Source organism: Epinephelus lanceolatus, chromosome 11 (assembly GCF_041903045.1).
Source record: "Epinephelus lanceolatus isolate andai-2023 chromosome 11, ASM4190304v1, whole genome shotgun sequence".
Taxonomy (NCBI): Eukaryota; Metazoa; Chordata; class Actinopteri; order Perciformes; family Serranidae; genus Epinephelus; species Epinephelus lanceolatus.
The window spans coordinates 5020049-5596764 of NC_135744.1; the positions used below are offsets into that span (position 1 = coordinate 5020049).

The window sequence follows — 576716 nt, forward strand, 5'->3', positions numbered from 1 at the left end:
GTCCTCATCGTGACTTGAAAACTCTTTCTTCCACCTCTGCAGCAGGCTGGTCATTTCATTCTGTTGGTGGGGGGTCAGCCCATCTCCCTGCAGGGACATTACAGGATGGAATCCAGGGTCATTTTCTCCTTCTGTAACTTCTACCCGCCTTACCGATATTTCCACAACGTCTGGCTCCACACTGTTGAGGACCAACTCCTGTTCTCCTTGTATGTCAGTCTTCGCCACCTCGAACACCTGCGCCAGTGGCTGCCACTGTGGGACTTATACCAGGTAAGGGTTGGGATTGCAGATCCTATAGGGCACTCGTCCTCCATTTAGTGTGGCTAGCGACCCACCCACATGCCATTCAGTGTCACTGTCAGGGAGAGATTCCACAATCACATCACAAGACTGGTTAGTCACACCTTAAGTTACCTGTGTCCAAACAATCATCTCAGAGTGTGGAGGGATGATGACTGGTTGTTGTCGTGGTAGTTTTGCCACACCCTGGCAAGGTGGGGGAGGTACACTGGTGGCGCCCTTCTAAAGCAGGCATGGTGGTCTTGAAAGCTGAGAGCCCTGGGAGATTCCCCTGAGTGAGAGCAGACCACACAGCTTGAATAATGTTCATGCCAAGTATGCCTTTGTTTGGACCCAAGCATTCATCATTGACAATTATTAGACCCTTTCCAGGGACATGAACTCTTCCTACCAGGCAGTTGACCAGAGTATAGCCAATGTAGGGAATCTTAAGGCCATTGGCGGCGCGGAGTGTCAGCCAAGGGACTGTATCAGCACTGGTCACCCCGGTTCCTCCCAGACATTTTGCAAAAAAGCTTTGGCTTGGCAGGGTGACTTGAGAGCCTGTATCAAGCACAAAAGGTACAAAACATCCTTTCATCTTTACAACAACATCAAGGCACTCACCAACCAAGGCAGATTTCGGCTGGGTTGCTAGTTTTGCGGGCTCTCCATCCTCTGTGACTGCCTTCACTGCGTGGCCTTCAGCTGTAGGGGAGATCAAAAATCCTGCTGCCTCAATGGCCTCTGGGGGCACCGTCGCTGAACATGCCCTGTAGACCCACACTTCCTACAGATTGGTCGGCCCTGTGCATCCCATTGGTAGGCTGGTGCTGTTGTGCCTGCTTGTTGTCCCCTCACCTGAGTTGTCTGTGCTGTGCCAGCCTGATGGTCCATGACTGGGGCACTGGAGGCTGGAAACACTTCCCTGCTTGAGAGCTGCGCTCGCACTTCCTCCATTAGATCAGCTGAGAGGGCTTTCATCTGTCCCACAAGCTCCTTCCTCATTTCTCCCATCAGCTCTGTTTGCAGCTCAGCCTATATCTGGTCCTTCAGTTTCTCCAGGTCTACAGTAGATGTACTCCGTGGGGCTGGGACTGCAACTCTCTGAGACGAAATGGCCGACTCACCATCTTGCAGCTCCTGGTCCAGGGCCTGTGCCTCCTCACAGGCATCAGCGAAGGTCATGTTCTCATTACATCACAGTTGCCTACTCAGTTCCTGCTTCACCGGTCCTGGTTGTAGCCCGACCATCAGCTGGTCCAACAGAAGATCTTCAACCTCTTATGTACTGTTTCCATCTCGCTCTTGCCATCTGAAAAACATTTCTCGCAGCCACAATAGCCTCCTGACAACAGGAAAAAAAATATTGTCCAATCACATTTTTTTTAAAATTCCCCAATCTTTGTAAGGTAATTAGAATACTGAAAAAAAAAAAAATTTGAAAAAAAAGTTTTTATTTTTAAGATATCATGTGTCCACTACAGTGGACATCGAAACGCCATACATATGAAACTGAACCTTGATGGCAACCAGTTAGTCCCAAAGAAAATGCCAAAAAAGTCAACATAAGAAGGAGTTTAACATCCACATAACTGTCCATCAGCACTTTTGTTTTGTTTTGCTTTGCTTTGTTGTGCTTATTTGGTGTGATAAAAGCAATTCCCCTTCTTGGAAACACAAAGGAATACCTTGCACTTCGTGCACATCACATCCATCCATCCATCCGTCTTCTAACCTCTTCATCCTCTAGAGGGTCGCGGGGGGGCTGGAGCCTATCCCAGCTGACACTGGGTGAGAGGCAGGGTACACCCTGGACAGGTCGCCAGACTATCGCAGGGCTGACACATAGAGACAGACAACCATTCACGCTCACATTCACACCTACGGACAATTTAGAGTTATCAATTAACCTAATCCCCAATCTGCATGTCTTTGGACTGTGGGAGGAAGCCGGAGTGCCCGGAGAGAACCCACGCTGACACGGGGAGAACATGCAAACTCCGCACCGAAGGGCTCCCACATCCAGGATCGAACCGGGAACCCTCTTGCTGTGAGGCAACAGTGCTAACCACCACATCACCGTGCCGCCCCGTGCACATCACATATGTTTTGCTATTGCAGCCGGATCTGCGACACCTTGATGCATGTGTTTTGTCCACCATCTCTGGAAGATGGATGGCGCCATAGTGTCTCAGAGCTGCATTTGGCTGCGGTTTCCACTTTTGACGTGGGTGAGTGTAGTCATCTTCGTTGTCGCTTGCATTTCCTGCTTGGGCCCGAGTAATTAACTCTTCACCAAGGAGCAGTTTGAAGTCAAGGAACTTCAGTGGTTTCTTCCCCAGAAACTGGCAGTCACTCTTATACTGAAGCCATGAGTTGGTGATTGCCAGGTCAAAAAAGTGGAAAATTGCACACACTGTCCATTTCCAAGTGCGAGAGGCCATCCTGTAGAAACTCAACATTCGGTCAACCAAGTCCATGCCACCCATGTTGGTGTTGTACTCAGCAATTGCCAGTGGCCTTGACACCTGGACAAACCTTTTGTCTTTCTTGGACCATCTTTTGCGTGTGTCCTGAGGTTCAATGCCATAGGCAGAGGATGCCATGGCAACTGGCTTGTTGTCCAACCACTTAATGACAGCAAGATCAGGAGGGCTTCGTCTGATTACCATCTCTGATGCCCCTCTTCCTTTCTTTTTGAAGGGCTTATCCCATATGATCTTGCACTGCTTCTTCATCATCATCATTTTCCTGTGCTTCTGCCTCAAACACTGCATCTTGATCTTCTTCATCAGACAACTCAATATCTGAGTTTACATCAACAATTCGCAGTAAAATTCTCTCTGCTTCTGAGAATGACTCCCTTTCTTGTCATTTAAAAAAACAGAAAAAAATGGAGAAAATAACTACAAATGTCCACTACAGAGGACATTTTTTAAACACTTAAATACTATGCTAAAATACAGTTAAAATAATTCAGAAAATGTTTTAATGTGTTATTAAGAGACTTATATAAAATATGACAACAACATTTCAAGCCAAAATTTGCTCAATAAAAAGTATTATGCACTTACTTTTCCTCTTCCCATAAAATGTGCTTGTACTGACGGACGCCATTTTCCTGAATAAGGAAGAGAAAGGTACCGAAGCCCCACCCCTTCACATTTGGTATCATTGAAAAGCCCTAAATGTCCTCTGTAGAGACCAAAAGGAGTTAATTCACTAGTATGCAGTGGGTGGGAGATATTCAGGTTTATAAATGTCCTCCACAGAGGACAAATTTGAACTACTGGTAGTCAGGAGGATATAAAAGTACTCACACCTTCTTCAGGCTTCTGTTTGCAGTTAAAAAAAATAGCTCGCAGCTGTGCTTTTGTGGCTGGTTTAGCATAAAATCTTTGTAAAATGTCCAGTACATTTTTACCTGTGTCTTTGTCCCGTGGAGCAATTAGCTGCAGCTCACGCTTAGCCTCTCCTTCTAGAGCACCCAGGACAAAATCAGCTTGCTGTTGCTGGCTCAGCCCTTGTGCCCTCAGCATGGTTTCCACCTGAGCCCTCCATTCTACAAATTTAGCTTTTTTACCATCAAATTTAGGAATCCATGCAGCCCCCATAAACCATGGCATAGCAAACTGCATTTATGGGTACATTAGCAGTACTCTGCTGGGCTGTGTCCATTTTTTAACAGTGGAACTGGTATCCTGCCAACAACGCCAAATTAAAATGTCACACAAAGGTGTGGGGTTCTTGAATATACCAGCAACTATTACCACTGTTAAAAGATGACATGAAAACAGCTACAGTCAGTCAGTTTAAATGATTTATTTAAAATACTAAAAACCAGGATAAAAATCAGGTTTAAAAATGGAGGAATTAAAACCAAGGGTAAAATCACACAATAGGTGTCCTTCGATGGGGGTGTCTATGTTGGAGGGAAATAAGTAGTAAAAGAAAGGGGAACAGAGTAATTAAAATCTGAGAGTCCGCAAGGGGGAAAGGGGCTCCTGTGGCGAGTCTTCTGCTCCGGCCCTGCCAATCCCGCTGAATCCTCCTGACCTGAGCGCTGTGGGAAGACAACAGTAATCTACTTTCAGTGTTTGACTTTTCAACAATGGGCAGCGCACACACACAGAGAGGAAGGCTAACTTGGTTCACTTTCCTTTACGTATCGTATGGTGGGTGTTGAATCAAGTGTCGCCGCGTTGGTTGGACCAGTCCTTCTGTGGTCAGTCCCCTGTTCCTCTCAGCTGCACTTCCGTCTCGCTGGCTTGGGTACCTGCTGCAGCCGTTTCTGTTACATGATCCAGTGTGTGCTGGTCGCTGTCCTGGCTCCCGTGCGTCTCTTTTCCTCTGCCTTTCCCCGTCTGCCTCCACCTGTCCATGCTCCTCTTAATAACAAGTACCCAGTTTCCCATCCACCAATCTTCAGCAGCGGTGGTGTGTCACAGGTGTCCCTCATTAGTCTCATCACTTGATCCACAACCCAGGAAGTAAAAACAAACCCTGTAAAATACACAAACCATGCAATAAATAATTCAAATATAAATAACTAAAACATTGCACAAATCAGTAAAACCAAGTTAAACACAAATATAATAAAACCACACTAAAAAAAATGGTAAAAACATGCAAAGTGGATCAAGTATATAAAAACAGTCTGTGACAAAAGCATGAATGAGGGTTTCAGCCGCAGGGAAGGAGAGAGAGGGGCGAAGGCGGGCAATGTTTTTGAGATGGTGGAATGCTGATTTGGTGACTTGCTTAATGTGTTGGTTGAAGGAGAGATTGCTGTCAAAGATGACTTCAAGGTTGCGGCAGTGGGGGGAGGGAGAAAGGGTGGAGTTGTCGATAGAGAGATGGAAGTCTTTGGCTGTCGGGGTGAGGGAATTTGGACCAATTATGACTAAGTCTGATTTGTCGTAGTTGAGTTTGAGGAGATTTGTTTGCATCCAGTGTCTGATATCAGAGAGACAGTGTGAGAGGGTGGAGTAGGTCTGAGAGGTGATGGATTTGATGGAGATGTAGAGCTGGATGTCATCAGCGTAACAGTGGAAACGGAGGCTGTGACAACGGAGGAGGTAGAGAATGAAGAGGAGAGGACCAAGCATCGAACCCTGGGGGACACCTTGGGACAGGGGAGCAGTCGAGGAGGAGTAATTGTTGATGAAGATGAATTGCTTCTTTTCAGTAAGGTATGAATGGAGCCAGATGAGGGCATCATCTGTGATGCTGAGAAGAGATTGTAGGGGGGAGAGTAAGATGGAGTGGTTAATGGTATCAATGGCAGCAGTGAGGTCCAGGAAGATGAGGATAGAGAGTTGGCCAGAGTCTGAGGAGAGGAGATGGTCATTTGTTACTTTGAGGAGGGCAGTTTCAGTGCTGTGGTGGGTACGGAATCCGGATTGAAATTGTTCGTAGAGGTCATTATTGGTGAGATGGGCTTTGATTTGTGAGGCGACAACACGTTCCAGGATTTTAGACAGGAATGGGAGGTTGGAAATGGGCTGGAAGTTATTGATGCTGTCGGGGTTTAGTCCAGATTTCTTGATGATGAGGGTTACAGCAGCCAGTTTCAGTGATGGGGGAACAGTGGAAAAGTTGAGGGAGGAGTTGATAATCCCTGAGATAATTGGGGAGACGGTGGGGAAGCAGTGTTTAACAAAGGAGGATGAGATGGGATCCCAGTTTGTTCGGGTGGAAACCGTCGGGTTTAAAAAAGGACCCAGAACAGATTGAAATTGTCTATGAAGCTCACAGTTTTGCAGGCAGATTGAAGCCACGTGTGGAAGGATGTGATACGGCTGAATATTCCATATCCACAGCCATGAGGAGAGAGTGGGCCACTTATGAAGACTGATTTTGCGATGGTGTGGAGGAATCAAAATAGTTTGTTGAACTCTGCTTTGGTGACCTCAGACTGTCGGCGGGAAGCATCCACACAGCCAACGTGAATGATTACTCTGTGGACAGATGACGGGAGTGTTTGGAGTATGCCAGGGAGTTTAACAAGAATGACGGGGACAGTTGCTCCATGGAAACAGTGCGTAACTGCATTGAAGAAGCGGGCATTTCTTGTCATGGAGTCTCCAATTATTAGAGAAGCCGGGGGGGGAAGGGGGCGAGGAGGTAGTGGTGATTAAGGCAGAGAGGGTTCTGATAGAGATCTGGGTGGTGGTGACAGAGTGGGTGAAGAGGCGCAGGTGGAGGATGAGGCAGGAGAATGCTGCGGAGCCGGTGTGAAGTGAGGGATGGAGAGACGGCGAGCTCCGGGGAGAGCAGGGCACCGAGGGGGGACTGAAGTGACGGTGCGTTCTTGGACTGTGGGGAATGCAGTGGTGAAGGTTGGGGTTCAGCTGGTAGGGGGAGGGAAATCTTGCAGGGCGAGGATATCAAATCTATTGTCAAGCTGGGTGGTGTGGTGGAGTGCATGAGGGGGCTGCTTGCCTCTCCTGCTGCAAGAAGTGACCTGGGACCATGATGCAGGCTCTCGAGGAGTGGAGGGGGCCAAGGACCTGGGCTTAGCCCCCTGCCTGATCCAGGTGGGGTTGGTGTTGGAGTTCAGAGGAGGAATAGCAGGGGTAACAGCTGCCTGATCGGGAGTGGTGACATCATGCACCAGGGGAGAGGTGCTATCGGCAGGGGCAGCAACAGAGGCAGGACTGGTGGCTGATTCAGACTCTGGTGGTGTGGAACTGAACTGTTATCCATTTGCAGTTTGGCTTCACAGATCTTGCAAAGTGTGGAGATACATTCCAGCTCGGTGACCTTCTCGGTGAGGACAGTACAGTTGACGCAGCCGGATGGAGAGGTGAGTGGAGCCATGGTGAATGTAGTGGCTGGCTGCTGTGGTATTTCCTGGTTGGAGACAGACAAAAAGCATTAAGGGCATGCATAGTAGTTGCTAACTCATTTGAGCTCAGCGAGATGGCTGTGTAGTTGCCTTCTTGTATGCTGATGGAATCACTGCGCCATAGATGTTGCTTGATCCAGAGCATCATTCGTCTACTGCCTACAGGGGAAATACAGCTGGTCAGTATACTCTCGAAGATGCCCATGTAATCTCTTTGTGACACTTGTCCAGTACAGTGGTAGGGCATTTATCATAAATCTAACTGGGCAATACACCTGGCGATACACCATATCTATCTCTGTATTTTCAGTTGCAAGTTGAGCCACATTTGAGATATCACAAGCAGTTTTTAAAAAACAGATTGTGACTCTCTTCTACTCACGTGAAGCCAGGGCCAACAGCAACATTTAACAAATACATTTCTACCAAATAAAACTAGTAGCATGGCCATCTGACCTTTTTCAAGCTGTTTGGCCATTGATGACCCTATCTCAATCATCATAAATCTCAACTGTCACAATAATTGCCAGGGCAGAATTTTTCTGCTATTAGCAGATTAGCAAAGTACCCACAGTGGGTTTTTGGGGGGAGCCAATTATGGATATTAGCACTGATATTAGCAATGTTTCTTAAATCAAGTTTCTGTGCCCTAATTTCTTGCTAAGTCATTCATATAGCTGGCAGTGGTCTTTCACTTCCCTTCCCTTCATATTTGATGGTCTCACAGTCACGTTTCAACCATTTGCCATTTCTGTTTGGTTGTCATATTGCTCTTTGTCATCGTCGACCTGATATTTACTTGCTGTGCATACTTCTTTTCCTTGCACATGTTTATGATTCCAGGGGCGTTGGTGGCTTAGTGGATAGAGCAGGTGTCCCATGTACAAGGCTGTTGCCGCAGCGGCCCAGGTTCATCTCCAGTCTGTGCCCCCCCCCCAGATGTGCATGTATTTTCTGTTCGGTCGTCGGACCATAATTTCGGTTCGTCAATGCTGACTTTAATTTTTGTTTGGTCACCGGACCTTATTTTACTTTCATCATTTTATTTCAGTTGGTCCTCTGACCTTAATATCTGTTTGGTCTTATGACCTTTTATTTCACTTGGTCCTCATTGACCTTTTATTACGTTCAACATAAAGACACCCCAGGTCACTAGGACCTCGCACCAGTCACGATATTTTTAGTTTGGTCATCAGACCCTTAATTTCTGTCACGCTGAAAATTGCTGACATTAATTTATGTTTGGTAACCGGATAATAATGTTGTTGTTTTTTTAACATTTTATTTAAGTTGGTCTTCTGACCTTAATTTCTGTTTGGTATCATGACCTTTTATTTCAGTTGGTCCTTGTTGACCTTTTATTATGTTCAACATATAGACACCCACGGCGTGCAGAACCATGCACTTTTCAGTCTTCCTTTCTGGCATATCACTATCATTTCTGTTGTCACAGCTTACTTCATCTCTGGCTTTTATATTATTTGGTGGTTAGACCTCAACATGTTTCCTTACTGCTTTCCCTTTCAACACTTATTTTGAATCTATTATCATCTACTAGTTAGTGGCACCCTAGCTGTCTTTCCAGGCATATTCCTACCACACATTTCTCATCAGAGTTGTACTATCTCATTCAGGGCTTTTTTCTGTCATATCCACCTTATTTTTCACAGAAACACGGAGGCAAAACAGAACGCAGCCAGCTTCCGTTTTTTTGTGCGACACTTCCGGTCCAGCACTCTTACCACTGTGTAAATGGGAATCGCCTTGTTGTTTACCTTGCTGAGTTTAGCTATATATATGTATATATCACATTTTTCACGTCACTGTATCACCGTTTAGACTAATCTGATGTTTGTAAAGTCTATAAACACAATGACTGAACAAACATTAGTATTTTCTCTGTGTGTAATTAATAACATGGTTATCGTAGATTAGCTGGGCTAACCGTTAGCCGTTAGCCGTTAGCCGTGTCTGTAATAACTCACAAAGTGGCCCGTGAAAAAAACATTTTCTCCAGTGGATGTCTTAGTTACAACATGATTGAGCTAATTGGGGTAGTTTCATGTCGTATCCAACAACGGGAGGCTTTTAACGGATGACGATCCTGATGTTAGCTTTGCTGCTAGTGTTAACGTTAGCTGTCCCTCTCAGCTGCAGCCACTGATGCTTTCTAGACATCGTGATTTCCCAAAACTGAATAAATACCACACATAGCAACACAAAACTGCTTTGCTAGCTCAATCATGTTGTAACGGCTGGATGGTTGATGCGTACATGCTGATTCAGGTGCTATCAGAGCTGATCCGCGTATCACTATGGCTTAATAATCAACTCAGTCAATAAAAACAACCCGTCCTGTGTTAGGAGTGTATGTCGCTGACAGAAAGAAAGAAAGTAAAGGGGAAAAAAAAGATAGAAAAGCAGCGTACACCTCACATATTTATTTCTCACAGTTGCGCACACGTTTGGCTGGCATGCAGAAGCACCGTCTGTGTGTCTGTGTGTCGAGGGTGCGAGCCGCAGCTTCAGCTGCTCAGGTAGAGAGGCTGTGTAGCCCGGTGTGTTTTTTCGCTGATTCGGTTCTGCAGGTTCTCTGCTGGTACACTGGAGACGGGGATCAAGCAGTTTGTCTCACTCGGGATAGATTGTGCTTTTTTGGTTCATAGTTTATGATTGACGTGCGATTTATTCACGTTTAGAGGGAATAAATTTCCGTTATAATGGAAACGTGGGCACAGTTATCTAACGTTATACAAAATATACAGACTAACTAACTAACTAACTAACTGATTGACTAACATAAACAATTGAAAATTGAAAAAAAACTTAGCTTGCACCGTTAGCTCCGGTAAGGGAAAGCATGACGGAAAGCGGCTGACCGGAAGTCAAGCACAAAAAAATGGAAGTTGATCACTATTTACTTCCGTGTTTGAAAATAAGGTGGATACTTAACCATGCACATATTAGTCTAGATGGAAATAGGGGTCCACGCGCACCCCCCAGATTTTTTTGTGGCACCTAATTTTTTTTAATCCTTAAAATGTCTTTTTTCAAATTTTGCCAGGTACCAAGCTGAAATAATGTCCCAAAGGCTTTATTTTTAACCCTATATTGCACCTATCCCCAACCAGAAAAAGAAAAACAAGATATAGAAAGTGGTGTAACTTTTGAAGTAAACAACATACAGAGACAAATAAACACACTTTTCCATACAACTCCAAGGAATTCAATGGAATGATTTTTTTTTTTTTTGACATTTGACAACATCCTGAGTCTATATCTCAACAAAAACTACAAAAAAATGGCAAAAAAAACATGTTAATTTCACAACTATATTTTCCTTTTTTCATGCACCTGGGGCAAAAAAAACCTTTCACCACCTGTTTTTTTTATCATTTAAGTGTCTATTTTCTAAGACAGAATCCAAAGAAATTGAAAATAGCTTAGCTTTTGGAGTAAACAACAAAAAGAGACAAATGAACACATTTTTCCATACAATTCTGACACAGGGAATTCAGTGGAATGGTTATTTTTTGACATTTGACAACTTTATTTCTGGACAAAAACAGCAAAAAAATGTACATTTGACAACTATATTTTCCTATTTTCATGCGCATAGAGTGATTTTTTTTCCCCCACTACCTGGTTTTCCTTAACTATTTAAATGTCTGTTTTAAAATTATACATAGCAGACTAAAATATATGCTAATGTCCCCTGGGGGTTATTTTTAACAGTTTATACTATCCTGAACCTGAAGAAATTGAAAATAGCTTTGCTTTTAAAGTAAACATGTTTCTATACAATTCAGACTCAAGGAATTCAATAAAATGGGTAGGCCTAGCCTACTAATAACATTTCAAACCACACTGACTATTTCTGGGAGGGAGGGGGACAAACAAAAAAGAAAAATACAGAAAAGGGCCAAATTCTGTAGGCGACTATACATCACCTGCCAACTTTGGCGTCGGTTGGGACAGTGGGCCTGCACCTTGCGACTGTAAGATGGTTGTCTCCCACTGCTCTCTCTTTTAGAACAATTTCAAGAATAAGAAGAAAACAAGTAAGCATTTGACCCTTTTATTATTTTTTATTTATCCATTTCACTGTGTACATACATCTGCAGATGCCTAATCTGGACACATCGTCCGCGATGTTCCTGGAATCATCGGGTGCTTCGGGTCTTTCAACATCATACACCCTCCTCCAGGTGACCTAGCCGGGGCTGATCAGAACCCAGCTTGTGTCCAGATGGCTAGCTACCATGACTCCATGGGTCTTCTCTCTTAAGTCATAGCCATCTTGAGGCTCTCTCTGCCGCATTGGTGGTATTTAGGATAGCTCCTCTGTCCCGCAATTCCCAAACTGCTGTAGGTTCTGGCTAACGATCGGGCTGCAAATCCCCTACATCCAACCGGGAGGCACCTCACGCTCCATCCAGCCTGCTGGCAGTCGCTGACCAGTCCCGCATACTTGGAGAGCTTCCTTTCAAAGGCCTCTTCCATGCGGTCTTCCCATGGGACTGTCAACTCCAGTAGCACAGCCTGCTTGGTGGACTCAGACACAAGGGCAATATATGGCTGGGGAACTTTAGCTGGCACTTGAGATCGACCAACAACTGCCAGTTCCTTGCCAAGGTCAGAATGCCTGCAGATGTTCTCTTGGTGGGAGCTGGCTGCTTCCCTACCCTTACAAAGGCAATGGATTTCTTGGAGGGTCGGTGCCGCTTTGCCCACTCCAGTCCTATGCTGATGCCTTCAGCAGTGGTCTTCAGGACTTGGTCATGTTTCCATCGGTACCGTCCATCTCAAGTTCAGCATGTCATATACTACCTGGATGAGAGATTTAATGCGGTGAGGCTCAGCTTTCCAAAGCTCGGCCCAGGTCACTTTTCTCTCCACTGCATTCTCCCATCTAATCCAAGCTCCCTGCTGCTTCATCCCCACAGCCTTGCAGGCTCTTGTCTCCACCATTGCAGTCCTCACCTCGTCCTGAACCAGACAGCGCCCTCCTTTCCCTCACCTCTGCTTCCTGAACAGCATCCTCTGCCCTCCATTTCCTGCCAGTCCTTACTTGGATCCCTGCCTTGGCCACCTTTGGATTGGTTGAGTCCCTATGCCGAACCACTTCCCTGGCTCTTGTCACTTTGAACTCTTCCTCCAAAGATTTGAAGGGCAGTTTCAGTTTGTTGTTGCGTCCATAGAGTGCAATGTTGCTGAGGCTCTTTGGCAGACCCAGCCTCTCATCTCCTGAGATGGCTGCTGACCCTCCTCTCTAAGGTCTCAACTGTTGAGATTGAGACTGCATAGACAAGGAGGGGCCACAGGATCCTAGGAAGGATACCATGCTGGCAGATCCAGGCTTTGAACTTTATGGGTAGGCCTGACTTGTCCAAGTATTTCAGCCAGCCATCCAACTCAGCACAGGTTGACTGAATGGATGTTTTGTCCCTAAGAGAGCTGTCAAAAACCTTGCCTAAGCTGGTTTAAAATGCATCCTGGCCCACCCTACCAGCTTTTCGAGCTCCTGCAGAATCCACCGGCAGCCTGGTACTGACTCTGTGGTGACTGTGAGGTCATCCATGAATGCCCTGATGGGTGGTTGCCATTCGTTCTGGGCCCTCTGCACTCTGGTTCAGCAGACTTGGTGAGCATGTTCATGGCGAGTGAGAACAGCGTCACAGAGATAGTGCACCTTGTGATGATGCCAATCTCCACCTTGTGCCAGCTTGATGTTGTTGCTCCTGATGAGACTCTCATTCTGAAGTTGCTGTAGTAATCAGCACTTTCTTTCACTTCTCTGATCCTGCTTGGGACGTGATGTTTCGTCAGAGTGAGCTGGACCAGCTTGTGTGGAATGGAACCGTATGTGTTTGCCAGGTCAAACCATAGCACTGACAGATTGCCCTTGTTCTCTCTGGCCTCTCTGATAAGCTGTGTCACCACACCTGTGTGTTCCTGACAGCCCGGCATCCCTGAAATGCCTCCCTTCTGGACTGATGTGTCTATATGTCAAGAAATTGGACTTAAAACAGTGTGGAATGCACACAGCCTGTCTGAACAGCCTGAACCAGCCTTAACTTTGGATTTCCCTATAGTTTGCAGTGCACTTGAATGCACCCTGTGAGGTGACACCTAAAGGGCATTGACTAATTAGTGTGGACTGAGTGTGTGTGTGTGTATAAGCTGTGTTTCAGAGCTCACAGAGGACAGAGCTGGGCAAAGGACAAGACACTGCTCTTTTTGCTGACAAAAAGAACCCTCTTCTCACCTGGAAAACCCTCTCCTCACCTGGAAAACCCTCTCCTCACCTGGAAAAATCCTCTAAAAAAGGAGCTCAGGCTAACCGGCCAACAGAAAGTAAGCTGCTGCATGCGTGCTCTCCCTCCCCCCTCTCACCTTGGATTTCCACATTATGATCAGCAGGCTATGGAAGGACCAAGCTGCCTGAACCTGAATTGACATGCTGACCAGGAGGAATCTAATGACCAGCCCCTGGATCGCCACAAAGGTCTGGACCACAAGTTCTCACCCAAAGCGCTGAGGTAACAGAGCCTCTTTTAACCTCTTTTGATTTTATGGTGACCCACTTGCCTGGACCTGTTTTTAACTTTTTGTATGTCTTCCTAGAGCCAACCAGCCCCCCTCTGGTGACTGAAGGCTTTGCTGTCACCATCTGCAGTCCAGTCTGAAAGTACTTTTCACTATTTTAAATAAATTGTGCTTCTTTTAATCTGTGGTTCTCTGTGTCTGGATTTTGGTCTGATGTGGCTTCCAACTGGTCCAGTTTTTAGAATTTGGTGTGTTGTGACATATATAGGTGTTCTTTGCCAGGTAGGTGCACAGCCAGCAGGAAACAGCACTGAAGAAGATTTTTGCCTCAACACTCAGCAGGGAAATGATGCGGAACTGGTCAATCTGAGTGGAGTTTTCCTCCTTCGGGATCCACGCCCCTTCGGCCACTCTCCACTGTTCTGAGATCTTCCCCCTTCTCCAGAAGACTTGCAGGATTCTCCACAGATGCAGCAGGAGTTTGGGACAGTTCTTGTACACTTTGTATGAAGTGCCGCTTGGTCTTGGAGCAGAGCTTGCCCTTTCTTTGCGGATGACCTCTCTGACTTCCTTAAGCTGCAGTTCTGACATGTTGAACTTCTCTTCTGCTTCAGGGGGGTCTATTAGGATTCTGCACTCTCCCAACTCCTGCTCTCTCTCTGGATCGCTGTATGTCTGCTTCAGATGTTGGTCTAGGTCTTCCTGCGAGCAGACAAGTTTTCCGCTTCGTTTCTGCCCCAGCAAGTCCTTGGTGAACTTGAAGGGGTTGGCGATAAAAGCAGCATATTTGCGAGCCCTCTCACGTCGCCGCCTCCGATGCCCCTCCTCCCGACGGAGGACCCTGAACTTCTTTCGTAGGATACACATCAGCTGGGCTAAACCAATGTGTTCCTCTTATCCTGCCTCCTTGTATCAAGACTTCCATAGTTTTTCACCTGTTGCTTTATGCGTGTTTCTCTAGCTACACATCTCCCCTTAATTTTCTCTTTACTTATTTATTAGAAGCCTGTTGCCTCCTGGTAAGGTAAAGATCACCTCATGTCAAATGGTCTGTTGTCCCTCTCCCTTCTTATTCTTCTTTTTGGGGGGTTCCTTATTTGACTATGGATTCATCACCCTCCTTAAATCATACCATCTCTATGGGGTCTATTCGCCAAAGACTTTCTCCATTTTCATTCATATGTTCACATTCAAATAAACACAAAAAGTTTGTGCTCTAGAGAAAGGATCAGCACTCAGTGAATAACCTCCTAAGCCCTGTGATAAGCTATTATGGCAAGGCTTAACTATGCAGACCAGTGAGCAGTGATAACTATCATGTCTTTGGGGTTATCAGGTGGGAACCTCCTTTCACCAGTGTTTCGTCTAGTTGGTCCCATGACACCTCCAGGAGGCTAGACAGTGATCTCTGGCATCCCAGAGACACTCCCTTAATGCCAAGTGTCACTGCTCCCCACACCAACCTAACAACCTAATTTTCCTTACTTACACATGGCTTTCTCAGCCCAAACAGCACTGCCACCTTCAACAAACCCAGGCTCTGTAAAAGCGGGCTACAGGTAGCGACAGTGCCGATACTACCTTTCCTAGCACATTCACCATACTCTATTTCACACGCTACATAGCATAACTCCAATATAAGCTAAAGTTAAAGGAGATAGAGAAGATAATCTCACAGGCTTTCTCAGCCCAAACAACACTGCCACCTTCAACAAACCCAGGCTCCATTTATGTGAGCTCCAGGTAGTGACAGTGCCAATACTACCTATCCTAGCACATTCACCATACTCTATTTCACACATTACATAGCATAACTCCAATATAAGCTAAAGTTAAAGGAGATAGAGAAGATAAACTCACAGGATCAGCAAACACACTCACCTTACAGCATGGTCTCAAACAAAAGGGATTCAAATAGGTCACTCCCACACTTAAATAACCTTCTTCTTCCTGGATTTTCTCCTGAGAGGACTGACTGGTGGATCTCTCCAGCTGATCTCAAGGAGTTATGTACCCTGCTTAGTAGTTCCCCCTGCTGGGCCCCAACTGACATTATTCCTCCTCATCCAAATCCACTGACTAGCTCTGGCTGCTTCATCTGACATTTCCTTCACTGTCTTCCTCAAACTCTGTCCCCGCACTCTGAGTTCCCCCAGGAGCGAGACAGCTGATTTTGCTATGAATCCCTGTATTATGTATTCCCTGTATTATAGAGCACTCTAGGCCAATGATTGTAACTAAAATAATGTGTGTGATATGGATGTGGGAGAGTGGTATGTGTGTGTATGTAAACATTCAGTATATCCTCATACAACTGTTCGTATGATATCCTACGAATAAGCGCTCCACGAATGACATTTCACACTTCAACATAAAGTCAGCCACTTAACGTAAGGTTATGGAGGTGAGATTAAAAAAGTAAAATTACTATGGTTAGGTTTAATGACAGACCTTAAAATGACTCAAATTTCACATGATTCTGAACACCAGTCTGCTGGGGAAAGTCCTGTGTTTTTGAATAATAATAATTATTATTATTGTTATTATTATTATTATCATTATTATTATTATTATTATTATTATTATTATTATTGCGGATGACCACACAACTTATTTTCAACATCTTGGTACATACCAGCTGTAAATATATATAAACAGGGAACTGAGCAGTGTAACAGCAACTCAAATTGTATAATTTTCTGGTTTTGCATCTGTTCAAAGTGGTTGTTGCCCTACAGTTTGAGGCATCAGACTAAACTTGTTGTAAGCCTAACACTGCACATTCTTGTAAACATACCATTAAGCATGGTGGTGACAGCATCATACTATGGGGATGTTTCTCTGTTGCATGCCCTGAAAGGCTTGTGAGGACTGAGAGTAAAATAAATTCAACAAAATACTGGAGACAAACCTGATGCTGTTTACAAAAACCCTGCCACAACATAAGATTGTTTTTTTCAGAAATACAGTGAGCACACATATAAAGCTAAGATCTCAGTTCAATCAAGAATTTGTGGCTATTCGTTTAGACCACTTTGTAAACATGAAACGTGGAAACTTTAAGGTAAATCCTCATTATAGACACTGTATATTCAGCAGTGTCAACCACCTGCAGAGTACAGTCATTAAACTAAATGTTGAGTATAATAATAAAAGTGGAGTTGTTTTACCACAAAATGCAATCTTTCATATGTGGATCCACACTGTTTAAACAGTGGCCTGTGAAAGCCATGGGTTCCAGAGAAGATGCATAAAATAATCATCTCTATCATTCGGACCATTCAGATATCACAATGGCATCTTTTCCACACAATTTCCCATACCATCCACACGTCTGCACATCAGTTTTCACTCGCTCCATCACAAAGCCAGAACACATTTTCAGGTCACAGATTACATTTAACACCTCTTCCCTCTCTCTGTTATAGCACCACAGTCTTTTTACAGGACATCTGTCATTTGCCTTGTTCTCTTATGGACTAGCTCTTCTGTCTTTTCTTCTCTTCACTCACCTCTACACCTCATTTGAACATGCTCCAGCGCCTTCTATTCTACAGGATGACTATGCAGTTTTTTGCTCTCTCGTTGATATGCAAAGTTGTGCTTTCAGATTGAGAGGTGGGATAACAGGATGCAGTGCAGCTCTTCACATGGAAGTGACAAAGGAGTGCTGCTACAAGGAGCGCAACAACAGACATCTGCTTTCTAAGTGTGTTTGGCAGTGTTTGTGTGAGAGCTTGATGCTGTTTGGGCTCCTTATTGCACTGAAATATCACTCCATGAAGTTACATGGTAAATATCTACTTGGCTAAATTTATCCCACCTACAGAAATGATGGAGCAGTTGCATCGTATCCAATACATAAGCATAACTTTGACTTTGAGCCATAGCAATGGAGGATTATGCACTTACTACACTGGTAAAGTAGACCTACATATATCAGTCTAAGGGGGCATTTTTTCTGCAGAGTCAGTTCTTTTACTTTGCTGCAATGCAAGTAAATTTAGATGATAATACTTATGCGCTTCTCTTAGGCAGGATTTTAAATTCAGGACGTTTACTCGCAATGCAGTATTTTTACAATGTGGTATTGGTCCTTTTAGGGTGCTTTTACACCTAACCTGTTTGGTTTGTTAAAAACAAACTCAGGTTCATTTGGGTGGGTGTGAAAGGTGGGTCTTGGTTTGGTTGTTCTCTGTGTTTGTCATTATTCATAACATGCTACTGATTTTCAGTCCAATAATAGCCCACTGAAAATGCTTACCATCAGTTATTTCTCTATGAGCTCTTTGTGAAACCAAAGAACAGAAATAAAAACACTTTGGAAGCATTACAATGCTGCTGCATAAACTTCTGTAAGTCACTGGAATTTGATTCCCCACATGGGTCCTGATGATGCAGGATGGCAAATACAAAACCTGGCCAATCAACAAGTTACCTGTCAGTCGCTAGAACTTCATGTTTATTCCTCTTGGTTCATTTGCAAAAAGTCAGACTGAACATGAACCAAACCAAAACTAAAATACAATGTATCGTTTTTTCCCTCTGGTGTGACCAAATGAACCCAACTTCAGGTGTGAAAGCACCCTTAGTTGAGTAAAGGATCTAAGTAATGTGCGTTAGTGGTGATTTGAAGGATCAACATTAGCCTGCCCAACCTTGCAGTACCATGCATAATTATGTTCAAAAATAAGAATTTTAAAAAAAGCTGGCATTGGACATAAAAACTTAGGGCCAGATCCTCAAAAGGATTGCACTGCTTTTGCGACCGCTAAACCTGTGCAAATGAGAGAAAAAAATAGCGTGCAATCCACAAAGCACACGCAAAGGGTGAAATGCACGCAAACTGAACACAAACTGCACTGCCACTCCTAGCTGCGCCGGTTCAATTTGCATGCATGTAAATTAGGGAATATTCATAAATTCTGCGCAAAATTGCCCCCTTCTTATGCAAATAAGCCTCATTGCAAATACCACCTAATCCACAAAGACCAGCGCTAATTGCCATAGGCAGTAAAGCGGTGCTATTTAATGCCAGTGAGACCTCTCTCTCACGCAAAATGATTGCAAATTTCACTCAGTTGGTGGTAACTGTGGAGCATAGCCTATATAAGGGCTGTCATGCCAGGAGTCCGGTAATCATGGCAGCAGTGATTGTAGCCAGGCGAAGGCACCGTAATGGCAGGCGCGCACCAGAAAGGATTTATCGGAAGAGAGTATCACTTTTTGATTTAAGTGACAATGAAATCATTTGCAGATACCGGTTGCCAGGCCGCATGATCCTTGCGCTACTAGATGACATCAAGGATGACATTGAGCCTGCCACCCAGAGATCCCATGCTTTACCTGGCATTGTCAAATTAGTGTCTACTGGTGATGCGTGGATGGGCTCTGACGACACCCGAATCCGCATCTATCCATCAATCATCCATCCACCACCCATCCGAGCAAATTAATTTTCTGTAATTACAGACCCGCATCCACCCGCACCCGCATGTTTATATTATCAGGAAAGATTAGATCCTGACCGATCCCGTCAGCTGACTGACATTAAAATAATCAATAAAATGGCGCCGTTACTCCGTGCATAAAGGCGCACATTGGCACTCTTAATGAGGAGACACTCATTTCTGCTGCTGCGGGGATCACTGTGTTAAATAAAACCTTCCACATGACACATTTAAAGAGTATGCTTGCCCAGCCAATCATACATTATTTATCAGCGGGATATAAGCATGATGATATAGAGGGCCTATTGTATTGCACACAACACAAGTAGGCTCATTTCACATTTTAGAGCATGCAATACATTTTCCCCTCATTAATGTTTGTCAAAGCAATTTGTAAACTTTGTTTTTAAAGGGTGCGATTTAAATAAAAGTTATTATTAGGCTATTATTTTCACCCGCCCATAACCCATCCGCCATTAATCAGATTGTTCATTTTTATCACCCGATCGACCTGGCGGTTATAACTGCCATCCACGCATCTCTAGTGTCTACACTACAGGTTCTTGCATCTGGCTCTTTCCAGAACCCCATTGCAGGCGTCTCAGGGCTCTCACAGTCATCCATCAGCAGGGCCATGTGCCACAAATTGCGCTCAGCTGCCAAACTTTGTGGGCATGTTAGCGCCGGCATATGATTAAAGCAAATTCTTTTGAGGATAAGGCGCTAAAACAGGGCAGATTGCGTGAGCTAATTCTGCGCAAATAATGGCGCTATTAACAGGAGCAATCCATTCTTTGTGGATCTGGCCCTTAGTTGTTCATTGCTTTTTGAGATTGTACAAGCTTCACTTCGCTAAGTTTATTTTTAGTGGAAAACCATTTTCTCCAGCCCATCTGCTCTTGTTGAGGTGTGCTGCTAGAGTGCTGCTGCTTCAGTGACAAATAGGGGCGACAAACTGTAATGGACAAAAAAGTTTGCATGTTAGCAGTAACGATGTCAAATCACATACAACGTACACATGACAGTGACTTGATTCTCATGTCACCAGAGCAGCAGCAGCACCAGGAGAGCTCTATGATTTACTGGCAGATGGGCATGCAGTGCATGTCAAGACCAAATAGTAGTCATGCAACTATATTCAGATAGCAGAAGTGGCATATACAGTGAAGACTCCTGTTCTTTATGCCTCTTTCACACAAAAGCAGTGGCACAGAAAAGAGCTGTGTGCCACTGCTAGGATACTGATCTGATACTGATCACCTTGTAATATTCAACTTGTTATTTTAAAGGATACTTCACTGATTTTCAACCAACTTTGTATCATAACAATGTGGGTAGTATGTGTAAATGAGCTATGGTCAACCTTCCTCCTCCTAACCAGTGCCTAGATTTCCCTGCTCCCTTCCCAGAGAAACTCCCTGCTGCTACCCGGCCCCAGACCCCCAGGAGCGCTGCTCAGCCTTAATTTTAATTCTAATTTTTCTCATGTGCCATTCAAGGTAATCCAGTGAAAAAAAATCCCATGTGGCCCAAAGCACTTTTTCCCCATAGATCACCATTAAAAAAGAGACATCTGTAAAACTGTTGACATGACACCTCAAACTGCAAACAAGGTCGATTATGACTCTTTCTATTATGAATTTTTGATCCATGGACATTTTATATTTGCAAAACTCTCCTTGTGAGAGGAGAGATTTAAAACCCTGTGATGTCATCACAATGTAAAGTGGATGAGCCAAGCAGGAGCTGCTGGGCATAGCCAGATGCAGAAACACCACTGTGCTCCTTCGGTGGGCCAGGTGTCAAGCAAACCCAGAGCTCCAGAGATAACCTTATTCCATAGGCCGAATTTCCAAGTTGGATTTTTGATAACTGGAGAAAATAAGCTCTGTGGCAAACAAAAGTTTATGATACATTAAGTTTCTTACACATTTTGTTGAGTGAGACAATCTTCACAAGTGAACACCACTTTTATGATTTTTGAAGCATAAATGCAATCACCAGAAGTAAACAGCTAGTTAGGCTATCAACACATCGGTTGCACAACCACAGTGAGGCTGTAAAACTGTGCTCAGGGTGATGACATTCTGTACTGTCATTTAGCCACTTATTAGTTCCCACCTTTTTAAAGACACTTAAAAGCTTCAAAACGCATGAGTGGGGTACTTCATGATGTATGTTGTGTTGTTAAAATGGGAAAGTCTCTTCAGCTTGTGTCAATCGCAGGCCTTATTTTAGGCATTTAACCAAAAACCCTTTCCAAAATAGAATACACAGTCAACAACAATACAACAATACATAGTCACTCCGTTAAAATGGCCCAGGATAAAAGGTGTTAAATAGGACAATTTTGTCAGTACATCACAAGGAAAACCAAGAATAGTGCACACCAACTATCAGCAGAGCCAGCTGTAGACAAGGCAAGCTGTCAGCCAAGCATGCAGTACATACACATGCTGTAGTTGAAACACAGTAGCAGTAAGCAAAGCTAAGTTAACAAAGCAGCGATTAGCAAAGCAATATTTAGCAAAGCAACATTTAGCAAAGCAACGTTTAGCAAAGCAACATTTAACAAAGCAACATTTAGCAAAGCAACATTAAGCAAAGCAGCAGCGTGAGTGAGAGAAGCCGTCACTGATCCCAGTCACAGCCGATAATCAACACCGGCACACAGTCCTGATCATGCAGTACTTGGGCGCACAGGAGGAAGAGGAGGGAGCCTATAGCACTCCTTCAGCTAGCAGCCATTACGGATAGAGGTCCCTGACAGAATCACTCCTGAAGGAGAGGTGGGAACCAGCCAGGACAATCTGCAACAATTGCAGAAGCTCGGCGAACCAAAAGTGCAGTGTGCATTCAGCGTCAGAGAGAGACAGCTCGGATGATGCCCACACATGCTGATTGGCTAAAATTGCAGAGTAATACAGACAGCAAACCATACAGGCCCACTTAGGCTGAACAGGAATACAATATATTGCTGTTTTGCTACATAAGTATTTGACCAAAAAATTCCCCTTCTGTTTCTGAGATATGACACTTAATAATGGCCAGAAAAGTGTTCTATGCAGAACATTACGATGTCACACTGAAGATGACCTTTAACCTTTTGGACATAAAATGTCACAATTTCATTATTTTATCCTGTTAGACATTTGTGTGAAGTTTGTCATAATTAGGGTATGAGTTCTTGAGAAATGGCCAAAAACATATTTTGTGAGGTCACACTGACCTTTGACCTTTGACCACAAAATTCTAATCAGTTCATTCTTCAGTCCAAGTGGACATTTGTGTCAGATAGATAAGGTCACAGTGACCTTGACCTTTGACCTATGACTACCCAAAACTAATCAGGAATTTCTTCAAATTTGGCTCAATGATGAGCCAAATTTGAAGAAATTCCCTTGAGGTATTCTTGAGATATCGTGTTAACAGGAATGAGACGAAAAGAACGTATGTATGGATAAACGGACAACCCAAAAACATAATGCCACTGGCCACAGCTATCACAGGCATATTTTAGTCCCCTGTTTATCTGTAATTGTGAGAGTTTGGGAACAGGAAGTAGGCGCCATATTGTTTCCTGCACAGTGAAAACTGAGGAAGAAAAAACTGAGATCAAGTGGTTAAACTAAAGCCTAGTTCACATTACATGATTTTCACCCTGATTTTGCGTCGCAGAGACTATCATAATCTTTTGAGTGTTCATACCTGGCGACATGTGTTTCTTTCAGTGGGAGTCTCGCCAACTGCGTTATGACCTGTGTGTGCACACCACAAGATTTCTCCACTGAGCCCTCTCTGACAGAGACCCAGATAACGCGGTGACGTCATCAAACTTGGAGACGACACATCGTAAAGACATGGATATTCTTTATTATCCTGGGTCCAAACACAACGCTCTCCCTGTGATCCTGTGGACGCTGCCATTGTTGTTGTTGCTTGCCCGGCTTGTCAGTGTTGCCAGATCTTGGGAGAGAAACAAGCAACCAGGGCTATGGAAACAAGCCCAAAAGAAGCGACTGCAGTCCGACATACTATCATGCGTTTAAATAACTTATTAGACAGATATATATAGAGAAAGGTGACGTCTAGAGAGCAAGCCCAAATAAGCAACTCCACTCTCGAAACAAGCCCAAAGTTGCGGCTAATAAGCGGACCTGGCGAGTGGCAACCCTGCGGCTTGTCCTCCTCACATTTCTTCCGTCCTCCTGCGTATCCCGCCTCTCATTGGCTGATGCTGTTTGTCAGTCATGTCAGACTCCAGTTTTCTAGCATGCCAGATATCCAGTCCCAGTCACAGACAAGGGGGCGACTTGCTCGTAGGCTGTTCACACATGAAGACTTGTCATGGCAGACTATTTGCCAACTCACCTCCGACCCAAGGTGGCTCTCAAGATCCTCTGCGACGTCAAAAGTGCGGTGAAATTGTGTAATGTGAACTAGGTTTAAACAGCACTGATATTTTACCTCTTAGGCAAAAGCAAATACCAAACTCCTTTTCTGTGTTTTCTCTTTCAGCTGCACAGACAGCACAGTTTTATGAAAAGACCATCTGTCCAGTGCTGAAATACATCTTTAAGTGTACAACCCTCCCTCCAAGAAATGATATTTCAATTCTACTAATTTGTAACAGCAAATACGTTTAATACATGGGAAATGTAATAAATACATTTTAATAAAAACAAATTAGAAAACATTTAATAAATGCATCTGCATTGTATGTATTAAATGTATTAAAATGTATTTGCTAAAATTCACTGCATGTCTCAGCTTTGTGTGGTACAAAAAGGTATCTTGATTCTCTCAAAAAGTATTTGGCAAAAAATATGAATAGTGTTAAATGTAAGTATGTAGTAGACATAGTTGCAATTGGAAGAAATCAATAAACAATTGTTTACAAAAATTTGATGGGTAAATGGTGTGTGGGCATCTCTTTTTACTGACTTTATATTGTATATTCCACAGTAAGTTTACTGGTCAACATTCTAAGCTCAGACTCTGTTGAACTTTTGTTCATTTTCATCCCATTCATCATGTTTTCCCTTTACCAGCTCATGTATTACACCTCATCATTCCTCAAGGTGGTCCCTGCCACCTCACCTTATTACCCTATGCACAGACACCTACCCCTCATCATCCTCTCATTAAGTATATCTGCTCACCTGCCCTTCCCCTTTGCCTGATCATCTACTATGTCCACACCTTAGCATTCCAGCCCATACCTAGTATGTGTCTTTTTCCTGCTCTCTTTTTGAACAGTTTGCCTCACTGACTTCATACCTGTTGTAAGTAAGAAAGTAAACCTCCTTTCATCTTACCCGCTTTGTTAGGGTCACGATTGTAATCCTAGGTATTCTTCTTCTTCTTTCTTCTTCTTCGGAGGAAATCATACTTCCCATGGGTGAAAACTCACCAAACTTTGCACAAAGGTCCAGTCCCATGCCAGATATCCTCAGCTGTAAACGCAAGCCAATAGTCCTGATGGTGGCGCTACAGCAAGCGTCTAAAGTTCAAAACTTTGAAAATTCATAACAAATCAACCATATGTGCTACAACTTCACAACTTTCATCAAACTGTAGCCCCAATACTGAAGAAATTTTTCTACACTTAAACCTATTAAAAATTATGAAGTTCATCACTGTTTTTTTTTTTCAAAAACTGTACAACTTCTTGAACCTATCTCTTCCCACAATTTTTGCTCAATTGACACCAAACTTGCTACAGAGCATCTTCAGACTGTCCTACAAAAACTATGTTTCTCAGATTTTTTATTTATCAAAAATTGAGCCTACAGTGCATCAAAATGTTTGACTGTAAACGGTACTGTAAACATATACATGCAAATTCTTGCTAAATAAATCTTCAATGTTCATGAAAAAAATGACAAAATTCTAGAGTCATGAGTAGATGATGTGTGGCAAATTTCAGAATTTTATCTCAAAAACTGAATTTTTGACAGCATTTTGAATTTTGCTCTAATGTGAATCATTGGAGTCAATGTAAAAATGGCAATTTTAAACATCAGTTTTTCACTTATGGAGCAAATCAATCATTGTTAAAAACAAATTACCATCATCTCCATGCTGTCTAGATGCAATATGTCTATTTTCAGATTTTTGTCTTAATAACTGATTTTTTTACAGTGGTTTCAAATCTGCCTTTCCATGCACGGATGGCTGCTTTCCTACACAACAGTGAATGGCTTACTCAATTTGTGAAGCCACTGTTGAGTTGCTACTTGCCAATTAGCTCAGAGCGGTAGATGACCATCTTAGGTTCCAGAGGTTGCTCAGAATTGCCTAAAAATGCCTGGACCCGACCCATCACTGCACAGCAGCTATAATTTTTTGCTTTTGAATCCTCTCTATTATATTACAGCTGTTTTATAGCTCTGCGTTCTCAGTCATCACCGTGGTCCTTTTTTTATGAAGTTTGCATGTTTCCTCTCAGTGCCAACCTAACCTCAGTAATTTAAAGTCAAATGCCTTGAAGTTTATGGATCTAGTAGAATTTCTATATATATGTATATATATATACAGTACAGGCCAAAAGTTTGGACACACCTTCTCATTCAATGCGTTTTCTTTATTTTCATGACTATTTACATTGTAGATTCTCACTGAAGGCATCAAAACTATGAATGAACACATGTGGAGTTATGTACTTAACAAAAAAAGGTGAAATAACTGAAAACATGTTTTATATTCTAGTTTCTTCAAAATAGCCACCCTTTGCTCTGATTACTGCTTTGCACACTCTTGGCATTCTCTCCATGAGCTTCAAGAGGTAGTCATCTGAAATGGTTTCCACTTCACAGGTGTGCCTTATCAGGGTTAATTAGTGGAATTTCTTGCTTTATCAATGGGGTTGGGACCATCAGTTGTGTTGTGCAGAAGTCAGGTTAATACACAGCCGACAGCCCTATTGGACAACTCTTAAAATTCATATTATGGCAAGAACCAATCAGCTAACTAAAGAAAAATGAGTGGCCATCATTACTTTAAGAAATGAAGGTCAGTCAGTCCGGAAAATTGCAAAAACTTTAAATGTGTCCCCAAGTGGAGTCGCAAAACCCATCAAGCGCTACAACCAAACTGGCACACATGAGGACCGACCCAGGAAAGGAAGACCAAGAGTCACCTCTGCTTCTGAGGATAAGTTCATCCGAGTCACCAGCCTCAGAAATGGCAAGTTAACAGCAGCTCAGATCAGAGACCAGATGAATGCCACACAGAGTTCTAGCAGCAGACCCATCTCTAGAACAACTGTTAAGAGGAGACTGCGCCAATCAGGCCTTCATGGTCAAATAGCTGCTAGGAAACCACTGCTAAGGAGAGGTAACAAGCAGAAGAGATTTGTTTGGGCCAAGAAACACAAGGAATGGACATTAGACCAGTGGAAATCTGTGCTTTGGTCTGATGAGTCCAAATTTGAGATCTTTGGTTCCAACCGCCGTGTCTTTGTGAGACGCAGAAAAGGATAACGGATGGATTCCACATGCTTGGTTCCCACTGTGAAGCATGGAGGAGGAGGTATGATGGTGTGGGGGTGTTTTGCTGGTGACACTGTTGGGGATTTATTCAAAATTGAAGGCACACTGAACCAGCATGGCTACCACAGCATCCTGCAGCGACATGCCATCCCATCCGGTTTGTGTTTAGTTGGACGATCATTTATTTTTCAACAGGACAATGACCCCAAACACACCTCCAGGCTGTGTAAGGGCTATTTGACCAAGAAGGAGAGTGATGGAGTGCTGCGGCAGATGACCTGGCCTCCACAGTCACCGGACCTGAACCCAATCGAGATGGTTTGGGGTGAGCTGGACCGCAGAGTGAAGGCAAAGGGGCCAACAAGTGCTAAACACCTCTGGGAACTCCTTCAAGACTGTTGGAAAACCATTTCAGGTGACTACCTCTTGAAGCTCATGGAGAGAATGCCAAGAGTGTGCAAAGCAATAATCAGAGCAAAGGGTGGCTATTTTGAAGAAACTAGAATATAAAACATGTTTTCAGTTATTTCACCTTTTTTTGTTAAGTACATAACTCCACATGTGTTCATTCATAGTTTTGATGCCTTCAGTGAGAATCTACAATGTAAATAGTCATGAAAATAAAGAAAACGCATTGAATGAGAAGGTGTGTCCAAACTTTTGGCCTGTACTGTATGTATATATATATATATATATATATATATATATGTATACATACATATATATACATATATATATATATATATATGTAGCCAGGTGAACTATAGGCAGACAGTGTTTTGAGCCATTCCAGTAGTATAACTGATAGTATAACTGATACACTCACATGATTTGCCTGGAGGATTAGTATCATAGTGACTATTTATTTTTGTTTTCATACTATTTATCTGTCACATCATTTCATATGTTGATGGCAGATCTCGCACCACGCGTAGCTGTCGCGGGACTTTAGAAACAAGAAAGTCGGGAGGTATCTCAGGGGATTTCTCTCTCTGGTAGGATAGCGCCATTTCTGCATCACACCTCCTTGGAGGTGTAGAAGCTTGTGGAGCTGGAACATGGACAGGTGCGGTGTCCTCTGGCGGGACAGGGCTTGGTGGGCCTACAAGTTCAGCCCCAGCTTCTGGAAAGGTAATAAGATGGCCACAGTTGAAATGGAGGGTCCCTCTGGGGGTCTCGATAAAGTAAGACCATGGTGACCCACGGCTGTCACCGTCCCTTTCTCCTTTATATCCGTCACCTAGACATGGTCTCCTGGGTTCAGTATGGCCAGGTCGCGAGCTCTGTGTCTGGTGTTGAACCTTCTCCACTGTTTCTCTCTCTCCCTCTGTTCTCTCTCTCTCAGTTTTGTGACATCTGTCCATCCCAGGTCAAGGCAAGAGGGGAGGACAGGCACAGTGGTACGAAGTTTTCTCCCCATCAGCAGCTCTGAGGGGCTATGTCCATTGGTCAGTGGCGTAGCACGATATGCCATGAGAGCCAGATATGGGTCTTTACTCTTTTGCATAAGCCTTTTCACTGTTCTCACCGCCCATTCTGCCTCTCCATTGCTCTGAGGATATCTGGGGCTGGAAGTGGTATGAACAAAACCCCACTGAGAGGCGAACTGGTGAAACATGGCTGCTGAAAACTGAGGCTCATTATCCATCCTGATCTCAGCAGCTATGCCGTGCCGTGCAAATATTGACTTGAACTGTTCAATTACTGTGGCTGCTGCGGTGATGCTCAATTCGGCGATTTCAATGTACCTTGAGAAGTAATCGATTACAACCAGATACTGGCCGTTATTCCAGTCAAATAAATCTGTGCCAACCATTTCCCAGGGTCTGGCTGGAAATTCTGTTGGCAGGAGTGTTTCTCTGTGATTCAGTCTTTCTTTCGCACACCTCTGACTCCTCCACCCTCTGAAGAAGTTGTGTGCTCAGCCCAGGCCACCATACAGACTGCTCTCTACATTTTGCTATGCCCTGGTGATCAGGGTGTAATCTTTCTAAGATGTGTTTTTGTAGGGATTTTGGGATCCATGTTGCTGGACGGGTGAGGCACTAACGCTAATTAGCTTGTTAGCCTAGCCTCTTACTGGCAAAACGGTCAGTTGGAAATTAACGCTCCATGAGATCTCTCCAGTCGAGTCGCTCATCTTGTTCATTAGTTTACATGCTGCGGAGCACTTCTGACACCATGTTATAGTAAGGCCCCGTTCAGATGTAGCGTCTAAAAGCGCGTGGAAAACGCCAGCTGTGCCATTTCCATCCTTTTATCCAAGGGCGCTTCGGAGGTTGCGCTACTGTTGCGCCTGCCGTTACTAAGCAACCAAAACCGCCTGTCATTCACAGGGGGAGTAAAAAAGTTACAAAGTTTACAAAAAAGTTACATGGATTTCCAGCACCGTAAATCCCTCACAGCAGCTTTACTGCTGGATTTCTTTGAGTTAGGGTTGAAGGAGTTATTGACTGACAGGACGTTACTGTTATTGACTGACAGGACGTTACTGTTGGATAGTTTTAATATTTATTGTTGTCTCTTATAATGAGGAAATGTGCTTAACATTTGAAGGACATTGGAAATGTTTATCCTAGCAAGAAAAAGTTATGAGCAAACATTAACCTCAGAACAAACTACTCAGCTGTTAGCTTAGCACAACCGTTAGCCATAAAAATAGCGTATCATCATGCTCACCAATTATCCCAAGCTCCAAGCTGATAATTCTCCAGGCATTGTTCCTTCTGTTGGAGTCAAAGTAGTACGACGAAGACAGGTCATATAACTCTGGGTATCCCTGGACAAGAATGATCAGTCGCTCCTCCATTACTTGCTGCCTTTCACACCACCGGATGTTGTGAAGTCTGTTGGACGGAAAGGAAGAAGCAGGTCCGTGGAGCTGATTGGTTAATTCTTATCACGACATGCAGTGCGCTTGCTGCATTCGAAAAAGTTGAGATTTTTCCATCTCTCTGCGCCGCGGACGCGCACGAAAAACAGACGCGTCGCACCGAATGTGTGCCGCTACGGCGTCGCTTTGGATTGTGAGCGTGCTTGACGCGCGTCTACATTGACACTAATGGATTTGTGCGCGCAAAAGACGCTACATCTGAACGGCCCTTAACTTATTACTTTGTATCAGACACATGCAGCGCTTTCTGGTCTCAACGCAAACGTTTGTTTATTGACAACCCGGTAGAAGGGAAGTAACCTCACTGTAAAGGAACATTACACCAACTATACTCTCACAGTACAGTTTTTAGGCGAAGTTAGGACCTCTGAAAGTGAGAAAGAAATAGTCAAGCACATGTGTGAAACCTCAACGTGGGTTAGGGCTGCTCGATTATGGAAAAAATCATAATCATGATTATTTTGGTCAAAATTTAAATCACGATTATGCAAAAGATTATGCGATGCACGTGATGACTTATATTGTTTACACAACGGCATGTAATTTCTGTCTCTACATGGTTGCGCGTTTACTATTCTCTGCTCTCTGTATCATGCATGGCGGAGTTCGGCCCCAATGCGCGCGCACACACACATACACACATACACACACACACACACACACACACACACACACACACACACCAACCTCTCTCGCTCTCCCCCTGTCATTTTCCACGCACTGTTTTTGAAATCTTCCGTGATCACCTGCCCCTTGCATTATTTGTAGTTCACCTACTTGACTAGCTCATGGAGTGAATAGAGCAGAGGAGGGGAGGGAACGGTATTCTGCATGTGTAGCTTCCGTAGAAGACAAAATAACATCTTCAGGCGTCCGTGACCAAAAATCATTTACCCTCGATTTCATTAATTTTGAAATCATTTGACCTCAAAATCATAATTGCCAGAAAAAAACAGACGATTAATTGCACTGGCTTAATGTGGGTCTCTGTTTGGATTACAGTTAGCAGAAGACATAATGTGTTTATTATTGAGCTTTATACGTGCTGGTAGATTGATTCTGTTAACTTCTGACAGAGCCAGGCTAGCTCTCTCTGCTTCCAGTTGTAGCTAAGGGGACTTTTACTGTAAAGAATTTGTAGGAAATGAAATGGGTTTATCACTAAATTAGTGAAGCTTTATTAGCAGCTTTTCTTCCATGAAGGCAAGTCTAATAATACCACAGGGAGGAAGTGAAAGAAGAAATAGCTGCAGTGAGATGTTGATGAGGAGCTGCAGACAACAGGCTCTTACTGCACTCCTGTAAACAGCTCACATCAACAGGTCAACTTGTTTTTTTACCTGCCCTGCTGTGGAAAAACTCATGCAGCAAAAATAACAGGGGACTTTAGCTGTGTATCAGCCCACTGCTTTTAAACATCATCACTCAAGACAAGCGATCATCAGCTAAAGACACACCTTCAAGAAGGTAGCCCTGTTGTAATGGAAATGGAAATCCCTGCCGCGCTGGGCTTACAGGCCAAACTAAACCAAACCAAACCAATCTAAGCCAACCCATGACTGTCGAAAAGGGGTAACAGAGAGTGGTAACAATCTTCTCATCTTACTCTCTTTAGTGTTCTCATCAAAGCATAAGAGTTGCAGACTAAACACCAAGCTAAACTCCACTCAAAATGAAGAAATGAGTTGTCGTTGTAATTGAAGACCGTTTTTTACTGGTAACTCCTTCACAATGACATGGAGTGAAAACTGCAATACAAATAAAATATAAAAGCAAATCTTGTGTCATTGTTTTACAAACTTATCATTGTACTGTATACAAAGCCATGAACTAGCCCTATCTTGCAAACAGCTGACTTGTAAATACGTTTTTTAACCTTAACTTATTAGCTACATTTTAATCAAATAATCCTTAATATATTAACTTAAACGTGTATATAATCAAATTAAACAACTTATGACATTGATTTATCAGTCCTTTTCCGAGGATGCGACTGGATTCATGTGCTGATCTGACATGTGGCTTCCCTGCATTTTGCGGTCTGACTAACAGGACGTCATGTGATTTCGAACTAACAAATAATACACTACAAAATAAAGGCATTGCAAAGCAGTAACTGTTAAGATATTATTGTAAAGGATACGTTCATAGTTTTTGAAGTCTGTTTTAATAGAAGGTCAATGCAATCATTCCTCCTTATGAATTGAGCCCCCCACAGTTCAACTATAATGTAAGAAAGACATCCCTGCTCAATGCAGGAATGCCCTCTTAATTTAAGCCAAAGCAAATATAAGACTTCAGTAGATTTACTTCCAAATCAAGGAAATGTCCTGGCAGTCATGGGTAAATGTATTTATTTCTAATGTTTTTGCAAATAATCAACCCATGTCCATACCAATAAAGTTAAAGTCATAGTTGCAGTGTCCTTGGGCTCTAGTTTCCCGGCGCAGCGCAGCGCGGCGCAGCGCGGCGCAGGGTGGCGTAGGGTGGCGCAGGGTGGCGAACCCCACACAGAGCTAGTTTCGAGCAGCGCAACCCGAGGCGCGCTCAGTTTGGTAGTTTGGCAGACCGAGGTGCGCTGAGATGGGTGTGTCGACAGATCCAGCTTGGCGTAGTGACAGTTTTGTGCCAAAAGGCTGAAACTAGGTCTACTGTCAGCGCAGGTGGAGTGCAGCCGATGTAAGCCGAAGTTTGGCTGACCGGCGGACAGTGCGCACACGTCACCAAAACCTCACAGGCAGGTTTCCAGAATATCAGGCACATTAACGATGCAATAAATACCCAAAAACCACTATTAAATGCAACTATCTGCAATCAGCACATAAATGTATCTCTATATCGAATGTCCCATCACATCTGATGTCAGATCAAAGGGGACTGGCACCGTTTGGCACGTTTGGCACGTGTAAACTGATTTGATTAACACAGCTGCAAACTAATGAGTTCACATCCCTCTCAGCCAACCACAAACAGCCACAGCATCAGATAGGGAGTATATATTCAGCATCTGTCATCTTAGAAAAGTCAAAAGAAAAGAAACAGAGTGAGACTGCGAGAGAGAAGGAGAGAGCGCGCGCACGAGAAAAACGCAACATTGATTTACAATTGTGGTGACCTCCCAGGCTACCTTTGCCCCTTTACCTTTACCCCTGTATACATAGTAAGAGAGCCAACTGTGCATGATCCGATCTGTTCTACACTCCAGTCATGTCCAAAACACTGCGTGAAGTTAGTTTTAAGTTGGACATTTGACAAACATTACCTGCAGACCCAGCAGTGCCTTCTTAGTTTCAGTTTCACGCAATGATGACAGTAGGGGGACAGTAAGCTCACCTCCGTTTCAGTTTCACGCAATGATGACAGTAGGGGGACAGTAAGCTCACCTCCGTCCAGTGGCAATTGCTCTAAGACTGCAAGGGAAGTTCAGCTTCCCCTAAAATGTCAAAAAATAAGTGGTCAAATATGTACTGTTGTGTTTACATTGACTAAATATGCGCTAGAACACGTTCAAATTTTGTTCAGAATCTGTTACTTATCACAGGTCACTGATGCAACTTTCTTCTCATTCATTCCCGTAGCGTCACAGTGCATTAAACAGTGGAGGCTCAGCGTCCAAAGACTTCAATGGGGAAGCATAGAGTGGGTTGTTCCACTGCAGCGAAACTAGACAGTCATTGGATAAATGCTCAGTTTTGTCCCTCCCATCAGACGCTCAGCATCTCTGGGGGTCTATGGGGCAGTGGGCTGACCTCGGCTGGCCTGGACGCTGGGCTTCTGCATGATGATTGGAAGATCTGTGTGAGGCTGAATCCCTTTTTGATTGACAGTGAAATGAGCGAATCAGCGATCTTGAAATATAAACCACCACCGGAGCATTTTTCAAGTTTCATTCTGTTGTTCTGAGTTGATCTGGAGACTTTTCCAATCCTCTTAGTGACTTTTTCTTTGTTAAAAACGACTAGTGACAAATCTAGCTTCTTTTTCTGGTGTTATTGGAGACTGTACTTGTGTTTGGAGACTCTGACTTCTGTCGCTCTGCAGTTACTGTCCCCAACGAGCAGCGGGTGCTGCTGTGAGCCCCTCCACCGTCCCAAAGCACTCACAGGCGGTCACACTAGCCTCGCGCAGCAGCCCCAGAGGGTAGAATTTACGTATAAATAAACGGACACATTTTATGATGTAGGCCGAAAATGAGCTTCCCCTCCTTGAAAGACCAGCAGCCGCCACTGCCTCCGTCCCATTTACTGCTGGAGCTGACATGGACCCTCAATTGTACCATAAATGAATCGTATATACATCTGATAAAGTGCTTCTGTTGCCTATTTCTAACCACACATAGCACGCAGGATGCAAACCCTGTTCTCTGGTGTCAAAGTCCTGAATTTCTGCAGGTCGATCCACTTAACATGGTTTCCCTTCCCTGAATGTGCTAAAAAAAATGAAGCATAAAACTTGCTGCCAGTGAATTTTCCCTTAAAATGAATTTTGCAAAAAATAAATAAATGACACATAATCATAATATCTAGGAGAAAGGGTTGGGCTCACAGGAGTTATCCCTCTGTTTCAGCTCAGCACAGTACAGGGAAAAACAAATGGGTACTTCTATACTAAAAAGTCTCACATTGGAAGATGCTCATTTAGTCTATAGTTTTTAGTCTAACTCAGACTGCTCATGCCTCATATTAGCTTCAACTGAAATTAAGAATGCACTTTTGCACAGCACAAGGACTGGATTTTATCATTCATTTCTTGCAGCACAGTCAAGCCAATTACGAAGAAGAGTAAAGTCAAATCAGTTTGAATTCATTTAGTGCCAAATCACAACAAAAGAACAAAAAAAATAAAATGTAAACGGGGTACTGTGTAGCTCAGTGGTTAGAGCTGGCATCCCACGTACAAAGCCAATGTCCTTGCTGCAGCGGCTGTGAGTCCCATTCTAGCCCACAGCCCTTTGCTGCATGTCATCCCCTCTCTCTCTGCCTTTCATGCTTAAGTCTGTCCTGTCAAATAAAGGAAAAAAGCCCAAGAATAATCTTTGAAAAACAAACATAAGAACAATGGATAGCGTAAACTATAAATAAAACACAAAGGAAAAATGTAAAAAGAATGGGTACATTTAAATGTGAGAAAGAAGTTAAAACAAAATTATAGAAAAGCCTGATAGATAAAGATCAGTCTTCAAAGGTGATATAAGAGAAAATATTGACATAGCAAACTGCCTTTAGTCTTAAGGCATGAGGTGGGAACAGTCAGTAGGTTCCTGCTTGAAGATCTCAGGTTGTGCGCTGGTTGGTAGGGTGACAGCAGATCAGATACACTGTATTCTCGGGCCTGACCTTGAAGGGCTTTAAAAGGAATTAGTAAAATCTTGAAATTAATCCTAAAACCAATGGACATAATGACTTCCATGAAGACCAGATGACTTCTACTGATCATAGTGTATAGGATTTAAAAGACAGTCCACAGTATTAAAAAGACCTCTGATACTATTAGGATGAATTAAAACAGATAAATATTTGGCCTTTGCATTCCTAACCTGTTAATGAAAAGAAATCATCAATTCTTTCTTTTGTTGATAATGTACCCGAAGTCTTGTCTTTCTTCACCTCTGTTCCAGCCTTCAACATTCTCTTTTTTAAGTGCAAATGTCATTATTCTTTCAGGGTCCCAATCTTATACTACATTTAATTCTCATCTTAAAAGGTGCAACAGCATCTAAAGTGAATGTGCAAAGAAGGTTGAGGTCATTCATTAGCTTGTCTGTTTCTGAAGAGTTGGGTATACTTGATGAAAATTTAGATTGTTTCCTCAATAGAAGTGTATGAGTGTATTGATTAACAGCAGATGCAGGAAGATACCTAGCGTATAATATGTGACTGGGTTATGTGACGACAATATGTGATGACTTAGCGTGTTGTGATAGTATTGTATTAAAAAACAGGAAACCATTTTTTATGGAAAGGTGTGGTCAGTTGATTTAGTTGCCTCTTCTTGATAATGAAACAACCACTAGAGGGCATAGGTCAGTGTTGTTCTCAGCTGAGTGGTTTGGGCCAGAACAGACACATTTGGAAGCAACTTGGCTTTATGCTTTCCTTTCAAGCCCCAACCCTCTCGAATTAATTCCTGTGGCAGGCCCAGAAATCCTACTTCTCCTACTGTGTGGTGTCTTTTCAGAACCTGCAGGGCTGCACGCTCTGTATTAAGAAAATTAGCTTCCGCTTCCTCTGTTCAGATAGATAGGTGCAGCACATGCCATGCTAACTATGTTTTTGGTTAAGTAAAGCTATCAGTTCTTTTGAAAGTTATAGATTAAACATACATGACAGCCCTCATGGAGATGCCAGCAGCTATGGAATAAGGCCATGCAGGAGAGGGCCAGCTAATTAATAGCTGCTGTAGGTTTATTACACAGTTCCTCCTTAGTGCTAAGAGACATAAGGTTCAACATGGGAAGCCAGTGGTCCCTCTGGAGGACTGGAGTGGCTCTTACACCAGGATAACACTTCATGCCTTGATTGCATTGCTCTCCAGTGGCAGTTCATTAATTTCAAATGAGACAATCTGCCATCACTGTTGTATTCCATTGCATAAGTATTGCTTTGTGATAAAAGTCGCGGTCGGTGGGGAAACACCCATCAATCTTGAAACAAGCAGTCTCTGTTGAATCATCTGCTTCAATTAGTTTTTCTGCACCACTTTTCAGTGTGAGGTGCAGGAAAAAATGCAAAACTTGAGCAGAATCCTTGTTGCTCATTGGCTGATCTTGATCTGCACACACACACACACACACATGATATATCATGTGGTCACTTGAGAGCTGCACTTGAAAGTTCTTCCTTAATTTCATTGTAGGTAAATGTGAGTTGCTTTTATTCTTCATAGTGTATAAAGATTTTTTCTAGTTCTCAGTTGGTTGTTGTTTCTTCTGTGTAATTAGGGAAACAAATTATGCAGCTGTATCATACTCTAACAAAATGCACACATAACAATATAAGAATTTCAATAATAAAAATAAGTATAGTCAAGGACCTGATATATAGTGTTGTCACATTTTTCTCCAGATTATTTATGTTTGTGGGTAAATTTAAATTGCCATTGAGTGTTGTTTCCCGGTGTGGTCTGGCCAGCCTTGTTCTTCACCAAGATTGAAATGGACTTTGGCAGCTAATAAATAATGCAGATGTTAAATACAATTGTAATTTGAAGAATATGAAAGATGGTTGTTCTCCTCTACTCAAGCTTTCAAAGGAGAACTTTAAAGAGGCTGAGTGTATAGCACCATCCTCCTAATAAATACATGAGCTTTATGAAAAATAAAGAGACTTTTGTAAAGGCACGATATCATGAATTACTCCTATGAAGAAATGTGAACATATGAAACTCCATGCCTCGTGTTACTTAAGGATTACTGAGGCCTGAAAGCTACTTGAAGGGTGAGATCTCCTGTGATCTTTTCTGAGTGTAAAACCAACTCAGAAATTAATTTTGAATTAATTTCTACATCTTCTACACTGACCATGTTGAAATATGACAGCATATCATAGATGACCTGTCAGGTAGTCACACAGAGGCAGTGAAAGCTCTGTTCAGAGTAGATTTTCAGAGAATGGCTCACATGAGAAGAAACATTGTTTAAATAAACACCATTTACTGGACTATTAAATGTTGACTAAAGAAAGGCAGGCTGTTTTCATAAACTGTACGTTTTCCTATGAAAAGTAATGCACCCAAATTTGTGCATACCCCATGTATTGTGAAAGGCTGAGATCACATGACCAATGCGCTGACAGGCTTAAATAAGGAAGCAGTCACAAGCAGTCTTGTAAGGAGGCATGTTGGGGTGGAGGATAGCCCAAAAAATACAGAATTCCTCCCAGGACTTTCCTGGAGACTGTTTGGAATTGTGAGAACTCTGAATGAACCTTAGCTGCAAACACACTGGCGTCACTGTGGCACGAAGTGTCATGTGACGTGTCCCAAGTGCTGCCCCTAACACACACTGGATGCATCGCACTGCAGCTCGTCAAATAAAGACCACGCAAAGTTATTACTTTTACTTAAAGAGCTTTACTTCTTCCACCTTTGAATTAGCTTAAAATAATATGTGGACACCCAGTAATTAAAGTTGATTTCTCACCCTAAGAGCCGATCTCCAGAACTATGATTAGTCAGACAATATCTTCTTTTTTGGGATATTTCTCAGCCTCAGAGACGAGTCTCTCCTCATTCAGTGAGACACAGCAAGTTCAAGTTCTCTTAGTACATCCATGGCAACCTGATCTCACAGAAATACATGAAATGACCACAACCTCTTAACACCGCATTCCGCGGTGGCAGCATGTAATGGGTTGAAATTACGTGCCGATACCACGGAAACAATGCCAGTGTAAAGTCAATTAGGATCCTTTTCGTGGTGGACACACGGATTCCCTGATTCAATAACACGTCAACCTCGTTTTCCTCAATGATATCTTTAACATTCCTGTATACACACAAAAACACGGAAGTGTCCTTGATAACTCAACAATATGACAGGTTAATGTCAAGGCCATAAAATAAAATAAATGTATTTTGCCAGCTTTTGATAGCGTAGAGCTTTAAGAGCATTGTGCTGTGGGCTGATGGGGCGCGTTCCACTACTGTTTTGTAGTCTGCCGTGTATGGGATTCATTCCATTTGAGATTGCCGTCCGTCTGCCATAACCGAATCCAAACGCCACTAATAAATAAATAAATAAATAAGAAGAAAAAAATAAGGCTGAGCACGGAAGAACCAGGGAGGAAACACCATTGCATCGGGAGGCAGAGAGCAGACCTAAATGACATAAAATGGTAAGATGAAGGCCTAACATAAAATAAATTCGTTATTAAATAAATTAAAACATGTAGCCTACAGTAGATAAAAGTAGAACATGCTAAAAGTAAATACAATAATGGGCTAAATAGTGTCTAAACAATAATAAAGTGTCTAAACAATAATAAATTGTATCTAAGTTATCTATTATGCTACCATTCCACTCTGTAAATAGATTTTAACATTTCAATATAATTTTAATATTATTTTTGCTTATTTCATGATTGTTATTATTGGTTTACTTTTTAGTAGTATTGTATTGTCTGAGGATGACTCATTTTAGTAACTATCTACAGTAAAAAAGAAAAAAACAAGCAAACAAACAAGCAAACAAAAATCATTTTATACACTGGGCCTTCAAAGTGCCCTCTGTTCTGAATAGGGTTGTAAAAAGATATATCTACCCAATATATCTAATATCTAGTAAAGCCAAACTAGTTATTACACTGCACCTAGATGAACTATGTCAAGAAAAAGTAAAGATGTCGGTTAATTTTTGATATTTTAGCTAATACGATAGAAACAGCATTTTTGGGACGGTAGGTTTGTTTGTGGCTTGTAAAATAGAGTTGTAAAATAGGGTCGTAAAAAGATAGATCTCTTGAATATATCTAATATCTAATAAAGCCGAACTAGTAATGACATTGCACCTAGATGAACTACGTTAAGAAAAAAAAGCAAGGATGTTGTCTAATTTCAGATATTTTAGATACTCGTACTCGTACTCGTACTGGCCGTCCTCCGCTTATCCGGGTCCGGGTCGCGGGGGCAGCAGCCTCAGCAAAGAAGCCCAGACAGTCCTCTCCCTAGCCACTTCCATCAGCTCTTCCGAGGGAACCCTGAGGCGTTCCCAGGCCAGCCAGGCGATGTAATCGCTCCAGCAGGTCCTGGGGCGGCCCCGAGGTTGGACATGCCCGAAACACCTCCCAAGGGAGGCGTCCGGAAAGCATCCTTACCAGATGCCCTAACCACCTCAACTGGCTCCTCTCGATGTGGAGGAGCAGTGGCTCTACTCCGAGTCCATCCCGGATGTCCGAGCTCCTCACCCTATCTCTAAGGCTGAGCCCAGCCACCCTGCAGAGGAAACTCATTTCGGCCGCTTGTACTTGCGATCTCATTCTTTTGGTCACTACTCAGAGCTTGTGACCATAGGTGAGGGTTGGAACATAGATCGACCAGTAAATCGAGAGCTTCGCTTTCTGGCTAAGCTCCCTCTTCACCACAACGGACCGGTTAAGCGCCTGCATCACTGCTGACGCCGCCCCAATCCGCCTGTCAATCTCCCGCTCCATCCTACCCTCACTCATGAGCAAGATCCCGAGATACTTAAACTCCTCCACCTGAGGCAGGACCTCCCCCCCCGACCTGGAGTAGGCAATCCACCCTTTTCCGGCTGAGGACCATGGCCTCAGACTTGGAGGTGCTGATTCTCATCCCAGCCGCTTCACACTCGGCTGCGAACTGTCCCAGCAAGAGCCGGAGGTCACTGTTTGATGGGGCTAGGAGGACCACATCATCTGCAAAAAGCAGGGACGAGATCCTCCCGCCACCGAACCTGACACCCTCCACCACTTGGCTGCGCCTAGAAATTCTGTCCATGAAAGTGATGAACAGAACCAGTGACAAAGGGCAGCCCTGATGGAGTCCAATTCTCACCGGGAACAGGTCCGACTTAATGCCGGCCACACGAACCAGACTCGCGCTCCTTCGGTACAGGGACTGGATGGCCCTTAGCAAGGGGCCACCAACCCTATACTCCCGAAGCACCCCCCCCAGGATGCCCCTGCGGACACGGTCGTAAGCCTTCTCCAAATCCACAAAACACATGTGGACTGGTTGGGCAAACTCCCATGCCCCCTCCAGCACCCTGGCGAGGGTAAAGAGCTGGTCCACGGTTCCGCGTCCGTCTGAAAACCACATTGCTCCTCCTCAATCTGAGGTTCAACTGTCGACCGGATCCTCTTCTGGATCCTCACCCTGGAGTAGACCTTACCAGGTAGGCTGAGGAGTGTGATCCCCCTGTAGTTGGAACACACCCTCTGGTCCCCTTTCTTGAAGATGGGGACCACCACCCCAGTCTGCCACTCCAGAGGCACTGCCCTCGATGTCCACGCAATGTTGCAGAGGCGTGTCAACCAGGACAGCCCTACAACATCCAGAGCCTTGAGATATTCAGGGCGAATCTCATCCACCCCCGGGGCTCTGCTGCCGTGGAGTTGCTTCACTACCTCGGCAACTTCTGCCCCAGCAATTGCACAACCCGCCCCCGAGACCCTCGGCTCTGTTTCCTCCCTGGAATACGTGTTGGTGGGATTGAGGAGCTCCTCAAAGTATTCCTTCCACCACCCGACAATGTCCCCAGTTGACGTCAGCAGCTCCCCGCCCCCACTGTAAACAGTGTGAGCAAGTTGCCCCAACCCCCGCCCCCCACCCCCCCCCCCCCCCACCCCCCCCGAGGCACTGGATGGTTTGCCAGAACCTCTTTGGCCCCCCCCCGGCCCTCTGCCTCTCACCCGGAGCAACTCCAGCAAAGGGAAGAGTCCAACCCCTCTCAAGGACTCGGGTTCGGCACTCGCCCACAGGCCCCGACCCCGGGCCTGGCTCCAGGGCGGGGCCCCAGTAACCCTCCGGGCCGGGTACACGATCTCCTGTTGTTTTCCATCATGAAGGGTCTTTTGAACCGCTCTTCATCTGACAAAAATCTGGCAAAATGCCCCCGACAGCATAGCTCCTAGGGTCATTAGGGCACTCAAACTCCTCCACCACGATAAGGTGACGGTTCTCTATCTATTTTAGATAGTACTCTAAAAACTGCGTTTTTGGGACGGTAGTTTTTTTGCGGCTTGTTGTAAAATAGAGTCGTAAAAAGATACATCTACTGAATATATCAAATGTCTAGTAAAGCTGAACTATCTATCTAGTACTATCATGTTATTATTATTATTATTATTATTATTATTATTATTATTATCATTGGTGGGAAATTATAACAGAGGAATATATTTGTCGTTTTAATATCAAGAACACTTTCGTGTTTTTGTGTGTATACAGGACGTGGTTGAATCAGGGAATCCGTGTGGACACCACGACAGTGGATCCTAATTGTCTTTACACTGGCATTGTTTCCGTGGTACCGACCTGTAATTTCAACCCATTACATGCTGCCACCACGGAATGCGGTGTTAAGAGGTCGTGGTCATTTCACGTATTTCTGTGAGATCAGGTTGTCCATGGTGAGGAGAGTTGAACTGTCATAGGAGCAGAGAAAAAGCGCTGTCACGGGAGCTGATATGTACAAGCAGAGAGTGAGTGGGGGGAAAATGCATTTAATTCTGTCTTGTTGTTTTGGGTTTTTTTGACGCTCTGCATTTGCTGCTGGTATGTTTTTGACTTTTGAGTAATTTTAAGGAACTTAGAGTAATTAAAGGGACTTCCTCATCATGCTGTAACTTTACATTAATTATGTTACTGTACATGGAGAGATAACATTATTCATAGGGCACTAATTTGTAGGATATCATACAAACTGTGTGCATTTTTGTAGGGTATCATATGAGCTGCTCTATGAGGATACGTTGAAAAAGGACATGTGCCAGACATATTATTGGTAATGACATTCCACAACATTCCGTTCCGTCCGAGCCAGTTCTCATCCCGAAGTCATCAAATACTGCTGCTTTGTCAGTGATTGAGCATCAGGCACCGACGCCAAAAGCCACATTGTGTGGCAGTATGATACACTGCCAGGTGGTGTCAGTCTGTAATGCAGCTCGACAGAATCTTTCGCTGTGTTTTCATACACCACCAGTCAGCCAGTTGGCACTTGTTGTGGCAGTATGATGCGCCGCTGAACAGTGTCGATTTGAAACGCCACCACTAACAACATAATATAAGGAGCTGTAAAGTTCCTATGGGGTCGGTGAGAGGGGTGGTGGATGGTTCCAATAAATCCTGGACTTTCACGCTGGATTTTTCTAAATCTAAGCATGTGCTTTTGTTGGCATCCCAGTATTAGTGTGGCCTCCTGGAATGTCTACAGCAGATGCAAGAGGATGCCTGGCACATAATATGAGTTATGAAAGTTCACCAACAAAGGAGAAATGTGACACCTTGAGATGAGAACATGTTGCATTGATCACATCAAACTAGAGTCCAGGCAACTATTTGTACCTAAACTTACAGATGATGTAGTCTGGGAACTAAAGAAGTACATGTTGAGCTGTGGCGTCATTCTGAGCAGGTTGACTCAGAGGTGTGTGTGAAAACAGAACGCCTTCTTTAAGTTGGAAACTGGAGTTAAATTGAGCTATTTGGAGGATGAGTTATGCTCAGACATTTGGAAGGATTTGCCTCTCCCACAAGCCTCCTATAAATGGGAAGAACATTAGCCTCGCATTTAACCAAAACAACACAGACCAAAAATATAAGAGCTTTGCTTGGCAGTAGAGAACCACAGTGACACGACTGCAGACATCATGACTTCTTTCAACACAAAATTATTTAAATAAGGTGCTAGTTTGGTAAACAGGTGTGTGGCTATGTCTGTGCATTGCTATATTTTTTGTAAGTGCATGTGTTTGCACACACAAAACAGCATAAACTGAACCTGTTATTGTAGTATCTTCAGCATTTGTAAGCATGTCCTCAGAGAAAGATAGAGATATGGATTTTCCATTCGCTCACACCTTTTGCCTCCAGTGGAGGGTTTACACCTTTACTTCTGTATAACCCAGAGCGAGTATTAATCTGATTTTGCTCCTACTGCAAAATCCTTTTTTTATATCTGCATTCCAAGCATTGATAATACTGTGACACTCTTTGAAGAGGGAGACTTGACTGGCAATGGGAACGTGAGGAGCATGTCTGTTTACCGCTAAGTGGGGCCTTCGTATGAATGAGCGGATGTGGCAACAGTTTTGTCTGAGACTGGATGGAAAAACACAAAGCAGGCATTGACCACTACGTACCCTGCAACCACCTTCAATAATTTATGATATGGGACATAATGCATTCTGAATCAACTTTGTAGTGAATGGCTGATATTTTACAGTCACAACATCTTTGATTTATCAACATGCCCCACTGTGTTACTTTTAAAAACATAATTTCATCCTAAAAAGACCAACATTTGTTTTTAGACAGTGATGAAATATCACTGTAACTTACATCCATCCGCTAATTACCCATGTGATATAAATATGATTACATGACATATTCTTCACAATATTTATTTGAATAGAAAAACTCAGATGATGCAGCTGACCCCAACCTGAGGACAGTTGCAATATGACACAGTGATGCTTGAAACATGTTAGAAATCCATCACATTTTAGTAATTGACTTTTGCTTTTTGTCTCAATAAAACCACAACTAACCTCACTTAACCATTCAACTCAAAATCCAAATATGTAAAATCCAGACACCCATAAAAGCAGATATAATCTAAATATGGAAAAAAAATTTTTTTAAAGCCAGATAAATACAATCCAAGTTTGGTCAGAAACTAATCAAAAAATCCTGATCTTAACCTCTAAGAAAGAGAAGTCAGAAGCTTAAAATCTCTTATTGGAAGAATTATACCATAAGACACCAAAACAATTTCAGCTAATACTCCTTATTGGGTATGGATGAATAATGGACGTGGGAATGGAAAGCTGCAGGTGAAATGTGTGGGTCTGTGTACTGCTTTTGGCAATGCAGTTCAACTGCCAAGTCAATGGACAAGGCGGGGGAGTCATCAAAATAACTTTTCCCAATCCTAACCTAACCTAATCTTATCTAACCTGACCTAACCTAACCTAACCTAATTTAAACTAAACTAACCTAACTATCCCAACCCAACCCAACCTAACCTAACCTAACCTCACCTAATCTAATATTACCTATACCTTACTTAATTTGACATGACATGGGCTGAATCCAAATTTCTAGACTTTACTGCACTTGCAGACTTGCTGACTTTTTTCAACTGCTGACTAAAAAAAAAAAAAAACACAATGTGGGCCATAGATATTATCCGACCACATCATGTTACAGAAATACGTTGATACGTGGGCTGTTGAGGTAATTAAAATGCATATCACTATTGCTGTTTAACTTACCCAACAGGTTGTGCAGTGTGTTGAAGCAGAATTCAAGGCCTCGAGCTGGGCCAGAAGGCTCCCGACCTCGTTCTCTACTTCTCGAACAAACTTACTTTGTTTTCTATTAAGTGTCTATAACTCAAATACTTAGAGGTCAAAGAATCACTGGAGACACGTAGAATCAGGTGCAACTGAGTTTAACTTGCACGCAGGCAACAGCACGTACAACTCATGAGTCAAGCTCCGGAGCAGGACTGAAGTTTCTTTTCTCTGTGCATCCCCTTTTAAAGCTGGTGAAGATTCTGTTGAGTCTCCACCTTTTTTCTTTTAATCCTACCCACTTGAGCCCGAACATAATAGTGTCATGGTTTTTCCCTTTTCCGCTGAAGCCAGTTTTAACCGTGTAAGGCTTTTCTCGGGCAATCTGGGCCTGCCTCCTATTTCCAGGCCATATCAGGCTAAGCCGGAATTCCCCTAACTTTCCACCAGTATGTCTGAGCTCATCCTCATGCTATCTTTTTTTTTTTTTTTTAAATGATGTACAGTGAATCCTAGGTACATTCCACCACAATGCTTAAGTTCTCAATGAGTGTATGTGTGTGTCATAGAAATACATGAAATAATAAACCAGTGTGTGACTGTAAGTGCACAGAGTACATTGCTTTAACAGGTATCTTTAAAGGTCAACTTCTACATTAAATGAGTACATTACACTACAAGTGTAATGCCAAATATATAAGCTAGAAAATTGGGCAAAAAAACAACAGGAGAAGGTCTTCTAATCTGAGTAATAGACCTGCCCAATCTAATTAGTCATTGCCCGGTCCTTATTTACAATCATATCCGTATTTGAATGTATATAGCCTATATGTCATACAGAAATGTACTTTGTTCACTCACAATAAAAGCCTATACATGGGATTTATATCTTGTTATCTGCTGATGACAGCAGCGATCACTGTGTACATCACTGTAGATGATGCTCAAACGCTTCCATGGAAATGAGTGAAACAATTTCGAGGGCTGTCTATCAGCGGCTTGCGGTCTCTGACCTTGCAGACTTTATGTGATGACAGTGACCACATCACAGTACGTACAACTGAAGTCCACAAAGGCTCAGCCTGAAGGTCCACAGGGTGGACATAATGGATTCAGCTATGTTCTATGAACCTAACCTAACCATGGGCTTGGGAATGTGGGTGCTGAGGGTGCTGCAGCCCCCCTACTTACAAGAGGTGGAACAAGTCTGGAAATAGTTGGCTATTTTACCATAACTCATGGAATATGTGGATATTTGTTTTAAATGTTTGATAGCATATCAAGAAGTGCCTGTCAGAAAATATAGAAAGAAAAGATAGAAGAAAAAAGATAACATTAAAAGATTAATATATGCAAATTTAATTAATTCTTCCAATCTGGCACGACAACTTCATCATGTCAGGTCAAACTGTAAGGATGGGGTCAGTACAGGCTTAGGCTTAGAAAGACCAGAAATTTGCCAGGAAAGTTTTGGAGCTGCATTTTGAGGCACCTCCACTGTGGGGACACATCCACTGGGATAGACTTTTATAGCAGCTAATGGATGATGATGGAGCTCACAGCGAGCAGACATAATGTTATGATCTGCCCACGGGGACATGAGTGGCCTCAGCAGATAAACAACTAGATTTCTAGCACCATTCAAAGGAAAATATTTGAAATTTTGGCACCTGCAGAGAGAAATTGTGTCTGAGGGAAGGAAGCGCACATTTTTTGGACTAACAGAACCACTGCTGTACGTAGCATATGTCTGAGACATTTTCCTGTTACTTTTCAACCCCATCATTAGAATAAATGTTTGAATTGTAAGTTTCTGCCAATGATGGATATGCAACAATTGTCATTATGTAGCGCATATGTTACCTTACATTCCAGTAATGCTGTGGTTGACATCTGGTCATGTTTAGGCACAAAACCACTTGGTTATGGTTAGGAAAAGATCTTGTTTTGACTTAAAATGCCCTCTTTTGGTGGAACAATCACAGCTGGAAATGCCGCCAATGTCTCACTAACTTTGTCGTTTGTTTGTCTCAGTCGTCTGCGATGGGCTGCAGCTGGCAGCTGCCTTGCCCAAGTATGTGCACATACATAGTCATGCACACACATTTATGGCAGCACCCCTTAGAGAAAATGTGTTCCCATGCACATGAATCTATCTAAATTTGAACTAATCTAACATTATCCCAGGTAGCCTTAACCTTACCTAACTTAACCGGTGATTATCCGTCTCTCTGTATATAGACATATTGGACAATGTGATAATATTTTGATACAATTTGCACAACAATATTTGCACAACAAATCTGACTGTACATAATACTTGCTCTCTTTTTATTATTTATATTTATTTATTTTAGTTTAGTCAGTGTAAATTTTAGTGGTGTCAGGGCAACTCGCAAAGTAAGAATTTCATTGCCTGTCACCGCCTTTACATTTCCTGTGTACATGATAATAAACCTCTTGAATCTTGAATTAACTTAACCTGACCTGACCTTATTTGTCCTAGAACAGTACTTATGTACTATCTTGCTCTGCTAGTCTTTTCATTGTGGTAAACTCCATATAAAATTATGTAATAAAACCAGTCAATGATGTTAACCTGTAAAGAAGCGGGACCAGGAGCTCTCTTACCTCCCTGTGTCTATACCATTAACAAATAGCACAATGTTGTAAATTTTTTTCCCCACTTGTCAACTGAAGTTATTCTAATGCCATCAACACAGGATTATATTCTTGGCTGCTGCTGCTCTGTAGACATAAAACACACCTGCTCTATGCGATTAAGACATTTCTACAAGCAAATCAGCCTGTACACATGATGAATAAACATGGTGTATATTTACATTCTGTTGCTTTTATTGGAGACGGATCAAGACTCAATGTCTTACAGTATTTCTTAATCACCTTGGCTTAAAACACTCTTAACATTATCAATTTTCAATTTTATTTTTATTTATAAAGCCCAATATCACAAATAACAATTTGCCTCACAGGGCTTTACAGCATACGACATCTCTCTTTCCTTTGGACCCTCACAGCGGATAAGGAAAAACTCCCCAAAAAAACTTTAACGAGGAAAAAAAGTGGTAGAAACCTCAAGAAGAGTAACTGAGGAGATATCCCTCTTCCAGGACGGACAGACGTGCAATAGATGTCGTACAGAACATTATGTAAACTGTAAGGGCAATTGTTATGATCGTTTCACTCAAAACATTTTATTCAGTTATTGTGTCAATAGACTGGCCAGTGTTTGTCATTGTGTGAGCCATACTGTTCAAAATGTTTAGATATTTTATCACCATGGAAGTCAACCCCCAAAATGGTTCTTATATGCACATATCTGTTTCGTTCAACAAGTTTAACACTGACTGTACAAAAAAAATGTTACTTTTGTCAAGCTGAATCCTACTGTGTATCAAAGTGAGCTTTTTAGATTCAGCTGCTGGTAAAAGAAAGAAACTAGAATCACTGCTTTGCAGTTATATGCCTCTGCACACCAGTCAAGTTGTAGTTACAATGAACATCCATTTCTGTGAAAACATGGGTGCTTCACACCCACCCTTTGACCGGCACCACAGAAAATCTATACAATTAGCACAGTTTCAAGGTGGACACCCGAGATTACTGTCACCAATCACCCTTACTGATTCAATATGGGACGCAATTTGTCCTGTATTTCTGTGAACACCCCGCTCTACTGTCTAAACTATGTCTTCACATGCTTGGAAAGAAATGAAAAATATTAAACTAAAAGACTTTCATGAGGCATAGCAGAGAAAAATTAAATCAGAATTTGCAGAGGAGAATGTCACATGCGCTTGATTTTGTTTTATATATCTCAGTCATAGTGGAGCTGGGCGCACATGCTCAAGCATTGTTTACTCTCCCACAGTGAGGCATAGATTGAAGCAGAAACACCCTCAAGAGTTTGCATATCTATGTTTGTGCCCGCTCCACCACTCATTAGACCTGTCAGTTACAAATATGGCATAGAAGAAATGCAGTTTTACAGACTCTCACTCCAACAGAACAGCTGTTACTGCGGCCATTATGCATGACTTTGGTTATTAATAGCATAGACATATATACATAGACGTCGCATTGACTATGAAGGGGCGTGCCTAAAGCTTGGTACAGGGTTAGCAGAGGCGCTAGTGCATGTACATCCACAGAGGTAAGAGGTACTCCACAATCTCAGTGTAGAATTATTCACTGAATTTTCGACCAATTTTCAAATGGTTTGATTTGTTAAAAACGTCACACATAGCTATGACACAGGATGCTTGGATATTTTAAAAATGCCAGTTTTACTACCCAAATACAAATTCTACTTAATGTTTTCAGCAGACAATCCCACATATTACACAGCTGCTTACTAGTGAAATAACTAATTTGAGTCAAGTCAAGTCAGCCAAGTCAGGATTTATTTCTAGAGCACGTTTAAAACGACGGCAGTCGACCAAAGTGCTGCACATAGGTGGGTACAGAGTTAAAACAACATCAATAATAAAAATAGAATAGATGTAGAAAACAACGATAAGAAAACAGAGCAAACAGTGCAAACATTAAAATAGCAATTTAAAAAAAAAAGATTGAATGTGAAGGGGGAGGCTTATCCAGAGCCTGGGGGCAGCTGCTGTAAAGGCTCTGTCACCTCCAGACTTTAGTCTGATTTTTGGCACCACCAACAGTAGTTGGTCCGAAGACCTTAAGGTTCTGGTTGGGGTGTGGCGCAAAAGGAGCTCAGAGAGGTACAGAGGGGCCAGACCATTGAGGGCTTTAAAAACACTTAAAAGAAGTTTAAAATCAATACGAAAATGGACCGGGAGCCAGTGGAGGGAGGCTAAAAGGCGCTTTTTCTTGCCTGTGAGGAGGCAAGCAGCAGCGTTCTGAACGAGCTGTTGGCGGTTGATGGCGGACTGATCCAGGCCAACATAAAGGGAGTTACGATAGTCTAATCTGGTGGTTATGAAGGCATGGATCACCCTTTCAAAGTCTGCAGCTGAGAAATAGGGCTTGGTTTTGGCTAGAAGACGTAGCTGGAAAAAGCTAGTTTTGACAAGAGCACTGATCTGTTTGTCAAATTTGAATTGGCTATCAAAAACCACCCCAAGATTCTTTACAGAGGAACGAATGTTGGGGTTCAGGGGGCCCAGGAAATCTGCGGAGCTGCGTGGGGACATGTGGCTTCCAAACAGGATAACCTCTGTCTTGGACTCATTAGGATTTAAGAAATTAGAGCTCAACCAAAATTTGACATCACTCAAACAATCCAGTAGAGGTTGCGTTGCATCCTTGCTTAAAGACCTTAGTGGCAGGTAAATCTGGACATCGTCAGCAAAACAATGGAGTTAAATCTTGTGCTTTCTAAAAACATCACCTAGGGGCAGCATATACAACAAGAAAAGAACAGGGCCCGAGATGGAGCCTTGGGGGACTCCGCGGGTCAGTGGGGCTGCAGCAGAGGAAAAGTGACCTAACTGCACAGAAAAAGTCTGATCTGTCAGATAAGACCTGAACCAGCTAAGGGCGGAGCCTGTAATGCCCACGGACTGCTCGAGGCAGTGTAGCAGGATCGCGTGGTCAACTGTATCGAAGGCGGCTGACAGGTCTAAAAGCATCAGGATGACAGAGTTACCTGAGTCAGCAGCTAAAATCAAATCATTAAAGACTCTCAGCAGGGCAGTTTCGGTGCTGTGTCTAGGTTTGAAGCCAGACTGAAACTTTTCATGAATGTTGTACTGGGCTAAAAAAGACTGCAATTGGTTATATACTGCTCTCTCTAGAACATTGGATAAATAGGGGAGCTGACATATGGGCCTAAAGTTTGAGAGGATGGAGGGATCCAGATTTGCAGCATGTTTAAAGGCTACAGGAACACAGCCTGAACTGAGACATAATTTTGGCTAAAATGCAATGTTATTTCATCTATAAACTGCCTCTGGTCTGAAAAAAACAGGCCTTAGACTGCAGTCATTGACCAGTTAGAAGATTAATGATAGATATTGGATGTATTTAATATGTATACTCAAACAAATAATAGCATGTGATGGATCCTGTAAGATCCTGCAGACTGACGGTCCACTGTTCACAAAGAGTATCCATTATTCCCACTCTGTCTATCTGAGTTATGTTGCATGGACACAGTGGTCCAAGAAGTTTAGGAACTACTGTTTAGTCTGTTTTGTTGTGCTTTCTTACAGTCAGTGTATGGTTAGCTGTAATAAATATAAGTTAAATTGTGTCGCTGATGTAACCAGTTAGAACTCAAAGTGATGATGAGGTCTTAATGAGTAGCCTATGAAAAGTTTCTTTAAAAAGTTCTTAAAAAGGTTTAAATTCAGGATTCCTCCCTCCTCTGTCTTGCTTCTTCCAAATTTACCAAATAGTTTGTTTTGAAAATTCAAACATTTGGCCTGTGTCTGTGATCTGATGTTTTCGTCCTTAGTATGGTAGTGACCCTAAAAGGGGCCCCCAGTAGATTGGTGCCCACCCAACTTCCTTCAAATCTCACTCAAAGGTTTTCTGAAAAGTTGACAGCTCTGTTACAGAAATTAAATCAAGGTGTTTTTGAGATATCCTGATTGCAAGAGTGGGATGTACATATGTACGAATGTACAGACTCCAGCAGTGGCTATCACCAGTGCAGAGGCATTAAAAAAAAAAGAATGGTTACTTGTTATTCCCAGTTCATTACCGTCACCTGGCAGGTAATTCCCCAACTTAGCAAAGATAGATAGATATTTCTAGAATATATGTGTATGTCTGACATTTTGCATGTGATGCCTCAAATGATGAAAGAATGTATACATAAACTCCATAAACTCAATGATATCTCACTTGAAACAAATCTAAAATATCAATAAATAAATCGTATCCCGGACATCACAATACTGAGTGAAGTTTATATAGAATGAAAAACATAGATATCAGTCAGTATTTATCATTCTATCTGTCCTCTGTCCTCCTCTGTCTGCTGATGTGAATCACTGCCTGGAGGTGCTGCTGGCAGTGGGAGGAGGGTCTGGTTTGTCTCAGCTAGCAGCTCAAACTTCACAAGAATTTACCAAATTTCAAGATACAGGGCACAGAAAGCCAAACAGTCAGACTACATTCAGACAGGTTTAGTTTCAGCTTGTTTGTAACAACAGGCTGTTAGCTGAACTTGCAAGCTGTGCTTGTGTAAATCATAGTAGGGGATGTGAGATTGCAGACAGAGCAGAATAAAGAATTATGTTCTATGTGTTCACATATTTATGCTATGGACTTATTGATAAAATAGCGACTAGTATTAAGCCTAAATGTGAAGTAATGTTAAGTACAGGCCCTGAGACTAAATTATTAAAGACCAGAGTGATGATATCATTGCTTAAATATTTAGTTTAAGCACCAATACTCAACCCTACAATAACATCCCAATATTGGTATTTGGTCATTTTCTCCATATCACCCAGCCCTAATCTCTTCTCTATTTTTCTAATATATTTGAATTAGAGGTACAAAAAAAACAACTGGCCCACCTATTCCTCACATCAAAATCATTTCTTTGAACAGTGGCTTTGTTTCCTCTTATTCTGGACACTCTGATCTCCTCTCATGGCACTTTTAATGTTTTTATTGTCTAAAACTTTTCTGGCTTAGGTTCAATTATGTTAGGTTAAAACTAATGAATCAGCTTATGGTAGACTATATGGAGATCACCTCAATCATTTTGCTGACCTCAATATTACCTGTTGTGTTTACTTGCGTGTTTGTTAGCATAAAAATGTCAGCAACATTTTAGCCAACATGATGTTAGAATAAACAGCAGGGTTTTGCTGACCATAATAAGACTTGGGAATTCTCCCTTTTTTCTCTCCATCTCCAGCAAGTCAGAAGAAAAATAAGACAACAGACAAGCTTACTGGTAGCCTAAAGCTGTAGAAGAGGTACAGTCCTGACTGTCATTAGCTTGCCAACCCCTGGCAATGAGCCTAAAAGTCTGTCATTTGTAGTTTTACCCTCCAAAATAAACTTCATTATAGTTGGATAGACAGATAGGTACTTTATTAATCCCGTAGGGAAATTGTTTCAAGTTTGTCTATTAGTAGGAAGAGGCATAGTTCGGTTGTTTGTGTTAGCCAAATTTTGTATCTAATCTCAAACTGAGTACTTTAGGGCTACTCTTAGAAAGGTCAGCCTATTCTCACGCCTACCTTGTCAAATAGCACCACTTTGTCAGTGATTTCAGCATCAGACGGTAAAAAGGCACCTTTCGCGGCAGTATAATAAGCCACTGGACAGTGTCAGTTTGTAACACCACTACCAACAACATACTAAAAAGAGCTGGAAATCACTATAGGGCAGGTGGGAGGGGAGGCTGTTAGCAAGCATAAATTGACATACCATCCGGGAATGTCAACAACAGACGCAGGAGGATACCTAGCATTGCATATTTAGACCTTAGACCATATTCGACGGAGAACACATTGGAAAGGTACAATAATTATACATATACTTTCTTGTATATATTAATAAGTGCAATTATTCATACATTTTTTTGCAATCGTTTGTCCTGGTACAGGGTTGTGTGGGTGCTAGAGCCTATTGGGCAAGAGGCGGAATGCAACTTGGACCGGTTGCCAGACTATCACAGGGGTGACACATAGAGGGAGACAACCATTCATGCTCACATTCACACCTATGGCCAATTTAGAGTCACCAATTAACCTGCATGTTTATGGACTGTCGGAAGAAGCTGGAGCATCTGGAGAAAACCCACACTGACATGGGAAGAACATGCATACTCCATATAAAAGTGGCCGACCGGCCAGTGGATTCAAACCCAGAACCCTCTTACTGTGAGGCAGCAGTACCAACCACTGCATCACCGTGTTGTCCAAACTGAATAGCTTCTAGAAAGGTCAGTCCATAGGTGTAATTAGCTACTATTTGAAAAATATATATAAAAAAAAGAATAATAATTCCAATGTCTTAATATTCCTCAAACTTAAAAGTTCATTGCACTTTGAAAGGATGTACTTGCAATATTATGCTATTATATCATCATATTATCAGTGGTCTCAAAATGACAAAAATATTGTTTATCTCAATATTTCTTGAACAATATATTGTTCAACAAAAGTAGTTATTTTGACAGACCTACTTGTGGATTTCTTCAAGGATCCATCCTTGGTCCTTGTCTCATTTCTATCTACGTGCATCTCCCTGAGTTATTGGTGATATACTGTTCCTGGTCTGATAATCTAACTTTCTTTGAGTTCTGTCACTGACTGCTGCAATCGTATTGTTGCCTGAGTTGTAAGACTTTATTTTGTCAATATCATGAGTACAGACAGATAACTAACCCCATGTGATTTTATTAGCCTATTGCCCTCGCCTGTTTTTGGCCAAACATTAGCAGAGGGTCAGTAAGGTCAAATAAAGTCCCAATTTGTGATTAGAATAACGCTTTCATTATATGCATCAGTGTGTTTCTTTCATATCTTGCCACATTGTGTGGTGACCTGGATATCATTGTGTTTGTGGTTTTTGGTTCACTCATGGTAGTGGTCTGAGGGGGAGGAGGCATGGCCTGGGCTGCATGCAAGCTGGACCTTCAGCTCTCCTGGTTTTCAGGGAAAGGTTGGGTGAGGAAGAGACACACTGTGTGTGTATGTGTGTGTGTGTGTGTGTGTGTGAGAGAGAGAGAGAGAGAGAGAGAGAGAGAGAGAGAGAGAGAGAGAGAGAGAGAGAGAGAGAAGGGGGGGGCAGCAGACAACCCTAACTGATCTCCTCCACCCCAGTGCCGGCTGTATCATGTAGTCATGTGCATGGCAGACCCAAAGGAAAGAGAGAATGTGATGTCTGTATTCATGAAAGTGACTGAATGACTGAAATGTAATGAATGTTCAGAATGGTGGTGACTTTTTGGGCACCTGACAAAGTGTTCCAGTACTGTAATAAACTGGTAAAACTTTTTTGGAAGCTAAATCCCCTGCTTGGATGTATTCTGAGCTATTGCTATCAGTCCCAGGTGGAGGTTGTGGCTTTCAATGGCAAAGTCAATTAGGTATCCAAGGTAGTGCATAGTATCATCAGGCTCATCAGCATTTACATGACTCAGCCTCTAAGAGAATCAAACACTTGTCATATGTTCATACAGTAAAACTTTGAATCAAGGCAGAGAAAGTGCTCTTACTCTGTAAAGGAAAGACTCATTTTAAATGCCACCAAGCCTTGCGTGGTTCTAGATTCTTGCACGCAGGATTACGCTCGTGCATAGTGGCATTTATTGGCACTACAAGAAAAGACAGAGGCTTAAAGGGACTTTACAAAATCTAAAGTTCAAAACAAGCTCATGGAAAAGAATAAATCCCAGGAAAATGCTTATATGTGCACTGTGCAAAATTGTAGTGCTTAAAATGATCGAAGCATGAGACAGCTTCACTATCCCTCATTCCTTCAGCTCATCATGCTCTGTTGCTTCTGCTCCTGAAGCTCTCCATAATTTCCCTATCACAGCTCTCCTGGGTTTGCACTCTCTGGCACCTCAAGGGAACACGAAAACATCCGCCAGAACCACAAACACAATCAAGGCTCCCCAGCACCCAGCTTCTCTTTCTGTCATTACTTCTCAGCCCCAGTGGGGTGGACTTGCCTCTACAGTAACTCCATAGGCCCATTGGTTTCAGTACCCAGTGGGGACTGGTGCATGTACTAATTTAAGTAAATGCTTGGGTCATCAGCTCTGTTTGGTTGTTCTTAGAAAGCAGAGCATTATCAACAGGGCTTGCTTGAAACATTTTTCAGAATCACTCCTAACTTGATGGAATGGCATCATACGTGTGAACAGCCTGGTCTCATGTTGGATTTGCCCAGGCATAACTGCTTAAAGCTATAGTTGGTAATCCTGTTCAGAAACACTTCTTGTTATACTGGGTGAAATGGTCCTTTGATCCTGAGAATAGCCAATAAATAATGTGTTCAGAAAAAGGAATGAAAAAAGAGCTGCAGGCCTGTAAAAACTCTGACCAATCCCTGCCATTCGGTGCGAATGGAAAGAACCAATCAGATGCCTTCATGTCTCGTCCTGCCCGAGCCCCCCTCTGTCCCATATTCAGCACACTCCTCAGCAGAAATACCGAGTTAGCAGGAGTTTGCTGAACAATGGCAGAGAAAATGCAGCCAAAAGTACCACTTCCAGCGTTACTTGTAACGGCTCGCTCCGCTAAAAAGGCTGAGAAAAGAAAGTCGGAGGCAGAAAAGGCTGCGACAAAAAAGGCTTTGGATAAAGCGAGAGGACCAACCAGATGCGGGGCGGAAATCCCGGGGGGGACAGGGGGGACATGACTCCCCCTTCAGTAAAGCTGTACCCCCATAGAATAATTTGAGACACAATTAATAATTTTTGAACAATGCAGTAGTATTTATTAAAAGCACAATGTAAGCGGTGCTCATTATAAAAGTGCAATAATGTGCTATTTAAATCTTAAAAGATTTAGTCCCCCCCTCCCATTCCTAGTAGTGGTATATCCCACACTCTTTCCAACGGGCAGGGCTAGCAGCCATTAGTACTTGGCAGCAGTTGCAGCGTGTGGCTGGACCCGGCTGCCCACATCGCGCGGGGTAAGATGTACACTCGCAGATACAGTTTAACTTACACAAGTTACAACACATCCCATTTACTGTTACAACAAGCCCCAGGCCCAGGCTGATAATATAAACTGTCTGCAACATTTCTCCTGCATTGTTCAAAACCCAGAGTTTAGTGATAGTCAGAGAGGACAGGAGAGAAAGAAGAGGGAGAGGACAGGACAAGAGTAGTCAGTGACGGAGCGGCCTGTAGTTAATATCTGTAGGCTCTCTACCTGAGACAAACATGACAAAACTGTGCGATTATTACGCACGGTTTTGAGGTGCGCAGCGGCAGATCTCACAGCACACTGTTTATAAACCAGTTCACCAGTTTAATTGCAGGAAATGTTTATCTCACTGCCAGTAAAAAAACGAAAAAAAACAAACCAAACGGTTTGCTGCTGCAGCCAGCCAGAGAGAAGGATCCATTCCACACATCTGAGCCAGATGAAAAAGAGGGAGAGAAGGAGAGAGATCATGTTTCTGTCTTTGATGAATGAAGCCTTATCGTTTTGCTGCTATTAAACAATGAGAGACATGTTTTCTCCGTTTACTTAATAGCATAAATATTCACACTACTGCGCACGGGGAGACAGAGACCTGCTCTGCTCCAGACACACTCAGCACCTTGGACAGCACGGCGCACCTGACTGTTGTCGTTGTGTGCATGTTAATTTGATTTCAGTCATTTTGTTTTAAATCTGGACATGTGCAGGTAGACTCAGCCAGTGCTAAGAAAAGTCCTATGCCTGCCTGTTGGAGAGATAGAGAAAAGATTAAAGCGTCAAATTGCGGTAAAAGATGTTGTATAAAAGACAGGCTACAACTTTTTTTCCTTGTCCCCCCTGGAATTATTCTCTAAAATTTTACTGTTTATTGTCCCGCCCAACTATGAAATGGGATTTTCGCCCCTGACCAGACGTCAACATCGGTGAAGCTTTTGAACGGTGGAGACAACTGAGGGAGCTGAAGGGCCTGAAAAGTGATGCAGAGGTTGATGTCTTTCTGTTGGACAGGTAATTATTTGTTTGCTTCGGGGGGATTTGTTATTTTATTCGGCTCTCCTCTGCCCTGCTGACTTCTACTGCGGGATGCGCGTTCAAGTTTGTGGAGCCGTGGCTTTGGACAGAGCACAGATGAGAGGGGGAGGAGGGGGGTGGAGCTTAGAGGAGGTGCCGCTTTCAAATCTTGCTAGCTCTCCAACATTACCAACTAGAGCTTTAACACACATCGTTAGTGACAGCCACATTCTGACAGGCCAATGCAAAAAAAGGAAACATAGCCATAACTCTAAGAGGTATGAGACTACATTAGCATTTAAGGTGACCATGGCCAAGGACATAGGAATGAGTTTAACATTGGGAAACATGATGGAAACATGACAGATCTATAAATGGTTTGAGCTGAAAAAAAGAGCAGATGTCTGCCATAATCAGGGATGGGAAATGTCACTGAATGGCATATAAAACAATTTGCTTTCAAAAACAAAATGCCCCAAGTGGTGAAAAGGCTGCCTTTTTAAATATTTAGCATCATATTTTTTTCTAAACAAAGAAAAGCTCAATTTAGCCCTGATGTGGTCAGAATCTGTCATTTTACCAACAAAGCTAACTTCAAATTTATATTATTCTATTGTAACAACAGCTTTATGTTCTCATCATAAACAGACAACATATCACATGATTTACATGTGCTTCCTATGTATTTTCTTAGTATACAGACATATATAAACTACCACAGATCTTATAATCTGATACAGGTACAAATCAGTGCTGAATACTAGAAAGACTGACACTAAAAACATTCACAGATCTATAAGTATGAATCCATGTATTCAAATACATGCCTTACTTACACACTTATCTATATGCACAACATACAAAAAGAGCTAAAAAAATATTTTTTACAAAGAACAGAGAAAAATATTTTATAAATGATACTGAAATTTGGTGATGGTTTGTTTCTACCAGTTACTCTTTTTATATCTCCATCTTAATTCATGAAAAAATGTAAAATAAAATACTTTGACTTTTTTTTGTTCACATATCTCAATCAATGACGATGATGTTACTTATCACTTTCAAATTGACTGATTAATTTATTTAACAAGTCACTGACAATAACTTCTGTGGCAGCTAAGCATGAGTTTTGAATATATCACCTAACCCTATAGCACATATATGACCTACCTGCAACTCTGAAGTGCTGGCTCTCCCTGCCTTGCCCTCTCTATCGTCAGTTGCCAGCTGAACTTCATCTGATCTCTATGAGATGAAAGCAGTTGACATGAATAAGGTATAGAAAAATACTGATGGGAAATCCAAGAACAAGTGAAAAACACACGCACAGACTAACTCCTCTCTAGATATTGGAGGTGTGTACTCATTTTAAAGTTACGTGGGTTAATAGAACAATCATGTTGTTTTACAAAAACCTTAAAGAGGCAACAGATAGCATCTTTTCCTAAATATATCATTATGAAAATTATGTGGGTTGCACAGGGTAGTGGCCACAGTAAAAACAGATGATCAGTGTTTACATAGCTTACTTAGAGGCTTTGCAATAAGTTTCTGCCACCAGTGCCGAAATTTCACGGAAAAAATCTGCTTTAAGGCAGGAAACGCGTCATGTATTGCGAAATTGGTCGGTCAGCCAATCAGGGACTGGAGCTGGTCCTTATGAGGAGCTGGGCATGAGATAGTTGAGTCACAAGCATAATGGCAGACGGATAAAGTTTGGAGACAAGTGAAAAACGGCCTAGCAAAAGAAAACAAGCTCCTCTGTCTAAGGAGGCAAAGAAGAGCAAAAAGGAGAGTGATGATTCTCACGGAGGCAGCTATCGACGGACATCGCCCAGCTAAGTTACGCCCAGCTAAGTGAACACTGAACTTTGTTTCCCATTCAATTTGAGCTCCAACCGGCCGCATCATTTCCATACGGTACTGTTTATTCTAGAATCGGGACTGTTTACATGTGCATATTGGTATAATTCCACTGTGTCTACTATTGTTTGTACTGATACTGTACATATTGGTATAATTTACTGTGAGTTGTTTGTACTGGTCCTGTGCATTCTGGTATAATTATTTGCATTACTATTTATTTTTTCTTCAGATAAATCTGGTAATTGTTGCTCGTATATATCGGTATACCGGTGGCTTTACAGCCTACATTTTATTTAATTTAGAGAGTCTAACAGAGTCATATTATTGATTATCTCTGATCCCCATGGTCAATTTGGTCATTGCAACAGTGCGATGCAACACCACTGACGCTAGGTGACGCCAAGATAAAAAACGAAACAAACAAACAAAAAAAAGGAATCCTATCTGTTGCCTCTTTAAATATTTAGTGTCAAATCGCTTTTCTCCGTTATTGGAAAGTCCGTCATATTTTCGCCAGCCAACTTTAGCTTCTAACGTTAATAGTAACAACGTTAAAGTTTACCTAGCAAGAGTGTACACGTTAGCCTAGATGTTGAATCACAACGTGACAGGGCAGGACAGTGATGTGACCCTGTGTTGCGCCTTCACAATAAAAGTAAGTGAGTTAGAGATTTCAAAATAACATATTTTTCTCCTCCGCGGTATAATTTCTGGGTGGGACACGTCCCCTCCATCCCCCACAGTTCCTACGCCCTTGACGATGGCAGAGAAAGGGTGATTATTTTCCCACTGTACAGACCTTAACTGTATCTAACTCTCTATCATTCCTATGTATGTTTTGTATGTATGTAGATATCTGTGTATATGTATTTGTACATGTTGTATTGCATTTATAAAGAAACTTATGTGGACCTGCTGAGGTTTTGTTGCTGTGAGAATCCATAAGCTCAATATGATGCTTATCAGCCTGCCTGAACAGAAATACATGAAATGGCCACGACCCCTTATCACTGCCTTGCATGGCGGTGGCATGTAAGGGGTTAAAATTAAGTGCCAGCTCCACAAAAACCAAGCTAAAGGAAAGTCAGTTAGTATCCTTGTTTGTGGTGGACAAACAAATTTCGTGAACAATGTGATACAATGGGGAGAATAAAGTGTGAGAAAGTAAGCATTGGGAAGGGTTGTGGATTGGTCAAACAAGCACAGGACTTTTACCCCGGAATGTGCTGTTTGCGTCCCATGTGAAATCAAGTCAAAGTGGTGTGATACACCGCCTGGTGGCATCAGTTTAAAACTAGGAAGTCCCTCTAGGGTTGGCAGGAGGGGAGGTGGATGGGCTCAACAAACCCTGGACTTTCACCCAGGAGCCAGCTATTCGCTTCCCATTTGAATATCGAGCCAATCCATGATGTTTTTTTTCCTTAAACCTTACCACATGGTTTTGTTGCACTAGGAAATAAATACTAATATGAGGTGTTTTACAGTAGTTGCTTGTGTTTTACCTAGGTTGTAAGTTTATTTTGAAAAAGACTGTATGGGTCAAGGGAGCAGAAAATGTACATTTCCTGTGAAAACAGAAGTGTATTTTGAAAAGACACAATGCATGTAACAAGCAAACATTGACACGGCATCCCAACACATCAATGACAGATGCAGGAGGATACCTAGCACGTCTTATGTAGACGTGATAGTCCACTGACAAAACAACAATATTTGACGAGTTGGAATGAGAACGTGTTGGTTGACCAAAACTCCATAATTATCACTCAAGGTTTGCATCTTGTGCCCACAGGCAGAAGATCAGGTTACCAGGGTGATATAAATTTCTGCTCCTGGTATGACTAGCTTGCTCAAGGAAGGTTGGGGAGAGGGCCTTTGCTGCTCTGGCTCCATGGTGAGTATGAGTTGCATCTTCCACTGATCAATCTTTGACTGTACCACCCTATAGGGAGATTATTCCAGGAGTTCTAGGAGCAAGAAGGGAAGTGGCTGTTGCTTGTTCATGTAAATTTCTGTGGTCTGCTGCCTGCTTGAGCTGCTCCCCCCTCACACAAAGAACTCTTGGACGTTCATCCATCCAATCCTGTGCTTACCTGAGCATGGATTTCTCCTTTCATACACTCAACAGAAAATCCACAGGCAGTTGGGCCCACTGACCAAACAATGAATTTGTATGGTGAATTACCTGTGGATTGGTTTCCCATTGTGTTATAGGCACAGAACACCTGAGCTAAGTATTTGGGCCATTTTTGTTTCTTCTCCTGGGGGAAGGTGTACAACAATTCATGCAGTGTTCAAATAAATCTTTCACTTTGGCCATTGCCCTCTGGATGGTAAAGTGTGGTTCAGCTTTTTTCAGTTCCATAGAGGCTGCATAATGGTTTTCATAGCCCCCCTTCAAAACTCTTTCCTTGATTGCTGTAATGTATTTTGGTACACCATAGATGTAGAGCTACTTTTCTGTCAGTACCCAGAGCACTGTACTGGCCCACTGATCTGAAGTTGAGTATGCCTGGTCAAATTGACCCTTCGCTAAGTGGTGCTCCCGGACGCAGACTGGCCAACCATAATGTAGCTTCAGGCTGGCTCAGACCAGGGTCTGACAATAACAAAGTTGTGCTTCATTGACTCTGATGCAATCCTTTCAGATTTCCTTCATCTTTAGGCTGGATTTGTGGATTTCAAGCTAAATGTTGTGCCTGGGGCATGTGTATTAATGACACTTGTTACCTGGAGAGGTTGGAAAAAGATACACATTTCTTCCCTGTTCCAAAACCAAAATCAAACCCTGAAAGGTGTAGAGTTGGCTAGCTACTGAAGATATAGCCTACTGAATGTATACACATGCTGCTTTTTGCTTTTAAATGATTATAACACTGAAAAAAGACGTACCCTGCTGTACAGGAACCAGGGACGGTAAGCAGGGAAACTTTTCTGATATTCAACCAGCTGTGTGGCATCGCATTGTGCACAGGGTCATCCCTATGTTTCTAGGGTTCTTTGTTTCCCGGGTTCTATGTTCCCCACTTAACCCTGCAAAAAAGCTTTTATGTTCCCCACTTACACAAAAAGGGTTCTATGTTTCCCGTTTGGTTGAGCGGGCAACTTAGTATGGGGTGCCGTTTGTAAAGTGGCTCACGCTGAAAATAACATCAGCATTTTGCCACATTTAGCTTCAAGCAATGTTTAAAAAAGTGTTGTGAATTTTTTAACGTCACCTTTTACCACATTTACAGCAATATTTGTTAACTTAGAAATATATTAAATAGTTAAATCTAAATATTAAATGTGGCACCTAAATGTTAAATGTTAAATCTAAATATTAAATCTAAATCTAAATGCTAAATCTAAATCTAAATCTAAATGTTAAATCTAAATGCTAAATCTAAATCTAAATATTATATATATATATATATATATATATTTCTAAGTTAACAAATATTGCTGTAAATGTGGTAAAAGGTGACGTTAAAAAATTCACAATACTTTTTTAAACATTGTTTGAAGCTAAATGTGGCAAAATGTTGATGTTATTTTCAGCGTGAGCCACTTTATAAACGGCACCCCATAACATAGAACCCGGGAAACATAGAACCTTTTTTGTGTAAGCGGGGAACATAGAACCTTTTTTGCAGGGTTAAGTGGGGAACATAGAACCCGGAAAACAGAACCCTGGAAACATAGATATTAGCATGAGTTAGTTTGACATCTTGGATTTATCCTTCAAGCGCATTTTGTAGACCCCTCTGTCTGCTTCTCTCTGAAACCGCTATTCAGTTTTTCCAAAAATATGATGATATTTCTTCAGGGAGTGCAGTTACTCACAATTTGGAGAACATACTGTAGTACCCTGGAAATCCAGAGTTCTCGCGAGAGCACAATTTGAATTTGCTCAGCGAGTCACTCTGGCAATCAGTAATGATGCTCATTATCTATGCCCATGAAACTGACCTGCACCAATCACATCGGTGTATCTGATATAGGCGGGCCAGAGGTGAGCTAAACAGATGACGACAGCACTGCGACTACGAAGTCCGGAATCAGTCAGTAAACACAACAAAATGGCTACGGATGAACACCAATTGTTTGAAATGGCTTTGGCTGCTATAATGAACGAGTTAGACTTGGCTTTTTCTCTAAAAGAGGAACAGAAGACGGTGCTCGAATCTTTCCTTTGCAAGAAGGACGTTTTTGCTGTTTTGCCGACCGGATACGGCAAGAGTCTAATCTACCAGTTAGCTCCGCTGGTAGCTAAGCGTATACGTCACCCCGTGTATTGTTCTGATTGGTCGTAGTGTTATCCAGTTGCGTGCAGTGATATTTACAAACGCATGCTTGGTGCTGCCCCTCAAGTTGGGCCATTTCATTACTCATGGCCAGACCCTAAATCTTTCTAGATTGGGGTCTGGATTTCCAGGCTAACATTGTAGAGGACTCCCAGGATGAGCCAATGCAACCAAAGAAAGGCATGTCTGGTCTCATAGGAATGAACACCATTGCCTGTTGTTACAATCTGCTCTTTAAACAGTTTGGACCTAGTCTTTTTGAGTCATCTGTCCTTCAAGCTCCCACTAAGGAGTTAAAGGGAATTTTGTCCATGTGTTAATGCATGGAAGCTTTGAACACACAAGGGTATTCGGGTAAAGCCAAAGTTTATGATTGAGCTGTTCATGTTCCTGCCAGGTCCTTGAAGTGGAATCACACTGCCTTTCTCTCCAATGCCAAAATCACCCTGCCCTGAGTGCTTCTTGACCACCTAGTGAGAGGAAATCATCTCCTGGCAGGCGTTCTTGTGTCTTCAACCATTTTCTTTGTCCACCAGGGCAGTGTTTAAATTCCTCTGGTCAATGTTGGTACTGAAGATGTTTGGTTACAGCCTCACACACAGCTAGGTGAGCTGCATGTGGTTGACCCACAGCAATCAGAAAGCTTGGTCCTCATTGAGCAGACAGGGCCAAATTGTTCAGAAGGGATCTGATCGGATTTCGGCTGTCGGACCGGATCAAATCCTGAAAAGGGGTTGTTCAAAAGACAAAAAGGATCTGCACCAAACCTTTAGGATGTGTTGTTCAAAACTTTTTGGTAGGATTGGGATACCCTTGATCCAAAAAAATCAGGATTTCCTTGATCACTGAGGGAGTTATACACCAGCAAAATGGAGTTTTCACAACCCTGAATCCCAGAAGCAATCCATCTGAACTACTGATTTTAAAATATTTTTTAAAATAATTTTCTGTATTATTTGCATTTTGTGAAATATTGGATAATTTTACATATTCGGGCCTCAAGCAAATAACCAGGGGGGTATTGTTTCTTTGGTGTAACTGTATGAAATTATCAACTGAAAGACAAATAGAACTGTAGCTGTCAAAGAAATGTAGCCAAGCAAAAAGTCCAAGAACACATTCCAGAAGGACACACACACATAAAATACTAAAGTTGTAAGTGGCCTCAAATTGTAATCATACTTGTAAATGTATAATTATTGTCCACCAATAACATTTTTTCAGAATTAATGCTTTATCACAAAGTGGTAGCCATTTTTGTCTCTCCACCACCTCAGCACCGTCAAAGTGGTGAGCTGACACCCTCTCCAGGACCTACCTGCAGCTGTTCTGCTTTATAAAGCTGCTGTGCCTCTGAGTTGACAGGAACAATCCTTCGAGGCCATTTGCTGGTCTTGAAACTATCGTGTCAAAAACAAAAACAGGTACAAAAACAAAAAGGGAAGATTTTTGCGGAGGCAGTTTGGGGCAATATCAAGTCTCCCTCCCAGAGCAGTTCATCACCAACGCCAGTAAACAGACCCACATCCATTCTCTGAATCAGGCTCTACACCTACCACCTGCTGTCAAGTTCTCATTGTAGACTGTCCTGGATTGAGCCCAACGTATTCATTCAGATCTTTTGCATTCCTTCTGTTGCATTATATTGCATTCATACAGCTGACATTTTTATCCAAAGCAACTTACAATAAGTGCATTCAACCATGTGGATACAACCAGCAAATTGCAGCAATTGTGCAAGTATATCAACTTCAGCAAATATACTAAAATGCTTCAAGTGCTGCTTTTGGAAACCATATGAGAAAGAGAGTGTTTTTATTTTACAGTTTTTTTTTCAGTTCCCCCCACCACCCCACCCTTTTTTTCTCACTCTCTTAGCCCCCTGCATCGCCTCCAGCGATCTACCAGATGCTCTCACACATTCCTAACTGGATGCAGTGCGAGTGTCAGCGACTAAATCGGTTTTATTGCAATGTTTTCAATTGGACCATCCTCACCGCCTATGAGTAATGCAGCACAAAGCGGCATGCCATTTTGAGCTGAACTTTTGTCGGACACTCCTTTTACTTTGTTTACTGTGTCGCTTGTGTTGGAGGTGCCACAATGGACAAGGAGTGACTGATTCACAAGGTTTAATGAGGAATTCCCTACTGGACACCTCCTTATTTCACTGCAAAGACCTAAATAAGTTGTCATCTGGTTGGAGGGAGATCACCAGGAAGATGAAAGTTTCTGGTAAGAATTGTGTGGGATGCTAGCAAGTTAGCTTGTTTTACAAAGTCGAGATGGTGGTATGATATAGTATGGTAGCTTCAACAATGATATCTATAAGTTACCCACAATAGTACTGTTGTGAGTATCAATAATAAAGAATTACCTACTCCTCCATCTTTTCAGTGGTTACTCTGAAACCACAGCTGCTGGGTAAGTGGTTTGTTTACATGACGTGATGGCATTCCATATTTAACAGATCCAGTGTGAACAGAGAGCATCTGATGTTGCGCGATATTCTAAGCATGCATCTAGTTAGGACACGGTGTCAGACTCTCCCACCTGTTCCCCTCACCTGTTCACTTGCTCACCTGTTACCACTTTCCTCATTAGCCCTATGGAATATATCTGCCCTTTTCCACTATTGCTTATGCCTTTGCTTTCAAGCCATCTGAACTTAAACCTGATCTATTCCTGTTTCTCCCTGTTGCCCATTCCTGACCTGCTCACCAACCATGCCCTTTGGATTTGTTTGACTATTCACACTGCCATCAAATTCCCTACTTGTAAGCCTCTTCCTCCACATAGCCTTCAGTAAATTCCCCTTTATCTTACCTGCTTGCCTCAACTGTGTCTGCATTTGAGTCCTCCTCCCTTTGTTGCTGGCATTCACCGACCATGACATGCTTTCACATTCAAAAATTAAAAACAAATCAATCATTTAATTTCGCAATTATGAGTTTTAGTTGTGTTGCCTCAAATTCTCTAGGCAGGTAAGATGATGCACTTACACAGATGCATTTGTTTTCTTTTTCTTTATTTGTATTGCAGAATACCATCCAACTGACATTTGCATATTATTACATTAGTAGACATGAATGAACCGGCAGCTTCACTATTGACTGAATTTTACTGATTGTTTCAAAATACAGGACAGCTGCATTATCAATCCACTTGACGAGGGTGGTTTCAACCACAGGTGCTTCTGTCTCAATCACTAGCAGCTGTTTGAGAAGACTACACAATTCAGCCTGAGAAATAACAAATTTTGCTGCTCCTTCTCTTTGGCTTGTTTTTGCCCATTTGTCATAAGTTTTGAGGACACTACGTTTTTCATTGGTTGAAAAATTAGTTTCTTTTTCTCGTCATGATGTAATTGTGCATGCAGCACCAGCCTCAGGTAGCCAGTAGGAAGCAAACAAGTTAACAGGAGGCAAAGTAGCCTATCATGGGAGTAAAATTTGCTGTAAATAGCAGCAATTAGGTTGTCTGTACACCTTGTGGGAATTTCTTCAAATTTGGCGCAACAACCTCTTGGACTCAACAATGAACTGATTGGACTTTGGTGGTGAAAGGTCAAGGTCATTGTTACCTTGTGAACATTTCATTCTTGTGAACATGATGGGACTACAGATGTGAATTAGCTTGAAGCTATAATCTGGTACAGTGCATCAAATGGTGACATTTATGTTTGAGCTGTACATTGTCCCTTTTAAATAAAAATAAAATAAAATGAAATGATGTGTCTAAAAGGCCTGGAGGAAATTTCCTCAATTCTGGCGCAAACATTCACTTGGACTCAAGGATGAACTGATTGGACTTTGGTGGTCTAAGGTCACTGTGACCTTGCATTCCTCCCATTCTCGTGAATGCAATATCTCACGGACACCTTGAGGGATTTCTTCAAATTTGGCACAAAAGTTCACCTTGACTCAACAATGAGCTGTTTAGACTTTGGTGGTCAAAGGTCATTGTGACCTTGCTTCTGTCTCATTATGGTGAGCGCAATATTTCACAAACACCTTAAGGGAATTTCTTCAGATTTGACACAGATGTCCACAGGATGAACCAATTAAAATTTGGTGGAAGGTCAAAAGCACAAATGCCAACTTGGACTTAACCATGAACTGATTAGAATTTGGTGGTCAAAGGTCAAGATCACTATGACCTTGCATCTGTCTTATTCTCATGAATGCAATATCTCAAAAAGGTCTTGACGGACTTTCAAATTTGGCACAAGCATCCACAGAATGAACTGATTAAAATTTGATAGTTGAAGGACAAAGGTCATGTTTTGGGCCTACCTCAAGAATTGTATGTAATTATGACGTTTCACACGAATGCCTAATAAGATAAAATGATGACATTTTTTATTCAAAAGGTCACAGGTCAACTTTACTGTGACATCATAATGCTCTCCAAAAACACTTTTCTGGCCATCACTCAATGAAAAGTGGATGTTTAGTCAGATAGGTGACAGTAATTTGGAGTGTCCACCTTTAAACTGCGCTGATTGCACAGATCGTCTTTGCTGCTGGGGGGAAGATCTGTGGGAAGCATCCATGTTTTCACACTGGTACTTCTAGTTTTTCAAACACTGCCATGTATGAAAAAAACCCAAATGAACGCTGTAAGTGGATTGTTTGATCATTCTAAGCTAATTATTTAAACCAGTGGTTCCCAATTGGTGCAGCCACAGGGTCCAAATTTCTCCTTAGCCAGTAGATCAAGGTCCATACAGTTTAATACATTCAGCGTCATACTTATGTTTGGCCATGTCTTCAAGCTGGTTTGCTGTCTCTGTCACAGATAGCTCTCTGTTAGTCAGTCACTCAACAGCAGAAAATGGCACTTCAAAATAAAGTGTGTTTTTTACAAACATGACACGTTTGCAAGTCACTTGCGGTCCATTCAGAATGCTCCTGACCGTGACCCACTAGTTGGGAACTACTGATTTAAACAGTACTTGTATAGGAATAATTCTGTCTCAAGCTACTGATCCATGTAAGCAATCAATCACTGTAATCATGATCACTACAAACTGTTTCCACTGTATTTCAGTCTGGACCAAAGTGGTGGACCAACAGACAGACTGACTGACATTGCCATCAATAGCCACACTGCAACCATGGTAAGTTCAAACTATTATGACTATAACATATCCTCAAGTAGTTGTTATTTTGAAGATAAGATAAGATATACTTTCTTGATCCCCTAGAGGGGATATTCAAGAGGGGAAATTTTCATGTTATATGGCTTCTTAAATGCAAATCCAATAAAAACATGGTAATCCTTGTCAGGCTAAAAAATCTGACCATGATCCAACATAATCAACTATTGGGGCACCACAAAGGTGGTAAAAAAAAAGGGGAGTCCCACTGTACTAGAGTGATACCAATTGGAACCATATTGATAAACTGCTACAAGGGGGGGCATTGATCCCCTCCCAGTCCAGATTTAGTGCTCTAAGGCATATGCTAAACCTGTTTCTACATTAGCCAGCTCCCTCAGCAGGACACACAGATTTGTGGAAAGCCCTTATATGAGGACCACTGACAATACGCCAGGCCACTGAAAATGGTGTATAAGTAATGGCCATGTGTCTAACCTTATTGTGTCAGTATGGGACACATTTCAGACAGCAAAAATGGAGAAAATGTACCGCACACCAAGTCTCAGCTCCCATTGAAGGCTTTTTTATTTGCGCTGTGACGTTTGAAGCACAAGGCTCTTTCTCAAACTGCTGTTACATGGATCGACGGAGAGTTGGTAGCTTAAGAAGATACCCGCTCATACAAGACATGTGATTTAACACACCTGGTGTCAACTGGTATCAATCAGTTTGGAAAAATATATAGAAAAATATTAAGCAAATACATTTGACAAATACATTTGAAAAGTACATATGAAAAATATAGCAAGGTACATTGAGAAGTACATAGAAGGTACCTAAATACCAAAGTAATATAAATCCACATGCAGACAATATGTGGACACGGTTTGAATTACATAACATATTTTACAAATTTAAAACATCTCGACCTCCTATATAGTAGAGTAAGGCGGAATCAAGCTACAGAGCCATCATAAACTACGAACTATAATAAGAGGCGCCTCTGTCTAAAAACGGGATCTAAAATAAGTATTTTTAAAGACAGATAAACTGCATAGCAACATCAACATTGGATGATTCAGTAAGTATACACACACAAGCAGCATAAAGTATACATATCAGCATAATAAACAACAAGGTCAAAGGTATGGTCTGATGTCAAAGTCTTAGTTAAGGCCCTTAGGAGCCATGGTACCCAGAGTGTAGATCCAGAAAAGTTATCGTTTAAGGAGCAAGGAGCTTCAATGCCGATATATCTGAGTGTTGAGATGTTATGTTGGGCTTCAAAGAAATGAGCAGCCACATGACTTGATATAACATGATGTCTGATATTACTTCTGTGTTCAGTTTTCAAAGATCTGCAGGTCTGCACATTTCAGACAGCAACATGCTCCTGACTCTCTGCACACTTTATTTATTTCAGCTACAGCAAATTGTCACACTTTTTTATTTTAACAAAATCATAAATGTCATGATGATATTTGATTTGTATCCAGCCTGGTTTGGTATGTGTCGTCTCTACATTGTACAGTGACAGACAGGTAATGGCACATGAGATTTCAGGAACAGGTATTAAATGCTTTCCATTAGTAAACCAACTAATCAAAGCTCGAAATTGGCTGTTTATGAACTTAGAAACTGGTGAATAGGAGCTTTTCACAGAAGACATTTTGACTTGTCACAGTAGGAAAATCACAGGTGCGACTAAAAAAATTTAATGATGGCTGAATTCCATTAGCTGCTTCAGTTTCAGGGTTCTGTCTTGTGCATGCTGGCTCACTGTCACACTCAGTACATTTATATGACATCAGAGAAAAATAATTTATAGTGTTAGTCCGACTAAAACCAGACTTTTAAAATACATGTAAACATGTTAGTCCAACTGAAATTGTACTGAATCTAATTTCTCAAAGTTGGACTAACACACCCAGATAATGCAATTGGGAGTCGAATTAGTCCTGCATGTAAACAGTCAATCAGACCCAAACTGGCCTCGGCACTCAGCACATGCTCCACACATTTAATGCATCTGCCCCGGTGGTTATGGTTTTAGCTGAAAGCTACACTCACAAGAATATAACTGAAGGCGTTAGCATTTCTAGTAAACAGTGATGGACTCAGGATGTTTGAAGGGCAGGGGCGAAAAGGAAAAAAGGGCACCTACTGCATAACATAGGGGACAAGAGGGCAGCCAAAAGGGCACATCCGCTCGTTTTCATCCAATAGGCCGTCACTATATTGACCACTAAGGCGGCAACTAAATATTTTTTTCATTATAGATTATATATTAATCTGATAAGTAATTTTTCTATTAATTACTTAATATTATTCATTCATAGTAGTCAAGAATAATGTTCACCTCGTGCAGCTTGATTGTACCTGTTTCAGCTGTATGTCTAATCTGTGTATGTACACTGAGAGCAACAAAAACCTGAGTCCAATTCCTTGAATGTGCACTCATACTTTCTGGTCAGTTATTTGGTCTACAAAATGTCAGAAAATAGTGAAAAGTCAAAATTACTTCCACCTACCTATCTTGATTCAGCACATTTTCTTCAGCTTATTTGGCTTCCTGTCAAAAGAGTCATACAAATTCAGCTGGGAGTTACACATAAAATTGTTTATAATGAGGCCCCCAAATATCTATCCAACTACTTTAATTGCTTCAGAGACAATCACAACTATTCAACAAAATGCAGCCCGACAGATTTTATTCTTTTTAGATTTAAAGGTTAAATAGGCAAAAATACCTTTTTATATAAGGCTGTAATTGCCAGTATCTCTAAAAGTGATGAAGAAGAGAGAAATTTAAGCAAACTTAAATAGTTAGCAAATAGTCTTTCAGAATAGTGACCTTGCAGAAACTAATACAGTGCTTTCCTTTTATGTCTCTTTTATTCCTGTCTGTAATTATATGGATGTTGTATTTGCATCTGTTGGTCTTGCCATATCTGACATCTTGCCCCCCAGAGGATCACAATGGAAATAAGTCTGTAGCTTTCTTGTGTAATTTAATCCTTGACAGCTGTAGATGTATGGGATAACTGTCTGCAGATGAAGCAGATTTATATGAATTTATGATTGTCAAATAAATCTATCTTCAACCAATGGTCCAAAATCCAGGGATATTCAGTGTACTACAATAGCACGAAGACACTGCATAGTATTTGCACCTCTGCAGCATCACAGTAGTTCTTATCAACACACTGCTCTGCAGAGAGGCATGCTGGATTCATAGTATTATCACAGTTCACCGTTTTGGTCTAAATTAAGAGCTGAATTTGTATGTTATGTTATAATAATATAATATAATACATATAATAATATGTTTCCTCTCATTCAGTATACTTAATGGATGCAGTACTTGTGCTTTTTGTCATTGGGAACTTTGCGAGATATCTGTGTTCTTTTATTCCTGATATGATTACAGTGCATGGGCACTTGGACATTATATCGCACCAACCTCCCTTTAATTGTAATTGTTCACTTGTAGATGTTTTCACCCTAAACAAACATGGTCTTGGGATGAAACCCTCCATGTGTTGTGCTGGCAGGGCATACGTGTTGATGGCTCCGACCTTGTTCTTTCCATTCAGCTGACTTTTCAGGACCTGTCTTAAGCGGCCTTCACATGATAAGAACAACGTGCTTCGCTCACCGCCAGGTGCGGTGCAGTGGCGCGGTCAAAGTTCAAATAATTTCAAGTCTGAGCGCAGCACTCGGGCGGAAAATCCGAGTGGTGCGCGACGCCAAGGGTAGCGGTGCCGCTTTGTCAGGCGTTGCCGCCCTCTCCAAAGACAAACAATGGAACAGCCAGCACAAAGCGGTTTTACAGCTGATTATGTGTAGAGGCTTTTACTGTTTGAAGGTATTTGGCTATGGCTGACTTTCTTGTGGCCCTCTTATGGTTCCCATTTGATGTGGGACCCCAAGGTATTTGTAGCTGTCCTGAACATCTACAATGCTGCCCCCTTGTAGTTTAACCTCCCCGGTTCTGATCATCTTCCCTCTCTTGGACATTGTCTGACCACACTTATCTAGTCCGAATTACATTCTTTTGTCATTGCTGTAAATCCTGGTGAGGTGGATCAGTGAATCAATGTCTTGCTCACTCCTGGCATAAAGCTTGATGTCATCCATGTAGAGGAGTTGACTGATGGTTGCTCCACTTCGGAACCGGTATTTGTAGCCACTCTTTGTGATGAGTTGGCTGGGGTCCTGCAGGCAAATGGGAACTATGAGGAGGCTGCAAGAAAGTCAGCCACAGCTAAATACCTACAAAGAGTGAGGCACGTCCTGAAAAGTCAGGCAAACCTCCAGTGGCTGGAAAAGTCTGGAATACAACATGGCACAAAAGCACTATCATGGCAGCACAAGATCAGGCACTTAGTACAAGATCAATAGAAGCAGGGGTCTACCACACCAGACAGGACCCCAGGTGCAGGCTGTGCAAAGATGCTCCTGAGACAGTCCAGCACACAACAGCTATAGGGTGTAAGATGCAGGCAGGAACAGCGTACATGGAACGCCACAACCAAGTGGCTGGCATAGTGTACAGGTACATTTGCACTGAGTATGGGCTTGAAGTCCCAAGGTCAGAATGGAAGACACCTCTGAAGGTGGTTGAGAATGACCAAGCTAAGATCCTGTGGGAAGGTGAAACGTTAGATTTACCAGTCCATCTGCGTCCCAACCCTCACCTATAGTCATGAGCTTTGGGCAGTGACCGAAAGATGAGGTCGCGGATACAAGCAGCCAAAATGAGTTTCCTCTGTGGGATGTCTGGGCTCAGCTTTGGTGATAGGGTGAGGCGCACAGACACCTGGAGAGAGCTTGGAGTAGAGCCACTGCTCCTTTGCGTCGAAAGGGGCCAGTTGGGCTGGTTTGGGCATCTGATTAGGATGCCTCCTGGATGCCTCTTGTTAGCAGTGTTCTGGGCACCGCTTATTGGTAGCAAGCCCTGAGGCAGAACCATAACATGCTAGAAGGATTACATAAATCCTCTGGCCTGGGGACGCCTTGGGGTTCCCCAGGAGGAGCTGGAAAGCAAAGCTATATATATTTTTTTTCACAGCCAGTAGCCACAACCAACATTTAATGAGTCACACCTGGCTCATTAAAGGAGGAGAAACAAAAACGTGACTGGGAGCAGAGTGTGTTGGAGTAGGTCACAGAACTGATGAAAGCTGAATTTGAATATACTATTTGCACTTCACACAGCTCTTTTAAAACAAACTGCTCGGTGTGACAGTTAGCTATGAGACATGGCTATAGTCCCATCATCACAGTGGCTGAATTGGCTGTTGAGCATCAGGAGAAGGGCCTTCAGCTGCATCTGTAGCCAATGATGTCTCTGTCAGAGATGCTGACATGTTGGGGCTTGACGTGCCAAAGTCTCCTGGCTGTTTCTTGTAGAAGAGCCAATGTGAGTAACTGAGGCCACACAGGCTTTATGAGACAGAGGAGAGAGGGACATCAAAGTAGCCCCAGAAAAGGGAGGCAGACTGTGACAGAGAATGACAGCAGATATTTAATACCTGAATGTTTGCCTCTAAATGCTGCTTTATATTACATCCATTCTGACCGACACACGCCATTTCTTGGGTGAAACATTATTTTTAAGGATTTATATAAATAAAATACATACATGTGGTTTTAAAAAACATTTTGTTTGGCTTTCATTTTTTAACTTCTAAACTTGTCCTGTGCCAAAAAACACAGCAGTCCCAAAATTCACAAATTCAGACAAGTAAAAAATTGGTTAAAAGCCAAAATCTTGACCATTTAGAGATGTGTCCCAGATTTTTGTCAGCTCCGTCAGATTTCTACAAAAACATCGTTTAATCAGGCATAAAAGGGGTTAGCTATAAGACAAGGACTCCTGTCTCACCTCTTGGTTGCCAAAAGGGTGTGAATGCTGCTAAAGTACTGGTAAGCTTTCTATTATATGATAAATGCATTAATAATATTGCTATTGGGTGTGTCTGAACATAACAGATCAGCTCCATAGCCCTTCTAAATCAAAACTAAATTCGAATTATGGTTTAAAAATTATTATTTTGATTAGCATAAAGAGAACTCTGAGCAACTTTAAAAAATAAAATGGCTGCTCACTATGGCTGCTGTGAAATTAATAAATATATAAGTTTTTGTTAATTCTGTAAGACGTCCACTCTGTCAGATTTTACCTCTGATATTCAAGAAAAAAAATAAATCACTAAATCACTGGGAGGTTGGCCCATTACAATGTTTATTAGTCAAGATGTTCAGATTTGAAAATAAATTCCCCAGCCTAATTGAAGAGGATAAAAAAAAGAAAAGGTTTTGTTCCAGTTCTCAGAAATGATTGATTAACATCTCCATGTCATTATGAATAAGAGAATAATAATAATAATAATAATAATAATAATAATAATAATAATAATAATCAATGATGCTGAGCATGATCAAATACATTAAAAACAATCAACAAGAACCACTGGGCATACCAAAACAGAAATGAAATCATACAAAACAACAAGCAATAAAAGCAATAGATGATCGCTAAAAGTAGAAATACAGGATAATAAACATGGTGTAGATGTATAGTTAAAAGCATTTACACTCAATTGGATGACAGTGTCCATGTTAAAGGTCTTTTGCAGAATGTTCCATGTATAAGAAGCACTGTAAGAGAATGACATTCTTCCAAGTTCAGCTCTGACTAAGGGAATGTGAAGCAATAACCTATTCTGTGAGCGAGTACCAAGGTTATGTGAGGTCAGAGTTAAAAGGGATGAATTAAGCATCTGCATCAAAGCTTTATAAATGAAAAAATACCAATGCTGTTCCCATCACACAGCCAAATGTGGCCAGCCGACCTTAAAGATAGCAGTGATGGGTGCTGTAAGAATCAGCTGTTATGAACCTTAGGGCTGAGTGGTAGACAGCATCCACTGATTTCAGTGTAGAGGTGGCAGTTTTGCCATATACGACATCCCCATAATCCAAAATACAGATTCTACAATTCTTTATTGATGTAGAAAAGGAAATTTCTGTACAGAAAGCCAATTATTAATAGCCAGAATGTCAGTATGTTGCTTAAAATTAAGATTGTCATCCAGCCAGATACCAAGGTATTTATACTGTGGGACGCCATTAGCAGAATGAATATTGAAAGATTCAGTTTGAGTAACCTTGGTGAACAGCATTCAGCAATGTTAGAAAAAGACTGATTTTTAAAAAGAATCCGCTTCATTCAGTGTTTTTACTAGTTTAAATCATGGGGACCATTTGTTTTGGAGAGGAGGGGACCTTTGCGGGTAATTTGGCTTCTGGTAAAAACCTCCTGAAAGTCTGCATTTTGCATCAGCAAGGGTTAGGTTTGCATCCCATGTGCCAAACAGCATCACAGAAACACTGATTTGTAACATGAAACTGCTTTATTCAGTGTTTGTACTGGTTTCAGTCATCTGCTGTGTTATATTTTGGTGAGAAAGGGATCTATCTGGATAATTTAGTTCCTGGTAAAACCTCCTAAACTTCTGGATCAGAAAAAAAACGTGAGCACACATTAGCAGGTGCTGGGCTAGCCACCAACACTGACATGTAACATGAGGCTGAAAACTGAAGAAGCCACTTGGATGAGAGGTGAAACGTCTTCAAGAAACTCCAGCAAGTCCAGTTGCCTACAATATAGCAAGAACACTAGGAAATCTAACTGTTAGAAGTTTCAGCTGGTTGCATTCAGCAATCCTCACCACTAGATGACACTAAATCACTCTAAGTCTTACGCACTACTTCTATAAGCAGGAACGTACTGTTACTGAATTTAAAAAAAGAGAGAGTGAGAGTGAGATAAGTGTCTATGGGAAAAAAATGTGTGGATGAAACAGCTATGCTGGAGGCTGTTCCTGGGACCTCTTCCTGCAGGACCAGTCTAAGGGGGAGTCTGTAGACTTGGAGGTGGAAGATAATTGGCTCTGAGGCAGAGGATGCTCTATGAGCAAGGCACACTGAGTCAGCTGAATTTTTTAACTGTCCTTGACTGAATCACTGTATCAATGAGAATGAATCATGCTGAACTCAGACAAGTTATTTGTTGCAAACTGTTTTAGTCAGTGTGCCAAGCTCACAGTGGTCTTCACTGGCAACGCGTTTTTGATGTAGGCCAAACACTATACAACAATCTGACCATCATCATTTCATTCAAACATAGTGAAGATTTTTCAAAATGAATGTGAATGTATGGATGGCAGAGGTCTCACAAGCTGAAAGATCCTTCTTGTCTAATTGCGCAGGATGATATCGCAGCTCCGCTACAGCTTCACACTCCAACCCACCTTAAAGTGGTTCCCTTTAGTGCTGCATTCAAGTTCACCTTGAAAAGCGGGAACAAATAATAATGCTTTTAGGACACAGATGTCAATTTTGTCCGTAGATCTTGATTCCTCAGGCCCGCACAAAATGTTGAGTCCTGCAGAAACACCTAGAGTCAAACAATGGCAGTATGACTACCATTCAGAAAAAAAGAGAAAAAACATGGAAGATTTTCATCACATCTACAATACAGGGTAACCACCTGTTGGATTTTGTCACGTGTGATTCAGATTAAGACATTGTGTAGGCATAGCCATAGTTTACTACATTGATGATGAACTCATTCATTAGAAAGCAGGCATTTGTCTATGTAGGCTAAAAGAAAGTTCTTACCTAATCCTTAAGATATTTATTTCGACTTTGAAAGTTATCTATCCAGGCAGGGGCACAGCAGCATATTCTAAGCCTTATGCATAAGTAGTGTCAGTGGGTCCCCCACCCTTTCTCTCTTGATTCATGTCTCTGTCACGCACCTTTTGATTTTTCCTTCTTTTATCAAGTCAGTTGGCTCTCTTTACCTTGCCTTTAGTTCCTTTTTTTGTTTGTAATGCCAGTTTCCTGTTCTTGGGGAAATTCATGACAGTGTTCGTTGATGCTCCAGCAGCATGAGCAGCCACTCACTCAGTTCTAGCTGCATTTATAAATTAATCCTAGTGTAGGAATGGCCTAAACCATTTAGGGACTTTAAGGGGTGAGAGAGGGGCCCCAGAGATCTTCTACTTTTTTTCAGTTCAGTCTTTAAATCGATTTATTCAGCCTTTTCATTACAGGCTTTTCGAGCCCCCTGCTATTATGGTATTATTACTATCATTGTATATTTAAATGCGTTAAGGGTGAAAAAGCCAAGAATCAAAAAGCAGCCTCTCTTTCTAGCCGCCATGAGTACACTGAGGTGATTTCTTTGAACGGAAATGTAAAATCTCCGAGTATTCTCATGTCCCATGAACATAACACTTCCAGCTGGGAAACCGACAGCGCAGATGACCAATCAGCGGCCGGACTTCTTCCCACTCCCATCAATGAAACGAGTGCGGGGGTGGGGCCCCGGTTATCTAGAAGCTCGTGCTTGGTTTCACTGCATCGTCTGCTCTCGTCCCATTGGCGCAGGTGATCCGTCTCAGGATGCGAGAGGAGAGCGGAGGAGAGGGGAAGAGAGAGGGGAAAGCGCCGATGGAAAAGTGTCCAGGGCTCGGTTAACAGGAAAACAGGATACCGGCCCGCTTCAATTCATCCTGGGACACTCGGCGATGAGGGATTCACCGAAAGGGGCACTTTGAGATATGATGAGGTTTATTTCTGGTCGGCAATAGTACTATGATTTGGTATGTGGCCACTTTGATAGCAAGTGTATTCAGCACCCGAGGAACGGCCGCTCAAGGTGAGTCGAAGTGCAGTATCTGTATCACCGGCGCTTATTGCTCAAGTTTTCACTTCGCTTCTTTTCTTTAAAATGGGCGTTTTCCCGCTTGTCTGTTTGCTAACTTTGAATATGTCGCTTGCATGTTAAAAATGTCACACTTTACGTCATGAAGTTCATACGTGTGTTCATCACCACACCTGAGTGGAGCCGGGCCGGCAAATGATGAGGGAACCGGACCGGTTAACCGTTAAATATAACATAAGGAAGCTTTAGTACGCAGGACAGGGAACTTCTCTAGTTAAACGTTTATAAAAGGGGACGACCTGCTTATTCCTGCTGTAATGCATCGTGGACATGCGTTTTATATGGCACTATCGGAGTTGTGACGTTTCTGGCTGGAGAGTGATAGATTCTGCGGTGTGTTTGGGTTGACATATTCCTCCTAGGATGTGTGAGTCTGCTCTGCTGGAGCTCCAGGACATTTTGCGGGGAGCCGCTGGACTGCAGCAGCCGCTTACACTGAGCTGCATACTAGCTGCCAGCGTTTCGTGAGATGTGAAGGCAAATGTGATTAGCATGGTGCGCTGGTGTAGATGTCATTAAAATGCTATGAGTGGATTAACCTCTTCCTAGGGAGCTGTTTCTGCTAAATCTGAGTATGACCAGCTTTGCCCGTTAGAGGGAGCGCTTTCTGAGCCAGCACCGCAGTAAGGTGGATTTCAACAGCACACAGAGGCTGCTTCTCAGTCATGTGATGCAACTTTCACCACATGTATGGCTTCATGTGAGCTTTAAACTTTTTCTTTTTGAATAGATGTTAATGTGCTTTCTTGTGGAAAAGAGCAGACGAGATGGCTTCATGGGTAAGAGATTGAACTGAGCAACCTGCAGCTGACCTCCCTGTGTAGAGTTTATTGTTGTGTCTGAGTGGTGTCACTTCAGTACAGCGTTGCTTTGGCCAGTGGCTCCCAACTGGTCTGGCCACGGGGGCCAGATTTCTCCTTAGTCATTAATTCAAGGTCCACACAGCTGAATATATTTAGCATCATACTGCCCATGTCATTGAACTAGTTCGCTGTCTCTGTTAAGTAGCTGTTTGTTAGTCAGTCACTTGACAGCAGGACACAGCACTTCAAAATGAAAACTCTGTGCCCGAAAGTCACCATACTTCAAAATAAAGTGTGTTTTTTACAAACTTCAGACATGCATAAGCCACTTTCAGTCAATTCAGAATGGACCTGCGACTCACCAATTGGGAACCACTTTTGGACTAAAATGTCAGAAAATAGTAAAATTGCCAATCACAGTCTACCAAAGCCCAAATTGAAATATTCGTATTGCTTCTTTTGTCCAACCAAAACCTAAAGGTTCAGATTCCTAAAATAATAACAAAACCAGGAGATTTTCACACTTGAGAAGCTGAAATCAGTGTATTTTGGGGATCTGTCAGTGTTCCCACATTCATGGAAAACCTGGATAGGTCATGGCATTTCACAATCACATTTTCCAGATCTGGAAAATTCATGGAATTAGTTAAAATCATAGTAAGTTTGCAAAAGTCATATAATTTTTTAGTGTGTAATGAAGTTGTTAAGGTAGGCTAATCTTCCATGGGTAACCTTCCACGTAATGTAATATAACAGCACATTAATCTTCCGTAGCTGATAACATACTGTAGCTCTAATATGCACTAATGTGTGACATTTTATTTACCATCATGTACAATTCCTAATTTTCTCCCAGCATTCCGTCTCTCCCTTCATGTATGCCAGCCAGCTGAAAGTATGTTTAAATACAGTTTGAATCTGATTGGTCCGGCAAGATGGGCAAATCATGGAAAAGTTTTGAAATTTTGTCCATGAAAATGTGTGGGAACTCTGATCTGTGCTTCAAAATGACTTAATAAACTTAAAAATAATAATCAACTCTTAAATTTCTGATGATTAATTATCTATTAATCAACTCATGTTCCAGCTCTAATTCTAAATGACATCATCCTCTAGTCAGTGGAGCCATGTGTAATTTGACAGCCTGACAGTGTGTACTGTGTACATGTGAGCTTGTCTCACATCGAAGACCACATGTGGCGAGTAAGTTAAGCTGCAGCAGAATGGCACCTTAAAAAAAAGGAATCCCCGCTACTCTTCCTCCCCTCCTTCCTTCCCTCCCTACCACTCATCTTCAAGAGAGAGGAGGAAATTGGGACAACGTCTGCGCTTCAGCATCACTGATTAGACGAAGGAGAAATGAGATATAAACAAGCTTTCCATCACTGTGTGTTAAACTTTTGACACTAAATCTTGCAGGTTTATGTATGTTTATTTTTGTTGACATCCTTCTGGCATGCAACTGGGCTGGGCATGGCAAACAGTTATGTAATGCCCTGCCTAAAGAGGATACACTTAAGCATGGTCTGCCAAAAGAGGGAGACTTGGGGAGATGTTTTTAAGCAGCTTCCCTTGTCTCTTCCATGGCTGCTGGGAGAGTAGGCAACTTGGCAAAAATGAACACAAACTTAAGAGGAGGAGCAACTGTGACTGGACTTGTATGTGTTTTGTAAAAACTGTGCCTTCAGTCAGTGTAACTGGTTATGCATATGGTCTTTGTACCGTGCTTTAACACATCGCTGGAGCTCTCAGCGCTCCGCAGCATCCATGCTGTGCACACAGACACACAAACACAGATGAACACACTAGCCGTTAGAAGCTGCGCAGGGCAGCATCCTTCTGGCTGAGTGCTGCTGTCTCCAGCTGGCAGCTGGCAAATGCCTTGACTTCTGCCAGTGATAACCCTGGACCTTTGCCAGACCGTCTCTTTCTCTCTCTGTTCTACCCTCCTCTCTGGTTTCCTCTCTTCCTCACCTTATCCTCCCTCTCTCCCTCCACTCATTTTTACCGTCTGACTCAGGTCCTTGTCGCCCTCCCATCCTCTTCCCGTCTCACTTCTCTCCTGCCCCATCCTGTCATCTTCCTCTTCCGTACACTCCGGTGAACTCTTTTCCCTCCAGGTTTCAAGTGGCCTCTCTCAGCATGGCTGGGTAGCCGAGGGAAGGAAACATGGTGGGTTGTGTTAATGGAGGTTCAGAGCGCGCTCCACAGCAACAGTCTGCTGCCATACGCAGACACACACACTTGTTACCCCTGCCCACACACACCCAACATACACACACATGTCAACATGCAGGCATCCCCTGGGGGAGCAGTGTGTCTTTAACCAGGATCTGAACATATGCCCACTACCAGGCTGTCTGCCCTGGACTAAGTTGGACTAATTATGATTAAGCTGTGAGATAAATGCCACTTGGTTGCTCAGTAAATACATATGCCACAACATGCCAAGAGGGCTGGGGACCGATGGGGACAGAAGAGGAGGGATGATACTGGAGAATTTTGGGTATAGTTGACGGAAACAGTAGGAAAAAAAATGAAGAGCTTTTTCTTTTTTAAAGTTTTGGTATCGATACCTTTGCATTTTGAGTGCTTTCTTGTTTGGTTGGTTCAGTTGAACTTGTGTTTGCCCATTATTTTGGTTTATTTGAGCTGATATCAAAACCATCAGTCTTGCTCTGGTGCAGACTGAACAAGTGGACTGAGACCGTCTGAGAGGGACGGTCTCAGTCCACCTACAAGCAAACTCTGGCGTGGTTTGTTTGTCATGTGACAGCAAAACAGATCAACTTGTGTGAGAGCACAAATGTGATTTTACGATGAAATCAAAAACAAATCTGCTGCTAAATCTATCTGCTGATTGTCAGCTGTTAAGAAATTGTTCTCCCAGTCGGTAGGCTACAAGCAATGTGTAGACCATATAAGATCATTTAGTAACTATGGTAATACATGCTTCATCAGGTGTGTGCAGGGATTTTTTATTGATACACTTTGTAACATTTACCCGTTATTGCTTTACCATTATATTGACCCCTGGGTCAAGTTTGAACTATACACTGTATAAAACAATGGATGTAGCCACCGTGACGTCGCCCATTGGTTTTTGGACTATGGTTAACTCTGACAGTGCTAATGCTATTTTTTACTAGCAAAGCCTTAAAACCATTCAAACTAAATGCACTCACTGGAAATACTGGACATCCATCAATGACTTACCTGTTAGCCTGTAGGAGAAAAGACCCTGAGAAGATTTCTCTCAATCTGTGTAAATAGCTGTATGTCTTTGGTGGCTTTGGAAGAGCTTTTCTCATGTCTGGTAGGACTGGATTGAGTCAAATGATGCCACTTAGTCATTTTCTTAAAGACCTACAGATTGCGACTATCTACACTTTTTTTTAAATCTCAGCAGCAATAATATAACAAGTTTAGGTAACCAATAAACATTGTTGGCCCAGGGAAGATAATCCAATTTTGACAGTGTTGCTCTAAGACAGTTTTAAAAAACATTAAAGTGGTGAATAGCAGGCAGATAGTAGTTAGGGACTGTTCTTAATTTAATAGGAGGGGGGTGGCTGGGCTGTGACTTTATTTTTCTTAACCCTTCTGGAAGCTACAGACTTTTTTCCTTGAGCCTCTGAGTGACTGACAAAAAATGCATGAGCCTCCCTCCATCATAAATTAGTAATTATATGTTTAAAACTTAATCTTTAATCCTTGAAAGTTCAGAATTCAAGACCATATCCTGGAGTTGAAAAAAGCCTTGCTTTTTTTCCCTCTTGTCATGCATGCTGGTGAGTTTGTGCAAACAATTTATTTTTGGTCAAATTTTAAATGAGACGTAGAATAAAGTTATTTTTATGAAATGTCACTATTTTAAACTCAGATTTGGTTATGTTTTTCTCAGACGGAAGGGTTTGTCACACATGATTTGTCCATAAGTGCTTAGAATTATTTGACATGCCTCCCCTTTTTGAATCACCCCCTCAACCTTCATAGATAACAAACAGTCCCTATATACATATATATATATATATATATATATATATATATATATATATATATATATATATATATATGTATATATATATATATATATATATATATATATGTATATATATATATATATATGTATATACAGTACAGGCCAAAAGTTTGGACACACCTTCTCATTCAATGCGTTTTCTTTATTTTCATGACTATTTACATTGTAGATTCTCACTGAAGGCATCAAAACTATGAATGAACACATGTGGAGTTATGTACTTAACAAAAAAAGGTGAAATAACTGAAAACATGTTTTATATTCTAGTTTCTTCAAAATAGCCACCCTTTGCTCTGATTACTGCTTTGCACACTCTTGGCATTCTCTCCATGAGCTTCAAGAGGTAGTCACCTGAAATGGTTTTCCAACAGTCGTGAAGGAGTTCCCAGAGGTGTTTAGCACTTGTTGGCCCCTTTGCCTTCACTCTGCGGTCCAGCTCACCCCAAACCATCTGGATTGGGTTCCGGTCCGGTGACTGTGGAGGCCAGGTCATCTGCCGCAGCACTCCATCACTCTCCTTCTTGGTCAAATAGCCCTTACACAGCCTGGAGGTGTGTTTGGGGTCATTGTCCTGTTGAAAAATAAATGATCGTCCAACTAAACGCAAACCGGATGGGATGGCATGTCGCTGCAGGATGCTGTGGTAGCCATGCTGGTTCAGTGTGCCTTCAATTTTGAATAAATCCCCAACAGTGTCACCAGCAAAACACCCCCACACCATCACACCTCCTCCTCCATGCTTCACAGTGGGAACCAGGCATGTGGAATCCATCCGTTCACCTTTTCTGCGTCTCACAAAGACACGGCGGTTGGAACCAAAGATCTCAAATTTGGACTCATCAGACCAAAGCACAGATTTCCACTGGTCTAATGTCCATTCCTTGTGTTTCTTGGCCCAAACAAATCTCTTCTGCTTGTTGCCTCTCCTTAGCAGTGGTTTCCTAGCAGCTATTTGACCATGAAGGCCTGATTGGCGCAGTCTCCTCTTAACAGTTGTTCTAGAGATGGGTCTGCTGCTAGAACTCTGTGTGGCATTCATCTGGTCTCTGATCTGAGCTGCTGTTAACTTGCCATTTCTGAGGCTGGTGACTCGGATGAACTTATCCTCAGAAGCAGAGGTGACTCTTGGTCTTCCTTTCCTGGGTCAGTCCTCATGTGTGCCAGTTTCGTTGTAGCGCTTGATGGTTTTTGCGACTCCACTTGGGGACACATTTAAAGTTTTTGCAATTTTCCGGACTGACTGACCTTCATTTCTTAAAGTAATGATGGCCACTCGTTTTTCTTTAGTTAGCTGATTGGTTCTTGCCATATTATGAATTTTAACAGTTGTCCAATAGGGCTGTCGGCTGTGTATTAACCTGACTTCTGCACAACACAACTGATGGTCCCAACCCCATTGATAAAGCAAGAAATTCCACTAATTAACCCTGATAAGGCACACCTGTGAAGTGGAAACCATTTCAGGTGACTACCTCTTGAAGCTCATGGAGAGAATGCCAAGAGTGTGCAAAGCAGTAATCAGAGCAAAGGGTGGCTATTTTGAAGAAACTAGAATATAAAACATGTTTTCAGTTATTTCACCTTTTTTTGTTAAGTACATAACTCCACATGTGTTCATTCATAGTTTTGATGCCTTCAGTGAGAATCTACAATGTAAATAGTCATGAAAATAAAGAAAACGCATTGAATGAGAAGGTGTGTCCAAACTTTTGGCCTGTACTGTATATATATATATGTGTATGCATGCATGACTACATACATTGCTATGTCCATGACTATCCATGACGAACTATAGTGTCTTTGACAAGAATGTTAGAGACACCAGTCAAACATGCACTTTCCATGTCGTCCTGTCTCTGTAAACAGATTCTGCATATATGTCTCCGTATGGAGAGATGGAACACAATCTTGGAAGACGATGACAATTTGTCTAATGATGATTTACAGTTGCAATCAAAATTATTCAACCCAAAGTCAACAAAGTAGACAAGAACAGTTGAAATAGTTTAATAAAACTAATAATACCATGGTTTTTATCCAAATTCAACACAAAATGCTACTTTTAACCACTACTGCAGTCTCAAAATTATTCAACCCCCTGTTTCAAGCACACCTGGTGCAACTAATCAAGGGCTTCATTAGTTCAGGTGTGCTTGAGATAGAACACATACCTGGACTGGCTAGGGGTTTGTTGAGAGTGACGTTTGATTGCATGTTAGAAATATGGCTAAGTCAAAAGAATTGTCCACAAAGTTCAGAGAAGAAATCATTGCCTTGCACAAACAAGGAAAAGGATACAAAAAGATAGCAAAAGCTCTGAATGTTCCTAGAGATACAATTGGAAGCATAGTTCGCAAGTTCAAAGTTAAAGGAACAGTAGCTACACTACCTGGACGTGGCAGAAAGAGGAAACTGTCAGCCGCTGCCAGCAGATTCCTGAGAAGGCAAGTGGTCAAAAACCCTCGAGTGACTGCAAAACACCTGCGGCAAGACTTGGTGGCAGCAGGCACTGAGGTTTCAGTTTGCACAATAAGGCGCATACTAAACACTGAAGGGCTCCATGCCGGGACTCCAAGACGTACACCACTACTGACCCAAAAGCACAAGAAAAGTCGGCTCCAATATGCTCAAAACCACATAAATAAGCCACAGAAGTTTTGAAATTCTGTTCTGTGGAGCGATGAAACAAAACTGGAACTTTTCGGGCCTATAGAACAGCGGTATGTCTGGAGGAAGAAGAATGAAGCATATGCTAAAAAGAACACCCTGCCTACAGTGAAGCATGGCGGTGGCGCAGTGATGCTCTGGGGCTGCTTTGCTGCCACTGGCACTGGAAACCTGCAGCGTGTGGAGGGCACGATGGATTCAGTCAGGTATCGGGAAATCTTAGATGAAAACGTCATGCTGTCTGTGAGGAAGCTGAAGCTTGGGCGTCATTGGACCTTCCAACAGGATAATGATCCAAAGCATACCTCAAAGTCCACCAAGGCTTGGTTTCAGAAGAAGAAATGGAAGATTCTAGAGTGGCCGTCACAGTCGCCTGACTTGAACCCCATAGAAAATCTCTGGTGGGATTTGAAGAAGGCGGTTGCAAAACGCACACCCAAGAATATTACTGAACTGGAGGCCATTGCCCATGAGGAATGGGCTGAGATTCCTCAGGAACGTTGTCTGAAGCTGGTGTCTGGCTATGCATCACGTTTGCAGCAGGTCATAACAGCAAAAGGGTGCTCTACTAAGTACTGAAGATGCTTGTCATGAAGGGGTTGAATAATTTTGAGACTGCAGTAGTCATTAAAAGTAGCATTTTGAGTTGAATTTGGATCAAAACCCTTGTAATATTGGTTTCATTTAACTACTTAAACAGTTCTTGTGTAATCTGTTTATTGCAAACAGCTGAGAAATTGTATATTTTGCCAGTAGGCCTAATATGCAATGGGGGTTGAATAATTTTGATTGCAACTGTAGCTTTATATTTGTCAAATTGTCAAATTTGTCAGATTTCTGTGAATTCATATACAGACATCTGTTACAGAGATCGGCTGAAATGACTAGACCACAGAGGAGGAAGCCTTGGCCTAGATAGCTGCTGGCTACACCTGATCTGCCTGAAATATTGGCCCTTGCCTGTTTCCAAGATGGTGCGATGAAACAGCAAGTTTCCTCTAAGCTGATAGGAAAAGTATTGCATTTGCACCTCTGACCAACTGTGCAGGTGAATGATTGGATGTTGAATGCCCCTTGGCTGTCTTTATACCTGCATCTGTTTATATATTTTTGCTCTGACTGATTACAAAGTGATGCTTCATGGTGCATATCATTAAGGCTGTGTTTGCCTGAGTTAAATGAGATTCATGTGGAGCTCTGAAGCTCCCAGAAAACTTTTGAACTTATGTTAGTGATTCAGTGATGCTGTCTCCCAAGTCAGAGGGTGTGTATTTTTGGGTAAACTGTGTGTGTAAATGGAGCTGGCAAAGGAGCACTGGTGCCTAATTAATTTTATTCCCAGAAACTTCCCTGGTATCCCTGTTTTTTGATGATCCCTACAGTATGATCACTTAATGAGTGTTCTCCCAGTTAGTGGGTGGCTGCTTGGCAAAAACAAAGCTGCTGACCAAGAAAAGGGAGACACATGTCTCATTCACAGCATGGTTTTAAATCCTGTGGGTGTTCAGCATTTTCTCACTGAAGGACTCATTTGTGTTGGGTGTTCTATGTGGCTCGAGACGCATTATTTTTATTGATCTGATACCGATCACTGCTATTAACAACTAAATGACTCAGGACTTGAGGCCCAGTTGGGAGAAGCTGCATCTCATCTGCATAACTTCAGTCCCGGTGTGAGGGTTTGTGTGTGTGGGTGAAGGTACGCATTGCTTGTCATTGCTGCTCGTTTCAGACCAGTGTTGAAGCTTGAATTAGAGCCTAAACTGAGCCCTGTGGCTTCAGATAAAGTGTTAACTCTAATTCCAACATACAACTTCCTGGATTGAGGTCACACATCTTGTTAAAATCATGAGGATGCATCTCAGCTTAAAGCCCCTCGTACACTGAGCCAATGCTCTGCAAAGAATTAAAAAAAAAAAAACAACACCTCAACATTTTTTTTAAGTTGGCAGTTGTTGGTTGTTATTTTTAGACTTGATGTTCTGACTGTCAACACTAATATACAGATCTACCCACTAGTTTTTTGTTAGTAAATCTTTCATTCATTTGGTCTGCTATAAGAATGTTTGGATATGATTACAATAAGCTCCCTTTTTTCCCAATGGGTGCTCCATTTTGCAGGGAAACATTGGGTGACCTGGGTGATCATGGATAACTTTTTTACTTTTTTCAGCCAGTACTGATATATTTCACAATATAAATGACCTTGCTATTTCTGTTGAGTTCAAAGCATTTCCCAAGCTCAAAATTCCCTTGAGGTAGATTCAAAACCAGTGGGTGTTTTCCATCTTTATTGGCACAGGTTTTCACACATAACCTCCATATTTTGTGTCAGACTTTAAGTTACTGAGCCCTATTTTTTCCACTGTGTGGCCAAACAGGGCCTCAAGTAGCCAAAATACTAGGGATGAGTGAGTGCACCATTATCTGCATAAATGTCTGTATCTGTTCAGTCTACTAAATTTTCTGTATCTGTACCTGGAAGTGGGTTGAGTTTAAATCAGAATCAGGTGGGACCCAACCAGTTATTAGGGGCCGGGCAGCCTAAGCTGCCAGGACCCTATTGTTTTGCTGCATGTTCTTCTTCCGAGGAAATCCTACTTCCCATGCGTGAAAAATCACCAAACTTTGCACAAAGGTCCAGTCCCATGCCAGATTGCCTCAGCTGCAAAAACAGGCCAATAGTCCTGATGGTGGCGCTACAGCAAGCCTCTAAATTTCAAAATTTTGAAAATTCACAACAAATTAACCATATGTGCTACAGATTTGCAACTTTCACCAAAATGTAGCCCCAATATTGAAGAAACTTTTAAACCTATTGCAAATTATGAAGTCCATCACTGTTTTTTTCAAAATCCGTAAAACTTAATAAACCTATCTCCTCCCACAATTTTTGCTCAATTGACACCAAACTTGCTACAGAGCATCTTCAGACTATCCTACACAAACGATCCACACAGATTTTTGATTTATCTAAAATTGAGCCTACAGTGCATCAAAATGTTTGACTGTAAATGGTATTGTAAACATATACTTGTAAATTCTTGCTAAATACATTTTCAATGTTCATTAAAAAAAATTACAAAATTTTGGAGTCATGGTAGATGATGTTTGGAAAATATCAGAATTTTATTACAGCATTTTGAATTTCACTGTCATGCAAACAATTGGAGTCAATACAAAAATGGCATTTTCAAACATCAGTTTTTCACTTATGGAGCAAATCAGTCATTGTTGTTTAGATGCAATTTGTGTATTTTTGTCTTAATAACTCAATTTTTGATTGTTTCAAATCTGCCTTTACACACTAACAGCTGCTGTCTTGCACACAGGTGACTGGCTTAGTCAGTTTGTGAAGCTACATGTGACATTTCTGTTTGCCAATTAGCTCAATGAGATAGAGGATGGTTCTTGGTGTTGAAGATTGTGAGTTCAAGCCTCAGCTCATGCAACATTTCCATATGAGAAATCTACCCAAACTTTTCATAAAGGACCAGTCCCATGCCAGATGTCCTCAACTGGAAACACAAGACAATAGTCCTGATGGTGGCGCTACAGCAAGCCTCTAAAGTTCAAAACTTCAAAAATTCATAACAAATCAACCATATGTGCTACAGCTTTCACTTTGAAATTTGCTTTTCCATGGCATGGATGGCTACTGTCTGGGACCCCTGATGCTTGGCTTAGTCAATTTGTGAAGCCACACATGAACTGTCACTTGTCAATTAGCTCAGTGAGATAGAAGACAGACCTCAGTCTCAGAAGTTATGAGTTCAAGCCTCAGTTAAGGCAGAATGGACATTCTAATGTGAAAGTCCTATGTTCAGGTATCATGACAGTGCGAGCGTTTCACTCGCATTTGCGACTAAAAATAGGTGTGTGCGAACTGTAAAAAATATTTAGGGGCACGTGTGTGCATAAAAAAATCAGTCGAAGCAGCCTATATTTTTGTCATTAAAAAAATATGATAATCTAACCGCAAATGTTGGAGGAACTCCAGCCGCCTTCCCTCTTCCCTCTTCCCCATGTGACACGGTTAAGAACCACACTGCCTGCAGAAGCGCCGCGAATAGCCTCGAAGCGCCAAGAAGTGAAGCCAGTTTCCTTTCGGCGCCCATGTTAACCGATTGTGTCATCCACACTGGCCGCACCACGCAGCTCCGCCGCCGGCCCTGCAGCGATCATTTCGGCGTCTGGTCTATTTTCTGCGCGAGCCGCGAGCTAATGTGTCAAGCTGGGTAGTTACCCATGATGGAAAAACAGCCCTAAATGTGACGAAGACAACAGCTGGGAGCAGAACCGCTTGTCAACCAGCGTGGAGAAATGCGCGTCTGATGTGAACGGAAGTGCTCTGGCTCGCGGGAGAATTTCGGTGCGCTGCTCTTCGCAGGCAGGGCAGGCCCTGGCGTTATGGCCGGTTTTCCAAGCCACTGTCGGCACAGTGAATAGGCCTATAGTCCCACTGTCGGCAGCATGGAAGTAAGTCAAAGTGTGGAGGAGATGGACCGGGAAAAGCGGCGGACCTCCGGGGAGGCCTGCTCCGTTCTCCCCGCAGTTAGGGAGCGTTCGCCACGGTACCGCTGCTGGGCAGGGTGGAAATAAGTCCTGCAGAGTTTCAGAGGACCTAGAGAATGTTTTAGGATAGTAATAACATCAGTGTTTCCGCTACATTCGTTATTATTGCCGTCGCTGCTGCTCCTTCAAAACATTTGCAAGTGCACCACCACTCTGAGACATCTGTGCACTTGCACAGCGCAGCAGCCAGTATAGTAAGGAGAACAGCGGTGAGGGGAGTGGGGAGTGGGGGAAGGCTCCTATTTAGGGATGCACCCAATATATTCGGTCGAATATTGCAAAAAAAAACCCCACACATTCGGTATTCGGTGGAATAAGTGAAAAGCAAGGCCGAATAATAGCGGCGTGTTTTGATAACGCAATCAAACAGTGTGCGGTGACGGATGGAGTAAAATGTCAGCAGTGTGGCGATAAACAATAACGGCGAATCCAGCCGGTTGTGGGTTTTTTAGGGCAAGGCCACTTTGGCCTTTGATAAATACAAATTTATTGGGGCATCATGGCCAAAATGTGCGGCACCAAGGCCAAAACAAATGGCGCAATAACAATATGTGCTAATTACATTGAATGAAGACAAAACAATATATGTGTTGAAAAACAGCACTGAGTTTATTAAAACTGGGTGTGCATGACTGGGGATATATCTCGTTTCTTGTTGTTTTGATTCATGTCCCTTATTTTTTAAGTCTTTGAAATCTCTTTATTCTTTTGTTATATCCTAGTTATTAAGAAATTATTATTAGAAGAAGATTCTTTATTGTCCTTTCTCAGCACATAACATACATTGAAACGAAATTTGACCTCTGTATTTGACCCATCCTACTGTATACACTGGGAGCAGTGGGCAGCTGCAGTGCAGCATCCGGGGACCAACTCCAGTTCTTTTGCCAATGCCAGTGGTCAGGGTCACTGACAGGTGTATTCACCTAACATAGCCTACATATCTTTAATTATATAATTATTCATATGTCTGTATGTATATTTTTACATAAATTCCCAATATTTTATTTGCCTTTAAAAAATCCTCTTCCTTCATTTAATTAGACAATGTTTATTGTATTGTATTATATGTATTAATTCTCTACAGAATCTTGTATGTTCTTTAATGTGTGTTCAATTTATTAAAAGAAAAAACAAAAAAACGTTTTGGTGAACCCTGCAGCAAAGTGAGCCCTCTTCCTTAGAGATGATCTTTGCCTCCCACTTTATTCCTGGCGGCAGAGCAGAGTGAACCATCTTCCTTCTCAGAAGACCTTTGTCCCATCTCCGTGTACGCAGTGTAAACATCTTTCGCTGGTGATTTGACAGTCACTAGAAGCACATTATGATCCTTTGTAAAAGTTTCTGTGTGGTAACTGTGCTAACATGAGCTAACGTTAGCGGCTAAGGACTGAGAGGCTGTCCGGTAACGTTATGTGTGTGTGTGCATGTGTCTCGGAGTGTCAGTAACGTTATGTTAACTTAGCCGTAGCCTTGCTATGCTGTTTGTCATAAAAAACAGGGCATGCTACACTGGCCATATGGGTAGGAGGTGCATTACGGCCACACACCGGGGACTCCACGGCACTGGCCGTTTGGCCGTGGTATAATTCCTGCCCTGCAATTAGAAATAATAAAAATAAAAAATCCGAGTCGGTGCTGCTTGCCCGATCGGGCATGTCTGCGCAGGGACTGCTGGCCCGCCGGATATTTTTACTTGCCTCGGGCATTCGGGCAACCGTTAATGTCGGACCCTAAACTGTTGTAGGCTACTGCACTCAATCTTTTGAAAACAAGAAATAAATAAAATACAATAAGAGACAGATACTTCAATAAATGAAGTGGTTCTACCTTTTTTATCAACCAAGCGACGCTGCTCAGCCTCACCCTCTGTCATCTTTACACGTGCTTAAATCGCCGGCCTGGATCTCCACTCTCCACACACGCGGGGGCGGGGGCGGGGGCGGGGGCGGGGGCGTAGCGGTTGAGTTGCGCATGAGCGTCTCAGAACAGAAACACCAAAGAATCGTTTTTCCTCGATTATATGAATTTTGAGATCGTCTGGAGCCAAAATCGTAATCACGATTAAAATTCGATTAATTGAGCAGCCCTAGGGATGAGGAAACACTGAACATTATAGGCTATAAGATAATCATATTGCAAAGATAATATATATAAGATAATAACATTAAAGACAAAATTAAATCGCAATATTTTTTCAAGACTTGATGATTTTACCTTTCTGTACATTTTGTATACAAATTCATTAAATAATTTTGCTTGCAAATGTCTATTTGCGTCACGTTTATTACGGAAAACACATTATTTGATCAAGTTACATTGTGCCCCTAAAGTTCTTTGTGCGCTCCTTACTTTTTCAACTTAGGAGCACATGTCCATGGGACAAGTTAGCTTTCACGGCTTTCTGACAGAAAGTCCTGTTATAATAATATTTTAACCCAAACCATGGTCTTTTTCATAAAATTTAGGGATATATAATAACTGTTAAATAGACAAAACTAACTGTTTTGCAAGTCACCCATTATTTGCTTAAGCATGTTTTCATTGCAAGAATTAGCCTAGTGGCTAGCAGACTCTACTAATAAATTACATGTATTGTTTGTAGTTTTTCTAACTCACCGGTGGTTTTTTGTCACTGCATCTACTGTCAGAAAAGCTCGGCTGAATATCAGCCTGCACGTTTTTCAGCCAGACATTGCTGAAACAGTGCTGTTAATGTTGCTGTAGTGAGAAGTTAGCTGGGTGAGATGCCTGTCCAGGCAGGTCACGTTGCGTTGTGTCTTATCTCGTAACTGCATTGTTTGCATACAGCATGTGCTTTGTCAGTTGACCCATATTTTCTCCAAAATTGCTAATATTTCCACACTGAAGATTTATTCCCGAGTAAATAACGTTACCCTCAAAGTCTGTCTGCTGCTTTTTGAATTTAATAGAATTACAAAGAGTGAACCTAACATGTCGATATGGATCGATGTTTTCACTTTTGCATCAATAATATTGGATCGTTCATCATTGAGTCATTGAGTTATCAATCCAGATCCATGGATTGTTACACCCCTACTAATGGCCTAATAGTGTGTCATTAAAAGTTGATTTTCCTGTACAGAAAGCTGAAGTGGGATCAGTTAAAATGATGTTACAGCGTGATTTCAGATAACTGTTTTACTTTCTAAGGTTCATGTATGGCTGAGCAGTATAATCTGCTGTACAGTTAGTGCTCCATGTACAGAAGCCTTCACTCCCACTGAGCTTAATGAAAAGTAGCACCCCTGTTGCCTGGGGCAAATGGCACACTTCATAAAAGTCACCAACCTTTAGATGGCAATCAACCTGGTATTTGGGCCAAGGAGCAGTGACTTGCGGCTGCTGTCAGGCCCCCAAGCTCCCAGCAGCCTCCATTTTGGTTCAGTGAACTAGTCTGTTGGGGTTGCTTGGCTTACTGATGGAAGAGATTGTTGGCAAGAGATGCTTCATGTGTTTTAGATTGTTGCAGATCCCTGTCAAATATGTATGAGCAGTCCTCAGAGTGTTGATGTTTGACTAAGGTCAGTGTGTTTCTATTTCAGTCCAGGTAACGCAGAAACACACGTGATTCATGTTTACAACAGGAGTAACAATGCTGTCATATTTAAGACAGCTTCACCTGTAGCTGCTATCTTCTGCTTGTTTCAGGTTTTCTCAGAGGGATGTTTCTATTTTATATGCTTGCCGAGGTGTTAGGATCATAGATAAGATTAGATGCTATGACTAAACTTAATGCACCTTTGTTAACTTCACACCCTAAGTAACTTTAATAAGCTTGGAATTGTTTTTATAGCCCAGAAACTGTAAACACAGCAGCTGATTTTGCCTCAAGCTTTCAGTTAGTAGATGCAAGTGTCGCACATTTCGTTTTATTCATTTGGGATTGTCACCTAATTCTATGTGGGGGAGGATGGGGTTGCTTATCTAGTATTGCTTACATGTGTAACCTCGATTATATATCTCTTCTGAAAAGAGCAGGGAGCTAACAGAGAGGGGTCTTTGGGTCCTCTGGTGTAGTTTCATATGGATAAAAACACTATCTTTGTAGGTGTCTCCTGGCTCACATAAAGACAACTGCTCTTCTTTTAAAATCCAAAACATACTCCCTCCTAAATCCCACACAGCGACTCCACACATCTGTGAGGGACTATAATAGATTGTGATAGTTAGAGATAAGTGTGTGTATGGTATACTGATCATGATAAAGTATTTGACTTGGAGCAGCCCTTGCAGCACAGCACCTCAGGAAGGTATTGCTCTGGGGTATTTGATCTGAATATAATGTACCAGTGCCCTTTAGCTGACTCATCTTAAAGCCATCCAGCTATTACTTGCTGTAGCCCTTCTGCAGCAGTCAGGATACACAGAATGGGCACATCATCAAAGCATTGCCTAGTTGCATTGACCACTTGAAGTGCCACTGTGGAGTTTACATTGCAGAGAAGGGAAGATTCTGTTTTAGTCTGATTCCTTTGTTAAATGCTGAACCACAAGTCAAAGCAAAGTGATATTTCATTTTTAGTGCACATATTTCTGTCGATGTGTGTAATTCAACCATTTAGATTACAGAAGGGTGCATGTAACACAGTAACACTGTCCAAGTGTCATTTAAAAAAATCCCAGTCAGCAGAGGAGAAACAGCAGTAAGAGTCTACAGCCATAATAGAGGCTCTGTCAGGCCCAGATCACAGAAAGCATTTTAGCAGCTGGAGGCAGCTTTTTGTAATTGTTTTTAATGAGCTTTGCTTGCTGTTTTTGCATTGCTAGGTGCCTCGCGTGTCTGTGCTCTAGACGACTGGTGTTTTTGCTGGAGCGCTCTGAACACCTCCAGTTGAAAAAACTTTAACTCAGAGCGGAAAAGTGCCCCACATCATCTGTGCTTTTTTCCCATTGTCCAATCAGATGATTTGAAAGGTGGTTCTTCTGTGGTGGTCACCACAACAAGTTTACAGTTGGTAAACAATGGAGGAGAAACTGACAGTAGCATTTGCAGGATACCCAGAGCTACACTGTCACTTCTGGACGGGCATCTAACTTCTGGCTCCAAAACACTGAGAGGGCAATGGCTGAAATGCCAAACTCGAGGCTTCAAAACGATGGTCTTAAAACTAATGGGTGATGCCATGGTAGCTACATCCATTATTTTTACAGTCTATGAATCCAGACATAAGGGAACATGCTTGTTTGGTACAGACCTTAGCAAAAATTACATTATCATCATTTTATATATATTTTGTTTTGGTGACCAAAAGTTACTATTCCTACTAAAATCACAAAGCATGTTGCAATTGCAATATCCATCAAATCAATCACAATATGACTATTTTGCATATCATGAAACCCTACTACAATCAGCATCACTGATAACATCATAAATTCACTGAGTCTGTGGTGGATTTGTTTTGTGAAAAACTACAGTTAAATCATTCCACAGCCAGAAATTGTGGATTACCGGAATCATCTGGAAACGTGGATAATTTTAAAACAGCAGCCAACAATAGAAGGAGGTAAAAAAGACAAAATTACAGTGCACAGATTGAAGGAGCTCATGGGATCACATTTCACTGGAATTGTACCTTATATGATTCCATGTGACAAATGATTGATTGATTGATAGTCGTATTTTCCAGAGATTCCCAGAGATTTTTTCTGTAGATATGGCTGCCCCTGGCCTGATGGCTTACTGTAAGAAATCAGCTACAGCCAATACTAGCCTTTCATTTGTGTTCCATAAAACAGACAGGCTGAGAACCCCTTGATTAGAGATGCTGTGTTGAGTGTTATTTGCAGTGGCATGTGATGATGGTGTCAGGCCTGATAGTTCAAACAGAACTTTGTAAAAAAAAAAAAAAAAAAAATCTAAGTACATAGTAACCGCTTGCATATCACTACTAAATGATAAAACACACTATGCCAGCGCAAATATGACTATATGATATATGACAGCTCTATTTTTACGTCCTTTTCCATATGCAGTTTTTTCAAATTGAGATATACACAGCTTCACATTGATTACACCTAACAGGTGATTCACATGAGATTAGCAAAACCTCTGACAATTTGTCTAAGGGCTTGATTCATCAATAATACTCCTTCCCAGGTATTGCAGTCTTCTGCATTTTCAAAAGACCAAAGGAGCACTCAAATATGTAGTTAAGGCAGTCGGCATACTTTTTTATGCAGTAAATTGATAATTCTGACTTCATCTTCAGTAGGGATGCACCGAATATTCGGTAACCGAATATATTCGGCTGAATATTGCAAAAAAAAAAACACATTCGGTATTCGGTGGAATAAGTGAAAAGCAAGGCCGAATAATAGCGGCGTGTTTTGATAATGCAATCAAACAGCTTGCAGTGACGGACGGAGTAAAATGTCGGCAGTGTGGCAATAGTTTACTCCGTCCGTCACCACACTCGCATTTGCGACTAAAAATAAATCATTCAGCACGCTGTGCGAATACAGATTTCAACCAGCAGCAGAAACGAAGGGCAAATCCCACCGGTTGAGGGTTGACTGGGGGTCACAGACACAGACAGGAATACGTATTCCTGTCAAATACAGTGGCCATAGTGCTCTGCGGCGCAAGATAACGGCTTACCGGCGACGGAGAAGCCCGGCTGCAATAATGTCCTCTTCTTGGCATCATGACTGCCCAGTAGTACCTGGACAGCCGAGCCGTGGCGGCACACAGGTATGTGGCGTGTCAGAGGAGAAATGAGCCATTCACATTTCTCTCTTTGTGGCAGTAACGGCCCACAAACCTCACCGCACTTTAGGGACTGTTCTTTACTTATGAAGGGACTGTTCTTTACTTGTCAGGGGAGGAGGGTGGCTGGTTGATTTTTATTTTATTTATTTATTTTATTTTGATCCCCCCTATGTTAATCACTTATAGATGCTGTTTTTGAAGTATGAATAAGTCAATAAGTAATTTATTCCATTGAAATATCATTGATGTATTATAGAAAAGTGATTTATTTTTTTTTATAAATGACAAAAGGCACATCTGCCTCATTTTCGCTGTGGTATCGTGATACTACTCAGAACCATGATATTTTCACTGGTATCGTACCGTGGGTCCCAATTTTGGTACCGTGACAGCACTAATCTGGAGGGGGTTCATCTGCAAAAACTAATGGAAAACTAAACAACGGTATTCGGTACTCGGTATTCGGCCAAGCGTTTAATTTTATTCGGCTTCGGCCACAAATTTTCATTTTGGTGCATCCCTAATCTTCAGTGTTCCATGATCTGTGATGTTGATAGTGCTTCTGCTTCACAAATGGGAAATACCTTTTCTCAAATGAAAAAAAAAAAAAAAAAAAAAAAAATCCAGCTTGGTCCATCTCACTCTGTTGACACAGGCTGATGTGGGCACACACATATCATTTTTGTCAAATGATGCTTGAATCAATCCACTGCCATCTTTATGCTGGATTTCAACACCTGATAGTAGAACCGATGAAGCCTCTCAGATGAAGTACAAAACACCCTCAACCATCCTGTGCTACTCATTAACCAACATGTTTTCATTCCAAAGTCATCAAATATTGCCACTTGGTCATTGATTGCCGTGTCAGACACTGACGGCATACAGGCATCATTTCAGGCGGCGAAGTTCCTAATGCCACTGGATGACATCAGTTTGAAATGCTACTGGACAACAACATTGTCAAAGGACCTGCAAAGTCCCTGTAGGGCAGACAGGATGGCTGGGGAATGGGTCCAACAATACTGGACTTTCACCTAAGAGGCCAGTGTTCGCTTCTTGTAGGAATATAGAGCCAAACCATGTTTTTTCTAAACCCTAACCACGTGCTTTTGTTGGAAATAAATGAAAAACAGTGTTTTACAGCAGTCTTTCATGTTTTACAAACATTGTAAGTTTATTTTGAAAGACTGTACATTCTCTGTGAAAATGGAAGTGTATTTCGAAAAGATACAACGCATGTAACAGGCGTGAATTGACATGGCGTCCTAGAACATCAACAACAGACACACCCAGGATACCAAGTGCGTAATATGTAGATGTGATAGTCCACTGACCAAGCAGCAATATGTGATGAGTTGGGAGTGAGAATGTGTTGCATTTACCAGTCCAGTGGATTGATTTGAACATTTTCTGATTGGAGCACAGTGATAAATGTGCAGATATTTTTGCATTATTATTAGGAAGTGGGGGAAAAATGCTACTTGTGCTGATTGATCTGATTTAACTTAATTCCGCTCATCCCTCCTGTGAATTTTGTATTCTTGTTAAAGGGTTGTAAGGTGAAACATGTTTGCTGTTCACTATAATCTGTGCAGAACTATTGGATTCTTTCTTGAAGTTGTGGGAGGGAGACATTTGTTGAAATAATTTTCTTTTTCCTCGTATGTCCTATAGATTATATGCTTGATTAGCACATCGTTTACAGCTACGTGGGGTTTGTAGTTGTGCATATGGATAGACAGATGTACACAGTAAGGGGGTCCCTGATGGGCAGATGAAGCTTTATTCCAATGAGTGAGTAGGGAGGGACTGTGAAGGTCACCATTCAAGTGCATGAGAAATTTTAATGGAGCTTCCTGCTGGTCTCATGGCCTAACTCCTTGGTTAACATATTGCCAGTTTAAAGGCACGGTAAGCACCGTTAGGCGTCACTTCTGTTTATGTACAACAGTGTTATCAAACACAACGGAGCTAGCTTGCAACATATTCAGAGGACATATAGCTAGCGGATCGTGAGGAGATGTTTGCTGTATGTGACAAAAACTTTTCAAGCTTAGGATGACTTAGAGGGCCTCTAAAGGCCCTGACGCACAAAGGTGATGGTTGGCTGTCAGTTGGGCCAAAGTTGGGCCATTGATGAGCACCTGCCGCTCTCGTCAGTGCAGTGCGTCCCCCGCCGTTGGCCCTTGTTGACACTAGTTGGCCTTTTTTTCGCCGATTCATCGTGTTGAATCAGTATTGGCACAGTGGAGCCCGTCGGCGAATGAAATCACTCTGATTGGCAGTTCAGTTCAGCACATGAGAGGATAAATGGAAGTGAGGAATGCAAACAAAGAGCTAAAGTGGAGAGGGAGTGAGGTAAGATTGTTTTACTTAGTCACTGATCTCTTCAGCAGAAATGTTTTGTGATGGTTTGTGTTATTGTTCACTGGTGCATGGTAAATATGTTCTGTTCTTTCAACAGTGGATCGTAGGGCTGTCCCAAACGATTATTTTTCTAGCGATTAATCTAGCAATTAGTTTTTCTATTAATCAACGAATCTAACGATTCATTTTTGGATTAGTTTAACGATTAATTTTCGATTACCGATTATTTTTCCATTATTTGATTAAGGAGGAAATTTAAACAATATGAAAACCAAAACATTTCTTATTAACATTAACATTTATTGAAACATCAGTGTTTCCCCTACCATTATATTAGAAGTTAATTTTATTTAAATTTATTTTCTATATAGCACCAGATCACAACAGAAGTCATTTAAGGTTACCTTTCCTATAGAACAGGTCTATACCTTGTCCTTTTATTAAACAAACTAAATAGCCTTATGTTATTTATCTTATGTCATTTCTGTCTCTACATTGTCGCACATTTACAATTCTTCTCCGCTCTCTGTAACGCGCACAGCGGAGGTTGGCCCGGATGCGCGCACAAACACACACAAACAGGTGCACACACACACACACACACACACACACACACACACACACACAGGTGAGCACACTAGAGGTGCATTTCGTCTGCATTTTCCTGACACACAATCAATGGATCGATCTTGTGTTGTGTTCAGGCGTTGTCCTGTGAATAACAAATTCCAGCACTTGAATAGGACATAGCACAATAGCACAACACTGCTGCTGCTGCTGCACGCCGCCATATTTTTGTTTGAATCGATGTGTTGATGCGAATAATTCATGTCGACGCATTTATGTAGTCAATGACGTCAACGACCGACGGCTACCATCTTCTGTCTTCTGGTGTGGAGGGTTATGTCATCTGACACAGGCACAGAGCATACTAGCTTTTTGGCCATCAGTTTGGTGTATTCATGTGCAACTTTTGGTGGAGAAATGACAACGAGAAGCAACGCAGAAGGGGGCTGTCGTTGCCGCTAGTTCTCCAATATCAGTTTGGTGTGTCTGAGCCTTAAAACAATGAAGTGGAGACACCTGGCCGCAGTGTTTGATAAGAATTGCTGTTGCTGATGTAAAGTTTTGGTGGAGATTTGACTCTGCTCTGATGCTGTCTGTCAGCTCTCTGGTTCTCCATGTTCAGCCTCCAACAACCCTGAGATCATGGAGCTATTGCGTGTCAAATCTGTGGTATCTCACAAGGCTTGCCTTATTCTTCGGCCTTGTAACTTTACTATTATGACATGGCAGTAAGCCTTTTAAGTAATACTGACATTTTTTATTGACAATGGTAATGCATCCTTCCTCCAGTTTGTGTCTACAGTCAAATTCAGCTGAAGTGCTTCTCTTGATTTGACCGCGTACTCCTAATCTGCTTAGAGATCCCAGTGTCCACAGTATAGTGCTTCTTTACTGCTCGGCCACTACCAGTTTTACAGACATGGGCACATCTGCACTGGCTCTGTCAGGCAGAACAAGCAAGTAGATAGATGTGTGGAAGGCATATTCAATTTAGCAGAAAGAGCACTGAGGCTCACTTGCAGTTGGCAGTGTAAAGATGCTGTGTGTAGTTTCTTTCTGAGATGATATCGGTGCAGGTTTTAAACTGAGCATTTTTGAATATGAGTCATACCCATACCATATTCATTTGGAGGGTTTTGTGTTTTTTTAAAAAAAATAATAATTTGGGTTTATTGCTTACATGAATCTTGGTTGAAGTCCTGTCCTGTCAGTATACTTTCTCTGAATACCGCACTCCATGCTTCCTCCCCTCCTCTCCCCTCTCCTCCCGCCATCCTGAGCTGGCTGGCTTCCTGCCCTGTCTCATTTTACAGCCTGGCCCACTGATGCAGCACAGTCAGCTTCCTCTACACCGACTTCTCGAGACCCATTAAACATTCATTGGATAGGGCCATAAGATACCCCACCATAGCCTCAGCTCTGCTACTCTAAATTAAGCCCAAGATCCTAGCTTCACATCCTAACCCTGGTACTGCAAACCAAGAGCCACATTCTGTAGGTATGTCTGCATATGGGCCTCTTTGAGAGAAGCTGTAGAAAATGCATGCAATAGACAAACTGATTGATTATGTTGGCGTGGCACAGAATATGACGCATGATCCCTTGCTTCTCTGTGGCAACACTGTTGAAGTTGATGGACTGATACAACTTGCAGCAGATACTAGGCTTAGATGATGTCTATTTTCTTCATATATGGTAGGGGTGTAACGATCCATTGACCTGGATCAATATATCGATTCAGTGCTCAACGATCCAATGTCATCGATGCAAAGTGAAGACATCTATCTATATCATCTTCTTTAACACAGGCTTTTATTTTGAAAGTCTGTGTCACTGTCAAACAGCGGCAGCCAGACGGCAAGCAGCCAAGAGAAAGACGATGAGGATAATGTTTATTTACTCAGGAATAAATCAGCAGTGTGGAAATAATTTGGATATTGGAGAAAATAGTGGTTAATGGACAGAACACATGCTGTACGTAAACAATGCTGTTACTATATAAAACACAACATAACATTACCCGCCTGGACGTCCATCTCATCCTGCTAACTTCTCTCACTACAGTAAGCTGCTCAGTTTCAACAATGTTCGACCGACGAAATGTGCATGTAGACTAGGGCTGCTTGATTATGGAAAAAATCAGAATCAGGATTATTTTGGACAAAATTTAAACCACGATTATGCAAATGATTATGTGGCGCATGTGATGACTTATATTGTTTACATGACGGCATGTAATTTCTGTCTCTACATGGTCGGACGTTTACAATTCACCTCTGCTCTCTGTATTGTGACTGGCTCGTGGAGTGAATAGGGGGGCGGTATTGCGCATGCACGGCTTCTGTAGAAGACAAAATAACATCTCTAGGTGTCCTTGACCAAACTCGTTAACCCTCGATTTTGCAAATTTTGACATCGTTTGACCTCAAAATCATAATCGCGATCACGATTAATTGCACAGCTTTAATGCAGACTGATATTTAACCATGCAGCTCTGTCGGGAAATACAGTGACTTAAACCAACAGTAAGTAAAAAATAATAATAATAACGTAACGTGTAATTTGTTAAGCTATAGGTGGAGAAAAATGTCCGCTAGCCACTAGGCTAATTTATGCAATGTAAACATGCTAAAACTAATATCAGGTCACTAGCAAAAAAGAATTGTTGTGTCTGTAAACCTTTACAGTTGGGAGAAGTTTGTCTTCAGGGTTTTAAGCCAGATAGTCCTGAAGTTTACACCTATTGTCTTGTTAAACAGAGAAATACAACTGTACACCGGACTTCAAGATTGTCTCATTCATCAATCAAAGACTAGCTCAGTTACCATGGTAGCTCATCATAAAACACATGTCATTTAAACTCGACAGAAAAAAAATAAAACTCACCAGAACTGTCTTGGTTAGTCACTGTTCCAACAACCACCAACTCTGGTTTGGTTGAAATAATCCCTGAATTAATCGAGTTAGATGTGAAAATATGTTGTTTTTCCTTGCTGCCTCTCTTTGCCTGCTTGCCAGCTTTTTACCAGTCCAGTAACGGTGTTCCCACCACTCACAGTCACCATCTTTCTCAGCTCAGTTGCCTGTTCCAACAGTAGAGACTTATCTCTGGTGGCAGATGGTGTGCACTACAGTACATCACCTCAATACAGCATCTCTGTATCAGTTTAATAAAAGAGGAGCATCTGTAAATTTTACTGTATTGAAAATGATACCATTGAAATTTCTAAAGACCCTGGTGTACTGTAAGAAGCTTATTGGATACCACAGACACATGACTGTTGTGAATAGTAGTAATATTAAGAGCAGCTAATTACTAACAGGTTGTTTCATTTTCATTTATCTGTACTCTCAATGAAGGTGTGCGAGAACACATAAAAACAAATCCAACATGTAACGACCTTTGAGATAACACACAAGACAAGTGTCCTCATTAAGAGCAAAGTAATTCTATTCATATTGTAGTTCATAACCACATTGCTGTATGTGGAAAATATTTTTAGTCATATTTTTATTATTAGCCAGTCTTTATCAATCAATCAATCAATTTTATTTATAAAGCCCAATATCACAAATCACATTGCCTCACAGGGCTTTACAGTATATGACATCTCTCTGTCCTTTGGGGCCTCACAGCGGATGAGGAAAAACTCTCCCCAAAAAACCTTTAACAAGGAAAAAAATGGTAGAAACCTCAGGAAGAGCAGGAATGAGCCTGCATGGCAGCAACACAATCACACACGTCACACCATCCAGGCACCGCTGTGATATGAGTTAACCTGCGAGACAGTGGAGCACAAAGGCTCTGGAGAAGAAGCCGAGTTAGTGACATGCAGTACAGCCGAGTTTGCAAGATGCAGTAACAGGACATGAGTGTTAGCAAAGGAGAGAGAGAGAGAGAGAGAGAAGGAGAGAAGGTGCTCAGTCTATTATAGGAGGTCCCCTAGCAGTCCTCTATATATAGACTCTACATTCAGTAAATGTAGACTCTGTAGTCAAACCCCAGAGATCGGAAGAGCCCTGGTTTCCGGTTGTAGGCTGTTTGTAGTCCGTGTGATAGTGACCAGTCACGTTTGAGCCGGCTGCAGTTGTTGAAACTCTGAATCCGTCGCAATGGTTCAGCATATTTACTTATATATAAACGGAAGTTGGAAACAGAAATTCGCCTCCTCCGCCCAAATCAAACCGGAATGCCAAAAAAAATCGGGGGTCTGCCCCCAGAGGCTGTATCGCCATCTGCCGGAAGTCAGACGCCGAATACAGCCGATGAGTTCTGAGAATGATGTCAGCCTAACTAAGGGCTGGTTCAAAACAAGCCTGAGCCGGCCCTTACTATAAGCTTTATCAAAGAGGAAAGTCTTAAGTCTAGTCCTAAATGTGGAGACAGTGTCTGCCTCCCGGACTGAAACAGGAAGATGATTCCACAGAAGAGGAGCTTGATAGCTGAAGGCTCTGGCTCCTGATCTGCTTTTGGTGACTTTAGGAACCATGAGTAACCCTGCATTCTCAGAGCGCAGTGTTCTGGTGGGATAATATGGCACTATGAGCTCTCTAAGATATGATGGAGCCTGACCATTTAAAGCTTTGTAAGTTAGGAGTAGGATTTTGAATTCAAATCTGGATTTTAGAGGGAGCCAATGCAGAGAAGCTAAAACAGGAGAAATGTGATCTTGTTTCTTAGTTCCTGTCAGCACACATGCCACTGCATTCTGGATTAGCTGGAGAGTTTTCAAAGACTTATTAGAGGTAGAGGTTATTAGAGTAGGAATTACATTAATCCAGTGTCAAAAGACAAATCTTGATCAAATAATACTCCAAGGTTTCATACGGTAGTACTAGAGGCCAGAGCAATGCCATTCAGAGAAACTATATCATCAGATAAAGAGTTTCTGAGTTGTTTGGGGCCAAGAACAATAACTTCAGTTTTGTCTGAATTTGCTTTGCTTATTGCTATAACAGACACAAGCTTTTTATGCTAGTAGAGAACCAGACTTCTAACTCAGTTTTATAAAACTCTGAATTTTACATCAAACCACAACTCAGTTCATCTCTAATGTGAAATGACTAAAATGTTGTCAATAAAATCTATTATGTCAATTCAGGATCATATTACTCATGGTATACTCCCCATAAACAGATATCTGCATATATATGCAGAATCTGTAGGCAACAGTACAAGGTTTTGGTATCAGAAGTGTTCTGGTTTTCCCTTGTAGTCCCAGTGGTACTGACCAGTCATGTCTCAGTGGCAGGTAAACAGTCTGTGTGCAAAAATGGTAGAACACATTGGCTGAAATGCAATCTTGCAACCCGCCGGAACCATCTCAGGATGATTTTGCTAGGAATGCATGATAATATCGGTATATCATTCAGCTTTTTATTAGCTTTTTTTCTAGATAATCTGCATGCATAAGCAGGTATGTGTTTAGAGATTAGCCAAAATGTTTGAAGCTGTCTCAAGTTGCCAATTGAACTGTAACTGAGTGGCACATAGAAGAGTATGTCTTGGCCTGGATATCTGTTGGCCACATTCTGTCTCCCAACATATTGGCTGTGGCCCCCAGAAGCTTATCGTTGTCAGACGATAGCTGCTGAGTTCTTAGATTGCTCCTGCTAAGAAGCTGATTGAGAGAATACATTTCCAGGGCCTTTAAAGTAGCTATAGTTTCTCAAACAAACAGCTGTATGTTAAATAGTTTCATCTCCATGCCCATGGTAGTATCCATGACTCTCCATCACCCCTAAAAGGTGAGGCAGATGGAACGGCCTGCTAGCCTCTATGACTGGATCCAAGGTGTCAAGTAACAACTTACTTAGGGTATTGCTGACATGAACTGTTTACAGTCTTTCCATTAAAAGGTCAGATCACTCTTGTCCAGCTAAGAAAACAATGCAGACACATAAGGCATCAATGAAGAGCTAAAATATGGTGAATATCACAAAGCAGCCTGAGGAGAATGTGTACAAAGTAACAATGTATGGTTTCAGATATGAATGATGAAGGAAAAGTGCAGAGCGGAATAGAAAACTAAGCTTTCTAGAAAGAAGCAGAGAAAAACTGTCTGTGTTCAGAGCAGGCAGAGTGCACTGTGGACATGAGGTGAGCGGGGAAGAGCTGTCATGTCTAAATGGAGACATATTAGAGGAGCTAGCGTTGTATCTCCTCTACCACCAGGTAAAATGTGCTTACTGTGAGAATTGGACAACAGCATTTTGCAAACAATACAGGATTTGTGTCCTACATATCTGCCACGAATCCTATTTTAGAATCTCATCAGGATATGCTGTTGAGTATCTGCTACAGTTGTAATGTATGCACTTCCTCCCTTCATTTTTCTGGCCTCTTTTCTTAAATGAGGCATCCATTCATGTTTTTGTGAGAAAAACTGCAGGACTTATGAAAAAGTCTATTTGTACCAAGACAGAATGGAGGAGAAGTAATCTCATCAGGGTATGTTGTTGCCAATTTCAGTATGTGGGTTCCTGTGCTGTGGTTTAATGGTGCTGCCTTAGATTGTGTGATCTGATGCCATGTCCCCTTACCTAGTGTGATGCCATGACCTTGTCAGAGCAATGACAGCCACACATTACTTCCTAATAAGCAGCCGTACACACAGGAGAATCCTTGGAACAGTCAGAGGCTTGAAGGTGGCAAGTGGCTTCTGTGCCTCTTCCATTGTCAAATCTGGATTGGACATTTGTTTATTGATTGTGGTTGGCAAACACAAGTCAGGTCTGTGGAGACAGATGGTGACTAATCGGAGTGATAGCTCATATAACTAGAGAGCTTTATTTCAAAGCAAGCGTTCTCTCTGGTTTCTGCCAGATGTCAGCTTCTCACCGCACAGGCTCTATGTCTGGATTATTTAAATATGTCTTTTGAGGGAAACTGCTGCTAAATTGTGGGTTCAAGAGCAGAGGGTTGGCATGTTAGCAGCTGTGCATGAGCTGTGCCTGTTGAGAGAAATATTGTATTTCATAATGTTTAGATTGGGTATCAAAAGACATTTAATCATGATGTGTATGAGATTTTTTAAACCAAATTAATAATGACTGTTCCCTTTTAATTCTGTATTCTACAAGTGTACAGTAACCATGCTAATACTGAAATCTGTCCTGCTTCTAGGCCACTGTTGAGTAAGAAAAACATTTACAAAATGTTCCTTTTGGGTCAGTACAGTAGGGAGGAATCACATGGCATCATTTAATTCAAGCATGATATGATTTTTATGCGTCTGTGCCAGCAATAGCTGCATTATGCTTTCAGGTTGTCTGTCCGACTATACGTCAGTTTGTTTGTCAGTCCATCTGTCCGTCCACACCTCTCATTCTCATGTCTCATGTCATGTCAATATCTTAAGAACACTTTAGGGACTTTCCTCAAATTTGGCACAAACGTCCAGTTGGACTCAAGGTTGAACTGCTTAGAATTTTGTGGTCAAAGGTCAAGGTCACAAGGTGACCTTGCATCTGTCTGATTGTCATGAATGCAATATCTCAAAAAACAGCTTGAGGGAATCTCTTCAAATTTGGCACAAACATTCACTTTAATTTGTAGCACTTTGAAATCTTTTGATGAAAAGGGCATTATAAATAAAATGTATTATTATTTATTATTACTTTCTGTGAAGGATGAACTGATTAGAATTGCATGATCAAAATAAGGGATGCGCGTGATTAGACGTCTAAAAGACTAAATGTCTGCTCCCTTGCTCGTCTGCACCAGAAATATTAGTCAGTTAAACCTATTAGTGTTTTATTCATGTACAAGGCCGCTTAACTGTCATGCAGTCGCCAGCCACTAGTAGGTGCTACAGAGCCATCAGACAGCAGTCCCCCTCCCTGCTGTAATGCTCGAGTAGACTGGAGTTTTAAAACAGCACGGTGGGAAACTGAAGAGATATCCTCTTACAAAACCAGCATGGTTTGGCAGTACTTTGATCTAGAAAATGAATTCAGCAATAATTAATCTTTTTTGAGATGTTATATTATTTGTAAACTTTAAGTGAGTTGTGGTCAGATAATGTGCAGGGTTTACATTCATACTGCATGGCACAAAATGCCCCTCATTTTAGCTGAGATGTAATTATAAATTAGATGTTGTTTTACGAAATTTAAAGTGAATTGCTATCATTCCTGTAGGATAACCTGCAAGGTTCATTGTGCCCTAGTCTGAGTGGGCGGAAGTTCGCGGCATAGATCAGCCTCTCATTGGGCGGAACGAGCCACCCGCTGAAGTCCCGCCCTACCACCTTCCGTTGTGTAGCAGTTTTCAACACGTCCTTTACTAACTTTTGTGGTGTTTGGTCTTGCGGGGATTTAGCCATTTTTCTGCCATGGTTCGCGTCCTGTAGGCGATATTTTTGTGGGCGTGTTACACCAAAACCTGTTTCCCCCTGGCAATATTTTTGCAAGTGCACCGTTGCTGTGGCACCGCCAAGAACGACTGTGATTGGCTCACCAGACCTTTCTTTTCTTGAGAAAGGTCTGGTGAGCGAGACTAATTGTGCCCCACATTTCAGAGGTAATTTATTCATTTTAGATGTTATTTTAGTGATTAACTTTTGACTGAGTTGCCATGATGTTCACATTCATACTGCATGGTGCAAAGTGTCTCGTACTACAGCGGCATTTAAAATCTGACATGGTTGTTGAAGATTGTGATTAAAGGCATCAAAGGGCTCTTAATGCACACAATATTTTTTGGAACAATGTTTCAAAGACTTAATATCGGCACAAGATCAATATCTGCCTAAATTTTGGCTGTTTTTTGGGTGTTTTCCCTTTTTTAGACTAGTTGACTCGTCTTAATTAAAATTTTCGTTTAGTCGACAGGGAAATTAGTCACCAGGAACATCCCTTATCAAAATTCAATGTGACCTCGGGTCCATCTTATTTCGTGAACGTGATTATCTCAAGAAGGCCTTGAGTGAATTTCCTTAAATTTGACACAAATGTCCACTTGGACTCAAGAATTAATTTATCAGAATTTGGTGGTCAAAGGTCAACAGTCAAGGTCACCTCGACCTTACAAAACATGTTTTTGGCCATAATTCAGGAATTCATGTGCTAATCATGACAAACTTTCACACAAATGTCTAATAGGATAAAATGACGAAGTGATGACATTTTATATCCAAAAGGGCAAAGGTAAACTAACTGTGACATTAAAATGTTCCACAAAAACACTTTTCTGGCCATTACTCAGCGTCATATCTCAGGAACAGAAGGGGAGACATTTGGTCAGACACTGAATTAGTGGCACAAATCTTGGGTGTCCACCTTGAAACTGTGCTGATTGTATAGGTCTTCTGTGCTGCAGGGGGGAGATGTGTAAAGCATCCATGTTTTTACAGACATAGAGGAACAGTTTACATCAACAGGAACCAGCCCTGCCTGTTGTGTTTAAACCTCCCCACAGAAGGTGATTTGAGGAGGGACGAGGGGGATGCCATCTAGCCTGGTGAAATCATCTTAATCTCGTGAGCTCATATTCTGTTTCGCTCCACAGATCAGTCTGGCCATGCAATCATGAAGGCGCATTCTGGCATCGGTTAAAGCTTACCGGGCCAATCACAACCATTTATTACTTTGGGGCGGGCATGTCATCAGAATAGAATAGGGACAAGGAGCGGAGTGAATGCATTTCATAAACAACCAACATGGCTACTGATTTTGAAACTACGACGGTAAATGTGTTGAACGAACTGGAATGTACATTTTCTTTAAAAGCAGAACAAACGGCTGCACTGAAAGCTTTTATTTAAAAAAAAAGGGTGTGTTTGCCGTCCTTCCTATGGGGTTTGGTAAAAGTTTAATTTACCAACTGGCTCCGTTGATCCAGAAAAAGATGGGACTGTTGTTGAGAAACAACAACAGTGGCTGTTGTTGTTTCTCTGCTAGTGGCTCTCATGGAGGAGCAGGTCAGGGGAATCACAGCCATGCAAGTCCACAGTGAGCATGAAATCCGCAAAGACAGCAACACTCTTTCCCAGACATCACCACAACTCATCTTCGCTGCAGCTTGCTGGTCTGTTTACAGTGGCGTTGTGCTAGCCTACGTCACACGTTTCGTTTACTCTGATTGGTTTTTCTGTCTTTCCAATTGCGTGAAGGGGCACTTTGAGCGACAGCCGTTGATACCACCCCTCGGGAATAGAGGAAATGTACACTCCGTGCCCAGGCCGATTGACGTTTTGCGAATTGGGTCTGGCAACGCCAGACTAGATGCCATCACCCTTGTTAGCAAAATGCATTCCCCTAGTTAACATGCCATCTCTCTCTATCCCGAGTCTGAACCTAGACACCATCCTACCTGGGCTCAGACCTGTAACCGCTAAATAATTGAGAATCATTAAATTTTGTTTTTATTTTAAACCTATGGGCCTGAACGATGCATAGTGCGTCCAAAATTACACCTGTTCATCTCTGTGGATTTTCTCCGCGACCGTTCGTCATAGCGAGAAGCCACGCATATCACGTGAAACAGCGGAACTGTAGCTTTCCGACGAAGCCAAGCACTTGTCGGTAATCCAATGTTTTCACAGCACAAAAAAAATGATAAAATTACAATAAAATGATGTATAACAGAGCTTTCATACAGCTTTGCACACACATTACTGTTGAATGGATTACTCGTGAACGCAGGCTCGCACAGAAATGCCACGCATAACACATGAAAGTGCAGGACCAGAGCTTTCCAGTGATACCACACACATCATTGTGCTGTCATCTCATCACACTATAAATCCAGATCAATTGTCTACAAAATAAAAACCTGATGAATTTCTTTACAACCCATTATACAGATCTTGTTATCAGTCACTTCATATAGTGAGGAATATCGTATCTTACCACATCTTAGGCTTGCGTGTGTTTCTCCCTGTCTATCCACATTTGTAGTCCGGCTTTCAAGATGCAAATATCTCCATATTGTCCAGTTGACACTCCATCAAACTTTGTATGTCAAGACAAGCACACTTCAACTTTGCGCACCCAGACAACTGCAGCCTAATTATGCATGCTGACAGGGCAGTAGTCACCATATACATTGAGGGGAACACGTGCCCCCCACGTGCCCCCCCACCAATGCCCAAAATGTCCCCCCCAATATATAACTGAAACTGAAAAACAAATATTATCTTGGAGGACATCATTGCACTTGGTTGACTATTTTTCTATTATCTTAGATGTAAATATTGCACGTTTCTTTCAGATAAAACACATTTTTGACTTGTGAATGAGTCAATGGAATTTCTTGCAATAATGAAAAAATACTGGCAATTATGTCCGCCTGGCACAAACCACATGTTTTGGACAACTGTGAAGGGACAGAATGTCCCAGCATCATGGTTCTTATATTGCCAGATTCCAGAGAGTCTCCCCTCTTCATATATGGCAGAATATGTCAACTTCTAACTTGCTATGGTGAGATACATGTAAAACTGTAAGAATTTAGGCACACAGATTTGTTTTTTTCATTGATATAAAAATTAATATAAAATACAGGCACATAGAAGGACATGGAATGATGGCAAATCTGGTTAGCCCAGATTGTCCTGAAAAAAAACCCCCAAGATATAGCATGTGTATGTAGCCTTTATAATGACTGTGATATGAGCTTAAAAGTAAAGGCAGTAAAAATACCCCAAAGAGGCCTAGGGCCCATAGGGTTAAGCAGTGCAGCATTTATGCACTGGTTTTATGTAATGCTACTTAGCCAATCAAATCTGTGCATTCTGATGAGCATGGTGACTTAAGTTAGTGAGCTACACACAGGGGAGGGAGTCAGAGAAATAAGTGAGTCATGACATGGAGTGTTTTTAAGAGAGGAAAGTAGACAGGACAACAGAGCTTTTAATCAAGAACGGACAGACTCTCACATGTTCATTCTTCCCTTGGGCAGTTCAAAACCAGTATGTCTCATCGTACTGTATGTTCTGACACTAAAGTGATTATTAAAAGCAGTAATGTGAAGCGCCCCTATGAGACAAAGCACAAAACATCTTTTAAGCAAACAAACCCACTCAAATCTGAACTGAGGGCACAGACAAGAAAAAATAATGCAATGTAATTGAGGTACTAAATACTTCAAGGATGAGGAATAACTGGTTGTTTTAGCAAATGTATGCCTGGTTAACTGCCCCACTTTCGTTAAAAATGCAGTGCAGTCCCTGTTTTTAGTGAAATGTGAGTAAAACTACCATTGTTAATAGGAGTAGAGTCGACTGTCTAATGCAACTTAACTCTGTGTATGTGTGTATGTGTGTGTGTATGTGCGTGTGTGTGTGTGTGTATGCTGCATGGCCTGCTGGTGCTGCAGAAAAACTACTCTAATGATTTCTCCCAAATGGAGGCTGGGGATCATGTCCACATAGACAGTTAGGCTTGCTTCAGGTCTGACCTGTAACTTGAGTCCTACACTAAATGATTTGCTTACATTAGAGAACTCTAACTGCCATGAGAAGACACAGTAGATGAGGTATGATGAAGAGGAAAATGCAGACACAGAATTATCACTGAAGTATGCAGAAGAGAATGCTCTTAATTTGTATTCACATTAACAGCCAGTCTACTGAAGGATTTTGATCAAAATTTACGTCAGGCGCCCCCCCCACCCCCCCAACTGGACGGATTTACTGGCAATGACCCGAGCTAACGGACAATGGAACACGAGTGCAGTCTGCATTTGCGGCAAGGTCTGCAAGAACACGAGAGGTCTGAAGATCCACCAGGCCAAATTGGGAACAAGTGAAGTGATGCTCAGGAACGGCAGCTGACACATCAGACTGTGTTGTGCTGGCTGCAGAACCTGGTCAGACAGAGGAGGAGCCAGGTCCAGAGGCCCCCCATAGTGCACGGAACCTCCAAGCAACACCAGTCTCCCCATCAAGCAGGAAATCAGAACACCGCCGGGTGAAGTGGACCTCCGCCAACAGCAAGGAGTGGGTTAAGCTGGACGAAGATGTGGACAAGAGCCTGGAAGCTATTTTGAAGGGCAATGCTGACCAGAAACTCCAAACCATGTGCACTCTCATAATAAGCTTCGGAGCAAAGCGGTTTGGTGTGGAAGAAAAGCGAGGAGCAAGCAACCCTGCAAAGCTTAACCGTTGAGAAGCCAACATCAGCCGAGACACGAGCTGAAATCCTTGAGGCACCAGTTCAAGGTGGCCAAGGAAGCTGAGAAGAGGCTCACTACGTTGAGGAGGGCTGAGTGGCACCGAAGGAAGGGCAAAGAAAGAGCTTGCAAGCGGAGCGCATTCATTGGCAACCCCTTTGGTTTCACGAAGAGGCTACTGGGCCAGAAACGAAGTGGTCACCTTGCTTGCTCTCTAGAGGAGAACAACCATCATCTCAGCACCACCTTCAGTGACACCCGGAGAGACCAAGAACTTGGCCTGTGCAAAGAGCTGGTGACACCTCCTGAACCAGGGGTCCCATTCAAGAGTGCTGAGCCCACCCTGACAGAGGTAAAAGAAGCTGTTAGAACCGCAAGATCTGGTTCGGCCCCTGGGCCCAGTGACGTACCCTACAAGGTCTATAAGCAGTGTCCGCAGCTCCTAACATGCCTGTGGAAGATCTTGAAGGTGATCTGGCGCAGAGGGAAAGTCGCTGCTCAGTGGAGGCACGCCGAAGGGGTCTGGATTCCAAAAGAAGAGGACTCTAGTAATATCGAGCAGTTTCGCATCATCTCACTGCTTAGTGTTGAGAGCAAGATTTTTTCTTCAAGATCTTGTCCCAATGACTAATGGAGTTCTTCTTGAAGAACTCATACATCAATACCTTGGTCCACCTTGGTCCAATAGGGCTCCTAGAGTTCCAGGAGTACCCGGATGCCTGGAGCACATGGGAGTGGTGACACACCTGATTCGGGAGGCAAGAGAGAATAAAGGAGACCTTGCAGTTCTCTGGCTGGATTTAACCAATGCCTATGGATCTATCCCACACAAGCTTGTCAAAACAGCACTTACAAGACACCATGTTCCTGGTAAGATCTGCAACATCGTCATGGACTATTATAACGAGTTCAGCAATAGAGTCTCCTCAGGCCAAGTTACATCTGCCTGGCATGGCCTAGAGAAGGGCCTAATCACTGGCTGCACAATCTCAGTGTCACTCTTCTCATTGGCCATGAACATGCTTGTCAAGTTGGCTGAAGTGGAGTGCAGAGGTCCCAAGACAAGATCTTGGACCCGGCAGCCCCCCATAAGAGCCTTCATGGATGACTTGACAGTAATGACTACATCGGTTCTTCAGGTGCAGATGGCTCCTTCAGGGCCTTGAATCGCTCATCTCATGGACTAGGATGAGCTTCAAGCCAGCCAAAACCAGGTCTTTGGTCCTGAAGAAAGGCAAGGTGGCTGACCAATTCCGCTTTGCCCTGGGAGGGACACAAGACTCCAACAATGACTGAAAGACCAGTCAAAAGCCTGGGCAACATCTTCGACAGCTCCCTGAAGGATACTGTGGCAATACAGCAAACCAAGAGCGACTTGACTACCTGGCTCACATCTATTGACAAATCTGGTCTCCCAGGAAAGTTCAAGGCCTGGATGTACCAACATTGAGTCCTGCTGAGAATACTCTGGCCCCTGTTAGTCTACGAGGTACCAGTGACAATGGTAGAGGCACTAGAGAGGACCATCAGCCAGGTCCTCAGGAGATGGCTGGGGCTCCCTTGGTCCTTGAATAGCCTTGCCCTGTATGGACATTCCACCAAGTTGCACCTCCCTTTCACTAGACTAACTGAGGAGTTCAAAGTCACCCGCTCCAGAGAGGTGATGATGTACAGGGACTCCATAGATGAGAAAGTCACTTCAGCAGGAATCCTTGTTAAGACCAGGAGGAAGTGGCAGGCACAGGAGGCTGTCAGCAGAGCTGAGGTGCGGCTGAGGCACAGAACTCTGGTGAGCACAGTGGCTGTAGGGCGAGCAGGGCTGGGCTGCTTTCCCAAGCCACGCTTTAACTGGGCCCGCGGAAGGGAAAGGCGCCAGCTGGTCCAGGATGAGATTCGGGCAGAAGTGGAGGAAGAACGCTGCAGCAAGATGGTGCGTATGGCCAAGCAAGGGGCGTGGATGAGGGGGGAGCACGCAGAACCTCGCAAAATCACCTGGGCGGAGTTCTGGAGTGCCGAACCATCGCGTACAAAGTTTCTCATCCAATCAGTTTACGACGTCCTCTCAAGCCCCGCCAACCTGAACACCTGGGGCCTGGCAGACTCTCCTAAGTGCAGGTTGTGCCGAGGAGGGGCACTATGGAACACATCCTCAGCTGCTGCCCAAAGGCGTTAGGGGATGGGCGATACCTCTGGCGCCACGATCAAATCCTTTCTTTGGTGGATTCTTTCTGCCAAGCGGTCCAGTTCAGCAAGACCCAGGCCAGTCCCAAACAGTCAATCACCTTCATTAGTGAGGGGCAGAAAGCTAGACATCAGCCTAGCTCTTCAGGAGGACCCCTGGCCACCGCCCATGACTGGCAGCTCCAAGTCAACCTAGGTAGGCAGCTTAAGTTCCCTACTAACATCGTAACCACTTCACTCCGCCCAGATTTGGTGTTAACATCAGAGTCTACTAAGCAAGTGGTTCTACTGGAACTGACTGTCCCCTGGGAGGACCGGATCAAAGAGGCCAATGAGTGCAAATATACAGACTGCAAACTGCAAAAGCTGCTATTAAAATAACACAAAACAAAAAAACCAAAACCTAACCATGTTGGAAACACCGGGCACCGTGGGCTTCACAAGCTCTACGTGACATATGCAAATGAGAGTAAAAACAACTTATAAAATGCCATGCACAAGCTCTAATGCTCACAATACTACAGTGTGAAAATGGCTAAGGTCAGGTTAAAGTGCAATCCACACATTTACAAATAACATAGTTTGCTATAGTGAGTGTGTGGTTGAACGTGAGTTAAGCTGGATGCGCTGACAGCAGACAGGTGTTGTCTCAGAGCAGAGAGTCCATGTGTTCCCTGACCATGGCTAAAGCAGTAACTGATGACAACACATTTACAATGAGGCTTTGAGTTATTTAAATATTTTTAGAGTACCGTACTCAGTTTGCACTTTAGTTGTGCGATTTGTTTCTGTAACTGACTGGAGATCGGTAAGGTTCACATATATTTTTTTATGTATTAATGTCCACGCTAGGCCTGTTGTTTGTTCTTTTTTCACATATAATTTAAGTCATGATAGCCATATTACATGTTAACAAGGCTTGACGTTATAAGATACAATATTTTGCTGTGATTGAAGGTTTTAACTCAGCAGGCCCGATGGCCTGTGGCAACAGAGTTACTCTGTGGCCACCAAATAATGCCTGTACACGGCCCCCATGATTCCACTAAGTTTTATCAGGTCTGTTTTAAGAAAAAGACTGAGGGCCGAATTCACAAAGGATGAACTGCGGCCGCTGATAGCACCTTGAATTGCACTTCACTTGCACCCGCAGTTTGCTCTGTCTTAACGTCCTATTCACAAAGGATATTGCGCTAATGATATACCAGCTCAAACACACCCACAAAGTTTGGCAGCTGAGTGCAGTTTGCCCCCGATTTGCCCCTGATTACAATAAGCCACACATGGCAAAGTATAAATGCTGGCTTTGCTCCAAGAACACCGTGGCAGAACAATGGCAGACTTTGTTTGGCAAAGTACTGAATACTGTATACCCTCATGTAGTGATGTCTGCTGGTGAGTCAGTCTTAACAGTGTCGGATGGGTTGAGGCTGTGGATTTGACCAAGTTTGACCACTTTATCACTATTCCCTCTCACTTGTAGCTGTTTTTTCATTATCTTTTGAATTTAATATGAATTATGGAACCATTTTTGTTCACGTTTGTTTCCCCCGTTTCGTAAAATAAATTATTGAAAGTTGCTTTTGAAGTGCGTGACAGAAGTGCGTTTTGAGAACGACCGCAGACTGTCACCTGTTCAATGCATCAATATCTTCGGATGCCATTTAAGTAATAATGATTATAATAATAATGTCAAAATATTATTTACAGACTGATTTAACAGACGATCACTGCTGCCATGATCACTGGAAAGTCTGGGCGAGAGGCTTCCACAGAGGAGTGCCCAGTTTGCACCAGCTTTCTAAAGACGTTATTTACTTCACTCAAACTGCGTGTGGCTATTAGCGCTGGTGTTAGTGAATTACATGTTGTTTATCAATGAGGCTCATTTGCATAGAAAGGGGCAATTTTTGCGCCAAATATATGCATATTACCTTATTTAAATACGTGGAAATAACACTGGAGCACCGAGACGCAATCTGCTTGGCAGCACAGTTAGTGGAGCATTTCACCCTCTGCGCGTGCTTTGTGAATTAGACGGTATCTGTTTGCTCCATTTTTACCAGTTTAGCGCCCGCAAAAGCCACGTAATCCTTTTGTGAATTCAGCCCTGAGTGTCTTAACCAGTCGAAATAAACGTAAAATATATACATTTTTTTAATTCCCCCTAGGGACTGTTCTTTATGTATCAGAGAAGCGGGGCAGCCGGTGTGTGTTGAGTGACTCCCTCCCTCCCTCCACCAAAAATTAGTCACTAGATTTAAAACTTACCCTTTGATGTTTAAAAGTTAAAGTTGAAGACGAAATCATGGCGTTGAAAAAACCCTCAGTTTTTCACTCTCATCATGCATGTTGCTTAGTTTCTGCAAACAGTTTATTTTAGGCCAAATTTTAAATTTGGCACAGAAAACAGTGATTTAGATGAAATATCACTATTTTAAGCTCAGATGTGGTTATGTTTTTTTTTTCCTGACAAGCATTTGTTGCATGTAATGTTTACAAATACTCTCTGAAATTTAAAAATCCAACAATAATTTCTTTTTTACAGTTTCTGGCTATGATAAATGTTGTAATTCTGCAGATTTTCTGCAGTAAAATAGATACAAAATACAACCATTTACATTTGTATGCCCCTCCCCTAAGCCAAAATAAAAAACGTATGTCCCTCCCTAGTGCTTACAAAATATTTGACGTGCCTCCCCCTTTTTGCATATATTATGTAATTCCTTAACATTTTATTGGTGTTATTATTATGCCACCAACAACTATAGATCATATTAACAAAATAAACAGACATTGAAGAGAATGTAAGAGAATATACCATATTTACAAAGATATTTTCATTCTGTTTATGTCCTTCCATTTTTTGAACTGTCACAGTTAAGGAGGACTTTTGTTTGACATCTAGCATCCGCAAAAAATGTTATTGCACATTTCCATTCCATCGTCAGCTTGTTTGCGATGTTACGTGAGTTTGGACGTCTTGCTGAGCCCGTTCAAACTCTCAAACTCTAAATGGAATAAAAGAGATGAATAGCTGAATATTGGTATTGAATGGTCAAATCTAATTTGACAAATTAAATCATGAGTCAGGTACAGCCCCAGTAGAAATAATAGGAATAATATCTAAATATTGCAAATAAGGTTATAATATTAATAGGGGTGGAAGGATCCATTGATCTGGATCAGTATATTGATTAAATGATCAAGGATGCGATATCATCCATGCAAAGTGAAAACACTGATAGATTGTATCTTTAAGATATATCTTAATTTGAAATTACCATGACCTGTGTCACTGCCTGAAAGTGCAAGTCAAGTAGTGGCAAGTAGCCCCTAAGGCCCCTGAATCGAATGGAACTCAAATTTGTTTATTGGATAAGAGTAAAAGTTAGCTACACTGCAAAGTTTCTTTTGTTCTGGACAGTATTCCTGACACAGTTAAAATGCAGCTGTGCCACCATTCCCCATTCATTACACTTAAGGTGCAAATACGGATTTACTTTGTTAGAGGTCTTGTTGTAACAGTTCAGTGTGTAAGATTTTGGGGGATTTAGTGGCATCTAGCAGTGGGAATTGCAGATTGCAACCAGTGTTCATTGTTTAGGAGAGTTTTATAGGCATCCGAATTATTCGCAGAGGTCTCTTCCTTTCAGAAACAAACGGACTTGCTGATTTAAGCCGGTAAAAAACAAAATAAAGTAGTTTTACATTAAAAATTAGTGTTTTTCTGATGTTGCTCATCTCTGATGGGCTTCTAACTGTAGTGGCTGACACGAAAACATAAATGGCCTCATCTAAAGCCAGTGTTTTTTTTTTTTCATTCTGGGCTACTGTAGAAACATGGCAGTGCAACATAGTGATCTCCGTAGATGAGCACATGGGAGAAGTTTTCCTTGGTGGCTTTCTCCCAGAATTCCTTTTCTGACAGAAATCTTTTCATGTTTACCCAGACCACAACGTTTTTCTGAACCTTAACAAAGAGATCCCTTTCTGGTAGAAAGCCCAGAAATTTCTCCCAGCTGTGATAGATGAGGACCTGCTCCCTGTGTAGATACAAAGGGCTCATTCTAAGGTATCGAAAAACATGATTCTCACTTTCAGGTGATTATACAGTTAAGAAATTATATTTGCCTTATATTTTATTCCATTTCTGCCAATATCTCCTGAAATCCCACACACTAAACCTCTAATCCCAGTGTGGGCATAAAAACCATGTGGCTAACACATATAGAAAAACATTTGTCATTTCTCTGATATGATTCTCATGGTAAACAACGTGATTCATTTTCCATAAAATGTCACTATGTCTTTCTTAACTGAGTTTAAAGGCAACCACAAAGACTTCCACAGCAAAGGCCAATGTAGAGATTAGCCTGCAATTTACAGGGAGAAAAAAAAGGCTTATTAAAAGCCAGACATCAAAGACTCATTCATAATAGAGAGAAAGCTGGGAGCATTGGTCCCTCTAATGTCTTTGAGCAATATGGAGCATAGTGCAAATAGAGGAGCTGGGGAGCTACAGCATCCAATATATTATTTAGAATAATCAGGGAGAAGTGTGACATGAAATTTGAACAAGTTAGTTATGGGTTATGATATTTCTTACATTTATAAACTGTAGAGAAGAAAAGTCAGAAATGTATTCAAAACACACAAGGAGCTGGGGAGACAGAAGCAGCATGATTACACAGTTGCATAATAATGTATCAAAATCGCATGCCTGCAGGAAAACTAGAAAAACATGCTAGTAGATCATTGCTAACTATTTCTGTGCTACATGTATTTCCCATAATCATTCTGTTTAGCTTAGTACTCATTCATGCTTTAATAATGTAGAACAACAGATGGGTGTAGAGATAAAGTGTTCACTATGCAAGAAAAGGAAACAAACAACTTTCTTGATTTGTTAGACAGATTTTTCTCTTCACGATCTGTTATTTCCGTCATCAACTTTTATTAAGGATAAAAAGTGCTTTAACATCAGTGATCGTTATTTCCATTCAGTCATATTGAGGCTGATCATTCCTGAGTGTTGGGTTGATGAGTAACAGCATTTTAATTTTCCCTGAAACATTTGACCTAATACATTACAGTCACAATATCAATAAATACAGAGGAAAATAATGAATAAATCATATGAATACATTCTGTGACTGAGCAGGACACAGGACAGATTATAAATACAGAATGCAGGTTGTTGGTCATGTGCAGGTGATTGTTAGAGAGAAAACACTGCTGCTCTGTTACTAATAATTGTATCTGTATCTTTATCATTATAACATTATGTGTGTGCAGACACAAACTCCATTAAAAGTTTCTATAGCTGTTAATAAAGCCTCCTGACAACTGATCCAGCAGTAATCAGCTGCCGCCGCCATCACAAACTGACGTTGCTTCACGTGATGCTTCAGAGGAAAGGACGTCTCATTTCTCTAAAAACATACTTGCTCGTATCTTCTCTCCTCGCGTCTCATCCTCGCATCTCTTCCCCATATCCCACGAGGGGGGAGCTAAGACGTGAGGAAGAGATGTCACGCAGGTGAGGGAAACATGGAAACGAGATTCGGTATTGGGATGAACCCAGACAACCAGTTACGCTGGCATTCACACCTATGGGCAATTTAGAGTCACCAGTTAACCTGACCTGCATGTTTTTGGACTGTGGGAGAAAGCTGGAGTACCCGGAGATAACCAACGCTGACACGGGGAGAACATGCAAACTGCGATGACAAAGTGAAAGCCCAATGAATCTAAAAGGCACAACAAGATTTAATGGCTCAGGAGGCAGAGCAGGGCATCCATTAATCGTAGGGTTGGTGTTTCGATCCCCTGTTCCTTCTGTTCACATGTTGGCATGTTTTTTAGCAAGATGCTGAAACTCAAAATGCTCCAGTTGTTTGGTCAGTGCATCTCTGATATAATGATCAAGATACAGATACAGTACATGGATTAATGACAGGCAAATCAGACTGTATAAATAACAGTCCCCTGCACAAAGATGTGATGCATTGGGGAATCTTATTCAAACGTAGTTTTTTAAATTACACATTTTATTATTTCTTTATATACTGTCAATTCTAGAGGTAGTTCCAGGGAAAGTTTCATCTTGAAAGACAAACTGTACCACTGGCAATGCTGAGGAATTGTGCAAACAACTTTTTAGTTAATGTAATTAATAGTGTTTTTGCTAATCCCTCATCATTAGCTTTAGCATGTTTACACTGCATAAATTAGCCTAGCAACTTGCAGACATTTTTCCTCTTCTCATAGCTTAACTATTTACATTTAACGTTATTATTTTTCTTACTCACTGTTGGTTGAAGTCACTGCATCTCCTGACAGAACAGGACCCTGTTTCCAAGTTTCGATGTACCTTAGCGCTGTATGAAGTAGGGCTGAACGATATATCGTTATCGTATCTATACCGAGATATGAACATGCAAGATATTAATATCCCAAAAGGCAACGATATTGACGATATAATTTCCCCATGATTTTCCCCAGCTTGACCTGCATGTACAGCTCAGCCAATCACAAACATCCTTTTTACACTTGCCCTAAATGTACAGCTACGGCCAGCCAATCACAAACCTCATTTCCTGCTTGCCTTGGATCGACAACAAAGCCAGCCAATCACAAACATCCCCTTGAGCGAGGGAGACGTGCTGCTGCTAGCAACTTGCTAGTACACACAACACATTTGCGACTAAAAATAGTTTTGTTCGAGCAAATTAAATCATTCAGCACGCTGTGTGAGTACAGATTTCAACCAGCAGCAGAAACGAAAGGCGAAACTTACCGGTTGTGGGTTGAACGGGGGTCACAGACGGGAATACGGCGGAGCGCTATGGCCGCCGCAAGATAACGTGGTTTACCGGCGTTTCGCCGTACGTGAAGAGCCTGGTGACGCGAGGCTACCGGCGACCGAGAAGCCCGGCTCCAGGTGAATAAGTTGGTGTCATGACTGCCCAGTAGTACCGGAACAGCTGAGCCGTAGCAGCACACAGGTATGTGACGTGTTAACATTTCCACAAACCTCACCGCACTTTAGGGACTGTTCTTTACTTATGAAGGGACTGTTCTTTACTTGTCAGGGGAGGAGTGTGGCTGGTTGATTTTTATTTTATTTTTTTATTTTATTTTGATCCCCCCTATGTTAATCACTGATTGATGCTGTTTTTGAAGTATGAATAAGTCAATAAGTAATTTATTCCATTGAAATATCATTGATGTATTATAGAAAAGTGATTTATCTTTTTATAAATGACAAAAGGCACATCTGCCTCATTTTTGCTGTGGTATCCTGATACTACTCAGAACCATGATATTTTCACTGGTATCCTACCGTGGGTCCCAATTTTGGTATTGTGACAACACTACCGAGGACTGTATGAACAGTGCCTTGCATTAAAAGACACGGCAGGGACATCTGGGTCCTCCTGTGTCAAGCCCAAGCAAGGTCGGATTGCCGATGCATTCAGTAGCATAATGCCATACCAATCGACGTCCAGCAGGCACAAAGACATTACAAATGCTATAACGTACCATATTGCTACACATGATTCTCTTGTATTCAGTCACTAAAGAGGGCTTCCAGAAAATGGTTCGGACTCGTTTTTTTTAAAAAATTTTTATAAAGAATGCTTAGTTTTCACTGAACCCATAGTCATATCGTATCGTATCGGTATCGAGATATCTGGCATAAATATCGAGATATGAAATTTTCTCCATATTGTTCAGCCCTAGTACGAAGGTCTCTAAGATATACCTTAGCTAAGGGACTTCTTTTCCTACGAGTGTTTCCCAAACTGTCCCTAAGCGGGCGCTCGTAAGGACAACTGCTAAGATACATCGTTAGTTAGAGCTGTCCTTCACCACGGTGCTGAAGGTGTTTTATCTCATTTAAAGGTAAATAAATGACATTGTAATTTAAAAAGTATTGCCATAATAATTTTACCACCATCAAATATCATATCATAAATGAGGCTATGCCTTTTTCAGAACATCTGCTCATCTATTTGAAGCCTAGTCCACACATACACGGGTATTTTTAAAAGCAGTGTTTAAAACTAAATTTCCATCCAGACGAGCGTTTTTGCACTGTTTCAGGAATAATCCCCATCCTAATACACCTGAAGCATATCACATTAAAAAATGACTTACATGCGCATCCCGTTATAAACAAGGAGACTAATGATGAAGCAGAGAAACGTGATTGCTGCTCACCGATAATGCATTTGTTATTGAAACATTTATAAAAGCATACGTGTTTGACTCTCTTTTTCCATCATTGCAGTCCAATGCCAGTTTGTATCTTACATATAAGGTTTCCAACATCAGTTCTGTCAATGTAAAGACTGCAAATCTGTTGCTGTCACATAAAAGGCACCTGTAGCATATCCATGTTTCATTGCTCTGTATGTATGTGTGTGTGTGTGTGTGTGTGTGTGTGTGTGTCGTAATTAATCGCAGGGGCATGCACTTTCCAATTTAATGTATTGCGCACTGGGATTGGTTCATGTAGACTATATAAGCTCACAAGTGACATGAACCAAATGGCTACGCGGACGGCGACGCCTTTGGTTCAGTTGACTGAGTGCAGTGATACGCTGTAATGCAGTCATAATCTCGACTACAATGAAGCAAGCAGAGGCAACGCGCTTGATCGCCTATATAGCTGGTGCTGCCTGCTTGATTAGTTTCCAGCCGGCCTCATTAGACTTCAGTTTGATCAATTTGTCAAGTGTCTTTCAGATATTCAGTATATAGTGGTAGGGTACAGCCTGTAGCCTCATCAGAAAAAACATATCCTCAGTTAATTAGCTCCATTAAATAAATGAATGAATGAATAAATAAATTAATAAATAAACCTATATATTCATAATATTCAATATTCATTATTATTTTTCATGAAGTTAATTTTAACCTAATGATGTAATTTCGTAAGGAGTCTAGATGTGAATTATATGCAACTGTCCATTTAAAAAGCATAATTTTGGCCTAATAAAGTTCAAACTGTGACAGGATAACCAGAGCGCATCACTAAGGGACAGCTTACAAGTGGTTCAGACCGCCCTTCTTAAGATATACCTTTCAGAAGATATATCTTCACTAAGGAAACTCTGGGAAACAGCCTGTAAGCTTAAGGGAGACCTTAACATACAACTTTGGATGCACGTAGCGCTACAAAGGCTCTGGGAAACGGGGCCCAGCACGGTTGAATTTCAGCCTGCATACACGTTTTTTCAGCTGGACATTGTTAAAACAGAGCAGCTGATGTTGCTAAATCTAAAGTTAGTGGAGGGAGATGCTTGTCCAGGCAAGTAACGTTGCGCCGTGTTTTATCTCGTAACATCATGTTTACATACGGCATGTGCTCTGTCTGTTGACCTGTATTTTCTCCAAAATCCAAAATATTTCCACTCTGCTGATTTATTCCCGAGTAAATAACTTTATCCTCATTCTCTTTCTCTTGGCTGCTGGCCATCTGCCTGCCACTGTTTGACAGTGACACAGACTTTCAAAATAAAAGCCTATGCTAAAGATGACGATATGGATCGATGTTTTCACCTTGCAACGATGTGATTGGATCGTTGATCATTAAATCAATTCAGATCGATGGATCGTTATACCCCTAATCAGTTGTTGCCAGATCTGTGATAGTGTGTTGCAAAAATAGAGACATGGTTTTTTTTTGTATACGGTATATAAGTATATTCTTTGCTCATTGCTATGTTCCTTACTTGATAGGCTGTTGTTGTAAATGGGAGATAATTGTCTGGCTGTTCGTCGGGTGGTGTTTGTTAGGTTGTCTTTGTTGTGTTTTGTGTGTGTTTGCATGTGTACACGTCCACTACCATAATATAGAGCAGCATCATTTGTGTTTATATGGAGATAATCTTCTGATTTTTGCAGATGTCTGGGTTGTTTTTGGTTTGTTTGTTTTTCGTTTTTGTGTTGTGGCTGCTGTTGTTTGATGTATGTACTTCTGTGTTGTTAAATAAAAAATTTAAAGAAAAAAAAAATAGAGACATGTCTTGAACAAAGTTAATTTTTTCCCGATTTGTCTGCTTTAAAAAAAATGCCATTTCAGTGTCAGAATGTTTTGAAGGGTGGTGAACTGTGAAAACTGGGTCCAGAATTTACTTCACTGACTATGGGGTAAAAGAATCAATCATAGTCTGTAGTGACGTCTGCTTTTCCCATTGGAATGAAAACTCAGGGCTGCTGCTAGTCTCCTAAAGGGACGGGGCAGTGGTGAAACCCATGTGACACAGATACAGGAAATGAATCTGAAGTGGGCTGTGTAGGTTCATCAGCTGTCTCTGGTTTAAGTCACTGCATTTCTCCACAAAACAGCATGGTTGAATTTCAGCCTGAATGCACATTTGTTCTAGCCTGGAAATCCAGACCCAAATCTAGAAAGATTTAGGGTCTGGCCATGAGTAATGAAAATGGCCCAACTCGAAGGGCAGCACCAAGCATGCATTTGTAAATATCACTACACGCAATTGGATAACACCACAACCAATCAGAACAATACACGGGGTGACGTATACGCTTAGCTACCAGAGGAGCTAACTGGTAGATTAGACTTGCCGTATCCGCTCGGCAAAACAGCAAAAACGTCCTTCTTGCAAAGGAAAGATTCGAGTGCCGTCTTCTGTTCCTCTTTTAGAGAAAAAGCCAAGTCTAACTCGGTCATTGTAGCGGCCAAAGCTGTTTCAAACAACTGGTGTTCATCCATAGCCATCTTGCAGTGTTTACTGACTGATTCCGGACTTCGTAGTCGCAGTGCTGTCGTCATCTGTTTAGCTCGCCTCTGGCCCGCCTGAGCATCATTACTGATTGCCAGAGTGACTCGCTGAGCAAATTCAAATTGTGCTCTCGTGAGAACTCTGGATTTCCACGGTACATTTGTTCAGCCTAACATAGTTGAAACACAGCAGTTAATATTGTCATTGCAAGAGAAACAAGTTAGCGGAGTGAGATGTGTCATCATATTTCCTGAGTATTTATCTCATAATAGCATTGTTTGCGTATGTGCTTTATCTGTTGACCAATCTTTTTCCTGAAATCCAAAATATTACCACACTGCTGATGTATTTTGGAGAGGGGAGTAAATATCCTCATTGTCTTTTTCTTGGCCGTTTGCCATTGTTTGCCTGGCACTGTTTGACAGGGACACAGTTGGTCATGGGAATTTTAAAATCTCTTTTGTGAGAACGAGTTGAATCTTACATCAACATGTGTGATGTTTGTTGTCAGGACACTATTTTACTGGCTAAGAGCATCTGCTAGATCGGTGGTTCTCCACCCTTCTGTGTCAAGGACCTCTAAATTGATACACATTAGGTCATGAACGCTCATTTGATAAGATTTCACTTCAGGCACCTCCATCTGAAAAGGCTTTGGTTGTTTAAATACATAGTAAAAATAATCTATTTCCCATCTTTTATGGGGACCCCCTGTAACTCCCTCAAGGACCCTTTGTTGAGAACTACTGTGCTCGATGCTGCAAGTTAGAATGCCAGTGTGTATCTTACTATTAAATGGAGAAACCTCTGTCCCTCCATCCATCCGTCCGTCCGTTCCGTCCGTCCATCTGTCCGTCTGTCTGTCTGTCTGTCATCATCTGTTTTCCTCCTCACTGCTTTGACCTACTTTTCTGAACTTGCACACAGGCTTTCATCTTGGTCATGTGCAGACAGCCACAATGCCGTTTTTGCATTTTTCCCCACATTTCTACTGTTTATATTCGTGTTTTTGTCCATTACCCTTTCATACTGTGAACATTAGCAGCGCCAGCTGCGCATGCACGGAGACCACTTCGAAAACCCCTGCGCTGGGACCACAGTTTGGTTGGGAAGCCTTTATCTCCAACACTTGCGCATCAAAACCTGTATGTGTATACCTGTGTGCCTGCGCACAGCCCCGCGCACGTGCGTGCCTCTGTGCCATCAGCCAAAACTATGCTCCATGTATTTTGCCATAAAGCTTGTTTCTAAATACAGTGTGCATTGTTTGTCTTACATTAATATTTATTACACAGTACATTTACAGTGCTCTGATTTTGCATCTCCTCAAATATACTGTTTTTGATTTCTTATTCCTCTATACATAACACATCCCCGGGTATGGACTAGTTTACATCTATGTTCTAAAAAATGGTGTGCTGCTTTCACATACCAGAATACACAAGGAACACTGGAAGTGATGGAATGTTACCATTACTTGTTCCTAGTTTCTTTACAGGGAAAACAAGTGAGGCAGGCTGGAGCTTGTAATGCATGCTGACAGCTGCACAGATGCAAAATGTCTGTGTACACCATTTCCGACAAGAATGCATCTCTACAAAGTCAGCCCATAATGTGTCCAATTAGTTTTCCTCCACATAATGTTCCAGGCTTCAGTTGGAAGGGGTCCAACACTAGGTTTCTGTGGTAGTCCAGAGTTTGATTAGGGCATTCTCACCTTCCCAAGCGAATTGTACTGAAGGTGTAGATGTGGCAGAGTTTGATTGAACTGCAGCATGGCAGGTGCTTTCACACCTGCCATGCTGCAAGAAGGGAACACAGAGCCTTCATCAAAACAGCAGCAAGAATGTCAGTTAAAGCTGAACACAGCAACAACAGTCTCCAGGTTTAAAAGGTGTTTGTAGCACACTCAGTGCAACAAACAACACCCAAGCAAGTTTAAAAAAAAGATAAAATAATTTATCGTTTTATTTTGTCAGATGCAGTAAAATAGAGGCTTCTTAATCAAATACCCAGTGTGCAGAGTCAAATATTGGTTTTGTCTCAGTCTCTGAGTTACCCTTGCTCATTTGTGAGCATTCCTAAACTGGAGTGTCCACTGATCCTCCCTCAGCCATCTGCCCTTAATTCCAGCAAGTCAACAGTAAGTAACCTAAGAGACTCAAAAACACTTCTTTGTCCCCCTCACACACACACATGGCAGAAACTAAGACTCTTAGGTACAAGCCTACAACAGGTTCAAAAGTTGAAGCACAACTTTTCCAAACAAATTTAATGATATCCTGACTAATACTTTTTATTTTGGACGTTTTTTGTTAGAGTGATACAAAAGTTTTTTTAAAGCAGAGATGGATACGGGTATTTTTCTTTCTAATATTGGATTTTACAAATTCTTGCACTTGCTCCTGGTAGAATTAAAGGCTTTTTCACTACTCCCTACTCACTATATAGGGAGTTCTATGTGGAGGACTATATAGTTAGCTCATCTGCAACATGAAAAAAACACTTTCAGACACTACTCAGGTCATTGTCTCGGTGCCGTTAATTACATCATTGCTGTCGTTAAAATGTGTCAGATTAACATTGGCTGGTCAACCATCCATAACAAACACTGACATGCATATTTGAGACAAAAACATGAAATTATCCTGAACGTATTTTCCCCAAATTAATAAATCACCTTACAAAGTACTTTGTGGCCGTTTGTGTTGTGTTGAGATGCGCTGCTCTGCTCACGTTAAACATTGGCCTATTAATAACATTACACTGGCAGACAGACAAGAGGAGAGAGAGCAGCATGATTGCAACCTGTCCTACTAATTTTCTGTTTAACCTTAGCTGTGTTGAAGTTTGTTTTGATAGTCAGTCATGTAATAACTTGTGAATTTAATGTGTAATGTTTTGCATTACGCTATTTCGGCACAAATCAGAGCAAGCAGCAGCTCCCTAACATTAGCTAGCATTACCAGCCCTCCTCTGCACTCAGGCTGGGCAATATAACGACTACGTAGGATATGTCAATATATTTTCAAGCAAGATATAGATTTAGATGATACCATTTATATCAATATAGGGTTTTCCACTTTTGGCCGCCCTGATTTCAGTTTCCAGTTTAGACACGCTGTGCTAAGCTGGGCCAGAGATAGATCTTGACCCCCAATGACCCAGCTTCTCCCCCTCAAACAAGCCTGTGGGTTGTGACACTGAACTCACCTCTGTCTGCAGTAGACCAGAGAGAAAGGCATTTTATAAGTCTCTGTGTGTTCAGCTCTGAGTACTTTTGTAGCTTCTAACTGAATCTCTGTGGTTTGGAGTTCAGTTTCTCCTGCATCCTGTTTTTATTTTACATATCTGCTTTATTTTGCTGTTTCATGTTCGCTACCTGCCATATCAGAAGTTGTGTGAAGTTTCTGCTCGAAAACTCAACATTTCCTCATTTTGATGCCCCAAAATAAAAGGTTTTACATTACAAATTAATGGGGGACTTTTATTGTGAAGAATCTAGGGAAAATAGGGCCGTAACGGTACATGTATTTGTGTCGAACCGTTTGGTACGCGACTTTCGGTTCGGCACGACCCTGTACCGAATTATTAGGCGCAGGATATTATTTTATTTTATTTTGTTTTATTTTAATTCCGTTTTTGCGAGCCGAACCATTTAAAATATCTAGTTCCCCGACGGACATAATTGAGTGACGGACTGAGTCCCATAAATCTCCGCTTTCACTTTGTGCAGCGCATTCTCGCATTTTGACAACATGGCAAGTGAGCCTGATGAACCTGAAGACCCACTCACAAACCTTAAGTCCTCCGTTTGGGAACACTTTGGTTTCAGGGTAAAATACGAAGATGGAAATAAACAAGTGGACGAGACAAAAGCAGTGTGCCGACACTGCAGAACAGCAGTCAGGTATGTACTTGGAAACACGTCTAACATGCTAACGCATCTAAAGCGACACCACCCGAGTTTGAACGTTAATCGGCACGACTAGAAAAAGCAATCTGGTACAAACTATGATATCGTCGTCGTTTAAAAAGAAAGAGCATTTCCCTGACCATCGCGCTAAAGAAATAATCACCGCCATTGGAGTTGAGTAAAATTGTTTAAGCTGCACTTTAGATATAAGCATGTTTTGTTTACTGCACTTTAACAAAGTGGGAAAGCTAAGTAAGTTCCTAGTAAAACTGAATCTGAGCAGGCTTTAAAACTGACCAGCTGCACTATACTTTTTATTTTAATTGAGTAAAACTGTTAAAGCAGAAATGTATATTTATATTTTTCATTCAAAAAATATGTTAAAAAAACAGCAGGATTTTATTTTTCACTTTTATATTTCTATTTTCATTCAAACAATGTGAAAATTTGTTTCATTCAAAAATTGTGTAAAAAGAGTTAACTGCTGTGGTGGTATGTTTTAATAAGATTACCAAGAAGTAAAAAATATTTAATAGTTGTCTATTTTTTTCATTACTGTACCGAAAAAAAACGAACCCTGACTTGTGTACCGAGGTACGTACCGAACCGAGATTTTTGTGTACTGTTACACCCCTACGAGGTACATATCATGTATCGGCATTCAGCCTGAAAATACAGAGATATAAATGTTTGTCCATATCGCCCTACCCTGGAAATCCAGAGTTCTCGCGAGAGCACAATTTGAATTTGCTCAGTGAGTCACTCTAGCAATCAGTAATGATGCTCAGGCAGCCAGAGGCGAGCTAAACAGATGATGTCAGCGCTGCGATGACGAAGTCCAGAATCAGTTAGTAAACATTGCAAGATGGCTATGGATGAACACCAGTTGTTTGAAACGGCTTTGGCCGCTACAACGAACGAGTTAGACTTGGCTTTTTCTCTAAAAGAGGAACAGAAGACGGTGCTTGAATCTTTCCTTTGCAAGAAGGACGTTTTTGCTGTTTTGCCCATAGACATATATGGTTATGCTGACCGGATACGGCAAGAGTCTAATCTACCAGTTAGCTCCACTGGTAGCTAAGTGCTAAGTATTGTTCTGATTGGTCGCAGTGTTATCCAGTTGCGTGCAGTGATATTTTCAAATGCATGCTTGGTGCTGCCCCTCGAGTTGGGCCATTTGCATTACTTATAGCCAGACCCTAAATCTTTATAGATTTGGGTCTGGATTTCCAGGCTGATATCGCCCAGCCCCACTCTGTACAGTAACTGTTAAACGCTAAAGACCAGCAGGCTTTCCTTGGCCATTGACAGGATCTTTGGAATGTTGTGCCCTGTGGTAGAGATCGCTGAAATCTGAATTTCACTCAGGAATTTGTCTGGACACAGGTGATGAGCATCAGCACCAGGAAAAGTGGGTCATGGAGAAGGACAGGATTAATGGACAAAATACTTAGTGGACATTTTGTAGACCGCAACACCATGATTTAACTGGCTGACCTGAAGTCTGTGTTTAAAACTTGTTGTCTGACAGACACCAGACGGTCACCTTGACCGGTGGCTTTGGCTGTTTGCATGGACTAACAACAATGATAATTGCACACAGGATTGAATACGTTTGAATGTCAAACTTGTTGTTGTGCTCTCCTGACTATTCACAAACCTATTCAGTGTTATGATATCAAAGCTGCCACCAACATCACTTAGGCCTTTCTTTGCTTTACCTCACATGTGATGCAGGAGGGATCAGATGCCTCTGCACCCTGGGAAGATCTCCTGTGAATTCCAAATGATGAGGGATGCTTGCTTGAGAGTAGGAGACCAGAATTAGGTCAAGTATCCCACCCTTTGGTGTAGCATTAGTGTATTAAGCCACCCTGATATATCTAAGGGCTGTAGCATAAGCTGACAAACACAAATGAGTAATGTGTTTCCCTAAGCTTATAGGCAAAATGTTTTGACTTTCTGGATACAGATTTCTGGTTTTCTTTCTCTTTAAAATGAGCAAGAGCTTCAAACACCAGTTTTCGTATATTCTTACTCACTCACTGCGCTTCTCAGATAGATTATTTCTTCCCGCAAGAAGTATTTGCACAATGAATACACTTTAGTTCACATAGTTTTGCACATTTCCTTTATTGATCTAAAACTGTACTCATCTTTGATCTCACGCAGGGGACTAGAAGCCCTTAATGGACTCTTCTAGTGCTTTTAGGTTTAGGAAACTATTTTGATTCTGTTTTCTAAAATTCTCTCTTTGGACTTGTGCAGAGATTTTGTTCATCTTATTAGTGGTCTGTTTTGAATACCAATTTATTTAGGGAAGGATATTATTTATTAATACTGTATGTAGTAACAGGGTGGATTTTACTTATACCTGCTGTACAGTAGGGCTGCCCCCTGAAAGTGAAAGACTCGAATCATCAATCGCAGACCCCTCAGCCAGCTGAGATTCTTCATGTCCAGCAGTCTTTCTTCTCTTTGTCAGTGAACAGCAGGTTTGTCCACACTTTTTGGATTGGGGGCCAGATAATGTGGGAATACCTGGGGCCCAGCTGCTTTTCACATTATATGTCTTATTGAAAAAAACACATATAAATGATGTCCCCAGGCTGGACGTTGAATGTGACTGGTGCACAGTGTACTTCTGGGGAAATTTTGGGCCCCAGAATACACTGTGCAGGGTGAGCACTCCTCACTTCCATGCTGCTTTCAACTGGGGGAAGAGAGGCTTTGCCTGGTCAAGCTTTGAGATAACCTTATCTTCTGCCTTCTCCTTAGAAGTGGTGAATTTACAGCAGTTGTTGTTGCACATTTCCAATCCATTGTGAGCGTAGTAGGCATGCGTTAGCTTGGAGGGCTTAATTGGTTTGTTATCTAGGCTGTATTACACAAACATTACTATGACCCTAAACGTTCTGCCAAAAACAAAGGGTCTGTACAAAAACTTAAAAGCTCACTGGTGCAGGTATTCACACTAATCAGTTCACTTCTGCAGGCAGGAAGTAAAAACATAAAAAACAAACAAATGCAATTTCACAATAAAAGCATGCAAATAAAACCAAACACTAGAATAGAATAATTTAAAACAATATGTAAAACCCTGCAATGTAACATAACTACAGCAAACAATAAAAAGGGCACAGCAAGCATGAAATATATACATACATTAAAAACAATAACATAAATCCATTACTTCCACTGTGTGACATATTTGTTAGTTGTTAGTTATTTGATAGTTATTTTACGGTGACCAGACGTCCCTGATTTCGGGGGACAGCCCCCAATTTGGGTGACCTGTCCCTGGTAAAAGCTGTCCCCGAAAATGTCCCCGATTTTGACACTGAATGGGGGGAAAATGCGCGCAGACTCAAACACCAGTTATTAAGGTAGTCAGTAAACGCATCGCCAGAGAAGACGTCGTATGACTTACAGACGTTATCAGGAAGCACGACCAGACCCAGCAGCATTAACAACAATCTAGAGGCAGCAAAAAGGAGAGAAAAGGAGACCAGTGGCCGTATTAAATGATATGTCGTGTATGAACTTATTTATTTTGTGTGAGCTGGCAGTAGACTTGACGGTGTGTGTGTGACGTGAGGTAAAGTAGGCTAAGTATGATTGTAACATGCAGTGCGTAACATGCAGGAGAAGAGATAGAAGGAGAAACTGGCTTAATGTAGTCTGTCCCCCTGATGAGTGACTTTTGTGAGTGCACTTTAATGCACGATTAATCTAATCGCAATTGCGATGTCAGGCTGTGCGATTACATAACCGCATAAAAGGCTGCGATTTGCGATTTAATGTAAATAAATGTTAACGTTTGTGCCTGTGAACGTGACTGCCTCTCCTGTAGTGTGTGGAGTTTGTTGACATCACACCCACAAGCTATCCTGGTGCGTGCAGCTGGCGTGCAGCAGTGACCAACACAGATGCTGAAGAAGAGCATGAGCACGACCAAGAACAGCCTGAGTTGGTGGCGAAAAACGCAATGTCTATTACATGGCGATACTTTGGATTCAGGTACGGCGTCGTTGAACAGAAAGATGTGCTGTGTAAAAGTTTAAAAGTTAAAGTCGCCACGTTCCGCGGCAACACGACCAATCCTATATCAGCACTTGAGACGGGACGTAGCGACTTTAACTTTTAAACTTTTACACAGCACGTCTTTCTGTCCAACGTCGCTGTACCTGAAAGACGTGCTGTGTAAAGTTAAAGTCGCCATGTCCCGCGACACGACCAATCTATATTAGCACTTGAGACAGCACAGGGAAAAGTAGGAAGAGTGCATGCGAGAGAAAGTCGAGCCGTGTAACATTAAAGACAAAGAGACAACTAAAAGCCGCCAGAGCCTCATAAAACAACATCCAAGACATCAGTCTGTTGATGGTCATTTACACACTGTCTGTCCATAACAATAACTATGTCAGGTCAGTGCCCCCCTAATATAATGTAGGGGAAACACTGAATCAAGCAAAAAGACTCATGATACCATTTATTTATTATATTGTACATTGTAATCACAATCACAAATCACAATATTGTCCACCATAATCGCAATCGCACATTTTTATCAAATCGTGCAGCACTACTTTATAAATGTAGGCTATTCTTTGATTTTAATAAAGTAGCATTTTGTTGATATTGTTTAGCCTTACTGATGCTGTTGCATGGGTGATACAGTTATTTTTATTGTATGAAGACAATATATCTGCAGTAGAAAGTTGCACTTTGGAAATTTGGTTTGGTACAAAGTGATACATGGTCTGAAAGGTTGAGGAACCTCTGATGTAGCACATTTCAAACAGAGGCAGTTACATAGAGCAGATAAAAAAGAGCACAATGACTAAAAAGTATAATACCAAAACTGATGTTATTTCTTTAAGAAACTATTCACTTACTATTGGCTCTGTTCTTGCAGTTTTTCTCATGTTCCCCTGTGCTCTTATTCTACCCAAGCTCCTGAGGCGGAGGCTACAGGGGTGGATGAATGAGGGGATCACGGTGATGTCACCCATTTTTTTGATTGCCACCTTTTGTGTCATAAATATCAGTTCAGTATTCAGGTATGAGTAGAAACCTTTGACCAAAAAAATCCATCCTCAAGCTAACAAGATTAAGATATTTTGGTCTTCCTCAGTGGATGGATGGTTGGTGATGTCACTCATTTGTTTGATTGCAACCTTTTGTGTAATAAAAGCTGGTCAATATACATGAAAAAAGTACTTGTCCCCATTTTTTATTTCATAATGATAATATTTAATGATTTTTCACCGCCGCATTGAAAATGTCCCAGATTTTCATCTCAGAAATCTGGGCACCTTAAGTTATTTGTAATTGCCAATTTTTTTTTCTTGTACTGTGCGAAGAGTAAGATCTGGTGAAACTAGAATGAGTGAATGGTTTGGTCCTCTGGTGACACGTGGGCTGTACCCAACTCAGAATTATGTCAGTGGAATCAGATTCAGCCGTTTACTATGAATATTCCAAGATCCGTTTTTCTTTTTTTCTTCTTTTTCATATAAAGTTTTAAAGTTTGAATGTGGCTCAACAAGATGTTCAGTGTGCCAGCAGCAATCACATAATATAGCTAACGAGGTGATGGCACTAACAATGGATAGGAATGTGCAAAAACACAAAAACCTGTATTGTATTAAGTATCTGTGAGCTGTAAATACACCACTTCCAAGCAGAAGAGAGAAGATAATGTTATCTTGGAGTCTTATGGTGGAAAGTTTCTCCTGCTCTGTGCCACTGCATCACGTCTGCAGCTGTCTCTCTCAAAGAGTAGAGTCAAAGTCAAGAGCGCTCACTTTGCAGTGAAATCTGGGGGCCAGAACGTCCTCAGAAGTACACTGCATAGCACACTGACCAGCAAAAAACTGACTCTCAGGGGGCAGCTCTAAGCTACACGTGCAAACGTCAGTATTCAAACAAAGCAAATACATCTAAGTTTTAGCTAAAACTGCACCAGTGTTTGCTATTTGACATTTGCAACTTATGCTATGAGTGACTGCCTTCATAGCCACTGCATAGCTTTTAGCCACGAGATTTAAGCCTCCAGATTTTGGTAGCAGATGGTGATGGAGTTTAAGGGCCAAGTGATAAGAAAGAGGAAATGTTCCACTACAGTACACATTCTCAGTGCATTACTCACAAACTTTAACTAGTTTTTGAAAACTGATTAAGGTGACCCTGCTCCAAACAGGCTGCTCAGGCTGACCTCTCCTGTGTTGTGTTGAGCAGTGACATATAAAGCACATGAGTTGCATGCCCCCAGTTCATTGTGTATCCCCTTGGCTTAGCGGGCTGGCTGGCAACATTATTAATGCATCCATTCATTTCACAGTTGTTTTATTTTTCTTGCCACCGCTGAGTTCAACTTAGGAATAAGATACAGGAAGACTAAGTGCAGGTGCAAGAATAATAGGCTGTATGATAATGCACTGACCTTGCAATAGTCATCAATAATTCATGTTGTATTGTGTAAAAATCTCATTTATTTTTCATTTTTGTTGGCACTTAGCAGAGTGGGCCAGTTGTCACTGCTAGACAGCGCCATGATGGAGCCAGGGGACCAGCTGAGACAGGGACGGGGGAAGCTTGAGTATATTCAGTGTTTTAAGTGCCAACACAGAGTCTCAACTGAAATAGTACTCTAGAGTGTGTTGTGTGTGCGGTAATGCGACATATTTGTATTGTTTATTCATTGCATCTCACTGAATTTTCATGCACGGTCTCGTTTGTCACCTTGAATAAATATAGAAAAGCAGTTTTCTGTGAGGCCTCAGGGTGAAAATAAGCCTGTCTGTACTGTCACACAATATTATACTGTCATCGGTCCTCTGTTATACTGTCATATAACACAGGAAGAACAGTTTATCATTGACACACCAGGACCTGGAATCAAATATCACTTGTAAATCACACAGGATTTTAGAATTGCAGTGTACCGGAGCATTATGAAGCAGAGGATAAATACGTGTCATATTTAGATGCTCTCTGTTGTCTTTGCAATATGAGAAAACAATGGGAAGAAAATTGATTAAAAATGCCCTCAAGATGGAAATGTGTCTGTTACATAATATTAAGAATGTAACTCAAATGGGGGAAAAGATGGATAGGGTACACATTTTTATTATTTAACAACTAATAAGTGTGATAAATAAAGAGATTTGCTAAAATTTCTGAATAAAGTTGGATGTTAGCAACATAGCTTGAAGAAAATATTTGAAGATGTTAGATGGGAACATAGCTGACATTACCAGTGATTTAGAGCAGTGGTTCACAACTGGTCCAGCCATGGGGTCCAGATTTCTCCGTTAGTTTAAGGTCCACACAGTTCATTCAGCGTCATACTAACTGAATATTCTGTTAGTAACTCACTCTATAGCGGGAAATGGCACTTCAAAATAAAAACTCTGTACTGAAAATTCACTGTACTTGCAAATAAATTAAGTTTTTTTACTAACTTGATGTTTGTGAGTCACTTGCAGTCCATTTAAGAATGGGCCTACAACCCACTTTTGGACCGTGACCCACTAGTCGGGAACCACTAGTTTAGAGCACCTCAAGTTTTAGAAATATTGTTTTTCAAGATGTAACATTGGAATTTTCATTTTCACCTCACAGGCTTTTACTGTGATAATCAAATTGAGAATTTTATTGCGAAATTCATGAATGTAATTATAGTAATTTTACAGGAGCATACTGCTGTGAAATTGCACAGCAATTTATTGTGAAAGTAATGCAACTAATAGCCAGTAATTTACTGTAAATGCACAGTTTGTTATTTTACAGTGTGTAGTCTGTTTTGTCTTTTATTAATAAAAATCTTATTTCAGGATTTCTTTGCCTGCAAAATAAATTTAAAAAAAAAATAGTAGTTTATAATAGTTTATAATTAGTAGTTTCAATTCCATGGGATTTCTTAATTTATATGGGACACAGATTGCATGTTTTATACTTCCTGTGAATATAATCCATTTAATCTCATTCCCATGTTAGGGGTGGAAATCTCCAGGCACCTCTGAATCATAATCGAATCGAATCAAATCATGAGGTGCCTGGGAATCTCCAGGCAGGTTGAGGTCAGTTACTGGGGTAAGGGTGGGATTAGATTTGAGCACTGGTTAGGGATAGACCAACAAAGGACTGAACAAGGTGGTTTTTAAAAGTTCAGGACAGTTGACCTGGTTTGTTTGGATTCTTGAAATAGCAGAAACTTGTGTTGCACAGAGCAGAGACAAACTGTGGCAGGGTTACATTTGTATCTTACAAACCTCTAGCATAGACGTGCCTCTGCACACCATCTCCACATTCGACAAATGTGTGGGTGATGTGAGCAGTGTTGAAATCAAACTTTGCTACATTCAGACGTAAACAGCTTAGGCCCACAAACTAATTATATCGTCTTGCTAATGTTAGCAAAAAGGAGAAACTAAGCGTTGTGCATAGGATGTACCACATTTAAACTGCATTTTATGTTTAATTAGCTAATGTCAGCATTACCACAGTAGCCAATAATAGACAGATAGGGAGCCTGGCTTTTTGGTCCTGCTGTGGCTGCTCTGCCTCTGTTTGAACACTTGAACGCTGCTTACTAGTGGCAAAGGAAAAAAGTGTGCTGTGTTTGTGGCCCTCTAAAAATGTTTTTTGATTTTATGTGACGTCATAGTCAGTATGTTTCACCATGGTATATAATAACATTGCACACACACTGGCACAACTCTACTGCCAACAGTGTTGGCCTCTTTATAAGTGCGTTTCCATCCACTAGGTTTGTGTAAATATTAACCTTCATTGTGAAATAAACATGCGGGATAAAGGTATCACAAAAGACTGCTTGAACTGCGATCAATGGTATTTTTACATGTGCCATGCATTCATACGCTGTATGTCAGTATCTTTGGCCAATAAGATGGAGTCCTAATAGCCTGGCGTTTCCAGACCCAATTCGCAAAATGCGAATGGGTCTGGAAACGGACTATATATTTCCTCTATTCCCGAGGGGTGTCACTCAGAATGCCCTTTCAAGCAATTGGAAAGACAGACAACCAATCAGAGTAAACGAAACGTGTGACGTAGGCTAGCACAACGCCACTGTAAACAGACCAGCAAGCAAGTGCAGTGGAGATGATGATGTGATGATGGCTTCTTCTCCGGAGCCTTTGTGCTCCACTGTCTCTCAGGTTAACTCATATTGCAGCGGTGCCTGGATAGTGTGACGTGTGTGTGTAATAACGGGATCCGGTGTTAACTCCATTAACTGTTAACTGCAGCTCAACAATCAGTCCTTCATCTCGGAAAAACAGTGGTTTCAAAACTGCGCTATTACCTGTAGCCACCGGGTCAGTTTGCTTTGCAGAGGAGGAGACCTCGACTGATAAATTGCCCATAAAATCACATTAACAACATACCGAAGGCATCCTTAAATTTCACTTAAATTTAAATTTCAATTATTTGACTGTGGTCCTCTCCATTCCTCTCACCCACACTTGAGCACCCGTTCTAGGATACACAGGGTCGGCCCTCCCAGCCTGACCTCCATGCTCCTCTCCACTCCTCTAAGCCGCACTTGAGCATCCGTTCAGGCCGCGGAGGTCAGGCCCAGGCAGGACCATAGGTGAGTGGATCCCAACTCTCGAGCTCTGCCCGGGACCAAGGGTGGCAGCTCCAGGCACTTCCGCTTTAACCCAAAACGAGCGCTCACGATAACCAGATAAGCAGATAATGTCAGCTAGGGAAAATAAAATGAAAACACCACAGTTTTAGCCTGTTAGCTAACATGAGCTAAACTAGCTAACAGCTAACGAAAGATAACATTAGCTGGTGGGGACATGTGCTATACCCAGTCGTGCCTCACCACTCACCAGGAACCTCTTTTAACAGTCACAGAATAAACAACAAAGCTATTTTCTGCCAATTTATTCCAGTTAGCTTCCCTGAAACCAACTGCGATGAGATGCTGTGTCCCGCGAGCTCAGTTCCAAACAAACACCGCGGAGATGAAATTCTGCCTTCTGTGGCGACTTCCGTATGTGGGCCGGTATATTCTACGGCACTGGGCCGACCCAAAGCCGACGTAACAGAGATGTTTGATGAGCTGGGACAAAAGAGCATTAAATTTAAAAATATCATATATATATATATATGGCGCACGTGTGTAAATTAACAGTCCCTTTATTCCAAAAGTGGTAAAGAAAGCAAGAGAAGAACATTTAATTTACAGGGCTTTCCCTGGAGGGTGGGAGTGGATGAACCCGGTTAAAGAGTACCCGCCCGGACGGGATGCTCTAAAACTAAGGCGAGCGCGCTCACAAGGAGGCAGGGATCATTTCACTGGTCAACAGTAAATCTGGCATTCTATTGGTTGGGGGATTTTGACAGGGTTGTTACACAAAAAAATCCAAGTGCAGGGCAGAAATCTGAGAGCAGAAATTCCACAAGCGCACAGAAACAGTTTGAAATCTGTGTGAGCAAATGGTATCTGAGTGCGTGCAACATGGTATCTGAGTGCGAGCACACAGTTTGAGCAGAAACAGAGTAGATCCAAGTGCAAGCAGAGGCTATTTGAGTGCGAGGGCAGGGCTTTTGAACATGAAATCAATAAATAATGTTCTCAAACTGATAGACCGCTCTCTTGAATAAAGATAGGGATAAAGTTCCATAAATTAAACATGTGACTTAAGCATCCACTTAAGAAAGACAGCAGCAGATGAAACATTAAACAAACTGTTATTAACTTTTATGAAAATAACTTTGTGTCATATTTGCTGGAACTGTGACTATATTCCGAGAGAAGTACAAGAGACAGATCATCTGTGAAAAAAAATCATGTCCCTCCTCCCCCCTACTGCCTCTAGTGGCATTAGCTACAATCAGACCAACCAATCAGCAAACACCAGTTAGAGTCGAGGAGTCTCTAACTTATCTGTCAATCATGTCAATTGCTCTGTTAACTTCAGTCAAAATGTGAAACTAGGCAATGTTTAAAGATTAAACATTTAAAGGTTTAAGTTGATATGATTCAATTTTGAGTTTGTTTGCTGGATGGAATTTCATTAATTTTAGTGATTGATAATAATTTACTGATTGATTTGAATCAGATTGATTTTTGTTAAAAAATGGAAGTAATAAAAGAGAATTTCCATATTTAGGAAATTGAGATTAAAGGTGAGATGAAAAGTAATTTTATGATTGTTTAAAATAGGTAAATAACTTAAACTTATTTAAAAGAGTATAAATATTTGGTTTGCAGTGGTATTATTAAAAATAGCACAAACATCATTGACAATTGTAATAAATATATTTAATAACATGAAATTGATTGTTAAAATTAATTAATGATGTTTAATTTTTAATCCTATTATTGGGTATATTTTGGTAACGGATAATGTCTGATTGATTGATTATGATTGATAGTTTAACTTTATTGATTTAATTAAAGTGATGAATGCAAGAGATTTCAGTTAACTGATTATACTGATAGAGTTGACTGACTGAATTAACATGATTTTATGGTCTTTTCTTTAAGGTTATCAACCTATTACCAATCTGGAAATCCATCGGTAAAAAAAAAAACAAAACAAAACTTTTTTTTTCTTCCTTTACCTCTGGAGGCACAGCCTGGAGTTTTTCGACTAACGGAAGTGCAGGGGCCTCGGCGATCGCTCATGCCCTTCACTTCCGGCGGTGCCCCCAGGGAATCGCCGTGTTGTTTACAAATACTTAGGGTAGAAAACCAGCAGAGTTTAGCTATATATCACAATTTTCACGTCACTATATCACCGTGTAGACTAATCTGATGTTTGTTAAGTCTAGAAACACAATGACTGAACAAATGTTACTATTTCTGTGTGCACGTTTTGTAAATAATAACAACATTGTAGATTAGCTGGGCTAACCGTTAGCTGTTAATGTTAGCCGTTAGCAGTGTCTGTAATAACCATAGACTGTATAAAAATAAGGTACTAACTCAATAAACGGTCCATGAATAAAATATTTTTTCCAGCGGATATCTTAGTTACATCATGATTGAGCTAGCAAAGCAGTATTGTGTTGCTATGTGTGGTATTTATTCAGTTATGGGAAATCACGATGTCTAGAAAGCATCAGTGGCTGCAGCTGACAGGGACAGCTAACAGCAGCAGCAAAGCTAACATCAGGACGTCATCTCCTAAAAGCCTCCCGTTGTTGGATACGACATGAAACTACTCCAGTTAGCTCAACCATGTTGTAACTAAGACATCTGCTGGAAAAAATATTTTTTTTCACGTTGACGAGACAGCGTTTTGGATGGAGCGGTCGCTATGAACGCGGAGCTTGCTGTTTCTGTAGGTACACATTTCCCGGGGACAACTGCACGTCTCGGCCACGCCCCCTCCATTGTGATTGGCTAAAGCGCAGGCCCCGCCGTCCCCCCCTCTCTAGTCATCTTTCACACAGGGCTGCCGACAGATTCTACAGTACAATGTAAATTGCAGAATCTGTCTTGAGAGATTAACCTATTACTGACTTTTTCTTTGTGTGGAAACTACCTGCTTCATTAAAGAAATGTATACCAAACAGTCAACCATTCAACCATTTCACCAGTTGCAGAGAGGAAACTGATGAAATGATTGCAACCAATATTAAACGTCTTAAGACCAATATTAGACGTCTTAACGTCTTAAGAAATGTACTTGTAAACAGGGTATTTTCTGTCATCTTGTTCTGCATTTGACATGTTAAGAGGTTAGATTTTCCCTCTTGAGAAGAACAAATTTGACTTCCCAATATGAACATCTAAATAGACATATAGAGTCATATGGCTTTTGATAACACACAGATGTATGCGCCTCAAAATGGTGCTGCAAAACTGACCGTCTCAAGCACTCTTAGTTTTGTGAGAAATCAGCTGATCTGCTTAACTATCACTTGCCGCCAGCCTGCTGCTAGCTAGTATTGCGTCCATAAATAATAACAGGGAGGCCTCTTAGTTTGAACCAAGACGGTGAACTCTTGATTGTAGGGATGCACTGAATATTCGGTAACCGAATATATTTGGCCGAATATTGCAAAAAAACACACATTCGGTATTCGGTGGAATAAGTTAATACCAAGGCCGAATAATAGCGGCGTTTTGATAACGCAATCAAACAGCATGCCATGACGGATGGAATAAAATGTTGGTAGTGTGGCGATCCATCCGTCACGGCACTCGCATTTGCGTCTAAAAATAGTTTTGAGCGAGCAAAATAGGCTTAAATCATTCAGCACGCTGTGCGAGCAGCCTACAGATTTCAACCAGCAGCAGAAACGAATTGTGGGTTGAACGGGGGTCACAGACACAGACAGTAACGTTAATGTATTCCTGTCAAATACGCGGCCATCGGCTTACCGGGTGACGGAGAAGTCGGTTCCAATAATATCCTCTTCTTGGTGTCATGACTCCAGAAGTACCTGAACAGCCGAGCCAGCCTAACACAGGTATGTGACGTGTCAGAGGAGAAACGAGCCTTTCACATTTCTCTCTTTCTGGCAGTAACGGTCCACAAACCTCACCGCACTTTAGGGACTGTTCATTACCTATCAAGGGACTTGTCAGGGGAGGAGGGTAGCTGGCTGATTTTTATTTTATTTATTTATTTTATTTTCATCCCCCCTATGTTAATCACTTATTGATGCTGTTTTTGAAGTATGAATAAGTCAATAAGTAATTTATTCCATTGAAATATCATTGATGTATTATAGAAAAGTGATTTATCTTTTCATAAATGACAAAAGGCACATCTGCCTCATTTTCGTTGTGGTATCGTGATACTACTCAGAACCATGATATTTTCATTGGTATCGCACAGTGGGTCCCAATTTTGGTACTGTGACAACACTAATCTGGAGGGGGTTCATCTGCAAAAACTAATGAAAAACTAAACAACGATATTTGGTATTCGGTACTCGGTATTCGGCCAAGCGTTTAATAATATTTGGCTTCGGCTTCGGCCACAAATTTTCATTTCGGTGTATCCCTACTTGATTGCCTCCCACTTGGTCAGCAGCAGCACATTACAGCTTTACTTATTCTGTTCTTACCTTTCACAATAAAAGTCCTAGGCATATACACTGCATCACTGCTAACCAGAGGGAACTTATTCACATGTTGAGGCCGTGATGATGAGTTGTTCAATATATTACAATAATTTTGATTGAAATTTTGCTCTGTCTCTTCTCTAAGTTTGTACTCAACATAATACATAATTATATCAAAGAAATGTTCTGAAACAAATGTATATATATGACACAAAAAGAGGCAGTGTCTTATTTTGGCCTGTAAAAAATATGTTTGGCCAGTGGATTTATTCATTTACTGGCCCCCTTCACTGATGAGTCAAAAAGTTAAATTCAGACTCCGATTGCAGCGCATTATATTTTTACTCAGATGATGGCTTCAGAGTAGCGTGAATACACAAGTGTTACAGTACTCCTGGCAACAATCACAAATACCCAGCAAACATACCCTCCCCTTCACTGTGTGTCTGTGTGTCTGTGTGTGCGTGCACCTCAGTGGTTATACCTTGCTATGGTGCCCTCCCCTGGGTCTTTGATTGTAAATGAGCTAAACCCTTATGGGTGGGGATGGGCAAATCAGCTCTGCCTCTCCTCTCTGCGTTCTGCTCTCCCGCTCCCTCTCCGTCTCATCAGTTACATCAGTTATAAACAGTGAAGTCATACCTTCCAAGGGGCCTGTTTTTGTGTTATCTGCCATGATGTCACCAGCAGCCAATCAAATCATAGCGCCGCTTGAGGTAGTGTATGTTCTCTTGTGTGTGTGTGTCTGTGTGTGTGAGTGAAGAGGTGGGGGTGGCGAGGCAAGGGGGTTTCACCACTGGGAAAAGCACACTTGCTCAGTTATTATCTGGTTCTGCCGCCAAGCATGAGAGCACATATGCACATCAAATCATCAATCCACAGGCTTCTTCTGATACACACAGCCTCTCAGTGATGTAATATACTCTATATATGTTACACCGTGTAGAAATGGTAGGTCTGTAATGGTAATGATGTAATGATTCAGAGATATCTCATGTTGTGCATTGTAATTCACAAGGTGATTGTAATGCCCTGTTGACATGGTTAATGCGCGCTGTACCTCACAGCCTTCTGTTTGGGGAAACACAGCTCTACTTGTATTTGCTGATTTACATTTACCTTTGAATCTGCAAATACTTTAATTCCATTAGTCTGACATTCACAAGTACACATCATTATAAGATAAGCATCCTCTGTTTAGTGCAAAACCAAGACAGTTAGGACACATTCACACTGGTGCAATTTGGTCCGCTTCAAACGAACTGTGGTATGCTTCCAGGGATAGTTCGTTTCCTTTGGAGTGGTGTGAACTCTCATTCGAACTCTTGTGCCCAAACCCTGGCCTGCTTGAAAACTAGGGGTCTCGGTTCACTTGCAAGTGAACTCTGGTGCGGTTCGCTTACAGTGGGAAATGCAAACGGACTATCCAGCAAACCAAAGAGAGGAAGTGAACCAAAGAAAGGAAATGATGTAACCGTCCCCCCCCAAAAAAAAAGCCAACTGCGTGAATCGGTAGAAGCAGAGGTTAAAAAAAGTAAAGCTGGAAAATATGTTGTGAGCAGCTGTGGAGTAGTGAGAAGGTGCAGGCGCTTATTGATATATGGTCAAAGGACTATATATCGCAATTGCTTGTGGCTACCCACAATGGATTGCCGTTTTCGGTCCTGGACAATTGATGAGCCGGGTTTTCTTCTTCCTCATGCTTTTCTTCTTCCTGGTCAGTGGTGGTTTCGGGCAATACCGCCCCCAAACGAGTAGCTGTTGTAACTGTTTTACGTTGTCCAGGCGGTTTGGTCCGCTTTAAAAAATGCAGTGTGAAAGTGAACCATTCCCCGCCCAATCGAACCGACTCCCCAGGATTATCCTGGTGTGAATGCGCCCTTAGTTGCTTTACTACTCAGTTTAAGGTGACTGTGGAGGCTTTTCATGCTTTCCTACTGCAATGTAATCAATCAAACAATTAACCAACCAGTCAATCAATGCATTAAAAAGCAATGCATTCTCACTCCGACCTCTTCACATATAGACATTTGGTCACGGACTTTCCATGTGTAGAGATGATGTACAAGATACCCTGGGTGCTGTGGCTATTGACATTCTGGGACACTGTGTCAACTTCAGCCTGTTACATGCATTGTCTGTTTTCATTATACACTTCGGTTTTCACAGGAAGTGTACAGTTTGCATACAGTCTCTTTCAAAAAAAAAATGCACAGCACAACGCCACAAATTAATTTTTTATAACTTCTTTTTACTGTTTTCTCCTTCAGCAACAAATGCACATTTTTACATTTTGCCAACTAAAGCAAGTAGTTGGGTTTAGGAAAAAAGAACAGGATTTGGCTTTATGGTCTTGCGGGAAGTGAACACCGGCCTCCCAGGTGAAAGTTGGTGGTGGTTGTTGGATACAATATGACAACCTCCACCATGGTTGCTTTGTTGCTTGTTGTGTAAAACTTTAAACTCTGCCTTCTAGTTCCATCTATTGGCTATATCCATGTGATCATAAAGGATGCATGGATGCATAAGGGCAGTGTCATTTACAATGTTTAATAAAGACATTTTTTTCATATGTAGAGGGAGTAAAAATTAGCTTTAGGCAGCATTTAGGATCCCAATGTCCTGAGGGCAGAATTTCTTCCTGAGACTCTCAGTGCTGGTCTGGTGTATCCGGTACCGCACCCTTAATAGGGTTTAAAGGTAGTAGTTATGCGGATGGTTGGGATACTTAATGATTCTCCTGGCCTTATCCTTGCAGTGCCTGTTGTAAATATCCTTTAAGAAAGCCCTGCCAATAGAATGTTCAACTGAACAAACCACTGTTTGAAGAGCATTGCGGTCCTGTTCGGTGTTGTGGAGTAGAAATTCCTGAGTATATGAGGAGATACCTGGTATGTCCTTATATGTCTGAGTTGAAACAGTCTTTGCCTTGCCTTACTTACTATTGAGTAAGTATGCAGCACCCAGGTCAGGCCCTCACTGAGGACCCATTGATATTAAGAGGGCCGTAGTTCCTCCATGCTTCTTCCCAAAGTCCACTATTATCTACTTAGTTTTGCGGAAATTCAGGAGTAGGTTGTTGCCTTGACACCAGGTCAGATCTTATGCTTTTTTCAGGTAGACCTTTTCATTGGTACTTGTGATCAGGCTTAACACACCTGTTTCATCAGCAAACTTGATGATGGTGTTAAGTGGCTTCACAGTCGTGTGTGTACAGGGAGTACAGCAGGGCACTTGAAACACAGCCCTGGGGTGTTCCTGTGTTAAAGGGATAGTACATCCAAAAATGAAAATTCAGCCATTATCTACTCACCCATATGCCGACGGAGGCCCTGGTGAAGTTTTAGAGTCCTCACATCCCTTGTGGAGATCGGCGGGTGGAGTGGCTAGCATACCTAATGGTAGACGGCGCCCCAGACTAACGTCCAAGAACACAAAATTGAATCCACAAAGTATCTTCATACTGGTCATCCGTAGTGATCCAAGTGTGCTGCAGCCGCGACATAAAAAGTTGTTTTGAAAAACGTCATATGAACTCTGTTTTTAGCCTCACTGTAGCTCTAACTGCTTCTCTGTGCTCCACGTTCACGTGTGCACGCGCTCAGAGTGATTGGTGATCCATGGTCTCTGAAGAGCAGCAGTCTCGTCAGTACTGATGTCCAGATTCTCAAGTGCAGGCATTGCCAATTCCCAGTCTGAGCAGCAAAGACTTTCCTCATCCGTTGGCATTGCTTTGCATATGAAACAACTACACCACCAGGTTTCCAATGCTCGACTCCGGTATTCTGCGGCTGGCTGAGGCTCATGAGCTGCGGCGGCTGCTTCGTCCGGTAGCCTGAGTTCCGTGCGTATACTCAGGCAACAAACAAATACAGCTCAACAAAGAAATGCTGTTCCTCCTCAATTTTAAAGTCTTCAGACATGTTGGGCTGTCCTTTGCTAAAAGACCGTAGTGCAAATTATCTTTTAGCTACTGTGGTTACGTTGTCTCTCCCTGCTGTGCACATGTCACGTGATGTAAACACGGGTGAGCGAAGCTCATGCTTTCGCTGGTCTCGCGCAGGCGCGCACACGTGAGCGCGGAGCAAAGAGAAGCAGTCAGGGCTACAGGCTACGGTGAAGCTAAAAACAGAGTTCATATGACGTTTTTCAAAACAACTTTTTATGTCGCGGCTGCAGCACACTTCGATCACTATGGATGACCAGTATGAAGATACTTTGTGGTTTCAATTTTGTGTTCTTGGAAGTTAGTCTGGGGCGCCGTCTTGTTTATTCCCCCTGTGGTGCAGTCAATATGTTGATGGAAGTCAGGCATAACCTTCTCAAGATTAGCCTTGTCAAAGTCTATGTCAATTAGAGCATCATCGAGATTATTGTTCTGTGAGCAGTTTTTGCAGAGGTCAAACAGCAGACCAGGTGAGCGGGAATCAGTGCTGCATGATATGCAGAAAAAATCATATTGCCATTATTTTATTGCTGTTGCAATATGAAGTGCAGTCTTTGTGGGAATAATAATTTTGGAATTTTCATTGAAAAAAATAGAAAAATAATGATAATGTGATTTTTGCTGGGGTTTGTACAAACATGTTGTCTAAAGTCTGGAATAGGATTTGTAGGCTGGGGTACTCCCTGTAACGCCATATTGCGTCATTTGTAATGTTTGTTTGACAAATTTTATCTTTATCAAATAATCAAAGCTCTTGTGATTTTGACACTACACTTGGCCATATTGCAATTTTGTAGTATTTCAATTTATTGTGGAGCACTAGCAGTGATGGGAGAGCAATTTAATATTTTCATGATCACACCAGCCCACATCTTGTCCTTTTTTTATTCCAGAATTTTCTTTTCTGTTGGATGGGTATATTTTAAGAGTCACCTGTTTGAGTGGTGCTGTCTGGTATTCTACAATTTAGCAACGTTTCTGTGAAACAAAGGACATTACAGTTTCTGATAGCCCATTGGAAACTGATGTGGCAACAGAAGTAGTCCAGTTTATTAGCCAACAACTGTACACTGGAAAGCACAATGCTTGGCAGAGAGTATCCATGTGGCCAGGAATGTAGCTGTTGTTTGCTCCCTCAGTGTTTACCTCGGCCTTTCCTTCCATGTTGAAATGAATTCTGAGTTGGATGCAGAGATGGTCTTGCTTGTTGATATAGTTGGGATCCTAGCTGGTGTTTATCCCCTTCACCTTTTCCTTGAGGTTAACATTAGAAAACCTCGACAAACCAAAGGACTGTTCCAGAAAGCAGGTTTAACAAACTCTGAGTCTGACCCTGAACTCTTAAGATGATGAACGCAGAGATGGAGTTAAGCTTGTAGGCGGTGAATGAAAAAATCCATCATCAATGGAGCTCCAATACTACAATTCACCATGGCAACAGGCAAATATCGGCAAAGCCTCCATTCTAATGCAGTGGATGTGGAAATATTAATAATTGGGATTGTGAGCTCGGCTGCCAGCGCTCAGCAGGATTATGATAAATTTGTTATATATTTGAAGGCCTATATGCAGACTTTGAGAGACAGAGACGAAACACAGGAGTCATGAAGATGAAAAATAGAGTTGAAGATTTCAAAACATAAATTGAGGACATAGGACTTGAGACATGACAGTAATCGGATCTAGTAATAATGTGGTTGGTGATTTGCACTTGAGTAGAGAAGACTAATAGGCTACAGGTGAGCATTCAGCTACTTTAACAAATCTAATAAATTTAAACATTGTTACTGAAAAACTGTTAAAATGTTTTGACCAAATGCAGTCTGTTAAGAAAACCCATGTTCACATTCTGCAGTGGTTCCACCATCTTGCTCACTCAAATATTATCATCCATCCGTCCGTCCGTCTGTCCGTCCATCCATCCATCCATCCATTATTTTCAACTGCTTATTCAAGGCTGGCTTGTGGGGGCAGCAGACTGAGCAAAGAACATCAAATGCCCCTCTCCACAGCCACGCTTCCCAGCTCCTCCTGGGGGATCCTCAGGCATTCAAAGGCCAGATGAGACGTATAATCCCTGCAGCATGTTCTGGGTCAGCACTACCAGTCTACGTACCTACTTCCTACCAGTTGGACATGCCATCGAACACTTCTAATGGGAGGCATTCAGGAGGCATCCTGATCAGATGCCCGAACCTCCTCAACTGGCTCCTGCGAAGGAGCAGTGATTTTACACCCAGCAATTTTCGGATGTCTGAGCTCTTCACCCTATTTCTAAGGCTGAGCCCAGCCACCCTTCAGAGGAAACTTATTTCGGCTGCTTGTATCTGCGATTTGGTTCTTTTGGTGATTACCCATAGCTTATGACCATAGGTAAGGGTTGGGTTGTACATGGGCCTGTTAACTGTTAAAACCGAAAGTCCCCCAACTGGGAAGAGCGACTTTGCAAACACAGTGTGAAACAATGCACTGATCACAAAGGATATAGTGATGTTGCACATCAAATTTAACAGCAGAACCTGGGCTACAAGGCTGTAAAAACCCTTTTTACATGCCCCAAACTAACAAACAACAACTAAATAAAGAACAACAAATCCAACTCCATACAGCACCGATATCCCGACCCACTCGGTATATTTTGGGCTCTAACTCGACCACACATTATCAAAACACACGCCGTTGATCTCAAATGAAAGCTGAGACTTCGCTGTTTCCACACATATGCCCCAAAGCACGCTACACCAAAGCAGAAGAGAGATAGAGGCCAAAGAACAACAACAACAACAGAAATCGTTTCATTTCGAGATCGTTTAGCTATAGTTGTAATATTTCTCTTACCTTGTTGTTTTTGCCGTGAAAAGCTCAATCACGCTTCATTCCCATTGCCCGACATGTTTTCCATCATTCAAATGAATCCGGGCGAAAAATGATGGCCTTCAGGTTCTGGGGATAAGCATAACAATGACCACTCACAGCAGCCGTCATCTCCCCCACAAAGTGTTCTGCTGACTCTGATTGGCTTACAGTGCTATCAATCCCATTTTGGTGGGTATAGCATCATTCTATTGGCTCTAACGAATCAAACGAGATGTCAGTCACTCAAAACGACCAAGCCGTCAGGGAGATACGGGCCTCCAAACACAGAACAGAAAATCAGTTTCAAATGTAGTAGGTGTGTATTGTTCAGTTTGGAGTGGGAAATAGATGAAAAAAACTAAACGGACAGTTGTATGTGTATATCCTAAACAACATTAGGGATTTACAGAAACAAAAAAAAGAAAGATATAGGATTGTACATGACAAAAATCACATCCAAACATGGTGCAATTTTGGAGAGCTCGCATGAAATTTCTGTACTAAAACCTCTCCAGTATTGTTCTGCTTCACTTTATCAGAATTAACCTTTGCAGAGTTAATGTTCACATATTGTGCTATGATTTGATAGCAGTTTAGAGCTGCAGCTGCATCATTCCAAAGGGATACTCATCCTGAAAATGCTTTTTATTTTTAGGTGAACCTCAAAATGTTTCATTTGTGCTGTGTGCCATCTTCATTTACTCTTCACATATAACACATATACTGATATTTACACATCTTAACAGATCTCACAAGTGTTCCCTTTACTATGACACCAAAAGTATTCAAATAGACCTTGTGGTTGCAGAGATATTTCATTTCACTATGGGTATGCAGTTTTCGAGCAGAGGCCCATAAAATAGGCTTAGGGTTTAATCAAAAACTTTGCCTTCTGGCTCACCTGCCTGACAGTCTGGTTGCCAATCCATGTCACACTCCATTCTTTTTTTTTTTGTAATTTTTTTATTGAGGAGGTGTCGACAGATCCAGCTTGGCGCAGTGACAGTTTCATGCCAAAAGGCTTCGCCGAAGGTGTGCTAAAACCTTGCCAGCTGAAACCGGGTTTACTGTCAGCGCAGGCGGAGCGCAGCCGGTGTAGCAGAAGTTTGGCTGACCGGTGGACAGTGCGCACACGTCACCAAAACCTCACAGGCAGGTTTCCAGAATATCAGGCACATTAATAATGCAATAAATACCCAAAAAAACACTATTCAATGCAACTATCTGCAATCAGCACATAAATGTATCTCTATATCGACTGTCCCGTCACATCTGATGTCAGATCAAAGGGGATTGGCACCGTTTGGCATGAGTAATGGAAACCCAACACACAGCTGCAGACTAATGAGTTCACATCCCTCTCAGCCAACCACAAACAGCCACAGCATCAGATAGGGAGTATATATTCAGCATCTGTCATCTTAGAAAAGTCAAAAGAAAACAGAGTGAGACTGCGAGAGAGAAAGAGAGAGTGCGTGCGCACAAGAGAAATGCAACATTGATTTACAATTGCCTCCCAGGCTACCTTTGCATCATCAGCCCGTGGAGGTCTGCTCATCAGTTCCTGGGAGAAGTTTGGCCGTCTGACGCTGCTGCTCTCTTCTGTCATAGCGAATTGAGTAAAATCTCATTACGCCTTCGCGCGGCGCATTTAAGGGCGAGGAGAGGGGCTCATTTGATTGGTGTGATGTGAATCGGATGTGTAAAACCCACTCCACGCCTTCTCTCCTCCCTCTTTCCGACTTGCGCAGGTAGGAGGGACGGAGGTGGGAAAGAGGAGTAGCTGCGCCAGCGCAGATGGTGTGCCAAACTTGCAAAATCCGCCTGGCCACACCCAGTTGGTGAAGCGCAGGTGCGCTGCGCCTCCGCCTCGCCCGGTCTGCGAAACTAGAGGCCAAAGTCGAGTAGACCTGAAATTATATGGAGTACTTTTGTCACTCCAATCCTTATTTTCATTCCCTTCTTGTCGAGTCCTTTTTTTCCCTGTTGGAGGGTAACAATGAGAATAAACACATGAACCATAAAAAAAAAAAACAACAACTTGAAGCATAAAGCAAGGGGATCTATACTTACTGGAGAAGGTCTGCTCTTAATGGTGATATAAAATCCACCCAGTTTTTCCAGAAATGGGTAAATTTATCTGATTCTAGTCTAACCGAGAAAGTCAGCTTCTCCATACTATAAATATTATGCATTACCTCTACCCAATCCTTCATTTTAGGTGCATCCTTTTTTAGCCACTTCTTGGTGATGGCTTTTTTACCTGCCACCAACATTATTCTGAATATATTTTAATCCCCTGAACTTGTAATTCCCTGGCTCTCTTTTCCTAAGTGCATAACCTCAAATGTAAATGGAAGTTTCACTTTCAAAATTTTCTCCATGCTTTTCTTTAAACCCTGCCAATACGGTATAATCTGGGGGCATTCCCAAAATACACGAAAATGATTGGCTTTATTTTCACCACATAGTCTCCAATAGTGGTGCACGATTAATCTAATCGCAATCGCGATGTCAGGCTGTGCGATTACATAACCGCATAAAAGGCTGCGATTTGCGATTTAATGTAGGCTAAATAAATTTTAAGTGTGTGCCTGTGAACGTGACTGCCTCTCCTGTAGTGTGTGGAGTTTGTTGACTTCACGCCCACAAGCTATCCTGGTGTGTGCAGCCGGCGTGCACCAGTGACCAACACAGACGCTGAAGAAGAGCATGAGCTCGACCATGAACAGGCTAAGCTGGTGGCGAAAAAAACGTCTGTTACATGGCGATACTTTGGATTCAGGTACGGCGACGTTGAACAGAAAGATGTGCTGTGTAAAAGTGTGTAAAATCTATATCAGCACTTGAGACGGGACGTGGCGACTTTAACTTTTAAACTTTTACACAGCACGTCTTTCTGTCCAACGTCGCCGTACCTAAAAGACGTGCTGTGTAAAAGTTTAAAAGTTAAAGTCACCACGTCCCACGGTAACATGACTAATCTATATCAACACTTGAGACAGCACAGGGAAAAGTAGGAAGAGTGCATGCGAGAGAAAGCCGAGCCGTGTAACATTAAAGACAAAGAGACAACTAAAAGCCGCCAGAGCCTCATAAAACAACATCCAAGCACAGTTAAGCAAACATTTGTAAGTGTCACAGGGAAATCATGGACTCCATAACAAATGAAAAATTGAGCAATTTTGCTCGCTTTCGGCGTACTTGACATGCTGCTGTGTTGTGCTATTGTGTGCTGGAATTTGTCATTTACGTGACAACACCTGAATGCAACACAGGCTCGCTCCACTGTGTGTACAGTTCCGTGCTGCGCTGCTGTGTGAGCAGCGTGTTTGACTGTGCTCAGTCTGTTGATGGTCATTGACACACTGTCTGTCCATACCAATAACTATGTCAGGTCAGTGCCCCCCTAATATAATGTAGGGGAAACACTGAATCAAGCAAAAAGACTCATGATACCATTTATTTATTACATTTTATTGTAATTATATTGTAATCGCAATCGCAAATCGCGATATTGTCCACCATAATTGCAATCGCACATTTTTACCAAATCGTGCAGCACTAGTCTCCAACATCTCGTATCCTGAGATTTCTGCTGAGCTGGTGAAATAAAATATCTCACTATGGTCTGCCACCCATATTCCCTCCATGAGAGGGAGCATGTTGTTTTCCATTGTTGCTCACTGATCTTTTCCCGTTCCTCCTCTGATAACGTCCTTCCAGCCTCTTTCTCCCACTTTTCTTTTATATATGTTGTATTGTTACATTTTAAATTTTCCACTTTTTTATACAATTTTGTGATTCATTTCTTGCCCGGGTCCGATTCATATGCTGAAATAAATACTTTAATAATTCCTGACTGTACCTCAACGAAACTGAACTTTTTTATAGCTTGTTCCATATAATGCCTCGTCTGTAGATATCTGTAGATATCCTGATTGTTTAAGCCATATTGATTTTTTAGATCTTGAAAACTTAATAACCGTCATTTTAAAAAGCTCCCAAAATATTGTTGGTCCCCTGCCCAATCTACTGAACCTCCTATCAGTTGTGTTGGGTGTAAAATCTGAATCATGTGCAATCCATCGCAATACCCTACTTTGCTCTGTCAGGCTATTCTGTGATATTATCTCAAACCATATATTAAGGGATACACCCAGCCATGGATTTAACTCATCATTAAGATGTTCCCTCAAATTTGCATCATTTATCATGGCCTGTATTGGAATAGTATTTGACGTATGACACTCAGTGTCCTTCCATCTTGCCCTGTAGGAAGGATTGCACAGGCTCCACAAAGTTTTTAGTTGTCTAGCCTGATAATAGCTCTTGAGACATGGCAGAGCTAGCCCCCCTTTAACTCTGGGCAACTTTAGAGTTCTAAATATTATGCGTGGGTTTTTCCCCTGCCAAATGTATCTTGAGATGGATTTATCCCACTCTTCAAAGTCTTTGTCTGTTACTTCTACTGGCAAAGTATGGAATATATACAGCAGCCTCGGAAGAACGTTCATTTTAACCCCCTCTACTCTTTAAACTAAATTCCACCGGACCATATCTGATTTTATTCTTGAAATTAATGAGTCATAATTTATAGATTTCAATCGAGATAAGTCTTGAGGTAGGTTTACTCCTAAATATTAAATGGATTTTGAATGCCAATTAAATCTGAACCTTTCTGTAACAGTTTGGTCCAATACATAGTTAAATGTGAGAACCTGGGTTTTTTTCACATTTAATTTATAGCCTGATAATATACCAAATTCTTGAAGTGTTGTCATGAGTGCTGTAAGGGACACAGTGGATTGTGTTAAATATATTAACACATCATCTGCAAATAATGCTATTTTCTGTTCATCTCCTTCAATGTCTATACCTTTTATATTTTCAATTTGTTTTATCCATTGGCTCAGAGGTTCCAAATAAATAGCAAATAGAAGTGGGCTAATTGAACCCACATTCTAGTGTGAAAGAGTTTGAGAGATTTCCATTCATTTTAATCCTGGCTTTGGGTTTATCATATATAGATTGTATGGTCTTGACGAATGTTTCATGAAAACCGAATCACTCCAGCACCATGTATAGAAAATTATATCTGGCAAAATTGTTTCTAAGCATCTGGCTAGGATAGCAGTGAATAATCTGTAGTCTTGATTAAGAACACTAACTGGTCTATAATTAGAGCACTCCATTTTGTCCTTTACTTCTTTCCGAATAAAGGAAATTAAGGCTTCCCTTACTAGTTTGGAATTTCTCCCTCTTTTAGCACCCAGTTAAATGCATTTTTTAAGAGGGGGGTCAATGGTTCCCTGGGCACTTTATAAAACTCTGAGGTGTATCCATCTGTGCCCGGAGCCTTGTTTGTCTTCAGCTTTGAAATCGCCGACTTTATTTCTTCTGATGTGATTTCCTTAATCAGAGCTGAGTTTTGGTCCTTTGTCACTCTTGGTAAATTTAATGAATCTAACAACTGGAATATCTGATTTTTATTACTTATCTTCTTATATTCTTGTAATGTGTTTCAAAACATTTATGTATCTCTTCTGTCTTATATTTTTTCAAATTAGTAAATGAATCCCTAATTTTGTAAATGTTATTAATTGCCATTTGCTTTTTTAATCTATAGGCCAGCAGCTTTGTAGACTTACTTCCTGCTTCGTAATACCTAGGGATGTATATCATTAGGATTTTATCAATACCGATACTGATATCGATACTGCTTATTAATACCAATACTTAAAGATACTCTTATCGATACTACTATACATAATTTGGTGTAAAAAATAATGATGTGAAAAGATGTTAAGGAGATTCAGCTTTTCTATTCAAAATCAGCGAGCAAATCTTGTCTCTAACAACTGTCATAAGCCCTGTTGAGGATGGGTGTAAGTTTAACTTAAGCAGGTATGAGGGTTTCAGATAGTATCTCTCTGGGAGGGGGCTGGTAACCTGGGTTAAGGGCTTTGGTCATCTCCCTACAGGAAAATAATAATCATAATAAAAAAAAATGACAGTACATCTCACACTGACTTCAAACTTGTGCAAAATTTTTATTTATTTATTTTTTAACTTGTGCTAACATTACTAGCAAGCCAAGCTATATGGTTTTGCTATGCCTACCGTACCTAAACCACTTGGACTGAACTGTACTAAAGGGCTGTAGATCTTTGACAATAAACTTAGTAACAGCCCTGTGGCATTCTTCAGTCTTTTTGGCAGTCATCTTCCGTTTGCTGGCGATGGTGAATGGGGTTGTTGGGGTTGTTGGGGATGTTGGCGGTGGCTGAGCTGTAGTGGCTGCTGCCAGATAGAAATGTTTGACGTTACATTTCACCATTTAGCTAGCTACATTTCATACCTTGACTTGACGTTGCTGAGGCAGTCTCGGGGTCAGAGAAGGGAAGCTACTTTGAGGACAACACCGCGTTCCTAGCTGCTGGGCTAACGTTACTTGACGCTCTGCTTAGGCAGTCAAACACGCTGCACTCCTTCACCTTAATATTATGAGTGACTTGCAAGTGTTTCATGGTGTTGCTTGTGTTTCCTCCCTTGCACAAAACTAGTTTCTGACAAATATTGCATCTAGCTGAGTTTTCATTTGGTTTGGTAAAGTGAGCCCACACTTTTGACAGCCGCGCTCTGATGGCCGACATATTGACTGGAGTGGAGATGAAGCAGGAGATGAAGCGTCATTACCTGATGAGGCGGTTGCGTCATTAACCCTTTGATGCATGCACTACAAAATTACCGATAGCAGCACCGTTTGTCAGAAAGTTTTGCGGTTCTAAAGGACCAACACAATTAGGAACTGGTACCAGAAAGTACTGGTTCTTGGTATACATCCCTAGTAATACCTCTGTTTCATGTACATCAGCTTTTTTTTTAATCTCCTGTGCTAAAATATCATTTATCTCAGTTTTAATCCTTTTGATATCTTGGTTTATTTTCTCATCCACCTTATTTTTGTCTAGTTTTCTAAGTTCTGATTCTAACTTATTGAGTTTTTCCTGTTTTTGCCTTTTCAAATACTCTGATTTAACTATTAGTTTCCCTCTAATCACTTCTTTACACGCATCCCACAGCACACACTCACCATTATGATTTTCACTTACATACGTCTGAATTTCGTTAATATATTCCTCCTTCATTTGTCCTTTTAGTACATTTATATTTAACCTCCAAAGTGTTGCTTTTGTTTCTCTTGACATAGCGAGAGTTATATATACTGGACTATGGTCTGATATGTCTCTTATTCCAATTTCACATTTTTCAATCCTGTAACTGTCCTTATTGTACATAAAAAAATAGTCTATTCTGGAGTATATTGAATGAGGTGCTGAGAGATATGTATAGTCTTTTCCTTTAGGATTTCATTCTCTCCATACGTCTATTAGCCCCGATTCTGCCATTAATCCTACAAACTTCTTACTAATTGTAGATTTTTGTATTCCACTGACAGAACAGTCAAATTGTGGGTTTAGTCTGAGATTTGGGTGTTCGCCCCATATCATAACACCTTCCCCCTCTGATACCACCAAATCAAATAACTGCCTGTAAAATATCCAGTCTGACCCTGGGGGGGGGGGGGGGGCATAAACATTAAGAATAGTGACCAACTCACCCTCTAGTCTCCCCTTGATCAATATATACCTTCCCTGTTGTCTGATGTTTCTGAAAGTTTTTCAAACGTAATCTTCCCTGATACCACTTTGGCCACTCCTCTTCTATGACCTGTTCCATAAGATGAAGAAAATATTTGATTAAACCCATTTTTTTAAAGTTTTTCATGCTCCCTCTCTGATAGGTGTGTCTCCTGCAACATAGCCACTCCCACCCCCTCCTTTCTCATCTTACCTGATATCTTGGACCTTTTAATTGGATTAAGTATCCCATTCACATTATATGAAGCTATTTTCAATAACTTTTTCTGGGTTGCCTTATTCACTATTTTCCCCCTTCCTCCGCTCCATACTTACCCCTTACGGTACAAAATTGGCAAACTGCCTTAAACAATACAGAACCAAAAACATCAACATTTACCAAAGAACTAGTGATCTTAAAGAAAACTTCCTTGTGTGGGGTCTGCGTTTTGACCCTGAATGAGTCCTGATGGTAAGTCTGCTCTGAGGGATGAGCTCTTCCTCCAGGGGAAGTGGGCCCTCAATGCAGGAGTCAGCTTTGTCCATATGTGTCCAATAGCTCCCAGAAAAATAGAAAGAAGAAAAAAAGCAAAACCAAAATAAATGGAACCCCGACTTTGTATATATTAGGGCATTTGATTTTTTTCAGGTTGACTTATCTGTCAATAAAGTCGAGTCGAGTCGACAAGTCATCTGATGACGTCATCACATTGACACGGCGGAGGAAAGTGAAGTATCTCCACACCTGTGATGTGTGTCTGTCAAGGCCTGAACATACTCGGGCGGAACGTACGCGGAACAGACTCTGCGGAGGTCCGCGCAGACTCAAACCGGAAGTCCGCAAGCCCTGTGTGTGCAAAGCTCAGATTTTACGACCCCGCGGACTCCGCTCCGCGCACCAGTGACTGCTCAGTATGTATTTTTCACATCGCGGGGATTTTTCACGGACATTTTTACAGGAAACTACAATGCGGAAGTGCGCTCGATTATGAAAGCCCGAATGACTGCGGACATTCCTCGCGGAGTCCGCTCTGCTTATAGTACGCCATCAAGGATAAAGTATCAGCATAATCAGAGGCAGCGATTGCATTCCGTACACAAGCACAGAGAGAGAGAGAGGGGAAAAAACACACGACTTGTCGACTCCTCCCGGGGAGTGTCGACTTGTGCCACTGACGTCGACAAATCGACCTTTCTGTTAATGCCCTAGTATTTTATATATATATATATATATATATATATATATATATGTATATGTATGTATATGTAGAGGAGATAACCTTGGCGAAATTACCCAAGTTATATAGACCGAAACAAACTTAAATATGAGGGGGCCTGATTCTCACTTTAATCTTTTGAAGTACACAGTCTAAGTATATAGAAGCTATTTAGTCCTCATCCATAAATCCCATGTCCAGCAAATCTTGTCTTAGTTCCTCCTAAAGGCTTGCAGTTTTTGTTTAAATCGTGGATCTGTCTCTGTGGGTGTCTGACCCTTCTTTGCATGACTGGCCTGCCAGGTTAGGCGCTTGGTCCTCTCCAGTCTGCTCTCCTTAGGTTTCACCACTGTCACCTGAAGCCCTCTCCTCGCCATGTCTGTAGTCACCTCCTCAGCCATGTTGTAAACACAGATCTCACCCTCGTAGAACACCCGTAATCTCGCTGGAAACGGTGTTTGGAAGCTTATTTTCTCCTCTCTCAAAACTTTTTTTGCCTCTGTATATTCCTTCCGTTTTCTCAATATCTCCGGAGAGCTCTTTTCCCCTCATACACCAAGCCTCTCTTCTATGGAGGTATTTTTGTGTCTTTTTGTTGCAATCATATAAAACTGTTTTGAGAGCATATTTCTTGAACTGCAATCAAAAATCAAGTTTGTAAGTAAAAATGTATGATCATTTTGCTTGTAAATCAGTCCTCTTTGCTTGCAAGTTAAAAAGTTTTGCTTGCAGATCAGTCCTCTTTGCTTATGAGTTAAAGTTTTGCTTGCAAGTTCAACTGCACTTAATGGGTGGGGTCTACGCTGATGGATGAGAGAAGAGTTTCTATTGGTGGGTTTGACGTGGCTCCATACACAGAGAGCGGGCTACACCCACAATTCCCTCTCTCCTACTGGAAATGCTTGACAGTCGGCATTACTGCTACACCCCGGGGCAACGATGGTAGTGACTGTTACACCGTCGTATAGTTGTGCCCTGGCTAAACAAAAGCAATCTACATGCACCAGTTTAAATAAAACATTCTTGCTATTATTTGGCACACGGACCCGTGTACTTCTGATACCATGTATTATTCTATGCGATTTGGCTGTTTGTTGTTGTAGATGGGATAACCACAGTATTTTATTATCTGTCTCCATTGTTTGACGTCAGAGCGACGGTAAATAGCTCTTTTCTAAAAGTTTACTAACTACTTAAATCCCACATCCTGTGTTAAATACAATGTATCTTAACTATTTTTACAATGAAGCTTGATTCTGCACTCTGCACTTAGCCTGTATGTGAATGTTTACCGTTGCTATGGCAACAAGTGACAGCTGACGTTAGCGTAAGTTAGCTTAGCTCAATTGTCCAACGAATAATAACCTATAAAATTCTAATTCAACATATTTAAACAAAATCAACAACAGCTACCAACAGTTACAGTCCTTACAACCGTAGCTAATGTGTTGTTATGGGTCAGAGTGTCAAAATTAAAGTAATAACAGTGTAAATCCCTGAGGAACTATGCTAGCATTAGTGACGGTTGCATCCACTCGTATGCAGTTACTTTACGTTACAGTTCCCTCAAACAATATCACAAAGCACAATACAAACCATATAAACAAGTTATCTATTAAGGGTACACTACTGATCAAATCTGAAGGTGCTTAGGTGACATTTACCCACCTGAAAGAATAAATGAAAACAAACTGTGGTTTTGCTGGTCTTCAGTAGCTTTACTCTAGGTGTAACTGCCAACTGAAGAACCAACCGTTTATATACCCAGATTTGCTAATGTGCCTTTACTCAAATCAGCTCTAATTTAAATTGAATGGGGGGTATCTGTATGGTATCTGTAGATACAAAATCGATATCATATGCATACAATAATGTCACAATTGAGTGGGCATTGCCACCTACTGCTTTGGCATGTGTATTACATCACTTGGTAGCGGGTTTTGCGGTTTCGTGTGGATATCATACTTTTTTTATCACACCACTCGTGTAGACGAATGTTTTTTGGAAACTGGAGGCCGAAAAACTTTGGTTTCAGAATTGATTTTCGCCACAGCTCCCCTGTGAACTACAGAACTCCCATGTTGCTTTGCAAGCGTACTAGGCTGATGAGTAGAATTTAAGAAACAGGCTAAATGACATGATGTTGCACACTCTTGTACAGTAGGTGGCGGTATGCACCTTTGAATTTTTTGCAATCCGCCAACCGAGAGAAGAAGAAAAAAAAATGCTTTGCAAGCTGTCATTCCGATTGAGACTGGCCAATAGAGATGTGTCTTACAGCTTTCAGTTTAGGCCCCGCCCACCAGGTTAAACTTTTTACTCGCAAAGCTTTTTGACTTGCAAACAAAAAAAATGACTCACAAACAAAACTTTAGGATTTGCAAACAAAACTTTTGGATTTGCAAACAAAACTTTTGGATTTGCATTTTTTAATCAATCATTTTTTTTACTTGCAATAAAACATTTTTTGATTGCAATATTGGTACTTTTGCTCTCAAATCTTATTTTTGATTGCAAAACCCAATCTGTTTGATTGAATAATAAAGAAACAAATGTAGCTCCATACTCTTCTATCTTAATTATCTCCTCTTTGTTTCTGAAACTCATGAATCTCACAACAATGGATCTCGGTGGGGAATCCGGGGGTGGGCGTGACGCTAGAGCCCGGTGGGCTCTCTCAATCCAGAGGTGAAGGGACGGGGGCAACTCCAGTTTTTCTCGTAGGAGCGCCTCAATAAAGTCAATCATCGATCTGGCGCTGTCATCCGCTCCCTCCTTCACCCTGTGAATCCTGATGTTTTCCTTCCTCGAGCGTCCCTCCTGATCCACCAACCTGTTTTCGAACTGTTTCTGTAGCTCCAGAAGTTCAAGTGTTGCACTCACACTCCATTCTACCCTCACTCGTGATAAAGACCCCAAGACACTTGAACTCCTTCAGTTGGGGCAGTAACTCACTCCTAACATGGAGGGGGCAATCCACCATTTGCTGGCACATATAATCTCAAATATTAAAGGAATTAATGTTTCCTCAGTGCAACCAATCAGATCATAAATTATGGGGTTAATTATTCGTTAATCCAAAGTATCTAAAGCTTCATGCCGATTTTTACAGTTTAAACTAAGATTACACATGATGTGCCATAAACATTGTAGTGGGACTGCTCTAACAAACTGACAGCTGTCCTCAGCATTTTAAAAGGACATGCAGAGGTTTGATTCTGAGCTGAGGGTGACCTGATGCTGCGTAATATTTGAATGAGTGCAAAAATTGCTGCTCTAAGAAACTACTGATGGCGCATAAAAGTGGTAACTTTAGATCATCCTTAGTAACAAACTAACATTTAATCGAGATTTAGATTCTGACATACAGAAAATCTCTACTAATTAATGTGCTTCATTACATGATTTGATACAGGCTGAATCAATGACAAAATGAAACGTTGTTTGGCTCTGTCAGAGGCAAGAGACAGAGAGAAACTCAGGGTTTGTTAGAGAAAACCAGCCAGCGAGCAGGTTAGGTTCACAGAGTCAGTTTTCACGGTAACTCACTCAGAGTTTAAGTAACCTTTATCCCTTATCTCAGGGTTAACTAACTCTGAGTTTTCGCTTAACCTGCTTTCTGAAACAGAGCTCAGGTCTCAGAGTTAGCAGAAGGAGACTTTAGGATGTGTTGGTGAATTGATGATTTCTCTGTACTGATAAGTGACACTTACTCATGTTATAATTGTTCATTATTCTTCACTAAATAAATGTAAGATGATAATAATAACAATAATAATAATAATAATGATAAATCCTTCATAAGCATTTGAATTGATTATTTGAGTTAACCCTTCATGGCTGGCCTCGAATGGATATTCATTTATTACAGCAATGTAATTAGTTTGGTCTGTTCCACAACAGGCACATTCTGGTAATTGCAAAACAGAGAAACAGGTGCTGGGATTGAATCTCAGCAGATTGTTATCCTTTAAGTGTTTGTCCTTTTAACAAGCTGTTCTCCCCAACCCTTTTTTCTGATGTCGCACACAGCACCTCTGCTGAAAGACATGTACTGTAGACTAAGATAGCCACAAGCATTACTGCCTCACAGTCCCATTCTGCCTTTAATGATTCTTGTGTTTATCTTCTTCCTCCTGTCTGTTGAAGCACTTCTAGACCATGTGTTATTGCATGTTTTACAAATTAAGAAAAAATAGACACTATTTATGTATTACATATTACAAAAATGGTGTGTATACACAACTCAAGTTCACTGCCTGAACTAGCTCACAGGCGCTGCTCCATTTGTATTGAAAGTGAAAATGAGCTGTTCATCCTGCTGGTTCTAAAAGTTTACATTCATTTGCAACAGCTGTTCTTCTCTGAACCTCAGAGAGGGGACACAGAATGATACAAACAGAAACACAGGCACACACAGGCATTTAAAATTTGCCCCCAACCCAAGGTGCCTGTGGTTTCAGGTCCCCACATTGTGCTGCAGTAAGGAGACATTGATAAATGATTGTCTTTTGGAGTAGTTTTGTTATTCCTCCATTATTTATGTTCATGTTTGACTTTGAAAATACTGTTAGTTTGTCTGCCGTTGTCTCCTAATGTTAGCCTTTTTAACCGTCAAAAACAAAACAAAACTGAAGCATCTTTCTGGTAATCCTAAACCCTCAGATTGAGCAAGTTTGATTTCTTACTTACTTACTTACTTACTTATCTTTTATTGTTGATGTTGCATTTTAAATGCTGATGTCCATTAGTTACTGTACATTTACAGGTCTTTGACTCTTTTGGCAATGCAGATTATTCAGACAGATTGAGAAAAGCTTCAAGACAGCCGATCAGGTTACACCATGCTTATATCCCCCATTAAATGTGTTTAGTACATGGAGTATTCCACGCTGCTGTCACATTTTTAGAAAGGGTTTCGTTTAAAACATATGGAAATGCATGGGGCTCTACCAGACTCAGAATTATGCCAGTCAAATCAGACTCATGTATGGATGCAGATCTTTGCACGTGAAGGAGGTGATGGACTGTGTTACATTCTTAGCGCTCTCAGAGTTAAAAGGTCAAGCCAAGTGTGTTCAGTGTTGGTTGATGTTTCGGCGGAGCAGGTTTAATGTTAGCTTGGCCGTCAGCGGCTAACACATTTCTGGATGGTGGAGTGTGAGGTGAGCCCTCATGTTCGTAGTATTCCCAGTATTTTATGCTTATATGACACTGCTTGCAAATCGCATGTCATATCCAAGTTCTCCTTTCCTTCCTTGTTAAAAAATCCAAAATAAGCCCAGATGTTTGATATAAACGCCGATGGCACATTTCTGATATCTTTGTGTGGTGCCTCCATCTTAATTTTGATGAACTTCCTGCCAAATGCCTCTGACTGAGACCTCTGCTGACCTCACTAAGAAAAAAAACATCAGCACCATTTAGTGGGCCGAAAAGCAATTTTATTATTCTGGTACCAAAAGTTAAAAAGTTTAAAATGTGTATATGCAAAAATTAATGATATATATATATATATATATATATATATATATATATATATATATATATATATATATATATAATAAAAGATACTTGGTGTCAGTGTATCTATACAATATCGCCACGCAAAATATCGCATTACTATGCTGTATCGATTTTTCCCCCATCCCTAGTAAATACACAGTGCTTCCATTAAAAAAAAGAAAAAAAAACATAGTCTGGTATTGCAGTGTTGTGGTTATCACTACAGCCATACTCTTAACAATCTCTGCTTGCACTGGACACACAAAACGCAAGCAGTCCAGATGGCCCCCACTTGGTATGTCCACAGACAGCAAAGTGATGATCTGGCATTGGACAGGCTTTGCTTCCCACATCACCCTTTAAGGTCCGGTGTGTAGGATTTAGGGTTATAATATATGGCAGAAATTGAATACAATATAAAAAATTAAAATTGTTGAGTTTTCATTATCATGGAATGAGCCACTTATATCTACACAGGGAGCGGGTCCTTTTCCATGGAGTCCGCCATGTTGCACCGCCATGTTTCTACGGTAGCTAAGAATGGACAAATCAAACACTGGCTCTAGATAGGGTCATTTGCTTTTTCACATTGGCCACTGTAATTAGCAGCCCATCCAAGGCAAGCCAAATAGTGTTGGAAAAACACTGATTTTTAACGTGAAACTACTTTATTCAATGTTTTTACCAGTTTAAATTCCACGGTCCATTTGTTTTTAAGAGGAAGCGACCTCTGTGGGTAATTAGGTAGCATCTGGATCTTAAGGGCCCGATCACACACAAAGTGTTTTATCAGCCAGAGGCGGCTTTGTGTAATTGTTTTTATTGAGAATGAAGCTTTTTGTAATTGTTTTTAATGAGAATGAAGCTTTTTGCTCGCTGTTTTTGCGTTGCTGTGTGCCTCTCGTTTCTGAACTCTAGCCACCTGGTTTTTGCCAATCAGATGATTTGAGAGGCTGGCCTTCTGTGGTGGTCATGACAAGTTTACAGTTGGTAAACAACAGAGGACAAACTGGTGGTAGTGGTTGCTGGATATCCAGAGCTATATAAGTTTACAAACAGCAGTTACCATGATCTCAACAGAAAACAGCAGGCGTGGAAGCATATAAGCGCAGTAGTTGAAACGGCCATCATAGAGGCGAAGCTCCTGGAACAACTCGTGGTGCTCCCCGTGATCCGCCCTCTTTTTAAGGGTCTCATGTACCCACACAGATCTCCACTTTACTGTGCTCAACAAAGTATTTGCTGACAGCCTCTCACCCTCAACCAGAGCAAGAGCAAGTACCTTCTGCCTGAACATTTTATGAACTAGCTACTAATAACTGTGAAATAAATGGATAAATAACTAAACAGTAGATTGATTACATGGGAAGCTTAGGGCAAGGCGATGATGGGGCACCTCACATTTTGAAATCTGCAAACCGCTTTCTGTGTGGTTAGTGTCTAAGTTATCAGAGAAAACAGCTGAGCATACATTAGCAGTAGCTTCAGTGACGTATCTGCGATGAGCCAAACACCATTAAAAAATACAGTGATTTGTAACATGAAACTGCTTTATTTAGTTAGAGGGAATCTCTTGCGCTTCAGCCCTTCCACAAGGGAGGTCGGTGCTTCTCAGACATTCTTCCACAGGGTTATTTTGATCTGCTTTATTTAGTGTTTTTACCAGTTTTAATTTTCTCATCCCTTTGTTTTGGAGAGGAGGGGACCAATGTGGAAAATTTGGCTCCAGGTTAAAACCTCCTGAGCAATGAACACTAGGAATCCTAACCGGGTGTTCACACTTTGCACATGGGACAAGTTTCAGCTGGTTGCAATGTGCAGTCCTTATTGCTTGATACCACTAAATCCTACGAACTGCTCCTTTAGTATAAATGACGCTGCACACTACTGCTTATTATTTTTCATAGCACAGGTTTATAAAAGATTTCTACAGCCATCTTCACTTGTGTGTGGGAAGAACTGATATTAATAAATGACTCCATTTTTTTTGGTTAGTCTCTGAAAATGTTTCTGCAGACTCACATTTATGCTGTAACATCAAGACTAGTGATTTGCCCTTGTCTTAGTTATTTGCAGGTGTAATAAAATCCTGTTGGTTCCTTGTGCACACAAAGCCTTCCCCTGTTTGACTCTTACTAATGAGAGGCAGTGCAGGCAGCAGACCATCTTCTGTGTGCAGGAGAAACTAGCTGCCTGCATAGCTTTCTTACAGGCCACAGAGGGACGAGCAGTGAGTACATCTGATTAGCTGTATCGACTGGTAAAATGCTATCACGCCGGGTTTCCGCTCATAAAGCCAAGCTACATAGTAATTAGCTGGGGATCGATGTGGCAGTCCTGCAGCTAGTCCACAGACACACAGTTGCATTGGGACTGCTTCATCACTGAGCTAACAGAGTGGATTCTTTTTGTTGAAGGTTAAAGGTTGAGGTCTTATTAAGCATCAGGTGCATAACTGTCAAATGACCTCTCTCATGTTTTCATCTGACCACATTCTGTCAGATGAATTAAATGAAAAAGACTTTGTCAAGATAAATCAGATTTATGTGTCTGCAAGGGCTGTTAATCTTTCTTTTCCCACCCATTGGCCTTGGCTCTGTATTGGATTTGTTACTGGCTGTCTTTGCTGTCCTGAGTGATGGAACTTGTAGCTTAGCACATGTTTGTGTTATCACACACAAACACTCACTTCCTGGGTGAAACTCAGTTGCTTTCTAAAGACCCTCTTGCTATATTTCTTTCTAATCTGAACCATCTCCAATGTGCATCGTGGCATTTCTGTTAAACGAGAGGAATCAGCTTACCACTTCTGCCTTGTTTACTTTAAATTGACTGATGTCACGATAGCCTAAAGATTAGAGAAGCATGCTTGTCAATGAAAGGTGAGGAATGGAGTGTCAGCAGTGGCTCAAACAAATATAAAGCTGGAGTTGAACAGGTGGCTTTACCCCCCCTGCCTCTAGACCTCTGTTAAGTGCCCCTAGAGGAAAAGTTAATCTTTTTGGGAAAACCACTTATTTACCTTCTGACAGAGAGTCAGATAAGAAGATAGATAACAGTCTCAGACATGAGAATGTTGTTGATCTTCGCATCTAACTCTGCTAGAAAGTGAATAAGCATATTTCCAACAATGCTAAATGATCCCTTTAAGCAAAGCACTTATTCATTGCTGTTGTTGACTGAGCAATAAAGGAAAGCTGTTGTAGGTCTTGTGGTTGTCATTAGTTATTTTCAAATCCCTAACAAATAACCGTAAATAGTAATTTTTTTTCTCTATTAACACTACTAATTTCATTCATTCATTCATTTTCCGTAACTGGCAATCCTGTTGGGGGTCTTGGTGGGTTAGACCCTATCCCAGCTGACATTGGGCGAGAGGCGGGGTACACCCTGGACAGGTCACCAGACTATCACAGGGCTGACACACAGAGACAGACAACCATCCACACTCACATGCACACCTACACTCAATTTAGAGTCACCAGTTGACCTGCACGTCTTTGGACTGTGGGAGGAAGCTGAAGTGACTGGAGCTCCACCCAAAAGGGCTCCCCCGCACCTGGTTTCCAACCCTGCTACAACTGTGGACAACAATGCTAACCACTACACCGCCACTGTACAAAAAAATAGAAAATCACACTTGGCTTCTTAGGTATGTCAGTTTTAGTTAATTTCATTTTTTCAGTTTTTTTTAATTCAAGGACTTTCAATGACCTGTGTACATTTATGCATAAAGAAATTCAGCAGACTCATCTAACAAAAAGTTTTGTTTTTTTTTATCATAAGTGTGTTTTAGTTATTCAGGCAGGGCACATGGTTTCATAACACAGTTAAATTTAAATTCGTCAGCAATTTGCTTACCTTGGTACAATTCCGACCAGCAATGTATTGACGTCAGGCGACTTCCCATGCTATTTACTTGAAGCCGGATGTCCACTGGAGCCGTTGCGTGCACAATCCGGCTGAGGCGCGGGTGCTGGAGCTAATCGCGTACATTCATGTCAATGGAAGCTGCTCCACCAGAAGCGGCTCGGCGCTACGCTCCGCAAAAAATATGCGCCGGGTCTATTTTCGACAGATGTGGCGCATCAATTTGCACAGACCTATGAGTCAAACAGGAAGTCAGGTGCAGAAAAGATGAGAGTATCCGGTCAATTTTCAAATTAAAACACCTATGAAAACTCCTGATCGTATTTCACATCGCTACATCACCATGACGTCAAAGTGGTTGGCCCCAGGCCTGAAGGGGGTTGTTGATGATGCGTGAGAGTTGGCAACCCTGGTTAGTGGCTTCAGTTTGAGCTGCAAAACCCTTTCAGCATAGTCAACAATGCTAAAGGGGTTTTATGACACAAAATTGAGCCGCTTACTCACTGGGGCAAGGGCACAGTTTTTTCACAGCAACCCTTTTGGGTTGGGCCTGCGTTAAGTTGTTAGCGGTAATGGCCGAATAAGTGTAGCTGCTAGCTAGCTAGCTCCTATTGAACCCGGATGGTGCACAGTGCAGTAAACTGAAGAGTAGCAAAATTAGCCCTATAGACTGACATGTGTAACGGGTCACAAATATTCTCAACAGTTAAGTGATTAATGGTTAACCACTGACATCCCTAGTCTGCCTATATGTCTTTTCTTCTCTTTCCTTAATGTTCTGTGGTTACCACGGTCGTGAAACACCTGGAAACGTCAGAGTTAGTCAACATCATTGAAACTCTTGGAAAAGTCATGGAATTTGGTAATGTGTGTTACAGTGATCTTCAGTAACCTTTCACGTAATGTTACATAATGGCAAATTTTTGCTGTCAACTTAACTTTGTTCTTATATGTGTCAAAGTGTGACTTTTATTTTGGTTTGTTTATTGTCATGCACGCTTTGTCATTTTCTCTCTCGGTTTATCTCTTTTTTCCTGTCTGACAGTTATGTTTGAATAGAGTTTGAATCTGATTTGTTTGAAAAATGCCAGGCAAGGGGGGAAAGAAAAAAAAAACTTTATTATGGGTCCTTGAACAGTCATGGAAAAGTTTGGAAATTTTTGTCCATGAAAATGTGTGGGAACCCTGGGGATCATCATAAAGGCACTAATGTAATCACTGAATGTGTGAAGACTGTAATTGTGTGAAAATGCTGAATAGCAGTTGCACTTTGGAGTATGGAAAATTGAAATTAAATCTTGAAGTGTTGTTTTTCTTTACACTGGAATCTAGCTGAAATGTGTGGATTTAAAATAAACCTACACATAAAGATGTAGATTAATAACTGACGTGGCTAACTTGTGATTGCTGTTACTGCAGGTGCCCACGGAGTGCGAGAGGAGCCCCAGTTTGTGACGGCACGTGCAGGAGAGAGCGTCATCCTGGGATGCGACGTGTCCCACCCCCTGAACGGCCAGCCCTATGTGGTGGAGTGGTTCAAGTATGGAATGCCCATTCCCTTCTTTATCAACTTTCGCTTCTACCCTCCTCATGTGGACCCGGAATATGCTGGTAAGATGGTGAAAGCAGTCACATTCACACTGTAAACAGTGACTTGATAGGCTGAGAACCAAACTTTTACTGCCTGCTCTGGTTGAAACTTTTACACCTGTTGAATCTCTGACCACAGTCAGCATCACTGATGGGTGCGGTTGGAACTGTGTCCTTTTGCACCTATTATTACATTCAGTAGTGAGGTCACAGTGTATGTGCACACCCTTGAGTACACCTCTACGTCACTGCAGGGAGGTGAGAGGTTAAACCACCAGCAGAAACAAATGTTTTAGCTGATATTAGGTTTAAGAGTTGAGTTGAGTTGAGATGTTAGGTTGTTTTTTAAGGGTTTTCACAGTCATCTGCTGAGGGAAGAAAGTTTCTCTGAGCTCACCTTAAATCTTAACCTGGACATATTAGCAGGATTTATGATATCAGAGTTTGGAAGCCAATTGTGGTCCAGTATGAAACTTACACATGTTCTGTGGAAATTTGAAGCTTCCAGTTGGGCTGAACGATATAAGAAAAACATGCGATTAGGGCTGCTTGATTATGGCAAAAAATAATACTCACAATCATTTTCATTGTTATAGAAATCACAATTATGTAATGATTATTTAACATGATTACTCATTGAGAGCATCTTGCACTTATTGAGCATTAATTCTGGTGTTTCTTTTCAACACTGAATGTCTTTTAACTTAAATCTAATTGAACTGAAAAACTATGAAATAAATGAGAATAAATAGATAAAAGTGATAGACTGTGATGCAGTGTAAGGAGTAGAGGGGACTTTACCTTGTTGTGCTTTTATTACTGGGTCATACACCACTTCAAGTGCTGGAACAAATTGGTTGTGTTGCTTTGAGGTACAGCCATGACCATGTTACACATCTTGCACGATTGTAGTTTGTTCCAAGTTCAACTCCACGAAATCAAAGTGTTTCCACACCGCACAGTTTGTTATTCCTTTCTTCTAGAACCAACATCTCTCTTTCTGCCGTCTTCTTACAAGCTCTGCAGACAAAGTTTCATAACAACGGTAGAGGCGATGCATCTTGACTGGCTGTTTTCAGCTCGCACTTAAACTTCTGTTTGAACTTTGGGGGGAGGGGCCGAGCACATCCACTGGGAAAGGGTGCACTTGATTTATAAAATAAGAGACATACCGGAAACAACATTGGTAGACTCGTCGTGGGGCACAAAATCGTTTTATCTTGATGATCTTGTTTTGAAGATCGAGGGAAGCAAAAATCGTAACGGACAATAAAATCTGATTAATTGCCCAGCTGTACATGCAATATGTAATAACGTTGTTGAATATTGCAATGATGATATGACTCACAATAAATGAGCAATAAAATAGCATTTTAATTTCAGTTTAATGTTTTAATGTCTTTCTGTTTGAGGTTTGCTCTGCTAATATACTGTAGACCCCAATCACTGAATAGCTTATACACTAGGGATGCACCAAATATTCGGTAACCGAATATATTCGGCCGAATATTCCACATTCGGTATTCGGTGGAATAAGTGAAAAGCAAGGCCGAATAATAGCAGCGTGTTTTGAAAACGCAATCAAACAGCTTGCGGTGACGGACGGAGTAAAATGTTGGCAGTGTGACGATATTTTACTCCGTCCGTCACCACACTCGCATTTGCGACTAAAAATAGTTTTGTGCGGACAAAAAAAATCATTCAGCATGTCATCAACCAGCAGCAGAAAAGAAACAGCGAATCCCACCTGTTGTGGGTTGAACGGGGGTCACAGACACGGACAGGAATACGTATTCCTGTCAAATACGGCGGCGCATGATAACGGCTTACCGGCGACGGAGAAGTCCAGCTCCAGGTGAATAACTTGTTGTCATGACTGCCCAAAAGTACCTGAACAGCCGAGCCGTGGCGGCACACAGTATGTGGTGTATCAGAGGAAACGAGCCGTTCACATTTCTTTCTATGTGGCAGGTAATGGGCCACAAACCTCACCGCACTTTAGGGACTGTTCTTTACTTATGAAGGGACTTGTCAGGGGAGGAGGGTAGCTGGTTGATTTTTATTTCATTTATTTATTTTATTTGGATCACTTATTGATGCTGTTTTTGAAGTATGAATAAGTCAATAAGTAATTTATTCCATTGAAATATCATTGATGTATTATAGAAAAGTGATTTATCTTTTTATAAATGACAAAAGGCACATCTGCCTCATTTTTGCTGTGGTATCCTGATACTACTCAGAACCATGATATTTTCATTGGTATCGTACCGTGGGTTCCAATTTTGGTACCGTGACAACACTAATCTGGAGGGGGTTCATCTGCAAAAACTAATGAAAAACTAAAAAAACAGTATTCGGTACAACGGTATTCGGCCAAGCGTTTAATATTATTCAGCTTCGGCTTCGGCCACAAATTTTCATTTCGGTGCATCCCTATTATACACACATAATAACAATGGAAATGTAGTTTATCTTTGTTTACAGTCAGTGTACAAAATATGATAGAAATGTCACATGTTGTTATTTTAGGGAGCACCAACATCATCTACCCAGTATAAGGTCAATCAGATGTGATATATGATTTGTGATAATCATGTTCATGTTATTCGCAAGGTCAAGAAAGTGTGATCTTGATGCCTATTCCTTCCATTCCTTGAATAGCACCCACATTAAACGTGTTACATATTACAAATACCTTGGCATCTGGCTAGATGTTTTACTGTTTGACATCTTTTACTGTTTTTATTGCTGTTTATAATACTTGATAGACATTGCTGCTACTTATTTATTTTTATGAACTTTTTGTCATCACTTTATTGCAGTTATATATTTGTATCCCTCTAGTCCATTGAATGTGAACTCAGGGAACTGCTGTAAAAGAGCTTAATGCTCAGTCAGTTTTCCCTGAATAGATGATGATGATGATGGCGATGATAATCCCACAGAAAAATAATTTCTCTGGATAATTCATAAAAATTTAGATTTGAATTTAGATAAATTACTAAATAAATTTTATATTAACGCATTTTGAAAAATATGCTTATTCTCTTGAGACAAGTTTTTTATGATTTCCTTTCAGTCATTGAGACTATGAAGAAAACATAAAACAATAAAAAATCAGGTTTTGCACAACATAGATATGAACGATAAGAAAATGGTGGCCGCTGGTAAAAATGTTTTTTCAACAGGCCACATTCTGTGAACAGTTAACATAATTGGGTCATCGTCGAAATAAGTCAATACAGTATCGATCAGCAGCACAATCACATTGTTACAATGTAGCCTTATCGGGGAACAAAAACACGGCGTGCCCCCTGGACGGCAAAGCACCATAGTGACTGACATGAGTGAATACAGCATCTACTGTCACAGCAGATGTTGTGATGTAAGATAACAGGAATGTCTGTAGTATTATCCTACACATTCTTGAATTCAGGTGTATTATATGTTATTGTCCACTGGCTGTTCCTGGTTCCCTCTGTGCCACTCTGCTGTCTTAACTAAGAAACGGTAGCGCACCAAACTTCAGTGAGCCGGGGATGAGAGCAGGTGGGCAGGCGGACAGGTGTCAGATCTGTGCTGAGCACCAAATCAGAAACACTGACACATGACAGACAGTATGATAATAACATCCAAAACACAAGTTTCACTCTCGGTGGTCTCTGTGACATCCTAAGAAATACTTTCAAAACTAGTCACCCGATGCCACTGATTCAACACGGAATGGTTGTTCACAGTCACTCCCTCACATCTACATCCAGGCACTAAGGGAAGTTAAGCTCCATCTGATTGGTCAGATATATTAACATGCAGTGCTTGAATGCATTGCACATGTAAATTACGATTTATTGCAGTTCAAGCAGTCTTTTTGCAATACCTTTATGCTGATATCGCGATGAAGGTAAATTTTTGATATATTGTGCAGCCCTAGTTTCCAGTGCACATACACTTTGAATGGACTTTCCAGTGGAGGAGACATCTTGTATGTGAAAATATTTGCATATTCATAGATTCAGTTTTTCTTAACGATTTAAGAAACCATATCAGACTTAATTACTGTTCAAAGTATTTTATATTATTATTATATTTCCTAAAACATGTTTGGAGGTGATCTTTAAATATTTCTTTATAATACATAATGAAATGAAAAACTAATTCAAATTCTAATTCTGTGCCTTTGTGGTTACTATTTAGTCATCGCTTGTTACATGCTAAATGTGTCAAAAAAATGTTGGTTGGTATGGTTATAAAATCCCTTTCTTTCCTTTTCCTGGAAAGGAGAAAAATATTTTTGATGACTTATTCTGAAATTGGGGGCAGTTACAGACATTTTTCCCATCATATGTGATTTGGGATGACTACAACCCTATCCATGCTATAAACCCACAGGACAGAGGGACAGAGCAATATCTTAGTAGGAGGTGTGTCTGTATTTCTGCTGGTAAAAACTTCATCATTTCCAGAGAATGCAGTTTAGGTGTGTTTACTTCTTTTCACCTTTATCCTCCTCCTCCTAATCTAACAACTGGGGTTAGAAGAGTAAGTATGAAGACAGTCCTTCACAGCTCCTGCTTCTGTTTGACTGTGACTGTGACAGCTGTGAAGTGATAAGACAAGTAACTAAAAACATAGTAAGTAAAAAAGAGGTGATTATAACCTACAGATATATCAGTAGTAAAAACTTGGAGAGAACACTTGCCTAAGATCTGTTGGCAGGATTTTTGCATGGTGTCATTAACCACAAACGATATGGATAATCACTGTCCCCAAGAAGGATGCCTTTATGCTTCCCCTCCTCAGACTCACTTGTGAGGATGCTCTCATTCAGTATCCGAGTGTCATGGGTAGTCTACTGCCAGGCCATTGTGCTACAACATTGGTTATTTTATTTTCATGATTGCAAACTAACTGGACATTGATTGAGTATTGATTTTTCTGTTGACAAATGGGAATGCTTGTATCCTGATTTGGGTCCTGTCTATCACTTTTGGAAAGCTGGCAACATCAAAAAAATGCGCAGCTAGCGCATCCTTCTCTTGTTGTGGCAGGAACTTACTACGGTGGTCACAGATGGGTGAGGGCATTTGAAACCCAGTGAATGACACGGCCCACTGTTAACTTATATGCATGAAATGCCTCCCCGAAAACTCATTGGAAAGAACAGGTTCTCCCAGCTGCAGAACACTCTTCTCAGGATGCCTTCATTTCCTTGTTTATCACCATAACTCAGCCATAAGATGCAATTAGAGGTACCTTGTAAAACTTTACCTTATTTCCTCACACCCTTTGTGCAGCCGTTTAACAAGCTTTAAACAATTCCTTAAGTATAACACCAAGATAAGGAGAAAAACCTAAGGATGATTTGTGCAAGCAATTGTTAATTGTTTAAAAGAAAATCTTAATTTAAAGTGCTTTATGCAACTGGCCTCAAACTCTTAGCCCATCACTCCCCACAGCCATACACAGCTTTGGCCATACTTAATTCTCCCCCCTAATCATACATCACAGTGGTATCTCCTGCTGTGTGTACTATGTACATGCCTGATCTCAGTAATATGTGTCTGCTGCGCTCTGTTTTGTGCTTCTCATTGTTTAGGGATTTTATTCTGCATCTCACATGATTTCTCACCTGCTGCTTGGATTCATTTAGGAACTGTCATTATAACCAGACCTACCAAATACAGCTATTTATCCATATAATGCTACAATGAGTACAATTGTTGCAACAACTCAAATGATTATAATTATTAGATTTTAGCTAACTAAACTAAACTTTTTTTTTCCCTCTGTTTTGGTAGAAGGGTTTATACAAAGGCATTAAACCATCACCTTCTTGACAGTGCTTTCTTTGATCAGTGGTGTGCTTGCTAGTGTAGACTGATAAAAATATGTTTACTAACTAATAGGGATGTAACCTTTTCTAACATGACAACAAAATAAGTGAATATGTATAATACGCACTTGGATCGGATTGGTATCGGTATCGGCCAAAACTCAAGGCTGTAATATCGTTATCGGATCGGAAGTGAAAAAGCTGGATCAGGACATCCCTAGAAATATGAGTTGCCACTGCGTGATGAGGAGTCAATGCAACAAAAATCCACAAGTGTTTTGGACCGTCTCAAGAGCTAAACTGCATTTCCCCCCTGAGCGTTATATCATAATCCCAGTGTCATGATCAGAAGAGATTATGCTTTTTTGTTTTTTCTGGTGTGGTAACTATCACATAAATACAGCTTCAGATAAACATACAGGAATCCACTTCAGATTTCAATGGCCAAACTCCACACCGATGCTGACAAATAAGCTACTACCTGTAAAACAAAGAAAAAAAAAGAGAACAACAGATTAAACTTAGTTGAAAAAAATGGACTTATAAATGACTCACTGGAGCTAATTGTAAAAAGGTGGTCTTTAAGGTGAAATGATCCTCAAGGATTTGCAAGGAGACAAACCGTTTCAGAACATTGTAGAGAAAAGTTGCAGCAGTGTTAACTGGCTGGTCTGAGTTCAACTCAAGCCGGCTGATGGTGTCACCTGCAACCCAGCTGGTCAAATCACCGCCGGCTGGTTTCATAATCTAAAGCATATCACCTGTTTCGACAGCCAATTGGCTTGTAGTAAAGTTTGCCGGTCAAGTCAAAATGACTGCAGACGGCGTGTTTGCTTAAGCCCTCTGTTTCTGTCCTCACGATTTGCCAGTGTCGGATGCTTGGTTGCTGCTGCTGCTGCTGCTTGCTACCTCACTATCCTCATTCATATTTTAAGGAGCTACAAATTTTATTCAGCCACAAAATAAGCCTGAAAAGCTGGAATTCAGAATAGGAGGACAGAGAGTTGTTGCATAGAGATGATACACTGTCTCATCTAGTTGCATTGGTGTGAACCGGCAGGTGCAAGTAGTTGCCTGTTTCAACTCGTCTCGTCGAGGATGTTTGGTCTAAAGAGGGCTTAAGTCTGGATCTCAGAACAATGAGAGAAGCAGGATCTTAGGGAATTAGGGGGAACATATGGCAACAAAAAGGTCAGAAAAGAACCTTCTGGCTGTCCCCTCAGTCCAAGTAATAATTTAAGATTTTGTACAGTAAGGAATTTGATAAGCAACAAGTTGCCAGTGCAGGGATACCAGGATAGGTCATCACCCACAAACCTTTTCGAGGCAGTCTGGATCTGAGTGGAGTCCTTCAGGGATCAACAGTTGTGAAGTCGGGCGGCTTGTGGCTGTTTGCAGTTCATTGGCTAACAAGCTGAGCTGCTAATAGCCACCACTGCAACTAACACACTCAACAAATCTATTCAACAGCACCACTATCCACAGTCAGACACACACACTGTTGATTATTTATTGCTGAATTACAGCTCACAGCTGGCACTAACAGCTAACACTGCTGGTATGACTGTTTTTGCTGGCTACTGAAACATCCTGGTGCAGACTATTAACTGGAGTTTACTAGTCTGTTGCTCATGTAACATTTGAAGATAACTGAAAGCACGGCTGTTCTCGGCTTTCAATGTCCGATAGTCCTCCACTAACATTTTCATCACGTCTTCATCTTAGTTTTTATTATCAAGGTTTGTTTTCAGCTTGTCATCTTCTCGTTTTCATCGTGGAAAAAAGACCGTTAACAGATTTTTTTTGTCATATTTTTTGTCAATGAAATTAACACCAAGTGACTGGAAATAAAATGGCAACATAACTTAAGCTGAAAGGGAGCTGTCAATCAAGTGTGATCTCATCACGCCCCTGCATGCTGGGAAATTATGTGAGCAGCCCAATGAGCTGTTTTTGAAGCAGGTTTTCTGATAGTTCTGAACATTTATTTTCACTCTGATTTTTGTTGATGCTTAATGCGACAGTCATCTTTAATATAACATGCATTTTTAGGATTTTAAGCCCAGTTTCTAGTGACTTTAAAGAAGAGTTTCATAAATATTCCTGTATACTATCAATTGTAGTTCTTCAAAAAAAAAAGAAAAACAGAATCTTCCAAAATTGTAATCGGCAGGCCAGACTTTTTCTCATTGGCAAATGTCTTGAACTGTGAAGGATTTTTTTATTTTTATTTTTTTAAGATTTGGGAAACTGGAAACTAAAATGGTTGTTGGCTCAAGGTTTAAAGCAGGTGTAAAGGTAGAGATTCTGTATGTTTCATAAAAGCATTGCTGTGATTGTTCTGGGAAAACAGTTGTTGGATGATCATGTGTCTTTGCTGTGATTAGAAGATATGTTCAGATTGATATCACCGAATGCCATCACAGCAAAAGATACTTTGCAATTTTGCAAGTTTGTTGTGTAGACATATTGTCATCAATTTCTGTTAGTTAGTCTGAAAAATGTTAATTTATAGCAAGGCTTAGCTCTTACAGTTCACTCTGTTGGGTCCCATTGTCTCAAATATAGTAAAATATTTGCTAGGCTCTAATTATCTGTTTAAAAAAAGTGGAAATTAGAGTCCATGTTGTGTAAAGTAAAATATTTTGTCGTAACAATGTATCACAGATTTACTCTAATTAGAAACATCACAGCTTTAATATTGCAGAAAATAATCAACAGATCTGCTTGAGAGGCAGATGATTGATTGGCCACTGTCTGCATTGGATACAGGAAGAGGTTTATTTTTAGTGTCCTCAACATCCCACCTGCCTGCTGCAGCAGGGAGAAAAATTGTCTGTCAGACTGGAAGATTGTGGCAAAAACTCTTAAGCTTTGTATAATCTTTCTGCATCCTCACACACTTTGTCTTCATTGATTAGATCAGTAAGCACAAATACCTGACAGAAAAAGCCTGCTGAGTTTCATAACCTATGGTTAGAGTTACAGAAACCTGACCACAGCAAAAAGAGCTGTAGGATATGAATGTAACCTAAAGTCCCTGAAGATGGCACCATTAGGTGTGACAATATTCAATCATGAAACTTAACATGATGTCTGTATAGTAGACCTGAAAATAAGACTGGGCCCCCAGACTGAGCACAACATGTTCATGTCATGACTGTTTGTTTGCCAGTCCACTTTGGTCATTTAGATTTTTAAATTTTCACTCAGCATTTTATTCCATTTAGTATAGAATTATCTTATCAAATCCAAGTCCTTTAGAATCCCTGATAAGAATGTAATTATAACGTAAGTTATACAGAACTAAAAGTCAAAGATTCAGTTTAAATCTGCAATCATGTTTTGTAAGCTGAAAGGCCAGAAACAGTTTCGGTGGTAGCCCTCATAATGTTCACAACCTGCAGCTACAGTACAACACCAAAGTGAAATGAACAGCATAAATGAAATGCTGACTAAATGTATCTGACACATTGAAATGATAGCTACTTGCTACTACTTACTTACTACTTGCTCCACAGTTTTGATCCCTAAGCATATATGTATATCAAGATGAGAATGTTGTTATACTATGGATGGAAGTGTAACTTGGAAATTCTCCTACTGTTGGTCTGTTCTCTAGAGAAGACTCATGGGCCAATAATTGGTCTACTTGTTAAATGGTTGAACAGCATCATAATTTCTCTCTCAGATGACACATACAACACATACAAATAGTTTTTTACCCCTATACCCCAGCTCTTTTAACTGTGTTGGTCTTGTAAAATTTCAAAAGCGTAGATAAGAAAACATTATAAAGATCTGCTAACATTGAAGCTGAACAAATCAGTGTGTTTTGCCATCCATAACCCGATCCCCAAATTTGACCAGCCATCGTTAGGCACTCTAGGGTTATCTAAAGACCACAACCTGCATTTAGCACAGGACTCTCCCTCAGAGGCATTCTTTGGTTATAGTAAATAATGTTTTTGTAAATCATATATTGCTGGATGGCATTGAAGATTTTAAATTATAATATTCAGTGAAGACTGCTGTCTTCGGGGCGTCGGTGGCTTGGTGGTAGAGCAGGCGCCCCATGTACAAGGCTGTTGCCGCAGCAGCCCGGGTTCAACTCCAGCCTGTGGCCCTTTGCTGCATGTCCTTCCCTCTCTCTCTCCCCCCTTCACACTTTAGCTGTCCTAAGAATTAAAGACTAAATGCCCAAAAAAATATCTGTAAAAAAAAAAGACTGCTGTCTTCAATATATCAATAACATACATTGGTTTTGAGAGACTGTGTGCACCACCTCTTCTGGGTCTGTGTGCTGATTTAAAATTCCTCTTGCTGTGTTTTTCTGTCCTGAGAGACACAACACTGGCTTTAGCCTTTAGCAAGGCAATGATTCATCTTGTTGTTTCAAAGTGCAGCAGTGAAATATCTGAAGTTCTGTAGCCGGATGCATGCGAACACCAACCTCCCACTGTGCTTCAGTGTGACCATCATATTGCATCATGGAACGAAGACACTGGTCACAGTCAAAGCTGCTGAGATACATAGAGGCTCACATTGTACCCTCTTTAGATTGGGATGATGTGGAGGGTTAATGAGCCGAGCCTACCATAGGGGCACTGTTTCCTCGACACCCGTCTGCCCTTGGTCTCAAACAAGCCATTGTCTTATTTTTTTATTGAGAGGAAGAGGAAGAAAACATCTGTGAGAGAAGGGGAGGCAGACCCAAATATAAAAAAAATCCATGAGAAAGTGTAGATAGAAGAGATGGACATTGATTGATAGCCGGGCAGGAAGAAAGCAATAGAAATTGATGATTAAACTGGAAATGGAGGGAAAGAGAAAAAAAAAATAAAGAAATAGCGGGAAGTGGTCCTAGATTACATTGTTGAATGTCCCCTATCATCATGGAAGATCTCAAAGCTGGTCCAGAAGAATGGTGACATTTTAAAATGACTTGCCCCAGTAGACTTTCCCTGAAGCTAATACATCTGCTAACCCTCTTCTAAAGTTATGCAGAATATTTTGGGCTCAGATTTTAACTAGTTCGCTCAGTTGAACAGAACAGTAGAATCAAATGGACATTGTTCTGTGGGGTTCATACTTATGCCGGATAATTAAGTATGATATGTATGAAAATATGTGCAAGCTACAGTATAGGCTATAAATAACAGCGTCTTTGATGAGAAACATTGAAATGGTAACAAGTCAACCCACAGCACCAGAGGCAACCTCTTGCAAAGTTGAAAGTGTGGACCTAAGGCGAGTCCTCTTATGTTATCACAGTTAACGCCAATCATGAAGAGTGGAGCTCTTTGACAGACTGCCATGTGTTGACTGCAGGAAGCTGATAGGAGAGACAAGAAGTGGGGCTAGAATGACTGAATAGAACAGGATTGGGGGAACAGCTGGACTTGTGTCATAATTAGTTCAGTGAACGAAAGTCCTATTGACTGCTGCTCTTGCTGCTTGCTTCTTTTCACTTACTACATTATTCTATCGACACAATTCAGGCTGCAAAGTTCCATAATGTATATACCAAATATAACTTAAACAGGGAGTTAAATGAGAATTTGCATCTCTTCATGAATTATTTATCCTCCAAGACAGCATTTTTAAAAAAAACTGAATTCTTAACACTAGCCAGTAGACCAAATCACAATGTTTATTTACAATACCTTGAATAAAATCAAAGGGTGCTGAGCAAACCCCGCGTTAATTAAATAGTTTTTAGCCACCAAAAAAAGCCTACCAAAAAATCAATACCAGTTTAAGTGTAGGTTATATTTAGAATATTTCACCGCTTTACGATAAGACAACCTTTCCGATGGGGAGTTGAGGCTGTTATCTGGAAGCCTCCAGACTCCACTGACAAAAACTTTTACTTACTTTTACTTAATTTTACTTAGCAGAATACCGGACTTGCTCATCTACCACTACTCGATTGATTAGTGTGTAAGGTAAAGTAGAGCAAATATTCAAATATAGCGTCCACTTACAAAGATATTATTTTTTTTAAGGTGGCTACAATACATTTTGCTGTGGCCCTGTACACAGCAGTACATTGCTGAGCTTCTGTGCTGATAGCTTTGGTTTATCAAAGATGATAACAAAGCAACACAGTACATAAAAGAAGCACAGATAGGTTGGACCACCATGTCTAACTACATACTACAGGATTTTACATATTGAAATCAACTGCCAGTTGTCTACCTGGAAGTGATTGTTGCTGTTTGTGCGAAGTCACAGTGATTTGGTCGATACGTTCCTTCATGAAACGCTCAATGTGGAATTTCTGCTGCTAGGGGTCTCTTGATCAAAAGGTTGACTTTAATGTTGTTGTGAAGTAGCACTGGATCATTGGAGTTGTTGTCTTCATTTTTAATCTGTCTAACTTGACCTGGGCAGAAATCATCTCATGTTTTATTCACGTTACCTTTGTTTATTTACCTTTATTCATATTATTTCATATCATTTTGATAAAGTAGTTGTACCCTAGATAATGTTCACTTGTTAACTTACCATTAGCATTGGATGAGTTGACAACCCATAGAGCTACTGTAGCTAACATTATGTGACAAATTCAGTTGTGGGGTGCTGTTATCTGTGATCGATACAGTAATACTACAGATAATTTTATGAGTGTGTTAAATTAGATTCTATTTGTGGTGATGGCTTCAGTTAGCGCCCTGTAGCAACTCGAATTTAGCTAGACAATACAGCATCCAGGCATCTCGCCCCAGACCATTCCAGCTCTGGATCAGCAAACTTTCCGTTGCTTCTGTTAGAAAGGTTAGACCCAGTGTTGCCGCTGGTGGCCAGCCTGCTGTGACCCTCTGGGCTGGGGTTTGTGCTGGCTCAATTAGAGTTACTAGGCTACAGCTGAACTGAAGGTCCATATCTGTGGTCCGCTCTCCTCTCTGCAAAGTAGTGTCCTCGGCGGGGAGTGAAGAGGATGAACTGTGGGTGTACTAGCCAGCTAACATTAGGCTCTCATTTGGCCTGTCTCACTGTGTTCTGACAAACAGAAAGAGAAATGGGGCAAGGGGGGGCGAGTTATTAAATGCACTGTGCACAGCGCTACAGTGAAATAAAAATTTAGTTATTTTAAATAGTAAAACAAAGAAAATTAATATGTGGTATGTGGTCTGTACACATTAGCTTGGTGGCTAGCATGAGCCACCTGTCATAGTGATACAGGCTGGATGATTTTGAATTATCATATCAATAAATTGGGTTTCTAATGGATCACTGTGTTGCAAAATATCAAGTCAAATTTGTGAAAAATGTGTTTCATGGCATAGAAAATACTGTATTACTGTTACTGGGTAAAGTTTTATGACACTGCATGATTTTCAATGACACATCATCTGGTGTTTCCCAGTAGTTAATGGAACTAGAAGGGGTAAAGGGAATATGACGCCATTGACAGGCAACCAAATGAAACGCACTGTTGATTGAATACATTGGATTTGGACATTGTTGGAAACATGTGGGATAATGTAAGTACACAACTCAACAAAATATATTACAAATGTTAAGTCATTTTTAGACATTTTGATGCAGAAATGTTACATATTATATCTTTAACATGCTTAGCCAATGTTGTTCTGCCATTACTATCCACCCTTCAGACGTGTTTCATGACAAAAATATGGAATCATTATGTGTCTGCAGTGTTTTTCCCACCAAAACTTCAGTTACCTTGTTAAAAATTCTGCTCTGTCTCCCACACTGAAAAATCCAGAATCAATGAAAAAGCAGAAATTGTTTGTTTAAAAAGGTAGAGCCATTAATGTGACTGTACACCGGTATTTATGTGTAAGTATGATCTTCACATAAATTTTGCACTGGTGCTGTTTTGACCTTTTATTCGATACATACAGAGGAGTGTTTACCAGCCAAATAATGGCCTACAGGGGGATTAAATTTATAGTCTTTTTTACTGTTGGTTTGTATTTGGTTCATGGATTGGACCTTTCAGGAAGAATGCTAATGGCACTGGCATTGTTAGATGCTGTATGCTAGCACTGAATGTAGCAAAACATGAAGACATCCCAGTGTGGCTCATAGCAGAATGTGTAGTCAAACATTTTAGCTGATACATAGGTCAGCTGTAACGTCACGACTCAATAGTTGTGAGCCTTGTGAGACCTCTTAAGATTTGAGTTGTCACCGTGGAGGCTGACTAGTGACTATCAAAAGTCCAATTTGTCATTGTCAGTGTATAGTCTTTAAGGGTGCTTTCACACCCTAACCTGTTTGGTTTGGTTATACAAACTCAGGTCTGGGGCGTCGGTAGCGTAGTGGATAGTGCCGGCGCCCCATGTACAGAGATGCCTTGCTGCAGCTGCAGCGGTGGCAGGTTTGACTCTGGCTTGCAACCCTTTGCTGCATGTCAACCCCCACACTCTCTCTCACTGCCTTTCAATCTGTCCTGTCCATTAAAGGCAAAAAGCCCCAAAAAATAATCTTTAAAAAACAAACAAACTCAGGTCCATTTGAGCAGTTAGTATGGTTTGTATGGGCTGGTGTAAAAGCTGTCAATCAAACCCTGGTGCGGACTAAACAACCAAACCAAAACCGCCCAAAAAGGTGGGTCTCGGTCTGCTTTCAAATGGACTCTGGTGTGGTTTGAAAATGAACCAACCACAGGATTTTATGATAAAAGATATGTCATTTTAGCAGGATTTCAACAGCTAAACCAATAATATTTTTTTTTTTCTGATTCTGAATTCTGATTTTGAAATCTGTCTGCCATCTCATAATTGATCTTGATAAAGGCCACATATATCCCATAACCTATTTATGCTAATGCATACATGTAATCATGGTAACACATACATACGTCAATGTGGGTATTTTCCCTATTAACATGTTGTTAAAACTGCCATAATTCTATTTGACCCCATGTACTTTGTCAGTTCATTAAGCCCATTAAAATGTGTCTGACAGTGACAGTAACATGCCTTTGATATGCAGTCTAATAATAGCCTCCTATTAATGCTTACAATCAGTTATTTCTCTATGAGCTCTTTGTGAAACCAAACAACATAATTATAAACACTGTAGAAGCATTAAAGTGCTGCGGCATAAACTTCTGTCAGTCACCTGAATTTCCCCACATGGGTTCTGATGATGCAGGATGACTAACGCCAGCACTGCCCAATCAAAGAGTTACCTGTCAGTCAGTGGAACTTCATGTTTACTCCGCTTGGTTCATTTGCAAAAAGACAGTGTGAACAGGGACCAAACCAAAACTACAATGCAGTGAATGTCTGTATCATTTTTTTCCCTCTGGTGCAACCAAATGAACCCACCTACAGGTGTGAAAGCACCCTAAGTAAGTAACTGTGGTTTCTGATGAGTTTCACATTTCTGTTACATGTAAGGAGCTCTCTCTTAGCTTGTCATGTTAGTTTGGAAAGGTACAATGTACTCACAAAAAGACAAAACTGGTTGCTGTTTGAAATGATTAATTAGCCTACTGTTGTAGGGTTTTGCTCTGCTTAATTCACCAGTGGACTTGTGACTTTCATGAAGTTTGCCCACACTGGGCTTTAAGTGTAATAATGATATAATTGCTGCGGAAAGTAGTTAATGAAGAATGAATACAAAACAAGACCAGAGAGAGCGTGGAGTGTTCTTTAAAATGCCACCCAAGGCCATAGTGCCTTCTCACCTCAGTCTATAGTAGCTCTTTCTTTACTGTCAAAATGCATAAGGTTTTCTGTGTCATTTTTTCTGAGATTTTTGCATCCTAAAACAAAGGAATAGGTGAGACTATACTTACTTACAGTATAGCACATGTACATGTAACTATTTGTATCATGCAGTGCACCATTAAATCTTCATGGATTTACATTACCAGCAATAACGAGATATGAGCAGTAAGCTTTTCAGCCATTTTTGTGTAAACCTAGCTGTACATTGCAGCTGCGATTACCCAACCAAAGCTTCCTGGCTGACCTTGACCAGATCTAACCTAGTTTGTGTTGTTGTAAACAGCTGTGTCTTACATTTATACTGTAGCAGTTGTATTCCAATGGCTTATGTCTTATTTTCACCATTGTAAGCCATGCTAGTGGAATGGCAATTTTAGCCTGGCAGTTGGTAGGTTGTCAAGACTGTAACATTTCAACAGCTACCTATGGATTGCCTTGAAATTCTTTTCAGACATTCATGGTCCCTCGATGATGTAGCCTATGCTACTAACTTTCCCTCAAGCACAACCATGAGGTTGACTTTTGTAGCTTGTAATTTTTTTTTGTTCTTTTTTTTCCGGTAAAATCTCTCAACAAGAGTGGGATGGATTATAGATTTTTTTTTTTTTTTTAAGACCAACAGGAAGGTTAGGGAGTGCAAAAACGTACATAACTAAATTCCGGCGTTCAGGACACATTCCTGAACCACAATGAAATTTGGTGCTGATATCAATGGTACCTTTTAACTAACATCAGGTCAGAATGCTTATATGTCCAATACTCAGGTTAATCACCAAATAACTACAAAACTAATAACAGCCTCAGCTGTACTTGCTGTGTGTTTAGTGCATATTAGCAAATGTTAGCATGCTAACATACTAAACGTAGATGGTAAACCTTGTATATTACTGTACTTACTAAGCAGCATTTCTCATGTTAGCAGCACTTTAGCATTTAGCATCTAAACACCACTGTCCATTTAAATGCAGCCTCACAGAGCTGCTAGTATTGCTGTAGACTCTTATGCCGGGTTCACTCTGGAAGCAGAGGTGCCCTGATTTGTTAATTCAGCAGTTGCCTTGCTGTTCTCACCAGAGGCGCATTTCTCCACGCCGGCCAACAAGCAATTCTGCTGTTCTGATCTGCTTAAATCATATGTAGAGTTTTGTCTCTGTCTGCTTGTGTGTGTCTGTGTGTATGATTGTGTGAGTGTGGGGGTGTGTGGCTCCACTCATCTCTCTTGCTCTCTGTTTATACGTAATTGGCAAATATGTGACAGGATGGGATGCATATTCACAGATCATTTATATCATATTCAGTATACACTTTATATAGTTTACAGCACATTTTCAGTTTGTTTTCTTGCCAGATTCAATCACGGCTTGCAGAAAAATAGACCAGACGCCCCAAACTATCACTGGGGATCGCAAGCCGGCCAGGGTGCTCTGCGCTGTATCCTGTGTGAACTGCCCATTCGGTTAACATGTGTGCCAAAAGCAAGCGGACAGTGCTCCATGGAAAATTGGTGCACTTTGCAACACTTCCACGTCCACTGTGAACTTGGCATTAGTCATATTGTCACATGACTACATTTAAGTGCCTGACCTGTTTCCATCATCATGGCAGAATGATAAGTATCTTTAGGGTTTTCCTTATCTGGGCATATGAAGAATTAACATCTAAAAGATGATTGCTCCAATTCACAGAATCATTTTGCTGGTTAATTGACGACAAAAGAAACCTTTTGACAGTAAAAGTGACCCTTAAATTGCAGCTGTGATGTATTTATAGGAAAACGATTGGAAAACGTCACCTTTTACCTGGTAGCCACTCTGGCATAGTTACTACTGAAAGCTTGTGAACACGTTTTTCTCAGTGGACAGGACTTTTGATGCACAGCCAGAGGTTACATTACATACAGGCACATTCGGCTCCCTGTAGGCTTCTTCTTGCTATAGTTTCAGAAGATAATCTTTAAGTGTTGGGTTGCATGGTGACAACATTGTCCATGCTTAAAATCTAAAGGGTTGGCACAATAAGGACAGTTTTGATGAGAATCTACTGTTCAGCCATTCTAAAGCCATCTGTGTGAAAGCTTTATTCCTTTCTATTTGGACTTAGTGTTTTACAGAGGGGATTCCTGCTGCCATAACGTAGTCATTCTGTTCGAATGGCCTGTGCATCTCTGGCATGTAAAACAGCAAATCCTGTATTGCCATATGCAGAATTATAACAAAGGAAGACAGTGAAGATGCATGTGAGACACTGTTTGAAATGACATTCCCGTGCATGTTTCTGTTAATCTCCATTCTCAGAAATGTTTATTTCTGTACTAATGTGTGCTTAAGAGAGGTCTTGAGTTTAGTAGTTGAAGTTGAGATGTCAATAAGTAGCAGATCAAATCAGATCAAAGTTAGTGATTTGGTCTCTATTCCAATTAGGCTTCACATAAAAGCAGATGAGGAGGAACAGCGTTAAAGAGAATGGAGTAAGGTGGAAAGTTGAGGAGATGCCACTTACTGTGTCTGAAGAGAGTATAATGTAGAACACAAAGGGATGCATGCAACAATCTTTTCGGGGATTTCCCTTGTTTTCTCTGTGACAGATGACATCCCGTGACCCTTAGACCAAGGCCAAGGGGAGGCCCATGAATACAGTAGGTCTATGGTTGGTCTTTAAATTGGATCAAGTAGAACAATTCAATTACTGACTTAAATCACTGACAGTACAATCTATATGTATTTACATGATAAATACATTTATTTTAATCATTACAACACATTTCAACGTGCCATATAATACCACCCGCCCCACCCCGTCGCAGGTATTGTGAAATGGTGCGGTCCATCTGACAGAGGGGGTCGGATGTGCAGAACTCATAAGCGCTGCTAATGTTAAGATGTCAGGTGAACTACAGCCTGACTGGCTAAGTCAAAGTGCTTCACCAAAAATCAAGGACTCCTTAAGAAAAAGTCAGAGTACAGACAGAACAAGAAAATGAGAGGAGCAGAAAGGTGATGGACAAATATCTGACACAAAAAAATGTGAAGAAGCAGCTGGTATGACAGGCAGAACTGAAGGTGAGAAGTTTTTAACTGGATTATAATTGCAGGAAGTTTAATAATTTGCATAGTGATATGTAAAGTGATGAAGACCAACCGTCACATTAGAGCTTGAGTCCATAAAACTTGGCCTGCCTCTACATGAACCTATACAGTTTCAGTCCAAGCCTGACCTACGGCAGCCTGATTAAAAATGGAAATCCTACTGTAAAAGAAAAGTGGGGCAGAGGAAACACACCTGCCCTTAGCTTGTAATAAATGTTATGATATTAAATATGTGTGTATGTGTGTATATATATATATATATGTGTGTGTGTGTGTGTGTGTGTATATATACAGTAATATATATATATATATATATACAGTATATACCAGTATGACTTGAATCTTAAAAAACACCACATTTAGCTAAAAGTAACAGGACAGGAGCGGGAGCTCTGCGAAGACACAGCCTTCAATTCAGTTACAATACCAATTCTTGCTCGATAATTTTACATGGGATTGTTTTTTTAAAAAAAGAATTAGGGGTGCACCATAATATTGGCATCAGCTGAAATTGGCTTTAAAAGAACTATCAGAATTGGCCAACATGCTTTTTCTTATTTTGTACATGAATGAATATTACATACATTGAAATATATTGTATTCCATGTCTCCATCTGCTGGTAGGCCATCACGATAAGAGTACGCATACATAATATGATGTTGCTTCCACGACAGATGGACTTGGTGATCACCGAAATTAAGTGGGAAAAAAAGTGAATATATTGATATTGGTTATAGGTCAGAAGAGTTGTCAATACAATAAATCATATTCCTGACACCACAATACTGAGTGAAATTTAGAGAGAATAAAGGAACACACACATCAGTCAGTATCAGTCCTCCTGTCCCCTCTGCTCCTCCCTTCACTGCTGAGGAGATCCACTGCCTGCAGGTAACATTACCGTTGGTAAGTGTTAAGATTCATGCCAAAATGAGCTAAACTGTTAGACATAAACAGTTGTTGTTGTTTCAGCTCATTACTAACAATTGGCTGTTAGCTGGAAAGTGCTCTGTGCTTGTTTAAAACATGATATTAGCTGTGATGGATGAGAGACTGTGGAAAGAGCAGACTGAAATATTGCATTTCTACATGTTTGCATGTTGCTAAATAGGTGTATGTTGAAGTACTGACTTTTTCTTTGTTGAAGTTTTTATTTTACTTACAATAACAACATGGCTGTTGTCAGCTCAAGTTATCTTCACTTTTCTGTCTCCACAGCGGCAACTCTGCTCAGGGATGGCAAGCTATTCACTGTAAAGCACAAGCCTCCTTTTGTTCTTTGGCGAGAGTCCCCTTTTCTGTCAGACCAGCATGTAGAAAAAGACTCACCTGGTGAAACTGCACTGTCCAGGATTTAGCAAATTTTAACAAGGAACAGTTCCTGATATCCCATTGAAAACTTATGCGGCATGGAGGTCGTCCAGTTTATTATCCAATGCCTGTGTAGTGGCAAGCAGGATGCTAGTTTGGTTAGTGTCCAACTTCTAAATCTTTCCTCGATGTCAATTGATGCTTATGTTTGAAAACCTTGACCTGGAGGAGAGTTTACAGACTAGTGAGTTTATTTCCTCTTCCCAAAAAGCCACGAGCCACCGTCGTCCAACACCAACCACAAAAAGCGCCACCAACACTTGGAAAATAGACATAAGAGCCTCAATTTGACACATATTTAGCAGAGCTGACAGAGATGTGACTAAGACATCCACACCTACACAGTCACAAAAGGCAACCCTCTCATTGCCTGGGGAAATCTCCAGCACAGCGATACTCAGCCAGGGGCTGAGTCTCCCCACACCTGCCCAGTGCCTCTCGTTCTTCGCAACTTCACAAAGGGCTAGAGTCCATCCCCTTTCCAGGAGTTTTGTTTCCAGAACTAGTGCTGTACATATCTGGTTGGAAGCGTTCCACATCTGGCACCAGCTCTGATACCTTTCCCCCCAGAGAGATGATGTTCCACCTCCCTAAGACCATACTGTAATACTTTGGGTCAGTACCCCTAGGTCCCCCTGTATTAGCCTGCCACCCAGCTCACAGTGCACCCAAACCCAGTGTGAGCGGTGGGCACATAGGACTGTGGCTCAGTGATTGTTAAATAGCATCAACTAATTGATTTTCTAAGCTCTCTAATTATACCTGGTGATCCCAAAAATCATGTGGCAGATTATTTAGACATCTGCTTTTCTTAGAATTACTCAGAATTTGTCAACCATTTAATTGGCAGGATGAATCGTTCTGTAACCGAACAAGATATCTTCGACTGGCAAGATGAAAGGCTTCTTCAATGTGACCCAATACTTACAAAGAAATAAAGTGTTTCATGTAACAAAAGTAAACACATACAAATACATTATTTAGATATGAATAGATAATGCACTCTGAACAGATGTGAATTGCATCCAGATTTTTGTAGCAATTATTTCCCTGCAGACCTGTCACCACAATTTGCCAAAAAAATGCCACACCACTTCTTCTCAAACACACAGACATTAAACACACACTACAAATAATGCAGTTTGGCTAGTGTGTACACGAACAAAACACACACAGCTCATAGTTTGGAGTTCACTAATCAGACATTCAGCAGGTTCATCCAGGATAAAGCCTGGGTAATGTTCCACAGCTGTTATTTTAATTTCATGGTCAGATATTGAAGTCCAGTGCCTTAGTGAGTTCACAGTAGACATGAGGGTAATGAGCTGAAGTTTGGGATTATCTTGGCTTCCTCCCATTACTTTTCACAGCCTCCAGTTCCTCACCCATGGTCCAAACACCTGCCCATACCCACATAGCTCAGTACCAGAACCGACCTGTTACCCATCACTATGTCTAAGTCAAAGCCGCACCTGCCCGCAACCATTGATAAAAGTCCTGCGACCAGACCCGCACCCATGATTTAACACATACAGTCTACAGTCACTCACATTAAGCTGGATTCTCCATTCTTGAATTGGAAATCCAGCAGAGGAAAAGTCTATTTCACTGGCTGCGCTCGATGCCGGGATGGCGAAAACATTCCGCACAATCACTGCCAGGTTAGGAAACATTTTAGCATGCTCCTTCCTCAAAACCTCAAAAGGATCCTCCTTGGGTGTCTTGAACTCCATGTAGGCTGCCAGCTGATCATTGGGCTGCTAAGTTTCATTGCTGGAGTCCTCCACGTTAGTGACAAATGTGACGACAGGGTCAAAGGTATGACTTGTGTCATTGACTTTCAAAAAAAAAAAAAAGTATCTTGACAATAGTGATGAAGATGTCAAAATAGAACACATATACTTTGTTTTATTCTGAAAACTAGAAAAGATATTTTTGTTCTCACCAGTTGGCTGCCCGTGTAGTTCATTTTTAGCCATGCCCATATCCATGAATTCAATATATGCATAGTTGGATAGTGTAGTGGTTAGTGCTACTCACTTTCACATGGGAGGTCGGAGTTTGAATTCCGGCCTGGGCGAACTACTACTATAGACAGAGCAATTGTGCAAGACTGCAAGAGCAGGAAGACCTACATGTGCAACGCCTGGATTGACTACAAGAAACAACTCAATGCCACACACATGAATACTGGAATGTCAGGAATTATATAAGATCAACAGGACACTAACGGCCTTCATGAAGTACTCCATGGGTATGTGGAAGACGACTCTAGAGGCCAACTCAAAGCCTATTGCCCAAGTCCAGGGGCGCAGATGGGATTTTTGAACTGGGCTGTCAGCAAATGATTCCAACTCAATTAGTTAGTAGTAGTTAGTATTTTGTGTAAATACATATATACACACACGCACACACACACACACACACACATATATATATATATATATATATATATATATATATATATATATATATATGTATGTATACACACACACATACATATATATATATACATATATATATATATATATATATATAATATTTGCCACATCTGGGAAAGGCAACAGGCATAGGATATATATCTTTTGGTTGTTGAAAAAAATGCTGTGATTATTTTTCTTTCTTCTCTGGCTTCATGTGGCAGAAAAATCACCAGCTCAGTCATTAGACAGTTGTATATGATAACTATGGTTACCGCTACAGGCCCAGGCACAGCTACCAACTCCGAACAACATAACCTCCAAACTGAGCTCTTCCCAGTTTAAAAACAGGGACATGGAACATGGAATTCGAAAAAAATGGACAGTTAATGAAATGAAACAAAAACCCCAACGTTTATGCTTGTAGATGCTAGATTTCAATGCTTTTCCGACTTCAAAACTCCGACCAAGGAGTACAACTGAACGCACCATTAGTCGTAGCACAAACACCGGGCTATCAATGGATCAGCTGTGCAGTGTTATTAACCGAGAATTACGTGGAAAATTGAGCACCTTACTTTCCCAACTCAGCAAGGATCTACTCCAGCCTTTCCCCTTCTTGAATTGGTGTAATGTGGATTGATCACTGACAAGGCTACTGCCGCTGCCATTTCAACTTTGTGCTGCAATGTAAGTTAGCCTAACTAACGGAACATTGATCCTCTTTTTTACCTCTGTGTGTGTGTGTGTGTGTGTGTGGGGCAGTGGGGGGGACGGATCGGGGTCACTATAAATCTGGGGGGGCATGTCCCCCCCGTCCCCAGTGCCATCTGCACGCATGTCCAGGTCAACATCAAATGCAGCATATACCAAGGGGATGCACTGTCACCACTGCTGCTCTGCATAGGCCTGAATCCCCTCAGTCAGATCATCAAGAAGACTGGCTATGGATACCGATTCCAAAGTGGGGCAACAATCAGCCACCTGCTCTATATGGATGACATCAAGCTGTATGCCAAGAATGAGCGAGAAATCGAGTCACTGAGTCACTGCTATTCGGATTAGACAAGTGTGGCTGGATGGTATCAAAGAGAGGCAAGATGATCAGAACTGAGGGAACTGACCTACCAGAGGGCAACATAGGAGATATCCAGGACAGCTACAAGTACTTTGCGATCCTGCAGGCTAATGGAAATCATGAGGAGGCCACAAGGAAGGTGACCACAACTAAATACCTCCAGAGAATAAGGCAAGTCCTGAGAAGTTGGCTGAATGGTCACAACAAGGCCCGAGCCATCAACATGTATGCACTGCCAGTCATCAGATAGCCAGCTGGGATCATAAGCTGGCCAAAAGAGGAGATAGAAGCCACTGATATCAAGACAAGAAAGCTCCTCACCATGCATGAAGGTTTCCACCCCAAGTCCAGCACCCTGAGGCTATACACAAAGTGGAAATAGGGAAGCCGAGGTCTAGTGAGCATCAGAGCCACTATCCAGGATGAAACATTCAAAATCCAGGAGTACATCAAGAAGAAGGATGAGCTGCTAAGTGAATGCTTCAGACAACAGAAACCTGATGAGGGCAAAGAGGTGGAGGAGCAAACTACACGGAGGGACAAGCCCCTACATGGTGCATACCACCGTCAGATAGAGGAAGTGGCTGATATCAAGAAGACCTACCAGTGGCTGGAGAATGCTGGACAGACAGACAGCTCGGAGGCACTAATCATCACAGCATAAGAACAGGCCTTAAGCACAAGTGCCATAGAGGCCACGGTCTACCACAGCAGATCAGACCCAAGGTGCAGGCTGTGCAAAGATGCCCCTGAGGCGGTCCAGCACATAGTGGCAGGGTATAAGATGCAAGCAGGATGAGTGTTCATGGAGAGGCACAACCAAGTGGCTGGGATAGTGTACAGGAACATCTGTATCCAGTATGGACTCAAAGTACCCAAATCCTGATGGGACACACCACCAAAGGTGGTTGAGAACACAGTAGGAGCACTCGGGCAGTGACCCCCAAACTGGGAGAGTGGCTCCGGCAGATTCCAGGAACAACATCTGAAGCCTCAATCCAGAAGTGTGCAGTCCTAGGAACAGCTAAGATAATGTGCAGAACCCTCAAACTCCCAGACCTCTGGTAGAGGACCTGAGCTTGAGGATGACTCAGACAACAGTGTTAGTTTTTTTGCTTATTTATATATATACATATATATAATTTGTAACTGTTACACAGCTACCCATGGGTACCTGACCTGGTGCAAGACTCTGGGCAAGGACACACTCTTTGACAATGTACCTGAAACTGTGTTGTTGGTGGGTTACAGCAGACTTCACTATGAATAAAGGGATGTTGTCTGCTTAGGTGCTCTTTGGGTGTACTCTTCTTTAGCCTCTTTGGGTGTGCTTGGCCTGACAGAACTTTCTGGGTATGCTGAGTGGATGATGGACGAGACACAACAGAGCGTTTTTATATAAAAGCATTTGTTTTTGGTCTATTATTAAGGGACTTTTCTAGTTATCCCAGAATTGTAATCCTCACCCATATCTTTGTAAATATATTTCAGACTGTGGATGTCTGAGTAAAACAAATCATTTGTCCCCATGTTCTATGATAGTGTGTCAACTATTGAGCCTTTTGGAAAGCGCAGACCAGATTTTACTGTGCATGTGTCGTATCCCAATGATATGATGCAGTATGACTATATGACTTTTCTACTTTCTAACCTCTTCTATAGAGCCTTTTCAGGGCAGACATTTTGACAAGTCATAGCAGGAAAAGCACAGGTGAAACTGATAACATTTCCAATGGCTCAGCTCTATAAAGTGTCCCAGTACACCGTAAACCCTAGTTCGCTCACTCAACTGTGTTTTTTTGGAAACATCTTGCACTTGAACTTTTAGTTTAGTACAATACAGTAACATAGAAGTTTTGAGTACACCAGACCCAAAATAATTGTCTCACATGACCCTTTCCTGACAGGAATTTTATGTCAGTTTAACATAACTTTTTGTTGTTGTTTGAGCATTTAATTCTGTATCATATGAGTACAAAAACATTGAGTACACAATTTACAAGATTGAAGGGATGAATTCTGGTCCAGGAAGAGTTCTTTATTTCACCTCATATCATCATCATATCAACACAACTTTGTATTGCATTCCAATATCCTCACAGGCAGTAGGCAACTGTACAACTTAACTCATGGTGCACTATGTCTTTTACCACAACATGAACTGTAATCCATTTGAATCATTGTGAAATACAGAAACATTAATTACTGCGTCCTGGGTAATGTGAGTGATTTAGAACATATTTAAACACATTACGTTAAATGCACAATGACAGTGTTGTTTATTGGCCTTAAACTAATTAGGCAGAATCGGCTTTAGAAGTTTTGTTCAGATTAATTCAAAACTCAAAAATTGTTGACTTAACATAAACAAAATGATGTCAAGCTCACAGGGGATGAGTTTTTGTGTCAAGTGAACATAAAGTTTTTATGTCATTTTGACAATCTAGGACATATGTTTTGACTTTACATTAAAATTTTGTGTCATGGATGGATTGGGGTTTACACTGAAAGCTTTTCTGGGGCACCAGTGGGGACAAAACCAGGACCTCCATTAAGTGGAATGTAGCTATTATTAATGTTTTTAAATAAGCCTGTGCTTTCCATATGATGATGTGAAAAAGATGTGTTCTACTTTTGTGCATCTGTAAGGGGGGGACACCTCTGCCATTCTTATTAGTCCATACAGCTTGGTGACATCAGGTAATTCCCAGCATAGCTTTGCCAATCTTCCACCTGAGCAGAGGTTTAACCAGACAGAGTACCACTCCTATGCTTGACCTATTAAGTTAAATAATGCAATATAGACTCATGAGCTATGTTGTATTTTTCCCTAGTGAAAACCTCCAGTTCTGTTCCTACTATTCATTAAGGACCATTAATAGTTACACAGTTTTTATTTGGACTTGGTCTTAACTTGAAAGAAAGTCAGGCATTCTAGACAACTAGAAAGTGCTTTGTGGGATATTTTTTGTGAAATAAACACCTACAGGTTCAGTTACTAGTTTTACATTACACCCCTACTTTAAAAACTCTTCAATATGAATCATAGACTGTATGTAAAGATGGACAATGCGTCTCCGCTTCCCTCATTGTAAGGAAGTGAAGCTAAAATATCCCTGATACGGCTGCTGCCATTGTGCTCTAGTGACGTCATTTGGAGCCAGAGTCTGCACAGTAGTGATCCCCACAGTATCAATTTTTCCACACATACACACCTCTGACCAGTTGCAAGCAGTGCCACTGAATACACAGTTGTCAATCATATTGTAAAATCCCAGTTTTAAAGCATTAGATACCTAATTAAAACCAAAATTATCAGAAAAACAAACACTTGAATATACAGGAGTGTGATAAGAACTACCTTAAATGCCAGAAACAATCTTTGGGAAAAATGTATTTGCTGTTGTATTTGAGTTTTTAGTTTAGTCCCATCTGCTGACATGGAGAGGGTTTTTTTTTTTTTATTTTTTTTTTTTTACCAAGACTGCAGCCAGCCACCAGGGAGCAATCCAGAAAGTGGAGCTGTCATGTCATTCATCTTTATATACAGTCTATGATGTGAACACAGTCTTGACAGATTTTGTGTGTCTTTAGTCAAGTTTGAAATGTACTTTTCTGCAGATTTTCTTTTTTGTTAAACACATGTTAAATTACATAAACATTCACAGGGTAATTCCAGTATTAGCTTGCACTAGTGAGTTGACCCACATCAGCACTGCTGCATTCAGACTTTTCCTTATTTGGCTTGGAACCAGGAAACTTTGTTGAGGTCTGACATATTTCAGTTTCTCCCTGCCATAATGTCCGGTAAAAATATTTCTCTCTGCAAATATGTTGGCCTTAGACCGTGTCCTAAGAGCCAGCAAGTGCCTCTCTGTTCAAACTAAATCTGTCAAATATGCATTTCTGTAACGTGGTGTAAACAAACCACTATCTGTCAGCTGTGCGCTCATGTTAACAAACTATGTAGGATATCAGTTGTGTGCTCAATGTAGCCTTAAGCTGTAACCACCTAAAAAAATGGGTGAGTGCTTGCTGTCTTCCCATGTTTGTAGGCCACCTTTTAAACAAGAAAACACATTTGATATTGTGATATTTACTGGAAATGATATACAGCAAGTAGGTTGTTATTACCAGAAACTTTCACTTCTGGTTTGCAGGTTTGTGGTTTGGGTCATTGATTAACACATATGTTTATGGATGCAGCGAGGCTGATTGGTTCTCATAATGGGCCAGGTAGGGGCAGGCTTAAAAAACCCTGACCCGCACATCACTAGCGTTCAAAAAGTGAGGGCCACCTCTGAAAATAAAGCACCACTATGCTTTCATACAGTAAGGACGGTCAGATAGCACTCTATGTTTATACAGACACACTCATGCATGATGTTTTGTTCATTACCTCTTATGCCTGAATACATCAGATCCAAAAAGGACATCCACTACTGTTTGGATAGATTGTTTATCCTCAGACAAAGAGAAATGGAAGAAGAGTCAAAGGGCAAGTGCACAGTAAGGGATAGTGAAGGATACATGGATACTGTATACAGTACATAAAATGCATATGTCACACTCAGTAAGTAACATGGAGACTTTTCCTCAGTTCTCGGTCAGCCAAGAGAGGAGACCGACTTGGTTAGAAACCGGACAAATATAATCTGATATATAAATAGTCTAACCAGGACACACACACACACTGAAACACACACATGCACGCATGCATTCACGCAATCTCTCTCACACAAACACACACACACACACACACACACACACACAGGCTAGGGAACAAACATCACTTTGACTGTCTACCTTAACTCAATGAGGCAGCTGCCAGTGCAGCTGATATATTTACCTGGTGTGTCATACTGCAGAGGGGATTTAGAAAGGCAAACAAAAATTAGTCAGGAATACCCACAAAGTGGAGAGGATAGGGTAGAGTGGGGGGATTAATGAGGGATATCCAGGCTTTGATATTGCTGATGTTTTGAGCCAGCATGTGCTCCCTGAAAGCCCTTTGTTTAGCCTTTATTGCCAGTCGCCATCTGTTATGATCCAGTTGCCAGATTGCCCGGAGCAACATCATCAATCCCCCTCTCTCAGCTTTTGATCTGTTAAAGTAAAATACAGCTATTCCTGTCTCTGTACTCACCAAGTCAAAATCTGATATCTGTCCTGACGGATTGTGATTCCTGTGTAACCCTGAGGGTCCTCTGTTGTCATGTTGGCCACTTCCCACTCCTCAAAGGAAGTAATGACCTGTCCTTGCCTCAGTGCATCTCCAAAATAGACCGCCACACACATGGAGATGAGGACATCTCAGCCGCACTGAGGCTTAAGTGACAGATTTCACTGCATATATACAACTGCAGTGAGTTTCTTTCTTTGTAGTGTTGCACATTAACAGTGCATCAGTGACTCTGTTTAGAAACAGGTCTGCACTGTGATGTTACCCAGAGACACCTGCACTAACACACTGCATTGTACTCTGTGATTCCTGCATATTTATATCTGAAACATTCAGAGGTTGATTTTCTCTTTAACATTCACCTGGTGTTTCTCTTCTCTCTTCTCTTTATTTGTTCACGTCATACCTGTTCCTTCCTTCCCTTCATTTCCCTCATTAAATTCAATCCACCTATCCTCCCCACCTCTCTCTGTCCCTGTCTGCTGACACCTGATCTCCGTCATTCTCCACCAGGCCGGGCAAGTCTGCACGGCAAGTCCTCCCTACGGATAGAAAATGTGCGTTCAGACGACCAGGGCTGGTATGAGTGTAAGGTGCTGATGCTGGAGCAGCAGTATGACACCTTCCACAATGGCAGCTGGGTGCATCTAACCGTCAACGGTAAGAACCACAAGCATACTTTATTCATACTGTTCGATACAAGCATGAGACTTAGATGATGGAAAGACAGTGGTGGAAAAACAGTTATTTATACTGTACATACTATATAGACTGATGTATTGTCACACAGATATATTGATTATTAGTGTTATTATTATAATTATTAGTGGCTAGTGGCATCAGCAAGAAATGACGGGTGATGGGCCTGGTGTGAGAAATTTGAACTCTTGAAACCATTTTTTAGCATTTTTGCTTATTTTGATGTTATTTCTTGAAGTATTTTCAAATGCTTCTTATCCCTAAAATCTATACAACCAAAGCTAAAAGGTTATAGATGTCAATAAACCATAATAAATGATAAAATGTATCAAAATTATGTCATGAATTTAAATAATACAAAAATCTGAATTCTTTTCATCAAATTTGTAAAAATAAACACACAAAATATATTGATCCAAAAGATTTTTAATGTAGAAACACGATAAACATATTTCCTAACACTCCATAAGTTATTTGAATTTTGCACTTTTTTTGTTTTGTTTTTGAGAAATGCTTATTTTTATGAGCAGAGTGCAAAGTCGTTTTGATAGTTTCATTTGCAGTAGAAATATTTCCCCAGTGCCTATATGGTATTTCATATCCCTAAAATCTGTACAACATAAAAGCTAAAATGTTATGTAAGTCAATAAACCATAACAATTGATAAAAGTATTGAAATTATATCATAACAAAAAGAGTAAAACAGACATTCCTATTGACCTGCTTCTCTGCTCCTCTGGCACCACCACGTTTTCACCATCTTATGGCCACTTGTAGCATAACGGAATGACATCATCGCAAGCTGACAGCATGATGGCGCATAAGACAGAAGTTAACTTTCTGCTGCAAAAAAATGAATGATGTAGGCTAGCTATTACAGTTGTTATTTTAGATTGATTTTAAATGGCTCATGTAAACAAAGTATCGGCAGCCATGACAGGACAATACAGTGGCGTCACTGCGCATTTTCACCATCTTTTGGCCCGCTTATAGGATAACTTAATGATGTCATTACAAGCGGACAACGTGTGGTGCAAAAGACAGAAGTCTTAGCTTTCTGCTGCAACAAAAATGATTGCTCTAGCTCTTATAGTTTTTATTTTAGATTTATTTTAAACAGCATTATGTGAACAACAATTCCCTGCAGCCGCCCGCGGGAGGTCTGCTTTCAGAGAGTTAAAGGCCCTATTCAGTTCAAGACATGAACACAGTCATTGCAAAGACATACACACTTTTGCACACACACAGTTTTGCACATAACTGGGTTTCCATAGGTCAGCCTTTTACAACACCTCATCTTATGCAAAGGACATAAAATAAACGAACATGAGATAACAATGTAGATATGTGGTAATTGTGGTGCATTACTTTCTGAAGGAAAACATATGAATGGTGAATTAGAACAGCCTGGAGATAAACTTAGATAAATTACAGTAATACTTTAAATGAACCAGTTTACAGATGTAAGATATGTAAGTTTTTTGGTTGTTTTGAAGATGGATTTTTTCAAATGGCAATGGCCATGGCATGTCTCAAAAGTACTTGAAAATGATCCAAGGTCATGACATCAAATAACTTGTCCTGTCCAACAGTCCTATCCTGAATGTACTAAGTTTGCAGTGATATAAAACATAGAAACACAGCAAATCCTCACATTTCAATGGCTTGACCCAACATGTTTGGATTTTTTACTACAATAAAATGACCAAAATTATTGAACATAATTCAGCTATAGTCATAACACAAAAATATAAGGCTACATTCTGTGTTTCTGGGCATGTTTGTCAAATTTTCACACACTGTGCATTCCAGTACCCATACTACCATACTATTATTAGTGTGTCAAATGCAGTATACCAAAAATACCAGGATGTTCTATTGCATCCAGTCATATTCTGCAGTATGCTAGCGAGCATGCTTTTCTGGCTATTCTGACCCACGATTTTCTGTACAGCAGAAGATACGTCACATCGATTGAACCACAAACCAATGGCAGCTGATTGACGGCTCATTATCAGCTGACTGACAGCTCACTGACAGCTATCAGAAGTCACAATGACAAATGACAGTGCATTTAAGGAACTGGTGATCAGTCAAATAGTAATAAAAGGGACATTTATTGCTTAAATGAACAAAATAATCATAAAGATTAGCAACAACAAAAGGACATAACGATGAGAATAACAATGACAGAAAAATGCAAAGTAACAGCTGCAGAGCTCTCCAGGTTGTCCTTCGTCTCTAGCAGCTCAGTTAACTGTGTTTTTGTTTTATCTTCATGGTAAGAGATATATAACCAAGAGGGTGAAAGTTCAGGGCGCAATGTTATGAGACTTTAGTATGTCCTGACTGTGTGCACACTCGCGCAACAGTACATAGTTTTTAAAGGGCTTGTGTACCCAAAAATGAAAATTCAGCCATTATCTACTCATGCATATGCTGAGGGAGGCTCAGGGGAAGTTTTATAATCCTCACATCATTTGTGGAGATCCAAGGGGAGAGTGGGTAGCAGCACAACTCACCTAATGGAGGCTTACGGCGCCCCAGATTCAAACGTTCAAAAACACGTAATTGAAACCACAAAATATCTCCATACTGCTCGTCCTTAGTGATCCAAGTGTCCTGAAGCCCCGACATAAAAAGTTGTTTGGAAAAACGCCATTTGAACTCTGTTTTTACCCTCATTGTAGGCTGTAGCTCTAACTGCCTCCCTGTACACTGTGCTTACGTGTGTTGCTTGCGCGAGACTGTGAGACATTGGCACCGCGTTCATGTGTGTTCACGTGCTTCAGGACACTTGGATCAGTACGGACGAGCAGTATGGAGATATTTTGTGGTTTCAGTTATGTGTTTTTGGACGTTTGAATCTGGGGCGCTGCCAGCCTCCATTAGGTGGAGTTGTGTTGCTACCCCCTCTCCCCTGGGATCTCCGCAAGTGATGTGAGGACTCTAAAACTTCACCAGAGCCTCCCTCGGCATATGGGTGAGTAGAAAATGGCTGGATTTTCATTTTTGGGTGCACTATCCCTTTAAGGGCAGCTGTTGTACCTATTAAAAGTAAAAAGAAAAAGTATGTGATTGGGAGAGCACCCATACTCTGGGTATAGACATTGTCCAGGAACCGTACAGTCAAAGGTTAAGTCCCCATAGAAAGAGGTCCAAAGTATCCTTGACATTGATTACTGCTCATTGTGTGTGGTGTCTCACTGGCTTGATGGTTGCTGTGTCATATCAGGATTGTCAGAGTTGTCTTTGAGCAAAAAACAGTGAGGCCTCCTACATGCCCTGTCACTGGTACTGTCTCTGGAGACAAGCACCAGACAGACACCTGAGTGTAAAATAAGTAACCCACACAAGTTAAAACACCCATGGGACTGTCTCACAGAAACTACTGTGTGAATATTCTCGCCTTCACTTGGTAGCTCAAGCATTCATCGAGACACTTAATCAGACAGCATATGATGATGCTAGTTGCTGTGGTAACAGACACACCAGATACGGTCCTGTACACCCCCCAACCCTCTCGTGGTCACGGCACATTAGCTCAATTTCATCAGTGTTGCTCTGGTTCTGTTTGACTTCCCTTTGCCTCTTTTCTCTCTCACAGAGATGTTTAAAGGCCTCAGGCTTCCTGCTCTGCCTCTTTTCTCTTCATATCTATCACTCAGCTGTTGTCCTTTAGTGTCATGCTGCTCTATGCACTTTCATCAGTTGTGGTAGTCAGACAGTCAGTGGTGTTGTACAAACCACAGCTGACTTGGTGCTAGGTCTACCAAAAATATTGAGGTTATCTTTGGTCAGAAATGTGCCAAAAATAGGCCCACGATATGACACTGCATCACAGTACACAGGTCATGATACAATATTATTGCGATAATAAATGTATCACGATATGCTGAGTATTGCGATAAAATATATTGCGATACATTGCATTTTTTTCTTACCAACACTGTCATAAAACCTGACAGAAATGCTGCATACATCTGACAAACTGAACTGTTGGCAGATTTAGCGCCAGATTAAGCAAGCTTCTGCGAGGCCAGATTAAGTGCGTGAGTGAAGCACTTTACATGCAGTTAACCTGCAAACTGAATGGCAACTCATCATGTTAGAAGTATTGTCTGTTACAACATCTATCCCCCATTCTTGTGCTGCAAGAGGTCTGCAATGTTTGCGCCGGTATGACTTTAATGTACTGCTCTAGTTTGGAGAACGTGAGACAGCAGTCGCCAGTTCTCTGTGAGATAATGTGCCGTTACAGTCGCTTATGAATCCACTGACCTTGAAGTCCAGGCATCTAAAGTTAATGCCACCTTCCTGCTGTACTCAGATTCTTCAACTTTATGCTCCACTTCTCTGTAGAAAGAACATCTTGGTGAAAGAACGTCAGGACGGAGTCACATACCTGGGTTCTAGTATGTTTAGCATGTAACAACAGCCTTTGTTTTCAGCAATACACACAGATCTTTGCGCATGAAGTAGATGATGGACTGTTTTATTTTCTGAGCTCTCTCAGGGTTGGATGTTAATTTTATCAAGCCAAGTGTGTCAAGTCTTGGTTATTTTTTTGGCAAAGCAGGTTTTGCATCAGTATGGCTGGTGGCTAACGCTATCTTTTGATGGTGGAGTGTGAGGTGAGCCCTTATGTTCGTAGTATTTCCAGAGTATTTTATTCTCATATGACACTACTTGCAAATAGCATGTGCCATATCCAAGGTCTTCTTTCTGTCTGTGTTGAAAAATCCAAAATAAGACATTTGATTTAAACGCCAACGGCGCATTTCTGATGTCTTTCTGCGGTGACTCCATCTTTGTTTTGATGAACTTCCTGCCAAATGCTGCCCACCAAGACCTCTGCTGACCTCACCAGGAAAGAAAAAACATAAGCACTATCTAGTGGACCAAAAAAGCAATTGATTTTATTATTCTAGTTCCAAAAGTTGTATTAAAATGTGTATTTGTGAAAGTTAATAATGTAAAAAATAAAAGATACTTGGCATCTATTGATACAATATCGCCATGCAAAATATCACAGTACTATGCTGTATCGATTTTTTCTCTCACCCCTAGCCAGAAAGGGGATGATTTTATGTGAACTCTGACTCTGACTGATAAACTCTTCTCATTTTATTCCCATCAATCATTTAAAATTATAGACAATGTATTTAATAATGAAGCAGTGGGTGTGCTTCTCAGTCTTGTCTACCATTTTATACAGTGTCATACTCTGTTGTAACGGCTCAGTTTTGTGTCTTTTGCACTTTTTCAGGTGGTTGCTTGTAAAGTTGGAGATCCTGAAATGTTACCTCCTTCACTGACTCACATTTATTGTGGAAAAGGCATCTGCTGAATGCTCAGTCTTAGCTAAAAAAAAACAGTCCATCACCATGGCCTAATGTTCAATGTCCCCAGTTACATTTCAATTGGCTGTTCAGTACTGTCAGTCAATAAGTGGTCCCTCTGACTGACAGAAAGCACCCAGCATGTGCACCTAAATTCATAGTCTCCTCACCTCCAAGACATCCTGATTGGCCACTTCAAATCTCTGATGGGGGATATTGGCAGAGCTCATCTTTTCAATGTAGCGAGGTTTAGGTAAGATCCATATAACCTCTATAAACAGATCTCTGCATACGAGTGCAGAATCTTGAGGCAGCTGGACAAAACTTTGATATCGGAAACATTCTGGTATTAACCTATCACATTTAAGCAGGCTTAAGTCGCATGCAGGTAAAAGAGACCGCATTGGCCAAAATGCATCTCCAACATGCTAGCTTTATTAGCTTTTTATTACATTTGTCTGCATTCATATGCAGACATCAGTTTGCAGAGATTAGCAAACAATGATCAGTTTATAGAAAGACAGGTCTTGGCCCGGATATCCGCCAGCTACACCGAAACCCCCAAAATATTGTTGCCCCCAGAGGCTAAATTGACGTCAGACTGATAGCTGATGGATTCAGAGATTACTCAATGCCTAAAATGTGATAATATCAGTTTGTATAGTGTGTATATTTGTATTTTCAAATTACAAATGACTTATATTTTGATTAAATGTATTTTCTCATAACAGTATTTTGTATTTTATTTTGATACATTTGATTAGCAAGTGTTTGTAATTTGGAACAAGATAGTTTTTCATGTATTTGTAACCATCTCTAACTGCAAGCTTATATTGTGAGTCCAGTTTTGAAACATGATCCTGCTACAAGGCTTTACAAATTTGATTGACTGTACATCTTACTGTAATCAGTATGTTCTCCCGAGGGCTTTTGTTGAATAAGAAATGTGTTTAAGTGAGGAGATAGTCATGAAATTAAAGACACTCTTTACTGTATTTGTGGCTAAGTGTTTCCAGTTTTTCACTAAGAAGAGAAAGACAAAGCTAGATGCCAGTGAAGGTGTAGAAAATAGCCAGTGTGGGTGGGAAGTCAATACGAGTCAAAATTGACAGTATACCAGTAAAACTGAATGTTAGCCTGGTTAAAAAATACTACCTATAACATGTTACTGTTCATCGATCAGCCAAAACATTAAAACCACTGACAGGTGAAGTGAATAACTGATCATCTTATTACAATTGAATGTTGAGCTGGGGATCCTTAGGTCCTGACGTTCATGTGAAGGCTACTTGACACGGATCCCCAAATCCCAATCTGATTGAGCATCTGTGGGCTGTGATGGTACATCACCTCGTAACCCACAGGACTCATAGGCCCTGGTGCCAGACACCACAGGAGACCCCCAGAGGTCCTGTGTCCATGCCTCGACAGGTCAGAGCCAAGTCCGATTCACGGTGGGGTCCCAGACCTTTCAAGGTATGGACACAGGACTTCTAGGGTACTGACATGTCCTATGGATACTTGATCAGATTGGGATCTGGGAAATTTAAAGGCCAGATCAATGTCTCGACCTCTTTGTCATGTTCCTTGGGCCATTCCTAAACAGTTTCTACAGTGTCGTATAGTGCATTGTCCTGCTGGGGGACAACTGCCGTCAGGGAGTGCTGTTGCCATAGAGGGTTGTACTTGGTCTGTAACGATGTTTGGGTGGGTAGAGTATGTCAGTTAGCATCCACATGAATTCCAGGACCAAAGGTTTCCCAGCAGAACAACTGCATTATAACGTGATAATCAGTATTAATCACTTAGCCTCTCTGTGGTTTTAATGTTTTAGCTGATTTGTGCACTGTGGAACTGGCCACTGGAAAAGATGGTTGCACCCTGTTACTTTCTAAACACAGGCAGACAAAGACTCATCGTTACTGATAGGTGCACTGAATATTTTCATGTATGCAGGTAGCCAATGGGAGTTGGTGATGAGTAAATGAATAAATGTGCACCATATGATACATGCCAAAAAGATTTCACAGAATTTATTTCTCCTTCATCATCAAATTTTAAGCATCTCCGTCATGATGGAAGTTTACATGGGGGGCAGGAGATGGCATGATAGTGCCCTGTATGACAGCAGCTGCTTTGAGTAATGTAGCAATGTCCTGATTCACTCAAAAGCAAGGCAGTGATGCTGAAGCTAGGGATGATTGCTCTGTGAAATGCTCAGTGAAATAAAGGTCCTTTGATGGGGAGACATACAGCAGTGACGCAGAGGCAGGGTCAGGGGGACCGGGGCTCTGGGGAGTCCCCGCCGCTTTGCTGTTTGCTAATGTCATCTACATGAAGCTCCACAGTAAGAAATGCTCACCTCTGCTTGGCTGGAGAGAAGAAGGGGCTCAGGCAGGATGTCCAGTCTTTGATGGCAGCAGTGTTCTGCACTGTGGCAGATGTATGTACTGTGTGTACGAATCCACCCATCTGTGGCTATATAACTCTTGGTGGAGTCATCAAAGCATAGTGCATAAAAGACACTGACTCTAGTGCAAATCTTGTATGTGCTAGAGCCAGCGTCTAAATATTTTTGTCTGGTCCATTACCAATATCAAACTAGCAATTAAGGTTTACAATTAAAGGTCCAGTGTTTAAGATTTAGGGGGATCTATTGGCAGAAATGGAAATAATTATTCATAGCTATTTTTTCATTAGTGTATCATCGCCTGGAATTAAGAATCGTGATTTTATCACCTTAAAATGAGCTGTTTATATCTACATATGGAGCAGGTCCTTGTCCATGGAGTTCACCATGTTGCCTTTACAGTAGCCCAAAACGGAGGTCGTGGATGGGTCCGACAACCACCGACTTTCAATCTGGATGCAGGTGTTCGAACCCCGTAAGATTGTAGAGCCAGATCCTGTTCTTTTTTCCTAAACCCAACCATGTGTTTGTTGGCAAAATGTAACCACATGCATTTGTTGATGAAGGAAAAAAAAAAAATCAATTCTCTGTGTAGTACCGCCCTAGTGCATTTATTTTGAAAGACACTGTATGTAAACTGTACATTTCCTGTGAAAATGGAAATGTATTTTGAAAATGAAACATGTAACAGGCTGAAGTTGACATGGCTTCCCAGAACGGAAGGAATCCCTTAAGGTGCGAAATCCAGGTAAACACATTTTATTAAGTGCCTTACTTACAGCAAAGTGCAAGAGCAATGTTTGAGAGCAATGGTACGAGTTGTTTGAAATGTCCTGTTTATGTCCTATTTAACTTTGCGATTTACATAAAGAAGGAACAGGAAAACGGTGAGGGCACAGCTGAAAATATAAACTGAGCTAGTATAGCTCGCGGGCTAGCAATAGCAGTTGTAAATTATACAGTGTCTTGTCACACATTATTGTAATTAACCTCTGTAGTCTAGCCTTGCTTCCTTTCTTCTCTGCTGCTTGTCACTGCTGTGTTTCATAAACAAGAATTGAAGTATCAGTATTTCCCTGAAGGAGCAGTTAAATGAATCCCCTCTCTCAAACTGGCTGGGCATTGGAACGCATCGTGATTTCACATGTAAGATGGGCGGTGGGAGAAATAATCAATTCATAGATGCATCACCAACTGGACATGGACATTTTAGCATTGATTCACAAATTTCAATAATCAATCATCTAAATGTTTATTAATAACATGATGTTGACAGAACAAAAGAGGCGGAACTCAACCACGAGAGCAGTGCACCCCGACGGTTGTTTGTAACTTTGAATTTGTAACTTATCTTGAGAAAAGGCAGTGGTTGCAAGCTTGTTTTAATTCAATGTCTCCACCAGCTTGAAGTTGCCCTATCGCACAGGCCCTATCTAGATCAGTCAAACGTGGCATGCCGATTCTTGGAGCAGACACCAGTTGACCACCGTAGCAGGACCCATGCTCACAGGTGCTGACGATTGGCACCTGATTGTCAGCACCTGGGGGTACCAGAAGCTCAAAACAAGAGTCAATAGCAACAGCAAAAAAAAAAAAAAAAAAAAAAGCTGTTTGGCATGGGCAGAGAAGATTTTGCAAATTTTTCATGGGTGCAACCCACATACACATCTCTGCTGCTCATCCCACAAATGCATGTTCCTTACAAATGTGGCACCATTTAAAAGAAAAATAAACGGGCTTTCCAGCGGTATACGATTTATTGCCAAGAAGCATTGTTTTTAATAGGAACTAGCTATTAATTACTGTCAAATAGCTAAAATAAATAATAATAATAAAAAGGTGCAGCAAGCATTTTTTTTTTTTTTTTCACTAGTGGCATTCAGTTTAAAAAAAAAAAAAAGGCAGTCGGTGCGCCTTTCTGTTTGATTTGGGCCTTACAGTAGATGTTGCAGGTGTATTAATGGAAACACACTGAACATAATAAGGCACAGTACAGCATCACCTGGATGTGCCGATCATCGGCTCCCTTCTATAATGTGGTCTATAATGACATGACATGACAACAACCTCCAGGGGATATGTTTTTTCTGGTGGCGCTCTGGTGGAAGTGGAGCTGTGTGGAACAGTGTGGATGAATGGAAAATGAAAACAATAAACAGTTTATTTTAGGTGGTAACACGTTATGTGACATTGCAAAAGTAATAATATTACCCGAATTCCAGTTGGTAATGCATTATATTACTTTGTTACTGCTAAAATGTAGTATATGACTGTAACACATTACTGTTGTAACACATTACCCCCAACACTGATCATGACCAAATATATATTTGTATCACTACAGCTCTTTTAATAATAAGTATTTGAGGTCCTAAGAAATGTGATAAGCTTTTACCCATAAGTTTGTGAGTAGGAGTAAAAATGAAAAGTAATTCTTATTTTTATCTTTTAAGTCCAAAATTTTACTTTTAACTGGTTGATATATGCGGGCCCAGGGTGTCAGTGCTGGACTGAGTACATGCAATTTTTTTGACCATAGAATGGAGAATGAATGGTCAAGCGAGCCTTAAGAGCTCCATCGTCTGTGAAGCCTGTATATGCTGAGCTGAAAGTAATGATAAATAAAATATTTTTGGGTTAATTTTATGGGGGTTGATGTGATCTATGAGATGTCATCCCATGTAGATGAATCCACCTAAGCTTTACATCCTCACATACAAATTTTTGTCAATACAGTCAATAATGCAGTGCTGGCGGGCTGTAGATATTACTGTACGCAGTCACAGAGAACCAGTTGGTTCTTAAAGCATTGGTGTTCATCCTTCAGTGGTAAAGCTGTACTACCTGTGACTCCCATCATATTTTTGAATACCTACCTTCCATCACCTGGGCATTAATTGTATGTGTGTGCTTAATTCTTTACTACATGTACCAGCATCATGTTTAAGTGTGGCTAATATTTTTAGGAGTCACAGTGACAGAATCTTTAAGGTTCAGGCCCTGCTACATATCCATGCTGCATGAAGCTTCAGCAGTGTTGCTATTTATAGACCCCCATTTGCAATCCACCTCTCCCTATCATTGTCAAACATCAGTGGTTTTCAGTGATTACTCTCAGCACTTTAGCTCTCAGCCTTGTTGGCATTGAAGAAGTAAGCGATGCATATAGATTCCGGGTGAGATGCATATAGATTGTGGGTGAGAGTGCTACATCGCGCTGATGCTTTCCCTCTACAAATTGACACAGATGCTTCATTCCTGTGAACTTATACCACCCTCAAACTCCTTCCAGACAGTGTGTGAGTGGAAAGCAGGATGAGCAGGAAGAGAGGATATTTGTAAGAATGATGTAATTATTTTGCACGCTGTTTGCTTGAATGAAAGAAATACCAGGCCATTTATTGTGTGGAATGAGGTTTTAACTCCTATTCTTCTGTTTTTTGTATGCAAGTTATTGCTGTTGTTAGACATACATGCAGTGTTACCCATTAAGCGGTTTATAAAACAGATATATGGATTTATGGATGGATGAAGAGGATCACTGTGACTTCACACAGTCCTGTGGGCAGCATCCCAGTTTCTGGCTTCTTGGGGCATTTCTCTCTCCTCTTTTTGCCTTCTAAAATGATTTAGACTCCCACTGTTTTCCTCGCTCTCCCTCACAGATCAGGCCCCAATCCAGCATGAGGTGATGCCAAAGAAGCAAGGTTCATATCTCCCAGGGTTAGTCTTCAACTGCTCCCCCTAAAATAGCTTCAGCACATCCTCCCGCTTGCCATCCCTGTATTCTGCAGCAGAACTCTGCAGTGCTTGCATGCTGCACAACAGCCTCTTTCTCTGTCGTTCCTCTCTGTTGGTGTCTTTCTTTCCCATTCTTTCCCCCTCTTTACCCACCTCCTCCCCCTTTTCTCTCTTGTGAGCTGTTAGGCACATGCAAACACACACATACAAAAACTTCGAGCACAGGTTGAGGTCATTGAGTAAATGGGGATAAAAATGTCATTGTGCCCCCTCCATGTCATGGTCTAAAAACGGATTTAGATTTGACCACTGGGCACTGCTTATCCCATACACTGTTGGATTAACAAGTAGAATGGAGTATCCAAACCCCCAAGACAAAATGCTGCGTGAAGAGAATGATCAAAATCTAAAAAGTTAATAGATCTGTTTTTCTAAACATAAGAGGATTTTACATTCAGCCTTCACTAGAACTTATTTCAGAGTACAATGAACCCAGTTACATATTACAGAATCATATTTTGCCCTGTAGTCATTATGATGCATTGTGTTGACCTCACTTGCACTTGTTTTTTAGTTGGGTGGCCTGTTTTGAGTGACTGTGGTGATATGGAAATAGAGGTACAATATGGTATCGTATCAGTCTGGTAAAACATACATGTTCCAGGAGCAGTGCCTCAGCCTCTGCTCTCTATGAGAACTAAATATGATGTTGAAATAGTGAGAATATCAATATGCCACTTATATCTACAGTGACATTAATAATAATGCACTGTTCATACATATATATCTTTGAAAAGTAGTGCACCAAAATTCATCTAAAACCTATGGAATCATGCTGCAATTACGTGACCAATGCGCTGATGGGAGTAAAGAAGTAAGTAGTTTAAAGGGCAAAAGTCTGTGGAGGCAGGTTTGGGTGGTGAATGGGTCAAACAAAGACAAGAATTTCTTCCAACCATGATTCTTTTCCTAAACCCAACCTACATAACTTCACTTGCCTAAACCTAATCTCAATACTTTAAGGGTGCTTTCATACCTGCCGTGTTTCGGTTCAATCAAACTTTGCCCCCTAAGTGTGTTTGGGCAGGTGTGAACACAGCAATCGCACTTGGGTGTGCACCAAAACAACCGGACCAGAGTTTGTCTGTAACCAGACCGAGACCACCACTTCAAGGAGGTCTTGGTCCGGTTACAGACAAACTCTAATGTGGTTCGTTTGTGGTGAGAACGTGTTCCGGATTATCAATGTGTGCCTCCTCCTGTACTGCCTTAATATGCGCATTCGGCACATCCAATGCATGCGCCTCATTTTCAAACTGTATGGTTTGCCTAAAATGAACAATGCAAGCAATGTAGTACACGATGAAGTGCTAAAATCAACCCTCGTAGTTGTCCCCCCAGTGTGAGAAGACAGAAAGTGTTGCATTTATCTTGCAAGTCTACACTTATTCGACATTTTGTTCACTTCCTGGGTTTTTCCTGCATGGAAATTCTGACCAGTCAAGAGCAGCTTTCTCGCACGAGGGATTTGATCTGGCCCGCTTGTAAATGCTGCTGTGAGAACAAGAACCCACTCTAGGCAATTATGCAACTTTGTAACAAAATCAGTGCCTGATTTGGATCAAAGCAAGCGAACTCTAGGTCTGAAAGCACCGTAAGTAAAGTATGTTACCTTAACTGTTTAACTTACTGTTAACTACTTATTACACTATGCTTTACATTAGATACGTAACATGACAATGCCGAACCCATGATTCTTTTGCTAAACCTATCCTACAAAACTTCACATTCCTACCCCTTATTTACATAACTTAAATTTAAATATGTAATGTGAGGATGCCCAAACATGATTCTTTTCCTGAACCTAACCTACATAGCTTTACGTTAAGTACGTAATGTGAGGGTACCATACAGTGATTTTTTTTCTTTACGCTAAGTATGTAAGGTGATGACACCCAACGATGATTCTTCTCCGAAATGTAACCAACATAACCTTATGTTTAGTGCATAACGTGAGGACGCCCAACCATGATTCATTTCCTAAACTTTACTTAGCCTATATAACTTAACGTTAAGTACGAAACGTGAGGACGCCCAAACATGATTCTTTTCCTAAATCTAACCTATGTTACTTTACCTTAAGTATGTAATGTGATGATGCTCAACCATAACTTTACATTAAGAATGAGGATGCCCTGGGGCGTCGGTGGCTTATTGGTAGAGCAGGCACCCCATGTACAAGGCTGTTGCCGCAGCGGCCCGGGCTCGACTCCAGCCTGTGGCCCCTTGCTGCATGTCTCTCCCTCTCTCTCTCCCCCTTTCACACTTCACTATCCTATCAATTAAAGGCAAAAAAATGCCCTAAAAAATATATATATTAAAAATGTGTGCCCAAATGTGATTATTTTCCTAAACCTAAACTTAATGAATTCACTTGCTCAAACCTAATCTTTGTTACTTCAAGTTAAGAAAGTTACATTAAGTTTGTAACATTACGTTAACTACATGCTATGCTACACTTTACATTAAGTACGTAACATCACAATGTAACTTCACATGCCTAACCTAACCTACAGTATGCAATTTTATGTTTAATACGTAATGTAACAACACCATTCACGGGGCACTAATTTGTTAGTTGTCATATGAACCATTGTATGAGGATATAGTGGCCAAAATAAGATGTCGGGAGGATCTGCTTATAATGAGACTTGGGCCATTTTTATGCCATGCCACGTCATGAACACAAGTTTTTACTGTGTCCTTACAGTAGGAAATAGCTTCACCAAACTGAACCTTGGTGGTCTTGCTTGGTAGAATTGCAGACAGCAACTAACCTGTGATGATGTTCTACCTTAAACCAAAGTCGTCTCTTGGACTAAACCAGGGTTTTTTAAAGTCTGACACGGTGTGTAGAGAAAACTGAGACAACAGTGGCCCCCCAACGCCTCCCAGTTACCCTGCCACCCACCTTGTCCCACTATTTGCAATCATGCTCTTAGTTTTGAAACTTCAGTTGGAGGCTTTGGGAGATGCAAAAAGCAGGTAGAATATTGTCATGGAGTCAGTGAGTGAACAACTTGAGCACTGTTTTTTTTTTTTTAGCTTTTATTTGTTTACATTTTGGCAAAGTGGCACCATTGAAAGTATGCCACATTAGCTATCACCAATTCCTGTTTGTAATGTACCCATGGATATACAGACTGGACCATTAACACTGGATTAGTTTAATACTAAAGGATGATGATTCTCAGGCAAGTTCTGCAGTTATGAGGAGCAAATTTATTTGTTTTTGATACTTTGATAGCAGCGCTATCCCAAAAACCTTGTCTATACACTAAGAATGGACATATTCTATGGATCAGTTTTGAATATTGCAGGGAGGATAGATGCACTACAAGCAGAAACAGACACAGTGAGCTGTGAGATGAAGTGCTACATGATAGGCTCTTACTATTGGTTGTTCAGTCCAACACAGCTCCAACAGCTCAACAATGCCTTTTACCTTGCCATGTTGTGCTGTGGAAAAACACTCCATGCCAGAAAGGCTTGAATGGTGGTTGGTCACAGCTCAGCTCAGTGTGAATATTCTCAGCCTGATTGAAAAATGACCAAAGGTAATGTTAACATCCATCGAACAATGGATGACTGAACAGTAACAACCCTAAGCTTGAAGAAATAGAGGGACCTCACAATGTCAAGGTCTTCTTTCTTTTTTGATAATCTTCTAAATCTATTATTTTTTTTGCAGTTTATGGGACATTTCTCTCAAGTTGCTCATTGCCTTTCTTCCCATATTTTTTATGAAGCAATCGCACCAATGTGATCAGGGTTCAAGGATTTAAAAACTTGCAAAAGGTGTCTGAAAACAGCACAAGAAAAGTGATGTCGTTCCATGTTTCAAATGGTTAAACAGCATCATCTTTGATTCACTGAGTCTGTAGATGCACATACGCCACTGCTCAGAACAGGTCCATGTATCCTGACCCCATGGTAGTAATCACTACCATAGCAGATTCATGAATCAAATCTCATTACCTGCAGATTTTGCATGACAGGATGTAGTTAACAATGACTTATGAGCACAGTCAACCTGCACACAGTACGGTATACATTCATACAACATGACCAGTGTTGAGCAAGTTACTCTCAAATTGTCATATATTACATATTACTTGTTACCTTCATTTGAAAGTAATAAGTTACTTCACAATTTTACTCTCTGTGTAGAGTAATAAGTTACTTATTACACTACTTTTGCATTACTTTGACCAAAATGAGCTCAGAGGAACTAATGTTGATTTTAAATGGATGAGGGTCATGTTGTTTCACAGCAGGTAATGAAAGCACAGAAGCTCCACTTTATTACCGTTCATTTCAAATCCACTCCTGCGCAGGTCTGACCCATTCATGCACTCACATACAGTGGTTACCACTTTGTATTACAGTTCCCTGCTTATATTAATAATACCGTGATGATATAGAACCTTTTAAAATAAATGTATATCCTTGGACACAGGGAGGGTCAGGCAGAGGATCAAAGTCTGATAATTATGAGATATTGACAAATATTTGTGGACCTATGATATGAAACACGATAAACAAATATTGAGGTTTGCACAACAAACAGAATGTATATGAGTCAGTTACTATGATGAGCTCAAATTGAAACGCCAGAGCTGGAAGACCCACCCGCCAATTCCGGGTGTGCCAGTGAGCAACAGCAGCACTGGAGAGATAGTTATGCATAACTCTGCAGTTGTAGGGCATGTGAATGAAAACACAAGGAAAAATAAGACAAGGAAAAATGAGCCTGAGGCCAGCTCATTATCCCCGCTCCTTTCTAGTAGCCTTAGGTCCTGATCACACAGAAAGGGTTTTAGCAGCTGGAGGCACCTTTTTGTGATTGTTTTTAGTGAGATTGAAGCTTTTTTGCTTGCAGTTTATTTCAGGTAGTAACACATTACTTGACATTGTAAATGTAATACCATTACCCAAAATATTGTTGGTAACATGTTATATTACATTGTTACTGCTAAAACATAAGATATTATTGTAGCGCGTTACCCCTAACGCTGTACATGAGACACTACAATTTGACTATATTTTGCATTATTTTCAATAGTTTTCCTGGGCGCCATTAGTTTACATTTATGATTTTCAAGTCTCAATCTTAAGTGTCAAATACCGACAAGTTGGGTTGGTGATTGGGCTGAACCACTACCCCAAAGCATCATTTTTTGATTACCTGCTAATGACACTCAACAAGCAACTGTCTTTCTCCAGAACTACGTATAACACTTATAAATGTACACTAGAATTAAACATGCAGAGACTTAGGATTTGGAAATGGAATGGAAACAGTATTCCATCACACAGTTTAAACAATTTGTTGCAAGTTGTGACTGTACATACCTCAAGTAAACCTCCAGTATCTGAAACTTGGGAGTCACTCACCAAAACAGCAGAGAAAAAGGAAATTTTCACAACTTCATTTTTGCCCACTATTTGTCATTTCAATGTGATTAAATAACAGTATAGCCTCTGAATGTAGCGCTTAAGCTGGCTATCCATTACTGGGACTCAAATTGCCCTTGAATGCACCACAGAGGGGAGTTATATTAATAGTTCCTGCTCACTACTGCAGTTCACATGACAAAAATGTAACTTTGGTAAATGGTAAAGGTGAATGCTCTGAAATATTGTTTAGTGTATGAAGTTTGTAGTTAATGCACTAAAAAGTCATCCGTAACCAAGTTAAGGAAATGATAAACAGTTTAAACTATCATCTAATCATCATATTACAATAAAAAGTTGTTCCAGAAGATATCTGCCATATTCCTACATGGTAATATAGATACGAATACATATCAATATATCTCAGCTCAGCTCTACTGTCCCATGGAGCCTTTCTTTTTCAAAAATAAGAGATATTGATGTTTTCAAACACATCAGTCTTTTGCTCCATCCTTCAGATAATCCAAAAATAAGATGGAAATTCCTGCATTTGCTGTTTTCTTATTTTTCTTTGAAATATTAAAAGAATGTACAAAGATACACGTCTCTAAGAAGTTGCATGATTGAATTGCTTTTATTATCACCATTGATTGGCAAAGCGTGTGGTGTGAAATTAGCACTATGGCCCGGTTTATGGTTGCAGATGGAGTGACATGTTAGCAATTGAGAGGCTACAGGATTACATGTGTAAGCAGATCAGCTTCAGTCCTAAGGTGATTAGATTGAGAATATCAAAACAGGAATTATGACTGAACAAAATCTGCATGGAATCACTGACACTGATATCGACATGTGTGTGCATCGATGGGGTTGGTTTAGGTTAGTGGAGGTGGGGTGGTTAGAAAACACAGCTTAAGTATATTTGGTAAGACGTGCCAACTGTCTTGTATGATCATCCCTCCTCATAATCTAGAAGGCTTTTGAGCTAAAGAGGATTTTGAAAAATGGTTTTACAAAATGAAGCAGGCCTGGCATGTTACTGCTAAAGAAGCATGCTGGATTGAAGTGTGAAAGCCCTGACAGGCAAGGTGAAAAACATTTTCTTTGTTGCTGTTTATCTTGTTCAGTTGAGTTTGTCATTAGATCAATCTCTCAACCTCTTACTATACTGTGTGTATTTAATTTATGCAATAAAGGTCTCATTGTAGTTGCAGACATTTGGAATACAAATTCAGACAAAAAAATCAACTCTAAATTCAGGGAACTCATGTCCTTGAAGAAGGACAAGAACAAATGTTCCTGTTTATTAAAGAAAACGCTGTTTCTGCTGCAGAAAATGTCAGACCTGCCGCTCCCTGTGTGACAGGTTTTTTCCAGACAGATGTAGATTCAAACATTAAAGCTTTCATGAACTGCTTGTGAGTGTGTGTTTTGCATATAAATGCACAAGCATGCTCTGTTGGTGTTTGTGCACTCACAGCACCAGGGGTAAAAGTCAGTCATGTTTATTCCTCAGTTTTGTGACAAGTATTCCATTGCTACCTGGCTTCTATAGTCTTATTTTTTTGTGCTGGTTCATATCTAAAATTGTCAATCCTGAGACATGTGCACCTACCCAGATAGCAGAGGCAAAGCCAGGTAAAGATTTACACACATTACTGAGTGGTCTCTTGCTAACATTTTGATTGGGCAGTCTCCTTCTATTATGTACTCTTGGCTTCCACAGGAGGCCTGAGAAGATTCCTTCACAGCGTTATGACATCTTAACCCAGTTTAAATCTAAAGAGTCTTCTTCAAGTGACAAACTTTTGGGTTTGCCATGGGGACATTGGAAACACATAGTTAGAAAGATGTTAGATAACATACTAAAAAAAAAGATGGAACTGTTGATAGGAGCACCGTTCTCTGCAATTTATGCAGTTAAGAATTTTCGCACCATTGGAGTACTTCAAGTCTGAAATATCACAGTAGCAGTGAACCCTGAGGTCTGAGCCAGCACAGCCTCTGATGCTAACACCAGCATCCAGCCTCATCAAGCCAAACTCGACCAGACATTCCGACGCAAACTGAGTAAAGGCCCATTTATGCTCAACGTTAAATACGGTTCTGGATACGGACGGAGCCTTCTGTCCGTGCTCCGCGTTCATTTCGTCCGTATTTCTGCACGTTTCCATAAAGCTTACGGATACGGGCCAAACGGAGCAGTACCACTGGGAACCGTGGGGGCAGTGTTGCTGACTCTACCCGATACGTAGCTCTAGTGAGACACAAAGAAGAAATAACAATTCAATTTCTCTCATCGGCAGTACTAGAGAAAAGAATTCTCTGTCCTCCAGTCACGACGTATTTAACGGCCTCACCGACCACCGCCTCCTACAACGCTGCCTCTGTTTTTGTCTTTTATGCAAGAGGTAAATTATCAATATCTCCTCCACAGTCGCCATGTTTGTTTTTGAGTTTGTTGTTGTCATAAACTTTTGACGCTGGGCTGCCTCCTGGTGGATATATTGGTTAACATCCATGCCAACGTAAAGGGCACATGGAAGTATGTGGGCAGTGACGGTAACATCGTTTGAAACGGACGTATACATTTTCGTACATAAAGGGAGCATAAATGAGCCTTAAGTCTACCTGTGATCGACTAACTAACTCCCTTGCAAAATGGATTGCACTGGACTGCAGACCAGTTTCAATGGTGGAGGACAGGGGAACAGTTGTGTCCAAAATCTGGCAGATTTACGACACATCTGCCAAAATTAATTTGAACTAAAAAAATTGAAATGCAAAATTTGATATATGTGATTAGTTTAGATTAATTGATCACAGAGCATGTAATTAATTAGATTGATTTTTTTTTAATCGCTGGACAGCCCTACACGTTAAAAATCAATGTATTTCTTACACAGTTTGGCATGTTGGTGCAGACGGTTCGTGCACCACCGTGAACTTAATGATCCACAGAGGTCTCTTCCTTTTCAAAACAAACAAACCAGGTGATTTAAACCACTAAAAACACTGAATTAAGTAGCTTCATGTAACAAACCAGTGAAACTCTGACGCTGCTCGTTGCAGGTGGACTTCTAACTACCATGGGCAACGCAAAAAAGCAAATGTCCCTTTCTAGAGCCAGTGTTTAGTTTGTCTGGTCTGGGCTCCTGTAGAAACATAGTCATGCAACCTGGCAATCTTTATAAAAAGTAGATGAAAACAGTTTCTTCTAAGGTAAGGAAAACACAACAATTCTTATTTGCAGGTGATTATACAATAAAGATAACATAGTTATTATATTCCATCTCTGTCAAAATATCCCCCTAAATCGTACACACTGGACCTGTCAGGAATTTATAGAAAATGACAGGCAAACAGTGAAATAAATCATATCCCTGAGTCCCATTATATAGTGTGAAATGCCAGAGTCTGTAAAATAACAATACACATATGTGCTAAAAAAAAAAAAAAGATTTTTCCATAAATACTAGCATATTGAAAGAGGATGTTGCGATGTTGCAATCACAACAATGAATGCAAATTTAGCCACCCCCTGTAAATTCTGTCAGACCTCGCATATCAGGCTGCAACAATCCCAAAAACAGTCCATAATAATCCTGTAGGGGCTGTTTTCTGACACAGTAAGGTCATTAGCTGCCACCATTATGATTTAAAACCTGTTCCTGGCCCCTCTCTGCAGAGACACATCAACACTTGATTAAGAGGAGATAAATACATTATGCATTCTGGAGACAAGGCATGAAAATGATGTAATAAAAACCTGATGATGGAACTCTCTTCAGCCTAAAGGAGGCTGTGTTTTTTTCCCCCACATTGCCATGTGAGTTCATCAAGAACCAAACTTATGACAGCTAACCAGTCTCCTTCACAGTCTCCTGGCAACCATCACATTATGTTACATATATTTATACAGCAAGATTTAGCTACCAGTGCACTTTTGTCTACATCTATGGAATTTTGCCCAGTGCTTATAAAGCACTGCTCACTCACTGTGCAGTATGGTTGCAGTGTGGGCAATCAATGCTTAACAATAAACAAGAGAGTTCAAGAAAGTACCTGACAGTTTTGAACTTTAAACAAAGCTGAGCCAGCAGAGCAGTTGTACAATTTACAATATTTGCCCACCACTGAAAACCAAAGAATTTACTTATTAAATACGGCCTTTCGTGATGTTCTCATATTTTCCCCACCCAAAAATGTGTCTTACACAGTCATGTAGTAGCCATGGTATTGCACAGCATCTGGACTGTTTGTGTTTGCTTGCCACAAAGTGTACTAAAGCAGTCTTCCTCATGTTTTGGTTGAAGCTCTTCCTTTTTGTTGTGGGTCACATCTGCACACTCTTTGGACAATATACTGAGTCAAATCTGATTCATACACAGAGCAACACACAAGAACTGATTGAGCCAATTGTGTATTGGTTTCATGTTTACAGCAAGTATACTATATTATCATATACTGAGTGAGATACATTGAGGGAATATTCTGTATGGGCTCAGTGACTGTTGGGTTAGCTGAGATCTGCAATGACTGTTCAAACCTTACTGCCAAAAATGTGTACTCCAAAGGAATCTGTGTAGTCAGAAGTACACTGTTTTAGTAAAAGTTGTTCTTGTCTGATGAATGTGATTGGTTGCTGCTAAGAGTATGCAACAGTTTATATTGGATCAAAAGAGCAAGTCTACAGAAAGTCTGTAACTTTGTTCTTTGTTCTACCTGTGTCTGAATTTTACATGTCCTTTTTTATTCTTTTTCTCCAAACCTATCATCTGACTCCTCAGCCCCCCCCACGTTCACGGATACGCCACCTCAGTATGTAGAGGCCAAGGAGGGGGGTAGCATCACTTTGACCTGCACGGCCTTCGGAAACCCCAAACCCTCGGTTAGCTGGCTTCGGGAAGGCAGCCTCATGGTCAGCAGTGCCAAGTATAAGGTACATAACTATATGATGTCTTTATGAATTATCTGAATATTGACTAGTTGTTCCCTCTGACAGTAGTGCTGTGTGTAAAGAGGCAGCCTCTTCATTTATTTCAATGAGACTACTGCATGGGCAAAGCAAGGCAAAAAGAGGCAGGGGTCATCTGCCTAAAAGTTGAACCTACCTATGTCATCTTTAGTTTCAACCCAATGCATCGTCATCTGGTAAAGGTGCTGCATTGCTCAATGAAATATATGAAAGCACAAATGAATGGTTTCATTTTACTGTGTATGTCATGATCATAGTGATAACTTTGCAGAGATGTAAAATCCTGCTTCATACCCTTATAAACCATTGTTTGGTGGTTTGGTATCTAATGACCTCAAATTGGACTTTTAGTAGGATTCCATCCTCTCACCATGTGTTCATCACTAATTAGGGCTGGGCGATGTAGCTTAAAATAATATTGTGATATTTTTAGGCTTTACTGCGATACACAATATATTTAACACAACATTTTCAAATCTCCTCTAAGGTACTGTAGACTAGTAAAACTAAACAAAAAGAAAGAAATTATTAAATGACCTACAAAGTTGTATGAAGTACTGTTACAATGAAGTTAAATGGAATACTGTTTTAATTAAGATAAATCAAGGACTGTTATATGAATGTTGAATAAGAACTGTTGAAATAAATCAAGTGGAACCAGTTGTTGTTAGTAGTTAGCACAAAGTTTAATTGTTGCTGCGGTGCTGTTAAATGTGAGAAATAATTCACTGTTCACTGCTGGAAACACACTAACAGCTCTCCACTTCATATATTAATAGCATTTGCAAGTTGCACAGGTGCTCCATGGTTGTAAAATGTGACTAAATACTCTTGGTCTGGAGCCCTTTAGGTACAAAGACACACGGCTCCTCTGCTCACACTATTGTTAATCTCATTAAGTTCATCTGTTAGTGCAGTGCTGTTATGCATGATGATTTATTCATAGTAGGCTGGAAACAAACTAACAGCTCTCCAGTTCATATAGTATATGATTATATTTGCAAGTTGCAGTGGTGCTCTGTGGTTGCAAAATGCGACCAAACAGTAACGTTAGCAGTCTGGAGCCCTGCAGATGAGAAACACACTTCACCCAGCCCACAAACTGTCGCTCGGGAGAAACTACTACTACACACAACACACAAGGAGCAAAACCCAAGCACACCATTCACACAGAGGGAGAGAGAGACAAGGACATCATGCACACAAGGGAGACAGAGAGGAGAGGAGAGGCTGAATCTCCTGGAGAGTTTGTGAATCTATTAGTGAGTATGATCCATGTGGGATTTACTGTAAGTGGATCATACTGTAAGTGTATCAGCTCAGTGAATATATTGTCATTGCAGTTGGAATTGTTCAGTCTCAGTCATCTTTAATCATTTTAAACTTACAGATTGGTTTTAGTTTTAGAATTTGTGTGTAATGAGAAGAAAGAAGCCTTTTTGATAATAGTGTATGCTGTACGGTATCTACCATTGAATACTGCATGTAAGAAAGAAAATGACACCCCCACAATAGATCAATTATTCAAACCTCGTTCATTGGAGAGTTATACATCGAAATTTGTGACAGTCAGCAGCTTTCCCAAAGTCAGACTATACTGTATAGTTCCCTAGACTTGTGAGCTAGTAAAACTTACTACAAAACTAACATACAGATGTGCTCTATAGGTACTGACTGAAGATTTAGGAAATGCTATGATCTAAATAATAATTTGGTATTATATGAAAGGCTCTTTCTCAAGTTTTTAGTTTTTATGTCTCCGCGCCAGTAATAGTCATAGCCAGAGGCATTATGTTGTCAGGTTGTTGTCCATCCATCCATCTGATTGTTGATCTTTGAGCAAGGGTGATGGGAATCCAACACTGTGCCAGATTTCCAGCGTGTGGCGATAGGCGAGGAAAAAAAAAAAAAAAGTTGATGCGGGATACACGCATGCATTGCAGACAGTAGCTTAAGTAGTAGTAGCTTTAAACGGAGACCTCTTGCTCTCAGCCTATGGCTTTTGCTCCCAACCAGACCAAAGTTAGGCTACTAGCCAATCAGAAGTAGAGTGGGGGCGGGTCTTGGGTGGGTGGAACAAACTTGGTTCAGAGTAGGGCTGCACGATGTTGGAAAAAACTGACATTGCAATTTTTTTCTTTTTGCGATGTATATTGCGATGTTAAAAAATACAAGAATTCTCACCAGATGACTTGAGTAGCTCTATTTGGAAGGAATTAGATTGATTCACACAAGTGGAATTAACACAAGTGAAAAAATAGACGTTATTAAACACTTTATTTTAAGTAGTAGTAGTAAACATCTTTTAGTTTTTTGTGCCGTAACGTTTGTTTGAGTTCTTGCTTTGCACTCATCATATAGGGCTCTGTGATGGTGACTCAGGTGATCAAAAAGATTTGCTGTGTTACCTCGTGTTGTGGCGACAACGGCGAGGCACTGTCGGCACAGTACACTCTTTTGGTCGACATCATCTTTTTTATATCCGAAATATTCCCATATTTCGGACGTTGTTTGGGGACTAAAGTGCAACACACACTGCCGCCGGCGCGGCGCTGTGGCCGTCAAGTGCCACCCCCCAACACACACACACAACACACAACGGTTGCCAACTGCTAGTAACAGAAGAAGAGGAAAAACTTTGAGGCAACAACAACTTGGATTTCATGGGTGAGTTTCTTATCAAAATCATTTTATTAAAAATTTGAAAAACTCAATAACATTAAGCATCCAGATACCCTTTTGAAAGCTGCAACCGGAGTTGATACTAAGGCGGCCAAGACATACTTAAAGGCTTTTCTCGCAGCGCTGGCCGCGCTGGAAATAGATCAGTGGACTGATGTAGAGCGGGTCGGTGCGGGTCGGCGCGTCGGCCGGTGCCGGTGTGGGTTTGTTCATAGAATATAGGCTAATGGAGGCGGGCGTTTTGACATGCGGCGTATGGCGTCGGTATGTGTTGCACTTAATTCGTCCTTCGCAGTCTCTTCCTCTTGTTTATCGCTCATCTTCTGCTTCTTCTGCACAGCTTGGTGTGTGCTGTGTGATGTACTGCATTTGCATATGGGGAGGAGCTGACTGTGAGCTGACTGCTCAGAGAGAGAGAGAGAGAGAGAGAGAGAGCGCAGAGCAAGGAGCCGCTTCAGAGATGCTTTTCTGAAACAAAAGAAAAGTTGACATGTTCTAAAAAAAGAGAGAGAAAGAAAACATCGCATGTCCTGCAATGCGACTATGGCACATGCGCACATCATGATGACGATGTTTAAACGATGCATCGTGCAGCCCTAATTTGTAGTCTATTGTTATTATTATTATTGTTATTATTATTATTATTTGAAGCTAGTGCAGTGCCTATTCATCAGAACTGTTTGATTGCCTGGCCTGTGGTATTGCTGCTGTCAGCTTTCTTGAGAACTGCTGCACTTCTTTGGGTTCTGAGCAAAACACCTGCTATGACATAGTTTTGTCACGCAGCCATGTCCTGGCTACTCGCAGTCAGAAACACAGAGGAATTACACTCTGGTAGAAAAAAAACACCAGGGGCAACCTTAATTGTTAGGCAAGATAGGCAACTACCCAGGGCCCCAAACTAAAAGGGCCCCAAACAGCTATATACTTATTTTGATGTTTAGATATGAAAAATACCAACTTATGTTACTATTGTTACTCATCATACCCCAAAATAACAAAAGGCCCCCAGAACACTTAAAACGATAGATAAGTTAAAATGAGTACTTCTTCCAGTGTTTCCTACAGGATTTGGCAGGGGGTTGGATGTGGACGTGGAAGAGTCTGGTTAATAATTCCACTAACACAAACGAAATGAGCAAATGACAATGCTGTGCACAAAACAACAATGTAGTGCGCATGCAAGCGTAAACCACTTGTATTCATTTGGATGATGTGCTGCTGGATCAAAGATCATAGAGCGCTACATGTAGGGCAGGGTTGTCAGGTCCGCTCATTAGCCGTGACTTTGGGCTTGTTTTTTTGTAAAGTCACTTACAAATATTGGTAGTCACGGGTTGCGGTTTTTTGGGCTTGTTTTTAAAGTGGAGTTGCTTATTTGGGCTTGCTCTCTAAACGTCGCCTTTCTCTCTATATATACCCGTCTAATAAGTTATTTAAATGCATAATAGTATATCGGACTGCAGCAGGGCCGGAGTTGGACTCATTTTCAGCCCTGGAGTTTCATGCCTCAGACCGGCCCACTTCACGATCAGGACCTATTATAACCTTACATGTTAAGTCTACAATAGCGCACTGTTCTCTAAAGCCTTGTAATAAATTGTAAGTGTATTTTTCTAAAATATTTCCAATTCAGTGCAAGTAAGGGTTGCTTCACAATGTAGATTTATTTCAACATGAGTGCACATCTCCAACATTATTCTTAACAACACAACATCCTTTTCAACAATATCAGAATCTATATTCTGTTCAAACAAGTGTTCACAGATATCCAAACCTTAAAAATGAAATAAAACAATGAATAAAAATATTAGAGGGTGGCACGGTCGTGTGGTGGTTAGCACTCTTGCCTCACAGCAAGAGGGTTGCGGGTTCGATCCCGGGCGTGGGAGCCCTTCTGTGCGGAGTTTGCATGTTCTCCCCGTGTCAGCGTGGGTTCTCCGGGCACTCCGGCTTCCTCCCACAGTCCAAAGACATGCAGATTGGGGACTAGGCGGTTGAGAAGCGGTTAGAAGATGAATGAATTGAATGAATGAATAAAAATAATAAAATATTAAATATATAGCTTTACACTGCTGACTTGTATAATCAGAACAGACATGTCATGTGATTTTCAGCCTTCTGTGATTATATTTACCCTTTACAGCAAGCACATCCTGACAGCTGAGAATATTACTGTCAGATATTGTCCCGCCTCTATTAAATATGAAAGGAGGCTGAAAATGACAGGACATGTCTGTTATTATGATACAAGTCAGTGGTCCTGAAATGTGTGTTTCTCTTGTATAATACACATTCTACATCTCGGGGGCGACGATTTCCACATATGGGCTTCCTTTGCCTTTCAAACGAGGCTGAGCTCCGTGGGAAACAGGAGAGACACTGCCCAAGGTGGAACCGGGATCTGACACAACACTGGAGGGAGAAGCAGGTCCGTGGAGCTGTGCGCCGGATGAATAAACAAGTGCGTCACACCGAATGCGCGGTGCGACGGGGTCGCTTTGGGTTGTGAACGCGTATGACACACGTCTACATTGAAAGTAATGGGTTTGTGCGCGCAAAAGACGCTACGTCTGAACGCCCCCCATGCACACACACATCAGGGTGCGTCTGCAAAAGAAAAAAAAAAAAAAAAAAAAAAAAGAAGAGCTGCCAGAGCCGGCCCAGGGACAGCGGTAGCAGCATACGTGATACCCATACGTGACTGAACACCGGCCCAATAAAAAAAAAAAAAAAAACTGAACACCGGCCCTCATGGACCAAACGTCAGACCAGCCCACCATAAATTCGCCCTGGTCCTCCCAATTAGCCACTCCGGGCCTGGACTGCAGGATGTTTCCACAGCTCCAATTCCGTGGGCCGCCATGGTCTCGTCAATGTATAGGAATCACTGTCTTCTACATCTGCCAGTACCTGTGTGCTTAATGAAGTTTATTGCAATTAATAGGACAGTGTGCTGGGATTCCCTTTTTCTTCTACCACTGGCAACACCAACATTCCCAGTTACACAAAGGGTGACAAAGTAAAGCAAAATGCCATTTGTCTGGGGCCCCTGTAACACTAAATTTGCCCTTGAAAAATACACAAAAGTCAAAGCTAGTGGCAGTCAGAAACACTGGTGAAATATACTTAGCAGAGGTGTTAATTCTGAAATAGGCATAGTAGTAGCTGTCTTTGAAGAAGGCATTTTGCTAGCAGTAACATTATTATTGTTTTGAGTTAGTATGACAGACTTACACACTTGCTGTCCCTGTTCCTGTGCTCGTTGACTCCAGGTAAGCGAGGCAGAGATTGGTTGTAGCATGAGTATATCCAGCATCGAACAGCAATACTGAACTGCAGACGACATGCCCAACTCTCTTGTTATACAGAGCCACAGGCTGCTGTTCGTAAGTTCATTCAAAGTTTATTAATACTGAACGTGTCACATGTCCAAATTGCACCAAATTCAACAGTGTATGCATGTTCTTGGGTCCCCAGCGATGCAGCCACAAAGTGTGAAGTAGATATGATGAAGGAATCTCCAGATATACAAAGGACCCATACGCATACATACAGATAGACAGATATTCCTTGCTTTGTGGTTAGATAGAAAATAAAATAAAATGTTGATCTGATTCCTTACTTCAGCTTGTATTGTATAAAGCAGTGGTTTTCAACTGGTCAAGCCACAAGGTCCAGATTTGTCACACAGTCTGCACAGTTTAGTATATTTAGCATCATACTTGCATTTGGCCATGCCGTCGAGTTAGTTTGCTGTCTCTGTAAAATATCTGTCTGTTAGTCACTAACTCTAGAGTAAGAAGCAGCACTTGAAAATAAAAGCACTGTTCCGGAAATTCACTGTACTTCAAATTAAAGCATAGTTTTTACAAACTTGACACATCACTTGCGGTCAATTCAGAATGGAGCTGCGACTGCGACCCACCAGTTGGGAACCACTGGTATAAAGCACTTTGAACTGCCTCTGTACCTGAAATGTGCAATACACATAAAGTTGCCTGCAGACCCATTTATTTGTTTAATTTTTTACAACTTTATTATTTCTTTATTTAATGTGTGTGTGTGTGTGTGTGTGTGTCTGTGTCTGTGTCTGTGTCTGTATTGTATGTAAATGCAGGTGGCCACACAGTGACTCACTGGATTAAAAGAACGTTCTTTGGAAGACCAAAGTTTAAGATCTGTTGTTACAGATGTCTACCTAAAAAGTAGACTTGAAATATGTAAATGTTTATGTGTATGTGTGTGTTTGTGTGTGTTAAGGTGTCTGATGGGAGTTTGACGGTGCTATCCATCACCCGGGAGGACCGTGGGGCCTACACGTGTCGAGCCTTCAGCCCCCAGGGAGAGGTCATTCACACTACACGGCTGCTAGTGCAAGGTGGGTACATGTGAACTGTGTGTGTAGCTTTGTCCGTAGAAGTGCAGTATATGTATACATGTTGTTATTGGCCACACACATGACGGTATTTGATAAAGCGGTTATGGATAAAGGGAAGCAACATTTAAAATTTTTTAGAGGGGTATGAATGTGATATGGAGTACCTTTCAAGAAATGTGAATATATTTTAGTGAAATAGTGTTGTTGGAACTGTTGATAGACATCTGTCAGCTCCAGCAAGAGAACATGACACATGGCATTCCAGGCAGAAACTTCTAGCAGCTACCAGCAGTAATAACGCAAAGCCATGCTACGCAAAGTTATCTCTTGTAACTAGTAACATCAGATGTCTGTGCAGTATAAAGGCAAGACTGTGTCAATGCAGGATTTAATAAGTGTTATTCATCAGCTACATGGGATCATGAAAAGAGACTGTACGCTTGTTTATGAATTCTTCCTCTGAAAGATTATGGTGTTTACTGTATTGCAGTTTTCTTCAGTCTGCAGCTCTGTCACCAAGTCTCACACTAAAACTAAGCACACATCAAACTGACCCCTAATTTATGACAGAGCCAGACAATAAAGAAATAAATCAATAGATAATAAATATGAAGATAAGCTTTTGAACCAGTGTTCAAAACTGTCCACCAGGGGTCCACCCAGATAACAGGATGTTGATCTATTTTGACTATTTTGAGGGAGGTTTCCCTCTTGGGATACAGAACATTTTCCATGCAGTACTTTACTAATTTGTGCAGTTTATGGCACAAATATTACTTAATGTTGATGTTCTCTTTCGCTTCTAGTAATTCTGGGTTGTTTGCTGCCCCATGCATAAAAAAATATGACTTTCCTCGAAAACTTGTCTAAAACAAGTACACCAAAATCCCACAATGCAATGTGTTGGGATAGATCAGCACCACTTACCCTCACTGTCCAGAAGGGAAGCTAAAATATCCCTGATACGGCTGCTGCCATCTTGCTCTGTTGACGTCATTTGGAGCCAGAGTCTGTGCAGTAGTGATCTTCGTGGTATCAAGTTTCGGTAACGCTTTACATTACAGCCCGCAATGTACACCGTAACTATCGGGTAGTTACGGTGTAATCTGTTGTACTAACGGTATACCAGTGTAGTACGTACCAATACATATATGTAGGTACAGGGGAACAAGATGTTAAGTTATGGAATAAGGGGATAACAATTCGTGAATTTACAGAGAATTTATATTATAGTTTTTTTAACTACTGGGTACCTATTCTATTATAACAGGGTATGTGCAACCTGCTGATCAATAATATGGACGTTTGGGGGGAATTTACAGAGAACTTATACAGTAGGTATTTTTAACTACTGGGTACTTATTCTATTATAACAGGGTATGTGCAACCTGCTGATCAATTATATGGACGTTTGGGGGGAATTTACAGAGAACTTATACAGTAGGTATTTTTAACTACTGGGTACCTATTCTATTATAACAAGGTATGTGCGACCTGCTGATCAATAATATGGACGTTTGGGGGAATTTAGAGAGAACTTATACAATAGGTATTTTTAACTACTGGGTACTTATTCTATTATAACAGGGTATGTGTGACCTGCTGATCAATAATATGGACGTTTGGGGGGAATTTACAGAGAACTTATACAGTAGGTATTTTTAACTACTGGGTACCTATTCTTTTATAACAGGGTATGTGCGACCTGCTGATCAATAATATGGACGTTTGGGGGAATTTACAGAGAACTTATACAATAGGTATTTTTAACTACTGGGTACCTATTCTATTATAACAGGGTATGTGTGACCTGCTGATCAATAATATGGACGTTTGGGGGGAATTTACAGAGAACTTATACAGTAGGTATTTTTAACTACTGGGTACCTATTCTATTATAACAGGGTATGTGTGACCTGCTGATCAATTATATGGACGTTTGGGGGGAATTTACAGAGAACTTATACAGTAGGTATTTTTAACTACTGGGTACCTATTCTATTATAACAGGGTATGTGTGACCTGCTGATCAATAATATGGACGTTTGGGGGGAATTTACAGAGAACTTATACAGTAGGTATTTTTAATTACAGGGTACTTATTCTATTATTACAGGGTACAGTATGACAATAAAACTGAAAAATCGGAGGGAAGATGGAGGGAAGACTTCTGCAGCAAGTAATAAATCAGATGTGATTTTATTTCAAAATGACCTAATTACAAACAAACAGTCAATCTACATTGTTCCTTTATATTTTCAGTGGGTAGCCTATACAACTACAGGGTACATCTGTGCGTTTACTTCGGAACAAATGTCCAGGTGACAGTATGTTGTCATGGATACTGTTGGATGGATACCATCTCAGCTGTTGCTCATCTCACCAGCATTACATTACTTGACTTCTGACTCCGCTTGCCATCAGCAGACAGAATTCACCCACCCTAGATGTGACTCACTTGTGTTTTGGTGTAAACACGCTGACAATTTTGAAGTAATTAAAATGTTGAAGGTCTCCTCCCTGGCAATTGTGTTCGTCCAGCATTACAGCTCCTCAACATGCAAGCTCACCTTTTTCCAGCTCTGTGCTTGCTCTCCTTTCATCCCAGGAAATAAATACAAATATAGCAAGATAAAACACAACGCATATGGTTGATATGCTTTACTGACAGCTTACTGTGCAGTTAATTTACAGTTTGTTCTTCCATGTTTTGAGGCAAGTAAAATCAAAACAAACATCTCACATTGTTCTCTGTATTTACAGAACAAGTGATATATGCAGTGGTAGTTTTCCTCTTGTTTACATTTAGTTACAGGGTAAATACAGCTATAAAAGTGCTAATTGTTCCCCCGATAGTTACATTTAGTTACAGGGTAAGTACAAGTAATGCGGGCTGTATTCTAAAGTGCTACTCGTTCCCCCATAGTTACATTTAGTTACAGGGTAAGTACAGGGTATGCGGGCTGTATTCTAAAGCACTAAAATAGTTCCCCGTAGTTACATTTAGTTACAGGGTAAGTACAGGGTATGCGGGCTGTATACTAAAGTGCTAATAGTTCCCCATAGTTACATGTAGTTACAGGGTAAGTACAGGGTATGCGGGCTGTATACTAAAGCGCTAATAGTTCCCCATAGTTACATGTAGTTACAGGGTAAGTACAGGGTATGCGGGCTGTATTCTAAAGCACTAAAATAGTTCCCCGTAGTTACATTTAGTTACAGGGTAAGTACAGGGTATGCGGGCTGTATACTAAAGCGCTAATAGTTCCCCATAGTTACATGTAGTTACAGGGTAAGTACAGGGTATGCGGGCTGTATTCTAAAGCGCTAATAGTTCCCCATAGTTACATTTAGTTACAGGGTAAGTACAGGGTATGCGGGCTATAATACTAAATATCAATTGTACATTGTATATCATATAAAAAACAAAATATTACACCCTTAACTTAGAGCCTTTACTTAACATACTTCTTATTTCAAAATAAGTAAACTGATAGCATTTAATTCTTTATTTCTTAGTTTTTCTTGCATTGCTTCATTTTGTCCTTCTTTTTCATCTTACTTTCCACTCCTGATGAAGATGACAGGGTTGAGGTTGAGATGAGGGGAAAGAAGCTGGTGCACCTTGGCCATATGTTGAACCTATAGAGAAAAACTGTTAGTTTCAGTCTCTTAACCATAATTTATAGTCTGAGATATCTGGATTTCTGACAGCCATGATGTCTCCCAGTTGGTGAGAAGCCATCAGACTGTTGGCCGCACAGCCGCAAAGCCATCATCACTGGCACTGTGAATAAATACAATATTAATGGTCTATGTAAGGCTATACAAGAAATACTGTATCGCTAACTAAAATCAGCACCTAATTTCTAGTTTGTCAACAGACCATTACAAATATGTAGCACATTAATAATGGAAAAGTTGCAGTTAATTTCCAATTACCGTGTGGAACAAGCTTGCAACAACAGTAGTCATCTAGCAATAAGCCATGAAACCAGAAGCATGAGTGACTTTCCCTTTTATTTTATTTTACTGACAAAACCTAAATGCAGCATAGGACATGTTTGATATGCTGCTAATCAGCAGCAAAGCAATAATAAGTGTATATAAGTTCAAAGGAGGAAAGTTTAGCCAGCGCAGTATCAACACTAAAGTTAGCTTCTGATTTGTAGCTTCCGATTACCAGTTAAGTGAAAGTTAACATTATTAATGTTTCAAAAGAATAAAGGTTTCACAAATTTTAAACTGTGATTTAGTGAGTCTTAGTAAGTGTCCTTAGTAATTTAGTCTAGATTTGACAGGTCTAATAACGTTATTGACGTGGTTTTTGATTCATAAATATCAGTGAAATCACCCTTTTTTCATAAGCAAAATAAAGGTTTCAAAATTCTTAAACTGTGTTTAACAGTGTTAAGACCTTTGCTACGATGTATAACACTAACACTTTAATAAGTATAAGTGGTGCAAAAATGGAGAATCCACCGCTAAATATCATTATTTATGTTCCCCTAAACTTTTCCTTTCATCCTGAATCGGATGCGACGAGTCGCAAGCTAACTTTAGCGCTGTAGTGCACGACAGGACAGTAACGTTAGCAGATTAGCTTACTGAAAGTTCGTATGTGAATAAAATCAGCTGAACATGTTTCTGCATCTGTAAGACACAAACCCACATGCATTATATTCTATTGCATTGAATGTAATGACACTTTAAATTCTATTAGAGCAATCATAAGTGTCAGGTTGTAAAAGCTGCAGGGTAACGTTAACGCTTTGCTCTTTTAGCTGGACGCACAGCGTGGATGTGTGAACGTCCGGTAGCTAGTAAATGATTAGCGAGCTAACACTCCAACACCTTTCATTTGTTCAGTTAATGCTACATTTGACATGAGCCACAAACCAGACTGTTTTGTGCCAGTAAATATATTCACATTATTACCCACCGTATGTTTGCTGTAAAGTAGGTTAACAGCAGTGCCATCTACATCTCTCTGGTTAGCAGGATACAGGTTAGGTTCGCTGCCTCATCTCACCAGCGCACGCCAAAGTGTGGGCGAGCGGAGAGCTTTTTCTGTTTCCTTATACACAACATCTCGTCTTCATCTGGCCTGGGAACGCTTTGGGGTCCCCCAGGAGGAGCTGGAAAGTGTTGCCGGGGAGAGGGCTGTCTGGTGTTTTTTGCTTGGCCTGCTGCCAATAAATTAAAATAAATAAATAAATAATGACAATATTTGCAGTACAGATTTAGATTATACAATGTTGTAATAATTCTGAATTAATAGAAAAACGTCCTTCTTCCACCTTCTTCCTTAAAAGAGGAAGAAGGGGGTGAAAAAAATCCCAAAACAAAACACTATGGGCCGGATCTACTAAGATCCCAATGTGCGTGTATTAATTTGCCTGTGTAATCTAGAATTTTGTGTGTGGGGCTGAACCACGGTTTGCGGGTGATTTACTAAGAGTGCTTGCACAAATGACAACAGGTGCAAACGTGTTGGAGACACCCTATTTAAATGAGGGTTTTGCGTGTTTTATGGTTTGCAGCATGGCAAGTTTGGAGAGAAAGCACAAAGTGAAATTCAACCCTATGGAATTAGAGCTGTTGGTAGATGAGGCCAATAAACACTTAAATGAGCTACAGGAAAGAAACCTGACTGTCTCACAAAGGAACGCTATATCACTAGGACCGCCAGATTACAGCGCCCCTCCAAGCGCCGCAACGGCCAGACCGTCATATGTAACTTCAGAAGCACACAAAAATGCATTTTTGAGTAATTTCTGAGAAGTTATGATAAAATTAAAAAAAATATTACAAACTATAGAATAGGACTGACCTCTCCAATGTCTCATGTCAGTTAATTAACACTAGCCTATTTGTCGGCTTTTTATAATGTCTTTTTTTTTTCTTCTTCTTCTTCTTCTTCTTTTTTTTTTTTTTTTTTTGCTGCTGCGCCGTGTCGCCAGTTATAAGTGGCTTTGCTAAACACACACACACACACACACACACACACACATTGAAGTTGCGATTGAATGAATGAATGAACATTGGAAGCGGTTCAGCCGCAGTCCCGCCGGCTGGCGCGGTCAGTGTTGAGATTAGGCTACATTCATTTTTTATTATTAACAACATGTTTTTTTATTGACCGTATGAATGGTTTTGTTTTCAAATAAATATTTGGAAATGAAAATGTATGCTTTGGTGTACTTTTACAGAGTTTTGCAATGCCCCCTTAGTTTAAGTTTTGTGTAGCATAGTAAATCTGCAAAAACAACAATAATACTGGTTCAACCGACCAGTATTTTTGTGATGAATTGTCTGCGGACGGCAAGTGGAGTCATGAAGTCATAAACGAGCGTCCAGTAATGTAAAGCTGGTGAGGTGAGCGACAGCTGAGACGGTCTTCAGACGCCAACAGTATCCATGACAACATACTGTCATCTGGACATTTGTTCCGAAGTAAACGCACAGATGTACCCTGTAGTTGTATAGGCTACCCGCTAAAAATATGAAGGAACAAGGTAGATTGACTGTTTGTTTGTAATTAGGTCATTTTGAAATAAAATCACATCTGATTTAATACTTGCTGCAGAAGTCTTCCCTCCATCTTCCCTCTGATTTTTCAGTTTTATTGTCATACTGTACCCTGTGATAATAGAATAAGTACCCAGTAGTTAAAAATACCTATTGTATAAGTTCTATCTAAATTCCCCCCAAACGTCCATATTATTGATCGGCAGGTCGCACATACCCTGTGATAATAGAATAAGTACCCAGTAGTTAAAAATACCTACTGTATAAGTTCTCTGTAAATTCCCCCCAAACGTCCATATTATTGATCAGCAGGTTGCACATACCCTGTTATAATAGAATAGGTACCCAGTAGTTAAAAAAACTATAATATAAATTCTCTGTAAATTCACGAATTGTTATCCCCTTATTCCATAACTTAACATCTTGGTCCCCTGTACCTACATATATGTATTGGTACGTACTACACTGGTATACCGTTAGTACAACAGATTACACCGTAACTACCCGATAGTTATGGTGTAAATTGCGGGCTGTAATCTAAAGCGTTACCCAAGTTTCCTGCCTATACACACTGCCGACCAATTGCGAGCAGCGCCACTGCATTCAAGCCAAGGGATTAGCACACACAGTTGTCAATCATTTTGTAAAAATTCCTGTTTTATAGCATTAAGTTACTAACTAAAAACCCAAATTATCAGAAAAACAAACAAACTACCTAAAATGACATAAACCATCTTTGGGAAAAATGTATTTGATGTGTACTTTGAGTTTTTAGTTTGCCCATGTCCCATCCGCTAACATGGAGAGGGTGGCTTCTTTGACCTACACTGCAGTCAGCCACCAGGGGGGTGTTCTTATCACCTTTAAACTACAGCAGACAGGTTAAAGAGCAGGAAGGAAAACACTCGCAAGACCAACTACACGACACTCCAAATGTAATATACAACATATGATGACAGGCAGACTAATTAACAAGACAATGATATCTGCATTTAGGTTACTACAGTTATTTGTTGAGTACGAAGTATTTCCATGATTCTTTTCTTACTGTAAGTTTGCATTCAGTTCAGTGTATCTGAGTACATTTAAAGAGAGCAGAGCAAGTAAAGTAAAGAGGAGGGAGGGGGATAGAGTGGTTTGGAAGAGTAGCAGTACAGGGAGAGAAAATAGAAAGCAATTCTTTCTTTAATCAAGAAAGATGGAGCAGATTTGTGGGTTTACTATTATCCAACTGAAATGTTGTTTCAAACTAATTGATAAAGTACACAGCAAGCTACCAGACCTGCACACCAGCAAGGACACAGATCATGATCTATTGATCCACAACAACAACAACAGAAACTATGTGAGCCACCAAACCAGAGCTATTCTTTTTTGTACTTAATCAAGTTCACAAGTGCGTAATCTTATGGGAAAAAGGTATTGAAAGTTTTAATATCCACTCAACAAGTCTAAGAGTCCATAGCCATGTTAGCAGTTCTGTGGCTGTAGGCACAGTGGTGCTTTGAGCTAGCTTAATATAAATTTCAGCATTTTAACATGATGGTATAACTAGTGTAATTGACTTTTTTTATTCATCAACCAAGGGGACTGGAAGATGAAAAAATCCACTGGCCAAGCATATTTTTTACTGACTATAATAATATTCTGCCTTTTTGTGTCACATATATATTTGGTTCACTTCATTTCATTGAGATAAAAAGGTATTAGTTTGAATTTTATTTAAAAAAATAATGATTTTAATGGTCTAACCTTTGACTTCCTACCATAAATAAGAAAGCAGAACAAAATTTGAAAGCAAAGTTATTTTAAAATATTGAACAAGTCAGTGATACTACCCCAGGTTAGCCCCTTTCCTATTGCACAAAAAAACTGCTAACACCTGCTAACATCTGGCTTTTGTATATAATGGGAAAGGTGACAATCAGCATTCATGTGATTTGTAATACTACCAGGTTTTGATGATTAAAATCATTTTTTTAAAAATCAATTTTTTTGTGCAGGAGTTTTCTTCAAATATTTACCCGCCAGTTCAGCCAATAGCCTTACGTGATAAACTTGCCAAATCTACCTGCATCTGGCACTTGGTGTGTGTTACTTTCGGACCCTGGGTATAATGTTTACTCTTGGTACCAAAGGTACATCTAGATATGTTAAAATAAGACATAGTGGTTTAAAGAAGCAGTTACACACTAGAGTTGCAACACCTCCAAAGCTGTCTTAGTTCCATCAAGTTTCTTGTTAAATAAATATAGAAAGCTGGGGCAGCTGTGGCCCAGGAGGTAGAGTGGGTTGTCCACTAAAAGGAAGATCGGTGGTTTGATCCCTGACCTGACACCCATATTGCTACCGATGGCTGTTACATTGGTGTGTGAATGCGGTTATGCTAACTAGCAGATGGCACCTTGTACAGTAGCCTCGGCCATCAGTGTTTAAATGAGTGAATGTGACATGTAGTGGGTAAAGCGTTTTGAGTGGTGGGAAGACTAGAAAGGTGCTAACAAGTTCACCAAATAACCTGAACATTAGAGATGGGTACTGAAACCTGGTAATAAACGAGCCCCGGGGCTAAATGACCAAAGACCATCGTATTGATAAGCTCCGACGTTAACAGTACTTTTGACAATGTTTAATTCATTATCATCCTGCAGCCTTTCGCCTGCAATCTGTACTGGGGCTGAGCTTGACTCAGTGGTTGAGGGAAGTGATGCAACATCTCAAACTCTCATTCATTGGTTCTTCTGATAAATTTCTGAGAATTTGGAACCAATTTTTTGGAATACATAAAAGCTAGACTCTAAACCCTCACTTGATTGATAATTCCACATGAAGTAAGTCATATTCACATATTGATTGATTTATTTTATTTATTTTTTTTATTTTTTTAACATCTTGTAGCCAGTCACAATAGGATGGGCCCTAATTAAGTCTCTATCTTCTGCAACTGCCTGTTCCTTTGGAGGTTCTATGTATACTTTATTTTTCATTTTATTTTGTAATGCTGTATAGCAGTTTATATGTTGTTAAAACCAATAAAAGTATGTGTAAAAGTTGCTGTGGTATTTCAGTCTGGATCAGGCTGATGGCCCTTGAGCCACGCCCCTAGCAAGACTAACTATAAAGTAAACAGTTTCTCTCCATTTAAAATTATTAAAGCTAAATTTATCTCTTCCCTGCTCGTGTAAAATGGTCACAACCTTGTTGTTATCAGCTAGCTGATCCCTCAAGCGTGCTATCACATCCATGTGAACACAACAGGCTGAGTGGAAGTTAAATAGTGTATGATGCAGTAGTATGTTTAGGAGTGGGACTAGACTACACTGAAATTAGTTTGGTGACAGCTAACAGCTGCATTTTACAACAGGAACATTAAAGACTAGATGAAGCTTAACAATTGTATTCATACATTTGAGCAGTTTATTATTTATAGAGGCCTACAGAGAAATAGAATCAGAGAACGAGAGGGCTTTTTGCCTGCAGCTCTAAATGAAATGTCAGCTGCTGTAACCATAACAATCTGTCTGTATCAGTCCACGCTCCGCCACAACATACAGACACATTTAGCAAATTAATCATTTATTGTCAACAATGTGCCACATCATGCACACATCAGTGCTCAAAGTTACTCTTATTTCTCCCAGAAATTGAAAGTAAACACAGTATCAAATGTGTGTCTCTGCAGCAACCTTAGATTTGATACGCCTCACCAAAGCAGATAAATGATAAAGCAGCAAACATGGCAGTCCAGGTCATCTCATTTAAAGATTGCTACCACAGATGAACACAGCTGAGCGGTCATGACCTCGTGTGAACTGAGGGAATTGAGGCTCAATCTGTAAACGAAACATTTTCACTGAGTTTTCACCAGATTGATTGCTATCATTTTAGTGGAAAGGCAACAAAGTAGCAAAGACATGCTCACTTCATAATACATGCCAGCTGCGTGTCTAGAATAAGTTAGATACCAGAACAAGGACTAAGCTAGAGTGAGACTATGAGACCTAAAGCTTGATGACAGTCATATTATGCACTGACAAACCAGAGAAAAACACTAAATAACTACTTATAGTTCCTTCCTTCACTGTAATGTTTAAGTTTCACTGTTCAGAACATTGTGCAGAGTTTTCACATTCGTTTGCTGAAGGAGGAAAGTTTCTCTGTTGTCACCCTAAATCTCAGTCAAACACCTGGAGAAACCAGCAGGATTCTGTGACACCACAGCTGGTTCGGAAGCCAATCATTGTCCAGCATGCAACTTACACAAGTACGATGTGAAAATACTTGCATATTCATCGATCATACATCTTTAGTTTTTTTTTTAGCCATGCTAACTCTATGGATGGCGATGCCTGCCAGCAGTGTGGTCCACCATTTTGTTACAGAGTGAAAAATCTCAACAACTGTTAGCTGGATTGATGTGAAATTTTATACAGATTAGGGATGCAACTGAACATCGCTATTAGATAATATACTGCCATCGTTCTATATATCATCGTAATAAAAAACATGACATTCGCTGATGGCAGTGGCTGATGTTTATCTGTTATCACATCAGTTTTGAACAGGCTAAAAAGCAGGGCTCGAGAATAATGGCGACAAACTTAAAGTAATTAGCATTTGCAAGAAGAATACAATGGCTGTTTGGCAAACGGGCTCTGTGATCTCACTGCTGTGTAATGAGATGGCTAGTAGCAACTGGCGCTGTGGCCTCCTGGGACAATGGAAAACGTGTTCGGGATGAACAGAGAGGTTCCCAAGGACTCCTTCTGGTCAAAAGGACGCAGTAAACTCACTGTCGACACATCAGGGGACGCACCCTAATGTTTACCTGATAATGCTACATTGTGAACAATGAATCCATGTTGACATCAGTTGTAGGAGTGCTAAGTGACATTAGCTGTTAGCAGCTGGTAGCCACAACTAACAGCTCAAGGAGGTTGCATTGAGTTACATCATGATGCGTCCAGCTCTATTAAGAATAAAGCATTGGGTGAAGGATAAAAGTCCTAATGATGTGTTCAGTGTAATCTTGTAAAATGTTGTTTTTGGCAAGGTACTTAATTAAATGCAGCTGTTTAAAGGAGAAATGTGTTGATGTTTTAATTGCAGTGTAAATTAGACATTAGAAAGGGAATTTTTACATATTATGTTGAGTAAAAAGACATTTGAAGCAGTTTTAAAGATGTATTTCATGTGAAAGCTTACGCTGAAGGTTGTTTCATAAATGGGTATGATTGAATTTGTTCTTACTTAAAGATAGTGAAGGGCTCAGTTACTTAAAAACAGTTATTTTTTGATAGTGTATATTTCTTTGTTTCCCTGGTACAAAAGGGGCAATAAATAACAACAAAACAAAATAAACAACAATATAAAAACATCAGTATTGGTACACGCTATCAGTTATCAGCCACATTGTTATTTTAAACATAAGTATTGGTAACTGCCCAGAATTTCAAAATAAGTGTAGCTCTAGTACAGGCACTAGTGTTCCCCAGAGGATAAATCTTACTGGCATTGTTGACCCTGACATTTTATCTCGTGTCAAGAACAGTTTAAAATTTACGGGTCTGTTTCACCGCCAAGCGTTGAACAAGACTGATGAGATAAAATCTGAAATACTGGACACCATAGGCAGCAACTTTGAGTTTCAAAATGTCATGTACAACTTGATGTTACTAACATCAAATATCTCTGTAACGCTGCAGGCAAGAAAGAGACTTACTGTTTTTACCCAGCATTAGCCATCCTGCCGCATCAAAAAGGGTTCTGGTGTGATCATATTCCTTCAGAAGCTTTGTAATCCAGCCATAAACTGCAGTGTCATTTGGAGACTTAGTAAAATAAATCCATAATGATAAATTCCGCACTGAATGTCTTTGATGACTATCTGTTTTCCCATTAAAAATGACATTTGAAGAATGTTTAACTTTGAGTGTCACCAGCTGTCCAATCACAAATGCCACAAAGACTAATTGTCTCAGAGGACAAATGAAAGTGCTGAACAACAACAATCCATGTTTTCAGCAGCTGGGAAAAGAAAGACTTTAGTGGACACACAACCATATTAAAATAACACCAGCAATGGTCTGACCAATGATAATTTGGTCAGACAAGAATATATTGACCAGACAATCGACCAACTGACCAGAGGGTGAGAGCCCTAGTGATCTCTGCATACAGCAGCGGTAATGACAGTTAGTTACTCCAGCGATAGCTGGCTGCACTGATGATCATTGAAGATGATCAGTTCTGTGGATATTTTAGTTACTTGGATTCTGTGGGACATTTAGAAACCTGCTCTAACACATTTGCATCATTTGCATACTACACAGATAGATAGATAGATAGAATAATAGATAGATAGGAATTATAGACTTAAACAAAACAGCTTATTAGCTTGGTTTTAATGTTAATCCTAAGTATGAATATGAGGCTGCTTGCATTAAATCAATGCTAGATGAAAAAAGTTTCTGTGGTTTATATATCTGTTTTCAGTTGTTTTTCATTCATCAGAGACCAGGCAGTGAACACATTCACAGAGATCACATATTTCCTTTAGCGACTGAGCACAATGCCAGGGCTGAGCCAGAGCACTTGTTTGACCCGTCCTGTATAATTTACGGGAGAGACGGATTAATAGAGGCCCTCCTGGAAAGCCACTGAGCAGCAGATCAGCTAAGAGACTACAGTGCCAACAAATCTCCAGCACTCAGCTTGTTCCAAATAGGGCGGGTTGGCACACAGACACGCACACAAACAGACATACACACAACACACACACACACACACACACACATACACACCAACAACACAGTCATCCAGCACAGGCCTAGTCCTGGTTGTCCTGCTAAGGGGCTGGCAGATGGAAATGCTCTGCCTGTTACAGGATCAGGCTGTGGGCTACAGATCAGTACTAACATATGGGACTAGCAGTTTTTAGTTGCAAAACTGGCTCAACTCAGCTGTGTGTGTGTGTGTGTGTGTGTGTGTGTGTGTGTGTGCGTGCGTGCGTGCGTGCGTGTGTGCGTGCGTGCGTGCGTGTGTGTGTGTGTACACATCATCAGGAGAAAGTTAGTTAGCTAGTACACTTCCACAGTTATGACTGTCATTATTTATATTTCATAGCTCTATAATATTTAATAGGCTACATTAATAACAGTTTATTAATGTGTGGAAATTATTTTCAAATAGTGGTCATGTTAGGTAAGGTCTTAATTTGTACATTATTTAAAGCCTCTGGAAACCCAAATTCACAATAGCCTTCTAACTATGTAATTTAGGGTCTTATGTACATAATATTAAACATGTAAAACAATTAGAAATCAGTTTCCATCCAAATTCGAAATATCTGTCTTTTAAGTTTTTGTACATTCTTGAAATTGGGTTTGATTTGGCCGTGGTTATCTCTGAGATTTATTACGCAATAAATTCCAAACCAATCATAAATCATCAGTCAGTTGTCTCATCCCGCCCCCCAGTGGCAGCGCAACAAAACCTTTCTGCTCCAGCTAAATCTGCCTCTTTGAGTCTGAGCCAACTCCTCTTTCTAGTCTGATGTTTAGAAAATACAGATCGTAAACTGGCTGAACCGCTCGGCTGCGACCCAGCGGAGGCTCTGCCTCCGGCGCGCTCCCAGCAGCACTTGAATCAGGTTGACCGGCTGCAGAGCCCGGACAATCCGAGCCTTTGCAGCTCATAGAGCTGCAGGAAGAGGCGGCTTGTGAGCGGCCGGGCTTGCCCCCCGGGCCCGGTGCCTGTGTCGACTCGCGGGGAGGGGACGTAATGTGCACCCTTCCTCACCCCTAACCCCACGCAGTTAGCTTTGCTACGCATAAACATATCCCCAATCGCGGAGGTGATGCTGCGGAAAACAACACAATTTTAGCCGGAGGGGAACATTATTCGAGGCGGGCCAATACTCTACACAACGCCAGAGAGACGGCCGGCCGGCACCGGTCTCTCCCGCTTTGACGGTCGGTGTGTGTGTCAGAGTAAAGACATATTTAATCTATTAAGACTGCATGTGTTTGAATGAAAAAGGCTATTATCAGAAAAACGGAGCAGGTTTATGCTTTCAATGAAAACGTATCTCAATGAAGAAAGGCAAAGCGCTAGCCTCCCGTTGTCATTCATCTCAGCTAATGTCTGCAGCGCGAGTCCTGTAGCAGCTCGCCCCCCTGTTAATCAATTACAGCAGCTCCACCGGCAACGAGAGCCGCGCGACAACTCTATTTAAGCGGCTCTTCTATTGTTTATCCGTGACACTGTGTCCGTGGCAGACATTTGAAAGCGAGTAGATGACAAACAGTACAGTAAACTTGTATATAACTCAAATATATGTAATAACTTAGGTGGAAAATGCTTTAACATTTCATGCAGCCTACATGCAGCCTCTCGGCTCAGCAGACGGTAAACAACCCCGCTGGCTTCTCTACGTGTCGCTTCCGTACGCGGTCAGTGGAGCCAGAGATACAGTGGAGCCCAAATGAATATGCCGCGACGCTACACTGTACGTCTGCAGAGACATACTATTGCGGTGGAGCCCGGCCGTAACATTGCATGTAAAAGTTATGCTAACTATTCTACGAAGTAACATTAATATGAATCACAAAACATTTTGAAACTTACCATTCAGTGACCACCTGAAAGGAATCATTTTCAGCTTCTGCTTCGTCCTCTGAATCATCAGAGGGCTCAAACATGTACGACTGGATTAAATTTGTGGCAGCCATTGCTGAGCCAGGGAGATGTCAATCAAAACGAGGGAGCTGTCAATCAGAGCGTTATCTGCCACGCCCACTCTGACCTGCCAAGTGGTCTAAACAGCAAAATGAGCTGTTTTTAAACCAGGTTTTCTAATAGTTATTAATGGTTATTTTCACTCAGACTTTTGTGGATGATTAATGAGACACTCGACTTTGATATAATATATGCATTTTTACTATTTCAAGCTGTGTTTCCAAAGGCTTTAATAGTTATAATTATTACAGAAATAAGCATTAAATTGTTGTTAAACAGGTATAAATGTTTATAACACTAAACATTAAATGGTTAATAAAGATGTTAATTATCATGTCTGTCATGAAGTTCACAGCTAAGCCATTTCATTAAGGGAAAACATTTTGTTTTATCAGCGTTTATGTATGGATAATTGTTGTCACTTGTTCTTCCTCCAACTTATGACGTTATTTATGGTAAAGCTTTAGATAAGTGGACACACTCCATGGTCTTCATGTAGAGTTTTGCACATTTTTTTTTCTTCATGTAGATGTTCCTTAACTTAATAGCTATACATTATTCTGCATGTTTATATGAGCATTACCTAACCATCATCGGCCATATATTGATGCTCTTTGGGACCCTCATTGTAAAGCTGAAAACATATATCCTTTAGGCAATACTTCATAAGAGCATTCATATATTGAGTAAAAATTACTTCAATCAATCAATCAATTTTATTTATAATGTCCAACATCACAAATCACAATTTGCCTCACAGGGCTTTACAGCATACAACATCCCTCTGTCCTTAGGACCCTCACAGCGGATAAGGAAAAACTACCCAAAAAAAACCCTTTAACGGGGAAAAAAAACAGTAGAAACCTCAGGAAGAGCAACTGAGGAGGGATCCCTCTTCCAGGACAGACAGACGAGCAATAGATGTCGTACAGAACAGATCAACATAATAATTTAATGGTAAACCGTATGACACAATGAGACAGAGAGAGAGACAGAGACAAAGACAGAGAGAGAGATGCAGGACAGATGGTAATGACAGTAGCTTACAACAACATTAATGAAAGTAATAATATTATAATTAATAATAATATATTAATATCTGATAGTATACATGTGTGACAATAATCATATGTGTATAATAACAGTAGAAGTATGACTAATGATAACAGCAGCAGCAGGGGGCATCTGGCAGGACCATGGCAGCAGCACAACCACACACGTCACACTATCCAGGCAACGCTGCAATACGAGTTAACCTGAGAGACACTGGAGCACAAAGGCTCCAGAGAAGAAGCCAAGTTAGTGACATCCAGAATGGCCGAGTTAGCAAGATGCAGTAATAGGACACGAGAGAGAGAGAGAGAGAGAGAGAAGGAGAGAAGGTGCCCGGTGTATTATAGGGGTCCTCCGGCAGACTAGGCCTAAGTCAGGCTAACTAAGGGCTGGTACAAGGCAAGCCTGAGCCAGCCCTAACTATAAGCTTTATCAAAGAGGAAAGTCTTAAGTCTAGTCTTAAATGTGGAGATGGTGTCTGCCTCCCGGACCGCAACAGGAAGATGATTCCACAGGAGAGGAGCCTGATAGCTGAAGGCTCTGGCTCCTGATCTACTTTTGGAGAATTTAGGGACCACGAGCAACCCTGCATTCTCAGAGCGCAGAGTTCTGGTGGAATAATATGGCACTATGAGCTCTCTAAGATATGACGGAGCTTGACCATTTAGAGCTTTATAAGTTAACAGTAGGATTTTAAATTCAATTCTGGATTTTACAGGGAGCCAGTGCAGAGAAGCTAAAACAGAAGAAATATGATCATGTTTCTTAGTTCCTGTTAGCACACGTGCTGCTGCATTCTGAATTAGCTGGAGAGTTTTTAAGGACTTATGAAGTTTAGTTAATTGATTACTTTCTTCTGGCGTCATAGATAAATATAACTGTGTATCATCCGCATAACAATGGAAATTTACAGAGTGATTTCTAATGATGTTGCCTAAAGGAAGCATATATAGAGTGAATAGGATTGGTCCGAGCACAGAACCTTGCGGAACTCCAAAACAAACTTTAGTACGTAAGGATGACTCATTATGAACGTGAACAAACTGAAAACGATCAGATAAATAAGATTTAAACCAGCTTAGTGCAGAACCTTTTAGGCCAATTAAGTGTTCCAGTCTCTGTAGCAGAATTTGATGGTCAATAGTGTCAAACGCTGCACTAAGATCTAATAAAACAAGTACAGAGATGAGTCCTTTGTCTGAAGCAATCAGAAGGTCATTTGTAATTTTAACCAATGCTGTCTCAGTGCTATGATGCACTCTAAATCCTGACTGAAATTCTTCAAATAAATTATTATCATGGAGAAAATCACACAGCTAGTCTGCAGCTACTTTCTCAAGGATCTTTGAAAGAAAGGGAAGATTAGATATGGGTCTATAGTTGGCTAACACCTCTGGATCCAGGGTGGGCTTTTTTAGGAGAGGTTTACTTACAGCTACCTTAAAAGACTGTGGTACATAGCGTGTTAATAAGGATATATTGATCATATCTAATATATGAGTGTTAACTAAAGGTAAGACCTCCTTAAGTAGCCTAGTTGGGATGGGGTCTAAGGGACACGATGATTTAGATGAAGAAATCACTGCGGTCAGTTCTTGAAGAGAAATCGGGGAGAGGCAATCTAAATACAGTACAGGCCAAAAGTTTGGACACACCTTCTCATTCAATGCGTTTTCTTTATTTTCATGACTATTTACATTGTAGATTCTCACTGAAGGCATCAAAACTATGAATGAACACGTGGAGTTATGTACTTAACAAAAAAAGGTGAAATAACTGAAAACATGTTTTATATTCTAGTTTCTTCAAAATAGCCACCCTTTGCTCTGATTACTGCTTTGCACACTCTTGGCATTCTCTCCATGAGCTTCAAGAGGTAGTCACCTGAAATGGTTTTCCAGCAGTCTTGAAGGAGTTCCCAGAGGTGTTTAGCACTTGTTGGCCCCTTTGCCTTCACTCTGCGGTCCAGCTCACCCAACCATCTCGATTGGGTTCAGGTCCAGTGACTGTGGAGGCCAGGTCATCTGCCGCAGCACTCCATCACTCTCCTTCTTGGTCAAATAGCCCTTACACAGCCTGGAGGTGTGTTTGGGGTCATTGTCCTGTTGAAAAATAAATGATTGTCCAACTAAACGCAAACCGGATGGGATGGCATGTCGCTGCAGGATGCTGTGGTAGCCATGCTGGTTCAGTGTGCCTTCAATTTTGAATAAATCCCCAACAGTGTCACCAGCAAAACACCCCCACACCATCACACCTCCTCCTCCATGCTTCACAGTGGGAACCAGGCATGTGGAATCCATCCGTTCACCTTTTCTGCGTCTCACAAAGACACGGCGGTTGGAACCAAAGATCTCAAATTTGGACTCATCAGACCAAAGCACAGATTTCCACTGGTCTAATGTCCATTCCTTGTGTTTCTTGGCCCAAACAAATCTCTTCTGCTTGTTGCCTCTCCTTAGCAGTGGTTTCCTAGCAGCTATTTGACCATGAAGGCCTGATTGGCGCAGTCTCCTCTTAACAGTTGTTCTAGAGATGGGTCTGCTGCTAGAACTCTGTGTGGCATTCATCTGGTCTCTGATCTGAGCTGCTGTTAACTTGCCATTTCTGAGGCTGGTGACTCGGATGAACTTATCCTCAGAAGCAGAGGTGACTCTTGGTCTTCCTTTCCTGGGTCGGTCCTCATGTGTGCCAGTTTGGTTGTAGCGCTTGATGGGTTTTGCGACTCCACTTGGGGACACATTTAAAGTTTTTGCAATTTTCCGGACTGACTGACCTTCATTTCTTAAAGTAATGATGGCCACTCGTTTTTCTTTAGTTAGCTGATTGGTTCTTGCCATAATATGAATTTTAACAGTTGTCCAATAGGGCTGTCGGCTGTGTATTAACCTGACTTCTGCACAACACAACTGATGGTCCCAACCCCATTGATAAAGCAAGAAATTCCACTAATTAACCCTGATAAGGCACACCTGTGAAGTGGAAACCATTTAAGGTGACTACCTCTTGAAGCTCATGGAGAGAATGCCAAGAGTGTGCAAAGCAGTAATCAGAGCAAAGGGTGGCTATTTTGAAGAAACTAGAATATAAAACATGTTTTCAGTTATTTCACCTTTTTTTGTTAAGTACATAACTCCACATGTGTTCATTCATAGTTTTGATGCCTTCAGTGAGAATCTACAATGTAAATAGTCATGAAAATAAAGAAAACGCATTGAATGAGAAGGTGTGTCCAAACTTTTGGCCTGTACTGTATATATATTACGTCTTACAGCTGTGTTTACTTAACCATAGTTGGCCATTTATTAATGTTCTTTATATAATAATGTGTATAAAATGTATAATTATGATTAAGTTATGCTGAAAAAGCATAACTTAATCAAAATTATCCATGTATTAATGTTCTTTGTGACCCTTATAAATTTGAAATAATCATAAAGGTTTAGACTTAATGAAACATTTTCATAGTCCATCACAGCAACCATCTGTAATCAAGATGGTTCATTCCAAATTTAAAAAAGATTAAGACAATATTTTCTGACCCCCATTCTAAAAAAAAAAAAGTTAGGACACTGTAAAATGTCAATCAAAACAGAATGCAACCATTTGTGAATCCCTTTCAACCTATATTCAATAAATACAATCCAAAGACAAGATATTCAATGATCAAACCGATAAACTTTATTGTTTTTTGTAAATATACACTCTGTCTGAATTTGTTGCCTGCAGCACCTTCCAAAAAAGTTGAGACAGGGGCATGTTTACCACTGCGTTACATCACCTTTTCTTTTAACACCACTCAGTAAGTGTTTGGAAAGTGAAATTCTTTCCAATTCTTGCTTGATATACAACTTCAGTTGCTCAACAGTGTGGGGTTTCCATTGTTGTATTTTTCTCTTCAAAATGCGCCACATATTTTAAAACCAGAGCTTTCGAGGATGCCCCTTTCATACCCAGTCGTGACACTATCATCTTTTACCAAATAACCTGTTGTGGAATGTTCCAGGTGCTTTTTGAGCATTCCACAACTTTACCAGTGTTCAATTGTCCCGGTCCCAACTTTTTTGAAACCTGCTGCAGGCATCAAATTCAGACTGAGTGTATACTCCGCGACTCCGCGACTCCGCGGTGGTTCCATAAAGAGGAGCAGCTTCAGTTGTGTGGAATAAAGAGCGTTGTGAGGCCTGGATGTCCTTAATATTTTATGAACAGCCCCAGACTTCTCAGACTCTTTTAGTGACTTACCGCTCAGAGGGAACTCATTCAGTGGCTCCTCTGGCAGCAGCACAGCATCTCTCCCTCTCCTCTCTTGCCATGCGTACATGGGAGTCAGTGGTGTCAAATAATTGAACTTTTAGAATGTAAACCTATGTGCCACACTGGGAAAAAAAATACATATATGTAAATGTGTGAGGAGAAATGGCAGAGTGTAAAGATCCAGGTGGATCTCACTCTGAGTTACTGTTGTTCACATACTAAAAATGAGACATAGTTTTTTGTTTAATCTTTACTGAATATTTGAAGGCAAAGGATAGAGGGAGGTAGCAGGGGGTTCTTGCAAGTGGTACATATCCCTTAATTAGTCTCCTAAAAGGACTATCTTTATGGCAGTTTTCCCTCCAGTAGGTCAGACAGAGAATTCAACAATGTTTCAGAAAGATTTTTTTATTTTATTGGCACACTTTGGCATGGCAACTGGTACAGCTCAGTAGCTGCTGGAAACTTCTCACACTCCAACATCTGCCCTGGGTCTTTAAACAAGACCCTGTTTAGAGGAGCATCCTCCCTTTTGCCCAACATTTTAGCAACACAGTTTATGCAGTTGAGAGAGTTTAGATCCCATTCACAACTCGTCATTTCAGCTGGCTTAAAGTGCATAAGTTATCCTTGTTGTGTTTCTATCAAACATCTCCGGGTGCATTACCACCTCCATCTGGACTTGAGGAGGGCCAATCCTGATTTCCAAGGGTGGATGAATTCATCTGACCAATACGAGGCAAAGTGGAAATGAAAATGTCTCAAATCTCAGCTGGATTTTACACAGATACAGGACCTTGAAGTGGGAAGTGTAAATAGGCTTGAGTGAATCAGACTTTGAACACCCATATAAATAATGTAATGTAAATGTAATGTAATGGGTTTTATTAGAACCCATTTGCATCACACAAGAAGCCAGGAACAGGTTGTAATGACATTTAATGTCACTAATTAAACGTCAGTTAAGCCTCTCCACAAAGTCCTTGGCAGCTTGGCTGGTTTGGCAGGCAGAACCGGGCCGTGAGGCAGGCAAGTAAGTGGTGGCATTAGCCCAACCACAAACACAGTTCAGTTTAATAACAGGCAACAGTACTGCGTAGAAGGTAGGAGCTGTAGTTTGGGAGGCAGAATATCTGGAACCAGGTAAGTACATAGTCTAAGCACACAAACCAGGCCAGGCAGAGGGTTGAGAAGCCAGCAAGGGAGTAGTCACAGGACGCACACATAATGGCGAATGTGGTGACACAGTGGAAGTCTTTGGACAAGAGGAAACCACTGGTAAGCAGACAAGAACACTCACACTATAGCGTTGTTGTCGTACGGTAACCTCAAACAGCCACAGATGAACAGGGCCCAAGGATGTAGAAACAGGTCTCAAGGTCAGGGACAGAAGACTGGCGCATTTACTTTGAATCAGATGAGGTAGGTAGATCAGAGGCAGGCAGACTTGGCATCAAGAAATCAGTCTGACATAAAGTGCTGTAGAGTCTTGCATGAGTGGCGAAGAACAATCTGGCAAAGAGAGCCTGTGAGGCAGGGGTAGATATACAGGTTGTGAGTAGTGAGTAACAGGTGAACTGAGTTGCTCTTATGAGGTAGACATTATTAGAGCTGAGGTGCGGGAAAATCAGGGTGAATGGACAATTACTGACTGGGACCTGGGTGATTGGGCATGCAGAAAAGAGTAGGTGACCAGAAATGTAGAACTAAGAAAAATAAGACTCAGACACAAATATGAGCGGTTTAAGACAAGAGTAAAAACATTTTTCTTGAATGAGGCCAAATGTGTCACTTTAAGAGTGCACATTCCATGTTTTTCACTCTATCAATCTTATTGAAAAAAATGATAATGAAACTGAAAAAAGCACTTACAGAACATTCAGCAGTTCCTGAATGTCAGTTGTTCTCTTGCTTTCACTCCCTGGTCTTTTCTCCACTGGCTGCATCTTCAGCTGCTCCTGGAGCAACTAGATTTAACTGCTAACCTACCTGAGGACCTCAGCTATTTCTTCATTTCATCAGTCTTCTCATCACTCTTATTTTATCCCTTGGGTGCCTCTTTGTACTCTTTCAGCTAGTGTAGGAGCTCAGAGAAAGATCTTTTTGGCACTCGGTCCACTGATACCTGCTCTCACTCCAGCAGAGTCTCTGAGATTTTCTTGGACCATCGACCTGTCCATCTCCTAACCCTTCTTTTGTCTTTACACATATTTGTCTAAATCCTCTACCTAATTTGACTTTTAAGTTTATGCCACTTTTCCTGTTATGTGTACATTTTGATCTTCAGTTCAAAATAATTAAATCCACACTTTTAAGTCTTTGTCTTGTCATGCATGCAATGCCTGGAGAACTGACATGTTCAAATCTAATCTTTCACACACAATGGTTCAGTCCTCTTAAGCAGTACTTATGTGTAGTATATCCTGTTTTGGGTGGTATTGCCAAATACACTCACATACTAAAGTGTTAAGTGGTACTCTCATATAAATCCAACCACATAGTAGTGGTAAGTAGCTGAAAATAGATAAAGGTAGAATAGGCTGATTTTAGCTTCAGTGGCTATGGATGATGTAGTTTTGGTCACAGCTAGGAAATAACTGCAAATCAAGTGTCGTGGTATAAATAGATTCATGCGTGTAAGGGGAATGATCCATCTGACACAGCAAGGATCACTCAATAAATTCTCATAATCCTTGACATGAGTGCAACATAAGTATATGACATAGCTATGGGGTCTGCCATGACACTTAACAGAATTTAGAGTCGATGCATCGACGTTAATCCCTGTTTGTCTTCACAGTATGTGTACATGGCCATAAATCTGCCACATGACCCATGCTCAATATATGTCCTGTATGTTCTGTGTTTAAGAACAAACTGTTGATATGGTGCACTTACACACTGAGGAGGAAATTTACAAAGAATGGATTGCGGCATGATGAATTGTACATCACTCGCAACCTCTATCTGATTTGACTTATTTCTCTCAGTGTGTGACTACTTGCTATTGCTATTTTTAAAACATAACATAGACCTTAGATGACATAAACAGATAAATTTACTTTTCATTTAGCGTTGATCTTGTTCTTGTTCAGGTCTGTCTTCCTGTTTCAGGTCTGTATATAAGTCAAAATGGCAGTGGTGGTGGTTTGGGGGTCACTAACTCTGTTTCTTTTTTTTGTTTGTTTTTCTTGCTTGTGTGTTGTTGTGTATCCGTCTGTTTCACCCAACCAAATTTGGAGTTATTTGCGGGTCTGTGAATGCAGCACAGATTGAGCTCCTCATGCATTATTTTTCTTCCTCAGCAGCAGCAATTTGTGGAGTTTTGAGTCACAGGCTGGATAATTGATCAGCTGATCCGAAATGATCAGAGCTGATCAGATCAGATTGATGGATAAGAGGAGCAGCTGTTTGTGACTGAAAGCAAACTTTTAAACCCAGCTCAATTAATGGTTAGGTTTCATTTTCACTGCGCCTCATGTTCTGCGTCTCCGTCTGTAAGCAGACTCCAAGTAATGTCTGTACTGCAATATTGTGGTGCGACGCATAAAGCAAATGGTATATGTATCCCAACAGTGCTCCTCTCCTAATGAACAGTCAAGCTCCAAAATGTGTGAGAAACTCTGGTATTTATACACATTATACTTCAGGTCCACCCTGCAAATCTAATTATTACCTCCGCCAAGGAGGTTATGTTTTCGCCGGCGTTGGTCTGTTTGTCTGTTTGTTGTCTGCAAAATAACTCCAAAAGTTATTGAAATTTTCAGGAAAGGTGGATATTGGGACAAGGAACAGATGATAAAATTTTGGTGGTGATCGGTTGAAGCAAAGTGGATAAATTAATAAATAAAGTCTATGGTCTGACAGCCTCAGCAGCAATTAAGACGGTGAAAATAGCGCCATCTGGTGGCCGGAAAGCATGTCTTGCTAAATATTGTTGTAATTCTAAAGATGAAATTAATATTCTGTGTTGGAAAAAAGAAAGTGAAAAATACAAAAAAACATATTTTCTGTGTTGGTACAAAATAAAAACGAAATAAATACACCACAGTGTATCCATGGTGAAGGCATATATAACCTAATAATGATAGTGATGCAAATAATCTAATTGTGATGCAGGCTGCCTTTTGTGAAGATGAATAACAGGTTAACTCTAGCTTCTCTGCGCTGTAGACTGTTCAAGTGCTGCACTGTCCTCAAGGTTTGAAGTCTGCCTCTTCATTCCATCAACATCACATTATTTACAAACATTTAGATAACTGATTATTGACATTTGTGACTCGATGCCAAATTGTCCACATCTGCACTGTGATGCATTTCCCCCACCTGTACTTTGTGCCAAGAGCACAGGAGGCAGAACAGAAAGCAAGCTACAGGTCCTGACCAGCCAGGTGCAGAGGCATTCCTCAAAATTTCAGGCCAGTAATGGGCAGAGGGCCACTTCGAGAACAGCCTCTAAAAAGTGCTTCAGTTTCCACCAACTCTCTGAAGACACTAATGATTTGCATGTGGCTATTATTGCTGCTCTTTGTACATTTTTTGCAATGAGGCTGATTTGTACCAGAGTTATGCACGGGTCCAGTTTTCAAGATCCGCCCCGACCCGGTGACGTACAAACCCGCACCCGAACCGCAAACCCGTGCATCAGGCCAATTAGTACCGCAACCCGGTCCAACCCGTTGAAACACGACCCGCAGCCCGACCCGTAACCCGGAATTAAAGTAATCATTTTGGGTCATATTGGCTGAATATTGAACAGCATAAGGTGCCAGTAAGTAAACAACGACCTGAATGAAGCAGCTCTCATAATAAAAACCTGACTTCAGCTCCATCATCAACCCTCTGTGTTCTTCTCCCATACGAGTGTAGAAGCACTCATTTGTTACGTTTAATGCTTTTAAACTTTTAATCAATGTAAAGGAACTTTACATGTGTAATAATAGACTTACTTTCTGTCCAGAGCGGCGTTCAGCAGTTACGAGCCGTCACGTGTTTTTAGAATCCATCGAGGACAGAAGTAATCCATCAGGGAAACACTTCAGAAACATTATAAAGTGATAGTTGTACGTTTTATCCACTTATTTCTCAAATACCTAAATAATTATTTACTGTTTTGGAAGCGGCGCTTGTTAGACGGTGGCAGCCATGTTGATTCTGTCGTCCAATCGCAAATTGTGTTATTAGATGATGAAACAGCTGAACCAATTACCGTTGCGAAATAGCGGAGGCGATCCTCAGAGAGTAAATAATGACCAAGATAGTTATCTGTAGTTTACCGAACTAATGACTGATGTGTTTATCTAAAACCCGCAATCCGACCCGCATGTTATTTTTTCCACCCAGATCCGAACCCGGGAAAAAATGTTTTTTTAAAAACGACCCGTGGGTACCCAGCCCGGTGCAGGACTCTGATTTGTACAGAAAATGGCCATTTTTGCACTGCATGTATGCACATTCATTTAAATATGTAACAGTAGCACAGGAGCTCTGAGACAGTATTTGCTTTGCAGTGCAGTGAGGGGGGCGCCTATGCTGCATCCTCTATGGCTGAAAAATGAAGCCAATGCAGAAGTGCCAGAAACTGCAGTTCCTCAAATGGCCTCCTGAGGCTGGCTCCAAAAGTTAGTCATTACCCGTAGACACTAGTGTTAAAATGCCCATCTTTATACCAGAAGTAAACATGTTTACAGCCTGGTACAAAAAGGTGTTTTTGTTTCTATAGTTAATTTCAGCATTCAGGACACCTGTGAGGGGAATGACTCTTTATATATCGCACCCATTTACATTTTATCATTAGGCTTAAAGTTATGTATAATTAAGGGCATGGCTGTCTGCGAGACATCGACACAGTCTATGGGCTCTAGTTTCCCGGCGCAGCGCAGAGTGGCGCAGGATGGCAAACCCTGCGCAGAGCTAGTTTCGAGCAGCGCAACCCGAGGCGCGCTCACTTTGGTAGTTTGGCAGACCGAGGCGCACTGAGATGGGTGTGGCGGCGCAGCAGGGGGAGGTGTCGACACATCCAGCTTGGCGCAGTGACAGTTTCGTGCCAAAAGGCTTCGCCGAAGGTGTGCTAAAAGCTCGCCAGCTGAAACCAGGTCTACTATCAGCGCAGGCGGAGCGCAGCCGGTGTAAGCCGAAGTTTGGCTGACCGGCGGACAGTGCGCACACGTCACCAAAACCTCACAGGCAGGTTTCCAGAATTTCAGGCACATTAACGATGCAATAAATACCCAAAAACCACTATTCAATGCAACTATCTGCAATCAGCACATAAATGTATTAGGGATGCACTGAAATGAAAATTTGTGTCCAAAGCCTAATAATATTAAGCGCTTGGCCGAATACCGAGTACCGAATACTGAATATCGTTGTTTAGTTTTTCATTAGTTTTTGCAGATGAACCCCCTCCAGATTAGTGTTGTTACGGTACCAAAATTGGATCCCACTGTATGATACCAATGAAAATGTCATGGTTCTAAGAAGTATCACGATACCACAGCGAAAATGCCTTGTGTCATTTATAAAAAGATGAATTACTTTTCTATAATACATCAATGATATTTCAGTGGAATAAATTACTTATTGACTTATTCATACTTAATACATACATAAACAGCATCAATAAGTGATGAACATAGGGGGGATCAAAATAAAATAAATAAATAAAATAAGAATCAACCAGCCACCCTCCTGCCCTGACAAGTAAAGAACAGTCCCTAAAGTGCAGTGAGGTTCGTGGGCCGTGAACGGCTCGTTTCTCCTCTGACACGTCACATACCTGTGTTCGGCTGGCTCGGCTGTTCTGGTACTTCTGGGCAGTCATGACGCCAAGAAGAGGATATTATTGGAGCCGATTTCCCGTTGCCGGTAAACCGATGGCCGCCGTATTTGACAGGAGTACATTACTGTCTGTGTCTGTGACCCCCGTTCAACCCACAACCGATGGGATTTGTCTTTCGTTTCTGCTGGTGATTGAAATCTGTAGGCTGCTCACACAGCGTGCTGAATGATTTAAGCCTATTTTGCTTGCTCAAAACTATTTTCAGTCGCAAATGCCGAGTGCCGTGACGGGCGGATCGCCACACTGCCAACATGTTACTCAGCCCGTCACGGCATGCTGTTTGATTGCGTTATCAAAACACGCCGCTATTATTCGGCCTTGCTTTTAACTTATTCCACCAAATAACGAATGTGTGTTTTTTTGCAATATTCGGCCAAATATATTCGGTTACCGAATATTCGGTGCATCCCTAAAATGTATCTCTATATCGACTGTCCCGTCACATCTGATGTCAGATCAAAGGGGATTGGCACCGTTTGGCACGTTTGGCACGCGTAATGGAAAGCCAACCTGATTTGATTAACACAGTTGCAAACTAATGAGTTCACATCCCTCTCAGCCAACCACAAACAGCCACAGCATCAGATACAGAGTATATATTCAGCATCTATCATCTTAGAAAAGTCAAAAGAAAAGAAACAGAGTGAGACTGCGAGAAAGAAAGAGATAGCGCGCGCATACAAGAGAAATGCAACATTGATTTCCAATTGTGGTGACCTCCCAGGCTACCTTTGCATCATCAGCCCGTGGAGGTCTGCTCCCAGTTCCGTATATTCGGACACTGCGAGCTTGGACCTCCCGGACCAAAACATCAGTTTCCTCCTGGGAGAAGTTTGACTGTCTGACGCTGCTGCTCTCTTCTGCCATGGCGAATTGAGTTAACTCTCATTACACCTTCGCGCGGCGCATTTAAGGGCGAGGAGAGGGGCTCATTTGATTGGTATGATGTATGTAAAACCCACTCCACGCCTTCTCTCCTCCCTCTTTCCGACTTGCGCAGGTAGGAGGGACGGAGGTGGGAAAGAGGAGTAGCTGCGCCAGGCGCACGGTGTGCCAAACTTGCAAAATCTGCCTGGCCACACCCAGTTGTCCGCCTCGCCCGGTCTGCAAAACTAGAGCCCTATAAGTCAGATCCCCCCTAGCTCTTCTAAAGCTCCACCCTCTTGTCCAAATATGGCCACTTCTGCTCCAAAAATCCAAGATGGAGACAGCCAAAATGCAAAACACGAGGCTTCAATATGTGAGTCCACAAACCAATGGATGAAGTCTCAGTGGCTACTATTATGGGTGCATAACACCCTTTGTGGGTGCTTTGTGAATTACATAGTCTCTTGTGTCATACATGCAGGTTTAACAGCCGCAAAGCTGTGAAATCCAATTATATTGAATTTGAACTTATGATTGTAGATTGAATATTCCTTTTTTTCTCCCACATTTAAATAGTACTTTGAATTTTGAATACAATGTGACGACTCTGTTTCCTATTTTTCCAATTTTAGGTTCTATCCCAGCAAAAATGGATTTCCTGCTTAGCAAAATATTACGTTTGATGTTATGATGAGAATTCTTTCAATCCCTTTTTGACAAATTCCATTTGGCATCATGCATTTCTAGGCAAAATGTCCTACTTAATATGCGTTTGTCAGGAATGTTTTCTGCCTTTTTTTCCCCACCAGGCCCTCCTTTTATCGTAACACCACCAGTGAACATTACAGTAAACATCTCGCAAGACGCCTTCTTCACCTGCCAGGCTGAGGCCTACCCTCGCAACCTGACCTACACCTGGTTCTGGGAGGAGGACAACGTCTTCTTCAAGAAGTAAAGTTATGATCGGTTTCATTATTGTCCACCATATCACTTCACCTGTCTCTGTACTGTTCACCAGCCACTGTCAACAGTCCTGTGTTTTCATGTTGTTTCTGTGGTGGATATTCACTAGAGAGGAATGATGGCACTTTAATAAATAAACAAGTACACATGCCTTTGCAATAATGATCAGGCAAATAGTATGCAGATCAAAATATGCCCTTTGGTGTTGCAGTTATTTAGCTGACTAAATATGAAAAAAATGCTTGCTTTAAAACTGTAGTATTTGCAATGTAAAAGTATTTAGACCAGTCATTTTTTACATGACAATGATCTTCCAACCCCTTCTCATCCCAATTCGTCACATATCGCCGCTTCGTTAGTGCCATTCACGTCTACACATTACGCGCTAATTATGCTCTTGCGTTGTTGTTAACCATCATGGTTTGGCTCTACCTTCATATAGGAAGCGTACACCAGCCTCGGCGATGAAAGTCTGGAGTTTGTTGCGACCTACACACCACCCCTGCTGCCCATCCTGTGTGGGGCTTTCCAGCTCTTTATATCACATCGTTACCGGTAGTGTTTCAAACTAACCAGCAGCGGAACGTAACACAATGAAAGGTTCTGTCTGGCCATGTTACAAACTGACACCGCCCAGCGGTGTATTATACCACCGCTAAAGGTTGCTTTTGGCATCAGTCTAACACCGAAATCACCAATTAAGAGAAGATATTTGATGAGCTTAGACTGAGAATGTGCTGGATATTCAATGTAAAAAATATCCCTGTCTTCATAAATTTAATGAAGCATTCCTTAATCATTTTTACAAGGTTAAAGACTATATAAAAAAAGTGGACATATCCACCATGACATCACCCATTGGTTTGTGGACTCAAGCCTTGAGTTTGGCATTTTGGCCATGGCCACCTTGTTTTTCTGGAGCCAGAAGTGACTATTTTTGGGTGAGCTCGGGTGGAGCTGGATAGGACTTGGGTCTCTAGGATACGGCAGTATTTAAAAAAAAAAATTCATGGTCAATATGACCGTATAATCAGTGCAGGTCAGATTGCCTCCTAAATTACCATTTGATCGGTTGCTAACAAGCAAAGTAGCCTTTAAAAAGCATTTTTTATAGCAGTGATCATTCATAAAATCCCTACAATACATCACTTCCAGCAAACTTCACATAGAACAGTAGAGCAAAACAGCATCACCAGTCTCTGATAACCAGAAATATTCTCTGGTATAGCTCAGCAAAAAAACACAAAGACCCCGAATCTGTCAGCACATAAGCTTGTCGTTTACTGCTGTGCCTGTTTGTGACTGGTAGACTGCCAACAGTATCTTCACTTGACCTGTTTAACTGACTTCAGCAGTTTAGAAAAAGGACTGCCATCTGTCCTGCTGTTATCAGAGAAATGTGAACTAACCACAGACACTTGCTTCATTCATGGATTCACTGTGATCCTCTGTCGCAGAATAAATACAGAGGAAACATGGATATTGGCACTATATTTAAGTTGTCTTGGCAACAAATCATATGGGTCACACAATATTAGGCTATTTAATATGCTATTTATTTATTGATTTGACATATTTTCCACTGGACATGTTGGTCGTTGGTATCTTCATCTGACAGCTACATGTATTATCAACAAAAAACAAGCATATGCCAGCTAACCTAAACCCTGGCTATGCCTCTATCTTGATAGTCACGTTGCTGTGATAGTAACTTGTCAGTATCGTCTACTCTTAATGGGACTAGAAGTTACAAAATGAACATCATGCTGTGTTAAAGAAGACTTGAAACTAGTGTTTGAGACTCTAAACTCATTAGGAAAATGTTTACTGAGGCAATCAATCAAGTGAGAAGTAGGCTAATTTTTTCATTGATTGATGAACCAGTAGAGTCGCCCTCTGTGGACCATTAGAAAGAATGCAGGTTAAAGGCACTGGCTTCACTTTTTAGACCTGGAAGCTACGTCCGTTCTTTTAACAATGTGACGATTACACAGAGAGATTAAATGCAGGTCTTGTCTGATTTTACGTCATAAGATTCTTCCTCATGTCAGATTAATCTGTAACCATTTTCCCCTATATGGTGCAGGGTTGGAGGTTAAAAACACCTTTGTATAACCACAATGATAATTGGACCAGCACCCTGTCCTTCCAGCAAAACATAGTTTTACAAACAGCAGGTTAGTCCCAACCTAACATCCTGACATCCTGACATCCTGTGTTTGTGTAGCCTGGTTCCAGACCATAGACCCCGCCCACTCAACTGAGTAGGCTCTGGGAGCTTCAGTCTGACACTCAGGCTAGTGTTTGTGATCTGTCTGTGGTCCTGCAGCAGAATCATCTAATAAACTATGACATTAAAGAGAACATTTGTAAAGACATTCAACACAGAGAGGAGAGCAAGAGTGTCCCTATTGTTGGTCAAATATTAAGGCTTCAGCAGCAAAATAAGTTCAAATCAATCAGTGATGCAGCCTGTGAGAGAGCATGAAATGTTTCAACTCATTTCTGATTCCTAGCAGGGATACCACTTCCTCTCACACAACAGGTGCCAAATACTATGCACGTAGCTCTGTCTCTAATAAAGTGGTAATAATCACCTTTGTCTATCACAAAAAGCTGTGACTTTAGCAGTTTGATGAAGCCAGAGACATTAGCTATTCTATGTCCAAAAATGGCTTTAGATAAGATAAGAGTTTGTATAATATGCAGGCTGTTTGTTTCTGCACAAAATGCAGGTCTTTGTAAAAAAAATTCTGCCCTGTAGAAAAAAGATTGAGCTGGCATGATGCTGAGCCACTTCAGTATGATGAGTTTTTAAACAGACAGACAGACAGGCAGACAGACATCTCTTGAAGATCCAAATCATTAATTTTAAAGAAGATAAACTTTGTGATGTAAAAAAGGCGTTTCACTGATTTTTTATTTATTTATTTATTTATTTTTTATGATGAATCTCTAGATTTGTCAGTTAGTAGGCACACCTCCCACTGTTGCCACAAGCGATAACATTTCCACTGCTGATGTTTGGAAGCTGTTTGGACAGAGACAATGCACTTGTTCATTCTGCTTACCCAGAAAGTGCCCCACAACCACCAAAGCTTGAAGTTACGTTAGGTTTCTAATGCACATTCACAATGCATCATATTACATCAACGTCTGCTTCAATGCACTGTTTGTAAAGGAGACATAGTAGGCAGGGAAGAACCCTGCTCTGATGCATCTGTGCAATAAAGCTGAACAAAAAGGGGATCTTTTCTCTTTTTTATTGGTGTGGCCATTTCATGCCACTGCGTTATGACAAAAAAGCGTAAGTTAATTTCAAAAACAGGTTCCCTGCCCTTTGAAAACTGTAAGATAAGGAAATGACGGTAAAATTGACTGATATTTTCAAGAACTGATATATAGATAAAATGTTTAAAGTAACAGCCTTAACATGATCATTTGCTCAAGAAAATCTAATATGGTAATGAATTTACTTCCTCAACAAAAATATATTTAAGAAAATATTTGTGGTGTGAAGTAGCCTACTTATACTGTATATGATCAATTAAAATAAAGAACTGGGGTTTTCTTTACGGAAAAAGAGGAAATTTTTGTCCAGATATCTGAAATTGTCATCTCTAGAACAGAGAGACAGAAAGACAGGCTGGAATGAAGCTACTGCTTTGGCTCTACACCCTGTTCATCTGGAGGCTGCTTCATCACTTCTCAGGTCTGCAGTATCATCAGGGTGGATGCTCATTACATTTTACTTAATCTAAGTTTTGGATCTGCTCATCAAATCTGAATCCTTCTAATTTATTTACCATTTTTTTTAAAGCTTTGAGTGAGCTACTCTTAGTTAACAGGCTTTCACTACAGATTTAGTCACTGCTCTGTGTCATTCATTTACTCTGTGCTCACTTCTTTCCTTTTGCTGCAATGGTAAACGGTGTTTGCTCTCAGTGCTACAGCTGCAAAAGACAAAAGAACATAATGGAAATATTATTAAATCTATCATTCAACAAATATCAACAAAAAAATGCATTATGCATTAGCAATTACCAGATGTCAAAATGATTACATTTCATGCTTGGACTTAGCAGTGACAAGATGTCACTTTAAAATAATGTGACTTGTTCCTCTCTTTTTAGTGAGTACTCTCCAACAACTTTTACCTTTGGCACTTTGTTTGGTTAAGTTAGGTGAAGTGTATCAACACGTTGGAACATTTAAGTTAAGGCAGTCCACCATGTTCAGTCAGTCAGTGTTATTAACAACTGTGTCGCTGAGTTAGTGCGTGTTTGTACACAACACCAGTCGTCTTTTTTTTGCAGATGCCTGTAGTGTCAGAAAGAGGGAGGCTATCTATTAGAGATGGTGAATTAAGCATTCAGTAAGGGATTTGTTGGCTGCAGAGTACAGAAGAGCATTGCATTCACTGAATTAAAAAAGAAAATGACACATTGTCTCATAATCATGCCGTAAGATCTCCTAATTATGAGATCTTATGGTATAAAAACTGTTAAACATTGACACCAGGAAAAAGACAACATAGAAGCATATTATCTAAAAGGCAATGGGAAGATAAAATAGCAAGATGTGTTTTAGTTGCTCACTGACATGGTACAGCTGATATCCTGTGGAGGAGAGACCCGCCAGATGCATATTTTGCCAGCCGAGTAATTCATTCTTAATGCTTATCGGTCTCTGTGAGTGGAGGTGGTGAACACAGTCAACTATTGTCCTGCGCCGGTGAATTACTGCACTACCATGCATATTGTGAGAGAACTGAAACAAGGCTCAGGCAATCAGTAATGCCTCCAAATTGTATTTCAGATTGCTTGCAGAGACAGTAGATCAGCCTGGCAATCAGCATGGCTTGTCCCAGTTTGACCCATGGCTGCAGGCTCGGAGTTCTTAAGTCACTCATAGCCTGAACCATTGCTTGCCAAGCCTCCCTGTCCAAATAATGGCTCATACTACACAACTTTGTTATATGTTTGCCAGAGACTGGTAGTTTTTGTTTTTTTAAAGAATGGGGTATTAAAATGAATAATTCCACACAAGATTTAGTGTCAGCAGCTCCAGACAGGGCGGGTGATGCAGATTCTGTTACGCCTAGCAGTTTCATTTTTTTTAATGACTGACTGACTGACTGAGGACTTAATGTAGTTTGATAAATGGTTGCATCTGCCAAAAAAAACAACCTTAAATCTGACATGTGTTTCCCTTTCATGTTTCAGTCAGCACTGTTATCAGCTCTCTGAAATGTAAGGTACATTTTTTTCACACCTAGAACCTTTTGAAAAGCCGCAATCATGACCAATTTGCAAACATGCTCTGCTCAGATGTTTTGCTTTTAAGACCTTCAATGTTAATATTTTTTTCCCCGTTAAAGGGTTTTTGGGGGCGAGTTTTTCCTTATCCGCTATGAGGGTCCTAAGGACAGAGGGATGTCTTATGCTGTAAAGCCCTGTGAGGCAAATTGTGATTTGTGATATTGGGCTTTATAAATAAAATTGATTGATTGATTGATTAATCAGCAGAAACAGACACCACAACAGTGATTATCATATGTGTTGTCACCATCTGGAATGATGTCATTTCTTTTCACTTGTTTCTCTCTCAAGACTCATATAGTTCACCTCTGCCCGTTGCACTCTTACAGTCTGATTTGTAATGGACAGTGGAGAGAGTAAAGGGAGCAAATGCAAAATATCTGTTGCCTTGACTACTGCAAGTGGCTGCTCACTCGTCAGCACACCCAAATCTCAGTATTGGCTTCAAACTCATTCCAGCTCACTCTCTCCAAATAAAAACGTATGTCTTAAGTAGAAAAGGGAGAGATAGGTTTAGTGTACTGAATAAACTATACTGTGCCTTTTCTTTAGTCCTTTAATGTTGTATTTTACACATTAAGGTCAGATTGCTCATCATGGGGAGAACTACTTAGCATATGAAAACAGCTGTATATAATGTCAACTGTGACTCTGGAGTTTTTCAGTTTTTCAATATTCATTCAGTTACATGCAGTGATGGTCTTTTTATTACAAGTTAATTTTAAATTATTTATAGATTTTTTTACAGTTATTCTTGATTCTGGCATTCATCCTCCACATTCTTGCCACCATACAAAAAATGAAAACCAAGATCTAGACAGGTCCAGAATGTTTTTCTTTTTTTCATGTCAGAAACTAGTGCCATCATTCATCATAAAATGTTCTTTGTAGTTATTTATGTAAATTTGTTTTGAATGGTCTATTTGTACACAGGTTGGTGTGATAAGATGTAATAGTGATGTCACCAGAGTTATCTTAGTTTCAGCCTTACAAAAAAAAGCTTGCTTTCCATCTAGTAGTGCATAGTTTGAAAGATGTGGGTGCATAACAAGCACAGTCTAACAAACAACACTATCACATTGCATTATGGGAAATGTAGGATCCAGGGTTTTTCGGAGCATGACCCATACAAGGGCCCTAAATGAGGAAATCTCAGCTTCTGCTGACTGACTGATTTAGTTCATTTCCTTTTTTAATCTGTCTCTCATAAACCTCCCAACTTTATACAAGGGCAATACTACATTACTGTGGGTAATGTACTCCTGGGGTTTTCCTTTAATGCTCCATATGGGTGGAGTGGTTTACAGTTGCAAACCCAGTTACAAACCATTACCTGCATGGGTTTTTGAAAACTAGCCTTTTTGTTTTTTTATTTGTCTTCTTTTTACATTTACTCAGGACTGTTCTTGTTTTTCTCTTTTTTTGTGCAATACAAATGATCAACAAGAAGATACATATGATGCACAAAAAAAACAATAGAGCCCCAAAAAGCAGGCACAACGGTAAAAAATAAATGGATTGCACTTCTATAGCACTTTCCTAGCCTGCTGACCACTCAAAGCACTGTCTACACACTACATGTCACATTCACCCATTCACACCATGCATGCACTACCATACATGGTGCCACCTGCGACTCAGTAACCATTCACAAACACTCACACATTGATGGAGAATCCACTGGGAGCAATTTGGGGTTCAGTGTCTTGCCCAAGAATACTTCAACATACGGAGTGGAGGAGCTGGGGATTGAAACTCCGATCTTCCACTCACTCTACCTCTAAGCCACCTACAATATTGGGCGTAAATTAGTTTATTGTAGTGCGCATAGGTTTGTGTGTGTGTGTGTGTGTGTGTGTGTGTTTGCGTGTAGGTGTAGGTGTGGCTGGGTTTCTTGTAAAAGAAAAAAAAACATAGAGGGGAGAGAGAGCCAAAGGGGGAGACAATATCAGGAAGAAGGAAGGAGAGAGAGGGAGAACCAAGCTACAGTGCTTTTGAAGGGCATCTCTGGTTGGGCCCGAGGATAGAGGGTAGAGAGGGGCTGGGCCGGGCTGGGGTGGGACAGGTTGGACAGCTGGTCAGGGCAGAGTTTCAGAGTTTTTCTGTTGTTGTTTTTTGAGTTCTTTTCCCTTCTCTATCTTGATTTCTGTTCAATCAATCAATCAATTTTATTTATAAAGCCCAATATCACAAATCACAATTTGCCTCACAGGGCTTTACAACATCCCTCTGTCCTTAGGACCCTTACAGCAGATAAGGAAAAACTCCCCCCCAAAAAAAGGATTCTTGGCATATGAATGTGCTGCTGAAAAATCTGCAGGCACTGTGCGTGACGTTAAGTCAAGCATGAGCCAAGTTCTCTGTGATCCCCTTCTTTAGTTTCAACACAGAGTCTACAAGCTGGGTAGAGACTTTCAAAGTCTGAAATCTCTGCTTCTGGGAAAGTTATCATTGGTATTGCTATCACTATATCCATCAACCTCACACTGGTATATTGTAATGAGTTTGTGCTAAAGGGCAGTAACTAATAAGCAGGGAATATACGTTTACTTGTGTTTTCCAGGTATCATTGTAGCCTGTAACTTACAGCTCCTCTGCAACCAGCCATTCTGCTGTGAGTCATGAATCAAGCAGTGTGCAGAACATCATTTATGTGAACGTCAGAGCTACACATCCTCTGAGACATGAGCAAAAAAACCCAAAGCTAAGCTGGCACCATTCAAATAGACCAAAGGCTTCATCATCATACTGAAGAAGCCTTCATCATGCATCAGTGACAGTATGCATTTGTTTGTGAGTGGGGTGGTGAGGGGCATTTGTGTAGTAATTGTGTATAGGACTTCTTTGCAGTTACTTTAGGTAGGGCATCTGTGCAATACTCTTGGGTACATGGCTCTGGGGGTGATACTGTATGTTAAGTACAGTTTGCTTGCACGTGTGCTCATGTTGCCTGTGTTCTCTCAAATGTCTAAGACAAATTTTCCTAAGGGAAACAATAAAAGCTTATCTTATCTTATGTTACATTTGCATCTATTGATAAATATTCTCAGGTAAATGCTTATCATGACTTGTGCCCTCTGATGACTGAAAAGATTTGCAGTTTTTTTTCCCCTTTAAAGGGTTTTTTGGGGGGACTTTTTCCTTATCCACTGTGAGGGTCCTAAGGACAGAGGGATGTCGTATGCTGTAAAGCCCTGTGAGGCAAATTGTGATTTGTGATATTGGGCTTTATAAATAAAATTGATTGATTGATTGATTGATTGATGTAGATGTCAGTACTAGGAAAAGTTTGTTTCACAAAATTGAAGCTGCAGTGTGGAAGTAGTTACAATTTGTTGTACGTTTGGTAAATTATGAGTCTTACATTGAAACTCGACTTAGATGTTTGCCAAATTTCTGTCTTATTTTTCTCTACTCTATATTGTTCCATATGACATTATGTCAGATAAAACACACATAGATCCTGACATTGACATTTCTATTCTCTTTATTTTCATAGTGACCTAAAGCGCAGAGTCAGAATTCTCATCGACGGATCTCTCATCATTGCCCAAGTCAAGCCAGAGGATGCTGGGAAATACACCTGTGCTCCTAGCAACAGCCTGGGCCGACCACCCACTGCCTCTGCCTACCTAACAGTGCAATGTGAGTGTCCTGCTGTTTTTACACGTACTAAGCTGAAAGTCTGTCCTGGTTTATTTCACGAGTCCCTCCCTGTCTTCTCTTTGTCCTTTTTGTTTGTTTGGGTCAAAGCCACGGACACCTCAACTCTGTACTATTAATACCAAGGGCTAATCATAGTGGAGGTTCAAAGGAGGGAAACATGGCAATGCATGTAAACCCCAATATGCTCACTCAACTTACTTTTTTTGGAAACAGGTTTAGTACAATACAGTAACATAAATGTTTTGAGTACACCAGACACAAAATAAATGTGTCACATGGCCCTTGTCTGACAGGAATTGTATGTCAGTTAACATGACTTTTTTGTTGCTGTTATTGTTGTTGGTTTTGTTGTTGTTGTTGTTGTTGTTGTTTGAGCATTTAATTTTATGTCATATGAACATAGAAACACTGACTATACATTTTATAACAAGTTCTTAAAATTTCATTGACTTATAAAAAAAATATTGTGGTGGGCTTAGGTTTCTTGAGTGTAAAAATAAGGCAAAGGGATGATCTCTGAACCAAGAACTGCTCTTTATTTCACCTCAGCACAACTTTCTGTTAGACACTCTAATATCCACTCAGGTAGAAGGTCACTAACTGTGTATACAACATAACTCATGTCTTTTACCACAACATTAACTGTAACCTGTTAGAGCCATTGTGAAATACGTGAACATTAATCACTGTGTAATGGGTAACCATAGTGATTTAGAACACATTTAACACAGTTTTCTTCAGCTTATGGCCTTAAACACATTGGGTCTCATTCATGAAACGTCAGCAGAAGGAATTTGTGTGTAAACTGTTTGCAGACGGAAATTTACGTGCATGTCCGCATTCATCAATATTTTAGTAGCTCCGATCTTTTCGTAGCTACTAACAAAATCTACTCCTGCTCCTGACCACTCGTAGTGCTTGTGTAAATTTAGTAAAGCACATAAATATTGCTTTTCACTATTGGAAATTACAATTTTAACTCGTCTTGCGCTCTGTTATGTATACAATACACAGATGCCTTTGAAACACGTAATCTAAACATGACAAAAATATTAAAAATATAACACATTTAGTTACATTAGTTGGCAATTAGCAGGTTTAAGATCCAGATTAGGTTCATGACTGTGAATTATCTATGTAAATCGACTCAATAGATTACACATTCTTTCTACATGTTGAATGATGATAATAAAAATATACGTAAGGACAGCCGGATCACAGCCTTTTCGGCCTCGGTGCCTGGGTTCAGCAGGAGCAGCAGGAGCAGCAGGTGGTGGAGTCACGAAGGAGAACGTGCCAGCTGAAAGAATTATTTGAGACAACACGTTTTTTTTTGTTGTTTTTGTTTTTTTGTGTGGCTTGAATAAATCTGATTTGAAAAATGTTTAATTTACGTTGTATAAAACAGAGCTTTAGGCTTTTAAGATTCAAATAATTTGAAGACGATGCATACAAAACTGCTGTAGGCTATATGTTATCCTTATCATTTGTTAAAATAAATGTTAAATAGCTCTATATTCCGACAGCCATCACTGATTTAGAGTTTATTATGCACAAAACATCTCTGGTTTCCAGTTCCCACTTCATTCAAAACCCCACAAATGAATCTTCTGTTTGTTTGGTGACCGCTGTATTTTTGTGTGTGCTTATGCATTTGTTTGCCTCCAGTTTCATATCAAACCATTTACGCTTCACCTCTGACATGGTTCTTTGTACAGAGACAACATTAACAGCATCTGTTACCTCCCTCCAGGCCTTCGCTTTGCCTGTCCCTGTCACACCACTACTAACTGAAGAAAATAAAATGTATTTTCTTAAGTCCACTTCACCCAAAAGTATTTCAATCTCCGCTTCGGAAAAAGTCTTTTTCTTTCTTTCTCTTTCTTTCTTTGCGCCATGACTAACAGGTCGACTGGATGCACCTACACCTCCTTATATGGTGGTCATTGGCTATTCATGGGGTGGGATTTATGCTAATTGCTGATTACCGGGAGCGCGCTGCCACTTTACGATGGATTGGCATTCATGATCATACACACGTGTTTACAATCAAATCTGAGTTTCCCGCGGCGTTCCTGAATCCGGAGTAGGCTTTTAGTAGTGTAGGCTTTTATGTGCAAATCTACACACAGATTTACTAACTTTTCATGAATGAGACCCATTGTCTCATGGCCTGCTAGGAAACTCCACCTATTTAGCCCCAACATGCCACAATATGTTATGTGCACAATTATAGTATTGTGTATGGCCTTAAACTAATTAGGCAAAATCATCTTTATAAATTTTAGTCATATTAACTCAAAACTCAAAAATTGTCTACTTAACATAAAAAAATATGTCAAGCTCACAAGGGATGAGTTTTTGTGAACGTGAAGTGAACGTAAAGTTTTTATGTCATTTTGTAAATCTGGGGAGTCTGTGGAGACTTAACAATAAGATATTGTGTCATGGATTGGGGTTTACAGTGTGTAGAGAAAGAGACAGGTGAAGAGACATGGATAACTTAAAGCCCCTTAAAGCTTGGCTTGAAGTCTGAGACACTACAGATAAATTACTGAATAAGCAAAAATCAAAACATCTTTTGGAATTATTTTAGTAGGCTAAGGGTGTGGTTTGGCCACATTTCATTGACAGTAACCAAAAAACCCACCACCAGCTCTCATCAGATTCTAATCAAAATGTTGCTAAATCCTGATTGGTGCAATAAGATTGTGACATCACCTTTTCCCAACTGAGCCCCACCCACTTCAAATGAGGAAGAAAAGGACAGAGAAAAACACAAATACAGAAATCTGTCATGTGAAACAAGCTGAAGTGTGTTCATTTAAGTTAGTGAGTCTATATAGGATTCTGTCACTCTTAGAAAGAAGCTTGTTAACAAGATACTTCATCTGGGACTAATAGTAAACGAACCAAACACCTGTGAAACAGTGAAAACACATTAGAACTTTGTTGAGGACCTTTATTGATTGATTGATTGATTTATTGATAGACTGGATTGATTCATCAGGTTCATAAAGACCCGGTGAAAAGACATTGACTTCAATAAGATGTCAATAGTTATAAATACTGCATTGCACAACATAGAAATGTGTATTTAGTCTACAAAGTGTGCCAGGTAAAACCCTGAGCGCAAGCCATGTAAAATCACACAATTGATATTATTATGTTATATTCTCATCACTTGTATCATTACGCTGGGTTCACACTGAATGCGGAAGCGCCCTGATTTGTTAATTGTCGTGCAGCTGCCTGTCAGCAGTCGCCTAGCCGTTCACACCAGGGGTGCATTTCTCCGCACTGGTCAGCAAGAGATTCTGCTCTCTAAATTCTGTTCAATCCATACTGACTCCGACCATTGTTCGGCTGTCTCTGTTGTAACCATGTCTGTCTGTCAGCAGTTTATTTTATTTATGGGTTAATTAATTTCATCCCCCTGCCCCCTACAATGGGGAATTAATATATGCCTATAGTGAAACCAGAAAGCTCGTAGCCACTCTGGGGGCCTTGATCAATCACTACAGATACTGTTCAAGTTCACAGCAGCACAACATTTTTGTGTGATTTTTTGGGGGGGGGGTAACTTTGTCTTTATTGATTTCTTTAAACAGTGCTTACAGAAAGCAGGCAGAAGATAAACAAATAAAAAACATGAAACAAAAAACACAAAATGCAACAAAATGTGTACATGGCCTGTGGGGGGGTAGATGTTTACAATCCACTTGAGTCACATTAGTCCTTGTGTGTTGTTTGATCTATATGATAACCAACTTCCTGTGGAAATTATGCTCCAACAAGTGCACCAAGAAAAAGAAGAGACACAGGGTTCTAGGATTCCTGTTTCTCTGATCCTAAGAGTCAGTGTGGATTGATGCATTTGATGATATTGAAAGTTCTGTAAGACAGGTGAGTGACAGACATCAGATCTAACTTTGCTCATTATCTAGACTTAAGTTTTAGAAGGCATTAAGTTTTACTTAAGTTTTAGAAGGCATTACAGACTTCACATATATATATATATATATATATGTATATATATGTATATATACATATATATATATATATATATATATATATATATAGATATAGATATATATATATATATATATGGAAAAGCCAAGAGTAATATTCAAAAGAGGAAGTAATGTAAGGGACAAGTGGGTACACTCTGAATGCATCCCCTAAAATATCTATTGTAATCACACCCATCCCCGATGGAAACTATAAATACGGTGCTTGTGCACAATATAACAACAGACCTAGACAAATTTGACTAAGCCACCCACCTACAGGTTAAACAAAACAAATCAGAGGAGTAACATCATGCATGGAAAGGGTGCCATTTACTTGTGGAAAAGGATATGTAGCAAAAACACAAGAGAGAATAGCAGAACATAAAATCACCATAAAACTCAAGAAAGAGACCTATACAGTTGCAGCACATTTTACGGAAATGTATCATCCAGTCTCTTCTCTGACATAGATGGGAAGTCACAAGGTATATGTGTCAAAGAGGGGGGGCCAAAATTGGAGAAGTGGCTTCTAGGGAGGGAGCCATTTTGCCTTTCTTAACGGGGCACTTTAAGCCCAAAAGGATTAAATGAGAAATTAGACTTGAAGCCATGTCTGTAGAGTCTACTGGGTTACAGTGTTCTTCATTAAAAGGATTTCTTTGAGAACAGCTAGAAGTGTAATTCTTTTATAACCACCAAAAAAGTCCTTCCTAAACAAAGCAGTATCAGTTTAAGTGTCCACTATATTGAGAGTATTTTCACTGCTTTATTAGGGCTGCACGGTATATGCGGTAGACGGTAGAAATGATATAAATTTGGCCCACGGTAGAGATTTGTGCTCTACCGTCCTATCGTCAATGACGTCATCGCACCTGCCTCAGTGTGAAAATGGCTGCGAGCACAGAGACAGCGGAGCAAGAGGAGCTGGTTCACGTCCGTGATTTAGCGTAGCACGTGCAACATGTGTTGCTGCAGAACTTGTGAGTGAGTGAGTTAATGTCTTATGAACAGCCCCGCACTTCTCAGACTCTTTTAGCGACTTACCGCTCAGAGGGAACTCATTCAGTGTCTCCTCTGGCAGCAGCACAGCGTCTCTCCCTCTCCTCTCTCGCCGTGTGCACACGGGAGTTGGTTTTCGGCAAGAGAGTTTGTCATAAACCTTTGGTAATGTAAACCTATGTGACGCTAGGGGCTCCACAAAAAACTCCATATGTGAATGTGTGATAGTTGTGGTATCATAGCAGCCTGTCACAGGTTACAGCGTGATGATTAGAGGAGAAATGGCAGAGCATAAAGGTCCAGGTGGAAAAAACACAACTCAGTCATTTAGGATTTTGCTAAAAGAAGGAAATTACCTTTTGATATAGATCCCAGGGGACATTTTGCACCATAGAGTACTGGGTTTTAATTTTGAGTTTTGAGATCTGCATTCTGCACAATAAATGCTCTAAAAAATACATTATATCTTTGCTTTTGTTGTTGTTGTTGTTGTTGTTATCAATTTAGCTTTGCTAAATTGACTACAAAACCCATTCAGAAACACTTCTATTATAACTTTTACACTTAAATTTATACCGCGATATATACCGTTACCGTGAAGGGATTCGATTTATACCGTGATATGAATTTTAGGTCATACCGCCCAGCCCTATGCTTTATCTTAATGTCAGACAGTGATTTCCAACAGGAAGAATTAAGCCATGGCATCACTTTCTTTCAAGCCAGACTCTATTGAGAAAAACAGTAATTTAACATCTCTGATCACAGTTAGTTAGTTTATGTTACTGTGTGACTTGGGCATTTAAATGGGTTACTTTGGATTCACCAAAGTCACACAATAACACAAACTAACTGATCAAAGCAGCAGTAGACCAGCAGCCCCCGAGTTTAGCAAGCTAAAGTAAGTTTTTTCACCCATGGAGTTTGGTGGCTTTAACCAGAGTATAGATGGGGGAACTGAAGCCATAACGGCTTCCTCGTCGAAACAGGCTGTCAGACAGAAAGGTAAAGCAGTGAAAAAAAATATATACACCTGATGTTCAAGATTTTTTAGGAGGGACTTTTTTAGGTGGCTAAAATACATTTTTTTTCACGGACCCCACCATAGCAGGACATTGTTTAGCTTCTGAGTCAGACTCTGGCCTGCTTCTCCAAACTGAGGGTGTGCCAACTAATATCTACTGCGTGTAATACACTGACTATGGATAAGTACCCCATACAACCCCACTTAAAAAATATAAACTATCCCTTAAAGAAAAATTAAGCTGAACAAGGAGCTTGAAAGAATATAGAAGACACTGACTTGTATTGAAAAATATATATCAACCCTTCACCCACTGATGGATTAAAATGAAAAAGTGTACATGTAAGAGAATAATGTGAAAAGTCAACTTTTATCTAACACTCTGTATTTAGAGTTATAGATATCTTTCTTAAGCCTGAGGACAATGAGAGTGTGATATTAGTAATTTTGAAGAAAAAAATGACAGTAAAGTTTCTTAGACATGGTATCTTTGGTGACATAATGATGACATCATGCAGGCTGTTCTCACAAATTATGTACGAATTATGAATTTGCACCCAAATTCGTACATATCCCATGTATTTTGAAAGGCTGCTACCACTTGACCAGTGTGCTGACAGCAGTAAAGTAGAGCAGTCCTGAGCACTTTAAGGAGGCAGGTTGGGGTGGTGGATGGGTCACAAAAAAAACAGAGTTTCGCAAGATATCATATGAACCGATTTATGAGAATATGTTGCATCATGACAGGTCAGTGTGTTGTATGTAAGGAAACTGGAGACAGCATCAGGCACCACTCTGACGGAGGCAAATGGAGGCAAATAGTGCAACCTGTTTTAATTTTGATAGATCCCAAACAGAACACACTCTGTGTGGATTGGACTTTGGACCTCGGCTGAGAAAATCATTTTTAGAGAGAGAAATTGGTCACTTGATTATCAGTATAATTGTTCCAAATGGCTCCTCAAGAAATTAGCATGTGTGTGCAGCCTGTCTGGCCGCTGGGCTTGTTTACAAAACTTGCCATCAAAGATAAAATACTTAGACTTCAAAATAATCTTAGACAGGTCCAATAATAACTGTGTTTCAACATCACAAGGCTTCTGTTGAAGAAACTAGGACGTACTGTAGCATTTAAGACCTCATAATCTTTTGTTTTGGTACGACTCTTTCTACATCAAACATGACTATCTTGAAAAATAATAGAGTAGTAGCTGAATAGTATGATACCTGATGACTAATCATTATCTCTGCACACATTGTTGAGAAGGGACCCCATTTTTAACAAAAGGCTCATCCATGATTGGGAGTTTCTGATCAGTACTAGCAGGACAAATAGCTTTGACTCTGCTGCACGTCCACAAACTGTCTTCTTTGGGTGGGAAATGTGCTCGGTGCATCCTCTGCAGTGTGGAATAGATTTGGACACTCTACTCTGTTCCACCTCTCAGCCAATCCCACCCAAACACCCATATGCTTTCTCAAACACACTTTTCTATTTTGCATGATGTGCCTTGTGCCTCTCCTTCCTGCTATCTCGTTTTCTCTCTCCCCTGCCTCTCCCTTCGCGCTCTTCGTTCCTTATTTGTACTCATTTATGTATATATATTCATATGCACAGTAACACATCTCTGTCTCTCCCTCCCTCTGTCTTCATCATGGGTTGCCGCCTCCTTATTCTCTCCTCCCATAAAACACTCACTCAGTCCATCAGTCACTCGGAGGTCTGGAATCATGACGCCTGGTGAATTTGTCACTTTGGAGAAGCATGTTGCTCTTATTTGGAGCAGACAGGACGAGCTCTGAGATTTTTGCCTCGTCGACCGGTGGCCGGCCACTGGCAGTAGTCAAGGCAACAGACATTTTGCATTCCTTTGCTCTCCTGCCTCCTTTGATGGCTGTACATTAGATTGTGGTGTGTGAGTGTGTGTGTGAGGAACAGAGGCAGGCAACACCAGTCGTGAGAGGGAGGGAGAAGGGGGGTGGGGGGGATTACATCATTGCTGTAAGACCAGGGACTTTTCTCTGTCAGACTGCAGAGTGCTTTCTTTGTCTTTCTGTCGGATTCTTTCCTCTTATCCTCATCTTTTCCTTTTGTTCCCTCTTCCCCTCTTTATCAGTTTCCCTCAATCCTCAACATTCGCTCTTCCCTATTTGTTTCATGTCCTTTTTCGCTCTTCTACCTCATACTGTTTAAATCTCTCTCCCACAGTCTCCCTTTCTATGTCCTCCCTCTGTCTTTCTCCCTGAAATGCTTGCCAGTGAATAACTTCCCTAAAGCATCTTGCAGTGGGACCCAGCGTGTCGTGAGCGATAGCGCTGTCTGAGGGCTATATTTAGAAACTTGGCTGATATTCTTGTCTGTGGTGCTGGTGGCAGCGCTCCTCTGGGCTCTTTGTGGCAGAGCGCTGCTGGGCCAGCGGTTAGGACTTCGGAGGACAGCAGCTGTTGTACAAAGTTGTTCTGGCAACAGTACGGTCAATCGATCCCTCACTGTGTTTCAATGCCCCTATCTCATCATTTCATGCAGTCATTCGCTCAGTAGTTCATGCGCTCACTCTCGTCTACATCACATCGCCTCATCCTCCACCAGCTCCTCTCTACCTTACGTCATCGAGTCACATCTCTCTCTCTCTCTCTCTCTTTCTCTCCCTCTCTCTCTCTCTCTCTCTCTCTCTCTCTCTCTCTCTCACCTGTCCTGTTTCCCACGCTCGAGCTCAGCCTCACTCATCCTTTCTCAGTTGCTCTGCTGATAGCACTCACTCCTCCTCCTCCTCCTCCTCCTCCTCCTCCTCCTCTCACTCACACCATTTCTTCTCCTTATCACCCAGTGCCTACTTTGAAGCTCTCCTCCTTGACCTCATTTAGGAACCATGCTGTTCTTTCCCCTCTTTTGAATTCAGGATTTAAGAAAAATAAGTTTTAGCTTCTCCTCCTTTTTGCCCTAATTTTCCTCCTAGCCCCTTTCCTCTACCAGATGGACTGCCTTTTTCTCATATGCCTGTCTTTGACCATATCAAATCCCAATGATTGAAGACTGAGGGCCGGATCTACTAAAGGTTTGCGTGTATAAAAACAGTATCCATATCCCTCCAGGATCTCGCGGCAAAAAAACCTTGAATTTGCAGCCAATTTTGTCAGAAATTGCGATGAAAATTGCGGCATTTTTATGTGATTTTTTGCGGGAAATTGCGGGAAATGACAAAAATTGCGGCTAATGACAAAAGGAGAAAAAAAAATTTGATTTTTTAAAAAAATCACTACCTCCAAAAAGACAAGTCATGTAATCACTTGCTATAATAATCATACTGAATATTACAAAAATAGCTGCAAATGTTTTTTATAGTTCTCTTCTTTAGTTTTATTTAATTAGTTTCGAAACATGGACTCCAATAATGTTGCAAAAAATCCTGAGTGAATATTGTAGCTCTCAAACCACACAATGTGACTGTAAAACATGTAAGCTACATCTTCTGTAAACATAATATTTTAATACATTCAACACATATTGTATACATTTAAACAGTGCAAATTCTTACACTGAACAAAAATATAAACGCAACACTTTTGTTTTTGCTCCCATTTTTCATGAGCTGAACTCAAAGATCTAAAACATTTTCTATACACACAAAAGACCATTTCCCTCAAATATTGTTCACAAATCTGTCTAAATCTGTGTTAAGAGTATAAGAGGGGCCTCCACAATGCCAGAGCAAACTATTACTCAGCACTAATAGAGGAAAACAAGAACAACCCCAGGTTTCTTTTCAGCACTGTAGCCAGGCTGACTGAGAGTCAAAGCTCTATTGAGCCTTGTATTCCTTTAGCCCTTAGCAGTAATGATTTTATGAGGTTTTTTAATGACAAAATTCTAACTATTAGAGGCAAAATGCATGACCTCCTGTCCTCAGATAGTACCTATCTAACTTCAAACACAACTGTAAGACCTAATATATATTTAGATTGCTTCTCCCCAATTTCTCTTCATGAACTGACCGCAGTGATTTCTTCATCTAAATCATCAACGTGTCTCTTAGACCCCACCCCAACTAGGCTACTTAAGGAGGTCTTACCTTCAGTTAACACTCATATATTAGATATGATCAATATATCCTTATTAACAGGCTATGTACCACAGTCTTTTAAGGTAGCTGTAATTAAACCTCTACTAAAAAAGCCCACCCTGGATCCAGAGGTGTTAGCCAACTATAGACCAATATCTAATCTTCCCTTTATGTCAAAGATCCTTGAGAAAGTAGTCGCAGACCAGCTGTGTGATTTTCTCCATGATAATAATTTATTTGAGGAATTTCAGTCAGGATTTAGAGTGCATCATAGCACTGAGACAGCACTAGTTAAAATTACAAATGACCTTCTGATTGCTTCAGACAAAGGACTCATCTCTGTACTTGTTTTATTAGATCTTAGTGTGGCGTTTGACACTATTGACCATCAAATTCTGCTACAGAGACTGGAACACTTAATTGGCCTAAAAGGTTCTGTACTAAGCTGGTTTAAATCTTATTTATCTGATCGTTTTCAGTTTGTTGACGTTCATAATGAATCATCCTTACGTACTAAAGTTTGTTTTGGAGTTCCGCAAGGTTCTGTGCTCGGACCAATCCTATGTCTATATATGCTTTCTTTAGGTAACATCATTAGAAATCACTGTAAATTTCCATTGTTATGCGGATGATACACAGTTGTATTTATCTATGAAGCCAGAAGAAAGTAATCAATTAACTAAACTTCATAATTGCCTTAAAGACATAAAAACCTGGATAAGCACCAATTTCCTGATGTTAAATTCAGACAAAACTGAAGTTATTGTTCTTGGCCCGAAACAACTCAGAAACTCTTTATCTGATGACATAGTTTCTCTAGATGGCATTGCTCTGGCCTCTAGCACTACCGCAAGAAACCTCAGAGTAACATTTGATCAAGATTTGTCTTTTAATTCTCATTTAAAACAAACCTCACGGACTGCATTTTTTCATCTGCATAATATTGCGAAAATTAGGCCTATCCTGACCCGAAAAGATGCAGAAAAATTGGTCCACGCTTTTGTTACCTCTAGGCTGGATTACTGTAACTCTCTATTATCAGGTAGCTCTAGTAAGTCCTTAAAAACTCTCCAGCTAATTCAGAATGCAGCAGCACGTGTACTAACAGGAACTAAGAAACGAGATCATATTTCTCCTGTTTTAGCTTCTCTGCACTGGCTCCCTGTAAAATCCAGAATTGAATTTAAAATCCTACTGTTAACTTATAAAGCTCTAAATGGTCAAGCTCCGTCATATCTTAGAGAGCTCATAGTGCCATATTATCCCACCAGAACACTGTGCTCTGAGAATGCAGGGTTACTCGTGGTCCCTAAAGTCTCCAAAAGTAGATCAGGAGCCAGAGCCTTCAGCTATCAGGCTCCTCTCCTGTGGAATCATCTTCCAGTTGCGGTCCGGGAGGTAGACACCATCTCCACATTTAAGACTAGACTTAAGACTTTCCTCTTTGATAAAGCTTATAGTTAGGGCTGGCTCAGGCTTGCCTTGTACCAGCCCCTAGTTAGGCTGACTTAGGCCTAGTCTGCCGGAGGACCCCCTATAATACACCGGGCTCCTTCTCTCCTTCTCTCCTTCTCTCTCTCTCTCGTGTCCTATTACTGCATCTTGCTAACTCGGCCATTCTGGATGTCACTAACTCGGCTTCTTCTCCGGAGCCTTTGTGCTCCACTGTCTCTCAGGTTAACTCATATCACAGCGGTGCCTGGATAGTGTGACGTGTGTGGTTGTGTTGCTGCCGTGGTCCTGCCAGATGCCTCCTGCTGCTGTCATCATTAGTCATACTTCTACTGTTATTATACACATATATGATTATTGTCACATATGTATACTGTCAGATATTGATATATACTTTCAACATATTGTATCACAGTAGCCAGAACTATAATTATAATATTATTACTTTCATTAATGTTGTTGTAAGCTACTGTCATTACCGTCTGTCCTGCATCTCTCTCTCTCTCTCTGTCTCTCTCTCTCTCTTTTTCTGTCTCATTGTGTCATACGGATTACTGTTAATTTATTATGCTGATCTGTTCTGTATGACATCTATTGCACGTCTGTCCGTCCTGGAAGAGGGATCCCTCCTCAGTTGCTCTTCCTGAGGTTTCTACTGTTTTTTTCCCCGTTAAAGGGGTTTTTTTGGGTAGTTTTTCCTTATCCACTGTGAGGGTCCAAAAGACAGAGGGATGTTGTATGCTGTAAAGCCCTGTGAGGCAAATTGTGATTGGTGATATTGGGCTTTATAAATAAAATTGATTGAAAAAATTGATTGATTGACTGTTAGTGAGCACTTCTCCTTTGCCGAGATAATCCATCCCACCTCACAGGTGTGGCATATCAAGATGCTGATTAGACAGCATGATTATTGCACAGGTGTGCCTTAGGCTGGCCACAATAAAAGGCCACTCTAAAATGTTCAGTTTTATCACACAGCACAATGCCACAGATGTCGCAAGTTTTGAGGGAGCGTGCAATTGGCATGCTGACTGCAGGAATGTCCACCAGAGCTGTTGCCCGTGAATTGAATGTTCATTTCTCTACCATAAGCTGTCTCCAAAGGTGTTTCAGACAATTTGGCAGTACATCCAACCGGCCTCACAACCGCAGACCACGTGTAACCACACCAGCCCAGGACCTCCACATCCAGCATGTTCACCTCCAAGATCATCTGAGACCAGCCACCCGGACAGCTGCTGCAACAATCGGTTTGCATAACCAAAGAACTTCTGCACAAACTGTCAGAAACCGTCTCAGGGAAGCTCATCTGCATGCTCGTCATCCTCATCGGGGTCTCGACCTGACTGCAGTTTGTCGTCGTAACCGACTTGAGTGGGCAAATGCTCACATTCGATGGCGTCTGGCACGTTGAAGAGGTGTTCTCTTCATGGATGAATCCCGGTTTTCACTGTTCAGGGCAGATGGCAGACAGCGTGTGGCGTCGTGTGGGTGAGTGGTTTGCTGATGTCAACGTTGTGGATCAAGTGGCCCATGGTGGCGGTGGGGTTATGGTATGGGCAGGCGTATGTTATGGACAACGAACACAGGTGCATTTTATTGATGGCATTTTGAATGCACAGAGATACCGTGACGAGATCCTGAGGCCCATTGTTGTGCCATTCATCCACGACCATCACCTCATGTTGCAGCATGATAATGCACGGCCCCATGTTGCAAGGATCTGTACACAATTCCTGGAAGCTGAAAACATCCCAGTTCTTGCTTGGCCAGCATACTCACCGGACATGTCACCCATTGAGCACGTTTAGGATGCTCTGGATCGGTGTATACGACAGCGTGATCCAGTTCCTGCCAATATCCAGCAACTTCGCACAGCCATTGAAGAGGAGTGGACCAACATTCCACAGGCCACAATCAACAACCTGATCAACTCTATGCGAAGGAGATGTGTTGCACTGCGTGAGGCAAATGGTGGTCAGATACTGACTGGAGTGGCCTTTTATTGTTGCCGGCCTAAGGCACACCTGTGCAATATTCATGCTGTCTAATCAGCATCTTGATATGCCACACCTGTGAGGTGGGATGGATTATCTCGGCAAAGGAGAAGTGCTCACTAACACAGATTTAGACAGATTTTGAACAATATTTGTGAGAAACGGTCTTTTGTTTATATAGAAAATGTTTTAGATCTTTGAGTTCAGCTCATGAAAAATGGGAGCAAAAACAAAAGTGTTGCTTTTATATTTTTGTTCAGTGTATGTCAATACAGAGCTTTTCTCCATACTGGAATGATGACGCGTCTGATGACATTTCAAATGACGTTGCATGCGCAACGACTTCCAGTCGGCCGGAAAATGCGGAACAACGTGGAAAAATTGCAAATATACTGACACTTGGTCAATGGCCCCATGAATTCAGTGTCAGATTTGGATGCTCAGGGACAGCTTGTTAATGCATTGTGTCTTTTCAAAATGAACTCAAAAACCTTCTGCTGGTTTAATGTATACTTTTTTTTTTTTTCTTTTTTTTCAAAACAAAGGTAGGCAAAGATTTTGTTTTTAGGTTTACTTGTGTAGTTTAAGGCAACAAAAGTACATGATTAGGTCATGGGGTTTCATTAGTCATTAAACAGACGTCATTAATCAGCACAGAACAAACATCTGGGGTGAAAGGTAAAAGTTTTTTGTTTGAAGTAGTTTGACTCTTTTTTTCTCAGTGATCAGCTAGTCAAAAAACTTGAAATTGGAAAGCTGAACAAGACAAGAACAAGGTGTTTGTGTAATTTCAGGGAAGTCTACATGGATGTGCCTCTACGAAATGAAGTGACCAAAATATTTTGAAACATTGGTGTGCTGCGCTGTTGACCTGTGCTGAGAGGGCAGGTGTTGGACTACGCAAGATGCAATCAAGATTGCAGTACTCAGTTGTCCCTTCTACTGGAGCTTATTTAGTGGTTTAATTTATTTCGGCAGATTTTTTTATGCGTCTAATGCTTCAAAGTTTATGTAACTTGCAAAAAACTCTGCCCTCTTTGTCCTCTTTGAATTTGTCCTTTGAATTTGTTGTTTTTAATACCCCAAAACACTGCAGAAAATTGTCCTTATACCACTCTTTTTTGACCTGGGGCTATCACTAGTCGAGTGGAGGTAGGGTGGGCTATTTTAAGTGTGATGGAAGTCAGTGTAGCACACATGCATGAAATCCTTGTTAAAATCTTGTTTGATGTACTCCATGTGTCATCATGGACACAATGCTGCTCATTTAATTTCAGTTCAGGAATCAAACTGATGTGCATGGGTGTTCAGTGTTGAGCAAAATACACTCTGCAAACAAGCACAAATGTTGCTCTGAGACCAGCTGTGCTCCACATAAACTCATTTATCATTTGATGATGAGCGCACTTCCCATAAACTGTTTGATTTCCCAGTGTTCTCTACACAGCTATTACAATCAGCAGACACCAGGTTTCCCAAGCTACAAAGAGATGTTTTCTTGTGTTTTTCACCAGATCCTGCCCGTGTGGTAAACATGCCATCTGTCATCTACGTGGCCATTGGTCTGCCCGGCTTCATCCGCTGTCCTGTAGATGCCAACCCCCCTGTAACTCTGGTGAAATGGAAGAAAGATGGCCTCCCTCTCCGGATAGATAGGGTGAGCTGCTGCGGTGCTGCAGCTTTGGTTCTGCTCAACTTAACCTCGCCTCATACTGGAAACAAAAGTGTCATTGCTTCAGTTGAAGCTTCATGGGATTCCATTTTTCACTTTATCCTTTAGTTTTCAGTTTGTTCCTGTTAACCTGAGTTAGGATAGGTTAGGAACCATTATCATTGTTTTATATAACAAAACACTGGTCTTCCTAAACACAGTCCATGGCTTCTCCATCTACAGTACCCTGGTTGGAGCCAAATGGACGATGGGAGCATCCGTGTGGCAGAGGTGACAGAGGACTCTCTTGGCACCTATACCTGCATGCCTTACAATGCCCTGGGTTCCATGGGATGGTCCCCTCCTGCTCCCCTGGTGCTAAAGGTATGCCCAGGATCACTTTGCATTTACATGATTCCAAAATAGCAACGCAGCTGTCATGTATTCAGGCGCTGCAAGTTCATTAAAGCAACATCAGATTTGACTGACCTGTTCCGGCTGCTTCACCCTCTGCAGGACCCTCCCAAATTCTCAGTGGTTCCTGGAGGGGAGTACAGGCAGGAGGCTGGGAGAGAACTGGTCATCCCCTGTGAAGCAGAGGGAGACCCCTTTCCCAACATCACATGGAGGAAGGTAAGACACAACCCACACCCAGCCTGCCTATGTGAAAACTTGGCTACCAAAGCAGTTTTTTTAATCATGACTTCATGATGTTTAAAGTCACATTTAGTGTTTTCCACTGAGAAGTCTGTCTTTTTGAAACCTGTGCCTGTAGTGTGTCAGATTTTAATTAGTCAAACTACTGTTTGTCATTTTAACATTTTAATCACATTTTAATGATGTCTATAAAACATTGCAATCAAAGGAACATATTAGATTTTCTCAATTGTTTGCTTGATTATGAGGCATGCTTAATCTCGCTCTTTGACTACTGTGTGATTAGCTATTGTTTTTGTTTCCCACTTACGCATTTTCTCATTCTGTGTAATTTGATACTTAGCTTAGATACTGAAAGCAATATTATGGTAGTTGTTGTCAGACTTCAGATTGATATTTTTAATAGCTGGTAAACTGTCCCTGTCGGCCTGCATGTTTTTTTTTAAAGTTGTGAATTTTGAATTGTTCTAAACATACTGTGCCCCTTTCTCTGTCTCTCTTTCATTGGCTGACTGTCTTTCATTGGCTGGCTGGACTGTAGGTAGGGAAGCCAAGTAAAAGCAAGCACAATGTTCTGCCCCGAGGCAGCTTACAGTTCAAGTCACTCACAAAGGAGGACCACGGGGAGTGGGAGTGTGTCGCCACCAACGTTGCCACGAGCATCACTGCCAGCACGCACGTCCAAGTCATAGGTACCCAATATGTGCACAAATTCACAAATACACTTTTAGAAACCTACATGTATGTGTTTCACGTCAGAATTTTATTCAGCTTCTCTTTATAAAAAAGTACAATCACAGAATGGGGGAACAGAGTTGTCTTGCCTTTGAGTCGGCAGAGGAAGTAGTAACAGTACTAAACAATGTCTGTCTAAAAGGGACAGCCATCAGTTTGGGGCCATGGATGAGACACATGTGATGTTTTGACATGTGTTATATGTGCGACCCACCTCGGGAGATTTAAAAAGCAGCTAGCAGCTAATTCAAAGAAGAACAGCAACTTAAAATGTCCGTAAATTGGGGAAACAACGAGATTAAGAAGCCTCTTACTCTTCGAGCAGTGGATAAAATGTAAGGGACAGCAAATGATTGTTATTGCCATGTTATGCCATTGTTATGTTATGTTTATAAAGCACTGCCAAGGCAAATGTTATATGTCACACTAGAGGCCAATGCTGTTGAGTTAAATGTCACACCCATCACGGCTCTTTTGCTTCCAGGATGCTGCCATGCTGTCTAAAATCACAACTATTCTTGGTGCCCTGTAAAAATGCAAAAGTGGCGTAAAGAAGGGACTTTGTAGCAGCACTATAGTGTAATCTCTGTGTAAAAAAAGGGCAATTGACTCTTCTTTTAAACATTTTCAGTCATTTCTGAAACAATGGGTCATTGATATCAGAAAGAAAGAACAAAAGCAGCGTCTCATTTTTAGCCCATGACGATTTTGCCAGCTGAAATGAAAACTGTTGCTGGTAGATTTTATTAACTGTAGCCTAGCTAGCTAGCTAATTTACCTAATGTTAGCTCCACAAATCACTTAAATACACAGTCCCCTGGCTGACTATTTCATGTTTTCATACAGGAATCCTGGAAAAGGGTCTTAAATATTCACCTAATGGCTACATACATGATATCATGCTAAAAGACTGATGCTAAAGCTACAAGGCTCAGGCAAAAAGTCAGCATCCTTACCAGTTGATGATCAATGTTGAAAATATGGAAGTAAAGAAACAGTGCTGTCTTTGTCTTGCAGTACAGAGACAGTTCGTCCTGGCATTATGTGTACAATAAGACTGTATTTCCTTCCAAAATTACCCTGTTGGTTACTTAGCTCGGATAATTAGTCAAGGACAGAGGTTAGATTAATGCTTTATTGTAGCCTGTGTTTCTCAAATATTATATTTCATTTTTACATTAAAAAGAAAAAGATTTTAGGGTGAGGACCAACCAATATGTGCACTGTCGAAAAACAAGTTTGGCCGAGGTTGCTGGAGTAAAAACTTGTCAAGACAGAGCTTCTAACATTAGCCTGCACTCTGATATATAGCTGTAGCATCCAGAGACAGCTGCTATACAGTGGACTAATATTACAAAGTGGATGTGCTAACGAGAATTGTTGAAGTGTAACTCCACAAACTAATGCTGGATTAGGTTATTTCTGTAGGTAAGCTAGTTGGCCCAACATGCCAATGATTGCAGTTTATGTTAGTGCAGTTAGACATAGTGTTGAATCCATTATAGTCCATAATCTATTTACAATTTTACTTTTGTATTGTATGTTTTGCAAAAGCTACAGAAAAATGCAGCATCCTCCAAACTATCTTTCTTACTACATTTACACCAGTTTAACATGCAGAGATATCCAAATCTTAACAGTCCTGCTGCGACTAGTTAAGGTTTCTCAGCTATGATTGGACAAGTTAAATGGTTTATATGATATTCTTAAAAAAATGCACTCACAAGAGCTTGTATGATATCCTACAAATTTGCGCACCAGGAATGATGGTATGTAACATAAAGTTACAAACTTAACATAAGGTTATGGAGGTTAGGATTAGGCAAGCAGTATTACTGTGATTTTTTTTTTTTATTTGGAAAAGAAACATGTTGACGATGTACCTCAAATGAAACCAAGTTTACATGTTTCCAGACAGCAGTTTGCTGGGTAAAGTCCTGTGTTTTGTGATCCATTCACCGCCCCAACCTGCCTCCCAACACAATAGCTTCCTTCTTCATACTTTACCCCGTCAACACATTAGTCATACGATCACAGCTTTCTCAAATATGTGGGTTATAACCAAATTACTGGCTGATGATTACAAGTGATATGTACAGTACAGGCCAAAAGTTTGGACACACCTTCTCATTCAATGCGTTTTCTTTATTTTCATGACTATTTACATTGTAGATTCTCACTGAAGGCATCAAAACTATGAATGAACACATGTGGAGCTATGTACTTAACAAAAAAAGGTGAAATAACTGAAAACATGTTTTATATTCTAGTTTCTTCAAAATAGCCACCCTTTGCTCTGATTACTGCTTTGCACACTCTTGGCATTCTCTCCATGAGCTTCAAGAGGTAGTCACCTGAAATGGTTTCCACTTCACAGGTGTGCCTTATCAGGGTTAATTAGTGGAATTTCTTGCTTTATCAATGGGGTTGGGACCATCAGTTGTGTTGTGCAGAAGTCAGGTTAATACACAGCCGACAGCCCTATTGGACAACTGTTAAAATTCATATTATGGCAAGAACCAATCAGCTAACTAAAGAAGAATGAGTGGCCATCATTACTTTAAGAAATGAAGGTCAGTCAGTCCGGAAAATTGCAAAAACTTTAAATGTGTCCCCAAGTGGAGTCGCAAAAACCATCAAGCGCTACAACCAAACTGGCACACATGAGGACCGACCCAGGAAAGGAAGACCAAGAGTCACCTCTGCTTCTGAGGATAAGTTCATCCGAGTCACCAGCCTCAGAAATCGCAAGTTAACAGCAGCTCAGATCAGAGACCAGATGAATGCCACACAGAGTTCTAGCAGCAGACCCATCTCTAGAACAACTGTTAAGAGGAGACTGCGCCAATCAGGCCTTCATGGTCAAATAGCTGCTAGGAAACCACTGCTAAGGAGAGGCAACAAGCAGAAGAGATTTGTTTGGGCCAAGAAACACAAGGAATGGACATTAGACCAGTGGAAATCTGTGCTTTGGTCTGATGAGTCCAAATTTGAGATCTTTGGTTCCAACCGCCGTGTCTTTGTGAGACGCAGAAAAGGTGAACGGATGGATTCCACATGCCTGGTTCCCACTGTGAAGCATGGAGGAGGAGGTGTGATGGTGTGGGGGTGTTTTGCTGGTGACACTGTTGGGGATTTATTCAAAATTGAAGGCACACTGAACCAGCATGGCTACCACAGCATCCTGCAGCGACATGCCATCCCATCCGGTTTGCGTTTAGTTGGACGATCATTTATTTTTCAACAGGACAGTGACCCCAAACACACCTCCAGGCTGTGTAAGGGCTATTTGACCAAGAAGGAGAGTGATGGAGTGCTGCGGCAGATGACCTGGCCTCCACAGTCACCGGACCTGAACCCAATCGAGATGGTTTGGGGTGAGCTGGACCGCAGAGTGAAGGCAAAGGGGCCAACAAGTGCTAAACACCTCTGGGAACTCCTTCAAGACTGTTGGAAAACCATTTCAGGTGACTACCTCTTGAAGCTCATGGAGAGAATGCCAAGAGTGTGCAAAGCAGTAATCAGAGCAAAGGGTGGCTATTTTGAAGAAACTAGAATATAAAACATGTTTTCAGTTATTTCACCTTTTTTTGTTAAGTACATAACTCCACATGTGTTCATTCATAGTTTTGATGCCTTCAGTGAGAATCTACAATGTAAATAGTCATGAAAATAAAGAAAACGCATTGAATGAGAAGGTGTGTCCAAACTTTTGGCCTGTACTGTATGAATTTTGGTACATTACTTTTCGACGGAAAATGTACAAACAGTGCATGAGAATAGCTTGGATTGGACAGTTGCTGTTTAGGTGATGAGAACTAGAGAGACAGTATACTGTATAGGCAAGTATGTCTTCCCCTGTTCCACTACAACCCTTTGACCCTACCACTTCTGCAGGATCCAATCGAGAGCACTCTGAAACAAGAAGTAGGGTTACAGAGAAAGTTAAAGAACAAGGCCAAAGTTTAATTTCAAGACACTTGTTTCTGAAACACCTCCTTGGTTCAGAGAGGCACTCCAGAAAGAAAGCTATGAGTGCTGATGGTAAAATAACATCACTTTGGATGGGACACTGCTTAAGGCTTGATGATGTCATTAGATGCCAACATAATGGACGATGGTAGTCCAGTGGTGGATAATCCCTGTTAGAACAAAGATGGAAAGGCCAATCAGTCACCTCACAATGCAAAGTTATGAATATGAAAAAATATGAAAATTGATTCTGTTCAGCAGAATCACAGATAAACTTCTTTCAGATATTGTCCATTCTTCCCCCCTTGTCAAAACGTGGCACCTAAGGGTGGTAACCCCCAAAACTTGTAGTCTTCAGCCCCAATGGACGTTAACAGATATTGCACAGTTCCTACTGGAGCCACATAATACTTTGTGCAACGTTTCACATATGAAGTAGTGCTCCCCAACATCTGTAAACACCCGCATATGTGTAAAATCAGTGGGGATCCATTTTAACTGAGGCGCACTAGTGCTTCAAAGAAAAAAGATGCTTCATGGCCTTTGCCAAAGGGAGAACCCGTAAGGCTGATTTATGCTCAGGCACAACACATTTGAAGAGTGGCACTTGAAAGAAATTAAACAGCCGCGAGACGTTTTCAATTTATGCTTTGGCGAAGGTTTTAAGCCATCTGCATGGTAACCAGAGACCTCCTGCTTTTGTTTACAGTCCGAGTCTGTTTCTGTTGCTGTTTGGTAAAGAGTAATCTGCACAGACAGATGTATTAATCACACAAATATCCCGCTGTTTATTTATGGTTTTACCTTATTAATTTTATGTTCATTAACTGATTAGCTCCCAGTCTGTCTGTGAGCTGCAGATTCCCCTTACTCTCTATGGTATGCAGGGAAATAAAATCAATAGATCAATAAATATAAACACTGCTGATTTCTTTCCGTGACGCTGACATGAAAAATATTTTGTCCAGTAAATGTCTATTGTCAGTCAGCCTGGTGAAGGCAGTTTGACTGACCTCTCTGCTTCCCAGCAGCTGCTGCTGACAGACAGCTGCTTCTGTAGACAGAGATGCTGAGTGCAGGTCAGAGTCAATGTTGATTTAAAACTACTGTCTCCGTGGCAACAATAGTAACACTACCAATCACATTGCGCAACAAAATATGATGATGTCAGTGACATAAGAAAATTTTCCATGTGCGCGACTTGAAAGAAAAGTGTCAAAAATGTCTTGTGTCTGTTGAGCGAAGTGTTGCGAGCCCAAGCATCAATTAGGCTTCAATGGTTTTGGAATGTAGAGTGGTCTTACTCTCAACTAATGCTCTCACAGTTGAGGTTACGTGCTTCTAGGGGTCACCCCAAGTAGTCAACTATTCGATGATTTGATCCAAGGAACCTGATTAGACTGCCAATTTCACAGTTGAATCATTGCAGTTGCAGGAAAAAGTGGTTATGAAATACAGTAAAGGATCATTCTATTCTGGCTATTGGGGTGCTGAGTGTGTGTTTTTACATAGAATTGCTTGGTTTCTCCCAATAAATCATGGTATAACGCCCATTTTGGTATAAATTCATTCATCAGAGCAATCACATAAGAATGTAGTGGTTGCAAATATTTTTTGACCTCATAAACAATTCTTGGTCAATATCAGTGGGATGAGGCGCATTTTAACAGTTTTTTGTGACTTGTGACTTGCATCTCTCTCTCTTTCTAAAAGAAAGTTGAAAGTTCAGTTTACAACCAAGTAAGCAGGGACCAAGACAAGTGTCGTGGTCTGTCTGTCTTTTTGTCGATCTCCTCTGCTCCCTTTCAGGACTGAGAACAGTGCCACTGCAGCAGCTACACACACACATACCTACATTCATATACCTACACACGCACCCCTCACACACAACAAACAGCACTGGATGGAACATGTCCAATTCTAAAATAAAATTTTGTCAAGTCAAGAAGACAAATTGTTTGATTCTGTGTTTCAGGAAAAAATGGAAACAAAGGAGAGTATGGATCAATTAGCAAAAAAAAAAGAAAGAAAGAGAGAAAGAGGAATAAGTAAATAAATGACTGGACTGTCAGTCGACGATATGCTAACACTAGATGACTTATATTCGACTGTGAATTCTTAGTCGGGGACACCCATACATGCTTCCTTCACCTTTTTTTTTAAATTTGTTACCAAAGGGAAAGTTTTTTTAAAGGAACAGTTTGACATTTTGGCTTTTTTTCTGTCATATTGAGAGTTATATGAGAAGGGGTGATATCGTTGTCATGCTTACTGAAAGCACTGGGGACAACTAGCCAGAGCTCTGTCTAAAGGCACATCTCCAACATTCAGTAATCAACAAGTTGTATTAGTTTATTTGAGTTTATACTCACATCACAATGTAAAAAAGACAAGCTGTGGTCTTCTGAGACGTTACATGCTGCATTTCCCTCTGGGCCTGCTGACTTCCTGGAGCCTTGTTGTCTCTGTGAGGTTGCCATGTAACCAGTGGAAGCTAGAAAGACACTGCACCTGGCTGCTGGTCACCAAGGAATATAGTTACAGCACATAACTCCCAAAACTCACTAAATGAGTGAGCTTTAGCTCTGCAGGTGAAGGTTATTCTGACTTGGTAGTGTTTGTTTTCTTCAGAAGCTGCTAAGATGTGAATATTTCATGTCTCTAGGTTGAAAAGCTGTTGGGAACAGATGCTTACCTATGTAGACAGTGTTGTTAGTATTGGTGGTTCTACTTTGACATCCTTTCAACTCTTATCAGTTTCGAGTCAGTCATCCACTAATCACAAGGACATAGACTGCATGCTGTCCAAGACTAAAATTGTTAAAAATAAAAATTTAAAAAAAACTTTGCTGTTTACTATGTTTGTCCTTGCTGACCATTGTACTTCCTGTGTGGATGTGAGTCAAATCAGAGCATAACATTGACTGTATTGAGCTTGCTCCTGATCAGTTTCCTGTTGCTTTGGCTCCTGTGCAGTTTCTACACAATAGTTCAGTATATGAGCAAAAATGCATATTATACAACAAGTAGTTCTGACCAAGCAATCGGACTGGTCAACAAGACATTTAGAATGTTCTTAAATCAGCATTACAGCACACCTTGTTCATCACTCAAAATATTACTCCACCATTTTCATGGCAACGGTTTAACTGCCACTTGACACTCACATGCTCTATATGTGTTCATGTACAGTACAGGCCAAAAGTTTGGACACACCTTCTCATTCAATGCGTTTTCTTTATTTTCATGACTATTTACATTGTAGATTCTCACTGAAGGCATCAAAACTATGAATGAACACATGTGGAGTTATGTACTTAACAAAAAAAGGTGAAATAACTGAAAACATGTTTTATATTCTAGTTTCTTCAAAATAGCCACCCTTTGCTCTGATTACTGCTTTGCACACTCTTGGCATTCTCTCCATGAGCTTCAAGAGGTAGTCACCTGAAATGGTTTTCCAACAGTCTTGAAGGAGTTCCCAGAGGTGTTTAGCACTTGTTGGCCCCTTTGCCTTCACTCTGCGGTCCAGCTCACCCCAAACCATCTCGATTGGGTTCAGGTCCGGTGACTGTGGAGGCCAGGTCATCTGCCGCAGCACTCCATCACTCTCCTTCTTGGTCAAATAGCCCTTACACAGCCTGGAGGTGTGTTTGGGGTCATTGTCCTGTTGAAAAATAAATGATCGTCCAACTAAACGCAAACCGGATGGGATGGCATGTCGCTGCAGGATGCTGTGGTAGCCATGCTGGTTCAGTGTGCCTTCAATTTTGAATAAATCCCCAACAGTGTCACCAGCAAAACACCCCCACACCATCACACCTCCTCCTCCATGCTTCACAGTGGGAACTAGGCATGTGGAATCCATCCGTTCACCTTTTCTGCGTCTCACAAAGACACGGCGGTTAGAGCCAAAGATCTCAAATTTGGACTCATCAGACCAAAGCACAGATTTCCACTGGTCTAATGTCCATTCCTTGTGTTTCTTGGCCCAAACAAATCTCTTCTGCTTGTTGCCTCTCCTTAGCAGTGGTTTCCTAGCAGCTATTTGACCATGAAGGCCTGATTGGCGCAGTCTCCTCTTAACAGTTGTTCTAGAGATGGGTCTGCTGCTAGAACTCTGTGTGGCATTCATCTGGTCTCTGATCTGAGCTGCTGTTAACTTGCGATTTCTGAGGCTCGGATGAACTTATCCTCAGAAGCAGAGGTGATTCTTGGTCTTCCTTTCCTGGGTCGGTCCTCATGTGTGCCAGTTTCGTTGTAGCGCTTGATGGTTTTTGCGACTCCACTTGGGGACACATTTAAAGTTTTTGCAATTTTCCGGACTGACTGACCTTCATTTCTTAAAGTAATGATGGCCACTCGTTTTTCTTTAGTTAGCTGATTGGTTCTTGCCATAATATGAATTTTAACAGTTGTCCAATAGGGCTGTCGGCTGTGTATTAACCTGATTTCTGCACAACACAACTGATGGTCCCAACCCCATTGATAAAGCAAGAAATTCCACTAATTAACCCTGATAAGGCACACCTGTGAAGTGGAAACCATTTCAGGTGACTACCTCTTGAAGCTCATGGAGAGAATGCCAAGAGTGTGCAAAGCAGTAATCAGAGCAAAGGGTGGCTATTTTGAAGAAACTAGAATATAAAACGTGTTTTCAGTTATTTCACCTTTTTTTGTTAAGTACATAACCCCACATGTGTTCATTCATAGTTTTGATGCCTTCAGTGAGAATCTACAATGTAAATAGTCATGAAAATAAAGAAAACGCATTGAATGAGAAAGTGTGTCCAAACTTTTGGCCTGTACTGTATATGTGTATGTATATTATCTATAGAAAAACTCATCACAATCCTAAGAATCTATAGCCTACTACAGTAGTTCCCAACTGGCCCAGCCATGGGGTCCATATTTCTCCTTAAGGCCAAAACACACCGGCACCGTACGACGAGCGTCAAAACAGCTGCCCCCATTATTTTCTATTTACAAACCCACAACGGCAGCAGCTTGACAAGCGTCGACGTGCCGCACCGTGGCACTTTACGCTATCGTCCTATTTTTCCAGCGTCGCCACCCTTGAAAAAGCGCTATTTTGTACTTCCCAGCTCTCGCGGAGTGTGCAATAGAAATCCGGTTGACGTCGCCGACATATGACGCCGCCGGTCTTATATATTAAGCATCATACATACATTATGTTTGGCCATGTCGTCAAGTTAGTTTGCTGTCTCTGTCAAGTTGCTGTCCACTTGTCATTTACTGAAGAGCAGGAAAAGGCACTTCAAAATAAAAACTATGCACCAGAAATTCACTGATGTGTGTTTTTTTTTCAAACTTGACACCTTCGCAAGTCACTTGCGATCCATTCAAAATGGATCCACAACCCACGTTTGGACCATGACCCACCAGCTGGAAACCACCGGCCTAACATGTACGTAATAATCATGGGCATGCTGGAAGTCAACATTTATTAAACTAATAAATCTGAAACTTTTTTTCCTTCATTTCAAATGACCTGAAAGGCTCATACCTGTACTCGTCGTCCTCCGCTTATCCGGGTCCGGGTCGCGGGGGCAGCAGCCTCAGCAAAGAGGCCCAGACAGTCCTCTCCCCAGCCACTTCCATCAGCTCTTGTGCGGGAACCCCGAGGCGTTCCCAGGCCAGCCGGGTGATGTAGTCCCTCCAGCGTGTCCTGGGGCAGCCCCGGGGTCTCCTCCCAGTTGGACATGCCTGAAACACCTCCCAAGGGAGGCGTCCGGAAGGCATCCTTAACAGATGACCAAACCACCTCAACTGGCTTCTCTCAATGTGGAGGAGCAGCGGCTCTACTTTAAGTCCCTCCCGGATGTCCGAGCTCCTCACCCTATCCCTCTACCCAAAGCTTGACCATAGGTGAGGGTTGGAACGTAGATCAACTGGTAAATCGAGAGCTTCACACTCATGAACAAGATCCCGAGATACTTAAACTCCTCCATTTGAGGAAGGACCTCCCCCCCGACCTGGAGTGGGCAATCCACCCTTTTCCGCCTGAGGACCATGGCCTCAGACTTGGAGGTGCTGATTCTCATCCCAGCCGCTTGACACTCGGCTGCGAACCGTCCCAGCAAGAGCTGGAGGTCACTGTTCGATGGAGCTAGGAGAACCACGTCATCTGCAAAAAGCAGGGACGAGATCCTCCCGTCACCGAACCTGACACCCTCCACCACTCGGCTACGCCTAGAAATTCTGTCCATAAAGTTATGAACAGAACCGGTGACAAAGGGCAGCCCTGGCGGAGTCCAGCCCTCACCGGGAACAGGTCCAACTTATTGCCGGCCACGCGAACCAGACTCACGCTTCTTCGGTACAGGGACTGGATGGCCCTTAGCAAGGGGCCACCAACCCCATACTCCCGGAGCACCCCCCACAGGATGCCCCTGGGGACACAGTCGTAAGCCTTCTCCAAATTCACAAAACACATGTGGACTGGTTGGGCGAACTCCCATGTCCCCTCCAGCACCCTGGCGAGGGTAAAGAGCTGGTCCACGGTTCCACGTCCGGGACGAAAACCACATTGCTCTTCCTCAATCTGAGGTTCAACCATCGACCGGAGCCTCTTCTCCAGCACCCTGGAGAAGAGGCTCTGAGATCCTGGTTCTGAGCTCTGAGATCCTGAAAACTGGCTCTGAGATCCTGAGAAAAGACTTTTCCCTGCTCCTGGAGCAACTGAGTGACTGTCAGTCACAAAATGCGTTGATTTCTGGCCCCATTCCAACCCTGGGGAAAGGAATCGAGTCTTTTACCAGACTCCTTGCCCTGAATACATGGCTGACATCGGTATGCTTCACTCATAGGATAAAGTTTATTGACAATTTTAACATCTTTTGGAACTGTAAGGATCGCTTTCAGCGTGATGGGATTCATCCAAACATCACTGGATGCAGATTACTCGGGGCCAACCTATGTCATGCTCTTGGAATGCCATACCAAAACAAGAATGGACAGATAAGAGCCAAGGACAAGTACGGGGCACAGAGACAGACAGCCTGCATCTCTCCCCCTTCACCTGACCCTTTGCTCCACATCACCCAAGGCATTCAGAGGATGTCCCTGTCCCCCCTCCTGCCCTTCATCACAACCACCAAGGGGCCAACGTGGCCCCCCCCTCCCCAGCACCGGCGCAACCACTAAGGAGCCAACGTCGACCCTCCCCACCACCACCACAATCACCACGGAGCCAGCGTCAAACCCCCCCCCCCCCCCCCCCCCCCCACCACCACCACCACCACCACGCTCACCAATCAAGGAGTTAGTTAAAGCTGCCACACTAAAGCTCAGTCAAATTGATTAATAAATAACTACAGGCCCATATCAAACCTACCATTTTAGGAAAGATCATTGAAAAGGTTGTTTTTCAGCAACTTAACACCTTCTTGGAGCAAAACAATTCCTTTGATGCCTTTCAGTCTGGATTTCGAGCACATCACGGCACTGAGACTGCACTTGTAAAAGTTTTAAATGACATTCATCTGAGCAGTGATGCATCAAAGATTTCGGTTCTGGTATTGCTGGACCTCAGTGCTGCATTCGACACAGTCAACCATAAGATACTGCTCGACAGACTAGAAAAGTTTGTGGGACTTTCTGGCACCGTGCTAAATTGGTTTAAATCTTATTTACAAGACAGGGATTTCTTTGTGTCACTTGGCAATTATGAATCTGTGCAAACAAAAATTACATGTGGAGTTCCTCAAGGGTCCTTTCTTGGGCCTCTTCTGTTCAACATCTATGAGTTCCCTCTTGCTCAGATTATGGAACATCTCCTACCATACTTATGCAGATGACACACAACTTTACATAACAGTGTCACCAGATGACTACAGTCCCCTACATCTGCTAAATAAGTGCACTGACGAAATCAATACATGGATGTGCCAGAATTTTCTACAACTAAACACAGACAAAACTGAGATAGTTGTTTTTGGCCCCAAAGAACAAAGAATAGTCAGTGCTCACCTTGACGCCATGACACTGAAACCTACAAATCAAGCCAGAAATCTTGGTGTAGTTCTGGACTCAGACCTAAATTTCAATAGTCATATTAAGACAATTACTAAATCAGCCTACTACCACCTTAAAAACATAGCAAGAATAAAAGAATTTCTGTCTAAACAAGATACAGAAAAACTTGTTCTTTCATTTTCAGCAGGTTGGACTATTGTAACGGTGTCTTCACAGGCCTGAGTAAAAAATCAATCAGACAACTGCAGCTCATCCAGAACGCTGCTGCCAGAGTCCTTACCAACACCAAGAGAGTGGAGCACATTACACCAGTGCTTAAATCACTGCACTGGCTTCCTGTGTGTCAAAGGATAGACTTTAAAATCTTGTTACTTGTCTATAAAGCACTAAATGGTCTCAGGCCTAAATACATCTCTGATATACTTGTACGTTATGAAGCATCCAGACCCCTCAGATCATCTGGAACAGGTTTACTCAGTGTTCTCAGGATCAAAACCAAACAAGGTGAAGCAGCCTTTAGTTTCTATGCTCCCCGCCTGTGGAACAAACTTCCAGGATATCTGAGGTCAGCTGAAACTGTCAACTCATTTAAATCAGGGCTTAAAACATTACTATTTGCTGCAGCTTACCAGTGAACTAGATATGTAACTTATTGTTAGGATAATCTGTAGCTATTGTTTTTATATTTGTCTGCTGTTGCTTTTGCTTTATGTTTGCTTTTTAAATGCATTTTCTGCACTGTTTTTAACTATTTATTTTCTTGCTTTTAGCTCTTGTTTTTAATGATCTATTGTTTTTAATGTATTTCTCTTGTAAAGCACATTGAATTGCCTTGTGTATGAATGGTGCTATATAAATAAAATTGCCTTGCCTTGCCTTGCCTTACAACATCCAGAGCCTTGAGATATCCAGGGCGAATCTCATCCACCCTCGGGGCTCCGCCGCCTCGGAGTTGTTTCACTACCTCAGCGACTTCTGCCCCAGAAATTGGACGACCCGCCCCCAAGACCCCGTCTCTGTTTCCTCACTGGAATACGTGTTGGAGGGATTGAGGAGCTCCTCAAAGTATTCCTTCCACCGCCCGACAGTGTCCCCAGTTGACGTCAGCAGCTCCCCGTCCCCACTGTAAACAGTGTGAGCAAGTTGCCGCCTTCCCCCCCTGAGGCGCCGGACGGTTTGCCAGAACCTCTTTGGAGCCTCCATGGCCTCACTGAACTCCTCCCACGCCCGAGTTTTTGCCTCCGTGAGCTGCTGCTGCTGCGCTCCACTTGGCCTGCCGGTACCCGTCAGCTGCTTCCGGAGACCCACAGACCAACCATGCCCTGTAGGCCTCCTTCTTCAGCCTGACGGCTTCCCTCACCTCTGGTGTCCACCAGCAGGTTCGGGGATTACGGCCGCAACTGGCCCCAGCGGCCTCGCGGCCACAGCTTGCAACTGCTACCTCGACAATGGCAGAGCGGAACAAGGCCCATTCGGACTCAATGTCCCCCTCTGCCCTCGGGACACGGTCGAAGCTCTCCCGAAGGTGGGAGTTGAAGATCATCTGGACAGGTTCATCCACCAGATGTTCCCAGCAGACCCTCACTGTTCATTTGGGCCTGCCAGGTCTGCGCGGCGCCCTCCCCTGCCATCTGATCCAACTCACCACCAGGTGGTGATCATTTGACAACTCTGCTCCTCTCTTCACCCGAGTGTCCAGAACATATGGCCACAGGTCAAATCATACGACTACAAAGTCAATCATTGACCTGCGACCTAGGCTGTCCTGGTGCCACATGCACCGACGGACATCCTTATGTTTGAACATGGCGTTAGTTATAGCCAAACTGCGACCCGCACAGAAGTCCAATAACTGAACACCACTCGGGTTCAGATCGGGCAGGCCATTCCTCCCAATCACACCCCTCCAGGTCCCGCTGTCATTGCCCACGTGAGCGTTGAAGTCCCCCAGCAGAACAATGGAGTACCCAGTAGGGGCACTGTCCAGCACCCGTCCCAGGGACTGAACTGTTGTTCGGCACATAAGCACAGACAACAGTCAGGACCCGTTCCCAAACCCGAAGGTGCAGGGAAGCAACCCTTTCGTCTACCGGGGTGAACCCCAACATACAGGCAGAGAGTCTGGGGGCTATCAGAAACTCACCCCGGCCCTCCGCCTCTCACCCAGAGCAACTCCAGCGAAGGAGAGAGTCCAGCCCCTCTCAAGGATTTGGGTTCCAGAGCTGGAACTATGTGTCGAGGTGAGTGTCACGAACCGGGCCGCACGGCCATGACAAAGAGGGAGACACATACACAAGGAAAGCCAATTAAAGGATTTTATTTGCTAAAGAATAAACATAAGAAAAAGAACCTAACTAAACATGGTATTTGCAATCAGTAAAGTCAGTGGTGTAGGTGAGGGCATGAGTGAAACAATGTATGTGTGTGATGTTGTAGGGCGCAGAAACTAAGATAAAACCAAACCCAAAACCAAATGCTGCCTCAGGAAGGAGAAGAGAAAGAGCAGTGAGCAGCCAGAGCTTTTAAAAGCTCACTGAGCTCAGGTGCTGCCACTTCCCTGATTACCCGCAGCCACGCCCACTGCTACCTGCAAGGGAGAACACAACAAGGCAGGCAGGGCAGAGAGGGTCGTCACCCTGGTAGCACTCAACCTCTTCCACAAGCTCCGGCTCCTTCCCCGCCAGAGAGGTGACATTCCATGTCCCAAGGGCCAACTTCTGTAGCCGAGGATCGGACCTCCAAGGCCCCTGCCTTGGTCTGCTGCCCAATCCACATAGCACCGATCCCTTCTGGATCCCTCTGCGGGTGGTGGGCCTGCAGGGGGACGAGCCCATGTAGCCAGTTCGGGCTGGGCCCGGCCAGACCCCATCGGCAAAGGCCCAACCACCAGGCGCTTGCCCACGGGCCCCAGGCCTGGCTCCAGTGCGGGGCCCCGGTAACCCTCCGGGCCGGGTACACGTGTCCTTGCTTTTGTCCATCATGAAGGGTCTTTTGAACCGCTCTTCGTCTGACCTTTCGCCCAGAACCAATCCGCCATGGGAAACCCTACCAGGGGCAAAATGCCCCTGACAGCATAGCTCCTAGGGTCATTAGGGCACTCAAACTCCTCCACCACGATAAGGTGACGGTTCTCGGAGGAGAAAGGCTGATTAGCAAAAAGTCACCTGAATATGGGTTGTTAGGATATCTTATAAACAAATAGGATATCTTATAAACAAATAATCTAACGAGTGTTCATGATGGCCTGTTTCTTGCAGTTGTTACAGTAGCCTAACTTTTATATAATTAACTTCAAAAAAACAATTTCAGAACTCAAACTTAATCACTGTATTTGCTGAATTTCCCCAACATATTTATAGACTAAGAGGTTCATTGAATTAAATAAGTTAGTCATATATTTTATTAATTCAACTTTCTTTAATTAATATAATTGCTGGTGCTGTTTGTCAGTGCAGGTGCGTGCCTTCCTGGAGTGCTGCAAGTCAGTGTGATTGCAGTGAAAAAGTTGTTTTTGTAAGGCTGAATGCCATCAAATAGGGTCTGAAGCAGAGTATTTTGTTAGATACAAATTTACATCTTTTTGCAATAATTTTGACTTTTGGACTGTATGATGCTCTTGGGTTATTGGAAATGTTTGGCATCCTCTGGCGTCCTCCATCAGCTGTGAAGTTTGCGGATGTAGTAGCTAAGTCTGTATATGAAAAACATATTTTTTCAGCAAATATCTTAGTCCTAATAACACTGATATAGCTATTAAGTTTTGTGTTTATATCTGGAATATGTATTTAGTTTGGGAACCCTCACTATCTCTACAAAGTATTCAACTCATGTTGCCTGGAAGACTCAACAGGAACTACAAAACATGTCTGTTGCTATGTCATCACTAAGGTTCAACCTACTTGCTGGAGAAGTAAACTAGGTTTCATTACATATAGGAGTCTACTGATGTGACTTTCTGTTTTCCAGTTATAAGTCAGACCACATGTATTTCCTTAGAAACAACAGCACTAACTGCTCCTCAATATGAATATATTTGGACTGTGTTGGTAGTAGTTGTATAACCACAACTATGATGCTTACAGACCTCGGCACAAGTGCCTTAGTCATGACTGCATCACTGTCGTGCCTCAAAATAAGTTATAGCACACCCTCTCGTAATATTGCTTAATTGAGAATTTAGGGCACCTTTATGTGATTTATGTTTGACAGGTTACAGCTACAAAAAAATCTCATTTTGGACTGTTTTTCAGGATTCCATTATTCATGCAACCTAAACGATTTGTTCTGTACAGTTAGATGTTACATTGGGTTGCTGGCTGCTTAAAAACACATTATTGGGTCAGGCTCACAGTAAATGTATTTGACAAGTCAAATGAATGCACTGTATCACAGCGAGGCTACTCAGTGACTAATATGCCCTTTTAACAACACCTTTCTCAATGCTTTCTCTCCCTGCAGGCACAAGCCCCCACGCCCCCACCAGCGTCCATGTGGTGGCATCCTCCACCTGGGCTAATGTGTCCTGGGAGGCCGGCTATGATGGAGGCTTCCAGCAGACATTCTCAGTCTGGTATGGCCATGTGTGAGTCATCCCAGCATGCTTTGCTTCCTGCTTTTTCTTCTTCCAATCCTCTGTTATTTCTTAAAATGTCTTTTTCCAGGGTTGTGTTCAGAACAGTTGTGAAAACGTAGAGATGGAAACACATGGAGATCCAGTATGAGTGAGTTTTCATCTCTAATCTTGGATTTTCTGGAGGAACGCATTAAAAACAGTTGCAACTAAACTGAACATGACCCAAAGTTCTCTGTCCTGCTGCTGCTGCTGCTGCTGCTGCTGCTGCTGCTGCTGCTGCTTTGCTGCTGCTTGACAAGGGAAAAGGCCTGGGTTGAAATGCTAAATTTATTTAAAGACTTGAGATTTTAGCCATGACTGGCACAGTCTATTCTTAATCACACTGACATGATGTTTTACGTGTTGACTAAAGCAAAATGTGTAAAATGCTAAAGAGTAGAGCATATCAGTGTCTAAATAGATACAGTGCTTTGTCTTAAAGGAGTACAAAGTGCCGTTTTAACCCAGGTCTACAAGGGAGCCATTTACCTTTTGGCTGATGGGTGTGTGAGCAAAATATCAAACAACATAGTTAGAAAATAGTTTGGTGCATTTAAGCAAAGCCCTCTATGACATATAATCAAGAAGGGAAGTGGAAACATACCTAATGTCATTATAATCAGTCAAACAAGACAGGATGCTGTCATGGTAAGTGCTGCAACTCTTGAGAAAGAGAGTTGATTGTTGCCTCACTCCTAGAGCATCCAGTACCAACACTTTGGGTTATAAATACCAAAGCATTGGTATTTGATGACCTGGGAATGAGATGTAATAATCAGCTATCTTTTTTACACACAGCGCTTTTAACTATGTGTTCATTTTAGGCCCCTATCACACAGAAAGCGTTTTGGCAGCTGGGGGCTGTTTTGTAATTGTTTTTAATGAGAATGAAGCTTTTTGCTAACTGTTTTTGCGTTGCTACACACCTCACATTTCTGTACTCCAAGCGCCTGCTGGTTTTGTGTTTGAGCTCATTGAGCTGAAAAACTTCAACTCCAAGCGAAAAAGTGCCCCATGTCATCTCTGCCATTTCCCATTGTCTAATCAGATGATTTGAGAGGCTGGCCTTCTGTGGTGGTCACGACAGTAAGTTTACAGCTGGTTAACAATGGAGAAGAAACTGGTGGTAGTGGTTACTAGAGGTCCAGAACTATATGACTTAATTCATTTTTGTTATGCCAGGCCCAAGCATGGACAGCACATTGTCAGACTACCTCCAAGTCATCCTAATATTATGCCTGGAAACAGCCATCATGGAGGTGAAGCTCCTGGACCAACTGGTGACCCTTCACTGTGCCCAACAAACCATTTGATCACAGTTTCTCACCCTCAACCAGAGCTAGAGCAAGAAACTTCTGCCTGAGCATTTTAGGAACTCGCTGCTAGTTATATGTGAAAATAAGTTGGTATTTTTAGCTGGCCAAAATGAACGGTAGATTGATTTCACAGGAAGGTTAGGGTAAGAAGGTGATGGGGTGGTTGCCTGGCAACAATAAAAAGGTACAGCAAGCTTTTTTTTTACCAGTGGCATTCAATTTAGTGAGGTGCGCCTGGCGTTTTTCAACCTGCAAAATGCTTTCTGTGTGATTGGGGCCTAAAGAAGATCTATACATCGGTCAGAGCATTAATATTGCAGCAAACAGCTATTTGCTATGTAAACAGCAACAGTGTAACACCCACCATTTCTCCCCCAGCTAATACCATTTGCTCTGTTAGCATATTTGTTGTTCTAGCACTGTTTGCGCTGTTAGCATCGTAGGCTGTTAGCCACCAGCTCTGCCATCTCCATTTTGTGAGCCACGTGTAGACAACCTCTGAATCGTAGATACACCCTGAATATTGTATAGAGCTCCATTCCTGCCAGGGAGTATGCATTTGTGTGTGCTGGATGATTTTATACTTCCAAACTCTTCCACTAGAGTTCAGTTGAAGATGTAGCAACTAATGCAGTAATTCAGGCATTAATTTAATATCTGTTTAATACACGTAACTGATGAATGATGGGGTAACTGCTGGCAGTAAATTGTGCTGCAGACTGTGTAAAATGCTTTTGTTCAGCTGGTTCTTGAACTCAGGAGTTGGATGTATTCTTTATTTTGGTAGAAAGAGTGTCCTCTCTGTCATATCTGTGTATTTCACCAATAAACCTGTGCAGATTTAGCAGACATCTCGCTCCAATGAGGTAATTTAATTGTCAGGCAGCTTAACTGGAACCTGCTGGAAAAATGCAGTATTGACTACAGTCAAGTTTCACCACTAACAGCTCAGCCATCTGAACTGTTAGTCCAAGGCTCCTTCTTTAGCTTCATAGTAAGATGCAGCACATCATGCAGTAAATAGTTCAGTACAGTGCCTTTTAATTTGATAATTACATATTGGGATGTCCTTAACAAATCCACAGGATCAAAAATAATAAGCCCGTCTCTGTTCTTTTGTAACCCATCATGCTTTATTAAAACAGTGAGGGAGCCGCAGAGCAGCACAAATATAAAAAAAGCAGACAGCAGCTTTAATTAATGATATTCACACTGACAGCAAACATGAGTGAGTGATGTGAGCAGAGCAGCTTTGGGTTGCATCCATCTCAAGGACATTAGGACATTTCTCAGGCGGTTCTTCCCTCTAAAGCCCTGCTGTTGGTTAAAAAGTGCATTTAAACTTCAGTATTGTTCATTCTAGCAATGATAAGTAGCTTCTACATTCAGTCCAAACCTTCCTGCCAGAATGCTCACTGACTCTCTTGGATATTACTGTATAAAACACTACAGCATACTATTCCAAATATCTGTAAGCTGTGACACATGCTACATTTTCTTAATACAAAGCTATTCAGCTGTCAAGCATATCTAAATTGGATTAGCATTACTAATTTCAATGGGGGCCTACTTAAGACTAAGGGTGCACTGTGCAGCTGCATTATGGAGGGAGACATACTTCACCAGATACTTCATATTGAAGGAAAATATTGATATGTTAATTCATACATTGAATTGTACACTGTGCAGTTCATTGTACTCTGTTGGTGAAATGTAACAATATCAGTGGGTGATGTGCATGAAAATTGTTAAATTTCCTGCAACAGAAAACATGAAGGATCTGCTTTACTATTAATGCAGGCATTTGCAGTAGGAGTGTTGCAGCTGCTGCATGTGTACAGTTTTCTGCTTTATTTGGTAATCAGCTGCAGTCAGTGCTGAGTGAATGGCATGGGTAAACAGCAAACTGCAAAGCTGGGCGCAGCATGGGCTTACTCTCAAGTGAAAGTCATGTTGTGAATGAAGTGAATGAAAATCCATGGAAGAAATAGTCAATGAAATATCTTAATTTACACTGATGTCATATTGGATGAATGCTGGAAGTAGAACTGTTTCAGAAATAATGTTACATTAAAAAAAACATTGTAATGTGAAAAAATGAATGCTGAGAAAAGACTTAGGACTTTACTGTATCTTTGTATGGGCTTAACCATTTTTTATATCATAAAATTATACCAGCCCATTCACCAGAAGAAAATGTTGGCATTGTATGTTTCTACAAACCACGAATACATTATATTTGCGTGTTAAATACATATCATATCAACGTCAAGTCCCATTCACTAACAAAAACCACAGTACTGTATAAAAGTAGTTTTATTTGGATTTCTGGAAGATCAGGGATGATGGGGAGAGGGTCGAGTTCGATGGGATGATGGGGGTCGAGGGGAAGGATGATAAGGGGGTTGTTTGCTGGGGGATGAAAAGGACCTGAAGGTTGTTCAAGGTCGTGTATGATGGGATGATGGGTCAAGGAGAGGGATGAAGGGGTATCAAGTTTGGGGATGGATGGAGTCAGATGGAGTTGTGGTGATGCTGGAGCGTTTCTGAACCCCAGAGTCGAGACTCAGGGTGGGGGACACATCTCATTGAGCTCCATGCTGCGTAATCCCCCCAGGATTCATATCCAGGACCACAGTGTTGTTAGGCAACAGTGCTAGCGGCTGAGCCACTTTGCTGCCCTGCTGAGAGGGAAGAGAGGAGAAGAACAGGGTTTGGGAGGATAGGGTCGTGAGAACTGAGATAAACGGGGGACAAAGGGTTAGACACAACTATATAGAACACGGCAGGTGATTGAATTGATGAAACACAGGTGACTGAATTAGCGAGGTACAGGTGATTTGAATAGTGGGACAGAGAAGCGTGGTCTTGTTCCTGAACCTTAATGTAATGATGTAATAACTTCATTAGTACATGAGTTGACTTTGTCATCAGCAGGTGGAGGGAATGGTGGATGGTGTGTTTCCCAGGTAAGATGCCTGTTAAGCTGCAGGCCACTGTTTGAAACTGAGTGTGGTTGGGGCATTAGTGGCTTAGTGGATAGAGCAGGCGTTCCATGTACAAGGCTGTTGCCGCAGCGGCCCGAGTTAGAGTCCAACCCGTGGCCCTTTGCTGCATGTCACTCCCTCTCTCTCTTTCTCTCTCTCTCCCCTTTTCACAATCACCTGTCCTGTAAATTAAAGGCTAAAATGCAGTGTTTCCAGCAGCTTTTTAGACACCAAACGTGGGAGTGTGATAGTGGCATGAAAAGTGGTTGTTGTTTTTTTTTTGACAGAGACATTGCTGCTTTTTCAGAGGGGTTTGTGCCCCCAACAACACTTATTTTAAGTCAGAAAAAGAGGAAAAGAGAGTTTTTGTGCCTAAATCTAACCATACATTACAGGCATTTGTAATATATTCATGGTTTACAGAAATGTGCGATTTCAGTGTTGTTTCCTGGTGATTGGGTTGCATCAACATGAAGTTGACGTATACCTCAAACTTAAGCAAAATATTGAAAGTACGCCTGTTATCTCTTTTCATATCTTTCCTGTTTGCATGCTCACCTCTCATTCTGACTCCTGTGCAGGCTGAAGAGGGAGCATTTAGGTCCTCATGATTGGCTTTCCATACCCGTGCCTGGAGGCCATGACTGGATGGTGGTGCCCGGCTTGGAGCCACAGACAACATACCAGTTCAGCATCCTGGCCCAAAACAAGCTTGGCACAGGTCCTTTCAGCGAGGTTGTCACTGTGAACACACTAGGTTAGTATACTCACTGCTACTCGACTGGGACAAAGGGATCGAATGATAAAATGGCTTTGACGGACACATACTGTAGATCGACCAGAGAGCATGTTCCTTGAAACCCTCAAAATAATCTCTATTTCTGATATTTTTTATATTAAGTGTTTTTGTTAAAGACAACATTTTTTTTCGATCACTATGCTCACTTTTTGAGGGCTTGCAAACCTTATTCAGATTTGCATTCTAACACTTTCATTTAAATAATTTGTCTCTAATCAAGGAAGAGAACTGTGAAGAACTATGAAAAGTGCTCAGCTCAATATGAATATGAAAGTGGGCCGATGCAAGATACATTTCTAGATATCATTCCAGATAAGAGAAGCGCTCCAGTGGTAGAGCAAAATTTTGGAAAGTTGTGTGCTGTAGTTGAAACTGTGTGGAAATTCAAACAACATCCTCTGTTTGAGTGCTGGTTGTGTCATGTTTCACAGACTAAAGAATTCAGGGGCATCTCGGCTGCAGAGGATCATTTTCATATTGCCTTTATGTTTACAGGTGTTTAATCAGAAACTTAAAAAAAAATAGCTGAGGGACATTCAGGGAGGAAGCAGAAGTAATTCAGGTTCAGTGAATGTATTTAGACATTGTTAAAGATGTACTGTGCAGGATTTTCCTATAAAACCATGCATAGACTCATACAGAGGTAATCCCTCTCAATCATCACTTGTGACCCACAAGTAGTGTGCGGCATTGTATTTATCTGCCTTTTTCCATTCTTCTGTCAGAAGAAGGGGAACAGAAGGAGAGACATTTGGTCAGATACTGGATTGATGACACTTATCTAGGGTGTTCACCTTTAAGCTGTGCTGAATGTATAGATCTTCTGTGCCCGGGACATTTGTGGGCATGTAAATTTGCAGTGCTCAAGTCAGATTGGGCATTATGAAAATGTGGCAACCAGGTGTTGAACTGTAAGCAGCAGGAATCCAAGGGGCACAGCAACACCAAACCAGATGAAATCCAGGTTAGCTTTTAGTGAGCATGTTTACAAACAGTAACCAAAAACCCTGCGTGGTATACCTTTAACCCTCCTACAAGCCACTGTTGGGCAATCAGTGAGTAAGTGAGTGAAGTCTGAGATAATTATTTTCTGCCTCTAATAAAAAGTCTGTGATATTGTCAGGCCTAATTATTCAAAGGAAATGTGTAATTGCACTTTTCCAATTTTTCAAGTCCAGTTATTTTCAGTGAGTTACAATGCAGGCCTTTTTTTGTTGACACAATATGAGATGATATTACAAACACTGTTTCTACATTTATAAAACCAGATCAAATAACATAGATGCTTGTTGTTAAAGGGATAGTTTGGATATTTTGAAGTGGGGCTGGATGAGGTAGATAGCCAGTGTATTACATATAGTAGATGGAGGTTGACAAGCTCCTTATTTGGAGAAGCAGATGGCACTTGTACCCTAGAAGTTTAGCAATGCATCACTGTGAATGGAGGTTAACAGCAAAATGTAAATTAGCTTCTTCAACAAAGGCCTACCTAAAAAACAATAATTAATATCAGTTTAAGTGGATGCTATATTTAGAATATTTTCACCACTTTACCTTGCCATCAGACAGTTTTCTTTGGCACTGTATTTTCTCAGCCATGTAACGTCTGTATTCCTACGCAAAAATGCCCAACTGTGCCACGCAATGGGTTATGCCACAGGTCAGCTGTTTGGGTCAGACTTTCAGCAGTTTATGGAATGGAACAACAAATATAGAATATTATAAAAAATGAGTGATAATGACAGCGACAACTACTATTGAGACAAAGGGATACCTTTTTGAACCAGAGTATACAAAGGATGAACATTTGTGGAGGGAGACTGAACAGACCAAAAGGAAAGAGGGGAAACTTCTGTGGAAACTGAAGGCCAAGAAAGAGCACAAACTAACTGTGTAAACAAACCCTCACAGACGCAGAGAGCTACTGCTGCCCTGAGTGGGACCAGGTTACAACGCAAGTTCAGGATCTTTCTGAATCAGGATACCAGAGCTTTACACTTTACTAGTTCTTTCTAGGGGTGTAAATTACAAGTTTCATCAAGATATGAAATTATATCAATTCTTTGGATAACAATAAGATATAACTTGTTAATTAAGTCTGCCATGATACGATTTTGATTTGATGCGATTTAGGGGCCTGTGATCCATATGAGACAATATTATATGTCCATTTAACAATGTCTGTTACAAAAGAAGCTGCCACCCCGTTCTTTTTTACTTTTGGCCATGAATGATAAAAACAACACATAAATAATAAGTACAGTTAAGTTCACTTTAAACTGTCTCCACTAACACACATTAAAAAAAGCACATGGGATAAGTTAGCTTTCAGGGCTTTCTGTCAGAAATGTTCATTTTAACCCAAACCATCATCTTTTTCATAAAACTTAAGGGTTATCTGGCTTAAAGCCCTAAAGGCAAACTTTTCCAAACAGCCAGAAAACATGGATTAACAACAAGATCATTTCACAAAAGTATCATATTCAGCTCAGTAATAACTGTCAAGGTTCATGGACCAAACAATTGTTTTGTGCTAGTTACCCATTATTAGCTTAAGCATGTTTACATTGCATAAAGTACCCTAGCAGCTAGTGGATTTTTTTCCTCTACTCGTAGTTTAACAAATTACTCATAACGTCATTATCTTTCTTACTCACTGTTGGTTTAAGTCACTGTATCTCCTAACAGAACAGCTTAGCTGAATTTCAGCCTGCACGCACATTTTTTTAGCCCAACATTGTTAGCCCATAGCCCAACAGAGCAGCCAATGTTACTGTAGAGGGAAGTTTGGGAGGCAGGTACAGTACAGGCCAAAAGTTTGGACACACCTTCTCATTCAATGCGTTTTCTTTATTTTCATGACTATTTACATTGTAGATTCTCACTGAAGGCATCAAAACTATGAATGAACACATGTGGAGTTATGTACTTAACAAAAAAAGGTGAAATAACTGAAAACATGTTTTATATTCTAGTTTCTTCAAAATAGCCACCCTTTGCTCTGATTACTGCTTTGCACACTCTTGGCATTCTCTCCATGAGCTTCAAGAGGTAGTCACCTGAAATGGTTTTCCAACAGTCTTGAAGGAGTTCCCAGAGGTGTTTAGCACTTGTTGGCCCCTTTGCCTTCACTCTGCGGTCCAGCTCACCCCAAACCATCTCGATTGGGTTCAGGTCCAGTGACTTTGGAGGCCATGTCATCTGCCGCAGCACTCCATCACTCTCCTTCTTGGTCAAATAGCCCTTACACAGCCTGGAGGTGTGTTTGGGGTCATTGCCCTGTTGAAAAATAAATGATCGTCCAACTAAACGCAAACCGGATGGGATGGCATGTCGCTGCAGGATGCTGTGGTAGCCATGCTGGTTCAGTGTGCCTTCAATTTTGAATAAATCCCCAACAGCGTCACCAGCAAAACACCCCCACACCATCACACCTCCTCCTCCATGCTTCACAGTGGGAACCAGGCATGTGGAATCCATCCGTTCACCTTTTCTGCATCTCACAAAGACACGGCGGTTGGAACCAAAGATCTCAAATTTGGACTCATCAGACCAAAGCACAGATTTCCACTGGTCTAATGTCCATTCCTTGTGTTTCTTGGCCCAAACAAATCTCTTCTGCTTGTTGCCTCTCCTTAGCAGTGGTTTCCTAGCAGCTATTTGACCATGAAGGCCTGATTGGCGCAGTCTCCTCTTAACAGTTGTTCTAGAGATGGGTCTGCTGCTAGAACTCTGTGTGGCATTCATCTGGTCTCTGATCTGAGCTGCTGTTAACTTGCCATTTCTGAGGCTGGTGACTCGGATGAACTTATCCTCAGAAGCAGAGGTGACTCTTGGTCTTTCTTTCCTGGGTCGGTCCTCATGTGTGCCAGTTTCGTTGTAGCGCTTGATGGTTTTTGCGACTCCACTTGGGGACACATTTAAAGTTTTTGCAATTTTCCGGACTGACTGACCTTCATTTCTTAAAGTAATGATGGCCACTCGTTTTTCTTTAGTTAGCTGATTGGTTCTTGCCATAATATGAATTTTAACAGTTGTCCAATAGGGCTGTCGGCTGTGTATTAACCTGACTTCTGCACAACACAACTGATGGTCCCAACCCCATTGATAAAGCAAGAAATTCCACTAATTAACCCTGATAAGGCACACCTGTGAAGTGGAAACCATTTCAGGTGACTACCTCTTGAAGCTCATGGAGAGAATGCCAAGAGTGTGCAAAGCAGTAATCAGAGCAAAGGGTGGCTATTTTGAAGAAACTAGAATATAAAACATGTTTTCAGTTATTTCACCTTTTTTTGTTAAGTACATAACTCCACATGTGTTCATTCATAGTTTTGATGCCTTCAGTGAGAATCTACAATGTAAATAGTCATGAAAATAAAGAAAACGCATTGAATGAGAAGGTGTGTCCAAACTTTTGGCCTGTACTGTACGTCATGTTTTATCTTGTCACAGTATTGTTTACATGTCACATGTGTTCTGTCTGCTGATCCATTTTTTCCCCATAATTGATAATATTTCCACACTACTGATTTATTCCCGGGTAAATAAGTTTATCCTCATCGTCTTTCTCTTGGTCGCTTGCCATTTGCCTGCTGCTGTTTGATGGTGACACCGACTTTCAAAATAAAGGCGTAACCTAAAGATGACGATATAAATCAATGTTTTTCCTTTGCATCAATGATACTGGATCGTTGATCACTGAATTAATATATTGATCCACAATGATGGATCTTTATGCCCCTAGATTTTTGGTGAGTGGTGTCATTTATTTATAGGTATTTAGCGTCACTTTACCTGATGGTTGGGTACAGCTGTGCTCCTCAGCAAGTGTCTCTCTGGCTTATTTGACAGTGGTTTTACATAATCCTCCTGAGAGAAATGTTCACTGCAAGTTGTGTCAGTCTTGCAGGTGGAGTGTTGATGTCTGTATTCAGTGTAACTTGCCACAGCTGTTTTAATTTCTTTGTTTGAACAGCCCAGAAAAACACAAGCATGCACCATCTTAGAAATCTTTAGAAAAGAGAAGTTTTGTTTCAGTTGGATCGCAAAACAGCACTTTCGAACCCAAACAGCTGACGTGCAACATAACACAGCTCATAGCATAGTTGGGCATTTTTGCATAGAAACACAGAGGTTAAATAGTTGAGAACATGTAGTGCCAAAGGAAAGGGCTGTCTGACAGCAAGGTAAAGCAGTGAAAATATTCCAATTATAGCATCCCCTTAGACTGACATTAAGATTTTTAGGTAAGCCTTTTTTTAAGTGGCTAAAATATGTTTCAGGTGTGCTAGTCCCATCTGTTTCTGCAAACAGGGAGCGCTGTATGTAATACAGCTACTGTGTGTAATACAGTTACTATAGATAAGTATCTTATACGGCCTCACTTCAAAATATCCGAACTATCCCATTGAAGAATGTCATCAAAGTATACTTGCCTGGTTATCAACAACAAAAAAGAGCTGCTTAGGTCATATTTATTAAGATATTACTTTCATGATATACTGTAATACTGTTATTGCATTACATTAACATTAAAATGGTGTTATATTTATTGATTGGCAATTAACATCACAACTGCTGTGCTACTTGCTCACTACCTGACTAAAATTGAGATAATTATCTTAATCATTTATGTACAAAAACACTTGCCACTCTGTTGGTATAATATTAGCAGCAAACGGACACAACCCACTCATTTTTTCCCCAAACATCAAACAGTACAAAGTGTTTCTTCTTCCACAGAACCATCTTTGACCCAAATGTGGAGACACCAGTGTGCAGAGAAAGAATCCTTTAACCAGACAGCAGCCAAGATTTATTCTTTTGCTGTTCCGCCAATTGACAGAATTAATGTTTTTTTTAACTACAACTGAATACATTTACCAGTGACAGTTGTCATTAGAAGGTGGTGAAATCGACCGTCACCAGCTCAAACTTTCATTTGCTACAGTTTGTTAAGACTTTTTTTCTGACAATGTCCTGTTATAATGTATCATAGTTAAATGTAGTGAAATACAACATACAACAAGACAATTCAGTTATATCTGTGGGCTTCAAACTTTTTTTTTTTTTTTTTTTTCAATTAAACAGATTATCAGAGCCAAAGTGTAGAAGCTTTAGCTGTGGTTGAATCATTATGTCATTCCTTACAGCATTGAGAGAAAGGACATTTGTTAAATATAAATGAAGCTGTCACAGATTATTACTTAAAGATAAGTGACATGCTGAAAATTGGGATAACTATTCACGCTTCATCACCTTCTGTGTCAGCCAAGGAATAGAAACAAAGAAGACAAAGCATTCAGCCCAGAGGCTGCTTGTTGTCTTTCTCCCCTTTAAAAACCTTTTACACCATCCATTTGTCACATATCCTGACACATCTATTAAAGCTAAATGCTTTCTATTGACGCAGAATAATAAAGTAGTAGCTAATATGTTGGATACCATGTACAGTTATTTGTTTGTAATGGACATGACCATTTGAATTAGTAAATGAGGGCAACAGCAAGGACACAAGTGGTCAGAGAAAAACAGTGTGTGAAGTGTGAGTGCAAAGTGATTTTAATGCCTATGCAAATGAGAATAAACTTAGTATACAGATCCGACCAGGAAGACGGATTGGATCGCATCATACTGGCCTTAAATTAACTGTCAGGACAGCTGTAGGTGACAATCAGCTGGCAAGATGAAATGGGATGCAAGACTTAAAGATGAAGTCATGGGAATGTTTGTCAGAGATGTTTATGTCAGAGATGCATTTGGTAGAAAAGCTTAATCACATTTAGTCACAGTCTTGTTCTGATACATGTCAGTGTCAAAGTGTAAAGGGGGGCTGAATCATTCATATCATGCTGGAGAAACTGTTCACTGAATATATAAGTGAGTCACTCACACACAAACATTCTTAAACCTGATGTGCTCTTTCAGTATTTCCTATAAGTACCCCTGAACCATTGGTGCTGCTTACCCCACCACGGTGCCTCACAGCCAATCGCACGCAGCAGGGAGTCCTGCTCACCTGGATCCCGCCTGCCAATCATACAGCACCTATCCAGCATTATGTCATGGAGTTTCGCCTGGGGGAACGATGGGAGAGTTTGGACGACAGCATTCCTGCTGGGGAGACGGAGTTGCTCGCCCGGGATCTCATTCAGGTAAAGACAAGATACAGACTGTAGACTTTAAATACACAATTATACAAGACCTACATCTGCCAGGTCCAGGCTTAAGAGATGTCTGGGATGTAATGGAGGGTTAAATAAACCTCTATAAGTGCAACTTAAAAGGCTTGTGGAAGCTTGCAACAGCAAGGTGGTAATTCTAGTTTGATTTTAAAGAGACGAAAGTCTTGGCTTTTAGAATGAGAAGGTCATATCGCCAAATTTTGACAGTAAATACAATTTTGAAAGGAATGATGACAAGCTAGCAGCAAAGACAATTTAACCACACTCTGGTCCTTCTCAGAGCCTCTCTCCTTCCCTCTCTGAAACTACGAATGAAAGTCTTAAAGTTATCGGAACAATGCAGGGTCTGGGACAGTGGCTTTTTATTTCCATAAATCAAACAAAGCCTTGGCTTCCAGAATGGGGAAGACAGACAGGATGCTCGGCCAATCACTGCATTGGGACCGAATGCAATGATTGGTCAGAATTTTCTTAGAACCATATGAGAATGGTGTAATTATGAGTTTGTATCTCTGATGGAATTCACTTACATTTTAGTGTGCCATCAGCTTATTAATAGCATTTTAACCTGAACAAAGAAAAGCCTAAAATGTCCAGAAAGGTAAGTGTCGCTTTAAGGGTAGGGGAGCTGCAAACTCAGCTGATAATTCTCTGTAGGTTCATCAGTGACCACTTTCATGAAAAGGACAATGTGATAACAATGTGCCATTGGATACCTTGTTATTATAAAAAATATCCATTGTAGCCTCTTTCAGGCAACTGCACTGTTTACCTCTCTGTATGTTGTTTTATTTCAGTTGGGGTTCTCAAATCTCCACAGCAGGAGTGAGGAGTGCAAGTTATCATGATCCATGATTTTACACTGTTTGCTAGTGAAGGTGTAAGAACAAAAAAACTGATGATTAGGTCTGCTTTGTTTCACAGTGCAGAAGACACTTAATTTAATACCTGAACAAAGCTCAACACTGAGGCTGTGTTCAGACTGCAGGCAGAATCAGTTTATTTTTCAAATTGTACTGTTAATGCTCTAAATAATCCAGATCAGACTCTGCATACATACTGTATAATAATGTGCTGCCATATCCACCTTGGTTGTCATAGTAACAATGCAGGTGTGCTCACGCTGACTAGCTTCACTTCCTGACCATCTCTGGGTTTTACATTGTGGCATTTCTTGTTCTTACTCCTGTATGTTGTGTCTACCCTGCTGAACACACACATGCTTTTACTCCTGCAGGTCTGCAGGTGGCTTGTACTGAGCATCCCAAACTGAGAGGATAGCAACTGAAACATGAAGTTACAAAATAATACACTGTGTCACTTTGAATCATGAATACAATATGCTTTAGACGGCAGTGAGTTTCACTATAGCAAAGGAAAATCAATATATCTTTACTGATTTATGAGTTCTGACACAATTCTTCTTTTTTTCACCTTTTTTTCTTCATTTCACATCTTTGCTCATGTCGGCTAATTCTCCTCCCATGACATGCTTGAGCTTCTTTCTTTAATCTAACTACCACTGTCAGCTCCATGCAGATGCTTTTATCTCTCCTCCCATTGCACAGCAAACACCCACACACACTTCTCTCCAGCTCTCTCAATACACACACGATGCATCTAGCTTGTATAACTTTTTTGCTGCACATTTCTTACTGCATTGGCTGCGGTAATTTGACCAGGAAGGATGCTCTGTTTGGCTGTCTCCACCTAAGTACTGGTATGATGTTTGGTTTCACGCTTTTCTCCACATTCAGATACTCAGTCTTTGCTGACAGTGTAGGAAACGTGTGAGATGACAACTCAGTCCACAGCATATTTGGTAGAAGTTTTTGAGTGTTACGCCAACAGAACAGTAAAGTAGGTATTGCACCCTGCTGAAGTGTCCTTGAGCAAAACACTGCATCTCTGCCAGCTCCACAACTGCTGTTCTATAGCTAACCCTACACTGTGGAGAGCACAGCCAGCACCAAGAGAATCAAACAGGTTCTAAAAGGCTTAATGTGTCTTTTCATCATGACTTAGCCATAGATGATTTATCCATCTTAAGACACATTAATCATCCATTATGAGAGTCACATAATCAATGCTTTTGCTCCCATTCAGTTTCTATTGAAATTCTTGTCCTCTTTTTCTTTTTAAATAATATTACTTGTTCCTCCTTAAACGTGTTATCTCATCACCACACAGCCTTGTGATATGATTATATCATATCAACTTGAAAGCAATTTGACAAGCCACATTGAGCTTCTATTAATTATGGTTTACATCATTCTGCTGCCTGAATAAAAAAATAATTGAGATTATTTTATATTAGTAAACTACATGTATGTCATCCAAACTTCTCTTCATTTGGTGTTTACAGATTGGAGAGTCTTTCTAAAATTTCTATGAATAAAAATTTAGGGGAAGATGTGAGATGTCACTAGTGTGGAACAAGCTCCAAAAACGCTGGATAATATTTTCCCATAATACAACTCTTTAAACCCAGCCTGACACGATTAGTGAATTCTAGCAACAAAGTAAGGAAGACACAAATGTAGACAAATACACACCAGTGAAGCAGGGAGAATAATGCCAGGTTCACACAACACAACATTTCTGTCCATTCTGACAGTCCCTATGTCACATTAGGTGATTGTGGAGTCATAAAATCGTGCCGTGACTTGGCTGACAGACATGATAGACTACACAATGGTCCACACCAATCATCCCCAGTCGTCTTTCACAATGTGTGTGATGTCATAGGGTTATTCTTGTCCTCTTCTTATTACTTTTACTATTATTTCAGTCACTGTGTCTGTTCATGTGCCAGCAGACATGTTGTTGTAGTCACCTAAAAAGTGCCACCAGATGGCAGGAGCTACATTTAAAGTACCATAGGCAAATATTCAAGTCACTGAATCCTCCACAACAAGTTCCTGCAAATGTTTCACAATAAAAGCCTATTTAGAAAATGAAGAGATTCTCTCAACCGAAGTTATAACAGGGTTTTAATTTTATACAGATACAGGAAGTGTTGAGTTTGAAATGACAGCGCAATGCATTAACTCTATCAAGGCAAACGGGAGCGGATAAAATGTAAAAATAGAAAAATACAGAGGGAAAAATAAATAACAGCTCGTTTATAATGTAGTCTGTTTCAAATGAAGCTGGTGCCCTCTGCAGTTGTGGTGAGTAAAAGCCCCATCACTATTTTTTAATTTTCTTACATTATGTCCGTCTCCATTATGAGGAAAGAACATTCTAGCTTGATGCTAATGGCAGTACTCACCAGGTCAATAAAGTGCCTCTGCTGTTTCACGCTGGCATTTTTCCCTTTTTACTCTGTGTGGTAACATCCCTACAGGAAATATCTAAAAGGCTGGGGTGTTGTTGACGTACAGTTGTCCACGGCAGCAGATCACTCTGTGTTCCTACTGGTCAAAGTGATGGCTGTGACGGGACAAGTCCCGAAAGACAAAAAGAAAATCAAACATGCTAGACTTTCTGTTGAAACGTCTTGAGGTGTCCCAGACGTGGCGTTGGTTGTCGTCTTCTGTGACACACTACATGAGTTGAAACGATGGATTGTCATGTACAACACTTATTGTCATTCACGGGCTATATGTGTAGTGTGACCCAGGCATAAGAGGAAATGTACTCAAGGCATTGGCCAGGAACAGGCTTACAGGTTGGCAACATGATGGCAGTCTGAAGAGTCAAACTAATGATTTTCAGGCATATGGACAGGTGAGAAAGTCTGAGGACATCTGTTGGATGATGGAGAATGTGAATGCAGAGGGCTTGGGAAGTGAGAATTAAGGAGGGGACAGATACCCCTTTTCCACCAAATAAGCTCTGGTTCTTGAACCAGTTCTGTTCAGGATTCCTTGAACTTTGGTGCTATCTACTGAACTAGCCCCGTTTTCCACCAGTGTTCAGTGGAAACATAATCAGGGTTGTGTCATTAATGGAAACAGAAAAATTGCAGTTCACAGTGATTGCCTGCAAGCTTTTGTTCTGTTATTATTAGGACTGTCAAAATAACAGCTTAATTTTGATAAATTAATCACAGAAAACGTAATGCATTAAACTGTGGTACCATTCTCTGCAATATCTGCAGTAAGGAATTTTTGTACCATTGGAGTACTTTAAGCCTGAAATATCACAGTAGCAGTGAACCCTGAGGTCTTGAGCTAACACAGCCTCTGATGCTAACTCCAGCATCCAGCCTCATCAAGCCAAACTAGACCAGACATTCCGACGCAAACTGAGTAAGTCTACCTGTGATCAACTAACTAACTCCCTTGCAAAATGGATTGCAAAGGAATACATACCAGTTTCTGTGATAGAGGACAGGTGGGACAACTGTGTCTAAAATCTGGCAGATTTACGACACATCTGCCAATATTCATTTGAATTGAAATTTTTACATACTTTCACAGCAAAAGTTGATGTATGCAAATAATTGTGATTAGTTCATTACAGAGCATGTAATTAACTAGATTTTTTTTCAATCCATTGACAGTCCTAGTTATAACAAATAGAGATTGTTTTTACCCAAATAACAAGCATGGACCAACTGCTAATGAGGCCACTGTATGCTCACTTGACTTCTCTGTTGTTGCCTTCTCCATCCTCTCTTTCCAACCTGTAGAATGTGACACGCCAACTGATGTCATCACGATTCGCACTTCAGATCAAGGAAAATCTGCTATATTTTTTGGGTTTTAGCTGAGAACCAACTTTTCGGGTTCTGAAACAGTTTATTTTTGGTCAAAATTTTCTGTAAAAATTAGTTACAGGAATCAGAACAGAACTAGTTCTATGTTGGTAATGAAGGTGTAAGAGAGGCAGAATAGCGGAAAAAAAGGGCAGTGGCAGATTTCGTGCCTGGTTAGAGTCCATGCCTTTTAAAGTCCACACCACTGTCATAACATAGGCTTTCTGTTAAAAGAGTCAAGTCTAATAAAAGATAACCCTGATGGCACCACTATTACCTCATTTCCACCAAATGAGCTCTGGTTCTTGAACCAGTTCCATTCAGGTACCTCAGTGCTATCTAGTGAACCAGCCCACTTTTTCACTATGTGCAGAACCATTTTAATCAAAAATTTGTCATCAACTCATCAACACAGAGGAAGGAAACAGTAGTAGCAAAATCAGAGATTACATTGATTACCTGCAGACTTCTGTTCTGTTACAAATATTTGTTTTTACCCAAATGGACAAACTGCTAATGAGACCACTGCATGCTCTTTTTTCCCCAACTATTTCTCACTTGAGTTCTCCATTGTTGCCTTCTCCATCATCTCTTTTCAACCTGCACAATATGACACGCCCACTGATGTCATCATGGTTCGCAGTTCAAGTCAAGGAAAACCTGCTCTCTTTTTTTGGTTTCCAAACCAGTTTACTTTTTGTCAAAATGCTCTAAACGGTTCAAAATTAGGTGGTACAGGAACCAGAATGGAACCTGTAACATGTTGGTTGAAAAGAGGTATATGACATCAAGAGTGTGATTTTGTCAGATTTTAGAAGGCTTCCTCCAGAGCCAGCTGTTTTCATTAGCTGTGAGTTCTGTGTGTTTTGTAAACTGATCTTTATGTGTAAAATTAATGGAGTGCCCCTTAAATAAAAAAATTGGAATCATGCCGAATTCAATTTTCATTTCATGACTTCTAGGTTCCATTGTGTCATTCATGTAGGACTGATGGTGTTTGTTTGGCTTTTAAACACTGAATGTGAACTGGTGGCTGAGGTGCACTGTTAATTTCCAAAGTCAACGTGGCTCAGCTGGCTGCTCTTTGGAGACACAAACTGAATCCTACAGCCTGACTGACTGAATCTTTCTGACATCAGACATGAGTTTAACTTCTAAAAGTAGATCTCTCTGTTCCTACTGTAGGAGGCGTGGTATGAGTTCCGTGTCATGGCCGTCATGGATGACATGATCAGCGAGCCTAGTAACGTAGTAGGAGTGTCCAGCACAGGTGAGCAATTTCATCACACTGCATTGTAATTTCACTTGTGGTCATGATTTACAAAATTTTACAAAATATAAGCATTATAATGCATGTTAAAATGAATCAAAGGCTGAGAGAAGAAGCTTGGCTCACTGCCATGAAATGGAGATTTTCTTGTCGATGCTGGGATTCAACCCAACAACCTCTGGCAGGAACCTGCATCTCTAACCTCAGGCAATCTGAACATTTCTGAACTGAGGAGGGGCTGTAGATGTATTGCACACACAGCAACTCCAACTTTACATTTTGCCCACTCAGCACTATTAAATTTAAGCTGTCTTTACATACACACTCTTTTGTACCATCCTGAAAAGTATGACATCATCGTTCTGCCTGTCTCCCATGGATTGTGTTGGGCTGCTTTGTGCTTAAAAAGGATCCATTAAAGCCTGTCTTTTCTTAGTTGCAACACTGAGTCTTTTTGAAATCTAAAATGAAACCCCTTAAAATGTGATGTCACTCCCCTGCAGAGGTCACTGAGTGCACATCATTTGGTAAGAGCAGCTGTTGGTAACATTTCTAGAGAAGGTTTGCTCAGGAAACCTTGGATCTCTGGAAGTACTCTGCTTCCCTCTACTGGTGAAGGTGGAGAGCTGTGCAATGTGGTGATCAAAGCCTCCTGCTTATTTCTCTGTTGATCGAGAATAAATATGACTGCCTTTTCTGTGCATATTGTCAATTGGCATCATGCTCAAAACATGATGTAGATACACCGTGTCCTCCCAAAGATAACAGTGGCTAATCAGTAGTTATTTCAAGCACCAAGGGACAACACTCTGCATTTTGCTGTATCATGCTTCGTTGCAGCATATAAACCACTCTAACAAGCATGAAGGCCAACTCCAACATTAATAACAGAGGGCTTTTCAAAAGGTTGGTAACTCTATCCACTTTATTCCGAGCCTCCATGATACCTTGCAGCAGGTGTAGGTGCAACTTCCGGTGCCGAACCAGGACTGGCTTTTTCCAGTGCGTAACAGTATGCTAATCCTTTTTTTTCTAGAGCGACTGGGAAATAAAACCTGTGAAACACACCACCTGTTACACCTAAGATGGAATAGCATGATGTTACCTCTGTCATCTCTGACAGCCATCTGAAAGCATTGGTAGTTTTTATGATTAATGATTTCTGACAACTCATAAACACTGCTGCTGAGTGAAACATGACACAGAATTTAGCAGCACATCTTGGTAATATCAATAATATAAAGGAGTAGCATAATGAATAACTTTAGGCATTCCTTTTATATGATATGAAATAAGTATGGTAAATCAGTAACACATCCTGAGTGGAAATGACTAAACACATAATTCAAGGTATACTGCTAAGTTTATTTTATAACAGGAAACCTACTAATGTAGGTTGAGAATGTAGTCAGACAGGGACAGGGATATCATGTAGTGACGTTGAGTGACAGACCTGTTATTCTAGATGTCACTTTCAAATTCTGCAAATTCTGATTTAATACTTATCCGCTCTCCAAACTCTTTCTGTTTTATTATGCCTAATGTCATTTCAAGCATGGCAAAAAAATAGAGTATACATAAGAGTAGCGGATGCATGAGAAGATCCTGTTGATTTAGTAAGGAATGGTGCATTTTATTTTTTTAAATGGGACAATCTGGCATTAACAGTGTGCAGTACAGGTGGCTACCTATTCCTTTTAGAAACTGTACGATAGGTAACAGGAGCAATCCCTTTTTGTTCTGGGTGCATGTTTACTGTAACACTGTTGTTAAAGCAGCAAATGTTGCTTAGTCTGGTTGTTACAGGCGTGGACAGCACAACAGGTACCGGAGCTCCGTAAGGACTTTTTTTTTTTAATGCTAATTAACCATTAGTTAAGTATCTGTTAAAACAAAGCAATATGTCCTAAATTTAAGGAGAAATACTTAAAAAAAAAAATGTTGGCAGTTAGTCACCAAGATTTGCCACTGTGACAAATCATAGACAGTCAATGGGACTAATTACTGCTGCTATCACACCAGAAGTTTTACCCATAATCATTTCTACAGTAGCGGCCTCAGGAATAAGGTGAATACCATGAGTGTAAAGAGAAAGGGTTAAGGAGTAAAAGGTTCTGCACATTGTCATCTTTATTATATTGGCTGTGTTTTCAGAATAAGAATCAGAATCAGAAATACTTAATTGATTCCCAAGGGGAAATTGTGACTCGTTACAGTGGCTCCTATGTAAAGAATAGCGAATTATAAGAAGTAAGAATAACAGTATGAAAAAAAAGTATGTGAATATAAAGCAGTAAAATAAAATACAAATGCAAATGTGCATTGGAATAGAAATAGAATATGCACTATGCTACAGGGTTTAACACTAGTACTTAAGATATTAAAATATTAATAATAAAATATTTTACAATTTTATTAAAAATAACATATATTCTACAGTAGTATTTTATAGTATGTTCTGTAGTTGAGGTATGTGGAGGTGGGGCGTTGATGTCATTGGCAGTAGGGGATGTTTTTTACCGCAATGAAGATATATCCGTGTGTGTGTGTGTGTGTGTGTGTGTGTGTGTATGTGTTAGGCAAGTGGATGGGTGATGTTGATGGATGGAGCCCAGCATCTGTGAAATGAATCAATTTCTAATGCTATTTGTCTTTCTATTGAAATGTACTTTGATAGTAGGAGATGCCACTGGGATGTTGAGAGATTGTGTCTGTTTTTCCACGTTGGTAAGTTAGTCTTTTTAGTGATTGTTGGGATGACCACTATGGGTTGTTCATACTCATGCAGTTCAGCTGGGGAAAGATCCCCTAGCAGACATACAGACAGGGGTTTAGCACCAAATTCTGGGCCCTTTGCATTAGCAGTCTTTGTGAGCCCCCCATCCTTCGTCTCTTGATCCATGTCTCTATCATGCACCTTTAAAAGTTATTTTTTACAAAATTTGTTTTCTTTCTTTCTTGTCTTCTCTGTTTTTGGAACCACAATTTCCCTTTCTTAAGGAAAGAAGTGTACATGTACATGACAGTGTACGTTGGTGCTTCAGCAGCATTCATTTGGCTCTTGCTGCATTTAGAGACCAATCTCATACTCCTTTTCCACCAATACTAGTGCATGTACAAAGCTTCTTATACATGGATAAATCTGCTAAGAATTGGCTATAGACCTCTTTCCCATTGCCAGTAGCAGGAGCCATGTACGAAGCTCTGCAGTAGACAAGTATGCCTTTCTGTTTTTTTACTGTGTGTCATGTTCAACATCACGTACAGGCCGGAAAACAGGTCAGTAAACAGTAGAAAGCAGCATGGAGGCCTGTGAAAATGTTACAATGGTTACCTCTTTAGATATATATATAAAGAAATATATCTCTCACTTATTCAGTCACTGGAACGATTGGAACGATGCTTGGGTGCTGATTGGACAGAGACAGATGGTATTTTGTGTTGGCCCATCACTGCATCTCAGTGGTTAAGGAGCTTAAATAAGTGTGTTCACTGGGATGTTGTGTTTCCATCACTGCTGATTGGAGCCAGAACAGATAAATACCCATGACTACTGCAAAGTCATTTGACCTGGGAGTGAATGCCGATTGTAACTTTTCCCATTACATAAAAAAGCCAGATGTTAGCAGGCATTAGCAGGTTTTTTGTGTAGTAGGAAAGGGACTCTATTAAACCATTTTGCACCTTTAATGTTTGAGAGGGACCTCAGAGAGTTTCCACAGTTTTTTATACAAAGTTCAGTCTTTCAACCATTCCATTCAGACAGATTTTATTTAATTTTGGCATGAATCATTTAAAAATTGCAAACAAAACCAAACTTTTCATCTGTTAATAGCCACTGATGGTTTAGAAACAGCCTTCATGTCTGTTTTTCATGTTAGGCCATGTCTATCTGCAGATATTCCAGATACGCCTGATACAAGTGAACATCCTGGTTTTCTCTTCTGACTGAGTTGCTAGCTCCTACAACCAAATCATTAGCATATCATGTCTCTTACAGACTGTTCTGACTCATCTGAATGGACAAGCATTTTGTTTACTGCTGTCCTTTGGTGTTATTTGGAATACAGTTAAGGTAGAGGATATTTATGAGAAAAAGCACTGTGGTATGGCTGAGATGGTGGTGACACTGTGTGTTTGCTCACACACTACTGTGGTTTTGTTCTTGTGTAAAGCCTCCTACAGACAGCGAGTTTTTAGCAATCAGTGCAAGCTACACTGTGCGACATGGATCTAATAAACTTACGACATCAAGTTTAATTTATGCAGACTGTATGCTGACAGCACCTACTGAATCACAGGTAATGCAATAGCTTCCCATACTGAGTGCGCAAGGATGCTGCACGGGTTGTTACTTCTCCAACTGTGAACCACAATATAGAGGGTCACATTATTAAATAACGTTTATAAGTTTTGTGTGCACTGTATACTGTGGTGTGTCTGTGTGTGTTTGCTAGCTGCTAGGTTGCTCACCTGGCAGCTGCAACTCCGCCACTATTTCCTTCCATGCTTCGTCCTTCTTTATGCCATCATGGTAAGAGCTAGAGGACACATACAGGCAAGGATTCTGCTGCCACAACTCCACAAGGTTTTCTTTTTTGCTGGAAATCCCACACATTTCTTTAAGCATGTTTTGCCTCCATGGCAAGCTGCTATCCATCTGTTTGTTTGGATTTAGCACCAGTGCGTCATTTCATGCTGCATTTCTATTGGTTGGTTAGTAGACAAGACCGCAAGACCATGACAATGGCCATCCTTGAACCTCTCTCACTAAGCAATGTAAGACCACTTATTAGAGCCACCACCAAAGATATCACCTCGTTTATTCATGCTGGTCATCTCTCATCTGGGACGGCCCAAAATCGCACAGTGTATACCATGTTCAAGGCAGGAGTGAGGAGTTTGGGTTACAGCTACTTTTCTAGGTCATGGTGTCTTTCCATTAAGTCTCCATCCATTCAAAACTGTGTTTTGCACATAGTTATTTCACTTAATGTTTGAGCTTCACTGTATAGAATGATGAATGTGCAGAGTTTGTTTTCACATTCACACACTGAAGGAGGAAAGTTTCACTGAAAATCTTAGTTTAACACTCAGACATATCAGCAGGATTTATGACATCACAGTTCCTTGGGGAGTCAGTCGTGGTCCAGTAATCAGTTGTGATGTGTTGATGAATACTTTAATTGCACATACACTGAGAATGGTACACTGGTGGAAAAAGTATGAAGATCCTTTAGTTTAATGCCCATGCAGGATTTAGGGGCGTCTGTTGGTAAAAATGGTATATAATATTCAAAACTATGTTTTGGATTGTGTATAATCACCCAAAAATGTGAGTCATTGTGTTTTTTGTTACTTTAGAATGAGTTGTTTATATTTTCCTACTAAGTGGGTCCTCTCCCACAGAGTCCACCATGTTCTTCTACTGTAGCCCAGAGGGGACAAACCAAGCACTGGCTCTAGGTTAGAGCTTTGATTCTCTGCCCGAGCCTGACAGGGCCCAATGACTTGAACCCTACAGATTGGCAGTGTTTGTTCTGCCTCCACAGCAGTGGGAGAGATGTGCATAACATGCAGTGAAGAGTGGTGATCATCATCTGTGTGCCGCATCGCCATGGATTGCCATGCACACGAGACGCACTGAGGGGCGCAAGCTGTTCTGATGAACCTGTTGCGCACAAGACAACAGACTATTGAAATAAGAAAGAAAAGAAGCAGAGGTGGTGCAAGGATACACATCAGCCCTTAGCTTGTAATCAATGTTTTAATTTTTTTTTAATCATGATATATAAAATATAGTATAATAATTTTTGGGGACGTGGACAGAAACTGTGCAGGTTCATGTATGGTCGAGCCTGATTATTTGGGCCTCATCAGAGCTCTACATGAAAGAAAGCCATTTGCATCTGCGCATTTTCGCTTAGCCCACCATAGTTCTTCATGCTTGGCACACAGAAGAAGTTTCCATTCTGCAACTTCTCTGCTAGATGCCATTAAATCCTACACACTGGACGTTTAAGTAAAAGTAAGAATACGATAGTGTAGAAATATTACTACTACTAATAATAATAATAACGAATAATTATTTTTAGCATCAAAATATAATTAAACTACCAAAAGTAAATGTACTTTATATGCAGAATGGCCTATTTCAGAATAATGTGCATGTTTCTATTACAGTATATTATAATTATTCATCTGAATCTGAAAAGTAACTCATAGCTGTAGTTACACATACATGTAGTGTTGTAAAATGTACAATATTTCCTCCTGAAACCATGTGTAGCAGAAATATAAAGCAGCATAAAATGGAAATACTTAAGTACAAGCACCTCATAATTATACTTAGGTTGAGTACTTTAGTAAATATACTTAAAAAAAAAAGTATAAAAATAATATGAAAATACTTGCATGTTCATAGATTCTGGATTGTTGGGTGTAATTTTAAGATGATTTTTTTATGCCAACAAGACAGATCTTTCATTATCACTGTATGCATTGTGTGATATCTTTTTATAAATTAGGCAAATTTGCCCTTTTTTAATAACTCTGTGATCTCATATCTGTCTGTTAGCTTTGTTTTGTTTTGTCCTCATTTGTTTTTTTTCTGAGTGTCTCACAATGTGAAAAAGGGGATCGGGGGGGATCTCAAACAATAATGTCAATGTTTATGTACCTAACATCCTAAAGAGGTAGCAACCAGTCAATATAGTGCACATGTAGCTTCATCTTTCCAGCAGGGTAATGTTGTGTATGAAACATCATTTCCCTCTGCAGCCTTCTACACTGTAAGTTCTGAAAGCAGATCATTTGGGAAACAAGTTTACTTTCTGCTAAGTCATCACAGCATATATTCCCTGCAGAAATGCCCATTTTGAAGACACATGCAGTCGTTAAGGTCAGCCCTTGCATATTTGAATCTCATTGGGTAAGGCAGGACTTTTCCTTTCAAAGGCTCATCTTCAGGAACCTTTATGTTATTGCATGAGGTGTCTCTTTTTTGTTTGGAAGGGTGGCAAAAAGCAAAGGAACGTATATGCATACCCCCCAGAAAACATCAGAACATCCTGATTTGGTTCCTCATGTAGTTAAATAGCTGCCTAATCAGAGCACAGTGTGTTCTTTTACAGTGGACTCAAATGTGCATTGTAATCCCATTGTAAATATCACCCTGTATTTCAGAGCCAGAAAATGGTGACATCAGCATGTTGGTTGACATTAGCGTTAATGTAGGGGAGACCAACGTCAGAAGTCCAGAGAGCAAAGCAAAATTTACATTTGTTTTTTTAGGCTTCTCCATTAATGTGTCATCTCCTCCACCTCTGGGTCGGCCCCGTCTGTGCTGACACACAACTGCAAACTGTTATGCCACTCTTTTTTTTACACTCTCTTTATGTTGCTGCTACACTGACTTCAGCTAGCTTTACTTCCCTGACTCTTCCCTCCTCACACCACAGACTTCTTCCCCCCTCCAGAGTTGGTGGAGGAACGTGGACTGGCACGGCCTGTGGTGGCTGGCATTGTGGCCACAATCTGTTTCCTGGCAGCAGCCGTCCTGTTCAGTACGATGGCTGCCTGCTTTGTCAACAAGCAGCGCAGGAGGAAGCTTAAGAGGAAAAGAGGTGAGGGGGTAGACCAGGTCATTGATAGCTATCTCCACAATTGCTTTTAAAATAGCTTATAAAATATTACAAATAATAAGATGAGAAGAATCTTTCCTGTTGTACAGAATATATATATATATATATATATATATATGGTTATTATTCATTAATACATTTATTATGTAAAACTAAACTGTGACACATTTGTAACACGTTACTGAACACCAAACAAATATTTGCCACATTATGAGCATGAGCTGCGGGGAAATTGGGGCCTGCTTGAAAATGACATTAATCACTGAATGTGAAAGTAGTTCATTCTGTTGACCTTTCATGCATTTACACTGCCTCTAACTGTCTCTATTTTATAACTTACAATGAACTCTTTTATTTGGGTAGCTCTAAAAGGAAATGCAGTAATGACCATACAAACATACTTAAAACATACTATAGACATAAACTGATATTAAATGGCAGTAATGGTCTTTTATGTCTTTTTCCAATCTTCCAGACCCACCTCTTTCCATAACCCACTGCAGAAAAAGCATGGAAACTCCGTAAGTGACCCCCACATGACACGCAACATTGTTTCACTGCTACACTGCACAGAACTCTTCAATGAACTCATCAGACAGTACACCAGTTATGTTTTATTTTGTACACTGGTCAGCTGATTGTTTCCTGTCATCCAAATAGAAGTGTATTCAGCAAAGTAAGGCAGTTACTTTATTTCTACAAAGTGAGATGTAAACAGTATGTTTGTAATGCGGTAAGTAAAACTACAGAATCCAATTTATATAAATTAATAACATTATTGATTTAAGTAAATTCACTTGACATAAAAAAAATGCATAATGAACAGATCTTGTGTATTAACTTATCCTGTTGATACCTTAATGACAACTTTACATTATTATCATTATAGAGTTGTGTGAGTGGGGGTGGGAGATTCTGTTTGTGACCTAACAAATGTACAATCACAACCTTGCATGTGGTACACAGCAACAGTTGTGTGTTGTGGTTGCAAGGATCAAACAGAGTAATGTATGTATTTGCCAAAGGATGATTGTATCCAAACTGCTGATTTATTCCAGTTAAAGCTGCTCAGTGGAAGTTAGAAAACTCTAAAAGTTTTTACACCCTGCCAGAAGGGGATCTCAGAGCCAAGAGCAATGTTTCTATTTTACAGTTTGTAAATTGTACAATACAATTTACAATTTCGCAGCTGCTTGCAGGAAAACAAGCTAATGAACACCTCAACCTACTGTAGTATGTATGCCATGGTACACACTTCTGCTATGCGGCTATAGGTACAACAACTGCAATCCAGTCTTGCATTGAAGAGTTATGGTCTGTTAAGTGCATCTGGCCCTGTCTTCAAAAGTGTGATAACCATTTACAAACAGTAAGTGATACCCTAAAAGGAAGTCATGAGTTTTGTTTGGGGTTATTCAAATGTGCCAAAAGAAGCAAAAAATGTATTTACCCAACAATACAAAATGGTGGAAATATTTTGTATGTGCAAATGTGCGTGGTCTATATCAGTCGAATCAACATAATTCAACAACTGCTCTGTGCAAATATTGTTTTGCTACGCCTCACAGATTGTAGTTATTAGCCAAAATGTAAAACACATAATAACTCACCACATGGTGGTGCTATTAGCATCATGTTTTAACATGTTTAGCAATTACAGATTGGGCAGCTGTCCATAAAATATAAATACTATAGCACTTGTAGTTGTTGAGATTTTAGCTGTCAAACATTATTCCCAGAGACATGCCATTCTAGAAAATCACTGAAACACATTACAGTGATGAAAAGTAGTAGAATACATCTCCTTGATGATTGATTGATTTGACATAAAAATTAAATTTCTGTGACAAAGGCAAAATAATTATAAAGAGCAAAGATTACAATGAAAATGCATTACCTGCAGAAAATGCAGTGTGAATGCCGACAGCTGAAATACATTTCAAAGCATCGCTGGAAATACAGAAATATGAAGAGAATTGCTTGAAAAATCTTGATGCCCAAATGCACTGCACTACAGAATGCTGGAGTTGAACCACTGACTTGACAAGGTGGTGTGTACATGTGCTCTAACCAAACTGCCACTGTGCAGCGCAGTATAAGGAGTAAAACTTTTAGAGTAGTTTAGAGCCACTGACCCATTGAAACAGTAAAGGCTGCAGTAGTAGTGATATCACAAAATCATCACCTCCAAAAGCCATGATTGAAAACCAGATTTGCAGTGCCCACTAGCTCACCTGGTAGAGGCCCTTATGTAAAAAGGCCTTGTCCTTGCCTCAGCAATTGTGGGTTCAATTCCAACCCATGGAAAGAAAAAAGAAAACCATGATTGTTGTGGGATGTGCTGCAATACATTAGCTCTGGCCCTTTAGGATCCTCATGAAGCTCAAGGCTACTGGACGTGGTTCCTTTTGCCCCAGGCTAACCTGTTTAACTTAAACCATGATAAGTAGGAGAAAGATCTGTGGGTAACATTGTCAGTTATTATAAAACCTCTTAAACATTTCTGAAGTTACAGTTCAAGATTTCTGTGTGGACTCTTGGCTTAGATAGCAGGGATTCCCCTTAATCTTTTGATATCACAATATCAGACTAAGTTAAAACTAATTTAAGAGGGATATGGTGAAGTAAATAGTAAAGTAAAAGTTAATTCAGTGGAGCTTCTAGATCACAAGTAAGGAAGTTACATTTCAGGGATCTTTCTCATGGCAAAGTAATGAGACAAAACTTATTCAAAACATGTATTTTTCTTTATATTCATCCAGTTTACAATCTTTCCATACAAGACGTTTGTTTCTAATTGAATCTGGGAAGGAATTATAAATTGTTCTGAGAAAAAAGTTAACATTAACGTATCTTGGAGAAAAAAAAGGTATAAATGAACATGTACTGTCTGTTAAAAAGAGAGTGATAAAAATGTCTTAATATGAAACCTATAAATTCATGGTCGCTCTTGGTAAGTTGGAATTAATATTAATTTCTCTGTGAAAAAGGCCAGATTTAAATGTGTTCCATGGTTTTAAGATGCATGTCAGTGTAAGTAATCAGTTACACCACAAGAGGTAATTATGCATTTATGTCTAAGTACGTGTTCATGCATATAAAAGTAAACAAACTCATTATGTTTGAAAAATGTGGAGGAAAATCATCTTAAAACAAATCAAACTTTGCTGCAGGTTTAATCAATAATCCAGTCAACTATGTGAAGTTTGGGACAATTAATTTTTTTGGGACAGATGCATTGGAGCTGTATCCATCTCCCACACTAATCATAGAAATAGACAGTTTTGAGGGAGGGACAGAGGGAGGTAGACATCTGTAGGCTTTGTGAATCATGCATGACATTATCAACATGGACAGACTGGAGCCCTGGCACTGGCAATCTAATGTCCATCATTATGTTACACCTGTATTTGACAGGTCAAATTTTCCACCATGAGAAAGATCTGCTCTCTTATGCCTGGTTCACACTAGTCTCGCTCACCAGACCTTTCTCAAGAAAAGAAAGGTCTGGCTGGGCCGACTCTCACTTTAAGATTGGAGAAAAAAACGCCCCGGCTGCTTGTATTTCTTTCAACCAATCACAATCGTTCTGGGCAGTGCCACAGCAACGGTGCACTTGCAAAAACATTGCCGGGGGTAAACAGGTTTTGGTGTAACACGCCCACAAAAATATCACCTACAGGACGCGAACCATGGCAGAAAAATGGCTACATCCCCCCCGCAAGATCAAACACTGCAAAAGTTAGTAAAGGACGTGTTGAAAACTGCAACCGGAGGTGGTAGGGCGGGACTTCAGCGGGTGGTTCGTTCCGCCCAATGAGAGGCTGATCTATGCAGCGAACTTCCGCCCACTCAGACTAGGTTCACACTACTCGATATCAGCCTGATTCTAGCCCCACGCAGCGACATACGGTGTCGGCATGGATCGTAAACAACAATGAGCGTCGTAAGCGACAATCCATCGTTTCATCTCGTGTAGTGTGTCATTGTAGTCTGGGACACCTCACGACGTTCAAACAGAAAGTCTAGCATGTTTGATTGTCTTTTTGTTGTTCACGACTGCTCTCGTCACAGCTGTCACTTCGACCAATAGGAACACAGAACAATCTGCTGCCGTAGACAACTGTATGAGGACAACAGCCCAGGCTGTTTGATATTTCCTCTAGGGATGTTACCACACAGAGTGAAAAATTATGGTGTGAAACAGCAGAGGCACTTTATCATCCTGCTGAGTACTGCCGTTAGCATCAAGCTAGCAAACAATGTTATTTCTTCATAATGGAGATGGACATAAAGTAAGACTAAATTAAAAAAATAGTGGCAGGGCTTTTACTTTCCCCAACTGCAGAGGCTACCAGCTTCATTTGACACAGACTACATTATAAACAGGCCATTATTTATTATTCCCTCAGTATCTTTATATTTTTTACTTTTTATCCGCTCCCGTTTGCCTTGATAAAGTTAATGCATTTCAAACTCAACACTTCCTGTGTCTCTTTCAAATTATACGCCCCTTATAACTTTGATTGAGAGAATCTCTTCATTTTCTAAATATGCTTTTATTGTGAAACATTTGCAGGAACTTGTTGTGGAGGATTCAGTGACTTGTATGTTTGCATACAGTACTTCAAATGTAGCTCCTGCCATCTGGTAACACTTTTTTTTACATTACTAGAGTGACATTTCGGCTGGTACATGAACAGACACAGTGACTGGAATAATAGTAATGATAATAAAAATAGGACAAGAATAACCCGATGACTTCACACATGTCGTGAAAGACGATCAGGGATGATTGGTGTGGACCATCGTGTAGTGTGTCATGTCTGTCAGCCAAGTCACGGCAAGATTTTATTACTCCACAATAATCCCACAATGTTGTGTGGCGTATTCCAGGCATTAAGAGGAATGAGGCCAAAATGAAAGTATATATGATCATAGAAGTCTTTTCAGGAGGACACACTCCACTGGTTGACTTACTGGGTGCTGTTTTGAAATTATTATTATCTCCACCAAGTTTTACCAACTGCTTGTGATCACAAATAACAACACTTAAACAGGTGGCTGAAAATAGTCCCCAGCAGATGCACCATTTACTCCTGTTTTGGTGACATTCGCCCATTTTTATTGTTTACTTACCTTTCTTTATTTAAAAAAAAAAAAAAATGTATCCAGAATGTATGTCTTCAGCAGGAGCCAGTGGTCTGAGTGCCACAGACAGGGCAGGAGAGCCAGAACATAATGAGAGAAAGACCAACACATAGTTGACTTTGGTCTTTCAATGGCATTTGTTGACAAGTAGAAAATATAGAGAGTTAGTCTCATCCTTTATGTGTAGGTTTTAATGACAAAAAAACTTTTACAATAGATTAAACCCCTCATGTTAAGACTTTGGCAACTCCCAGTTGCAGCATTAAAAACTCCTAGTGGATGTGTTCTGTGGAAACAATGAATAATGGGATGAAAGAAACACACAAAACATACATTTTTTATGTGGATTGTCTCCATCCATCCATCAAAGCATTTTCAGACATCCCTCTCCACAGCACCTTTTTCCAGCTCTTCCTAAGGGACCCCTGAGGCATTCACAGGTCAGATAAGATACATAATCCCTGTAGCGTGTTCTGGGTATGCCCCAGGGCCTCCTACTAGTTGGACGTGCCTGGGAAACCTCTAACGGGAGGCACTTACTGTAGGGGGCATCCTGATCCGATGCCCGAACCACCCCAACTGGCTCCTTTCCCCAAGTGAAGGAGTTCAAGTATCTTGTCTTGTTTTGTCTTGGTCTTGTTCACAAGTGAAGGTAAAATGAATTGCCAGATGTATTGGCAATTTGGTGTGGCATCACCAGTGATGCAGGTGGAAGGCAGAGCTTTCAATTTACCGGTCCATCCATGTTCCAACCCTCACCTTTGGTCATGAGCTTTGGGAAGTGACTGAAAGAATGAGATTGTGGATACAATCGTCTAAAATGAATATCCCCTGTAGGGTGGCTGGGCTCAGTGTGAGAGATAGGGTAAGGAGCTCAGACATCTGGATGGGAGCTCTCACTGGAGCTGCTGCTCCTTCACATCAAAAAGGGCTAGTTGGATTTTCTCATTTTTCTAAAAACATAAAATCTGAAACTTTTAAGATATTACGCATCATGTAAAATTTCTGCACATAGGGGCTTTAACTAAACATATATTTAATTGGTTTGACTGATCTGTATGGTCTAAATACAGATTTGCTGTGTTTAGGTAGATGCTGTCCAAAGTATATTTGTATGACAACATGCATGGGCTAATGTTTCACAATTCCAAGGCAACAAGATGCTACAGAGCATGACTACAAAGTGGTGGTACAGCTGTGCGGCCTTCATCAGCAAGTTATATCGCTTGAAGAGCGCCCCAGATGGCTGTGAAGGATGTTTCGTTTCACAAAATGAGCGTTTCCTTGTCTGTTTAAAAAAAAAAAAAAAAAAAAAGCAAGATCAATGACACCTAGAGGAATCTGACTTGCATCAGTCAACTAGTTCCCTGGACCTGACAAAGGGATTTGGATGGGATGGGATGGAATGGGATGGGATGGGATTTTGTCCATGCACATTTAGAATCAATAAATGGAAAACTGTCTCAAAGTGCAGTGGTCACATCATGACTCATTTTTCTTACCTCTCTCTTTCCTTCATGTCCCTCATGTTGGTCCATGGTAGCCTCTCTTGTCTTCAGGCTTTGTTCTCTAAATCTTCTTTCTCTCAGATCTCTCTGACATACTAATGCCTGTTTCCCTTTTCTGTTTTTTTCTACCCACCTAATAATATCAAGCTATTTTTTCTCATTTTCTGTTGCTGTTTCAAACATACCTTTCATTGACAAGCTTACTGTTAACCTCCATATTCTCCCCACTTCCTACTGTCTGATCTCCCCGCCTCTACAGGAGTCCACTTAGCCTCATTCCCAGCGTTGAACCCTACTGGGAGGGGCTGGACGCAAGCAGGTACAGGCCCCAACCTTCCAGTCCTCAGTGAGTGTGCCAACCATTGTCCCCCGTTCTTGCACACTGTAAACCTCCCATTGCACTTTGGTTCAACCCCAGCTCCTCAGACTCCTGACCTGGCAGCATGCAGCTGGCCAAATGTCCCCACAAGGCAACAACAATACTGGTCTGGGTCTTTCATTGACGAAACATGAAGGATCTTCATCGTCAGAAGAAAATTAAGTTCGGCCCTGATTTTTGGGGGGTTTTTTTTAAAGTAAAATGCAGACAAGATTCAAGCACACAGGGAAGGATGACATCAGTCTGTTTCTCTTATCTTCACACCTCAGGACAGCAGAAGTAGATACTGTATTAAGACATGATCTTCACTTTCATCATCTTTATATGTTGTATGTAGTTCACTAAGAGGATCTTAGTGCATTAAATCATAGCATTATATCTTGATTATTTAAAGGAATAATTTGAGATTTTGAGGAACACACTCTTTCTTGCTGAGAATTAATTCAGAATCAATAGCACTCTTATGCCTTTAAGTTAAATATGAAGCTAGGGCCAAGGGACAGATAGTTTAGCATGAAGACTGAAGGCAGAAGAAAACATAGTTAGTTATATAGGCCTAAATTAATTAGTAAGCTTTTAGCATCCTTGCTTCCAGTCTTAATGCTAAGCTAACCTAAACCATGGCCCTTGATTTATATACAGTTCACAGACATTGCCCGTCAACCGACTATCACTTCGATCGGTGTGGTGAGGTGCCTGCGCAGAGCTCAATACTTAAAGACAATATCCTGCAGCAACAGCCTGTTCACCCTGCTGCCATCTGGCAAGCCATACAGAAGTGTTTGTTGCCGTACCACTAGACTACAGAGCAGCATCTTTCCTCAGGCTGCAAGAGTCCTCACTCATCCTCCATACTCCACCATAAAATAGTTTTGTTTTGTTACGTTGATAAATGAACCCTGAACAACAGAGTGATATTAGTCTTCTCATCTAACTCTAGTGCTGTCAGGCTCTGAGATCCTGTTAGTCAACCACATACAGTATAATGATCATTCACTGTATGATTAATTTGTTGAAACATCAGTGAGACCAGGGCGGATCAGAAATGAAAGTAAAGATTAGTGTTTAATCGTGGTAAGTGACATCATGCACTGCATTGGACATGTCCTTGCTATTTTAAATGTAAGGCACATATACAGTTGCTTTTGTCTGAAAATAATATCTAAATCTTGAGGGGCTTCTCTCCAGAGCAACAAAATCATTCTTGAAATGTCATTCAACCACATTTCTACACTGTACTGTAAAGAAATAGTTCACTGTAAAGGAATAGTTTAACATTTTGAAAAATGCACTTATTCTCTTGGAGACTAACGCTACAGCGTGCAGCTGGTTAGCTTAGCTTAGCTTGGCACAAAAAGCCCAGATACACCAAACTGACATCAAAGAACTAGTGGCGACAAAAGCGGACTGTTGCATCACACAGCACAATGTCTGCGTCTCGGTCATGAAGTTGCACCTGCACACGCCGCAAAGACAGCCAACCAGCATGTACATTCTGCGCCTGCATGAGAGAAAATAACTCTCAATTTCAGCAGGCAGCGGTGTCTGTATTTGTCATTAAAATTAAGAAACAAAGGACTGACAGGACAGAGTCAAGACACCAGTTAGTACATTAAAAACACAACTTGATGCTGAAAGAACAAAGGATATTTACCATGGGCTAGCAAACGATAACACAAACTGATGAACTGTCTTAAGAAAAAACATTTCTGCTAAAGAGCTCAATGGCTAAGAAAATAATCTTACCTATTATGACAAGTTTGTTTCGATCTCACGCTCTCTTGACTTCAGTCATTTGTTTGCTTTCCTCAGTTCTGTTTCTCTTCTCTTGCTCTAAGCTGAATAGCCAATCAGAGTTATTTCATCCACTGAGGGGCTCCAATGTCTCCGACGCTGACATGCTAAATCAGCCAACCAAAATCAGATAAGGGCTGACCAGGGCCAACAGTGCGAGATGCACCACTAAGACTAGGGCAACAGATGCTCACCGATGGCCCAACATTGACCAGTGTCCGACTGTTGGCTTGGTGTGTCAGGGCCCAAAGACTGGAAAAAGGGGGCAGCTGGCCTGGCTTTTTTCAAAGTTAACACAATCTTAATACACTTAAGTTTTTTTATGGATTGAAGAACAAGATAATGTTTAGAGGTTCTGGAAGGCTGATATTGCCCCAATTGGACAGAGTTAGCCTGGCTGTTTTGGCATGTGTCCAGTCTATATGCTAAGCTATGCTTAGTAGCTACTTGCTTTAGCTTTATGTTTATCATACAGATATGAGAGTGATATCAGTCTTTTCATTTATCTCTCAGCAATAAAGCCAATTTGTTTATTTCTCAAAATGTCAAACTATTCCTTTCTAACAACATTGTTGTTTTCTGCATTGTTCACAACACTCTGCTTATGCATTGTGGCCATTTCTTTGGTTTGAGCTGTATGTGACTATGTCCTTGCTCACTCCTTTAATCACAGTTTCACCCCCAGGTGACCTGAAACACTGTCTTTTTGACATATCTGAATTGATTGATTGACTTTTCTTCTGCCCATTAATCTGTCTTGTTCTGTTAAATAAAAGTATTTTCAGTAGTCAGACTACATTTTTAGCTTGTAAAGATTACATCAGTGCCTGCCAGCTGCTGCAAGACAAAATGTGCAAACTTATAAAAAACATTATCCATACTTGTTTTTAATGTGATTGTGTGATGTAGTAATCACTGAATCTTCATTCAGTGGCTGTTTAATGAGGCTGTGATAGCTGTATTTTCTTAATTTTCTTTGTATCACCGTGCAGACAGTTTTAAGAGCATCGGCACTATTTCTTCTGTAATGTGTTTTGAGCACATGAAAGTAAAATTTTGATTAGACAGCTGACAGACTGCATTTTTTTTTTTTTTTTAAATTTTGGCCACTGTTCCTTTAGGTCATAGACCCAAATTTTTAAGGAAACAGGGACATAATATATTTTTCTGGACAACTTTACAACATAGTTTTAAAGATTTAAACAATTAAAGTAGGCAGAAAGCTTAAAAGTCAAGTGGCAACCTGCGGGGAAGCCAGACAGAAGTGCCAAAAACTGCAGTTCATTTATTGGCCACTTGAGGATGGCTCTAGAAGTGAGTCAATCCCCATAGACCCCCATGTTAAAATGCACAACTTTACAGCAGACAGAAACGTGTTTACAGCCTGGTACAAAAAAACAGTTTTAGTCCCTAAAGCTAATTTACCCATTCATGACAACTGTACAGGGGTTAATTTTACATTTTACATTTTATTAAGGCTTAAAGTTACAGTGACAGGGGACAAGGCATTTCTACAGTCTATGAGTCAGATCCACCCCTCACTCCTTCACAGCTCCACCTTCTCATCCAAATATGGTCACTTCTGGCTCCAAAAATCCAAGAAATGGCAATGGCCGAAATGCCGAATTTGAGGCTTCAAAACGGGAGTCCACAAACCTATGGCTGACGTCACAGTGGCTCTATCCATTATTTTTATACATCCTGTGTTCAAAACAAGCCCAGTTTTACCATGATGTCTAAACTATTTATGTGGTTTTTAATGAAAATATTATTGTAACAATTAGGAATGGTGTCCAAATCTACAAATGTTACAGAACATTAATGATTAAATGGACTGATGGTTGTTACATTGTATGAGCGGTCTTTTATGTGAACACAGAAGAAGCAGCACAGCATTAATGCAAGCACATGGGTTGTGATGTATGTGTTTCTGTTTGATTATATAAATATTATTACCTTAGGTTATGACAAGTGATTTGATATTTCAGTATTATTTGTCTATGTAGCTATTTAAAGCAGATGTGCTTTTCACACAAGCCTCAGTGATTTCTATGAGGATTGGCTTTATGTTTCATGTCACGCTAAATAAACAAATTGTGGCTTGAAAACAAATCATGGTATTCATTTACTCCTTCCTATAAGAAGACATGCTATGGTCATTAACAAAAATATCTCCCTAAATGGGAACAGGGTTTCACATCATATGTACTGGTCTTATTCTCAAATTCATTTTATATACTGTAGTTCTCTGTCATCGCCGGAACTTGGGCCAACTCAGCTAGCTTTCATGATTAGAATGACCTTTGACCTGGTTTTGACAGATTTTGACATACAGTCAGTATCACCTCACGTTGTGATTGGTAATATTCTCACTCTTCTGTAGGTGTGTTGGATCAAAGCTTTTCCTTCCACACTTGTCAGTTACACCTGTCTGCCATAACAGAGCGTTACATTGCTGTTGATGACAACTGCCTCAAACCTATTGCTACATTGTTACTCAAATTGAGTGCAAAGGCCAGCTCTTCCCTCTTTTGACATCGTCATGGATATTTACTTTTTGGCCCTGAAGGGGTCCAGCAAGCAGTTTATCCCAAGCTTGACTCCCAGGCCTAGACTCTAGGTGGCGTGTATTGTTATATGTTCTGGGTCCTAGAGCATCAAGTAGTGCATGTGGACTATCATTTTTATAGGCAAGGAAAAACTGAGTATCACTCGCTTTCAACTTTTATTTTAGGGTATTAATATCCATATGTAGTACCTATGTCATTGTTTTACATTGTCACAAGTTTAGGGGAACTATGTAAAAAAAGGCTGCAAGTCTTACACTGACCAGTATGTATGTGAGGCTCATTTATACTCCATTTACATATGAAAATAGATACGTCCATTCCAAATGTTGTTGTAAACATCACTGCCCTCATATTTCCATGCTTCCTTTATTGTGAGATGGATACAGCCAATGGATGGCACTAGAGGGCAGAGTCAGCAGTCTCAGACAACAACAAAAAAGGCATCAGCAAAACAGATTGTAATATTGTATCTTAACCAAAAGGCAACATGGTAGACGGTGGTGGTCTGTGTGGCCTTTATATACATTGCAAGATGTGGACTGAGAAGTCTTTTCACTATAATATTGATTTTTTTTTCTGTAAGCCATTATTTAGATTTTTTTCTCCTATGGTTGTATCTCACTTTAACTACACTATACTGCCTCCACGATCTTCAGTGATGCTGCTCCATTTCGTCTGTATTCGTAAGCTTTCAGAAAACGTGCACAGATAGGGATGAAATTAATGCAAAGTTCAGATAGAAGGCTCTGTCTGTCTCTGTATGTAACGCTGAGCATAAATTAGCCACAGGAGGTCCTAAAAACCTATTTTCTCTATCAGCTTCTTACTGTAAGCGATGGATTCCTACATTAAAAGTTTTGGTTATTTCACTCAGATAATATAATTATAATAATTTATTTATTTTTTCTGTGCTCCTTTAACTACCTTGATATAGGCGGGGCTTGTTTTAGAAAATATGATGTCACATACTTCCTTGCACCAATCAGGATTTGATAACTTTTGAATCAGAATGTGATGACTGTGGGTGTTTTGTTCACTTTCAGTCAAATCCAATTAGACCACTCCCACACCAATGAGGGACTATTTGTGTTCTGTTCTCAAAGAATAATACTTAAAGATTCACATTTTTTAACCTTGATTTTGCTTTGTTAAAGCCCCAGACACACCAAACTAAGTTCAGAGAACTAGCAGTGTCAAAGGCCCCTGCTGAGTTGCACGACATTCCGTGTCTCAGCCAAAAAGTTGTACGTACAGTCTGCGCTTACGTGAGAGGAAATAATTCTCTACACCAGCAGACGGCTGTTATCTGTAATTGCCATTCAAAAAGGGAAACCGCAAGATCGTCTTGAAGATTGTTAGCCAGTTAGCACATTGACAACACAATCCAATGTTGAAAGAACAGAGTATATTTAGCATGCGACAGTGAATAAAAACACAAACATTAGGAAACATTTCTGCTAAAAAGCTCAATGGCTAAAGAAAAATAATCTTACCTTATGGAACAACTTTGTTACGGTCTCACTCCCTCTTTATTTTAGGTCTTAGTTTACTCATTTCTGTTTCTCTCCTTGTGCACTGAGCTGAACTGGCAATCCAACATCAGCAATGCCGACTCCAACTCCGATTCAACATGCTGAATCAACTAAAGAAAAAAGCAGACAACGGGCAAAGGTGCAGGACACACTGCACTGGCTAGGGCAACAGGCGGTCACTGATGGCTAACCATCTGCTAAGTGTGTCAGGGCCTTAAGTCATATATTTAATGTTTGACACTGCAGATACCCAGAGTGAAAAGCTCTGTGTGAGTGCCAACGAACCAGTTTGTTGTTCTCATTGTCTCTTTTGTTATGTAATTGCATGAAATGAATATATGTCTATGGAGAAATGAAATGAGATTTACACTGGTCCATTTTGTGTACCATTTACTGTGTGATATCCCCTCCTTGTGTGCACCTCCCTCACTACTTGACAGAAAATCCCACAACAATTCTCTTGTGTCACCAAACCTCTGCATATTCACTTTGTTAAACTTCTCTTTTCAAGCGAAGTATGTGTCCAGGTTATGTTACCACTTTGATGGTTTAATGGTGAGGCATAGAGGCACTATCCCTCATGCTTAGCTCTGCCAGCATGTAAAAGACTGGGGTTTAGATGGTGCAGCAGCAAATACACATCAACTCCTGGCTGTTAGGCAAAGGTCATGACTTTTAGTAGTAAGGGGAAAGCAGAGATTGCTGATAAAAGAGTCATTACTCTTCTCAAGTTCCCATTGGTAATTCCATGTTCAAGGCATTGGAGGTTTGTGATATCTATATCAACTGAATATGACACTGCAAATGGAATGCAATGAGAACCCAGGTTATTTAGTTATGACATTTCTTTATTTTTCATTGTGCAAATTTAAAATTAGCAGATGTGTAAGATGTGTTGTCATTTTTGTTTTATTGCAGCTGGATTTGTTTTCAGCACAACCAGAGAAGCTTTGCTTTGCACAGAGTGCTGGCTTCTATAATTTTTGAGTCTTTACTCCCTCTCTATTCTCTTTGTAGGTCATCTTCAGGAAAGGTGAGCCCAGAGAGTGTTCGTTCAAAGGCATCCCCATCAGAATCATCTGAAGATAGTCATGATCAGCGGGGAAAGAAACCACCTCCAAGCCCAGGAAAGAGGGAGGAGTTGTCTTTATACAAGAAGACCAAAAGAGCAATAACAAGCAAGAAATACAGCATCTCCAAGCATGAAGCTGAAGCAACAACACCCATTGAACTCATCAGCCGAGGCCCAGATGGACGATTTGTCATAGACCCCAATGATGCAGAAATGTCTGTCAAGCCCCGGCGAATTGAGGGCTTTCCCTTTGTGGAAGAATCAGACCTCTATCCTGAATTCCGGCAGTCAGATGAAGAGAATGATGATCCCAGGCCTTTGCCACCAGTAATGGCCCCCCTTCGCACTCACCAGATTTCCCCCATCTCCAGTCAGGAATCCTACCTGCAACCTCCAGCCTACAGCCCTCGTTTCCAGAGGCCCTTCGAAGGTATGACCATCATGGAGAGCAGTCGGCTCCAGGCCACAGGGCAGATCCGGGGTTCTCTCCACCACAGGGCTTTCTATGGCTATCTAGGGCCCCCTGGGGATCATGATCCCCCACCTCCTTTTTACATGCCTGATACTAGCCCACTCAGCTCTGTCATGTCCTCCCCTCCATACCTTGCTGAAGGTCCTTTTGGTCACCCCATGATTCCTGAAGAAATGGGGGAGGGTGATTTCCCACAATATGCTGTCCCTGGCTTCCCACTTCCTTTGACACTCACCTCTTCCTCTCACTCTCCTGAGATTTGGCAGGGACTGGATTTCACCTTTGCAAGTCTGGAGGGGCCCCCCTTCATTTTTCCGCCGCATCATCCTTTGCACCTTCGCCATGACTCCCCCTATCCCCCTCCACCTCATGTACTTCCCCTGAGTGCTTTCCAGCCCTCCTCCCTTCCAATGCCTACCTACCCAGCTGTCCTGCCACTGGAGGCCCCAAAGAGCCACTCAAGCAAGTCTCCCAGCAAGGCCAAGCCTCGTGGCTCCCCAGCCAAGCATTTAGCTATGCAAGAGGCACATTTTGGGCAGCTAAGACACACAAGCCACAGTATGGGTGTGCCGGTTTTGCCTTACACCGATCCAATGGCTCATATTGTCCCTAGCACATTCAGTAGCCTGGACACACGATGGTTTGAAACCACCCCTCGTTTCAGTCCCAGACAGGCTCGTAGGATGGATTCTGGCATGCATCAGGTGGTTCTCCAGCCCTCCCGACTCTCACCCCTCACCCAAAGTCCCCTTAGTTCTCATGAGGGCTCCCCAGAGATTGTAGTACGTCCCCGGCCACGTCCCAGCATTGTCCAACCTCACATACCCCCAGAGATGTCTGAGATTACCCTCCTCCCTCCTTCCACAGCCAGCTTCTCAAGGAGATCTTCCCCCTCTTCCTCACCTGCCCAAGGCCAGAGTAGCAGGAGAGCAAGTCCAAGCTACCGTTCCCACATGGCCTTTGCCACCTCTGCAACCAGCTACCCAGCTTCCCAGTCCCCATCACCCCCCATGGAAAGCAGCAACATATTTGGGCAGATGCCATCTCAGAGGAGGACTGAGGAGGAGATCCTTCCATCTGAGCCCTCTCCACCCCAGTTGTCAGCTTCAGGGTAGGTGCATTAGGCATGCAGAGAGGGATACCATTTGAGTCATCTGCCACAACCCATAATGCTTTGATGTGTGAAGTTGCTCTGACATTTTGGTCACGGAAGTGCTGTCTAGTATCCATCTTTTTTTTTTTTTTAAATCATCTCTGTGGCAAATTAGTTTTATAGTTTAATTTATGCTTCTTTATTTGTTTACACTTGAAAACTATATGGTTGAGGGAAAACCATTTTGTTCTGATGATTCATTTGATGAGCTCTGGAAGTTTAGCTTCAATTTGGTCAATGCTGCTTTTCATGTCAGACATCAAGTTAGAGGTATTCACCCATTGAATCTGTGAAGCATTGTTCCAAAATTATTTCCCTGAAAAATATATTGCAGTGAAACCAAACAGTAAAAATTGTGAAACAAATTATTTCTTGAATTGATGAGAAAATGCATTTGCTTCACAGATTACATTTCAGACCTTTTGGGGCTACAGTCCATCCAGATGAAAAGTACTTTTGCGATTGCATTGTGTAATTTGTCTGGCACAAGCCCCTAAAAGCCTGGGAATTCGCAGACATCACCACAGGATCCCTGTTTTTCCATCTGTATCATGCGTTACCCTGCTTTCACCTAACAGGAGGAATCCCATAATATTCATCCAGTTGATTCCCCAGACAAAACAAACACCCATTGTTATGTCTAGCTCCAAGCCTTTGAAGATGCCTTAATCATGCAGAGGGATGCTTTAAGAAGAGTTCATCTTGGCAGGCCCTGCGGCCCATCCTCGGCCTTAGTAACCTGACTGCATGACCAATTCTCCCTTACCTCTCAGATTTCTTCCTACCCTACTTCCCCTTACCTTTCTGTAACCCTCCTCTCCCCAACCCCTTTGAATTATCCCCAGGACACCCCCAGGTCTGACTACCAAGGAAAGGTTGTTGGGCAAAGTGTGTCACAGGGCCTGTCCGCTTCTCATGTACTGCAATGTCTCCATCATTATGAATTAGGGGCAGTGTGGTGGTTCTTGATGGCTCCTGGAGTCTTACCTGCTTTGTTTTTGATTGATCTCAGCTATCTGGGCAGCGTTGTTGTGACCAGGTCCTCTACACCGCAATAGGTAAGGGTTGGATCCATGTCTGAAAGGGGGGGGTTAGCAGGTGGGACTTTTTTGATCACCTCGTCCTTTAAAGGGGAATACAAGACTTTGAGTCTTTGTTTGATTTGTTCCTTCCTTCAGTCAATACGTGTAGTTCTTTTCAGTTCTTTCCTTTTTCCTTTTTCTTAAAGTGGCTATGCATTTTAAGTTCTGCAGTCTTCAGTACATTATGCATTCTGATATGCATATGCCATCTGTTAGCTGATAGATTAGGCCAGAGATGTATCACCAACATGATTTCATGCTTGAGTGGTTTGCTAACTGACCACATCCACATGCAAAACTCTTAGTATAAATACCTCACCCCAGATAATTCTACCTTAGGTCTACACAAAGGCAAGACAATAGTTCTCTTATCAGCATTATATCGATTTAAATATTTATTCAAGTATTTATTGGTTATTTGGTTTACTATTCTTCAGATTAGTTCAGCAAACTGCATTCATAATTTCAGTATAGTATTTGATATAAAAGCCAAAGAACTCATCTGTGCATGGCCAAATTGGACTATACTCCAATTAGATGGTTACAAGCTTTTCTTTTCTACACCTTTGATCTAGAAATTAAATCACACTTAAGTTGTGTCCTATATGCCATGGGTTTGAATTCAACTAAAAGTTAAATGATTGTCAATATAGACACAAGCCCCTAAAAAGGTCTCCCATAATTTGATAGTTTTGACAGTGTGCTGTAGGTTGATGGTACTTTGTACAAGCTCAGCCCACTACTGACTTCTCTATTGATTTACCCAATGAGGCTTTGCCTCTGCACCCTGGAGACAGACCAATGCACTCTACACCCAGTTAGGTATGCCATAGTTGAGTGTGAAGAATAATGTTTGCCTCAGTTAATCTAGAATCAATGCAAAATAAAGAAGTCTTCAGCAAACATGACTGTCACAATCCAACTCATTGCAAGATATCATCATGGATAAGACCTGCTCTTTTTGCTCCACTGCCATCTCGGTTCAGGACATCAAGTACGAGGCCTGGGTTATACGTCCCCATGTTTTACTACACCAAGAAAGAACAGAATGCATTGCTAACTGTGTATCTCTTAGCAATGGCTTTTGATACCAATTGCATTGTCAAGGCCTGGCATTTAAAAGAATAATTGCAAATGTTGAGAATACAGTCAGTCCATCCTTCCATCATCTTCCCTGTAGCCCAGTGGTAAGCTGTCTCTCCCATTCGGCCATTTTCCTCAGAGAGGAATGAATTGCTGCTCAGTCCTGTTGGATTTGTTATATGCTAATGCTGCTAAGGGCGCAGCTCTAGCCTAGCCTTCTTGGCAGGCCTCCTCACCTGTCTCAGCCACTACAAGACTGAACTGATTGCCAAGGAGATTGTTAAGGATTACAATGAGGCCAGTGCATTCTCGGGATGTCTCTGGCCTTTATTATGAAGTGTGAGAGAACTGGGTGCACATCTTTGAATAGATCAGGCAACATCCAGCAAGATGTGAAACTGATATCTTGCTGCTTCATGTAATCTGCCCCCCTCCCCCCTCTCAGACTAAAGATGAGTCTAGTGGGGATTTAGAGGACCAGTTTCATCCGCCCCCTTGGCCCTTATAGAGGCCAGCAAAGAATAATTCAAATAATAAAGCATGCTGTAACACTAATTACTATAAAACTTCAATTAGTAGCCCAGGGGTTGGGTTATTTGCTTAAATCACTGAACTCAACAGGGATATATTTGGGGCAGGCATGGGACAGGTCTTTAATTCCTTTCACAAAAACTGTTGCTCAGCAAAAATGGGGACTACAATTACATTATTTGTTTAAACTAGTATGAACACAACTTGTATAAAAATTAGGCTTCAAATAACATATCAGTTATGAATCATTCAGTTTATCTAGCTCAGAGAGACAGCACTTTAGAGAGAGTTACAACCCGGCACCTGAGGATTATGTCACCCAGCACACAAACACAACACCACTCTGTCCTGTTAAAACAATATTCACAACTTGGATTATTTTTGATGATAATGCCTTTTGAGTCTTTTGATCAGTGGTCCCTTACGGACTAATGTAATATGAATAACTAATTAAGGAATGGACACATATTCTGACACTATGAAAGCTTCAGAGGTACAGAGTCACCACTCTCTTGTTTGTCTCTCTTGTCGTCTCTCTGGTTTGTTATGCTGGTAAATCTGAATGAATTACTATATTCTTTGGTGCTTATGACTTCAGTAAAATGAACTGAACAATTGAATTGTGGAGAATCCAACCAAGCTAACAATGTGTAGCATCTCCATATTGACAAGGCTTTAAACATTTATTTTTGTATGCATGATCTAAGCAGTTAACATTAGTGAGTAGACAACCTGATTTTGTACATACGAAGAACTTATATAAAAAAGAAATGCTTGGCAACCAGATCAGGCGTCTAATTGAGATAGGTGTTTATTTGTCAAAATGTTTAGCCTCTCCGGACTTGTAAAAAGGACCGGGCATTTAATTGGGACTAGGCTTTTTATTGAAGTTTTATGGTACTTCCTTTATTTAAAAAAAGAATAAATAATAGCAAAGTCCATAACATGGTCACATACATAGTTATAGAACTAGAGTTACATCCAGGGATTGTTGAGTTTTCATTATAAAAAACCAATATGATCATCTCACCAGGTATGGTCACCACTTTATGTTGGTGTCTTGTATTTTTCTGTACTATATATATTAGGGGTGTAACGATTCATTTTTACAACGATTCAATTCATATCATTTTCCATGGTTCCGATTCGATTCAAGAACGATATTTGGCTCATCTAGAACGATACGATTCGATTCGATTCAAGGGCTAGAAATCGATTCAGTAACTTTTTTTGTTTTGCCAAAAACTGAACCAGTGTGACTGTGAAATACATACCTGAATACTGTGGACAGTGCAGTTCTTAAAAGAGATTCAGGGATTAATTAATTTTGGATATAAATAAGTAAACACAACGATTAATGGCAAAAACATTCACCTTTTATTAAATACTATAATTATCACAAGTTCAGAACCTGCTGATCAAAAAGTGTGATCAACATTCCTCCAGGCTGAATTACAGCTGAACAGTAGGTTTCCCTGCTACTTCTCTTGTGATTTTCAATCAGTATAAGAGGAGTACAATAATACACAAAAATAAAGTGCAGTCTGTTAGGTTGAATGGACAGTAGGTTTCCCTGCTACTTCTGTCATTTTACTCAGTATAAAAGGAATACAATAATATACAAAAATAAAGTGCAACCTTACCTATCAGGTTGAATGGACAGTAGTTTTCCCTGCTTCTTCTCTGTCATTTTACTCAGTCAGTACACATTCGACAGACAGCCACCGACTTGTCCAGAACACCTCCTTTTTTGCAGAAACCAAAGTGTTTCCACACACTCAACTTCAAATTCGGCTTGAAAATCTCCAGCTCGTCCGCCTCCTCTTTGCTGTTAGCCATGCTTCATTTTGTTTTGAGTCGGCACTACCGGCACATGCCGATGATGTCACACTCAGGGAGAGTGAAGCGAATCGAGCAACTTTACGATTAGAAGTGATAAAAAATACATGTATATAACGTCGTGCTTAAATACAACGCACAAATGCTTAGTAATCGATATAATCGATTTTTGACATTGTAAATCGATTTCACAGCGATATCGTCATCAGTGAGGGACAACTTGCCAAGGCTCTATCGCTGCAGTTAGAATGTAGGAAAATAAATCGATGCATCGATGTAATCGATGAATCTTTACACTCCTAATATATATTAATACAAGGTGTGGCTTACTGTGTTTTTATTAAAAGGTGGTCTATGTTGACGTTCTCATAGACATTCTTTATTGTCAGATGATCACTTCCTAAAACACTCTTAGCATTCTCCTCAAGCGTGACACATTCTGCCATTTCTATTTTACAGATGCTTGTATTGTATGACACCAATTGAAAATATTTTGGACCCCAATATCCAGTAAATATTTTGTAAGATTGGCGTTATGACGTCAACTTAAGCTGTGTGTCCACTGGAAGCCATCATTCACGGCTTTTTTTATTTTGTTTTGTTTTGTTTTGCATTAACAATGAAGCAGAAATGCTGTTGCATGTTCCTGGCAGTGATGAAAGCTTAGCATGTGTAAAGTTCTCAGTGCACCAGTTTAAACAAGTTAAAACATATTCCAGCTTTTATCAAAAATGCGTCAGATTCTAAGCAGGTTTTGAACAGCAACAGAGCAATAGCAGGAGCCATGACCTGCACGTCGCACAAGCATCTCTTTAGCCCCAGTAACTAAAAGCAGATTCCTGGTGGACACATGGCCTTAATCCCTTGCATTAAGCATCTGTATAGAGCACTACTTTAACCATCCGCTGTAAGTATACAATTGCACTTGTAAGTTTGGACTGCAGAACAGTTCTCACTGCCATGTGAAGCAAGTGTCCTACCAAAACAGCTTACGCACTTCTTTTTATCATAAGGAACAAATAGATTGTCAAGGGCTTGCAGAGGGGGAACACACAGGGGGCTTGAGGACCCTCTTATGTTTGAGTGATCTGCCCAATGAAGTGCTTTTGAATGTATTCCCCTTTAAAGTCGTGTTCCATGTGCAAACTGCCATGCATGCCATCGCTAAATATTGCTCCTCCGTATCAAAAAAAGATACAATTATATGGATAAATTCTTGTTACATTTGTTGTCCTAGTGCTTCGCTTTTCTTTGGCTTATTTTTCATTATGTGACTGTTCCCGAGTAGTCATTTTCCCCTCCCGCCATCTCTCCCCCTGTCAGCATGGTGAAGCCCATTGTAGACAGTATCCATGTCTATGAATACATATTGATGATGCTTTGTTGCTCAGCTGTGATTCTCCCCCTCTACTAACGACCTTCGGTTTCTCTCTGCAGCCACGGTGGGAAGATGGCCTCTCTGTAATGCTAATTATTTTCTGTGCCTTGAGAGAACCGAGTGTGTGTTTGTGGCAGAAATCTGTGGGCTGTGGCCATAAGTGCCTCCATGAATGGGAGGGAGGTCTGTAGATGCAATCATGAGCAGCTGACAAATATACACTACACACCAAGGAAACATTTGCATCTGTTATTTTCAGAGTGGGATAGCTTCATTTTTAAAAAGTATGATACAGTCTGCAAATGTATCATCAATTGAGAAGCCTTGCTTATATTTGGTTCAAAGTATTCTTTTCTTCTATTTTGGGAGAATTTTCCTCTGAAACCAACAGTGCAAGTCTTTTTAAACATATCCTCTCAAAAATGTTATTGTTCTAACCTGCACCATGAGGTAAACAGATGGTTTCAGGAGTCGTGTAATACTTTGCTTTCCTTTGGATAAAGATTGTTTGGATCAATTTGAGCAAAATATCTCAGATGTCCCTAAAGGGTAATTAAATTTTAAGGTGCACAATTGAATATACCATCTGGATTTATGAACTAAATTAGTAAAACTTTATTATTACTAACCTGAACGTAACTGACAGTAAATCCGTATGATGCACACGGTTTTGGTAAGAGTAGAATTCATGAGATTGTTCTTCAAACTTTTGGAGAAAAAAAAAAACAACAACTTTTGCTGGATTTCAGAGTACAGCTCTTTAGGTGTCTCACATTGATCCTTTGGTAATGTGCTGCACCTCTTGCTTAGCACGAGCAGTGCTGTTTTGAGATTGTGTGGGTTTCTGGTTCTGCTGCACTCCGTAGTGCAGAAACACAGTCCACTGAGTATGTTTGGCCTGGAGTTACCCGTTTTCCCCTCTCTCTGCTCTTTATCCAGAAAACGTCGAGGTGCGCCGAGTGCCCTTTCGGGGTCTGAGAGGATTGATGCACTGAGATACCAACGTATTAAAAAGGCCAAGAAGATGATGATGAACAACAATAACTCCAAGACCAGAAAGAAAGCAGGTGTGAACCTTGTTCTTCTGTTCTCACTTTTTACACATTGTTTATTTATTTATTTTTTTTTTTTTTACACTTGTTTCATTATGAACACTGGTACCAGGCTTTTTGCTTCTCAAAGATGTAAATTTTTTATTGCTGTACAAAGGATGCATCACGTTTATTTGGGTTGTAGTAATACCTCTACTGGCAGAGTGAGAAAGCAGCACATGACAAAAACTGTGGAACGGATTTGCACACAACACTTGCAGAAAGGTTGGAAGTGAAAAGCCTTTTTCAGTCATTTGCCAAAGAAGGGTATAGCAGTTAGTCCACATTTAAATAATGTGATGTGATGTGATGTTTATCCTGTGATTCCAAATTGGTTTGTGAAACCAAGTACTACCAGTACTTTATTTAACTTAATTACACCGGTACTGTAACTCTACGGTAACAGTCTTTTATTGACTTTTATTACAACAGTACTTCATTTCATCTTGAAAAACAAAACCAAGGCAACTCTTCTCTGGTGCAAAAGTTAAAAGGCCTTTATTAAATGGCTAGTTTATGATGAACATTAAAGTTCACTTGATTCAGTTGACTTTAATGTTCATCATGAACTAGCCATTTAATAAAGGCCTTTTAACTTTTGCACCAGAGAAGAGTTGCCTTGGATTTTGTTTTTTCAAGATGTACTGCACTTCCTGACCAAAGAGCACCTTCCTGGATACCATGATACTGCAACCCACATGAGCGCTTTATCTGCTGTTGTCTTCAAGTACTTCATTTCACTTTATTAAAACCTTTTATAACATTTATTCAATTTTATTATATAGTACTTTATTTGATTTGATTTTAACAGTACTTAATTTTATTTTATTATAATAGGACTTTTTTTTAACTTTATCATAATAGTACTTTAATTTTATTATAACAGTACGTTAACACTTTATTTGACTTTATTATAACTGTAATTTATTTAATTTGATTATAACATACTTTATTTAATTTTATTTTAACAGTACTTAAAGTTTTGTAGCTACTTTTATTCAACTTTATTGTAATTGTAGTTTGTTAAGTAGTTTAGTATTTCAGTAGTGTAGTGTAGTTTCGAGGAAATTTCAAAATAGAGATGTACATATATTGCGTATCACGATATAGCCAAAACACCAGCTACTTTGTATCATGTAGGCTACATCTGTGTGTTTCCATTTATTTTGCGACCAGTAAACAAAAAAGCTTATTCAGTACGTTGCGTCGTCTTCTGTTGTCATATGAGTGTACCTGGAAATTTACAGTATTGAGGCTTCTTTCTGTGTCTTTGTCATTTTCTGACCATTCATAATTTAACTTGATTGTTCGTGGTAACATGTTTGATTTTGTGGTGCAAATTTTTTTACAATGACCCTTAATGTTGGCTAATTAATGATTAACATAATTAATGGCTCAGGACACCTGTAAAGCGGGATGATACATGCATAGTTAAAAGTCCCCAGTGCTATTATACTGTATATCAGAACTCATGGACAGCCTCCTGTCCAATCATGCTTGGTTGTAACTAACTATTGTATAATTCAATTTATTGTTGTCATACTCTATATACAGCAGCATACAGTGAACAAAATGTCATTATTCACGAATCCAGGTGCAGTAAAGAACATAATCACAACCAGCATTAATACAAAAAGTAGCATTAATACAATACCATTGAAAGTGACTGCTGCTGCTAGTTACCTAGTGCACCTAGGAATGTACTCCTCACCCCACCTCACTCCCCACTGCTTTGACACTCCAAAGGTAGTAGTGTAGTACCCCTTTTCGATGGTTATGGCCTGGCTTGGTTTGGGCCATCAGCCCAGCATAGCAGGGATTTGCATTTCTATTACAACAGAGCTACCTTCTTGAAGGTGTCTTAAACTGATGATGTCTTGTCTTGACTAATGGCTTTAATAAGGGGCTGATCCATGGCTGAAGTCCCCTGTTATTTTTGCTGCATATGTTTATCTACAGCAGCAAGTTTACCTGTTGGAGGTGAGCTGTTTGCAGAGGTGCAGTTAGAGCCTGTTGTCTGCAGCTTTTCTAACATCTAACTGTGGCTGTTTCTGATTTCACTTTTGTCCCTGCCATATGATTAGACTGCCAATATTGAGAAGAAGCTGCTAACAAAGTTCCACAAATTCAGTAATAACGCATTTCATTTCCTATAGGTTCTTCACAATAAAATTCTCTTAGTTTTTTGTTATGTATAAACTTTTATTGTGAAGCAGCTAAATAAGGAAATGTTGAGTTTTTTAGCAGCAACTTCATACAACTTCTAACAAGGTGGATAGCAAACATGAAACAATAAAATAAATCAGATATCTAAAGTAAAAACAGGACGCAGGAGAAACTGAACCACAGAGATTCAGTTAGAAGCTACAAAAGGTGGCCTTGTTTTTCTGACCTACTCCAGAGAACATCCATCTTCAGCATGGCTTGAAATGGCAAGGCATGTCTAAACTGACAATGCGAACACAAACTGGTGCAGCATGGCTTTACTTGGCGCGGCCAAGAGTGACAATGGAAGAAGGGTATAGGTCCGTCTCTGCAAAATATGACAGTTACTGTGGCATGAGGTGAGAGGCAAATAGCATTTATCTGCACACACTGAAATCACTGTGATGACAGACCTAGTTAAAAATCTGCAAAACTTCCTTTTAACAGCTATAGCAACTTGAATTCAGCTCGTGGGAATTGCTTTAAATTTAGCAGAGACGTCCGTTTGGACTCAATAATTAATTGATGATATTTTAATGGTCAAAGGGTCACTGTAACCTCGTTCATCTCATTCTCGTGAATGTGTTATCTCATGAACACCTTGAGGGAATTTCATAAAATTTTATTAAGCATCCCATGAAGGATGAGCGGACTTCAATTTTGTGTTCAAAGGTCAAGGTCAGTGTGACCTCACAAAATATGTTTTTGGCCATAACTCAAGAATCCATGTGATAATTATGACAAAACTTCACACAAATGTCTAATTGGAAAAATAATGAAGTGATGACATTTTATATACAAAAGGTCAAAAGTCAACTTAACTGTGACATTATAATGTTCTGAATAAAACACTTTTCTGGCCATTATTCAATGTCATATCTCAGGAACAGATGGGAAAACATTTGGTCAGACACTGACTTGGTGACAGTAATTTCGGGTGTCCTCCTGGAAACTGCTGATTGTGTAGATCTTCTGTGCTGCCAGGTTGAAGATGTATGCGAAGCATTCATGTTTTAAAATATGTAGCTTCTTTGCAGCAACATTCATATCCTATTTGAAGCATAGTCAACTGTCATGGCTACATGGACAGACAAGGATGTAAACTGCAACTGCAACTTTACTGGTTCAAGGAGACATACAACCCGAAGGCAGTAATTGTAGTTTTCTTTTTCTTTCTACTCTCTTCTTCTTTGTGTGGCTTTGGGCTTACGGTTATGATTTTATTTTATGAGAGTGCTTGTATGGACAGGAATGTTTTGAGAATGAAGGAGAAATTAAGTAAATTAACTGCATTTTCAAAAATATCTGTGTCCACATGGACTAAGCCATAGATACATAAAGGAGGTGGAGGGGCATCAAAACAAAACGTCCTGCCTCCAAGAAGAGGGATGAGAGGGGGTAGGGTTCCTCAGTGTTTTTTTTACAAGGGTAGTGTTCAAAGCCACTGATGAATTCAAGCTGTGCCAACTCACAGGGCACCCAGCTATAAGATGCCTCTCTGAGCCAGCACCTGACTTTCTGCTTCTGCTGCTGGCGGCCAGCCATGGGGCCTTGACATCTTGCAGCCCACTTTCATAATGGGGACATGAGTATGACTAAAGTGGGTTGGAAATAGAGCCCGAATGATATTTGGACTTTTGGGGCCGATGCCAATACCCATATTAGGAGTAAAAAAAATTCCAATACCGATGTATCGGCCAATATTAGTATATATATATTTATACTAGAAACAAAGATTTGTAATGCAGTTTAACAAACTTTGAGACAGCAAAGATGCTTGATTTTTAATATGGGGTAGTGTGAGATTTACTGTACTTGAATATTTCAAGTATTGTCAGGAACTGTAGAGCAATGTTTTTCTTTATTGCACCTCAAGTTTCAGATTTGAATTAATTTCAAGGTAGAAATGTGGGACTTTTACTTTGGAATACTTCTAAAGTTATACAGTAAAAATTATGAATTCTTGTGTTTGGCTAGATGTCCTCGGCTAAAATGTATCAGTCAGTGTCAGGGACTATCTATTCAATTTTGTTTTCCCAGTAACCCAAAAGACTAATGGTAAATGGACTGTACTTGTATTGTGCTTTTTCTAGTCTTCCGACCACTTAAAGCACTTTTTTTACACTACATGTCACACTCACCCATTTACACACTGGTGGCTGAGGCTACCAGCAGCCATGGGGAGCAATTTAGGGTTCAGTGTCTTGCTTAAGAATATTTCAAAATGAGGTCTGAGGAGCAAGGGATTGAACTGCCAATCTTCTGATTGGAGAACGACCCGCTCTACCTTCTCAGCCACAGCCACTTCAATCAAAGGATGGAGACATTTCCCTCACAGTTTAGTGGTATTTACTTTATAATTTATAAGGGACACCAGTTATATTGGAGTTTTGAAAAGTGAAAAGAAGGAGTCATTGTTTATTAACTTTCGAGCAATGAATTTCACAAAGTAGTTTGCAGCTAACCCTGAAGACACCACTCTGCTCCACCATCTCATCTGCTGTGCAGAGTCTTGTAGCAATAAGACCGCCCTCATATCCCATCATGCCTGTCCAGTGCTGGACTAATGTCTAGTGAGTAGTTTGTTGAGTGTTCTGTTTTATGCTCCAGAATGCAAATTGATGACTTTAGTGTAGTGTTAGTTTAGTTTTTAGTGTTTATAATGTGTCTCTTCAGAACATGGTGGTTTATATTGGTAATTGTCGTTTATGTGCATGAGTGAGGTCTTTCATTTCTTGAGTGAAGCTGTATTTTCCCTTTAAAGGGGAGCAGTTAAAGATACTTTGAAAACCATCTGCTTATATCCTTTATCTAATATCTTGTGGTTAACACAGCCAGCTGGACTAATTGAAGAGACACAGACCTTTTATTCTTACATGAACTGTGTAATTTATAATGCAAATATTCTATTTGTGCATAATAGAGGTTAGAAATGCCAAAATTTCAGAATGATAATCAACATGATTAATGATAAATCATGATAATCATGTTCGCCAATATTGGCCACTAGTATTGGCAGTCCAATATGACGGTCAGGCTCCAGTTGGAAAGATGTTAGACCCTTAAAAACAGAAAGCAGGGAGAAACAGCTAACCTGGCCAACATGTTCTTTTCACATACTGTATCTTCTCGTTTGTTTAATCCGTACACAAACAGAAATGTAAAAAGGTCTTGGTAATGGTTTTACAGGGATTTATTGCTAGAACTTTCATGGTTGGGACAGTGACTTCCTGGAGCTTTGTTGTCACCATGATGTTGCCAGGAGTTCAGGTGGCAGTGACCTGCCTTTCATCTCTCCTCCGACAGGTGTCTCCACCTCTCAGACCCAGCAGGCCTACACCTCTCAGGTACTCCAGCCCGAAGAAGCTCTCTACCTCCGCAAGAAGAAGAAACGGCCCATCCTCCATGACCCATATACTCGCTTTTCTGCTCTGCTGTACCGCCGCCCACCCCGTGAGGATCAGAAGGCTATTTTGGCCAGCATGGACAGCATAGACCTAGACCATGCAACCCTCCTCTAAAAGCCCTTGAGGACAAGGTCACAACCATGCAATACACCCTCATTCCAAAATAACACAAGCTACATACCAGATGGGAAAAAAACAAAGATGTTTGCAATTTAATGTCTATAAAGGGGAATAGCACTAAATTTCAGCATTCAGATTTGATACATTCTGTAGCTACGTCCTTCAGTCAGTTCAGTCCGCATTAGTAAGCATTCTGCCATGTTCAATCTGTGGTGACCTCTATGTACCTGGAAGAATCAGATCAAGAACCTACATAAAGTACAGATTATATGGTATATTGGAATGACATCACAGATTGCAGTTCTAGTTCCAAGGCAAGTTTTGATTATTTTTTTTACTAGTGATTGGGATGCCCAAATGCACATGGATAATCTGTGTATGCTTAAATCAAGTAGTATTCCCTTTGAAAATGTGTTTAGACCTTCAGTGGTTCAAATTAAAACAATAGCTGCCACAATTTTCCAAAGTTTTACTCCAGTGCAAAAAGATGAATTCAAAAAGAGGCAATACATGATTACCAGCTTCAATTTATCCCAATTTATCAAAAAAATTCCAGTTTTCACACTCCAATGTTACCATTTTTAATTTGAAAGGCTTTTACAGACTTAGATCATGTTTCTTGTGCTGAGCCAATCCCCCCATTAAAGCCCTGCGGGTCTCTGTTTACAGCACTTTCCACCAGATCCTCTCCGCCAGCAACGTCTCTTATCTGCTGAGAAACTCGCCTCACAAATATGGGTGTTCTCACTTCCTACCAAGTATACCTCAGAGCACAGGACACGAGACCATACAACTACCAGGATCAGCCAGCAGAACAAACTAGCCTTTTCCGCCTCTTTAGCCATTATTGTGTTCCACTAGCTTTTCTTATAATGATTTTTCTAGTTTTCCTTTCTTATATGAACTTCTTCTAGTCTGTTACGCATCCATACATTAAGATAATTCATTTATTTATCTTTCAGAATGATAATTCTGTCACATTCTACTCATCCTCTCTGCTCTGTCGGGAATGATCGGGACTGACAGAAACAGAAAACACAGCCCTGAACCACTTTACTTGGCCTACTGAAAGAATTCTATAGATGTTCACTATATCTGATTTCTTATTGAACAGCAGCAGCAGTGAATCACGCAGGGGTTTAATGTACATTTGCATTTCACACACTTATGACAAACCATGAAAAGGCACAATGAAAAGTGGCAATTCAATTACTTTTGCTTATTCTTCATAAAGTCATTTAATTGCTCCAATAAACTGCTCTGCCTTTGGCTTTTCATATCTCATAACAGTTTGCACTGGAGCAAAATCTTGTCCATTTCCTACAATTTGTGTCTGTTTTTTTACATCTCCTCCAAATCTTCTACTTTAGATAGTGTAGAGGGTTTCAAATCCTGTTCAGAAAGAACTATAGTTATGCCAAAAACAAATTCAATTTAAAAAAAAAATAACAACTATACATAGCGGAGGATAAGATTTTGTGCCATAGTATGTGATAGGGTTTTTATATATATATATATATATATATATATATATATATATATATATATACACCTATTAGAGGGCATAAAAACAATGGTTTTGTTTGGCCTTAATGAAGCTTCTGGTTGGTTGCTTGCTTGTGCTCACTTGTGTCTAATTTTTATTTCTTTTTTTGTGTGTGTGTGTGTGTGTGTGTGTGTGTGTGTGTGTGCGTGTACAAGTACCCGCCTCTTTGTATTTTGTCTCTTAATGTGCTCATCATTTGAATTGAAAATGCAGAGGGTACAGTCATCCCTTATGAGGCATTAAGGGTAACACAAAGTGAGCCAAACGTTTTTCTGGTATACTTCACTGGTAAGCAGTTTTGTTTACATGTTCCTCTGTTTTACTTTGAAAGATTCCAGTGATAGAGATGATGAAATTTGTCTAACTGACATGGAAATGTGGACACAAAAGGGGCTAAAATGATTTTTACTGGATAAGTAAAGGAAGTGCCATAACAGTAGAAACTCAGTTATATCACACATTACACATGCTGCAGCTCAGTCATATTTTAGATTCAACACAGGATGGGTGTGTACTGTAACAGTTTTGTTGATGTTTTTGTTTTCTTTCTTTCTTCAGTTTTGGTCAAAAGGTGCTCAATTTCTTCAGAGGCTGTTTTCACTTAGATGTTACTGTAACATATCTGGGGCTCCTGATACAAAATGAGAGCAGTGTCATCGTTCTGATGAAGTGTGTTCAGAGTGGCATTGCTCATGGGTATGTTCAATGGTTTTTATGTATGTATTTATTTGTGTAATTATTTATTGTGATTTTGAACAGATTCTGATACAGCTCCAACTCCAACAGAGTCTTCTAAAATCAACCATGTTTTAAGTGACTACATTTGGTCATTTGATTAAGATATTTCCACAATAAATGCTTGCAAAATGAGGCATGTTCGCTTTCAGCCGTATTAAAAAAAGGGTTAAAAAATCTGCTCAGACACTTCCTCTGCTCATATTTGATTTTTACAGTGCTGGAGGAGTGAAGGGTCTGAACGGTTGTGATATGATCTATTTATAAAACACGGAATACTTCAAGCAATTATCATACATGAATAGAAGGGCAAAATTAAAGAGAAAAAAAAATGTCCTGACTTACATCTATATTCGGCATACTGGAATAAAGTTAATAAATGCATCATACAGATGCATCGGGGTTGTGTTAGAAGTTCATTCATTCATTCATTCATTCATCTTCTATAACTGCTTATCCTGTTGGGGGTCACGGGGGGCGGGGGGCTGGAGCCTATCCCAGCTGACATTGGGCAAAAGGGTATGGTCTATCATAGACAACCATTCATGCTCACATTCACACCTACGGCCAATTTATAGTCACCAGCTAACCTAACCTGCATGTCTTTCATTGTGGGAGAAAGCCAGGGTACCCAGAGAAAACCCATGCAGACAAAGGCCAAACATGCAAACTCTGCACGTAAGGGCTCCTCCACCTCGGGTGTTCAAACCCCCCACCCCGGGTTTGAAGCAGGAACCTTGCTGTAAGGCGACAACGCTAACCACTGCACCACCATGCTGCCCTGTTAGAAGTTCAAATTTTAGTAAATAAGCTAATGCCTTTATGGTGGACATATTATGTTCCCAAGGTTGGAGCTTCTGCTAGCTAAAAGGTATCATGTCAACATAATGCACTTATTGTGGAAATAACTTTGAAATATGATTCATAAAAGGTTAACATCTGCAATTAAAGCAAAACCACAATCTCTGCTTCCAAAGCTTACAAAGTCAGCATGAATCATTTCAGTGAGAATGAAGTGGCATGAAAATGCATGCAGAACACCCAGACCATTGATCATTGATCGTTGGTCACTGACAACCAACTGCAACATTATATTAATGACGCTGCTGCCCATCTCTGTGAAGATGGTGGTGTTTGAAGGACTGTGCTGACAATAATTTGGCTAGCCTAGAGGAACTAGCACGTGACACCAACAATGTTTTTACATGTTTTGTGAGGCACTAACTGATGTAATGACATATCAGGCCATCCCACCATAGGTGCTTGAGCAGTGGTGTCAAACAGGCTTTCACTGCAGCCTAAAGGTGCTAAGCAAACCATGAAGTAATGCTGTACAGCACTAACGAGTGGTCCTTCCATATAAATAATTACTGATGCTGCTTCCATTTTCACAACTGTGTAATTGCTGTAATGTTTTGGTTGTTCAATAGAAGGAAAGTGAAAAGGCTGCACTGCTGCCTGAGTTTGAAAGAATGGATGGTTAGAAGGCGCTTGTTGGAGTGATGGTTGGATTCAAAATCACACTGAAAGAGAAGCAAGGGCCTCTTTTTCCATAAAGCCTCTATTATGGCATACTGACAGTGATATTTAAAAATTGCAGACACTCTGATGCATAATGTTCTCCAATTCAAATATATAATTGTACCTTGTTGCTTTTGAATACCATTGTTTTTATGTCATTTATAGAAAGGTTCTTGTCAGATATGAGTCCTATAGTTTCCTTTCAAAGGAACATTTTTGGTTCATTGATTGTTTCACTTCACACCTTCTGATGTTGCTGAGGATCCTCTTAGAAGAGCTCTGGAGGGAATTCACTGAATGAATGAAGGCACTCTGTTTGTTTTGTTCAAAGATTTTGGCTTTGTACTTTCCAGACTTGCATGATATGGGGGACAGAGGCCACTGCATGTTAACACTGTATGAAAAGACAAGGTAAACACATAAAGGGACAGTGATATTGCCATCAATGAATAATTAATTCCCCAGTTAGGAATATAATTAAATTTACATTCGCAAAATATTGCAAGTAGGTCAGTTTTGGAATCTGACATTCCCAACTACTAACAGAGCATTTCTAATAAAGTCTTATACCCTTTTTCCATACTCATGTGCTGGCCTGGCCTGGTTTGACTCGGCACGTCAGCCCAGCGCAGCAGGGATCTCCATTACAATGGGGCTACCAGCTTGATGGTGTGTCCTTAACTAATGATGGCATGTCTTGAGTGGTGACATTGGAAAGCATCAGGCTGATCTGCAGCTAAAAAGTCTTGTTATTTTGCTGCAAACGTTTTTCCATCACACAGCATGCCAAGTAAAAGAAGTTTAACTGTTGGAGGTGAGCTGTCTGCAGAGGGGCAGTAAAGAGCCTGTTATCTGCAGCTCTTCATCAAACATCCCCCCTGCAGTATTAATAGACTTGTTTTTATTGAAGAAAACCCAGGAACAAAGTTCTGCTAATTCGGTGATAAACATATTTCATTTCCTATAGATTTTTAACAGCAAAAGTCCCCAGTTATTTTGTTACATAACAGCTTTTATTGTGAAGCAGCAAAATAAGGAAATACTGGGTTTTCATCAGCAGTGACTCAACGAGACAGCTATACGGCTGAAAGCGAACATTTATTCATAATTTTTCATTCATTTCCTGTAACGGCTTATCCTGGTACAGCGTCACAGGTATACTGGAGCCTATCCCAGCTGTCATGGGTCAAGAGGCGGGTTACACCCAGGACAGGTCACCAGACTGGGGACACAGGGCTGACACATAGAAACAGACGACCATTCGCACACACATTCATACCTATGGCCAGAGTAACCAATTTTAGAGTAACCAATTACCCTGACCTGCAGGAGGGAGGAAGCCGGAAAACCTGGAGAAAACCCACAGTCACACGCAGACAGCAAACATACTCCAAACAGAAGGGCCCCAGCTGGCCAATGGATTGGAACCTGGAACCCGGGAAACAGTAAAATAAAGCAGATATCTAAAGTAAAACAGGACACGGGAGAGAAACTAAACTTCAAACCACAGAGATTCAGTTAGAAGCTACAAAAAGACACAGGGAAAAACATATTTCTTTCTGGTCTCCTGCACAGACAGACAAACAGACATGAGTTCAGTCTCGCAACACACATGCTTGTTTCAGGGGGAGAAGGGGGGTCATTGAGGGTTGGCTGCGGTCAGCGAAATGTCACCACTACCCGCCTGGAGTTGGGCAGGCACGCTTTTTGCCTTACTCTGTAGAAGGTCCATCTCTGGTGCAGCTCAGCGTGGCTCTGCAAGTCTTAACTAGTAATGGAAAGACAAATCAGGAGGGCATGGTTTGACTCAGCAAGGCCAAAAGTGATAATGGAAAAAGGGTATGACAAAGCAGTCACCATATTCTACCATGATAGAGGGTTTTGGGATAGAAACATTAGATCGGTAAAGTAGGCGTTGAAAAGTCCTGCAACTTACTTTAAAGAGTTTGAATCAAGAGTTTAAAACAAAACTAAATGTGTTAACAAAAATGATGTAATGTACATACTGTACTGTACAAACATATCGTCCCAATATACACACCTATCATATTGTTTCCGTTGAGAAATTAATTTTATAATTAATCGCATATATTGTATCTGCGAAATCATAACTGATGCAGTCTGCCAACTTAACACAGAACACATTGTTCCACGTTGTAATTACCCCACATTTAAAAGAAACCAAAACACTGACACATGTGGAAGAAGACCTAAAATATACATAAGATTCTTTATTGAAATTTGTAGATATAATAAGTCTATATATTGTAAAATGTAAACATAAGAAATTGCATATTTTATTAAAATTGGTCAATGATATGCATGCAGTTACAGAAATTAATCCAAAATATATACCCTTTTTTAATTTCAATATGGAAATTGTTGTTATGTAGAGTGAGTTTGAGAGTGTCCCTCTGAGCACAGTGGACGTCCAAGTCAGTGGAAATAAGCAGCACCTCCAAATGCTGTAGGGAAACCACGTCCAAAATGATAAACTAACTGAACTGAAACACTGAAATGTACATTGTTGTGTACACAGTGATGGTTCAGTTGTATGATTTTATTTTTATATGTTTCAGTTGAATGTAGAGAGAATGAATAACAAAACTTGATTACACCAACTTAAATTCAAAGTCCCAGGACGGCTCTTCAAACCAGTGGGGGTGGGAAATTGTAGCTTTGTGTGACTGTGCAGTTATTTCATCACCAAGGGCTTTAATGAGACTTACGTGAAGCGAGGACAGCGTGAGCTTGATGGGTGAGACATCTTAAAATGGCTGAGGGTGAGGTCAGATCTGCCTCAACAAAGAAGTACTGTATACCTCTCAATGTGCCACTAAGAAATGTGTCCATGTACATAGTGTATAGAGAAAGATATTGTTTGCATGGTATAAACATTTGAATGCTACTGACAAAAACGGGGAATGGCTACCAGAGCAGACATCCTGTAGTTGTTTCATGTGAGAAAAGCTAAACAAGAGTGATCTGTTTAGTCCTGAATATTGGTGCCCTGGCAAAAACGAATACAGTGAAACCACCTACTGTACTGGCAGACACAATCCCAATGTTTCAAACGTTCAGGTTTGACCCTTAAGGCAGTTTTGCCACACTAGCGTTGACATGCAATAAAAGCACATGCCATGCGGTTAGATAAATTAAGGGGATCTGAAGCTATTACAACACCCAGAATAGTTTCTAGATGATTTGGTAATAAGGGCAGATAGAATTGCTCTTTACTACTTCTGTGATGTCTAACAACTGATCATTTTTTATAGTACACATTAGGTGAATGTGTATGTGTATGTATGAACAAATTGTAGTCTGGAGTGAAAAGAAACAAGTCTGTTTTGATGCTCTAGCTGTCAAATTGCGGTCTGACTTGTGTTAAGTACAGTACCCAGATGTAAATTTCTTTGTGAAGAACACTCACTCAGAATTATCACTCTGATTCATAATATATATCATTTTGAGATGACAGGATGATTTGCAGTTGATGGTACTGTACAAGACTCTGAAATAGCTTACAATTAGTAATGTTTGTGGTGTCTAAAGAGAAAAAAACATCACGCATTTTTTAATCACACATAAAAAGAGAAATTATTAAGAAAATCTCAGTACTGTATCACTCTTGACTCCTGAGCTGAGGAGAACTAGACATTCTGCTCTGACATTACATATTGTAAGACATTAAGAGAGACTTATCATCATATTGTTGGGTATATTCACATTTTTGACGTGTTGAGCAGGCTTTTATTCCATACACTAAGAGTGAAGAATCTCTGGTGCTAACACATGCCGCACAGTGAAAAGTTTTTGTTGCCACCACATTATATCCATACTTAGTTGCTCTTGAAATGCACTTCTCTGCCCTCTGACCTCACTGCATCCAATACTAAAAACTGCCATATTATTTTCCTAATTTCTTTAAAAAAAAAAATAAAAAATTGAGCACATTTTTAGGCAAATTTGAGCCCAAATGAGCAGTTGCAGCCTGTTTTCACTCCCAACTCCTCAAACATTGCCACTTTGTCAATGATTTTGGTGTCGGATACAGATGTACAGACACAGCTTTTGTGGTGGTATGATGCACACCAGGTGGTGGCTGTTTATGTGACCGCTGGAAACTACTACATTATAAAGAGCAAGAAAGTCCCTATTGGGATTGGTGACACAAGCACCTAGGAGCTCACTGTTTGTTTCCTGAGTGAAACCAAAAGTCGATGGAGTTATTTTAATAACACTGTAGTGTGCTAGTATGTGTAGCATGCAATGCTAGTAACATGTGTCACATGACTTGTCATGTTGCGTGACATTATGTTAGTATAACCATACTTATTTTAAACCCAACCATGATGTTTTTTCCTAAACCTAACCATGTGCTTTTGTTGTTTTACCTATGTAAAAAGTTTATTTTGAAAAGACTGTATGCATGTATTGCACAGAAACTGTACATTTCCTGAGAACAGTGATGTATTCTGAAAAGAAAAAAATGCATGTAACAATTGTCAATTGAGCTGCCGTCAGTGAATGACAAAAGGGAAAAAAAAAAGGACGGTGGAAGGCTCCCTAGCATGTCATATTCTGACGTTTTGGGTCCACTGACAAAGAAGCTTTGTTTGACGAGTTGGGATGAGAACAGGTTGGAATTGTACATGTGTTGTGATAAAGGGTTTATTCATATCACTGAGATCGGAAAGATTTCTGTAAATAAATAGACATTGCCATTTTGTCTCATGGTCAGAACTGGCACTACTACACACACTACTCGCAATATAATCACAGTGCAATTTGCCACAGTGATATAGTGCAATGTAATACACCACAAAATATTACTCTGATGATTCAAATGACATAAAAGCTCACAGGCCAGTAAAATCTTACAATGAAATAAATGATATGATCAGATTTTCAGAGACTCTTCTATCATCTCTCACTGACAGGAAGGATGCACTGAGGCAGAGACCTTAATCTAAATTTGACATATTGAAATCCAGTCTTTGTGAAATGCAGAACCTTGCAGATACTTGCCATCAGTGTGTCGATACAGCAACATGAAGGAGTATTGAGATATAATGTATCAACTTTTGTCCAAACTTGAGTGTACAAAAAGGCATTACACATTTAAGATTGAAAAAAAAAAAGTTTTGCTACACCGTGTAAATAATATCTCAAATAAGCTTACCTTGTCATATATATTTTTTGTAGAAGAAAATATGATGCACATCAACTATATTGAAGACTGAGTGGGAACTGAGTAGTGTAGGGTCTGCTTCAGTGACACATTATAACATGATGTAACAGACCAATGTCTATATGTGAGTGATGGAAATCTTCTAAATGCTAGAAATTAGTTTAAGAATTTAATATTATAGAGCCAGGAAATATATATAGAAAAGAAAATATATATAAAAATAGATATAAATATATTGTCATGGAACCAAAATGGTTATTTGAGTATCTATATTTGGGGACAGTACTTGTTTTCAAGAATGTATAAGTCTATATTCTATTATTTTTATATCCATTTGTTGCTCTTTACTTTAGCAATGCAGAGAGTAGAGAAATATGTCTGAGGTTTTCTGTTGTGTACAAAACAAAAGAGAATGGTGCACCAAAATGGCTGTCACTGTACTGTATATCTCACTGTCTATTACACAGAGATGTATGGAAGCATGTTGATGCCACGCCAGGAAAGCAAACAAACAACAACAAAAAACTTACTTATGTACTTTTCTTGTTAAAAAAAGGTAACTACTTATTTATCTTGTTATCACATGAAACATTTCTTGGTATAGCAAGATATTTTTTTTCATGTTTATATAAGATATTTTCATGTTATGACAAGAAACTTTTCATAGAACAAAATGATAACAAGAAATGATAAAAGTACATAAAATCATCTTGTTATAACAAGATAAATATATTATTTTAACAAGAAAAGTTTTCTGTTAAGAGAAAAGTTTCTTGTTGTAACATAAAAATATCTTGTAAAAACAAGAAAAATATCTTGTTATAACAAAAACAAATCTTGTCAAAATGTAAAAAAAAATCTTGTTATAACAAGAAACTTTTCATGTTATTACCTGATACTTTTTTTTCATGGCATCAGTGAGCTTCCGTGCAGACTCTCAGAGAAGGACACAGCAAACTAGATATTATAGCAACGTCCATTTGGTGTGAATAGCAAATGTAATTGTTGAATTATTTGTGCGCCATCATTTTACCACATTTGTCCTTTTGGGGGACAGGGATTTAGCTCCTTGCTACATTATTATTATTTGTTTTTGTCAGTCACCAGACTGGCTTCTGCAGTCACACATTCATTTTTTAAAAAACATGTTTTGGCATGAAAGAATGGCGAGAATCTTTTTTCCCTAATATGGTGCTCCCTTGCAATCTGTATCACAGCAGAGCACATAAATATAAATGTATAATCATCAAATTCACAAACTGTGCAGATAGAACTGTTTCACAGCGTATATTTACAGTATGTATGTAACAGACACAGTGCTTCATGATGCTGCTTTGAACTGACATAAGGGGATCCAAATGTTTGTTTTTGGTTTGTTTTTGGTTTTAAACAGAAGCATGTGCAAATTAATGCGAACATTCTGTTGCCTTTCGCTCAAAGGTGGAGGTTGAGCATCGCAGCAGCTGCTAAAAGTTACTCCAGAAATTGATGACATTCAGTGCTGTACATTGCCAAAAAAATACAAAACATGTCATATACATTCTGACAACTGGTGCTATTTAAAAACATCTGTGGTGCTTTTTTTAAGTTAGATATTTCCTTGCTTCAGACAAAATGTAGCTACACAATCCTGTACTGTACTGTACCGTAGGTTGCTGTTTGGCCAGTACGTCATCATTTGACCTGGGTCAGCTGTGTGTATAGATGGTTTACTTTGACTGCTGTTGTTTCAGGGAATACACAGATCAGATAGTACTAACATTTTGAGTGGCAAATTTTAAAGCAAGGAAATTAAAAAAAGACATTCATCTGAATACACGTCATGATGATTTTGTTGGGATTGAGTTTACAGTTTGTTTTTTTTAGTTAATTTTGGTCTGAACTTCACAGTGCTTCAAAGTCTAATGTATTGGTGGTTGCAAATAGTATCCACACATTGTGTTTGGTGCTGAGTGAACAGATATGCTCACCATGACTTTTGATACGGTATTCATCTTAGACATTTAGATCCCTCTCGAGTCTTTCTATCAAGTCAAGTAAACATGCTAACCCCCCTGCAGGTGCCCTTTGATTAAACAGTAAAAGCAACATCAACCTGGTGACAGGTGGGAGTGACATTAAGACTTCCACTCACTCTCAGATCAATAGGACCGAGCTATGCTAAAACCCACCACTAGATTGAGGGTGTTGCTTTTCAGGGGCCTGTAGTGTTACTATGTTTTAAGACCAGAGGAAACACTGTACGGAAGCATATTGATGCCACGCCAGAGACAGAAAAAAAAAAACAAAGATCAGTATGAGACAATAACATGAAAACGTTATTGTTATAACAAAATAACAATGTTATAACCTGATAAAGATTTTTTTTCTTTCCTGGCCTGACAGTTTTACACTTCCGTAGTACTGAAATATTGTCTTATAAAAATGCTTATTAAAACTAGTAAAAAAAAAAAAAAAAAAAAAAAGGTTTGCTGCATAACTCAACTTTTTGGAGCCTCTAAACATGAAAATGTCATGGTTATGTACAAGTTACACTGATTAGCTTTTTTGTTTTTTGTTTTTTGTTTTTTTTCTCATCACAAAATGCAATACAAGTGGAAGAAGAACAAACCGAAATTTTCTCCTCCTTATTGTTCAGTCTTCCTGAGATGTGTAAAACTGGTTTAAGTTACAGACTTCATTTTTATTGTAAGTTTTGTTATCATGACCTGGAAAACAACAACAACAACAACAACAACAACAACAATGTGAGTGTGTTCACAGTTAGTTACAGGCGTAGACAACTCAGTACCTCAAAATGTCTCTTCACAGAAATCTTAAGTACAGATATTCAGTTTTTTATGTTCATCATCTCTGACAAGTCAGTGCTCATGATGCTTTTTTATATTTGTTGGCACAAACACTAACAAGAATGTATGGCTATTGTAATTCCTGCTCACTCCCACTCTTCCTAAAATTGAAGCTTTTAAAGCAAACTGTCAGTTTTTTGTATTTCAGATGTCTTGGTATGCTTGTTGTAGTTGTATATTCATAATGGTGTATATTACATCAGTTTTTATTTATTAAAATGTTTAAATTTTCTAAGATGACTTTTCATGTTTTTGAGCAATGTGGTTGTCATTATTTGATGCACTTTAAATTTGAAGGTGACGAGTTATTTCTCTGCACTGCGTTAAACTAGTCTGGTAAGACCATCCTGATCAGGGACGTCGCAACCAGACAGGCAAACTAGGCAATTGCCTAGGGCCCCAAGCTGGAAGGGGGCCCCCAGAGACGGTTGACATTGGTCCATATCAATGACAATATGATGGAACCCCTATAGACACTGCAACAACGACAACACGTTGGAATCCCCCCTAATGGGGCCCCCTACTAGCTGCTGCTTGCAAGTGACTAAGTAGGGTGACCAGACGGGACTGCACAGCATTTCTGTCTCTTTTCACGCCTCACGCAAATTGAGACCATGTCCCGCATGATTGGTTGCCACCTGCGCTAGCATTGTTGGAGTACCATAGTAGTATGGTACCTGGCGGTACCACTACTGTGGGATAAGTTCAAAGTCCAATCGCAAGAGGGTGAGTGTCCATGCACCGTCCAATAATGGTACGCGCTGGCCACCTGGCACTCAATATGCTGCTGTAGTGGTTTGTATCCAGTGACATTTCAGGTATTAGCTGAGCTATTGAGTATCTTTAAGCAGTGAAAGTTATTATTTATTTCTTTTTACTTGTAGGTTAGATTTGTTTATATATGCTACAGTGATTTGTTTTCCACAGAGCTCTACAGTGTGAGCATTTTACTCACATTTGCAACTAAAAATAGTTTTGCGCAAGCAAAACAAATCATTCAGGAGCACGCTGTGTGAATACAGATTTCAACCAGCAGCAGAAACGAAAGGCGAATCCTGCCGGTTGTGGGTTGAACGGGGGTCACAGACGCTGTATTCCTATCAAATACGGCACAAAATAAGGGCTTACCGGACGGTTTGGCTCTCTGTATCAGTCTGAACTCTGTACTGCCCCAAACACTTTAAGTGGGTAGGAGTACTCACCTTGATAGACAAACTCCTTCAGAGTAACAAAACAGGGGAACATCTTCTTCATCACCAATGGAGCCAGTTGATAACTCAAGCTTTTGCCATATCCAGTTGGAAGAACGGGGAAAATGTTTTTTCCTCTCAGAAACTCCGTGAGTGCAAACTCTTGTTGTGTAGTTGTTGTTATTGACTCTATTTCTACAATAATTTCACTTATTGCTGTGTTTACTCTACTAATTTAGAGTTAGTGCTTGTTACTGTTCTGCAAGCTGCAGCCTGCATTTTACATCATCAACTACAACGCAGACCGTGATCGGCTATTTACGTTGTCAACTACGGTGAAGATCCCTGATTGGCTCCAATTGTATTTAAAATTTGTGGAAAGTGTTTGGGGCAGCACCAAGTCCAGACTGATACAGAGAGTGAAACAGAATCTTGAGCTCATATCATCAGGACAGTCTTACCAGGCTAGTGTCAAAGGCCATATCAGCATTTTTGCAAGTACATTCTCCACTGTTAAAGGCAGCTATTGATCTCCATTTGTTTTATTTATGTACATTTAAAAAAATCAGACTTCCTTGTAGGAATAATGCAGTTATGACAAAGTCTGAAGTATCAAGTGATTGGTTATTATACAGAAATGAATGGAAATCAATGGATGCGGAGGGGGGTAGGAAAAACTACAATAAATAAAATACAAATATCAGAAACACAACATCAAGATCTGCAAAGCTGTTGTGTGATGAATGTGATTTACATAAAGATAAATGTGAGAAAGCTTGTAATCAACTTAAATGGTCCTTTAAGGCGATGTCTATCAACACATAGGCAAATGAAAAATTAGGTGAAAATAAAAGTTAGCTACTAGTACTGATATGGTTACATGAATTGACTGAGTTTTAGCGCCATCATCAGGCCAAAATCTAAGTTTGTCCAACTCCTTAGTTGATGACCAAATATCTCATTGTGAGCATGTTAGCATGCTGACAATAGCATTTAGCTCACAGCACAGCTGCCCATGACTACAACATCTCAGAGCTGTTAGCACCACTGTGAACCCTTGTTTTTATCTTGTTTGTGGAGGTATTGTAATGGTGGCATCAAAAGTCAAAGTTTAGCTGGTAACTGTAAAGAAGAAAGGCATATGCTTCATCACAAAATTGTTAATTGTTGAGAAGTTTATATGGATACAGCAAGCAACCTCCGAGGCTGAAAAATAAAGCCAACAGGGAAGTGACAAAAACTGCAGGTCTCATGAGGCCACATGAGGCTGGCTCCAGGAGCCAGTCAGTCCTCGTTAGGGTTGCAATGGTATGAGATTTTCACGGTACAATAAGAATCAATCCGCTTTTACATCTGGAACCTCCCATCCACAACTGGCCCTAGTTGAGGACTTGGCTCAGATTCCGGAGTTACTCTCTTATCTTGAAGCTTCCTTAAAAAAAATCTGATCCCGTTTGATTCGGCTGTGGGAACCTCTTGCGACCGCATGCCTTTGCTGACGTCGACCCCAGCAGGATTCGAACCCTAGACCTTCTGCTTGGAAGATGAGTGTTCTAACCACTATAAGCATCTCAGAAAATGTGGTTGTTTCACTGTATCATGGTATTACAGAATTTATGTTATTATCAGTCAGAATAACCCTTAAAGCCACAGTGTGTAGGAATTTCTCCCATCTAACGCTGAAATCATATATTGCATTCAAACTGACTCTAACGGCCAGCACCAGAATACATCCGCCAGCAAGGGACATACAGCCTCGCCTTTGGCGTTTTTGTTGAGAGCCAGGCCAGTGCTGCGTGACTGAGAAGCATAGCTGTTAGCCGCTGTTAGCGGCACTGTTAGCTGTTAGCGCTGTATGTGTAAAAAGTCTCCTTCTAGAAAAGAACTTCTAGACAGGCGAGCAGCTGAGGAAGGGAGCGGAGTGAAGATTGTCCCTCACTGCAGGGAGAGGAGAGAGGGCTTCCCTGGACGTCAGGCCTCTTTACCAGGTCCCTCTCCTCCACACTTTGGCTTATTTTCACCCAGCCCAGTACTGGTACCTTGGAGAATGGTCCCTCGCTGCGGGGAGAGGGGAGAGGGCTTCCCCGGAGGTCGGCCTCTTTATCCGGTCCCTCTCCTCCACACTTAGACTTATTTTCATTGTGCCGATGGTAGCTTGGAAAACCGCCCCTAACTGTGTCACATGGGCAGAAGGGAAGGCGGCCGGAGCTCAGCCGTTCCCCTTCTCCACACTTTGACTTATTTTATCCTACTTGGTTCTATTTCTCCCTCTCTGGGAGCCTGGGCTCACCGCGCAGCAGCCCACCGCATCCATCCATCCATCCACCCCTCTCTCCCCCATGGCCCCGCACATATACCCCCGAGGCTCGGCTCTCTTTCACCGCGCAGCAGCCCTCCACATCCCTCCCTCGCCGCCCTGCACATATACTCCCGAGCCTCGGCACCTCTCCTTGACCAACTAACCTAAATACTACAAACAATTCGACAAATTACTAGCTATTCTCTCTGCTCTACTACTCTCTCTGCTCTGATCCAACCTACTCGCTATCAGTTTGATAACTGCGGACAGAATGGTTTTATAGTAAGGGGAGGAGTAAAGGGAGGAGGGCAGGTTTAGCGTGGACGGTTAGCGACATCATTCGCCCCAAAAAAGAATCATTCGCCTCCAATGTAATGTAATGTAAATTCAAATGTAGTAACCAGGTTTCAAGCTGTAGAGGGCACTCCATAGCACATTTTTAAAATAAAATGTAGATTTTCAACAGTTTGCACTAAACTGTCAAGATTTTGAGCAGGATCAGTCAGTAACACTACTATACAACCAGAAACAATGATTATCAGCTGAAAAAAATGGTTTTAGGGTTTAGTTACTCTTTAAATATCATATCATACCTTGAAACCGGTATATTGCTGCAACCCTAGTCCCTATAGACCTAGCCTGGTACACAAAACAGTTTTGGTCTCTATAGCTAATTTCAACATTGAAGACAACTGTGCAGGGGATGACATTTTATATAACTCACCCATTTACATTTTGTTAAGGCAGAAAATTATGCATAACAAAGGGTGGGCCACTTTGAGTGAAAGGCTATCTGAAAAAAGTGTCCTCAGCTTACTTATAATATTTAAAAAGGGAATCCACAAATTCGATGGGTGATGTCACGGTGGTCATATCCATTATTTTATACAGTCTACAGTATTCAGTGTATAGGCTACTATAATTTTTGGTCACACAGTTACTATAAAAACAGCATATAGGAAATTCCAAAATATACTAGGCTTGCCATCTTTCACTAAGGTGGTCCTACTTGTATATTGAGCAGCTGTGGCCTTTTGGAATAACAACCTGGTCTCACTCCAAAGTCGTTGAAAACCGGCAATTGGTCAGTGACCTCCAGCGTCATACACCAATGAAAAAAGCTGACCTTTCACGTCGGCATGATACACGGCCGGTTGCTATTATTGTTTACTGGTGCCCGGTGGTGTCAACCAAGGCACCCAAGGTACGCTGCACGTCATATCTTGACATGGGAAGTCCATGACCAAATGTCGATATGTGATGAAGTCGGAGTGAGAATGTGTTGAGACTAACATCTCTTTAAAACAGATTACTGATGGCATTACATGCAGAAAAGACAGAAAAAGTTCTTCATCAAGAAGGGGTGGAATTTTACAGAAGACGAGAAGGGAATTCATTTGAGACATTTCCCTTTAGTCCCATATGTCCACAGTTATCTACTGTGAGCATGTGACTGAAACCCTGCCAGCTTTATCATTCTGTGGCTGAATGTAATCTGTCTGTAGTTTAGGAATCAGTAGCACATCACCTCAGTTCAAATCAGTTTGGCTAGAAGTACAGTCAGTGGTGTAGATAGAGCAATGTTATATCAGGTGTAGATGAAACAGCTTGCATGTTACAGGTATGGTAAGCTACAGCAACAGTACAGTACAACAGTATAAAATGCTGCATACTGAGGCTGACAGCTGTAGTCAGCTTTCCAAGTGGATGGAGAGGGTGGGTAACTTTAAGTATTACATTGCACCATATATCACGTGAGCTACTTCATCACTAAAATAGTTTTCAGCAAGCCAATCAAGACAGGGTTGAGTATATTGAGATGCTCTGAAGTGGAGATGTCATGTGGAATACATTTTTAGAAAGAATTTGTCAGTTTATCATTTGCTTTAGATGGGTTGAGATAAGACAATGAGGTAGAGGGCTACACCAGAGCACTAACACTATGTCATACCATGATTTAGGTATGTAAGGTTTTGAAGTTGGAGAACACTTACAAACATGAACTCAGCAGCACTGAGGTGCAAAGCATGATGGAGAAATGAGATTTTCTCTCAGAGCTCTGATTTTTACTTGTTATCACAAACACATCACTCCAAGTTCTAAAAGTCTCACCGAACACAACCTCAGCCCCACTGTCTCACTTTCTCAAGCACTTCCCCACCTGGCATATATGCCTATTGACTTTACCAGCACCATTACACAGTGAAGAGCCCATCAACAATTCTCCAGTTACTTTACTATTATTTACATTGTAAGCTTACCAATACTTTTATATACAAAATACCAAATAAAATGCCAGACAAATAAAATGCATAATAAACATAAGAAACATCAAACAAAAGCCAGACTTAAACCAAAGACCCCTCTACCCACTCCCCTCCCTCTTCCCTGACTATTTGGTTCAGCCTAACAAGGTAATTAATATCTGCTGGATTTCTGTGGCTGCCTTCACACGTGCATACGCCATGAAAACACGTCCCCCTGAAGTTGACCTCAAAGAGAGTGATTAGTAGTGGTTTCAAAATAAAGCTACAGCATAACAAAAATGAACTTCCTGTAACTGTGTGTAACCTTACAGTCAATGTGCATATGTTTGTCCCCCATTAAAGTATTTAAGGAATTATTTTTGTTTGTTTTGTTTTGTTTGAACATTTGTACATATATTCAGTCGTTCTTTTTAACATCTTTACTTTTTCCACCATAAAAACCAAAAAATATCTGCTGTGAAAAAAAGGTTGATATACTGAATGGTCTATACTAGGGCTTCGGACCTGGCTTGATGTTCTGACTCACAGACATGACTTACTGGGGCACTGCAATGGACTGCAGCTATTGTTGTTGTTATTCATTACAGCTGAGCTTTACTACAAGCCAAGATGGCAGAAAATTGAATATTTTCCTAAATAAACTCCAGCGCCTAAAGAGTTCAGAGATCATTTGGTCAGCTTAGTTCAAACCCATATTGGGTAATTTACCAATATAATATAATAACTACATTGTAGCCTTTTGGGACTTTTCCATCATGATATCATGATATAGCTAGTGTTCATGGTCTTAACGTCCATTTTCAATAGACATTTTAAATAAAATTCAGTCAGGACCACTTTGGTTAAAGAAAACTTTATTACTATTGCAGTATTATATTTGGCAGTATGGCTCTGTTCTAGTGCCTCTCCTCAGGCCTATGCAGATAGACGGACACACCGGACGCGGAACCGAAGCGCAGCGCCCAGCAGCGGAGGCAGTTTCCAGTCGGCGCCCTATCTTACTGTCCACTAAAGCCTGATTTATGGTCCTGCGACGTACCTACAACGTACCTACGTCGTTGCCGTGATGCCGTCGTGAAACCTTCGAACTTCTCCGTCACTCCATTTCGTCGCGGTGCAATTCACCGCCAGAGCAGTAGGAGGTTGCGTTCCTTTCCTGAATGGCTATCGTCGTCTCTAGTTGATTCTTTGTTTAGTATCCGGTCACAGAGAAATGAACGCGGAGCACGGACAGACGGCTCCGTCCGTATCCGTATCCGTATTGAACGTTGAGCATAAATGGGCCTTAATACTGCAACATCTACATCGCAACAGAAGATGTTTAAAGATGGCGGGGATGGCGCAATCTGGAAATACGGAACCGGAAATGCATTGCTACCAAGTAAACCAATCACAGCCCTCTCTGTCTGCACTGGGTCTGCGTCGTCTCGACGTGTAGTTACATTTTTGGGGAGGTGCACGTCAGGCTACGCCAGGGGCTACGGCGAGCCTTCTGCGTAGCCACGTACCCTACGACATAGCGACATCGTTGATTTAACACAGGACCATAAATCAGGCTTACGTCAGTGGTATCTAAACAGTGCGCGAGAGAGATGAACACACACACACACACACACACACTCACACCCACTAACACACACACACACACACACACACACACACACACACACAAGAAAGAGAGAGAGAGAGAGAGAGAGAGTGGGCCGGCTAGAGGGGGTGGGGGTTGGGGCACACACACGCAAACAGAGAGAGATACCCATGATGGCAAAACAGCCCCAAATGTGACGGAGACAACAGCTGGGAGCAGGAGCGCTTGTCGACCAGTGTGGAGAAATACGCATCTGATGTGAACGGGCTCGCGCGAGAATTTCGGTGCACTGTGCTTCGCAGCACTTCGTTGGCAGTATGGCCCTGGCTTCTGTCAAGCCGGATAGAGCAGATCGTACCAAACAGGAAGTCGGACACAGAAAAGACGGGAGAATCCGGCCAATTTTCAAAATAAAATAAATTTAAAAAACAGAAGCCTGTTTAATTATGATGTTGCTTGTCCGTCTATAAATATTTGTTCAGTTTTTTCAGTTTCACATTTTTTAAATACCCTAATCACTTCATTACAATTTTAATTTTGTGTCACCAAGCCTACAGACATAACTACATAATTAAAATGGTCAGAACAATATGCCCTTATTCATTCAGCGTTTATCCAACACGCTCAAGACATGGACATGCAATGGCAAATTGTCTTTAACTTATTATGTAATTAAAAAAACGATGAAAATATGGACTTACCCATGTTTAAAATGACATGTTGAAGTGAAAAACAAGTAGGCCTACTGACGGGAACAGACAAGTGGAGTCGATGTTTAACCGGCGCGGAGAGCGCAGGAGAAATGCGCTGCCTGTGTGGACAGTCACGCCAGGGCCACACTGCCAACGAAGTGCTGCGAAGCGCAGCGCACCAAAATTCTCATGTGAGCCAGAGCATTTCCGTTCACACGTTCGGATTCTCCACGCCAGTCGACAAGCGCTTCTGCTCCCAGCTGTCTGCTCCGTCACATTTGGGGCTGTTTTTCCATCATGGGTAAGTAAATAACCTCATAAAATTATACGCCATGTTTTCCTAACAACTGTACATGTATGTCCACTTCTTAGTAATGAGTATTTGTATATAAACACACACACATATATACATCGCATTTGTCAAACGGGGTGTTTTATTTTGAAATTTGTTTTATTCTGAAAATTGACCGGATGCTGTTGTTGTTCCTTTGTTTGACTTCCTGCCCGGCTTGACACATTTGCTCATGGCTCGCACAGAAAATGGACCAGACACCGGTTTACAAGCCGGTGTGGATGACACAATCGGTTAACATGGGCGCCGAAAGGAAACTGTCTTCGCTTCGAGACGCTTCGAGGCTATTCGCAGCGCTTCCGTGGGCAGTGTGGCCCTGGCACCTGCGAGTACACTCGCAGGACTTCTGCGGCACTAACGCGTCCGGTGTGGCCCTGGCGTAAGGTGGAGAGAGCAAACCTCCCTGCCCTTCCATGTGTCTACATTAAAAGCCTGAGGCAGAGAGAGCAGCAGCAAAGACCCCCCCTGGGACAGAACAGAGCAAGCATCAATGACAAACAGAAATGACATTGATAAGTCAGACACAATATGAAAAGGAGGAGCTGGGGTGGAGGCGGGTGGAGGCCAAATCAGCTTAAATGGGCTGCCCTGAATGACATTTGCCAATTGCTTGCATAGAAAAGAACAGATCAGCTGATGCAGCTGGGGTGTGAGCTGAGCTCACACGAGAAAGAAAAAAAACCCCAGAGGTACCATTGCACTGAAAATCAAGACAGGTTTTTTTTTCAAGCACAAAAAAGCATCAAACTAAAACAAACAAACAAAAAAGAAACAATGGGATAAATAAAAGAGGACCACAAAAAACAAAAGCTAAGACACACTGAAAGAGCAAGGACCTACATATAGGCCTAGATGCATGATGCATGCAGTTTATGAACTTTACTATTCAGTTTAGACATGTATTTTAGCGAGTTAGTGCAGTTGGGAAAATATGAAGACAGTGGAGAAGAGAATACATTCTTTCTACTTACAAGTAAAAATATGTTTATTCAAAATAAATGTTAAGATTAACAGGAAAAATGTAGATTGTTGACAACAACAATAGGTTCGTTGGAGATGAGCCAGGCCTGCTCAGATTCGATCACCAGCGATCGGCGCACAATGCATGCTGGTTAGTTTTGTGTCCGACTTCATCCCGACTTGCTCTGACGTATTACAAAAGTGGACGGCGATAAAACCGCGAGAGCGAGGCGCCGCAGTTTTTTTGAGCCAGGCGCTGCAGTTGCTCTCCACCGACTGCACCGCCTGGCTCTCACCTGATCTAACAGCTCATTGGTTCAGATGTCAATATGACGTTTTAGATAAACTATTCATTTTTGTTGAATTTTAGAGATTAAGATTGTATTTGTCTGATCTGAAGGTTTATTCTGTGAACACAAAATATGTTGTGTGACTGATGGTGAAGTTTAGTCATCAGAGACTAAATACATTCATCATAAACTATACAGAGTGTACTGTATATTAACACTGGATTTTTTTAATTTATTGAAGTATTTAGCAACACAGAGACTTGTGGTCAGTGAGATTTCAGGATTCTTAAAATAACATGTGTACAGCTGTGAAGCCCTGACTGTATCTGACTGAGCCTTAATGAAAGCTGTTGTCTTGTATAAAATATGAACCTTATAGTCAAACACAGTTTATTCAACCCCTGTAGTTGAGGGGACAGGTCAAACTGATATGATGCTGATTTACAGGAGAATTCATGTCAAATGGAGGATAAACCATGAACATAAACTACAGATCACCTGTAAAGCATTTTAATAAATTAATCTATCAAAACAAAAACAACTGGAGACTGAAAACAAACTGATATATGGGTCTGATCACTTTTTTAATGAATTGACATCATTCCAGACAGGATGTAAGTGTGTCTGTGACTTCCTGTACGGACTGAAGGCTGCTGGAAACTGTCGGGAAACTGTCCGACTTCACTGCGCCTTTTTGTCACCGCCCCCCGCTGCGGCCGCCTGCTCTCGTCTACTTTCCAGGCGAGGCGCAGTTCATCTCGAACGAGCCTCCTGCCGACCAGCGGCTCCGGCTCTCGCGAGATCAGCGATTGCTTAGCAACATACGTCAACAATTCTATTAACACCAGCTACAGAAGACTCACGAATAATAGACCTTTCGGTTCATAAAATGGAGGTAAGTGCTCTTTCCAAGGGTTTCCTCACGGACGGTTTACAAGGCAACTTAATGTTGATGTTTACCGAGCAAAAATTAGATTTAGAGATAGGGTGTTTTCGAACACGTTAAAAAAACGTATGCAAATAAAGCAAGACCAGCTAAGATATCCAGGTAACAAAGTCTTTTCACGCCGGATAAAGTGCAGCATTTTACGCAAAATACGCGTAGTTTGGTCAATCTGACGGCCATTAGACCCCGTGGAAATTTACACTAGTAGCGTGCTGCTATTTATCTGTAATAACTTGAACCCCCATAAGTTACATCACGCACAAGGTCAAAAGCTAACGAGTTAAGATAGCTGTTAAGGGGCTGTGACTGTCACATACGTGTCTGTTACTTACAGTATCTGGGGAATCTCCTGTTACATCAGAACAGAACAAGCAGCCAGGTCCAGCCTGTTAGGATCACTCTCACTCCCAGCCTTCACACATTTTTGCTCTGCTATCTTTCCAGGAGACAGGACCAGTAAGTGAGGACATGTTTGAGTCATTGGAAGAGTTCCACATGGTCCTCAATGAGCTGGTTGGGGACAAGAGTATGGACAAAGTCCGGGTGGAGTACGAGAAGCTGATCCGTGCACTGAAGAAGTCCAGAGAGAATGAGAAGAGACTTATGTCCAAATGCAGGGAGCTGAATGCAGAGGTTGTGTCCACCTCCAGTAAAGTCGCAGCTGCCCTGAAACTGTCCCAGGAAGATGAGACAACTATCACTTCACTAAAGAGGGTATATTACCAGAACATGAGAGGCTACAGTATACTGTTAGGCTATAGTATTACATTTGGGATTGTGTAAGGTAAAGGGCCAGAAATGCAAATTGATGGGGTATGTGGTGTTTGATTAAGAAAGTAATATTTAATTATGGAATTTGGGTGTGGTTTCATCATTTACCCCCTATTTTGCTAAATCATCCCTGAAGGAGCTGGACAAAGCTTGGAAAATGGTTGATGCTGCTCATCAGAAAGAGAAGAGGGACCAAGAGAGCATCAAGAATTTAAAAGAAGAAGTTGCCAACCTAATGAAAATGGCTGAACAGCAAACTGGCTTCTCTATGGACCAAGTGCAGAAGTGAGCCATGTGTCCTCCCTGTGCTCTGAATACTTAGATGAGTGAATACTGTAGGTGAAGTGGATGGAACTAATTGATCTCTTTTTCAGTGATCTACTAAAAACAAATGAAGAATTGACTAAGGAGAGGGATCTCCTGCTGGCAACTGTGGAGGGTCTGAGAGAAAAACTCAGCAAGGCCACCGCAACCCAGCAGGATATAGAGGCCCAACGAGACAGAGCCTCAGAGAATATTTCTCAGGTAAATAAGTGGCATATATTCATAGACAGGAGGCTGACTTGTCATGTACTTGTGATTATGTTACCTTTTCAAATCTTTTGTGGAGACACATGGAGTTTCTGTAACTCTGGACAAAAAATAAATAAATCTTTTAAGGCTTTCAGTCACTGGAAAATTGCCCTAATTGCAACATATTTGCAACAGCAAAGCAGAAGTTGAAAAGTAGATTTGTAACTTATACTTAAATTACTTTTGCTTTGCAATATGTTTTCCACATCAGTGAGTCTGCAGATTTATGTAGGAGAAATACAAATTGCTTTGCCAAATCTTGCTTTGGTACCAACTTGTTGCTGCTATGTGCATCTAAATCCAGCTCCAGCAGGAGCTCCAGGTACAACAGAATGAGATTTCACGGGAGATGAGGTTGAAGGAGAAGCTGGATAAGGAGGTGAAGCAGTTGCATGCTGACATTGAGGCCAAGATGGGGGAAATAAAGGCTCTGAATCTGCAGGGCCAAAGAGCCAAAGAGGAGCAGCAGAGGCTGGAGCAGCAGGTCAAAGAGCTAAAGGTGAGCAATTGAGTGGGATGTGTACTCTATAGGGTGTCCTGTTAAAAACCAACTGCTAAAATATTTATCATCTCAGTTGAAATAATATATAGCCTATAGTTGGGTTGATATCTGGTGACTGTGTAAGCCATAGCAAATGATTCCCATATATATATATATATATATATATATATATATATATGTTAATTAAAAGATAAGTGTCTAAGATTTAGGGGGGTGAGTAGCATCTAGCAGTGAGGATTGCAGACTACAACCAGCTGAAACTTCTCCTGCTTTGATTTTCCTCAGTGTTCTTTGTTCAGGAGGCGTTTACAGGGAACTAAATTATCCACAGAGGTCTCTTCCTCCTCTTCCTCTCTGCTAGCTATGGTGGCCACATCTAGAGTCTATCTGGAGTTTGGTTTGTCCCTTCTGGACTACTGTAGAAACATGGCGGTACAACATGATGGACTCCAAGGATGAGGACCTGCTCCCTATGTAGATATAAACAGCTTATTTTAAGGTAACAAAAAACACAATGATTCTTATTTTCAGGTCATTATATACTAAGGAAAACATACTTGGTATATCATATTCCATTTCTGCCAGTATATCCCCCTAAATCCTACACACTGGATCTTTAAAGTCAAAGTCTAGGTTAGTCAGCCATTATATGAACCAACATAGCAAAATCTATTAAGTAAAACCAGGTCCACAATGGTTGTATGAAACCAATATGCACTGAAAAAAGCATGCTTTCAACTGTCAGTGCATCTTTCGTTGTTCAAGGTGGTTAATCGTAACATTGTCAAACCAATATCCATGAAACTGTATGGTTGATAACACTGCAGTGTGTAATAAACATAACCTTCCTTCACTGACTGCGACAGATCTTGAATGAGCGATCCACTAAGGAGCTGGAGCAGATGCAAGGGAAGAACAATAAGCTGCTGCAGGAGTGTGAGCAGCTCTCATCAGTCAAAGAACATCTGTCTTTGGAAAATCAGCAGAACACAAATGAGCTTAAGGTACACACTGGTGCTCTACACATGTACACAGAGATAAACCTCTGCCTCACTGCAGGTGAGACTTACGCAGTTACTCCTCAATGATCTTTTAATATTTCAATCAGGAGAGACTCGTTTTGAGAGAAAAGAATATTTATTTACATGTGCACTTAAGTATGAAAATTGTGAAAAGTCTTTGGTAATTAGACCCCATTGGGATGTCATCTATTCCAGGAGGGTGGTAAAGATTTAGTAGATTAGGGATGCCCCCCTAAGGAGTCTAGATGCTGGTGGTGGAGATGAGATGAGATGAGAGGGAGCTGAGGATCTGGATGTGAAGAGGAATGGGCTTTTGATGAGCTCGTCCTGGGCTCTGGATAAGGTGACTGGAGGTGGATGGGGTGGGGGAGGCCGCGATGATTCCGCCTAAAATGATGGCTGACAGGAGCAGAGAGGAGAACAGTGGTGTTAAAAACGGCTGGGGATAATAATTCAGATAATGACATATTTCTCTAAATCCTGCCGATCTCCACTGGGCAGCTTTCATTGAAGAGGCCCCGCCTTCACTTCCAGCAAATCGTGCGCAAAGAATTGTGGGTACGTTATACCTGCTAAGGATACACACATGCATCCATAGTTGACAGCAGTTGAAATGAGATAAAATGAAAGAAACAGGTCTACTCTGTTTTCAATTGTATTCTACACCCAGAGCAAAAAAAAAAAAAAGTTGACACTGTGTAACAAGTAAATAAAAACAGAATGCAATGATATGCATATTCTTTTAACCTATACTCAATTGAATACAATCCCAAGAAAAGATATTAATGTTGAATCTGATAAACTTTATTTTTGTTTTTTGTTTGTTTGTTTTTGTAAGATATCACTCATTCTAAGTTTGCCTGCAACACATTCCAAAACAAAATGGGACAGCAGCATGTTTACCACCATGTGACATCACCCTTTCTTTTATCAACACTCAAAATTTTTTCATCGTAATATTCCCTCTCAACATTCTCAAGCGGGCCCCCCTAAATCTTTAAGATTTAAAGATGGTCTGTATGAAAGAACTGGCCAAAATCCCATCTGAACACTGTGAGAAATCAGTTTCTCCATACAGAAAGTGTCTGAAAGTAGGCATAAAGAAAGACATGTTCCCGTGTCATTCCACTTTGTTGCACATTTTTTATGGATTGAAATGTTATGATTTCTTTATCTGTGCAGTTTTATTGAGTTCACTGTGAATAGTTGCATTGTAAAGATGCTTAATGAAAACATTTGTGACATGCTGAATATTTATTTTCCCTATTGTGTGTTAAAAATGATTTGCAAATTTTTGCATTCTGATTTTTAATTACAATTTACACAGCGCCCCCCTTTTTTGGATTCAGGATCACTCTTGGAAACAGTTGTGTGAGGACTGTGGAAAGAGTGAAAGACCAAATTTGACTTATAGCCCTTAGTGAACGGTAGCATCTGTTCTCCAAAACCCTTTCTTCTGCTTGCTGCTTGTGTGTAATGCTTCACACAACTCCTCCCCTCCCACCTGTTAGATGAGAGAAGAGGAGGTGAATCAGATGCGACAGGAGATCGCCAAACAAACAAAGATGAGAGAAGCCATCCAGAAGAAGTTCCACCAGATAGAGGATCAGAAAGCTGATGTGGACGTGCAGAGGGAGACACTGAAAGCTCAGATTGCCGGTCTGGAGAAAGGTACTGGAGCTTGCTATGTTTTATCATGGACACACACATACACTTACAGTAGATGAACCATCACCGTCTCTATGTCCCTCAGTGCTGTCCTGTCTTGGTCCCTGTGAGCTCATCAGTCTCAGCCTCAAATTAGCTCTGATGTCTGATATGAGATGATGAAACAAAAACATTCATCCTAAGTAATAAGAGTCCAATATGAGCATATGAATATTTGTGCCTTCACAATATACACACAGATTTGTCCACACACAAAAACAATCTGGCATGTCTGAGGAAACAAAGGAACCAACCAGTGCATTCATATGTAGGTATGCATGCATGTGCAGTGGAAATGCAAGTGGAAAGGGACAACAATAACAAAAAAGGATATCAATTTATCAGTGTAACACAAATTAGTATTTCAACAGTATCAGTGTTATAATTTGAATTTCAGTGGAAACAGTGCAAATGGAGCTGAAACTGCAATTTGCTGAACATGTGCTAACACTAACATCCAGTTCTCTGTATCAGTTGTTCCCAACCCCCACTAGGGGTCCCCAGAGCTGTATGGAGGAGTGGTGGCCTTCTTGATTCAAGGTGTAAGAACCCTTTTTAAAGCCGCTACAAGGAACTTTTAACTGATATGCAAAAGTCTCTCGTTTCTGCTGATGTCTGTGCGTGACCTACAACAGCAAATGAGACCATCGGTGTGAAGATAAGCTATTTCTATATAGTGTATATCCATACCTTTAGGAAACTGTCTCTGGGTCCGCCCCAGGTCGCTTCCAGGACGAAGCGATTTACAGCACTCAGACGGCACACGTCATCTTACCTAGCTGCTTACATTTAGTGACTCTTATAAATAGTCGCTATTCCTCCTCCTCGACCCGACATCTGCAGGGAGCAATCATCGGGTAAATGTTCTGTGAAAGCACTGGACTCACCAACAGTCAGCCACGTCTCAGTCACACAGAGAAAATCCAATCCTCGGGAAGTCAGGAAATCCTTCAGGATAAACGTTTTGTTGGCTAGCGATCTAGCATTTACCAGCCCAATCCTGGCAGGAGCCGGCGGGTCCACGGCGTTAGCTGTCCGGGGAGCCACACACAGAGGCCACAGGTTGTGCAGATTCACCCCGCGCCAGCGGGGACGAGGAGAGCAGGGGCCGCAGGGCTGGAACACCTCATCCCGGCCGACGACAGGTACCAGCCAGGCGTCGACAGGATCCAGCGAGTGCTGAGAAATAAAGAGGCGAGGCACCGCTCCATACTCAGTCCAAGAAGCCGTGGAAGTGCTTGCCAAACAGGCCTTGAGCTTTACCAGCCGACCGCTGCGTTTACCCTGGCGGCGGTGGCGCTTACGCCGGAGAGGTGGAGCTGGGGCATGGCAGAGGTGAGCTGGGATCCCCGATAGGAGCGGGAGCAAAGTTTTCCCGTCTTGTTGTTTCATTCATTCCCAAAACAAACACGTCTTTAAGCGTCTTTACGACAATACGCGCTAGAGCTCATGGGAAATGTAGGCTTCATTCCGGCAAAACACTACCGCTTTTGTCCACAGGGTCGCCAAAATCAACTCAAAATCAAAGTTCCTTGGAGGGGCTTTAAAAAATAGAAACAACAACAACAACAACAGCAACTTCTAAAAATATCAGAGTTAAGCTTGTGCACGGTAAATGAAAAAGCCATCATCAATGGAGCTCTAATACTACGATCCACCATGGTAACAGGTCAGTAAAGGGCAGAACCTCCATTTTAATCCGGTGGATGTAGCGATAATAATGCATGAATATGCAGACTGCACACATTTATCTAACAAAAATAAATACATAAATAAAGAGTCTGAGTCAGAACAGGGAACAATGTCAATAAAATAATATAATAAAGTTTTATTCAGTGTTATCCATTAGTTCATCATTAGGACATAGCTTACATTACATTTTAAATATATTTGTACAGCTTTAATCTGACAGGGACAAAACACAGAGGCCAGCAACTGAACATGAAAAATAGAATTGAAGATTTAAAATATATAAATATGTATATCAAAGACAGAGACATGACAATGATAATCTGGTCCAGTGATAATGTGTTTGGTGATTTGCACTGGAAAAGGCATGGAGGTTAAAATACAGTAGATTTTAAATTTTAGACATCTGTTTAGATTTTTAGCTCAACAGTGTTCAGTGGCTTTATTTCAGCTGCTTTAACAAATGTTTTAACTTTAAATTCAGCTGCTGAAATTCTGTTAAAACCTGTTCAGACTATATGCAGCCTATTTAAAATACTCAGTTTGACTCTGCAGCTGCACCATGACCCTGCTCATCATAAATATTAACCATAATGTCTTGTATTTTTTTTTTAAATCACTTCATATGCAACACATATTTCAGTAATGCTCTAACAAACTGACAACTGTCTTGTGTTAAGAGTCATTACCAAAAAAAAGGAAACCTCTCAAAATCACTGTTGAAAGAAATTACCACATAAAAACAGTAACTTTAGATCATCCTGACTAACAAACTAATATCCAACCCGGATTTAGATTCTGACAGTAAATATCTGCTTATTAATGCACTTCAATCCACCCTTTGAAATGAGCTGATTCAATGAGGAAATGAAACAGCCTGTTTGGCTGTGTCAAAGGGAGAAGACAGAGAGAAACACAGGCTTTGTTGAAGAAAACCAGACAGTGAGTTGGTCAGATTCACAGAGTCAGTAACCACAGTAACTGACCCAGAGTTTAAGTTACCTCGCTTTAAGAAACTGAAAACCCAGAGTTTCCCTTATCCAGGGGCGTAGGTTTGATTTGAGCTTTGGTAGGGACCCCTGAAAAAATTTTCACCACTAATTTGCATGCATACTGTTTTGAGCTACAGATCAGATGATCTTGATGACTGTTTCTTTAATCACCTTCCTGAACTGATGCATTTGGCCTACAGATGATATAGTCAGACTCATATATGAGTCAGACTCTAATCTCACCTGTAACCCTGATGCATCTCCAGACTCCTGCCTCTCCTGATCTTTCCTTTCTGCTGCTTTGGCAAAAAATGCCATTTTTTTTTCTTTTTGGTGGCATTTTGGAAAATGTCAAAAGAGCTCCAGCTCCACTTGTGGTATGAAAAACAACTTATTGTTGTTTTTCATACTGCAAGTGGAGCTCTTTTGACATTTTCCAGTGTTTCCTCACTTTTCATGCACCTTGTGAATCGGTGAAGTTGTGCCAGAAACCACTTTCTACTTGGTGGCATTTTGCCCTCCACTCACCACCTATCATAAAAGGGAAATGATTGACAATATCAAACTACTTGCAGACAGAAACACTCTTTTCTGTGTAGCCTACAGCCTATCCTGTGTAGCCTATGTAATATGAACATAATTACGCTGGACTAGTTATTCTGCAGTCACAGACATCAGTTGAATTGCATAAACAAACCAGACGTCTACCAGACGCAATTCAGTGGGCAAGTGAACCTAATCATTGCTTAAACCTTACCTAGGAGTTTGCAACAGTTATTTCTAACGTTACATACCAAAACTGATTTATTACTAGCTAAAGGCAACTGTTATGACAACATGACAGCACCTTAGCTCTGCCTCAGCAAACGTTACAAGACCTATTAGCTAATAGCTAGCTACAGTAGCTAGTGCTAGCTCTCTGACTAGCTGCACCACCGGCTTGCAATGTTACAGTTTACATAGACATTTAGGACGCAAACTAAACTATTAGCATTGATACAACTCTGTACAGAAAAACAATAGTCGTTCAACATTTTATTCCCTAATTTCAATAACTTCAATCTTACTTGCTGCCTAATCAAAATCCTTGCTGTACGCCTGCCGGGAGCCATTCAGCACCGCGTGCAGTCGGACTAATGGGATGTCAGACCAATGACATGGACCCTGTTGAACACAGCTGTCAATCAGGCCAGTGAATAAGCTCCAGTTTTCACCCAGCCTTATTTTTGGTAGGGACAATTCGTGTTTACGTGGCTTTGGTATGGATATGTCCATAGCGTCTATACCTAAAACTACACCTATGCCCTTATCTCAGGGTTAACTAACTCTGAGTTTTCACTAAACCTGCTTTCTGAAACAGGGCCCAATTGTTCTGTTCTGTTACAGTTGTGCATTCAGTATAATATAAAATATCAACAAATGTTGCCCCTTAATTAGGGGTCGTCAGTTTGCTGAGTGATAGAAAAGGGGTCCCGGAAAAATGGTTGGGAACCACTGCTTGAAATACTTAAATTCAAGCTGACATTGATATGATGGGCTAAAATGCACTATTACATAAGTAGAGGTCACAGGGTTGAAGGGTACAGTCAGGGACCTGGCGGCGAGGTTCAACATCTCTCTGTGGTAATTAAGAGAAAAACAAGGACTAAGCATTTCTAACCACAGTCCAGATATGTGTGTGTGTACGCACTGACAAAGTGATGTGTCCTCCATATTTTTACATTGTCAATCTCTTATCTTAGATCTGTCTTTTTCTTATCTTGTTTTTGAAGCGCCTCACACCCTCTTATAGTCTCTGATATTTCTTGACATTTTCTTGTTGTACTTTAAAATCTTGTATGTACTTTGTTCTATTCTATTTTCTGCCCTGCAATCACTTTCATTCAGATATGAAAACAGTCTTCTTCTATCTGTTGTAACATTTTATTTAGTCTTCACTAAAGTAAGGTCCACTAAATTACCAAAAATGGCAGTGTAATGGTGGCACACTCATGAAAGAGAACAAGTTAATATGCATCCAACACTATTGGCTTTGACCATCAGTTCAAACTGGACCCATCTTTCTCCCTCCACAGATCTTGAATCTTCCCAAAAGCAGGTTGAAACCGACAGGAAAGCCATCGAAGAGCTTATCCGAGAGAGAGACATCCTAAATAAGGTATGTGTTGTAGTCTGTGTATGTGTATGTGTTCTTGCAAACAGAGGTAGTTGTGTGATGTACTCTGGCCCATAAAGTATACCCCTCAGCCCCCGTGAGGCGGTGGGGCCCTGCAATCCAAACGGGCCCTGCCCCCATCTTTCAACAACTATAATGATAAGTATGAAAACAAACTTTTTACTCATTTTAAAAATACAATGACAGAGGATACACATCATGATCTTACGCATTTCCAGAGACCAATAACTGTCAAATAAATCAAATATTTAAAAGAAATCTTTGCTGTTCAAAAGTTTTCTTTGCTGTGATTGACATCACTCAGTGAGATTTAGAAGGTAACAGTGAGGTTGACAAGGATGAAACATGCCCACCTGATTGTAAAGACAGTGATTGTGTTGAAATGGGACGTATCCTCACTATGAAAGATGATAAAATTCGCCTGCTCTGTGCTTCAGGGAAGCGGCCCACTCTGGTTACATGTCTGCATTATGGTTCAGGATATACTACATACTGTATACTGACATTTCATGTCATAAAAATGTTCATGATGGACAGTGGAGAACAGCAGTATCTATTGTGGCAGTGTCCCTTTGGGCATTTGTCCTGTTTTCTGTTTTTTTCTCATTAGTTACTCATGTTCCTGCACTGTAAAAATGTTGCTATAAGTTAGCAGTACAGCACAGCAAAGTCTCAGATTTTTTAAAAATTACAATTACACATCATTATTTAATATTTAACATGTATGCATAAAAAGTCAGGGGGTGACCAGAATAACTATGATTCATCCTGAGGGGATCATGAATGTCTGAACCACACATCATCACAATCCATTCTACAGTTGGCGAGACATTTCAGTCTGGACCAGAGCAAGTATCCAAAGCCAGAAAAAGGCTCCAACATCCAAGCTGACTTGTCCCAAGAGTGCTGAGCTACTAAAAGAGAAACACACAGTCACTGCAACCTATTAACACGAACATTAGCAAGATGAAAAGACCACTGAAAATGGTTCATATGGTTTAAAATTCAAATAATATTTTAGCAATATCAAAGACCAGTGCTAGATAACATCAATAACCTTTATGTAACTTAGCTTAATGTTATAGACAGACAGACAGATTAACCTCTTGAGATTACTGTAAAATTTCAGCTAGTAGCACGGGCTATTATTTGCTTAAATCACTGAACTCAACAAGCCAGGCTTGTTTTTTTAAACCAGTATAAATATTACTTGTATAAAAATTAGGCTTTGAATAACGTCTCAATTATGTGTTATGTTATGGAACTTGTTTTGCGGCACCTGGCATACCGATACAACACCACTTTACACCACAATATTCATAACTTGGATTCATTTTTATGAAAAACACTTTGGATTGTTTTGGTCGGTGGACCCTTACTGACTAAAAAAATATAAATAACTTAGCGAGTGATTGAGGAATGGACACATATTCTGACTTTATGACAGCATCAGAGGTACGGACTCACCACTTGTTTTTCATCATGCCAATAAATCTGTCGCAGCCCTGGGTAGAGGGTGGATGGGAGTTGGGAGACCTGGGTTTATTTTTGTTGTTTTTTTAATTATTACTGAGCATCCTTACAACCATACTTGTTTGGTATGAATTCCTTTCTGTGGCAAACATGTAATGTAGATGCTCTGTATGGAAATTACTGGCGACATTTCTGTTCGTATGTCTCCCCACCTCCTATGGGGTAAAACAACAAAAATCAATAAAAAGTTGGTCATAAAAAAAAAAGAAAATGTAGTGCTTGGCAATCATACCAGGCTTCTAATTGAGACAGGCCTTTATTTGTCAAAATGTGTAGCCATACCAGGCAAGTAAAAGAGACTGGGCATTTATTTGGGACTAGGTGACAAGGTTTCACACAAGGAGTAGACCCAAACGCACGACTCAAGGACACAAGGGCTTTTCAAAAACAGAGTCCTCAATGAAGACGGCAGGTAAAGGTGAAACAGATACCAAAAAGGGCAAGGCAGAGTCAAAGTCCAAAAACAGCAAAAGTCAAAACAACTGGGAACCTGACACTAGAAAACAAAAGGCTGGAACGCTAGTAGAACTACTGAGACGAACTGGCACTGAGAGGAGGGGGCACAGAGACTCATGGTGCATTCCAGGCAACCCGTAACTCGTGTTTTCACAACCTGTAACCCGTGAAAGTGCACTGGAACGGCAGTCAAACCCATAACTTCCCATCCGTGAACTCGTACCAGATCGATGTACTCCCAGTTACGCTTTCTGACGTCAGCCCTCTAAACCAATGACCTTACTCCTCTAAATAACAATGGCAGCCCTATGGATGCGGTGTTGATGCAGGTGATACATGGTGAGAAATAGACATAAAATAACCCTAATGTTAACGCATTATTGGCAGCCGCTCTAACAGCTGGTTTCCAGTGCAAGAATAATCAATACAAAATACGTTTCCAAACACACAGATAACATAAAATAAAAAGTATAATAGCATCTGTGACCTTGTGCGCTGTTTTCCTCCTCCGTTTCGCTCAAATGAGCAAGGAGCAGGCGCCTTTGGCGATAGAAATATTGGGAAAGCACAAACATACGGTTCGCCATGTTCAGTGTTAAACAGGAAGTAACTGGCAGTTTGCCGTAACTTTCCTGGAACGCTACAAAGTCGTAACTCGTGACTTGAAGTCGTGACTTACGAGTTCAAAAGCCTGCCTGGAACGCACCATAAATACATGAGGAGAGGGAATACAATGAGAAACAGGTGCAGCACATTAGGGCGGGGCAGGTAATCACACCGGAGGGAAACTTGACAGGAAGTAATCTGAAACGAGAGGAGAGTGGACAAAATAAAACTGGAAATGCAGAACTGAAATGAGAAAACAAAACTTGACAAGACATGACACTAGGCTTTTAATGAAGTTTTACAGTATATTTTCATTTTTTTTTTCTCGCTAATAATAAAAAGGTAATTCATGTCTGGGTTAAGAAGTGACTACTTTTGAGAATGTCTCAGTATTAGATAAAATGTTAACAGAAATAATAGTCTTACAGTTTTTGTTGAACTAGATTGACATAATGCCTGACTACTTCATTTCTTTTTCTTTTTACCGCTGCTTCTTCACCAAAACGGCTAAAAACCTTGAAATCAAATCTCCCTTGCCATGGACCTTTTTCACAGCAGACATTTTGACTTGTCATAGCAGGAAAAGCACGGTGAAACTGATAACATTAACGATGGCTCAGTTCCATTAAGGTTCCCTGTAAGTCATTCCAGTGAGCCAGCTTGGATGATACCAGGGCCTCAATGCAGCTGTCATTAATCTTACTGAATACACTTGTGCACACATGTCAAAATGTCTGCTGTGAAATAAAGGTCTGCTTCTTGTGGGGAAGCATACCACTGTAAACAGATTTACAGTAAAGAAGAATTACAGTAGTAGCTGAGTGTTTTCCCACAATACTTTGCTATTTACAGTAATCAATCAATCAAGCAATCAATCAATCAATCAATCAATTTTATTTATAAAGCCCAATATCACAAATCACAATTTGCCTCACAGGGCTTTACAGCATATGACATCCCTCTGTCCTTATGACCCTCGCAGCGGAACAGTAACACACTGTATGCACCGTTGACAATATCTTACTGCACAATTACAGTCGAATACTGTTCAGATCACAAGAATCAGTGACAGTGTGTATTTGTGTGTGTGATTCTTTTCAACAGAACATGATCAAAGCATCACTGTCAACTGAGAAACAGCAGAACCTTGTGAAGCTCCTCGAGCAGGACAAGAAGACCTTGGAACACGAGATCAGTGGCTACCGCCAGGAGGCCCTGAAGCAGCGCAAGATCATCCAACAGCTGGAGAAAGAACGTGACCGCTACATAAACGAGACCAGCAGCCTCATGCAGAAGGCAGGTCCTGCAGTAGAGTGAGCTTGTTGCATGTCATTATTTGGATTAATTTTAATATCAAAAGAGGGTTTCAAGATATTAATCATCACAATGTTGGGAAACCTGCCATCAACTTCTGTCTTCTTGTCTGAGGGTAACTTTTTTCCATTTCACAGGTGCAACAAAAAATGAGTGACGTTGAAGTAAGAGAGAGGGAGATATTTGATTGGAAGAAGAAGGTGACTGAGGCAGAGTGCAAGCTCAAACAGCAAGAGAACCTGCTGGAGTGTGTTGTGTCTGAGAGAAACCTCTACAGCAAAAACCTCATTGAGGCTCAGGTACAAATGCACAGCTGATCGCAGGAGGTAGAGACAGCTGTGATTAGTGCAGAGCATTTACCATCTTCAGTTTATTATTTAATTATCCAGTGAAGGAGTCAGAGTGTCATCTGTAGGCAATCACGCCTGCATTACACCAGGGTGCCAGGAAATAGAAAAGTTTTGACTGTGTATTAAAAAAAGATATTGCACTAAGGATCCGGAATGAGCATAATGTTTTTTCATTCATATCTGTAGGACAGGGCCCTCATTTACAAAATGAACATACAACAGAAAAATGGGCATACCGTCAGTTCCACACAAATCTCAGCCGTTATCAATGTGACTGTGAGCTGAGGACACAATTAAATCTCACATCAGGTCCCAGCTCGTGTATGCAAGTTTGGGTCAGAGTGGACTGGCGGTGCAGCAGAATAAATCTGGCTGAGTTGGAGAATTGTTATTAGACTGTATTCTGACTGGCATCTAAGTATTTGCAGCCATATATCAATCAAATGTATAGCATATGACAAAATATTCTAATTATAATAATATAGAAGAATAATAGAAGCCTACACTGATGTGCGCTCAGTTTGTAGTTCCCTGGCTCTGTGGAACTGGCTCCAGGCTGATCAAGGCTGAATACCACTGGTGCCGACTCTAATTTATCTGAATTTTTTTCTTAAACACTGACAAACCAAAGCGTGTTCATCTCAGTTATCATTAAACCATGATTAAAAAGAAATTATAAACTATGCAATAGTGTCATTATTTAAATACTGATATCCTAGGTGGTTAAATATTTACCAGTGTCTGGCTCAGAGAGACATGTGGTGCGTCTGTCTCCTCAGCCACCTGTTAGGCCCAACATGGAAGTAGACCAGATATGCGTGGCCACATGCTCCTTTGTCTGGCTCAGTTTTAAGCTTTTATAAAAATAATTTAACAATATCAATATTATAAAATATATAGACAAATATTATTAATATATGTAGGCTGTGGGTTGGTACATCATGGACGTATAAGTTTAATATATTTCAACCTCAGCTAAACTGGACCTGGGATGTCAGTGTTTCCATTTCTAGCTCAGAGAAGTTTCTCTTTTTGGCCATATTACATCTCTCCGTGTTGTTCACTCTAAGGGTGCGGCCTCTAAACTTAGAATATATTGGAGTGGGATATTTAAATGATGATGTTTTTTTAGAGCTGTCACAGCCTGATTGTTCCTACGCTGTGATAGGTAACTTGTCTGTAGGCTATGTATGTATGTGAATATTACAGCTGTTTACACTATACTACCCAAGACGAATTTCCCCTGTGGGACAATAAAGTTTATCTTATCTTATCTTTATCTTAGATTGATGAATGAGGGCCCCTGTGTTTGTATTCTGTATTTGCCAGTGAAAAAATGGCAGAGGCTAAATATGCCCACGTTACTAGTGCTCTCCTTGGCTGACCAGACAGGCAACTTTATTACAATTTCTCTGAACTTTTTGATCACTGGTTGCAGTCATTTATTCTATATGTGTATAATATATACTCATTTTTTGCCTTCCTTCTTTTCCCTTCTTCCACTGTCTGTCTCTCTGCCTTAGGAAGAGATTGTAGAGATGAAGAGGAAGATGAAAACCATGAACAACCAGGTCACCCGACTGAGAGATGAGATCACTGGGAAGGAGCTTGCCCTTGCCAAAGATCAGCAGGAACACAAACGTTTAGAGAAGGATAACGAGGCTCTCAAGGTGCTTCATAGTGGGAGGCCAGGTGTAAACTTTGAGTGGATCATGCATTTGGAAGTGTGTGTGTGTGTGTGTGTGTCTGTGTGTGTGTGTGTGTGTAAGTAAGTAAGTATGATTTCTTTTTTGTCTATTTTAATTGTGTTTATTGTTGTTATTTCTTACTTAGTTGTGCTGTAGCCTACAGACAAACTAATAGGGTTCAGTTATGAACGACATGAATCAAAGATTTGTGGCTGTGTTTCAGTTGTTAAAAATAAATGTATCCTCATAATCAGATCAAATCCATATTTCACATACAGTGACTGTTGGCAGGAAAACGCAATCTGCTATGTGCAGTGTAATGCGTCTCACTCAAAAACAGTCTAGGCACTCATTTTTATTGGCTTCTGAAACACGCTGCGGCACATCTGCTGAAATTCAAAGATTGCCTAGAGTGGCTGCCATCAACCCGGGCGGCCGCCTGACAGAGATCTATTGACTCATTTACAACCATTGCGAACGCACAAGAAGAGGGCTTGAAATGTGCGTACGCCACTTTCTACATATGAATTGGGATTTATAAAGAAAAACTGGAGGAGGAAATGTGTGTAAATTTAGGGAAACTGACCTATGCGTACATACATTTTGGAGACAGGGGAAATAGGCGACACATATGATGAGGTGGTGAATTGAAGCCTGATTGTGGAAATTAGATGTGAGAGAAATCATTGTACATGTAATAATCTCACACATTTTAATTTACCTAATATCCAAGTTTCTTATAGAGCCACGTCATAAACATTGAAATGCAGCAGTGTTATTGGTGTTTGTGCCACCGAGCCAGAACTTTTCCATAAGCGCCTTTTGATTGCAAAAGTTATGTCACCTTAAATCTCAAATCAAGTCCCGCTCAATATTTCATCAGTGCTGTCTCATCACATTCCCCATCACTGAGTGCAGAGGAGAGGAGAGGGACTGTACGTTGCTAACACTTGTGGTCAGCTGTGGAGAGCACCGTGCGCAGCTGGATGATGTCAGGCTGTGGCAGGTGACAGGATTCAGGAAAGTTTGGCTTTCCTTTACCCCATAATAAGCGTGAATATACTGAGTCATTTTCACCTCAACCACGTTAAGACTTACTGATGAAATAATCTTTTCAGTTGTAGGAATCCAAGATAACATCATTTCATCAACAGCATGAAATAGTTGCAGTACACTGTGCCAATAGTTGTCAATAATCTCTTCTAATACTGTTAAAATATCACCAAGTAACCAATTTTACTGTCACACAGTGCACAGAGCGCACCAGAGACACTGCTGTACTCTGCTTCATATGGATTGTGTAAATTAGGAAATACGTCAAGGTGAAATTCTTTTTTTTGCATCCACTTAAAAAAGAAACCTCAGGTAGTGTTCTGTTTGAATAACTCACTGTATTAAAAGCAGCAGCAACATGTTCCTACTTGCTCCCTTTTCTTTAGTTTGTGACCCCACTGCCCACCTGTTTGGTGGCGATGTGCTTTCTAACCTCCAGCTCAACAGCAAGCACCTCGATTTTTGAGACAAGAATACTAATTTTCTTGGTTTTGCCATGATGTACTGTAAGGAACCATTGATCAGCTGCTCATGTCTATGCATCAGCATTAATAATGAGGTGCTTTCCACTGACCACTTATTGTTGAATGTGGGCGTGTAGAGGTGGGATATGAGGCACATTCACACGCAGACAATTCCAAGTTCATTTGGGATTTATAAAAGGAAATTTCGTACTGGCAGTTTTATAAATCAGTTTATAAATTTCCTCATTTGTCCGTATGCAAACATTTCGTGTGGATTCTCTGCAGTTTTATAAATGAGGCCCCTGCACTCTACTAAGTGAACTTCTTAAGTGCAAGTTGTGATTTCCTAGCCCCTGTAGTAACCTTTACACTTGGTCAAAAGCCTCTGCCAAATGAATACATGTTTATGTATATGTTTGTTTATACATGTTTATTTGCCCCAAAGACAATTAATTTCATTTGTTGAAAGTTGTCTTGGTAAGTAACTTAACAATGTGAACCTCTGACCCAATTCTAAGCAAAAGACAGCCATTAAACATGACAAGTTTTCACTTTTTTTTAGGGCTGTCTTCACTTTGTATTGGTAGGACCATTTGTGCCTAATTTGTGTGCACCTATCTCTGTGTCTTGCTGCAGGGGGAGCTGCAGTCGATTAAACTCCAGCTTGAGGATACAAAGCAGCATGTTGACAGTCAGAAAGCAGAACAGCAAAAACTGCAGAAGATTATATCTGACGCTGATGCTGAGCAGATCCAACAGAAGAAACAGCTGGAACAGGTAAAGAAAAAGAAAGAGGTAGACTACAAGAAGAAGAGAGACAGAGACTTGTGTCTGATCATTTGTCGGCAAAACTTCTTTCAAGGTGATCAGAGAGCGAGACAGCCTGGGCAAACAGCTGCTACACCGCAACGATGAGCGAGCACTGCTGTATGAGAAGATCAGGATCCAGCAATCAATCCTGAGCAAGGGGGACTTCCACTTCAACCAGAGGATGGATGACATCCGCCTGCTCAAGCTGGAGATCAAGAGGCTGCAGCGCAAGAAGAGCATCCTGGACAAGACCGTACCCAACACAGAGGACCTGAGGTAAGAGAGAGAGAAGTAGTAGGATAGAGAGAAAATGAAGTGGGGGTGTTTGAACAAAGACAATCAGCGAAGAAATTGCTCGTAGAAAAGAATTAGCAGTAGAGAAGATGGACAGGATGGAGAAAGAATGAGGTGACCCACAGAGTGCAGTGTTTAGTGTAGAAGTGTACGATTCAAAGACGGATAGAGCAAGCTTGAATTAGATCAGAGTCAGAGGTAGGGATGACTTCCTTTAAACTTCTAGCTAAAGCAATAGTAAGCTGTTTTCTTTTAAAGGTCCAGTGTGTAGGATTTAGGGGGAATATAATATAATATAATATAATATGATATGACATGATATGATATGATATGATATAATATAATATAATAAGTATGTTCTCTTTAGTGTATAATCACCTGAAAATAGGACTTGTGCTGTTTATATCTAAATAGGGAGTGGGTTCTCATCTATGGAGTTCACCATGTTGCACCACCATGTTTCTACAGTAGCCCAGAACAGACATATCAAACACTGGCTCTAGCCTGGCTCTAGTCAGCTGCCACAGATAGTGGCCCCTCCACAAAGAGTAGTGTCAGAAAAACTGTTTATTTTAATGTGAAACTGCTTTATTCAGTGTTTTTACCAGTTCAAATCACCAGTTCTGTTTGTTTTTGAGAAGACCCTTGCAGATAACTCAGTTCACTGTAAAAACCTCCTAAACGTCTGGATCTTAAGTTATCAGAGAAAAAAGTTGAGCATTAGCAGGTGCTGGGCTAGCGGGCTGTCTCCAACATGCCAAACAGCATTGGAGAAACACTGATTTGTAATGTGAAAGTGCTTTATTCAGTGTTTTTATTGGTTTAAATCACCTGGTCTGTTTGTTTTAGAGAGGATGAGGCCTCTGCGTATAGTTAGGCTCCTGGTAAAAAACCTCCTCAATAATAAACACTGAAGGCATTCTTTTTTTTTTAAGATATTTTTTTGGGGCATTTTTAGCTTTTATTTGACAGGACAGACAAGCGTGAAAGAGGGAGAGAGACTGGGAGTGACATGCAGCAAAGGGCCACAGGCTGGAGTCGAGCCCGGGCCGCTGCGGCAACAGCCTTGTACATGGGGTGCCTGCTCTACCACTAAGCCACTGATGCCCCACACAGAAGGCATTCTGACCAGGAAAAAGTTTCAGCTGGTTATAATTTGAAGACCTCACTGCTGGACGCCACTAAATCCCCTCAAGTCCCCACAGACTGCGAGATTTTAGCAATCTTATAAGTTTAGTGCAACTACACTGTGAGACATAGATCAAATAAACTTGAGTACGCCATCAAGTTTGATGTATGCAGACAGTGCGATGAAAGAGGCTACTGAATTACAGGCTACAATGTACAGTGCAATAGCTTCCCATACTGAGTGCGCAAGGATGCTGCATTGGTTATTACTTCTCCAACTGTGAAGCACAACAAAGAGGGTCACATTATTAAATAACTGTGGTGTCTGTGTGTTTGCTAGCTGCTAGGTTGCTCACCTGGCAGCTGCAACTCTGTCGCTATTTCCCTCCATGCTTCGTCCTTCTTTATGCAATCATGGTAAGAGCTGGAGGACACATCATACAGGCAAGGATTCTGCTGCCACAGTTTTTCCTTTTTGCTGGAATCCCACACATTTCTTTTAGCTTGTTTTGTCTCTATGGCAAGCTGCTATCCATCTGTCTGTTTGGGTTTAGGGCCAGTGCTTCATTTCATACTGTGTTTTCACTGGTTGGTTAGTAGACGTTGGTCATAACAGAAGTCACACAGTGAGATGGTCATTCCAAATTTCTGACTCTATCAGAGTTTTATCCCATGTTGTCTTTGATTGCAAGACTTTGACAATAGCCATCCTTGAACCTCTCACTGTGTGATGTCTGACCACCATTTTAGAGCCACGACCAGAGATATCACTACGTTTCTTTCACATTGGTCATTTTTTGTTTGGGACAGCCCCAAATTAGTGTATACCGGGTTGTACGCACCAGACCTTTAAAACTCAGCATTTTTATAGTAAAGCTTTCAATGTTGCCTTTAAGACTCCAGTCAACCTGTAGTAACTTTTACCTTCATTTTATTATTTCAATAAAATGTATGGTTTTGCATTAAGATTGTAACCTAACCAGCCTAAGGGTAAGAGGCAGATTGTCCATGCTCATACTTGCTTATATCTTTGTTTTTCTACATTTGACTAAAATATCCTTCTAGTGAACTACTGGGAAAATTAAGTGTGTCAGCTGTTAAGATAGTGTTGCATTTGAAAACTGTGTGAAATACTAGTGAGTTGTTGTGTCGCAGGCGAGAGCTTTTCCAACTGCAGAGGGAGCTGCTTCGAGAGAGGACGAGGAACAGCGTTCTGGAGGAACAGCTGAAGCCCATAAATATTCACCGATGGAGGCGACTGGAGGTGGAGTACTTCTTTATTAGTGTCTGTGTACCTTGAAGCTATCACAACCAGGACTTGTTTTTGTTTTTGTCTGCCCCTCAGTGACATGAACATTTCCATTCCTAGCTTATCCAAAAGATGATTCACACACTTCAAGCTGAGTAAATTTCATTATTCAAAGAGGAAAAGATCAGACCATTAACATTCTGTAAATGGCTCTTTCCTGCAGGGCAGTGACCCCGACAAATATGAACTCATCCTGAAGGTTCAGTCCTTACAAAAACGCCTGATCGCTAAGACGCAAGAGCTTGAGGAACATGAACTCCTATTACAGGTAAATAGTCTCTCCTTAGTGTGTACATACAAGTAGGCTACACATTCTCACTGTACACATCTCTTTGTATAAATTAGTGTTATCATTGTGAGGGAGTGATGGGAAGGAGCTGGTTTGTAAATTACTACCTCTGTCACTGGTTTGTGTCACTTTACATGTATTTTAATGGGAAAGTCATTAATGTGTGGCAGCTAACTGTTTAGATGCCAACACTTTACGATGAGGTAGCTAATTTTTGACCTTCATATATGTATCTTATGAAACAATATAAGAATAACAATAACAGTTTATCATAATGAATTGATTTTAGTGTTTAGCTGAAATGATCTCTGTTTTAAACATAATGGACTTTGACTTTGAAAGTTCATTCAGATGATTTTATTCCTTTATTCCTTTGATAGCTGTTGCAGTAGTTTTTACAACATTTTCATAACTATATTGTCACAATAATGAAGTTGATCTAAGCTTTTATTTACCTAGTGATAAACATTGTTTAATATTTGATCCCATTTTTCTCACGAGGGCTTAACCCTTTAAAAACAGACATCCCGCAGACAGCTACGGGAGATCTTTGTTTGCATGATCCTTTTTAAATAGATCTAAAATAAGAACAATAATGGCTAAAACATTCATTCTTTTTACAGCAGAAAGCTAAAGCTTCCGTCTTCCCAATCATCAGGTCATTACCTTGTTACCTTACGTAGTGGCAGTGAAAACGTAGTATTTTGCTGTAGTTCTGCTTAAATTTCCCTGTAATGGCTGCAGGAGATTGTTGTTTGCATAACCCTGTTTATACTGATCTAAAATTAAAACCATAATAGCGAGACAGTTCATCCTTTTTGCAGCAGACAGCTAAGGCTTCTGACTTCCATGTCATCATGTTGTTTGGTTGTAATCATGTCATTGCGCCGCATTGCTTGTTTTGGAATGCGAAACGCCTTTTCACTCTGCTCATAAAAATGAGCATATCTCAGTAACTAAATGACGTACATAGTTCTAGTCACTTATGGATTTCTAAAATATTTTGTTTATGTTTCAATTTTAAAATCTGATGAAAAAACATGTCTGAGTTTTGTATTATTTCTTTAATGACAATGTCAATACTTTTCAACTATCGCAGTTTATTGACTTATAAAACCTTTTAGCTCAGGTTGTACAGATTTGTAGGAATATGAGGAATTTGAAGATACTCCAAGAAATGATATCACAATAAGTGGTTAAAGCAGGGCTATTCAATTACAAATTCAAGTGGGCAGGATTTTAAAACCTGAAAATGTCAATGGGCCACATTTTCAGCAGCGAGCAACCTGTCCACTTTTTTTTTGCGTGTTCATATGAATATATATATATATATATATATATATACATATATATATAAGAGATAAACTGATACATTGATCCAACTTACAACATCATTCTAGATAGATAGATAGACCATTTGATCTTACACTCTTACGTGAACCCGGCCTTTTTTTTTTTTTTTTTCTTTTTTTTTTAAAAACAATCTTATATCCATGATGAGGCTGTCTGTCTGTTTGTCTGTCTGTCTGTACACACACGCACATGCACACACACACACACACACACACACACACACAATAGGAGTTATAGGGCTCTAGTTTCCCGGCGCGGCGCAGGGTGGCGAACCCCGCGCAGAGCTAGTTTCGAGCAGCGCAACCCGAGGCACGCTCAGTTTGGTAGTTTGACAGACCGAGGTGCGCTGAGATGGGTGTGGTGGCACAGCAGGGGGAGGTGTCGACTGATCCAGCTTGGCGCAGTGACTGTTTCGTGCCAAAAGGCTTCGCCGAAGGTGCGCTAAAAGCTCGCCAGCTGAAACCAGGTCTACTGTCAGCGCAGGCGGAGCGCAGCCGGTGTAAGCCAAAGTTTGGCTGACAGGCGGACAGTGCACACACATCACCAAAACCTCACAGGCAGGTTTCCAGAATATCAGACACATTAATAATGCAATAAATACCCAAAAACACTATTCAATGCAACTATCTGCAATCAGCACATAAATGTATCTCTATATCGACTGTCCCGTCACATCTGATGTCAGATCAAAGGGGACTGGCACCGTTTGGCACATTTGGCACACGTAATGGAAACCCAACCTGATTTGATTAACACAGCTGCAAATTAATGAGTTCATATCCCTCTCAGCCAACCACAAACAGCCACAGCATCAGATAGGGAGTATATATTCAGCATCTGTCATCTTAGAAAAGTCAAAAGAAAAGAAACAGAGTGAAACTGCGAGAGAGAAAGAGAGAGAGCGCGTGCGCGCACGAGAGAAACGCAACATTGATTTACAATTGTGGTGACCTCCTCCCAGGCTACCTTTGCATCATCAGCCCATGGAGGTCTGCTCGCAGTTCCGTATATTCCGACACTGCGAGCTTGGACCTCCCGGACCAAAACCTCAGTTTCCTCCTGGGAGAAGTTTGGCTGTCTGACGCTACTGCTCTCTTCTGCCATGGCGAATTGAGTAAACTCTCATTACACCTTTGCACGCCTTCTCTCCTCCCTCTTTCCAACTTGCACAGGTAGGAGGGACGGAGGTGGGAAAGAGGAGTAGCTGCGCCAGCATGCACGGTGTGCCAAACTTGCAAAATCCGCCTGGCCACACCCAGTTGGCAAAGCGCAAGTGCGCTGCACCCCCGCCTCGCCCGGTCTGCGAAACTAGAGCCCATGATGTTAATGGGCATCGAGTCAGTTAGCTAGTCAGTAGCACCTTGGCTTTAATATTAACACATGCACATGACACAACAGCTAGCTTCTCTCATTCCAATTCAAACAGAGGACAGTGGTACTGACCACCTGTAACATCCTCAGCTAACTCCTACCTAACAACATAAACAGTGACCTACGATTAAATGCAGCAAAAATGAGGACTGGTAATGATAATAATGTGTTGGTATTGAGTGGTAGAAGTTAGGAAATGTGCCACATATCCTGGTTTCAGCCAGGTATTTACACAACTACTGCATATCACCCACTCTGGAAGGCAGCGCATTGCTCTGTGCAGATAGAGCGCTCAGAGCCCGGATCGGGAAAAGGTGGGAGGGATGGGGTGGGGGGGCTGTATTTTTGTTGTTAAAATATTATGTTTCAACCAAATACTGTATGGTTTTGACACTTTTCTAGCTTGTTAAAAAAGGACATACAGTAAAAAATAAATAAATAAATAAAAATATCTCAAATTTTAGGGGTGCTGGGATTCAATTTAGGGGTGCTTCAGCACCCCCAAAAATGGGCTAGAAACGCCTATGGTATCAGGCTCTAATATACACACAATACTTGTTAGTTGATACATTCATTGTTGGTTTTGGTCTTTTCATTGGATTTGTTTACTATAGAAAAACATATGACAGTGGTTGACAGTTGGTTGACAGTTGTCATGAAAGTGAAAAATATTGAGTCAAAGATGTATGGTCTGTGCTGCTTAGATCTCATATTTATATTGTAGCTAAAAAAATGACAGATGCTGTAATTGTGCCCTTTAAAGCCACTATGTGTAGGATTTGATAGGGTTTCACTTTGCCATGATTTGGTGGTAGTATCAGACAGTACAGATGTCCCCCTCTACATATCTCACCTGATGACACTGGCTAAGAATAGCATAATTCTAACTAATTCTCCCTCTCCCACATCTGTTGAAATTTTCCTTCCTTCTGTTTCCCCACCAAGGAAAAGGAGAAGCTGTATGTTGAGCTGAAGCACATTCTGGCCCGGCAGCCAGGTCCAGAGGCAGCTGAGCAGCTCCAGCAGTGCCAGTGGACCATCAGAGAGAAAACCAAAAAGCTCAAGGTCATCCCACACATCCTTCTCTTGCTAAGCATATATCTCTTTAGTTTTCGTTTTCTTGTTTCATTTTTTTGTTTTGTATCCTTCTCCTTTGTTTTCTTATTTTTGTATTTGACCTCAACTGGTGTTTCCATTTCTTTCTCTGTCACTCACAATCATCTGTGTTGTGACAGTTCATCCATTCAGTGGCACATTTTTTCAAAGTCCAGTCACTGTTTACTTATACATCTCCATATTTAAAGGGATAATTTGCCAATATTCAACTAGCTTTTTATCATGATGATGTAGGTAGCATGTGTAAACAAATAAACTGTGTTAAACTTCCCTTAATCCTGCCTGTACCCAGATCTCCCTGCTCATTTGCCGTTTTAGCTGGCTCTCAGGTTGTTGCTCGAACTACTGATTATGCTTTTTCATTTTTGTATGCCTGCCATCCCCACGTACACAGAACATAGACAGATTGAGAGAGAGCCACCTGTCTCTCTCTCTCTCTTTCTCAAACTCATTTTAAACACAGGTCAAACGGCAAGACTAGGCAGAGCTGATCAAATATCAACCAAGATTTTGTTACTGTGTTGCCTATTTCTTGCCTAAAATGTTTTCAGAAACATATTTTAACTCGCTGTTTAATGTAATTTGAGATTACATTTTGCATTACATCACCCACCAGTGGGAGTGTTTATTGGTCCAGTGCATTGCAGTGCATTCCAGTAGTTGTAAGTTTTAAACCTCTTGAGCAAAGCAATGCCACGTTCCTTTTCCTCTGTTTTCTCTGATCATGAACACATACATACACACACCTACACAACTGTGTAGCATCTGATGCCAGGTAAAACACGGTACCTGTTTGCCTTACCTGTCTTTGTTCTCTGACAAAATGTTTTCTTTTCCTCTGACCCACAGGCGTTGATAGCAGAGCTGAGAATGCTCGACTCAAAGATGAATGAGTACAAAAGTGAGAATCAAAGATTAGCTAATGAATTAGCAAACGTTAAGAAGAAGTACCTCAGCGAGAAGAAGCTTCACAGGTGAGGCTGATCTTTGTTTTGTACCTTAGCAACTTTATCCAGACATTTCATATTATTGATTTGTACAAAATGCACAATGAATTTTTTGCAGGTGAGCATGCACACACTCCAGCAGTTAGTGATGAGTTAGTGAGTTTTGTTCACTCTCTGATGTCCTGGAGTTCTGTGTGTCTCATCAGTGAGCAGAGAACCAAGACCAAGGTGGAGCAGCTGGAGTCCCTGCCCCAGCTGAGCAGCAAACCTCACTTCACTGGAGGAGGCTTCAGGATTGACAACCCATTGAAAAGATGATGGCTATAATAAGTGGACATTATATAAACCATCCATCATCTTTTACATGATTTGAGATGAACAATATATTTATTCCCACATAACCTGACATTATCAGCAAATAAATGTTTTTACCACTAATTATCATGACCTATCTGAGAAAAGACTTTAACTGTGTTGATGCAAGATATCAGACAATCAGGAAGGAAACAATGCTCAGCTGTCAGTCTATACTTAATCATGTTCTAGGATATATTTTTGATCTATGTAAAGCAATACATCAACTTTGCGTCTGATGTTTTGTTCCACTATGTTGAGCAATCGGTTATTTATACCTTTCTCTCATCCTAAGGAGACTATAATAACATCACAGTCAATAATTGGTAAAGCAAAGAAGGAAAATATAAAACATGTCTTTTGTGTAGTTATCTGCTTTTAAAGGGGAACTAAGCCCATTTTCAAAATTCATACATGTAATTCTTGTAGTCTAAGACATTCAAAAAATACTCGTAAACATTACCAACTCTTTCTTAAAATGAAGAATCAACCAACATGCTTTTTCTTATTTTGCACAATATTATATTCTTTGAAAAGCACTCTATTTCATGTCTTCACCTGCTGATGGGCCATCATCATAAGAGTATGCATCCATAATATGATGTTAATTCCATTACAGAAGAGACTTTAATGATCACTTAAGTTAGGTGTAAGTGGATATATTGATATCTGTATAGTTATTGGCCAAATAAGTTGCTCTATATCAGCATATCAGACATCGGCAAAAAATACAGTATTGTGCATCCCTAAATTTAGCACTAAGATTTATTATCAAAATGTCACTGCACATATAAGGAGAAATATATATAAGCTTAGTTTTAGCTATTTCCATACAAACCATGTTGATACAAGTTATTTAACATTTACTGTACTCATAGCTCATAGTCTGCTCTTAGAAATCCAATGGCTTGTCTGCAGGCCCTAGTGAGGTTTTATTTGATGATTATGATGTATAAAACAATGGCTGTATTTGTCGTTGTTTATGTAGTTACACATACAACCCACTGAAAGATACACTCCTCGTGGTTTGATTAATGCTGACCATTTCAAGATACATCAACCACAGCAGTTTTAATAAACACTTCTGTCAGACAAAAAGGAAACAAAGAAACAGTTATTAACTCACCTATAAGCATTATATTAATCCACAGCTCGATAACGTTCCAACAGAAACCTGTAGAGTTCTGATACAGTCCCTAAGGCCCAGATGATCTAAATCCAGTGAAATATTTACATTACATCCATAGATATCCATGAGCTGCCATTGCATCATTTCAAACATTTATATTTCTCCATATATCATAAATGATTTCTTCCGTTTGCCTGTAAATATGCCTACTGCTCTCTGTCAAAGTGGAGATGAACTCCTGACCTTTTCAGTGACAACTCACATGAGCCAATAGAAGCTTCCAATGCTGTTGCTATGTCCTTGATAGCCAGTAGTGTAGTGTATCAACAGTACACAGGTCTAAGCATGTAAGTTATTATTCTTAATAGTGGTAATGGTAAATTAAATGGACTGCATTTATACAACGCTTTCCTGGTCTCAAAGCACCATTCACCCATTCACACACACATTCCTACACTTGTGACCAAGGCTACCATACAGTACAAGGTCCCAAATGCTCATCAGATAAACATTCAAATTCACTCAGTTTGAGGTTCAGTATTTTGCCCAAATACACTTCAACAAGCAGACTGATTTCCTGAGCTCCAACTGCCCAGTGATATACTCCACAAAAGCTTAGCCTAAAGAAAACACAAACTGTGATAATGAGGCCACCTTGTGGCTGCAGTCCATCAGTACCAAGGGACTGAACATTACCTAGTCTGTAGTGGCCAATTCAAGTAAGATGTATAGAGCACATTTTAAAATAACAAGCACCAAAGTGCTTTAGAAAGAGATAAAAACACAAGAATGATCAAATAAAAGTAGTCATAAATAGGAGAATGTCAGTTAAATTAATAAGAGCATGTTAGTTGCTCATTGACAAAGAGTTTCAGCTGCTGTAACTTATACACTTTAAAGGACAAGAAGATATATCCATAATCCTGGCCGGTAGAGTAAAGTTAACAGCTCTTCTTCTTCTCTTGTTCTGGCAGACGAGATGCAGCAGTAGCATCTAGCCTGTTGCTGCCCTCCTTGGTTTAGTTGTCATCACTCACACTTTAAGGGCCCTATTTAGATGGTCTAAAGCGGACGGTGGAGGGCGCATAATCCATCTCACAAGTGTCATTGCTATTTAGATGCAGGTGCAGTTGTCATTTTCACGCCCTGCGCCCTCGTCGTCTAACTAGCAAATGAACTTGCGCTTCTCTGGGTGTGTTGGTCTAAAAATGAGGAGTGGCCAGGCGCAGTCATGGCGCGTTGCTAGTTAGATGATGTAAAAAGCAAATGCACCAGTGACCAACAAAAACCTGGTCTAAAGTCAACGGCGCAGTATTTCGCTGTTAAACAAGTTGGTAATATGCGTCTCTAGGCGGGTGCACAGCGCGCGTGCACTCTGCTCAGACACACGGAGCAGCCACACATATGCAAAAGATAACAAATAAAAATATGATTACAATGTGAAAGGTTATTATTGTGCACATTAAAATATTTATCAGAAACACATCTTAATGGTCAGTCATTAATCAGAACGATCTAACCGCAGTAATAATGATCATCATAATTTGTAATAATGACAAATGAAATTGTGAAATTATCTGACCAATCAATCATTTTTTTTGATTGAAAACCAAAGCCCACACATTGCATTTATTTTAACATGTTATACTAGGCTACATTATATTATATTATTATATTGTTATCTGAGTGTAGAGAGGACACACATGCAAATAAGAGGCAGAACACAGCTCTAGGAAACATGTGAAAACAATTAACAAATGTGGGTGGGGGAGAAAACGCTCAACAGGTCCTAGCTGCAGGATCAGCACCTTGGGGAGCTCCGCGGCAGTCCTGACAGCTGTGCTCTGTTATATGATGAAAACAGGTTTGAATAATATTCCACAGATATTTAGTAAGATCTTTCTTGTATTAGTGATCCCACGCCTGCTTTACCTCGGGGAGCTTGGGTGCCTGTCTTCTGTCCCCGTAGATCTGGTTCTGACGGGCCTTCATCTCCTGCACGAGGAGATCCGTCTCCTCAGCTGTAAAACACTCACTCTTTCCAGTTGGTAGGTCCGCCATCTAACTAGCTCTCTGCCGTGCGCCTCTTTTAAAGCGAATGAGAGGTGACACTCTGATTGGCTTATTGAATGATACGCCCAAAACACACCCATGACTAATTCACAGAGTAAGTTCAACCCTTTTAGACTCTCCGCCATGGCGCACAGTCTGAAAACGCGTGGTCTAACTAGCAAGTGACTGGGACAGGCCCATGCGCCGCACGCCTGGCGCTTCGCGTTTTAGACCATCTAAATAGGGCCCTAAGAGTTCTTGCTTATGTTCTAATGCCTGTCTGTCTTTGGTAATGTTCTCGTAACTTTTTCTTTATGTAAAAAAAAAAAAAGCTTGACAGAGAATAAAATAAATAGAATAATTTGTATTAGAGAGGGATACAGGCCAGTGGTGGAAAGTGGTTTTGCATTCAAGACCTCCATGTCCATAGACGCAAAGAAATTTCTGAAAGGAAAGATAAACTTAAACTGATAATCTGCAAAATTAAGTAAATGGTCTCTGTGAGGTGTTTTAGGCCACCATTAAATAGTTTACTATGAGGTAGGAGAATTTTCTCAGCCCATAAATGAACACCTAATCATTCAGTTTATCAGGAAAAAAATAATTCAAAGAAAATCACCAAATTCAGAGATACATGGTTTTCACTGGGCAGGAAAGTTATAAAAAATTGCAATCTAAAAAATAACTGGTAACTCAAGCTGTAGTGGAGTATAAATGGAGTATAATCTGCCTATGAGATTAGATTAGTATAAGTATAAAACTGCATAAAATAGAAATACTCAAGTACAGGTACAGCATATAAAAAAGATAGGACCATAAATATAATTAATACAGAGGTATCATAATATTAATGCCACAATTCATAAGAAAGACAATCAGACTCTTACAGGTTAAACTTTTTTTTTCTTTTTTTTTTTTTTTTTGAGTAGTAAAATCCCCATTTGCATGGAAAAGAGAAAGAAAAAGTCTCATGTGAACCTTTGTATAAAGAAAACAAGGAATTGTATTTTCCCCTTATTTTTCTCTTCAACAAGTAATACAGTGTTGTTCAGCTTCAGTATAGCACAACAGATTGAGGAGGATACATTTGTGACATTACTCTGTGAATTAACAGCAACCAAAGTATCTCACAAAAAGGCACATTATCAAGTGCAATGACAGTACTATGAAAAAAACCTCCATCTCCAATGAGGCTGTAATGTTCCATAGAAGTTTATCATTGTGCAAAGAAGATCAGGGCAAAGTAAGCATGGCAGGATTAACCCACTAAAGGCACTATAAGGCAAAAAAACCCTACCTGTTCTCTTGTTATGAAACACTACATAGCTTCAGATTTGACATGTGTCTATTAGTTTCATTAACGCAGGGTCCACTGTCCCTCATAATTTCACAAGGACATACTGGCTAGATGACACAGCAATTCCACCAAGCTGACTTGAAATGGAACAGAAAGCTTGTAAACCTTACACTGTGGGTGCCATTATTCTGTCACCTTACACCATTGAAAAATCTTTATAAAGCTGTAGTGATTCACAATATACTGCAGATCTGGAAACAAATTAAATTGCATTTTAATCCACGACCCATGCTTTACCCATTGCTGGAAACCCTACCTTTGCACCAGCTAATCTAAACAATACTTTTACAATCTGGAAAAAGGCAGGTATCTGCACTATAGGAGACTTGTACACTGAGGGCACCTCTGCTTCTTTTGCACAAATCCAGAGTAAATACAAATGACCGGGAAGTCACTTCTTCAGATACTTACATATAAGAGACTACTTTAGGAAATATCTACAAAATTTTGAGACTTTAAAAGCTTCAGTCTTGACAGATGCCTTCAGCTCTCATCAAACTTAGGAAAATTAACACTATATATGACACCTTACAATCTATCAGTCCAGTTGAGTCTACTGTAATAAAAACAAAATGAGAGAAGAAAATGAAGATTGAGATCCCAGACACTTTGTGGAAGGAGACTCTAGAGCACATCCAAGTGAAAGGTGAGGACTGAGGCGTAGAGAGCATGACAGACCCACAGACTTTCATGGCTTTAATTCAGTTGAGGCCTTTAATAAAATACTTTTCAAGTCATTTTATTCAACGCCTAAACCACATTTGAGGATTGGGGCGTTGAAAGCTGACCTCATGAAGTGCAAGGTTGGTCCAGTAAAATATGAGAAAATATTAAATACATAATATTACAGGTAAGTTGGTGGTGTAAATAAGTGAAATGTGAGAACAGGAGTTACCGACCTACACAGACTTCTGCTTTTTAGGCAAATGGTGACTGTGTATAATGCTATTTGTTTACAGATTTTAGGGAAATATAATCATGCATATTACTCAGCAAATTGTTGTTCTAAAGACATCATAGAGATTCTACTTTCAATCTGACATATTTCTCAAGTTTGTTTTCCTCATGTGTCATAAAGGTAAAATGAGTGTATGCTTATGTGACATATCTTGAAATATATTTTAATTGTGTTGTTCAACACATCGATACCTAATAATTGTTAATTATAAGTGTAATTGCCTACATTTGTCTACATTTGTTATAAAATTTCTTTGTATGTTTCAAAGTCAACACTTAAAACTGCCATGTGATGTTCGTGACACTGCAACAACCATGACATATTCTGACTCTTTCTCCTTGACTGGAACACACTGGAATTTCTCAATTATGGGATCAATAAAGGTGTATCTTATCTTATCTTGTAACAATCTACAGTGTGCCACACACAGTTACCCCTGCCTTAACACTTTCCTGAACAGTAAAATGTTTGAAAATGAAAATGTGGACTTCTTCAATTCAAGATTAAGACAGAGTCTGCAATCACAAGTTCAATAATAGTGAGAAGTAAATCAAATGAGAAAAAAAAACAAAAAGAGAGAAACAACACAGTTGAAGTAATTTGTAATTAGTGCAGCTGTATGTGTTGCACTCAGAGCTTTTCGTAATTTTGCATTTGTACTCTATACAAACACAATGGATCACAGTGGATTGCAGGATCTATTATGGACTCAGTATCAAAGGACATGAGCACATACCTAGTATGAAGTTGTTTTTTTCTGATTGCATAGTGAAGGTGTAGGAGCTATTTATTACTCTGTGTTGTTATTTGTTTTGATGATTTGATTATTATAGATATTCACTTGTTTTTTAGATTAGATATATTGAGTATTTCCTCTTGTTAGTTGTTAGTAGTTTGCTTAGTTTGGCTAGTTTGTTTGATTTATTAAGTCTATGTTTCTTTTGTAAGAACTGGACAGCACCTCAGCTTTTTTGAAAGTGAGCTGAGATCTTTCTGTTGTACTTCTACATAAAACATCTTATTGGCAATTAGTGTGGCAGTCAGTGGAGATATTTGGGAGTAGAAAGTTCTCAAATAGCAGTACCTTAACCTTCAATTCTACTGGATGATAAACTGTAAATGTGAGGCTTCCCTTGCTGGGGGCATGGTGGGAGAATGTTTGTCTCTATCCTGGGACAATACAGAGGCCTACACCAACCTGCCTAGGGACAAAGGATGGAAATTAGCCGCTGGTTATAATCCTGTATATTTACAGGAAAGTGTTTATTAATATGTACTACCCCTGATTTCAAAATAAATAAATCCAGCTGCTGCCAGGAAGGCCACACCAGTGAAAACAGAAGTCTCTGCTGACGTGTGGGAGAGATAGGCATCTCGGCTGGGTGTCCTGCACCTCATTCAGCAGAGATATTGTGTAAAAGTAAGACCGTCATCATCAATAATTAGTTGATGACATTAATGGGACCATCTTGTATGTCACCCTGCAGTCCAAGCACCATCCAGGACAAGACGTCCATCTGTACAGGAGATTCAGCTGCTGCGATTTGGTTTTGCCTTTGGTTCCTCATGTTGGTCTGTGTCCCTCTCCTGGAAGCTATAGTAACATCTGTAACATCTGTCTTCAGTTTCTCTGGCTATATGAACTGCAGCCAGCTGACCCACTGGTTGTTTGTCCGCCTGCAGGTCTTCATGCGCTGTCTGGATGACAATCTCCTGCAAATTGTGAGTTTTGTTCCACCGCGGTCCCTGCGTTACAATAAGTGATCGGTAAGTTTAATGTGTCGCTGCCTACTCAGAGACCAGTGAGATTTGCTGTATGATGAAAAGTGTGGTGTGGAAGTGTGTGCTGGAGTGTTGCAAGTCTGATTTCTAATATTACTGTTGTGAGCAAAGGCCTGCAGTTTGGGCCTCTGGCAAGTTCACCAGGAAATTGTTTAGCCGAGGTGGTTAGCCACCCTGATCCTGACACATCTTACCAGGTGATCACTTGAGTTCATCTGGATGGCCTAAACAGTAGTCATGGTCATTAAAAGTGTGGCATTAGCTCTGTGAATTTGTTTTCCTCAAAGCTCCATGTCTGAGTTTTTAAAAGTGTTTTTTTTTTTAAGTGATGAAACAAGCGTTGTCTTTGATTCAGATGAGGTGGCTCACCACCTCCATCTAACACTTAGTGAAACCCTGAAACTGTTGAATTTCCACTAGGTGGCACTAATGAGTTATAATCATGGGATGTGCTGCAGTGGCTCCTGCAGTTGCTAGGCCACTAGTTACAAATAAATTAAACTTGACCTGAAGCGTTTTTATTTCTTCTACTCTCAGTTAATGTTCTTCAGGCTAGACTGAAGTCATAATGCTGTGTTTATGTCCCGTCTAAATAATGGGAAATTTGGGCTGCTGATTCTGTTTCAGCACAGCACAAGAAATGCTTTAAGTTAGCTTGTTACATCAAAGGAGTGACCTGGACTTTCTGCCAGTGTATATCACAAAGTTAATGTATTCCTATAAATAATGTTGCTATAGTAATTCTAAATAATTATGCTAAGAAGTGTTTACCCTTTCATGGTACCATTTTGTAATAAAGCAACGCAGGTCAGCAACAGATGCCATTTTTCGTGAAATACAATAATCCATTCAGTTCCACAGGAAACACAGATGGAAACCAGTGACGTTCCAGCAGCAGTCTGAAAAGACTAACTGAATAACCAAACTGGTTCGATCTGGTCCCTTACTTTGTCCCTCTGTTCATGGTTCTAAGAGGTTGCTGGGACCAGTAAGAGGCAGAGAAAGAAGAGCACAGCTCCAGAGGCGTCAAGGCGCCTCCGGAGAGATGACACCGGAGTCCCAGCCTGCAGCCCTCCACCTCTACACCACAGGCCAGCTGGTAATAACTTGCTATCAGGAATGGTGTTTTACTAAACTTTTCGTGTTCAGTGTTGTCATTTGGTACTAAGTTATCTGGCTACTTACCCTGTAGATGCTCGAGGGTCATTCTGTGTCAACTTAACTAGAGTTTGGCAGCTAAAACTTTAGACTTTGATAGTATATCATTTTAAAGAACTAAAGTCAGTCCCCTGGTGCTGTACTGTGGCTGTTTGTGGTTATGTGGTTCTTTAGTCGCTATGGAGAGGTTTTTCAAACTGGACCCTATTTCCCCATGTAAATTGGCCAAAGAGACTGATATGAACAACAGTTTTTGAAACTGGTGCAGTACTGAGGGAGTGGGCAGCAGCCAGCTACAGTATCCTTTAAGGTGGCATGTTTCATTCATTCAGGAGAAGAAGCAGTATGTAGTAATACATGTATCTGTGTCAATAATACTGTGGTTGTAGTACAGTAGTACTACAAGAGCTTTACAGGATCTTAAAAATAATCTAATTAATCTCTTAAAATGCATGCCTAAATTATATAGTGTTGAATTTGAACAGTAGCAGAAGTCACAGACGTTGGAAGACTAAAAGCTATTCTCTCATAATGTTTTCTTATTAATAGTGTAATCATTTGGCTTTTTCTGAACATTTCAAATTATAAACCGCTGAAAATCATTTCTGATATGAGTTGTTTAATATCTTGTTGAACTAATGTCTTGTTTAATCATGACATTGCAACATATATGTGGATGAAACATTGCCATAGGGTCAGGGTTAGCGAGGGTTAGACCCTCTTAAAGACCTTCCCTTCTGTTATAAAGTGTTCAGCATGGCAGACTTTCATATAACATGACATAAAAAGTCAAGATGATACATTTAATACATTCACAGGTAGAAGTAGCATGTAGTAATACTTGTATCACCTTCTAATCTCATTATAAAACAAAGTTAAAAAAGAAATATGATACGTTTCATCGCACCACTTCTACTCACGTAAAATGTGATTATATATAATATTTGTATCAGCTTTAATAATACTGTGGCAGTTGCATTAACAACAATAATACAAAGAGAGCTTTTAAAAGAAAACTAAAAAATGTTTTAACATCCATGTCCACAACCTTTGGCTGCATTGTGTTTTGACTGAGTTCTGGCAGTGTCCACAGTGGAATCAAAGTATCCCACAATGCACTGTGGCAGACAAGAGGAGAGAGAGCAACTTGATTACAACCTGCTGTACATGTTATACCTATAATGACATGTTGTCGTTTGTTTTCCAGTGTCTTTGCCATGTAATAAACTGTTAATTTATTGAATAGTCAGTCCCCAAAGAGATAAAAATAAATCAGCAATCGATCTTCTCTCGCGCTTAACATTGCTATACAGAGTTGGGCTAATAACGCTCGCTAATGTTAGCAAGCTGGGCTGCTAGCTCTGATTTTTGTCATAATTGCATGATGTATAACGTTATACGTTAAATTCACGTTATTACATGACTGTCGAAACAAACTTCAACACAACAAAGGTTAAATGGAAAATTACTTACATTACTAGGACAGGCTGCAGTCCTGCTGCTCTCTCTCCTCTTGTCTGTCTGCAAGTGTAATATTATTAAAAGGCTTATATTTATTGTGAGCAGAGATTGACCCGATGGCTGATGGGTCTTTTCCGTCAGTGACACTGCGGACCTCCACAGGAGGTCTGAACTCCTTCCTTCCATCATAGACTGTTAGAAATGTTCAGAAATAATAAACAAATGATTCATCTGTCATCTTAATGGAAAAGCAGTCTTTCTTATCATATTAGGTGTTCTAGAAGTGTTCTTCTGAACAGTGAGCTCCTAAATAGACATTTCTGTTTTTGTTGATGTGTTTTTCACTTATATTCACACATTCAGTACACTGTTTTACCCTCTTTTTTTGAGAAGCACCTGGAAAAAAAGCACCTGCATAAAATGTTTATTTTCTGTGATATTGGTATCTACTCTGACTTTGGACTATGTGAGGCGTCATGATATGGTCGAGTGAAAGTGTATCACTCAGGTCATCCGCAGCATCTCTTGTCAAGAAAATACTTAGGCATAGAAGATAAAAATAAACTTTTATTAGCATGTTGAAACTCGTATAATTCAATGACAGAAGCACTAACAGTGATGTTGAGTGTTACCTTTGGAATGAGACCATGTATGTACACATACTTAGAAATGGAAGAACAGCTTTTAATTGACTTTGGGTTGCCTTGGATAGGCGTTTTAGGTGAATTAAGGTGAATTTTACAGGATGCTGAAGAGGTTTTAATCGCTACACCGTAACAATTATTTGTTGTATGTATACTGGCTGAATGTTCACCACAACAAATAAAACACTAAGAATGAGTGAGTTAGTTAAGTCTCTGCAAATATGAGGAAGAATATCCAGCCACTTTCTTTCTATCAAAGTGCAGTTTTAGCTATTTCCATACAAACCATGCTAGTACAAATCACAAAAATGCCAATTTCTATATATTTACTGTACTTATACTGTAGCTTAAAGTCTGCTCTTTTTAAACTAAAATAATAAAAATCAGACTGTAAACTGTATCCCAGCTCCTCAAACAAAACCAGTGTAGTGACAGCCAGCTCTAATGGTGTTTACAGTTGTTGAGAAAGGCTACTCATCCACTCTGTTGCTTGTGGGGTGATTCCTTTGGCAGTGTAATTACGGTATAACCATGGCAACCAGCGTCTGTGCAATGCTGAGCTGTGTGAGCTATGTTGCCGTAGTAATGGGAGGCCTCTAACAGGCCAGATCTCCTTTCTTCCTTTTCTCCCCTTTTCTTTCTCCTGTTATGTGAGGAAGAAGCAGCTGCTTAAAGACACTACTGAAGATGGTGTTTGTTGACCAGTTGGTTATGATGCTTCCAAAATTGTGTTTCACAACAAATGATGACACATTTGGCAAGCACTGCATACTGTGTGCTCAGGCATACTGTGCATGCTGGTTTTTAGATATGTAGGTAGAGTGAACGTGATGAGAGGTTTTATTTTTTATAGTGTACAGCATCTTTAACTGAGCAGGTCGGCACAGCACCTCCTGGGTACTGACGTCAGTTTGCAGCTTTGCTCTTTGTCTTTGCCTGTTGTATCTGATGCCAGTTTCTGAGATTATGGTGTCTATTTCAGGATGACAGAAACACTTTTTTTTTTCCACTGACAATTTTTCAGTTATGTCCTAATCACATGGTGGAGTCTGCACAAAATATAGCATTTTTATCAGTACAGTCATAGTTTTAAGGCTGAAGACAAAAGTCCAAAATAACATCATACCGTCACTGTTTAAAATCTGTTAAAGAAATATCTGCATCATCCTCACTTACACACTGCTTACTCTCTCAACTCTCTCAAACCCATCAGGCTGTAAAAAGCTTAATCTGTCAAATCTGCTCATATCTGAGAGCTGGATGTTCCAGGCCTCAAAGATAGCCATACCATAATATTCCCCAGTCTGAGTGCACTCTGGGTGTGATAATAACATGTGAACTGTTATGTGAGTGCATGTGTTTCTGCTCACATAGCCGAGGCTTTCAGGCAGGAGGTCTAAACCCTGACCTCAAATTGAAACCAGGGATTATGCAGATTTTTACACACAAACTGTGAAGGGGGGGGGGGGGGGGGGGGGGGGGGGACGATATTATGTTAGTGATTATTTGGCCTTTCTCATTTGCATCTGTTTTTTTAGTTGTCTTGTATTGGTATTTGGATTCATTTTTTTGATTTTACTGTGGTTTTTATTGCCATATTGTTAATGTGGGCTGTAGTTTCTATTCTGTATTTTACATATACAGTGATTTCACTTCACAACAATCAGATTCTCTGGTGGAACTCATTACATTTCTTACTATGTCTTTCTTCATATATCTGTAGAAGAACATCTTAGCGACTATTAAATAATCATTACTTTGATAATGCTTGTATAGGTGTGGGGTTTTAGAATTGGAGGGCAAAGACTAAAAATCTTTCAGCAATGATAGCATTTTATATTCCTAAAATACATTTATAGATACACACAAATCAGGAGCTATTTAAGCTCAACGCCTCATAAAAGTGGCAGTAAATGTAATATTCCTAATGCATCAGTGCCTATGTGGTAAGTGATGACCTATACCCATTTATTTTCATTCATTGTGGTCACATCCACTGATCCCAACATCCTGGTCTTCTGTTCAAACAGAGATTGAATAGTTTGGCATTGAAAAAGTAATGGATCCAAAACAGCGTATGCTTAATGTTAGCTCCTTGTCTGATCAAAAATTCTAAAATGTATAATGTATGCTGCGCTCTTTTCAATCCTGTATGTTTGGCCCGATGTATACCCTCCTACTTTATCGATGTGGTATGAAAAATCACTATGAATGTTTCTTAACTGGAGATTATCAAATGTATTGCAGTGAACTTTAGATAAGTTTGTTTAAGATTTCCTCCCACATGTTTAAGCTTTATTGGAGTGCAGCAGATTTTTACTCTGAAGGGTATTCAGTTAATGATGCATATTCTCTACTGTAAATGTTTTTTTGTTTTTTTTTTTGTTTTTGTATTTAGTAAAGAATTTTTGTACCTAATTTGATTGAATGTTGCTTTCTGAAATGTTCTGCTTTGTTGTTTCGAAGTAAGAAAGAAAGTTAAAAACAACATTGGTTTCGGAAGCAAATACAAGCTTGATTTCTTATTTAAAAGTTGCTGTCACTCAGTTTTCACAGCTGAGGGCTGTAGCTACTGTGCGACTTCCATTTTTTGCCACCTTGCAGTTTTTTGTGCAAATACACAGGTTCAGAATAATACATTCTCATGTCTTTGCAGAATGATCAAGCATGTGCAGTAGGGAGAAACCTGGTCATATGAACAGGATTTAACGTACAAGGTACACAGATAAACAATGTGCTACCTTGCCACAGAAACATCTCCTTCCCCCAACCTTTCTCCTCCTTCTGTCCTCATGAATATTAGGGAATTAATGCGTGCAGGGAGGAGGGAAGGAGGGGGCAGGGACAAAGGGAGAAAGCAAGGATAGTGAGAGAAGAAAGGGAGGGGGAGAGCTGATATCGTCAGAGGCCCGGCAGTGCGCAGGCTCTGTGCGAGCTGGGCTGGCTGCCTATTGATTGGAAAACAACGGGCTGTGGGAGGACAGATAAGGGTGGCTGTGGGCTAACGGGTGAGGGAAGGGATACAGACCAAAGCTCAGACCACGCTGCCATCTTTACCTCCCAGATTTTCTTTTTCTCTCTTTCATCCTGGAATAAATGTAATTGCCACTGCTCATCGGATGGTTTTGCAGTGGAGGGAGGTTTAGACACAGATTCTCCTTGACTGGGAAGATCCTGCTTACACATCAAGCTACAACAACAGTGGCACATCTACTGCAGGTAATCTGTCTTCCTACTATACCTACAGTATCATCCAGCTGTTTATTCTTCCAGTCCTGACCTCACCGAGGTCCTCGTTCAGCATCATCCACCCTCCATCCTTGCCTTGTAACCATGGTTTCCTCCATCTCTCCGTCCTCTCTCCTCGCTGCTCCTCTCTCCCTCCCCCACTCTCATCTTTTTTCTCCCTCTGATGAGCTGATGACATGCACTTGCTTGATTTCCATTTTTGCCATGGCCACCTGAATATTGATTTAAAGTGGGATCCATGTCTGTTATATTTATATGGGACAAAATCAGAATGATTTAACTGGCAGTTTCAGTACAAATATAATTACATTCCTGCTTGGAATTATTATTCTTTTTAGCCAAGGGTCATAATAGATGTGAGCAATAATTTCATTTCATTTTCCTGATGCTTGGCAGGCTCACAATAACTGATTTAATAACACTAGTTATGTGCTGACATTGTTCCTTTTTAAATGATATCCCTCAATTTGGAATTAAACCTGAAAAATGGACTCTCTGCATTTGACAAGCACAATGGTGTCAGCAGAAAAAAACTTTCAATATCTGCAGTAAATAGGTGTTTGATTTGTTGTTTGGTCATGTAGTTGTTGTCATCCCTCCTACAGTAAAATGAGGTGAGTGATTTGGCTCCATTGCATTAAATGACCTCTGATGAGCTCTTGTGATTGGCTCTTTCTATACCTGCATGCATGTGGAGCGTGGAGACGCACCTGAGACCACCACCACTCTGTGAAGGTCACATACAAAAAAAGGCTGACACACATCCTAAACACACACTATGCGGACATTCAGTACCTGCACATCTCAAACACCTCCACATCATCTATCCTACAGCCAGCCTTAATGTTGATGCTGTGACTTCACCTGTCTCTTTTTGGTAGAACAAAGCAAACCTAAGCTTGCAGTAAATAGAAATGCTACAGTGTGACTGAAAAGCTCTATGAGAAAATTCAATTTGTGATTTTACACTTGCCAAATTTCCAAACAACAGCACATCAGAGCTTCCTGCAAAGAATCCCTGTGGCAAGTTAAGAGTCAGCAACTAATATTCCTTATTTGTGTAGATCAAATAACTTTAATTGTATCTATTGACAGACGCAAGTTGTCAATCACTGTCACACAAAGGGGGTGATTCATTCCTCTGCTGCAAGGATTTATTCAATATGGAGTCATTTCTTCCCAGCAAATAAATTATAAATAAATGTTAAGTCAAGATGAAGCAGATGCAATAAAAATACACATCAGTACAGAGAAGAGAGAGCTATAGAGTGAGTAGACAAGACCCTGAAAAACACTATCCTTCTGTTGACGGAGCAGCACTTTGCTGAGTGGTGTGATGAGGAGGAAGAGGCTTGGACAAGCTTGTTTTTAAATGGGCTCCTCTGTACTCACCCACTTAGGCCAGGCCACGGTCCAACAAAGCACACAGGATGAAATTTAGGCCTCACTACTGTAATTACGCTGCGTCAGACAACCTAACCGAGGTACAACTTCTCTTAAAAGTCTGGCTGAATGACTGCAGTGTCTTTTTGCAGGTTTGCACTCTGTCATTTCTGCTGTTTAATACAATTAATTTCATTCTTTATTTACTAATGGCCATAAGGAGCTCCAAGAAAGTGTTTCAGGACATTATGTCATACTGTAGGCTATGTGCTGCCCAAATTATCAAATTATCAGTCAAGTAAAAATGACCATCAGCTGCATTTGCTGCATTTACTGAGCTGCTTTCTCTTAGTGTATCCACATGTCTGTGACCTCTAATGATAACTGGATTAATTTTTCAAGGAAGCTGAATAAGGTATCAACACCTGAAGCAAGAATTATCATTTAGGATTAGGGAAGTTAGGTTTTAACAGGCATTACTCTTACCTGTTAAATTAAGTGTACCCTGTCTATTTACAACTTTCCTAAATATAGAGACTTCTTCTTGGCATTGGCCTGTGATAGTCCCAGTTGAACCACTGGAGCATAACTCGCACTATGCAGATGCCAACAACTTCATTTGGTATGGAATCAAAGTAGAATATGCTCTGGGGATATATTTAAAAGGATGATCAGTGTTTCTGGGTTGAAGTTAAAAGTTTTTCCAGACTCTAATACAGTTAAGAACTGTGCCGAGTATTAACTGTTTGAGTAGGAGTAAAGAAATTATGTGTATTTGTTTTTCTGGTAATTCAGTCTGCCATGGGACAACATATATACACAGGGAAGATCATAATTGTAAACAGAGATAGTTTTAGATTTTGGAATATTCCACCAGAATATATGAGCTCCTTTGTCGCTCTTGACAAGGAAAATAGTGAGGGTAAGAAAAAGCTTTCCACCAGTTAATAATCTATAATTATTGACCAAAAAAAACTGTGAATTATATATTTGTAAGGTTTTTATATCTTTCTGAGACAGAATGAGTTGACAGTTAATTGGACACTACTGCACCAAATTTAGCTTGAATAATTTTTAAGGGAACATTTTAATATATATCACACATTGCAGTGGTTTAACTATATTCTCCTCAATGGTGTGCCAAGCTGCTTTATTTGATAGGCTAAGACATTTGGAGCTCCCTGGCCTTGTGATTCCTTGTCCCTCTATAAGGTGTTATATTTAGGTTTACTACCTTTCCAAATATATTTTGAAATGATTTTCTGAAGTCTTTCAGATGGTTTGGAAGAATAATTTATATAGCCGATATACATGCTTACACTGAGGATAGAAGATGAGATCTCTCTGAACCAGAATCATCCTCAGGGCACCTTTATGATTCTGACTCAGTTAATGATACAGTTTAGTGAAGGATAATTTGGCATTCATGAAAAATAGCCTCACTGTAATATATTATATATCATAGCATTTCCTTTTTTCATGTCCTAGAATCTTGAAAATCTCATCAGTTAAATGTCAGAAGATGTACTTAATTAACTGTGGCTTACCAGTAACGCCAACTGGTTGGGTTCCCTTTGGGACCTGGTCCCCTTCTGGCACATCTACCTCCTCTTTGTCTAGACAACATGGTGCCATGGATTCCACATGAGGTAAGGCAGGCATAATTTAGAAGATGCCAGATTAATCCTTCTGGGATTCTGGGATCCATCTTGGTAAATCTGACAGATGAGGACCAGATGCAGAATTTTGGGCTTTGTCTTTTTTTTTAAACACATTTGGAACTTAAAACATCAGTTTATAAGCTGTGTTGATTTATCAAACTCGATGCATTCAACACTATATGATCACCACTCTCTCTTTGCAGGGTTCAGAGATTAACAGACAGGGGACACCATGGAAGCCCCTCTCGTGTGTTTGGATGAGGAGTTCGAGGACCTGCGGCCCTGCCGCATGGATGAGCTGGACCACCCATCGCTCAAACACTCCTCTTACTCTAACACTACCACCGTCCCCCTCACCTCCATCACCCGAGAAGACTTCTCTGAGCTGGAGAACTTCTCTGAGATGATGAGCTTCAAGTCGATGGAGGACCTGGTCAATGAGTTTGACGAGAAACTCAATGTCTGCTTCCACAATTACAACACCAAGACGGAGGGCCTGGCGCCCATACGCAACCAGTCACACAACCAGGAAGATGAGGAGAGGCTGCAGGATGAAGAGTGAGTGACAGTGACAGTCAGTTAATATAGTTTGTCCAAATATGCACATGGTACACTTACTGCAAATGTTCTAGGGCTTTCAGTACAGCTGAGATCTTGAGGCTGATTTATAGTTGTGTATAGGCTCTACGCAGAGCCTACAGAAGTGCCATACACCGTTGTGAGAATTTATAGCCGACTTGTGCAGTGGTATGTCTGTTTTGCTCTGCACTTACACCTCCAAAAGTCTAATTGGCAGTGGTGTTTCTACCACACTGTGCTGTGTTTTTGGGAAGTGCCGTAAAGTTTTATCTACACAAGATACACCTGAAACACAGCTAAAACATGATTTAATAACAAAAAATATTAAACACGAGTACAAAATTTTGTTCCATGTTAAATTGCAAACCTCACAGACAAAACACTTGTCTTTTGCTGAACACATTTTCCTCACAAATACAACATGTTAACATTATTAGCATAAGCTTAAGATATTTTACATTGCATAAACTAGCATAGTGGCTTACAGAGTTTTCCTCTACTCATATGAAACCAGGAACAACAGTGACAGTTAACAAAAGGAAATTACAAAATGCCTCTATTTCAACTCACAAGGTTCACCAATAAATTGTCGCATACTAGACACGTTTCCCCCACATATTCAACATGCTAATGTTATTAGCAAAAGCCTGTAACATTTTATGGTAAACATTAGCCTAGTGGCTAGCGGACTTTTCTCCTCCTACATGTAGTATTTTTTACACACTTTGGCACCTTATTAACATTATAACTACAAAAAAGATTTTCAGTGTGGATCAGTTTATTTTTATTGTGAACTAGAACTAGAACTACTAGAACTAGAATATGGTTTGGGGGGCACCTGGCACAAGATTTGGCTGGTGGGCCACACGTTGAGAGTTATTGCTATAGTCCATCGAAATGTATTTGCACCAGTATTTTTGGCTTAAAAACAGAAATAACTTGACACTTCAAACAGCATCCAACAGTATACAGTTACAACAATGTCGACATACAGATAATATCTAAAATAATTTTAGATTTTTTAGAAATCAAGCCAGCTGAGCTGAGAGGGAGACAAAACAGGGACCCCCGACCACATATATTGTATAAAATTGAATCACATATTTAACTGGGTGGATGGAGGTCGCCAGGTAGAGGGCCACATTAGCCTCAGGCTGCAGTCCTGACCTGTAGTTGCTTTACAGGAATCTTCACAGAGATAAGTTGTTGCAAAAGGCAAAATATGTTGGACTGGTGTTAATTTGTATTTTTAACATTTTTAATTTTGAAAAGAAAAAAAAGAATGTACCAAAAAGGTTATCAAAAATGAGCAAACACTAATTTGGCAACCCCTCTACAGTAACTCTGAGTACCCCTCAGGGGTCCTAGACCCCATGTTGAAGACACAATCTTTATAGATTATAGACAAATAAACTAATAACTTTTCAGCAAAATGCCTATATTTGGGTGTATTACGGCTTTGTGATACTCGGCCATCAGGTATACAAATAACCACAAATAGAGTGACATAATAAAATACCACAGCCAGACTATTCCTCCAGTTCTCTAATTACACACTAGCGTAGTCATTATGCTGCCATTAATACCATACACATCAAGGCCTAAACAGTGGCTCAGCATGTCACACATGACAAAAGCCAAAATATTTCCACACACAGACCGCAACATCCCAAACAACCAGTCAATCAGCAGCATGACCCCACCCTTGCCAGCTCCACAGTGGGGCTGCATGCTGAATTATTCAATGTGCAGCGTTGTATGCCTCAGTTAGCTTTGGCTCTGTTGGTGTGTCTCTGTCTCTGCCTCTCCACCAGCTGACTGCCAGATCCTCCTCCTTTTGCTAGCAGGCTCCGAGGCGGAAATACACGTCCTCACACTGGGTGGATATGAATTCTGCTAAAAATAGCCTGACTGTAGGTGTAAGAGGAGAGATTTTGGAAAGGAATCACATGATTTTTCAAACACTATTAAATTGATTTTAAAAATGAGTCTGTAAAGCTTTGAGCGATTACTGAGCACAGAACACATGGGCTGTGGGTGGATGTAAGTCCACAGCACTAAACTAATCTGCATGTTATGAGCAAGACATGAACCTACTGCATTACTCTGACTTGTACTGTCACAGTCCACATAACAACCGTTCCAACCATCCTCTGGAGTTTTTGTCACCTCCCATTTCACAATTCTTGCAAGCAACAATCCATGCTGGGATTTCAAATCAAACTTGATTTGAGTCTCATTCACTAGATATTTATTCACCTCAAGCAGCTATTAATAGAAACAAAGACAGTACTGATGCTTGTAATACTGAGGACCTTGTCCTGTGTTATGACATATAAAATATCTCTTTTCCATGGAGGGTGTAGTCTGATTTGAAGTGATAAGATAATGGTAATAAATAATGGTCAGCAATGAAAATCTGCTGTTTAGTTGAAAACAGTCTGTCGCATATTTGAACTTAATCCCTGCAGTTGCCTCATTAAAATCACAGATATGAGTCTGACAGGCTGATGGAGATTATTAAAGTACTAAACAAAATGGTTTCCCTTCAGTGGCTGCAGGCCACCAGTTACAGCAGGACAGCTTTGTAACATGGAGTTCCAGTTCCTGCTGGCCTGATGACCAAACCGCGTCCTTGTGTTATGCATGCAGTATGAGCTGTTGATGTGTTGTTGTGGTTATTGTGGTGATTACAGATTCTGGTTTTTAAAATGTCTTTTAATGAGGTGAGTTTAATTTCATTTAAAGTGCTCCTTTTCATTTAGAGGAAAAGGCAAAGTCTGATTGTTGTTGTACATTGTTGTCTGTTACACAGTATACAGTACAAATCTACAGCCAGCAGCCTGTTATCCTAGCTTAGCATAAAGACTAGAAACAGAGGGAACAGTTAGCCTGATTCTGATGTGTTATTATGGATCCCACTGCGGTGTGATTAGCTAGCACTAGCCCTAACCATGACCTCTTTGCCCTTACCCTAACTGTCTCCAACCTCAACATGTCAACATGATGAGTACTAACCAATCAAAACACAGCAGTTCAGGACTTACCAAGAAAAGCAGTGGGACACATGATAACATGAAACTGACCAAAGAAAAAAAATCTGCCTACCAGGACTGCCCATTTTGTCCCACCAAAGTCGTTTGGATTTAGAATGTAGATCAAAACAGGAATTACTGGAGTCGGAGTCCATCAACATCTCCATGACTTGCGCAACTGTAAACTTTTCCATCAGCGCCAGAATTTTTGTGCAGTTTACATGCTGCTACATTTTCATAAAAACATCCATCTTCTTCTTCATTTGTTTTTGGACACGGCAGTGCGTTTCTATTTACAAGATGTGTGACAGTGCCCCCTATCTTAAAACAGTGAAAACACAGATTGACAAAATATCTCGTCAATGGCGGGGAAAGAGTTAACTATGGAGACCAAAACTATCTTTTGTACCAGGCTGTAAACATATTTATTTCTCATGTAAAGTTGGGCATTTTAACATGGGGGTCAATGGGGGATTGACTGGCTCCTGGAGCCAGCCTCAAGTGGCCATTGGAAGGACTGCAATTTTTGGCATCTCCGTGTTGGCTTCATTTTTCTTCCCTAGAGGTTGCCGCTTTGCTAGAACTAACCCTAACCAACGCAATCTCTTTCCTAACCGTAACTGTCTCTTACGTTTATGTGATGAGTTCTAGCTAATCACAGCACAGTAGGGCAGGTCTTGCCAGTAAAAGCAGTGGGATACATAATAGCATGGTTCTGAACAAAGATTAAAAAAAATCTGCTGAACAGGACTGCCTCCTGCCAAGAAAAGCCTCGCATGGCCCACTTAAATGTTTAAAATTTTGCCACTTCTGTTTTTGTATGGGGTAAACAAACAAGACGTAACAAGATATATTAAAGGCACTGGTAAGCAGATGTTTTTACCCTACAAGCCATGCTAAATGGCTGTCGGTACATATTAAGTTTACAAACAGAGTGGTGGCTTTCTTTTGTCTTTGTTCTTTAAGATGTGATTATAGAAGTTTAGAACAGCTATGTTGTATGTGTTGGCAACCGTAATTGTTTATTACAAACAAATTGTCTTTTCTGTGTATTTATTTTTTGGTACTTTGTTGACTAGTGTATACTGGGTCTTATTCTGCTAAACTTAAATGCACCTTTGAGCAGATTTCTGAATTCAAGTTTTTTAATTTTTATAGCACTGTTTGTACAAACTGCTTTACAAGGTAAAATGGCTTTAGCAACACTGCAACTTCCTCTGAATACAAGGGGTCACTTTACAGAGTGGCGTTATCTAGTTTGTTTGTTTTTTATTTCAGGAAAACATTTCAAAATACTGAACATTAAATGATGATGAACATGTTTCAAATAATTCATATTTTTTGGGACAACACTTGTTATTCTTCAGTTTTCATTGTAGAGTAAAGTGTATTGAAACTTTGACCCTGTTTATGTGCTGGTGCATACAGTGATGGCATGCAGGCATTGCCGGTGAGGTAAGCTGTTAGCTGAATGGTGTCCACTGTGTGTCGGGGTGTGGGCAGTGCCACTGGGAGCAGGGCAGCAGGCCTGAGCCAACCTCTCAGTGGAGGAGGAAAAAACACAAAGGAGACTTCTCTTCCAGTTTTCTGTCATTCTTCCTCAGACAGACGCTTGCTGCGAGTTGCAGTCAGAGACCACAGACACAATGATGTGAGGAGCTTTATCTAAATCTCTGCTAAGGATACCTTTTACTGAGTAGTAAGCTGCTTTTTTCTGTTGTGCATTGTTCCTCTGCAGCCTCCAGCTCTGCGTATTGACCACCATCATTGACTTGCCACATTGAAATACTGACTGAGTTGCAGGCTGCTGAAGACAGGGCTGAGTAGACCGCCTTATAAGCAGGGAGCTAAAACCACACCAAACTCTGGCCTAATGCTGTTATATAATTGTATGACTACAGCGAGTGTGGATACACCAGCCTAAAATGGTAGACAGCCTGTAGCAGAGCTAAGGCCAAGATAGAGTCTTGATGCTTGGTTTTAATAGTTTCGAGGTACTTGAAAGCTAATGTGTACATGTTTGTGTCTCTGTGTTGTTCTGCAGTGTGTGGGATGCTCTAACTGATAACTACATCTCCACTTGGGACGGCAACGATTCAGAGGGACTCAACGGTAATCTGTCTGACCAGGAGGTATGTGTAACTCCATATCTTTCTATTTGGTTTAGATCTGGGAAATGTGCTTTTAGGCCCAGTAATAAGTAAACTGTCTTTTTTACTTTGGAAAAATGAACTTAAATGGGTTTGTCCAACCTTTTAGCCACACATATATGCTAAACAGGACTGTCTTCAGCTGACCAAACCTTTTAGAAAATGTCCACTAGTATTATCTGCCGCATTAGTTTATAAGGGGAAAATATTCAGTTTTATAGATGTAAATAAATGTAGCAACAGGCTGTGTCATTATTTTTCATTTTGAGATGCCAAACTGAGTTCATTCTCTCTGAGGCTTGAGCTCATGCTGACACTTGAAGACATGCTCGCCCAACCTTGACTGCTGTTCCATTCAGCAGAGGTCTCCCTCTTCTTCCCCTCCCCTAATTGGCTGTCACATACAAGTGGACAGCAGGCACTTAGCAGTCCAGGCCATGTTCGTGCTGGTCAAGGCCGGAGCAGATGTTTTTACCCCAGAGGGAGAGGGCTGTTTTGAAAATGCATCATAGTGCTCAAATTCAGATAGATCCTGCCTTCAGTGGAGTTGTTGGAATTCTCTCAGAGTTTAACCTTTTCAGAACCCAATTATGTTTCAAACACAAAAAATATTGTAATGGTTGATTTCTATTCTAATGCACTCATAATCATTAGCAATAAATAAATAAATGAATAAATAAAATAATAATAATAGATTACACTTCATTATGTGTGATTTTTTTTATGTCCGTGCCAGTAGACGGAGAATCTGGACACAGAAATCATCTAATAGTAAAAATTACTATAAATGATCTTCACAGACCTTTTTTTTATTATTAAAAAACAAAACAAAACATGCATTTATTCATTTCTTCATAACTGGTTAAATGATATCAATAAAAGTAATGCTTTAAAATGTATTGTATATATCTTTTGCATTACATTTGTCATTTGTCATAAGTATCTCCAGAAAACAGTATGTTTGAAACCTCCTGAGATGGATATTCTGTGTACAGAATTCATAAGATGAATTATTTAAGTTTAATTAATTAAGTATTAAGTCAGATGACAGTAATCATAGATCTAGACATCCTAGAAAATATATGCCCATTGGAATGGGTGGTGCATCTGAGCGGGTTAGAAGGACAACTGACAACCTTTCACAAAGGACAACTGACCTTTTCTCTGTGGATATTTCTTCTGCCCAGTGCCCTTGCTTCTTCCAACTATGTCCTTATATTTATTCCAAACATACCAGAAGCACAAATCTTTCAGTAATATCACATGGCTTCTTGGTGTTTTTAACATATTGATATCTAGCAGGTAAAATGTTAACCATAATCACCATCTTAGGCCCTGTCTCAGTGCATACAGATATTTCTTAAATGGATATGTTCACCTTCTGTTAAAAAAAAAATGTCCACACAACTTTTATTTTACAAAATATTATTAAATAGAATGCAAAAACAACTCCATTGTCACCAGCCTTAGCTGTCTTGCGCAGTCTCCCCTCGTCACATAAGTAGCAACAGGCTAAAGTTACCTTTTTCAGAACACATCAAATCAAATCAAATCAAATCAAACTTTATTTGTATAGTACTTTTCATACATTTAAAATGCAGCACAAAGTGCTTCACAGAATAAAAACAAACAAAAATTCTACATACATATTGAAAACCCGCCCCTCCCAACCCCACATATAAACACACACACACACACACACACAGTCAACCAGGTGAGGAAAGAATCACCTGTGGGGAGCCATCCACACCGAAAGGTGTCACAGCCTACAGCCACAGGCAACGCCGCCACAGAGACCACTCCGACCCAGACAGACCGGGGTAGACTCCACACATGGTGCAGAGCCTCCCAGTCCTCTGGACCTGAGGGATCTCCAAGACGACGTCCCCGTGGGCAGACCGGGCACACCTCTCAGTGTGGAGGCCCCCCATGAGGAAACACTGGAGCTAAAAACTAAAAGACTAAAAGGCAATATGATAAGATAAAACAAGTATGAGATAAAATAATGATAAAATGCATAAAAGTGTAAGGATTTAGAAAGAATTAAAGATTTAAAGATTAAAATAATATTAATAATAATAATAAATAAATGAAGATTTAGAAACTTAATAATAATAAAATGCATAAAGATTTAAAAATAAATCATTTAAAAGCATTAGAAAGTAAAAAGAACATATAATAGAAGAATTAAAAGAGTAAAAGAAATTAGTTAAAAGCCAAATTAAAAAGGTGAGTCTTGAGCCTCCTTTTAAAAACATCAACAGTCTCTGCAATCCTGATGTTCTCCAGCAGGCTGTTCCATAAGTGTGGGCCATAATGGCTGAATGCAGCCTCTCCGTGGTTTTTTGTTCTCACTTTTGGAACAATTAAAAGGCCGGTGCCGGAGGACCTCAGGATTAGCGAGGGTTGATATGATAAAAGCAGGTCAGATAAATAAGATGGCCCAAGACCGTTAAGACAAACTAATAAAAGAACCTTCTTTTATCGATCCTGAAACACACGGGGAGCCAATGCAGCGATTTTAAAACTGGTGTAATGTGCGCCCGCCCTCTGGTCCTCGTCAGCACTCGTGCGGCTGAGTTTTGGAGTAACTGCAGGTTAGAGATGGTCTTTTTGGGAAGACCAGAGAGCAGGGCATTACAGTAATCTAAACGACAAGAGATAAAAGCATGCATCAGCACCTCCGTGTTAGCCTGAGAAAGAAACGGGCGGACTCTGGCTATATTCTTAAGATGATAAAAACCTATCTTTGTTACATTTTTGATGTGTGGAATAAAACTAAGCTCAGAGTCAAAAATGACGCCCAGGTTCTTCACACATTGTGAGGGTTTAAAATCTTGTCGTTTTGGTAAAAACTGGAGATCTAATCACTGTTGACTCCCCTTTGTTATAAGGATGAGGGAGCTTGATGCTCTGGACATGCAAAACTTTGTCTTCCACTCCTCGCCAAACAGCAGTCCCAATGTGCTGGTTTGAGCAGGCCTGATCCAAAGCCATACTTTTTGGCAGACTTTAAACTGCAGATGGTAAGATGGACCACATAAAACTGGACACAGCAGAAGCCTCAATTCGTCCATGAAGTGGTGCAGCAGTAAAGGTTATGTATAAAGTAATCATTTATCAATGTAGTGCTAACAAAACTGAAACAAATCAGTAAGTTTCTGACACTTTACATGTCCACAGATACACAGTAACCAGAGTTTTGAAAAATCTCTGTGGATAAGGGGCCTTAACATGTGGGAAAATATATCCGTTTACAAAAAAGATCTGTATACGTTTAGACAGGGCCTTGAGAGGTAAGTAAATATCAGAACCAAATGTCAGGAAAAGTTGTTAAGTCATTTTGCGTAAAACCACAAAAATCAATCTCATGGTGGCACTAGAGGAAAAGTCAGGCATTTATCAAAGTTATATCATCTGAGAATCATGACTGTCTGTAAAACACTATCTTTTTATCCTGTTGAGTTCTGGATAAGGTATTTGTTGCACCAAGCCACTGAGAGGCTCAGGAAGAGCTAAGAAAGCTGAAGCAAAACAAAGACACTGTCTTATCCTACACACTGACATTTATTTATTGTTACTTACTTATTTTGAATACACACATTGATGGAACTAAAGACTGCATTTTACTGAAATCTTATTTTTTGATTTCATGTGACAAATACATTGATTGATTGAAAAAACAAATCATGGCAATCCATCCAATACAGTCATTGCTGAGATATTACCATCCACTGAGCCAATGTTACAGATTTATTCACATTGCAGTTACAGTTAGTAACGTCACTGCCAATCAAACTGAAATCAAACTGCGCCAATAACCAAATAATTAACGTTTAAACTATTAAAACACTTTTACAAATGGCATAGCAAATGGCTTTTTTTTAAAAAAAAAAGTGATACTAAATAATGTAAAACCTTTCGAATATTTAAACATGAGACTTAGTTTATCATTCCAAAGCAGAGAGGCTGTTATTAACTCTTGTTATCCTTCTTTTCTTAGTAAAACATAAAGTAGCAGCCATTTGTTCTTGTGTGTGGCCTCACATTCTGCAGATCCACGAAAAAGAGGAGGAGGAGATGAACGAGAAGAATGACAATGCCAACTGCCTCAAGGAAGAACCTCTCATCACAGCTGATCAGGTGTGTGTGTGTGTGTGTGTGTGTGTGTGTGTGTGCCCTTAAGGGAGGAAAATGGCTATGTTTGTGTGTTCAAGATCAAACAGCAGTGTGTCTGTGTCCTGTTTGATAATGGGAAAAAGAAATCAAGGTGTAACATGAGACTCGTCACAGAATGGTGCTTGGGTCCCTCTCATCTTTTACCAGCCACTTTTCACACATCATGCATTTTTGTTTTTGTTTGTTGGAATTACCATCGTCTTCTTTTAGGTATTTGAGCCTTTTTCATTCTGATTATTTCTTTTTTGTTGGTCAGCAGAGCTAAGATTACAACTATGGAGTGAACAGGTCAACAATGTAGGATGGGTCAAGGCCGAGCTGTGCTTTCAGGACAAACAGAAAAATGTTATAATTGATTCCAAACACTACAGGTAACCAGTGTAGGGAGGTCAGAGTGGTGGCAGTGTGCTCAAATTGCTCAGTTCTTGTAAGAGCCGCTGTATTTTGCACAAGCTGGAGGCAGTTCATTGATTTCTGGGGCAATCCAGCGATAACGAGTTCTGGTAATCGTGATGGTTTGAGTGCAAGGCATGTGTAAGGGTTTGTCCATTACACAGTTAAAGAGATTATCTAATCTTGGGCAATGCTTCTGGAAAAATGTATATACCATGATCAGAGCCCCGATGAACAGCAGACACAACCTTTGCATCGCTAGATGTGACATTTCTACTTTGATTTCATCTTTTATGCTTGCATACTTTTTTGGACAGGCTCTTAATCATGTCCAATAAAACTACTTGTGTCATGGAGTGCTGGACTGTTCTTATACCATGCTGGCACAGGAGTTTAGACAGATGCCTTCCCAAATCCAAGTCTGCCTCAGCTCTACACTGCTGTAGCCTGTGCAGACATCAATAATGGATCTAAGTATGATATGTACACTAATACAGGAGGCTTCTGGCATTTTAGTGGCCACACTCTACTGACAAATGGACGGTTATGGATGTGTGTGTACTTACCCCTGACTCCTCATCTCTTTCCTGTCCATTCACCTGTCTCCCTGTATCCTTCCATTTCACTCTATCTCTTCAAGGTCATTGAGGAGATAGTTGAGATGATGGAGAACTCTCCAGATCCCGGCGAAACTGAGGAGGAGGATGAAGAGGAGGGCAGCCACTGCTCCTCCAGGACCAACCCCTCCCTGCTGGAGGAGATCAGGCAGCTGTCACAAGCCTCCAACAACAACTGCTCCTATGAAGGTAAAACTGAAAACAAACCATGTTGCGTTTTTTTTTTAATGAATGAAACTTTCTAACTGACACTGGGGCAGCAGTTGTTAGATAAATTTGTTAACTGCTCCTGGTCAGGATGTTCTCAGCTGGTCTGGGATGTGAACAGGCTTCAGTGCTGTCAAAGATTGTTCCTTGTAGATTTGCCTGGCCAAGAAACTACTTGGATTGGCAGCAGGGTGATCGGTCTTTCTAATGGCAGTATCCTTTAGGTGGCATTTAATGTTTCTCTTTTAAGCATGCTGCACGACATCAATAAAATACCAAACGGCGAGACCATCCTCAAATGAGTTCTTGCCATAGGCTGGGCATAAATATCATCATCTCTATTTATAGGAGAGCCAACAGGAAGGCCAGTTTTGATGAGTGCATGGACACCATGGTCAAAGACAAACCTGTACACATTGCAATATATACAGTATATCCATTGTATGTAACAAGTTCTCCCATATTCAGTCTTCAGATCTTCTTTTTGGGTTGAGAATGGAGAGATATATATCGTACTCATGTTCTCTGCAGCCAGCCAAGTCACCAGTACTCCCCCTCAACATGTCAGGTTTTGATGTAGTAATCCACATGGTTACACACACTTGTCTTTATCATTTCATCAGGTCTGTAGGTGAGAGTTCAAGTGAACAAGGTGTTTTCTGCCATAAGGTGTCCTGTCACTGAACATATCGGAGATTTATGTGGAGCCTCTGTCTGAGTTGCATTCATTTGTCCTTGCTGCTGTGGGAATGGGAGCTGAACGCATGTGAGAGAAAGCATCTTTTGGGTTCTCACAGACTTGTGAATTATTGATTTGTCCAATTTTTTTGGTGTGTAACATCATTGTTAGTGTTTAGTGTTTTACACTTACTTACATAATAGGTATGTACTGTTGCTTATACGTGAATTTTTAGCTTTTACTCCAATATGTTAAAACCCTTCCCTGAAATCCATGTTGTACTTTAGTGTATCTGTGAAGTACCTGTGGTTCTAAAAAGATCATATAGAAATAACTTGACTTAACTACTTGCTTGATGATAAAATGAGCTGCGGGGTAACTGAATCTCTTCAGAGGGAAAGGACAGCATTGTTTTTTACTCTTACACATGTTTGGCTTGTCTTTTTGGTATGTAATAATGTTTTTAAGTCCGATAGCTGGATAGATAAATCATCAGCAACATTGTAGAGGAGCAATGATTGTATGATCAAATTGTCCATGTACTTTATACTCTGTACTGTTAATGAACCATAATTGTAACTTAATTTTATCATAGAGTTTGGAATAGGGCCAGAAACATGCAGCAAAACTGTCATTACCTCACCATCACTACACTACTGAGAGGAGAGTATGTGGAGAGAAAGACAGTGAAAACAAAAACAAACAACCAATAAATCTGTGTCAAAATCAGCCAGGGAGGAGCTAGTTATCGTTTCCTCTAAGCAACCAGTGGCAACAAACAGCTCACAGAGGTTGCATGATTTACATTGTGAAGCGTTCAAGATCTTTTCAGTAAAAATATGTTTTAGGTGAAGGTAAATGAACAGGTTCTCATGATGTGTTCAGTGTAATCTTGTAAAATGCAGCTTTTGGCGAGAGACTTGAATAAATACAGCTGTTGGAAGAAGAAATTTGTTGATGTTATCACAGCACTTTAAAATAGATATTAGAAAGGGAATTATGATGTATCATATACAGTTAAAAGGCTTTTTACTTATTTTCTTAAAGATATTTTTCATGTGAAAGAAGGTTATGTTAAAGGTTGTTTCGTAAATCTGTATTATTGAATTTATGCTCATTCAAAGGTAGTGTAATGAAGGACTGAATGACTTTAAAACTATTCATTTATTTTTTATAGTGTAGATTCCTGTGTTTTTCTGGCACAAAAGAAGAATAAATAATAAAAAAAAACAACAACAAAAGAAACACCAATATAAAAACACTGGTATCAGCTATTGGAGAAATTGTTGCTAGAACTGCCACTACCTCATGGGAGGATTGAGGAGTTGCAACACAAAAAGATGTATCTTTTCTCTAATCTCTGCCTTTTACGAAAGAAACACTATGTACTTTTACCCCTTCAAGCCTCTTAAAAGCACTGAAATGAAACAATCTGTGAAGGGAAAATAACCATGTGATTGAACCGCCCACAGTTCATGTGGCAAAGATACTGCTTTCTTTCAATGGGTCACAAGCAGCAAAGAGCTGCTGGGAATCACTGATGGGGAAATAAAAGCCAAAACGGGATGGCTGATAAAATCTCTCTTTTTTGTAAAATAATAATATTGCCACAATGTGACAGAGACCAAACAATGTTACAAGAAAGACTAACAATAAGATTTAACTCTCAATTTTGCTCTTTTGCTCAAAGTGAACCATTTACAGTAAATTTTAGCTCTGAGTTTGACCATGTTTTAGCATTATGTCTGAACCTATGGGTAAGAAAAACTCCTGCACAAGATAAAACCCAACTATTCCTTCCAACTTCTTCTCTGCAGGCCTGAGCCTTATGCCCAGCGCAGCACTCATTGAACTGCTGCACAGGGTGGAGGCCGCCATCCGTGACTACTCAGAGGAGCTGGTGAGCCAGCTTGCTCGGCGTGAGGAGCTGGAGTTTGAGAAAGAAGTAAAGAACACGTTCATCACGGCCCTGATGGAGGTGCAGAACAGGCAGCGGGAGCAACGCGATGGCAGCAAACGCAGACGCCGGGACAAAGCCCTGAGCCTGCAGGGGGGAGGGATGGCACCTGTGAATACAGCCTCCACAGGCCACACGGAGAAGACAGGGAGCATGCCTGTCAAGGTGGGAAGCTTTACACACCTTTTAACTAGTTATATAATATGAATGTGTTTGTGTGTGTGTGTGTGTGTGTGTGTGTGTGTGTGTCACAACTTAGGCCCTTCTACACAAGAGTTTTGCAAATGTGTGCTGTCATCAGTATCATTACATCGGAGTTAATTACTCTGCAGTGGGATGGATTTACTAAGAAAATGGCATTGTGCAAATGTGCACTGCAGTTTTCATTGAGTTAAATTAGAAAAAGGTAAAACCACAGTGCCTGACAACTCATCCTCTTCCCCTTCCCTCCCTCTGACTCTTAGCATAATGGATCTCAGGTCCATTAGCCTCTTAAGTATCTTCCAGGAAAGATCCTAAAGACCCGTCGTCTTCAAACAGGAACAGCCCAGTCTAGTCTACTCCTGTCCAGTAACAGAGAAACAACCTAATGGATTTTCCCTCCATGCAATGCAGCAGCAGTGTTTTTAAGTGGTGACTGCTGGGTACCTGAGGCTGCATTACTAAAGTAATATAAATGTAGATGGCTTGATGACGTAGATGCGATATAAACAATAATGTTAATCTTATTTCGACATAATGTTTGTGTGAGATGCTAAAAGGTCTGTACTCTGATGAAACATACTCTCGATCATACAGTCAGCTTAATTGAGGAAATGATGATCAGTAACTTGTAATAATGTTCTGTGTGTGTATGTGTGTGTGTGTGTGTGTGTGTGTGTGTGTGTGTGTGTGTGTGTCCCGGTTGGGACCTACAGCGTTTCAGTATGGAGGGACTGTCTAACATCCTGCAGACCGGCATCAGACAGACATTTGGAAGCACAGGGAATGAGAAACAGGTAAGGTCAAGGTCAAATGTATTATTAAAGGATCAAGTGTGACATAGTTGCACTAAGCTGGAAATGAAGTTTGCTTTACAGAACATAACAGTTAAATGATGAAACTGACACTAGACATTGGACAGCAGTATTTCCAAGCAATCACTACTATGATAAAGTAAATCATGTCCATGAATTATTCAACTGAATAACTTACATGAGTCATTTTCTCATAATATAGAATTATATATACATGTATCATATCAAAATATGTGGTTGCAGTTTTATAGTAACATGTCCTTAGAAATGTAATGGCAAACATGAATTACTGAAAGTATATATGCTGCTGTGGTAGCACTATTTGATTCCAGTGAGGATACCACTCATATGTATGTTAGAGCCAGGGGCGTAAATGTAGACAGTGCAGGCAATGCAGCTTCACTGGGGGCCATTGGGTGGGGGCCCTGCAAATGATTCAGATCGACACCTTGGAACTACACCTGTGTTTATTAAAAAAAAAAACCTCACAATAAATTGAAAATGGTTCCATGATTTTATCTGATTTCATTTTGTTTTATTTTATTTTTATTTGATTCTATTTTCATTTTGGGTAAAACAGTCAGTAGCAATCTATAACAAAATTATAGGCTTATTTTACATGAACTACAAACACTGTATAAACTATACATATATATATATATATATATATATATATATATATATATATATAAACTAAGCACAAAAAGTAAGTAAATTTGTGTTTGGTAGATTATTTCTTTGCTGTAACAATGCTTCTTGTCAATAAATCTTATACTGTTGGAAAGCAGAGTATGTGGGTTTGGCCCATGAAAAATTTGCCAAATCTTCTCTGCCAATGCCAAACAGCTTTTTTTTTTGCTATTGACTCTTGTTTGGTTTTGTTTGGTGGGTTGGATGATTGAAGTCTGAAAAAACAAGACATATTGTCAATTTCACAATTTATTCATTTAACAAACAGGAGCCTCAGTAGCGTGTGGAAGAACCATACACAGCCACAACAGCCTGGCACCTCCTCCTCATGCTGGTCACCAGCCTGGCCACGCACATTCTTCAACCAGCATTTGTCCCAAGTCAGCCAACGTGGTTGTGTTGGTCACTCTGGCACGAACAGCATGCCCAGGCTGATCCCACCAGTGTTCAGTGGGGTTGAGGTCAGGACTGCTGGCAGGCCATTACATCCTCTCCACTCCCAAATTCTGGAGGTAGTCTCTGATAAACCCTGCTCTGTGGGGGTGAGCGTTGTCATCTTTGAGGATAGAGTTTGATCCCAGACTGTGGTGATATGGAAACGCCACTGGTTGCAGAATTACATCTCGATATTTCTCTGGATTGAGATTGCATCAAATGATGGCAAGCCTTGTTTTTCCAGTGAGGGAGATGCTGCCCCACACCATTACACTGCCTCCACCAAAAGACGTTACTCCATCGGTGCAGCAATCAGCAAAGCGTTCTTTGTGTCTTCTCCACACTTTGACCCTATGATCTAACTGCCGTAGGCAGAATCTGGACTTATCACTGAATATAACATTCTTCCACATGTTCAGGTTCCAATGCACGTGTTGCTGACACCAGCACACATGGGCCTGACAGTGAAGGACAGTCATGGCAGGTCTCCTGGCAGCCCTTTGAGATCGGAGATTGGCTGCGTGCAGTCTGTTCCGGATTGTCTGGGCAGAGAGGCTTCGGTCATATCGTCCTGCAAACCTTGACTGCAAATCTGTAAAAGATTGCCTACGGTTCCTAAGTGCTGACAGGATGAGGAAATGGTCTTCTTGGGTTGCCGTCTTCTTGGGACGCCCACTTCGCGGCTTGTCTTTCCCCCGTTATATGTAACTTGGCCTTCAGTTTGCAGATGGTACTAGGGCTCACTCCAAAAAATGCCACAACTTGGTTTTGCGGAACACCAGCTTGAAGTTGTCCTATCGCACGGGCCCTATCCAGATCAGTCAAACGTGGCATGCCAATTCTTGGAGCAGACACCAACTGACTACTGTAGCAGGGCCATGCTCACAGGTGCTGACAATCAGGTGCTAATCAGGCACCTAATTGTCAGCACCTGGGGGTACCAGGAGCTCAAAACAAGAGTCAATAGCAACTGCAAAAAAAGGTGATTTGGCAAATTTTTCATGGGTGCAGCCCACATACTCAGCTCTGCTCCTCATCCCACAAATGCATGATCCTTACAAATGTGGCACCATTTAAAAGTAAAATAAACAGGCTTTCCAACAGCATAAGATTTAATCTCTCTCTCTCTCTCTCTCTCTCTATCTATCTATCTATCTATCTATATATGTATATATATATATATATATATATATATATATACATATATATGTGTAGTTTTAAACCATTAATTTCTTATTTTCTTTGATATATTTGTCATTTACAGGTATACAATGATGATTGTTGGATAACATGTATGTTAATATTGTCTAATATCAAGTCTCTATTTGATCATGTGACAAGATCATACCTTCTGGTTGCTAGTTTAGGTGCAAAAATCTGTCAAGACTGACAAGCTGACCACATCTACAGGCCCAGTGAGCAGTCATTGCTTTTATACATAAAATCGGCAGTAAAAAAGGACAAGAGAGAAACAAACAGGAGGAAAAAGTAGCAAAGCTTCCTAAATTAGATTCCTGTGGCTTTTTTTATAAACAGTTGCCAGAGGTGTTTGTGTGTATGCACCTTATAACTGGTAACTAGCGTGCACTGGGGCCTGTTCTAACTACCATACGGCACTAGCTAGAACTTAAGTTGTAACTTCCTAACAGCAAGAAGGAGCTGTGCTGTATAGCAGCCAGTGCACAACCCTTTCAGGAAATGAGCTCAAGTACAGTTTCACCGGCTGCACTGCCTATATGTACGAGACTGTCCCAGTCCAATGCACAGCTGAGGTCATACACAGGGATAATCTGCCTATCTAATGTAATTTGATCTCTGTTGATAGTGTAAGCAATCTGCTATGGCACACTGCAAGAAATATTCCTTTTTTGTTCATAAAAATTACTGGCAATTGGACAAATGAAAAGCTGGCCTTTTGTGTGTCTATAAATGAAAATATATGACTGTTTTGCTTGGATCAGAAAACATTTATAACTTAACTTTAGTGATAAGTCTGTCCATTTAAAGATCTGTCAGTAAGTTTTGGAGTGATTTGAATTTTGGTGCTGGGGTTACCTTTGTGTTTACAGAGAGATTTCAGACTGTGCCTTCAACCTCTCAGTCAGTTTTACAGGGTTAATTGTTTGCAGTGTTGTTTGGGAAATAGACTTAATGACTTTATTGCTGAGGGCTAACTAAATATGAAGCAACAACAACAGCTGGTTAGCTTAGCTTAGCATAAAAACTGGAAATGGGGGGAGCACCTGGTGCTGATCCTCTAAGACTCACTGATATGCCTTTTCTACCAACATGGAACTGGTTTCATTCTGGTTCCCACACCTACTTTTGAACCGTTTAGAACATTTCGACCAAAAGTAAATTGGTTTAGAGCCCAGAAAGTTAGTTCTCAACTGGACCAAAAAAATAACAGGTTTTGACCTGAAGCTTCCCCCGGACTGCTTATAAAATGCACTTTATTCGATCAAAGCACTTTATTCCATCGACACACTTTAAATAGCACTTTATGGCATTACTGCTAACTTTGCACTTTACTTCCATGTATGATTGTTTGTCTGTTTGTGAACTATTCTTACTGTTTGTTTTAATTACTGTTTTTGTTTTTTAATTGTCTGTGACCTGCCAAGGGACAACAGATGTAAATTAGCAGTTCTGGCATATTTACAGATGTATTTATACTGATGTTCATCAATATGCATTGTCCCTTCCAAATAAACACTTAAATTAAATAAATAAATAAAGTGCGAATCGTGACAGCAAAGAGAGGATGGGGAAGGGAACAATGGAGAGGTCAAAGGAGAAATTGACAGACAGAAGCAAGTTTGCAGTGGTTTCATTAATTGTTGGTTCATGCTTAAAATTGGGGTAAAAACAAATATCTGTATTAACAGAAAATAAGTTTGCAGGTAACAATGAATACGCAGTTTTGCTTCTACTGTTTACTTCTGCTGTGCATTGTGCAACAGCCTCTGTTGATGACACACCTGTGATTACAACAAGGAAATGATAAAAGATAATTTCCTTGGATTACAATGGTTCTGCTCAACACTGGTGGAAACACAAGCTGGTTTGCTAGACAGCACCAGGGGTCCGAGAATCCTGAGCTCATATACACAGTTCAGAGGTAGGCTTTCTAAAGATGACTAACCTCAGAAAAGAAATGATAATGAACTGAGGCTAGAGCGAAGTTAAACTAAACATAGCAGGGTTCCAGATTTATGTTTAACAGAAAGATATGAGAGTGGTGTCAATCTTTCCATCTAACTCTTGGCAAGTGCTCTATTGACATCTGTGAACACTGAACCTGTCTGTTTTCAGTATCTAAACACAGTTATTCCATATGAGAAGAAAGGCACCCCTCCATCTGTTGATGACCTGCAGATGCTCACGAAGAGTAAGTATACTTGTCCAGAACATTTGTATCAAAGGTACATAATAAGTACTGGCTGGATAAAAGTGTATAACCAGAGTTGATTCACTATTCATTTTTGTGATGTAGTTCTTTTTGCCATGAAGGAGGACAGTGAGAAGGTGCCTACACTGCTAACTGACTACATTTTGAAAGGTAAATACAACAACGTTAGTTATAAAGTTGAGGTGGGAGGAAATCTGTAAAGGGCAAAATTTGAATATATACCTTCCTCCTGCTGCTCCCCCCTCTGCTTTAAGTCCCTATCACCAGATGAACATGGGCATATGCATACACTTCATACAGTAGCCTAACCCAGTGTTTCCCAAACACTGATTTATTTAAAGTAAAATTACAGTGTGTTCTCTGATTTAAAGATTGTCTAGTAAATTCAGTTATTGCCAAATTGAACTTTCTCACTTTGCTACAAGAATCACTACATCAAAGTAACTTCATTATATCTCTCATAGGGGCTTAACATTATTATGCACTGTTTTTCCTCTCTAGTGTTGTGTCCTACCTAAAGCGTCGTCAGGCCAGAGGCCACAGTGTGATGGAGAATTCTTCCCCGAGGGCTTTTCTAATCCTCCTCGCCTCTGGCCCAAGCTGCATGACCTTCCATCTTTTACCATTATCAACCATGGATCCTCACCATCAACATTATTGTATTCACCTCAACTATGACTACTGCCTTTCGCTGAGCTCACCTTCTCCCTTCCTGCACATTAAGCTCAGGCTAGACCCCAAATGGCCGCCGTCTGAATAGTTAAACAAGTGGGACAGCCTATTCCACATTTAAAGGACTTCACTAATGGAGCATGACATGCTTTTAAATATCACAACACCACTTTGGTACAGGGATACAACTTTATGGTTGCTTTCTTTTCCTTATTTTTTACAGTTTCTTTTTCTTTTCTTTGTTCCCTTTAACAAAATCTCAATGTTGCCAACTTTTGACACTTATTCATAAACTGACCTCTTAACCACTGGGTCCTGTTGATTGTTGTATTTTTTTGATTCATAGGAACTACACTGTAAAATAAGTGAAATGCCATACTGCATCCACATGTGATCATCTCCCTGTATTGGTTCAGATGGAAAGAGTGATTAATTTGAATACAAAAGCCATGCACCTTTTTCTGCCAACTTAGTACTGTAGCTCCATTTGAATGACAAGAAACACACGACTATTACGGGTGCAGTGCAGTGCATTACAATGTTTGGTTTTTTTTGCTTCACTATCTGAATATCCAGTGCTCTTCTGACTTTTTTGAAATTTCTTTCCATTTATATCTAAATATTTGATATAAACTCTGTTGCTGATTTTCTACTTTTATTTACTGTGTCATCAGAGCGAAAGGCTTCTGTTCATTCCACCCTGTTCAGCCATGTGGAGGTGTATCACTGAGTTGTCCTTGGATATATCATCCCGTGATGAGATGAGCTCATTTCAATAAAGGCGTGCATATTTGCATATTAGCATATTTATGACTTCCTTTGCGCCATGTAGGTGAATGTTACATCGCTAATCGCAAATTCTAATAAACATTCTACCCTAGAGTTGACTGCGTCTGCTTCTTTCTGTCTTAACCTTTTGAGTTTAGCTGGTGACATGATCAATGCTGATTAGCTGGTGTAAGAAGACCAGCCACAGCAGGTTGGGTTACTTTGACTTCATGATGGTTTTTTTGTTTGTTTGGTTCTTTTTTTTTTGTTTATGCCCCCGCGCCCATGGTAGCCATGGTCCATGTCCATCCTTCCTAATGTGAACACAATATTTCAAGAGAGCCTTTAGGAAATATTTTCAAATTTGGCACAAACGTCCACTTGGATTCAACAATACAGTTTATTCATTAGATTTTGGTAGTCATAGGTCAAAGGTCAAGGTCACTGTGACCTTGCATCTGTCTAATTTTTGTGAAAGCAATGTCTCAAGAACACAAGGGATTTTTTTTTAAAATTTGGCACAAACGTTTACTTGGACTCTCTTACTTGCACGATGAATTGCTTAGATTGTCATTGTCAAAGATCAAGATCATTGTGACCTTGCATCCATCTCAACTTCATGAGTGCAATATTTCCTTGAGGGAATGTCTTCAAATTTCACACAAATTTGGCGGTATTTCAAGCATTTTTTGGATGATTCAGGTCAGAGATGCTCAACTTGATTGCCCAGCGGCCACTTTTGTAAAATGACAGGTGGCCAGCGGCCAGTCGCAGCAGGCCAGCACAGGTCAGGTATACACAAGGGTAGGGGCCCCGGCCCTTTTTCTTTTTTTTGATAGTATAAAGAAGTCCTATTTTGATGTTTTTATACCCTTTGGCAACTAGTTTACATTCAAAGTACATGATAATAATAATAATAATAATAATGATACATTTTCATTGCCCAGTCTTAGTGCAACAATGTCCCATATGAGTATAAAAAATGACGTGATGTCACTAAATCCTGCTGATATTCCCAGGTGATTTAAGGTTATTAAAAAGAAACTGTCTTCTCTCAGCAGTGAATTTCGAATATCACAGCGAAGGAACAATAAGCAGAACAGGTTTGAGTGGAGGGGGACTGAAGTCTTTCTTTTCTTGTTTCTCTTTTGTGTGAAACTTCAGGAACCAGCTACTGTAACAAGGATCACATTGTCTGTACTCTGCAATGCATAAGAATTACATTTGCATGGCTACATGTTATTCTGTCAGATAACTGAGTTCATTTTACACTTCATGAAATGCTCTGTCCTGACATAAATAGCAAGTATGGATCATTACTGGTTACAGGAATATCTATTCCTACACAGATTGTATGGTTTCTGTGTGTTGATGAAACTTACAGTACTGTCTCTCAAACCTGATTGGTCAGATCCATTCATGTTGACACTGTCCTGAAGCTTACTGTCCTCAGCAGGACAGGACCAGAACCACTCAGTCAGGTTCAGGTTTGGACCAGATGTCCCTGTGTCCATTATTGCCACAGTGAGTTTTAGTACATCATAAAAAACACTGACCAGAGCCATTACTGTACGTCATAATACATCTAACAAGTAGCCCAACTGCACAAGTTGCCTTGAGGCAACAAATGGAAAATCACAATTTAAAAATAAATATAATACATGAAACATATCTTTAAACCATCAATGATGCTTCCTAAAAGTGATTTGCATGCCTGTCCTTTTCCCAGCAAGATATCTTGATTTAAACTGTCAGATTTGTTTTACCCCTTTGGCACTTTGCCACATGTGCCTCTGTTTCTTGAAATGCAACATTTCACAAACTTCATTCATACTTCACATAATGTTATTAAAATGTTTATCAGTAGGAGGGTTTCAAGGACTCTTTGTTGCCTCAGGACAGTGACATACAAAAGAGGGGGCAGCTGTGGCTCAGGAGGTAGAGCAGGTTGTCCACCAACCACGAGACTGGAGGCTCGGTCCCCAGCCCCCCCAGTCCACATGCTGAAGCATCCCTGCAAGATACCGAACACCCTGAATGGTAGCCTCAGCCACCAGTGTGTGAATGGGTGAATGTGAGATGTAGTGTGAAAGCTCTTTGAGTGATTGGAAGATTAGAAAAGCACTTTACAGGACGCAGTCTATTTAGGTTTAACATTTAGATAATAGGGTGTCCATCAGGAATTTTCTTCTCCAACTTCTCTAGTGTTTCCCAGATAGTCCATTTGCTGCCCTCTGGTGGTTCACTTCAAATCTCAGGATGACTTCTGGAAATGTGCAATAAATACTGAGGTATACTTGACCAAATACATAAACTACTGTTAGAATGAGGATAGTTACTAAAAAATATAAACTATGGTAACAATTTAAATAGTCTGTCTACAGGTAGTTTGTCAAGTATGTGTACACACACATACACAACAGTTTATTGGTAATATTCAACAAATCCAGTAGACACATCAAAACAGTTGTGTCTGCAGATGTTAAAATTTATGTCACAATTCATTACATATTCTCTAGTTGAACTATTCACTCAACCTATGCAGCATAGGTTGAGTGAATAATTCAACTAAATTATTCTGAGAATATTACAAGTTACAAATATTCAAATATACAAATATACACGGGATATATGAACAGGTGATTTTTATTACATCTCCCAGCTGTACTGGCTCATGATGGCCAGTGGAGGGCAGATGATGGTATAAAGGCACTGCAGCTGGTTTCTGATTAATAGACAGAGGTTTACACTCGAAAAGTTATATTTCTGATGCAACCCATCCTTCTTAACTGTAAATCAAAGTTTCATTTTCTAAATGCAAATGGAATCATATGGGTTCATTCAAGTTGGATAAAAATAAGATCTCAGGTTAGAATCGGCTTTTGAATGTAGTCAGTCCACCTTAATGCTGTAAGCCTGCCTATTATATTTTAAATAATGGCCATTTTAGAAGCTTTGGGGAAAAATACACACTGATCACAACATAGCTGATCATTTCTTCTTTAATTGAAAATTTCATACAAAGCATTTTCCATGAACATAAATATGGAGGATACAAGTGCACACTGCACATCCATGTCCATAGTTTGGACCTACTGTAGACATGAGCACAGGTTTTTCCACCAGTCTGTCCACAGCAGTTATACAATCCATCACTGACATTTACTATTTATAAACTCTGCTTGTGTGCTCTGATACATCACTGTATAAAAATAAAGGCTTGTCTTGAATACATTTTAATGTTCACAATGTACACTTTTTCAATGACCCATTCACAAGTTCAAAAGTATCACTGTAGCTGTAAAGACTAAGTTCTACTCATCAAAATGATTTGCTCATCACTTCCCCCTTCCCTCATCAACTCTTTTCATTTTGCTTTAATATTCTAAAAACAATACAAACCTCAGCAAAACTACCAGACATTCAACTCCCACTGTCCTGTCGAGTTTGTGTCAAAGAGATGTCAATTTTCAGAAATGCTCTGTAAAGCATGCTCTCATGTTTCAAATGATTCATTTGGGAATGTTCTAACATCCTGTGCACAATCATTGCTCCAGTGTAAAGACAATACAGCACAATAGATATTATGATCATTATACATTTATCTGTTTTTCCTTTTTTCCCCAAAATCCTAATAATGTGTGAATTGATAGTGGCCAGAGAAAGAAAGACACAAGCCACAATTAGATTTCAATGCTTGTTAAAAACTGATTTGACACCAAAGTTTATGTTATGTTCCTGATCCATTTAGCCATTTCGATACATTCTGACTTTGCAATATTATGTTTTAAATGTAATTTTTATTTATTTACTTTTTTTAACAATGTCAGAATTTCAATAATCACTCAGTGGAGCAGTTTTTCAGAGAATTGGTCCTCCGTGTCATCTGCTGCAGTGGTCCCCAACCTTTTTCCTTAAGGGACCCCTTCTCTATCATTCCATTAACTGACCACCTCTGATTAAGTAACATATTTTATGGATATTTCATATTATATTCATTGCATAACAATAACAGTACAGAACAACCTAGAAAATGTACAATAACCCAAACAGTAAACGCAATAACTGAAGGAAGGAAACAGGTGGTAAGGGTGTTCTTAGCAGATCATTTCATGCGAATTTTGCACAGATGAGTTTTCTTGATATTTTAGGAACTTTATTATAAGATTCTCTGTCTGTATTATGTTTATCAGTTACACTTACAAGGCTTCTTTTTGACTGACAAATTCAGTGTTTTCTTCCCCCTGACACTTGGCCATTGTTCTGTTAGCTCTATGATTGTTTTGACTGCAGGAGAGGGCTGTTTAGCAGACAGGGAGGGCTCTGTGAATAGAGCCTCTGTTCAGGTTTTCACTGTGCTCTTATTCTGTCAGGTTTTTTTAAGTTTATATCTTGAATAATAATCTAAACTTTGAAAATAATTTTGTTTAGTTTTCTTGAAAGAAATGAAGTGCTGAGATATAGGTCTACTGTACATTTTTAGGAATAAGTTTTCCTATACCCCTTAAAATCAAGGGCCATTTGACCCCTCGTGAAGCTTTGGCGACACCCTGTGGGAGTCAGGGCCCCAGAGCTACAGCTTTTCTTAATCATAATTACTGACTGAACAAAAATAACAGGAGCATAATACAGGAATTGTGTTTTATTCAAAATATGCACAGAACCGAGCCTTTGAGGTTTGCCTGATATCAGACAGTAACACTTGGTTTTTATCTTTAGTCTGACACTGCGTCCTCTCTAGTTGATTTTTGTGGTGGACAGGGATTCGATTTTCCCGAATCAATCACTAAAACAAAGTGTCCACCCGAATCTAACATTATTTAAGTCCACACCAATGTGTAGCCATGCAAACATACTTGTTTTGCTGGGGTTTATAGAGTGGAGCGCAGCGAAGTAAAACAAACAACGTTGTCAGGTGATATTAATAAGACATGATGGTTGAGAACAGCCTGCATCTATCTTGTGTATAGGACTCGCCACTGCTGTTAATACTCCTCATTGGTTCTTGTGCACCACTTGACAACAACCTGACAGCAGTGTCAGTCTGATTGGCTAATTGCTAGTCCCTCTGCAGCGCTCATAATTCGTTTTTCCAGATTAAACCGGTAATTCAGTGCAGGTCTGGACCCAGGCAACTCTAAGCCAAAATTCAGTGCAGTATTTAACACAGTATGTGGGTTGCTTTAAATGTCCTAAATAACGCCCCTAACTTTAAGGAGAAACACTTTATCTTCTCAATCTTCTCTACCAGGAAATGATAGCAGAGCACAAACAGGGCACCTGCTAAAGTCTTATACCCGTTTTCAGCCAAAATTAGCTTGTGTATGTGGGTTTTTAAACACGGGTAAACCCACTAAAAATAGGATATAGACTCCTTTTCCACTGCCAGCAGACCAGAGCTGTGTACACGGCTCTGCAGCAGGCAAGTATGCCTTTCTGTTTTTTTCTTCCACTGGTGTGTCTCATTTGACAGGCCAGAGAAGGTTAGAAAACAGTAGAAATCAACTGTTACAGTGGTTACTTCTTTTTGTATATATCTAACTTACTCAGTCTATCTTTCAAACTGGGTGCAGACTAATTTGGAATGATGTTTAGCGCGTTCACCCCGGTGTTGTGTTTATATCAATGCAGATCAGAGCTGGAGCTGATAAATACCTGTGACTACCCAGATGAGAATGCTATTTGTAACCTTTCCAATTACATAGAAAAGCCAGATGTTAACAGGTGTTAGTGTTTGTGCATTGAAAAAGGGTTATAAAAACAAATTTACAATGTTTTTGATTTAGAGAAATTTGAGAAATGATATCAGCTTCCTGTTACCATAATGTGACAATGTCAAGCAAATGTGAAAGAAAGTTTGTTTAAAAATGCTTTCAGCAGGACAAAAAAATGCTTCAGTGTCATGTTGATTTAAATAAGCAAATAAACATATAAAGAATAAACATATAAAAAGAACAGGTTGAAATAATGAAGCCTTACATATTGTTTCTTTGGTTCAGTATCCAGTGTTGAAGGAAAACATATAACCCGTATTATATGTTCCATACAGACTGTGGCCAACAATATGTATGTCGCACATTTATCAGAAAATAAATATCATATTTACAACTTCAATTCTGTAGCCAACTTTAAATGATTACTGTTAAAGTGTCGACTCATGTTTTAGCAAAGTCACCACACTGCAGTTGTGAATAGTGCTCAGTATTACAAGAAGCTTTTGCTAATCTGTGTTTAAAGAATTGAGTCTAAGAGCATTTAAAAAACTGAACCACCAACAGAAGTAAAGCCAAAAAAAAGGATTAGGATACTTTGCAATGCCAAACTTAATCACATGTATAATGTTGTTTCATCTGTCTTTCCACAAGAACGCTACAGAAATATGCTCATTAATACATAGATCTGTATATATTACACCCAGTTCTCACTAACTTCACTTTGAGCTCCTCTGAACAGTACTGATATATTGTGCTTAAACCTATTTTGGTCTAGATAAAACCTTTTTTTGGTATTTTTTAAGTAAAGATGATGGAAGTACAGCTGACCTGCATAACCCTCTTCTTATTCCATCTGTATGGTCATCTATGACTCCTGCACACACATGACAGCCCCCACTGATGATCCATTTGCTGTTCACTTTGAGGAATTAGTGCGGCTGGAGGGAAAAAATATATATATATATATATATATATGATACGACATTAAAAAGCTACTTTTGAAAATAATAAAATACAACAAATAAAGTACAATATTAAAAATGCATTGATAATGTAGAAAAGAGCATACTGGACAAGAATGTATGAAAATCATATCAGTACATAGTTTGCAATGTGTACAGTGCATACAGAGTATAAAAGACTTGAGTATACTTAATGCAAGTAACAGTCTGTGTCTGAAAGTCTTGCCATGAAATCTTCTCGGCGCAAGCAAGCGTCAATAAGTGAATCTGACCTTTTCGTCTACTGTAATTTTTTGCTAAATAGAAGTTAAAGCGTTCCCTTTAAAAAAAATCAGCAGCTGACCCTTCCTAAGAGTGTAAAGGGACAGTATTCCACTGTTTCGGTAGACAGCACTGTTTTGCCAGCATTAGACCAGAGACCCGGCCTGGTTCTGTGCAGGCACCATTATGGGCACACCTCCCATGCGGGTGATGTTGGAGGCTGTGACTGTGGAGGTGGGCAGCGGTGGCGGGGAGGGAGCAGCCTGGAACTGCAGCTGAGGCTGGCCGTAGGTCTGCGGCAGCACCTGAGCCTGGGGCAGCTGGGTGTAACGCTCTGGTCTGGGAAGGGAACTCCCGTTGGTGCTGGCCTCAGAGGAGATGGTCTGTCCTCGTGGCAGGGTGGTATCGTTGTTGTAGCTGTAGTGGGTTGGAGTGGAGGCTCCATGTTGGCGGGATGGGCGGTAGCCGGCCATGCTGCCAGTGGCGGTAATTATGGAGGCAGTGTCCGAAGGGGGGCGCTGGGGGTACTGCTGCAGGTGGTGGTGGTTGTTGTTGTGGTGGTGTGAGGGCTCTTTATGGTGTGGGCTAGAGGCGATGGAGGACAGGGTGCCGTTCTTGGAGATGATGTCTGAACCCATGCCGCTTTTAGCCCAGGACACACGCTTGGGAGCCTGAGCGTCCTCCCTGGACACAGACAGGACGCAGTCAGGTTACCGTTTACAGCACACACAACATCAAGCCACATTTTGTAACATTTGAAAGAAAAAGAACCGATTAGTCCATTGACAGAAAAATAAACTAGCTACTGTTTTGATAATCAAATAACAATAATTGTGGTAATTTCATCAAAAATACCAGACATTTGCTGCCTCCACCTTCTACAGTGTAGTTTTAGACTGCAAGACATCTGAAAGTGTCACCTTAAACATTTTTCTAGTTTCTGACATTTTAAAGACAAAAAATTGCTTAATTGAGAAAACAGTCACCAAATTAATTAAAATAATCATATTTTGTTGCAGCCCTAAAGTGGGGTGACATATAGTCAACCAATAAGTCCTGACATCATTTCCTCTTTAAATATTACTCTTTTCTTTTTCTTGTACAATATTTTTGTTATTTTGTCTTTCTGTAAAACGTGCAAATGCAACAAGTGCATGCTGTTAAACCAGAGTTCATTTTTATTGAACACTACCTATGTACTGTAAAACTTTAATTAGTACCCCGGGCTATTATTGCTTAAATCACTGAACTCAACAGATGTATATTTGGGGCAGGTCTCCATATGGGAGAGGCCTTTAGTTCCTTTACACAAAACTTTTACTCAGCAAAGATGAAAAATACAATGAAATTGTTTATTTAAACCAGTATGAATATTACTTGTATAAAAATTAGGCTTTGAATAACATATCAATTATGAATCATCATTTGATTTTGCACCAAGTGACAGTGCATCAGAGAGAGAGACAGTTATGACACTCATTTTACAGCACCTGGCATATCAACACAACACCACTTTATCCTGTTAAAACAATATTCACAACTTTGATTACATTTTTATGAAAACCGTTTTGATAGAATATGAAGGAATTTCAATAACTTGTTAGGTAATGGAGGAATGGACACATATTCTGATTATATGACTGCTTCAGACATAGGAGTCACCACTTTTTTTAATCTCTCGTGTTCACCAGGCTGGTAAATCTCAATGAATTACTGAATTCTTTGGTCCTCATACTGTAGTTTCAGCAAAACAAACTGAATGATTGAGCTGTGGAGAATCTAACTGAGCTAACAATGTGTAGCATCTCCATATTGACAAAAGCTTAAACATTTATATTTGTATGTGTGCTTGAAGCAGCCAACTAACGTTAGTTTCAGCATCCAAAGAACTTCTATAAAAATGAACTGCTTGGCAACCAGACCAGGTGTCTAATTGAGACAGGCTTATTAGCCACCGTTTAATTAAAGGCTTATCACTGAAGTTTTACAGTACTTTATAGTTGATGTAAGAAGCATCAAGACAAAGGATTTTTCTTGTGATTCAACAGTTCAGGCACCACAGGAAACATTTTTAATCACTTCATATAAACCTGGCAGCCTTTATAACTGTTTTTGAGCCTTCCATCGTATGAAATGTGTTTTTAAGATAAAATATTGTGATAAAGGCTATTGGGAGGTAAGTTGCATGAACTCACTTGATTTCATTGGCCATGTCGTCCTCATTGTCTCTCCGCCTCTTAAACTGGTAAAAGAGGCAGATGAGGAGGAGGACAAGGAAGGCGCAGGCGAGCAATGAGCCCACAACGGCTCCAACAATCATCCCCACTTTAGTGGCTACAGGAAGAATCACAGAACAAACAATGAGTACATGTCTCCCAAGCACATATGTTTACAAAGAATACATATTGTTTCTGGGAATGTTTCTTTCTCTTAAAGAAATGTCTCAAATGAGTAAGTAAGACAGGAATTGTCACATTATAAGTATGTAAACACTAATGAACACGTCATTTCCTCGTATCATTTCCTGATGCTATGCATATAATGATTGCATGTGTTGTTGTGTGCTACGTACAGGAGACGATATCCAGGTTGACGACGCAGCTCTCTGACCCAGCTGAGTTGCTGGCCATGCACACATACTTCCCTGACATGTTGCTGCTCAGGTTGCTCAGCTTCAGAGTGCCAGTCTTCTCATCTAAAACAGCATTGAACATGGAGGATTAGAGTCAAGCATGCATGCATACACATTTATACACGTGTATTTGCACGCACATGGCAGCATAGAATCAGACTGCACTGGAGAGGAATCCATTGCTTTGGCACAGTTATGAATATGCTTAATTTGAGAATTTATTCTATTGTGCTCTTTGGATGATAATTCATTTTTATTTCTTATTTGCCTTGATATATACACCTATATATCCAACAGCCTTTGCACATGACAACAAACTTAAATACATCCTTCGAAAATGACAATGCCAAAGATATTTCTTGAGCACAGCAGGAGATGTGTTATAATACTAAGCTGCTAATAAGTACTGAAACATAAAATTTGGTTTGGGGAAATAAATGTATTCACTCTCCTAAAGAGAGGGTTGGATCAGCTAAGAAGATTGATATCCCTGTCATATTTTCCCCTTTAATCTGAAGCTACAGTATAGCCAGCAGGTTGTTAGCTTGGCTTAGCATTAAGATAGGACACAGCCAGCATGCTTCTGTCCAAACGTAGATATACGCTTACTGAACTCTCAGCAAGAACACAAAAGGAAGAAAACAAGCTTCTTTCCCCCAAAAGTTGACCTTTACCTTTAAAATTAACCATGCCCTTTAAGAGATGAATGGAAGGAATCAGAAAAAGAGAATCTCCTACTGTAACAGAACCACCATCACCACGCCATCTAAAATACAATACTGGGATTTTGTAAGCTTCCAAAAATGCAATGCCACATGAATAATTTAAAAAAATGTATGTTGGTCAATAAATGCAAATTTGAAGTCAAAAGTACACATGTAATGGTTCACAAAATTTGCTGTTTGATTTTGTACGATACACTGGTGTCACGGTACGGTACGTTTTCAATACAGCGAAAATGTAGAAATGCCAGAGAAATGTCCTTTTTTAAAAATGTTATTTTAATTCATTTATTTATTAAAACTAACATTAAAAAATTATATTATTTGACTTGGAACAATGATGGAGCTATACTTGAGTGACCCATCTTCTAAAGTGTCACAGAACATAAATGACTACAGCTTCTAATAAAAAATTAAATTCAGTATTGTATCAGTATCTTTACTATATAATGACAAAAACTCTGTCTGTGTGTGTGCCTGTGTGTCTGTTCCACGTTTATCTCCTCACTGACTTGGTCAATCCATGTGAAATTTGGCACAGTGGTAGAGGGTGATGGGAGGATGCAAATGAAGCAATATTACATCAATTGGCCAAAGGGGGGAGCTATAGCAACTGACTGAAATTGCAAAGTTTGAATGGGCATATCTCATGCCCCGTATGTCGTAGAGACATGAAACTTTGCACAGAGATGCCTCTCCTCATGAGGAACAAATTTGCCTCAAGAACCCATAACTTCCGGTTATATAGATTTTCCGCCATTATGAATTTTTTGAAAAACACTTAAAATCGATCTCTTCCTAGGAAGTTTGACCGATCTGCATGAAACTCGGTGAACATAATCTAGGGACCAATATCTAAAGTTCCCTCTTGGCAAAAGTTGGAAAACTTACTAAAACTGAGCTTCTATAAGGCAATGTTCTTGTTCTTGGCCCCAAACAACTCAGAGACTCTTTATCTGATGACATAGTTTCTCTAGATGGCATTGCTCTGGCCTCTACCACTACCGTAAGAAACCTCGGAGTAACATTTGATCAAGATTTGTCTTTTAATTCTCATTTAAAACAAACCTCACAGACTGCATTTTTTCATCTGCGTAATATTTTCAACTGCGTAAAATTAGGCCTATCCTGACCCGAAAAGATGCAGAAAAATTGGTCCACGCTTTTGTTACCTCTAGGCTGGATTACTGTAACTCTCTATTATCAGGTAGCTCTATTAAGTCTTTAAAAACTCTCCAGCTAATTCAGAATGCAGCAGCACGTGTACTAACAGGAACTAAGAAACAAGATCATATTTCTCCTGTTTTAGCTTCACTGCACTGGCTCCCTGCGTAACGCAACAAAAGCCTCATACCGAAGAGTTCATTACGAATATGTGTAGTCAGCATCTTTATGAAGAAAAAATAAGGAAACTCTTCATAATAAACATGTTTATTGAATCTATTAATCTCGGTTTATCAAGTGAAATAAAAATATATTTCAAGGATTTAGTTTGGCAGACATGATATTCATAAAATATCACACCAGATGACTGTCCCCCTAAAACCTAAAGTCTCTGCATTATTGTACAAGTGTTGATATCAATATATTTAAATATTACAAAAAATATGACATTCAGTTAATTTTATGCATTGGAGCATTTTGTCTGAAAACTGCACCCTTTTTGCTCACTGGTACACTAAGGAGTAAGGAGTAAGTGTAATTTGTGATAACACTAAAAAAATATAACCAATGTTGATTTGCTACAAATATATTTATCTAATATCAATTTAATACTTGAAAGTTGAAGTTCAAGGTGACAGATTTCTATAGGTAGCCAAGACAACTGCCTGATAAAGGTTCAAACTGAGTTTTTGTCATACTGAATAACAGTTTTGTCATAAAGGGTAACTGTTATTTTCAGTTACACCATAATGTCATCTGTTATCCTGGATGACATTTTGTCTGGTGTTGTCTCATTTAAAATGCTTAAAACACATATTTTGAAAGTAAGATTTTGGTTATAAGTAAATAGCACCTTCATAAAGGCAAATAAATAAAATTAAGAATTACATTTTTGGTCAACTTGAAAACCTAGGCCAGTATTCTTCACTGGGCCACACAGCAACTCTACACCCAGGGCCTTCATCACATTAAAAAGGCTTTGGCCTCAAATTTGTAAGTCCCAAAGTTACAAAAACAAAAAACAACAGAAATAATGAATATTTTATACAAGTTGGTAGGATACTCTACCGACATTACTGTAGCTGAACACTCCAGTAACAGGAGCAGGTATGTAAATGTTGCTGCAGAGTGAAAAATTATGACCAGGTAGTGTGCTGGATCCACTCACTGAGCATAGGTGAGAAGAAGACCTCCGAGGTGGGGCTGGTTTTCTTCCACCTGTACAGAGGAATGGGCTTCCCAGAGCTGGATGTGCAGCTCAGAGTCACATTTCCCTTCAGCACTGCCTTCCCTGACACAGAGCACTTAGGAACAGCAGGAGGGACTGACATGAGAGGATCAGACAATATTTACTTTGTTAGATTATACAACATGATGTATGTCTTTCAATCAGTCAAGTTTACAAGAAGTATAGGAGTATAACTATAGTGCAGGAGAGGTGAAGCACATTTTCATGTCTTGTCAAGCAGGATCTGGTACTTACCCTTCACATCCAGGGTGAGCTGAGCAGTGAGGCCAGGATTATCAGGCCTGATGACCTGGCAAAAGTAGAGTCCTGAGTCAGACTCCTGGGTGTTGTTGATGTACAATGACACGTCCCGTGAGGGCATGCTAGTGAAGAAACCAACGCGGCCCTTAAACTGGGCGCTGCCTACACTCATGGAGCCTTTGGTGTAGGAGATGATCTGGAGAAGAGAACAGAGAGCCAACACCAGACTTAAAGAAACAGGAAATAAAAGCCTTGTGAGTACGCAGTTTGGGAACAAGTATTTGTGCACAACAGAGGAACCCGTTTCATTGACATCCATGTCAATATGATTGCATTTGGGGGTTATCTTGGGTCAAAAGAATTAGAAGGACTTTTTAATCCTAACATCTCCTGCCCAGAAATTTGTGACTGGCTTTTTCAAACATTTGGTTGAATGCATTACAGAGTAAACTGAGTTACATGGAACACAATTTGTACTCCACTGATAAAATCTTCTTATAGAGTCATGTGGTGCACCTCTGTGGCCCCTTTCAATCATTTCAACCCTAACTGCAACCCTTGCTGTGCTAGCACACATAACACTGTTCAGAGAAAAAATCCAAACTAGTGTGATTTCTGAATTTGCATTTACCCATTCTTGAGAACTGTGACCAATCTTGTCCTTACAAAAAAAAAAAGCCTCAAAATTCTAACATATCAACACACTAATACTGTTTTTGGGGTGAAATATTATTTTTAAAGGATTTATTTATATGAAAAAATAAATAAATCACAGTTTCAAACAATTAAAAAATGTTTTAAAAGCCTTCAAAAATCTAAAACTAAAAGTACATACTGATAACTTATGTAAAAAGTTATGTAAAAATCTACTGCCATAATCATCTTTGTTTTAAAATATTTTTTTTAATGAAAATGTTGGCCGTGTAAAGATGTGTCCCAGAAGTTTGTCAATTCTATCAGATTTCTACAAAAACATCAATTAATCTAGACTAGATTAGATTTTTAATAATTTTTAACTAGATATTGGACACCAAGATGGTGCCGATTCATTTCAAAGGAGTCACACATATGCCAAAAAAGTTTTGTGGCTTCTGGGTTTACTTCAGCAGTATGCGGTCCACTGAATATGCCCAGTAGTGTTTCTCTTGCTGGCACCGCCTGTGAGTCCCGCTCAGCTCAGAAACTCTACATTGTGATGATGTCACAGATTTTTAAATGGATTTTCTCAGCTCCAGGTAAGTTTTACCAATATGAAACCTTCTTGGATTTAAAAAAAAAAAAAAAAATACAATAGAAAGAGTCATAACTAAATTTGTTTTACAGACGTGAGAAAGATTGGCTGCAAGGCTGAGCAGCTTTCCTGGGGGCCTGGGTCAGCTTTATCCTGAGGACTCCTGTCTCATGTTGTGGTTTCCATGAAGGCAGTAATATGAAATAACTTCATTAAAGCCTGAATTCTTTTTTTTATCTGCAACATGTTAGTCTGCAGGTTTAAACTTGTGTCCTCTCACATAGTTGCTGATTAAAACTTAACTTCACCTCTGTCAGAGAAAAACCTGTCAAAAACTGCTGGACAGTTTGTAAGTTTGTAACCACTTAGTGCATGGAGGCCATCTAAGTGAGATGTGAGACACCAAACACTCATGTGACATATAGGAAAGCCAAATTTGTGAATAATTTCATCCATTTTACTGAATTACAAGATCCGGTTGGATAGAAATCACAAAATATTTTTGCTTGTTTGGAAAAATCAAAACTGAACTGGTTTTTCAATTTTCAACAAAGTGACTGTTTGGCAGAAGCAATTACCTCACATTAGCTGGACTGCATACTGTGGAGATGGCTGTGCATCACTGTAACATACACATACAACTCTCCTGTGGCATCTAGGTTTGTCTTTGAGGTAGTGACAGTTTGTTCTTTTTTTTCCATCTTTTTGGCTCCAAATGACAGTGAAGCAAAGCGAGATGCTGGATGGCTGTCTGGGCACATGAAAAAACAAAAAGCTTCACTTCTGAGCTACTGTGTCTTTTCCAGCTCTCAGAGTTCTCTTTTTCCTATTTCCTTTTTGATTGTGATCCTCTTTTGGGTCGTCCATCTGCATAGCCCAATAATCTGACCTGGGCTGATACGTAACCTGAGCCACGGCCAGGTCTCCAGATAATTGTTGTTCAGCTGGGACTTGTTATGCAAGACCTCTCTGCTTTATTTAATGTTTTACCAGAGTGATGATTTCATAAATATTCTGATTTGGAAAACACATTCATCTCTTACTTTCATAAAGCAGAAAAACTACAGCAGGGTTTACTAAACCAGTAAGGACATAATATAGTGTTTGTATGAAAACCCTAAACCTTTTTCTTGGATTAATTTCTAGGGGTTTACAAAAGAAGAGCTTTGCCAGATTAACAGTGTAAAGACAGGCAAAGATTGTTGGTAATCCCAGATAGTATAGCCACAGCTGCTGCTGTAGATACTGTAGTATACTGAATGTAGAGCAAGATATGAAAAAATATCACTTCAATGTTTTCCACATATGTATGACTGTTGGTAGGGTCTTTCAGTCACTTCCTTACCAGCTGGCTGTTGTTAGAGAAAAAATTCCAGAGGATGGTGTTGGTGCTCAGGTCACTGCCTGGCTCTGTGATGTATGAGGCCCTCAGCACCACCATCTGACCCTTGATCGCATCCATACTGGATTGGGGCATCTGGATCTGGGCCCATATCCCTGGATGGAGGAGGAGTAAAGGGGAGAGAAAGGAAAACTGTCAGTGTGATCCCTCTGCAAAGCGGGTCAGGGTTTTATCCATATTTATTGTAAGGCTTAATAAATCTGTATTTATAACAGCACTGAAAACAGTTCTTGCAAAGCTGACACAGTTGTAAACAGGTTTTGAATTTCATATTATGCCATTACTCATTCCGCTGTGGTTTCAATTAGAATTTCCGCTTTGGGGTTGTATGCCTCCACAAACCAGTTAAGTTGCAGTTACAGTTTACATCCATGTCTGAGAAAACATGGATGCTTCACACACATCTTCCCCCCAGCAGCACAGAAGATCTATACAATCAGCACAGTTTCAAGGTGGGCACCCAAGATTAGTGTCATCAATTCAGTATCTGACCAAATGTCTCCCTTTCTGTTCAGAAAAGTGTTTTTGCAGAACATTATGGTGTCACAAGCTGACCTTTGACCGATTGGATATATAATATCACCACTTCACCATTTTATCCTATTAGACATTTGTGTGAAATTTTGTAATAGTTAGCGTATGAATTCCTGAATTATGGCCAAAAACATGTTTTGTGAGGTCACAGTGACCTTGACATTTGACAGTCAACCACCAAATTCTAATCAGCTCATTCTTGAGTCCAAGCGGATGTTTGTGCCAAATTTGAGGAAATTCCCTCAAGGCCTTCTTGAGATATCACAAAATGAGACAGAGACTGACCCAAGATCACAGTGAACTTTGACCTTTGACCACCAAAGTCTAATCAGTTCATCTGTAAGTCCACGTAGATGTTTGTGCCAAATTTGAAGAAATTTCCTGCAGCTTTTCTCAAGATATCACATTCATGAAAATGCAACAGATGAGGTCACAGTAACCTTAAACTTTGACTTAATTCAAATCAGTTCATCACTGACTCAATGTGGATGTTTGTGCCACATCTGAAGAAAATGTCTTGAAGTGTTCTTGAGATGTCACATTCACTAGGATGCAACCTTGCACATGGATGCAAGGTTACATTGACCTTGACTTTTGATCTTTGACCACCAAAATCTAATCAGTTCATCCGAGTGAAAGTTTGTGACAAAATTTGAAAAAAACATCCTCAAGGCATTCTTGAGACATCTCACTCACAAGACAGAGACAGATATGGTCACAATGACCTTAACCTTTGACCTATGACCCCCCCAAAACTATTCAGTTCTTCCCTGAGTCCAAGTGAACATTTGTGCTAAATGAGAAGAAATTTCCTCAGGGCCTTCTTAAGATATTGCAATCAATGTTAAAGTTTTTTTGGGGGGAGGTTTTCCTTATCCGCTGTGAGGGTCCTAAGGACAGAGGGATGTCGTATGCTGTAAAGCCCTGTGAGGCAAATTGTGATTTGTGATATTGGGCTTTATAAATAAAATTGATTGATTGATTGATTGAATGGACAGATGGATGTATGGATGTACAGACATATGGAGGGACAGACAGCTTTTATTATGCCTCTGGCTATGGCTGTTGCCAACGCAGAGGCATAATAAAACTAGACACTTTATATGTCATGCAAAAACATCATAAGAACACATATTTGACACATCTGACAAGTTATGATCTGATCCCACATTATTCAGAAAAGTGATGAGGAGATTTGACATGCTATAAATGATAATAACGGCCATGCCAAGCCTTTCTGCAATCATAAAAATCATTACAAATGTTGCTCCTACCAACCAAAGTTGGGAGAATATCCATGCAGGTGAGCACTTTTGGAGGTTGAGTCTTCAAAATTCCACAAAACACATCTTCCAAGTTGATGTCTGTCATCAAGCTACTAAGTGGTTCGGTGAAAACACAGTTCAGAACAACAGTTTCTAAACAAGTTGGTCCAAGAAGTCAGTCTGTCAGGCTGCATGTCCACAGAGCTTACCATTTTTCATCTCTAAAAGATTTGATCCAAGGGAATTATATGGGACTTTATATGACGTTGACATTTGACGTTGACATGAGAGGAAAAAAATGCTGGGAGAGCTTCAGCAGGGCAGAAATCCCCTTAAAAAACACTCTTGTATTACAAGCATCAAAATATTCACCTATGTATTCACTGAAATCTCTACAGGCACAGTAGAAATAACCTTCAGAGTAGTAATTGATCAGAAAGCACACGACATACTCAAGGACACATATTGGTATCTGCTTCTTGATGCTATCCTCTTTGTCACTTGTACATACAATAATCAAATAAATATCTAAATATTCAACTTATTAGGAACTGTTCTTTACTTATCAGAGGAGAGGGATGGCTGGGGTGTGACTTTGTTTTTGTTTTTTTTTACCCTCCCAGAAGCCAAAAATATTTTATTATTCCTTGAGCCTCTCTGAGTAACTTGAGAAAAATTCACAACCCTCCTTCCACTATAAATTATTGTTAGTTTTTAAAACGTACCATTTTATGTTTGAAAACCTGGAGTTGAATAAAGCTTTGGTTTTTCCTTTTTGTTGTGCATTCCGCTTGGTTTGTGCAAATGTTTTTTTTTTTTGTTTTTTTTTCCGGTCATATTCTAAATGTAGAATAAAGAGATTTTGATGAAATATTACTATTTTCAGCTCAGATTTGGTTATGGTTTTTCTTGATGGAAGCATTTGTTCCACGTAATGTGTTCAAAGACTGTCAGAAATTTGAAAATCAAATGATAATTTCTGTTAATTTACAGTTTCTGGCTATGATAAATGGTGTCATTTTGGCAATATTTAAAGAAAACATACCTTGTTTTCTTTGAAAATGGGCGGTAAAAAATAAAATAAAATACAGCCATTTAAAGTGGTATGCCCCTCCCTTAAGCCAAAATTAAAAACAATACTCCCTCCTCAGTGCTTCAAAAATTATTTGACGTGCCTACCCATTTTTGCACCACCCCCTTCTCCCTTCTAAATAACAAACAGTCCCTTACAGATACTTACACTTTCCAATAATGACATGAATCCAAGTAAATCTTATTATTCCGTTTTGGTTTCCACAATCTGTGCTAAACCGATTAGGAGTGTCTTTAATAACTTGAATATTTAGTTTATTACTGCATTCAGTACCACAGACTCAAACTCTGAGCTACATGAAATGTGCTTGTGAATCCACCTGAGGCTGTTAAGTGACAAAGTAAGTAAAATTCATGTATCTGGAGCAGCCTGTAATGAACTACTCTGGGGCTCGCTGTCAGAGTAAACTGTATTGTGTATGTACGACCAGGGAGGGGCAGCAGAGAGCCAAAACACCAAGCTCTCTGCATGTTTGCATTTACACCTGCTGCTGAAAATAATTCCATAGGAGATATCCACTTCATGTGTCACTAGTCAGTAAAATTACCTATATTCATTCATGTACACTGTAACTGTGTGACAACACATTCGAATGAGATAGTGTTTGCTAATGCTCAGTAAAGATCACTGTACTTCATTTACTGTATGTAATTACTTCCTGTAAATATTTTTTTCTTGCGGCAATAAAGGGTTTCGAGATTGTCTCAACTGCCGGCCACTCCTTCCTTTGGTGAAAAATGATGCAGATTTGGATCATGTTTTCAGTAAACACAGAGCGTGCATCTGCACTTTTACTTCTCTGTCCATCCCAGCAACCATGACAGAGATAATCAGACAGAGATAGTATAAAGGATGGTGACTGACACACACACACACACACACACACACCTCTCCATCACACTACCCTCACATCACCTCTCTCTTGGTCTTCTCTTTTTCTCTCTCATCTCTGACCTTTCCACCTCTCCTCTAAGCAGGATTTATCTTTGTCTTTCAGTCCCTTCCCCAGAAATAAATATTCCTTTTAACAATTCCAACACTAAGGAAAGGTGAACCTGGGTCAGTTGTGATCAGCTGCACATGGCTGCCAGCTCTTCAGTGTGTGTATGTTTGTTCACCTGAAAGCATACGATGCAGAAATGTGGCAGGTGCATGCACATTTTTTAAAACTGATGAGATTTCTCTATGGTGTGTGTGCTAACCAGTGTGATTGGCATGGCCTTCATGTGAATACTAATGCAAAAAGATTGGAATCTGGCTAATGACAGCCTCATAAACACCATCTACTACACTGCACTCCAAAATGGTGATTTTAAAGCCACACAAGATTTTTAGACACATGCATTGAATACTGTAGTATCCTACAACACTGTACTGCAACAGGGAATAAACAGCAAGACATTCCTACTAATTGGTGCCATCGGGTGCTACCATTGTAACAAAAAAGAATATTTCTCCATGCACAGGAAGTGATGCAATCAAATGTAAGCACAAAAAGTCTGAAGTAGTGTTCTGTCTAGCCTTATCAGTGATAGTTGCACCTCTTCACTATATCTGCACTTGCTAGACACTACAAAGAAGACACTTGGTCTCCTCGTATCACGGTACATGGCATCTGGGTATTGAAGTCCTCAGTGTTCAAATAGTTGCCTCTGGCTTACTGCCATTTGGGGCCACCAGCTTGCAAAGTTCCCTAGTGTTGCTTCAAAGTCACAATGAAACAGCACTTTAGAAGTGTCCTGCTCGCTTATTCCAGTACATTAGGGTGGTAACATAGAAAATACTGAACCAGTAGGATATCAGCTAAAGAGAGAAAAACATTGATGTGGTGTGATTTTTAAGAAAGATTTTAAGCTCTTGTCACATAACAATGCAAAACCTTTGACATTTCTTTCACATTAAAGCTCTGATAACTACATTTTGATCACTTGAGGGCAGTGAAAACAAGCTGTAGACACAGCAAGTGTTTTGCCTTGCCCTGCCCTACTGTGCTGTGATTGGCTAGTACTTATCATGTCCATATGTCAAAATTGGACACAAGTAAAGGTCCAGACACACCAAACTGTCTTCAGTGAACTAGCAGTGAGGAAGGCCTCCTGCCGCGTCACCGTGTCTCAGCCAAAAGTTGCTCATGAGCAGGGACGGCTGGCCAATAGAGGGCGATAGGGCGCCGCCCCTCCTCAAGCCACAAAAGAAAAGAAAGATGATAATAAATGTATGATTATCATCATCATCATTATTGTCATATATACACACAATATATTAATTATTCTGATAATTTTCACTTGAAACAGCTCATCCTGCCTCTGAATATCCAATCAGAGGCAGTGTGAAGTCGCGTTCCGGCCCTCTGGGGCGATATCAGCCTGGCTGGAAATCGCCCCAACTCACTCTCATAGACCCCCATGTAAAATGCTTTTTTTTTCTAAATGCAATCTCTTTTTTTTCTCAATGCAATCTCTATGGGTTCCGGGAGGGCTTGCCCCAACGTGTTTTCGTCATACGTAAACCACCAAGTATCATTCATGTGCTCCTCAGATGGTCCGATTTCCCATGTAGGCAAGTCGTTCTTACTTCATTGTGTGTTCATGAGCGTTTAGGTGGTAATGTGGAGACATCATGGACATTACAAAGAAGATGTGTTGTATTTTATCACTCAAAATATTTAAAAAAACATGTCATCAACCGTTTCCACTGAAATATTGCTTTACGGTCGGAAACTCATTTTTCTGATTATTCCGACATCACATGAGGCAGCGCCACTGTGAAGCGGTCATATTCAAGATCAACATGGCTAACGATTCCAGCAGATCCAAGAGGCTTTTTAACCATATAGGTTAAAAAGAAACGACACATAGTGTGCCCAAATTCACACCTGTTTGTTCCTCTCCATGGATTTTCTCCGCGACCGTTGGCGAGAAGCCACGGATATTACATGAAACAGTGGAACTGCAGCTTTGTCGGACACTTGTCGGTAGTCCAATGTTTTCACAGCGAAAAAAAAATGATAAAGTTACACTAAAATTATGTATAACAGAGCTTTCATACAGCTTTGCACACACATTACTCTTGGATGGATTACTCACGAATGCAGGGTGGCACAGAAATTTGGCAGGAGCCGCCACTGCTCATGAGCACACATTCTGCACCTGCGTGAGAGGAAATAACTGCCCACACTAGCAGACAGCGGCAGTCTGTCATTCAAAAAGGGAAACCTGAAGACTGTCTTGATGCTACTGTTAACACATTAACAACACAATCCAATGTTGAAAGAGCAGAGCATAATTACCGTGTGCCAGTGAACAATAACACAAACCATCAGGAATCGTATCTGCTAAAGAGCTCAGAGTTTTAACTCTGTTTTGGTCTCAACCAACTCCTGAGGGAAATATCTGTTTCTTTAGCTGCTAAATGCTCCACAATGTGTAAGTGCTGCTGAGCACAGCAGGTTTTTGGAACTTTTTCCTCTTAAAACAGCTGCCTGCTAAGATGAGAGTGAACTGAAACAGTTGTGGCTGGACAGCTAAACAATGGGATGAAAACCATTAAATTTCCATAAAGTTGTGAGGAGCTTCTTATTCAGGTGATGATTCTTTCTACATGTATCACTATAAGAGACAACATTCACACTGTCACACTGGTTCCAGCATTGTCATCTGATAAATTATCATTAAAATACTGGTTAGAGCTCATTGTAGTAAGATTACAAACTTGTTTCTCCCTGGTGTTAAGAAAATTCCTCTGTAAGCTCCAATTTTAAATAATGTCTTTTCTATGCTTTTGTGGCAAAGCTGAAATTAGAACTGCAACAACGCACCACGTAAAGAGATCTCTACAGAGAGCAGGTGTAGGTATCAGCTTCTCTGGCACTGTGGATATAGATGGAGCTGGTAAGTGTCAGAGACGAAAGACAGAGAATGTGTATGTTATACAGGCACAAGATTCATGCCACTGAAATCATTGGGAAACAGACAAAATGAGACAGGAGATAGTTGAAAAAAGTAAAAAAGAACACTGGAAGAAGGAAATGTGTTGAAAAGTAGGAGAGAAGAAGGACAATATGTAGAATAGATTCATTGTGTCAATTTCACTCTAGGCCCCAAGAAGATTTGCTGCAGCAGTGAGAAGCAGACCTCTTGTCTAGAGAGGTGTTGACTGATGAATGGATGGTCGGATCAGTGGACATGTAAAGAGGCAGAAAGAGGCTTAAACATAAATGCAACGAGTAACTGTGGAACAGCTCTCTGATGATTGCAGTAAAACTGTAACAGACTCCACTGAGAGGCTGCTCGAAGTCTCTGGGAGAAGGTGGGATGGATGGATGGATGGATGGATGGATGGATGAATGGATGGACAGATGGATGTACAGACATAAAATAAAAATCTAAAAGAACATGTCATGAATGACAGCACAATCATAGACTCTTTAGATTCTTTAAGCAACAGCATGAAGGGTTTGAATGTTTGGACTTGTCTAATTCATATGAATCCAATTCTAAAAGAGTTTGACATTTTAGGCATTCTAGTACATTTCTTGTGGAGAGTTAAATGAGAAGATCAAAACCATAATTGTCTGTAGAATAAACATGAAGCTACAGACATCAACTGATTAGCTTAGTTTAGCATAACGACCAGGAACAGGGGGAAACAGCTAGCCTGGCTCTGACCAAAAAGTAAAAACATCCACCTACCAGCACCTCTAAAGCTCACTAACATGGTATATCTACTTAATTTAATCCTTACAAAAACCAAAGTGCAAAAATGGTAAACTGTGTTTTTTCTGGGGGTTATATGCTGGACTATAACATGACATGCCCTCTGTCTTTGTGCTGAGCTAACCTTCTCCTGATTGTAGCTTCCTAATTGACTGACAGATAGAGTGGTATCAATTTTATCATCTAACTCTTGGTAAGAAAGTAAATAAGCATATTTCCAAAAATGTTTAATATTTCTTTCAGTGATCCCTCTTCCACCAACACAGATCCCGTTCCCTTCATCTCTACCAAATAGTTGGTTCAGAACCCAAAAACCTGGTTCTTGAACAAAAAAAATAGCAGGTTTTCTTCATGGCATATTCTAAAGGTTAGAAAGAGAGGATGGAGGGGCCAATTAAGAAGTTGTAAAGAAGGCTTGTACAGTGGTCTCTTTATTAGTTGGTCTATGTCTGATTTTGTGGGTAAAGACAAATATATGTATAACAGAAAAAAAGATAACAGGTAATCAATGTAAATCTGCAATTTTGCTACTACTTTTAATTTCCCTTGTGCACGTGCAACGTCCTGTGTTGATGACACACCCTAAATTATAGTGCAAAATTGGTGGAAATAAGGGCTGGTTTGCTAGATAGCACTACAGCTCCAAGAATCCTGAACGGAACTGGTTCAAGAACCAGAGCTACTTTGGTGGAAATTTCGTGGGTATGTGGGATCAGGAGGACCTTAGAGGTTCCATTGTTGCTGATAAGTCCAGCTTTGCAATAATATGGTGCCTACTATTGTGAAAAAGAAAATGTAGTATTTTGTTCTAAAGCTGCAATTGGTGACTTGTAGTGTGCAAACAAGACCTCACAGCAGGGATCCCTCCCACACCAACATTTCATTGCGGAAAATGGGCCAAATCTTCAGCTCCTCATTAGTGTGGATGGGCTGCTCTTCATGATTTAGCCTGATCAGAAGGGTGTATTTTTTTTCCATAAAAATCTTGCCAAGTGCTGCTTTAAGAAGATTTCCTGACAGAAATCCTCCCTGATTCCGATGAGAGTGCACCCCACCGGGGAAAAGATGAATGAATGTATGGAGAGATGGAAAAATGGAGGGATAAATAGAGAAATGAAAAGGCCACATGAATCACACTCATAACATTCACTCTTCACTCTTAATTTGGTCAGTGAGGCTTAATCTTTCCCAGTGTGGCAGGTCTGAAATCCACTCTGCAGGCTGCATGACGATTGGCTTTAAATATTCCATGGTGACTGATGGCAGAGCAGATGGAAGCCAGTTCGTTCGGTGTGGAGAGAATGAAGGGAGTAATGAGGTCTACATGTCTCACACTGGAGGTAATGAGGGAATTTCACTAAGTCTGATTTAACAAGGTGTTTCATGGTTAGGTGGATCAGCTTTAATTCATCTTTATGTCTTTATACATAAGTGTGCACTTGTAACAGGACTTTACGTACGGCAGGGAGGTGGATATTTGGAAACATTGTCTTAAAGCAGTGGTTTCCAAACTTTTTAAACCACAGCACCCCTTCAAAAGATTTTTTTGTCATGGCGCCCTGCGCCACCCAACCCCCAGTATAATATGCATATATGTACACAGATCAATAACAGTTTGAACAATTTTTGATTTAATGTTGTCCTGTCAGACTGTGTTGAGGGCTTACATACAGCCCTGTCATTTCTTCCATTTTTCTGACTACTGTGCTCCTGAACCTTGAATTATCAGAGCTGTATATTAAACAGTGTTTTTAATACAGTGATTATTACCAGCTGTGACAGTCGGGCTGGAATCGTTTTCAACTTGTTAGTCTATGTGTGTATCCACATGGCTAGATGTGGTTCTATTGTAGCAAGAACTACCACAGAAGTGGTTTTGAGTGCCTCAGCAGGTGTTATGTCTGTCTGTCTGTCTGTCTGTCTGTTTGTCTGTCTGTTTGTCTGTCTGTCTCTGGACTTTGTCAATGTAATAGCTTAACAACTGTGCAAGATGCAGGCATGTACATTACAGGTGTGTAGTTCAGATCAAAGTGAAGGCTGAGTGAGAAGATGGGTGTGGTCCTAGCAAGGGCACTGGAAGTAGGGGGACAGGAAGTATGGAAGGAGCCACTGGCCCACCCGCTTTACGCCCCTGCCCCACATTTATTTTTTTTCAAAGGGAATTACACCCATTTTCAAAATGTTTTTGACAGTCCAAAAATATTATTTAACATGAGCAATTCCAAATCCAAAAACTAGAGTGGTAAAACTCAAATTTGTGATGTCATCAAGTATAAAGTGTGGAGCTGCTCCATAGACAATGAATGGTTAAAGATGCTGTAGATGACAATGACAGCATTCAGGGGAATGTTCTGAGTATATGGGTACATTTTCTGTTTTAGAACTGAGAACATTATAATCGAATAAGGGCCTGTGTACACATACCGTTTTTTTCTCAGCTGCAGCGTTTTTAGTTTTTTCCCGGTCATTCTGAGTGAGGAGAGAGCGTATGAGTCTGCCAGGAGAAAAAGTGCTGCGGTCAGTGTCTTTTTTTAGAGGACGTTGTCCGTTTTTTGCAACCCCTCTGAGCGCTTGAAGTTGAAAATCTCTGAACTTTTTAGAAAAACACCAGTGATGTCACTGCCGCTTTTTTAGCTAGGCTTCTATGTACCGTCACAGTCTGGACAGAAAAGCTCATTTTTTTGGGGAGCAGATCAGCTGGCAGACATTGGATGTTGCAGGTGAATGTTGCGCTTTTATAACCGTTTGCTTTGTAAGCTTGAAATTGACTGTGTCTACCCGCTGTTAATGTAGCTTTATGTTAGCTACCTCGCTGATGTTAGTGTCAAGATATTGTTACCTCCGCCAAAGGATTGTCTGCAAAATAACTCCAAAAGTTATGAACGGATTTTGATGAAATTTTCAGGAAAGGTGGATAATGGGACAAGGAACATATGTACAATTTTGGTGGTGATCGGTTGAAGCAAAGTGGATAAAATAATAAATAAGTCTATCGTCTGACAGCCTCAGCAGCAATTCCAATTTCTAAAGACGGTGAAAATAGCGCCATCTGGTGGCCGGAAAGCATGTCTTCTTCTACTTGCTAAATATTGTTGTAATTCTAAAGTTGAAATTAATATTCTGTGTTGGAAAAAAAGGAAAGTGAAAAATACAAAAAAACATATATTCTGTGTTGGTACAAAATAAAAACGACATAAATACACCAGTGTCTCCATGGTGAAGGCATATATAACCTAATAATGATAGTGATGCAAATAACCTAATTGTGATGCAGGCTGCAAAATCTGATGCAGAGGGGGAGGGAATATCACCTACTTGGCGGAGGTCTGCACTCTCTGAGTGCTTTTCTAGTTGTCTATGTGCAGCACGTCAATAAAAAGCACTGGAATTAGGCGCTTCCCAGCAACATTCTGTGGGTCTTCAAAAATCAGTCTCCCATTCTTTGTCTCTAGAGCAGCTCAAGATCTTATTACCTCCGCCAAGGAGGTTATGTTTTCGCCGGTGTTTGTCTGTTTGCAAAATAACTCAAAAAGTTCTGAACGGATTTTGATGAAATTTTCAGGAAAGGTTGATAATGGGACAAGGAACAGAGGATACAATTTTGGTGGTGATCGGTTGAAGCGAAGTGGATAAAATAATAAAATGGCGGGAAATCCGAGCTGCTTGGCGGAGGTCTGTGTTCTCCGAGTGATCTAGTTATTAATGGCATAATAAGTTTGAGGCTTACTTCTCTGGTTTCTGGATTTGAGAGAGTGTAGCCTGTGTTCACAAATGTTGATTGAACTTCCCTTGGCCATTCAAATGACATACTGGAATTCTTAATTTAGGTGGTGTTCCCCTTTACATTGTGGATCAGCCTTGTAGCTGGTGTGATTCCATCACAAGCCAATCAGGGATTGCATTGTAGTTGTTGACATAACATGCAGGCTGCTGCTTGCTGAATAGTTATGGTGGCTCCCGAAGCAAAAAGCTCTAAGGTTGGCAGAGCAAACACAGCAATATGTGAAGTTACTGCCGAAATAGAGTTGATAACAACAATCAAACAAAAACAAGAGTATACACTCATCACTTGCCAAGCTTCTGTGAGGAAAAGCCATTTTCGCCATACTTCTGACTGGATTTGGCAAAGGCTTGATTTATCAACTGGCGCCATTGTTGATGAGGAAGATGTTTCCCGGTGTTGTGTTACACTGATTGGCTGAAAGAGTTTGCCTGTCAAGGTGAGTACTCCTGCCCACTGGACGTGTTTGGGACAGCACTGAGTAAAGACTGATACAGAGCTCACATCATCAGGATGGTGTTACCAGGCTAGGTGATGCGGAAAATTATTAAAAATGATATGATGATCTTGCAGCACCCATGGCTTAAGGTAAAAATCTGACTTGGGAAAAGTGCTGGTACAGTAGTAAGTTATCCAATAGTACAGTTCAACAGGCCAGGATATGACACACACACTATAACTCTTTCAGTACAGTGTAGTTTACGCACGGTAAATATTTCCCAGAAGCAAAACAATAAGACTGGCTGGTAATTCACTGACAATGTAATCAGGCTGTTTCATTACAGCAACAGTAAAACTGAGCCGTTTCTTTGGAAAGCACGGCCACATGTTATTTATGCATCAGTGTATGTTAAATTCAGTGTTTTGAAAACAAAACAAAACAGCTCAATCTTGTATGTAGTTCAGGACTCTCAACAAATTGCAAATGTATGGGTAGGACATGAGGCCACATATCAGTGTTAAAACTGTTACCTAATGCCTTGATTGAGAGTATGAACCTAAAAGCCAAGTGTGTATTGTACACATGAGTTGGTTGGCATTCCTCTGAGCACTATGGAGGCACAACAGAGCCAGTTCTGTCCCTTGATGAAAAATAGTTTTCTGTGTGTGTGTGTTTCTGTATGAGCAAATCTCCTAATTACAGGAAACACTTCAGATTGAGCCTGTTTACTTCTACAGGCCTCACTGTAGATAAAGCAGAAGCTGAGCAGCCTTTGATGGGGGTGAACTTGACTAGCGTCTTTCATGCTAAAAAGATGGGTGGAGTGTCTTGGTCGCTTCCTCCGAGAGCGTTATCAGCCACTTTGAGTAAACTGCTGAAGCGAACGAGGGGGAGAAATACATTGGAAATGAGAAAGTCATAGGTAAAATGTTGTGAAGTTTCTTCCTACATTCTAATTTCAAAGACATCTGTTCATAATCCTAAATGGGAGGAAGAAGGTTCAGAAAAAAATCTACCTCTACAACAGCATCATTAAAGAATGAGAATAAAGAGATGACAGGATGAAAATAAGAGCGATAAAAGACAGAAGGGGAGGGAAGGATATAATCTGTATGATCAGTAGTCAGAAGTAGTTCAGTGTTGCAGAGATATCCCCATGGAGGACAACTGAGTCATTTCTCTGGGGGCTGGGTGGAGATGTAATGCCATGGTCTCACATGGAGACAAACTACTGACCTAACTCGTGGGACAGCTTATCCCTATTTCCCCAGATCTGACTTTGGTTTTTCTGTCATCAAAGTGGCAGAAAATATGTGTGACTGAGTGCCTATCAGGAGTTAGATCAAATAAAAGCATGCCACTTTTTTAATATCTAAATGAATATCTGCATTAAGCAGTTTCAAGTTTGCTATACGCCAAGATGCTGACAATACTGAGATGTTCTAGAAGCCTTCAGGCACATGGAAAAGGTTCATCTCATCTCAGAAATATAGTTTGAGAGTTTGCCTCGTCACAAAACTGCAGACTACTTCCTTCCTTAAAAGGGTCACAGGTGGTGTACACATTCACCTGACTTAGCAAAAATGGTGAGTGACTTCAGGTTCAACTAAATGTAACATGAGGAGATTAACTACGACAGTGACTATGTGGTGCATACAGTGGGATGAGGCCCACAGGAATGCAAAGTTGGTCTATGATAAAAAAAAATATATAATTTGCAATATCGCTTTCAGTCACATTGACCCTGAAACACATTTTCTACTCCAAATATTAAGCAAAATGCATCAAGTTACACCATGACTAAAGGCCTTTTTCACAAAATCATGACTTAATGACAGAGTTTGCAACATGGTGCAGGAAGATGAGAAAATTAGGTCAGAAAAACAACTATCCATTTGACAAATGCAGTTCACATACAGATTAATATAGTCATGACAATATTCACAACTTGGATTATTTTTATGAAAGTCCTTGCGTTTCTTTTGATTGGTGGACCCTCATTGACTAAAGGAATGTGTTGTAAATAGTTAGTTGAGGAAACAGACAGATATTCTGACTTTGACTGCTTCAAAGGTAGGAATTACCCAATTTGTCTCTCTTGTTTGCCATGCCGTTAAATCTAGATGAATTATACTTTGTTGCTCATGGCTTCTGTAAATTGAACTGAGCGCTTGAATTGTGGAGAATCTGATTGAGCTAACAAAGAGTATTAACATTTAACATTATATTTTGAAGCATGATGCTGAGCCACTTAGAATAAACTCAAGCAGGTTACCAGTGGCCGGTGGGTTTTTAGAGGTTTTAATATTGTGAAAGTCAAGACTTTGCTTATTTGAAATCAGACAAAAACCTACTGTCCTTTCATCCATAGTTTCAGGAAGACATAAAGGGAAGGAGGAAGAGAGGCTCTGAGTAGGACCAGAGTGTCTGTGTCATTAAAAGTCCTGCTGCTTTGGCTGCTAGCAGTTCCTGTTCACACTTTAACAGACAACAATGACCTGGTTACTCTAATACTGAAAAAAAGTCTGAAGCTGGTGATTATGAGATAAGATCTGAAGTTGTAAGGAACATCTTTTTTTAAAATATATGATTTCTAAACAGATGTTATCCTCAGTGGGCATCAGAGATCCTGCCAGCACAGTTCAGCGTGACTTCTGCTATAGAGTGTACAACGTTTGTGGCAAATTGTGTCAATCCTGCAACCCCCCCCCCCCCAGCAGCATAGAAAATCAGTACTGTGTCAAGGTGGACATCCAAGATTAGTATCCGCCCAAATGTCTCCCCCTGTGTTCCTGACATATGATGTTGAATAATGGCCAGAAAAGTGTTTTTGCAGAACATTTTGATGTCACAGTGAAGTTGATCTTTGACCTTTTGGATATATAATGTCATCACTTCATCATTTTATTCTATTAGACATTTGTGTGAAACTGTATCATAATTAGCAAATTTATTCTTGAGCTATGGCCAAAAAATATGTTTTCTTAGGTAAGAATGACCTTGCCCTTAGACAGTTAACCACCAGATTCTAACAAGGCAATCCTTGAGTCCAAGGGAAAGATTGTGACAAATATGAAGAAGATCTCTCAAGGCCTTCTTTAGATACTGGAATGATGAGAATGAGACAGATGAAAGGTCACAGTGACCTTAACCTTTGACCACCAAAATCGAACCAGGTCATTGTTGAGTCCAAGTGAATGTTTGTGTCAAATTTGAAAAAATTCCCTCAGGGTGTTCTTCACATATCCTGTTCGCAAGAATGAGAGAGACAGGGTCACAGTGACCTTTGACCACCAAAATCTAATCATTGTTAAGTTCAAGTGGACATTTGTGCCAAATTTGATAAAATTCCCTCAAGATGTTTTAGAGATAACATGTTCACAAGAACGAGATGGATGCAAGGAAACAGTGACCTTGACCTCTGACCACCAAAATCTAATCAGTTCATTGGCGATTCCAGATGAACATTTGTTCCAAATTTGAAGAAATTCCCCTGTGGCATTCTTGAGATATTGTGTTCATGAGAATGGGATGGAAACTCTAAAAACATAATGCCTCTGGCTACGGCTATTGAAGCAAACAGTTCCTGAAATTCATTTTAGGGAAAAGTTTAAATATCTATCTACTGTCATACTTTAAGAGGAAATGAGGGATGAATATTGGAAAAAAAAAACTGGAAACTGCTAAGAAATTGCAGACTCTGGGGAAAAATGTGAATCAAATCAATATCAAAATGCTCAGGTATACTATTAAGTACAGGCATTCCTGAAACAGACCGTGGTTGGATTAACACTAGGGGGCTCTGGGGCAAATCTGAGCTGTGTTCCCTGTTGGTGACCCTCCTTTCATCTCAAACAACAGCTATGCTTGACTCACTTCTCACATACTGTACATAGAAGTATTGCAGAAGTAATCTCATTACAATGAGAATCAGAAAGTAGCTCAATTTAGTTTTTCTGAATCTTATTACTTGTCTGAAGACATTTGGTCCTCACAAACATAGAAGCATGAGAGTACTCAAACACACACTCTCACACAAACATGCACACAGCTTCTCGTTCTCACAGAGGGCTCAGGGCTAGAGACTGAGGCAGAGCTCATCATCTGATAACTGTGCGATGGTCGTTCTTTCCAGTATAATTAAAGGAGAGACACAGCGGTGGGACTGTTAGAGAGAAGAATGTGTCGTCTCAGTCCTCGAGCTGCAAAACTACCAGCCACTCATCAGCTGGATAGACTGAGAGAGAGAGAGGAGAGGAGGAGGGAAGCATCTGCTTAATTGGGGGAACAGAGATACTGTGAGGCCAGGAGGGTCAGCAGTGTGTGTGTGTGTGTGTGTGTGTGTGTTCATGCACAAGTTTATTTTTATGTTCCTATCTCCCTATGATCCACATCTCAATGCTGGACTCAGTTGCAAATGGGTTTTGGGATGCATGCTTATGAATTCATCCTGTACACTGAATATAGATTTGTAGAGTCTCCAGTTTCATTCACTGTGTTGAAGGTCCTGTTCTACTATTGTCTGACAGTTTCTGCAGTATCCATCTTGTCACAATAGCTGTGTTTACATACACATAATTACATGGCCATGCAATGAGTGGCCTTCATTAGTGCTTGCTTGTGACATTCACTAATAATCAGAATTTCTTTAAACTTTTTTATTAAAAAAAAAATAATAATAATAATTAAATAATTTTTAACTAGAATTACCATTTTGTGGTTGTATGCCCCTGTGAACCTGTCAAGTTACAGTTCGCATCCATGTCTGTGAAAATATAGATGCTTCACACACATCTTCCCACTTGCAGAACAGAAAATCTATACAATGAGCAGAGTTTCAAGGTAGACACCCCAGATTAGTGTCACCAATTCAATATCTGAGTTATGACATTTTGTATAAATAATGCCATCAACCTATCATTTTATCCTACTGGACATTTTTGTGAAATTCTGTAATAATTAGCATATGAATTCTTGGCCAAAAACATGTTTTATGAGATCACAGTAACCTTTGACCACCAAATTCTAATCAGTTCATTCTTGAGTCCAAATAGATGTCTGTGCCAAATTTTTAGGAAAATCTCTTAAGGCAATCTTGAGATATTACATCCAAGAGAATGAGATGGAGATGCAAGGTTACAGTGACCTTGACCTTTGACAACCAAATTCTAAGCAGTTCACTGTTGAGTCAGGGTGGGCGTTTGTGCTAAATTTGAATAAACTCCCTCAAGTTGTTCTGGAGATACCACATTCACAAAAATGATACTGATGCAAGGTCACAGTGACCTTGACCTTTGACGTATGACCACCAAAGTCTAATCATTTCAAGCTTGACTCAAAGTGTTTGTGTTTGTCAAATTTGAATGAATTCCCTCACAGTGACCTTGACTCTCAAACACCAAAATGTTATAAGTTCATTCTTGAGTCCAAGTGGCTCTTGGTGCAAACTTTGAAGAAATTCCCTCAAGGGGTTCTTGAGATATCACACTCACAAGAATGGTTCGGATGGAAGGACAACCTGAAGACTTAGAGCCAATAGCTTCAGCTATCACCAACACAGAGGCAAAAAAAATGTAATAAGTTTTAAACATGGTTTACTTAGTTCAAAATACATATTTGTATTCAAAGTGACCAGGATCAGTACATTTCTAGAGGAAGCAATCAGGTAGGAGAACTTGGCTCTGGCGTGGATGATCAGCATGTTTGTCAGTGAAGAAAAAAATGGCTATGGATGTTGGAAGTTGGAGGTTTTCATCACCATTGGCCTCTAGCCAGTCAGATTTTTGTTCTCCAATGTTTCACTACTGATATGATTGGGTTTATAAACAACATTTCTGCAAATGCAAATGAAAAATGGATCAGAAGCGGAATGCAATTCACAGCTTCTCAGCTCTCTTTCATTTGTGCTGGCAAAGGCTGTCAGTCAACAGATCTGTCCATCACTTTGTGCCGACTGAAATATCTCAAAGACTGTTGGATGGTTTGCCATGAAATTTTGTACAGACATTCAGGGCACCCAGAGGATGAATCCTAATGACTTTAACCTTACCTCTAGCATCACCAGCAGGTCAGAAATGCAACTTATCCAGGGCAATATCTTAACATCAACTAGACAGATTGACACAACATTTGTACAGACATTCATGGTTCCAAGATAAGTTGTCCTATTGACTCTGACGATCCCCTAACTCATGGGGGTTTTCAAAGTCTGACACTGAGTCAGTTGCCTGATTGCTTCCATTAGCTGTGTGTCACAGCCACTGTTGCTGCAACTGCTAACCTGTTGTAAGCAGGCTAATTTAGCAGATCATAATAGACAAGACCAGACCATAATAACTAACATCCTGTTGTTTTTAGAACACCAGTGTGCAGCTGTCCCTTTGACCTCACATCCCTCAGCCTGTACACCCCCCCATGCATGTTGTAATGCTAAACTAAGATGGCAAGCTTGGTATCATACCTGCTAAACATCAGCCTGTTAGCAATGTCATTGTGAACATACAAGTGTCTTGCCATTACCATTTAGCTCAATTCAGAAAGACTCTAGTTGAGCTACACTGTCTGTGACTATGTTTACATGTACAACATATTCCATTTTTTGCCTTTATTCCAAAATAGACAAAAGACATATATACAGGGTGTTTTACTGAAGTTGTTAGTTGATATTGAAAAAGACTGAATGCATTTAACAAGCAGAAACTGCACATGCTATGTATTTTGAAAATAATGCATGTAACAAGTAAATTAACAAGATGTCCTGGAAGTCAACAACAGAAGCAGGATGATACTTAGCACGTCATATGTACAAGTGAAAGTCTACTGACAAAGTATCATTATTTGAGGAGCTGAGATGGGAACGTGTTGAAAACCCCCCACAAAATCATCAAATCCAGTATACAAATGTAATCTGAACTTCTGCACAGTCACACACATCAACACATCATTTGCAGTAAACATGCCTGGTTATATGATCATAATCACATAAACATAATCATATTATAGTGTTTACATGAACCCTGTCTTACTTGCAATATTGGCAATAATTACATTACAGTGATTTCGCTGTTATAAACAAGCATACTAATTAGTGCTGAGAAAGACGATACTATAACCCCTGCAACATATTCCTCAATATTCTTTGTGCTTAGCAAATAACATGATTCTTACTCTCGTATCTCTGTTCTCGTATTCTTAAGCAGCAGTATTCATGTGCCACTGTGATGTACAGGTTTCTGATAGCAGCTGAGCCTTTGGCAAGAACAGAACGCTTTGGTTAATTGGAGCTGCCTTCCATCTGATCAAGACACCATGGGAACTGCTGGAAAGAGGAAATTACTGAAAATCTGTCAATTGAAAGAGCTCGAGGCTCTTATTGAACACATACTGCTGATAAAAAGCCAACCTCATCCATCCAACATGGTCTTATCAGGTGACAGAAACAATGGCACCTCAATTCAAATCCAGCTTTAGACAAAAAAAGAAGCTGTGCCGCAGCCATGGCTCTGACTTACAGCAAAAGTCTAAAACTGTTCGGCTTTCCTTGATTAGAAGTGGGACTGAACAATCTTTATGGAAAAAAAGAAGCAAAAGTTCACATTGTCTAGAAAAATTCAAAGACAGCCTTACTCTCCACTACACACACACATACACCCACATACACACACACTTCCTCTGCATTGTGTGGATGATGGCACGGAGGAAAAAGCTGGGCTTCCTGATAGCGCTGTGATGGAGCTTTATTCCAGGATTAGCCTGTTTGTCTTGGTAGGTAGTGTTAAAGTCAAGTCCAGTAGTCAAGGTCAGACAGGAAGTAGCCCACACTGAGACACCAGCAGACTTTAACACACTCCCTGGTGGCTGACTACTCCAACATTAGAATACTGACTCACTGACCTTTACTTACATGTAGTAATGTTATCAGCAACAATGATTAAAAGTCTAAAACTATTAAGAATAAATTGTAATATTAATGTAAGCTTATTGTTCCAAAAATAAACATTTGTTATTATTTGATAATTTCTAAGAAATGCCATTGCATTACACAACTACTTCAGCCTTACTCAATACAGAGAACACCAGGATCATTCCTTTGAAGATTAAATCCAGAAGTTAAATTCAGGAGTCCTACCTCCTGAGAACAGAAGGACTTCAGTTTAAAATTGTTGTAACAGCCCTCTTGCTGACATCATTTTATGGGGCCATTATTTTAGCAGAAGTATTGGCAGATGACTGTGTGTGTGTGGAGAGTTGTGTAGATGCATCTCAATTCCTGTGTGTGTACATTTGTAAAAGAATCTCTAAATGTGTAATGAGATTTTGCATAATCATATTTGTAAATGTGTAAGAACAATGTCAAAATCTGTAGTAATTCTGTTAATCTGTTAGATTTGTAGCAAGTGTAGCATGAAATTTCTAAAAGTGTAGATACATCTGTAAATGTGTACACAGATCTGTATTTCCACAGAGATATTAATGGCTAAAAAGTCTAAGTATTTTTCTCAAAGAGCTAAAAATACAGACAAGTCATTACAACTCAGGCAGGCCTCTACAATGGCTGCCTTTTGCTACACTTCTGCCATGGCAGAGATCTGCAAACACGTGTGGAGGTTTCTTCTGTACTGCTCTGCAGTCTTTGTGCCTGAGTAGCTCTACAGTCTACATACCACCAGTTGATAGTTACACAAAAACATGAACCATGAGTTTACCTGAGGACAAACTAATGTGGTATGAGCAAATTGTTATTATTAAATCAAAACAGACCTATTTTTGTCTTACAAAGTTAAAACTCTAAAGAGACATCAGTGCTATAGAGAAATGACCAAAGAGCTTGCTGAGGTAGGACTGTTCTCAATCAAGATGGACGCATTATTTTGATACATTAACCACAGATTCAAAATTTAAATCGTAACAATTATTTCAAACTTGAAAAATATTAACTTTTGATTTAGAAGAACAGATGTAGAATGAAAAGAAGAGCTAATAGTTGCAAGTCTGGCCCAAATTCTCTGCCATTGACTGATTTGCAATGCATGCATACCACAACTCTATTAATATGCTTTCAAAATGTTTCAAATCAATTCAGAATTCATGCAGTACAAAACAAAGCAAGAGTCAACATGTCATCCACAACAAAACCCACCATCTGGACCAATCAGTTATAAATGTGCCACTTTGGTTTAACCTGTACCTGTGGTGCTTCCCTGGGTTCATCATTCAGTACGTTTATATGCATGTCTGACTCCACTACAATGCATAGCGATATGTACCCTGTCAGCTTGTTTGTATTGGACCTTTTTCTGGTTGAACTAGTATGTAACAGACCAAACAATCGACACACACCTTAGCTACAGTTAGCTTGCGGCAAACTGTTTCCATGGTGGACAACTTTGCAGCTCTGTACATTTCGTACGTGCTGTATGCTTTATTTTTTGTATAGATTATTCAAAATCTGAGCAGCAAGGGGAGCACCTTGGTAGCTGTGTGTGAACAGTAGGCTACATGGCACATAACCACAATGTCCTGGGTTCAATGGGGCTTGAATCGGTTCAGGTTTTTGTCACATTAGCGTGTTTTTTTTTATTTATTTATTTTTTTAAAGACACTGGCAGTTCCCATGTATAAATGGCAGGAGTTTTAATGTATTGAATCAAGGGTGAAAGAGAGAGAAAGAAGCGGGGACTGGGACTGAGGGAGAGGGAAAGTGACAGAATACTGTAGTGACACAGTGGAGAACTGGGGAAGAGAGAGAAAGAGTGAGTGCCAGTGAGAAAAGGATGAAAAAGGAGATAAAGAGAGAGGGGCGGGGCTGTGAGGCAACTTTGCGTGTTTCCTTTTGCCTTTCCAGCAGTGGGAGAGATGTGCGATACATGTAGCGAAGAGTGGTGACTATTATCTGTGCATCGCATCGCCATGAATCGCCGTGTGCACTAGTTGCATTGAGGCGTGCAGCCAGCTCTGCCAAGTCTTGTACAAGACGACAGACTATTGAAACAAGGAAGAGAGGAAGGAGAGGTGGTGTAAGGAAACACATCAACGCCTTGCTTTCAATAAATATTTTTAAAATTAATTTTGGGCCCCAAAACTGCTGGGTTGGGATCAGGTTGGGCCTGGACAGAAACTGTGCAGTTTTGTATTGGATCAGGCCTGATTTTTTTGGGCCTGATCAGACCTCTACTCTCTCTCCCTATTTCTACACTGTCCTCTATCAAATAAGGGCAAAGTGCCAAAAAAAAATCTCAGGACACATAATTGTCGTCAGCACACAGAAAGCACAAGAAGAATGTAAACATGAGTGTGGGAAGGATGGATATGACAGTATAGTATCATACCAAAGAGTATGTCATGCATACACACACACACACACATCTGATTTGTCCGGGGAGCCACTGACAGCTGTGGAGATCAATCTGGACAATACGGACAGATGACAGGTGTTATGTTCTGCTCAGGACACCATTGAATCATGGTGAATACAGCCCAGGGTTATTTTACCACACACCCCTCCTCCTAGTAGTGTACGTGTGTCTGTGCATCAGACAGACAGACAGACAGACAGACAGACACACACACACACACACACACACACACACACACACACACACACACACACACACACACGAGTGTGTTGACTTATAAACCCACCAGCCTTCAATCTGGAAATCTGGGTATAATTTCTCCACTTTAATCAAAAGATAGGAAACATTATGGTATGACATGACTCTGATGTGTCAAGGAAGATGGGTGGCGATGTGCTGTCTGCAGTGGCTGATTGTGTGTGTGTTGTCAGTGGATGCCATTAAAGAGATGTGGTGGCACGGTTGGAGGTTGACAGGCGGTTAAGTGAAACCAGGAGAGATGAGATTCTGTTGTGAGGACAGCTATGTGTTCGCTGTGTGTCACCACATAAATCAATTACTAGTCAACAACCGTGTGTACTTTGAGGTGCTGGGCATTTCTAGTATAGTGTAGCATGTGTGTGTGTGTGTGTGTGTGTGTGATTAGCTGCCCTGTTATCCAAGCATCACATTTGATCCATAATGCATTTGTGCTGCTGCCAGCTGAGCACAGAGCTCTGAGCCAACATGGAGCCAGGCTGAGGTAAAACTGATTAGATATGGTGATCATCACATTAACTTTCATTTTAACTCAACCGATTCTCTGACAAAACGCTTTCATCACAAAAAGCTAAGAGAGGCACAGGAATTCAACCGACCCTCGGGGAACTGCAAGCTGTGGAGCAATACGCTTTAAAGACACAAGAACGGAAGAAGGGCTTGGTTTTTGGGGAGATGAAAGTAGTTTGTCTGGCACTGAAGCAGCGGACAAGGTCCATAATGACGCCATTTGGTCCTCCCGTGGTGCAATGCACATGCTGCATTTAGTCCTCCTCCTCTGTCTCAGAACTAGCAGGGCCAGATGTTGATGTTTGGATGCTTAGCTCAGTGTGTGTATAACGAATCCACCTACCTTATTAGGGAGTCAGGAATTAAGTGTGTGAATGCCCAGTAAAGACAATCTGTCCTCATATGCTGAGTGACTTTTTCTTCATTTCATTTTGTTCTTTATCTCTTCAGTTCATTTAATTCTGACAGCCAACTCTTGTTAGGATTTATAGCTTCAGTCTTATTCTAAGTGCCTCATTAGGTGTTACATATCTTTTAAGATGTAAGTCTTTGGTGTTGAAAATGAGTTTCTCCATAATTACGAGCCTAGTCTTGCACACCCTTGAAAACAGGCAGGAAAGGAGAGAGGAGGACGATGCTTGGAATCAAAGATAAGGGCTGTGCAATGAGAGAGGGAGAGGCATTCATCTTGTTTTGACACAAAGACTGATAACATGTTGGGTTGGGAGGGATTGGGGTTGGGGGGGTGGGGGGTGGGGGTGGGGGGGGGGGTTGTCTGCCATGCAGTAATGCTAATTGAAGATGTCGGACAACTTAACAGGCTAATGTGACCCGAAATGCCAGTGATGAAAGAATGTGGAGGAAACTCTCTCCTTGGCTGGAATGTGATCATATGTTGCTGTGTGTCAGCTGGCTTCTTACCAATGATTAAACAAACACACAACAGTGCATTTTCTGGATTATATCATCACTGGTACAACGGTAGTGGACAGCAGATGGTGACAATGATAATGAGGCCTAGAAAAAAAGAGATGCTGAGTTTGGATGGATTCTAAAATGACCGTGACACAGAGCGTGAGACAGGCCTACACCAGGGGTTGGATTACATGACATTCTTAGAAAGTGTAGTTGCTTTCCCACACCATGTCACAACCCTTTAGTGATGCTCTTAGTAAACATATTTCCACAGCCAGAAAAACACACAAACACACACAAACTGTCATCTTTACAGAAGGATCTCTTAAAGAGGATTACCAGTGAACTTTGGAGTACAAATACAGTATGTTTCTGTTGCAATCTTTCAATAATTAGGTGTGAAATACTAAACATTCATTAATGAAAAAGACTCTGAACGGCTGTGGCTCAGAAGGTAGAGGAGGTTGTCCACTAATTGGAAGGTCGATAATTCGATCCCCGGCTCCTCCAGTCCACATGGCAAAGTATCCTTGGGCACTACTGAACCCCAAATTGCTCCCAATGTCTGTTCCATCAGTGTGTGAGCACGTGTGAATGGTTACAGAGTAGGAGTTGGCACTTTGTATGGTAGGCTCAGCCACCAGTGTGTGATTAGGTGTGAGCGGTAGGAAGACTGAAAAAGCGCTATACAAGTCCAGTCCATTTGCCACTTATGGAGCAGTTCAGTCAAGGATATAATGGTAAGCAGCCATGGAAATTCATCATTAAAGAAATATTTTGAGGAAGACAGAGATGATCGATAAGATAAGATAAGATAAGATAAGATAAGATAAGATAAGATCAACTTTGCCACTCCCATGTTTGTAAATGTACAAAACTGGAGCCAGAAGATAGTTAGCTTAGCTTAGCTTAGCTTAGCACAGAGACCGGAAACAAGAGGAAACATTAATTGTGGATCTTCCCCAAAGTATAACAATTTGCCAACCAGCATCTCTAAAGCTCACTAACTAAAATGTTTTATTGGATTTGCTCAATCCGTTTCATTTGTCTATCCCTGCAAACCAGTTCTGTGGGCCGATGTATAAGTTATTTCAATGGGGTTCTTCCATTGGAATATTGCAGAAAATGAGTTCTTTGGCAAACAAACATTCAGGAAACTTACACATTTTGATCAGCAATCTTCATAAATGACCACTACTTTTATAATGCAAGTACATTTATTCCAAGTAAAAAGCTAATGCTAGCCTTTAAACATACTACACTATGGTTGAATGATCTAATTTAACATCTTTACCACAACAAGGCTGTAAAGCCGCGTTCAGCTTGATGACATTCTGTAGTCTCATTTCGCCACTTGTTAGCAATCACTTTTTTAAAAGCTTTGAAGTTCACGAGTGAGGTATTAACTGACATTTTTTATGTGTAGAACAAAATGTTAAAGTCTCTTCAGGTTGTGTTAACCACAGACCTTATAGAATAGAACAGAATAGAACAGAAAGAACTTTAGCATTAAAACCCGAAGGGATTATTATTTCAGACATCTGACCAAAACCCCATTCATTAAACCTATTGACTTTGAGTCGAGGGAGCCAGGAGTGCAAAAATGCTAACTCATTTCTTCCAGTTTTACGACTCACTCCTGGAGCACTAATGTGAAGTTGACCTTTGACCTTTTGGATATAAAATGTCATCACTTCATTATTATATTCTATAAGACATTGGTTCAAAATTTAGTTGCAATTAGTGTATGAATTCTTGAGTTATAGTCAAAAACATGTTTTGTGAGGTCACAGTCACCTTGACCTTTGATCACCAAATTCTAATCAGTTCATTCTTGAGGCCAACTGCATGTCTGTGTCACCTTTGAAGAAATTCCATCAAGGTGTTCTTGAGATACTGCCAGACACAAGGTCTTGGTGACCTTGACCAAAATCTGATCAGTCCATCCTTAAGTCCAAGTGGACGTTTGTGCCAAATTTACAGAAATTCTCTCAAGGTGTTCTTAGGATATTGCATTTACAAGAATCGGATGGACGTACATACGGAAGCACAGACAACCCTGTGGATGGGAGCAGGGTCTTCCTAAACAGCAAGCTGTTTCCCTGTGCTTCCAGTTTTTATGCTAAGTTAAGTTAAATGGCTACTGGCTTCAGCATATTTAATTGACAAATAGAGTGGTATCAATATTCTCATCTAACTCTTGGCATGAAAGCACATTAGCATAGTTCCTATAATGCCTAGCTTTGTTACTGTTCAAGTGAATGTTAATATCTAGAAAAATTTCCCATTAGATATGAAAGGTTCAATTCCAAATGACAAAACCCACATTTGTATTTCAAAGTCAACCTCTGACATTATTTAAACTGTTACAGTTTAAGAATAAGTGATTGGCTCATTTTGTCCTCTGTGGTGACCCTTTCTAAAACAACATACTGACCATGCCTGACAAAGGTCTCTCTTAGGGGTTTAGGTCAGGTTTATGTCTTTGAGGCCAAGGATAAACTAAGGAGAGCTAATCTACTAACACAGTGTGATTAGCTGACTGATAAACATTCCATCAGTTGTTTAACGGTACTTCTATCACGTCACCATACCATACTAGGGCGCCCTCAGCATCCTCTGATAACATCCTGTCTTTCCTTCTTACAGAAGACATTGCATATCCTAATTAGCGAGCTCATGATCCCAGAGAGAGCATGTGGGCGTGGAGGCATCAAAAACAAACAAAAGAGCTCTTGGAGGCGGGAAGTGACAAGCAAAGTTCACTGTCCCCAGAGGAAATGGTTATTTTGCTGTTTGGTCACAGATATCCCCTCCAGCCTCAGTACAATGGAAATGCCCTCTTTTTTCATCCACAGTGGATCTACAGTAACAAAGCTGAAAAGAAAAAAAAAACACACCTAAAGATGGAGTTATTAAATCAGTGTGGCTGGGATACTTGCTGAGTATTAGGCTCAAGAGAGAGTGAGAAAACAGAGAAGATACTGTCCCTTGAGTATTCATGACAAAATATCAAAGAGCTACTTGTGGGTGGATTATTCAGAGGGACATCCGTCTCTGATAAAGTTAAATCTCTCAAGTGTGAAGAACTGTTTATGGAAAAATACCAGTTTGTTCAGTGTCAGCTATCTGCTGGCAGAGGGCCAAGAGTGACGACTGAGACCAAAGATAGAAATGTTGGATGGTCTTTATTACAGAAATATCTCTACAAAAATTCCTGCTTTTATATTGCAGCTGAGGTTCAGGTTTAAGATGGTTTAACTCCTATTGGATTTCTAACAAGAGACATAAAAGCAAAAGAGGACATTGTATTGGTGTCCATGAAGTTCAAACATAACTTGATTTTGAAGATCAGTGAGAAGCCATCTGTGTTTTCTGTATTGCCTACTTGCCAAGCCTCACAAAAGCCTTAAGACTGGGATAAAAGTGCTATTTATTTGCATGTTAATGTAACTGTGACTTTGGAAGTGACAGTTGAGAGCTAAAGGAGAAGCCTTTAATCTATGAGCAGATGCATCAAGTGCTCAAAAAGAAAACCTGACTTGACATTCAGAGGGTTTGAACAATTTCACCTTAAAGCCATGCGTATCAAGTTCACTTTATATACTGTGTGTACACTAGTGACTACAATGCAGGTTTCATGACCAATACCTGCTATTACCAGATAAAAAGACAGGTCATAGCTTAACAGAGGTATTAAGAAACTACATACATTTACTTAAGTACAGTATTAAGTAAAACATTTGAGGTACTTGTGTTTCCATTTAAAAAAAGTACCAAATACAGAAACAAGTTGTGAAAACCAACTAGAATTACCATCTCGCAGTTGTATGCCTCCACGTACCAGTCAAGGTGCTGTTACAGTTTACATCCATGTCTGTGAAAAGATGGATGCTTCAAACACATCTTCCCCCCTGTCATCACAGAAGATCTATACAATGAGCACAGTTTCAAGGTGGACACCCAAGATTACTGTCACCAATTCAGTATCTGACCAAATGTATCCCCCTCTGTTCCTGAGATATGACACTGAATAATGGCCAGAAATGTTTTTGCAGAATATTATGTCACAGGGAGGTTGACATTTGCATGAAATGTTGTCCCAGTTAGTGTATTAATTCTTGAGCTACGGTCAGAAACATGTTTTGTGGGGTCACAGTGACCGTTGATAACCAAATCTAATTAGCTCATCGTTGAGTCCAAGGGGAAGTTTGTGCCAAATTTGAAAAAAACTCTATCAAGGCCCTCTGGAGATATTGCATTCACGAGAATAAGACAGATTCTAGGTCACAGTCACTTGGACCTTTGACAACCAAATTCTAATTAATTCATTGCTGAGTCCAAGTGAATGTTCGTGCCAAATTTAAAGAAATTCCCACAAGGTATTCTTAAATTATATCACTTTCACGAGAATGAAATAGATGTTTGGTCACAGTAACTATGACTTATGACAACCAAAATCTAATCAGTTCATTGTTGAGTCCAAGTGGACACTGGTGTCAAATTTGAATACATTCCCTCAAGGCGTTCTTGAGATACCTTGTTCACAGACATTTTGTCTGATATGAGCTACATACTTTTACTTAAGAACATAAAAATGCACTGGAGTGTATGGAGTATTTTCTATAGTGCGGCATTACTACTTTTACTCAAGTAAATAATATGAAGCAAAGATATTTCTTGTTAAACTTGCCAGTCTTGTCTAGAAACAGTAAATCAGACTCATTAAATCATATATCTGCTGTTGCTCTCTGTCTCAGCCTGTCTGCAGTTAACTGCTGTTATCACTGTGTCCAGGGGATTTTGTGGTTGTCACAAATAATTTTGGCAATAAACATGAAGCTTTACTGCGTTGACTGTGTAGTGTTTGAAGTCAAAAGCCAAAGCACTTTTTGTCTTCCAGTGAGTGGAGTTCAGGAGTGAGGTGTGGCTCATGGTGTATATGCAATTCAATTGTGCCACAAAATTGTATGGTTGTATGTATGTATGTTATAATTGGTGTGGTCTGTGGGGGGGTCAGCTCGGCTATAACAGGCGTTTGTGAAAACAGTAATAGAATGAACGTCTGTGGAGCAAACCTATATTCATGCTGTAATTATTGCTGTTACTGGAGAGATTATAATTATCTAGGTGACACAGGGCCAGACATTACCACACTTATGGTGATATACAAAATAGTGACACTGATCACAGTACAGTCTCAATATGTCATTGTCCATTTTTATTCCCTTGCTGCTCTCAGTGAATGGAAATCTTCACGTTTCACTGCCATCATTGTCACTTCAGCTAAGTAGTTTTCAATAATTAACAATCAACAATAATAATATTACAGCAGATCAGTTCTGTTGTGCTATTATACTGACAGTACATGTATTAAGCTCAGGGCTGCAGAGTGAATGACAGATATTCTTTTAATATATTATTCTTCTCTTTGTCTACCAAGAGACACAGTATCACTCTTTTTACTTGTATTTGATGTATACTCTTTTATGGGCAACCAAACTCAAATTAGAGCTCTGGGTGGGAAACTTTTTTTTTTGCAAATCTGTAAAGACCTTAGTTGTTAGACCTTATTTTTATGCAAAACTTACTGCTTAGTGCTTATTGACTAAATTGAAACAAACTGAGTCTGAATTTTGCCCAGGCTTAGACAAAATGATGTGAGGTGTTCATTAGTCTGGTTCCTGAGCAGCACACTTATACCATTGGCATATTGATGTGTGTATTAGCCAGTCAAATCTTCATAGACCCTCATGTTAAAATACCCAACTCTACAGTAGAAATGAACATGTTTACAGCCTGGTACAAAAAACTTTCTTTGGTCTCTATAGCTTATTTCAACATTTATGACGACTGTACTGTGAATTTTTTATATAACTCACCCATTTACATTTTATTAAGGCTTAAAGTTATGCATAATTAAGGGGGGGCCGCTTGAGTGACAGGCTGTCTGCTGATAGTGTCCTCTGCTTCTCAGTCAGATCCACCTCTCGCTCCTCCACAGCTCCACACTCCCATTCAAATATGGTCGCTACTGGCTCCAAAAAACCGAGATGGCGATAATGCCAAACTTGAGGCTTTGAAACAGGTGTTCACAAACTGATGGCTGACATCACGGTAGCTACACTCATTATTTTTACAGTCTGTGGTAAATTCAAATTCTCAAAATGTTTATTATCTTACACCTATCAACTGTACATTGCTTTCACTTTTAAAGCCCCAAGTTCTCCTAACACTATAAAGTTATCTAAAAATCATGACAATCAGCATCAATGCCAATGTGATCAGTGGTCCTAAATGTCAAATTATGATGCCTAACTTGGGTCTCGTGATACATGTCACTATCTTGGAATGCTAATAGCACATTATGTTGCTATCAAAATAACTCTGACTAGGGTGAAAAAGGTCACAAAGATGTGAACCCTCTATGGGGGCCCTCCCAGGATTTTTTTTTTTAAATATCAGCTCTAAAATGTGGACTTCCACTCGATTTCAGCCTAAGGACAAAGGAAAAAAGTCACCCCATAATTAGTGTTATCTTACCGCTACAAAAGTAATGTAAGGGGAACATTAGTTCAGGGCATGAGAGAGTGCAGAATCAGGCTCAACACTGCATTAAAGTATATTCTACTACATTGTAGCAAGTAAAAATGTATGTGGTTTTTGCTCTTCACAGCTACTGCAGCTGCTGTTTGGTCAGTTAAAGACTCAGGGCTCAAATATGAAGTTTATAAACTGATTTTACAACCACTACAAGTAAAAGAAAAACTGTCACAAGGTAATTTCAATTCAGCTTCTGTCATCTTCAGTGAGCTTGACGTTTGCCCCTTTTTTAAGCAACAAAATTGGGCTAATGTCACAAACTTTCTGTTTAACTACATCACTAGTAACATAGGTTCATTCATTTAGCTGATTATCAGCAATTTTTCATTTACATTAGGAATGCACTGACTATGAAATTCTGGGCCAATACAGATACAGATGAGCACATATTAAATCTCACACATTCATGAAACTGCTTTCATAATAAACTTCTTTCACATCAAAAACATGATTTTTAATAAGTGCATCAAAGGCCTTTTTAGTATATATAATATGCCATATGCCTATAATATCTATTATATATGACTACAATGACACAACAAATTTCTTCTTGAAACAGCTGTATCTATTCAACATTTAGTTTCCAAAACTAAATTTTAAAGATTATATTTGAACACATTGTGAAAAGGTTATAATAACCTTCACCCAATACTCATCATAATGTAACTCAGTGCAACCTCCATCAGTTAGTTTAAGCTGACTGCTTACAGGAGTTAACTACCTCTCCTCCTGCTCCCGTCAACACTGATAAGTTGTTCACAATGTAGCATTATCAGAGGGAGTCAGAGAGAGTTTTGATCAGCCTTTAAACTATTGGGTGTTCTATTTATAATCCACGCTCATCCCTGACTCTGGCTGCTTAAAGTGGGGATAGTGAATTTGTTGCCTATAGGGAGATTTTATAGCAGCGGCGCGAGGGAAACACTGGCTAGTGTTCTCTAAATCAAAACAACTCAACCCAATCAGGCTAATTAATAGTCCCAGCTTGACTCATAGTTATATAAACCAAATAAGGTTATCATAATGCTACTGTAAGAGATTTTTCCCTTAAGGCATGTGGGCAGAGAAAAACTGACCTCATTTAACTCCCCGTCACCCCGTGACTTCTCAGAGACCCAGACCTCCCCGACCTGCACCCTCTTTTTCCAAAAATTAATCAGATCAACACGAATCTCTGAAATAACCTATTTCTTTATTCAAAATGGCAATTTTTGCTGAAATGTAACAAGTTTGCAGCCCTCCCAGGTGAAAGTCCAGAATTTGTTTGACCAATCCACTACCCTTCTCACCTGCCTTGCATGGCCTTACACTACGGCAGTTGCTCAGAGCGCTTTAAACAATGCAGCTGCCGGTATGGCTCATACCACTGCTTAAGGGTGTCTCTGTGTTTTGATATCTGGATATCGAGGGCCACGGACCAAGCACCAGTATTTGACGAGTTAGGAGTAAGACTGGGTTGACAATGCATACAGCAATCACATGCACATTCTTCAGAACATGCTTCTCTAGTTTTCAAATTTGTATTTTTTAAATATTCTACTCAGCATCTAAGAGATGTAGCAGACATATACAAAACAACTGGTTGACTGCAGATAAACTTCATGTTACTTTTGCCCTGTTAGCTGAGCTGTGGTATCTGCAGTCTGATAGAGGGTTCTGTTGTACAAACTCACTGTCATCACGTACGTCATACTTTTCCAAAATAAATGTAGCCTGGACTTCCAGAGTCATTACTCAGAATTTTCCATGCAGTTGGCATGAATGCAGCTTCCAAACTAAAACACAGGATGTCTGTTTTCCCATAAGGGCAATATTATTTTTAACAGTACTTTGACCACATTTGCCATTATAATCACACTACACTACATAAGTTTAAACTGTGGATTTGGTAGCTTTTGTTTATGATGCTGAGGGAGGAACAATGCTGCTAAAATGGAAAACATAAATGGTTTAACTCTGAAATATGTTTTCACTTTACTTTGGTCAGGTCACTGCTGAAGACACAGTGTTGCCGCGCCTGAGTTCTCACCGACAGAATTAATCAAGTCAGACTGGACAGGGAATATTTGAGCAAGGTGTGAAAACTGACAACATCAAACCCAAGAGACTGCTGTTCATTTCCCATACAAAACCAAAAGTCAGTTGATGAGTTGGGAGTGAGAAAGTGTAAGTTATTATTCTACATTTGCCATCACTTGGCATCACAGACAAGTAACAGAATATTGGCATTGGCACTATGAATTCAATACATGTAGGACATGTCTACATGTCAGATGTGCCCTGAGCATGCTGAGTGTGTAGCTTGTCATATAGCCTCGTGTGTACGTGAGTGGATACAACATAAAAGAGTGTAGACAGAGGTGTTGGCATGGTAGCTTTTCCTCTCATCTCTGCTGCACTCAGAGTTGATTGGTTTAGATGGCGAAGCGACGAGGACTCTGTGCTAAGCCTCAACACTCCTAATCCTATCAGTGTTCAAAGGCAGTACTAAAGGTAAGGCTCCCCAAAGAGACAAGCACATCTGGTGCTGGGGTGGAGGGATGGTAGCAGCAGACGGACTGGGAGTCAGACACATATATATAGGCAGCACACTGAACTGTGCACTGACATCCTCCTGCTAACATGTAACTAATGAAACTTTGCTACCAGCTATAAATAAAAGTGAGTGACAGTAAACATGTCACTGATGGAAATCAAACTCACGGTGAGAAATATTAGCTGCTACTGCCACACTGTAGACTAACAGCCTAGTTGCACTGTTATCAAGTGTTATCAATCATCAAACAAGCTGTCAGCCTGTCATCAGGAAATACAGATTGTTGTCACTACCATTAAGTAACACAGGTTTAAATGGTAACTAGAGAACTAACCCAGATATGAGTGCTGTGTGTTGAAAAACTGATGCTACACTGCAAAGCTGGCTTTAAATGTTGAATAATACCATTAATATATGAATGCTGTGGAATATTTTAAGATTTCTGGGTCTCAGTTAGCATTGAGTTCAATGCAGAAGTTCATGGAGTTTCTTTCACTTTCAGACTCGCTGTGCCAAATGTGTACCTCAGATTGCTTCCCTTGCAACATTGTTTGAAAAAGCACAAGTTGTACTCCATTTGACAAGAAAAGATGAATGTAGAGTGAAAATTGTGATTGTGACAGGGAGTTGAAGAGAAATGTTTTAGAAGCTCTCTGCACTCTGACAATTTGTGTCAGATTTGAAGATTCCTCCATTGATTCGAATGGGGAAAATTTTCTGACAAATACTGAATATTTCAGAAAGTATTTAAGATACGAATGAAAATAATAATGCAATAATGCCCTAATTGAGCTGAACATGTTGATGTTTGAATGAAGTTTCAATGTTAAAAAATGTGGCAGAAGTAGCGTGTCAAAAAAACACAGTGGAATAATAAAGACTCAGAAGAACATAGGTTGTGAAAGCTTCTGGCATTCACACCCAACAAGACTAAGGGCCCTATTTAGATGGTCTAAAACGCAAAGCACCAGGCGTGCGGCGCATGGGCCTGTCCCAGTCACTTGCTAGTTAGACAGTGTGTTTTCAGACTGTGCGCCATGGCGGAGAGTCTAAAAGGGTTGAACTTACTCTGTGAATTAGTCATGGGTGTGTTTTGGGCGTATCATTCAATAAGCCAATCAGAGTGTCACCTCTCATTCGCTTTAAAAGAGGCGCACGGCAGAGAGCTAGTTAGATGGCGGACCTACCAACTGGAAAGAGTGAGTGTTTTACAGCTGAGGAGACGATAAATGTATCTCTGTATCGACTGTCCCGTCACATCTGACGTCAGATCAAAGGGGATTGACACCATTTAGTATGTTTGGCACGCGTAATGGAAACCCAACCTGATTTGATTAACACAGTTGCAAACTAGTAAGTTCACATCCCTCTCAGCCAACCACAAACAGCCACAGCATCAGATAGGGAGTATATCATATTATATTCAGCATCTGTCATCTTAGAAAAGTCAAAAGAAAGAAACAGAGTGAGACTGCGAGAGAGAAAGAAAGAGCGCGCGCACGAGAGAAACGCTGTCAACAAATTGTAAATTATTCAATTTATTTTATTTTAACCCGGGAGGTTAGAGAGCCCATCTCCCTCTCCAGCATCCTGAACCCCCCCCGCCTGAAGGTGCAGGAAGGGCTGGTCCCGTTGCTGCACCTGGGCCCGTCTGGTCTGGCTGCGCGCTGGCTGTGGAGCTGGGGCCATCCTCCTCCTCCTCCTGACAAGATGATCTTCAGTTTTACATTCTAAAAGCTTTTTTTACATATACATTTGTACTTGTAGGGCTGTAAGTTTACGTTTTTAGTTCACAGAAGCTGGTTATTGTTGTGTTTATGTCATAATAAAGTTTACCAAACGTTTTCACATCTTTGATTTTGTGATTTACATGCCAAAATGATCACAGTTCAATTGGGAAAGACAAGTTCATTTTACAGGCTATGCATCATCAGCCCGTGGAGGTCTGCTTGCAGTTCCGTATATTCAGACACTGCGTGATCATTATTACTGCGATTAGATCATTCTGATTAATGACTGACCATTAAGACGTGTTTCTGATAAATATTTTAATGTGCACAATAATAACCTTTCACACTGTAATCATATTTTTATTTGTTATCTTTTGCATATGTGTGGCTGCTCCGTGTGTGTCTGAGCAGAGTGCACGCGCGCTGTGCACCCGCCTAGAGACGCATATTACCAACTTGTTTAACAGCGAAATACTGCGCCGTTGACTTTAGACCAGGTTTTTGGTGGTCACTGGTGCATTTGCTTTTTACGCCATCTAACTAGCGACGTGCCATGACTGCACCTGACCACTCCTCATTTTTAGACCAACACACCCAGAGAAGCGCAAGTTCATTTGCTAGTTAGACGACGAGGGCGCAGGGCGTGAAAATGACAACTGCACCTGCATCTAAATAGCAATGAGACTTGCGACATGGATTATGCACCCTCCGCCGTCTGCTTTAGACCATCTAAATAGGGCCCTAAGAGTCTACAGCCAAGCTAACAGCACTTTGAGGCTGTATTGCTTTGAGCTAAAGGCTTACCCAGCATATTAGCACGCTGACGTTTTGTAGATGTAAGCTAATGTTCACTATGCTAACCATCTTAGTTCAGGACATTCCCGCACTGTTTGTACGTTTTCCTACGGAAAGTAATGCACAAAAATTTGTACATATCCCAAGTAATTATAGGCCAGTAAAAAGTGTATAACCCACATATTTGGGAAGGCTGTGATCACATGACCAATGCGCTGAAAGGAATAAAGAAAGAAGCAGTCCCTGTAATGAGACTGGTTGGGGTGATGGATGGGTCACAAAACACATAACTTTTTCCAGAAGACCAGTGTTCAGAACCATGTGTACTTTGAGTCATTTTACGGTGTGTCGCCACCATGTTTCTTTTCCTAAATTTAATCACAGTAACTTTACTTGCCTAAACCTAACCTAAAAAACTTCATGTTAAGTACACAATGTCATTCATGAGGTGTAAATTTGTAGGGTATCATAGAGCCGCTGTATGAAGATACATTGCTTAGTTTAGTGCATTAGCATGCTATCACTTGCTAATGTACGCCAAACATAAAGTGCAGCTTAGATGGCAAATTACTGTTCATTCTGAGGGGAACATGAATGGCTGTACCAAATTTCATGATAGTGGTGAACAGATTGACATTGGCAGCCACTGAGCCATGCCACTGGTGTTGCTCAAAGAATTTGAAAAGATGATTGCACATAGAGCTGAGTGTCATGCACTAATTGCAGTGAGTGATTTTGGTAGTAAGATAAAGCAAAGCCTTCAGCGTGTACCCTGGCTGAAATGAAGTTTATCTTATACTCATCTTGGCAGACTGTAATCACTGTGTGATCCTTACATCAGTCAGCAACATTAAGACAATCTTAAGTGTTTTTGTGCGGCACTATTCTGAAGTTAAGTTACAACATGCTTTAAAATCAAAGAACAGAAACATGGTTGGGCTACCCACCAAAAAGAACATTGTAAGACAGAAACACCAGTGGAAAAAAACATTACATTGAACAAATGTATGTTATTAGGAGGAAGGCCTTCTAAAAAATATCAATGGTAATATTGATTTCCCTGCTGGGAGCATGTCCAAGGTTACACTTTGGCACAAAAGGTTAAAAGTTTAGAGATAAAACCAGTGCTTCAAAATCATAGTGAACTCTGAAACCAACAGGTAACCCATGAGGTTATGTGAGTTTTGGTGTGATGTGATCTGTTGTGTCAGCATGAGCAGACGTCCTGGCTGCTGTGTCCTGAACACACAGACGATGGCTGAGGCAAGAATAAAGAGCTGGAAGAGGCAAAAAGGGAGTGACTTTTCCCACATCACTACACAAGAAAATGTAGAAGGTTATTTTCTGAATGAAACAGGACTCTACAACTGTCTTTACCTTAAAATCATCATAACAGGTTAGCATCAAAGTAAGATATTGAATGCATTCTTTATTTCTGGCAGCTCAGGCATTACTAGTGGTTTATTTTGCATTATGCTATTATGACTTTATCTTTTTGTTAGTGAAAAAAAATATACCTGGACCTGTGTGTAATTAGACAAGTTGCCATCTACTGAGACAGAGAATCAGGAAACCTCCCTGTTAGTTCACAGTGCACACTGTAATTGGCTATTAGCATTCAGTGATTTAGTCAGTGTCGTATTTCAATAAGGTGGTGGATAGTTGTACAGATAAATTGGATGAGTAAAATATATTTAAGACAGCTTACACTGTTAGTGTGTGTGTGTAAGGCTGTTTAATGAATAGTGCAGAACTTGATTAGGCTCTGTTATCAATGCTTTGCTGATCAGTTTGACAAGAGTTTATCGTGACTGCTGATAGAGGTGTTAGATTTATGGCTTTAGATGGAAACTGCATCACACTGGAACCACTCAGTTAATTTCTCACTACCAGCAAAAGCTGACTTTGTGTATTCTGGCTTAGGTTTCTTACTGCTAGTAGCTGCAGTTTCTCACTGGAAGTCTATTGATGATGAAATATCATGACAAAATGACAAAATATTTCAATAATATGCTGTATTGATTCCCACCCACCCTGACACGTTCTCACCCAGGTGGTCACATATCTCCGCTTTGTCAGTGGCCTTTCACGTCCACATATTATGTGCTACATATCCTCCACCTCCTTGACATCAACAAAAGGTTAGGTTAGGCTTAGGTAACAAAGCACTAGGTTAGGTTTAGAAAAAAATTGACTTGCACCGATTACAATTTTTTTGGCTGATACCAATTTCCAATTTGCAGTGTTTGGATGACTGATTACGATTTTGGCCAATTCCCTGAAAACCGGCCCGATTCTGAGCACTGCCGATAAATCGGTTTAAGTCTAGAAAAAACACATCATGGTTTGGCTTGTCATGCAGGAAGCCAAAATCGGGCTCCCAGGTGAAAGTCCAGGGTTGGACCCATTCATTCAGCTCCTCATATGACGTAGTTTCGACAGCATTTCAAAGTGCTGTGCAGCTGACTGGCAGCATTTCATACCACTGTGAAAGGTTCTGCTCGACTGTGTTACAAACAGCAGCAGATCATACCAGTGCGAAAAGATGGCTTTTGTATTGGTGTCTGACGCTGAAATCACAGACGAAGTGGTGGTATTTGAAGACTTTGGAATGAGAGCTGGCTGCCCACCCCTATTTGGTTAGGTTGTAGATCAGAGAATATATATACTTGTTTAAATTTAGGAAAAAAATGGTTTAGGTTAAAATAACTACGGGACATTTAAAACTATGGGACATAGATGTGTTTATATGCACACTTTGTGGGGTTACATGAAGTACCTATGTTTATGTACTTTGTGTAGTTAATTGTCTGTAAAGTCACTTAGCTACAACAAATTTTTGGTTTCACATTAGACAGGAACTGTGGTCTCTGGGTGGACACTCCATGTTTGTTTCTTGCTTGTCAAACTTAATTCATGTGTCCATCATGACTAAAGATCCATCTTGACTTTACATTGATATAATTGTTGTGTTGCCAGTTTGTTATTTTAATACAGTCCGTGCCCACCGTTTTCTGAAAGATAATTTCACTGGTTTCCAGCACGTTGCTTCATCTAAATACTGACAATGCCGTACATATACGCTATCATTACATATAATAATTACTCGCTCTCTGATGTCAAGATTCTTGTTGGAGGAACAACTGTGTCACTGAAGAAAAGTAAAAAGAAAAAAGGATAAAGCCCAACATTCTTCTAATTTTTTACTTAAAAGAATCTAATTATTGCTCAGATCTGGTTTAACATCCATTCATGCACCATTAAAGCTCCTCCACACCAAGTGTGAGATGAATAATGAAGTAAAGTAAAATGTCAATTTGAGTTCAGGCGAGTATTTTCATCACTTGAAATGTCCTACATGCAGGTAATGAGCAAAATGAACCCAACACCCCCCTATCCATTTCAGTAGTCTGCTAGATAATGATCATCTCCTCTTCTTTAAAGGAACAGGCTATCACACGAGTTGCTTCCCCACACAGTGACGCTCTCTTCCTTAGAAGCAGGGACACAGCAGTTGGTGTTTGATCCAGTGCTGGAGCAGGAGTAAAGACCTCAATACTTTTCCTTTCCAGGTAAGAGCCTTGGCTTTGTAAATTGAACCATTGTATACGCCAGAGTCTGCTCCACTACCCAGAATCCCTCAGGACAATGGACAATGGGGTCTGACTCAAATTACTGAGCACCTGTACACTCATCCACATACACAGAAACAGGAGACAAGTCAAGCACACTCTGCCCAAGATTTTAGACCCCCTCTGCCCCTCTCAGCTTCTGCTACTGCAGGGATCCGGTTGCAGGAGGTAAAGGAGTGGTGCTAACGTCACGCTGGCTAAACTAACTGTTCATGTCCAGTGCAGAAGCCTTCATGCACCGCAATACACCCATCACCCACAAAAAGCTACAAAATATTGATCTGCGCTTGGTGAGCAGGTGAGGTCTCTTCCACTTCGACGTGACACAAGCTGCAGTCTCCACATTCACTTCTCTATATGTCATTCCATGTCACCAAATCCCCAGGATAGGTTATTTTTTCCTCCACCCTGCTACTACAATAGAGGCTGTTATTCACCAACAGCCGCGTGCCTTTTGTATTGAGATGTGGAGAAGACAGAATGTATTTATTTATTTTGGTGGCTAACAGTTATCGGTGGGATTGATCGCTGCAGGCTGCAGTTGGTGCTGGATGGAGGGGAGAACGACAACAGGAAGGAAGAATGTACTGGAAGGCCTTATCTGGGAGCGCCAGGCCGCTGTGACGGGAAGTGGAATGTCAGGAGGGGAAAGAGGAAGTAGGCTAGGATGTAACGCGCAAACACACACATGCAGTCAGGCCTGCACAAATACACACATCCAAGCGAGCACACACACAAGCAAAGTCTTTCCTGCCTAATCGGCACTGCTAGAGAGATAGACAACTCCCATCTTTCTCCTGTCTCTGTGGTTTCAATTTTATTTCCTCAATCTCCCATTTTTTTTTCTTTTCTGTCTTTCTCTGTCTCTTCCTATTACCCTGCTTTTTTATCAGCAGGTTTTAGACTGAATAACTTGAATGGGAGGACAAATAGGGAAATTGCAGCATTCGGGTGTTCAAGGTCTTGTGAATATCAAACCAAGGGAGGCTGTTTTGTTGACAGGACTGGATACAATAGGGTTCATGTGAAATCTGTGTGCACAGATATTTGCACGTCCTTATGTCTAAGTCAAGCTTTCCTTGCATCCATTAAACCATGTTTTTACATGGCTATTTCTTTTCATTTGTCCAAAAGGTAAACCTATGGTATAGCTATATAATACACAGTGGTGCTCATGGCTAGTGACCCAATTTTCCATCAACCAACCAAGTTTACATCCAAATGTAGAGCACATTTTTACAGAATTTCCATAATATCTGAATATATCTGCTCTTATATACTGTAGGAATTCAGGTTCATTGAGTGAGGGCATCGCAGAGGAAGAGGGCGCAACAAGATGATGTCATTATAAGAGTGCCAGTCAAACCTCAAACCTAGCTGGCCACCAGTGTTTCGGAGTGTAAATCACTAGTTTGATCATGGTACAACAGAGTCCTGCACAAGGTGGGGTACCCATCATCTTTGGCCTAACTTAGAGCCAATGTGCCCTAAAAGCAAACATCTCCCAACAGCCATAAGACATAGACTACCAATGAAATCGTTTAACAAAAGTATGCAATTTGACTCAATAATAACTGTCAAGGTTAATTATCTTTTGCTTGTAAGCAATTACTTGCTTTAGCACTGTTATATTGCATAAATTAGCCTAGGGGTTAGCAGAGTTTTCATCTACTCATAGTTCAACAGATTACATGTATTATTTAAACTTTTTCTTACTCACTATCGGTTTAAGTCACTGCAACTCCTGACAGAGCAGCTCAGTTGAATATCAGCCTGCATGCATGTTTTTTCAGCCTAACATTATTGAAACAGAGCAGCTGATGTCACTGTGTTACTGCAAGAAGTTAGCGGAGTGAGATGTCCGGCAAGGCAGGTATGTCCTGTTTCCTGAGTATCTTGTCTCATAATGGCATTGTTTACATACAGCATGTGCTTTGTCTGTTGACCTATATTTTCTCTGAAATCGAAACAATGACCACACTGATGATATATTCCCGAGTACATAATATTAGGCCATCATCGTTCTCTTGGCTGCTTGCCATCATCTGCCTGCTTCTGTTTGATGGTGACAAAGAATTTCAAAATAAAGGCGTATCCTAAAGATGATGAAATTGATTGATATCAATCGAGACTGATGGATCCTTTCACCCCTAGTCGGTATTTGGTTGAATTTAGGTTGTGATCTAAGGTGACCAACATGCCATGTCAGGACAACATCTAATGTCAATGTCAGTATGATCTAGGATACTGACAACATTTTTTTTGGGTTAAGGTTGTGTTGTTAAGTAACCAAAATCCAACATCTTCCAAACATCTTGTGCCAATGTCAACCTTACGTAGAATAATGATTTACTGTGGTATGGAGAACAAAACTCAATGTCTGCAAATCATTATCTGTTAATGTCATCCATTCAGCATGAAATTCTAATGCCATTAGGCATTTAAAATACCGTCAACTCGAGTCCAAAGTGTATTAGGGTCATTAATAGACAACAAATAGGTCTTATCATTAAAACATCCTCCTTTCAGAAAAGAAACAACTCAAGAAAAGACAGGAAAAACAGACCAAGTGCTTGGCAGGTGAGTGGATTAGGATGAGAGGTGGAAGATTAAGTGTAGCTTGCATGCTGTGTTGTGCTTTTAGCTATCTAAACCTCGTTAAAGAGTGCTTTGAGACCTGGCAACCGCTCTTTTTGTGACACACTCATCTTTTACCAGACAAGGCCTCAAAAGATTTCTTCTAACCACTTCACTAAACCCTGTCCAGCCCTAATCTAGGTTATTTGGCTGTGAAAGATACTGTATGCTTCAAGCTTTCACAGTAGCAGTGGCATAAAGCCGGAAAAACACACATTCAGGAGCCTGTGTGCGCGCACACACACACACACAAACATACCCACATCAACACACACACCTCTTGCTGACGCCCCGGCGTCTGTTGGCATTTGTGCCTGTGTGCTGGGCTGTCACTTGCTGTGTGAAATAATGCATGGGCTCCAGAGCAGGGCCACTTTCTCCCTCTCATTCTCCTGAGTGGCCTGAGAGCGAGGGCCAGCTTTGTCACAACAAGCAGCCTGACTTTAAGTCCTCCTCAAACCAGGATCCACACCACTCTGGAGACAGCACCAGTTAATGGAACCTGCTGGGTGCTCTACCTCCATTTCCATAACGCAGAGAAATAAAGTAAAGTGGGATAAAAAAAAATGGAGAGAGTATTGGGGGAGGGGGGGGGGGGGGGGGGGGGGGGTTAAAGTAGACACCAAAACAGCAATCTGTGAACACACTGCAATTTGTGCTGACGGGGCAGGAACGACAATGACGCCTGACAGCACCATGTGATGAAAATAACAACCACCATGCATAATGCAAGACACTCTCCTTCCACTGAACCAAGCACTCTGGACTCTCCAGGACATCCCTCCCAAAAAGCCATTCACCATAGGGACTTCACAGTTTGTACATCTCCCCTCAAAGACAATGATCATCCAACAGCAGAGAGCATCCTTTGGGAGACAGGGCTGTAATTATGCGATGGGCAGTGGTGATAGTGATATCCTGCGCTGGCCTCAGAAGTGAGTTGTTTGCACTTGATCTGCCCAGTGGGTCCCAAGGGCTACAGAAATTATCCTGTAATGTTGTTCAACTGTTAAACAAACAAATCAGCCGGAGGAGAGACAGGAGGTAGAGGCTTGGCCATGGCAGCCAGGAGAAAGGATCCTGTGCTTTAGAAGTATGCTCTTTATGTTGGGTGACTAAACTCATTATACACAGTGAATATAAAAATAGTTCAAATCCTGTGTCCCTGTGCTATTTTTCCACTATATGTAAAAAGTACTTCACCCCCACAAGATCATTTGTATACTAATTACTGACCACCTGTTACATTGAATTTGTTAATTAAACTTTCTTTGTCTCACATGCGTCCATGTTGAACTAAGAATCCAAGAATGCAGAAATTCTTGATGAGGTCATAGGTATAACAACAGCAAAACTATATCACAACATATGTTAAAGGTGGGCGGCACGGTGGTATGGTGGTTAGCACTGTCACCTCACACCAAGAGAGTTCCCGGTTCGATCCCGGGTGTGGGAGCCCTTCTGTGCGGAATTTGCATGTTCTCCCCGTGTCAGCGTGGGTTCTCTCCAGGCACTCCGGCTTCCTCCCACAGTCCAAAGACATGCAGATTGGGGATTAGGTTCATTGATAACTCTGAACTGTCCGTAGGTGTGAATGTGAGCGTGAATGGCTGTCTGTCTCTTTGTGTCAGCACTGTGATATTTCAGTCAGAACCATTTTAGTCAAAGAAAATTCTGTTCTGTCATTCTGTCCTTCCATGTGCCTACACAGAGAGCCTAAGGCAGAGAGAGCACACACTCCAACCTTTCATGTGCCTACATGGAAAGCCTAAGGCAGAGAAGGCACACCTCTCTGCCCTTCCATGTGCATACAAGGAAAGCCTGAACCTGACAATATATTTTTTAATAGCTTAGGACTGTACACACCATAAAAATGGTATGTGTAGGCCACCCTACATGTTATTGTAGGCCCAGTTTAATGAGCAACTTAATTTTATACTGCTCCATCTCTCTTTCAGGTCAGGGGTCCTTGGCCTGAAACACAGTGAAGACCCCTGTGTACAAGATTTAGTGGCATCTAGCGATGAACTGAACTAAAACTTCTCGTGTGTGCCAAGCGTGTAGGAGACAGTGGCCGACGCGAAAACATAAGAACACAAAAGGCCCCATCTAGAGCCAGTGTCTGGATTACTTGAGAACAACATGGCCAACTCCATAGCTGAGAACCCACTCTGTAGGTATAAACAGCTCATCAAACAAACTACCAACTGAGGTAGCATTCCCATGTGGTCACACAATTAGGGTTTCAGGGATTCACCCAGGCAGTCCGGGCAGAACTTTTGGAGGCTGACATTGAAGAGAGGATAAATATCATACGTTTCACTTTTTGTTCAGTTCCCCATCAGAAATGGCTGCCTGTACTGAGCAGTACTGAGCATTTGCAGTACTGAACATACTACTGGACAAACAACAGTGGATTATACTGCACAAGTTGTGTGACAGTTTGTAAAAGGATGTTTTGATGTATTTGCTGTAGTTAAATGCAGACCCCTTTTGCTTCAGTTCTTCAAGAATCTTCTCATTTTTTGGATTCTTCACTGGAGGCATAAGAGAAAAACAAGTTTTCTTAAAGAATTCAATGTAACACAGGGTAAGTATAGTAAAGTAGCCCTTTCTTACTACTACTTATAATATCAGTATTATATATATTTACCACTTTTTTACTATGTTCTGTTGATTGCTTATAGTGATATTTAATACTAAAACCAAATATTGTAGTGTTAACCAACACTACCGTACAATATCTTTTTTGACACATCTTGAGTCATGGGCATATGTATGACCGTATCTAATTAAATATGGCTTGGAGCAACTAGGTAATCCGCCTGTCAAATAATACTGCTCTTGACATTTAGCTCATGGGATGCAGTTGGTTACAGTAGCTAGCAGAACAGGGTCATGGGTCAGAGGTGTGTGGTTCAATGTCAGTTTACATTTTAAAAAAAATGTGGTTGTGCAATTATTTCATTTTTGAGTGATCCAATGAAATGTGAAGATTTGGAATTAATTACACCCACACCTCAACTAACCACATTCAGTTTCACTTGGAGTAACACTACATATGCTAAAGACGCACTAAATGCCATTTCAATATGACTTTAAAGGAAAGGTGTTTTTTTTCACATCTATCTTAATATAACACTCAGCTGCCATATGTGCCTGGGGAGAGTTATTATGCTGTAATCATTCCTTCTGTCCTTACTGGCCAAAACTAGCAGGAATGCATTCTAAAATTCAGCTGAAGCTACATCGACCAATAACTCTCTGATCAGACAACAACAGAGACTTGAAAAAATCTGAACCTGTCCTTTAAAACATGTTTTATATTGCTGAACTACACTTAAAAAATCATCACTGGATAAATCAACCTGGAAAGAAATCATTTAATTAATATGTGTAATATTTGTGGTCAGGTAGGAGCCTCCATACCATCACTAACTGACACACTCAGTATTTCCTAACATACTGTGAGCGTTCAGAGCCCAAAGGGAACCTAACAAAGGGCTGCTTTGATTGTTTTTGTAGCTTTGCCAATTTTTCCTGTCAGTTCCCAACTAGCCAAAGAAGATGAAAAATGGGTTAGAAGAGCAGCAAACAAACACAAGCATTTGTCTAGCAGTGAATAAGTTGCGCTGGCATGGTCTTGAGAAAACAACTACCCACAAGCCCCGTGGTGAAGTGTGTGTGGCATGGTGTGTGCAAATATGAGACGATGTCTACAGCCTGTTAGCGAGTCCTGCCGAGCGCTGGGGTGGCAAACGAACACGCCAGGTCCTAATGAAGGGACTGTGATTCAAATGGACACGAGGCGGCCGCCACTTCAGGGGCTGCCAGGAGCTGGACTGCAAAGAGAAAACAGTCCAAGGTGCTACTGTAGGCTGGAAATGAGCTCTTATGTAAGCAACTTCATCCTATCTCTATAATCCCCATCCCCCCTCTGCACACACTCACACTTACACATATCTTTGAGGCATTAATAAGTCATAACTCAGATGGTTTGCTCTCCTCTACACCCCATCTATCCTCATTTACAGAGGTGCAGCTGGTAAGGCTGAGGTGACTGGCAGGCGATTTTTTCCTCTCCACCACCAATAAAACTGCTACAGTGTAACAGAAGTGTGTGTGTATGACATAAAGTGTGTGTTTCCTATGCCACACACTCAGGTGTAAGTTGGTGTGAGCTATGCGAATGCGTGTGTGGCATGTCAACGATGATTACACTGTGTATGGGGGACTCATTGGACTGTCTCTGCCTTCATGGGTGCCTGACCTGCTCTGATCGGGTTTCATCGGGGCTGGACTGCTCACAGGACTGGAACTACTCGCTTCAGCTTAGGTCTTTACTGGCTGCTAATTCCTGCTGCCACGGTGTATTTACAAAAGATTTTTAAAAGCCATTCTTTCAGGAGGTACTTGCATTCTAAAGTCAATTAAAAGTTTAAAAAAAGCCTTTATAGTAGGTGAAGATAAATAGATTGAATTCACTGAACATATCTGTCAATTTGTAGTTTTACTGATCTTTAAAGGTTTATACAAGGTATTTTTGGTTTGTACGTAAATTAGAGAAACAAGTTTAAGAGTCCTGGCATTCTGGTATTATGTATGTGACATCTTTAATTTTATCATTGTACTGTAACCTACTTTTTAATCACGTATGTATTGTAATCCAGAGGGCTGCGATGACCATTTATTTTTATTATCAATTAATCTGCCTAATTATTTTCTAAATGTATCCTTTGGTCCATAAAAAGCCAGAAAACTGTTAAAAACGCTGATTATGATGTCCTAGAGCACAAGGTGACATCATTAATTTGTTTGGACAACAGTGCAGTTTAACTTATTGTTTAGAAAAATGCCTATAACGATTACTCAATCATGAAAATAGTTGCAGATTTATTTTCCCAGGATTGAGTAATCAATTAATTGACTAATGATGCAGCTCTAAATCAGAGTCAATGTGTAAAAATGAAAGACTTTGTGTGGAAATCTCTTTTGTTCGTGTTTCTGAAAGGGGGAAAATAAAATACAAAAAACAATAAGAAAATGACTAGAATTACTGCTTTGTGGCTGTTTACCTCTGCAAACCAGTCAAGTTTCTCTAACAGTTTACATCCATGTCTGTGAAAACATGGATGCTTCACACACATCTTGCCCCCAGCAGCACAGAAGATCTATTACAATCAGCACAGTTCGAAGGTGGGCACCCAAGGTTAGTGCCACCATTTCAGTATCTGACCAATTGTTTCCCCCTCTGTTCCTGAGTTATGACATTGAATAATGGCCAGAAGAGGGTTTTTGCAGAACATTATGATGTCACAGTGAAGCTGACCTTTGACTTTTTCCGTATAAAATGTCATCACTCACTTTTACTTAATATATCCTTTTTGACATTTATGTGAAATTTTGTCATAATTGGCGTACAGATTCTTAAGTTATGGCCAAAAACCTTTGACCACCAAATCATGATCAGTTTATTTTTGAGTCCAAGTGGATTGTACCAAATTTGACGAAACTCCCTCAAGGTGTTCTTGAGATATCGCGTTCACAAATATGAGACACATGAGGTAACAGTGACCTTGACCTTTGACCTGTGACCACCAAATCTACTCAGTTCATCTTTGGTTACAAGCAGACGTTCAAGCTAAATTTAAGGAAACTCTCTTGTGAACTTCTTGATGTAGCACTTTCATAAGAGTGAGACGAATGAAAGGTCACACTGACCTTGACCTTTGACCACCAATATTTAATCAAATCACCATTGAGTCCAAGTGGACATTTGTGCCAAATTTGAGAAAAAAAATTTCCTCAAGGTGTTCGAGGTATTGAGTTCACGAGAATGAGACAGACCAGATCACAGTGACCTTGACCTTTGACCACCAAAATCTAATCAGTTAATTGTTGAGTACAAGTAGAAGTTTATGCCAAATTTAAGGGAAACTTCCTCAAGCCCTTTACGAGATATCACTTTCATAAGAATGAGACAGATGAGGTTATGATGACCTCAGACCACCAAAGTCTAATTGGTTAATTATTGAATCCATAGATGGAGGAAATTCCCTCAAGGTATTCTTGAGGTATCATGTTCACAAGAATGAGACAGATGTACAAACATATGGACATAGAGATGTATGGACGTACAGATGTATGGACAGACAATCTGAAAACATAATGCCACTGGCCACAGCTATTGCCAGTGTGGAGGCATAAAACATTTTGTTATAGCAGAAATAAACAGTAAGATGTAATGTTGTGACTACTGTGCTGTTTTTCCAACTACAGCTGGAGACAAATGGATTGGTATGCTTGTGTGTGTCTGAGTCAACACATCCTTTGAAACTGTATGTTAGACATTATAGGCAAACAACTATGTCACCTCATTACTTACATATAACATAGACACAAACACAAACACACACACACACACACACACACACACACACGCACACACACACACACACACACACACACACAGTCACACACACTGCTGTCTGGTCAAGTACTTTGGCTTTGTCCGCCTCTCAGATTAAAGCTACCAGGCTAATTTGCTGCTATGTCGCAATTCCTACATAATCCGGCTCTAATCCTCACCGACTCGATTAAACAGCCAAATCTCCAGCTCAGTATCTGGCTCTATCTGCCACACTCCTCATTTGTACTCCCTCTCCTCCACTTTCTCCCGGCGCTTCCTTTCTGTCTCTTTCCATGCCCTCCCCTCCACCTCTTGACTCTCAACAAAATCTTCTTTATCTTCTTTGCGTTGTCTGCCTCCTTCTCTTCCAGCCTCTCTGTCACCGATTTTCCTCTGTGTTCTTTCTTACTCTCACTCATTTTGTCTCAGTGTCCTTTAAGATAGTTCTGTTGCATCTATCTTCTGGCTCTGATAAAACAGGGACTGTGTTTCTGTCAAAGAAGCTCAACCATGAGGTCATCTTCAGAGGTGCTTCAGATACTTCTGGAAAACTCTGTCCAAAACTCTTGATAAACCCTAGTTTTTTCCAACACTTAAAAGAATAGCTCTCTCTAGGTTGTGCAGTTTTAAGTTCTAAGTTGGTCCAAAAGAGGCCCTTTATAAAGTCCTACTTAATGGAAGTTGTTGAGCACATCGCCAGAAGTAGATTTTCAATTCCTTCATTTTTTTTCCAAAAATCTTCTTTAAGAAAAATCCTACTGCATAGGTTTTGGAGCTTAGACTTTCAATGAGTTTAGTGAGTCATGTCTCCTCAAAATATATAAAAAATATTAGCCATGCAGTCAAGAAAGGGGCTATGATGAGTTTTCCCATCACAATTTGGAAGAGGAGTAATAATTTAATGGTAAAAGCAACATGCATGGAGACTGATGACTGGTGTTCATATTGATGTACACAGGAGGACCTCTTTGGACCACTAGTTTACAGAACAGATCAAATTTGTTGGCTTACACATGGTTTTCAACATGTTTTCTTTAAAAACCATGACCATGATTGTTACATAACCTTAACCACATGGTGACTATTGTAAGCATGATGATGAAGGTCCCTTAACCTTAATGACGTATTCTAACCCAAACTATGCTATTTCCCTAAACCTAAGAAGCATTTTTGTGTATGAACCAAACCAAACATTAACTACAGCATTTTCACATCATAAAACAGAGTGTTTTTAACAGTTTTTGAAGGCACAAACAAATGCTGTCATCCTGTTGATAGTAGCATCAGATCAAAAAACACTTCAATATGAACATACTTTGTTGTGTAATTTGCTCTGCGAAATACAAAAGAACTAAGTGAACCAGGACAAGAAGCTGACAGACATCAGGGGCCAGATGCATAAAACTCTGCGTAGATCAACCTTGATCGCTTGGTCAGTGAATTCCGGCCTAAGACAGCAACAAAAACCCCGTCCTTTTACGTCAGCATATGTGGCTGGTCGTCATTATTGTTTACCAGTGTCCCGTGCAGGGTTGGGTAGAAGGGTTGGGGGATGGGTCCAAGAACCACCGACTTTCACCTGGGAGGCCGGTGTTCAACTTTCCGTACGACTGTAAAGCCAAACCCTGATCTTTTTTTCTGAATCCCAGCCACATGCTTTTGTTGCCTAAACCTTACCGCATGCATGTGTTGATAAAACGTAACCACGTATGTTTGTTGATGAAGGAAAAAATGTCAATTTGCAATGTACCAATGTAGTATATTTAATTTGAAAGAGACTGCAACCCATTCATTTCCTGTGAAAACAGAAGTGTATTTTGAAAACAGACAATGCATGTAACAGGTTGAAGTTGACAGCATCCCAGAATATCAACAACCAATGCACCCAGGGTACCTTGCACATCATATCTTGACATGGAAGCTCCATGACCAAACATCAATATGTGACAAAGTCAGAGTGAGAATGTGTGAATTAAACAGTGTGTTAACACTAAAGCAGAGATGTGCATACACATTCTTTTCATCAGATGCATAAAGCCGTTCAATTCTGTTTTATAAATCTCAAGGTTTATTTTCACACCACAGTTGGCCATAAATGGATGTAAAACCACCCTTAAACATCTGTTTGCATATTGATCCTTGTGTCCCTCCACCACTCATTAGACCAGTCAATGAGAAATATGGTATAGAAAGAGCAATTTCACAGATTGTGTCAAATGGGCAAGGTTCTCCAACAGTGCCAGATCAGCTGTCATTACACATGGCTGTGGATATTTGTAGCATCCGTACCACTAATTCATCACATTTCTCATCATTATTGTTAAACGTTTTTTTCATATAGCTCATGTGGAAACAGACTTTACAAAGTGCTTTACAGGATAACATTTAATGACCACTAACAGGGAGATGAATGTAAATAGAAGTAATGATGAAATTATTCACCCATAAATCATTTAAAATTAATTTTATAGATGTGTCTTTGACATTTTACAGAACGCTGTGCAGCAAAAGTAATAACACAATCAGTGAAACTGACAAACAACCTAAAAACCATCTTATCCATCCTTCAACTTTTATTTAATCTCATCCTTATCATCTCACTTATAGCTATCTCAGCTAAAACTGTGTGTACACCTGGTCTAAGGAATGTGTGAGGTCCACACACACAAAAGGCGTACGTATGGTATTTGTGTATACACATCACCTATGCATCTGGCCCCAGCTGTCTGTGAACACCAGACCAGACAACAGCTTTGTTTAGCTTTGTCTGTCTGTACATCTGTTATCATGTATCAAAATTCACTTAGGCGGCATGATAAAGATCAAATCATCTCCATGACAAGTGAATAAACTCAATCTGTTGAGGAAGTCCATGAAATCTGTTAAAAGCTCAAAGACAATAAGTCGAACAATAATTCTCGTTTTCCAGTGTGCAACTTGAAGCAGTTTATGCATGGGCAACTGCAACTGTACTACAAGTGAAATAGTTTCTGAAATGCAGAACTGAGCATTAAAATGGCTTATCATTGAACAGGGTGAGCCACCTCCACCTCCACCTGTAAGCCCACATGCTGAATCTAGAGTCACAAACCTGAACCATTCACTGTGTTTCACCTGTTCTCTTGTCCCCCAGTCATCTACTGTAATACTGAATATACTCTAAGCTTTTTTCTTACATCACACCACCATCCTTTCTCTTCTCTGTGGGTTTATGATTTATTGAAAAGCATTGGGTGGTGTCACGCACCACCTCAGTGTGCATAACCTTGGGCTGACATCACCCCACTGAGTACAAGTTGAACAAGGCTGGGACAAATCAACCTCAGTGCACTCAGTGTCACTCCATTCTCAATCAGTCAGCTGCATTTTCTCTGCCCCCCCCCCCCCCCCCCCAAATTATGAGTTTTAAACTTCCCCAGACCTGTTCAAAATGAATTTCACTATACAAATTTATAACAATTGCCAAAAAAGCTTATTTTAATTCAAATGATTCAGTAACCATTTTTTAGGGGAAAACTTTGAGCACTCTGCAGGAATACTTTGTGAACCCGAACACTACTTCATGCAAACTGTACAATGTCCTTTTCTAACAACAGCTAAATTTGCATAGATTTTTCTGAATGTTGCATTAACAGAATATTGACTGGATATTAGCACCTTGAAAAACATTAAAACTCCAACCTTACAAAAGGTTCATTTCAGACGCCATGTTAAAATGAATCACTCACATCTCTCTGGACATGCAGACACACATTTGCACTATAAACTATTTACATAACCCATTCATCAAACACTGAAGGGAAGATAAATGAGCTATCCATTAGTGATAATAATCATAGAAATTAAATTCCGTGTGTGTATGTGTACACTAGGGGTACACAGAGGTCTTCACAAGTACACCAGTGCTTCTCGTCACAGTCTTACCAGATGTGATGCATGTTGCTTGTACCAGTAATTCATTGCATAATTCATTCTGTTCTGAACTTTGAAAAAAGTAACAAAAAGAGTGATAGAGAAACACAGTCACCATCTGTGCTCATGAAAGCAGCTGACATTCATTCCTCATTTTTGATTCTCAGCTTTGTATTCTTGAGGAACTGCTTGTTTCCCGCTGTTGGGGTCAGTGCACTCTAAATAAAATAAAAACTGAAGCTGCAGTTGAGAAAAATGTAACTCTTCACATGTTTTTTCTTATAGCATATAATCCTTTAGTGGCTAAATTAAACACAATTTACTGAATTCATTCAAGTCCACTATTGCCAAAAACGTACAGACATGTGTGCATGCACTTCTGATGCAATTACACTGTCGTAGTGAGTTCACATTTACATAAAAACATCACATAACGTCAGGTGTCACAGCTGGTGTGTCAGGCAACAAGGATTGGACTATAATGTAGACAGGTGAGGAGGCAGCAGGATGCTTACAGAGTCCAATTAAAGCAGCGACCCGTAACATTAAGCGGGATTTGGGGTTAGTTAGGTAATTTATGGGTTAACCCTAGGTTTTCAGTAATACGAATCACTTTTTACCAGTATAAATTACCATGGTAACTAATGCTGAACAGCTAAACTACTCTAAAGCAGGTTAACTTAAGAGGATCAGATTATAACCTGCCTGACCACTGACCAATCAGATCATTGAAAGAAACAAACAAAAAAAAGATCCTGACATGGACGAAAGTCAAGAGTTAGTAGATACTTTTGTAGGTCAGCAGAATCATTTTATTGTTCCAGGCTTCTTTTTTCACTCTGGTATTAAAACAGCTTCTGACAAACGCAGAGATTGTTTATGATGCTGAACACATGATGGTGATCTTAGCTGCAGCTTAATAGTGCAAAGTTTATTTTATATCTGGAGTGATATCTGACAGTGTGGCTGATTTTACACTCTGATTCCATCACTGCAGCTCAGAATAACATCAGACACCTGTGTGATGAGAACTGGATAAAAACAAAATATTGACTTTCTTTAGAATCCACACACTGGTAATTGGCTCATGTTATTATAAATGCCACATTTCAACCAAATAGACCTCATCAGTCATTAACTACTTCTCAAGTCTTTACTGTGGTAGCAGAAACAGTCTGGCATTACTTGGAAGTGTTTATATGTGACGTATTCAGAGTAGTTTCTTCCTCATCTGACTAAACAGTAAATATACTCACTCTATATTTCAGACATATAGAATTACCACCTCAAAACTGTATGTGTCTGCCAGTCAAGTTGCAGTTCACATCCATATCTCTCCAGACTCATAGTTTATGTAGTGAAGACTTTGATGGAATTTAATTAAAGGTATTAAGTGTATTTTTTGCCACATGGGGATGCTTCACACACATCTTCCCCCAGGCAGCACAGAAGATCTATACAATCAGCGGTTTCAAGGTGGACACTCGAGTCACCAATGTGTTTATGCCACATCGGAAGAAATTCCCCCAAGGCTGTTGCTGGTGCAGAAGCATAATAATAAATGGATTGTACTTCTATAGCGCTTTTCTTGTCTTCTGACCACTCAAAGCCCTTTTACACTACATGTCACACCCATTCACCCATTCACACACTGGTGGCCGAGGCTACATATATGGTGCCACTTGCTTTTCAGTAACCATCACACACACACCAGTAGAACAGCCATTGGAAGCATGGCTTTAGTGTCTTGCCCAAGGATGCTTTGGCATGTGGGCTGGAGGAGGCAGGATTAAGCTGCCTATCCTTTGATTGGTGAACAACCCACTCTACCTCTGAGCCAGAGACGCCTATATATATTGTAGGCTTTAGTCTATTTTATATTTGGAAATTATTTTTAGTGCATTTACATCTTCTTATACTGTTGTAAGTAAAACTGAGAGTTGACTGAGCTAATTGATAACCAGCTTTGTCAACCAGTTATTCTGATGGCTAATGTTAGGCCAGATATTATAAAAAGATATCTTGGGTATGTTGAACTTCATAGTACAGGCCCCAGGACTGGTAGGTGAGTAACAGGTAGGCAGATAACAGGTAAAGAGGTGTGACAAAATAAAACCATCCCATTGCATCACTGTCAAACTGGCAAGGAGCAAAGGAACTGGGCTGGTATTTGTAGAGCAGAATCTAATCAGAGAGAACGGGAGGCAGATGGGTGATGGAGGTGATGCAGATGAGAAAGAAGGTGGGGAAGTCCAAGCAGAGCCCATAAGGAGACACAGAAGACGGTGTGTAGGTGGGTGTGGCAGTCAGGTGATGGGAAAAGGAGGGGTGGGGATGGAGAATGAGGCTGAATTGGAGGGAAAGAGGCACAAACCATGACATCGGGATCACTTCTGCTTTCACAGCACTTAGAAATGTGCAAAGCAAGCAGTAAAACTTTCTGCAGAGCATAACAGTATTTTTTTGAAAATCAAGTAGGTGGAAATGACATCACACTCTCAGCTCCACAACTGCCCCTAATGAACCTCAGCACTGACTTCTATTAAGCTTTTTTAGTTGCCTCATGTAGCCTTGATGACTCACATATAAAAGACCATGTTTAAAGCTGACACTGCTGACATTCAGTGTCACAGATGTGGCCATGCTGCTGCCTTTGTAAGGGTGCCTTAGTTAATTTAAGCAGTTTTTCATCTTGTTTTGTACACTACCATGACAAGCGAACATATCAGCAGTGATTGACATGGAGAGAAATGGGAAAACAGTTAAAAATGACGACTCAAGCACGATTCTGTCACATGACTTGTAATGACCAAGGAATGTGCTGCAGCCAGCGAATTATGACTAAAGAAAGTGAGTGAAAGTGGAAAAGAGGGGGAGAGAAAGATCGGGAAAAAAACGTGGTTGGCACTTGACAGCCTGGGTCTATTTTTAACACAAGGAGGAGGTAAAAGACAGATGAGCGACAAGTTTCAGCGGTTAAGGGGAGTTCTGATCGCTTCTCCTGTGCCTCGCTGTGTGATGTCTTGCTCACTGACAGGTAGTGTCAGGAGGCGAGATGAGACAGAAACTAGTATTCCTCTGTGGGTTCCATGTGCATGCCAACGCTGTTATTAAACGGAGTTATTTTCCTGATGATTGTGATAGCGGAGGAGGTCGGTGGAGGGGGGGACACTCCAGAGAGCGATTACGGATCAGACAAGGCTTGCCTCTCGTCCTCCCAGAGGATGAGAGTTAAAATAAGTGAATGTGTGTGAGCATGCTGATGGAGGGGGTGGGGATATATGGATCTGCCATCATGATTAAAGTGTTTCCATTGAGGCAATTGGCGGGAGTATCGTAGAAACGGTGTGGGGGTGTACGACAAGAGTAAGAATAAAGTCAGTGCAGCGCAGGGTCTCAGAAAGGGGAAAAAAAACATGTTGCATCTAAATGAGGATTTTTATTTCATATGACAGTGTGATGAAGACATAAGGCCTTCGTCTGCATGTATGTACATATAGTATATATGTGTATGCAAAAGTGGCCTACACTTTCTGACAGGATCCCGCCTAGCATTACCACAACCCCCTTTAATATCCTTTTCTTCACTGAGTCAAGTCTACATCACTGCACAGAGGAATTCAACTTCCATGGAAATACAGAAATAGAGCACCAAGAGGTCAATTTCCTACCTAATGTAGATTGGCAATTGCCTCGAGGATGTCATGCATACATCCACATAAACAATCCGCAGAGCGAAAATATCTGCGCAAAAAGTGAGCACTTTGCCTAATTACTCTTAATGTCTGAGGTTAATGGGCTCTCATGGATGGCTGGCCTCAGGGAATCACTGAACGTAATGACCAGTCACTAATGAACACTTAAAACATCAATGATGATACTCAACTGAAAGCTTTCTGTCTGTTAGTTTCTAAAAAATACTCAGGTTTGCTAGAGAGGCTCAGTGAGACTCTGCATGCGACATGACAGAAATCTGTCGCTTTGTGGTTCAAGTAGCAAGTATTTCCAGTCCTGAAACAGAGTCAGCAATAAGCTAAACTGCCTCATACCCGGACTTAATCCTTACAGATCCTGTTTAGCATTCAGTTGAGAGACTTCCACCTCTTCAGACACATGTGCAGGGGAGATTATGGGGGTTTTCTGTACCTCTGCTGTACTGTACTGCACAGCCCATGTACAGTAGTGCTGCTGCATATAGATACATGACGAGAGATGAATGAAGGAGAGGTAATGTGTTTTTTTTCTGGCAGTAGGGGACACAGCAAAGGCAACAGTGACATTTAGGAGGAGGCTAGCATTCTACACAGCACAAGGCACTCTGTTTAAGTTGGTATTTCCTTTGTGCTTTCCTGTCTTGTAGTTACATGGTGGTGTATTTGCCATTGTTCTTGGCTGGAGAGTCAGAAAATAGAGCTTGCGTCAGACTTCACTGCAAGGAAACTGATCTAGCCTTTCTGTGGGCCACAGATCCTTGGTGACTTTCACAATTAACAATGGTTGCATGTGAGGACAGCTGGACCTGAGCAGCAGATATCAATGCCTTGTGAAGGGATTTACTGCAAAGAGATGGGAAGCGCCCCTGCGAGGACAGAAATACAACGCAAATGAAACAGACCCCCTCCAAAAGGAGGCCGTCCTCCTAAGAAGTAAAACAGAATCAGTCATTTCAGCAAGTGCCCAAAATGATATTTGTTTCTGTTAACAAGTGACAAAGTCCTCCAGGGGCCACAGTAATTTTGACAGCAGCAAAGGAGGAAGTCAGGTGACATTATTATAAAGGATGGGCCAACAAAACATTGGACTTAAACAAGGTAGACTGTTGTTCATTTCCAAATAACAGTCAATGCTAAATTCTTTTAAGCATTACCACGATTGTTTCCTAACTATAACCATGACAATTAAGGTCCCCTAACCTTGACAAAACAGTCATTTTAACACAAAACACAATGTCTCCCTAAATCTAGACTGGGTAATGTAAGTAGTCATTTTTGGGCCTAAACCTAATGGCTTATCACAAATTCCTTTTATACTGCTTCCTCAAGGCAGGAATTTCAGAACATTATGCCGCATCATCGTTCTGTATAAATGGTACAATCTCAAAATGGGGGACAGAGTTGTCTCACCTTTAAGGGGGCAGTGGAGGTAGTAACAGGGCTAACAACGTCTGTATTAAAGGGACAGCTGGGATTACAGTCAGACCCATTCTGCTGGACAGTGTGTCATTGTGCAACCCACTGTGCAAGATTTAAAAAGTAGCTGGTAGCAGTTAGCTGCTTATCTAAAGAAAGAAGACAGCAGCCAAAAATGTCCACAGATTGGAAAAACAATGAGGTCCAGGAGCTCCTTACCATCTGAGCAGAGGACAAGATCAGCTGCCATATATAAAATCTTTTCAAAATACAGTTCCGTTTTCACAGGAACTGTAGTTTCTGCTTGTTAGATGCATACAGTCTTTTTCAAAATAAACTTATAATGGTGGTAAAACACCTCATTTTTATGTTTGGGTTGAGAAAAAACTATCATCATTTGGCTCAACATTCATTCAGGAAGCAAACACTGGGCTCCTGGGTGAAAGTCCAGTGTTTGATGGACCCATCCACCACCCCTCATGCCCACTCTATAAGGACTTTCAATCTCCTTAAATCATATTGTTACCTGGTGGCATTTTACACTGATGCCATCTGGCGCCATTATGCACTGCATTATACACTGATTGCATATCACTCTCACAGGATGCCTTTTGTCATCGATGTCTGACACTAAAATCACTGTGTGTGGTGGTTTTTGGTGACTTCGGAATAAGATCAGGTTGGTCACACCTCTATTGCTTACGCCATGCCAACATGGTGTAAGCACACTGGCATGGCGTAAGCACACACTGGAGTGGTATGATGCCACTGTGATGAAAAGAAGGCATAAAGAAGGGTCTTTGTAGTGTTCCTATAGCACAATCTCTTTGTAACAAGAGCTACAATAGGAGTATTACAGTCATCTGTCTCATGTTTGTCTGACAGGCTGGATATGCTCCTATTTTAATCAATCCAGCTGTCTACACAAGTTGCGTAACAGCTGACACAATATGCGTGTAAACATGACTAAAGGCATAATCTTATGCTTCTAATCAATTTTCTTATTTTTTTTGTTGTTGTTCCCAAACAGTAACCTCTGATGCTGAAAAATTAAGCTAACACTGAAGTGGCAAACACTGCAGTTCCTCTAATGGCCACTTGACGCTGGCTCCAAGAGTGAGTCAATCCCCATAGAACCCCCTGTTAAAATGTCCAATTTAACAGCAGAAATAAACATGTTTACAGCCTGGTACAAAAACTGCTTTTGGTCTCGAAAGCTAATTTCCCTGTCCCCCCTTTAGGACAACTGTATGGGATTTGACTTCTATATAACTCACCTATTTACATTTAATTGAGGCTTAAAGGTACACCTATTTAAGGGAATGGCCACTTGGAGTGACAGGTTGTCTGCGAGGTGTCACCAAAGTCTATGCTCTTGTCCAAATCATAGACTGTAAAAAAAAAAAAAAATTAGAGGCTGCTACCGTGACAACACCCATTGGTTTGTGGACCTTGAATTCAGTATGTTGTTTGTCGCCATCTTGTTTTTTTGGAGCCAGAAGTGATCATATTTGAATGAAAGGCTGGAGCTGTGGAGGAGAGGGTTGGATCTGACTGAGAAGCCATGTATACGTTCAGCAGATGGCCTGTCACCCAAAGCAACTTGTCCTTAATCCTGTGTATCTTTAAGCCTTAATAAAACGTAAACAGTTAACATATATAAAAATTCATGCGCGTGTTGTTGTCATGAACTGGGAAGTCAGCTATAGAGACCAAAAACAGCTTTTTGTACCAGGATGTAAACATATTTTTTCTGCTGTGAAGTCGGGCATTTTAACATGGGAGTCTACAGGGATTGACTTGCTTCCGGAGCCAGCCTCAAGTGGACATTAGAGGGACTGCAGTTCTTTTTTTTTTTTTAGCACCTCCATGTTAGCTTCATTTTTCAGCCCCGGAGGTCGCCACTTTAAAGAAGGAGTCCACAAACCAATGGGTGACATCATGGTGGCTACATCCATTATTTTATACAGTCTACGGACTTTCTAGAGCGCATGGACAAACAATTCAGTCTACTATGGAGGAATTGTTGTGGAAAAGGGGCTGGATGGATGATTGGATGGATGGATGGATGGATGGATGGATGGATAGATAGATAGATAGATAGATAGATAGATAGATAGATAGATAGATAGATAGCACTCTGGCACTTAATCTGATGACAGCAAACATGTTTTCTCTGAGGGCTGTTGTCACTTGGACTGAAAATGAAGAAAGAGAAATCCAATTATGAGTGTTGGCAGAGATCCCTCTGCATATTGAAAAAAGGATCATATTAGCAGCACATTAAAACACATCCCCTCTCATGATTGTCTTTGGGAGAGCCTGCATTAGCCAAGGGAGAGGACAGGAGAGGGCGATGATGTGGGAGATATTTTCAATAAATAGCAATTATACTGTATATGATGGAGCGTGGTGAGGATGGGTGGGGGGACTGCACCTCTGAGCCATTATTGGAGATAATGACATCAACCGAGCTCTCTCTGGAGTGTAGTTGTGTGTGACAGAAAAATAGATAAGAGCTTATAATTACATACACCACCCAGGGAGGAAAGGACCAGTGAACAGAGGAGAGAGATAGAAGGAGGGATGGAAGGAGAAATGATGTGAAGGAATGAACTATAAACACATAAAAGTGTGGGGCTGAGGAGTGAAGGCTGAAGGACCAAATACACACACACACACACACAGATACCAGCACACATATGCACATTCAAAAACACATTAGACACCACGTAAAGAGATGGATGAGGGATCACACACACACACACACACACACACACACACACACACAAAATGTACAGAAATTACAGACACAAACACAAGCTGGTGTAACAAAGCCCTCTTGCTCTAACCCTCCTAGCTGACCTGAGACACTGATGCTGATGAGATGATGGAGCTGCAGCCCTCAGGAGGGATGGAATGAAGGAGAGGAAGAGGAGTCAGGGTGGGCGGCAAGATGAAGAGGAAAAGAAGAGGTCATGGAGGAAGAGGAGTCGCATGTCTACTAGGGAGGTAGACATGTGTTTTTCAATGTCGATGAAAAACAGATGTCTGTGAGCAGAGAAGAATGAAAGAGGAGGTATACTGTATGAATGAATAGGAGAAACATTAATAAATGTGACAACAAATGTTATTAATGAAATGGCTTGCGGTGCAGGAAGGAGCAGAGGAACATTTAATGCAGTGAGCGCTGAGATGACAGGAGGTCCTGCCCTCTGGAACATCCCAGACACAAGCTAGTGAAATAACGTGATCGATGGAGCGGCTACTTTTCCGTGCTGGTGGGCACAGGACTGAGACTGCTTGAAGCCCTGGCTTACACTAGTCCTTCATGACAGCCTCCAGGATCATTCATATCTCAAATTAGGTGAGCTCTGGAAAGGCTGAGACCTTGATATAGTTTGTGGAGTATCTGGCAGTTAATGTAAAGACAGTTACACTCTCTTGCAGAGGTATCTCTCCTTGAACTAACTACCTTGAAACTGTACTTTTAAATTGGCTGGATCAATAGTGCAATCATTATCATGCAGGCAGATGGTGACTGTCATCCTGGACCGTGTGAATGACACCTTTGTTGTTTGTTGTTTGTGGGACACAATGACATACCTAATAATGGCAGCAGCAGCTTTATTTTCTACAGTAACTAGTGCACTGCATGCAGGGGGAGCGCTCAGAGTAAGGGGAATGAGTTTTGGTAATTTCATGGCCTTTGTTGCATTTCAAAGTGAGCAAGAAAATATTTTCAATAGAGCTTTACTCATGACAATTACAGTAAATCACCTGCTCTCCTTTAGGCCTGTGTGCTTTATAAGTGTCATGCTGCTCTGGAAATTTGGTGATGGGGAGAACACTCTGAAGCAGTTCCACTACAAGACTTTCTCCCAAGGGGAAATGGATGTCCTTGTGCAGGAGGGACAGAACTGGGGAACAAGAACTAGAAAGGCTTAAGGGATTTATGCTCAAATCTTTGAGTGTCTTTTTATAAATAAATTACAATATAATTCATATGCTCCATAGCGGCTTTTGTCTGGTTACACAGAGAGATATCTATTGTAATTTATGTTCTGTTATGCTAATATCATGTATATATTGGTTATAATGGATGTGCTTCCTCTATCCTTGACTGCCTCTGCGTGTTTTTTGTCTGACTTGCGATCCATCTGTGAGCAGCGGGTGCTGCATGAGTGGAGGCCTGCATCTGTCTATTAAGCAAACTGAATGTGCTTGTTTATGCCTTATAGGAACAGTTCAACACTCTGGGAAATTACTGAAAATCCTTCTTGTTGCACCTTCCCTTCCACTGTCAGCAGTCAAGTTCACACCTATTTCAGAAAAATACACAAACAGTAGACATGCCATGGCACTGGTAGAAAGCATCACCATGCAGCATCAAGTGTGACAGTGGGGTCTACTTTCTCACAAGAAGGCCTCTTGTTCACTCCCCTTAACCATGCTTCTGATCAAACTGTGCTTGGGGTGCTTTCACACCTAACCTGTTTAGTTCAGTTCAACCAAACTCAGGTCTGTTTGTGCGGTTAGTAGAGCTTGTCTGGGCTGGTGTGAAAGCTGTAAACTGAACCCTGGTGCGAATCAAATTACCAAACCGAGACAGCTTGAAAAGGTGGGTTGTGGTCCGCTTCCAAACGGACTCTGGTGCAGTTAATTTGCGATGTTATGCGAGCGGTTACATCAGTCGGAGGCCTCCACATGGGGAAGACAGACAGGAGAGGAGAAAACTCTGACCAATCATTGCATTCAGTCCGATGCAATGATTGGTCGGAGTTTTCTTAGAACATATGAGAATGGTATAATTATTTCTGGTGGAATTCACTCACATTTTAGTGTGCCATCAGCTTATTAATAGCATTTTAACCTAAACAAAGAAAAGTATAAAATTTCCAGAAAGGTAAGTGTTACTATAAGTCCTGAATCATTACTGTACAAGACGCCTTTTTCATCCTGTCTCTATGTTAGTCATTATTCATAACATGCGATTGATTTGCAGTCTAATAATAGCTTACCATCAGTTATTTCTCTATGAGCTCTTTGTGAAACCAGAGAACAGAAATATAAACACTTTAGAAGCATTAAAGTGCTGCTGCATAAACTTCTGTCAGTCACCAGCATTGATTTCCCAATGTGGGTCCTCACAATGCAGGATGACACACACCCAAACTGTCCAACCAACGAGTTACCCGTCAGTCGCTAGAACTTCATGTTTACCCCTCTTGGTTAATTTGCAAAAAGACAGTATGAACCAAACAAAAACTTAATATAATGTATCATTTTTTCCCTCTAAATGAACCCAACTACAGGATTAATTGAGTCACATGTTATAGTATGTGACAGTCCTGCTTTTCTCATGTTGACCAAGACTGAGGGTCTCTTCCTCTTACTTAAGAGCAAGTCTCTTTTCATGTGAGTAAAACAATGTATGTGTATAAGCTATGTAAATGCAACAAGCTCAAAGCCATTCTTGATAAATGATACATAGAAGATGTAGGAAAGCACTAAGGCTACATTCACATTCAAGGGGCAGCCTACTGCAACAGCATTATGGCACACCTCTGTAGTTTCAACAGACCGTTGTGACACTGTATGGTGAGCTGTCACATGTAGCCAGACCTACCTCCATAGCACTGTGTGAGAGCGCTTCAGAAAGGTCTGGAATAACCATATTACCATTCTGCTGTAGGGGGGAAATGCTCTGGCTTGTTTTTGTTCCTGTAAACCAATCACAATCATCATGGACAGTGCTAAGATCTGGATGCAGCAGCGGTGCCCTTGCAAAATAGTGTCTGTTAGCATCACACAGCTAATGTTACATAATGGTAATTATTGGTGTTAAAGACAGAGTTGAGCTGTTTTGGTGTTTGGTGTTAGCTTGTTAGGAATGTTTATTGGCTCAGTGTTGGGTATTAACACTATGCTATGCTACGTTAGCTCCTAATAACTAGGCAGACTCTCTTGAGAGCAGAGTGGATCCGTTGACAGTGGCGACAGAAACATTTGCTGATCCAGCAGGGAGTCAGTCTGAAATCAAGCCCCCGGTGCAAAAAGGATCATATTTAGGTATCGTTTGACTGGAGAAGTTTTGAAAGATGCAGCAAATCAACTCTGACTGGCCATGTCAGAAAACAGATCATCATCAGGCATTAGTCTTGTGAGACGGGGCCTGGGCTATTCCAAGCTGTATTCGCAAGTTGTTTTATTCGCCATTTATCTTTACAACAATTTACACAAAGAACAAAACAGACGTGCCATTGCATGATCCAAATCTTGGCCAAAACTTGCCATTTTCAGTGTTTAGTTGTTAGCTCGAACTTTGTTGTTTCCTGTAGAGAGCAGGATTTTGAAAACAGTAACATGCAGGTAGCTGAAGGAAGGGAGAACGCCAGCCGAAATAGCTGTCCAGTTGCAGGCTTATAGCAACAACCTGCATCCTGTAAGTCAGACTATAAAGTGAGTTATCTGCGCCTGCATGGTGAAGTATGACCCGGAAAAATTATGGATGTATGAAAAAACACACATGAATTCCAATATAACCATTCTCACAGCGGTCACAGGGCCAGTGATCAAATATGTTTCAGATTTAAGACCACATATAAAAGTGGCCATGATCTGATTAGAGAAAAATCAGATATGTGTTACATGAAAGCAAAAAAAAAAAAAAAAATCTGATTTGGGCCACATTTGCTTGTAATGGGAATGTAGCGTAAGCACAAGGAGAATAAGAAAAGTCAAAAATGTGCTTTCCTGGAGGGCAGTGAACATCATACTGGAGATGAATGATATTTAAGAGTGTCTGAGTATTTTTCCCTTAGCGATGTCTGAAGGAGACAAGTGGAATAAACCTTACTTGTGCCTCCTGCTGTCTCTCTAACAGCACTTCTACACTCGTTCTGCCTCGCTGAGAACATTAATACAGCTCTGATGCCCTAAAGGCCTCTGCTTAATAGCGTGACTATAATGACTTTTTCCACATAGCTGCCCGCTGCCAGTGTCACCTCATACACAATTACTCCATCTGGCTTTCATTGGGCTACTGTAATTATACTTTTGCTAATGTCAATAACTTCTTCTCAGCACACAGGTGTCAGTTGCTGGCTCTATGTGTTTCCACATAGTATATGTGTGCATGAAGACTTCCTTTATTAGCCTGATACATTGGGAGACATTGAAACCAGTATAGAAGGTATTTTTATGACCCTTGTCCTGACATTGCCTACTTTGTTGCAAATAATTTAAGAAGAAACTCTTCTCAGCTATGTAACAGACTGATTAAGCTTAATAGAAAATGAGCAGTGGTACTTCCTAGGTCGATCCTAGGTATCAGTAGGCTATAGGGCCAGTCTGGCATAGTTTAAGGAGTTGGTATCAGCTAAAATAAACCAGACCCTGTCTTTACTGCTCTACTGCGTTTTGTCCACTTCAGCCTGCTGGTGCAAAGCTGCTGTTCTTTATGAAATATATGCTTCTGATGTTTAGTGCAAGTGAAGACTAGAGTGTGCAAATGTGATCAAATTATCTATGGGTGCGAATGGGTTCTGACACCCAGCAGCAGGTCATATCAGCTGTCACTAAGGTTAAAGAAGTATTTCACCACTGGAAAGATGGTCTTTCCATAAAACTAGGCTGTCTGTGCAGTATAAAGATGCAAATACTTTTAAAAGGTGAAGTGTGTAAGATTTAGGGGGATGTGGTGGTGTCTAGCGCTGAATTGCAGATTGCAACCAGATAAAAACTTCTGCCTGCCAGAATTCCGTCACTATTCATTGTTCAGGAAGTTTTTATTGGGAGCTGAATTATCCACAAAGGTCTCTCCTTGTCCAAAACAAATGGACCAGGCAATTAGAATCTCTAAAAACACTGAATGCAGCAGTTTCATGTCATATCATATCAGTGGCACTCCAGCGCTGCACATTGCAGTTTTACTATTGTGGCTGACGCCAAAACGCAAATGGCCATATTTGGAGCTAGTGTTTGGCTTGTCCATTCGGAGCTACGATAGAAACTTGGCAATGGAATATGGTGACCTCCATATACAAAGACCCGCTCCCTATGGAAATATAAACGGCTCATTCTAAGGTAACAAGAACAAAACAATTTCTATTTTCTGGTTCGAAACATACTTATTATATTATATTCAATTTTTGCCAATATCTCTCCCTAAATCCCACACAGTGGTCCTTTAAAATTGGTGCTACATGATCAGAGAAAACAGAGAAAAAGGACTGTGGCATTTACTTTTGCTCAAGAGGTAGAAAACCTACAACTACCAGAATGCAGTGGACCAATTAATGCTATTGCTGTTAGGTCACAAGCTCGTCCGTTTGACACAATGGCAGGAGGCAAATGATCTCATATTACAGTTAAATGGTAAGCTAAAATGTTTCTGAGGCCAAGGGGGTTCATTTAAACAAACTACCCACCTTATTATGATACAAAGCTGATTGAAAATCTGACATCTCATTGATCAGCTGGAACAGTTCAATAAAGAACAGCTCCACAAGAAAGAAATCAAGGAGATAAAATGGGAATAAAACAGTATAGCAAATGGAAATTTGATAGGCAGAGTGTGATTATGAGCTGCCCAAACACTTGAAGACGAAACCCAGGATTATGTCAGTGTCCCTGAAGTCGTGAGTGCATCAGGCTCTAACCCCCACCCCCACCTAAGTACCTCAAAGTAAGAATAATTTAACACAGCCTATCTTGTCTAAGCCCCTGCCCTCAATTCCCGTCTGTCCACAGCTTTATTAACTTTTTTTTTGAAGGACACGTTTAGAAGGATATGTGGCTGCGGTTGTTGTTGACCTCTGCTTGCAACATCTGTCAGCAGCGTTGGAAGAAAGCTGCGTTTGCTCACAGCAGTGGTGTCGTCTTGGCTAACTGGGAGACAAGACTGCCATGTAGCCTTTAGCGATAGCAGGGCTCTTATAACCCTCGTTTTAGTAACTGTGGTTCCTTGTGGGTGGATAAAATTCTGCAAACCTTGACCTTCAGGGACCCTTTCAAAACCTATTAGATAACAGTAACGGGTGTTAAACGAAAAACAACTTTGTTTTTTTAGAAACAGACATTTTGAAATTACAGAGCTTTGAAGAAACAGGCAATATTCCTTCTTCTTCCTGTTCTCCTAAGGGTTATGGAAATCAGTCATACACTAATTAAAATAACTTTCAATAACAACATGGACCCTGAGCCAACTATGTTTGTAAAGTGGCTGTTTTTTTGCCATCAAACAGCACAGAGCCAATTTCTGCTAGAGCGGCATAATGAAGAGTAGAAAATCGGAGTCACTTTAGACAAAACTGTGTGATAAATAAATGTTAATGGATGCAATGTGTGTTAAATGATGTAATCACATGTGCACTGAGCATGTTGTTATTGTAGTTAATGAGAAAAAAAAGGGTGACTTCTGCTTCCAAATGACTCATCTCAGTGTAGTAATGAGTATATTGTTGCACTAAATTATGGACAGAGCATTCTAAATTACTGTGAAATTGCTGAATTGTGAATACGTTTGTTCTTAAGGGTGTGTTTGTGGCCACTTGGTGAATGTCAGTATTTACTGCTTAGGCTCTGTTTTTGGTCTCCGCCAACTCCCAAGGAAAATATCTCTCTTTTACAGTTAAATGCCCCTCTGTTTTAACCAGCTAGTTCAAAGCCCCTTTTCCACCAAGCAGTCCAGTACAGTTCAGTTCAGTTCAATGCGCATTTTGTCCATTTCCACTGTGAAAAGACGGGGATGGTACCAATGGAACCGTTCCTAACCCTCACAATTTTTGGTCACCCCCGTTTGGGGTACCTAGCGCACAGATCTGATACTAAAAGGTGGAGCTGTGAACACTGCAGTCAGTTGACTGGTCAGCAGCAGATGGTCACTCTGCTCAGGGCTGATTGTGGCTAGTTTCGAAGCTTATGTAACCACTGTTCATACCGTGGCATGTCTTACATACATTAGTAAACAATAACTAAAAGATATAATGATGCTTTGCTGCCTCTCGCAGCAGCTATAGTCTGATAAAATATAATTTAAATCACTGGGCCGACTGCTCGCAACTTTTATGGTGGAACGTTTACTTGTAATGTTACTCATTGCATGAGTTGACGTGAGTTGATGGCATTGCTCTGGCCTCTAGCACTACCGTAAGAAACCTCGGAGTAATATTTGATCAAGATTTGTCTTTTAATTCTCATTTAAAACAAACCTCACGGACTGCATTTTTTCATCTGCGTAATACTGCGAAAATTAGGCCTATCGAAAAGATGCAGAAAAATTGGTCCACGCTTTTGTTATCTCTAGGCTGGATTACTGTAACTCTCTATTATCAGGTAGCTCTAGTAAGTCCTTAAAAACTCTCCAGCTAATTCAGAATGCAGCAGCACGTGTACTAACAGGAACTAAGAAACAAGATCATATTTCTCCTGTTTTAGCTTCTCTGCACTGGCTCCCTGTAAAATCCAGAATTGAATTTAAAATCCTACTGTTAACTTATAAAGCTCTTAATGGTCAAGCTCCGTCATATCTTAGAGAGCTCATAGTGCCATATTATCCCACCAGAACACTGCGCTCTGAGAACGCAGGGTTACTCGTGGTCCCTAAAGTCTCCAAAAGTAGATCAGGAGCCAGAGCCTTCAGCTATCAGGCTCCTCTCCTGTGGAATCATCTTCCTGTTACGGTCCGGGAGGCAGACACCGTCTCCACATTTAAGACTAGACTTAAGACTTTCCTCTTTGATAAAGCTTATAGTTAGGGCTGGCTCAGGCTTGCCCTGTACCAGCCCCTAGTTAGGCTGACTTAGGCCTAGTCTGCCGGAGGACCCCCGCCCTATAATACACCGGGCACCTTCTCTCCTTCTCTCTCTCTCTCTCATATTCTATTACTGCATCTTGCTAACTCGGCCATTCTGGATGTCACTAACTCAGCTTCTTCTCCGGAGCCTTTGTGCTCCACTGTCTCTCAGATTAACTCATATCACAGCGGTGCCTGGACAGCGTGACGTGTGTGGTTGTGCTGCTGCCGTGGTCCTGCCAGATGCCTCCTGCTGCTGCTGCCATCATTAGTCATTAGTCATACTTCTACTGTTATTATACACATATGACTATTGTCACACATGTATACTGCCAGATATTAATACATACTTTCAACATATTGTACCACAGTAGCCAGAACTATAACTATAATATTATTACTTTCAATAATGTTGTTGTAAGCTACTGTTATTACCTGCATCTCTCTCTCTGTCTCTCTCTCTGTCTCTCTCTCTGTCTCATCGTGTCATGCGGATTACTGTTAATTTATTATGCTGATCTGTTCTGTACGGCATCTATTGCACGTCTGTCCGTCCTGGAAGAGGGATCCCTCCTCAGTTGCTCTTCCTGAGGTTTCTAACGTTTTTTTTCCCCGTTAAAGGGTTTTTTTTGGGGAGTTTTTCCTTATCTGCTGTGAGGGTCCAAAGGACAGAGGGATGTCGTATGCTGTAAAGCCATGTGAGGCAAATTGTGATTTGTGATATTGGGCTCTATAAATAAAATTGATTGATTGATTGAAATTGATTGAATCCATAAACAAACCTTAAATTTCAATATGACAACTTAGGCCTTTCCATTAGTTCTTTCTCAGATGACGTACACTTTGAGTAATGAGTGGATCTTCAAGTGTTTAAAAATATATATTAATATCAACCGGATTATGTGAACTGCATATATTCCAATCCTCACTTAGAGGACTCACAAGGCATCGCGGAGCGTCCTTCCTGTGGGCTACAGCAACACTAAACCCCAGCCATCAAATACAGGAAATACAGTGATTGGTGGGTGGAGCAGTGAGTGACAACAGCCCCGCCCACATTTTAAAGAACTGTCTGCAGTGGAAATGCTAAATGGAGCTATGGTCTTACCATGTCTGAAGGGTTACTTTTGGTTCCAAAGGTACCATACCTAAAGTGCTTGGTGGAAACAGGGCTTTAAGCCCAGAAAAGTCACTAAAACCTGCTAACATCTGGCTTTTAAATGTAATGGGAGAGGTTATAATCGGCATTCACACCCGAGTTAAATGACTCTGCAGTAGTCACACATATGTATCGGTTCAACTGGCATTGATGGAAACACAACAGCCTCGTGGATGCCCTAATTTTGGTCCCTTTACCTGCGAGATGCAATAATGCACCACCACAACATATCTTCCATCTCTGCCCAAGTAGCGCTCAAGCATTATTCCAAAGTAGTCTGCACCATGTGAGGAGAGACTGTATAAGTAAGAGATAAATAAATAATCGACCACCGTAACATTTTCATGCTGCTTTCTACTCTTTACTAACCTGTTTTCCAGCCTGTCCGTGATATCAAATGTGACACGCCAGTAAAAAACAGGCTGTGTTTGTCTGCTGTTTGCTTCTGAGCAGGTAGACTACAGAGGCTTTGTAGAGCTTTCTGTCATGTTCCTCCTTGCATGCTCTGGGTTATGTTTTTCTTTGTTACATTCATCATTTCCTGTTTTATTTTGATATACTCATCTCTCCTCTCATTGCAGACTTTACTTCCTGACCTTGTATGTTTCCAGCCTGTGTGACTGTCTGCCCTTCCCTCATTAGTTTTACCTGTCCCTCATTAGTTTCCCACTATTTATACCGGTCTACTTCCTTTAATCTTTTGTGGGTTCATAGTTGGCTGTTGTTGTGTCTGTTACCTGTTTGCCCTTACCCTAAATAAATCATTGAGCTGCACCAGATTAATGCCTGTTTCATCTGTGTTTGGGTCCTGTTCCTGCTGCCCGCTTTCCTAACTGTGACACTTTCTCTCTGTAAATAGCTGCCGGCTGCGACTGAAAACAGCTCTATGAGAGTGAACCAGAACAGTAACTTGTGGATGTGACAAAGAGCACTGTGGGTTCATTACTACAAGCAAGCCCTTTCACACTTTCATATTGTCATTTGATACATTTTAGCATAAAAATGATCACTTCTGGCTGCTTTACTACTCTGAACAGCCACCTCTATTTTACTACGACTTTATGTATCATTTTATTTGTGTGGTTGTGATGCTACAACAGCTGAATTTTCCCTCCGGGGATCATTAAAAGGTTTTCTTATCTTTATACAAGTGTAAAGTGAAAGTTCCTTTGGTTTCAAGTTTTATGTCTGTTCATGCATAAATTTCATAAAAGAGAGGTTTGTCAAAGCATGTGTGTTTGTATAGCTTACAACATGTAAGGTTGTAACTAACAGTTACTGTAATTACATTATTGATTAATCTGCACAATTAAATGATTCATTGTTTTGTATATCAAAATACATCTGAAAAATGTCAATCGCTTTTCCAAAATCTAAGGGGACTTCTTCAAATGTTCAAAGCCCAAATAGGCTTAATTTACAAGGTCACACATAGAGTAATTTACATAGAAAATAGAAAAAAACAGAAACTCCTGCAGCTGTGATATGAAGAGAATTTTGGTATTTTTTCCTTAAGAATGATCTTAATGATTCTTTGCTTATTAAAATAGTTGCCAACTAATTACTTTAGCTTTTCTAGAGTGTATGATTGTGACCATGGTGGCTATACCATTAAGTGACTCTGTTTACAGTGCCACATAGGCACAGAGAGCATTATGTGAGTATTTTGTGTTGCAGGTATGTTGGTTTATTCCTGGCTCTTTTTGTATGATCATTTTATGTGAATGGGCTTTCTTGTACAGCACCTTTCAGTGTTAATTTCCTTGACTAAAACTATATCAAAAATTTTTCATCATGAAATTTGTCCATGACAAAAACGAGACGATGACAAGCTAACATTAGAAATTAATAAAACTAAGACGAAATCTTTGTTTCATTTTCATTGACAAGACAGGACAAAAATGTTAGTGGTGGACTTACAGACATTGAAAGCCAAAAACAGCCTTGCTTGTAGTTATCTTCAAATGCCGCACAAGCGACAGGCAAACTCCTGTAAATAGGATGTTTCGCTAGCCAGCAAAAACACTCACACTGGAGCAGCGTCAGACGTTGGTGCAGGTTGTGAGCTGCAATTCAGCAGTAAATAAGCAGCTCTGTGTATCTGACTGTGGATGGTGGAGCTGCTGAATGGATTTGTGGAGAGTCTTTATTTGTAGTCTTAAAAAGAAATTGTCCAAATGAGATTTTTATACCACCTGTCACCTTGATTCTTATTTCTGATGCATGAATTAGCCTAACTGGATTGGTTTAAAGATTTAAAACATATAGACAACATAATGACTAAAAGTGTCATGAATTTTTGTTGTCTAAAACTATCATGGATAAATATGACTAAAATGTTACCAAAAGCAATAAGCATTTTCATCATGCGGTCTGGAAGACCTGGGGATCAATCTGTGATCTCCCGATTAGTAGATGACTCCCTCTACCTTCTGAGCCACAGCTGTCCCACTTATTTTTTGAAATAGCAGTGTGCATATTATGCTCTCTTCTCTGTTTCATTCTGGACTTTGCTGAAGAAGGAACAGAGAACATTTAAGCAAGAGAGACCCTATGAATGTTTTGTTTCTCTAAGATGGCAAAGGATTTATACTGATGCCATCTGTGGTGCCTTGGAATAAAGTGCTGAAAGATGGCCCACTACACAATACTGAGTTAGTCCCATTACAGCAGCATCTTGGGTTACTGTTCCTCCTTCTCACAAATTCAGATTTCAGAAACCTTCCAACAGCTTGTGTTTTCACTGTTATCTGTTGGGCAGCAATGCTTAAAAGTCAGGTGTAACAGACTGCAATTGCAAATTATGACCATCACATAAAGCTTTATCCTATAATTGGGATCTTTCTACAGTGCTTGAAGTCACCAGTAGCTGTGCTGAGCACCAAGTCAGTGACCTTTTATTAGCCATTAGTGGTGGTTCTTATATTCAGCATTGTGGTGTGAGGCTAAGAGTAGAGGGAGAATACCCAGCAGAGCAACCAAACTGGCTGTAAGAACCACCTGATAAGCCTTCTGTGGCTCTCTTGGCTGTAAATAGTCATTAGAAGGTATATTGTCAAAGCCTGGGTGTCACAGGCAACCCTAAATTAAGTGTTAGGTATGAGGCTGACATTGCAGCAATTCAATGTGAGTGCAATTCAACAGCACATGCCATTATTATGACTTGGGACAAACCCTAGAGACATCAGGATAATGTCTCTAAAAATATACTCTGTCTTGTATTTATTTATTTAACAAATATAATGCCTTGTTGAAGGAAACTATTATTGCACGAAAATGGTTTAAACCAAACATCAGCTGGGAATAACTCTGTTTATGTAGCCCATATGCAAAACAATACACAAAACCATGTTTTACTATCCACTAGAGATTTCTATCAACTTGCAGGCATCTCTCCAGGCATCAATCACTTGTGGGGGTAAAACAGAAACACCCATATTCAGCCACTATGCCCATGTGAGTAGGGTGTTGGATTCTTCTACGTCATGAGAGGAGGATGGGGAGGGACAGAAGGAGAGACAGAGGGAAGAGGAAGAGAATGATGAACTATGGAAGTATGTGTGTCTGTGCCTTTAAGAGTCCCCAGGCCAGGGCTGAATGTTGGGAAAGTCGCCCAGTGCCTTTCTCATGACCCCTGAGAGGAGGCCTTCTTCCTTCTGCATCCATGATGGAGAATGGAGACGGGACATCAGAGTAAGCCCAGGAAAGGGACAACCAACACAGCTGGCACTAAGACACTCAGCATCTATGTTTGCCTGCACACCATCATCTAATTGCTGCTCTTGACTGTTTTATGATAATTCACAAATTCCCATTTTCATTTCAATTTACAAGTGACAACAACATGTCACCATGTCTCCAAGCACAAAGCTACCAGTTATGTGGTGCCTATGCCTCTTTGCCATATTTGAAAATTAATGCTGTGTATATAATGTTGTGTATATTTAAAAATAGTAGTCACTCAGTGAATGTGGGGCAGGAGTTGTAACTTGTCAGCCCTCTAATGGTTAGCCTGAACATGGAGTGTAGAGGTCAAAGCAGCCTTTAAAATACGCAGCTAATACTGCAGTGCTCCACATTCTTTAATCACACATTAATCCTGTGAATGTGACTTTAATTAAGGTAATATAATTAGATTAAGGTGTTTACATGACCCCGGGCCTAATTGCAGTATTTTTAGAATTAAATGAAGATTGAGGTATTGATGTAAATGCCTGAGCCTCTGATTGAAGTGACTGTTAATATTTCTTGTTGGAAATTCGATCAAACAACCACAAGGAAATGCAAAACAACCTTGGGACACATCATTAGTCCAATTTTAGGTCCAACATTTGCATTATTTCAACATATATCTGATATATGTGGTATGTAAGGACTATTCATTGTATAACAAATGTACTGTGAATAAAAGTGCGAAAATAAGCTCTTTACTGACCTGAGAGAACAGAAAAGTAAATATGAGAAAATGAAAAATGACTAAAAATAGACACAAAATATGACAGAGAAATGCAAAATGATCGCAGAGAAAAAGTAAGAAACACAAAATGACTACAAAAAGATGGAAAATGACTACAAACACAAAATGACTATAAGAGTTGCACAATTACCAGAAAGAAATGCAGAAAGGTACAGAGAGACACAACCATGCCATCATTTGTGTCTCTTTGCGTTGTTTTGTCCTACAAGAGCCAAACACTTGGATACTTGGAGATTTGTGGCTTTAAAATGGTGTATGATTTTAGGCCAATAACATACTGACAAACCGGGATATGGAAACGCATGATAAGATTTTTCACTATAGCACAGTAATGCTCTCCTTTTGTGCATCACTTGGAGGTTGAACCTGCACTAATCTCCCTTCAGGTTCTTGTTCTTCTGGGCCTTGTACAGTGTCAGTGGGTGTAAATACACTGGATTACAAGAGGTCTTGGCACACTGTCGACAATTGGACAGCAAACTGCCTTGCCTGAGAGGAAAAAGTGAGCTGTTGTATTTCCGTGTCATTATGTATGTACTGATAAATCCCTCAATCTCCCTCCTCAAATCAAAACTGCACCAGTTGCTGGGGACACATACATGAGGACTGCAGGCTTCAAACTGCAATAATCCCGGCTCAAAGTGGAAAGGGGCTTTGCTGCACATCCATTTGGTATTATTCTAAGAAACAGGCAATTAGAGATAAGGCCATAGTAGTAAATTGGGCGCACAGCATTCCATGACCCCTCCCTTTTGTTGTCTCAGGGGACATATAACATATTTTGGGAAGTGTCGTCAGGGTAACAATAGGGAGTTAAACAGGAAACAAACCAATGTTGTCATATTGTCATATATAGAGTATATCAGAATGCCAAGCTTTAAAGCATGTTGTGCTATAATGGGGGAGAGATCAGGGCCCTAAATGGCCCCGTGTTAGAATAATACTTGTGGCTAAAAATAACACTTGCAACCTTCTTATTCACTACACGACATCACTGAGAGTTACTATAGAAAATCAGCAGTGGCAGCAGAGCTTTCTTCTCCCCTATCCCAATGGAGCCTTTGAAGCTTGTATGGATTGACCTTGTTAAATAAGTTAAGTCCATTGTGGGACCCACCTGGAAAACAAATGAAGACGTTCTTTTCCTAGATGGCGTGTCCAGAATGGAAGAGCACAACTGCTGGTCAAGTGATAAGGCTTGGCTTATACACCGCTGCCATGAACAACTGGCTTTCGATAAGGGCCGTCTAGCTCAAAGATTACTGTGTGCTCATGTAAATGCATTCATGTCGCACACGTGCACAGACACACTCATACACACACAGACACAGCCACAGCCACAGAAACAGACACACACACACACACACACACACACACACACAAACACACACACACACCACTAAAACACAGGGCTAATGCCAAGAATACAGAAGTAGCTATTTCCACTGCACACTGTCCATTTTATTGGAACTGGGAACATCTAAAAATAGGACAAACTGGGTTGTCCAGATTTCCACTTGGGGGGACCAAGTGTTGATGCAATCGCTCAAACCAATCTACTATACCCTGACAAACATACCAACTAACAATTTCACTTGGCTTTGAGATTAGTATTTCTGTGTTCCTAACCAGGCAGTCTATATAACATGTATGAGAGGAGAATTAAAGCTTACATACTGTACAACTGGCAAGTACGTCTTACACACAATGACTGGAAAGTGTGAAAAGAGATGGAAAAAAGCATCAAAGAAACACAAAATGTCTACAAACAGGTGCAAAAAAAGAAACACAAAAAGAAGCAAAACATCCACAATGAGACAAAATAACTACACTGAAACACAAAATTACTACAAAGAGATGGAAAATGACTACAGACAGGTGCAACACTAGTAAAAAGAGTTGCCAAATAACATTTAAAGAAGTAAAATGACAACAAAAATGCAAAATAACTACAAAGAAACACAGAACAACTACAAAGAGCCACAAAATGACTGCATAACAGTGTAAGACAACTAAAATGAGATGCAAAATAACACAAAGAAGAGCAAAACAACCACGAATAGACACTAAATAACTACAAAGAAACACAAAATGACTACAAAGAAACACAAAACAACAAAGGGCCACAAATGGCTATAAACTGGTGCAAAACTACTAAAATGAGACACAAAATAACATTTACAGAAGTAAATTGACACCAAAAAGACACAAAATGACTACAAAGGGGCACAAATGGTTAGAAACAGGTGCAAAACTACTAAATGAGATGCAAAATAACACAAACAAAAGCAAAATGAACACAAAGAGACAGAAACTAACTTCAAAGAAATACAATATGACCACAAAAAGATGCGAATGACTTCAAAGAAACACAAAACAACTATAAGGAAACACAAAATGACTAAAAAGAGATGCAAAACAACTAAAATGAGATGCACAATAAGACAACAAGAAGTCACACATCCACAAAGAGATGCAAATACCTACTAAGAAACACAAAATGACTACAAACAGGTGCAAAACTACAAAAAAAAGAGTTAAAAAATAACAGAGAAGTAAAATGACAATAAAAAGACGCAAGATAACGACAAAGAAACACAAAATGACTACAATAGTTGCACATTGATCAGAAAGAAATGCAAAAAGACACAACGAGACACAGCCATGCCGTCATTTTGTGTCTCTTAATGTTGTTTTGTCCTACAAGATCCACATATTTGGACACTTAGAGATTTGTGGCTTTTAAACAGTGTATGGTTACAGGCAAATAACATATGAAAACTGTGGAGGTTTCACAGGATATGGAAATGTATGGTAGGAGTTTTCACAATAGCACTGTAATGCTGTCCCTCTGCGCATCATTGTGAGGTTGAACCTGCACTAATCTTCCCTCAGGTACTTGTTCTTCTGGGCCTTGTACACAGTGTCAGTGGGTGTAAATATACTGGATTACAAGAGGCCTTGGCACACTTGCACAGTTAAAATACTGTACATAATGTACAGTAAGGACGTCTTATACACAATTACTGGCCAGTGTGAAAATATGCTAGAAAAAAGATTCAGTTCTCCCTGTATGTGATCCCTGAGTTGACGTGCCTTAAAACAAATCACAAGAGGGCAAATTCATTTACGCTATCAGAATACAGTGCGTAATTAGCCACACTGCCTATTGAACCTTGGCTAATGTAATCAAATTAGCTGATCCAAACATGACTTCACTAAGACTAATCCAGATCTTAATCTAAGTGGTTCAATGTGATTGAGAAGCAGAGTTAACTATCATGCAATGAAAGCTTAATTCAAAGACAAGTTCTGCTAGAGAAAAGCACAGAGGTTTATTGCCAACTTTAATTAAAGTAATAATAAACTGAACATTCAAGTTCAGTGGCACGCTTCATCAGTAAACTTGAACTTGAACTTTTGAATATTGTTTTTATCAGCTGCTCTTGCTTTAACCAGTGTGTGTGTAACTTGTTTCTACCTGAACATTGTACCAGGATACAGTTTATGTCTATGTCTACCTGTCTATACTAATACATACCATGCAGTGGTGGAAATGCGTCCACCAATAGGCAGTAGATATTTCTACTGCCTAAGGCATTCAGGGCAGGTTATGTAGCAAATCCAACACGTTCTCATCCCAAGTCATCACATATCGCTGCTTTGTAGGCGGACATTCATATCTACGTATTACGCACTAGGGCTGTCAAAATTGCTCAAAAATGACGTTCGAATATTCCTTCTAAAAATAACTCATAGGTTCAAACCATTCGAATTTTTTTTTTTTTTCGCATTATGTCCACAAGAGGGCAAACTAATACAAGGAAACATACTTCTATATGTATTAATACAAGGAACATAACTACTTGTAGGTATTTTTATTTCAACATAAACGTCTTTGAAAACATTTACATTCCTACACAGTAAAACACATAAAACAATTATCTATAACATTACGTTATAAACGACCGCGGACCTCTTGCTCGCCCCCCCTCTCTGACCTGTCAGGCCACACCACCCGCGGAAGCGCTGCAAATAGCCTCGAAGCGCCGAGAAGTGAAGCCAGTTTCCTTTCGGCGCCCATGTTAAGCGATTGTGTCATCCACACCGGTTGCGCCGCGCCGCGCCGCGCCGCGCAGCGCAGCTCCATGGCCGCTCCCACCTCCCACTCGCAAAGAGGACAGCTGCGGTGGTGGTTTTTTTCCCTTCACAATCGAATATCAATTTTCACATTCGAAGGTCCATTTTTTTTCAAATTCGAATTTAAATTCAAATTTAGAATATTCGTTGACAGCCCTATTACGCACTAGGTATCCTCATGCGTCTGCGATTGATGTTCCAGGACACCACAAGCAACAACAGAATGTCAACGAAAGCACATGGTTAGGTTTGGGAAAAAACATCATGGTTTGACTCTACATTCATACAGGAAGCAAACACCAGGCTCCAAGGGTAAAAAGTCCAGGGTTTGTTGGAACCATCCACCACCCCTCCCGCCTGCCCCATAGGGACTTTCCAGCTCCTTATATTACATTGTTATTGGCAGCGTTCAAAACTGATGTCATCCTGTGGCAATTTATACCGCCGCAACAGGTGCCATCCGGCTGTGTTATGAACTGATGACACCAATGCCTGCATCGTACCACCGTGAAAAGTACCATCTGGCCAGCTAGCAGCGTATCATAACACTGTGAAAGGTTCTGTTCAGCCCCATTACAAACTGATGCCCCAGCATCGGTGTCTGACGTTGAAATCATTGACTAAGTGGTGGTTTTTGATGACTTCGGAATGAGAACGGGCTGGCAAATTATGGCTGGATACTTGCATGATCTCAGGAATCTAGCTTCCCCGCAAGGAAATGTAATCTGGGCAGACACGGAGGACGAAGGTGACAACCCAATCACCACAAAAAATGTTAGCATTGTACGTAAACCTGCAAACCACAGATGTATTACATTTGTACATTACTATGTAGCAGATACACTGAAACTTTACATTTCAACAACGCTGTGGTTACTATGGTAAGGTTTGGGAAATAAAAAACATTTGGTTATGGCTGGGAAAAGATCATGTTTGGCTTTAAAAACTGCTCTTGTGGCACTATCCTGGCAGGAAATGCTGCCATGTCTCGGTAAAAATCTACCACTGTTCTCGGACTGTCTCAGTGGAAAAAAACGTGATGGTCCCTGAAAAACAATTGGTGTTGCTGTTTGTTGGTCTGGACAGTGGTCTGCAGTCATCTGCAGCTTGGCAGGTGTCTTGCCTAGGTGATTCGCAATTCACCATCCCTACCACCTCTCAATGATCGAGTCAGCTCATATACTACGTCACTTTAGAAATACTGATATGATACGTAGGAAATGTGCGAATCTAACGTAGTCATGCTTTGCAGAAATACACAATGCTAACATTTTCTTCTGGCCTCTGGGCTTAGAGTGAAGTTGTAAATACAGACACCTGTAACACTAAAATTATTGTTCTCAAGAACCTTAAAGCTTCCACTTTGAAAGAATTTTAGTTTTACTGTTCGGAGTCTTTTGTTTTTAACTTAAGTGTTGTCTCATGTGAGAAACATTCAATTCATTATAATGTAAGAGACAAAGAAGCAGCAGATTCTCATACTGAGAAACAAACAACCTGAAATACCAAATAAGGTCTTGTCTTGTTTGTTGGAGGACGTTCACTCACTACCGGCTCTAACGCACTCGGCTACATCAGGGACTCAAGGAGTGCTCAGCCTTCCTGTTGCCACAGGCTGCTATTCATGAACATTTCCTCTCTGTATCTTGACCACTTGGTGTTTTCAGGACACACCTGCAGGGCGATTGATGGTGAGTCAAACACTGAGGTCAAGGTCAGCCACTGTGGTTGTATTGTCCTGATGTACTGTGACAATGAATCACAGCCTGCTGTTAAAACTCCATGTTAGTCACTAGGAGACATCACTCCTGGAAATGCCTTAAAGGAGTCTAAACCATGAAGTCATCTTAGGGGTCTGTGTGGTAAAATGGTATAGTAGCTTTTCTCAGGTAAAACTCCTCCCACTGGGTGTAACAAGCAAGCCTGAGATTGTCTGTGTCAGCGCATGTGATTGTTTTGGCAACAGCGTTGAAAAGCACACACGGGCTTTGGGCAGCCGAGAGCAAATTCAAGCAAAATGTGAAGCTCCTGCTTGCTTTCATGTCTCACAGGCCAAATGAAAGTCACCAGCCTGTCTGTTGGAACTAATACGCACTCACCTGAAGCAGATGGAGCTCCCTAACTTAAATGGATATCTCCTGTTTTTCCATATGAGAGCAGGATGGTTCGTGAGAGGAGTCTACATCCAAGTTAAAACTGAATGTTAGACCGCCAGATGGAAAAAGTACTGAGAGTTACATTGAGACAGGAGGAATGATAAAATGATGATTGAAAATTCATGACAAGATAAATATGAACTTACAGCAATCCTCTGTTGCTATTTAAAGAGGATGATTTTCTGTCAAGTCAGAAGCATTTGCCTTTATGTGAACTAAGTCAAACAGTGTGTCTGATGAAGACTTAATTTTACCTGAGGTTTCTTCCTCTTCGGAAGGAGCCACGTGTAACTTCTCACAAGAAAACAACTGTCTGACTCTCCTATCTTCTGAAAAATCACGACGAACTGTGATAATGTTTTCCTGTAAAGTGTAAACTGATGCTCCCCTCTTGAAAACGCTGTTGAAATTTTTATCTGTTTAATCATTTAAAACGTCTCATTCCTTAAAACATTTTGCAAAATACTTTTGCAGCTGTACCGTGTCCCAATTTCTAAATCAAAGAGATGGCAGGGGGGGAAAGTAGGCTGCGTGTACTGTACAGCTATCAGTGAAAGTAGGAGTTTAATACATTGCTAGAGAGAGTGACGGCTGAGCCAATGTTGCAGCAGCCATAAAGGGATTATTTTTCCCTGGAAGACATAATCATGTGTAACACACTTGTTTCAAATCCTGTGAAAAACAAACAGGTGTTTCAGCTTTAAATCCAGCCCTTCATCCTCTGGCACACAGACAGGACAGAACCCCCAGAAACAGACCTTTTCTGGTATTTCCCAATTAGATATTAGAATATGGTGAATAATGCCAGGATGGTTTTAACACCATTCATCCCAGAAATAGACCTCACATCTTGAGGAATAGAATGTCTGGAAATATTTTGTAAAATGTACTTAATGTTGACAACGAGCAGGAGATAGACTGTTGCTTTGGTTTGATGATAATCTGGATGAAAATGTCAAAATTTGTGTTGAATGAATGTCACCTTGGGACACATCATGAGTCAAATTTTAGGTCCAGTATTTACACTATTTAAAAAATATATCTAATATATGTGGTGTGTGAGGTGTATTAGGCTGTTTAGTGTATGAAAGAAAAACAACCACTGTGAATAAATGTGTGAAAATAAGCTCTTGACTGACCTGAGAGCCCCCACAGGAAGGTGAATGAGAGCAAAGTAAGTTTCCTCGAAGTACTGGTGTAGACCTCCATGGTTGATGCAGCCACAGCTTCCACTTCTCGGTGTGTTAGCGTCCTTCACCCAGCTTTATATATGAGCTCTGTTTGGCCTCAGGCAAAGCTCTTCAAGTCTGTCAAGTGGTTTCCCTTCGATCTCCCAGCAGAGCCGTGAGCCGGGGAAGGTAAGGAACACTTCGGGTGAGGGAATGTGAGAGCCGCAGGAATCCTCTTTTCTGACTTTGCGGTGAGGTTGTAGTAAAGTGTAAATAGGATCACGGTCTTGCGCGACTCTTGTTCTCCAGTTAACGCTCGTCCGCATCAGCAGGTCCGTCCTTATGGAGACAGCATTGAGTCCAACTCTGCAAGTTGTCCTTTGTCATCCGGAGAGAGAGAGAGAGAGAGAGAGAGAGAGAGAGAGAGACAGGAGAGCCGTACCACCTCAGTGAGCGAAAAGGCATCAAGATTACTGCAATATCAAAGACAACTTCCGGTTTGGTGCTTCAAAATAAAACCCGCTATTTACGGACGCGGTTTAACTGAATGCTTTGCGTAACAATCCGCTCTTATTTTGAAAGAAAGGCTGACTGACATTCCTTAAATCGCCACCTGTATTTTCCATCTTGACGAAGGTACACCTGTCCTCTGGCTCGCAGCCTGCGTGCAGGTGGAAAAGCTACTTTTCATGTAAGGTTTTGAATATAACTCTGAATCTTTTTCACAAAATGAACCATTAACAAAAGTACATATCATGTGATGCAGAGACTGTAAAATGTAAAACACGATGAAATGTTCCGCAAACTCATTGACACAAATTAACAGTGTAAAACACTGGGTGTAAAAGGGTAAGGGCCTGTTCGTTACTGACGAGGGGGAGGGGGGTGTTACAAAGAGAGGGGGGCATGTAACATAATTGTTTAGGCAATGGGAGGGGACTAAGTTTTTTCTATATTTTGACTTGGGATGGTGCTATATACATTTGAATTGTTGTATTTTCATTATTTTGATTTTTTTTAAACATGCCCTCCTAATGGCATTCTTTCATTCTGAGGGGAGGAGGTGGTGCAAAAAGGGGAAGGCATGTCAAAGGCATGTCAGAGGCATGTCAAAAAGTGGGAGGCATGCCAAATACATTTTAAAGCACTGGGGAGGGACTTGTGTTTTTATTATTTTAGCTTAGGAGTGGGGCATACAAATTTAAATGGTTGTATTTTGATTCATTTTACCACAAATTTTCATGTTTTCTTTGAAAAATTGCCAAAAACTACACCATTTATCAAAGCCAGATACTGTAAAAACAGAAGTTATCGTTGTATTTTAAAATTTCTGATGGTCATTGGATACAATGTGTGTGACAAACGTTTCTTCGGAGAAAAAACAAAAACAAATCTGAGCTTGAAATTGTGACATTTCATCTTAATCACTTTATCCTACATGTTATTAATAATTTGGCAAAAAAGATACCGTCGACACTAACTAACCGCATGCATGACAAAAGTGACAAAACCTAACTTCTAATAATCTGATAACTAATTTATGATGGAGGGAGGGTCATGCATTTTCAGGGAGGCTCAAGAAAAAATGTCTGTAGCTTCAGGGAGGGTCTAAATAAATAAATAAGTCACACCCTAACCACCCTCTTAATTAGGAACATGGATTATGACATCTCCTTATGAATGGACGAGAATGTGTGAGAAAATTCATTGTAAAGGTCTCAGTCAGTCTTCATGTCTCTCAAAAATACTTGTCACAAACAGCAGAAAATAAATGAACTGATTATGAAATTATGTCTTCAAGTCTATAAAAAAACAACATGCTGCAAATGTCTTACACCTGACCTGTTATGACCTGAATTTTTCTATTAAAAATGAGAGACAAAAAATTGTGTTTCATCAAATTCTAGGCAGGCGTACTTGTGTGCAATTTGCCAATTTCAAGCTGTCTCAAGCTTTTTTAACAATAAGCCTATTTCCAAACCCACACGACTAAAGCTCCATCCTTTTCCCCAGTCTCCCCTTGAAAATCTTCAGCTCCTGTTCTATCATGTGTGAAGAGGTGTGGGTCTGAAAGCAGAGAAACAGACTGGACTCAGCTTGACGTGAATTCCCAAGGTGAGCTCACCCCCTGATGTAAAAATATGGACTGACCTGTGCTCTCTGAGGTGGTCAGACCCCTTTATTTCATTTTCTAAGGTTGCCCAGTTGCCTCAGCAACAAGGGTGAGGCTAATGCGGGGGGACTGCTCAATTATGAGAGGTGAACAAGGGTTATTCCTGTGATTAAATCCAAAGAAGCAGGGTCCAAGCCTTATGGGGATGAGATTTTGTTGTGTTGTTGTAAAATGCATCTGGGCCTCCAGCTGAAATCTGCAGCATTCTGGGGGGAAGCTGTCAAAACAGGCCTGTTTTTATTTTTGTTGCAAAAATAATTTGAGCAGGGCAGAGAGGCTAATACTGGATTCTGGACTAGACTGCTAATCCAAACAGACAAGTGTGGTCAAAGGATGAGCAAACCTGACACCTGGAGGCCAAATTTATAGCTTGTTCCTGTTCATTATCTACAGTATTTATGGATACATTAAAGATACTTTTATCTTTTTTAATCTTTGGTTTTTTTCCGCAAAAGAAAGGAGTATAATTCACAAAAAAGTGCAAAGTAGCAGCAATATGTATGACACGTTTCCCCTTTATCCCAGTATCTGCCATTACCTGTCCAAATCCTCTTTATCAAACCCCAACAGAGGACAACAAAACTAAATAATACTTGTAATTAATATAATACAGAAATAAAACTAAATAACAAGCTGTACGGCTGTTGCAATCACGGGAATAGTAGGTTATTGTTAAACATTCAACATATTTTCTCAAAGGGTCTGCAGCCCACAGTGCATATAGTTATTGTAAAGTAATTATGGTACACTCTTGGAGCTAACTATATTAGAAATCATACATTGAGGAATAGTATTATTGCACAGAAGAGAAGAGGTCTCAAGTACAATGAAAGAAAGCATGAATATGCTAACAGTGTTTGCCATTTCTACTCAATCAAGGCTGGCACTCCCTACAGGCTGTAGAAAGGTTGTGCAGTGGAATTTCACTGGTCATGTAAAGATGTTTGGTCATCCAGGACAAGATGTTTTGAATTGGAGCTGGACTTGCCTGTAGAAAATACTGTGACTAATGTGTCACCTGTATCACTTTAACCTGCACATCCTGTATTCAGACAGTAAAATTTTTTGGAAGAATTTGCCTTTGCTAAAAATCAACAAGAACAATTTGGAAAGGAGTTATTGCTTCAATGACATATTAGGATAGAGCAGATTATACTCTATGGGGTAGATGTGTGAAATGTAAAAACCTGCATAAAAGTATCACCGTCTTATGGCAGTTATCATCACAGCTCTAGATTCTGTACTGATACTGTCCTTCCTCTGGACATATTGTATGCTTAGATTCCTAAATTCTTTGTGTTCCTCACGTACGGCACAGCATGAATGAAAACCTATTACACATTAATTGTGAACAAAAGCACACAGGGCTATCAAATATGCAACAGCGAGGTATAATGGAATGTGTATTTACAAATGTATGTGTAATTTCTGTCGTTGAGTCAGAAATATTGTGCTTGTACAGTGTAAATAAAACAGTGAAAGGCAAAATGTAACATTAATTATTAACTAACTGGGAGAGCCAGACGTTTAATTCATAACAAAAGGGCAGTATATAGTACATGCCTCTCTATTGGATTTGGTGTCTCAGTGAATAAACTGTGTAGCATCTAAAAAATAGATTTGTTCATTCTGTTCACTTGCTAAAATGTCACATATTTGTTCAAGTTAAAGTCTTATGATACTGTTCCTGGATGTCTGGGGAAAACAGATATTTGTTCCAGTTCTAAAGGCTAGTTTTTAAAAGGTCAGTGGCATTGTGTCTCTGCACATACATCACAGCCACACGCTGTGTCGGTTGTGGGTTTGCCTCCCTCAGAGGCACCTTTGAATTATTAGTAAGCTCTCCAATCTGTCACCCTGTTTTATTTCTTATTTAATGAGGTATTCATGCCTTCTAAAGCAAAAGATCTGATATAACTGAAGTAAATTAATGGAAAGTAACTAAAGTAATTCCTACCATGTGGGAATTTTCAGAAAAAGCTATCTATGGCCATCTCCTGGCCACATGGGAGAATTACATATTCTAGGTCTCCACACACTCATTCAGCTACTGCAGTTACATCAACTACAATGAATCACACACACAATACACAACACAATCACACAGCGGTCTATGCATTCAAAATAGGTTTTTCCCCAAAATATATACTCAGGAAAGGCAGTTACAATGCTTTCTTTCTTTCTTTCTTGCACTCTGATTGTTGGGTAAAAACATGACAGTGTATGTTGGTGCCCCAGCAGCATCAGCAGCCACTCACTCAGCCCCAGCTGTGTTTAGAGAGGAACCCTGGTGCAGGGCAGGACAGAGCACTTTTGCACCTTTAAGGGACTGTTCTTTGCTTATCAGAGGAGAGGAGTGACTGGGGTATGACTTCTCCTGAGACATGAAAAAAGCCTCAGGTTTTTACTCTTGTCGTGCATGCTGGTAAGCTGGTGCAAACGGTTTATTTTTGGCCACATTTTAAATGACACATAGTAATAAGTTATTTTTGATGAAACGTCACTATTTAAATCTCAGATTTGGTTATATTTGTCCTCTGACAGAAGCTTTCACATTCTTTGACCAAGGACTATCAGAAACATGAAAATCCAGTGATAATTTCTGTTTTTACAGACCCTGGCTGTAATTAATGGTGAGATTTGGCGATTTTTTTAATTTTTAAAAGTAATCAAAATACAGCCATTTAAATTTGTATGCCCTACCGCTTAGACAAAATAAAAACATATGTCCCTATATATTTCCCCTATATATATCCCCTGGGCGCACAGAGCAGCAACTAACTATCTACTTGTGGAGTGTCAAGAGATGAAAACAAACTCTGTGCAGAGAAAGTACTGACAGCTGCTGATTCTGAGGACTGACAGGATGGATACCTAAAACATGATGTATCGTTAATTACTTGTTAAAGAAATCACCACGATGTAAGTGTGGTAATCAGTCCCAACTGTTTTTAGACATTTACATGCACATGCACATGCAGTTAGGCCTAACTATTTGTTAGAAATTTGTTTTTCACTGTGCGAGAAAAAGGACATGTGGTGTGTAAAATGTGAAGAGTCAATTCCATGAGTCTCACAGTCAATGAGTAAGTGCTGGCAGCCCTGCAGTTAAAAACAGGGACATTACTAATAGGGCTGTAAACCTCTGGCCAGTTGGTTGATTGTGTGGTCATCACTTTAATAAGGCCGTGTGGTCGCCAAAGGTTTGTTTACCCAATTGAAAAATGACAGCTGTTGATGTTCAGCACTTGTATTTGTCCTCTGTGATGATTGGGTCTTTGCTGTGTTTGTCCCACCCCTTCTCCACTGTGATTGGACGGCTGGTGACAGTGACAAGGGCAGCATTTTACCTAATGCAGAGCTGCAGAATAGACATATTGCAAAGTAACATTACTTTCAAATGAAGTTAACTAGTAATATGCAGTGCATTAGTTAGTATAGTTACTTGTGTAATTAATATTGTGTAATATTAATATTAAGTGTGATTCATTGTCGCTGGAACTATTTGAAACATAACTTGTTAAGTCTTAAGTCTCACCAAGGTCCACTCAGCACTGATTTGGAACATCCTCCATCACACAGTCCTGCAGCATCACTGTTCCTCCACCACCCAGTGCTCCTACGGTAGGTTAGTAATATACAGTGTTGGGGGTAACACATTATAAATGTAACACAATACGTAAGGGATAATGTATAATGAGCCGGTGAATACTTAAGCAATACTTTGCGTCGGGCTGAAGAACGCCCCTCAGCTGTGGTATAATGAGCGTATACCACAGCCTGAAGTGATGTATTGCTTTTATAAAACGGTTACCAATAATGGACATATGAAAAAGGAATACACAATCTATTTCATGTAGTTTTTATTTAATCAGAAATACATATTATCCAATAAAAATAGCCCCACTGTGGAAAAAAATAGTCCCACCTCTCCTGACGTTAGCTCTGTATGTCATCTTTTCCTCGGCTTTTTCTCAGGAGAAAGTCACTGTTCAATCCACTCTACCGTTGTCAACCCTCCCTGGAGGTGAAAGTTAACCGTAAACACGTGAATTCAACTAATTTAGTCTATTTGTTAATGTCGTCAAAACACCGCCGCTAAGTTTTGCTACGTACTGTAACAGTTGGTTGTTGTCATGGAAACATAGTTGCTTCTCTGACAATAATGACAATACTGAAGAGGAATACACAATCAATTCAATGTAGTTTTTATTCAATGAGAAATACATAGCCTATTATAAATAAAATATTTTAACCTTTTCGAATAAATAAATAAATAAATAAATAAATAAATAAATGAAAAATTACAGCTTTTACTCCATACCATTAGACTTACAGTTTATTTACATTCATTTCTGTAGTTTTTACTCCATAACATTAGACTTAGATTTTATTTACATTAATTTCAATATTTCCGTGGATTGTGCATCCACTAAAAAACTGTGTAGCGTCAGGTAGACCACTTGTACTTTCAGGTGGAGCAGTTGTGTAGTGTGTAGTGTGTGTGTTTGTGTGTGTGTTTGTGTGGCGAGGATGTTGCTCCACTTTCTGCGGTCTTCCTGATTTGGTCTCCAGTAGCTCTGTAGAGACGTTTCACATTTGTGACCGCTCACAGTCATGATCTGTCTGGTGTCGAGGCCTGCATCAGAGAGCTTTTGTATGGTGGTGCTGCGGAGGCAGTGGTTGGTGTATCTCTGGTGTGTGCCAGCTTGCTTGCAGAGTCGGGGCAACATTGTGGCGAGGTGATTAACGCCCATCGGCTCTCGTGTAAACCTGAATGTTACCACACATATTTTAGTTGTCATATAAATTTACCTTTCATCTAAATATGCACTACGCATGATACACTTACCAAACTTTGTCAAACTCGCAGTTCACATTTTTTCTTGGATGTAGATAAAATGCTGGTGCATCAGGAGGCAGGAGGGAGAGGTACTTTGCCAACGAGGACGCAGGGCAGAGAGAATCACCAGGCAGTTCGTACATAAATCCCCTTGTGCTCTCTCTGTTCCTTCCTTGTGGGTCGTTGTGGTTTTTAGTATGTTCGTTGAACGTCAGCGTTGCATATTTCAAACCGTTTTCATTCGCTTTGATTATAAATGACAAGGGTTTGAGCCGACGATTTCCTTTGTTTCCTCTGCGCCCAAAGTGCAGCTGCGTATCAAACCAAACTTTATTAACCAAGCCCACTGGAGTGTTTGGATTCAGGACCCGCTTTATGGCGTTGAAGTCAGCATCTGTAATTGATGTGTGATGTACTGTAGTGTCAAATCCTTTCTTCCTCAACATTTTCACAACGCCAGTGAACACATTATTAGATGTTGTGAACTCTGTGTCTTTGAGGAGGCACCAGGAAGGCTGAGTGGGGGGTCGTTAACGTATCTGTTGAGTCCCGCGCGGAGACCGCTGTAGCTGCTCAGTCCGTATAGTTCACCTTTGCAGTTTCTGACAGTGCCATAAAATTCTCTTAAAATGTCACTGAACTGTTGTTTAGACACTGTCTGAAAGTCTACGGCCGCACCTTTATCTTGGCACCAGTCTTCAAAGCACTTTACTGCCCACTTGGTCTGTTTAACTGTATTGGCCTCACTTCTGTCCTTCTCCAGTTGGTCAACCTCTCCAGATGTCAGCTCCGCATGTCGTCTTTTGCTCGGCTTTTTTTTCAGAGACAGGCACTCCTCAATCCATTTATCCATTGTTAGCCCTCCCCGGAGATCAAAGTTAATCGTGAACATGCTTAATTGTTAATTGTTAACGCTGTCAAAAAATAAACGTAAAAACCAGCTACTTTTTGCTACCTGCTGTAACGGTTGTTGTCATGGATACATTGTTGCTTCCCTGACGCGGAATGATATGCTGTGATAAGGCTTTAGAATAGTAGCTGTGGTATACGCTCATTATATCACAGTTAACAACCAATCAGATTGCAGGATTTCACCTTTCCGTTTTATAATGGGAAAATAACTCCCGACAGGGGAATAGAACCCAGACACGCACATTATCCTGCTTATTACACGGCTAATTTAATAAATAATGTTGTCTGCCTCCGCGAAGTGCATTAAAACCGACCGGATTCGGCAACTTTTGGTGAAAGTTTTGTACTCACCCAGGCTTAGTGGACTGAACCGAGGCATAAAACTCGCGTAAAATGTCATTAAGCATGACTGACGAGTGTGTATTCAAATCTGTGTTCTTTTGTTTTTGGCAGAGAAAGTCTGTCAGTATAGTAGTAGTACGTACAGTATAGTACAGTACACCATTTTGTTGTCTTTTTTGTATTTATCTCATCTTTCTCCTCCTCTATCACTTGAAGCTCTTCAGGTGTCAGTTCCTTGTGCCGTTTTTCGCTTGATGATTTTCTTTCCTTCTCCATTTCTTTTTCTTCAGCGGCATCCCATTCCTCAAAATCCTTGTAGCTACTCTCCAAATAAGTTAAAAGAAATGTTAAAATCAGCCATTTCTGTTTGTTTTTTCCCTCGGAAGTTGTTTGACAGCTGCAGTGTTGCAGGGCAGCGTCCCTAGCAACGCTGGGCTACATAGCAACGAATGCCGCGACTGACCAATCAGAATACAGCACTTAATAGAGCCGTGTAATAAATTACTTTATTATGCTGTGGCAGTAACAAAGTAATATAATGCATTACAATAGGATTTCAGGTTATATCATTACATTTACAATGTCTGGTAACACGTTACCACCCAAAATAAACTGTATTGTTTCACTCATCCACACTGATCCACATTGCCCCACTCACGCCAGTGCGCCACCAGAAAAAAAATAACATCCAACGGTTGCCATGTGTTGTGATATCATTATATGCTACATTATAGAGGGGTGCCTGTGATCAGCACATCTGGATCATGCCGTACTATGTGTTATCATGTTCACTGTGTTTCCATTGATACAACTGCAACATCTGCAATGCATGCCCTTCTGCTTTTGTGTCCTAAGGCTACCTGAAAGCAGCAGGGACAAAGAGCTGGCATCTGGTTTGTTTTTTATTTTGTCCCGGTGATCGGCACATCTGGGTGATGTTAGTATATGTTGGATGTGTTTCCATTCACATTTCCTACAACTGCAGAGCAACGCTTGCACACAGTCCCGTTCCTCTGCACAAGTGTCTCTCCGGTTCATGTTGTAGCTGACCAGCACACCAGGAACTGGCAGGGGGTCTTCCAGCTTCGGTGTATTAATTGACTCGCACGCCATTCCGTTTGTTGTGCTAACCTCAATATTTGTTTATTGTGTTTCATATCGACAAATATTTATCCATATCTCATGATTATCAGAGTTTGATCCTCTGCCTGAGCCTCCCTGTGTCCAAGGATATTCATTTATTTTAAAAGGTCTAGGTTATTTAATTGTTCTATATCATCACACTATTATTAATATAAGCAGGGGATTTTGATAAAAAGTAGTAACCACTGAATATGAGTGCATGAATGGGTCAGACCTGTGCAGCACTGGATTTGAAATGAACTGTAATAAACTATTAATATGTAATATATTGCATTTTGAGAGTAACTTGTGCAACACTGCAAATATACACTAACAACATTACATATCTAATATCCTACTTGTATAACTATAACTTGGATAATACAATAGTATAACACATTTGGTATTTAGAATAATTCCCCATTTAGTATGTTTCATTTTTCAAAATGACTTACCCTGTGTTTTAAATGGTCCTCCAGGCTCCCTCTCCCTTCACCATCAATGCAAAATCAGCTGAGCTGTAACATATTATAAACAGGTGTAGTCACAGAATCACAAAGCCTGCATCACAACCGGTCTTTTCTGCTGTAACTCCACTGTGCTGATAGCATGTGCTGCTTTCTTCTAGGAACTACTGAGAGGCTTCACAATCCAACATTGCTGTAAAAAAAAATGATCCACTGGGGTGAACGGAGAGGACTCTCTATTCATGTTTTCTGGACCAGTCGATCACACTACAGACTGATTGGCTGTTGAAACAGGTGACATGCTTTATGTTCTAAAACCAGCTGCTGGCGATTTAACCAGCTGAGTTGCAGGTGACACCATCAGCCGGCTTGAATCAAGCTCAGAACAGCCAGTTCACACTACTGCAACTTTTCTCTACAATGTTCTTAAACGGTTTTGTCTACTTGTGAATCATTGGTCTGAACAGGGCTTTAGACTTTAGTGCAGCATTTCATACAGTCTACCACACTAGTTCAGTGGTGTTCATTATGTCTTTAGTTTCTGATAATGACTTTAGTTGTTCTTTTATCTCAGACATGTTAGGATGTTACATACCTTGACATGTTTCGGCGGAAACTTCCGCCTTCCTCAGAAGTGGTGGTTGTGACGGTCTTTATCAGCTGATCTGTCAATCAGCCAATATTAGGGACCACCAAGGGTCCCTCACTATAGTCTACCACACTATTCTAATAGACAGACTTAAGAAATGGGTTGGTCTCTCTGGCAGTATTTTAGCACGGTTTCAGTCATATTTAACTGACAGACAGATTTCTGTCAGCCTGTGTGCTAATGTATAGCAGGCTCATGGTATTGAATGGTATTCCAACATATTCTCATCCCAAGTCATCAATTATCGCCTTTTTGTAGTGAACTTTCACATCTACATAATATGCACTAGGTATCCTCCTATGTCTGCTGTTGACGTTCTGGGTCAGCTAGCAAATTTATGCTTGTTACAGGCATTGTGTCTTTGGACAAGACACTTTTCACAGGAAATATAGAGTTTCTGCTCATTCGATGCACACCGTCCTATAAAAACACCATATTTACATTTATTTCCTTGTGTAACAACAGCACGTGGTTAAGTCTAGAAAAAAACACCATGGTTTGTCTCAACATTCACGTAGGAAGTTTACCACAGCCTCCCAGTAAAAAGTCTGGGGTCTGATGGATCCATTCACCTTTACCCCCACCTGCCCTATAGAGACTGTCCAGCAATTCATATTGGGTTGCTACTGGCGGTGTTTCAAACTGACGCCGTCTGGTAGTGTTATAAACTGAAAAACCAAGCAGCAACCTCCAAGGATGAAAAATGAAACCAATGCCCAAGAGCCAAAAACTGCAGTTCATTAATTGGCCACTTGAGGTTGGCTCCACAGCAGAGTTAATCTCCATAGACTCCCATGTTAAAATGTTCAACTTTACCCCTGAAATAACAGCCTGGTACAAAAAACAGCTTTGTTCTCTATAGCTAATTTCAACATCAATGACAACTGTGTGGGGGTGAATTTTTGTATAAGTCACCTGTTTCCATTTCATTGTGGCCCAAAGTTTCACATATTTAATGACGGGCAGCCTTGAGTGTCAGGCTGTCTGCAGATAATGTCCTCAGCTTCTCACTCAAATCCACCCCTCACTCCTCCACAGCTCAAGCCTCTCATCAAAATTTGGTCACTTCTGGCTCCAAAGTCCACAAACCAATGGGTGACTTCACGGTATCTTCGTCCATTATTTTTACAGTCTACGGTAAAAACTTTTGAAAGCTTAATGAGAAAAAAAACTGAGATTCATTCAACTGGACCCAAAGCATCAAGAGAAAAACTGCACTCAGTGTTTGGTGGCCTTTGCAAACACATTTAAATTTTAACAAGGTCATTAAAACATCCCTTTTGCATCTTCGGATCATTACTTACGTTAAACCTTTTCTAATCCAGAAAGATGCTCAAAGACTGACTGATGCTTTCGTTACCAGACGTTTAGACTATTGCAATTCCCTTTTCACCTGATGACCCGAAAGAAAACTACAGCGATACCTGCTAGTGTTGAGTAAAAGAAGAGAAATGGATCATATTCCAACTGCAAAAGTCATTACACTGGCTACCTGTATCTTTTAGAATTGATTTTAAAGTTCTTTTCCTTGTTTATAAAGCTTTAAATGACCTCCCCCCTCTGTACATCAGAGATTTTCTTTCATTTTATATTCCAACCAGATCACTCAAGTCCTTCACTGCTTTACTTTTAAATGTCCCTTATGATTCCCATAAAAGTCCTGGTAAGAGTGCTTTCTGTTTTTAGTCCTATCGTCTAATCTGGCTTTTTAATTTAAGTTTTGATTGTTAGTTTTTACCTTAATTTATTTCTGCTGTTTATTCTTATGTTACTTCATTGATTTATTTTCTTTTTATTGATTCATATCTTTTTATTTTTGAGGCTTATAATATCTTTTTTTATATATAATATATATTATATATAATATATAATATTTACTTTCACCCTGGAGGCTGGTGTTCGCTCTCGTTATGAATGTCGAGCCACATCATGATGTTTTTTTCCTAAACCTAACTATGTGCTTTTGTTGACATCCTGCTGTTGGTTGTGGCATCCTGGAACATCAACAGCAGACACAGAAGGATACCTAGTGCGTTACTGTATATGTAGACGTCAAAAGGCGACTGACAAAGAAGTGAAATGTGACAACTTTGGAATGAGAACGTGTTGCCTCCCCTTGTGCCACTAGTACAACTTTTTTTTTCACATATACAGTAGAACTTCCTCTACCCTTGAGAGGTATAATGTTTACCATGTTTACTATTTTAGTTAATTATGTCAACATGCTAACATTTGATTATTAGCACTAAACACAAAGTACAGCTAAGGCTGATGGGACATTAGTTTTGCAGGTATTTGGTCACAAACAACAAACAGCGTGACCTGATGACGGTGCTAGATGAAAAGAGGGGAGCTCAGAGAACAACACAGTAAGGTGAGGTGCTTGCAGAGCCCAAAGGATACTAATAGACAATACCCATCTCAGCCACAGCCTGTTCACCCAGCTGCCATCTGGCAAGCCATACAGTAGTATCTGCTGCAGTACCACTAGATTACAGAGCAGCTTCTCTCCTCAGGCTGCTAGTTTGCAAACTCATCCTCCATACTCCACCATAAAAAAAGATGTTCTTGTGTTTTGTTGTTTTCCTTCTGTAAGGTAAAAAAGGGACTACAGCTCCATTTCATAGTGCAACCCTGTGTTATATAATGACAAACGAAACTTGAATCTTGAAAAATCAGAGGATCATCAAAGTGATTACGATTCATTTTAGGGTGCTTTCTTATCTAACCTGTTTGGTTCGGTTAAAACGAACTGAGGTCCATTTGTGCGGTTAGTGCAGTTCATTTGGAGTGGTGTGAAAGCCATCAATCGAAACCTGGTGTGGATCAAACATCCGAATCAAGACCACTTGAAAAGGTGGGTCTCAGTCCGCTTCCAAACGGACTCTGGTTTAATCCATTTGTGAAGAAAACTAACAAACTACAGGATTTTATGATAGCAGAGATGTGATTACAGCAGTAGCTAAACCAATAATAAATCCATCTGCTGATTGGTAAATCTGTCCACAATCTCATAATGGTTACATGAAACCATAGTAAAACATATGCATATCAGTGTGGGTATTTTCCCTAATTAAAAAGCTGTTAAAACTGCTATCATTGTATCTGACTGATTACTTTGTCTGTTATTAATGTCTATTAAAGTATGTGACAGTGATAACACAAGACGCCTTCTTTTCATCCTGTCTCTGTGTTAGTCATCATTCATGACATGCTTTTGATATGCAGTCTAATAATAGCCTCCTATTGATGCTTACCATCAGTTATTTGTCTTTGAGCTCTTTGTGAAACCAAAGAACATAAATATAAACACTTTAGAAGCATTTAAGTGCAGAATAAACTTCTGTCAGTCACCTGAATTTGATTTCCCCACGTGGGCCCTGATGATGCAGGATGACACACAACTGTCCAATCACCGAGTTACCTATCAGTCGCTAGAACTTCATGTTTACTCTTCTTGGTTTGTTTGCAACAAACTCAGTGTGAACAGGAACTAAACCAAAACTAAAATGCAACAATGCATCCTTTATTCCTTCTGGAGCGACAAAATGAAACCGACTACAGGTGTGAAGGCACCCTTTAACATCTGCCCCACCTTTCATGGCAATCCATCCAATAGTTGTCGAGTCATTTCAATCAAAACCACAAGTTTTGCCATGCTGGTGGAACCATAGGAAAGTCAGGGGCCATCTCAATGGCCATGCTTGGGGAAGAAGTTGTTAAAGGATCAGCTCATGTGTTGATCATTGGGGTGTCAGCACGTGAGAAGATTTCTCAGCCTACTGTAAATGAAATCAACCAAAAATACACCAAAAGAGGTGATTATTTAGTTTTTCAGACATAAAACATAATTTCTACATTTCTACACAGTCCATTAACTTGAACCTGTACACTGATGAAGCACCACTACACTTTTAAAGTTTAATATACACATTCTGGTAGTTAACATTACTGAGGACAGCATGATTCTTCTGCAAATAATTTTTCTGAATTTTCTGAAGGCACATGTAACATCTGACAGTGTCTAGGTACAGTACTGTACTTAAGCCAATAAAACACATGCAAGCCCATTTTCACTGTGTGGCAAATGACAGTGAGTGCCCCATTTATTGTTTTTCAAACATGTAAACATACAAGACGGTGACTTCAAAACAATCACATACAAGACGTGTCAACCAATAAAATATAAAATATCATATTTATTTTTATATACTGTATACCCAAACAAATAAACATTGCAAGTTTGCAAAAGCCGGAATGCTCAAGAACATCAATATTTTTTAAATATATATTATAGATATATAAGGTAGCTTTCATATACATAGATTCAATATGGACTTATTCACTGTTTGATTCTTCTCTACACAGTCTCTCCTGGCACATTGCACATAACCTCAGGAATCATGTTCATAAGAATTCAGTTTAATTATTGGTCAAGGATGAGCTATCCCCTGCAGCTTAATGTCTTAACCTGGCTTGAAGTCATAGATCAGTGCTTGTAGGCCTGGTTTACACCTGTAAGCATGATTGTGTGTCAACTGCAAGAGTGGTGCATTTAAAACACCAGTATGTGGGAGGTCAACACAGCTTCTGTAATGGTCAACTGATAACCCACAGCCCCACAGCTGCAGCTAAAGATGCTCCAAGTACTGATCACCAATACATATAGGTTACTGTATACTTAGACTCCAGTGTAAAATCAGGAATTTCTCATTTTGGCAAATACCATGGCACAAAAACACAAATTAATATCTGCACTGATCTGGCAGTATTTCAGAATTTCTAGCCAAGACAAGACTCAATGTTTGTTCATTCATTCATTTTCCATAACCGTTTATCCTGTTAGCAGTCACGCAGGAGCTGAAGCCTATCCCAGCTGACAGTGGACGAGAGGCGGGCTACGCCCTGGACAGATTGCCAGACTATCACAGGGTTGACATATAGAGAAAGACAAGCATTCACGCTTACATTCATACTTATGAACAATTTAGAGTCACCAATTAACTTAGCCTGCATGTCTTGGGATTGTGGGCGGAAGCCGGAGTACCTGGAGAAAACTCATGCTGACAAGGGGAGACCATACAAACTTCGCATTGAAGGGCTCCCCCACTCCAGGGTTCGAACCCCCCCACCCTGGGTTCAGACCAGGAACCTTCATAAGAGCTATATCGTAGGCAACTGGACTTGCTCAAGCAAGGCCCTGGTTGCATCTTCACTGACATGCAACCAGGAATCTTCTTGCTGTGAGGCAACAATGCAAGAGACGGTATGGTGGTGCAACAAGACTCAATGTTGTGAACAGAATTTTCTTGTGCTCTGAATACCACCAACCTAGGGAAGATTTTGTATGTTTTGTATAGAGCTTCAAAAGACTATGCAACAAAGTCAGCAAGAAGGCTGAACAGATAATGGGACAGCTTAAAAAGTGCACTTCATTTAGTCGTGGGGCAATGGTGGGAACCTCGGTTACGTGGTGTGCAGGTGGTAAGCATGACACTGAATCTCTATCAGCTGATAACCAAACAGCAGCAGCTACAGACTCTCCTTAGCAGCTAACACAGTAGTACAATAACATAAACAACCCCTGAGCCAAAGAACATGCTGCTGTGCAACGACAGACTCTCTTCAGCAGCTAAGCCAGCAGTACAAACACCCCTGAACCAGGGAATGAGAGACACTGTGTAGCTATTGTCTCTTGTTCAGCAGCTAACAGCAGCTAGCATTAGCACAAAGCGCACACCCACAGCAGTGAGCTCTAACTGCCGGCAGGCCAGGTACATGATTCAGCCATAACGACTTCAAGGTACGATGGCTGTTCAGCTTGTGTTGATATGACTGTGGCATTTATTTATTCATGTATTTATTAGACTGAAAGAGCTCTGAGAGCTCTTAACCAGACTTTAATGAGCCCTTGTCAGCCAGACAGTGATTCCTGCTTTGTACAAAGACAACAAAAGCCCAAATTGTGTTAGTTTTCATACATTTAACTGAACTGTGACCACTGTAGTGTATCGAATCGAGCCGTAAATTTATTGAGCCATTGCACCACTAGTCCATATTATTTACCATGCTTATTTTGTTTACTTGCTGCACAGAGCCATCGATATATAGGTGCCCCTATAGTGTGCTAAGTTAAAATGGAGTGGAAACCACACCCAACCTTTGGTCAGGTTTGTGTATGTGGTGTTCACACTGCTGGATAAACAGGTGATCTCCAAATTGGCCAATACTCTTTGCTTTGTCTCCCTAGTTTGCATGGAAGCATCTCTAGCTGCAGCCCAGTTACATGTGCAAAATATAATTCAAAAATCAGCCGTTACTCTTTGATGCTTTGTGAATTCAGGTCCAGACCTCAACAGTCAAAGTAAAGGCAGTTTTAGAATGAATACACTCTTATGGTCCCCTCGCTGCCTTGTTTGCTACATCCTACTGAGGTAGACAGATGCATACTGCAGTAGTCACCTTGCCAACCCCACGCTCCCTGATGAGGCAATATTTATCTACACTAAACAAGCAGCAAAAACCTTTGTAGTGCACATTAGCATTAAATAATAAGTACATGTTTCTTGGATGTTGCAGCTCTGCGATACTTAAGCTAATGTTCCAATATTTCTACACAATACATTTGTCATATTGTGCATCATCGTTCTTTTAAGACTTAACAAGGGTCTAATGAAAAATCAGTTCAATAGAGCTGAAAAGGCTGCAAAAATATACCAGATTCTTGCACACATCCATGCTTTATGACAGAGAGAATTGGTCACCTTTCTTGTTGCCTTGCTGGCTGTAACACTTGTTAATTATATCATTAGTCAATACAAATCTGAAACACTGAGTGTAGTTACAATGTTTCTCTGTTGTTGAATTTCAAGGAACAACCAATAGCAGTTTCAAGGCACTCCACCAGGGAGCCTGCTGAGAGGAAGTCCAGCTCCACCTCAATGAATTTAATGTAAATGGCATAACGTTGAGCTGAGTCTTCACCTCCCTCACCGTTCTGATTTGTGACAGCACCCCGGCAGTTCTCCTGCAGGAAACGCGTCACAGCAGAGGGTTCCCCGTGGACATGGTGTTTGCCAGAGCCCTGGAAGTGCTGGAAGAGACTCTGCTGTATGGTCCTATCCTCAGCTATGCCTAGGTAGCAGTAAGTGACTTTAGCCCCAGTCCTGTCACATGTCTCTGCACCGTCTCCATCAGCCTGACTTTGTTCCCCATTCTCTGACTCGCACTGAGGTAAGCTATGGTCTTCACCATCACCCTGTGCAGAGGTGTGAGTGGTGTCATGAGAGGATGACGACACTGCCTCGTAGCCAATAGCGTAGAGTCCATACGCCTTGGGGATTTCCCCAGGCAGGAGGTAGTGGGATGTGCCTTTGCTGCAGCCTGCTGGCCTGGACTGGGATACAGGGATCCAGTCCACCTCCATGTGCAGCTCCAAGCAGCGCGCCTCGCTGATAGTAATGTCCAGGAACTTGTAGTAAACATTCTTCCAGTTCATCTTCTGAACTTTGGTCATAATAATGCGACCCTCTGGCTTTTCTGGGTTGAAGTACTCACGAAGCCTCTTGCCCAGAGGCACCTGCGAGCTGATTTCGGCGTAATGATAACGCACGTCCTCGCGCCAGCGTGTGTTGTAGCCCACGCCAAAGATGGCTAGTTTGTTGGAGAGGTGCAGCCGTGAGAACTCAGTCCATGTTTGGAAGTGCTCCCATTTCAGCTGCACTGACTCAAGGATACGCATCACAGTCTGCATCATGTCCCTTTTTCTGCAGAGAACCCAAGATACATAATAATGACAAACTAAACAAACACTGGAGTACATTCCATTCAGAGTAATGTCAGACACATAGTGTGGGCTTTTATATAGGGATGCACAATATGGATTTTTTTCAGCCGATACTAATAACCAATAATTACCTACTTCTCATGGCTGATACCAATAAGATAACCCAATCATTTCACAGTTTTGTATTTGAAATAGAAGTTCATAACCTGTAGTTAATGCAAGACTGAGGGTAAGAAAGGCTAAGATGTAGTGAGCAAAGGTGGATGATTTAATATTCTATAGCCCTGACCTAACCATATCTAAAGCCGCTTTTCCACTGCACAAAAACATCTGCCAGCATCTGGCTTTTCAATTTAATGCGAAAGGTTACAATTGGCATTCACACCTGGGTCAAATGACTTTGCAGTAGTCACGGGTATTAATAACAGACTGTATATAAAGATGGACAACATATCTCCACTTACCCCCACTCAACAGAAGTGAAGCTAAAAAATCCCGGATACGGCCGCTGCCATCTTGCTCTGGTAAAGTCGTTCCAAGAAAGAGTCTAAGCAGTAGTGATCTCCGCCGGTAGCAAGTTTGCCGCCCATACATCCATCTGACCAATTGCAAGCAGCCCCCCTGAATGAGAGCCCACGGATTGGCTCACAATCATGTTGTAAAAGCCCAGTATTATAGCATTAAACAACTAATTAAAACCAAACTTATTAAACAAAAAAACACTTGAACATACAGCAGCGTGACAAAAACTACCTTAAATCCATCTTTGAGAAAAATTTATTTGATGTATACTTTGAGTTTTTAGTTTGGCCTATGTCCCATCCACTAACGTGGAGAAGGTGGGCTTTATGACCTATACTGCAGCCAGCCACCAGGGGTTGATCCAGATGTTTTTGCTTCACTTCTGGGGAACTGTTATGTCACCCATCTTTATATATACAGTCTATGGTATTTATTGGTTCTGGCTATGATTGGCATTGATGGAAATACAACAACCCAGGTCAATGCGCTAATCTTATACCCTTTACCAGCACGATGCAGTGACACACCACTATAAAATACTATCCATCTCCGCACAAGCAGTGATCAAACATCATTCCAAATTAGTCTGCACTAGTCTATAGCCTTTTATTAGCAAATTTAACAATATTTTAAAAAAAAACCTGTATACCTGTGCTAATTTTGGTGGACAGGGGGTATAACTGACATTACTATTGCTAACACAACAAAAACAGCTCTGACTCTTTAAACTCTCAATTTTTTTCTTTTTTGCCAAGTACATAAAAAAACTTGACAAACATACTTTGTCTTTTATACAGCATTTTGACCAAGATTTCAAAATAAATGCTTTGACATATTCTGTTAAATCAGTCAACGTGTTATGCACAAGTAATTAAAGTAAGTGCATCTCTCGAAACAAAGATAAAAGCTTTGTGTTTCCCACACATTGATTTATTTGTGATGGCCAGCCATTATATCAATACTGACCTTCCAAATTTAGATTTTACAGGTGTTTTTTTTTTATTATTATCTAAAATGGATAACTTTTGCTGTGCTAGCCCGAGCTAACCGCTGTCTTTCAGCGCTGAATATAACCAGGGATCAGACCCCTGGCACAATCGTGCTGTCTTCCTCTAAATCTGTGAAAAACATCCACACTAGTGACATCATGATGGCTCTCTAGTTAGCATGCTGCACTTGCTCTCCTTAAATTTCCCATTATCTGCCTATAATCTATTGGCCAGAAATATATCGTGCATCCCTAATTTTCAAGCATCATTAGGCTAATTCAGCACTTACAACACAAAGCTTTATATCAAACATATTCATTTTATAAAGATAAAGTGAAGTCAGCGTTGGTTTTAGTTCACTTACTGGGTTTGTTCTGACAGCTCTATTTGAATCTGTAGAGCTCTGTTTTTAGGCACCTGGATTTCTTCTGGAGAAAAAAAACAAACATGTTAGTCTAAACCCACTGTTTTGTGTCTGTCATTGCTATCTGTGCCCTCCTTACTAACACACACTCACCAGTCTCCATGTCTCCCTCCTGGAAGGCCGAGTCCAGCACCTGGTTGCACCAGTCCTCCTGAGAGAAGTCTTCCATGGTGCTGCCATCAGACTCCATCTCCTGATACAGCCCACTGCTGTTGATCAGGACCGGGGCACAACTCTGGGAGTCCCAGCCTCCCTGACCAAACACCTTCTCCAGCTGCTCTATAGTGTAGCTGCTCTTCCTTTTGCCAATGCCATGCTCCTTCACACGGCTGTAGCAGCGCCGCAGCGTCTGTATGTGGTGGTAGGATAAATAAAGAATTCACTCAGCTGTTGTTCTAGTAACTGTAAACTTTGTTGGGACTGTTCTACAGTATGGTGACTGCAATAAAAGTTGGGATGCACCAATCTGACTAAGACTGACCGTATTACGCAGAGGTACTGGCACAGTTCTCAACATGGAGGTGGCTTAGCTGGCGGCTAACAGTGCTAATGCCATAAACAGTGCATCGGCATCAGTGCTGACAGAGCTAATGGTGTTAGCCAGGGGGACCCAGGAGTGGGCGCTACGCTTCCATGAAAGCACCATCATGTTATCAGCAGTACCTGAGCACAATGCAAAGCAGTGATAATGATGTGTTTGACCGAATTGGCTTAACACAACAAACCAAAGAGAAACATGGATGATAATCCACCAAGGGAGATTAACTTCATTCTCTGCTCTAGGCGTCATTACTCCACCATATCTTTACATACAGTAGCAAATAGTGGTTTGCTGTTTTATTAATGCTCTAATTGTCACATACAGAACCTTTAAAGTGCAAGAGATTTTTGCAATTCATAAGTCAAATAACCTCAACATGGTAAAACACCATGAAAAATTACAAAGACTTTAATAAACCAAAAAAAAAATTGAACCTTGGAGTTCTAGTTTACCATTCAAGAGTCGAATTGCCTGAAGGAATGTGCTTCTTTTAAACTGCTCAGACTTGAAACAGAGTTGTCTGAACCTCCTCTCAAAGGACATTTCCTCAAAGAGAGAAGCTGCTGGGTGAGAATCGTCTCTAACAATATTCACAGCCCTTTGTTGATGCCGAACTTCAGAAATTGAGGAATAGGATGGTAGAGAGTGGCCAGTGGTTTTAGATGCCTTCTTTTACTCTATTTCTCATTTGATTTGATTTGTTTTAGTAGTGGTCAGACTACCAAACCAAAGTTTGATTAAGTTAGCATACTCTCTACAGCAGATGTGCAAAACCAGACCACAGCTTGCACAGCTCAGATGTCACAGGAACAAGATGCAAAACACATTTTTGAGTGAAGAAGGACTTTTCTTCAGCTGCCATGTCCTTTAGACACAAAGAGAACTGCAGTGCGGTATCGGCGCTTAGCACTTACAGTATTATCACAGCACCTTGGTGCTGTTTGTCAAATCTGAACCTGGTCACAACACCAGAGGCTGTACTATGAAGCAGGATTTGGAGTTAGCATGGCAACTTCAGGCTTTACTCTGGGTTTTCAGTAATCAGGACACTGGTTCTCTTTTTATCGGGATAAATCAGCGTGGTAACTTGTGCTGAACAGCTAATCTGCTCCTGAGCAGGTTATGTTCGAGGTATCGGATCACAGCCTGTCACTGCCCGACCACTGACTGATCAGATCACTGAAGAAAAAAGTATCCATGGGCAAAAGTCCACTCAGGTAAAGAGAAGCCTATAAAGTGGTACAGGTCAGTAGAATCATTTATTTGTGTGATGAGAAGTGGAAAAATAAGATCTAATATTTTATTAGAAAAATAATAAACACACTGTAAATTAGCTCCTATTATTATAAATGCAATATTTTGGTCAGATAGCCCTCATCAGTCATTAACTACTTTTACATCCTTTACTTCAGTAGCAGAAACAGTCTGGCATTTCTTTAAAGGATTTTATGTGACACATTCTGAGTAGTTTCATCATCATCCAACTAAAGAGCACTAAATACTAAATGTTTATGTCACATATAGCCTAGTGATACATTCATGTAATCTAAGTTTTGGGCTGCCAGTGAATTTTTGGATAGTATTTTAAATGTTTCTACAATTTCCGCTATAAGATTACAGAGTATTTACCAGACCTCCTCACGCACCCTCCGTTCAGCAACCACAAACACCCTCCAAGCCCCCAGAACCAAGCTCCGCACCATGGGTGACCAGGCCTTTTCCTCTGCTGCTCCGAGGCTGTGGAACGCCCTCCCTGACCACCTCAGGGCCCCACAGACTACTGATGTTTTTAAACGAGACCTAAAAACCTATCTTTTCACAAAAGCATTCTACTAAATGTCTTTTATAGGTTCTCCTTTTAACTATTTATCGTTTCTGATCATTTTTAATAATTCTTTTAAATTGTATTAATTCTGTTTCAATTGCTTTTTTTGTTTTTTGGTTTGTTTGTTTTGTTTTTTATTTGTTCTGTAGCACTTTGAGATTGCTAAAATGTAACGTGCAATACAAATAAAATTTATTATTATTATTATTATTAGTATTGTTTACGTCCCACGTCAGCGACATTTTACTGTCTCACAGTACCAGACACTTTCGGCCCTTTCGTTTCTTCTCATATGACATGAAGCGGCCTTCTTCATTCATGGTTCTGATAATTAACACCTCGCCTCTTCCACATGAACATGCTCTTGATCGATAAGAAAACCCAGAGCTGACTGAACTAGTTGATAACCAGCTTTGTAGTACCGTACTTATGTGTGTTAGAGTTGAACATGATGGTGTGTCCACTAACAATTCTGAAGGTATGTTTTACAGCTACAGCCTCGTGTTAACATACATTTGGAGGAAAAAGAAAAAAATGGCATCAGCATCAGCAGTTAAGCTTTGCCATTGCAGCTGGTGCAGTTTTTCACTGTAGAATGAAACACTGAGTCTGTGGTGCTGAGTATATCATGTAGGGATGCACAATATTGGATTTTCTGTCAACATCCAACATGCTGAAATATAACAATTTGGCCTATAACGGTTACGGATATTGATATATCCACTTTTTTCCCCCACCTAATTTTAGTGATCATCAAATGTCTTCTGTAGTGGAATTAACATCATATTATGCATGCATGCTCCCACCACCAGCAAATGGAAACATGAAATACAATACTTTTGACTGAATATAATATTCATTCATTGTGCAAAATAAGAAAAAAACATGCTGGCCGATACTAATGATGTACCGATATTATCAGCATGTTGGCCAATTCATTTTAAAGCAATTACTGGCTGATACCGATGACGTGTTGATATTACCGTGCATCCCTAATTTTATGAGACAGAAACCCAATCTCCTGCGAGACATAATGATTATTTTGTGATTCCTCATTTTTAGCAACCTGTTGACATTCAATTCAATTCATTTTGACAAACATGTCATTTAAAAAACAGACTTACTGTTGCTGAAAAGGTTGCAAATGCATGGAAAGCTCACATCAAAATAGAGTACTGATACAACCTATGGCTGTACTTTCTGATGATGGATATACAAAATATTTGTATCATCTACTTAATTTGTCTGCATGCAGGGAGGTGAATGAATAAATGAATGAATGAATGAATGAAATACAATCTTTACTTAAATGAACATTTCACCCTAACAGAACCTGGGTCTTGGAGGGAGAGATGTGGTTCCAAATAAAACAGAATGTTACCAAAGATACTGGTGATCATCAAATAAAAAAAAATAGCCTATTATCCACTGAGGTAACACATCAATTGCAATATTCCACCACAATTTAGTATATTATGGTCTGAAAACACATGAAATATAATGTCAGTGTATCTGAGTCTTCAACAGGGCTATTAGCTAATGTTGTCAGTGTGTTTAATGTCAGGTCAACAACCTGTGACTGCACTGATTTCTGTCAGCATCTCCCGGCCCTACGTTTCTATAACCTTCATTTGAATCCCCATCAACTACATGACAGCACCTGCTAGCACCTGGAGCTCAAAAACACAGGTGAAGGTTCTGATGATGGAGGGTGGACATGTACAGCCATTAGTGTGCCCTCATAACCTTATTTACCTTCATCCTCTCCCTGCACTGGGATGGAGTCCTTTCATATCCCAGCTCCGACAGGGCTCTGGACACCCGCTCGTACATGGCAGGACCGGGGGCCTTACCGGAGAACACGGTGCCTGCGACCTCCAGCTGCTGCATCCTCGCCTCCGTCAGCCTCTCATTGCCCCAGACCGCAATGAGGGCGTTCGTCTCGGACGGGGTCCACGACATCCCTCGGCAAGCCGTGAAGCTGTTGGAGGAGGATGAGGCCGCCGTCCGGCCCGCGGTCCCTGAGCCCACGTTCAAAGGCGAGAAGCGGTTCGGTGTCGAGGGATTGGAGTGGTATTGATTACTGTCACTCAAATCCTCCGACTCAGGGGATGGCACCTCGGTTTTCGGTATTTTTAACGGCGTCGATATCTCTGGAGAATGCTCCGCGGTACTGGACGCCGCCATGTTGCCTCTGTTGCTAAGGGGAGGGGGAGGAAGGGGTTGACGTTCCGGGGCTTTACGCTGCAAGGCATGGAGAAAAATACGGCGTGGATCCAGGGAGAGACGCAACGGAGCATCCTGTCAGAGTTTGACTCTCAGGTAAACAAATAAACAACAAACAAACAAACACACAAACGTCTCTCGACCTAGTAATATGTGCGCCCTAACAGTGAGACAGAGACGGAGGCGTGCAGTGGGACCGTCTCAGAGAATGTCCCCTCCGCCTGTTTTTGAAAAATAAAATAAATCCTAATTAAATATAGCCTAGGCTACTGTAACCCTGCTACAGATATAAGCCCATAGCATATAATAGTCACTGCTTTTATATGTGAACCAAGTGATGGCACTGCATCTAGGGTGTGCATTTAATCATGTAGTTTTGACTGTCTGAGATCATTCCATGCAGACACAGGAGGTGGGTTTACCTCTTTCACAGATTGTTATCTTACAATGTCCCTTTTTCAGGGGAAGCATGTTAAACTGTCGTTGTGGGAAAATCACAGGTGTTAACTAGTTTTGAAAAGTAACTAAGTACATTTACCCACTGTACTGTATGAGTAGATGCAAAACATAAAATTTGATCCAGTGCTTTACTATAAATTAACCTGTGGTGTATGAAGTACCCTACCTTAAATATGCCACACATTAATTATAGGTAACTTGTTAATATCTGGCAATACAATGTATTATTCAAAGGATTACACTCTGAAAGGACGTGTTTTTCTTACTTTTTATGTAACCTACATTTTTTTGATAGTGTAAAGTCAGTTAATCTGGGAAATTAGAGTAAATGAGACAAATTAGGTTTAACATCTTGGTATCTTTAAATATGAGCAGCCTGTCACCAAACATATTTTTGCATTGTTAATATCAAACAATCACTTTTATTTGTTTTGGGATGATTAGGATGGACAGAACAAAGAATGAAAAGATCACTTGCAAGGTAAGCCACATGACATCTTAATTTTCACCTTTTGAATACTGCAGCTGAAACAATAAGAGTATAACAACAAAAAATAGTTGTAGGACGTTGTGCTTTATTAAATCTTTGACTTACAATCAAAATATTTTCACAATGCACTGAAGTGTTTATTGGAAAGTGTTTTGAGTGAGTAGTTAGCGCATTCAGGTGAAGTGTGACAACAAGTCAAATCAGCATGTCTTTGGGCTACCAGGTACCATAAAATCATGAGTTATACTATTGTATGCTGCCCTGAAATATCAAAGACATTTTTAGTCTTTATGTCGTTCCAAAAATATTGAAGATGATGTGGTCAGTCCATGTGAGCCACAACAGAAAAGCATGGCAGAAAAGTTGGACAATATTTTTTATCAAATAGCCGCAGGTTACATAAATGTTTTAATTCAATAACGAGTAATCTGATATATGGATCTAATCATTTAAAAACACACCTGGGCCCAAACAGCTATAGAAGCGTTATGATGTTTAGCTATGAAAAATTGAATTATGTTGCTGTTTTTACACATTTTACCCCAAAATAAGTTACAAAGGGCCACCAAAGCACTTAAATGCTAGGATGTAATTCATTGACAGTTTGTCTGTTATTGACTTTTAAAACATTAGGCACAATGATTTTGTAAGAGTGATGTTAATATTTGGTGACACTAAAGTCTATGAGTACATTTTATTGAATATTTCTCTTTTCAGTGTTACACTTTGTACACAGCAGTACCTGACTGTACCAGCCTCTTTTCCTCCCTGGTTATAAGTTGATATGGAAAGGAATACACCTAAGATCTACTTGCGGTCAGAAACTCGATTTAATATACATGGCGAGACATGTCATGCTTGACTCACAGTCTGCTCTCTGCAGAGCCCAGAGGATCTGCCCCCACGGAGTCGCAGAGCGCTGTTTTTTCAAAGTTTATTAATATTAAATGTGTTGAGTGTCCACATTGCACCAAATTCAACAAGGTTCATCCTTGTGTCCCCACCAATACGCCCACCAAGTGTCAAGTACACTGGATGAACGGTTCCAAAGATATGCAAAGGACACTCAGAAAGACAAACAGAGATTCCTTGCTTTATAGTTAGATAACATTTTAAATGGTATTACTACTTCTAGTTTAGGATCTGAACACTAGTAACAATGACAATGGCTCTGCTTATTAAAATGTCCTTGTAAGCCACAACAGTCACTCTGTACACTCTATAGTACGAGCAGTAGCTTAAATTGATCAGACACTTATGGATCATTGTTACTTTACATCATCTCTTACTGATGTAGGTAACAAAACTATAATTTTAGCATCTATGAAATAAGAAGAATGGCATTGTGGGATCTAAGTTTAACATGTTACTATTCTAACGTTTGTTTTATTTGTTTTGAAAGATGTCAAATTACAAAAAAAAGGTCACTAGAGTAGAATCTGTATCACTCAGTGATGTGTTGTCCAACAAGTCACTGTCATCACCGGGCAGTGAATGAGACCTTTTATTGGATTTTGAGTGTATAATTGGTCATTTGATGGCCCGATTGATGGATTGTGCCATTGTTTACTTCATCTTTTCATGACAATGTTTGATTGGCTTCCCTCAGGGATTACTAGTCGTTCCAGCCTGCTCTGCCATCTGTCTGCTGTTTGGCTGTGTCTGTGTATGAGTGGTCAATGAGGTCCTGACCTGGCCAAAGGGACAGTAGGATCCTTTCTGGGTGAGGTAGCTGTCCAATATAAGTCAAAGACAGGAAACAGTGGACAGTCTAACCTTTACATGTCAAAACTGCAGCTGTCAATGAGTTGTCATGTCTGCTGTCAGGAAGAGAGTTGGGATTGAAATCAAATGATAATTCAGATGATATTCAATATTTTTCTTATTGCCAATGCCAAAGTCCCCTGAAAGACCAAAACCAACAATGAATGTATCTACTAACTAGTGTGTGTGTGTGTGTGTGTGTGTGTGTGTGTGTGTGTGTGTATCCAGAGCCTCATATATCCTATACCTCTGTGCCAAAAAGCTCCATTGTCATTGAGCCACACTGCTGCACTTCATGACATGCTGTCTCATTATCAAGAACACACACACTGTAGTTGTAGGTAAAAACTACAGTGTTCAGCTGTTTTATTTTAATTATCTATCTTTTATTATACACAGGACATGGAAAAGTAGTCTGAGTGTTATTGATTGAGATTGAAATATCTCAACAAGTTTGCGTTGAATTGTATGAGATTTCTGCTGATTAAGTCATCCTTTGTCTTTACCTTTAATGCCACCATGAGATTGACATTTTTGGTTTGTCTTGAAATACTACAACTATTGTACTGGGTAGACTGTGGTGACATTATGCACAGATATTCATGGTGCCCAGAAGATACATTTTCCAACTTTGGTGATCACTCAGCGTTTCCTGAAGCAGCAGGTAAAAGTTGTCATTTGATTAAATATCTTGATATCTACCACATGGATTGGCACAAAATTTGGTATGGTTACTCATTGTTCCCAGAGGATGAATCTTATAGACTAAAGTGATTCTTTCTCGTGCCATTATGAGGTTGATATTTTTGGCTCAGAGTAGAATATCTCAATGGCTAACTGAGCATGCTGACATAAAAGATGTTAAAAATGGCAAACATTAGCCTACTTTCTAAATGTCAGCAGGCTGGTTCTGTCATTACGAGCAGGTTGCATGCTAATGTTAGCATTAAGCTCAAAGTACTAGCTGTGTGATGAGAGCCTTACAGAGCTGCTGGTGTGGCTGTAAAATGAAAATCTGCAATTTATTCGTGAAAGACTTAAAATGAAAAAGACTAACACATTGTTTTTGGTTTGTTTGTTTTTCTTTACAATGATAACACGGCAGTATAACACTGCCATGAAGTAGCCAATATTAGCCTTTTAAACACAATGACAATGTAGGGCAAGACATTTTTAGAAATTTGCAAAAAAAAAAAAAAAAAACACTTTGCAGGAAGCATAGATGGGGTTAGATGCAACAATAAGATTTTGGTATTGGAAGTGCTCTGATTTCCATTTGTAGTCTGTTTAGTATTGACCAATCCGTTTGAAAGGCAGCTAAACAGTCAGTGTGGAGAGGCAGAATGCACTGGCTGAAATGCAATGTCAAACCCAACAACTATTGTCTGACGCCAAGTTAGCTTTATATAAGCTTTCTGAAAATGTAACTGCATTCATATGCAAATATCTGTTTATAATGATTAGGGAAAATGACCGGCGCATGGAAGATAAAGTCTTGGCTTGGATATCCCCTGGCTATGCTGTATCAGCCGAAATATTGGCGCTCGCCCCCAGAGGCTTTATCGTCATCACACCAAAAGCTGATAAGTCCCAAGAATGCTCTCTATATTCTGCACATAGTTAGTTTGTAGTCATTAGGGTTGCAACGGTATGAGATTTTCATGGTACGATAACTGTCTCAGAAAATATTGCCGTTTAATGGTATCATGAAAGTACAGAATTTATATTATTATCAGCCAGAATAACCCTTAAAGGAATGAAAATAGTGGGTTATTTTTGGTTGAACAATTGTTATATTACTATAATTGAAATTTGAAACCGTTTTGTTAATCGAATTACATGTAAAAAGTCTCCCTTTTGAAAATAACTGAAATAAAGGGAAAATTCTCTGTTCAGTTGCATTTTTTTAATATCCTAGGTAAGCAAATGTACACAGTATGATAACTGTCACCTTTTATATTACAGTAAACCTTAAAACCGGTATATCACTGCAACCCGAATAGTCATTGCAGTGAAATCCCATTAAAGATTAATAATAAAGGTTTAATCTGAGAGTGAATGCAGCCCTCCATTACATCATAAAACTGTGTGCACACCACTAATCAGCAAGTGACTCTACAAATCAAATGAAAGTTTGGATAATAACTTTAATAATTAGCAATGTAGATCAATTCAAGTGTGAGCTGCTGAAAACTTGTCTGATCACTTATGTGGTTTTCCTTAGCACTCCCCTGTCAATTTTGTGTTTCATGAAAGTCATGAAAAATAATTTCATTTCATCCAAATGTTCAGTGCACAATCACCTCTTTAAGATGGCTTATTTGTCCACAATTATTTAATGCTTATATTAGCTGAGATCTCATTGAGAAATACTGAACATATTAGAAGAGTGTGTCTTGTCTTGACTGGCGCATAAATCTGCAGGGTCAAGTCTTCTGTGATCTCATTTGTGTTTTAATATTCCTGAAAGCACATCTGAACAAAATAGTGAGGATCTGTGTTAATCTATGTACCATCAAGAGATGGCCGTTATATTCTGGGGACATGTACAGACATAACTTAAAGTTAATGAGATGGGACTTTATTTGCACATGTTCAAGACACTGGCTTCACCTTTTAGTACCGCCAGCTTTGCTGACGCCTCATGAATTTGAAGTTTGAGAATAGCTTTTTTTTGTAATTAGAGAATGGTTGTGACATAATCCTGGGCTTATCATCAGAGGGATGAAGTGTTTTTTTTTTTTTCCAAACTGTAATTGATTGCTGAGAGATTGAATTTGACTGAGATGGAGGGAGGATATCACTGTGAACCACAATGTTCTGTGTTTGCTGAATGATGATTTTCTGTTGGTGGACTGTACACTTAATAGTGTTTGTGTTGTTGTCTAGTTGTCTGCAACTAGGATTGGCCGATTGGAGGAATATCTCAGCTAGTGCTGATTGGCTGAGTACATTGAAGGTTGGTTTTTAAGGGTTATTTTCAAAGCTCATTTATACTCCCTCTACATACAAAATTAGATACGTCTATTTCAAACGTCACTGCCCTTTTACTTCCATGCGTCCTTTATAATGGCATAGATACAGCCAATAGATGTCACTAGAGGGTGGAGTCAAAACTTTCACACAACAACAAATGAAGTAACGGTGGAGGAAGTCGTAATATTGTACCTTTTAAAAGAGGCCACATTATAAGAGGCAGTAGTCTGTGAGGCCATTAAATACACTGCAACATGTGGATTGGGAATTTTTTCACTATATTACCAATTCGTTCTGTCTCACCATTTTTAAAATTTCTGTATCTCGCTTGAAACTGGATAGAGGGCTCTGTCATGTCATGTCATTCTAATTTAATAGTCTGCCTCCGAAGAACCATTGAGAGCCACTGCGAAGCAGGCAACTGGCGTAGTGCTAAAATGAAGCCTAATTACTGCCTTAAAGAGGCTGTGGCGCATTCATTTTAAGCTAGCACGGAGTTAGTGGTATCTTTTAAAACTAGACAGCCTAAGGCAGCCATCAGTACCAACCATGTTGGCATGTCTCGTCAGGAAGGGGACTAAATAACTCTCCAAAATTAGGCTAAATTTTGGTGAAGGGACAACGGGCATGGCCAATTTCAAAGGGGTCCCTTGAACTCTTACCTCAAGATACCTAAATGGAAATGGGTTTTATCAGTACCCACTAATCTCCCCTAAACTTGAGACTACTTGTTCCCAGTATATGTTTTGTTCCTTAAAATCAATGTATTTCTTCAAATTAAAGCTACATATTTGTCTTTTTTAAGGAAAAGGACAACCTATCTATTTGAAGAACAATGAATTGCCTCACAAGTACAGATACAGAACAAAGACTGTTGTGGAACTCAAGATGTTACCTGTGCTGGTCTATCTCTATGCACATTTGATAATTTGTAACATTAACTATAAAATGAGAGACCAAAGTACATGCAATTCCTCAACTTCCATATTGACAGTTTTCAACTAGCCTATATACTACAACAGCATAATTGAATCCCTAAAATTCAGTTATGGCTTTCGGTTTTGGTGTGCAACCCCAAGATTTTCAGTGGCTCCACGCTTATGAAACATTTCAGAGGTTTGCACTGGAGATGGCAAGGAAAACAGCATGTAGAGAAAGGTTCTCACACTTAACTCTGTGAATTAAGGGTTTATTTTGACCAAACCAGAGTTGGTGATGTGGCCAGTCATTAGGAATTTTGGACAAGGACACAAAATGTTACAAATTGGACCCCTCAGCTACACCCACTCCAGCACCACCAGAGGTGCATAGATCTTTTCATGCCCCCTTCCTTGGACTTGGGCTGCCTGAAGGTAGGCCTGTTGGTGATTGTTGGGACAGTAGAAGCACTAACCAAGACAGTTTTGGTGAGTTATTTCTGTTGAGTTTGAATGAAGTGTGTTGATGATGACTAAACAAGGCAATTAAGCCAGTCTTTGTTTGGTGAAAGAGTGAAACTTGAATTCAGAAGGTGTTTGGCTGTGTTTTTCTGTTTAATGAGAAAAATAGGTGTAAGACTATTTCCTTTCTCGTCATTTCATTTTGTTTATTAGACTAAAAAAACTAATAGAGCTTTGCCACTCAAACACATCTTCCAGCTGAAACAAATCTTCTAAAATGGCCTTATTCATAAGTTGGATTCTAGGCTTATGTGATAGGTGGTCTAAAAATCAACCTTTGTATTGCTGAAGGCTGCAAGATTAATTTTCCCCTTCATTCGGGTGATGGATTTATTTCTGTCTTCATGCTCATCTTTGATTGGGTCACATCTGTTACCCATAAGCCTCAGTATTAATGACAGTGCCAGGAATGCCCTCAAGTGTTTTCGTTTAAGCATATCTGAGTGCAGTCCTACTTATGGCTCCAAACTCATTACTTTAAATGTATGAAGTGACACAGTGATTATAAAGTTAAAGTGAGGTCTGTCAGCTTAAATTTGATGGTGTTTTCACCCATCAGGTGACAAGAGAAGCACCTGCAGGTCTTTTGTTTAGTCCAGGGTGGTAAAAGTCAATTGACAGACACATTAAAGTAACATTCCATACAGCAGCCTGTTCTCATGTATGCTTGAAAGTTTCAACATGGAATGATTTCCCCACTGCAGCTGCCCAACATGTCCCTATTAGTGCTATAGTGGAATGTCATATTCATATATCAGGAATGGCTGACTACACCTACACTCATCGTACTGAGTTTCAGGTGCCATTTATGCATTTCTTTGTGTCTCTGTAAGGATTCAGCTTCAGCTGCACTTGGCAATGAATTAAAGCAACATGAAATACTCAACATGTATGACTAAATTACTAAAAGTTCTCAGATATCAAACATCTTCAAGGTGGCTTCTGTCTATTTTTACTGCATTTAACCTGTTCAGGCACACTGATTCCATAATGGATCCTGTTCCTTGAATGCAATGTGCTATAGAAATGACTTGAAAAAGTGACAAACTTAATTGTTAGTAAAGTGGATAGATTGCACACAATTTAAGTTATTGATTTATTGATTAATTGATCCATTCAGCTACACTTCCCATCATCCCTGCAGCCCAATGTGCTCTGGTATCATCGCATTAAACATTCATCCGGCATCAAAATGGTGCTAAAAGCAGTAAAAAAAAAAAAAAAAGATCATGCGGTAAAATATCATAATTGCTAATCCATATTCAGTCTTTTAGACTTTACCCTGCACAGTGTTTTGTCTTTGAGGATGAGCCATCAGTTTTAGAAAAGGTTTTTCACATCCTACATCAATTTTCAATGCCATGTCATTCCCATCATCACAGTGCTGCTACTGGATCATTATCAGATAGGTGTGAAATGACCATTACGTGGGCTGCCTCCTGATACTGATTGCAGTAGACATGTCATCTTAAGCTCACCAGGCTGATAAAGAGCAGTGATGGTGGAAATCATGTCTGTGCCCTCTGCCTTTTTACAGAAGCAGACAACCAAATCAGAAGAGAATGCAGTTGAAGTAGTTGAGCACTTTGTGTTTTTGAACTTTACTCTTTTGCTGTAACTTTGTACTGCATAAAAGACTAGAAAACCAGCACATATTCACATTTTTACTTCATTGGTGTACCCTGGTGGCTCAGAGGTTTAATGCACTCCAGCTGGACTTTGGCCGGGGACCTCTGCTGTAGTGCTGTCAAAGCATGGATGTACTAATCTTTTGTATCAGTTTAATCTTTAAGCTTGCTTTAACATGTTTTCCCCTCAGGATGCTTGCTGCTGAGACCGTCTAGTACCACAAACCCCCACTGAATGACTCTGATACCAGCTCTCATGCAGGCTCGCTGCTCTCCACACTTCCTGTACATGCCCAACAGCAGTTCACTGCCTGTACAACGGAGAGTACAGACTTTCTGGGGGCTTCGTGGCTCGCTGGATTCATTCATGTACTAGAGTCAGACAGTAGAGTTGGTAAATTTTTATTAATTGTAAAAATATCAAAGACTGTAAAAAATAATGGACGTGGCTACCCTGATGTCACCCATTGTTTTGTGGACTCCTGTTTTAAAGCCTCAAGTTCAGCATTTCAACAGTCACTATCTTGGTTTTTGGAGCCAGAAGTGACCATATTTGGATGAGAGGTTGGAGCTGAGGAGGAGCAAGGGGTGGATCTCACTGAGAAGCCAAGGACACTATCAGCAGACAGCTTGTCACTCAATGAGGCCTGCCCTTAATTATGTGTAACTTTAAGGTGATTTGTATTAAAATGAACCCCCTGTACAGTTGTCATGGAAGGGAAAATTAGCTATAGAGACCAAAACCATTTTTTGTACCAGGCTGTAAACATGTTTACTTCCGCTCTAAAGTTGGTCATTTTAATGGGGGGGTCTATGGGGACTGACTTGCTTTTGGAGCCAGCCTCAAGTGGACGTTAAAAGAACTGCAGTTTTGGCTCCTCTGCAATAGCTTCATCTGTCAGCCAGTAAGTAGTAATTCATTTCCTAAGCTATTATGGAGCCTAAAGCTTAATATTTCAAGAGGATAATGAGGCGAAAATTGCACATCCTGTTATTGTGCACTCTTGTGCAGTGGCATAAGGTAGTTACCACGGGCCCCAGTGGACGCTTTTGTGACAGGTCTTGGTGCACGCAAGTTACTAGTTATAAAGCGCACACGCACACCAATGGCAAAAAAGCCAAAGGAATCTAATTTAGGGAGCTTTACTACTTTTTCCTCCTGTCCGTTTATCTCATGTCCTTTCTTACTGCTTTTATGTCGTGATGTGATGTGCTCAGCTTGTCAGTCTTGACAGATTTTTTGCCTGAACTAGCTACTGTATTGTATCATCTTGTGTCATGATCAAACAGACTTGACATTAGATAACATACATACCTGTATCTAACAAAAATATCAAAGAAAATAATAGATTATTTATATAATTGAACATATTCTTAAAAATAGTTTATTCATAGTTTTTATAGATTATGTAGAATAAGCATATAACTTGTTATGAATTGCTACTGACTATTTAAAAATAAAAAATAAAAGAGAGGAGTGAAGAGTGCATAGCAAATGTCACCATTTTTAATTAAATATGAGTCCTTTTTTTAAACACAGGTGTAGGTCTGCTGTTGCAATCTGAATCATTCGCACGGGTTGGATTTTCAAGATTTGCTCCTGAACGGCCACTGTAATGTTTAATACCACACCTGCCTTGCACCTGCACATATGACTAATTAGTTCCACAACCCTGCCTGTGGCCCAACCTGAAATCAGAAATACTATAATAACCATGCCCTATTCAAATAATTTGGTTAGGGAGCACGTTAAAAGTGATCATTTTGGGACATTTCATACATAGAAAACTAATATAATATATTTTGAAATCAAGGTATTGTGGGGAATAAAAACAATAGGTTTGTTTTCCATTTTATTTTGGTGTACTTGCACTTCACTGACATACAATGTTTGACATCTCATGGGTCTAGCACTGAGTCTCCTGTGTTCTATTGCTATACCTTTACAGCAAACACTGAATTAATGTTCAACTCTGGAATTTTCCATAGGACAGCTATTTTGGATTCTCCTACATGTCCTCAAACAAAAGAACTCCCATGAGTCCCCCATTGACTCTCCTGCTGAAACTCAAACACCTTTCTTATCCAAGCCACCCCAATCAGCATTTAGCTCTTTAACTTCCTCCAGCTGGGTCCAGTCTCGCCCCCCCCCCAGTGGATTCCCCTACCCTGAGCAAACCTCCCCCGAGCGACAAGGGGGCCCAGGTGCCATCACTGAACGAGGCATCGGGGTAATTTGGCTCGACGCGCCCTAACACACACACCCTCCTTACATCGGGGGCAGACAGGGACTGTGGACATTAAACACTGTCTCATTAGGTTTATTTGGAAGAGACGGGAGACCTAATGAGAGGCGGTGTAATGACCAAAAACATCTGATCTCCACCCGCTCCAAACAAAACATCCAGGTAGGGCCCAGGGTCAGGGCCAAAGCCATGTCACGCCTCCCTGCCTCTGAGGGGAGTGGGAGGGGTGAGACGGAGTGAGGGAATCCAAGTTCAAGCACCCTAAGAAGCTTGGTGAGTGACAATGCTGCATACTTGAGTGAAGAGCTGCTCTTTGTCTTCTGGATGCCTCAAAAATAATACATCCCTGCTTTTTAGGGGATCTGAATTGGGTCTAAATTAAAGGTGTCCTCCTTGGCCTCCTTGTTCAATGGTTACTGGATGATTTCAGCTCCTTGACATTGATATTAATCAAAAGTTAAAATGATCTCCATCACGTCTTTCAAACTCAGCCCTCTCTGCAGATGTTGACTTGTTTGTGAAGCAGTTTCATATGATGTTCTAACCAATGCATCTAAAAGTTTTTAATGCTGCCCAAAATGGTCAGCAGCTGGGCACCATTACCCAATTAAATCTAAATATCACAAAAAGCTTTTTGAATTAGGGACATTTCTCAGCTCATTACCATCTCATGAATGTTAAATCAAGAAGCAAATAATTGCTTGGTGATGATATAGTTTGCAGTGTCATCACAAATGATATTCATAAATCACAATCTAAGTGTGGTACTTTCGTTGTAGATTTACATTGCGAGACAGCACATTGTGATATTTTCTGAGCATTAACATGGTGAACAGATGTACCTGATGTTAGAAAGTGCTTTGGTTATGCACAGTTTCAAATCAGACACCCCCCATTAGGTGTTCCCGCAGTCAGCAATATGAGACAGACTGTGTTGGTTTGCAATTCCCCAAATGTCAGGCATCAGTGGAAAGACAAAGGAAAACAGCTGACAGAAATGAATGAAGGACTGCTAATGGTCATCGCTGTCTGTTGATCCGCAGTCCTCTCAGAGAAGGGGGTATGTGGTGGGGCTTGATTCATGAGGAGTTTGGAGGTTGGAGAGATAGACTTGATGAGGGATGATGGTACATCCTCATGGTGGAGAGGACTGCTGAGATCCACCACCCACCTACCCGCACCCCCCATCCCATCTCTGCTGGACCTCAGGTGTGGAGCAGCTGAACCACCCAGGCCTCTTGACCCACAGCCTGTCCACAGCTCAATACTCCATTAGCCCCTGCAGCTGACCTGACCAGTGAGGCCACTTTACCGTCTACTGTCCACTCTTCAAGATGCAATAATTGGTGTCTGCTACTGGGACAAAGTTTGACACTGTTTAATGGGTAAGACTTAATTTTAGGAGTCTGTAATTTCTGAATATTTTCCCAGTAATTTCCATCAAGTTTCCTGGAAAAGACTACATCATTTGGTACTAACTGCAGTAGAAATAGAACTCAATTGTTACACACAGTTTTATTAACTGTAATATATTGATAGTATAACCAAGAGTCTTTAAGTAAGTGCACAACAGGTCAGCTAAACATATAAGTGAAATATGTCTACAGCTAAGCAAACAATTGAACACCTACTGCTAAGACTAAATTTGCTGAAGAAAATTTTTGTGCTTCCTGCTGAAGTCTCCCCTTCTTATTTCCAGGGTGTCCACTTATTTCCACTGCTTTGTCACGCCTCTCTCTTACAGATGCACAGGGCATCCCATGTGTTGTGCAGCTGAGACACATTGTAACTTATTGTTGATGTTATGAAATGGTTGTGGTTATGGTTTAGGCAACAAAACTCAAAACTACCTGGTTAGGTTTAGAAAAACAAATAAGACTTTTTTTTTCTTTCTTAAACAACAAAAGCACGTGGTTGGGTTTAGGGAAAAAGAACAAGGTCTGGCTTAACATTCATACAGGAAGTGAACACTGGCTTCCTGGGTGAAAGTCGGTGGTTGCCTCCCAGCCATGCTACTCAAATGCCCCTTAAGTGACATTGTTGTCCTACTGCATTTCCTCCTGATACCTCAGGGCACTGTTACAGAATAATGGCAACCTGCCGTGTATCATGCCAACATGAAAGGACAGCTTTATTCATCTGTGTTTGTAGTCAGAAGTCACTGCCCCAGCGCCACTATTCGACAACTGGGTAATGACTAAGGCCCCGTTTATACGACAACGATTTCAACTGAAAACAGTAAACTTTAGTTGCGTTTTGGCCGATCGTTTACACGACAGCAGCGTTTTGGGTGCCTGAAAACGCAACAATTTGAAAACGGGTTCCAGAGTGCAACTTTTTGGAAACAGCAGCGTCTCCATTGTCATGTAAACTTGCAATATGTAGTTCCTCTGAAAACGGAGACTTTTCACACATGCGCATTACGGTTCCAGTCACTAGGCATGCCGACCGTCACAACAACAATGCCGAGCTCTGTTTGTGCTGCTCACCCTGTTGATTTGAAATGAAGTGTAGATCTGTTACTGTAGCAACTCCACCTCGTCGTCCATCCAGACAAAGTTATCTGTGCATGCTTTCCCCAGTGTGTCACTGCGTTGTAGGGGAAGGCGCTTCAGCGCAGGCGCATGACGTCATGCTGTGGTGTTGCTTTGCAAATTTACACTGCCACCCATTGGCCTGGCGTGCATACTACAGCGTCTCCAGTAGATTTTGCGGCTCCATGTGAACGGAGATCGTTTCAATAACGTCATCATATAAATGCAGAAGTTTTTAAAAACACAAAGGACAGACTTTTCCATTTTTAGAGAAACCGTTGTCATCTAAACAGGGCCTAAATATGGGGTAGAGATAATCCGCTTCATCCATTTACTGTATTCATTATACATTCAGATGTGATTTACCTTATAAGTAAAGAGATGTAACCCTGACTGTTACCCTAACCCTAACCTTAACAATAATAAAACTTAACATCCTCCCTTTCAGGCGGCACGGTGGTGTGGTGGTTAGCACTGTCGCCTCACAGCAAGAGGTTTCCTGGTTCGATCCCAGGTGCGGGAGCCCATCTGTGCGGAGTTTGCATGTTCTCCCTGTGTCAGTGTGGGTTTTCTCCGGGTACTCCAGCTTCCTCCTACAGTCCAAAGACATGCAGGTTGGGGATAGGTCAATTGGTGACTCTAAATTGTCCATAGGTGTGAATGGTTGTCTGTCTCTACATGTCAGTCTGGCGACCTGTCCAGGGTGTACCCTGCCTGTCGCCCAATGTCAGCTGGGATAGGCTCCAGCCGGACATCCAGATTGCCTCCTCGCTTATTGCAATGCATTTTCTCAACTCCTTGGAAGTGTAGAGTAGACATAGGGTGGCAGCGTTCTACATCATGTTTTACTACAAGATGAGTTGGATCATTTCTCCTAATGATTTTATGTATAGAAATCAGCATTAATGCCTCAACTCTTCGGTGCAGGTTGTGTTGTTATAACGACTGCATGTGCAACAAAGAGAATTCAGGTTATCATTTTGGGAGGTCTGTCAATTCTGAACAGCCAAGAATGTCTTCAAGATTGTTTTTCTCTC

General features: G+C 40.6%; 5 protein-coding genes and 1 pseudogene across 8 annotated transcripts; 4 read left to right on the plus strand and 2 right to left on the minus strand.

Annotated features, from left to right (window-relative positions):
• Window positions 1–77852: 77852 nt before the first annotated feature.
• Window positions 77853–355370, plus strand: igsf9bb (immunoglobulin superfamily, member 9Bb). 3 transcript variants are annotated; one of them, XR_013492299.1, is made up of 21 exons: window positions 77853–78125; window positions 170449–170640; window positions 199820–199966; window positions 221746–221897; window positions 228879–228996; window positions 258094–258235; window positions 267068–267213; window positions 282295–282437; window positions 282675–282815; window positions 282948–283064; window positions 283630–283780; window positions 300252–300375; window positions 305290–305465; window positions 312438–312664; window positions 318585–318669; window positions 326130–326294; window positions 326788–326833; window positions 340264–341901; window positions 342956–343001; window positions 348796–348923; window positions 354459–355370. XR_013492299.1 is itself a non-coding variant. In XM_033650284.2 (20 exons), the coding sequence occupies exons 1-20, from the start codon at window positions 78062–78064 to the stop codon at window positions 354671–354673; spliced, it is 4317 nt and encodes a 1438-aa protein (XP_033506175.1). In that variant the 5' UTR covers window positions 77853–78061; the 3' UTR covers window positions 354674–354782. The 3 variants fall into 3 exon arrangements, 2 of the variants coding, with proteins under 2 accessions (XP_033506175.1, XP_033506184.1); XM_033650284.2 differs by lacking the exon at window positions 342956–343001 and having other exon boundaries at window positions 354459–354782; XM_033650293.2 differs by lacking the exon at window positions 342956–343001 and having other exon boundaries at window positions 300252–300363; window positions 354459–354782.
• Window positions 174518–195064, plus strand: LOC144464603 (uncharacterized; annotated as a pseudogene).
• Window positions 355371–376706: 21336 nt separating the features above from the next.
• Window positions 376707–403056, plus strand: cfap58 (cilia and flagella associated protein 58). The gene is made up of 18 exons (XM_033639220.2): window positions 376707–377054; window positions 377550–377819; window positions 378013–378161; window positions 378251–378401; window positions 378754–378948; window positions 379818–379955; window positions 381485–381644; window positions 386437–386519; window positions 390237–390428; window positions 390584–390745; window positions 392320–392466; window positions 394638–394778; window positions 394864–395087; window positions 397389–397497; window positions 397706–397810; window positions 401501–401620; window positions 402521–402645; window positions 402825–403056. Exons 1-18 carry the CDS (start codon window positions 377049–377051, stop codon window positions 402934–402936), a joined length of 2589 nt encoding a protein of 862 aa, XP_033495111.1. The 5' UTR covers window positions 376707–377048; the 3' UTR covers window positions 402937–403056.
• An 8199-nt stretch (window positions 403057–411255) lies between these two features.
• Window positions 411256–440709, plus strand: fez1 (fasciculation and elongation protein zeta 1 (zygin I)). Of its 2 annotated transcripts, none has more exons than XM_033649199.2 (10): window positions 411256–411349; window positions 420010–420364; window positions 425465–425552; window positions 429627–429713; window positions 430783–430948; window positions 433463–433767; window positions 434520–434600; window positions 439059–439134; window positions 439240–439305; window positions 439657–440709. In XM_033649199.2, the coding sequence occupies exons 2-10, from the start codon at window positions 420039–420041 to the stop codon at window positions 439671–439673; spliced, it is 1212 nt and encodes a 403-aa protein (XP_033505090.2). In that variant the 5' UTR covers window positions 411256–411349; window positions 420010–420038; the 3' UTR covers window positions 439674–440709. The 2 variants fall into 2 exon arrangements, with proteins under 2 accessions (XP_033505090.2, XP_033505081.2); XM_033649190.2 differs by lacking the exon at window positions 411256–411349 and adding an exon at window positions 416341–416732.
• Window positions 440710–447249: 6540 nt separating this feature from the next.
• esama (endothelial cell adhesion molecule a) lies at window positions 447250–537687 on the minus strand. The gene is made up of 7 exons (XM_033649651.2): window positions 537293–537687; window positions 456116–456267; window positions 453534–453735; window positions 453219–453374; window positions 450105–450227; window positions 449728–449866; window positions 447250–448216 (listed from the first exon to the last, which is right to left on the minus strand). The coding sequence occupies exons 1-7, from the start codon at window positions 537360–537362 to the stop codon at window positions 447679–447681; spliced, it is 1380 nt and encodes a 459-aa protein (XP_033505542.1). The 5' UTR covers window positions 537363–537687; the 3' UTR covers window positions 447250–447678.
• A 14219-nt stretch (window positions 537688–551906) lies between these two features.
• Window positions 551907–562122, minus strand: msantd2 (Myb/SANT DNA binding domain containing 2). The gene is made up of 4 exons (XM_033610954.2): window positions 561673–562122; window positions 557645–557900; window positions 557492–557555; window positions 551907–555596 (listed from the first exon to the last, which is right to left on the minus strand). The coding sequence occupies exons 1-4, from the start codon at window positions 562102–562104 to the stop codon at window positions 554672–554674; spliced, it is 1677 nt and encodes a 558-aa protein (XP_033466845.1). The 5' UTR covers window positions 562105–562122; the 3' UTR covers window positions 551907–554671.
• Between the last annotated feature and the right edge of the window lie 14594 nt (window positions 562123–576716).

Coding starts and splice junctions, on each gene's coding strand:
- igsf9bb (XM_033650284.2), top strand. CDS start 78,062: ATGATTTGGTATGTGGCCACTTTGATAGCAAGTGTATTCAGCACCCGA. Junction 221,898..228,878: donor TCAGCAGTGCCAAGTATAAG/GTACATAACTAT, acceptor GTGTGTGTTAAG/GTGTCTGATGGGAGTTTGAC. Junction 341,902..348,795: donor CCCCAGTTGTCAGCTTCAGG/GTAGGTGCATTA, acceptor CTCTTTATCCAG/AAAACGTCGAGGTGCGCCGA.
- cfap58 (XM_033639220.2), top strand. Junction 394,779..394,863: donor AGAAGAAACAGCTGGAACAG/GTAAAGAAAAAG, acceptor ACTTCTTTCAAG/GTGATCAGAGAGCGAGACAG. Junction 401,621..402,520: donor AGAAAACCAAAAAGCTCAAG/GTCATCCCACAC, acceptor TCTGACCCACAG/GCGTTGATAGCAGAGCTGAG.
- fez1 (XM_033649199.2), top strand. CDS start 420,039: ATGGAAGCCCCTCTCGTGTGTTTGGATGAGGAGTTCGAGGACCTGCGG. Junction 420,365..425,464: donor GAGAGGCTGCAGGATGAAGA/GTGAGTGACAGT, acceptor GTTGTTCTGCAG/TGTGTGGGATGCTCTAACTG. Junction 434,601..439,058: donor GCACAGGGAATGAGAAACAG/GTAAGGTCAAGG, acceptor GTCTGTTTTCAG/TATCTAAACACAGTTATTCC.
- esama (XM_033649651.2), bottom strand. CDS start 537,362: ATGGAGGTCTACACCAGTACTTCGAGGAAACTTACTTTGCTCTCATTC. Junction 456,268..537,292: donor CTTCCTGTGGGGGCTCTCAG/GTCAGTCAAGAG, acceptor TCCTCCATCCAG/GGATATGGGCCCAGATCCAG. Junction 450,228..453,218: donor CTTCTTCTCACCTATGCTCA/GTGAGTGGATCC, acceptor ATGCTGTTTTAG/ATGAGAAGACTGGCACTCTG.
- msantd2 (XM_033610954.2), bottom strand. CDS start 562,104: ATGGCGGCGTCCAGTACCGCGGAGCATTCTCCAGAGATATCGACGCCG. Junction 557,556..557,644: donor GGAGGGAGACATGGAGACTG/GTGAGTGTGTGT, acceptor TTTTTTCTCCAG/AAGAAATCCAGGTGCCTAAA. Junction 555,597..557,491: donor GAGCTGTCAGAACAAACCCA/GTAAGTGAACTA, acceptor GGTTCTCTGCAG/AAAAAGGGACATGATGCAGA.